The sequence below is a fragment of the Heloderma suspectum genome, chromosome 5 (assembly GCF_057233095.1).
Source record: "Heloderma suspectum isolate Gila_16-S chromosome 5, 16-S_ref, whole genome shotgun sequence".
NCBI lineage: Eukaryota > Metazoa > Chordata > Lepidosauria > Squamata > Helodermatidae > Heloderma > Heloderma suspectum.
This window is the reverse complement of record NC_139462.1, coordinates 85,019,428-85,596,143: the sequence shown is the minus strand read 5'-3', so window position 1 is coordinate 85,596,143 and position 576,716 is coordinate 85,019,428. Positions and strand designations below refer to the sequence as shown.

Genomic DNA, 576,716 nt, shown 5'->3' with positions numbered 1-576,716 from the left:
CACTGAGTTTGGAATTAGTATGAATATGCCCTCCAGCTGTATTGAAAATCCCAGAACAGTATCAAATTCCAGATATGTCCCGAATTGTGTAAAGCTCCCATCTGTGACAGTTATTTGCCCAAAAATTAGGTGAAGGGAAAACTTAGTACAAAGAGTAAGTACTTCTCCCCACCTTCCAGCATCCTGGCTCACCATGACAGCAACATGGGTAAAAGTTAGCGGTTGCCACTACTGGTAACAATGCAGAAAAAGGGGGGAGGATGCTATGTCCCTGTGGAAACAGATATGCAGAGGCTGTGGTGCAGTTCACACGATCATGGAGGGGAAATAAGCCATGGTGGCTCCCCCCCCCATGTGTGTTGGGGGGATTTGCATAATTACCCCCTGCAGTGCAGTTTGTTGTACTGTGCAAACCTAGCCAGGGTGGCTTGTTGCTCTGGGTAACAAATCACCCATAACCCTACAACAACTCATGGGTAATTATGCAAATCCTCCTGCACATAACCAGCACGCATGCAGGGCAGAGAGAGGAAGGGTAAGCTTATGTCCCCCTCTGTGATCATGTGAACCTGGTCACAAAAGGCTGAGTGGAAGTGGTCAGGAAAGACAGGAAGGGCAAGGGATACCTATTAATTCAATGAATTAATATAAATGAATTAAGCTCTTTAGCTTAGAAAAATGGTGACTAAGGTGGGGTGTGGGGGACATGCTAGAGTTGTATAACGTTATCCAGGGTGTGGAGAAAGTGGATAGGGAGACGTTTTTCTCCCTCCCTCGTAATGCTAGAACCCATGGTCCTGAAGCTGCTCAGGCTTCCCTGCAGCTGTTATTTACATAATGAAAACATGCAAATTAAATGCATCCGCCCAATTGATTACATATTTAGTTTGGCCCTTAGTAATATATACTCACACAGAGCACCATCTGCCTAGAACAGCCTTCCCCAACCCAGTGCTCTCCACATGTGTCGAACTACAATTCCCTTCATCCACAGCCACCATGGCCAGCACATTTGGAGGGCACCAGGTGAGGGAAGGCTGGCCTAGAGCAAAGGTTGAGCCTGCCTAAAGTGTAGTGGCTCTGTTTTCTTGATGTATATACCTCAATGGACCAAATGGGCAATTGATGCTTAATATGTATGATGAAAATTGTAGTTCATTAGAGCACACATAGAGTCTTTCTACCCAAGGCATTTATTGTACGCTCATGATTCCTCACATACAGTAATTTGCAGGTCCTTTACATGACGACATCCTCCTCCAGGGCCTCTCCTGTGCTTTGTAACCATTGTAGCAGCGTTTTTTTCCTAATGAGGAAAATCTGGTATTATTTGTGAAAGGCAAGATAAAGCCTAGTCTCTAATTGTGCAATTCTGCTATACCACAGCACCACGTAGTGCTTATGTAATGGAACATAAGGAAAGGAAGGGAAAGAAAAACCCCTGGGGAAAAAACACGAATAAAGGAGCTGATCTTAATCCTGCAAAGAATCTGGAAACAGAAGCTTCAGTAAATTAACGTGTTAAAAGCCTCATGTAAAAAAGCCAGTAGTGGAGGTATGCCTGCTAACTAACACTACTCTCTTGTAAGCACACATGGCAAAATTCCACCCACCCTACAGAGGGTTTACAAAAAGGAAAATGGTGTCAATTGAGGCTTTCTCCCTTTTTTAAAATACCCCACAAGGTGATGGTGGAATTTTGTGAAAAAAATGGGTAGAGGAGGGGGAATTTTAAATCTTCCTCTCCCAGAGCACCATGGTCCCTATCTGAATCGGGGCTGCATGTGCTTACAGGAGAGTAGGCTAATGAATGTTTAATTTGGCCCTATGGTGTCCAAGTATAGGCAAATGGAACAGATTGCCTGGAGAGGTGGTGGATTCTCCTTTGCTGGAAGTATTTAAGCGCAGGCTGGTTGGGGATTTGTCAGGGATGCTGTAGCTGCATCCTGTACTGAGTAGAGGCTTGGACTAATAGACCTCCAAGGTCCCTTCCAACCACTGGAGGCTGGTGGGTCTGATGTCAGTGGAGCAGTAAATCTGCTCCTGGTTTCAGTCAGAAACCTCAGAACTCTAAAGGAGCTATCCAAGGTGTGGAAGCACCTTGGATAGCAACTTTAGAGTTCTTAGTGGTTCTGACTGAAACCCGGAGTAGATGCACCACCCCACTGACATCAGAAGCACCAGCCTCCACCGATTTTAACTGTCTGGAAACCTGACATGCCAGCTTTCTATGGGCAGTCAGTTTGATGACAGGAGACATGGAAGTATACAATCTCCCCTTAGCAGTCTGAAGTGGAAAGGCTGTGCTACATGGAAGAGCCAAACTACAGATTCAGAATTAAATTTCACTACAATTGCAAAATTTATGAATACATGTTGGTTGGTTGGTTGGTTGGTTGGTTGGTTAAGTCATGCATTCTCTTGAAATCCTATTTCTGTTCTAGGTTTTCAGTTTCCTTACGCTTTTTCCATCCTGACCAGATGTTTTCGCTTTATAATAAGTTTTTCTCCCTCTCTCATAACACTAGAACCCACGGCCCTGAGGCTGCTCAGGCTTCCCTGCAGCTGCTATTTACATAATTAAAACATGCAAATTAAATGCATCCACCCAATTGATGACATGTTTAGTTTGGCCGTTAGTAATATGCACTTACACAGAGCCCCATCTGCCTAAAACAGCTTTCCCCAACCTAGTGCTTTCCATATGTGTTGACCTAGAATTCCCATCATCCCCAGCCACCATGGCCAGCACATCTGGAGGGCACCAGGTGAGGCAAGGCTGACCTAGAGCAAAGGTTGAGCCTGCCTAAAGTGCAGTGGCTCTGTTTTCTTGATGTATGTACCTCAATGGACCAAATGGGCAATTGATGCTTTATATGTGTGTTGGAAATTGTATTCAAAGGCCAAATCAACTTGCCAAGTGTGATTCTTTGCTTGCTGATTTCCTCCCATCCAGCAGTGATGAGCTGGTTAGGCTTTGTTGACTGAGGAACTTCCCTTTCCATAGAAGGGACCAATAGGAAGCAGTCTATGGAATACACTGCTTGTCCACCAGTGCAAGGACAACATTGAAAACTGGTTAAGTATATACATCATTTGAGAGTTAGAACCATCAGCCACTGTCTCAAAGTTTGATGTAACAGGAACAGCAGGAGGATGAGACATGCTAAACATTTTCACTCTAGCACCACAATAGTACAATTTGATTTGCAATTTTGCCCTAGGTCTCTACAATGGATGCCTAAGGCGGCTACATAGATTCTGATCTTTCTTATTACAATGTACCATTATAGCCAACTGAAACAGCATGTTTCTCCACACACAATTTGTTTTTTAATGGTTGATTGCCTCTCAGGATTATTGATTTTTCCCCATACAGAAAAAATAAAAATATTGTCAGATGTTATTTCAAATCACATTCATTTTTATTACAGACATCACAGCCGAAACTTTTTTTTTATTTTTACAATTACGGTTTCAGGGCATGAAGCAGACTATTTGTAAAACTAGCAAATATACAAAACTATTCTCAGATCTTGGCAAATGCCAGCTTCCAACTTTAACAGCAGACAAATAGATATGTATGATCTACTGATATTCTAAGTGGCCATTTCTAGTAGGGGGCCTTACCCATTTTTATCCACATAGATTAGAATGTGATTTAATCGTTAGATCATTGCCTGGGAATTTCCATGATTCTGGCTTCCATGATTCTGGCATCAACATTAGAATACATGCTAATGCAGTCACATAACTATATAGCCTATGGGCTGAAGTAAAGTACATTAAGGGTGCAATCCTATGCATGTTTAAATGGAGAGAAGGCCTACAACTCCCAACATGCCCCAGCCAGCATGGCTGGCTGGGGCATGTTGGGAGTTGTAGGCCTTTTCTCCATTTAAACATGCATAGGATTGCGCCCTAAAACACAAATACAGCCTTTCTACACAAGGCATTTATTGTGCGCTCATGATTCCTCACTTACGGTAGTTTGCAGGTCATTTACATCATGTCATCCTCCTCCAGAGCCTCTCCTGTGCTTTGTAACCATTTTGGCAGGGTTTTTTTTTTTCTATTGAGGAAAGTCTGGTATTATTTGTGAATGGCAGAATAAAGCCTAGTGTAATTGTGCAATTCCTCTATACCACAGCACCACCTAGTGCTTATGTAATGGAAAATAAGGAAAGGAAAAGAAAGAAAAGCCGGGCGGCAGGGGGGAAACTCACGTATAAAGGAGCCAAACTTACTCCTAATTTAAGCTCTCCCCCTTTCCCCTTTTTTTGCAGAATTCCACCCACCCTCAAGGGGGATTACAAAAAAAGAAAAATGGTGCCAATGGAGGCTCCCCCCCTTTTAAACACCCCCCACAGGGTGATGGTGGAATTTCGTGAAAAAATGGGTGGAGGAAGGGGGATTCTAAATCTTGCTCTCCCAGAGCACCATGGTCCCAGTCTGAATCAGGGCTGCATGGGCTTCCAGAAGAGTAAGGGCCTTGAAGGAACATTTAGTTTGGCCCTTTTTTTTTCCAAGTATAGGCAAGCGGGACAGACTGCCTGGGGAGGTGGTGGGTTCTTCTTTGCTGCAAGTCTTTAAGCAGAGGCTGGTCAGGGATTTGTCAGGGATGCTATAGCTGCATCCTGCATTGAGTAGAGGGTTGGACTAATGGACCCCCAAGGTCCCTTCCAACTCTTCGATTCTATGATTCTACGTGAGCTCCTTTTGGCATTGCAGTTTGATCTTCTTAGACATGGGACCACTGGGTTTAAATCCAAGTGGAGCCCTGTTCCCACATGGTGACCTTGGGCAAGTCATCCAACCAAGTTGTTGGTTATAGGCTGGATGCCACTGTAGTTATAAATGATTTTATATATGAAATAATTTATTATGTCACTTATGGGCGGCAATGGTGTAGGGCTTTTTTTCTGTCCAAATATTCATAGGATTGTGTTCTTAGGCTCTAACCAACAATCTGATTAGGTAACTTGTTCCACATCATGCTGCAAATGCAGAGCTAAGTTTGGGTGTGACTCCACTTTCCCAGGGTCAAGCAGACCAACCTGCATTATCAGAAGTACCTCACCTATACTGCATACAGTCTTTATAATAATGCAGGTTTCTTTTAGGATGTTTGTGATATTTTACTTTTAAAATCATCATTTTAGTCAGTGGCGTCTGGTGGCTCTGATGTCAATTAGGCAGTGAATCCGCTCCAGGTTTCAATCAGAACCACTTAGAACTCTAAAGGAGCTATCCAAAGTTAGAGGTTTGAGTGGTTCTGACTAAAACCTGGAGTGGATCAGCCTCCACTGATTTTAACTGGCTGGAACCCTGACATGCCAGCTTACTATGGGCAGTCAGTTTGATAACGGGAGACACCAAAGTATGCAGCCTCCCCTCAGCAGTCTGAAGTGGAAAGGCAGTGCTACTCAGAATAGCTCAACTACAGATTCAGAATCTCTCACTACGATTGAAAAATTTACAAATACTTTGTTTTGGTTGGTTGGTTGGTTGGTTGGTTGAAGTTATGCATTCTCCTGAAATCCTATTTCTGTTCCAGATCCCAGGTTTTCAGTTTCCCTAAACTTTTTCCATGATGGCCAGATGTTTTTGCTTCTGTTTTCAATGAAAATGTATTACATGGTTTTATAGAACCCTAATCTCAGTCATTCATGTAGATCAGCCTTCTCCAACCTGGTGCCCTCCAGACGTTTTGGATGACAATGTTCAGTATTCCTGACCTTTGGGCGTACTGGTTGGGGCTCATGGGAGTCCAGCCCAAAACATCTGGAGGCAACAAGCTGGGGGAGGTTGATGTCTAGCTGAATGCATGTTAGAACTCCATGATATTTTGCTGCATCTGTCCATTTCTTTCCACTTTCACTATGGATCATAGACAATAATAGCAGCTCTTGACAGCATTGCCTTTGTCAATGCATACCAACCATTTACCATTCCTCCTTGGCCTCCATGATCAAGATATTTTTGTTGAAGAGAATGGTTAAATGTTTTAGTTTCAGTATCTTAATTAAAAAGCTAATCCTGACGTTAACAACTAGCTCTAGTACTTTATACCTCTGTTAGAAGACAAAAGTTGCCTACGCTGCAAATATATAGAAAACGGCAGAAGTGCTTGTTATTTCACATCGTCATTAGACAGATTTGCTGCCTTAAAGCTGTAGGCTGCTTTTTCATATCTCAAATTTTGTAAGTCTTTATATTAATATATAGTACATTGTATTTTATTTTTCATATGCTGCAATTTCTTTTACTTTATAAGGCTTTTAAAGAATTGTGATGTGAAAAACTCATTTTGGAAAAACACAAGCCTCTCATCAAATACTTTCTTCTTCTCCCATTCATTTCAGTTTGTAGCACCACATCCATCTTCTTTCTTTTTGTAGATCATTATTGCTGAGGAATTTTCAAAAGAAAGGAGGAAGAAAATATTTTTAAAGGATTACGGTTGGTGCCAGCTGGCAATAGAACACGACATCCATCAAAAATGGTCTTACATTAGCAGATCTTTTTTATTGGACAATTAGCAAAAAGACATATGGCTTTATTAATATTCTTTTCAGCTTCAGGCTTCAAGACTAAAAGCATGAGCTCACATAGGCCATAGTTGTTCTCATATAATCTGTATCTCATTTCCAGATATATAATCTTTCATCGTCAGGTCAGAAACTGACAAGCTGCAAAAGCTGATACTTTCTTGGTAAATTGCCTCAGCCAATATCACAGGTTGAAATTTAAATGTGAGTTTCAAATTCTTTTGAAGCTGTATTTGGGATGGGGGAGGCGAAGACTGCCATACCAGAGGACTATAACAATTTGTGGCATTTTATCAGTGTAACAAGCCAATATGGAGTATTGTGCCATGTAGCAGTATAGGGTGGAATGTGGAGCCCTGTTGCTTAATCATGTCAGAGTTGTGACATAACATATACACCTGGCTATGGTCTTTGGGGTCTGTTTGGGCTTGCACAGGTACTCCGGGAGTCCCCTATCCCATTGACAAGAGAGAGAATTGCAACTTGTGAAGTCATTAGCATCACAAATGTAATTATGTTTTATGGATTCCCTCCACTCCCCCTCCCACATTTTTCCAACATTTAATTTGTCACTTCTGCCTTTCAGTGGAATCTTTTTTTTTAAAGCTATCTATCATCTATCTATCTATCTATCTATCTATCTATCTATCTACTATACAAAATAATATTAATTACAAAAGGACATAGTACATCAATGTAATTAGATAGTCCAAGCTTATAAAGAGCTTGCCCAAAAGCTTCTTGCCCTTTAATACTAAAATCATGTTTATTAACCTAGAATACTTTTCCACAGTAGTCCCTGAGTGGTTGGTGGCCTCAAACAAGTTCTATTTTTGTTAGCAAATGAAATAAAACAACACCATGTTGCATGCCTCTGCTTTTCCTATAGACAGGTAAATATGCTGTGTCAGTTTCTCTGAAAGTGCAATATTCCAAAGTTGCTGATACCAGAAATCCAAAATAAGTTCAGTAGCATCTTTCCACTTTCTAGCTATCTCTAGCCTAGCTGCAACAAGCATAAACGCAATCAGTTCTTTAGGAAGTAAATTCTTATTAGAGTCGTAAAAGACAGAATGTAGAGCTAGCTTGGGAGTTATATCTGGCTGATTATTTTTAATGGTGCTCGACACCCACCGCTGTTTTATGGGACTGCCTATCCCTCTCATTTTAAGGGCACAATCCTATACATGTTTAGACAGAGAAAAGTCCTACACCTCCCTGCATTCCCCAGACAGCCGTGCTGGCTGGGGATTGCTGGGAGTTGTAGGACTTTTTTTTCTGTCAAGACACATTGGATTGCACTCCTAGTGAATATACTGTTATGTCTTCCATCTGCTGACATACACAATGTGTAGAAAGCTATTTGGCTAAAATCCTCTAGGTTTATCTAAGAAGGTATCTAATATACCAATAAATGAATATATATTTATAAAAATGTATTTATTCATTACATTTCTATACTGCCCAATAGCTGAAGCTCTCTGGGTGGTTCACAACAATTAAAACCCTAAAATACAGCATGCTAAAACATACTATAAATGTTTTAAAAGTTTTAAACAACAGTATAAAACCAAAGTAAAAACCAACAGCAGTGTGAGGATTTAAAAATACAATAAGAGAATGAAAAACAACAGAAAGAGTAAAGTGTCCGGGAAAATAAAGTCTTCTCCTGGGGCTGAAAAGACCATAATGTACGCAAATAAATAAATAACCAGCCCTTTCTTGCCTCCTGATATATATTCTCCTGATTTCTTTAAATACAAACCATAATCAAACAATACAGAACAGACAACATAAAAGCATCCAACTGGTAGAAATACCCATCAGTGAGTACTCTAAGCCCCGGCTTGTTCAGTGTCACTCAAGCCCAAATTGCCCCCTTCATAGCTGCTTCATCTTAATTTGCATACAAAGCAAATTGAACAGCATACAACAGTTATTCAAAAGTAAACAGTGAATAAGTAAAAGAATGAAAACAATGACAAGAAATATGCACTAGGTAATTTTACACATTTCCCACAGCCAGATCCCCTAATTCTTTTGATGCTACAAGTTACTGAAGTGGGTGGGCCCCAATAGGGATACTTTTTCCAGAATCATGGTTTCTTTTTTATATTCCTGGCTATCAAGGTTTCCCTTATGATCTGGACGTCCTGAGCAACTCCTTAAGGATCTCTTGCCTCCGTAAGAGTCCCATCTTCTTTCCTTTAAACTTCCCCTTTCCAGTAAATGGGGTTTAGGCTGTAGACATAGGGGAGACACAAGGCTTAACCACAACTGTTTACTAGTAGATTTAAAGCTAGCAAATGACAACTAAAGGTATTTACACAATAGAGCTGAGTGATACAAAAGGCATTAAAAAATAATAAACGTTGCAAAATGCAAGTTCCTTTACCCTACCTATCCTTAGACTTTTCTAGGCTGCTTCTTCCTGCTCACTCTTCAGACCCTGCTTCAGGCTCTGTCTGTCTCTGCTCTTCCTGGCTCTCTCACTCTCTTTATATACCCTCCTCCCTCAAAACCGAAAGTACTGCTTCAAACCTGAAGAAATGAAACATAAATGGAGAAATGAAACTACTCCTCTCAGGGTTATCCCTTCCCAACAGAAAACTGGCCTCTAAGCCTGACCTTTCCCCCCTTTGTCTCTGTAGGCCTCCAATCTTCACACTGGAGCCCATCTACACCTGGCTTTTACTTCGGGGCAGGTGCGAGTTGATGTCCCTTGTGACAGATGATGCAGTCACAACTTTGCAGCCATCCGTGGTTTTCGCTCAGAAAAAGCGGAGTTCCAAAGAGTCATTTTACTGTGATTTGGGGGGGGGGGGTTCTGCAGGTTCTCCTGCTGTTGCAGGCCATCTGTTCCTTCCCCAAACTGACTTTGCATCTTACAGTGGGTGTGTTGTAGGCATGCGTAGTGCCTGTGTCACTCTGTGACGCCCCTTTGCTCCCCCTCGCAGCTGTGCAGTTACAGAGGCACAGAGGGGCGTTTTCATTTATTTAATCACACTTTCGCACATTTTTGCAGCTTCGTATCTTCGCAATGGTTGCTTTTGGACTCAATACCCAAGGGCTGGGGGGGGGGTGTCCTTGAGGGAGGAACCACATCACTCCGGCCACCATTTTGGAGTGATGGCTAGGCATGTAGTGCGCATTCTTGTAAGTGTGAACCATCGCAAGAGTCTCAGGCTGGGCAACTGATAAACTGATGGTGCGGAAATGAAGGAGCACAAAACACCCACTTTTTACCTAAAAAGGGACGGAAAGACACAGCAGAGCCCCTCAACTACAAAACAGGCACTGAAGTGTCACACCCCCACACCCACGGGACTGCACAGCTGCACATTTCAGTATAATGGCCAAAAAAAAAAGGGCACAGTGCATCTGTTAGGGAAGCGTGCAGTACATCGCGAGTGTATCACAGGGCATGCTGATTTGAAGCTGCATTACTGCGCAGTTGCAATGGGGTGGGGTTCAAACTGGTGCCATATAGATGGGGCCTGGCTCACTCAAATAACCTGTTGAACTGGTTGTGTTCCTATTTCCCTCATCCTCCACCTCAGAGCCTTCTTTCGCTATGGGTTCCAGCTCTGTTTAGGCAGCAGTCCTATCAAGGAGTAAGTACCATAGAACTTATTTCTGAGTAGACATGTATAGGATTACATGGCATGGTATGCAACCTTCTAGCTTTTCAGTGAGTAGTGACTGAGTAGTGATGGAGTGTGTCCTACCATCCTGTGATACTACTGGTAGCTTAAATGAGAAACCCTACTGATAACTAACTCTTGCCTCATCGAGATTCTCTGTGTAGGGGCTCAAGTCCTGAAAAATCAAGAGCCATTCTCCCTTATATTCAAGAGACTCCAGTGCATGTAATTCACGCAAAATGTTTTCTAGGACTGGGAGCATGCAAATCCTATTGCCATGTCCCAAGACCTGAGAAGTGTCTGGTTGCCTTAGTGTCAGGTGTCAGTGCCATTCAAAATCATATGTGAAATTTAAATCAGGTACGACATTGGAAAACCATCCTGCTAAAAAGCCCCTCCACCAACTCTGGAATACTATGGCTACAGAGGTTCAGCCATTGGTTGCAGTTCTCCAAATAATCTTGCCATTGTTTTAAATCTAGCCTGCTTTTATATAACACTTGAATGTTCTTCTGGTGCTTAAGGCTGAGGTACATTGTTTCATTCACTGTTCCCCAGTGGAGGCTGGTGGCTCCAAAGTAAGTGGGGCTGTGAATCCGTTCTGGGTCAAAACGAGTCAGAACTCTAAAGAAGCTATCCAAGGTGCTGAAACTATTGTGGGCATTGGGTTGGATAGCTCCTTTAAAATGCCAACTGAAACCCAGAGCGGATTTACAGCTCCACTGACATCGGTGCCACCAGCCTCCACTGCTGTTCCCACTATGTCTGTTAGTTGAGTGGATATTTTTAATGCTCTAGTGGTTTAATAGCAGAGGCTCATTCTGTAGCAAGGTGATGCCTAAGTTGTTTCTTTTTATTAGCTCTTTCAGCCATGGGCTACCAGCTTTCACCCACCTTCTCCTTTGAAGGTCTAGCAGCTCCGTGTCCCATGTGGGGCTGTTGTCTTCCCTATGAGGGGCTACACTTGGTGTTGAGTTTCAGGTTCCATTCATTCTCATGATGGGACCACTCACAGAATCATAGAATCATAGAATAGTAGGGTTGGAAGGGGCCTGCAAGACCATCGAGTCCAACCCCCTGCTCAGTGCAGGAATCCAGGTCAGAGCATCCCTGACAGATGGCTGTCCAGCCTTGTCTTGAATGCCTCCAGTGTGGGAGAGCCCACTACCTCCCTAGGTAATTGGTTACATTGTTGTATTGCTCTAACAGTCAGGAAGTTTTGACTTGCTGCATGATCTGTCTTAAACATGCATTTCTGCTGTTTTATCTATTTTTTTTATTCAGCGTGAAGGGGCACTCGCAGTCTAGTCCACCATCTTCTATCAGTGATGTTACCACCACAGTGGAATCTCTTATTTAAAAACACATCTCCCTACTTAGCCTTGTATTCCATTTATTATTTCATCGTTTCAACACCAACTAAAACGGAATTCCATAAGTATTCCTGATAAAGTGGACTGATGTAGATCAAATCGTAAAGTAAAGGTGTTACTGTGTCTAGGAATGATTTAAATGTTGCAGGTGCTCTGCCCCCAAACCTAGTTTGGCATTTCAGTCTTAGGATTCTTCTGCTTGCATATCCTGTTTCTGTGCTAGTTTTATGTATCACTGTCCACTAGAGAGCAGGCTGAGATCAGCAATTCTACATCCAAACCATGTTTGAACCCAGGTGCCTCTAAAAGTGGCTACTACATTAAAGCAACTCACTCTCCAGCTCCCATTGTTAGCTTATACATTGCTATCAAAGTTGATGGATATAGCTTGTGAAGCTTAATGACCTAAGGTGGTGATAATAAAGTATTCTGGAACCTAGATAACATTTTACTCTGTCACTATGGGTTTCTTGCTCTAGTGACATCAACTAATTTGTACTGTTTTACAGGGAATTTCTATATCCAGCTCTTTAGCTAGGGTCTCAGTTCCCTTACATTGCTCTTACTCCTTTCTGTCAGACTACATTTCTTTCAAAGAGAAATACTGCTTGATATTGATTCCAGTGCACTAGATAATTTCAGGCTCTCGTACTGTTGTTCAGCTAAAACAACATTTAAAACTGTGAAGATGCCTTCTACAGGCTCTGAGTTTTAGTCCTGAAAGACAAGTACTTAAAACCCATTGAAAAGGCTCTTAAAATCCAGCTCAAATCCTTCCTACCAAAGAATAATCTCTTGTTATGCCCATTGTGCCTTCTTTCGGGGAGCTATAGCAGCTAATCCAGTACATTTTCAAAGAAGCTTTAATCTCTTGGACAGTGTTATGGAGGGCACTGTTAATTATTTTTTTAAATTAAAATATGGGTCAAGGATATATAAGGCAACTGATCCCACATAAGGATTAGAATTGGCCTTGGAAAGGATATTCTAAAACTCTTATTAAACACAGATTGAAAAGGAAATTATTTAAAAATAATGTATGTGCTATCTGATTCCCTATAAGCTATAGAAGATTTATAAAAACTCAAATAGTGTGAGGTGGGGATGTGATGCAATAAAGGATAACTTTTTCCATATACTTTAGTTAAGCCCTGTTATTAGGGCTTTCCTGTTGGGAAATGAATCTGGAAAAGAAAAAAGATCTATCTGGGTATGACATTCTTTCCAAATTCTGTTATTTGGAAATTTGAATTGCATAATCGATCAGTCAAATTTGGAATTTATTCTCTAGGTACTGACATTAAAAAATCAGAATCGCATACTTTTGGGCAGACCCACCAAGAGTGGTGTACACATGGTACTGGCATAGCAGGCTGAGAGAGCTGCAAGGCCTGGGTATGGCATAATCAGCTGTGAGTGGGGAGAGAAGCCCTCCCTGTTGTGGAGTGAAGAGTCAGCACATGAGATGCTGGCCAGAAAATGTAGGTAGGAATGAGGTTGTTTAAACCATAGGTTGTCATTATGTGTGGACCAGGTCACCGTCTACGTTAGGAGGGAGAGACAGCCAGCTGAGCCAGGCCAGCAGTGTGGTGTCTGGCCATATGAACCTCCTCCTCCTCCCTTTTCATTGGTCCTGGCCAGTGTCCATGAGCTTGCTCCCATCTCATCCCCAGCCTGGAAAGCATAAACCATTTGCTGGCTGTCGCAGTATGTGATCCTTCTGGGAAGTGGGGTGGGGCAATGCTAAAGCTGAGGAGGTCACTGTGCCTAGTTAGGCTAGGGCAGGCAAAAGCTGCAGTTTCTGCATACTCCTCTGCAAGAGGAAATTTGATATGGTTAGGTCATTTCAGAGGCCTGCCCTTGAGAGATTTTTCTACAGATATGGGAGTGTGGATGGAGCTGCTGGGCTGAGAAAAGTGCTTCTGAAAATTGGGGAGGTAATGAAAGGGGAGTTATGCCTACAATATGAATTATTTATTTATTTATTTATTTATTTATTCATTTCATTTCATTTCATTTCTATACCTTCCAATAGCCGAAGCTCTCTGCTGATTAGCCATCAGCCATCATTAGCCATCTCTTCTGATTAGCCATCAGAAGTTAATGCATCAGACAACTGTGTGTGACTGAAGGAAGTGGAGCGGCAGAGCAATTCTAGATCTATTCAGAAGTAAGTCCTGCTGGGTTCAATGGGACTTACTCTCGAATAAGTCTTCATTGGGTAGACTGGTAGATTGGGGCAATGAGAGTTCTTTTAAGCCTTGGGGAAGGGGGTGCCATTTGGGTAGCAAAAAGCCTGGGGCCAGCACTGCCAGCCAGAATTTCATTCTGGCGGCCAGTTGCCAGAGCAGAAGGGTGTAAAGCTCATGGGGAAAAGTTTGTGCACTTTTGCTATTTACTTTGTAAAGGTTAGTTCTCTTCAGGGCTGGGTGGGAGTACTTTGTCCATGCTCAACAGGACTTGTTCTCCTTCACTCTTTAAGGCTGCTTCCTGTCAGAAGGTTAAAGCACAGACTATTACATAATTGGGTCTTTGTATGCATGCATGTGTTTTTATTCTGCTCAGAGAAAAAGCAATTTACACATGCTCAGAGAGACAGTGCCTGAGGTACCCTACCAGAACAAAAAGTGGCCAATCTGTTTTTTCAATTCCAGCATATGGAAGGATTGCTCCCCCTGCCTACCCATCTTGGCTACCCATCTTGTCGCTCCTGCACATAAGGAGGGAGAAATAGTGCCAGGAGGCAGCTTAATGCTACAGAAGCCTATATGAAATTAAAAACGGCTCAGAGCTCTGTGGCATCTTAAAGACTAACATGGATTGTTGCATAATCTTTCTTGCTTCATTAGATGCATCAACTGCACAAGTATGTGATATTATATTATATATTCATGGGTGTCCATAATGTAACACACGCAATAACTTACTGAGCATTTATATAGCACATTTCAGGTGTTCAGAGTGCTTCATGTACAGTATTTCAGTAAGCATTACAAAGCCCTGCTAGGTAGGCCAGTATTATTATCTCTATATGCAGATGGGGCTGAAGGCCCAATTCATATACACTTTACTGAGCCCAGAGAACCCTCTTGAATACCCCTTGGTATTGGGACTGGGGGATCTAGAGCCCAATCTATTTCAGTTGTAGTCTAGGATGTTGCCTTTAAGTCTAAAGTGTCAAATTATGTTAAACTTAGAAAATAAAGAGAAAAAGGTGACAGATGTGTTGAAAATGTAGTCTTTACTTTTTTGGTTTGGGGAATGAACAATGCAATGGTAACATCAATCCATATGTTCTTTGTTCTCACTATAATAAGAAATGAAGTGCATGTCATATGACTTCTGTTATTTCTTTTGCTCTGCTGTGATGTAAGAACTGCATTTTTAATCTTTGCTATAAAAGGATAATAAATAAATAAATAAATAAATAAATAAATATTATAGCTCAGGAAAAACAACCCTTTAAAGCTTTGATGCATTCTGGCCTTTTTTTTTTTTTTTACTGTGCATGTACAAAATATTTAGCTTCGGTAGAGAAAAATGTGCTCCTTCGGAGACAGATGCTTCTCAAGTACATTCAGCAGGCGGACAGCACAGTTTTTACTATTGTGGCAATAGGGAACATTCTGGTTAGACTCCCAGTAAATAAGTAATGTAACACTTCAGCTGGTCTCTGTTTCATCTTTTTAAAAAAGTTAATATTTTATATTGCTGCTCTGATTGCTTTGTTTTCTCATCTAGTTGAAATAATCTTCAGAAACAAGGGTAATGTCTGGTGATACTCAGGAATTGTACAGATTATTGCTTTTGCTCATTTCTGGTATTCTGAAAGATAAGAAACAAGCATGTTCAGATCATAGCTCCTACATCTATTTCCACAACTCTATAGATTAAACTACTTGCTTCATGGACTCAGATAACCTGTTTGATGTAGTAATTGGGTGAAGCTACCACTGAGCTAGATTTTGTAAGAGGATGGCTTCTTTAAATGCCACCCTAATTTGCCTTCCTGGTACTATTTCTGTACTTTGGACTCACACATTTTGAAGCAAGGACATAGAGAGAGGCCATACTCTCTCCATAATTTGTATAAAATCAACACCCCCTTCTCCCTGGGTAGTTCTCTCCTGCAACACTTATTCATGTCCCTGCCCTTGATGAACTAAAGAATTCATGCCCTGCTAGTAAATTAAAGAGAAATTATTTCTGAAAATGGTGTATTACAGAATGGGCAGTTCTTAATATGAGAGTATTAAATGGGAGTATTTTTCTGAAAAAAGAACGGCATTTGTCACAGTACTGCTGGTTAATTCTTTGGCTTTATTTTTGGACAACTAGGGGTCATTCAACAAAGACAAAGCTGTGGCTCTTCATGTATTTTGTCCTCTGGTTGCAGCAGTAACTCAGCATCTAAACCCCTGTGATGTATGCTATCTTCCTTTCTCTGTGGTGCTAAGAGATGTTATTGATTGATTGATTATGTTTGTATAGCTCTCCCTGTAAAGACTTTACTGTAGCACACTTTGGCTGTCCCTTTTTATCTTCTCACATCTGAAATAGATAGTGATTTGCCCAAGGACACCCAATGAGCTTCCTAGCTGAATGGGGATGTGTAACCAAGTCACCAAACTGGTTTGGAAGAACAACTCTGTCCTCTAGAAGTGGGAAGAATCAGACTATCATAACTGAAAGTTTTTGTCCATGAGGCATGTATTGTGCACTGGTGATTCCTTGCTCACAGTTGTTTACAAGTTCTTTAGATGATGTTGTGATGCTCAGTTTCACTTCTGTTTTTTTTAAGAGGTCTTTTCCAGGTATTTTTAGAGCAAGAAAAATGGGGTGTTATTTTTGATGGCAAGAGAAAAGGTATTTAATTACATGTAAATTTGTGCTATTCTGCTAAACCACAGTGCCACCTAGAGGTTATGTAGTGGAAAAGCAGAAAAGGAAAAGTTCTTTGTATAAAGCTTGGATCTCAATTCTGCGACGAAACTGAAAGTAGATACAGCACTTAATAGCCTTGTGTAGAAAAGCTCCAAGAGGAGAAGAAGGAAGACTACCCAGCTTTTGGCTTAGGGGAACAATTCAGCCAAGAATAGGCACATTAAGTTAAATTCTTCATTTTCATCCTGATAGTTGACGATCCCTTTATTAAGATGGACAAAGGAAATATGCTGCTGGATAGCATATGATCTGCTGGTACCTAAACTAGAGATTTGATTATGAGATTGCCTGAGTTCTTCAGGTTTTCTGATTGCCTTTCCTGCTTGCCTTTCCTGCTTGCTCCTACAGTTACTAATGAAACTACAACGCTATACAAAGATGAGATATTAAAAAAGGAAATTCTCAAGGCACAATTACAAACAATTCCAACAAGAAGAAAAGGGGGAAGACAACCAATGTGGCTTCACAGAAAGCTAAGAGATTACCTGAAAACAAAAAACTACACATAAAGGAAGTGCAAAGAAAGCCAAGCAACAAAGGAAGAGTACAGGCAGGTAGCACAGAATTGCAGGGATGGCATCAGGAAGGCTAAAGCTGAGAACAAGCTGAGGTTAGCGAGGTATGCTAAAAGCAACAAAAAAGCTTTCTTCAGCTACTTGCAAAGTAAAAGACAGAGGAAAGAAATGGTGGTTCAGCTATTAAATAAGGATGGCAAAATGATAACAGATGACAAAGAAAAGGCTGAAGTGCTCAATTCCTACTTTGGCTCAGTCTTCTCCCAAAAAGGGTCTATGACTCCCTGGCAAAGGTGAAGAACAGGATGAAGGGGCAGGATTGCAGCTTGAGACTGATAGGCATATGGTCAGGGAACACCTAATTACTTTCAATGAATTCAAATCTCCAGGGCCAGATGAACTGCACCCTGGAGTAATAAAGGAATTGGCAGAAGAACTCTCAGAACCACTGTCTATTATCTTTGAGCAATCATGGAGGACGGATGAAGTGCCAGATGACTGGAGGAGGGCTAATGTTGTTCCTATCTTCAAAAAGGGTAAAAAGGAGGAACCTGGGAACTACAGACTAGTCAGTCTGACATCAATCCCTGGGATTGATGGATCTGGAGCATCATCTGGAGCAGATGATAAAGCAATCCATCTGTAAGCACCTTGAAAACAATGTCGTCATTACTTGAAGCCAACATGGTTTGTCAAGAATAAATCCTGCCAGACGAATCTGATCTTATTTTTTGATCAGGTAACCTCCCTTGTAGACTGTGGGAATGCTGTGGACATCATATACCTCAACTTCAGCAAAGCTTTCGACAAAGTGCCCCATGATATCCGGATGAGCAAACTAGTTCAAAGTGGGCTAGATGAAACAATGATCCTGTGGATCCACAGTTGGCTACAGAATCGGACTCAAAGAGTGCTTATCAATGGGACCTTCTCAAACTGGGGAGAGGTAACGAGTGGGCTCAGTCCTGGGCTCAGTGCTCTTCAACATTTTTATTAATGACTTGGACAAGGAGGTGCAGGGAATGCTGATCAAATTTGCACATGACACAAAATTGGGTGGGATAGCTAATACTTTGGAAGACAGAAACAAAATTCAAAGTGATCTGGATAGACTGGAGCACTGGGCAGAAAATAACAGAATGACATTTAATAGGGATAAATGCCAAGTTCTGCACCTAGGAAAAAGAAACCAAATGCACAGTTACAAGATGGGGGATATGTGGCTCAACAACACTACAAGCGAGAAGGATCTTGGAATTGTTGTTGACAAGCTGAATATGAGCCAACAATGTGATGTGGCTGCAAAAAAAGCAAATGCTCTTTTGGGCTGCATTAACAGAAGCATAGCTTCCAAATCCCAGGAAGTACTAGTTCTTCTCTACTCAGCACTGGTTAGGCCTCATCTGGAGTACTGTGTCCAGTTCTGGGCACCACACTTTAAGAAGGATACAGACAAGCTGGAGAGGGTTCAGAGGAGGGCAATGAAGATGATCAGGGGACTGGAAACAAAGCCCTATGAAGAGGGACTGAAAGAACTGGGCATGCTTAGCCTTGAGAAGAGAAGACTGAGGGGAGATATGATAGCGCTCTTCAAGTACTTGAAAGGTTGTCTCAGAGAGGAAGGCCAGGATCTCTTCTCGATCATCCCAGAATGCAGGACACAGAATAATGGGCTCAAGTGACAGGAAGCCAGATTCCGGCTGAACATCCGGAAAACCTTCCTGACTGTTAGAGCAATACGACAATGGAACTAATTACCTAGGGAGGTAGTGGGCTCTCCCACACTGGAGGCATTCAAGATGAGGCTGGACAGCCATCTGTCAGGGATGCTCTGTCTTGGATTCCTGCACTGAGCAGGGAGTTGGACTCAGTGGTCTTGTAGGCCCCTTCCAAACCTACTATTCTATTATTCTATTATATAAACATCAATATGATGAAGTAGACAGAGAGTTGGACTTAGACTGAGGGGAACTGGGATCAAATACCCTCTCAGCTATAATCTTGGGCTAGTCTCAGCCCAACAGGAATGTTGTGAGGATAAAAATGGACAAACTCCCACTCTGAGCTCTTCAGAGAAAGTATGGGTTATATATAGTCAGGGCCAGAAATATCGGAACAAGGATAACTGTTTTGGCAGTTGGCCTCTGTACACCACCACATTGAAGTTGAAAGGAAACACACCCAGATGGGAGCGAAGTCAGGACTTGCAGCTGTAATTCAAGGGATTTGACAAAAGTGGGGCACTAACCATTAAGGAAGGACAGCCAGTGGCATACACACACACCCATCGTTGGTGGCTCATAAGTAATGGAACAAACCAACATCATTTCAAACTTAAGGGTCACCTTTAATTGTTGTTGTTCAGTTGTTAAGTCGTGGCTGACTCTTCGTGACCCCATGGACCATAACATGCCAGGTCTTCCTGTCCTCAGCTCTCTCCTGGAGTGTGCTCAAGTTCATATTCATTGCATCGGTGATGCTATCTAGCCATCTCATCCTCTGCTGTCCCCTTCTCCTTTTGCCTTCAATCTTTCCCAGCATCAGGGTCTTTTCCAGGGAGTTTTCTCTTCGCATTAGATGGCCAAAATATTTGAGCTTCAGCTTCAGTATCTGTCCTTCCAATGAGCAGTCAGGGTTGATTTCTTTAGGATTGACTGATTTGACCTCCTTGCAGTCCAGGGGACTCGTAAGAGTCTTCTCCAGCACCACAGTTCGAAAGCATCCATTCTTTGGCGCTCAGCCTTCCTTATAGTCCAGGTCTCACAGCCATACGTTACTACTGGGAAAACCATAGCTTTGATTATACAAACCTTTGTCGGCAAGGTGATGTCTCTGCTTCTTACTATGTTGTCTAGGTTGGCCATAGCTTTCCTCCCAAGGAGCAAGCGTCTTTTAATTTCATTAGCCTTTAATACCTGGATGAAAATCCTTTGCAGTCAATGACTGCCTGAAGTCTGGAACCCATGGACATGACCAAATGCTGAGTTTCCTCCCTCGAGATGCTTTGCCAGGCCTTTACTGCACCTGCCTTCAGCTGCTGCTTGTTTGTGGGTCTTTCTGCCTTCAATCTTGTCTTCAAGAAGTGCAAAGCATGCACTATTGAGTGGAGATCAGGTGGCCATTGAAGAACATCCCACTTCTTTGCCTTCAGAAACTCTTGGGTAGCTTTTGCTGTATGTTTTGTGTCATTATCCATCTGTGATATGAGGCAGCGTCCTATCAGTTTGGCAGCATTTGGCTGAATCTGAGCAGAAAGTATAGCCCTAGACACTTCAGAATTCATCCTGCTGCTTTTATCAGCAGTCAGGTCATCAATAAACACCAGTGACCCGGTTCCATTGGCAGCCATACATGCCCATGCCATAACACTGCCTCCACCATGTTTGACAGATGATGTGGTATGCTTTGGACCATGAGCTGTTCCTTTCCTTCTCCATACTTTTCTCTTTCCATCATTCTGGTACAAGTTAATCTTGGTTTCCTCAGTCCAAAGAATCTTATTCCAGAACTGGGCAGGCTTTTTTAGGTGTTTGCTGGCAAAGGCTAATCTGGCCTGTCTGTTCTTGAGCGTTACCAGTGGTTTGCATCTTGTTGTGAGGCCTCTCTATTTACATTCATAAAACTGTCTCTTGACTGTAGATGTTGACAATGACATGCCTATCTCCGCAAGAGAGTTCTTGACCTGGCTAGATGTTGTGAACGGATTCCTCTTCACCCTGAGCAGCATTCTGCGGTCATCCACTTTAGTTGTCTTCCGTGGTCTTCCAGGCCTTTTGCTGTTGCTGAGCTTGCCAGTTGATTCCTTCTTTTTCAGGATGTTCCAAACTGTTGTGTTGGCCACTCCCACTGTTTTTGCGATCTCTCTGATGGGTTTATTTTGTTTCCTCAGCCTAATGATGGCCTCCTTCACTCGCATGGACACCTCTTTGGACCTCATGTTGGGAGTTCCACTGAACAGCTCCCACATGCAAATGTAACACTCGGAACCACCTCCAGGCCTTTTATCTGCTTGATTGGTCATGGGGTACCCAGGAAACAGCCACACCTGGCTGTGCAGCTGCTTGTCAGCCATTCGTTCCATTACTTATGAGCCACCAACGATGAGTGTGTGTGTATGCCACTGGCTGTTCTTCCTGAATGGTTAGTGCCCCACTTTTGTCAAACCCCTTGAATTACAGCTGAAAGTCCTGACTTCACTCCCATCTGGGTGTGTTTCCTTTCAACTTCAATGTGGTGGTGTACAGAGACCAACTGCCAAAACAGTTATCCTTGTTCCGATATTTCTGGCCCCTGACTGTATGTGACAGATAAATGAAAGCTATGGGGCATTAGGTGAACAGACCTAATTTTACTGAGTTTTTTTGCTGAGGGTAAAACATTCAGTCAGGAGTAAGCACATGAAATTACATTCTTTACTACATTGCTATGAGGGATTTCTCTTCTCTTCCCACAGAGATTGTGCCCTACAATGAAAGACAAGAAAAGAGATGGTTGTTCTTCAGTCGTTAGGTCGTGTCTGACTCTTCGTGACCCCATGGACCATAGCATGCCAGGCCTTCCTGTCCTCTGCTCTTTCCCAGAGTGTGCTCAAGTTCATCGGTGCATCGGTGATGCTATCTAGCCATCTCATCCTCTGCCATCCCCTTCTCCTTTTGCCTTCAATCTTTCATGAAAAGAGATACATCTTACAAAAACTGGGATGTATTCAGACTAAGATCCTCAGGGCCTGGAACCAGGCAGTATTGACCTGTGCCATACAAGGAATGACCCCTGCAGTCTCTCCACCAGTACCTTTTAATATTCATTGCGCTTTCTTCCAATTGTGTATCTACCTTACAATAATTATTTCTAGATCACATTAATTAAGCTTTCCTTAGAAGTCCTCATGTGAAACTAGACCAAAAGTAAAACTATAACATTCCATTGTATTTCCCTTGCTTATTAAACAGTTACTTTATCAAAGGAAGCTAAGTTATTTCAGCATGCTTTCTTCTTAATAAATACATGCCAGCCATTAGTCATTCTGACACACAGGCTTCCCTGCCTCTCCCATTCCTTGTTCCTGTCAATATTGCCAGTTGTCATATCATGGTTTATTTGTGTAAAAAGCAAGGTTTGCATGCATTCATCAGTTTGGCCTTGTTTGCATCGTGTGGTAGTATATTTTCTTCTCTGTTCAGCAGCAGACTCACCCAGTATATACCATGCACAGCTAATAAGAACATTATTCCATTATAATCTGATGTATAAGTTACATGGAATGTGATATCTTGGTTTTAAAGTTAATTATTAGATGATATAGAACAAATTTATCTCCCCTTTCTAAGAATAATAATTATAAATGAACCTATACTAGCACTTAATTAATATCCTCGGAGGCTCACCCAGTTTGGCCAGTAAAAAAAGGTAAAGGTGTCCCCAACCAGTCGTGTCCGACTCTAGGGTATGGTGCTTATCTCCATTTCTAAGCCGAAGAGCCAGTGCTGTCCGAAGACGCTTCCGTGGTCATGTGGCCGGCATGACTGAACCCCGAGGTGCACGGAACGCTGTTACCTTTCCCGCCGAAGCGGTACCTATTTATCTACTTGCAATTTCTTGCTTTCGAACTGCTAGGTTGGCAGAAGCTGGGACTGAAGACGGGAGCTCACTCCGTCATGTGGCACTCGGATCTCGAACTGCTGCCTTGCCAACCTTCCAGTCTGCAGTTCAGCATCTTAACCACCAATAATTTCCAGAGGAGAAGCAAGTAAATTGTAAGGTGCTATAATTCTGGCATTATTACTGGTGTGTTGTTATATCTGAGTGCCATTTTTTGGTAGAAAGGCAGGGTACAAATAAAATAAATTAAAATGAAATTTAAAAATATTTTTATTTATGATTGCAAGCTACCTTGAAAGCCCTGTGTAAGGCTGAAAGGGGCGGTACCAGTACTTTTATAAATAAAATAAGGGTTCTTACTCTCTTGTCCATGTGCCATATATGTTACATGAAGGTACAGAATTTTGGTTCAACTATTGCTTGCAAGTTAGTTGCTGTATTAGCAGTAGTAATAAAGTTGGCAGATGTCCTGTCCTGACCATAAATAGGAGCCCACAGGGTACAACAGATGCCTGAGTACAAGGGTGGGAATGTGTGGCTTTCTATATATTGTTGGACTTCAACTTCCGTCTTCCCTCACCATTGGCTTTGCTGACTAGGGCTGATGGGAATTGCAATCCAACAACATCTGGAGAGGCATACCCTTCCTCTAGGAGCTCCACTGTCATCTTGGGCCAAATTGCCCCTCCCAGGCTCTGTAGGTTGGACAGTCTTAAAGGGGTAGTCCCCTGGCCTAAAGCCTAACACTCCATCACCTGCCAGTTAACTCCCACCTTGTGCGTTGCCTGAACTGGTGAGCAGGCACTGAGAAAAAGGGATGGATAAATCTGCTCAATTTCAGTTGGGTTCTTTTTTTTATTTTACGTTTGTTCCTTCTAATTTCTGCATCAGTTTTTTAAATAATCTGCATGAAAAATTTGTACAGATTTTTGTGCACCTAAAAAAGCATGCTTTTTTATACACATAAAAATGTATGCATTTTTGTGCCCACTTTTACAACTATATCCATTTTTAAAAGCAAGGAATAAAGCAATTTGTGTGTATTTTTTGAAATATATGCATTTTTATGCACTCCCCCCCCCCCCACCACCACCATACTGCACCACAAACTTTGGGAAAGTATGGATTTCAATGGTAAACTATGTTCCAGTTTATGTTTAGGTTCAGGAAGTGTGAATTTGGTAAGTTTGCATTAAAATGTGAATCCAACGAATTTCTTGCCCATCCTTACTTGGACATGCAAGACCTCGGGTATAAAGGGGGCCCTTTTCTCAGGAGAATCTGGCTCAGGGGATGTTGTTTCTGGGGATCCAACTTCAAGTGGCTCTGAGTCAAGGGGCTAGTGGCTGACAGGTTCCACCTCAAACTTGGTGTTGGGACCAGGGTCTGGGCCCAGCACCTCTGTGCCTTGCACTGCTGGTGTTCCTGACCCAGCTGGCTCACATTCCTCTGTGGCACAGTCTTGGCTGCTTCTCAGAGTTGGGGTCATGACACCAGCTAAATTAGTCCATTCAAAAGCAAACTGGGAAATAAAAATAATATTAATTACAATAATATATTGCATTGATTCAGATGTCTAGAGTGTTCAAAATGCCTCACACATATTGGGTTGGATCCAGACCTAGACATAGTTAGAGTAGACCCATTGAAAACTATGGGACTTACATTAGTCATAACTAATGTAAGTCCCACTGATTCTTTAAGTATGGCTAAATCTTCATCCAGCCCATCATCTTGTAATCCTGTAAGGTATTGTCCCCATGTTGTAGAAAATATTGGCTTGTATCCAATGGTTGTGCAAGTCGAGGGCTCCCTGCTCAACTGATCTTCCCCTCCCCTCCCGCTCTCCCCCAAAGCTTCTCTGAAGGATCTGGAGCACTTCTGAACAGTGCCGGTTGTGTCATGGGGTGTTCCAATGGGAGGGGGAAATCATTCAGAATCAGAGCTGTTTGCACACAGTTTCTCTGCCTGAGCCGCCCTGCTTCTCCTCCATCCAATAGTTCCAAGCAGCTAAAACAGCTAGAAATTTATAATGAAGCAACTATCAATCAAACTAATAAATCGATGCAAAAGAGGAGAAAGCAGAATAATCAATATAATAATAACAGTAGCAGAAAGGTCTTACACAGTCATCAAATTCCCGCCAGTGGCCTCTAGAAAGGGCAACATTTTAAACAGCCAGTGGAATGTATACAATCATTGGCCTCCACTACATAGGCAGGATACCAGACTCACCCCTGGTGGGTGGCAAGCTCTTTAATTCTGTGGTCTCCCACACTCTCTGGTTACATGACAAGCCTAGTTGTCCTGGATGCATGTTGGTTCTCATTCCTTCTCTGAAATCGCTTTGAGCCACTGAACGCCCGGATTCTGCCACATAGCCTTGCTACCCATTGTCCCAGACCACCCGGTTGTGTCCACCTAGGTTGCAACTTTATCTGAAGTGGTGATGTGCCTGCAGTATTGCGCAAGGCTTTCCTTTGCAGGGATCTCAGGAGCTTCCCCACACCACAGCGCTTTCTTCAAGAAGGATCTAACGGGATTCCAGGAAAGCTGTCTTTAAGCTCTGCTCTATTTTCTGGAGATCATTTCCCTACAAATCATAGCCCGTAACCCACTTTTCTATTGTGTGTTCATGTGAGCGTATGTAGACATTCAGTTTGTCTTTTCAACCACTGTTTGGTTGGAAGCCTGGCCACTTTAGTGCAGCTTTGCCCTGGTCATCCAGTGGAAGGATCGTGTCCAGGCCTCCTCCTTCCCTCTCCCCACGCTTCTCTGCACTCCCTCTTTATGCCTCTTGTGGCCAGCCAATTCTTCTGGAAAAGTTGGATCACACACAAGTGGTCAGTGCCTTTGTCAGAGCTCTAAGTCCAGGTCCCGCTTCTATGAAAGGAAGCTGGAGGAGGCATGTTACACACAAGGTGCTGGAAATTGGTATGAATTTGTTTAGTGTAGACACCAAATATGTCTTGCACACCCCTCTTGCTATGCACAAGGATTAACCTTGGTGTACCACCCATGGTCAGAGACAAACCTTTGTGAAGTCTTTACCCCTCCCTAATCTTGCAAGCCCTTCTTCTCAGACTTCTTTCTTCTTTTTCTCTCCTAGTTAGATTTAGGGGCCCAATTTGCTTAGTCCTGACTCTTGCAACTTTCTCAGAACCACAGCCCAACCCATTCAAACTTGGACTCACCACACATGTCTATAGCCTAGTTTTCAATGCTCAGCAGCCTCTGGTTCAGGCACCAAGTGGAGTTTTTGGAGCTATTTTCTTGAAATTTCAAATCCTGTGCATGGACAGATATTTAATTCATTTTGCTCTTTACTTTACTTTACTTGTTTAATTTGCCTAGGGCTGTTAATCCTGAATGAACTGATTGAGGCTATATTAGAATTCATAGAAATGCCTTACCATGATTATTGCATCAGTCTAATTACAGTCTGATTCCTGTTTAATAAAACCAACATTCCTGTTTTGGAATAGAGCTGTGTTGTGTTCACTGAGATAAATTTGCCTAAAACATGGCACAACTAACATCAAAAGGTCCCTTAGGGGTCCTGGCTTACGTGGGAAGATACTTGTTAACAATTTAGCTGATACAATATTGTTTTTGGAAATAACAGTAGGTAAGAGAGGAGTCAGGTAGATAAAATACTTTTTTTAAAAAATTAGCCATTTCAGAATTAGTTGGCTTTTTATACATGTGACCTAATGATAAGCATGCTTACTCCAGTAGCCCTAGTGAGTTCAGTGGAGCTTTCTCCTAAGAAAGTGTGCATATGGTTGCAACCTTAGGCTACAATCCTGTGCTCACTTACCTAAGAATAAACTACAGTGGAATCTACTTTTGAGTAAACATGCATATGATTGCTCTGAGTCACCCTGATTCAACAAGATCAATCTGTGCACAAAATCAGGTTGACTAATTTGCATGGGTGAATAAATGTTCACACGAAACCTATGTAAAACTGCCTATCTTATTCTAGTTAGATACTTTTGTCGTATCTGTGTTTTGGGCATTTACAGCTGCAACTCTCACTTTCAAAATCTTAGCAGCCCCTTTAATTTTCTACTTCATATAAAACATTTTTCCTGAAATATGTCATTCTTTCTCAGTTACCCTATATTTTTCTAGAAGAAAGGAGAAATCAAATGATGAAAGAGCAGAGGAAAGAAAAGGGCAAAGAATTTACAAAGAAGTTATTTTGTCTTAACCTGTTCTTCAGAGCTCATACCTACTTTCAAGGTGGCTTTAAAGAGCCACATTCAAGTGACATTGTCACATTGCAAATAAGAAATGAACACTCTCCTTTTCTCACTCACCCCCCAAAAGGCTAAGGGCAAACTTCTCCTTCTGCAGAGGGTGAACTGTGCTTAATGGAAGAGAGCAAGTGTACAGTTAATGGTACCTAGAGATTATCTGCCCTTTTAAAATACCATCAAAGGAGTTGAGAAGATGCCAGCATTAGGAAATGGGATTTGCTATTCTTCTGCAATAGGCAGAGCCACTGTTTCCTTCAGTTTATTAGACAGATGGCAATAAATGAACTTTAGGTGCAACATCTGCAGTTCCTCCTTCTGTGTTCTACTCTTCCAGAGACAAGGACACAAGACATCTTGGTTTCAGTCTACCAAAACCCCTCCCTCCTTGGTGTCAGGTGTCCTAAGTTTCTCCTTGGAGTGCCCTTCTTGGCATACCCAATTACAGAACTCATAATTTATCTTTAAGATAAATCATATAAATATGATGTTCATACCATTACAAAAACAGTTAAAATACTGCTAAAGGTCTTCTAATTTTGGTTCCATTAAAAATATTTTAGCTATCAAACACTTGAAAAAGCTATGAATACAAAATTAATGTCCCTTAATAGCTCCTCTCACAATTTTGTATTATGTAAGTGGGAAACATAACTGTAGTGTGTTGTTATCTACAAGTCAATGCAGATTTCAGCCTAAGGGCACAATTCTATGGGTTGTGCCCTTGATGATAGTAAACCCCCAAACTCAGATGCTTCTGATCATCCAGTGCAGCATGAGAAGAGCAGTGGAGGCAATCTTTGCCTCCCCATCCGCCCTCCCTACATTTTTCACTAGATGGGCAGAAAAGCTTTTTTGCCCCATCTAGCTGGGGTGTTTTGGAGGGGGAGGGAAGGAGGCTGAAGAGGCCTCAGGATAACTCGTATCCTGGCCTCTCCAGTCTCTTCCCCTCCCTGCCCACCGAAACACCCCCTTCTCCACTTCTCCAAGGTTGAGTTTTTGACCTCAGAGAGCAGCCAGCACGGTTCTTTCCATGTTACCTGTGAGGGGGTGAGGGGGCAGAGCTCCGATTCCCCCCTCCAAGGTTGGAGCACTGTCTGACTTTGGATCAGGGAATCTGAAATATCCTATGGCCCCTCAGACTTTGTCTAGGCGTCATAGGATTGCTCACTTAGGGAGCAATCCAAACTCGGAGATGACCACCCATCCAATGCAGGGCAGGAGATGCACGGGGGGAATCGTTCCCTCCGTGCTTCTCCTACCCTACATTTTTGGTTGTGGTAGGGCAGAGCAGAGGAGGAGGCTGCTGTACGACACATTGGATGTGTCGTACAGGCATTTCTGTCCTCCCTGCCCTGGAATGCCCTCTGGGAACGCCCCATTTTTGGCCGCTCCGCACTCCTCTTGTGAGTGTGGAGCACAGGGCTGTTCCATGCTGCCTCCAAAGCAGTGCAGAAATGGGGGGAGGTCGGTTATCCAGGAATCAACCTTGGAGTGTGGGCTCTGAGGTTGGTTCCTGGAAAACCAGATATCCTATGGCCATCTAGCCGCTGACTAGAGGCCATAGGATTGCTCCCTCTGTCTCTATTATAGGGTTGCAAACTCCTGAAAGACAAATTTCTCATGCCTGAGTGGTTGGAGGGGGAAAAGCCTGTCTGTAAAGGCGGCAGAGCACACACACATGGTTCTTCAAAGGTGTACAGCTATTGCATCTGCTTACAAGTCCCTGCCACCAAGCAATACATGTATATTTGATATCAGACCAATACAGTTCATCCTAACATAAGATAATCCAGGCTCCAACTGTGTTACAAGCACAAACCAAGAAACAGAAATGCATAACAAGAAGCTAAGTTTAGATACAGACTATGCTGTTAAAATTGGATTATGTATGGATATTACATTCAAAACTTCGTATCAATGCATTAATTCCATGCCATCATAAAGCAATGTAGGAACTCAGATTCAGTGAGATGGGAAAAGACTGTAAGTCATTTTCAAGTAATTTTCAATCAAAATAATTAAGGAGCAATCCTATGGCCGCTAGTCAGGGGCTAGATGGCCATAGGATATGTTGGTTTCCGGGAACCAAACTTCCCCCCCTCCCGCACTGCCTCGCAGGCATCTTGGAATGGCCTTGAGCTCTGCACTCAGAAGAGGAGTGCGGAGTGGCGAAAACGGGGTGTTCCTTGGGTTGTTCCAGGGCCGGGAAGGTGGAAATGCCAGTACGACGCATCCTATGTATTGTCTGGCAGCTGCTTCTCCCGCTCCGCCTTCCCGTGGCTAGACAGCTGAAATTGGCTGTCTAGCTGCAAAAGCAAGGTGGCTGAAGTGTGGAAGGGACAATCCCCTCCGCACTTCTCCTGCCCTGCATTGGATAGGTGGTCGCCTCCGAGTTTGGAGGTGGCCACCTATCCTGATAGGATTGCACCCTAAATGTTGTTTACTGTTCCTAAAAGCTTCTAAATGTATTTATATATGTTTTAGGGCACAATCCTATTGAGATAGTTGGCAGCTTCCAAAGTCAGAGGCTGCTGAGTATCCAATGCAGAGTGGCTGTAACACAGAGGCAATCCTCGCCTCTGTGCTCCGGCTGCCCTGCATTTTTGGCTAAATGGCTGATTTTGGCTGTGTAGCTGTGGCTTCAAGGAGGGAAGGAGGCTGCGCGGCACATAGGAAGCTGTGTGGTGTGACTTCCGCGGTCTCCTCCTCACCCCAGGACCACCCCCTTTCCCCAGTCTCTATGCTCCATTTCCGAGGGCGGAGACTTGTCGGCAAAGAGAAAACTGCACCAGCTAAGGGGGAAGCATGGTTTCTGGGAACTGCATTTGGAGCCCTGGCTCCACCCTCAGTTCCCAGAAACCAAAAAATCCTGTGGCTCTCTAGGCAGTGTCTAGTGGCCATAGGATTGCTTTCTTCAACATTTTGGCATGTGATACAAAAACTGGAAATAACACCTACCCCTCTGCCACTTTCAAATCAAATCAAATCAAATCAAATCATGTAAGGGCTGCAGAAGGAAGACAAAGCCCCGGTTTCCATGATCGTTTTGGTTTATACAAGCCACACTGATTGTGTGAACTGGGCCAATGGATTAGTACATATGTTGTGTACTGCCTCATAAAAAGGCAAGCCCAGAAGGCTTCAGTGCTAGCAGGCCATGTGAGTGTAATAGAAGGGAATGCTTCCACTTTTGGGCAGAGGTCACTAAGAGCAGTTGGGCCTGCATAATCTCCTGAAAGGCCAGGACGGTCCTGGCCCTATATGACCGTACCAGTTACCCAGGACAATTCTTCAGTTAAGTTATTTATGCTGCTCCTATGCTGCTACAAGTTGAAGAAGGTTCCTCTGTTTTTCTGTAAACTATACTAAAAAGTTGCTGAGTTTGGACATCTGGTGTCATTGTTTCCCATATACAAAAACATATATCTAGCAAACTCTCTGGAAAAGACCCTGATGCTGGGAAAGACTGAAGGCAAAAGGAGAAGGGGACGGCAGAGGATGAGATGGCTAGATAGCATCACCGATGCAATGAATATGAACTTGAGCACGCTCCGGGAGAGAGCGCAGGACAGGAAGGCCTGGCGTGCTATGGTCCATGGGGTCACGAAGAGTCGGACACGACTGAACGACTGAACAACAACAAGCAAAGATACCACTACCTTCTACAAAGTCTATTTGAATATTTTATAGCAAGGGCTGCTAAGATAAAGGAAGTGTCATACTACTGCATGCTACAGCACCACTTTATCTGTACACTTGCTATTTCTTTTCATATGTTGCATTACTTGTTGTGTTATGCAGAAATGCTCTGAAATAAGAAAATGCTTTATGTAGACGAGTGTGATTCTCCCTTCAAACAAGAAAATCCAGCATTTGCTGAATAGCACAGTGTGAAGACCACTGAATGAGATCTGGGTACCTGGGAATACTGCTTTCACTGACTAGATTCGATATAATTAAATTGAAGTTGTAGTCGCCCTCTGCTCCCCTTGCGAACTACAGCTCCCAGCATGCCTAGACGCCTATGTCTTGCAGGCGCCGCAAAGCAATGCATCCTGGGAAATGCAGTCCAAGAGGCGGCATAACGTTCGGCGGCGTTTTGGTTCTGCTCAGCCGGTCTTTGGGTTGTAGTCCACGCGCCATGGAGAAAATCTGAGGAGAGTTTGAGCGAACTAGGAAGTTGCGAATACCAGCGGCTTTCCGGTTAGGTCGCACGGACTCCGCCTTTCTCCCCGCCTCCTGGCTGCAGCTTTGGCGCCAAATTGCAAAGTGGGCCTTCCAGTCGGCGAGCGGGCGCTGGAAAGGACCGCGGCGTTGTCCTCGCCTCGGACTGCGGCGAGATGAGTGGCGGCGGCGGCCGCTCGGAGGCCGACTGCCTCAGTGGGTACGGGCGTGAGTTGCCGATGGGTCGGGCCCCCACATATCATTTCCCCGCTCACTTCCAAGTCTGCCTAGGAAGGGCTGCTCAGGGAAGTTCCCTTACCGCAGGTCCCCCGCGCCCCTCGCTGGGACCACTGAACCGGGGCACTCCGGCTTCAACCCCCCCCCGCCTCATTAAGCCCCTTCCGCAGAATTTCAAATGCCGTTTGCATTCCCCTTCTCTCCCTCCCCCCGCAGAAAGGTTTGGCGTGAATTCTTTTTTTTAATGAGTTGGACGTTGTTTCTGAGTCTCCACATTTTTTCAGCGGGCAATACCTACTGTCTTAGCCGAACAAAATGCCTAAATAAGGGGGCGGGGGCGGGGGGGCTGCATTTAAAAGTTTTTTTTTTTTAAATTGAAACTTTTTTCTTTTAACTAAAGTGCATATGTTTTTGAAGACAAGTGTAGCTTCCTCCCTTGTCAGACTGCTTCATACATATTAGTAACCTTTTAACGATGCAATCCTATGCATGTTTACTTGGGAAGTAAGTCTCACTGTGCTGAGCGGAGCTTACTCCCTGGTAAGTGTGCATAGGATTTCAGAATAAGTAAACCCATTTGTACTTGCAGTTAGAGCAGATAAGCAATAAAAGGGTGGAATTTTTCCAAACTTTTAATTTGAGGATGGCTGCTTCTAGTCAGGGTGCAATCTTATGCATGTTTAGACAGAAAAAGTCATACAACTCCCAGCATTCCCCAGCTAGCACAGGAGAATAAGCGCACGTCATCATCATTATTTATTACATTTCTATACCACCCCATTTATATATCGCCTGGACTGAAAAGGCGTGTAATTGGTACTGGTTTGGAAATTCTGTACCTGTTCTTTTTTGCCCTTTCAGAAGAGGTAGATATCTTGTGCTGTGCTTCTATTTAATATAGTCTGATGTACAATCAGTTTTGTGAGTGAGCCCTTAGTAGATTGTAGGATACATTGACTGGGTTCACACAAGTCAGCAACCTACACTCAAGGTTGAGTGTGGGTTGTTGAGCTGTGGAACCCAGGTGCGCCAACAAACCAAGGTGGTTTGTTAACCACGAACAGTTCACAACCTGAAAACAAACCATGGGTTCTGTCAACAACAAGCCACACTCAACCCATACTCAGCCTTGACTGTGGGTTACCATGTTGTATGAACCCAGCCATAGAGTCTAACTCAATTTCCATGGAGGGGGTGGTGGGGAAAAAAGACGGCTCCCATTCTTCTCAGAGTCAACGGATATAAAGAAGACAAAGAAACAAGAGAAGCAACAAAGGAATATAATGGCAGACTCAGTAAGGTGTGCGCCACTTGGCTCTGGCTGGCAGTACAAGGAACAGTAGGAGTAAGAAGGGCTCTGCTTGTGGTGAGGCATAATGATAAGTGGGAGGTAGAGAAGCCATGCATGTGTGCAAGCGTATGCACCTACACAGCAGTATTTTGTGATCATCCTCTATTTCTTCCCTTTATTAGTGATTTTCCAGCATACATTTCAGTCCTTGTGCAGCCAAATCGGCACTGCCCATAGATGAGAACTAGGTATTAGCAAGCTTTGGGGAAGCCAAGGTTTGCAGAAGTACAAAAAATATTTAAGCCCCCCCCTCCCCCCCCCCGTGACAAAAAAAACATAGCCCAATGAAGTCTGAGCTTGCTGTTGGGAGGGAAAATGAAATGGGATACTCTAGGGCATAGCTGGCTGGAATTTTGAGCAGGAGTGCTCTGTGTTGCAGTGTTTTGTTGCAGGCCACACTTGTCATGTTCTGATGCGCATACGTTTTAAAAGTGCTGAAGGATACCTTTGACATTCACTTGTGGAGTAACATAGTCACCAGTAAAGTTCTAGGTAAACTAACTAGTGTTGTGTCTATGGGGTTGGTGGGGTGTGCTCTTGGGGGAAAGGGAAGAAAGAGTGTGTGCCTATAGCTGACAACTGAATGATGGGAGCACCATGGATGACTAGCATGTGGGTTAGAATTCTGGGTATTTCACCCTTCCCCCTACTCCAGCAAAGATAGCTTCAGATGAGAGTAACTGTAGTTCCTCTCATTTTGACGGTTGGTGTTTTTTCTTCCAATAATGAGCTGATACAATAGAACAAGCCTCAAAAATAGTTCTTGTTCAACTCATGGGCATTCATTATTAGAACACATGGTAGAAACTTTGAACCACTCCAAGGTGGCAGCAGAGAGAGGACCCTTAGATTAGGAGAGTGACTCCTAAGAGTTTTAGTACTTGCAGATCTGGAAAAAATATTAAAAAATGCAATTCCACAGCTTCCCCCAAATTTAACCAATGTAGCATGCAACCATCTCTTGCCAAGGAAAGTGCTTCCTTGACCAGAGATGCTCTGCAGCAAGCAAAGTGAGACAGGTGTTCAAATGTTGCTCAGGAAGTTACTGCCTGATGGAGTGAAGCAAATACCATGGTTTGGAAGCATCAAGGAGGTTACAAAGATAAAGATTGGGAATAATAGTGTACAGAACGGGGGGGGGGGGAACTTGTGGTTCTCCAGGTGTTTTGGCTTACAAATGTAGCCATTCCCCACCATTGGCAAATCTGGCTAGGAAGTTGCTGTCCAACAATATGTGGAGGGCCACAAGTTGCCCATCCATAATAAAGAAGATCTGTAACAGAGCCCACTTTGTTGTTGTTGTTCAGTCGTTCAACAGAGCCCACTGCCCATTTGATTATGTGTGATCGATGAAGGCAACAAACAGTAAAAATACCTTCTTGACTACCTGCTTGGGAGCATGGTGTGGGATCATAATCTTCAACTGTATTATCCCAGACCATGCTCCCAAGTTATCCTTCATCTCAAGAAAGGAGGATGTATAACTTACAGAAGGGATGTCTGGTCCAGGGAGGAGTAGTGGAGATCTGGTTATCTTACTGGCTTCTCTACAGCTCTTCGTTGACGTCTTGAAAAGTAGGAGTTTGGTGTCAAATGGAGTACTGGGTTACAAGAAAGCCAACAAGTAGTCCTGGTGGTAGTGTTCTGCAAAGCATTAATTTTTATTCATGGTGACAAATACTGCTCCAGGATACATGCCTGAATTCTGTGTGACATTAGTACAGGTGTATAAAATAGGACTATAGGGAATCTTTATAAAACTGGAGGATCTGTACTTCACAGTGAAGCTGCAAAATTCAGTGGCTGCTAATATAGAAATTGTTTCAAAATACATCATTTAGCTATTCCCCCAAATTGTTTTTTATGCTAGTTTTGCTATGTTGTTCTCCCAAACAGAGACACAGGCATAATGAAAAATACAAAAATAATTAAATGCAGAGAACAGTGTTATGAATGCAACTCTCTTTGTGCATTACAGGAAAAAATTACACATTGATGGTATTCAGGAGCAGCTGATTATTGCCAAAGCCTGGAAATCCATAAAACTAAACAATATTATTTTCTATAAAGGTTTTGATTACAGCCAATATTCTGAGCAGGGGGTAGTGTGAAATTTTAAAGAACACAATTATTTAGATAAAACCTTTCTATGCAGGCATTTCTTCTTGATTGTGAAGCAAAAAAGGGAGACAAATCTAAAGTAAAGGAAGCAGCTGATGCCCTTGGATAGTCAGGGAGGAAGGTTAATGTCTAAAGAAATTTAGCCAAGGTGATGAATGTGGTCTTTTGTAGGTGGAGTATTGCCAAAGCCTTAATATATCTCAATCCTGGAGCTGAATAATATGATAAAATACTATTGAGAGACATTTATTAATATTTAGCCTGTTTATGAGTGTAAAATAACTAAATTTAAGCACAGTTTGTAACACATTCTGTATAGGTACAGAATGAGATACAGAATACATAGAAGTTTTATGAACAAGGAAGCTTTCATATGGAGCAGCCTCATTCTGAGTAAAACCAGTCTTTTATTCAGTCTGCTTTTGTCAAACCTAAAGAACAGCGGTTCTTCACAGTTTTGGGGGAGAGGCTTTTCTTTGGCAAGGATGAGTTGCTAAGGATTAGTCATGGGATTGGATATAGGTTTTTTTGTTTGTGAACCGCCCAGAGGACTTTGTTGATGGGCAGACCAGTATAAAGTGTCATAAATAGATCAGAAGCATTTTTCTACCACTGAATTATGTAGTGCTTTTCCCAATAAAGTGTTACAAAGCTGCTCTTATCCAGGATAACCTACCATGCTGCCTGCTCTACTCAACTACATTTAAATTGGCTGCAAAGAACCAGAATAGTGAAGAATGCAGTTCAGGTTGTTTGTTGATAAGCTTTGATGTCTCAGACTGTCCAGGACTCCCACTAATTCAAAGCCTTTAAACAAAAAATTAGAGTTTATTTCCTTCTATGGAAGCATTTTACTGATAGTATGATGTATCCATTCTTGCGCCCTGGGAATTCTTAAATATCATGCAGAGACTGGTACAAAAGAAAGGTAAAATCGCCATCTATTGTTCTTCGTAAATTCAGGAATTTGTTTTGCAATAGATTGGGAAGCTCCCTTATCCTGTCCTTTAATCCAGTATTCACTGGTTTGGAGGGCCTATCCCGTAGGACTCGGTAGAACTAATGTTTGGTCTACAATACATGAATATATCATATTAAAATTAAAACTAGATATATCAAGATTTTTTCCCCTTTATCTTCAATTACATGGTCCCAAGTAGTGAGGTGGGGCAGAAAATTTTCCAGTGCTTTATTTTTCCTCAATGTCCAGATGTTGACATATAGAGTTGTACTTTGTTGGAACCAATTAAGGCCTGGTATGAAAGGCTTGCTTAACCATAAAACTGCTGCTTAAGCTAAATTACACAGGCTTACTGCCAGCATCCAAGACCTCTGTGAAGTCCACTTTCTTGCACACTAACCAGCTCAATACACTTATTTTTATTTCCTTTCAGGAATAATCTTGGCTACCTCCTCTTGCATTGCTGCAAGATTAGTCATTTGTTTCTGTCAACACATTCATACCCTGCCCTTCAAATTAAAAAAAAGATCAGTTCAGTTTACACAATATTCAGTTTAGGAAGGATTACTAGGAAATCTGATTTGGTGACCTTGGAGCTGATTGCAGATTGGGCTTGGTCCTATGAAGAAGTCCTGTGAAGGTACTAGTACTTGACAACTGTTAAAAGTCATGTTTTGTTGGGGAAAGAAGTCATCTGAATCCATCCATTATATCTTAGTTCCTTGTAAGAGTGCTGTCTTTTCTACTGAAGCCTGGTGGAGCTGAAGTTATTTAATTTCAAGTGTAGGCTCATCTGATCCTTTAAACTGACCCTCTGTCATGATGTAATGAACAAATTGCCTTGTCTTGACAGGTGTCTTAGCTAAATCCAATTTATACACCGTACACCTCTTACATCTTAGTTTAGGCTAAAGTAATGATTGTCCTTCAGGTGGGTTCCCCTATGAGTAAAAAAGTTGGAAAAGAGCTTGTTCTTCACAAGTTGTCTGGTATGTGTTCTTTTGAAGTCTCCATAGACATCAGTGAGGAAGTGACGTCATGAGGAAGGGTGTTAGTTGTGTAGTACCAGAAAAAGGGAGTTGTGGATGTATTACATACATAATTTTAGCTGTAAGCCCACCATGGACTCACTGCTTTTTGACATTAATACTGTCTTCTCCTTCGGATCAAGATCAGGGGATGTAATTTCTGGGGTTTTCAGAAGAAGCTGGATTTGCACAGTGCTAATTGGTTGCCCATTGTGTCAGTCATGAAGCCATGTCCCTCACAATTCTCAAAGTAGTGTTTCAAGAGTAAAAAACAATGTATGTGTGGGGTTTAAAAATGTTGTAAAAATGCTAAATGTTAAGTGTCCAACGTGCTTGAGAAAAAAAAAATAAAACAAACAGCAAACAGACTGCCCGAAGGGGAAGCAAAAAGGAAATTAGAATTCAATTCAGAGGCTGTTCATGTTTGAGGACCAAAGGCAAGGGGAGAATAGAGCTCACTGTGCAGTAGAAAACCCGCAGCTGCATCTTTATATACCCTTTAAGCCAATTATAGATATTTTTGCCTACTTGCAGGAGACTCAAATACGCAGCAGCTTATGGGAGCAAAAATCTTTTACTCCAGTATATTGTAATCCCAGAATTGATGCGAACTATTAGTGGTTCTCTGATCTAGGTTCTGCAGTTAAAATACAACTACAAAACTGGAAGATTTAAACCTTAGTGTAGTCTTAAAGCATGCAGAAAAATGCTTCAAGGTTTGTTTTTGTTTTGTACACTAGAAGATATAAAAAAGGGGGGGGGAATATAAGTCCACTGCTTTCTGTGATCCTTGCAGGTCACTTGTAAAGGAGTTATTTCAAAGCAATCATTTTCTGTTGTCTAAAATGCAGGATATGGGTGATTGCCTTCCAAAGAGAAGTAAATGAGATGTGTATTAGGAAATGCCGACATGAGAGAAGTCTCTTGGTGTACGTAAACCTACAAATTGGATTTTAGATTCTATGGTTGAGTGCCAACAGATGAGGCTAGAAGTTGGATGATGTTTTTTCAGATATCTAAAACTAGGTAGAAAGAAAGATGGCTGCTCATGGTGTGTACTAGAAGCAAAATTGGGATGAGTGTAAACAGATTTTTTAGGGGGTTTTATATTGTTTCAAAAATTTGTTTGACCAGGAACAACAGTTGAATAAAATAACGTATGTATGTCATGAGGAGCAAAAACCTACTTTGAACTCTTGTAGAAAGTATTGTCTCTTCTACTTAACCATCTAAAGAATTAGACCATAGTCACTATAGTATAGTGCATATAGGCTGTTTGAGAAAGGAATTTATTTGAAATGCTGCTATTTTGGTTCATTGTTCTACCTGCCTATTCATGTTTGCTGAAGTGCAAAGTAAAAAAGAGAAGTGCCATTCCTTACAAAGAGATTCAAAGATGGAGCATCTGACTTCTGACATTAGACTGGATGTTAGCAACACTGCTTATGAGAGATGTAATGAAAACCATTTTTAGCAGACAGTGGGCCAGTTCTCACAATCAAGCAGGCTTATTTTAATCCCTGGCATGTGCCAGGCACCATTTCCCTAATTATTCACTTGTGTCATCTGAACCCTGGTGGCATCACTTGTTTGAGGGAGAAACCATCCTCAAATAACCGTATAACAAGCCATGCCACCCAGGTTCAAATGGCACAGCAAGCTGCACCCGGGCAGGTAGTTAGGGAAATGATGCCTGGCACGTGCCGGGAATTAAAACAAGCTTGTTTGATCATGTGAACCAGGCCTGTGGCTGAACAAAAAATGTTCAGCAAAGGATGTTTCCTGTTCTGTTTCTTTTTTAACTATAACGAATGAAATTGCACTAGATGCTTGCTATTAATAAGAATAGGTATCTGTTGTTGTTCAGTCGTTCAGTCGTGTCCGATGCTTCGTGACCCCATGGACCATAGCACGCCAGGCCTTCCTGTCCTCCGCTCTCTCCCGGAGCGTGCTCAAATCCATATTCATTGCATCAGTGATGCTATCTAGCCTCTGCCGTCCCCTTCTCCTTTTGCCTTCAGTCTTTCCCAGCATCAGGGTCTTTTCCAGAGAGTTTTCTCTTCGCATTAGGTGGCCAAAATATTTGAGCTTCAGCTTCAGTATCTGTCCTTCCAATGAGCAGTCAGGGTTGATTTCCTTTAGGATGGACTGATTTGACCTCCTTGCAGTCCAGGGGACTCATAAGAGTCTTCTCCAGCACCACAGTTCAAAAGCATCAATTTTTTGGCGCTCAGCCTTCCTTATAGTCCAGCTCTCACAGCCATACATTACTACTGGGAAAACCATAGCTTTGATTAGAGGGACCTTTGTCGGCAAGGTGATGTCTCTGCTTCTTACTATGCTGTCTAAGTTTGCCATAGCTTTCCTCCCAAGGAGCAAGTGTCTTTTAATTTCATGGCTACAGTCACCGTCTTGGAGCCCAAGAAAATAAAATCTGTCACTGCTTCCATTTCTTCCCCTTCTATATGCCAGGAAGTGATGGGGCCAGATGCCATGATCTTCGTTTTTTTAATGTTGAGTTTCAAACCAGCTTTTGCACTCTCCTCTTTCACCCTCAACAAGAGGCTCTTTAGATCCTCTTTGCCTTCTGCCATTAGGGTGGTATCATCTGTGTATCTGAGGTTGTTGATAATTCTCCCGGCAATCTTAATTCCAGCCTGTGATTCATCCAACCCGGCATTTCTCATGATGTACTCTGCATATAAGTTAAATAAGCAGGGCGACAATATGCATCCTTGTCATACTCCTTTCCCAGTTTTGAACCAATCGGTTGTTCCATGTCTGGTTCTGCAATTTAAGGTGCGATCCTATGCATGTTTAGACAGAAAAAAGTCCTAAAACTCCCAGTATCCCTCCAGCCAGCCATGCTGGCTGGGGCATGCTGGGAATTGTAGGACTTTCTTCTGTCTAAACCTGCAGAGGACTACACTCTTAATGTTGGTAATGCTGGACCACGGAATGTAACCTTTCCATATTTCTCTGGAGAAGGTAATATTGAGGGATAGATAATAGCTAGCATTGCACTGCTTAAAGACTGCAAATGCAGCTTTAAATGAGATAATTCAGTCTCCTTTTGGCCTTTTTGGTTTGAAAAGTAGTGTTGCTCATAAGGCACTGGGCAGATATGAACACTGATATTCACCATTAAATTCTTGATTTGAATCTATAACCTTCAGGGTCAGATGCTGCTCTGTTAGTTGTACTAATTAAACTCTGGTGCCACTCTGGAATTTTACATCATGGTAATTGACTTATTTCCAAAGATTCAAACACTGGGGTCAAGGTACACCTAATAGAGTATTTTTTAAAAAATAAAACAGTTCATGCAAGTCACAACAATTACTGTCATTTTATTTGATTTCTGTAGGTACGGTTGTGAAATGACCTGTAAAAAACGTGATGACTATTTAGAATGGCCTGAATATTTCATGGCTGTAGCTTTCCTGTCAGCTCAAAGAAGTAAGGATCCAAATTCTCAGGTAAGAATATGACCTACAGGCAGGCTTTGCTGAAATGTCTGTTGCAAAATCATATGGCAGCAAGTCCTTGGCCATTCTAAGCAACCTAATTATTAGGGTATCCCAAGTTACAGCAAATGAGACTTTGCTTTTGTTCTTTTAGGATTTTATTGGTGAAGTGGTAAGTCAAGCTACTCTTTCCTTGGGAAGCTTGTTCTTATTTAGCACTAGACAAGGGAAGTGTTCTCCACAAATTAATTCTATGTTTATAGATAATACTGATGAAGGGGATAACGGCAGAAGGAGCTGGGGTATTTGAGAATAGAGTTCGATCTAGCCATATAATTTAGCATGTCTTCACAAAAATTCGAACTAATTCTTGCATATATTAGTGCATGTCAAGAAGTAGGGACAAACCAAGTTAGCCCACAAAGTGCAATTATACTAAGCAAGTATAGGGTTAATTTGGGACTTCTGTACAGGCTGTTTTTTGTACTGGATAGTTACATTGGAAATGTCTGCCCTCTTCAGAATAGTGCAATTTGAATGAGACAAGAACAATCTCCAGTGGTGCCTACATTTTCAGTGTAGATGTGGCAGGTCAGCCCAGCCCAAGATGGTTTAGGGTTTGGTTTATTGTTCACATGCAGCAAACTGGTAGTGTAGACAAGATGTTTCTCAGTTGCTTCAAGGCTTTAAAGTGAAGACCAATACAGACATTTTAATCTTCCTGCGTGCTTGTTTTTGAACTCTTTTTAAAAAAATGCTGAATGAAAGCTCACTATTTAATTGAGCTTACATTGTTTTTTTATGACAGAACTAGAATATTGCATCGTTTGTTTATTTATTAATATTCATTTTGGAATGTCCAGGATGGTTTACAATAATCAATAAAACAGTTGACAACAGTAAAGCATAGTGCTAAAAGCAATCACAGCAGAAATAAAAATACATTGGAGATTAAAAGCTGGGGAAACAAAACCATCTGTGCTTGGTGCCTACAAGAGTTTGAAGTATGCATGAGGCTAGCCTTTCTGGAAGGAAAATTCCACAAGTGGAGCACCAAAGCTGGAAAGGATCTCTCTCTGGTTGGTGGCACCCCAGGGAGGACCTTCTCATAAGATCTTGGTGTATGGGCAAGCTAATGTGGAATAATATGTTTTCCAGATCCCAAGCTTAGGCTTTAAAGCTAAGCATCAGACTTTGAATTGTTCTCAGAAGTAAAGCTTTTTAAGTACTGGAGAAATGTGTGTCTAACATTCAGTATCAGGTAGTAGCTTGGTGGCTGGCAGTGTTTTGAACTAACTGCAATTTCTGGGCATACTTCAAAGGCAGTCCCATGTACAACATGTTGCAGTAGTCTAACATGGAGATTACCAGGGCATGGATGGCCATAGCCAGACTACCTCTATCCAGGAAGGGTTGCCACTGGAGTAGTAGGTTTAGCTGATGAAAGGCACTCTGTGCCACTGAGACCACTTGGGCCTCTAATGACAAGCTGGAGCAATGAATAACCCCAGATTACTAACCTCATCCTACAGGGGGAATGCAGCTTCATCTACAACAGACAAATTTAGGGGAATACTAAGTCACAAAATAAGCTAACTTATAGTATTAAACGAAGTGTTTGTACTGTTTTAGGTTGGTGCGTGCATTGTGAATTCAGAAAACAAGATTGTTGGGATTGGATACAACGGCATGCCTAATGGATGCAGCGATGACTTGCTACCTTGGACAAGAACAGCAGTTAGCAAACTTGACACAAAATATCCCTATGGTAAAGAATATTATCTCTAAATTAGATCACTTGTTTATTTTGGTTTTTTAAATAAAATAAAAAATATCCCTGTTTCATCAGTAAATATTTTTTTCTCTGTCATATTATTTACAATTTCTGGCTTCTAGATTGTAGGACGAACATTAAACAAAATTATACGCTGTCTTCCTCCAGAGAGAATGACCTTCCCCTTCATGCTTCACATACCATTCTACCCACCTAACCAGAATCTGTTTAGACTTTCTGCTGCATTTACTAAGCTGCCAACTATTTATCTCTTTCATCGTTCTCAGTCAGGGCAGATTGTTTAGCTGGATGGTTTCTTGAATGCACCTTTTGATATTAAGATTGGCTATTGAGTGTACTTAGTGTATTCAGTAGTACAGTGGCTCAGCTAGATCGTTGATAGGATGTCTTGAAATCCACAAATACATTTTTTTTGCAATGTCAATGTGGCTGTCTTTGCTGGGATCTTAAAAATCTTTGCTGTTACTTAAAACTAGATATACAGGCTTCTAGTTCTCACTGGTCTTGTGAAAATCTTTATAAATCTGAAATATAGGCCAGGATCCAGAGAACTGAAATACAGCTAGTTCTGTGCATCCAAGGGCAGCAGACTTCCAGAAGCAGGTTACAGTATGGCAACGGAATTTGCTGTTCAAAGAAAAAAGTAAACTAAAAAAAAATCCCAGTTGGCATACTCCATACATGGAGTTTGCCTGCCTTCAGATCTTGGCCAGAGACTGGAACATGCAATCTGTTTCCAACCGGAATGTGATTCTCAAAAATTAGGTAAACGAGTGCTAATTTATTTAATATACGTACTTCAAAAAGAGTTTTTTCTCCCTTCATATTAAGTTACTGTTCTTTCTCAAGCTCCTAGTACGGTGCTTATTGGGACTTATAAATAAATCTTGGGATTGTTCCAAGTTGACCTTGTAGCTATCAAATGAGTGTTCTATTAGGCACTTCAAAAGACTCCCTTAGTAGGTGCAAGTGATAATGGTAACAGCGCAAAATGATGCCTAAACTGTATTCATAGTGCTAGTCACTTTTTCTTAAGCTCAGTTGCCAGTTCTCTTACCTGGAGGCAAGAACTGCTTATTTATACTTCATAACTCCCTCTCCTCTTAAGAACACAAAGTGCACTTCCATAATCAAAAGAACATTCCTATCCATGCATGTAAACACATAAATGAGCTCCTTTATATTGGCAATTAGATGCTCTCTGGGAGCACTGGTGCTGTGAGATATTGCCACACTTAGGGTGGCTGAAACTACTTGGCCTTCAGCCTATGGCTTTGTTTTGTCCTGTAGGTGCTCATGAATGGGCATGTTAATGTGCTTAATGAGTTCATTACTCACTGCAAGCCTGGCCAGACTGCTTGACCTTCATTGATCTTCCGTATTTCTGGATTGTTTCCCCTCCCTTTCTCCTCTCTAAATTTCTCTCTTGTGTGACAAATTGTGCTGGCTGTTTGCCTCTGGAAGGACGCAGGCATTTGTAGCTTAACACTTTGTTAAGTTTCAGATTGATGACTCACTTTAATGAACACACATATGAATATTTGTCGGGCTCTTTTTATCTTTAATCAGTGTGTCACGCTGAACTGAATGCCATAATGAACAAGAACTCTGCAGATGTGAAAGGCTGCAGCATGTATGTTGCCTTGTTTCCGTGTAATGAATGTGCAAAGCTCATCATCCAGGCAGGTAAGGAAAGGTGCCAGCTTGATCTGTCAGTATTGCTGTGCTGCCTGTTTGTCAGTGCCTTATCACCATGTGTTTGGTTTTCAAATTGTGGCTGTTTAGATCTGAATTAATTGCACTATCAACCTTTAAGGCACTCCTTGTGCTTTCTATACTTGAGTGGTGCCAGGTTTTCCAGTACTAATTGCATCTTCTGTGATTCTTAGCTTGTTTTTAATTTAAGTTTGCAACTTCCTAGACCAAGAGCTGCCAAGGAACTGTGGAGGCATTGCATATAATTACTGTCAATTTACAGTGGTCTGACACATTGTGAACAGAATATGGGGGGTGGGGAGGGAAGAATAAACTTTGTGTGACACAAGATCTCATGGGAGTATATATGCAACATTTTAATTTGAACATCAAACATGGTAGGCACTTGAAGATTTTATCTCTTTGGTCATAAATGTCATAAGACTTCTAGGATCTCTCTTATAATTATGTCTTTCATTACAATAGTTATAAATCTTTGCACTGCAGCAGGTGTGCTGATCTGATGGGCTTTTCTTCACATTATTAGATACTAGTAAAATGCCTGTCATTATGACAAGGTTCAGAGGGAAGGCTTGTATATTTCATAGACCCTTGAGGTACATCTCTGCCTGTCGGTGAGAGTTAGGCCACCCTCTCTTAGTGGTATACTGTTGCTGCACCATTGTCCCCATGCGTAGCTCTTTACTTTGGCGAAGGTTCATAGCTCAGTGGTAGAGCGCACATTTTGCGTAGAAAAGGTCTCTGGTTCAACCTCTGCCATATCCCGTTAGGGCTGAATATTGTGGTGGCCTATTGCTCCAAGCATAAAGTTGACCTGAACATGGCTCCCCAGGTAGGGCTGGAGAAGTCAGTCTCTCTCTGGAATCCTGAAGTGCCACTGCCAGGCAATATCCTGGGCTTGATGGATCAACAGTCTGACTCCTTGCATGTTTCCCCTGCACAAGTGAAGGGTAACCCTTCACTTGGAGAGAAAAAAGGGACGTACCATTGGGATGGGGTCTAAACCTTCTATCTGCATAGCCCCATTCTGGGTTTTGTTTCTTGGTCATACTTAACTTTGATAAGATATTGGGAGAGCGAAACCAAATTTTGAGAATTGGCTTGTCATTGCAGTTGTCTTGAGCTCCATATTGTCCTTTGCCACAAATAGAATAACTTTATATAGGTAATAAGTAGGGCTGTTTTGATACAAATTTAACATTCACCAACTGTATTGGCTGGTCAAAATCTTAGTAAATAGAGGTGGAGACTTCTGCAATTATTCACTTGTAGGCTTTTTAAAGTTTATCACGATTGAAATACAAGAAGAGGGGAAAGGATACACTTAACATATAGTACATAAAAGAGCACGTTATACCTATCAATGGCATCAAAATAGGTTCTTTAGCTTACGGCTATGACAGAATTACTTAACACATGGTAAAGGGCAATTATAAAATAAAAGTGCCAAAATATACTATAAATGTAAAATAAGAATCTGTAAAATAAAATGTGTAAGTTACATAAATAAGTAGTATCTAATTATAATTGCCCTTTTAGTAATAAAGTCTACTCAAGGTTAATTTTGTAGCATATATACATTGTACAAGTAATAAAGCCTTTGAAGTCCCTAAGAGCAGTGTAGCTCTTCCTTAATTTTTGAGGCAAATAGCACTCTTAAGTAATAATTGGTCAAGATTTCCAAAATGCGCCAAATCAATTATGCATAATAAGTACATTTATCATTGTGTGTATTTGTTTTATAAACAGTAGGGCAATAGTTAAATCAATCACCAATTAAACAGTCTCCTTGACAAATATTGTACAGGCCTATTGTCAGTTATTACGCTTGGATTTTTCTCTGTCACCATTCTTCATATGTTCACGATGTGATCTTAACACAACATGTTGATAGATTGGGATATGAGTAGGATTGGGTTTGGCACACTTACAGCTAATGCTTGTAGTAAATGGAGTGGAGGAGTAGTGGAGACAAAAGTAAAAATCGCAAGAGATATGAATGCTTTGAAATTGCCCAGAATCTGCTTTAAGTAATTACATGGGGCTACCCTACTGCGTTTTTAAGGATGTATTCACAATACATACAAGGTCCTCAGAGAAGAGGTGTCTCCTGTCTTTCACTATAAAAGCATTGTGCACACTGATGGACAGTAATAGCTTCACATTCTGCAAACAGAAATGCTAGCAAAGTAGAAGGTAGTTGGATAGCAACAATTTCACAGTTGCAGTTCATTGTTGATTTGTAGAGTTCCACATATAGCTTTCTTTATATATCCACAATATACTGAACAGCCTAGAAAAAATAACAATTTTTTGTATTTCACCCTATAATATGGTTTGGACCTGAGAATCCTGAAGCTACATTCCCCCCCCCTTTTTTTTTTTAAAGCCCTATGACTGATACAGTTTTTGGCCTAATTACCAGTCCTATCCCTTTCCAAATTAAGTTAGTTTGTCATATAGCAACAGCTGTTTGGAAGCATACCTACACTGGATCTGTCATGCTGGTTTTAGCTCTTGTGATGTTGGATGAGCTACTTTAGCTTGTTTGTAACCTGTAGTTTAGGCATGTCATAACTCTTTAACTGGTGATGGAAGTTGTTTTGTTTAACTAATACAAGGTAGGTTATGTAGAGAGCACATTGATTAGGACACAAATGAGTTGGGTCCAAACTTAGTCATTCCTAGAGTTAGACCCATTGAAATCATTGGGGCTTAGGCTAGTCTGGATCCAACCTGATGTTTTTAAGGCTGGGGAAAATTCCCCTTGCTTACAGCCTTAGACTGAACAATTTAATATGTACACATAACTACTTTTATATAAATACTTCAATCCATTTTTCTAAAAGTTGCAATGTCTTTTATGTAGTAAAAGATGTTGCAATTTTACACCAAAGGCAATTGATGGGTTTGGAAAAGGAAAGGTTCCTCCTGTGCAAGCACCAAGTCATTGCTGACTCCTAGAGGGACGCCGCTTGCGCTGGCGTTTTCATGGCAGACCATAGCAGGGTGGTTTGTCATTGCCTTCCCCAGTCGTGACTACCTTTCCCCCAGCAAGCTGGGTACTCATTTTACCAACCTCGGAAGAATAGAAGGCTGAGTCGACCTGAGCTGGCTACCTGGGACCCAGCTTCCGCTGGGATCAAACACAGGTTGTGGGGAGAGTTTCGGTTGCAATACTGCCACCTACCACTCTGCGCCACACGAGGCTCTGATGGGTTTGACCCTATAGTTAAAATTCAGTGTCCATGACCAACAGAACTCTTGTTGCTGCCTACAGCAGATAGAACTCTGTGCAAGAGGCAGTCTTTTCCCTTTCTGTAGCCAGTAGTGGAGAAACGTGGTGAGCATAAGGGACTACTTTATTGGGAGCACAGCCAGTTTGGTAACTGGAAGATTCCCGCACATGTCTTTGTCAAAGACATCTTTAAATAAATGGTCCTTTTGGGGTGTATAAATCTAAATCATTCTTTCCTTGAATATACCAAAACATCTCTTTTAATTCTGGTATCTGCTCACTATTTTAGGTATAAAGGAAGTTATTTTTATGTCTGACAAATACCATGATACTCCAGAGATGACAGCTGCACGGCGCTTGTTTGATTTAGCAGGAATTATATACAGGTGAGACAATATGCAGGACATGTATCTCTTGTCCCTCCCATCCTCCTTTCATATGCCTCTGTGATCTTGTTGTGCTGTTCTGGACTACCATGTCCATTAAGGGAATTCTTACCCCTGTTCACAGTTGGTCTCAGCCCTTTTGTATGTATGCACCATGATGTAAGTAGAAAAAATGATATTAAATGTTCAAAGGGGGTAGGGCCAAATACAGGAAAGTGGTTGCCTGTTGCGAACTTTTTCTGTCGTCAATTTTGCATTGTTTGTATCCATGATAACATGATGTATGCAAAAGGGATGGAGGTGAACTGTTTTTCATGAGCTGCTTTTCTCTGTAGGTGGAATGCTAGACATGTCCGCCATGATTTTCAAGGAATCCCAACATATTTGGTGGCAGCATGCATAAAGGGTTGTCACCAAATATTTTGGGATTCCTTGCAAATTATGGCAGTCAAGTCTGCTAACCCAGGGGTGGGCAAAAGGTAGATCAATGCAGTAGATTGACAAAGATTTTTGACCCACTTGTTTAGCAGCAGCAACAAAATAACCCTCCACCACCACTCTAAATTATGTGGCTGAAATAAAGAAAACTCAGGGTTACCAGGGTAGATTTTTTGTGTCAGAGGACTGTGAGTTTCATTCTGTTCTGGTACTCAAAACAAATTCCTGGGCTCAAAATTCTGTAATTCTAGTGTATGTCTTTTGCACCAGGCTCTGCTTGGTGGATCTCAGATGTCTAGTAACAAACCAAGTAGATCCTGTGAACTTGAAGTCTGCCCACCTCTGTGCTAACCCACCCACAGAGGAAAGCAGCTCATTATCGCCATAGCTCATAAAGCTAAATGCTACAGAATTTCTATGGGGAAAGATAACCTTTATGCAAAATCTTTTACCCCATCTTCCTACATTGCATAGTATTTCTCTAATATGGCTAGCATGATTAGGCATCCTAGTTATTCACAAACAGTATTATTTATGTTTTATTTTCTGCAAAAAGGTTAAGAATTTATTGCTCCCTGAAAATAATTCCGTGTTGGTTATGTGGCTGAAACATAGTTTAAAGAATATGGCCATAGAGATGTGACATAGAATCATAGAACTGAAGGAGATGTTGGAAGCAGGGGGTGGTGGTAAATCTTGGAGTGCAAGTGATCTTCATGACAGTCCCCATAATCATGCCCCCAAGGAGAGTCCAAAACGTCAGATAGTTGTATTGATCCTTATCAACATACCTAGTGAATTTTCATCTGCACTAGGAGCGGGTCTTTTGCAAAGCTAATGGATCTTAATTGCCCATTCAAGACCATGCCACTGCAAAATACTTTGCATTACAATAGGAAACAATATATTGTTGAGAAAATTAATTTCCCCCCAGCTACTATGAGAATTGCAGCTAAGCTCAGAGGGAACAAGGAATTCTAAGGGGGGGTGGAAGATGGCATCAGCATCCCTGCTAATAAGAAAGTGTCACCCCTGCATCCCTGTGAGCCCTGGTTCCACTACATTACTGCTTAGAGGTCGTCTAGTTCAACCCCCTGCTCAATCAAGGATGTGTAGTGCAGGATGCAACCAGCGTCAACACAAGATGTCCTGCCACCTGAGGCAGGAAGATGTGTGCTGCCGCCACTGCTGCCTCCAGCACCTTCTCCTCCCCCCACCCAGAGGAGAGAGTGGGTGAGCAGTCTCTCTGCAAAGGTGCCCAGGCCTGAATGCTGTGCTTTGAGGGATCCTTCTTCAAAGCATGGCATTATGAGGTGGCCTGGAGACTTTCTGTATGGGCAACTGGTGGCCCAGTCTCCAGGGCCACCTCACAGTGCTGTGCTTTGAGGAAGGACCCCCTCAAAGTGCAGCAGTTGCGCCTGGGCATGTCTCTGGAGAGGCTACCCATCCAATCTGTTGTCCAAGGGACTCTTGTCCAGAGCGAAGGATCAGGCGGGCAGCCTCTCCGGAGAGGCCGCCTGCCTGCCCGATACCTTGTTCTGGGAGAGTTCCCCCAAACAAGAGATCAGACGAAGGATCAGGCGGGGTGGCTCTCCAGGGAGGTCGCCCGCCTGCCCGATCTCTCGTTTGGGGGACACTCCCAGAATGAGAGATCAGGTGGGTGGGCAGGCAGTCTCTCCAGAAAGTCCACCCACCCAATCTCTTCCTTTGAGCCCTCTCTGGAGAACCTGCCTGCCTGATCTTGCTTTGTGAGAGGGCCCTGTTCTGCTGTGGCACCCCGGCTGTGGAATGAACTCCCTAGAGAGGTTTGCCTCTCACCTACGTCGTACTCCTCCCGGGGCCAGGTGCAGACCTTTTTATTCTCCCAGTATTTTAGCATTTTAGCCTCCTAGTCTTTTAGCTTTGGTGTTGTAAATCTGTATTTTAAACCTCTGCATTGCTGCTAGGTTTTATTCTGGTTGTACTGTTACATTGTGGGTTTAAGTTTACATATTTTATATTGTTTTATGCTGTGCTTTGTGGTTTTAATTTTTGTGAACCGCCCAGAGAGCTTCAGCTATTGGGTAGTATAGAAATGAAATCAATCAATCAGAGATGCAGGGGTGAAGATGGCGGTTCCTCCAAGGAGGCCTGCTTGCTGCTCTCCTGCTGTGGCATTTGCCACAGCAGGTGAACAGGGCCAGTGCAGTGGCAGTACCCATAGGGGCCCTTCCAGGGGCTGAACCTCCTGATCTGCTGCCTGAGCAGGGGATACACTCTGCCTCATGGGAGGGCTGGCCCTGGATGCAACTATAGTATCCCTGACAGAGGACCATCCAGCCTCTGCTGAAATACCTCCAGTGAAGGAGACCCACTACCTCCTGAGGCATACTGTTCTACTGTTGAACAGCTCTTAGTCATAGTTTTTAGCTGAAATCTGCTCCTCTGCAATTTCCGCCCTTGGTTCTAGTCCTGCCCTCTGGAGCAACAAATAGCAAGTCTAGAGGCAGACTGCCCTTGTCTCCTGGTAGGATAGTTTCCCTGCCTAAGCACAATGCTATGCATCCTTAGTCAGAAGTAAGTCCCATGGAGTTCAGTGGGGTTTACTTCCATGTAAGAGTATATAAGATTAGAGCCTTAGGCTGCACTTCTGCCCCAACTTATCTGAGAGTAATTCCCGTTGAATTCAGTGGGTCTATGTCTCTGAGCAGACATGCATAGGACTGCACTGTTTATCTCTAGACATGCCTTAGAGGTCAGTTTTAAATCTGTATGTAGGCTCACCTGTTGTATTGTGAGCACATGCTTCCAAACCAAATATTCAAAACATGTTTTCCCCAAAGAGATATATTTTAGTTAAAAAAGAAAACAAATGAAAGACATACAATTCTACATTGAAAGTGTTCTTGTCTGTAGGGGTGAAATAGTCCTTTACCTGTCCCTGAGGCCACTTCAGGCAAGTTCTCTCATGGAATCTATGGCCCAAGGAAACAAGGGTAGATTTTAAAAGAGACTCAGGGAGATAAATGTGATCAGCAACTAATGTGATATGTTTATGTGCTGTAGTAAGAGGCTAATTCTGTCTTCAAAAATTGATAATGTTTTATACTATTAATTTAGAAACTTCTTAAATTTTTCATGTATAACATTTCTGACAGTGAAAATTTAAGGCAGACTGCTAGCTTCAGGGCAAAGTAAAAATCATGAACCAGTGCAGCAGCATTTGAAATTCTGCTCTAAAATTCTTCAGTGTATTATATGTCTACCACAGGCACTAGGTGAAGAAGAGGTGTATCTCATGCTGTTACAAGTGAAATCTTCCCAGAATTTGTCCATTGTTATACCGCCTTCAGCATTTTCAGCTGATAGGCTGGATAAAGTTTGTATGCAAACATCCTCCCAAACTTGTCCTTCATTGTGTTAACTATTTTTGCTTTGAGTATTGATTTGTGAGGATATGGCTGTGTTTAATGAATCTCTAGAACTGAATTGTCAAGCTTAATGAGACACTAAATCCACACTATTTGCATAATCCCCTGTTTACTGGTAGATTGTAAAATATATACACAGTCCCCAAATACCTTTCTTGCTAATTGCTGCAGCAGATGCTCTAATGATGTAAAAGGATGAGCTTTGTTGGGGATATTAATTTCACAATTCTAAAGTTGTAACTTTAAAATTATTCTGGTTTCACTAGTTTATATTTTTTCTCGCTTGCATAATGCAGTGTATTTTCCCCTTTGCTCTAAGATTACTGAAGCAAACTTTGGAAGTTTTCTGTGAAAAATTGGCAGGGAAAAAAGATATCAAATGTTACAGAAAAACTGGTTACATGATGCCACCTCCTGCAGCTAAGTTGTTAGAAATCCTTTGACTCCTGGCTAATTTATGAACTCCACTAGCTGAAGAACATACAGACTAAGCAACCCCATGTGTCTTTTTGTCTTAGTCTTTCTTGTCCGGGTTTCTCTCAGTATGGTGCACTATAATTGGCTCCTATAGAGATAAAACACAGAGTGAAACCAAGGGTATTTTTTTCCTTCTTAAAATTTAGTTTGGAGCCAAGGCAAACAAAATGTTTAACTACTTCACTAGCTAACACCCATTTCTCTCTCTCTCTCTTTCTCTCTTCATTATTTTTAGGAAATTCAAACCAAAGTGCAGTAAGATAGTCATTGATTTTGATTCAGTTAACAGCAGACCAAGTCAAAAGTCTCTGTGAGTTACATCTAATTAAATCTCTAGAAGATTGTGATTATCCTTCTCTTAGAAGCTGCTAATGCCTTTCATCTTGAAGTTAGGCATAACTTTTTAATAGCCACTACAGTTTAAGAAGACATCTAAAGAATGTGTTGGGCCTAGATAATTTTTGTCTTCACTGCCATACTTTTAGGCTTTGACTTCCTATACTTTGCCAAACCTTCTCTAACTGGAATTTGTAGGTGAGACCTGGATTTGTGTGTGAACAATAAAAAAGCTGTTTAGTTTTTTGTGTTGACTATCCAACGCCTGATCTGACTGAAGGGAACCAAAATCTCAACTAATAACCTATGAATATTGACTCAGTCAGGACAACTGATAGACAACTTCATTGACATAACTGCAAGGAACATGTCTAGACATGGCTAGAAAGTTGATATATAGAGTACAAATTATTGAAAATCTTGTTTTTCAAGCAATATAACTCCATATACAACAGCCAAAACATTGTGTTGTGTGAAATCCATACTGGTGTATTATAACTTCATAATTTACCAGATGTTTATCTCTTTAATTGGTTCTTCTGTTGCAGTGTAGTATTTGAGCATATGTTCAAAAATATTTGAAAAATGTTTTGTATTGGGTGTAGTTTTAGATAGCTTTAATTCCTTTTCCCCAAGACACCTTCTATTTGGTAGAGGATAAGTGAATAAATCATTAGACTTTCACCTATGGGACCCTGTTTGGAACTGATTTTAATGTCTAAAAGGAAACTCGTTTATTGGTCTAAATCTCTGATAGACAATCCTGCACATTACAATTCAGGAACCAGCCTTCGAGGTAACTTAATCACTACTTTTCCTCTAAGGGAAATGAGGAGATTCAGTCCGTGCTGAGGTTGTACATGCCAAGTGTCATAATTATAGTTTTAGCTTGCTTTTAGTTGTTAAAAACTGGCTGTGTGCCATACGTTTCAGGAACATTGGCTAAAGCTATCAAAAGCTTTCAATATCTCCCCTTCAATTTGATTTTGAAAAAAATTAAATGTGCCTAATTGTCTTTGTGTAGAAAATGGTTCTGATCCCAAAGGTATTTGTGTGCTTTTAAAAAAAAAAAAATTGTGTTGTGGGCTCTTATTTTCTATGTTGAAATCATTCTGTATATGAAGATATTATGTAATTTGGCTTGCTACCAGTATTATGAAAGTCTTATTAAAATCCTACTTTGTTGAAGTAGACTCATTATTATTATATTACACTGTGTGCTTGGCTCTAGAGGGCTGCAGTTTCAGTAATCATATGCAAAGTGTATTTTGTATATTTGTGATATAATTACATAAAGTGTAATGATCAAAAATTACTTTTCTGCTAAAGGAATGTCATGCTATGGTGGCGATTACATGTAAACTTTTAAAGATATTTTCTAATATGTAGCCATTTGATACTTCCCTTCAGCTTCCCCTATCTTCCATCTGAAATTTGGCTTAATTATTTTTGGAAGGCTTTTCTTAATTTGTGGGTCAGCCTAGCTACATATCTTCTATATTTATGGGAAAAGTATTCAGTTTTATTAAATGTATTTCTTTTTGGTTGTGTCTTTCTATATTTTGAGTGGAGCAAACCTTAAGAAACACAACAACCTCACTGGGTTGCAAACTCCAACTGATTCTGCCTGAGAGGGAGTACTTACACAAGAAGAAAAAATGTAGGGTAGCACCAATTAAGAGTAGTGAGAATTGACGACCTAAGTAGGTAATAGGAAACAGCTTATTGTGAAGAAATGCCAGAGCTCAATGCAAGATAATGTTAGTTATGCTTTCTTATCTAGTTTGGATTAGTCTAGGAGTTTTCCCCCAATAAACTCAATGGGACTTCTGAGTAAATGTGATTAGGATAGGCTGTTAAGGAATTGAATTGCACCAGACGAAGATATTGTTAGACTACAACTTCCATCATCCCTGACAATTGACTGGTGCTGAAGGGAATTGAAGTCCAACAATATATGGAGGGCCATAGGTTCCCTACCCCTGGCATAGTACCTTCATATCTGGTACAAATCCACATTTCAAACACAGCCTCACTTTAAAAATTCTGCTAATAAGTATGAAGTTTTAGAAGGGTGATAGTAGATTATCTCCTATCTGCTCAGCAATTGTAACTACTTTATTAAGTACTGGTAGAAACTTTAATTAAGTAAATGGTTAATCAAACACGTAGACGTTAAAAGTCTGATTTGCAATGGCTCTGTTCTTAATATTGCAGATCTTGAGGATGAATGGAATTGTGTTGTCCAGATACTTTGCCTTTTTCTGTTTCTGCTTTAAGCTTGTTGCCTGTAGAGGGAAATATTCCAGATAGAGTCATACTATAAGGCATTACATGATAATTGCGTCATAATGGCACTAAATCTGAAGGGAGTGTTGCTGGCTGTCACGACCAATAAGTAACATGAAGGGTCCAAACTGCTCAACAGAATTGTTGCACTCGAAAGAGAGACATACAGGGAGATAAGAGTCTGAACTGAACACTGGCTACCATGTCACTGCTGGTTGATCTTCAAGAACGTAAAAGTATATGGTTGGCCTATAAACTTAGAAAGGAAAAAGAAAAGAAAACAATTGTGAAAATAAGTGAAAGCGGATTAGAATTAACTGATAATGTGGCAATTCAGAAAGCCTTTTATCAATATTATTCAAATGTGTATAAAGGACAGGATATCTACCCAGAATTAATGGATAAACATATTCATAAACAAAATTTACCAAAAATTACTAAGGAACAAAAACAAATGATGAATGGCCCAATAACAGTAAATGAAATGGTGAAAGCAATAAAAAAAATTAAATTGGGAAAAACTCCGGGACCAGATGGAATATCAGGATTATATTATAAGAAGTGTGAAGAAGAAATCTTACAACTGTTGAAAAATATGATGAACAGTATTTTAGAAAAGGAGATACCGGAAACAAGGAAAACAGCATATATAACATTAATATCTAAAGAAGGACAGGATTTAACCTCAACAAAAAACTACAGACCAATCTCATTATTAAACAATGACTATAAGATATTTGCAACAATTTTGGCAGAAAGGCTCAAGAAAATGTTGCAAGAGTTTGTATATGAGGACCAAAGTGGTTTCTTACCAAGGAGACAGATGAGAGATAATGTAAGAATGATCTTGAATGTGGTGGAATGTTTGGAAAAACACCCAGAAAAACAAGCAGCTCTGATCTTTTTAGATGCAGAGAAAGCATTTGATAATCTCAACTGGAAATTTTTAATTAAAACTTTAGAAGAACTGGACTTGGAGAAAACTTTATAAAATCGGTGAAATCGGTATATACCGATCAAAAGGCTCAAATAATTATAAATGGGGATTTGACTAAACCTTGTGAGATACAAAGAGGAACAAGACAAGGTTGCCCATTGTCACCGCTACTGTTTATATTGGTTTTAGAATTATTGAACAGAGATATAAAACAAGATGATCAAATTACAGGAATTAAGATTAAAAAGAAATATAAGGTGAGGGCTTCTGCAGATGACTTGGTGTTTATGTTGGAAGAACCTTTAAAGGGAATTGAAATTTTAATGAAAAAATTAAAAGAATTTGGAGCAGTGGCAGGGTTCAAAGTTAATAAACAGAAAACAATTTTTTTTAACAAAGAATATGAATGTTCAAGAAAAAAAAGTTGATGGATAAGATTGGCTTCCAAATTAAAAAGAAAGTAAAATGTTTGGGAGTCCTTTTGACAAATATGAATTGTATGCTTTTTCAAAATAACTATGTTAAAGTGTGGAATGAAATTAAACCTATTAAAATGGGAAAAATTACAATTATCACTTTTGGGAAGAATTGCAATGATCAAAATGAATGTATTACCTAGAAGGTTATTTTTTTTTCAAATGACACCCATTATTACATCAGATTTACCTTTTAAGCAGTGGCAGAGAGATATAATGAAGTTTATATGGAAGCAAAAAAACCAAGAGTTAAAATAAAAATTTTACAAGATGCAAAGGAAAGAGGTGGTTTGGGATTACCAGATTTTAAAAGCTGTTTTTCTGCCTGCTGCTTGATGTGGATGAAGGAATGGGTGAGGCTGAAAAATAGAAGACTTTTAGAACTAGAAGAACATGAATTGAGATATGGGTGGCATGGTTATTTGTGGTATGATAAAACAAAAGTGAATGTAGATTTTAATAATTACTATATAAGATGGCTGTGTTAAGAATTTGGAATAAATATAAATTAAGGTTCTATCAAAGAATACCACTTTGGATATCTTTACAAGAAGTAATGCATAGAAGAGAATTTGATAGCACGCATAAATGGATAAGATATAATTTACTGGAACTGTCACAAGGGGAATATAAGTTAAAATCAAGGGAAAGCTTATTGGAAGAAGGTCATTTATGTCAGTGGTTTTCATATTTGCAAATTAAAGAAAGATTTAAAATAAATGAAAAAAATGGTGGATTTGAACAAACAGAATCTGAGTTTGAAACAGCACTGTGTACAAATGATGAACATGTTATTGCTAAACTATAAATTACTGTTAAGGTATGAGACAGAGGATGAACAAATAAAAGATTTTATGATAAAATGGGCACAAAATGTTGGTCATAATATATCAATGGAAGAGTGGGAAAGTATGTGGGGAAAAGATTTAAGATTTACTTTATGTACAAGTCTTAAAGAGAATTTTTATAAGATGATGTGTAGATGGTGTATGTCACCGTTTAAATTGTCTAAAATGTATAAAGATGTTTCTGGAAAATGTTGGAAATGTGAAGATCAAGAGTGAACATTTTACCGTTTATAGTGGACTTGTAAAAAAGCTAAAACATTTTGGAAACGAATACAGTCTTTAGCTCAAATAATATTAAAAACTACTATAGAATTAAAGCCAGAAACTTTTTTATTGGGGCTAATAGATAAACACGTAAAAGAGAAGGGGGGAACCTTCTTTCTCTACATGACAATGGCTGCAAGGTTATTGTATGCACAAAAGTGGAAGAATGAAACAATACCAACTGTGAGTGAGTGGATCATGAAAATGATGGAGCTGGCAGAGATGGCAAAACTTACTATTATAATTAAAGAAGGATCAACAACTACATTTATGTTAGATTGGAAACCTTTTATAGAATTTGTACAAGAAATAGAGAAAAATGATATCTATGTATGTGGATTTTGAACTTTGAGATGGTTCTCTTTTTTTGTTGATAAAATTAGGAGAGAAATGAGATAATGTCTGTGAACTCAATGTATGATATACAGTCAGGGCCAGAAATATTGGAACAAGGATAACTGTTTTGGCAGTTGGCCTCTGTACACCACCACATTGAAGTTGAAAGGAAACACACCCAGACGGGAGCCAAGTCAGGACTTGCAGCTGTAATTCAAGGGGTTGGACAAAAGTGGGGCACTAACCATTCAGGAAGGACAGCCAGTGGCATACCCCCCCCATCGTTGGTGGCTCATAAGTAATGGAACGAATGGCTGAGAAGGAGCTGCATGGCCAGGTGTGGCCTGTTTCCTGGGTACCCCATGACCAATCAAGCAGATAAAAGGCCTGGAGGTGGTTCTGAGTGTTACATTTGCATTTGGTAGCTGTTCACTGGAACTCCCAAAATGAGGTCCAAAGTGGTGTCCATGCAAGTGAAGGAGGCCATCATTAGGCTGAGGAAACAAAATAAACCCATCGTAGAGATAGCAAAAACATTGGGAGTGGGAGTGGCCCATTGGGAGTGGCCAATACAGCAGTTTGGAACATCCTGAAAAAGAAAGAATTAATGGCAAGTTCAGTAAGCAGCAAAAGGCCTGGCAGACCTCGGAAGACAACTAAAGTGGATGACCACAGAATTCTGCTCATGGTGAAGAGAAACCCTTTACAATATCTAGCCAGGTCAAGAACGCTGTTGCGGAGGTAGGCATGTCATTGTCAACATCTACAGTCAAGAGATGGCTTTATGAATGTAAATACAGAGGCTTCACAACAAGGTGCAAACCACTGGTAACGCTCAAGAACAGAAAGGCCAGATTAGCCTTGGCCAGCAAACACCTTAAAAACTGGCCAGTTCTGGAATAAGATTCTTTGGACTGAGGAAACCAAGATTAACTTGTACCAAACTGATGGGAAGAGAACAGTATGGAGATGGAAAGGAACAGCTCATGATCCAACGCATACCACATCATGTGTCAAACATGGTGGAGGCAGTGTTATGGCACGGGCATGTATGGCTGCCAATGGAACTGGGTCACTGGTGTTCATTGATGACCTGACTGCCGAATGCTGCCAAACTGATAGGATGCCACTTCATATTGCAGATGGATCATGACCCAAAACATACAGCAAAAGCTACCCAAGAGTTTCTCCAGGCGAAGAAGTGGGATGTTCTTCAATGGCCAAATCAGTCACCTGATCTCCACCCAGTAGAGCATGCTTTTCACTTCCTGAAGACAAGACTGAAGGCAGAAAGACCCACAAACAAGCAGCAGCTGAAGGCAGCTGCAGTAAAGGCCTGGCAAAGCATCTCGAGGGAGGAAACTCAGCATTTGGTCATATCCATGGGTTCCAGACTTCAGGCAGTCATTGACTGCAAAGGATTTTCATCCAGGTATTAAAGGCGATCCTTAAGTTTGAAATGATGTTGGTTTGTTCCATTACTTATGAGCCACCAACGATGGGTGTGTGTGTATGCCACTAGCTGTCCTTCCTGAATGATTAGTGCCCCACTTTTGTCAAACCTCTTGAATTACAGCTGAAAGTCCTGCCTTTGCTCCCATCTGGGTGTGTTGCCTTTCAACTTCAATGTGGGGGTGTACAGAAGCCAACTGCCAAAACAGTTACATTTGTTCCAATATTTCTGGCCCTGACTGTACAACTAATATAAGAACTAGATAATAATAATAAGCATTTGTTGTGTAAGGGGAGCCAGAGCTAGATATCTTACAATCTTAAGAGATATTTTAGTGTATGTGTATTGTGTGTTTATGTTGTTGTTTTTTGTTTTGTTTAAAAATAAATATAAAAAAAAGAATGTAAAAGTGTAAAATGGGGAGACAGAAAAACAACTCTTACAGGCCATTCTCAGTCAACAGATAACAGAGCTGATTCGGTTGAATATTAGCACAATGTTTCCATTGTTCTTCTCTTGCTAGTGACCTGGTTCACAGATAACGCTAACCCTAATCCATGGTTTATTTAATCCATGGATTGTTGCCCTACCCAAGGTTTGCCTGGCAGATGATCAAACAAACCATGGTTTGTTTTCCCCAACATGGATTGTTTGTTTCCCTTCTCCTTCATCCACTTCCTCCCCATATCCTAACTGTCTTTGTGATGCTGTAGTACTGGCATGTAGAGCAACTGGTGTGTGTTTTTACCACTCTTGCCTGCTCCCTCTGTAGCCTGACCAAACAACCCATGAGTTCTCTGTCTGGGTTGTTCATGGATAACAAACCATAGTTTGTTTGTGTGTGTGCTCCACATCATGACTACCCAGAATTCAATAACCCATGGGTTAACTAAGCCATCGGTTACAGTTATGTGTGAATCAGGTCAGTGTCTGGTTTTTTTTTTAATTAATGTGTATTCCATTTTTTCTTGGAAGGTTTCAAAAAGTCCCCATGAACCCAAAGAAACATGGTATGCTCAAACTGTCAAGTAAGGCCCTGGAATGTTATTTTACAACACATTTTAGTTACATAGTTTAAGAAGCTTCTCTGTGGCTCAGGCTGGCTTTTACCTTTCTTGTATTATGTAGTTCTGCTTGGAATATTGTTGGATTAAAAAGTACTTATTAAAATTAAGTTTTGTAGTTTATAATAAGCACTCTTAATATTTATGATGATGATGATTTATTGCATTTCTATACTGCCACATAGATGAAGCTATCTGGATGGTTTACAAAGGTTAAAAACATTAAAAATACAATATGGAAAATTTAGAAACACACAGACAGTATACACAGAAACAAAATATATCTAAATATACGTGCATGTAATAATGTACACACACTAAAGAACCTAATAATCCTTGAAGGCAGTGTTGCTATTGCCTCTATTAAATGAGTTGTATGAATACCTCCCTCCCACTCATGTGGTGTTACTGGTGGCACTTCCATCCAGGGATCTCTTGGGCAATGTGATGGCTGTTGCCTAGACCAGTGGTTCTTAAAATTTCTACCTGTGGGGAGCACTTTTCACATGGTGGTGGAACTCCTGAGCTTCTACCATGGATCTCTGTACATCTAGGATGTTCTAGGGCAGGGGTAGGCAACTTGTAGGCCAAACATCTAGAGGGCCACAACTCCCATCCTTCCTCACCATTGGCTAGAGCTGATGGGAGTTGTAGACCAAAACATTTGGTGGGCCATAAGTTGCCCACCCCTGTTCTTTGGTGTTTGCGCATACCAGTTGAGCATACCAATGTGGAGCTGCAGGGTGCAGCAGCAAATCAGTAGTGATGGGCAGAAGTTTTTTTTGCCATTGCTGATCTCTCCATTCAGTTCCTGATAAGCTTGACTGCAACCTGAGAATATAGTTTGAAAACTCCAGAGCTAGAATGTTCCTGATGCAACAAGCTATATGCTGTGTCACTCATATTGCATTAGTCAAGCATCCCCAGGGGAATAAAAGAAAACTAATAATAAAATGTTCACCTCTGTGTAATGTTTTGAGATGGGTTCCATGGTAGAGCTATCAAATGTCCACAGAGAGCTCCACAGGAACAGTTCAGGCTTAACCAAAGCATATTCCTTTTAAAGTTAAGAACAAAGTAGCTGTATTTAAGCCATCCCATTCTGAGATTATTGAATTTATACTGCTTTTACTGCATTGGCCGTTTTCCAATGCCAGAATGCAAGTACAGCAATGATAGAGAGTTTTCTATTATAAATCCAATAACAGTTTACGGCTTTGTTCTTCTGGGGTCCTAAATCACATCTGGCTGATAACCTGGTTTGATTCTTTTAGTTTTCGATAGGTTACAGAAATATGTCTTCAATAAAGGAGCATTTGTATGTGCTGAGTTTTGCTGTGTACTCAAGGAGCTCAGACCAGTCTCGTCCCATCCCACCATAAAGTGGGCTCCTTCTCCTTGTGGGATATCCACTTTGTTATCAACAGAGTTTGATAAAGTGGGATATCCACTTCGTTAGCAACAGAGTTGATCAACAGAGCATGTGCACAAGTTTGGCTTCAGTTGCAAAAGTGGTTTCAGGTATGCATCCCCATTTCACATGTAGACCTTATACTTGTATGTCTGAAACCCACCAACCCCCTCAAAAAGCTGGTTTGAAACTCAACATTAAAACTAAGATCATGGCATCTGGCCCCATCACTTTCTGGCATATAGAAGGGGAAGAAATGGAAGCAGTGACAGATTTTATTTTCTTGGGCTCCAAGATCACCACAGACGGTGACTGTAGCCATGAAATTAAAAGACACTTGCTCCTTGGGGGGAAAGCTATGGCAAACCTAGAGAGCATAGTAAGAAGCAGAGACATCACCTTGCCGACAAAGGTCCGTCTAATCAAAGCTGTGGTTTTCCCAGTAGTAATGTATGGCTGTGAGAGCTGGACTATAAGGAAGTCTGAGCGCCGAAGAATTGATGCTTTCGAACTGTGGTGCTGGAGAAGACTCTTACGAGTCCCCTGGACTGCAAGGAGGTCAAATCAGTCCATCCTAAAGGAAATCAACCCTGAGTGCTCATTGGAAGGACAGATACTGAAGCTGACGCTCAAATATTTTGGCCACCTAATGCGAAGAGAAAACTCTCTGGAAAAGACCCTGATGCTGGGAAAGACTGAAGGCAAAAGGAGAAGGGGACGGCAGAGGATGAGATGGCTAGATAGCATCACCGATGCAATGAATATGAACTTGAGCACACTCTGGGAGAGAGCGCAGGACAGGAAGGCCTGGCGTGCTATGGTCCATGGGGTCACGAAGAGTCGGACACGACTGAACAACAACAACAACTTATTTGGCCTGTTTTCTATGTTTCGTAGCATGCAAATAATGAATAAGGCATGGGAAGCACCTGTGTATCATTCTCAAATATATTTTTGTTTAGGATCTATCTTGTCTTTGAACCAAGCCATAGAACTTACTCCTGAATACCTACTATCTGCGGGTCAAGAAGTGGATAAAAATAAAACCAGTTGATATTATAGAATAAGTACAAGATGGTGTATTTGGCATTTTGCTACTGTAGATTGAAGTAACCCTTTTACTTATACTTTCATTTCGTCATACATAAACAAGTAGCACTCTTGATCTTTTGGGGTGGTATCATCTCTTACCCTGACAGATAATAGACATAAATAGTAACACACAGCTACTCTTTTCCTTTAGGGGAGAGCATCCACACCCTGACAAGCAATTCTACCATAGGTAGAACCCAACAGGGTGCTTATGCCCTGCCGATTCTCTTACACCTTGCCATTTCTATTGCGCAAGAGGCCCCCACTACTTGCACACTGGCAATTTAGTGCTTCCGGGGCAGCCCGAAATGAGCAGAAACACTAGTTTCTGGAAGGAGGCAAGTCGGCCAAAGCTAACATAAGAGAACTCTGCCGACCTGCCTCCTTCCAGAAACTACCATTTCCGCTCATTTCAGGGCTTCTGCTAGGAAAGCACTAAAACTCTCTTACATAAGCAGTGGATCCTGCTTGCACAACAGAATTGGTGGGATCCACTCCTTGCAAAAGAGAATTGGCAGGGCGTAAAGGAATATGGGGGCATAAGCACCCTGTTGGATTCTGTCCCATGTCTCCAGCTTTAGGGTGACTCACAATGTGCATCTTGTGTAGATTAAATTTCAATATATCTGCCCTCATTCAGCCTATTACTGACATCAGGCAGTCATTTAAGGACAACATTGCCATGTTTGGTTCAGACAGAAAGAAGCTATAAGGCTGGGTATCATCAGCATACTTAATGACAATCCAGTCATCTTGATTATCATTTCCAACTGTTTTTGTGTACATGTTAAAAAGAGGGGAGATAGAACATTGTGTAGACGAGAACTCAAATAGAGAAAACGAATCACCTCCCAGCATACCTTGTAGAATATTTTGGTGAGGTAGGAGCAGAACCAGTGGAGAGGAGTACTGCTATTCCCAGCCCAGACAGTTAATCCAGAAGGGTGTTGAGAGCCATCAAGGAGAATCAATAAGGTTATGTTCTTTTCTACAAACATCAACCAGGTGACCAAGGCAGTCTTAGCCCTAAACTCTGACTGGAAGCCATATTGAAATGGGTCCAGATAATCTGACTAATCAAGAAGTACCTGGAGCTGCTTAGCCACAGTCCATTTGACCATCTTGACCAGAAAAACCCAGAGAGGCTCGTCTAGCGCCTACATTGTTGTCTTTTTGGCCCCAGGTGAGGACCTGATTTTCCCAGGCATTTCAGTCTTTCAGTTTCTGTTTTAAATCTGTTACTGTATTTTAAATTGCTGCACTGCTGCTAGGTTTTATTTGGGTATTAATTTTATGCTATAGTTTAAACTTTTATATAATTTTATTCTGTTGTATTTTATAGTTCTAATTGTTGTGAACCTCCCAGAGAGTGCTAGCTATTGGGCAGTATAAAAATGTAATAAATAAATAGATGGGAAATTAGAAAAAAGCCTGTAGTTTCCCCGTTAGTTGGGATCAGCTAATGGCTTTTTACGCAGTTGTCTCACTTCTATCCTTTTCTGAGTAGCTGGATCAGCACCCTTTTTCAGCCAAGGAAACAAACATGCCAGCAATCTTTCATCTGTTCAAGATGGAGATAAATCAAGCAGACATGGGCATACAGAACCAAGTTGCAAGCAATGTTATCCACAACATTTTTGCAAGATTCCAGATTACAAAAGCCTTTTAAGATACACAGTAGACTTCAGAAATCGTGCAGATGTGATGGTGGCAACATAGTAAGATTTGTTTGCTACTATCATTGCCATAGAACAGCTTCAAATGAGTTCTAGGGCATATTCAGTTGGATTCAGCACAAGTTTTTGTTCACCTTCACTGAAATAATTTCCCCTGCTGCCTTATTGCCCTCAGCCCCTTATTAAAACATGGGGAGGACTAAATTCTGGAAGTCAGGAGATGATACCTAGGATATATTGTGTCAACCACCCAAGATAACTCCCAATTCCAGGAGTTAGCTAGAGTTTTGACAGGGCAGCTGGTCAGATTAGTAAAGAATTTCCCAGAATATCTAGAAACCATTATGATCCATAAACCTTCAGGGTCAGACCATTTTAATTGATATGCCACCAAAATCCATAATCATTGTAAGCTCAGATGTCAGATCTTTGAAGTGTGCAGAACCCACATTGAGAAAAAACCATGAGGGGCCAAAAGTATAAAAAAAAAACCCAACTAAAATATATATGTTAAAATCCTGGTTATGTTAAAAGCACTACTGAGAACTGTCATCTTCCTTCTCTTACAAGGAAGGGAACTGAGCTCCACCATCCACTTTCATGAGGTTGAGCCCAGCTAAATTTTCAGGCTATATATAGTTCTTTATATCAAGGTCCAGAGTTTTATATTCCTTGCAGTTATGTTTGATAGCTGTAAGAATGTAATGCAATGTTATTTTCTGTTTAAATAAAGCAATATTTCAAGCCATCAGTCTTTGAAAGAGCTTGCGTGGTTATTCAGATGGCTTATTAATTGCAAGTGGAGTTTCAGCTGATGTGTTACAAGGCTTGCCTGTACTAGAACAAATGGTATACTTCTCTGTATTTTGTAAAAGAAATTGAAACTCTGAGTTATATCAAATATTCCTCCTTTAAACCCGTATTTTATTAAACATATTTTCATATTAGGTTTTATAGCTGAGGAAGACCAAAAGAGAAAAGTTGCATAGCAGTATTTTAGCATGATATGTTCAGTATGCAGAATATTCAGCAAGAAAGTCAACTTGCAAACAACTGCAAAATGGAATTAACAAAAACAAGCCAAAAATATAAATAAACTCATAACCCCTGGTACTGCAAAGCTTTGTCTCTTGTTAGGTCTAATTGCTTATATAATAAACAGGGAGGGAGGAACAGAAGAAATGAAGGGGGGAAACACTTTGAGTAGCAAAACTACAGCAAATCTCATGCATGTAACAAAACTGGGTTTCAGTGCTGGCCCAACCAAGGTCCTTGACCTTGACACACGCTCCTTTTTTTGCACTGGGACATATGCTCAGGCCCATTGGTAAGACATATATTTCTGACTTCTATTATTCAAGGCCAGATCATTTTGGAAATGTTTTCCCTTCTGACTTTAAAAAGAATGGCAGCAATATTATGCAACCCGTTTTGAGTTGTTATTACTGTCTCCAGAGAAATGGGCTTTGTCTAAGATGTATTCTTGTACACATGTCAGGCTGACACCTTTTTCTTCATTCACTGGCTGTACCATCTCGGACTACAGGCATCTCGGCTGGGCATGTTGAGATGTGAGTAGTAAGCATTGCAAAAGCATGTCTACTGGTATGGGTTGTCTGTTTTGATTTGGGAAAAAATCTCTTGATAGCTGTGCTATAGGAGATAGACAGGCTGTGAAGGGGGAGTTTGGATGCCTTTATCTGAAAAGGAGCCAGGAGCTGTGTTCAGTAAAGCAGGACTGATCTTTGTAGTGTCTGGAAAGGAGGCTTGACTAGAAGGTGCACAGTTAACATGAGGAATTAAGTTTACATCTACTTCAAATATAACAATAGGGAACTGAAAAAAGAATACTGATGAGAACTGCATGTGTGTGCACAATCTTAGTTTATAAAAAATAATACATGAAGAAACTGGACAATAAATTACATTACAGCCCCACTGACTAATTACTAAACCTGTAGATTTGGTTACTCCTTTGACCCAAAGGCAAATGGCATAGAAAAGAGTATATAAATTCACAGAAATTCTGGATTTTAGGGCAAATTGATATGTGTAGTTATGTCTGCAGCCATGGTTTTCTCTCTTAGAGTTGCCAGCTTCTTAACTCACCCCTATTGCAGCTTGATCTGCATCCTGTGATTTCTTTAGATCAAGCAGCTATTAAGCATAAGCATCTCTGACCAGCTTTTTCCTGGTCAGCTGCCCAGCCTTATTTTATATACATCTTTTGGTCCTGTTACCCATTGATGTACAGGGCTTATTGTGTCCATCCATAGCAATTTCACTCCACCTATTTGCACATCACCTAAAAGCACAGTTTTAGCCACAAATTATTCTGGACACAATTAAACATGCACACCAATGTAGGTAGGACCAGATGACAGTTTCATATGTAGAGAAAATCATAAGTTAGGTTTGTTAATTGCACATCACAATCCAAACCAGTTCTCAGAAGTAGGAAATGCTTTTAATCCTTTTTTCTAACCTATGTGCTGCATATCACCAAAGAATGTGTGTTTTCCCCTTGTAAAAAACACTTAATCTCTACCCCCACCCCATCCCGTCTCCCAAGACAGCACTTGGCAAAGGCTACAATCCAGCACAGAGATAGGTATGCTTAAACCCATTGAGTACAATTAACTCTTCGATTGTGGCCATAATAGCTGCACTCCTATTGATTTCAGTGGGATTAAGTCAGGAGAAGCAGATTTAGGATTGCAGCCAAGGTAGAATATTTTTAAATAAGTTAAACAGCTGTTTAAGTTCTTAAATTAAGACTAATGGGCTAGCCTTAAAAAGCATCTGTGTAATTGTTGTGAAGTAGCCTTTCTGTAAAAAAGAAGAAGAACAAAGAATATCTATTTATGCTTGATAAATGAATGTACCTGGGGACAAAAAAAGAAATTTTCATGAGAAATGTGTGCCAAGCAGTTAGAGACAGTTTAAAAATAAGACTATTAAAGAAAAATAGTTTGAATGTAATGCAAAATATGTGTAACGGTCAAGAAGTAATTATTTAAAATTGCATTTTGGACTTTAAAAGTACTAAAACCAATAGCCTCTTTTGGAAACTATTCAAAGGTTCACACACACACACACACACACACACACACACGGAAGGACAGAAAGCATAATATTTGAGGTATTATTAATATGACATAGTTGCGACAAGCAGCTCCGCTGAAAAAGCAAAGTAGATCTGGCTCTATAAGCTGCCTGACAGCTTCATGCAACCTGCTTTGAACTCGTCTGAAGAAAGGAATAAGTGTGGTTAATGTATGTACTCTATTAGGCCTTTGGATTGTATGGGTTACCACAGGGCCTATGGTATGGATTCATAGATGGTGTCAACATGAGGGGTTCAGTTTCTGGGACCAGGGTCTAAGAGCTTTCTTCATGAAGGACTCCTGGCAGAAGACAGCCTGCACTTCACGAGGGCTGCAGGAAATGTGTTTGGCAGAAGCATGGTGAACCTGAATAAGAGGGCTTCAATTTAAAGCTTGGGGAATGGAAACAAAAACCTGAGGTAAATACAAGGGTAAGCATGGGGATATGATAGGAATTTGGGGGAACTAGAGGAGTTGTATAGAATAGCAGGAGAGACACTGGAGCAGCAGAATAGCCTAAGCTTTTGATGTCCATACACTAATGCATAGAGTGTGGCTAATAAACAAGATGAGCTTGAACTCCAAATACAGGAAGGTACTTGCAGCAATAGATATAACAGATTTGGTGAGAAGCTTTCATGGCTACAATGCAGCAATTGAAGGATATAATGTTAAAGTGAATAGATATAAAGGAAAGGGAGGGAGAGTAGCATTATATGTCCAAACTGTGTATCCCTGGACATAATTTCTTGAACTGAACACAATAGGTCTGCGGAGAGCATCTGGGTGAAAATAAATGGCAACAGAAATAAAAGCAACATTATGGTCAGAGACTGCTACTGATCACTATACCAAGGAGAGGATGTGGATGATGCTTTCCCGAAACAAATTGCAGATGTTTCAGGGAAACAAGAATTAGTAGTAATGGGGGATTTCAACTACCCTAGTATCTGCTTGGAGACAAACATGGCTAAGCATGGACTCTCTAGCAAATTCCTGTCATGCCTTCCTGACAATTTCCTCTTTCAGAAGTTGGGAGGGGAAATGGAAAGGTATATTGTGGAGAAGGGCTTTCCTGACTGGCTGACTGGACACCCCACACTGCAACATTTTGTTGCAGGTCCTACTTGTTGCAACCTAAAGTCTTCCAGTCTTTAGGCCATAGTCTCCAGTCATAGTCTCCACATGTGCTAAGCTTAGATATGTACTCTGATTAATTTTGCTTGTGTAAATCATTGGGTTATAGTCATGCTTAAAAAATAAGCCAGTAGCCGTTTGAATAAGACCAAAGCCTTCTAGATCAGATGAAAGACCCAATGCCAGCAGATATGATGCATGTGAACTCATTACCTACCAGCAAGAGGGAAGAAAACCAGCTGCTAGCTCAGCAAAATATTTTAATGGACTAAAAGAATTAGTCCTCTGAGCTGAGGCTACAGCAAGTGAAGCCACTGCCCATGTGAGGTGTTTGCTTCTTAGGCACTGAATTGCTATGGGCAGCCACAGCACTTTCTGACCTTCTGCCAGCACATTTTATTGTTTAAAGCATCACTTCCTCCTGAACAATATTTCAGCTTATATCTGCTCAGACAAGAGTTGGAAGATTTGTTTTCCCAGATGTGCTCCCTGTCCAGCTTTCCTCTCTCCTGCCCCTCCTTTCTCTGTTGATTTGTAACAATGTAGAGCACAACAAAGCATTCATTGTTACAGCTTTTGTTTCCAGATGACAAATTCTTACTCTGTTGCTGCAAGAGCAAAACTCTTGCTATCTAAATGTCCATTGGGGGATAAGTATGGTGCAGATAGTTTCAGCATTGAGGCCTAGAACCACTGATACAACTTAGTATTCATTTGCTACCATATGAAGTAGTGTTTGGGGAACATGAGCAGAGTTCTGCTGGCATTCTGATACTTTTTGAAAATGCTAAACCTACCAGTGCAAGATAGTTGTTAGGAGCATGGGACAAATTAATATTAGCCATTGTTGAAAGTTTACTAAGGGTGAAATCCTATGGGTTGCACCCTCATGAGATGGAAGCTTCTGAATTCAGGGGATTTTGTGAATCCATTGCCCTGCCAGGCTGTTGCCAATGGCAGGAGAAACGACGGAGGTGATTTTCACCTCTCCATACTCCTTTTGTGTCATTTGTCCTCTAGACGGGCCTCTGAGCCCATCTAAAGGAGGCGCACTGGTGGAGACAGGGCTGGAGAGACTATAGGATTCTTTGGAATCTCACCTCTCTTCTCTCCTTCCCTCCCCTCCCCACATACTGGAACACCCCCTTACATAACTCCCCAAGGTTCCGGAAAACTTGGGAAAGCAGCTGGCATGGTTCTTTCTGTGGCAGCTGTGAGGGGGTGGGGGCAGGGATCAGATATTGGAGTTTCCCTTCTGAGGTCGTAGCAGTGTCTACGGCTTTGGAGAGGGAAATCCTGTGGACCCTGGGACGCTCTCCAAGGACCATAGGATTGCTGTTCCAAGTATTTTTATTATTTTAAATATTTCTAGACCTCTTTTGAGGGTACGAGCCCTCCCAAGACAGCTTACAACAATAAAATCCCATATAGTAAAATAGATTTTATTAAATATATAACCCACCTTTCCACCACAAATGATGCTCAAGGCATTATCGTGGGTTATGCATAGATTTAAAATCACTCCAAGAAACTTTTGATTTATTCTATTCTTTTTTCCTTTTTTAAAAGTAATATTGCATACTCTTTGATATTTGACACTTGTTTTATGTTTAAAGTAAGAAAGGGTTCTTGGTGGACCAAGTCATTTCTATGGAATTTGATGGCTTGTCCTTACAAACACCATTTGTCAGTATCTGCCTTAACATGTCTGTCTCCCCCAACCCCCATCATGAGATCACTACAGATCAGAAACCATTGTTATTTTCTCCACCTAGGTTTATAAATTAATATATTTTGTTGTCTCACAATATCTCATTCCCAAAATTTCATAATGTCAACATTCTGTTGTTGCTAGCAATGTTGTTAACCCTAATTCACAATTAAGGCAGAAATACTGTGTCCCCCCCCAAAAAAAAAAATCAGTAGAAAGGGTAGATGTGCCACAACCCCCACTCACCCTTTTCTATTTGAGGGATGTACCTTAAAGGCACACTTTCTTCTCACATCTGCTTCTGCAGTATTCTACTTCCAGGCCAACAAAATATTGTGACACCAGTCAGGACTCATGATATTGAAGAGATGCGTATGGACTGATGGCCCTCAGCCAATTGTCTTTGCTCTTCTTCCTTGACCTTGAAGATAGAGGTGGCATTTCATCACATACCAGCAACCTATACACATAAAATCATATGTCATTTGCAAGAAGATAGTGTGGATCATAAATACATTTCTTGTGTACCCTTCAATGGAAAACAAGGTATGGGAGCAATCTCTCACGCTTGCAAAGTACATGTCATTTATCTCCTCAATTGCTCATTCACTCTGCATGCTTACGTAATGCAAAGCTGCACCTGCAGTCTGGAATGGTACCTTTCAGGAAAACCTTTATGCTAGGTATGAGCAAATTTCATTCTTGTCTGCTTTTTTCTTTTTAGTGGAATCTATTCCCTGTGGTCCACCACTGTATTGTTGTTGTTGTTCAGTGGTTAAGTCGTGTCAGACTCTTCGTGACCCCATGGACCATAGCATGCCAGGCCTTCCTGTCCTGCGCTCTCTCCCGGAGTGTGCTCAAGTTCATATTCATTGCATCGGTGATACTATCTAGCCATCTCATCCTCTGCCGTCCCCTTCTCCTTTTGCCTTCAATCTTTCCCAGCATCAGGGTCTTTTCCAGTGACTTTTCTCTTCGCATTAGGTGGCCAAAATATTTGAGCTTCAGCTTCAGTATCTGTCCTTCCAATGAGCACTCAGGGTTGATTTCCTTTAGGATTGACTGATTTGACCTCTTTGCAGTCCAAGGGACTCGTAAGAGTCTTCTCCAGCTCCACAGTTCGAAAGCATCAATTCTTCGGCGCTCAGCCTTCCTTATAGTCCAGCTCTCACAGCCATACGTTACTACTGGGAAAACCATAGCTTTGATTATGTGGACCTTTGTCAGCAAGGTGATGTCTCTGCTTCTCACTATGCTGTCTAGGTTTGCCATAGCTTTCCTCCCAAAGAGCAAGCGTCTTTTAATTTCATGGCTACAGTCACCGTCTGCAGTGATCTTGGAGCCCAAGAAAATAAAATCTGTCACTGCTTCCATTTCTTCCCTTTCTATATGCCAGGAAGTGATGGGGCCAGATGCCATGATCTTAGTTTTTTTTAATGTTGAGTTTCAAACCAGCTTTTGCACTCTCCACTTTCACCCTCAACAAGAGGCTCTTTAGATCCTCTTTGCTTTCTGCCATTAGGGTGGTATCATCTGCATATCTGAGGTTGTTGATAATTCTCCCAGCAATCTTAATTCCGACCTGTGATTCATCCAACCCGGCATTTCTCATGATGTATTCTGCATATAAGTTAAATAAGCAGGGTGACAATATGCAGCCTTGTCGTACTCCTTTCCCAATTTTGAACCAATCGGTTGTTCCTTGTCCGGTTCTTACTGTTGCTTCTTGACCCTCGTACAGGTTTCTCAGGAGACAGGTAAGGTGGTCTGGTACTCCCATCTCTTTCAGAATTTGCCACAGTTTGTTGTGATCCACACAATCAAAGACTTCAGCGTAGTCAATGAAGCAGAAATAGACGTTTTTCTGGAATTCTCTTGCTTTCTCCATGATCTAGCGAATGTTGGCGATTTCATCTCTAGTTCCTCTGCCTCTTCGAAACCTCGCTTGTACTTCCGGTAGTTCTCGGTTCACATACTGCTGAAGCCTAGCTTGTAGGATTTTGAGCATAACTTTGCTGGCATGTGAAATGAGCGCAGTTGTACGGTAGTTTGAGCACTCTTTGGCATTGCTCTTCTTTGGAATTGGAATGTAAACTGATCTTTTCCAGTCTTGTGGCCACTGTTGAGTGTTCCAAATTAGTTGGCATATTGAGTGCAGCACTTTAATAGCATCATCCTTTAGGATTTTAAATAGCTCAGCTGGAATACTGTCATCTCCGCTAGCTTTGTTGTTACTAATGCTTCCTAAGGCCCACTTGACTTCACTCTTTAGGATATCCGGCTCAAGTTCAGTGACTGCACTATCATGGCTATCAGGGACATTAAGACCTTTCCTGTATAGCTCTTCTGTGTATTCTTTCCACCTCTTCTTAATCTCATCTGCTTCTGTTAGGTCCCTGCCTTCTTTGTCCTTTTTCATGCCCGTCTTTGCACAAAACATTCCCTTGATATCTCCAATTTTCTTGAAAAGATCTCTAGTCTTTCCCATTCTATTTTTTTCCTCGATTTCTTTGCATTGTTCATTTAAGAAGGCCTTCTTGTCTCTCCTTGCTATTCTCTGGAACTCTGCATTCAGTTGGATATGTCTTCCCCTTTCTCCTTTGCTTTTCGCTTCCCTTCTTTCCTCAGCTACTTGTAAAGCCTCATCAGACAGCCACTTTGCTTTCTTGCATTTCTTTTTCTTTGGGATGGATTTAGTTGCTTTTCACTTCCCTTCTTTCCTCAGCTACTTGTAAAGCCTCATCAGACAGCCACTTTGCTTTCTTGCATTTCTTTTTCTTAGGATGGATTTAGTTGCTGACTCCTGTCCTGAACAGTGTTATGGACCTCTGTCCATAGTTCCTCAGGCACTCTGTCTATCAGGTCTAATCCCTTAAATCTATTCCTCGCCTCCACTGTATATTCATAAGGGATATGATTTAGGTCATACCTGAATGATTTAGTGGTTTTCCCTACGTTCTCAATTTAAGCCAAAATTTTGCAATAAGAATCTCATGATCTGAGCCACAGTCAGCTCCAGGTCTTGTTTTTACTGACTGTATAGAGCTTCTCCATCTTTGGCTGCAAAGTACATAATCAATCTGATTTCGATATTGACCATCTGATGATGTCCATATGTAGAGTCGCCTCTTGTGCTGTTGGACCACCAGTGTATTAGTTGTGCATAAACTGGCCCCACATTTAGGTCTGAATAATGAGAAGCTTCCGAAGAACCGGAGAGATTTTAATAGCAATTAATATTTGTGATGGTGAATGGTGCAGCATTATCCTGTTCCGGGCAGAGTCCATGGGCAGAACCAGAAGAGCAGAGCAAAAGTTCTCAGAACCACAGAGACCTCCGATGAGAGCTCGGAAAAGGGCAGGCTGAATATATAGACACAGAAATAACATGCCTTTAGGTTTGGTGCATCTGGCTCCACTCCTGACTGTGCTGTTACTTAAAGGGGCTGCACCCTAGTGCTGTTTCCAGCAGGACTGGGGAGCCTTTGACTCTGCTCTGGGTTTAGAAGTGAGGTCTGAAGAGAAAGGCAAAGTGTGGAGGAAGTCATGATTTGTTCTATTTTGGCCTGACTGTAATCCTGCCTAAACATCCAGCCAATAATAGAAGCCAGTATTTTGTAGATTTGAATCAAATTCTCTCATTGTACTATTGGAACTAATGGGAAAATAAGATAGAATGAGAGGATTTTGCAGTGCAGTCCTGTCTACTCAAAAGTAAATCCCACAGAGCTAAGTAGGATTTTCTGCTAGGTAACTCCTGTGTAGCGTTGCAGCCTTAGAAACCTGGTGCAGAACTTTAAAATTCAGCAGTGTATCTGCTGAATATTTCAAGTTCTTCCTGAGCAATGCATGAACTATAAGACATGAAAAAGTAATGTAGTCAGTACTGCATTATATAGGTGTTTATTTCTAAAGTGTGATATGCCTACTTAATGTGCAATCAAACACGATTTTTACGGCCTGTATCCCATGTTATGATTTCCCGATACAGAAGTATTTGTACAGGTTTCTTGCTCTTGTGCCTAAAAAGGCTGACATAGTAATGCTGATTTCATATAATGAGCTGAGAAATAGATGGATAGTCATACAACACCTGTGACTTTTCTTTCACTCTCATATATTTTCAGACATGGGAATTGATTGCAGAAGACATAAATGTGTGAGTTCATGCTAATTCTCAGCTTTTAGGCATATTCCCTAACTACTTGATGCTGTGCTAGATGTATTGCAAGTATGATACTATTTACTTTTTAATTTCTAATATTTAATATCCTGCTGACTAGTCCAGAAGGTTGTTGCAGTAGCTTACAAATGGAATAACATAAAAAATACAAACAAATTAAAATAGCAGTCATGAAACACTAAAGAAATCTAAATACCAATCAACCAGAAGTCAATAAAACCTGACTCAAACTCAGCAGCCAAAAAGCCTTCCTGAATAAAATAGATTCCCCCCTCCCCTCCAATCATGATTATTTGATGCTCAAGCTCTGGATTCATGATGATCTGCTTTTAAAAACACAGGCTCTGTTCAAACTGTTAAATATTGTACTGGGAATAATGCTAGTGTTTGCAATAAAATAAATAAATTGTATTGTAATTACTTTCGTGACATGGCGCTGCAGAGTCATGGTGGGAAAATGCCGCATCATGATGTGCAGCTGCAAAGCATCACAGTTGGGGTGAATCTTATTGGAGCTTGTTAGTGTTCTGTAAGCAATTAAAATAACAATGAACAGTCTAAATAAATTGGTTATCTCCAATGTACTGTTCACATCATTTTAGAGGATTCTGCCATTCATATTTGGCAATAGCCTTGGCATTACAGTTCACAGCACACCACTGCTGTAAACCATTGTTTCTGGGAGATGGAGGGTATTAATTGGGGATCAGCAGAGCCATTAATACATCACCATCATCATCACCACGATACTTAGTGTTTATATATAGTTTTAGCATGTTCAAGCCTTGTCAGAGTGCATCACATATCTTGCCATGGGAGTTTAAAATAATGTTTATATCTTTAGGAGGAAGAAATAATTCTACATACAAAATCTGCAGCTCTAAAAGTGGCCCAAAATCAATACTGCACAACAACAGACTGCAAGTGGAATTACAGTTTACAGCATTCCTTCATAGATTAGTACCGGTCTGTAGTATTTCACAGTGCACAATAGATGGTGGACTCTTATCAAATAGTAGTTTTGCTGCAGATTTTTTGAGCAGGATTCATGGACTCTTAACAATTGCATAACACAAAGAAATAAAAAGTTGCAGTGCACCCTCACCCCCTAATGGAAGTGCTCCTGTTCAAGGTTTGTTACAAACGGTCGACCAACCAGACACATCCTCCTCCAGGACACTATAAGCAGTAAAAGGTTCAAAGAGGCCAATTCAGCCGCCCCCCAGTTTTCGTTTTCCAGCTGACATCCAACTTTCCATGGCTCCTGGAGGATACTGAGTATATTCAGTCCTCGTTGGGCTGTTTTGAGTTTGGCTTTTTTTGCCCCCATTTGGGTTTATTTTTTCAATGTTTTGTACTTCTGCTTCTGTACTTCTGCTTCAGCTGGGCATGCTGATACCTCCCTCCTGGCTCTTAGTGACCCTGTTTTGGCTCTAATCCTCTTGGCATTCAACCACCTAAATTCACCATTAGAAAGAATAATAATAATAATTCCACTGGTTTTTTTCAGCACGGCATTCCCAGGATTTAATTGGGCATTGCTTGACCCTGTACCCCTCTACATGCATTATTTGCCAGGGGGCGCTGTGGTTAACAGTACACTTACCAGAGTGCTTTTGGGCCCTCCTGTGCAGCAGGGATTGAAGTAGATGTTGCTCCTGTAGTTTGCACGTATTGCAATAGTGGAGGAATGTATTTCCAGACACGATGTGTAGCAATAAAGGGCAGTTGTGCTTGATCCTTATGTGTTTTCCTGCTATCCCAACACAAGCATAGTCAGGTGTAGAACGTGGAGTGGGGCCAGTGCCTTGCTCCTTGTTCTATGTGAAGAACGTGTGCAGCAGACTATTATCATGCATCTGTTAAAGGTACTGAAGCCCCATTGGGGAAACGGTGGCAACATTTGTCTTAATAAGAATGTTGGAGTTAGTCACCAGAGTATTTTTACCTTTCACAAAATATTATGGATACGCAGTGCTAATCTCCAGGTTTTCCTGTTAACCAAGGGCAGTTTGCGGAACTCTGGTGGTCAGCAAGTTCCATTCCAGTGGTCCATGGAAAGGTGGAACAATTGCGAATATCTGTACTTGGCTCTGCACTTAGTTTATTTTTTGTGCTCATGGCAGTCTCCTTGATTTGAAGATATATGTTCTTCCCAAAGCTTAAGAGATCATTGATGGCTTGTAGTCTATCTTTGTGGGGGATATTGGTGTAGAGGGCCTTAACATCCACGGTAGCTAGGATGGTATTTTCTGGGAGACTGTCAGTGGATTGTAGTTTCCTCAGAAAGTCAGTGTTATCCCACATGTAACTTGAAGTATTGGTGACATAAGGTCTGAGAATGGAGTCCATATAACCAGGCAGCCCAAATGTGATACTACCAATGCCCAAAACAATGGGGTATTCAATGGGGTTGCTTAGTTTCTGTATGTTGGGTAGTGGATAGAAGATGCCTGCTCAAGGCCCCTGAGGTGTATCCGTGTAGATTTGGTTCAGCACATCTGTGGGAAATTCCTTTATCAGGTTGCATTGTTCCTTCCAGTATTCTTCTGTGTGATCTAAGAATAGGGGCCTGTAAAATGTGGTGTTGGAGAGTTGCCTCTCAGCCTCCTGTAAGTAATCCAACTTGTTTATAATGACAACAGTATCTCCTTTATCAGCCTCTTTAATATCAATGTTGACATTAAATACTGATGTCAATACTGATGTTGCCACTATTGTATTTGGCTGAGATTATACAGTAAACAATGGTTTTTCCTGATTACCCCAGCTTGGGCACCATGTTGGAAGCACTCTATGTAAAAATCCAATCCAAGGTTTTGACCATCTGGAGGGGGGTCATGCAGAATTCTTCTTTCTGGAGCATTGAGAGGAATCTTGTGTTCTGGGAACTATAATGAAACAAAGAAAGAAAGGCAAATCTTTGAAAGAACATTGGAAAAATGAAACTAGCCACTTCGTGTGAGAACTCTATTGCAAGGTCAAACAAAACCAACCTGCACAAATGGTGGAAGGGACCTCATTAACTCATTTGTCTCAGGCCTCTTAAACACGCACACACACACCCTCTGAAGACAGCCCTGGAACTGCTGTTCATTCTCAGATAGTCACTTATGTAACAAAAGCAAGCAGGCATACACTTCATTATCTTCTTACTGATTTGGATCAGCAGGTGGCTTAGGCTCGCTGTGGAGTAGCAATTTTTATATTGCTCCTCAGCAAATAACTTGGCATTAAGAGTTTTATGCTGCACCGAGAAGTAACATTAGCATTAGCATTAATGAATGCTAATAGAGCACTTTGCCCTGAGAAAACTGCCTATTTGCATTCATGTAGCCAAGTACAAGGTCAATGCACATAACATCCAGGATTGTGACAGAAACTAGTAAATTAAAAACTGAACCAGAAACAGTTCTACACTTGCCTTTAAGTGCACCGCAGTGGTGCAAAGTCAGAGAGACAGAAGCAGCCAGCACTACTTGAGGACACAATATAGATGTGAACTTTACCTTCTCGTCCTTTTAGGTCACAGTCCTAGCATATTGTAACATTTTGAGGTGGATTTCCAAGCTCTCCAGATGGAATTGAAATATTAGCTACCCACATTTACAAAAGTGTGTGAGATACCAGATCATATGCCCAGATCATTCAATTTCTCTTGAGGCAGGAAATACAGCCCTCTCTGCAATATCCATTGGGTATATGCACTCACCTGTGATTAACCTTACTTGGCCATTAAATGTCACAATTCCTGAGTACACATGAAGCCGAAAGAATATACATTTGTCAGTAAAAAGGTGACTGAATGAAAGACACGAAATGACATTTTTCATGGGGGTGGGAGTTGTCGTATCTTGACTGCGAAGGAAAATTGCTTTTTCTGTAAATCTTGGGCCTAACAGAATAAAACACACATTTCTTTCCAGTTGGGAAGCCATTCTCATCGACATAATGAAGGCATTGTAAGCTGTGACTTTTTGCAAACTCTGAGAGAAAACCAATCTGCAATCTTGACAGATATGATCTTTTCCAGGATGCGCTATTCATTTACAGCAGCAGGAGACCTCAATTAATTTATGAGAGGGACAGCAGACAGTGAACTCTGCAGCTCAGCCTAGGTGGCGATGTCCCTGTCTGAATTTATGTTCTGGTTATTTAAAGAAAGATTTATATTAAGCTTTTCTTTCATTCCAAGAGTACATTAAAATTCTAATGGAAGCCATCTGTATGCATTTGTTGGATCGAGTGCTATTTATTGCCCAGCAAAGAAAGAAAAGGAAAAAAGTGTGTGTGTGTGTGTGTGTGGTGGGGAGAAATGCTCCAAAACATTGAAAATAGCAAAGTTTTTAGGATGGGAACAAGTGCACAAGATGCAAAGGTAAAGAAGTGAGAATATAGATGAAAAATATCAGCTATGACCTGCTGAAATTGTCATCATGCTGTGAGTAATTGGATGGAAGTGCTGATGCTCAATAGCCAATGTCAGTTTAGGCAGCTACTTTCAGAGTGACCTCCATTTTACCGTCAAGTGGACAAAAATGGCTAAGCAGCCTTCCCCAACATGGCACCCCCCTCCCGATGTGTTAGCCTACAGCTCCCATAATTTTCAGCCATCATCGTACCATATTAATACCACATATTTATATCCTGTATTCCATCCATCTTGGAAATTCAGGAAGCATATAGAGTTCCTAGGTAGTCTCCCATGTGGGCACTGCACTAACTGGACCAAGATCTGGTTGCTGCATCATGTGTCATAGCTTCAGACCATGCCCTGAACAGCACCACACATAGTACTTTCATATCACTGATGTCACCTCAAATATAACACTTTCCAGTGGTGAGTAATAAAATGATGAGAAATGATGTACACTTGAACCAGCCATAAGTGCTGTGTACCAATATGGCCAAAAGACACAAGTTCTACACCAGGGTTCCCCAATGCTTTGGGGTTGGTGGACAGATTTTGAATTTAATAAAGTGTCATGGGTGCTCTCACAAAATGGCTGCCATGGTAATATGGCTGATTACAAAACACTCATTTCCAAGAAGGTAAAATGGTGTGTCTAAAAAATAAGTGACTTACCCAAGATCCTAAGTACAAGCAGAGGTGGGGTCTAAGCTCCAAAACACAAAGCAACTCTTTTGAACCCAAATAAAGATGGCACTGGAGGGCAGCACTTTGCTTTGCAGCATGCCAGTGTCCCAGTTTCAAAAAGAGTTAAAACATCTTAATAAAATAAAAATGAGGAAGGGCAGGGAGCCCAGTGGGAAGTAAGAGTAGTGTCCATGGGCACATGTTGGAGACCCAGCTCTACATCACCCCAAGCATGCTCTCAAACAAGCACTGGGCTGATTCACATGATTGCAGTGAGGGAAACAAGTCACCATGGCTTATTTTCCCTGCTGCATGTGCTGCTCAAATTCTCTACCCTGTCTAGCACAGTTTCCAAAACTGGACAGCATGGTTTGTTGGGGGGGGGAGCAACCCTCAAATAACCCAAGGACAACCTATGGGTTATTTGATGGTTGCTGCCCCCTCAAACAAGCCATGCCACCTGGGTTCGGATGACATGGCAAGCCATGCCAGCGAGGGTAATTAGGTAAATCCGTCCGGCCCACAACCGGCACATGTGGCGGGGTTAGCAAGCCACTGTGACTTGTTAACCATGCTGCAATCATGCATACCACATCATTGTTTTCCCTCTGCAGTGGCCACACTAGACGAACTGCCACTTCATTTACTGTCCTTCCTTTACCATTATCATTTCGATAGCAACGTTGGTTTGCAAAACTTAGGGTATGATCCAGCCAACCCTGGGTACTTCAGTCCCACTTAATTTAATTTGAGGGATTTATATTACAATCCTATATACCAGGGGTGGGAAACTGTTCTTGTCCTGGGGGCCAGATCTGGTTCCTGGTCACCCCTGGGGGCCAGATGATGTCAGGCGGTGGGCCCCTCCTTCCCGAAGCTCTTCCCCCAAAGCCCCCCAAAGCCCCAGAACATCCCAGGTTCAATTCCTGGCATCTGGGTCATAGAGGTCCCTTTCTCCATGCAGAAAGAGTGAACCGAGGGAATAAGTGACCTCAGTAGAACTTAACTTCTTAGTAGACATGCGTAGGACTGCGCTGTTAAGCACACCCTTCTCTTCTCCAGTGGGACTCAAACATGTCTGGATGGTGCCCTTTTATATTATACATCCTCCTAGTGACTCTGTGAAGTTGATCATTCATATATTCCCATTTGGCAGGCAGACAACTGAAGGCCATGCCACATCTTACAGTTTAAAGGAGTATATACATTTCAGGTCCGCATTATGGAACTGCTGTCTAAACCTATCACAGTCAAAGCTCAGATATGCATTCCCCTGCCTCTGCCCCCCATTCGTATGTACATCATGGTTTCCAGTGCAGGAAACTGAGACTGGCATCAGACGTTTTCCTCAGTGCGTTTCAATGCCACGCACAAGGTTAAAGAAAAAGACGCACAAATCTGCTTCATACATTGCATTGTTAGGAGGTGGTTCTCTAAAGTTTTAAAAAGGACAGTGTGCGCAATACTAGTAGAGATGGCTTTAAAAGGGGGTGTGTGAGACACATTTATAAGATTAGGTCTGCCAACATATATCAGCCATGACGGCTCACTGGAACCTCCATATACGGAGACAGCATATCTCCGAATATTAGATGTTGGGGACCAACAAGGAAACCATCCCTTGTGAGCACTGGGTGCTGTTGCTTACTGTTGGTTGTCTGTGTGTGAGACTCGTTGTGCGGTTTTTGAAACTTCTGTCTGGCAGTGCACTATCCGGGCTCCTGCTTGATTTTATTGCAAGTGGTGGGATTCTAGCTTCTGAGCCCGTGGGAACTGTTTCTGACCCTAATTTCCCATGTGACAATTCGTTCGTGATTGGCTCGCTCAGCATCTCTGGCCCAGAAGGGATTTGGCCAAGCTTGAACTGTAGACATTAGTGTAATGATATACTCGTAGTGCACTGGGTGAATAACTTGACCTAAGCTGTAGCTGTTTCAGGGAAGGCACGCCTGAGCATCCTGAGCCATTTGCTTGCTTTCCAGCTTTACCAACACCCAAAAACGCTGGGACAAAAATATCAAATGTGCAGTTGACAATGGCCGCAGTGCAGAAGAACTGTAATCCCTCTCTGCCCCCATCCCCAGTGTGTTTCTGTTTAGGCATTGTTAATTTAGGCATTGTGGGGAGCACAGGTGTCCCTTTCCTTGTTGTCAGAAGTACAGGCTACGTAAGATAATCACGAGGATACATGCATACATTTTCATTATGTGGTGTGTCTTTTATGCATACAGACATGGGCCAAGACATTTTGGAACTCGGGGCATAACGTCTAAATGGTGTCAGCTCTGATAGTAAAAATAATTACAATAAACTGAATAATTGACTATTTCCTATATGCATCACCTTCTCGTTGGCCAGTTCGTTCCCTTCCCTTGCCTCCTCCACCATCTCCTAGCTTTCCCATGGTGCTGCAAAATCAGCTGTCTGGTGCAGGGTGCTTTACTCTATTTAATGGGGGAGGGGGAGCCCATGATGCCTTGTAGGTTTTCAGTTCATGGACAGGAACCCTTTTTGGCTTAAAACCCTTGACAAGCCCTGCTCTGGGGTGAAAGGCTGGTTGCCCTAGACTCAGTGCTGGGGCACCTGCTTGGCATGCAGAACATCCCAGGTCCAATCCCTGGCATCTCCAAGTAGGACTGAGATAAAGGCCCCTGTCTGAAACCCCGAAGAGCTACTGCTAGTCATTGTATGCCAGCCTTCCACAACCTCCTGGCTGGGGGTGATGGAGGACATCAGGTTGGGGAAGGCTGGCATCGACAATACTGAGCTAGATGAACCAATGTGTGACTCAGTATGAGGCAGCTTCCTATGTTGCTGTGAATCACAAGGAAAAAGTTACCAAGCACCTCTGAGCTTTCTCTCACATGTAACCAATGTGAGTAACAGCAACAGAATAAGGGCACTGACATATTGCCAGCCAAAATCCTTAGGTGGGTAGGTGGGTTGTATTCAGAATTATGCTGCATGAGGAACTTGCATGCTCCGTTAGTGATCCTTCAGGCATACATTTTCTTACTCTAGCCACCTATGCCTGAATTTTACACACACGTGGGCACACGCGCGCGCACACACATGTTCAAATGTCCTTTTGTTTCAACACAGTGCACTCTTTCCCCTGTTCTGCTTGTCCTTTAGGAAAGGCAATTCCTCAGTTACTATTCCTCAGTAATAGGAACAATAATGTTGTGCTTGTATTCTGAATACTTACAGACAATTGAAGTCAGAAAACATATATCGGAAGGAGGAGGTGGCGGCAAAAACTGTGTGTATCTGTGTGTTCAATCAGACATATATTTGCTAGCAACATGGATAAGAATCTCTTAGTAACTCCAGGGAACTGGAGATAGGAACTGGTTTATTCAGTGTTGAGACAGTTATAAAATGTTTGATTTAAAGTCTTACTAATTGTTATAGCTCTGCTATCCAACCATTTCCTTGTCAGTAATTTCGTTACTCTTTAATAGCCAGTCAATGGCTCTTTTCATTTGCTCATGAGGCATTAGTGAGTCTGGCTCTGATAATGCGCTACCTAATCTTATCTATCTAGGATTTTTATGAAACCTGCACATAAAACCATGGAAAGTGCTTAACTGTGTAGCTTCGAAGATTAAAGCGATGTCCTTTGTCTTTCCTGTACCAATTTAAGTCAAGTGAATGGTCTTGCTGCAATTTGGAATAGACTTGTGTGAAGTCCAGAAGTAATACCCATGTAGGGTGTGCAAAATTGGACTTTTTGTACTTAGAAAGACATATGAGGAAAGTCTTTGAGTTTAGGTTTTTTAAAACATCTATAAGAAATGTAAATATCTATAAGAAATATTTGGTGTGTGTACCAAGAATAAATAGTGTGGAGAGAGATTGTTGTTGTTGTTCAGTCGTTCAGTCGTGTCCGACTCTTTGTGACCCCCAGGACAGTATTATGGATACAATGTGAACAGCACTTATTTAGTCAGAGACTTAGGGCGCAATCCTATGAAGTTGGTCGGCAGCCTCCAAACTTGGAGGCTGCCAAGTATCCATGGCAGGGCAGCTGGAACACAGAGGCGATCTCTGGCTCTGCTCTCCAGCCGTCCTGCATTCCTGCAGGGGGAAGGAAGGAGGCTGGGGCAGCCATCGAAAAGTCACATGGCTACCACTCCAGTCTCCTCTCCTCCCCTGGGAGCGCCCCCTTTTCCCATCTCCATGCTGCATTTCTGAGCACAGAGACATAGCCAGAACTGTGCTGGCTATGAGGGGGCGGGGGCGGGGGCGGGGAGTGTTGTTTCTGGGCTCCAAGGTCAGAGCCCTGTTTCTGACTTCAGAGCCCAGAAACCGAACAATCCTATGTCCTCCCAGACACTGTCTGGGGAATGTAGGATTGTTCCCTTTGGGTGCAATCCTATGTGTGTTTACACAGAAAAAAGTCCTACAACTCCCAGCATGCCCCAGCCAGCCTTAGTGGCTCATGTTAAAGAGTGTATTCTTTTATCTTTTACAAATGCTGTTACCTGCCTGGACAGTTAAGCTGTAAATCTAAGGCTGAAATCATATGTGCATTTTCAAGTTCATTAATAATACTCCACCACTTCAGATCATGCTCTTTGCCACCATTCACAAGTTATGCTTCTCCCTCTTTAAATGTTACCACAACCCCTTCAGCTACTGTAGGAAAAGACACTCCCCTTCAACCTGTCTTCTCCAGATGCCCACCCAACCTGCTCTGTAACTAGATTTGGGTGCAATTCCATCATGATCTGGTTAGTGACAGTCTGAGAATGAGTACCCCTCTACTTCTGAATTGCTTGTCCACTGGCGTTACTGCATCATCATCTCCCCTTCCCCCTATCTGACGAAACTGACAAAGCCAAGGGAAAGGTTTGTCAATTTCACCTAAGACAATTTCCTTTACCTCATTCCCCTCCCCTTAATTTGGTGAAACTAACAAAACTAGGGGAAAGCCTTGCAATTTTCACCAATGCCTTCTGCTTTAGCAATATTAAAGTAGCATTATGTGTCCTGGTGTGGAAGAACATACATGCCTTTATGAAGAAAACAAGACATGCTGAAGAAACAGATCTTGTCTGTTTCACCAGAGAGGAAAGAAAAGGAAGGAATTTTTGAAATGTAACCCCCTTGTTGTTGTTCAGTCGTTCAGTCGTGTCCGACTCTTCGTGACCCCATGGACCATAGCACGCCAGGCCTTCCTATCCTGCGCTCTCTCCCGGAGCATGCTCAAGTCCATATTCATTGCATCAGTGATGCTATCTAGCCATCTCATCCTCTGCCGTCCCCTTCTCCTTTTGCCTTCAGTCTTTCCCAGCATTAGGGTCTTTTCCAGAAAGTTTTCTCTTCGCATTAGGTGGCCAAAATATTTGAGCGTCAGCTTCAGTATCTGTCCTTCCAATGAGCACTCAGGGTTGATTTCCTTTAGGATTGACTGATTTGACCTCCTTGCAGTCCAGGGGACTCGTAAGAGTCTTCTCCAGCACCACAGTTCGAAAGCATCAATTCTTCGGTGCTCAGCCTTCCTTATAGTCCAGCTCTCACAGCCATACGTTACTACTGGGAAAACCATAGCTTTGATTAGACAGACCTTTGTCGGCAAGGTGATGTCTCTGCTTCTTACTATGCTGTCTAGGTTTGCCATAGCTTTCCTCCCAAAGAGCAAGCGTCTTTTAATTTCATGGCTACAGTCACCGTCTGCGGTGATCTTGGAGCCCAAGAAAATAAAATCTGTCACTGCTTCCATTTCTTCCCCTTCCATATGCCAGGAAGTGATGGGGCCAGATGCCATGATCTTGGTTTTTTTAATGTTGAGTTTCAAACCAGCTTTTGCACTCTCCTCTTTCACCCTCAACAAGAGGCTCTTTAGATCCTCTTTGCTTTCTGCCATTAGGGTGGTATCATCTGCATATCTGAGGTTGTTGATAATTCTCCCAGCAATCTTAATTCTGACCTGTGATTCATCCAACCCGGCGTTTCTCATGATGTACTCTGCATATAAGTTAAATAAGCAGGGCAACAATATGCAGCCTTGTCGTACTGCTTTCCCAATTTTGAACCAATCGGTTGTTCCATGTCCGGTTCTTACTGTTGCTTCTTGACCCTCGTACAGGTTTCTCAGGAGACAGGTAAGGTGGTCTGGTACCCCCATCTCTTTCAGAATTTGCCACAGTTTGTTGTGATCCACACAATCAAAGGCTTTAGCGTAGTCAATGAAGCAGAAATAGATGTTTTTCTGGAATTCTCTTGCTTTCTCCATGATTCAGCGAATGTTGGCGATTTGATATCTAGTTCCTCTGCCTCTTCGAAACCCCGCTTGTACTTCCGCTAGTTCTCGGTTCACATACTGCTGAAGCCTAGCTTGTAGGATTTTGAGCATAACCTTGCTGGCATGTGAAACGAGCACAATTGTACGGTAGTTTGAACACTCTTTGGCATTGCCCTTCTTTGGAATTGGAATGTAAACTGACCTTTTCCAGTCTTGTAGCTGTTGGAAAAGAGTGTTTGCTATGATCAGCGTGTTCTCTTGGCAAAACTCTATTAGCTTTTGTCCTGCTTCATTTTGTACACCAAGGCCATGCTTGCCTGTTATCCCAGTGATTTCTTGACTTCCTACTTTAGCATTCCAATCCCCTATGATGAAGAGGACATCTTTTTTTGGTGTTAGTTCTAGAAGGTGTTGTAGGTCTTCATAGAACCGATCAACCTCAGCTTCTTCGGCATCAGTGGTTGGGGCATAGACTTGAATTACTGTGATGTTGAATGGTTTGCCTTGGATTCGTACTGAGATCATTCTATCATTTTTAAGATTGTTCCCCAGTACTGCTTTTCCCACCCTTTTGTTGACTATGAGTGCTACTCCATTTCTTCTAAGGAATTCTTGCCCACTGTAATAGATATGATGGTCACCTGAATTAAATTTGCCCATGCTTGTCCATTTTAGTTCTCTGATTCCCAAGATGTCGATGTTCAATCTTGCCATCTCATGTTTGACCACCTCCAGCTTACCTTGAGTCATTGATCTGACATTCCAGGTTCCTAAACAATATTGTTCTTTACAGCATCGGATTTTCTTTTCACCACCAGACACATCCACAGCTGAGTGTCCTTTCGGCTTTGGCCCAGCCGCTTCACTCTTTCTGGCGCTCCTTGGAAATACCCTCTGCTCTTCCCCAGTAGTATATTGGACACCTTCCGACCTGAGGGGTTCATCTTCCAGTGTCATCCCTTTTAGCCTTGTGATACGTTCCATGGGGTTTTCTTGGCAAGAATACTGGAGTGGGTTGCCAATTCCTTCTCCAGTGGACCACATTTTGTCAGAACTCTCTGCCATGACCTGTCCATCTTGGGTGGCCCTTCACGGCATAGCTTATGGCTTCACTGAGTTACGCAAGCCCCTTCGCCACAACAAGGCAGTGATCCATGAAGGGGTGTAACCCCCTACCCACCCATAAATAATATCCTGCCCTTCGTCCATCATGGACAGTGGTCCACAAATGTTAATTTGGCTTACTAGCCAGCCATTATTTGTGGTCAGCACCATTGTCCCATGTTCTCTAGCATGGATTTGGTGGAGAAGCAAGGTCTTCTCTCATTTTTGTGGGTCATGAGAAGGTAAGAAACAACAGGAGCATCTCCTGCTGCTTGGAATTGACACCTGCTGTTTCTTACCTTCTAAAAAAATTGGGTGTAAATCAGACCTCAAAGATAGGGATCTGTATGGAGCTAGATGTCCTGCTTGCCAGAAGGCTGGGGGCAATTGCTTTAGGTGAGTGCCTGATCATGGAAGTCAAGGTGTCTGAGGGTTCCATCCATGCAGTGACCAGGCCCAGACTGTTTAGTTTCAGAAAGGTTGCTGCGACATGAGCCCTCAGAATGTGCCCTGGTGCTCATGGTCACAGAAAAAAAGGTGTTTCAGATTAAGGAGCTGCACCTGTTAATAGTGACTAGTAGGGATGTACATCAGATTCGGACAAAGTCTGAAGCCCAAGCAGAAGTGGGACCTTTTGGCCTCATTCTGTTGGCTCCCAAGGTGAAGCAAGCTTCCTTCCAAAGCCAGCAGAACTGAAGCTGCCCCACAATGGCACTTCGTCAGTGCCTTGTATTTTGGAGATACATCAGACTTTATGTCTTCAAATAATGTCTTTTGCTTTTGTGTGTCTCAGTGCTGCAGGGGGGAGGGGGGGTGACTGAAAGTCCACCTTCTAATTCTAGGACCCATTTAACCGGGGACTCTGAAATCACTGTGCTTTGGGATGAAGGAAGGATGGGACCATGAGATGGCCATTCTTCCAATGCCACCAGCCTTCACTATGAAAAAAGTTTTAAACAGTATATTTTATTTCTAGTGTTACACACCCTAAGGCCACATTATTGCAAGTAGTAAATGAAATTAAATCAGAGTCTTACATTGGCTCTAGTTTTTGCTCAGTGAAAATTTACCACACATTTTCCTTTTTGTGTGTGATTGTGTTTAATTCTCCCCTTTTACCCCCTCCCTTGCTTTATGCAAGCAGTTTCCTTCCTAAGTGTGTAATGCTGGTGAGCCTAGGATCTTCTTTCTCTGACAGGAAGAACTGTGGAATAGCAGTAATTCTGTGAAGTGAAAAACATATTTTTAAAAGCTTGATTGTAGATTCTGCTTTAGAAATAGGGTGAATGAGTCAGGGTCACCTTTATATTTTCACCCTGGGCTTTTACTCTGTGGAGGCATCTCTCTGCTAATGTGAATTATGCTTTCTGAGGGCCCTGGTTACTGGGAAGTATTTCCCACAGAGTAGTGAGCATAATGCTCAGTGCTTTATTTTAATTATTAAAATGCAATACTGCAAAATAATCATTACTGTATTGCTACAGAAACACTTACCAAAGATGTGGTCCTGGCAAAGTAAGTACCATTCATTTGCTTTAATGGATGATTGCTGAAATGGGGGCTCAGAGGAAGGCTACAGTTCAGGCCAAGCTGAGCTTTTGGAGGGAGGGCACACTATTGATTTGGCTATTGATCCTGCACAGAACATTTTTGCTTTTTATTTTTAAAAACAAAATTCCTACCTTCTTCTTGACAGATCAGATGTCACTTTATTTCCCTTTACTTGAAATAATACTGAATGCAGGTTGTTGACAGCTTTAAGCTTTTGCACAGTCAGCATTACAAGGAAGAATGGCATAGACATGAGCAAAAGTCAAATGGTCTCCCAGGAGCTCCAACCCATTAAAGCAATTGCTGGGAGAGAAAATGAATGCAAGAAACATCTGCAGCTTCAGTTTAGAGTGTAGTCGAAAAAGTTTTGAACCCCTAAGCTGCATTAAGTGTTCGTAACCAGGCTGGGGACTAGGTTTGGGGGCAGGGCTGAGTGTGTGAAGAAAATGCCTTCTTACACACCACGGTAACCTACATTCTGCGCTCAAAATGATATATATGCATTCACCATATTATATCTGGCCTGCACAACATATGTCCCATCAAGCCTTGTACGGCAGTCTAGCAGGGGCTCAGAAAATCACCTGGTTTTGCCGCCTGCCTGGGACTTCCAAAATAGTGAGGTTGTCATGATCGCAGCAGTTCACAAGGCTGCATAGGTTATATGGGTCTGATGTCTACACTAATTTGCATAATGATGAATTATCTAATAGTAACATCTTATTAGTTTTTTCACCCAGAATATGGAATATCTGGGGACAAAACAGAGCATGAGAACGGTGATAGGATGGAGGGCGTGAGAACTACAGGAAAATGGTGGGAAGGGAATATTCACTGCCAGCGTAGGGGTAAAGCGACATGCACAGGGTGAGGCTTAGAAGACTAGTGCCCCAAAATGGGCTGGTTTGCATGTCATGACAAGTCACCGTGGGTTAATTTCCCTGCAGGACTTGTTACACACCGGCCAACATTTTAAAATGCAAGTAGGCGCGCGCCACACCTTGTCGTGTTGTGTAAACCCGGCCAGGGTGGGGTGTTGGCATGGTTAACAAACCACCCACCACCCCAGAAAAGGCCATAGGACCCTGGCCAGGTTCACATGACATGAGAAGCCACAGCAACCCCCCACACCCTTTTAAAAATGTCGGCCAGTGCACAATTTTATTTATTTATTGCATTTATATCCCACCATTTTTCCTCCTTAAGGAAACCAGGGCAGCATACATTATCCTCCTCCTCTCCATTTTCTCCTCACAACAACAACCCTGTGAGGTAGGCTGGGCTGAGAGTCTGTGACTGGACCAAAGTCACCCAATGAGCTTCCCTGGCTGAGTGGGGACTAGAACCTCTCCCGGCTCCCAGTCCAACACTCTCGCCACTACACCACACTGGCTCGGTGGGGAAATTAACCCATGATGGCTTGTCGTGACATGCAAACCAGGTCAGTGTTGCTGTGATACAGAAATTCCTGTAGATGTGGGGATTAGCAGAATTACCAGAAACAATTAACTGACAGAAGAAATGCTACATCAATTCTAAATAAAATAGTAAATAATAAATGCAACTTTCAGGGCCCATTTTTATGCAAGCAGAAAATCAAAATAAACATTGTTATGTAAAGTGTGCAGACCAGAGTCTGTTGTCCAATAATGTATATGTAAGCTTCTATTTATAACCTTGGCATCAATTGTGACTAACCAGTTTAAGAGATTTAGGTGGGTCTCCACATGATCTCATACCCCTTTCTACAGTTTATTTTCCAGATGGCTCCATTTGTCCTTATTTCTGTTGATAATTTCTCAAACCCTTCAGATAAATATTTGAGAGTTTCTATTCTGTATTGACTGTATTTTCTGGTACCCTGGTTTGGAGGATTCCAGGGGAAAGTCTTTGAACAGCTCTGAGGGCCAACAGAAAATGCGAGGGGCAGGGGAGAGAGATGGAAATATGGATAGGGTATTCTGAAGAGGAATACCGAATGGCAAGCTTAGGAAACTGCATGAAATATTGCACTCAGTTATAATAATAGGATACAATGCAAGTGGTTCGTGTAAAGTCTATCGCTGTTTGGGAACATTTTGATTGAATAACCATCTTAGAAAGCAGATGGTGAAGGCTTAAACCATTTTTATTACTAACCAATTTCCTTTCTGGATGTTTGTTCCATCAGGGTATGGGCTTGCAGAAGATAAGCAAGTTTGAGTGTGGTCAGTGCCTAGATAGGAACCTCTGGGAACCTCATATACACTGCCTTGAGTTCCACGATAGAAGAAAAATGGAACATAAATGGACTAAATTTAAAAAGATATATATAACACTAAACTGATTATTACCAATCTTCAAATGGTGAAATGAGTGTGCACCTTCCCTTTTATAGAAGTGAATTGTGCTGTCTGCCAGCTTGTCAACATAGTGAACAGATAAGAAACCTGTTTGTGTTATATATTTAGAATACTGTCTTTGTTAGCAGTCATCACTGGTGAATAATTAATCCCCCAAATTTTGGAAGGTATTTCCCAGCAGCTCCTTGTTAACTTAAAAAATAACTAAAGCTATTCTATGGGCCTTTATCCTAGGATGCCAGTTTTTTTTAAAGTAGGCAGAGAACTCATCTCTTTCAACATAATAATAGGTAGAAATCAACGTAGGACATTCCCCAAGCATGGAAATACAGTGATGGGAAGAGGTTTACCTGTTGAGTTCTGGGTTCTATCTTTTAAAAAGAAAATGTGCCAGTTGTTTTCTATTTCATTAGACAAGACGCACTCTTCCCACCTTCCCTCCAGGTTGTGAGAGATGCACGTTCTGTGTGCATCAAAGCTCAGTACCTTCTATCTTGTCAAATGCAGCCCTTCTTCTGCATACTTTGTTGCTGTTGTGATATCTGTATGGGTAATAGCTGTGATGTAATCAAAGACGGGGTAAAACCGCTTACTCCCCATAAGTTTCCACCATTTCATGAATATTAAAAATATTTATTTGGAGGGTGTATAACTCTTGTGGGGGGGACTTCATGTAGCAAAAATGTGGAAAAGAGCAGCATAGTTTATTGTCACAGCAGTGTCTAATAACTTTGTGAGCCTGTAGTTTTATTATTATTGATTTTTTCAATTGGGGATGAATATTTCCCCCTCTCCTGAGCAGGAAGGAGTACACATTTAGCCAAATTTTAAACAAACAAATAAAGGTGAACAGGAAAATAATGATCTACTTTGTAGATCTAACATATGGATCTCATACTTTTGGCCTCAAAAAGGGACTTGGAAAAAAGTCCTACAACTCCCAGCATTTCCCAGCCAGCAGAGCTGGCTGGGAATTGTAGGACTTTTTTCTGTCTGAACATGCATAGGATTGCTTCCTGGAGGGAGCAATCCTACCGGGATAGGCGGCTGCCTCTGAACTCGGAGGTGACCCCCTATTCAGTGCAGGGCAGGAGAAGTGTGGAGGGGATCATCCCCTCCGTGCTTCAGCCGCCCTGCATTTGTGGCTAGACAGCCGATTTCGGCTGCCTAGCCACAGGAAGTAAGAGCAGGGGAAGTGGAGCCGGACGACACGTTGGATGTGTCATACCAGATTTCTGACTTCCCTGCCCCCAGGTTTTCACTGCTCCGCACTTCTCTTCCAAGCGCGGAACGCAGGGCTGTTCCACGCTGCCTATGAGGCAGCGCAGGAGGGGGTGAAGGTTGGTTCTCAGGGAACTGACCTATCCTAGGGCCATCTAGCTGCTAACGGCCATAGGATTGCACCCTAAGGGAGTACCACTCAGAGGCTAAAATGAAGCTGTTCTTTATATGGACTGATCTACCAGCTGTGTCATAAGTGCCTATATTTCAGGTCTGTTTGATTTCTGCACTTCAGAAGAGCAAATAACAAAACAAATAACTGAAATTAATACTTAAGCACTTAGAGAAAAATGAAGGGAAGCAAGGGATTGAAGTTATTTTATAAAGTGCTTCAAGATCATCAAACTCCCCCTTTTTTCTAATGTCAGTAGTTTAGCAGGATCTTGAACTTATCATACCACTGTATGAGCCTAAAGTGCTATTAGGTGTTCACAACGGCTGATTTTTATTTGGTGTAGAGTGATATATATGAATGCTTAAAATGCTTTCAATAGAAACCATACATGGGCAGACCATCCAAGCGTGGGTCAGATGGGAAAAGGTGATGGGAAACCAACTGGATGTCCTGTTCCAGCAATAATATTTGCTCCTTCTCCAGTGTGAACCCTCCCCTGGTGCTTTGAATTACATAACTTTGCAGTGCAATGCTATGCCTGTTTATTCAGAAGTAAGCCCTGCTGTATTCAATGGAGCATAGTATGCACAGGGTTACAGCCTTATGGCAGTATCCTAAACTGGTGCTGTGCTCCTGCTGATTGCGTTGCACCAGCAAGAGTCACCATTAGTGCAACAGGAAGCCAGTGCATCTTCAAGCAAGCCTGGAAACGAGTGGAAATGCTTGTTTCCAGATTGGGACAGGTCAGCAAAGCTCCCTGCTGTGAGCTCTGCTGCTTCCCCTGTTCTGGAAATGAGCCTTTCTGCTCATTTGCTTTTGCTGAAGGATACGCTAGCTTCCCATTCCACTAACACTGACTCCTGTTAGTGCATGGGCAACATAGGCTGCTGCCTGTAGCTTATTATAAAGTTCTACAGTTGTATGTGTATGAAAAACATACCCTCGGAAGTTGTAACAGATGACGACTGACCTTAGTGCAGAACACAGACAAATCAAATGCCACAACTCGACTTGTAAATAATGAATTCTTATTCCCTATGAAGGCGGTATTACTTTTGCCTACCCCAATGGGTCTTAATGGGAAAGGATTAAGGGAAAAGAAGATCAGTCTTTGTTGTGAGTTTCAGCAGTTTTGTCTTCTTGTACAGTTCCCCTATTCTGAGTCTGCTTGATGTGGAATTTGAATAATGAAATGTAATTAAGCTAATCCACGTAACAGAGCTGGGTCCCCTTGGGTTTGAGTAAATAGGTTGTTAAAAGGCAGCTTTAGCCTCAAGTGTTCCTACTTTTGCCTGTAGACCAAAAGACATTTTTCAGGCATGCGCTGGCATTCGTATTGGATAGAAGAGCAGCTATTTCAGAATAGATGAGATGATCCTGCATTCATTACTGCAGAAGAATGTGAGAGTTGATTTGTACACACTGCAGTCATGAAAAAGTAGCACAACAACCTTTCCTTGGGGTGTAAAAAGAAGCACATTGCTAAAAAGAGACCTGAAATCATGTTTAGATGTGTGCCCCCTCATGGGATATAAAGCACCAGGCAGAAAGAAAATACGTCCAAAAGAGCATGTAAGAAGCCACCCCAGAGAGCGGGGAGCAGGGAAGAGAAGAGGAGAAAGCATATACCCTTTTTTTCTGGGAAAGCAAAGCACAGCATAGAACCTTCAAGGACTATTTGTGTTAAACTGTATTGATTGCTTTGTGAATAAAAATGCAGTTGATGCCAGCATTCTCCCTTCCTTTCCTCAGCCACACTGGATCACTCCTCCTTGGAGTGTTCCCATGACAGTCATGGTTTGTGTTTTTATTAGTTCGATTTACTGAATAAATAAATGGAAAAAATAAAACAACATGATTATCTGGAAGTGAATAGCTGCAACACTTGCGGACATCGGCAATAAGCAACCTTTAGCTTAAGTGACCACTTAAATGTAACACTGATGATATTTCCAGGACAATTCTGCTTGACCTTTGCTTAGACCCTTCTCTGCTGTAAACACTGGGCCGTGAACGATTGTACATGTCGTGCTGTATATAAGGTGCCCCGATATACTGTCCTCCTTACAGTGTATATACTTAGTAATCTTTTCTTTATGTGTGTTGTATGTGTAGAGCCATAGCGTGAGCTACTGATCTCTCACATTTGGGCAATTCAAAAACCTAGTTTGTAATTTCCCACTAAATTTTAGTTTTGAAATGTGATAAATAACTCAGCTCTCTGGGAGGCCCTGCAAAACCCATGCTTGGGATCAAACTGTTAGCTATAAAGAAGAAACCTGGGATTGGAGTTGGAATCTATTTGTCTTGTCTTCTCGCAAACAGGCAAGGTGGTATGATTGCTTCTTATTCTGTCTAGGGGGCAGAGATCTATCGCATGCATGAGTAAAGGTCAGGGAACATAGTCTAAAAGCAAACCTGTTGTGACATCCCCAGTATAAAACCCACAAATGGCAGCACCTGTGAGAATGGCTTCTCCATGACCCCCATTCACATCTTTGGAACATGTCAGGCTCTAAGGCAGGAATGGGGAATGGGTGGCCCTCCAGATGGTGTTGGACTGCAACTCCCATTGTACCTCATCCATTCTAGCTTCCCCCCACTAACTTGCAACCCACTGCTCCCTTTTTGCCAGATAGTACTAGAAAGAAGACCATCTATTGAATCTTTCTAATACTGGTGTCTCCTGCTTGTCTCACATCCAGTTGTAATATAGTTGGTCTGCCCTCCTGAGAAGAAGGAACCAAAAAAATCCCCATTCTGGACCGTAACTGGTTGCACATCTGGGACCAGTTAATGAAACTGCCTGGCATGATGAAAGAATGGAAAGAAGTGCTGGCCAGGTTGCTCCTGGCACTGGTCTCTGCCACCAGCACCCATGTCCAGCTGCAACTTGGCTGGTGTGCCTTTCTGGGAAGGAGGAATAAAATTCCACTGTTGTCACCATCAGTTGAATGGACAGGGAATTAGCATGAGCAGAAGTCCTTGGGATTTGTGGGCTGCCTAAGTGCATCAGATCGCTGAAATAAGTGTGTGCCCCAAGACGCTGCTTATGCACTCCCATGCTTCTGTTTTACATTTCTGTCATTGGCCGGAGGAGAGAGCATTTGCCGTGAGAATACGTTCAGTGCCTGTTCTGTCCGTTTCAGGGCAGCAGAGCAGTGGACGGTAGAGCAGTGTCTGTTCCTCCATCTCTGTTTTGACTGAGTACTGTTTGGTGTAGATCTCCATCAGGGCACAGCCCTCTTGCCTCTGTTCTAGACAGGGCCAAAGAGCTATTAAAACTCAATAAAATAGTAAAGGGATAGAGCCAGGGTAACTAATTGGATTTATTGCACTTATTTCAATTGCATTTTGTATTTTAAATCATCTGCTATTAAAAAAAATACCTTGAACTTGCATCATTCTGCCTGTCAACTTGCTGGGGGGGAAAATCCTTCCTTTGAGTTTTCGGCATGCTTCTAATCAGATGTACCACGTGAGATGCACCCAGTTGTGTTTAAGCAGCACGCTAAAGCTGCACTTTAATCAGTGGCTGATGCTGCTGTTTCCCCTTTGAAGATCAGCTTTTTCTCCCACTCTAGGGGAACTCAACACAAATCAGAAACTTCACACACAATTTCACTGAATAGCAAGAAGTCAGACAATGACAGCTTGGAAATGGAGAGTGAAGGCACAGGCCTTCATCTGAATGCCATTAGTCAAAAGTAAAAATAAAATAAAATAATTTTGTTTTGATGCTCTTGGTTCTGGCTGCAAGGCTGCAGAGCTGTGAAAATAGTTGCAGAATACCTTCTGGGCACTTATAGTTCGATTCAAGCAAGCCACTGGCCCAGGTTTCTGTATTTTAAGGACATCCAAGATGGTGGTGACACTATCCAAGTTTGTATTTCATGCTTTGTGGCTGCCTTTGCCTGATCACTTGCCTTTTTGCTAGGTATCTGATGCTGCGTGGAATCAGCCTTGAAGAGTAGATGTCAGAGAAAAGGAAAGATGGGAGGGAGGTAAAATGGCCATTTTGATCAAGACATCCTAAATCAGAGAAGAGTTAATATGACTGGTTCCTCCCTGCACTTGAATGTTCAGATGTAGGAACCGGGGGCTTTTTGATTTGTGGTAACCCTAGGACTTGTAAGTTTCCTGTTGATTTTGCAGTTTAGCCCATAGCTGGATGTCCAATAAGCATTTCTAGAAAAGAAGGTAAATCCCTCATGCTGACAATGCAAAACCATCCCTACATAGTGCAAAGGTTGTGTGATTGACCCAGCGCAAACCATGTGGTAGGATAAATGTAGGCTACATGTGCTGAAGAAATAAATGGGAGGTCCATTATCAGTACTGTGAAAGGCATCCTGGATGTAGAGTTGTACAGTTATTTTCTCTGCATTTGTCCCTCAGGGACAGAGTTCTACTGATGAACTGGATTCTGGGCTTGCTCTTTTCTCCAGAATGTGCCCTGGAAACAGCAGGAACCATGTACACCACATCTCTGCTGGAATAACTGTCTAGGGCCCCATTCCAGCTTTGTAACCTGGAAGAGTCTCATTAAAGAGATAAACAGCGTGCAATGTACAACACTACTGCACAAGCATTGCAAGGAACACTACCCCTAATAAGGGCTTTTACTCATGAGTAGACCAGCAGTTTCAAGTGGCAAATTGACTGAGGCTCACCCTTCCAGTGATTCTGGGCTGTGGCCTTGTCTTCCTCGGATCTAGCCCATTTCACCGCTAATGAGGGGATGATCAAGTTTGACTCAATAGGCTGGGGAGTATGGATTCCTGAGTGCCAGTGGTTCTACTTGTGACTAAGCCCCTAGCCTGCACGAGACTGGTGAGATAACAAGCAATTCTTCTTTACGTGTGTGGTGGACTCCACATGTGCAAACAAAAAGCTTACAGGGATTTGCTGGGGAAAGAATGAACAAAGTGGAATTCATTCCAGGCTGGGGATGTTTTTTTCAGCCACTCCACCTCCACAGTCTGAATGAGAATCAAACTGGATGTGATGCGGGAGATCTGTATTTAGTCTCTCTGGTGGTTTTTAAAGTTAGAAGCAATAGCAATAGGGTGGGGGAAATAGCTCGGGGGTGAGGGTTAGAGTACCTCTATGCTCCCCCCACCATATAGCAGCTGTATCCAGCTTGATTCAGCTCAGGAAGTCAGCATGTGGGAAAGGGCTACGCTTGTTCCCCGCCGCCTTTAACATTAAACCGAGTACAGCCACACAGGACAGGCTCCCGCACCCTGCCCCGTTGCAAGTGGTGAGGCTTCTCCTCCAAGGCGGGAGCTCCCCACTCGCAGGAGGGCATCTTCTCTCCACTGCTCTTTTTCGCTTTTGTAGACACAAAACAAAAGAGCAGGCACAGAAAAGAGAGAGAAAGTATTTTGCGAGGGCAGTTTAGGCTCTAGCTGTTGCTAATTCCTGGAAGCATTTCTGAAGAAAGGCTGCCACTCTCTTGCTTCCTTGCGGCCCGATGGCTGCACAGTATGATTGTGTGCAATGTCTGGGCTGTGTATTTCAGGCTTGCTAGTGTGTCTTAACTGCAGGCTGTCAGCAAGGAATTCTGTCACCACCTGCGTCTTTACTTTTAACCTGTTTTGCTTGGTTTCGATTGAGAAAGGGCACTGGCTCCCCGCAAAACAGTTTGAGCTGCTTCCCTGCGGAAGCTAATTTAGACAGCATGACTGGTATCACACGCAGCCCCTGTGGTCTTTTTCCTCTCCTGGTTTGCTGCACATTTTTCTTTATCCTCTTGAGTGTCTTTAACTCTCATTGATATTTGTGCAACTTGGGTGAACATGGGAGTGGTTAAAAGCCGTTTCCTACTATTTTAACCAGTTTTCACACCTCCGCTGGAAAACATAAGTCTGTGTTGGCAAAATGTTATGAAGCTCCAATGCAAGAGAGGAACAGGTAGGTACAAGTAGCCGGCACTTCAATCTGCATCATCTACACCTGGCCTGACAGGTCTCTCTCTTACCCACTGCTTTCTCTTTCATGATCTGACCATACTCTGGTTTCTCTTCAGATCATATGAATCTTTTGCCTTTTCATGATCTGACCAGTACAGGTGAGCCCAGATACAGAGGCTTTTATATGAACAAGATGGTCTCTGATACAGCTGAACTCCTGCTGAAAAGAAAAGACTTTTGTTTTAGTCCAATAATCATTAGGACTTTAGGTCTCTTTGCCCCAAGTGTGACTAGAAATTTGTGCCTCTTTTGTCTCCTTTCAAAAGCAGGGGCGTGTTTTTTATTCAGATAAATTTCTGAGCTGTCTGGATGAAACCAGGGCAGTCGGCTCTAGTACTGCATGCTTCCCACTTTCTGAGCAGCGAGAGGTTCCAGAGAGGCAGCACTACCTGGGTTATGTTTCCTTTGGAAGAGAGAGCACTGGAGACATACAGCATTTTTGTAATATTTACTTTATTTACAAATATACATATAGACATGTATGGGAGGCGGTAGGCTCTCCCATGCTGGAGGTATTCAAGACAAGGCTAGGCAGCCATCTGTCAGGGATGCTCTGACTTGGATTCCTGCACTGAGCAGGGGGTTGGACTTGATGGCCTTGTAGGCCCCTTCCAACCCTACTATTCTATGATTCTAGAAATTAAAGTGAAAGCAAGCAGCATGTACACTCATATTAAGTAACCAATACCTACCCCACACCTGATCCCTTGAGATCCTATGGGCTAGAAAGTGCCTTGAATCAATCCCATCTCTTTCTCCCTCCCCCCCCCCCGTTTATGTCTTCACAGACATGTGCTGCTTTCCTCAGCTGGGGGAGCGGGGAGTCATCTTCCCCAAGCTCTGGTGTTTTCTTTAAAACACTCAGGAGTCATCACTAGGCTATTGGAGGACCTCTCCTCACTCAGTGATGAGCCAGCAGTTAATAATCTGCCTAAGAAAGGAAGGTCAGGTGGTTATAACAAAACATTCAGCTTTTCTGCAGGAGGCTGTTCTTTGCTGTATCTACTTTCGGTTTTGTTGCGGAATGATCTATGCTCTACACAAAGAGCTTTTCCTTTCCCACATTTCTGCTACATAACATCTAGGTGGCACTATGCTATAATGGAATAGCACAAACACATAAGTAGTTCTTTCATTTTCAGAAATAATACCCCATTTTCCCCACTCTAAAAAACTCGAGGAAAGTACTCTTAAAAAACAGAAGCGAAACTGGGGGATCATGTTGTCGTCTAAAGAACCTATAATTAACTGTGAGAACTCATGAGTGCACAATAAATGCCTCATGTACAAAAGCTCGTTAGTAGACAATCTACTAATCCTCTCTAGGTTGCACCTGTTTGCCTATACTTTAGAATAGATGAACTCCAATGTTGGCAAAATAGTATAAACCCAGATCTGTCCACCTTGGTGAGTAGACTCTCGTTTTTGTTTTGCACCAAGTTGCTTTTTTTTGCACCCCCTCTTAATGGGAGGGGACTATGTGTTACCTAGTTCAGGTGTTGCCTAAGTAAATGTTACTTGGTGAAAGTGGACTAGAATGGCCCTGTGAATCCAAATGTATTCCCATTGAACAAGTAATTATCCAGAGAGGCAGAGGAAAGTCAAGTGGGATGACTTGAATTTAATTGTGTGGCACCAAGCAGGTTTCCTTAAATGAGCAGTGTGCAGTAGCGTGGGAGTCTTTTGAATGTTTAATAAAACAAATTAAGAAACCTCAGCAACAGCTTATTCTTTGTATTGTTGGTTGTTTTGATTTGTCTAGCTGGGAGGTCAGGGGCGTGTGTGCACCGTTCTGCTTTTATATCAAGTAGCAGGTATTTTAACTCTGTCCCTGTTGCTAATTATTGCTTCAGTAAACAACAGCTGTTCAGATGCAGCTCAGCGTCTTTTCCACTTCTGAAAAGATTTGACAGTACTCAAACTATAGTGGGTATTGCTGAAAGGGGAAATTTTTTATAATCATTTCGCTCCCCTACTGCTAGCATTTTTTTGTGGACCTTGTTATGGTGAGCATATTAATTTGCTGTTAAGCAAATTAAACAGCTTCAGCACAGTGTGTGTATGTGGACACTTGGCTGGAGCCAGTATAGCAGCCACCTTCCAGAGGGGTATGTATGTATGTATGTATGTATTCATTCATTCATTCATTCATTCAATTTCTTAATCGCCCATCTGGCCGGTCACCCGGCCACGCTGGGTGATGTACTATATACATCAATGCAAACAGTTTTAAAACAATAAAATTTTACATTAAAACATATTTCTAAAAATACCCTAACCCACCCCAAATGCCTGCCTGGACAACCACATTTTTAATGTGTGGCGGAAGCTCATTAAAGACTTGTTTAGACTTTAAATTGTTTTCCACGTTAAAATGTGAGATGCTATAGAAAGACATAATAGCTACTATACAGTAGTGATAATATGCTGTTAGCAATATGTCAAGACACCAAAAATCAAAGGGAAAACCTTTCTCCAGCCTTGGGCACTCACGTGGTAGTGTTTAATTAGTGCCACACCTTCTACGCTGTTGCTATTGTGACAACGGATGGAAGGTTATTGCTCACAGCCTTCTGCTGAGTCTGTTCCATTAGGAAACAGCCACGTGGCTGTAGTTTAGGGGGCCGGACAATTAGCAGGCCCTGCAGTAATGTCCATGTTACGACACACAGCAGGCAGGGTCCTTGTAGGACTACAGCCAGCTATATAGTTGGCAGGGCTACATTTCCTCTTTAAGCGAAGTTGTAAACTGTACTGATTTATTTTGTTTATTTATATACAGCCCTTCACCCAAATCAGCTTTTAGGGCAGTGTTACAACGAAACAGTAATAAATCAGCAATTAAACTTTAAGGGCGCAATCCTATGCATGTTTAGAGAGAGAAAAGTCCTACCACTCCCAGCATGCTGGCTGGGGAATGCTGGGAGCCGTAGGACTTCTTTCTGTCTAAACATGCATAGGATTGTGCCCTAAAACATGTAAAGCTAAAAGCAACCCTAGATTAAGATGCCTGGGAAAATACAAATGTTTTCACTTGGCACTAAAAAGATTGTAATGTAGGCACCAGGCGGGCCGTTTCAGGGAGGGCATCCCATCTTTGGGATGCTGCAGCTGAGAAATCCCTCCCCTTTGTAATTGGATCACCAACCTCTAATATCAGGCCTCAGAAGCAGATGTTAAAGTTACCTATTTCGCCCAGGGTCAGGAAAGCTGCCATGGGGAGATAACTCTTAGGCCTGTTTCAAGCACTTGGGAGCACACCATGGCTGTGGTTCCTGTCCAGGGGGGCTTCACGTCAGAGCTGTCCTGTCTGTAATTGACTTCCTGTGTGGCTTGGCAGGATCACACGCTGAGTATAAGCAGAAACGCTATGGGCACGTCTCATCTCTTGCCAGCCCACTTTGGAAACTAGTCTTGCACATTACAGCTATGGTGCAGAACAGGGATGGGCAGGAGCTAGAGCTCTTGATGCCTTGGACTTCAACTCCCAGAAGCCCCTGCTAGCATGGCCAATGGCCAGGAATGCTGGGAGTTGGAGTTCAGAAAATCTGGAGAGCTACTTTCTTCCCACTTCCACAACCTGGTGCCCTCCAGGTGTGTTGGACTACAATGCCCATTATCCCTCACCAGCATGAGCACCAGGTTGGGAAAGCACGGTGTAGCATCCCTACTACATGAACATTTTTTGTTGTGGGGAAGGGGGCATTCACCACCCTGCACCCTCAGAGTTTGGGTGGGCAGAGGGGGCACCTTATGCCTGACAGCCCAGGCCTAAATGTCGCATGACTGTTGCCTGGCTGCAGTCCAGGTCAGGGCCTCAGCCGGATTTTTGCAGGTTATAAAATAAAGGAAACAAATACTTCAGTACAAGTGCTAGTCTGTTTGTCTTCGCTTCTGAATGAAATTGAAACAGTGCCAACCAGCACTACTCCTGGTTTCTGGAGTAATGTTGTAGTCTCAGGAAGCTGAAGGCTCCATAGCTGGGAGCTGAGTGACTACATCTGTTCAGTGTTCAGTTTCCAGGGGACATCCAAATAGGGATGGCTATCGGATCATCTTTAAGCTACCTGTGGGCATGTGTGGATGTGTGAGGGGGAGCTCTGTTTGCTCAGAATCTGACAGGCAAAGCACACATTAAAGATGCAGCAAGCAGATTTTTTTTTCTGTTTTTCTCCAGAATCTGGATCAGGACCCAAGCATTGGCTGTGTGTGTGGGGGGGGGCATTAACCCTTTCTTGCTTGCTGAAATCCTAATCCAGATTGGATGCCCTGTGGCTACAATATATATAGCCAGATAAATCACTATTTGGCAATATATATTGCAGGTATGGCAGGGGTGGGGTGGGCGGCTGATCTGGATTGGGACCACAGAGGGGAAGGGTGAAAGGCTCCCCCCCCCCCCCGGTCCCAGTCTAGATCAGGGCCTCTGCACTTATGCTAGACTAAACAAGAAAGAAAGATGCTGTTGTGAGCTCCATCACTGGGGCTTCGGGTCTGGGTTTTGAAAGAGCCCGAGCTGGCCTCCTGCTTGCCTCTTACCAGGGTGAGCCTGGCAGTCTGGCCTGGCAGCTCCTTCCCTGCTTCCCACTTGTCATGTTAACACTTGAGCTATGTTGCATCACCCCCCTTTTTAGCTTCCTCTGTCTGCTTTGCGGCCTGGTGGGCTGAGCTTCTGAACCGCTAAATAGACACCATGGCGCAGTTCACAAAGTGCTGAGAGGTGTTGGTGCCGAGGCTGGCCACACTCAGCTGACCAGAAAACAATTCTTGGCAGCCAGCTCCATTTTGATCTGCCAGGCGAGAGGAACGTTGTTTGACGAAGTTTCTGCCTGAGGTGAAAAGAAATCTCGAGGGAGTGATTTTTATTTTTATTTTTGCAAGGCCCAGGCATCAGTGAGCTGAAGCATGAAGCAGCAGTAATAGCCTTTATTTGTGAAACTCTGTGGGCAGTGTTAAGCTGTTAAAATGCAGGATAATTAGAATTCTTCAAACGATAGCAAAAGAACCGCAGCCTCTGCTCCAATGGCACCAGGCCCCACTTTCCCCAGCCACTTTTGGTGTCTCTGCAGAACGCTTCTCCACTAGGGGTTGCTGGTGTCACATTTGTGGCGGAGCCGGTGGCGTGATGGCTGATGAGCTGTAAGGCTCTTGTGGGGGCAAAGGACTGTTTATGATTTGAGCAGGCATCATATGAATAGTGTAGCAATTTGCATAACCTGCAGGGGACACATGCAATTTAACTGTCATTAAAAACACACAGGCTCCTTTCAAGACCTACCTAACCCTCTCTCTCTACTCAGGTTGTTGGTGTCAGGAAAGATGGTTCAGGCTGGAAGTCCTACTCCTGTTTTCAGTGGTCCCCCCGGGTGTTTAATGTCTTTTGATGGGAACAAGGTGGACTGGTTGCTCTAGTTGAGAGGCTGGCTGCAGGCTGCTCCCCAGCCGGTGTGAGGCTTTTCCCTTTCAAGCTCACTGTCTACAATGGAGAGCAAAGGGGGCAAAGTCAGAAAGAATTTGCATGTTCAGGAAGCATTTTAAAGCTGCTGCTCCTGCAGGAGTTCTTCATTGGAGCTGGAATTTTGGCTTTCAAGGGCCTTGGTTGGTATTTGGGTGGGAGACCACCTGGGAATCAGGCTTCCTGCACTGAGCAGGGGGTTGGACTCAATGGTCTTGTAGGCCCCTTCCAACCCTATGATTCTATTCTATGAAGTCCCAAAATCCAGAGGAAATTGCTTATATATACACTTTTAAAGTGCATTTGTAATGGACTTGCACATCCTTATGTTACTCTGGGGCCTATAAACTGTGCTTAAATGGAGAATGAGTGGCCTTGGCTGAAGTGGGAGTGGCAGAGCTCTTTTGGATTGAATGCCGGTTGACTGGCAATTTTAAGTTCCAGAACAAGTGCAAGAGGTGCAGAAAGTTGCTTTTGAGGCCTCTAAAAATGGAGGCTGACTGGCAGCCTAATCACTGATTAGGAATCAAGTTGATTCACAAAGATAGTTACTTCCAGTTAGGGGTGCATAGGATCGCAGCCTAGGAGTTCTTGAAACCACTTTTGCCAGAGGTGAGCCTGGGATTGCCATAGAGACCCACCACTCTTGGCACTCCTCAGGGAGGACTGGTTCCACTGCAGTCTTTTTTGAATCTGGACCAAGCTAGATGTGATGGTGGCAGGCCTGTGTGCAGAATCAGGTTTAAGTGTGAGTTAGCTGACGGGCATGTCAAGAGCTTGTGCAGGATTTCTCGGTGACAGAAACAGCAGGCCATGTGTGTGATGGAGTTTCATTTAGACCTTAGAGCCAATGCACAATAAGTACCCCCAACTTAGAGACCACTTCAAATTGTTCCTCGTGGTGGCTGTTTCTCTATTTATATGGATGGCTTTGTCATGTGGATCTCCAGTCTATACCATCACAGATTTTATGGAGAACTGGCATGGAGAACATAGTGATGATGCTCATGGCAAGAGCTGCACGTGAATCACCACAACTAGTCACTTCATTGCCTCCACATATCAGTTACTTCATGTGCACAACATGAATTCATACATTCTTTGAACCATCATGCAGAATGCAATTGAAAATCATCTTTTGTCTATAGAATGTAACAGAAATTCTGTCTCTGCTGTACAGTTTTCTTCAATGGCTTTAAAGCAAGCAACCCTGGGGAAGGCTTCCATTATCTATTAAACCTGATAGGTTAAAGAGTAATTCCAGTGGAAAACCTATTGCTTTCATTGCCTACCAAATTGTATGGGGACAGTTTCAATGAGGAATGGAAACAACACATTCCCAGGGGGTCAAGTGTGAGTTTTCTGTTTCTAAGTGTCTTGGATTAATTAGATCCTGTAATTTCACCTCTTGGAACATTCTGCAAGTGCTAGAAACAGGAATTATTCAGTAATGGTGTTAAGGTAAAGGGTCCCAGTATTCAACTGTGCTTTGTTTCCTCTAAATTTTCAGTATGTGAAGTTCCAAGGGAGCAACATATTTACCTGCAATTAAGAGGCTGATGAGGCAATCAAACCATCTTCTCCCTCTGTGGTAGCCCCAATCATGGCTTCAGAATATTTCCCTCATCTGGGTCCCAAAGGGATTGATTGTTTTTGCTTTGAGAACCAATTAACTCTAAACTTTACAATTATGGTATTGGCAGTTTCAAATCCATTTTTTCCCCTGCACAGGACTCCAGGAATTCATGTTCCTCAATGACATAATTATTAGTCAAGTCACTACATGCAAAGATGTACTCAATTTACCTAAAAGATATTGGTAATTAACATCAAGGGAACTCCACTTACAGAAACACTGAATGGGGTGGGGTGGGTGGGAGGAAGAGATGAAAAGTGATACCAAAAACCTACAATAACATTAAGGAGCAGAGAAAAGCCATCAACTTAATTTAGACATTGGCTTAATTTAGAAGTAAACCATTGCACTAAAAATCCAGGGCTAAATGTCTGGAGATTCTCTTTATACTGTAATATTGTACATACAGTCCAATCCATTGATCCTTTGCAGGTGTGAGGATGTCAGTGCATGCACGGTATGTCGTTCCCCCACCCCCCACCCTCGATATGCCTGTGCTTTCACAGGAGAGTCCTGAGAACATCTGGATGGGGGATGCATGCCTGTTGCTATATGTGGCTACGTTCAGGTTTAAAATTACTGTATGTATTGCGTTTTTATATAGCACAAGTGCACGCATACCTTCACATGTCACTTTAAACATGCACATCAAGTCCTTCCCTTGAACCATACAGCGGAGGCTGCACATAGGCTAGCCAGAGCAATGGAGACTTTCTCTGCCCAGGAACACCTGCCTTACAGGTCTCCAACCTTTGTGATCCCAGGGGCACATGTGGCATTTTGAAAAAGTGCCCTAGGTGCCACCACAAATTGATTGCTGTAGGATGGTGGGGGCCAATCAAAAGAATGTTAGGAGTACCCCTTTTCTGTCTCTGTGAGTGTGCGCGTGCATGTGTGTGCACGCATGAATGTCCACCCTGTATGTTTGTGACCCACTCTGGCTTCTCCCTCTCTCCCCCTCCCTCTCTCTGACTTCTCTTATACCTCTCTCTGGCTCCTCCCTCCCTTCCTTTCTTTTTCTTTCTCCTCTTCTCTCTCTCTCTCTCTCTCTCTCTCTCCTTTCTTTCCTTCTATCTCCCTCCCTCCCTCCCTCCCTCCCTCCCTCCCTCCCTCCCTTTCTCTTGCTGTCTGGCTCAATTCTCCATCTCTGTCTGCTTCTTTCATTATTTCTTTCTCCCCCCTTCCTTTGTTCTTTGGCTCCTGCTCTCTCTCTCTCTGGTTCCCCTTTTCTTCCCCCTTTCTCTCGCTCTTTCTTTCCTTCTTCCCTCCCCCTCTTCTGTCTCCCAGGCTGACCTTCCTTCCTTCCTTCCTTCCTTCCTTCCTTCCTTCCTTCCTTCCTTCCTTCCTTCCTTCTTTCCTTCCTCTCTTTGCTCTTGGCTCATTCTCTCTCTCTCTCTCTCTCTCTCTCTGGTTCCCCTTTCTCCCTCCCCCTTCCTTTTTCTCTGGTCTTCCTTCCTTCCTTCCTTCCTTCCTTCCTTCCTTCCTTCCTTTCTTTCTCCCCGCCACCCCCATCTGTCTCTTCGGCACATCAGACTTTGAAGCTTTGTGAAGGAAACTCAAGAACGTTGGGGCCCAGATAGTTTTCTCATCCATCCTTCCAGTAGTTAGAAGAGGGATAGAAAGGGAACGAAAAATACTCCGGGTGAATGACTGGCTACGAAGGTGGTGCCGACGAGAGAGATTTGGATTCTGGGACCACGGGCTATACTTCCTGGAAGATGGGCTGTTGGCTAGGGACGGGTTGCACCTCACAAAGGATGGGAAGAATGTGTTTGGCCACAGCATGAAGAACTTCATCAGAAGGGCTTTAAACTGAATCCTACGGGGAAGGGAGATGTAATGTTGGGGGTAACAATGGACGTAGGTGCATGCACTGCAACGGAGAGAACAACTCTGATAGCGCCCAATAATAGTCTTCAGACACATGTAGGAAGAAAGCCAGACTATGAAGCACATGGTCTTCGATGTCTATATACTAATGCCCAGAGTATGGGAAACAAACAGAACGAACTTGAACTCTTAATACAAGAGGGAAATTATGACCTGATAGGTATAACTGAGACTTGGTGGGATGACTCTCATGACTGGAATACAGCAATTGAAGGATATAACTTGTTCAAAAAGAACAGGAGGAACAGAAAGGGAGGTGGGGTTGCACTGTATGTGAAAAATACATATCTCTGCACAGAAATACAGGAGGAGGAGCTTGGTAGCCCCATCGAGAGCATCTGGGTTGAAATAAATGGAACAAAGAATAAAAGGAACCTGGTGGTCGGAGTCTACTACCAGCCACCCAATCAAGGAGAAGACAAGGATGAAACTTTTGAAAAGCAAATAGCCAGTGTTTTAAGGAAGCATGATGTAGTAGTAATGGGGGACTTCAATTTCCCCGATATTTGTTGAGAGACAAATTCTGCAAAACATGGCCCCTCCAGGAAATTCCTGACTTGTGTGGCGGATAACTTCCTCCTACAGAAAGTAGAGGAAGGAACTAGAGGATCGGCTATCCTTGACTTGATCCTAACCAACAGAGATGACTTGGTGGATAAAGTAGCAGTTACAGGAACTCTGGGGGAAAGCGACCATGTTGTACTTGAGTTCTTGGTTCTAAGGGAAGCAAAAGCTGAGTGTAGTCAAACGCGTACCCTGGATTTTAGGAAAGCTGATTTTAATAAACTCAGAACAATGATCAGTAAGGTCCCATGGCAAGCAATGCTAACGAGAAAAGCAGTCCAAGATGGGTGGGAGCTTTTAAAAAAGGAAATTCTCAAGGCACAATCACAAACAATTCCAACAAGAAGAAAAGGTGGAAGACAACAGAAGAAGCCAATGTGGCTTCACAAAAAGCTTAGGGATGACCTGAAAACAAAAAAGGACACATATAGGAAGTGGAAAGAAGGCCAAGTAACAAAGGAAGAGTACAGGCAGATAGCACAGAATTGCAGGGATGGCGTCAGGAAGGCTAAAGCTGAGAATGAGCTGAGGTTGGCAAGGAATGCTAAAAACAACAAAAAGGCTTTCTTCAGCTACGTGCATAGTAAAAGGCAGAGGAAAGAAATGGTGGTTCAGCTATTAAATAAGGATGGCAAAACGATAACAGATGACAAAGAAAAGGCAGAGGTACTCAATTCCTACTTTGGCTCAGTCTTCTCCCAAAAGAGGGTCTATGACCCCCCTGGCAAAGGCGAAGTACAGGCTGAAGGGGCAGGATTGCAGCTTGAGATCGATAGGCATATGGTCAAGGAACACCTAATTACTTTGGATGAGTTCAAATCTCCAGGGCCAGATGAACTGCATCCTAGAGTAATAAAGGAACTGGCAGAAGAACTCTCAGAACCGCTGTCTATTCTCTTTGAGAAATCATGGAGGACTGGAGAAGTGCCAGATGACTGGAGGAGGGCTAACGTTGTCCCTATCTTCAAAAAGGGTAAAAAGGAGGAACCTGGGAACTACAGACCAGTCAGTCGGACATCAATCCCTGGGGAAATTCTGGAGCAGATGATAAAGGAATCCATCTGGAAGCACCTTGACAACAATGCCGTGATTACTCGAAGCCAACATGGATTTGTCAAAAACAAGTCCTGCCAGACAAATCTGATCTCATTTTTTGATCGAGTAACCTCCCTTGTAGACTGTGGGAATGCTGTAGACATCATATACCTCGACTTCAGCAAAGCTTTCGACAAAGTGCCCCATGATATCCTGATGAGCAAACTAGCTCAAAGTGGGCTAGATGAAACAACGATCCGGTGGATCCACAGTTGGCTGCAGAATCGGACTCAAAGAGTGCTTATCAATGGGACCTTCTCAAGCTGGGGAGAGGTAACGAGTGGGGTACCGCAGGGCTCAGTCCTGGGCCCAGTGCTCTTCAACATTCTTATTAATGACTTGGACAAGGAGGTGGAGGGAATGCTGATCAAATTTGCAGATGACACAAAATTGGGCGGGATAGCTAATACTTTGGAAGACAGAAACAAAATTCAGAGTGATCTGGATAGACTGGAGCGCTGGGCAGAAAACAACAGAATTACATTTAATAGGGATAAATGCCAAGTTCTGCACCTAGGAAAAAGAAACCAAATGCACAGTTACAAGATGGGGCATACGTGGCTCAACAACACTACAAGCGAGAAGGATCTTGGAATTGTTGTCGATCACAAGCTGAATATGAGCCAACAATGTGATGTGGCTGCAAAAAAGGCAAATGCTATTTTGGGCTGCATTAATAGAAGCATAGCTTCCAAATCCTGGAAAGCACTAGTTCCTCTCTACTCAGCACTGGTTAGGCCTCATCTGGAGTACTGTGTCCAGTTCTGGGAACCACACTTGAAGAAGGATGCAGACAAACTGGAGAGGGTTCAGAGGAGGGCAACAAAGTAGATCAGGGGACTGGAAAGAAAGCCCTGTGAAGAGAGACTGAAAGAACTGGGCATGTTTAGCCTTGAGAAGAGAAGACTGAGGGGAGATATGATAGCACTCTTCAAGTACTTGAAAAGTTGTCACAGAGAAGAAGGCCAGGATCTCTTCTTGATCATCCCAGAGTGCAGGACACGGAATAATGGGCTCAAGTGACAGAAAGCCAGATTCCGGCTGAACATCAGGAAAAACGTCCTGACTGTAAGAGCAACACGACAATGGAACCAATTACCTGGGGAGGTGGTGGGCTCTCCCACACCGGAGGCCTTCAAGACGAGGCTGGACAGCCATTTGTCAGGGATGCTCTGACTCGGATTCCTGCATTGAGCAGGGGGTTGGACTCGATGGCCTTGTAGGCCCCTTCCAACCCTACTATTCTATGATTCTATGATTCCTCTTCTCTCTCCCCATCCCCATGTAAGTGAGTGGAATGATTTCTGCATTTTTTTTGCATGTGGTGAGAAAAAGCCCCCCTGCCAAAAATTGTCTGGAGGGGGCAAGGTCCACCACCCACCAAGGATCCTGTTGTCCTAAGGGTCCTTGGGGAAGGGGCGAGTGGACTTCTCTCTCACCCTCCAGCCAATTTTTGGCAAGGAGAACTTTTTCCCTCTGTACAAGTGAATGGAAGAATCACTCCATTCACTTGCAGAGCTAAAAATAGCGTGGTGGGCACCACAGCCTGGCCTTATGGGCACCGTGGGCACTAGTTTGGAGACCCCTGTCCTACCTACCTACCTTTTTCCTTTTTAAAAAATGCCCCTTTAAGGCTGTGTAACAAGCAGACAGTCATTTTTTCAGAATCTCTAAGGCAGTATTGTAGAGGTGCCGTTGCCCCAAATGCACACATCCATGTTTGTGTGTGTCTTGCCGTGATTTTTGTCCAAACAGCTCCTGCAGCTTTTGTATCTGGGAAATAAGCAGCAATAGCAGCTCAAGAAATGTCTATACAGCTGCTGCACACACCTGTTGGATAGTCACAATGACGTCACTGGTAGCAGGGTATCTCCCCTTCCCCAGGCTGAGAGCAGTTTTCATTTTTGGTCTTTTTAAAGTATGGAAAAGGATGTGTACAGACGCACTATGAACAGACACATCCTTTACAAATTAAAAAGGGAACTGCACTAGGTTTCCTGATGGTACTGCTGATGAAGAGCCAGACATAGGCATGTATCACTTGGACATGTGCACACTGTTTAGCAGATCGCCTGTTTGAAAAGGGGCCAGCTGCCTTCTCCTGTGTTCTAGTGTGCTGCCACTTCAAGAACGTGTTCTGAGCCTTATTTTTGGTTGTTAAAAATCCATTCTCCTTCAAGTGGCGTATTGCTGCTTTCCTCCAAGACCTTTCTTTATACAGGTTTCCCATAGTGGTGAAATTGGCTAGACAAGAAGCTGCTCTTCATCTGGTCGAATCCATTTCCTCATTCCACTGATTTGTGTGGGACTAGAAAAGCAGCTGGAATTCAGGTAAAAGGACTTTCCCCTGCAGCTACTTCTGTTATTTGTTTTGGTTTTCGTGTTGCCATTGTTGGATTGGGGTGGTGTCACAGTGGCAGGAAGGTGGGGGAAGAGAAAAAAGCCAGTGCTGTTACTTTATAGAAGTTATTGCCTATGCACAGCCTAAGATTCTAGTCCCTAAGATACTAGTCCCTGGTATCCCTGGCCCAGTTGTTACAGAGAGAACGGGACATTGCCTTTAATGTTATGATGCTCTGTGGGATTGTGCAGCTGCTGCACCTTCTACCCATTCCTGCCTCTCCCCCCATCACAGCATAAACTAGAAACCTGAAGGAGGAATGAGCAGCAAGCAAAGCAGCGGCCCGCTCTACTGTTGCATCCCTTAACATTCAAGGCACAGTCTAGTTCTTCAGGTTACCTCTCGGTGCTGGATACAGTTGGGTGTTTTCTGACTGATGTGGTGGAAAAACAACATTTTGTATGAAAGTGATATTGAAATACTGTGCGATGAAAAATGTAATTTGTCCTTTTGCTGGCAACATTAACCACTGTATGTCGTTTCTGGCAGATTTATATATGCAGTCTACATGTTGTAAGCTAACAATAATATTGTGCTCTATAAAATGTATTCACATACCTTCATAAATGCAAACACTACTGCATGTACAGTTATGCAAATCTTCTCGTTAGTTTTTTGCCTCCTGAACAGTTTAAAGTGCAAGTATTTAAAAGACAGAAGACTTTGAACAATAAGAACCACCGTAACAATTATAGGCTCCCCCCCTCCCCCACTGCTAAGATCTAACTGGCCTCCCATTTTGAGCCCTATAGATTACACAAGAGGCACATTTTTAAGTTTCCTTCTGTTGGCTAGACATTTACATTTAAAAGCAATGCTTATTTGTCAGGGTGCCAGCACACTGAACCATAAGACAGAAAAGAGAGTCTTGAGTGTTGTGATCAAACAGCAAGAACTTGCAATGCCAAAATAATTTTTAACACAGTTTAAGGATTGTTAGAACATGGGTGGTCTAATGCAGCTTGTTGAGGTATATTAAGCTGAGCCCATGCCATTGCTTCAGAGGCAAAATATAGCTAATAGCGCTGATTATTGTTCCTAACTCAGAGCAAAGGTGGGGTGTCACAGTCTCAATTCCCTAGCTGGAATAATTTGTCAGATGAAAGAACCTGTACACCAGGCTGCTTTGAGCCCATTCTGCAGCTTAGCAGAGTCAATCTAACAGTAGTTTTAGAGCCAAACTACATGTTCTATTAACCATGCGCTTTTAAAAGCTTGTTTACAACTCTTTTCTTCTTAGCAAAAGCAGCTGCAGTGGTCCCAATCTAGATCAGGACCACAGCATGCTTAAAAAGAAAACACAAAAAACTTGTCCTCTGTACCATTTTCCTGCTTTGGGGGTGATTCCTGTTTCTGCCCTTTGGGCGTGAGTGTGTGTGTGTGTGTGTGCGCGCAGGGATGCGTGGAAGGGTTAACCCCCTTCCTCATCTGGGTTGGCCCCTGTGCAGCTGCTTTTGCTTTTTATAGTTACAAGCATGGTTTTAAAGTTCCTTAAAAGAAGAAGAGAAAATTGGTGGCTTCTGTCTTCTTCAGTATCTAATGAGACCTTGACAAGGGCTGTAGGCAGTTTGACAGGTGATGAACTAATCAGTGTGGCTGCATCACTGTAGGCTCCCAACTCAACCTACCTCTAAGGCACAGCTCTTCAGTATGTACGTTGAATTATAAGCTGGATTTTTGGTGCTGCATTCATAACACTTCACCGTGTGTTAAATTCATCTGGCTCTGGCTCCACTGCGATCTTGTCAAATGAAATGATCCAACAGCCTAAAAATGATCCATTGCATAACTTGTTTTGGTTTTGATAGTCACCCCAAACTGTTTAGTATTTTCTTCAGAGAAATCCGTGTAATACATTGTCAGATATTCCTCTGTATTTCGAGCCCCAAATGCTGCTGCTATCCTGAAGCTGGAACTGGGTTCAAGCACAAGCTTGTATTGTGTTCTTATATCAGTGTCAAGAACATTATGACTTAGCCTATAGCACTATCCTAGCCCAATGGCTCGTGGCGAAGGGGCTTGCGTAACTCAGTGAAGCCATAAGCTATGCCGTGCAGGGCCACCCAAGACGGACAGGTCATGGCAGAGAGTTCTGACAAAATGTGGTCCACTGGAGAAGGAAATGGCAACCCACTCCAGTATTCTTGCCAAGAAAACCCCATGGAACGTATCACAAGGCTAAAAGAGATGACGCCGGAAGATGAGCCCCTCAGGTCGGAAGGTGTCCAATATACTACTGGGGAAGAGCAGAGGGTATTTCCAAGTAGTGCCAGAAAGAGTGAAGCGGCTGGGCCAAAGCCGAAAGGACGCTCAGCTGTGGATGTGTCTGGTGGTGAAAAGAAAATCCGATGCTGTAAAGAACAATATTGTTTAGCAACCTGGAATGCCAGATCAATGAATCAAGGTAAGCTGGAGGTGGTCAAACATGAGATGGCAAGATTGAACATCGACATCTTGGGAACCAGCGAACTAAAACAGACAAGCATGGGCAAATTTAATTCAGGTGACCATTATATGTACTACTGTGGGCAAGAATCCCTTAGAAGAAATGGAGTAGCACTCATAGTCAACAAAAGGGTGGAAAAAGCAGTACTGGGGTACAATCTCAAAAACGATACAATGATCTCAGTACGAATCCAAGGCAAGCCATTCAACATCACAGTAATTCAAGTCTATGCCCCAACCACTGATGCCGAAGAAGCTGAGGTTGATCGGTTCTGTGAAGACCTACAACACCTTCTAGAACTAACACCAAAAAAAGATGTCCTTTTCATCATAGGGGATTGGAATGCTAAAGTAGGAAGTCAAGAAATCACCAGGATAACAGGCAAGCATAGCCTTGGTGTACAAAATGAAGCAGGACAAAGGCTAATAGAGTTTTGCCAAGAGAACACGCTAATTGTAGGAAACACGCTTTTCCAACAGCATAAGAGGCAACTCTACACATGGACATCACCAGATGGTCAATATCGAATTCAGATTGATTATGTACTTCGTAGCCAAAGATGGAGAAGCTCTATACAGTCAGTAAAAACAAGACCTGGAGCTGACTGTGGCTCAGATCATGAGCTGCTTCTTGCAAAATTTCGGCTTAAAGTGAAGAATGTAGGGAAAACCACTAAACCATTCAGGTATGACCTAAATCATATCCCTGATGAATATACAGTGGAGGTGAGGAATAGATTTAAGGGATTAGACCTGATAGACAGAGTGCCTGAGGAACTATGGACAGAGGTCCGTAACATCGTTCAGGAGGCAGCAACTCAATCCATCCCAAAGAAAAAGAAATGCAAGAAAGCCAAGTGGCTGTCTGATGAGGCTTGACAAGTAGCTGAGAAAAGAAGGGAAGCGAAAAGCAAGGGAGAAAGGGGAAGATATATCCAACTGAATGCAGAGTTCCAGAGAATAGCAAGGAGAGACAAGAAGGCCTTCTTAAATGAACAATGCAAAGAAATCGAGGAAAACAATAGAATGGGAAAGACTAGAGATCTTTTCAAGAAAATTGGAGATATCAAGGGAATGTTTTGTGCAAAGACGGGCATGAAAAAGGACAAAGAAGGCAGGGAACTAACAGAAGCAAATAAGATTAAGAAGAGGTGGAAAGAATACACAGAAGAACTGTACAGGAAAGATCTGAATGTCCCTGATAGCTATGATAGTGCGGTCACTGAACTTGAGCCGGACATCCTAGAGAGTGAAATCAAGTGGGCCTTAGGAAGCATTAGTAACAACAAAGCTGGCGGAGATGACAGTATTCCAGCTGAGCTATTTAAAATCCTAAAAGATGATGCTGTTAAAGTGCTGCACTCAATATGCCAACTAATTTGGAACACTCAGCATTGGCCACAAGACTGGAATAGGCCAGTTTACATTCCAATTCCAAAGAAGGGAAATGCCAAAGAGTGCTCAAACTACCGTACAATTGCGCTCATTTCACATGCCAGCAAGGTTATGCTCAAAATCCTACAAGCTAGGCTTCAGCAGTATGTGAACCGAGAACTACTGGAAGTACAAGCTGGGTTTCAAAGAGGCAGAGGAACTAGAGATGAAATTGCCAACCTTCGCTGGATCATGGAGAAAGCAAGAGAATTCCAGAAAACTGTCTATTTCTGCTTAATTGACTACGCTAAAGCCTTTGATTGTGTGGATCACAACAAACTGTGGCAAATTCTGAAAGAGATGGGGGTACCAGACCACCTTACCTGTCTCCTGAGAAAACTGTACGAGGATCAAGAAGCAATAGTAAGAAGCGGACATGGAACAACTGATTGGTTCCAAATTGGGAAAGGAGTATGACAAGGCTGTATACTGTTGCCCTGCTTATTTAACTTATATGCAGAGTACATCATGAGAAACGCCGGGTTGGATGAATCACAGGTCAGAATTAAGATTGCCGGGAGAATTATCAATGACCTCAGATACGCAGATGATACCACCCTAATGGCAGAAAGCGAAGAGGATCTCAAGAGCCTCTTGTTGAGGGTGAAAGTGGAGAGTGCAAAAGCTGGTCTGAAACTCAACATGAAGAAAACTAAGATCATGGCATCTGGCCCGATCACTTCCTGGCATATAGAAGGGGAAGAAATGGAAGCAATGACAGATTTTATTTTCTTGGGCTCCAAGATCACCGCAGACGGTGACTGTAGCCATGAAATTAAAAGATGCTTGCTCCTTGGGAGGAAAGCTATGGCAAACCTAGACAGCATAGTAAGAAGCAGCGACATCACCTTGCCGACAGAGTTCTGTCTAATCAAAGCTACGGTTTTCCCAGTAGTAATGTATGGCTGTGAGAGCTGGACTATAAGGAAGGCTGAGCGCTGAAGAATCGATTCTTTCGAACTGTGGTGCTGGAGAAGACTCTTACAAGTCCCCTGGCAAAGAGGTCAAATCAGTCCATCCTAAAGGAAATCAACCCTGAGTGCTCATTGGAAGGACAGATACTGAAGCTGACGCTCAAATATTTTGGCCACCTAATGCGAAGAGAAAACTCTCTGGAAAAGACCCTGATGCTGGGAAAGACTGAAGGCGAAAGGAGAAGGGGACGGCAGAGGATGAGATGGCTGGACAGCATCACCGATGCAATGAATATGAGCTTGAGCACACTCTGGGAGAGAGTGGAGGACAGGAAGGCCTGGCGTGCTATGGCCCATGGGGTCACGAAGAGTCGGACACGACTTAACTACTGAACAACAAGAATTAATTGGGGAGGGAAGGAGTAGCACAAGCGTGTTAAGATCAGGAAGATTGCCTTGCTGATGAAAATAATTACTGATCTGCATTCTTTGCTATCCTCATGCCAAAATACAGATTTTGTGATCCACAGGTACCTAAGTAAGGTTCATGAATGTTTCATACATGATGCTTTAATGGGTGGGTTTGGGGGGAAGGGAACTTTGCTATTAACTGCATTTGTGATCATCTTTTAGTTCTCAAAAACATAATTTCGAAAACAAATGTTAGAAATACACTGCTATTTTGATTTGTGAATTTGCTGTGATCTGGTGTAGCATTATAGCGGATTGTGCTACAAATCAGGAAGTTCCTGGATCCAGTCTGGTCTCTGCCATGAACTCACTTGGTGACCTTACGCATTTCTCTCAGTGTTCCCCTTTCCCCTATCTGCAATGTGAGATAATAATAGAGACCTACCTTGCTAGTTTGTTACAAGAATTACAAGATAATGTACGCGAAGTGCGTTGAACACTCTGGAGCACTATGTAAGTGTGAAGTATTATTAAAGCATTCATTCATTACTCTATAAAAACCTATGAATAATTACAGGAGCAGTAGTCTTTTCTTTGTAAAATGGAAAATCTCACTGTAAAAATACCAAGCCCTGTAACCAGCGATTTTTTAAAAAATAGGTCACACTTAGCTACATAGTGACCTGATTTGTGCTGTATGTTATCAAGTTGCAGTTGTCACTATAAAGCAAGTGTGATGAAGTCTGCCTGTTCTAACTAACATCAAAACATGCTGTTGTCATACACACACACACACAAACACAGTGTTTTGAAGGCTGCATTTTTCAGTGAGATGGTATAAATGTGGATTGAAAGCTTTCCAGGATGTGAATAACTATCAGTGCCAAACTGGTTACCGCTAATCGGCTGCTTTAATTAAGTCCTGTTATTTTTAACATGAGAGGGAACAGGTCTGCATGTTCTTCTTGTCTTAACTTTGTGATGCTTAACTATGTGAGGTGTAGTTAATGTTTCTGGAAAGTAGGCCACTGGAGATCCCGTGGAGTAATTTGCCTTGCTGAGCTAGCAGTCTGAGCCACTGGGCAGAGGGGGCGGGAAACAACTCCCAATTGTGTAGAAAATGAATCAATACTAGTACAACCAGATCACTTTGCATCTACAGTAGAAACAGAAAAGCAATAACACAGTTATAATGTCTGACACACATAGTTAAGAAAACAAATCTAAACACAGACACATTGGCTTGGCTTTTATTGGAAAGCCTAGATGCAATCTATAGTCATCAAGTTGTGGAAAAATTCAGGACACATATAAAGTTAGGAAGGCAAATTAAAAGAACAATACAAATCAGACAAAATTTACATTTCAAAATAGCATGAAAGCATTTTGACTGGCTTTGCCTAAAATACTCAATCTCCTTTTTTGTGTAGGCTAATTATTTTAATACAATTTTTCATGTTTTGTTTATAAAAAGATATTTTGTTTACATATTCCCCATAGTCACCGCCTCAAGTAAGAGCATGTCCATATCAGAAGGTGGCAGGGGGAGGGGTTAGTATGAAAAGGGCTTATTATGTATCTACTAACAAGGCTGCCAAATTTAACTTGAGCATCATTTAACTTGAGCATCAAGGGATACTTTAGTTTGGGGATTACCGGTGCCAAAATCTTGGAGAATAAGCAAGGACACATCCAGTAGAAGCTTTTTAGTTCCATTCTGACATGTTATACATAGGACATTTTTGTACGATTTCAACAGAATAACATTCCACTACATTTTCGAGTATGAGCCTAATTCCACAAATAGCATTTGCAGCGCTCTGATACAGTGCTGTTGAAACCCTGTCTAATAGAACTGTAAACTCCTTTTGTATTTCCCATATTTAAGATAAGATGGAAAACAATGGCACTCATCAGTGGTTTTCGTGAGTCCTAGTTTCTAAATTTGGCCTGCTTGATGGTTGAAAAATAAAAACAACCTAACCATTTATTTGCACTTCTAAATGTAATAAAATAACAGCTCTTGTTATAACTGTTAGCAGTTCCATAGGTTCTACCCAAGGGGGACACTGATAGCAATAGCACTGATAATGTGGCTTCAGTAACTTGCTTGACCTACTCACAGCCTGTTTGACAAGACTCCCACTGTGCAGTTGAGAACACCTATAATACTATAGAATCTCAGTGCAGAAAGCAGTTAGAAAACTATTTTTATTCTATCCACATTGCTCCCTGTTTAAGACACATTCACCTGCCATTTATTACCATTCTGAGGATTGAGTACAGCACAACGAAAAGTACCCATATTTTCCAACATAATCAATATTTTAAAACGTTTTGCTGCTGAAAACGGCACATAGGTGCAAGGGCTTTCACTCAAAAATACTGAGGGATGTGGGAAGGAACATCCCTAAATTAATGCTGTACCCTTTTGTCTTTTCCCTCCCCACTTACAAATGATGCAAAAAAAAAAAAAAGAATGCATTTTTAATCATGCATGGCATGATCCATTCCAATTGCAAGTAGTGAGCTCTTTAGAACTAGTATATTTATAAAAAATGATGAGAGGAATCAAGAAATGCTTTAGTGTGGATTTCCTGGCACATGAAGCCTGAGCATGCATTGCACATGTGGGTGCTATTTTTTTTTTTTATGTTATCGTCGTATGTCTGAGGGGTAGATTTTTGAAAAAACAGGAAGCTGAGAATCTCAGAATGTTGGAAGAGTGAGTGCATTCTGTAGTACTGAAATGGAATGAATGTTGAGAGATTGCAGGCATGGTATGCTGTAGATCCCTCTGAAAACAGTTATCAGACATGAGACACAGTTGCCTCTCAGTGGTTGATTTGTTAAAAAAATGAGGTGTGTGTGGGGGGGTGTCAAGCCTGCTAGAAAAGTCCTACCCTTTGGCATGGAAACTTCTGTCATCCCCCCCTCCCCCATGTGGGACAGCAGAAGGTGGTTATTCAGCAGTGAAAGAGATGCACTTGGAACACGTTCAGAAGCATCTCCTTTTATTGTCACTTCAGATGTTTCATAGCAGAGACCCAGTACAGAAACCTGATTTGAAAGGGCTACGCTATGACCCGAGTTAAGCTCTGTTGTCTGCACATCTCAACTCCTAACACATTTGATTGGACTGGTCTTAGGGGCAAGTCTTACCAAACTGTATGGCAGCCTTCTGATGTGGATTAGGTACTAAGCAGAAACTCTCAATTTCCCCTTTCCAAGTTCCAAGTAGTGGCTCTTTTTGGTGGATAAGAGGCTTAAAGGCTAGGGTATTTGTTTAATCATTCATCTGTCTACCCATGTTACAAGCTGCTAGGTTTCTGCTTTCTTCCAGTGAAACACTGACAACATCTCTTTCACAGAGAAGACAAAGGCAGAAGCCCTGCTCCTAAGATGATGTAACTATGGGGGCGAGAGCTCCACTGTCTTGTCCTTTATGCACATTTGCTGAGCACCTGAGGCTGCAATTCTAAACTCACGCACTAGAGAGTAAGCCCAGTAGAACACAATGGGATTCACTTCTGAATAAATATGTATAGGATTATTCCTTTCATCACATAACACAGCTTCACATCCCACATTCAAAAAATGCATTATAGAGCTGCAAAATGAATAAATACACCTTTAGGGCTGGGAGAGGACAATGCAAGCCTGGCCTACAAAAGACTTCTGTCATAATAAGTGACTCTCCCTCCTAGCAGTGACCAGTGATGAAACCATTTCTGGCTGAAGGGCCAAGCAAAGGCAGAGAAAGGGACAGGAGCTGCAGCCTGATTACCTACGAATTTAGGGCCGCTCCGTCCTTTCACAGGAGTGATCAAAAGAGAAAAATGCGCCATTTTTTAAAGCTAATACAAAAATATTAACACTTTTGTCCATTAGTTATACACTGTTATATCTCTACAATATAACTCTTTATACTGTACAGCTACAACATAACAAAAGGTGCAATTCCTTTAAAAAAATTCACACACTGCACATTTTTATCATTTTATTTTAAGTATAAACCTTTTTTAAACACTTTACATAAATTAACTCCTCTGAGACTAATATTTGATGTACAGTAAATTGTAATTCATATAAAAATCCATAAACAACTTGTCTCACATAATTTACAAAAAAAATCAAGGTTTCCTTTGCTTCTCTGTGACAAGGATTCCACTTGCCATTTTCCCCCAAGGCAAACCCCGTTATCATTGTAAAATCCATTATTAAATTCCCATTGTAGCATAAATTGCTTGTGCCAATGTCCTTTTAGAAAGCAGCACAGTTTAAAGCCACTGGGGTGTCCATAAACAAGAATTTTTGCCCCACATTTTAAAATGAACAGAGATATATATCACATCCTATGCAGAGAGAGGAAGAGAGCAAGAGAGAGGAGGAGGAGGAGGAGGAGAAGAAAGAGACTATTTCTTGTAAGCAAAGGTCAACAATTTAGTAATATTTGGAAACACTGTACGGATCTGTTTCTTAGTTAAAGACAGTGCCTCAAAGGAATAGGCAGCCTGTTGCAAACCCTTCAGGTCTTTCTTTTAATACTTTCAGTCCAACTTGAGTGCAGCGATATGCATATGTAAACATATTCTTTAAAGCAGATCACCTTTAAGGTCATTCAGGAAAAAAAACCAGTTTTTCTTTTTAGCAATATCATTCTTCTGGAAGGCTCTCTTCTTGCTGTAGAGTCTATTCGGATTGTGCTACAGAAAAATCTGAGCAAAGGTGTACATTTAGGCTCAAGTAGTAATGCAGCAAAACAATTTGGTCTCCTTCTTAGAAGACACTGGCACAGAGTCAGTCTCTTTGGCAGCCCAGGCTCCACCAGGGTGTTACCTCTTTCCAATCTCACTTTGCCTCAGGAACTGTATATTGTTAGCGCTGTCTGCTAATTCGGGGTATTGCTCCACGGAGAGTACATAGTACCCATCATATCCTTGGACTTTGCCAGCACTAAGTAGTTGCCTCTTTTCCCCTTCTGTCCACAACCTCGCACCTTCCTCTCCATCTCTCACTCTTTGTTGTTCTCTGGCCCAGGCATTGGAAAGGGCCCTTTGCCTCGCCTGCTCTAATATCCGTGCCTTCTCCTCATCGAGAGTCATGCCGTAGCGGACATGAAGAGCCAGCGCCCCATACTGCATGTCAACATCAGCAAACCTACGAGTCCTGCCATTCACTACAGTGGTGGATTGGGAAACAGTAACATTGATGCCGTTTTCCAGGGCCTTCCGGCCACTTGTCAGTCTCAGTGTGCCCAGGTCACTCTCTGGTGAGGTGGTCTTGATGAAATAGTGTGTGTCCTTCCCTTCGACAGTGAAATGTAAGTTTTCCAGGTAGTATGCGTTGTTCAGAACAGCTGCCACTTTGATACAATCCTCATTTGCAATGTTGAGCACATTAGTCTGCACTTTGCCTTGATTGACAGCCAGCATAACCCCTTTTCCAATCAGAGACTTCACAGTTGCAAACCACAACCATGATTTCTCGCCGCCAGGTCTGCGCTTGCTGATCTGGACTTCTGCCATCTTTCCTAGGGACAGGAAAGCCTTTGCTTGCCTTGCCACTTGTTGTTGCACTCCAGAAATTGGCTGAAAACAAGAACAGACAGAAGTTTTACAAACCATCTGTAGTCCTTAGATTCCAACAGTCATGCGTTTATTGGCGTGGTGCCTGGAGCTGACAATAGGATATGCCACAACTGACACTGCCAAAGAGTTAATTGAATCCACATACTGGATTCCACTGTTACAACTGCTATTTTGTTTGATAACGTTCCAATGTTTTTCTCATTTTTGTCTCTTTGAGAATACAAGAAAAATTATGATGATGATTAATAATAAACCCTTGCACTAAATCGCTCCAAAGAAAATGTGAGAGGTTGTACATGGAGGATCATTATGTTTAATTAGTATTTACACAGGTATTTCATATGTTAATGAATACATCATAAAAACAGTTGTGCAAAGCAGAATCATAAACATTTTCCCGATGATGCAATGGAGGCAGTAAGTTGACTGGCTCGCTAAAGACTACAGAGGTAGACAAGAAGCTAAAATGAGGACATCCTATTTAGACCTACTATGCTTGTACAGTTCAAATCTTTCCTAGAGACATTAAAAAAATTGTCTGAGAGGTCATGTAATAACTGCACTGGAACTGTTATTAGGGATCAGCTATCAGGGATTATTTTCTCCTATAATCTAATATTATCCAGTCATGGAATACAAGATGGAAGGTGATAATCTTATTATAGGCTTGTTGTCATTTAACCTGAACATTTAACCTAAGTATAATGCTTCCTTTCCAGGGGCCAGGATATATACATGAGCAGCTATTAAATAATGAGCTGATCACTTGATAAAACACCTCCATTGACCCCCAGTCACTAAACTCTATCCCTAACAGCTAAGTTACGACAGATATTTCATACAACCAAGCTTTCACTGGGTAGCTGGCAATCATAATTATGTGGATGGCCTCTGAAAAGGTTCTTAGTTGCTGTCCAAGGGGGCAGCAACTATATATTAGTTTTGTTCTAAAAACAGTTCCTGTCACTTCATCTCCCACTGAAATAGGCATTCAAGCAAGATGAAAGGACGCTGGAGATCACAGGTTCAATCCCCAGCATGTCCAGACAGGGCTGGAAAAACCCCGGCCGGAAACCCTGGAGAGCCGCCGCTGCCAGCCAGTGTCAACAATGCTGGGCTCGATGGTCTGATGGTCTGACTCAGTACGAGGCAGCTTCCGGTGTCCCTGTGAGCCTCCCCAGGAGCCCTCTGGCTGAGTGATACAACTCAGTGGCGAGGGAAGCTTCCTCGAGCTCACTGCAGCTCTTTGGAGGGCTCATCAGCAGCCTGCACAAAATTGCAGGACTAACAGGATAGGAAGAAAGGCCCAAACTACATGTAATGGCAGCAGACATATACATAATGTATGCCGGTAGGCAGGCAGTTTCTGCATTAAATCTTATTCTGTTTTAAAATAAAGTTAAAAAATAAAGGCAACAAATGGATTTCGGCCTAGTTTGGAGGGATGGACTAAAAGAGTAAGAGCGATCAGGAGAAAGGGAGGGAGAATCCAGCAATCCCCATGCCTGCATGGCTCTTTCAATTGCCCCTTTCCACTTTACAGTTGAATGGGGCAGACCCACATTTAAAAACTTAGATTTGCTGCAGTCACATGAAGTCTAGACCTGCGAAGTCAAGTACATTTCCCATATGACATTTTTCTTATATGAAAATTATCTCTATACTGGAAAAAGCAGCCCACCTGTCATACCACAGGGAAATATTTTTCTCTGAATATACATCTTCTGAAGCCATAGACAGCTCACTTCTGCTGTCTTTGTTTATGCTTTCTTCATACAGGGTGTGCTGCCCATGTCCCCCTGCAATCTTCTTTGAACTTCACTGGCCTGGCAGGAGGGGACCCATTATGGCACAAGGGCCTGTGATGAATTTTGCTATGGGAGAACAAGGTTTGCATTTTTGTGCAGCTATGAAATTTACTAGTGGTGTTGGGCAAGTCAGTATCTCTCAGCCTAACCTACTCCAGTGGATAAAACAGTAATCTCCCTATATTAGCCTCCATGCCAGGCTTCTTCTACGGAAGTGAGAACTGTGGCTTTTACAGTGGTTGTCCCAAGGCTATGGAACAGTCTTCCTCGCCACAGTGTTGAGTTCTACATCTTTAGTTGTTTTTATAGAAGAGGCTGCAAGACACAGCACTTTTTGTTGGCTTTCGGACTGGCAGGCATAAGCTGCAATCCTATACCCACTTACTTGGGAGTAACTCAATGGGACTTGCGGCGTCTGAATATAATTTAGTGCAGGGGTGGGAAAAAGGTAGCTCTCCAGATGTTTTGGCCTCCAACTCCCAGCATTCTTGACCATTGGCCATGCTGGCAGGCACTTCTGGGAGTTGAAGCCCAAAACATCTGGTAGTCTATTTTCTGACCACCCCTGATTTAGTGGAAATTTAGGAAAGTGGCACAAACATATTTTAGCCAATAAATAAAGCTAAAGATTGCAACTTGTTTGTAAAATGAAAGGTATTTTCTTCAATGCACCTTGGGGACCAGCACTTTATGCAGTAACACTATGAAGTACATCCTGATAACAAGAAGTGCATCACTTAGGAGAGCTTTTCACATTACTGCATTAATATCCATTTTGGGGAGTGGGGAGGAAGCAGCATGATCCTTCCCCTCCAATACGTATACAGCCTATGCAACGAAATGTATGCAGAGGAGGGGAAAGTTCACACTGATGTATTTTTTAAGTCAGGGGGTGAATATGGTTTCTGCTATTGGAATACAGCTTGGGAAACTGGCATATGCAGTGGCTTCTTGACCTGTGTAACATGTGAAAACATCCTGACTCTTTCTTTTAACAGCTAGATAGGTTACAGAGATCCTTTGGAATAATCATTATGGGCTAACAACTGTTTAGAGTTTCTCAGTCCTTGCCAGTATCTGAAAACTTGATGGCACATGGCCTTTTGATCTCTGAAGAGTTAAGATTTATAATCACTACTTTCCTAAATAGCAGATATGACTTTTCTATTTTACATTCCATTCATTTTTGTCTGTCATTTAAACCCGCTACATATTTCTAGTCTGCAGTAATTTTTTTTACCAAGTAATTTCATAAGCACCTAAGAGTTTTGGCTCTGTGTAATGTAATGGGTTTTACCTGAGGTAATTTCACATTCAATATTTTATCTTCACATATAAAACATGGTTAATATTAAAGAGAAGTAAAATTGTACTGGTGCTTGGCATGCATAATTTATATCACCTGTTCTTCTGTTTATTTCACAGTCTATTTTTTATTACAGTGTTCACTTTCTGCCTTGAGGCAGGGTGCTGCTATAAATCCAGTCTCCATAGTTTCCATGGGGAAAGTTGCAATTCTAAAAAAGGGTTTCAAAGTACTATTATTTATTGATTAGTTCTCTCCCCACTCCCATTTTTAGCCTGCATTAGGGAAAGCAAACCAAGATAGATTAAAATTCAGATCTAAGCTTTTGTAAATGCACTAAAAAAAGAGCAAAATTAGCATCTAGTCTATGAATATCGTTTGGAGAAAAAAAATACCAAGACACATCTTTACAATGTACATTCTAGGTTTTTTTTTTATGCCATGCACGTCACTGAGGATTATGGTGCTAGAACAGAAAGGTGTTCTTTATTTAGTTCTGTTATAGTTTCATTATAATTTTCCCTTTTCCTTACCGGTACATCATCCCACTGCTGACTCTTCACAAGCTCATAGGAAGGCTCTGTTAAATCGAATTTTGGCACAGGGAATCCTGGGATGGCATTGTGCAGGTGGAAACCAAATGTCACCAGCCAGCTGTTAACATCTACAAAGCAATCATAAAAAGAGAAAGTGAAAAATATTCAATTTCCCTCCCTGTTTATTGAATGTAATGCTGCACACGTTTTATTAATATTTTATATATTAATATTTTATATATTATAATATTTTATTATCAATGGGACTGGATAGTCCGTTCAGCCATAATTGAATATACTTGATGATGAAAAAACATGGTATGGTATGGTATGGTTGTAGTTTATGCTCTAAGTATTCTTATTTTTACAGAATGGCAACAGGAATGAGAGTCCGTTATCATCCTGAGCTAGTGAGGGTGATCTGCACCTTCCTTTCTGAGTTGGAAGCTGCATGTTTGTCTCCTGCTGCAAGATCTCTGAACACTTGGATTTGTGTTCTTGGCCTGGGACTGAGTGTGCAGAGCTAAATCAAAGAGCAGCACTGTCAGTTTTGACACCTCAGGTGGTAATGGGCAAAATCCCAGCCTTCTTCCTTGCTCCTTCCTCCAACATGTGACTGCATTGACAAAGCTGACAGCCTCAAATATGGTGGCTGGGCCTAGCCCAGCAATACATGCAGCCCCCTGCTGTGCATGAGAACCTGTGGATCTGGGCCTTTGTCTTTAAACTTCGCTGATTTTTACAGCATCTGCAGGTGTTATTCTTAGATGATATGATCATTAAAGTGAACTTCTGGCTCTAGATATGTCTTCCTCTTAACTGATCATCTATTTCTCTATGCACAGTCACCCCTTCCAGAAAACGAAGTATGGCAAGGATGGTTCTTCAATGCATATCTAACAATCCAGAATAATCTAATGCCATTTTTCTCAGTCACTTCTCTATGATGAGATGAGGTCAATAACTTTGAAAATGTACAAGAGGGACCAAAATCTCACACTTCATAATCACATAAGCCTAGTACATTGCTCTGGACTGGTGCAAGATGGAAAAGATACTATTCCATCTCCCTGCTCCTCAGCTAAGAAAGCATAAAGGATTCTGTCTTGCAAACACTGTTTTGCTTCAGAACTACATAGTCTTATACACATGCAAGCAACACAAGACAGCGAGGAAAGACATGAAGACATTCCAATACTGTCCTGCAAGATGCTACCAGGAACATGATTTGATGACGATTTTGATTACTGGGGAGAAAACACCAACAACATTGTTTAAGGCAAGGAGTTCCCTGTGATTCAACATAGTCTGATAGATATCTTCTAAGAGCCCGATCTGGAATCACTTTGGCCCTCTGTTGTAGAGCACAAAATTAAGAATGGTTCTGAATACAAGGGTAAAGACCCAACTAGTTCTCGAGGTATAACAAGACCTGTCCCTACTATTTCTGAAAAGCATACAGTAATGGGGAGGGGGCACAGCTCCCTCCATTCCCCTTATGCAGCACCCTATAGGGTCACATAGGTGCATAACAACTAGGAAGAGAAATTATGCAAAGAATAGCCAAAGTAGGTTCCCTAATGTAAAAGCGAGGCACTGTTCTTAGATACAGAGAGCAAGTGTCACTAATGTTTCAGCTCAATTATCAATGGGCCTGAGTCCTGTCCTGTGGGAGTGGGAGCCACCATGAGAATAAAATGGTGTCCACAAACACTTTTATCAACCAACAGATATTGGGCACAGAAAGCAGATAAATTTTTTCACATGAAAAGTAAAAGGCAGCTTAAGCATTAAAATGCACTGTGGCCAAAAAACAAAGGAAGCAGGTTTAAGTTCTATATTAATTCACTAGTCTGAGGACCCTCCATTAAGGTACCAGAAAATACGGCGGAGCTGGGAGAGTTAAGGAACACCATTTTCTATTTAATATACAAATGAACACACAATCATAAACAGCAAGTGGGAGTGATAGCACATTATTTTTCATACTAGTAGACGAAGGCTTGGAAAGCTTCCCTTTTCAAAGATAATCATCTGAGGTGTAATCACGCAAGTAACAAACCCTACCAAACTGTTGAGATAAAGTTGCCATCTGGCATAATACCACCCATAATATTCAATATATTTACAGGTTTATAAACTGTTGCCATGGTAACTGTCTAGTCAGACAAAGAAACATCAAAATTGCATATTTCTTTCTGTAATTCTTTTTTTCTGAATCCCATAAGAGAGTTGTAAGATTTTCTGGAGACAAAGTACAGGGCCTACCATGAGGATTTTTGACCATTCCTAGCCTAATGCCTATTAATGTACACTTGCCACCCTGACACCATTGATTGGAAAATGGAGCAGACCTGTTCACTTTGTCCATCATTATTACTGAAGCAATGTCCCAGACAGCCTTCATTAACAGCTCTCTATATACATATTTGGGAATATATTTTGCTGCTTGTTTTTGTCCTCACTTAGGTAGAACAAACTAGAATATGCATGACAAACTTTAATTTGCCTTACTATCATATATCCCTCACATATTCAGCACACTGCTCTCCATTAGATACTCTCTGTTAGATCCAAGCTGATCTGTACAATGCAGTTTGCTAAACAGACAGATTGTGATCAAATGGAAATGCCTGTTAAGTGTACATCATTAATACATGTTTATTTACCTGTGATATAATCTTTTACATCATGGATTCTGCTGGCTGGATTGTTATTTCTAAACATGTATAAATTAAAAGGAGCTGGATCCTTCCCTATTTTTTTCCAGATTTCAATGTCAGGTGTAGTCCAACGGCCTGCTAATATGTCATAATCTCTTTGGCCAAAATGAATTAGTTTGGTCAGAGGGTCATAAAGGCCTCCATGGAATCCTATCACCAACTGGAAATCAAGGTTGGAGTCAAAATAGATTTCACCATATGCTGTGTACTGAATTTGCTTAAGCATAAGACCATTGCTGCTAAAAACAGCTAGCGGTGTGCCAGTGTTGTCTGAGGCGATGTAGAACTCATCTCCACTGCTGATCTCCATGGCAAATAGGTGTCCTTGCAAGTCATAGTAGAGAGAGGTGATCTCAGAACTTGAATGGTTGTATACATGAGTTATCCTTGTTGGATATGTGAGGTCTGCATAAAAGAACTGGAGGTGCTGTCCCAGGCTGGTTTTACTGGATACTCGTCTTCCAAGTCCATCGTAACGGTATATCACTGTCCACCCACTGCCTTTGCTATAAACTCTGGTGAGGAGGCCCTTTGAGCTGTATTCAAAGATCTCTGTGCCTCTCTGCCGCAAGAATCCATCTTCATCTAACCGGTACTGAACATCACCTAGTCGAGTGATCCTGTCTCTCAGATCATACCGAAGTGGTGTTAAACGGGCACTATTACTTGGATTGAGCAAGTGAAGATTGCCATTCAAGTCATAGTTGTATCGCCACATTATTTTCTCATTCAGGTATACTGTTTGTAGCTGGCCATCAACATCATATTCATAAGCATACTTGGTTGTGTTAGCAAATGGCCCTATTTTAATTTCTCTTTTAGTTACTCTTCCCATGTTATCATACTGAATCGTAATCCAATACATAAGTGATCTGAATATTTCATACTGAATTTCCTTTATGCGGCCATGGGCATCGAAGTGTTTTGTGTAAGTCATTACGGCTGTTGAAATTATCTGGTTAATATCATAATATATAACTCCAAATTTTCCAAACTGTTCCACTTTTCCAGAGATGTCATCAAACTGGTAAAGATCAATAGGCAATGGAGTTTCATTGATAACACCTTGCATGCTAGTCACTCTGAAGCTATTGTCATAGCTATAGTCAAATCGGGCATTTACCATTCCATCCTCACTAAAGCGGAAAATCTGCCTGTCAATCAATGGGCCAATTTGCCTGTATCTAATGGTGCAGATAAAACCATCACTCTGGAGGTTTACTGTTTTCAGAACTCCTGCTGTCTCATCATAAGTAAAACTGACTCTTGTACTATCATACAGAATTTCGGAGAGCCTGGTCTGCCTTCTGTATTTGAATAGGACTCTTCGACTTGTACCCAAGAAAGCAGTCTGTAGCAGCTGCCCTTCCTCATTGTAGTCCATGATGACAGAGGCGTTGCTTTCGGGGGGGTTGTAGATGTTCCGATAATAGCCAATGGAACGGATAGTCTGCATAGTATGGCGAGCAACACTGGGCATGGTTATTGCAGAAAGTCGATCCAGTAAGTCATATTCAAAGATATACTGCCGTTGGCTATGTAGTAAGAGGACCATAGACTGAAAGAAGAAAATAGAGTTTAAACAAGTGCCAAAACCACTGTATGATAACAGCATTCTGTTTGGGTAAATCATCATCATTTTAATTGAGTTATCCTTGACCTTACATATTGGTAATTATTCTCTGCCTAATTCATTTGGATACTTAATTGTAAGAGGTTCTGTAATTAGTAGCTCCAGATTTCTAATGTGCTACTTGTTGTGACTGAGTCATTCTTTTCTCAAGCACTCACAGCCAAACAGCAGATTGTCAATGGATTTGGATAAGTCATGTTTAATACTGGCAAAAGTGAAGCTGTCTTAAAGCCAATAACTCAAGAAGGGAACAACATATGGAAGAGACAATTTTACTCCTGTAATTAGAGATAATTTAGCGAGAAGTTTACTAGCCTGAAGATCCCTGAACCTCCTCTTCTACATCTATTTGTCAGATGGGCAAAGCAATAGGTTCGTTATTTACATAAAACCTCGCAGAGTTAATCAGCTACCAAAGCTTCAGTATCGTGCATCAGTGGCATTGTTAGTTTACATTATTCATGTGAAGATGTATGAAACTGTCAGTATCAGTCATCACGGGTCACTAGCTGTTCTTACCCAAGGCAAATCCTACTCCTACCCCATGAAAGGATGTCAAGCTAAAAGATGATAAAAGGCAACTAAATGTGATGTTTTATTACCTGACAACTGATGCTATAAAACTGAACATATGAAGTTCTCCTCTTTTAAGATTTACAGGACATTTATAATACCATCTAATGTTCTTCTCAATGCTGTGCTATGCTTGGAAGTATGGGATTGAGTTCCCAGGGCTACTATAAAGGGACCTCATCCCCTTCTTTTTTGGAACAGGAAATGATCCTGTACCAGGAAGCAAACATTACTGGCACTTCTACGCAAATGCTGAGGAAAAGCTGCTACACAGCACGCACAATCATAGTGTTGTGTGGGAGGGACAGTGAGGATTTATAGCAAGTCTGGCACAGCTTATCTTGTCACATTTGGAAAGCACTGTGGAATCAGGCTGCCAGAGACTTTTTAAGGAGGCTATTCAGGTTGTGACTGGAGACAGAGCCTTTCCTGTAATAGTGGCCTGGCTTTGGAACTCTTTTGCCTCTTGGTACCAAGTCCGCTGTCCTTGGTGCCAGGTAAAAAATCTTTTAATTCTCTAGGTCTTTTAGATTTCCTTTCATAATTCAGACTTCATCTGGAGAGGCTGCTGTTGTGTCTTTTTTTTTTTAATTTGATGTGATTTTTGAGTTGTAGTGTTCAGAACCTAAGAAGGTCCATGCTGGATCAGACCAAAGGTCCATCTCGTCCAGCACTGTGTTCACACATTGGCCAACCAGCTGCCTGTGGGAAACCCACAAGCAGGATATGAGTGCAACAGCACCCTCCCGCCCATAGGAGGGTGGTGTTCCCCAGCAACTGGTGTACATAGGCATAAGGCCTCTGACACTGGAAGAAGCATATAGCCACCAGGACTAGTAGCTACTGATAGCCTTCTCCTCCATGAATTTGTCTAATCCTCTTTTAAAGCCATCCAAATTTGTGGCCACAACTACATCTTGTGGAAGTGAATTCTATAATTTAACTATGTGCTGTGTGAAGAAGTACTTCCTTCAGCCTCAATTTACAAACATCATGCACCAATGCATGGTTTTTGTCCATTTAATGCAGCAACCAATTTAACTGCTATATGGACACACCCATTCCCAATGTAGTACTTTACCTTTTCAAGGTATGTGTAACTCCATGTTTTGCCATCTGCAAATACTCTAGATACAATCCTTCCCTGTCCATCATAATCTACTTTTTCACTAGTGGTTCCTCGCTGGATACTGCCAATTTGACCTGTAGATGAATAGGTAACATTGACAGCCATAAGCTTGCTGCTTGGGAACCAGAGAGTTGGATGTCCTGATGTGTCGTAGGCAATCCTCAACAGAAATTTACGGTGGTCATCATAGATCTTCTCTGTCTTTGTGGTCCGATCAAAGTCAACTGAAAGGAGGTTCCTACTATTAACCTTTTATGAAACAAACAAGATGACAAAATAAATCATGTTGTGTGACCATGAGCTGCTTATTACTTTCTCATACTATCAACTATTGTTTGAACAGCATTACTTAAATACCATTTACAATGATTGATTTCCTTTGTCAGTAAATTAATTTAGCAACTTCTTGGTATAAGTGCCAGGCATTAGATTAATTGTCATTCTAAAAGGTTTCATTAAATAAAGATGTCTTGGCATTTATTCAAAATCTTTTCAATTAATTCTCCTGGAATTTAGTTAAATGTTAATAAAATACAACAACATATACATTGATAACTTGTATAATAATAAGTATGATTTATGGAGGTTATTAGGACAATATAGAAGAATTATCAGTTAGGGTCAATACTGAAAAACAAAAGAAAAGGCCAGCAAATATAATGATGGAACATAACAAATGACATTTTCAGATTAATCATTAGGACTATATAATATCATTTACATAGTACAAGTAGCTTTTTTAGTGTTAACAATGACTATTTTATAAAATGATTATTTTATAAGGTATATAGTACATTATACAGCATTGTACATATTACATGACATATGAAATGTCTGATGGAATTATTTCTGGTGCTTTATTGCTTGCTGCTAGAAATACTTAAATACAGTATACTTTTGAATATCAGTTGCTAGAAATAACAGGGGAAGAGACTATTGCTTTGTGTCCTGTTTATGGGCTTCGCATGGGCACCTGTTAGCCACTTTGAGTAACAGGATGCTGGACTAAACAAACCTTTGGTATGATCCAGTAAGGCTTTTATATTCTTATGATCTCATGAAGATCAGCTGGGCACAATGGAGAGAATAGGCATTCATATAATGTTCTTATAAGATCGATCTTTCACAAGATCAATATTTTTGGTTTACCTTCTTCTATAACTTTTATTTTATTACATTTGCTTAGCTTAGCTATTCACCTTGTGTTTGATCTTTGATTTGGTCTCAGTGTCTCCCTCCTCCAAATCCTGCTAAAATAAGGCAACTTTTGGAGCATTCAGAAAACAGGAACGCATTCCTCTTTTGAGAAATAGATGATTAGTCCTGTTTCTGAAAAAGGGCCTGCTATTAGCCCTGTTTTGAATGCCCCCCTCCCTAAGAAAGGGTTTTCCAAACTTGCAGAGCACTTGTGCGACCTAGAAATCTGTTTCTGTGGACAGTATGAACACATTATGTCTATACTTGCTGAATTTCTACAGACTTATTCTGCCTACACCCACGCTGCCCCAGTATGTTTTACAAGGATGGTAAAAACATGTGCTAACAAGCGCATTTGATAAAGAAACAATCATGTGCTTTCCAGCCTTTTCTTCCAAAAATAGGCATTATAATTCTCTATTTTTTTTAAAAGAAAGAACGTCTTAGATTTGATTTCTATGGCAAAAATGATTAATGAGTCAAGTGTAAATACAACACTGCAACAGTGAAAGAGAGAGAAGTGCATCAGAGGTACGTTCCTGTTTACTGTGTAATATTAATTAATAGCCAACAAAGCTAATTGAGGAGGACTATAAGTCTCACAAACAAGATTTGGAAATACATAGATGAACATGCAAATTTCAACCTCTGAATGAGGATTCCCACCCCCACCCCCTCCAGTCAACTCACTTCTAAAATCTAATTATAACCACCAGGGGCCATTCCACTTTCCTTTCATCTGAATTGTTCTCAGTAAATCACCCAAAGGAAAAGATGCACATTTCAAGCACTGCAAGCTTATGACATATCCACCATAGTACCCATCTTAAATTAAAAATGCATTAGAGGTATTACTCACTCTGAGTTTTCGGCCAAATACATTGACTTTGCCTTGGGCTTGTTCTTTTCGGAACCTCCACTCTACTAGATTCTGTCCATTTTCTCCAGGAAGAGTCATATTTCTTTTTGCTACAGTTGGATTGGCAGTGCCAGCTAAAACATGTGGTTCTGTCTGATAGTGTGTGTCTAGGCCACTGGCATAGATAATTCTGAGAGACCCATCATATCCGATCTGGTAGCTATTTCTTAACTGATCTGAAATGGGGGGAAAAGAAAAGAAAGCATTCTAGGCTATGACTTTTCATAGAGAAGGAATCAAAATGGAAATCAAGCCAATGCTCTGTTGATTTTTACCCCTTTAAATACTCTAATTCTTCAGTTTATATATGGCCTCTGTTTAATGGATGTATTTGCTTGATCCACATTTCCATGTATACTGCAATAAGCGTGGTTATCTCCCACCTCTGTACATGTTTGAACATTCACTTCAGTAGAAGGAATTCTTGGATGCATAGGAACTTCATATTAAGGTTTTACGTAAAGGTGACTGAATACTTTTTATGCTTCCTTTGAAGTTGGCTTCAGATACCAATAAAATATTTGTGCTAGTTACTTAACTAAGGCGAATTACATAACCTAAATATAGATAACCTATCTTTCAAATTATGTTTAATAATGAGCTGTAATATTTTCCCCATGCTGATCTTCCATTCTAATCAAGAGGATGGTTAACAATCATATACTTAATATAACTGGCTTTGATCCATTTACTCTATTTTAGAAAGAGTGTTTTTGTTAAATTCTCTTACTATACCTTGGACCATTGTATAGAAAGAATCAATTGATGATAGATTTGAAGTGATGCTGACATCTTCCTCTCTGCTAGATGATTCAATATCGACTGTAATGGCTCTTTCCATCTCCCCATGCAGGTTGGTGACCACTCCAGTTGGAAATGTAACATTGGTTAGTCGCCCCTCACTGTCATAGCTAAAGCAGAAAAGAAGCAAATAAAATGATAAGAAACAACAACAAACTGTTTTTCTTCACAGATTAAAATAAACAGAAAATATCAGATGGTAATATTGTTAAGAAATCCTTGTTTTTTGTGCCTGAGTTATGCACAATGAAGACTTCAAACAAGCTTTGAAGTTATCGAAAGCCTGTTTAACATACAGGAGCCTCAGTGGAAGAGAAAACAGATGGATCTCCAGTTCTGCATATTATTCTTTGAAGTGTGACCAAATCCTGCTGCACATCTAATTTGCTGTTTCAAAGGGAACATGTTGGTGGGGATAAATTGCTTCACATTCTGAACCCGCTTCCCATAATCAGGCTAGATTTAGTTCACTCTTATCCGAATGTTATCTCAGGGGCTCTTGAGATTTTTTAGTATGGGCATTATCTTCTTGGGAAGAGAGCAGACCTCCTCCACTTATGTTCCTGACTGCATCACATTCTCTGTATTACAAGAATAAGCTGTACTGGGAAGCACTGATTCTCTCTCAGCTCTACCTTGACGCATACACTGGGAACAGATCAAATGGAGCAAGGTAACACTTTTAATATAAAAGTAACAAGCAAGACCTGCTACAAAATACTGCAATGTGGAGCGCTCCTGTTCACCATTCCAGTCAGTCAATCATGCCCTTCACCATGGTACTCCATTCCTTCTCCCCCCGCCCCATATCTAGTTATGCATAATAATTAGGGATGTGCCTTGGATTTGGCTGAGGCCAAAACCGAATTGGGCCCCTTTGGACTATTTCTGGTGCTTCTCATGGTGAAGCAGGCTGACCAGAACCAAAGCTGGAACCTGGACAAGGCTTTGTTTTCAATTCAGCTTTGGGAAGGCAGACAGCATGTCTCCAAAATAATATCTTTTGCTTTTGTTTCTCTAAACGCTGGTGGGGAAAAGGGGGGAGGGAATGAATGGGGTTGAATGATTGACAGTTCCACCTTCTAATAATAGGGCACATTTTATCATGGGCTCTCCAATCACTGTGCTTTGAGGGAGGGCAAGAATTGGACTGTGAGATGGCCATTCTTCCAATACTATCAGAAAAAAGCCTTAAACTGGTTTTCAACCATCATAACTCTCTAGCCCCTTCTGAAACTTTGCAGGTTTGTGTGCCATTTTCATAAAAAAAACTACTCCAAAAACATGGGGGAGGAAAGGGGAAGCAAATCATTCACCCCCTCAAATCTGAGGACTCCCCTTCCACATAAACTGCTACACCCATCCTTCTGAAACATTGCAGTTTTCTTACTTAAGCCAGCTCTATGCTGTCTGTCATTTTCACAGGAAACACAGGGAGAGAAGCATGGGCATTACAAGTATTTAAAAGATTCAGAGCCCAGGCCCATCAGACACAAATCTGCATAAAATCTGCATATGTTGACTTATATCTATATATGCAAATGTAGAAATAATGATTAGAATTTATTTAAAATTCACAGGAGGCAAAGCCAGCCAATTAATGTCTCATCCAAATCATGTCAAATAAAATAAATTCTTCAATTAATTTGCACCAAACCAAGGGAAAAAGTCCCCCCCCCCCCAGTGTTATTGCCATGTAGGGAGATATTGGAGGGTGGGAGTTGCAGCATGTGGGGAGGGGAGACTTCACCTTCCCTCTCCAGCTGCAATCCTTGAAAACTACCCCCTGAATGGCAACTAAGATGAGAAAAAACCCTTCCATTGGCACCAATGGAAACTCAAGGCCCTTTGGAATAGATCCAGGGTCCAGGCTTAGCAATGCCCTATGCATGTTCTTTTTTTGGATACTCTCAAAATGTAAAGGCTGCTTTTGCACAAAATTTCTTGCATCTATTCATCTGAAACTTGGCAAGTCTGATACACTCAGAACAGCAAACTCCTGCACATTTCATCCAAGTCTAACAAGAAATAAAACAGTTATCAGCAGTTCCCTTAAAAAAAAATCAAAACATAAAGCCGAGTGGCACAAAAAACCACAGCACCTATTTTTCTGAAATTTGGTAGGCATAATCCCCTTCTAAGGAGCTGGTACACCTCCAAATTTCATCCACTTTTGTTACAGTCTCCCATGATAGTCAATGGGAGACACAAAACTTCATATTCCAAATCTTGACTCGGGCTAGGTCAAGATTTGGAATATGAAGTCAAAGTCAAAGCAGGCAACCTCCAAATCCACCTGAGCCAAATGAGGCTGTTTTCTAAAGCACCGAATCAGAGTTCAAGTCTCATCTCGTGGTTGCTGCACACCTCTAACTGCTGCTGCTGCTGCTAGTGCTACTACCACCAATACATCTTAAAAGCCTTGGCTAAGGTGAGGGTGACCATATCCAGTTCAGGATATTCTCTCCCTTTAAGAGCTCTTAAGCAAGGCAATTTTCAGCAGTTGTAGGGTTCAAGTCAAATTGCACTTGTGTAACTTTTTTTTGCAGAGCTCCTCAAGTAATGAAGCCCTTGTCCTCAGTGAAGTATTGGCAATAAAGAGATAGATAGACAGACAGACAGACAGTTTTTAAAAGGTGGGCAGACTGAAAACTAGTTGTATTCTCCCGCTCAAGGTCTGTGATGCCAGCACCATATTTCCTTACTGTCACCTCCTTCTTCCCTGCATTTTCAAGTGGTTTCAGGAATCCTTGCCTTAACATGTGGTCAGAAGCAGAGCCTCTCTATCTGGTTACCTTTAAAGCAGCTATTGCATAATTAGTGGTCATCATTTTTCCTCTGAGCATTGTTCATTGTACTTATCCAATGCATCATTTTTGCAAACAGTACATCTAAGGCTGATAGAAACACTTTACGTAGCACTTAATCACATATTTTATTTCATAACAGAATTTTAATTCCTATTTTTTATTTTGTGTCAAGATTTAGAATCCTGGTGCACCTAATGAAACCTGTATTAGCTCTAATTTTTCTAAGACTTTTGAACGAGGGCAAACTCTCATTATCACTGTTTTGGACATTTGACCTTCTACTCCCTAAACTGCTGGAATCCTCTCTTCTGATGCCCATCCTTTTTACTTTTAATTATATTATCAACCAGCTTATTATTTATCCTAGCCTGTACCCCTGAAAGCACAGGAAAAATATGTTTCAAACTACATTTGACAACTGTGAAATATATGTCTTATTTTATTTCAAATATTTTACTCCACGGCCTTCTTTAGGTAGTTACTCCAGAATATACCAGGAACTTTTGTTCTGTAAGTCTTTTGGATGTGGCCAGCAAATTATATGTGAGGCTTCTGGATAAGTTACAAAGCTGGGTGGGCTTAGAAATCTTTTGTCAGAGGAGCACGCACGTTTCCTCCATGGCAGATCAACAGTTGACCATTGCTTCCTCCTGAATCATCTGGTAAGGAAATATATGGGCCAATCTACATTGCACCCGCCATCGCAATTAATTTGGTGTCCTGCTCTCGCATTAAAATGTGATTATCTACACTCACCCATTTTCCCCGTTGCACTGCTTCAACGAACGTGCAAGCTCAGTTCACACTTGAGCGCTGTGCTGTTTTCCTGCTCTTAAAGACGGAGGCTCTCATTGGAGGATCAGAAGCTCTTCCTGTTTCTGCTGATTCCATGTCCAGCACGCTCACAGCTCTCGGTGACCCCATGTCGTCTTCCAGTTACTGATCGCATAGCTTCCTCAGCACTCAATGTTTCCTCAGCAACAAGCAAAGGGCTGGATGTGTGTGCGCTTGTCTGATCTCGGAAGCTAAGCAGGGTCAGCCCTGGTCAGTAGTTGGATGGGCGACTGCCTGGGAATCAGGCTTCCTGCATCGAGCAGGGGGTTGTTCTATCCCTTCAAATGAGACTAAGTTTTACCTTCTCCTATCCCTGGCTTTGGATTTTTTTTTTTAATTAAGGAGTTATCTTCTTAGAATCGTGGCTTCTCTTCAATTTTTTTTTCCTAATTCAGGCACGATCTTCAAAGATTCGAAAATTTGAAGATTTGAAGCTTCAAATGGGGCCGACTCTGCTTAGCTTCCGAGATCAGACAAGCGCACGCACATCCAGCCCTTTGCTTGTTGCTGAGGAAACACTGAGTGCTGAGGAAGATATGCAATCAGTAGCCAGAAGACAACATGGGGCTGTTGAGAGCTGTGATTGGACAGGAGGGAAATACAAACACCGCCGTATATGGACAGGCAGGGGAGGGGACTACGACCAGATATGGTAGCAAAGGCGGAAAATCAGAGCACATTAAGGGGAAATACGGGGATACCAGGGTATTGAAAGTGGGAGCACGGAAGCAGGAAATTCTGGTTCCAATACGAGGCGGGTACTGCATAGTGTGAAAGATGGGTGGTGAAACCTCATTGGAAGCAAACCCCCCCCGTAAGTGTAGATTGGCCCTATGTCACCGTCATATTACTCTCTTTATGCTGCTTTTGAAGATTTTTGGGCTGTTTTTGATTCCATTTCTTGGCCTTCTTTTTGGCACAAACTGGTTCTTTTGAATATGGATTGTAGGTTGCTAAGGAGAATTTGGGGTTCTATGATAATTCTAGAATATATGTCAGAGTTACTACAGGAGGCAGTTTATCAGAAGCCTTTACTGTGAATACTGTGAATTTTAGGGGTGCCTAAAATTATTTAATTTGTATCTTTATTATATAGTTTCTGCTCATTCTGATATATAGATTTTTTCCTCTCCAATTAAGAGAGGAAGAGAGGGTATTTCTATTATATTATATGTTGATGATGCTGTTCTTCTGTTGTGTACCCAGTTGGGGATGCATAGACTTTTCAGAGCCTTAAGTTCATATTGCACTAGGGAACTTTACAAGTTAACTATTCCAAAACTAAAATTCTTGTGTTCATTGAAGACATGGGGGCAGAATTGTGGGCCACCAAAATGCATGAAATCATGTCTAAACTGTGTTTTTCACTGGGCTATTTGATTGCAAGGGGCTATGACTGTGCCTGTCTGGAAGTCTCTAGACATCTGATTGATGCCGACTTCCAGGCTACTGCTGTACTAGTGGCCAAATGTTGTTCTAACATGCTATATAAAGTTCCTACAGCCCTTCCTGGGAAATAGCCCAATATCTGTCTTCTATCTGCTCAGATGGTTTCAGATGGCTCTTATTTAAAGCAGATTAAACACCGTGCAGTTAATGAAGGTTAAGGCAAGTTTAGGGTGAATAGACCCTAAGAGGGTGTGGTTCTCTTTTTTCTGGAATGCCCATTGTATCTAGATGTGAAAACTCAATACTGCTGGCATTAGAGATCACTCCTATTTAAACAAATTATTTTTTATTGGCTGGGACAGACTGTTTTGTGACATACCACACTGCTAAATGTGTTAAGTTGTCTGTAGGGAAGAGGACTTTTTTTCTCTCAGCAGAGGACAATATAAGTTATTGCATGTTCCACTGTAAATTACAAAGGGAATTGCAACTGACCATTCACACTGAAGGGGCTTATCCGATGTGTGTGTGTGTGTGTGTGTGTGTGTATGTGTGTGTGTGGACATCCCACTATGTTCCAGCCACACAGGGATCGTGCCATTGACTGGGTTTGGACAACATACTAACCCATGATGGTTTATTTTCCCAAGGAACCCATGGTGGGTTAGCATGTCATCTGTGCACTGTTCTTGCCACTAATGGTGGCTTATTTACCCTAAATAAGCCACCTTGGGAACCCACAGTCTACAGTAAGGGTTATTTTACCCATGTCGTCTGTCAGTCCATCATGGGTAAAGGGGATCAGCCAGTGAGCTGCTTGGCAAGAGCGGCAGAAACCCATGCCACTCTTGCCCGGCAGGGCCATGATTGCACCCAAGCCCCTGCCGATGTCCCCCTTCCCAGCTCCAATTGCAACTGGGGTTGGACTTAAAAAAAATCCCACAGGCCCCTTTTGTACAAAAGAGGGCTGCAGAAGTTTTTTAACAGCTGAAAATCAGGGGTGGGGGGCCAAACCCAACTCCTCCCAAGGACCGTGTTGCCCCAACAGGCTTGCTCCCCCCGTATTTGCCCTCCCCACTCCCAATTTTCAAGAGGGGTCTTCTGAAAATCTAAATCTAACATCTTTGGGCAAGAGCTCCATAGACTTCCATTAGATTTTGAATGGGTCATGTTACCCCAAGAACTCATGGTGGTGGGGTCCCCCCCACATTTTCATGAGGAGCCCTTTCAAAATCTAATGGAAGTCTATGGAGCTCGTTGCCCATAGACATCCATCACAATTAGAGCTGGGAAGGGGGACTTGATAGCAGACAAGACGGATCTGCTGCCAGGTCCCCTGGGATGTGGGCTGCAGGACTGAGGGGGAGGGAGGGGCATGGGAGGAAAAATTAGCTACGCGCAGCAGCTTATTTGTCTAATCATCTGTCAGAGCACAGTAGGCTATCCAAAACATAAGACATTGTGCATAGCTTATAAGTCACCACACTTAAAGTGATGTGCAAACCTGACCATAGTTTGGGCAGTGCTGTGCCCTCTCCTTGACCTTACCCTCATTGGCTGCCACACACACAGCCTTCTCCTGACATTCTGAAGCAGGTGCTTCTCAGCACCATTTTAGCACCCTGCTGTGTGAGCATGCATTTTTATTGTTTAAGAGGGGCAACATTGCAGGTTTTTTTTTTAAGTGATGTTTTAAAAAAATAACATGTGCAACACAGGGCAAGAGGACTGAAGCTAAGCTTATTTCCAAGTAAACATGGTTATGGATCAGACTGAAAGTCTGCCCCATCAATTTCACCTGAGAATTGTCCAATTTCTCGCCAATGTCACAACCAGATCTAGTCAAAGAACCCAATACAGACACCATCACAACCCAGCTAAAAAAACTTGCCCACTTGATTTCCCCTGCTTGTTCATTGCACTATTCTGCCATAGCAAACTGCGACATTTTAATTTTTTTTTAAAAGCGCATGCAGCGCAGGTCTAGAGGATTGCAGCCTTACAGGATTACAGCTGGAATCTACACAAGTTTACTCAGAAGTATTCAGCACAGCACTTAGAGGATTGCAACTTTACAGGATATAGCCAGAACCTAACACGCATGCATAAATAAGTGCTGATGTTTTCAATGCAATCTACTAATTAAATAGCTAATTGAAGTATGTGGGTTGAGGAAATTAAGACTGAGAGCTGTTAGATCAGAGGAAAAAACTGGTCCAGGATATGAAATGGCCTTGAAATTGGAAATGCATGTCAAACAACAGAAGAAGGAGGGGCATCCACAACATATAATCTCCCTTCCCACAGACAACTCCCACTGTGTCTCAATCACACGTTTTCTAGTCAAACATGCAAAGTGTTTGTTTGCTCTTTCCCTTCTTAATGGATTTGCTGCGGTAAGAAAAAAGACAGAAGCAGTGGTGGAAAACACAGGAGGATTACAATTAGCTTATGACCTCATCTGAACACCCTATAAAATAGTGTGAAGAAGACATGGAGAATGCACATTAAAAGCCGTGCCTGGAAGCATCCCCTGTTGCCTCTTGAAATTCTTTTCTATCCTAAGCCACCTAAGCCATGTCTGTCTTCATACCATGTCTGTAATAGGGATTGTGGCCTCTGACACTTCTTAAATCCGTATCTGCCTGTTCCTGATACTGCCAGTTTCCTACTTCTATGACTTTCGTGCCTTTCTGGCTGGGGGCCCTATTCAGGCTGAAATCCTGTTCCAATCTTGTTTTTTGTTCACTTGGATCCTGATCCCAGGAATAACATTTTGAATTAACTGGCAGGTTTTATAGGCACTAAATTTTACCCAAGGTCAGGCCTGTCCTACAGCTCCAGAGCTAGAGTCTTTCAAAGATGTTCTGAACTGGACTGGCTGCAGCTAGAAAGCCGTGTATCTTTGTGTACCACATGCTCAGAGAATTCTTCTTTTTGCAAAATAAATGTTAAGCTCCAGGCTCGTCCACCATCACTGAAGAAAGCATGTCAATTACAAAGGGAAGATAACGCTAAGTAGGAAGTTAGATAATGAGGTGTGGTTCAAATACATTTGATACATTGGTTGTGAATTGTAACAGTGTTTGAAATAGCAGATCTGATAAACGAGGCATAGATGTTTTCATATAGTAACAGCATATAAATTTGACAGCAGGATGAACAATGCTATTAATATAGTCAATGAACATATTGTTGAAGAATCTTCAGTGCATCCTTCTGGTTGCATGGCTAGATAAAATATCAAACCTTTCTAAGCTAGTTCTGTGTTGCATAGAAAAGAATTGTATAGATATTTTGCACATATAGACACTTCCATATTTAGGAGGATAAAGAAGAAACAAAAGGGAGAAATTACAGTTCACCTTTGTATAGCACTGTTTGTGCTCCAAGTACACATATATTGAAAATCTATCATTACGTGGCAATTAAAGTATTTCATCACGCTTGTTAGAGCCATTAAATAGAAATGATCAATTAACATGTTTAATGGGGAAAAAGAAAATACTGGTAAAATATTTCCCTAGAGTTAGTAAGCCTACACATATGTTGTTTTAATTATTGTTGACTTAAAAGAAAACTGAATTTGAGCTCCCAAACCCTGAACTATGCGAGTTACCTATTTATTTTCTATATGTATGGGCTGCCCTATAACAATGTTCTCAGGGCTGATTATAATGAAGACAATTTCTGTTTAGTATCCTAAACAGGTATGTTTCAAAGTCACCATGATTAATCAATCAGATGGGCTCATTTACATTAACCTTTCACCTCACATGTATCTCATTGTTACGTTCCTGATCTGTGTTGGCGTGACAGGAAAGCAAGCCTTATCCTCAGCAAAATGGTCTTTCATTTCACTTCATTTTTTACTTATAAAATCTCCCATCCCATCATTTCCTCTCACACGGGATTACATTATTTTATTCGATATAGGTCAGGCACAATAAACTTCCTTGAATATTTCAATCAATAGTTTTTAAAGGCCCTGTTTGAGGCTCACCTCATTTTGTTGGTTTTGGAAATAGATGATGCCTCCTTCTTTCCCGCCCAGATAATATTACAGGGCTGCTGTAAGAGTTCCTGCTACAATGTATGTGAATAACAGTGAACAGTTGAAATGCTCTAAATTTGTGCTAAGTGTTCGTATTAAACATACAAAAGTGTTTATTTTGCTGCAATATCATGCACTGGGTAGCTCAAATGAGATGAGACTTTGTGGTTCATTTGTTTTTCTTTTTTAGTATAGTTGTGAGCAAAATGGTAGGTAAGAAATATCACATTTTAATTAGAGAGACTGTGGGATTGGCAGCACAGATGGGAGGGCAATGGCAGGAATCTGAAGAAGCTAAGCTGCTACACTACAGCAGCTCTTATTGTGAAAGAGGCAAGTCATTGTGTCAAAAAGCAGATTGGATGGCAGAGGATGAGATGGCTAGATAGCATCACCGATGCAATGAATATGAACTTGAGCACACTCCGGGAGAGAGCGCAGGACAGGAAGGCCTGGCGTGCTATGGTCCATGGGGTCACGAAGAGTCGGACACGACTGAACAACAAATTTTTTGTTTTGCTTTTGGAATTCCTGCAACAAACGTGTCAAAGAAAACTCAGAACATGTATGCAATATTGCTTGCTGCATCAATACATCTTTTTTGTTTCTAGCGACCAATGTTAGTATACGCATAATTGTGCCAGGTGTATGGAAAGTGGTTAAAAGAATGCCATTCAAGGGGAGATAGAAATTCACACACTCTTAATAAACGTTCTCCCTTATCGCAAACTCGTTTGTCTCCTGGGTGCTTTACTAAATTCTGCACATACCATCACTGATATTTCGACTGAAACTCATTATCCCTCATTTTCCCAAGGTACTTCTATATTTGTTTATTTTGATGCTACCTATGTCCTGGTCATGTCTTCCTTATTTTGGTGTTTTAGTTAATCGTTTAAGATATATTATACAGAATATAGGAGTCTTGAAAAATTGACAAAAAGGCAAAATATATCAAATAAAGATCTATACCAGTAGTGTGATAATAGCTACCAAGATTAAAATGATTTATAAGTACCCAGGGAGAAATAGAAGATTTTCTCTTCAAAGTTTTCACATTGATGCCTACAGCAGTTTTAATGTGTTTCTTTACTTTTTTTACTTTTGTACTCTAAGTTGGCATAATCTCAAACACTATAAACATGATTGCATTCATTATGAAAATAACTTTACTTGCACTATAATTGTTAATATTCTGTTTTATCAGAATCATGATTCTAACTGTAATGTCATGGTATTTTGAGTTTATCAGATAGTTACATTTTTATTTTATTTATTCATGTGCCCAGTGTAAAGAATTATTTCTCTGGAGCTATGTAACGGATTCAACATTACTTACTCAGCACAACTGTGTATTTCACTTCTTCCCTAAAGCTGAGGATAAGACTGCTGCAGTAAAGGAAGCTATAAAGGAGAAGAAATAGCAGCACAACAGGCAGCAAGACCAAAACATCGCTTCACTGTGGGATGTTCAAGTTAGCTTTTACGAATACAGCTGCTAAAACACAATTAAAAGTGGCCAAATCTTTCTTGAAAATTACATGTAAGCCATACCAAAGTCTTCAGTGAGATTACTTTTGTGAATAACGTGAGGAAGATGTAGGCCAAAAATAGGAAAAAAAGTATTGGGTTATGCTCGTGAGTTCATTTTGCCATCAGAGACATGTGAGGTTATTTAGCACAAGAGAGGGCAGTGTCTCCCTTTGAATCTCCTAGGGGTGGGGAAAGCACCGGAATTCTGGAAATAACTTAGAATAAGAATGACAGCACAACATGTCAACTGTCTGACCTGCCAGCGAAGCAGTTAAATAGATTGTTTTTACTTTGCATGTAGATTTTTCTTTACAAGATTTAACCTTTGCAACATGATAAAGTATTTGCAAATGAAATCGAAAGAATGTTAATCTGCCAGGGTAAAGTGATAGCACTTCAAACATAATTTGCAAATCCATTTAATGTCTGTCACGGCCTTGTTGACCAGAGATTACCATAAAGAAAGACAGAAAATACAAATATAATACATGAACAGAAACACTGAGGAAGAACAGAAATAAAAGTTTGGGGAAGACCTGGGGAGGGAGGGGAGCATAACAAGAACATGGTGAGTCTCAGCAACTGGATATTTGCTTCTTGAGTGTGCAGGCCACAGAACCCATCTGAAGTCATTCCAAAAGGTGAATGCTAAAATGAATGTAATGGAAGGAAGAGACCACGAGAAACAAACCCTCTCCTAAACCATCAGAGGGAAGGATACTGTGTTGCCCCTAACTCTTAGGCCTGCACCACACTTACATCCATTAACAATATTAAACAAACATTTTAGACTCTGGAACTTGAAAGTTTCCAAATGTCTCAGTTATACATACAGCAGAACAAGGTGGTAACACGTTACTCTGGACTGTAACCACTGCAAGTAGGAACTTGTTTGTTTCAGTGCTGGTCTATTAAAAAAATCTCCTTACAGAGAAAAAATAGCATTCCAGGGGAGAGCTTTAGGCCGAAGCCCTTTCAGTGACATGAAAGGGATTGCTTTCTATATGCAAGAAGTGTTTTTTGGATGGAGGAGCATTCAAAGATATCTGAACATCCAAGGAAAAGCTTTATAACTAGATTCTGCTGCTTGTATAAACTGAGCCATAGTCTCTGATGTTGATTAGTCAAAGCTAATTCTGTGTCAAAAAATGGTGTTTGCCCATTTCTCTCCCCTGCCCCCTGCAAGTCATTATGATCTTATGTAGTCTCAAAGAATACAACCAAATGAACTTGTGTGATCATATAGGACATAAAATAAATTGGAAATAAAAAGCCTATATGAAAGTATATCTGAACAATTACTTATCCAAAGACAACCTCTTCCTTCCCTTCAGCTTTGGATTTGTTTATGTGGTCAGTGCATGTCCCTCTCCTTTAAGAGAGAAAAGACAGGATGAATTAGACATGTAAAGAGGTAACTGACATTTAGCTTTCCAGACTTGCATGCTTAAGATATACATTTGCCATCATGCAGAGGGTAAAAAATTATTTGTTATTAAATACATTATCCTATAATGACTATCTAACTGGCAAATATTCTAATAAGAAGGTACTGGGGTTGCTTCCTCTAACAGGAAATACTTCCTGGGGAGACGGTATCTGGATAGTGAGTTGCCTCTGCTGTAGCAGTAATTTAACTTGCCCTCTTACTCCTTTCCCTGCTGTAACAAGCTGGGACAATTTGGCCCCACAGCAGGTGTGAGAAGCAGACAGATGAGATGGCTGCTGCCTCAGAGCATCAAGCAATGCTCTTCCTCATTCTTTGCCCTGGAGCTGTGAAAGCAAAACTGTTTTCTTCACATCAGGTGCTGGCAATTGTACTTGGTGTCAATCTATTGAAGATTACTAATCAAATGCAAATCTTTCATAGTCTACTCCTATGACTAATCAAGCATGTGAAGTACAAATACTGTCACACAAGGGGTCCTACTGCGTGTTCTCCAACACTCCTGAACTGTGGGGTTCAAACAAAATGTTCAAAATCTGCCCTGAATAGAAAGAAAATCCACAATACTTCAGACTGGAGGCAAAAGTGTATTTCAAAGCCCTGAGGCCTTTCAGTTGAATTCCCTCTGGCGCATTTCTCTGATATATTGAAAGGGACGATTCTGTTGATCATACCCTTGGCAGTGTTGCTACTCTGGCATTATGACACCCTGGAGATTTCTGCATGCCAGAAAAATACCCGACCCCTCTGCATTTATAACTGAGGCTTTATAATTGTGCTTGGATCCTTTCAAGAGGAGCCAAGTGCTAAAAGTTTGTGGATGGAAGTTACAGAGATTTTTTAAAAAGCAACTATTAAAGTTTCAAGATGCTCTACTGTTCAAGAGCGTGTATTGTATTTCAGAGCACTACTTTACAGTAGAACTCCAGGAGCAGTTACAATAGTGTTAGTGTCTCATTTTTGAAACTTTTATCTGGAAATTTAACTTAATTTAACAAAATTATAACATGATTTTATGTTATAACTCGTGGACGTCAAGAACTCTTTGGTTCCAACTTACAGTCAAATAGGGAGTCTTTTGGGAGCTCTCAATTGTCTCCGAGGAAATTCCTTATTTGAGAGCTACAAATCCACATGCACTACAGCAGGGGTTGGGAACCTGTGGCCCTCCAAATGTTGTTGTAATATAACTCCCATCATCCCTGACCACTGGCCATGCTGGATGGGTTTTATGGGAACTGGAGTCCAACAACATCTGGCGGGTCACAGGTTCCCCTCTCCTGAATTAAAGGAAACACTGTTGTTTATTTTTGCACCTTAGTTAATACCAAGGCCTGTTCAGATATTACTTATGGGACTGGGGGGGGGGAGAGAAAATATTCAATCTGGTAAGAGTCTGAGTCACATATAGTCCCTCCCCCACTCATTCACTGTGGGGAGAAAGTAACTTAGTTGTAGCGTATTTCTTATGGCACCTCCACAATTCTGTAATGGAAAACCATCATTTTATTTAAGGGCAAATCAAGAAGGTTCAGTATAATACCATGTTGAAATAAAGGTGCTCAGCGTTTCTGGACATGGGTCAGTATGTGCAAGATTCCAAAGGTGCACTGAGATTCTTCCCTGGTAAATAAAGTATGAAGGGGCGCATAGTAGCAAGTGGCATTTATGTTTAGAAAGATGTTCAGGGTGACTGATGCATATTTACTTGGAAGTAAGTCCCTCTGAGTTCAATGGGACTTCCTCCCAAATAAGCGTGTATAGGATTGTGCTATATAGCTAATTTGTTGCAACCATATATTTTATTTTTTAAAGCTTTTAGACTGCTTTATCTTCAACAAACATTAAAGTGGCTAACAACCAACAAAATACTACAGCAGCAGAAAAAGACAGCAAAGACATTATCAAAGAGGCAAATTGTTTTACAAAACAGCAAAAAGAGCAACAAAAGAGTCGGTCATGAGCGAAATACAGTCCCATCAACTGAAGTAGCAGACCAACTCCTCAGCACTGAACTACCCCGAAGGTCTCCTGAAAGAACCAGGCATTCTCCAAGCCTCAGAGCACACACATCAAAGAGGCCAGGCAGGTCTTCATTTGCGGGGGTGGAGGGTGGCTTTCCATAGAGTTGGCACCACAACTGAAGAGGCCCTGCTTCTTATAGCCACCTGGTGCATTTCAGTTGGGAGGGAGATATGGAGAAGACTTTAGATACTGACTGGATGTGTTTGCTCTTTGGGAGAGATGTAGTTTTCAGATTAGTTTAAGCGTATTTTATGGCAGAGCTAGGCAACCTGGTGCCCTCCAGATATTTTGGACTAGAAGTCCAAAATATCAGCCCAGCCAGCATGACGAATGGCCAGGAATTCTGGTAGCTGTAGTCCAAAACATCAGGTTGTCTATCCCTGCTAAATGTTTGAGGGTACTTTGTAAAAGCAGGAGGAAAAATGCAATTCCAAAAATCATGTCTCTGCACTTAGGGTGGTCTTCCTTAGCTAATAAGGAGTTACATCCTGTAACTGAATGCTGGAGTGCTCTGTGCAGCTTATTCCTATGTAGTACGGTGTCCAAACTACTGCAGATTTGATGCCATCAGCTCTTCCGAATAGAAGACTTTTGACATGACATTTTGTCCTTATGCAAAGTTCATCTTTCTCTTGCGGGGGAGGGGGAGGGGGAGGCGTTGCACAGGTTGGGTGCAATGCAAAGGCCTAGTTTGCTGTAAGTCAGAAGCAGCACCTTCTGTGACATGGCAGTAAACAAAGCTGAGCTGGGCGGCTTCTGCGGCAAAATGAGCATCATTTCCTGGGTTCCCCTTTCTCCTGCTCTTTCCAAGTTTTCAGTGTGCAATGCCGCAGAACAGAGCTGATGGATCTAAACTGATTTATGTCCTTTGTTCAAGCCTAACTAGCCACCCAGCTAGGTGGACTGAAGGGAAACTGTCTGTGGTGAGCCAGAGCTGGAAGAATGCGCCTGATCACAGTCAGAGATAAAAAGCCTAGAGAATGTTTGGGGTAGGGGGTGAGGTACAGCACACAGAGAGAACAAAAGGCTAAGTAGGGAAAGAGTAAAACGTACTGGTGAAAACCCCATTTCGGACTATATTTTGGGAGACAAGCCAAGTTCTCACCTAGCAGGAATCACAAAAAGACAGGAAGCCTATTCCAAACCTGTTTCTATTTAAGTTCAGTGTCCAGCTACAGGAAGAGCAACCCCGGTATAATTAAGTATACATTGTTGTTGTTCAGTCGTTAAGTCGTGTCCGACTCTTCATGACCCCATGGACAGGGCTTCCTGTCCTCTGCTCTCTCCCTAAGTATATATATGACTTAGGAAACTACAAGTCCAATTATATTTAAGGTCTGCTTCTTAAAATACATCTTGGATTTGGATACAACTACAAAATCCACACTGCTTGTAATTTTAAATGGCACATATGCAAAATCTACCATTTTCTCTCTCTTGATGCAACTAAAACCCTTAGTTCACTCTGTCACAGTTTCTGAATTTATTGAAACACTTTGTCTTCATGATTCAAATTTCTTTCCTCTGTCTTAAATTCTTCAGTTTGTCTAATCTATTCTACTTGTCATTATGATCATATTACTTCCCTTTTCTGCCCCCTAAATGGGCTCCCCTTTTCTTCTTGTATTCTTTTAAAGCTTCTTCTATTGAATTTCAAATGTCTTTATTCTGTGGTATCCCCCACTGACAGTCCTCTGTAAACCTGGAATACATCTTCCATCTCCTTTCTTCTTTGCAGCTCCCTAACACTGGAACACTTAAATCGATCTGGCTCCTTCTATTGATGTATTTAAACACTTGATAAAAAATTAGCCTCTACTTCACTCTATTTTTCCTTAACTTATGTTGCACCTTCACCATTTCCCTTCCCTCACATGTAATGGCTTTTCACAGATTGTAAATCTGAGGACAGACCTTGTGTCTTTGACTTTGCTTCATGTACAGTGCCTAGTTTATATAGGTACCCTAGAAATAAGAATATAATCATCATTATAGATTGATCTTTTGACAGCTACTAAAGAGGATAGCTGTAAGCCTCTGAACACCAGTTGTGAAGCACACAGCAGGAGATGGCAGTTGCTCTCATGCCCTGATTGTGGGCTTCTTAGGAGGAATCTGGCTGGCCACTGTTGGGAACAGGATACTGGACTAGATGGTCTTATCCAACAAGGTTCCTCTGATGCTCTTAATAATTCAAATTGCTTTGCTCAGCAAACTATGTGGACAGGCCAAGCAGAAAAGGAGCAGACCCTATTCTCTGTATGTTGCTGAGAAAAGCAGGATTAAATACACACCATTCTCAGCCAGCAGACCAGAATGCAAACAGTATCATAAGAAACCGCCCTGAGATTATGGACATTTCCTTAACAGAATGAAGGACAACAAAGGCTTGTCTTCATGCCATCTGCCCCAGCATAGCCTACTGTAGCAATTGCCAGACATGAGCAAGGACTGGCTACCTAGCTGCTCTTTCATATCAGCCCAATGAGCTGGGATGGACCAGCTTGGCTATGAATCTAGTCTAGGACACCACACTGGGTCTCTCATTAGGCAGCTTGACATCCCCCTGACACAGACCACAGATTCTATTTTTAACAAGGCTGAACATCTGAAATGGCTCTTCAACCAGAAAGTAATTATTCAATTCATGAAGCATACCACTGCAAATCCTCCCTAAGATGCAAAAAAGAAAAGAAAAGAAAAAAGAAGGCAGATATATAAACCACTTGATACCAAATAAAACCATTTTTAAGGCCACACAGAAGCCATTAATGTACATTCAGAAGTCCACAGCCATTTTCCTAATGGGATTACAACAGCCATACTGTAAACACAAGAAACATGGGGAGAAATTACTGTTAGAAATAAAACACTGGGGTCTCTACCATCCAACAGATATGCCAGTGTGCTAAAGATGCCAACTGTCCTCAGCAGACACATTCATTCTGGAAGTGTATTTCCCATCTCTTTCATCCCCCACCTGCTTCAGTTCATAAGCTGGAAATACACTTAAACCTTATTTATTGAGAGATAGTAAAGAAAGCACACCAGATTTAAATAATTTAAACAGACAAAACTCAAGCTAAGGAAAAAATACCTTAGTTTTCAAACATTAACATTATTGGTCATTCTAATGATTCCATAACACTTATACAGCCCAAACGGTATGTTGCTGCAAATTGGCCACATTTTATTACTTTGTCAACATCTGTCTTGGCATTGTTAAGATCAATGAACATTTTGCAGGAAAGTCAGATTTGGTGGACTTCAAATCCCACATTCATTCTTATGGCTATGGTTTGTTGTTTTCCTAAAAACACAGTTAAACTATAACGTCTCCTCCTGTAAAACTGATAAAATCTTTTATAACCTTAATTCATGTCCAGCAGCTACATATTTATCCCCATTGGAGAAAGAATCCCACTTGCTATTAAGTTGGGATTTTACTATTCTAGGAATAGAAAGGCCATTTACAACTCATGAAGAATAAGAAGTGCATTCACTGCCCCTGGCTGAATAATCTCTCATCATTATGCATCTTTGTGCTTTTGGCAGGGCCTAAAAAAAAGAGATGCAATGATGTACAGTGTTCAGTGGAATATATCAGTTGTGCACGAATGCACTGGAACTATGCCTACCACCAAAATTGTCATACTTGTAAATCATTATAAAAATACCTTTTATATGCCAGTTTGTGCAGCATGGTGCTGCCTTTGTTTGGGTTCAGTATTTTTAGTTCATCTTCACTCCAGGGTATAATATCCGGTAAAGCAGCTTCTGCTGCTCTGCTCTTGTGCCTTTGATGGGCATATGTAAAATTATGGGAGTGGGGAGAACTGGTCAAAATGACTACTACTAAATTGTAGTGTTGGCAAGATGGTAAGCACTGTAAACAAACAGAAATGAGCAAATCTTTGAGGCTATCCTAGGCATAGGGAAAGGCAACACAGAAGGTACAAAAATTAGACCCAGTGTAATGGCTAGTCTCCCCTTTATGACACCGGAAGATGAGCCCCTCAGGTCGGAAAGTGTCCAATATACTACTGGGGAAGAGCAGAGGGTATTCCCAAGTAGCTCCAGAAAGAGTGAAGCGGCTGGGCCAAAGCCGAAAGGACACTCAGCTGTGGATGTGTCTGGTGGTGAAAAGAAAATCCGATGCTGTAAAGAACAATATTGTTTAGGAACCTGGAATGTCAGATCAATGACTCAAGGTAAGCTGGAGGTGGTCAAACATGAGATGGCAAGACTGAACATCAACATCTTGGGAATCAGCGAACTAAAATGGACAAGCATGGGCGAATTTAAGTCAGGTGACCATTATATGTACTACTGTGGGCAAGAATCCCTTAGAAGAAATGGAGTAGCACTCATAGTCAATAAAAGGGTGGAAAAAGCAGTACTGGGAAACAATCTCAAAAATGATACAATGATCTCAGTACGACTCCAAGGCAAACCATTCAACATCACAGTAATTCAAGTCTATGCCCCAACCACTGAGGTCGAACCACAAGACTGGGAAAGGTCAGTTTACATTCCAAGTCCAAAGAAGGGCAATGCCAAAGAGTGTTCAAACTACCATACAATTGTGCTCATTTCACATGCCAGCAAGGTTATGCTCAAAATCCTACAAGCTAGGCTTCAGCAGTATGTGAACCAAGAACTAGCGGAAGTACAAGCGGGGTTTCGAAGAGGCAGAGGAACTAGAGATCAAATCGCCAACATTCGCTGCATCATGGAGAAAGCAAGAGAATTCCAGAAAAACGTCTATTTCTGCTTCACTGACTACGCTAAAGCCCTTGATTGTGTGGATCACAACAAACTGTGGCAAATTCTGAAAGAGATGGGAGTACCAGACCACCTTACCTGTCTCCTGAGAAACCTGTACGAGGGCCAAGAAGCAACAGTAAGAACCAGACATGGAACAACCGATTGGTTCAAAATTGGGAAAGGAGTATGACAAGGCTGTATATTGTCGCCCTGCTTATTTAACTTATATGCAGAGTACATCATGAGAAACGCCGGGCTGGATGAATCACAGGTTGGAATTAAGATTGCCAGGAGAATTATCAACAACCTCAGATACGCAGATGATACCACCCTATTGGCAGAAAGCAAAGAGGATCTAAAGAGCCTCTTGTTGAGGGTGAAAGTGGAGAGTGCAAAAGCTGGTCTGAAACTCAACATGAAGAAAACTAAGATCATGGCATCTGGCCCCATCACTTCCTGGCATATAGAAGGGGAAGAAATGGAAGCAGTGACAGATTTTATTTTCTTGGGCTCCAAGATCACCGCAGATGGTGACTGTAGCCATGAAATTAAAAGACGCTTGCTCTTTGGGAGGAAAGCTATGGCAAACCTAGACAGCATAGTAAGAAGCAGAGACATCACCTTGCTGACAAAGGTCTGTCTAATCAAAGCTATGGTTTTCCCAGTAGTAACGTATGGCTGTGAGAGCTGGACTATAAGGAAGGCTGAGCGCCGAAGAATTGATGCTTTCGAACTGTGTTGCTGGAGAAGACTCTTACGAGTCCCCTGGACTGCAAGGAGGTCAAATCAGTCCATCCTAAAGGAAATCAACCCTGACTGCTCATTGGAAGGACAGATACTGAAGCTGAAGCTCCAATATTTTGGCCACCTAATGCGAAGAGAAAACTCCCTGGAAAAGACCCTGATGCTGGGAAAGATTGAAGGCAAAAGGAGAAGGGGACGGCAGAGGATGAGATGGCTAGATAGCATCACCGATGCGATGAATATGAACTTGAGCACACTCCGGGAGAGAGTGGAGGACAGGAAGGCCTGGCGTGCTATGGTCCATGGGGTCATGAAGAGTCGGACACGACTTAACGACTGAACAACAACAATGGCTAGTCTAGAGTCTTGGGCTTGGACATAGGGATCTCAAGGTAAAATCCAGTTTAACACTGAAAAGAGGTAGGTTGAACCAGTCCTTATCAGCCTGGCCATCTGCACAGATGTTGCCATAAGAATCACAAAATGCCAAGAAACCATATAAAATCTGTGTCTATCTTTTTTGTACTAAAGATGTGATTTGCAAACTGCCATCTAATAATTATGCTGTAAAGTGAACCAATTTAAATTTGTGTAAAATAATCCATTAAATATAATTCAGATCAAAGTTTTGAGACAGTGCTACAGAAACTACTTCATATTCTGTTTTGTGCAAATATGTCCTGTCCTAATAATTATTTAACCAGATCCTTTAACATATTTTAAATCACAATGATAGTATCAAGCTGTGCAAACCCAGAAAACAGCACATTTTTGCCTGTTACTTACTCAAAAAAAGTTGTCCATCCAGTCTCATCACTTTTGGTTGCCAGGAGTCCACTGTTGCCATGATACGTAAATAAGACTAGCTCCTGTCCTTGGGCTGTCATACTTTTCAAACATCCATTGGTTCCTATAGTTAACCAGATGACTTGGTTGTCAGGAGATACAACCCTTACGGGCATTCGGTTGGGGTCCCGTCTAATACGAAGTGTATTTCCATTGCTGTCAGTTACTGCAGTAATATCGTTGTCATTACTGTAGCTAAAATTGTACAAATAGTCTCCTGTGACTAAACTCATAGTGTACTGATGAGTGCCATTGACATCAAAGATATAGAGTTCCTGATCAGTTGGAGAGGCAACTTCATAAAAATTCATTGAATTCAGCAATGGTTTGTTCTTTGACACCGCTCGTATCCGAATATTTCCAAGATCCGCAATGTACAATGTTCCATCAGGCGATACAGCTAATGAAGACGGGGCATTAAGTTTGGCATCTTTAGCATAACCATCACCATTTTGGTAGCAGTCACAGTTAGCATCGTTTTTGCAATCACACTCGGAAGGTATTCCAGCAACTAATGAGATCTCTCCATCAGTTGTGACTTGCCTTATTCTGTTAATCTTTTTTTCATCCGTCTCTGTAATGTAAAGTACTCCATTATAAGATACAGCAATAGCTGTGGCTGATTCTAAAGTGGTCTGTACTGCATGTTTCCCTACTGTGTATTCCACTCCAGGAACTTGGCAATGCATTGGCCTCCCAGCAGCAATACGGACTTGCCGATTTTCAGTAATCTGAAGAACTACATTGTTATCCAACACATATATGGAATTATCCATTGGGTTGATAGCCAAATCTGTCGGCCACTCCAGACGCACCTTAACAAAAGAAAGTTGTAGATATTGACAGTTCTCAACTTTTTGAAGTTACACAGAATGGCATATATAAAAGTGAATGCAGCAATTTAAATTATTAAAGCTAAGGTGAAGACAACTAGGTTTATTATAGGAAAATTAAAAGGTTTGGAAACACTAATAACTTGATCCTAAAAACATTATTTGGATTTACATTCCACTGAGTCAAGTGGGACATAGCAGGATATAAAGAGCATTCCTAGCCCCTTGGAAAAAACCTAACACATTTTTACAAGTAATGGTCCTGATCCGATTAACATTAGAGCAATGTTAAGTGGGCCTGGGAGAGAAATGAAGCGGTGTATTGCTCTGCCTCTTCCAAGGCCCTGCTTGCGCCCACTGGCCAGGTAACATGTTAGGTCTGGGTGCACTCACCTCCCACCCCCACCCCATCACTGGTGGCTTATTTCATTTCCCTTGCTTTTCTTTCCAATGACAAGGAAAATGCCTATGCCAACCCAAGGCTGGTGTAGGCACAGGGCCCAATCCTGGGGCTTTACAAGAGAAAGGAGGGGTCTTGAATTAAACAGATCCAAGGCTGCTTCCACCCTGTCCCTGCATGTACCATTTTGGGGAGTACTGCTGTCTACTACCAGTGAGAACACTACCGGAAGTAGCTTTGTGCCCACAGACCTTTACATGGGCATAAATGGGGCATCAACAGTTAATGTCTCACTCAGCAGCAGAACTTGCCTCTGCCAGCAGTGGGGAACCTCCATCCCATCCTAACCTCTATCAGACAGCCATCTGAAGGGTTAGGATTACTCTCTACATCCCACTGAAAGCAATGGCAATTAAGTTAATTGAGTTAAGTTGTTCCATTATTTTTAATGGGACTTAATCATGACTAATTTTATCTCAGGGTGACACTTGTCATTTAGAAATTACTGAACTGGATATAAACTGTGATAGTTTCAAATAAAGGTAGGATCTTATTCCAAGATGGCACAGCAATTTCTCAAATTACTATATACTTCTTCTGCTAAAACAATAGCTATTCTCATTAATGCTAAGAGAAAAGCCCAAGAAATCAACAGAAAAAGGTTCTCTGGTGTTTATAAAAAATAAACATCATGGCATTCAAAATAGCAGGCTAGAAACATGAGTAAAAATCCATATTAAAAATATTAGAATACCAATACTTTTCTAATATATTTTCTGCTCCAGTTATATTTAGTTATTATACCTCTTCTTTTATTCTTATACTATAATAATGTTGTTTTTAACTGTCCATAAAATGTAGTGTACGAGTAGACATAAAAGTACATTTATAGGTGTATAATATTGATTCTTAAGTTCTTGGCATAAGGTTATCATAAGGATGTATTGTAAATTTATTCAATTCACTAACTGCTCAATGTTTACTCAGAAGTAAGAACCACTAATTTCAACACAATGTACTCAATGTAAGTATGCTTAACTCCTCATCCAATCAGGTGGGGTTACAAAGTAACTCCAAATGCAATTTACATTGCAGAATTTAAACAGAAGTAGATCTACCAATATAGCCTTCTCACAACATTGTTGTGTACGGTCACCTGCACAGTGTTCCCAAATTTCAGCCTTATACCACTTACCATTTTCTTTCTGGAAACAAAAACTCACCTAGGGCATAAAATATCCCCAGAATCTATTGATTTTGCCATTGGGGTGTCTTTATGTCCCAAATACAAATATACTGGGGTGTAAATATGTCCCCAGGCTTTTTCCAAAGAAAACTGGTCTAGGGAAGCAGGCATCCTGGGTGCCAGTAGGTTGGCACAAACCAGGGGATTTCATAGTTTACATTTACCTCACTACAGATTTCTTATGGGGTTAGAAAAATGCCCTACATGATTTTTTTTTGTTTTAGTAATCATGAAATTTTGCCTAAAGTTTTACTTTGACAGTTTATGATATTTCTCTAATATTTCGAGTTTAAAACACACTTCTTCTGACACCACAAACACATTTCAGGTTGTGGGACATTCTGCCACCCTAGGAAACATTGGAAAATAGTTTGGGTTAGTAAAATGACCCCAAAACACATCTGTGTATATTTTTTAGCCGTGTTGGATTATTGCAAGACAAGAGTTTCTATTTTAGTGAGTGATGAAGTTTGCAGGAACATCTATCAATTTCTTACCAGAAAGATTCCTGTGCTTCTTTTTGCACATGTAGCATTCATACACCCAAGGAGGAACGTAACTCTAACCCTTTTCTGCAAGTGGATTCACAGTGGGTGGGTGGGAAGCAGGGGAATCTTCAGCCTAAGAAGGGCTAAAAGACTCTTCCCTACCACCTGTCACCCATCAGCAGCTCCGTTTTTTGGAAAGAATTACAGCTGGTTATCTGAAGGATGGGTTCATAGCTGTTTTTTCACCAGTGGATTGTCTGACAAGGAGGGCTGTTTTGGTATATGCTAAAAACCACACAGGTTGTTCTAAGAGAAAAGAGTTAGTCCTAAAACAAACAATAGATATGCTTTAAAAATACCTGGCTGATATGCATGCTGGTGTCACAAGTTAGCGGTCGTGCTGAAGTCAGATCATTTGAGCCAAGTAATGTTGATATTATTCCATTCTGGTCCACTTTCCTGATCATGGTTCCATCAACAAAGTAGATTAAACCATTCTTATCTATTGCCACTCCTTCCATAAAAAAACAAAACAAAGACAAGAGTTGTTCTTTATTTGTCTTCATAATAATTACTTTGTTTTCCTGCTCTGTTTGCTCCTTACCTTTTTCTGACTTTCTGTAAAAATTCATAGAATGAGTCCGGGGATTTTAAAAGAAAATACATGTTTTAAAGATTACACGCAACCTTGCTAAAATTTATGGTACAAATTTATGGTACTTTACCAGATGTAGCTAGTGCATTGGAACAGCATGTATAAAGGAAAACATTGTGCTTGTTTGTACAATTTGCCAAGCACCATGCTTAAGCAATTCATTCCAGTGGGTGCTTGTGGACTGGACCCTTTGTAATTTGCTCACTATAAAGTCTTTAAGGCATGTGAAAAATATTTGCATTGCATGATAATGAATGGTGAATGCTCAGTGAAAAACTATTGACTTTACGTTTTTGCAATTTTATTTTTGGATGGCTTTACCATTCACAAACTGAAAATTAGCTGTCGGAAATATAGGATTGAAATGGCCAGCGTTAAATGCCATTGTGTATGCTGACTGAACTGTGCTTTTCTCTCTATAAATTGACAGTTTCCTTCACCTTTGGGACTCATGAGAGTTGCTTCTACAGCTTTGCCACCATCGCCACATCTTGCTTCATCAAATGGAAGGCACTGCTCTCCAGTCCCTGCTACCACATCGGCATTTTTCGTCAGGTCCTTTGCCCCAGTGAGTGACTTCGGACGGTAAATCCTTCGAGTGTTCGTGTCAGAAACATACAAGTCTCCTGTGACTGGGTCAGTTGCAAGGTAGTATCTATGAGCTGGGTTACTGCTACAAAGAGGGAAACAATATGTTTCAGTATAATGAGCAATATCCAACATACATAAAGCCTTTTTTTTTTTTTACATTTTAAAGGATGAATTATAAATTGGAGGATAAGAAAATAGTAAAAGCAAACACCCACTCACCCCTCATCTGTTTTAAAATTATGGTGGAGACTGGCAAACATTCTCAACTGTGGTGAAAATGATTTGACTACACATTCTTAGTCATGAAAACAAATGGCACAGAATGTATCAAATGTGTGTTCAAATCACTTCTGCTACATTGTGGTATATCCATCTGATTTCACCCTTAGTTGTAAGGGTTTCAAAAGATCCAGAAGAAAACATGGCATGCTTGCTCTTTGCATGCTGCAAGCTGTTGTCTGGGGTAGAGTGAGGACACAGAAGGAACTTATGTGTGGATTTTCCCTCCTCTTGCAGTGCAATGTGATTAATGTTTGATTCTGTCCAGTTCTATAATTCTATGACCATTCTGAGGTATTTTGGGTGTTGGCTCCAATCAGCAGATTCCATTTTTCAAATCATTCCTATGTCAGTATCTCTTTATTACAAGTAATCTAAGTACACGTAAACCTCAGTACATGATTCATAATTTTCATAAATAGATGTCAGATTGTTCATACTACTGATAAGGCATTCTTCATATTACTGGACATGATTTGACACATCAGAGTATGCCCTCTGTTTTTTAAGTGAATTTAGTTTTTTTCTCAAATGATCACAAACTTTCACATAAAATCTCTGAATAAGCTGACACTTGCTCTAGGAAATAAAACCATTTTTTCAAATATACTGCACATAGCTCCATAAGCCTTGCACAATTAAAGCATTTCCTATGAAACAAGTAGCTCCAGAGAATATATTTGTTGCTCAGATATATGATCCAGAAGCATAACTAGCTGCATCTATGACAGTATATCTGAGTTATCAGGTTAAGAACTAAAATAAATATATAGCTGACCATGTTAGATGCTACTAATGCACACAGCCCAAATGCCAGGACAGACAGTTCCATTTCTAATGTGTTTCCAGATGCATTATAGAATGTATCTACCATTCTTGGTGATATCTGAGCATTTGTTCACAAAATGTAATGCCTCATATTTCATCAACGTAACACAGTGCTAATGTAACACATTTCATGTAGTTCTTGTTAAAGGCAACAAGGATAACATAAACAAGTTCTGAACAAATTACATCTTGAAGCAGGGACAGTTTTTAAGCACTGTCTGAGTTGTACCCAATGGTGTCACTCCGGTAGTGCAAAGATTGTACCACTTGCGGAAACCCATCTTCATCCTTCTGCAACTGCCAAATCCAGTACTTTGATTCCACTGCACAGGCTGTTTCATGAGGTGTTCCACAAGTTGCTCAGCTAGTTGCTCTTGCACAACTACAGTGGTTGTACAATTACTACAGTGTACAGTGGTTGTACAATGACTAGCAGAAAAATGGCAACTCTTTTCCCCACTTTTTTCCCACTAATATAACCTTGAATATAACCCTCTGTCTTACAAATATGCAAACTGTATCGATTAGTTTGCTTCTGGATTAACAGGTGGTTTACAGTTTATTGGGCACAGGCGATACATACCCTGTTTGGGGTTCCCCACTTAGCCCCAGCATATTCTGCAATTCCAAAGACAACCAAACCATAGTATGAATATTAGCTGCTTTCTCCCAAGCAAGCTGACACACCAGCAAAGATCTCTTAAACTCTTCCTCCCAGTGTGAACAACACGGCTTTAGCAGAGTTTTTGTTTATGACACTCATCTGCTGACTCTGAGCCAAGACAAGGCAAATGGGAGCTATGAAGTGAATTAGGGAGTAACTCTGCCAAAGCCACTGTTGTTATTCATATTGTGGGGAACAGAACAATTGTCTGTGTGTCAGCTTGCACAGGAATGAACCAGTATATGCACCAGTCATTGCTGGTTAACTTTCAGCCCATGCTCAGTCCAAAAATGGTCTCTGTTAAAAATGAGGTCCCAGTCAGGGCAGTAGAGAAATATTAATCATTTATGTAATATTGCCACAATCCAGTGCAAGCACATGGAGCTTCATCACGCCAAGGTTGCTCCATTCATTTCAATGGCAGGGGCAGATTTGAGCATGCATATCGCCACATCAGAGTACAAACAAATCTGTACCATGTTGCTAATTATGTAACCCTTATTCCTGCATAGCTTTCGTTGACTTCAATGTGCTTGCAGAAAAGCAAGCATCTTTTGGAAAAATAATCAGATTATTCTGTATCTTCCTGACTGAAAGTAATACAGATATGTACATTTATACTGGCACAGCCAATATACTGGTCTGATTATTTTTTGCTTCATTTGGCTAGCCTGGTCACCCATGAGGTTGTGCTGAAGAAGTACTTGAACAATCAAATCTTTGGGCATTAAGCAGAACTTTATTATTACAGTGAGTTCACAATAACATGTAATCAATCAGTGCTGTCAAACTAAGCATTTAAAAATGGCAAGCCAGAATTGCAAACATAAGAATGGCTTAAATAATATGATAGTTTATTTTCATGTCCCTTTTACTTTTGCGTATACAGTATTAATTGCAAGCAGATTTTCTCTATATCTGACAACTAGTTACTTGACTAAAAAGAAGTTTTCTTCCAATCCTGAAACTATAAGAGGGATGGTAGTAATAAATTATATATATATATATATATATATATATATATATATATATGCCTTTTTGAATATGTGCTTTTAATCTCTTTGTTCATTAATGTGCTTATCCTTTGCAGACTGTTCGTATTCCTTTGTCTGAACAGTGCCAGGTGCATGGATAGTGCTTTAATCACCATCATTTAAAAAATCCAGCATTAGATCATCTTTAGCGCACTTAGCTTGGTTGTAGAACCATGAATGAGGCATTAAATTAAATCACAGAAAACGTCATTTGAAGAAAATACCAGTTTTGACTAATTTCCTCTCCTGTATCAGATAAACTTGAACAAAGAAAAAGTGAACTCATCAAAATCCAAAAGAAGACAGCCCAAAGAATTGCATATATTATATAGAAAGTTATTTATTTAGTTTATTAAATTTATTAATCGCCCATCTGGCTGGTTACCCACCCACTCTGGGCAATGCACAACAATAAAACAGTTCAAAACAATAATATTCCACATTAAAAACATAATATTTCTAAAAATACCCTAACCCACCCCAAATGCCTGCCTGAACAACCATGTTTTTAATGCATGGCAGAAACTCATTAAAGAGGGGGCATGGGGGAGTTCCCTAGGGAGGGAGTTCCACAGAGTGGGGCCCACCACAGAGAAGGCCCTCTCCCTCATCCTCACCAGTCAAGCTGTCCCGGCTGATGGGACAGAGAGAAGGCCATCCAAGACTGATCTTGTTAAGCGGCCTGTCGGGTGTTTCTGGAGGTGCTCCTTAAGATAGGCTGGGCTGGAACCATATAGGGTTTTAAAGGTCAAAACCAACACCTTGAATTTGGCCCGGAAACAACTGGTAACCACTGCAACTCCTTCAGCACTGGAGTGATGTGATCTCGCCGGCGGCTGCCTTTAATCAGGTAAGCCACCGTGTTCTGTACCAGCTGCAGCTTCTGAACTGTCTTCAAGGGTAACCCCACATAAAGTGCATTACAGTAGTCTAAACGAGAAGAGACCAGGGCATGTACCACCGATGGGAGCAGATGGTCGGGAAGGTAGGGGTGCAGCCGCCGTATCAGATGGAGTTGATACAGCGCTGTCCAGCTCACAGCTGACACCTGAGCCTCCATGGACAGCTGGGAGTCTAAAATGACCCCCAGGCTGCGGACCTGGTCTTTCAAGGGTAGCCATACCCTATTCAACACCAGGTCATCATCCCCCAACCTCCTCTTGTCTCCCACCAAAAGTACCTCAGTCTTGTCAGGGTTCAGCTTCAGCTTATTCCTTCCCATCCAGCCACTCACCGTCTCCAGACATTTGGACAGGGATTCTACGGCCAACCTTGGTGAAGATTTGAACGAGAGGTAGAGCTGCGTGTCATCCGCATATTGATGACACCGCACCCCAAACCTCCTGATGATAGCCCCCAGCGGCTTCACATATGTAGATGTTAAATAGCATTGGGGAGAGGATGGAACCCTGTGGCACCCCACAAGTGAGTGGCCACGGGTCCGAAACCTCCTCTCCCAGTGCTACCCTCTGGTACCTGCTGGAGAGGAAGGACCGGAACCACTGCAATATGGTGTCTCCAATGCCCAACCCCTCCAGGCAGTCCAGGAAGATACTGTGGTCAACGGTATCAAAAGCTGCTGAGAAGTTGAGGAGAACAAGGAAGGATCATTTGCCCCTATCCAGAGCCAAGTTACATTAGAGCTTGTTGGGTTTTATGGATTGATAAATTAGGCCTGGCTCTCACTTAGATGGCAAAAGCAGATTCTCAGCTATATCCAGATTACAGGTCGGAACCACATAATAGATTGCTCTGTGCCATTAAAAAAAATCCCTCCGTACAGAAAACTATATGTCAGGGTTAGACGAGAACACTTCTGCCTAACATGCTCTTTTTCTGTGCGGAAGGATTTTTTGTTTGGCAGAGCATCCTATTATGTAGTGCCCCACCTGCATTCTGAAGTGATACATCTCAGACACAGGTTTACCACCCCAGTGGGAACCAGGCATCAGTTGGGGAAAGACATCAGCATAGATGAGCATACACACGCCTGGACACCACAGCCACCTGAGCTTCCCCAGTTAGCACAGAGCCCAGGGGGACTCCCAGACTACACATTATATGACAATATGAAATGTACTATGATATGCAGATTATTATTACTTAACATTTGTCTCAAGTTAAAATAATTTGTAATAAAGTGTTTGTTCTGTGTATATCATTTTCTAACGCTTACGGAGTACTTTTTGTTGACAGATCTTTATAAAGCCTTCAAATGGATCTGAAAGTTTCAGTTATAATAAGCAATGGTTCTATAGTTTAATTTATCCTTCATCATTAGCATTACTGAAAGTGTGTGTGTAATTCTGCTGGAGGCTTTCTGACAAGTGCAACATTTCTGACATGAGTTCAGAGAAACCTTTATAGTAGTAAGTCAGTTTTGAAAATGAGACTAGCTGTGCTATTGCCTGCCCCATGCAAGACAGATGAATCTCTGAACGATAATCATTAGCATGATCCATGAGATCCCACATCACTGAAAATAACCTCCATTCATGAAGACTTCAAAGGCTTGACACCATCTCTGGGCTCTGGAGATCGACAATAATAATTCTGGCTGGCTGTAAAAAGGCTGTTTTTGACTAATGTGAGACATTCCCTATTTTCTACTCAAATAAAATCTTTACTATAATGTAGGCATTACAAGGTATACTTGGTGTAGTGAAAATCCTTCATAGTCAGAAAAATATCCCATCTCTGCCACTGCAGTTGCCTCTGCACCTCTTTCCACTCCTCTGGGGCATCTCTGGAGTACACATACTCTCAAAGAAGTTGAGCCCAAAATAAATACGCTTTTGCCTCACTGGTCTATCCAGGAATTGCACCTCATACAACGCTGAACACATGACTATCTTTGGCTTTCCAAAGGCAAAAGGGTTGTCCCACTAAAGACAACTGGAGCCATCCAGAAGGGTGAGTCAATGCACATCGCCTTTTACTATTCAAATCATAAATGAAAGGTCATATATCTGAGACTACAACAGTGTGCAATGAAGTACTATTAAAGCACAGAAAATGTGTCTTACTTGACAGAATGCTACTATATATTTAGCAATATATAAATAACAGCATTTGCAGAGGCATAGTAAATTTTGCATTTTGTATAATATTTTTGAAATTGTGATTAAAAAAAATGTTCTAAAGACTGTTAAAGCATCACAATGTTTTAATGGGTAGAGATCAGTGATTAAAAAAAAAGCAGAACAACAAACCATCAGGCGCATGTTATATGAGAACAACTGACTGCCCTGATTATAATTCAAAATAAGTGTGAATATTATATTTAGTCAGGGGGAAAATGTTACTTGCTGACACTACACAAAACAACATATGTGAAACATTAATTCTTAAACATAAAAAACCCTTTCACAATTAAGGGAGAAAACACACATGAAACAGTATAACCAGAAGCAGAATAGTTTTCAACAGAAACCAGGCATAAGGGAAAAAAATTAAATGTAGGTCTCTAGGGATTTGTGTATAATGAAAACCAGGGGTATGTGTGTGTGTGGTGGGTAGTTGAGAAGACCGACAATAAAAATGAAGTGAGCATACGTGTGAACAGGTAGGGCTTTTGAATGTCACCCCCCCTTTTGCATGACACATTTGGCAGCTGTGCCACACAGAAATGGTGAAATGCTTGTGCCTTGCAAGAAATTCCATACCGTGGGGATTTCCGCCCTTTCCACTTTGGTCACAGAATATCACGTAAAGTGCTGAGCACTCTGCTTTCTCTTCTCTTGATGGATGTGCCTGGCCAGAATTCAGCAAGAAGCACCTACAGTTTGCTTTTTAGGAACATAGGAAGCTGCCTTATACTGAATCAGAACTTTAGTCCATCTAGCTCAGTACTGTCTTCACTGACCGGCAGCCTCTCTCCAGGGTTTCAGACAGAAGTCTTTCCCAGATACACTTGAAGATGCCAGCATTTGAACCTGAGGCATGTGCTCTACCACTGAGCTACAACCATTCCCTTGTTCTATTTAGCTATCAGAGATAGGCATGTTTCACACAGGCATATACATTACTTGATACGGTATCCCTGATTAAATACACCTTATGAATGTGTGAATGACTTCACACTGCAAACATTTCAGGTGATATGAGTCAATATGAAAGTTCTGTCTGTGGTATTCAAGACACTGAAAAGGGAATGAGGAAGGCACATATGGGTGGCAGGGATTAGAGCAGGCATTTTTGAAAGGAGAATAAGGGCAATGAAACAAACCGTGAAGAGGAAATAAATGAAGGAAAACAAGCAACACTTTATTTATTCATCTTAGACATTTCTACCTTATTGTTTCCTAGAGCAGCTTAAGATAAAATATAACCATTTTAGCTAGGACAAGGAGGAATCTGGCTTATATCGAACAGCAATTTTGCTACTATTCAATATACACCTGCTAGGATTTATGTGAAAAATAGTTGTTATTTTTAAAGATGATTCAGTCCTTACGAATCTAACAGTTTTTACAGTACTTCAATCCATTGGATGTTTCATTCTTTTTAAAGGAAAGAACGCTTTGAACAAGTATGAACATGGGTAAAATGCTTACCTATGTCTAAAATCTTTATTTCTTGATGGGAAAGCAGTAAAGGAAGAGTAAAAAGAACAGTATTAGAAGAAAAAAGTTGGAGGAATTGTTAAAAGATGAGCTCTAAATAGGTAATGATGCAGGTAAGGCTGCTGATTATAATTCTGTTCAATCAGTTCGATCATCTGAATGGCTGAGACGCTTTGACAGCTATCTGCATGAGCAAATGCTTGAGAAAATGTCCCATTTGTCTTGAACTTCATTTCAAAATATGATGTTTAAATCATTTACAATTTTATTACACTGTTCAAATGTATGAGGAGACATAAGCTCTTTCTGGACATTATTTCACCAGCTTACCTCCACGAGTGAGTAGGGAAGGGGCAGTACCACATTGCCCTGTCCACACCCTCGCCTCTGGGCATTTGCACATAAAGCGTGAAAATCTGGACGGGGGACACTGCAGGCATGGCATCAGGGTCAAGGCTACGTTGTGTGGCTCTGCTCCCTGCTCGTGTGTGGGGGTACGTTGGTTAAATAATGCCTAAACAGGGCTATAGCATGATAAAACTATTGATTTATCACAACATTATCCTGAAACCAAGCATTTAAGACTAGAAAAATATATACCTTAGCTCAAGAACACTTGTTACATTTCCAGATGGGAATATCCGTCGAACATAGTTGAAATCCCCTACATACAGGCTTCCATCAATACCGCAAGCTAAAGCCACTGGGGCCAAAAGCTTATTGCCATCTGCTTGACCATTACAACTTGGGCAAGAAATGCTACGTCGCCGACCATTGCCCATTATACTACTGACAACTGGTGGCTGCTGAGAGATGAACTGATTTTCCCCATTGCCTTTGTAGAGGATACCTGAAGAAAACACAAACATGATTTCCCACATCAATGGACTGTTTATACAATGACAAGTTTTGAATTTATTTACCTTCTAGGTAAATTTACCATTCCACAATGTGGTTATATTTCACAAATCCACAGGGTACACAGAGATGACCATTCTTGTTCCTCCCCTAATATTCAGGAGCAGCTTGCCCCGGGAGTAGGCTATCAAAGACCACTGCACATGCGGCAGTCCCATGTATGGCCCTTTTAATTCCAGTCCATGAGAGTGACTTCGTGAAAATGTATCAAAAAATTACTTGCCCTTAACCATTCACATTTACAAGCAATTCAGTAAATAATCAGAGCAATCATAAGTAGACAAAACATTCTGAATACATTCATATAAAGAAAAAAGGCAAACAAAAGTATTTTACATTTGGATTTATTGCTCAATCCTATTGATGTCTACTGACTTCAGTAGAAGCTACTCCCAGGAAAGAGTGTACAGAATTGTACCCTTAACGCCAGATACAAGGGCCCAATCCAACAGGGGACAATGCGTGTGCATACAGGTGCCTTGCTTGTGTTTCTCAGGACTGAAAGGTCCTCTCCAAGAACCAAAGCTGTGCATGTGCAATCCCCAATGAATGCCTTCAGAAGCATCAGTGTCTTTCTGGTAACTGAAATCAACTGTATGCTACTCATCCTTCTGCACAGATAACTGGTACTATGCAAGGCTACTCGAGTGTGGCTGTGCACATGCAGCCTTGACCCCTGGTCTGACTGCATCTAAAAAAAGATATTGTAGAGCTGGAAAAAGTGCAGAGAAGGGCAATTAAAACAATCAAGGGGCTAGAGCAACTCCCGTATGAGGATAGGTTACAACCGCTTGGGGAAAAAGGCGAGTAAGGGGAGACATGATAGAGGTGTACAAAATTATGCATGGTGTGGAGAATGTGGAGAGGGAGACATTTTTCTCCCTCTCTCACAATACTAGAACCCGGGGTCATCCCATGAAGCCGATTAGTGGGCGATTCAGGACAGATAAAAGGAATTACTTCTTCACATAACATATAGTTAAACTATGGAATTCACTACCGCAAGATGTAGTGATGGCCACCAAGCTGGATGGCTTTAAAAGGGGGTTAGGCAAATTCCTGGAAAAGATTATCAGTGGCTACTTGTTGTCCCGATGGCTATATGCTACCTCCAGTATCAGAGGCAGTACACCAGTTGCTGGGGAATATGGGCAGGAGGGTGCTGTTGCACTCACGTCCTGCTTCTGGGTCTCCCATTAACAGGTGGTTGGCCACTGTGTGAATAGAATGCTGGACTAGATGGACCCTTGGTGTGATCCAGTATGACCCTACTTATGTTCTTATGGACTGAAAAGCAAATGCATAGCAGTTATTTGCATGCACATTTCCCCCTGTTAGACTGGGGTGAATGTGGGATTGGAGTGATGTATTCATGTTATTTCTTCTGTTAGAATAAACTGCAAACATACTTGCTGTTAAGTATCACAGACCCACAACCTTATACCAGTAAACTATTATTGTAAAGAAGTTTTCTGACAGCCTCAATATCACATTGCAAAACGGTCTAATAGAATGTACAATAATAATTTACTTTTGGTCACACAGCCTGGCTCTATAATGTATCTGCAGTTCTGTACTCATATGTCAAATACAACAAAAATATTTTGGCAGGCCACCTGCCCTTTAAACCGAGTTCTGCTTTAAGGCATCAACGATCACTGGGAAAAGACAAAGTACTTTGCAAGCATCATTTTTTATGGCCTTCACAGGAAATATGGGGAAACAATATATGCGCCAAATGTTAGGCTTTCACAGCTAGAACTATATTCTGTAAGACATGACCACTATCCTCATTATTATCCAGATCAATGACTCAATCAAGGTCTGCTGCAAGAACTGTCAGCTATTATTGTTCCACTCCTTCTACAGTAAATCTCAATGTGATATAATCCATGCAAACCACATGTCACTTTGTACTGAATAGCAATACTTGTTTTATTGACCAAGTGTGCAACATTTCAAAGACAATACTGGTGCTAATGATTATGCTTTCCTCCCACAATGACGTTTAAAATACATTTAGGGCGTTTTAAGACCACTTCTCTACCCCAAGGCTACTTTTAAGTTGAATTTCAGTGGGTGACTATTTCCCATAAGGATACTATGTTTTTAGGGCTCTAACCATTACTTTTCTAATGCCATGCAATCTCAGGGAGGTAACTGCCAGAGAAAATCTACATTATAAAATATGGGAAAATGAAAATGGCTTATGAAAACGGAAAAGGAAAGCCACGTAAACAAGGCTGCATCATAACAGCGCATGGAATACATTTTCCCATGAACAGTTAGAATGAGAATGAACTAATGGAAGCTGAAATCCCCCTCCTATGATTACATCATTTATGACAATCAGGAAACCATAATTTTGCTGAAATAGCTGAGTTCTATAATTTTCATCAGAGGTATCATACAAGTCAGCACTCAGCACTGTGGCATCTGATTTATTCTGTCATTACTTTGAAAAATTGCCCCTTCACATCTCTCTTCTATTACTAGAGAGAGGAAAGATGAACATTAGAATATTTATTGCAGTGATTCAGGGTGTCCGTATAAACACCTGTCATTGTCTTTGCTCCCTTGTGAATAAATTTCCCAAGCTCATCTACTCTGACATTACAACTAGCCACTTCATTTATTCAATTAGACAGGCATCACTTTGAAAAGTCATTACTTGTCAAACTGTCTCCTGAGCATAAATTTAAGCACATAGTTGACTCACCGTATGAACAGAAACTACCCAACAAGAAAAAGAAGGGATGAACAAACACATAAATACCACAAAGCTTTATTCTTACTTGTTTGGTTCCAGTTCCCAGGACAACCTGAAATGGTAGCTATCAATGGTACACTTCTCACTTGTTAACCCTTGCCTCTCATTGACATGTGTTGTATTCACATGATAAAATCTCTCTGTATGGTAACTATTCCCTTAATAGCTAAAATCAAGAAATGTTATTGCATGAATCAGCCCTTAGTCCGTTTTAGTTGTCCTTTGGCTTCCTCGTGTTTCTGCATCAATTAGCCATCTTTCTTTTCTATAATGGGTTTTGCCCAAAACTATCTGAGAGTAGTAGGATGACACCTCTTAAGAAAGGCACAATACTTTAAACACAGGCCTTTGCCAACCTAAAATCTTACATAACCTCTTTCAAGCTACCCTAACTTCCATAACATACTATCCAGTCAGCACAAGTGTCATTCATTCTCTTGAGATTGCAAAGCTATGTACACTTACCTGGAAGCAATGGGACTTATTCTGAGTAGATACATATAGGATTGCACTGTTACCAAACTCTTATTTATTTCAAATATTTTTCCTATGTGTCATTGCTGCCTGTAGTTAAATAGCAGCCACATTTCTTTCTAAAACTGGCAGTATTCCAGTGGTACGAGAATTATTACCTCCATGTAGCTTGCAATGTATTTTTGAAGATGGAAGAAAATATAAATATTATCTTTATTACATTACCATTGTGGCTGGAGCCATACTACTGTGCAAAGTCCCAATATATTTTAACGACTTCCAACTGTTTGAATTAAGAAGCTCCCTGAGGCTTCAACCAAACCACTTATTCATTTACAAATGACACCTGGAAGCTGGTCCCACAGATTTCAAAGTATACTTAGGATCTCAGTTTAGCAACAACAGTCACTGGGCACTTTTGCACAGTGTCTCTCCAGGATAACTGGAGTCTGATTTGTTTTTGCTGCCGCCTGCTGCATTATACTGAGATGCAAGGCTGCTTCTTTCAGTGGAAGCCACATGTCTCCCATAATGCCAAGCTCCAAGCTCAGTGGGTATGGACCACCCAGAGAGTTTCGGCTATCAGGTAGTATAGAACTGAAATAAATAAAATAATAAAATTGAAAAGTTCAGTCTCACCCATAGGCCTGGTGTAAGAAGAGGGATCAGGGAGAAATTGTGAAGGGCACCATTACCTCCCTGTTGAGCAACAAGAGACTAAGCACACCTGCTGATGCACTGGGGCTGATCTTAGCCTTTTGCTGCCTGGAGGTAAGGCCATAATAATTTTTCTCCTAACAGCACTTAAGGATGAGTACAGACGAATTGGGGCTCAATCTGAAGACGCCAAAAAAGTGGAAGGTGGTGGAGAAAGATGGTTGGAGAACACTGGCCAAGCAGAGAACACCAGGGAGAGTGGGAAAGGCTTTATTCGAGTTTTAAAGGAAACAACTGCAGTGAGATGCTACAAAGGAGAACAATCCATTGATGAGCAACACTGAAGTAAAATCCACCCAGATAGAAGCTAGAAGTAGAAATCCTGGAATTGGAAAGATGAAACGAAGGGAGCAAGGAGGTAAATAAGGGGGGGGGGAAGAAGGCTGATGCAGCGGAGCAAGAGAATGAAGATACAGAAAGAGAGCAAAGGGCAGTATCCAATGGTGTCTCTGTTGCCTAAGTGGCACCCATCTCTAGTGCAATAGTGATTCAGCGCTTCTGGGGGCAACCTGAAACAAGTGGAACCCCTAATTTCTGGATGGGACAGGTTGGCAGAGCTCATATAAGGGAGAAAAATGGCAGTGGGACCTGCACATGGAAGGGCAGGATTGGATACTGCCCAAAGGAAGCTTAACCAAGGAAGAACCAATACAAGGACTGAAAAAGAGGATGAAAATAGATGAACTGTTTGGCAGACAGAATCAGGTGAGTGGCAGCATTCAAAACAGACGGGATCAACTTACTGGTAGTACTACTGCCATTCTCTCAGATTCTTTCTAGCTGCGAATAGAACTGGTGTTGGGGGACAAGCATGGTTGATACATGTTTCCTGAATACAAATTCAGTATAAGCAACTGTGGCATTTCTCTTGTAAGCTAAAAACCTTTTTTACAAGAACATATTTGTACAAAATATCTGCTGCCAGCAAATATTTGAATGGACAATTAACTTTTTTTTGGGAAACACCCATTTGTTTGCAGGGGGTGCAGCTAATGAGAATATACAGTATGGAGAGAGTCCTACCGAATACAATGGGACTTACCTCTGAGGAGAACATACATAGTATTGCACTGTAAGACACATAGAACTTACCATTCTGAACATCCAGTACATGATGCTTATCCAGTGTCCAGCCACCCATGTTGGATGCATCCAATTCATAGCCTTGCAAAATGGCTGTCCGTTTTTCCCACAGTGTTAGATCCAAACAGGATTCATATTCATAACCTACAGATACTATAAACAGAGGTAAAATAATGACTTTCCCAGTTTCAAATTGATTTAATTTTGGATATTCAGAATTAATTTGTTTTAATTTCTGATCTTATTAATATAGGACATATAGTCCCCCAAATCCTTTATAGTTAACATGTTTTCAAAAATTAAAAAACACCTTAAAGAGTGACAAATTTACTATGGCATAAGCTATTACAGATATCAGATGCATGAAGTGTTATCCTAGGTTTCCTCTCCATGCATCTGATGAAGTGGACTCTAGTCCACAATAGTTATACCATAATAAATTTGTTAGTTGGTAATATGCCACAAGACTCTAACACAGCTACCGTTGTAGAAATTGTTTTAAAAATAAACAAGTTCAAGATTCATCAGTATAGTTGAAGGTGCAGATTTTGAAAGATGTGTGTTGTATCCAGTGTTATGGTTGCATAAACAGAAAGAGCTCCCATACATAGAAAGAGAGATGTGCACATAGAAGGACCCGCTTTGTGAGCACAACTCTACTTCTGTTTATGAAATGAAAACGTTGGGTGCAACTGCAACCCATACTGACACAGATTTCAGCTGACCACTGTCTGCTGAAACTGCCTGTGTTTCTTGCTGTTAGAAAGATATTAAAGCCATTTTACCCTATGTTCGGTTTAGATACGAACTAGAAAGAAAACATATCTTTAAGCGTCATTTTATTTTATTTTTTTATTTATTATTAAATTTATTAATCGCCCATCTGGCTGGTCACCCAGCCAGTCATCGAATCCTATGTGGAGCTGGTCCACTTCTGTGGCCTGCATGGTGACATATATTTCAAGACACACAAGTCCCAGGCTTTGCTCTGCCAATTAGAGAGCAAATGTTAATCTTTGACTGAAGGTTCAGTCAATTAATTGAGCCTCTTGTTGAGGGTGAAAGAGGAGAGTGCAAAAGCTGGTTTGAAACTCAAAAAAACTAAGATCATGGCATCTGGCCCTATCACTTCCTGGCATATAGAAGGGGAAGAAATGGAAGCAGTGACAGATTTTACTTTCTTGGGCTCCAAGATCACTGCAGACGGTGACTGTAGCCATGAAATTAAAAGACGCTTGCTCCTTGGGAGGAAAGCTATGGCAAACCTAGACAGCATAGTAAGAAGCAGAGACATCACCTTGCCGACAAAGGTCCGTCTAATCAAAGCTATGGTTTTCCCAGTAGTAATGTATGGATGTGAGAGCTGGACTATAAGGAAGGCTGAGCGCCGAAGAATTGATGCTTTCGAACTGTGGTGCTGGAGAAGACTTTTACAAGTCCCCTGGACTGCAAGGAGGTCAAATCAGTCCATCCTAAAGGAAATCAACCCTGAGTGCTCCTTGGAAGGACCAATACTGAAGCTGAAGCTGAAATATTTTGGCCACCTAATGCGAAGAGAAAACTCTCTGGAAAAGACCCTGATGCTGGGAAAGACTGAAGGCAAAAGGAGAAGGGGACGGCAGAGGATGAGATGGCTAGATAGCATCACCGCTGCAATGAATATGAACTTGAGCACGCTCTGGGAGAGAGCGCAGGACAGGAAGGCCTGGCGTGCTATGGTCCATGGGGTCACGAAGAGTCGGACACGACTGAACGACTGAGCAACAACAACAACATCATTTTGTTTTTTGAAAGCACCACAGACAGTTTAAAACTCTTCCTGTAAGTAGGGTTTTTTTCATGTTATTCTCTTTCAGACCTGATCTACACAATCCTTCAAACTCTGTTACTTCCAGATATTAGTTTGGTCAGATGTGACAATTACAAATGCAACAGAATTCCTTTGTGATCTTTTATGTTCCAAAAGTTATTGTTTCTAACAAAAAGTTTACATCCATTCTATCAAACACACTACAATACATCACCATAAATATTGTTACACATCATTATTACTTTTCCACAAAATTTACTGACATTGATAGTGCCACTATATTTCCTACACAAACAAACGAAATCCAAACAAAAAAATAAAACCTACCAACAGCTTCAGATAAACCATAAACCTTTTGATTATATGCATCAGTTTTGTCCCATATGAATGTGTAAGCCAAGTTTGGGGATGCAGGGAACCATTTTTGGAAAAGTCTTCCCACCACTGCCACCATGAGATGAACTTTCATTAAGTTAAATGGTATCACTGACTGCGTCATGGTGATCTTAAGAACAGATTTGTATCCTGCAGCTCTGGAGCTTAAATATGACAATTTCAAATCTGTTCCTGGGATTGTTGTTTCCTCGTGTAGTACCTAAAATACAGAACAAAAATAGATGAATTAACCTGAGCTTGCAACTACTTTCTGCATGTAATTGATCTGAAACTCTATCAGAGCTACATTTTCTATAGGAAGTTGCCTTCGTTTAAGGAATACTTGGGCTCATTATCTAAACTTTTGAAGCATGATTTAGTAATTTTGTTAGGGTGAATACATGGAAATGTTCTTAAATATATATTGCCTACAGCAGCCTTTTCACCAACCCCTGACCATGCTAACTGAAGATGATGGGAGTTGTAGTCCAATACATCTGGAGGGCACCAGGCTGGGGAAGGGTGCCCCACAGTATCTGCAATAGTAATGACTACACTATATAAGAAATAACTGCCCTCTCCCTGTACAAAATATTATGGATCTGAGTTCTTCAAGACAATGGGCTGGTTCCCAACTTCTTAAACTATGGTTTAAGAAGCCAGGAATAAGCAATGGGCCTGCATGTTCCCCATTCACTTTTGCCCTGTGATCCTGGCCTGTTTAAAACAGAGTTTTGGGCCATTGTTTCATTCTGATTTGAGATTATGGTTAGTAAATCAAGCAAAATTGAAATGCTGAAGCCATCACATGATAGGAGGGAAGGGGCAAGGGAGGAGCATGAGGGCCCATTGTTCCCTCCTGGTTTCCTAAAAGATGGTTTACGAAGCCAGGATCGTTACATCTGAAAGGGTCCAACGTATCTGAAACAAAAGCACAATCTTAAGGAATCTTGGGTAAAGATGTCTATGCTGCTCACAACAAAAGAAGACCTAAGCATTGATGAATTTATTACAGTTAACACTGAGTATTTAGCCTTACATAAATACAGTTTGGTTTAGAATTCAATGGAGAAGCAAAAATGGCGGTAAATACTTCGTAATCTACATTTAGCAGTGGAATGTCACAGCATGAACCAGTTTTGCAAAGTGTTAGAAGACTGGTGCATAGCCATAACCACCCCAGAATATAAGGACACCCATGACTGGACAGAAACCACATTGACAGTCAGAAGCCTGAAACCCCGCACCCCACCCTCAGGAGACAGAAAGCCAGTCTAGCTCCTCCAACATGACTGGAAAAAGTAAAGTAGCAAAATGCGGCTCACTCTCTCCTCTTTCATTTCTCTCCTCTGTTTTTTAATTTAATTTCATTTATTACATTTCTACCTGCCCAATAGCCGAAGCGATTTCCTCTTCTCTTTTTTAACATTTGGTTTTTGTTTTTATTTAAAACACCCCCCCCCCCACACACACACACACAAAGCATGGTTTCTAATTCAAAATTGAGAGGGGAAAAGGCTTTAAACTAACATCACAGGGCATAAAAGAACTGAAAAACAATTCTGAACATTTCTATCTAAGCGATATATTTTTTCCAGAAATCAATCAGAGGGTGTCACATGTTGATAATATCTTCATCTATTGTCTCACATTTTTCCCTCTCACTAATACAGTAACGGTTAACTTTTGTGCTATGTGCCAAATCTTAGTGATCCTTAGTTTCAGAGTTGCTGTTTTTATCGTGTGCCAATTCTTTGCCATTACAATTGTAGCAGCAGCCAATGTGTCACAGATGAAAGAATGATGTATTTTAGAACAATCTTATCTAATAATCCTAATGAGTTGTGCAGATCAGAACTCCGTCAATTGGATGGCTCCAGGGGTGGAGAGGGGATTTCAGAGACTTGCCCCCCCCCCCTGCAGCCTCTATGCCCCCCCCCAATTCTGCTCCAGAGAGTTGGGGAATCTTTCAGAAAAGTGTGCAAGGTGGTGCTGGGGGCTACAGGGGAAGGGAAAATAATCACCTTCCTCTTCCTACCATGGGAACATCAATCTAGCCAAATTAAAACCACTCTAATATTTAACGACGTGCAAGTTCCTAAAGTAGTAGTCATAGTCAATTTTATTGTAATGTAACAGTCAGCCATTATACACCAAACATTAATACTAACAGAGAAGATACAGTAGCACTTCAGGGAGAAGGTTCCTAAAATAGGCAAGTAACTGAAATTTGTTTTCATAAAAATGCCTAAGAAACAAGGTAAGCAAGCTGCGCACACACAAATAAAAAGGTCCAAAAAAGTGATGTTCCAGAGTCTATGCTTTATTAGGGTTACCCTATTTTAAAAAAGGAAAGGGTGACATCTTAATACAGGAAGGTTTGGGGGCAATAGACTTCATCCAAGCACTATTATCGCTATCATCAGGAAGATGCAATAGCAACCCCACAGCCATCTTAGGGCGCAATCCTAAGTAGATAGGCAGCCCCCTCCAACCTCAGAGGTGACCACCTATCCAAAGCAAGGCAGGAGAGGCATGGGGGGATTGTTCCCTCTGCGCCTCTCCTGCCTTGCTCTTTTTCGCTAGACAGCTGACCGGAAGAGGAAGCTGCTGTACGACACATAGGAAGTGTCGTATGTGCAGCTCCACAATCCCTGCCCCGGAACGCCCCCCAGACCTTCCCCTTTTCAGTCGTTCTGTGCTCGTCTTCCGAGCGTGGAGGACGGGGCTTCTCCGTGCAACCACAGAGGCAGCACAGACGAAGGGGGAGGTCAGATTTCCAGGAACCGACCTTGGAGCCCGTGCTCCGAGGTTGGTTACCGGAATAGAGCATAGCCTATGGCCCTCTACACAGTGTCTAGTGGCCATAGGATTGCTCCCTTAAAGTTGGAAATCTTAAGCCAAAACTTTATGGTGCCATCCAGGGTCTCACCTCAAAGGGGCTGACCTGTTTCTAATAGTATGGCTGTGTTAGGAATACTTGCGGGTGAAAGGAGGGAGGGGGGAATAAAGAGACAAGGCACAAGTAGTTGGTATAAAACTTGGACCGCATTTATTGAAATTAATCAGATCTTCAAAGGGAAATCTAAGTGGGCAACTTCTCTAAGCTGGACTAGCCTGGCATTGTATCGGGCAAGACATTCTATGCCTGGAGAATGGAGTCTTTGATTGCCACCCCTCAGGACTGCTCAATTTTGGGACGGGAGGCCTTCCCCTGTCTCCCCCTCCTCGGGCCACAAAACTTTGAGTGGGTGAGGAGAGTTGGCCTCAAAGGTAATCCTTATCTTCCAACAGGGGCCACAAAACCCTGAGCTGGAAGCCTCAGGCATTACCAGTCATCAGAAACAGTGCCTCTGAATGCTTACCAACCCTGCACTCCACCAAAGGTGCCTGCAGATAACTGCCTATTTAGAAAATGTGACTGAATCAACCTAAGTGATTAAATAAGACCAAAACAACCTGAATTAACTCCCAACCCTACTTACAGTGTAAAGTAGGCAAAAAGACACATAGCCAAAGCCAAACTGACTACGAGCCAAAAATTCCTACTTGGCCCCCAAAAGGACAACAAGCATAACCCACACTGCATACAGGGTGGGAGGGAGCTGCACTTCTAAGAGGATGGAGGGAGGGGCCCCACAATCTAAAATGGCTGGTAAGACCCTCCCCTCCACAGTGGTGCCACTCAGGAATGCCAATGGCATTCCCCTCGTCTCTGCCTCCCCCTGCACCCGCAAAATCCTTCCCGCAGACAGGCAAGCCGGACATGGGGAGAAGGTACATCTTGGAATGTGCAAAAGGATTTGTCAAAAGCTAACTTGAACACCATCCAAAGACACTCCGTTAATCCAAACAGTGGCTCCGTAAAGGAGGTGAGGAGTTATCCTGGCATTAAAGATTTTGATAGCTGCAGAAATATACTGACTCCTTTTGGTATAGAAAAAAAAAGTGATATAGTAGATTGACTAACTGAGGTTTTCTGGGATACATAGAGTCTATGGAGATGGAACAGTGGAACACAACCCTCAAATACTGAGAACTTTTAACCTGTTCCATAATTTGCTGATCCAGAATTCACCTATGTTGAACAAACTTCTTCTTGTATACTAGAATTGTTGCTTTCCCATAACTGAACTTTTGGCAGTTATGTTTACAATAAGAAGAGAACTTGATTAACTAATGTCTAAGTTCAGGTCTATAGCATGAAAGAATGACTTCATCATCAGCAGTTCTATAGCCTCCCCATATCAAGTGGAAGCTCACTTGTATTGATATGGGGAACAGTGGGAATGATGTGAATTCCGAGTTTCAAAGAGTAGTATGATACTAACTCTCTTCCTAATAAATTCATTGACTATCAAGGCAGAGTGGTTTACAACTGGTTTATTGCTGTTTTAATTAGATATCTGGTTCCTACTAGTTCTAATGCAGCTGTACATTTTATCTGTTATTTTTAGTGTGTTTTTGTTTGCATATTTTAATCTTTTTTGTAAGCTGCTTTGAACATTTTTTTTGAAAGCGAGATACAAATAACTAAAAATCATTCCCTTTGTTTCTGATATTCAGGCTGTGAGTGCTATTGCTTATGTAGCCCAACCCATCCACAAGCAAGAGACAGAGAGAGATGTCAGGAAACTTGGGGAAAACCCAAAGTTTGCAGAAGAACAATCTTTGGGGGTGGGGGGAACTAAGTGGGAACTAACCAAACCCAGCCCAATGAGGACAGAGCATTCTCAATAGCAATGAAATGCTGACTCACTGTTGGGGGCAGGAGAGGAAAAAAGAGAGGAAAGGAGGTTCACAAGACTTGGAGGGAGAAAGGAAAACTTTGCACTTTCTAAAAGGTTGTATGTTTGTCTTAAAAGAACACAGAAGGAACACCACATCAGGAGTGGGCAACTTCGGGCAGTCTGGAAGTCAATTCTCCCCCCGTCCCCGACCTGCACTTCCCCTGCCTGCCCACCAAAAAAAGGGGGGGTGTTTTAAAAGGCTTATAATGGACAAATTTAATTATTAGCGGCAAAGAGAGTATACATGGAAAAGCACAGCTGGAAAAGTGGAATGCCACATCACTTGTTTCTATAGATAAGCTGCTTTTCTTTAGAATTTAAATTTCAAACATAAGCATGTTTGATTCTGTTGCTTCTAATTACTGTATTTTGGAATTTGGTTCTAATTACTAAAATGATATTGTTTTGTGTGGCATTTCATAATATTGCTTTCAGAAATGAGAGTATTTACATTAGCAGTTTGGTGGCTTTATGAAGATGTTCAAAATAGGAATATTTTCCCTTTCTTTCTCTAGCTAGATCACTGCCTTAGGGAAAGCTTCTTCATGCATTCTGATCAATATTCACCCCTTTCTCATATCAGAAAAGTGCAATGATTCAATCTTCTTTTTAGAGCCTTTCTTCCCTGAGAAGAGTGTGTGGGTGATAGCACGACAAGATGGGTTTCTACCTTCCATGGATTAAGATAGTCAATCATCTTTATTTCATTCAGGACTTCCAACTGGATTAAAAAATCACACCACTAAAGACTGGAAGCTAACGCTTTAGCTGTAAAGCCACCAAGCACCCCCATTAAGATGAAAAGATTTCTAAGAGGACAGCTATAAATCTCATCCCTGGGCTCTATGGAATCTCTGAAACATAAAAAGCACAATTCCCAAAGGTGTCAGAACATTCTTTAGAACAGCCTTCCCAATCTGTTGCCACCTTGATGTGTTTTATTATAACTTACCACCCCATGCTGACTGGGGATGATGGGAGCTGCAGTCCAACATGTCTGGATGGCAATAAGTTGGGGAAGGCTGCCTTAGAATAGCTGAAAGATAAACCTATGCTGGGTTAACCCCACATATTGGCCATCAACTCAAAAACCTGAGCAGATGGGTAGGACTCATCATTTTGGTTTAGAGATGTTCTGGACTTATTTGTGAGATCTATAAATAGTTGTGTTGCTATGATCAGGAAACAATGTAAACCATTCTCCAAGATCATATGTTTCTTGTCCCCTTTGATAGAACAAAGACATCTCTCCCTCTCCTTATTCCGTCAAGCTAACCTCCTCACCTATTTGAACCCAACAACTTCAAGTTGCTGGAGTGAGGACAAATGAGATAAATTTGTCTCAGATTCTGGGTTGGGTCCTAAGAACCACAGATTGAATTAAGTCCATACTGCAGCTCACCAAAAAGCCCCCCTGAAGGGTCAGGAGAACTCCTGAACAGCCTAGGATGGGATGTGGGTGCAAAGATTTGGGGGCGATTCTCCCTTGCCACTACAATCCTCCAAGCTCCATCCCAAACTGTTCAAGAGAATCCCCTGACTCTCTGGAGAGGCTTTTGGGGCCATGCAATGGAGGAGGAAGGAACAGGACATTCCCCTTCTGTAAGCTTCCTTCTCTTTGGGGTTTTCAGGATCCAATTTAAGGTAACTATAACTCAATAGTGGAGTGATGATCTCTGTTCTTCTGAACTATTATAGATCCACTGCAAGAAAAATGTGCCTCTTTATAACAGTGTTATGCTGTTTCTGACTGAAAGGACTTTTACCTTTTACCTGTGCCCTTGGATGGGAGTTCCTTTAAAAACTGGAGGCAAAAGTTCTACAGGACTGAGCAATATAGCCCATCATTTCAGAGCTATTGTTGCCATTAGCACCAGGCATGGGCTACGGCTGCTGAAGAAAAGGGTCCTGGATCATGTATGCAACAAACATGAAGGTAATGTAGTAAATGATACCATGAATGCTGGAAGCAATAAAGCAGGCAGTTTCAACTAATATTGGCTTTCACTCCACACTTAAGGTGCTTTGTGAGCACTTTGGCGCTTTACACGTGAAGAAAGCAAATGTATTCCAGCTCTCCTGCTGAATCATCAATGATATATTTAATTTCATTGTAAAAAGATAAAAGCAAGCAGACATGTTGGCACAGACTATCTCACTAAATCCTGGTGGTAAATTAATTCACTGAAAGACTAATTGTGAGGAAGTCTACTTTTAGAATATATAGTAATCAGACTCAGCCGAGACAGTCATCTCATAACGGCGCAATCCCACTGAGATAGATGGTCGCCTCTGACTTCCTCTGAAGTCAGAGGTGACCGCCTATCCAAAGCAGAGAGGCTGAAGCATGGAGGAGCGGATTCCTTCCATGCTCTGGCTGCCCTGCAGTTTTCCTTAATCACCTGATTTCAGGCGTCTAAGCGCAGCTTCAGGGAGGGGGCAGGAATGGGGCTGAGGACTGCATAGGAAGCTGTCTAAAACAGCTTCTGCAGTCACCTCCCTTCCCCACCCCCGGGAATGCCCCCTTTTCCCCCTGCCCATGCTCCGTGTTACAAGCACGAACAGGCACAGAGGAGCAGCCGCTGTAGTTCTCTCCACCCTGGCTATGAGGGGCAGGGGAGAGGAGCCCAGTTTCCTGGCTATGAGCTCAGAGCTGGGAAACTGAAAACTCCTATCTCCCCCAGGCGCTGTCTAGGGGACATAGGATTGCTCTCTAAGTTTTCTTAACATAACACTGGGCCCTCTGAAAGTTGCACTCTTTAGGATTCACATTCCAACTACTATACTACCCAGTGTTTATGTATTTTTTAATGGCCAAACTGCAGAAGGACAACAAAGGGGCATTAATGTGCTCTATAGTATAGGCCAAATCAATTTTCAAAGAAACCCAGCTTGTTTTCAAATCATGCAGAACGCTGCTAACTCATGTTAATGGAATTACTGATTTTAGCAGATCAAAACCAAAAGGAAATAAAGGTTTAAAAAGACCTCACATTCCCCTACTCTTTATCTATGTCCTGCTTGATCATTTCTTCGCAAATTTACACTGTTCACTCCCAAGAAATTTAATGTATTTTTTAGGGGGGGGGGAGTCTGAAATTATATTGATTTATCAAGATTACTGAGAGCTTGGAAGATTTAAAATTATCTATTGTGCAGTATACCCACAACAAGAGTTGTGGGTATGCTAGGAGCAAGGGGAAAACACTCCTATACTTAATGGTTTTCTGCAAAAGACTTATCAGATATGTTTATCGATAGCACCAGTGTACCAACATGTCATCAAAACCTGCTCATATTAGTACAGTTTAAATAGAATCAAGGTGTAAAAGTTAACTTTTTTTCTAAAACAATTCTTCCTTTCAAAGCACTTTACTGCGAGTGTTGTAAATTATAAATTTTAAAAGTTTATAGAAATGAAGTTGAGAACTTCATCAGCTATTGCCAAAAATCAAAGCTATCTTGCCATGGGTAGTATTTTGAAACGAACTTTTGATCTCATCTGCAGTAACCAAAGGCAGAGGCATAATGGTGACAGATAGAACTAGCTCCTGATTAATTATTCTGTGCCTTTCTTTAGGTTTTTAGTCTGCATCAATGACTGATTATGTTTTAATCAGTCCCCCTTCCACCGCACCATGTTAATAGAGTGAGGGCATTTTTAGTCTAAAATACAAGTTTCATAGAATAGTATTTTGAGTCCCTGAAATAAGATTACATAAGAGTCCTTACGTTCACACTGATAATTCATTCTTGTTTTTGCAATATGCTATAGGACAAATATTTCAATATGCTAACAAGTGCCTTACATTCCCAGATTCTTATTATCACTAATTTCAAATTACTCCTATATTATTACAGATATATTTTAAGCAGTAACGCATTTTCTTAAACATGCTTTCAGGTGCCACATTTAGCCTCCACAGCAAGTACTATGGAAGTAACCATGGAAGGACCCTCACGGCGAGGGACAGAATAACTATTACAATGTGTGTGCGTGTGTGCGCGCGTGCACTAGAGACACATAGAGTGCAGGCATGAGAGGATGTCTGTATGTCTCTGTTCACTTGTCTGTCAAGTTCATGTGTATATATGGAATGGTGTGAGAGCGTGTATGTGTGTTTGAAATACGCAACTAAAAAAGGAGTAAATGTTTCTTACTTGCCTAATTCTGATCATAGAATGCATTTGTGTGACAATCTTTAGTCTCTGATTTGGCTCATCTTCTTGAGCAATCTGCTCTGAATGTGATTTAAGTTCTCTGTCAAAGATTTATTGCTTGCCCTTGGGACCAGTAGCCTCAGCGTTCCCCATTTGTGAAATGGATAGATGTTTTCTACGACATTCTGCACATAATGTGTATATGCTTTGACCTGTAATATGTGACTCGGCTCTTTCTTGACTGATCTGATCTGTATGTGATTTGAGTTCTCTGGTATAGGCCCCTTGTCTCGTATGGGAGATTTGAATCCCCTTGCCAGCAGGCCAGGAGTGAGAGCTTTTCTTTTCCTGGCAAGCTCCCCCCTGCTCACTGGAGTTATTCATGAATTTCAAAGAATGATGGGGAGGTACTTGTCTCCCTTCATGCACAATGCTTGCTCAGAAGGACTTTCTCAGCATTTATAGGTAAATAAGCCAGGAATAGCAAGGTCAGTGTAGAAAGAGCAAGGCAGCCAGGGGAGAACAGGCACATTTGCATGGTAATTCACTCCTCTCCTGAGGGCTTTTTTGAGGCTTGCCTGATAAGAGGAGCACAAGAGGATTCTTCTCAAGCACATTAACTATTAGGTATCATTTAATTGTTTACATGGAGAACAGCTCAGAAGGTGGAAGGAGAGAGAAAAAAGTGTCAGGCACAATTCTCCCCTACCACCTTTTTGTAGTTTGGTATTAAGGCAGAGGGAAAAGGCAACCTGTGCAAAACTCCTAAGAGGTGAGAAGAGCTACACACACACACACACACACAGCTTTTAAAACTTATTTCTTTTAAAAGCTTCACATGACAAAAGCATGGAGAAGATGGGAAGAGGTGCAGAAACTGGTAATTAATCACAGCTATGATCCTAGTAAGGATCCAACTGAAATTGTGATAGGATTGGTATTTGCATAATAAGTTCAGCCACGATTTGTAGATCCATATAACATAGCAATACCTAAACAATAAAATACTTCAGTAAACTTAGTGGGAAAGTCCTAAATGTGAACTGGAGATTTTAGGGAGAGGAAAAGGAAGATTCCTCCTGTGCAAGCACCGGGTCATTGCTGACCCCTAGAGGGACGCCGCTTGCGCTGGCGTTTTCATGGCAGACTATAGCGGGGTGGTTTGCCATTGCCTTCCCCAGTCGTGACTACCTTTCCCCCAGCAAGCTGGGTACTCATTTTACTTACCTCGGAAGGATGGAAGGCTGAGTCGACCGGAGCCGGCTACCCGAGACCCGGCTTCCGCTGGGATCGAACTCAGGTCGTGGGGAGAGTTTCGGTTGCAATACTGCCGCCTACTAGAGACACCTCAATAAAATATTTTGTGCCCTCCTTTTCTTTTATATAATTTCTTCAGATTTTCCCCAAATCAGAAAATGTTACAGTGATATCTACTCTTTTAAAGAATTCAGAGGTATGCTGTGTTTAATTGTAGATAAGTCAAATATTTCTCAGCACCCCCCACCCCCCTGGCTGGTTTAAATATAGGTCTAGCCTCTACTCTTAGTAAAGTTAACAACAAAATTAAAATATGGTGATCTAGTTTGGATGACATAACAGCCCACCGTGGGCTAATTAACCCTTGAGGTGCCCTAGTGCATGCCATCCACTATTGTGACTATGCAAGCCACAGTCTGTTTTAGGGTTACGCAATAATTGTTTAACCATCATATAACCTCTGCCAGCCCGGTTCACACAACACAAGCCATGGCAACCCTCAGCTGGGGCTTGCTTATTCATAATAGTGGCCAGCACATGCCACAGCTCCTTGTGTCATGCGAACTAGCCCATTTCGTTTAAACCAGAGACCTTTCCTCAGTTTGTGTGCCAGGTTTATCTATACATTCTTTGAAAGCATTTCATCCCTAGAATCTTAGCCCTGATCTGCACATGCAATAGAGCAAAGTAGTGGAATTTGAGGTGGTAAGTAGATTATACCACTTCAGACTGCAGGTGGGAAATGCCATTTGTGAATGCTCCCTTCCATTAAAACCTTCCTCACAAGTAAAACAAATCCCTGCACATCGAGGAAATGTGCCAGCTCCCTATTATCACATTTTTCCTCTTGCAGTGTTTTTCCTATGTACGGCATGGGTGGGGAACCTCCAGCCCATGGGCTTCATTGAGTCTGCAGAGGTTGCCCATTCGGCCTCTGAAGCCTTGGGCTCCCTCTGTGCACCCTGCCCAACCCACTCCCCAAGCCCCGATCACAGATGGGAGATACAAGGGGGATGCCCCCAGGGGAGCGGTTGCTATGCACTCTTCCTGCACTTGCAAGCTTCAGAGGAGTACGCCTCACTCCTACTTCTCATTCCTCATGTGGGGAACGGATAGCAGTCGCAAAGCCACTTGTCCTTAACCTTCCTTGAATGGCCAGCTCAGCTTTCCCTGCCCTTCATCCTCTCCCCAACAGGAGAAGACGCAGGGCAGGAGAAGCCCCCTGGCTGATGGATGATCCACCTGGTGCATCAGCTGGGGACCAAAGTCAGGGAGGGGGAGTGCCCCTGACACTATCTGGCCAATGGAGAGCTGGCTGGGGGTCATCTGTCATTTTGTTGCCCACCCAATATAGGGGATTCCACACTTTTCATGTGAAGTGTATGTCCATTCTATTAACTCAAGATATTCTGCTGCATGTATAGACTAGGCCTTACCTGACTCTATTTCAGTGGGGAATTATAATGACCGAATCAGGCTGTCACTTGCCTAGCAATGAGCAGTATGACACTGCTCTTTATACCATGACAGGTGTAAAATTGTTAGGATACTGGAAAAGTGCCTGCTTCCTTTTGTATCTAAGGGCACAATCTTATGCAGATAGGCAACAGCCCCTGAACTTGGAGGCAACCGCCTATCCAATGCAGAGCAGGAGAAGCACGGAGGTGTTCGTTCCCTCCATGCTTCTCCTGCCCTGCATTTTTGGCCAGACAGCTGATTACAGCTGTCTAGCTGTGAGGGGGCAGAGCGGGGGAGGAAGCTGCCGTACGACACATTGGATGTGTTGTAGAGACATTTCCGCCCTCCCCACCCTGGACCGCCCTCTGGGAACGCCCCCTTTTGGCCACTCTGCGCTCCTCTTGCAAGTGCGGAGGACGGGTCTGTTCCATGCTGCCTCCGAGGCAGTGCAGAAGTGAGGGGAGGTCAGTTCTCAGAAAACCAGATATCCTATGGCTGTCTAGCCGCTGTCTAGCGGCTATAGGACTGCTCCCTAAATTACTTCCTATGTGAAACTGAAAGTGGGACAGGCTCCATGTATACAAGCCAGAGAGATGCCACTTTTCAGAAGCACACCCATATTTATGGAACTACCTCCCCTGAGAGGTATGTTTAGCTCCCTCCCTACTTTCTTCCTAGGTGGGTCCTGAAAGCCATTTAATTTCAGTCTATTTTTACTTAGACAGTAAACCTTTACTTAAGGTTTCTGTTGCTGTTTGATCCTTTTACACTGTTGCGAGTAATAGTTTTAGAATTTATGATGGGATAGCTGGCCTGAAATGGTATATAATGATGTATCATGTTATTAATTTAAATGTTGATATTGACATAATTCTTCAGAAGATTTCATGGTATCTGTATGCCTTGGAAAAAAAATTATTTTGAACAGTGGCCTTTGAAATAAATAAATAAAATGCAGGGCCCCTGAATATGGCCAGCTTAACATTTACAGTCAGGGCCAGAAATATTGGAACAAGGATAACTGTTTTGGCACCACCGCCACATCGAAGTTGAAAGGAAACACACCCAGATGGGAGTGAAGTCAGGACTTTCAGCTGTAATTCAAGGGGTTTGACAAAAGTGGGGCACTAACCATTCAGGAAGTACAGCCAGTGGCATACACACACACCCGTCATTGGTGGCTCATAAGTAATGGAACAAACCAACATCATTTTAAACTTAAGGATCGCCTTTAATACCTGGATGAAAATCCTTTGCAGTCAATGACTGCCTGAAGTCTGGAACCCATGGACATGACCAAATGCTGAGTTCCCTCCCTTGAGATGCTTTGCCAGGCCTTTACTGCAGCTGCCTTCAGCTGCTGCTTGTTTATGGGTCTTTCTGCCTTCAGTCTTGTCTTCAGTAAATGAAAAGATGCTCTATTGGGTGGAGATCAGGTGACTGACTTAGCCACTGAAGACTTGGCCATCCTACTTCTTTGCCTTCAGAAACTCTTGGGTAGCTTTTGCTGTATGTTTTGGATTATTATCCATCTGCAATTTGAAGCACTGTCCCATCAGTTTGGCAGCATTCGGCTGAATCTGAGTAGAAAGTATAGGCCTGTACACTTCAGAATTCATCCTGCTGCTTTTATCCGCAGTCAAGTCATCAGTAAACACCAGTGACCCGGTTCCATTGGCAGCCATACATGTCCATGCCATAACACTGCCTCCACCATGTTTGACAGATGATGTGGTATGCTTTGGATCATGAGCTGTTGCTTTCCTTCTCCATACTTTTCTCTTCCCATCATTCTGGTACAAGTAAATCTTGGTTTTATCAGTCCAAAGAATCTTATTCTAGAACTGGGCAGGCTTTTTTAGGTGTTTGCTGGCCAAGGCTAATCTGGCCTTTTGGTTCTTGAGCATTACCAGTGGTTTGCACCTTGTTGTGAAGCCTCTGTATTTACATTCATAAAGCCGTCTCTTGACTGTAGATGTTGACAATGACATGCAAGAGCGTTCTTGACCTGGCTAGATGTTGTGAAAGGGTTCCTTTTCACCATGAACAGAATTTTGCGGTCATCCACTTGAGTTGTCTTCCGTGGTCTGCCAGGCCTTTTGCTGTTGCTGAGCTTGCCAGTTAAGTCCTTCTTTTTCAGGATGTTCCAAACTGTTGTGTTGGCCACTCCCACTGTTTTTGCTATCTCTCTGATGGGTTTATTTTGTTTCCTCAGCCTAATGATGTCCTCCTTCACTGGCATGGACACCTCTTTGGACCTCATGTTGGGAGATCCACTGAACAGCTACCACATGCAAATGTAACACTCAGAACCACCTCCAGGCCTTTTCTCTGCCTGATTGGTCATGGGGTGCCCAGGAAACAGGCCACACCTGGCCATGCAGGTGCTTGTCAGCCATTCATTCCATTACTTATGAGCCACCAACGATGGGTGTGTGTGCATGCCACTGGCTGTCCTTCCTGAATGGTTAGTGCCCCACTTTTGTCCAACCCCTTGAATTACAGCTGAAAGGCCTGACTTCGCTCCCATCTGGGTATGTTTCCTTTCAACTTCAATGTGGTGGTGTACAGAGGCCAACTGCCAAAACAGTTATCCTTGTTCCAGTATTTCTGGCCCTGACTGTAAATGCCCTTTAATCCAATATTGTTCTCCATTTTGCTTCCATGGACAGTATTTGCAGTTTTCAGGAGCCACTTCGATCTTACAAGATTTTACCAGATTTATAACATACTTCCCAATTCCATTCCTCCAGATATTCAGAGAAATAAACAGTTCTGTAAAAAGGGCAACCATGTCTAAGAATTTGTCTGAAGTTCTGGGATATTGTTCATTTGTATATGCAATGTTCTTTTTGGTAAACCATAATCACATTGGCATAATTGGCATCATATGTAATAAAAAGAATATAGGAGCAACCAGCACAAACAGGCATGCCATGGTGTAATATATCTTTGACATTGCAATGAGGTTTCAAGTAGTCAGAATAAAGCCTAGGAAGATTAAGATGTGCTAAGGCAATGTGAGCTTACCTCACAACTGAAAATACCAAGCACTGTTAAGGTCAAGCCTAAATAACCAACATGCTTACAAGAAAGCTATACAAATTACACGCCTTTTTCTGTTATTAACCATATTTGCCTCTTTTCCTTTAAATATATATATTATAATTATTTCAGAAGAGGTATTTTGACCTAAGTAGTATTGTACCTGTGTCTCAGGAATAATAGGACTGTCCTCAGGAGAAATTCTGAACAAGGTAGATAAAGGTGATGATACAATGACAGGATTTGGTCTCACAAATCCACTCAGATCACAGCTGGGAATGTCATTCTCCTCCTTCTTCATGACAAGAGTGTCCATGACATAGAAGACATTCCATGGAATCCAGACGGTGTGGTATTGAGTAAGGAATGGTGATCGCTCAAACACCAGTGTTAAAGATGCACCACCATTTGCCACCAAGTCAAACCTAATGTAAACCAGATACTTATTAAGATACCTTAAATTTACATCCTGCCCACAGACATATACAATTTAGATTTAATGATTCTGATTTCTATAAGATTCTATTTAGTGAAATTAAAATGAAATTGAACTAATCACAATGCCTGAAATCATGAGGAAAAACTAGCCTCTTTCCTTACACACATATTTTCTGACAAATGTAAGAAGTATTTAAAGGGTGTTCATACAAACAAAAAATATGCTAAATATTTAGCAAGGTTTAGTTTGAAGCAGTGGCCCTTACATTTACTTCCCATGTATAGGTGAATAATTCACCAAAACAACTTTTGTCGTGATCGACACATTACATTCTCAGTACTCCAGTCTAAAGTGCATGCCAGGAAACTTACATTCCATCTTGACGAGTGATTGTGTACCCATAGTCTGGATAATGTAAAAAGGAGACATTAACTCCAATTAGTGGTGTTCCATCTGCTGTTAATACTTGGCCCCTTATGACAGATGCAAGACTGTAGGGAAACATACAAAATTAGAGCATTTGATATTTTCTCAAATTAGCACTTGCACATCAGTAGAAAGAGGCACACTCCTCCTGTTAGTTTACATAATCTTAAACCACTGTCCCTTTTCAAGCTCTTACTCATTTACAGTCTCTGTGCCTGAGACGTTTTAAGTGTACACCTAAATATGCAAATTCTGAACATGGCAAACATTTGTATTGTACTAAGAAGTCTATTTACTATCCACAGTTTGTTGAAGCATATTCAGTGGAAAATCTGGGTTTGCCACTGGGTGATGTGTGACATTGTTTTCTGCCTATACAGTGACTTACAGTGCAATCCTAGGTATGTCTATTCAGAAGTAACTCCCACTGAATCCAATGGGGCATACCCCCTAGTGAGTGTATTTGCTATTGCAGTCCTAGTGTTCTGAATTGTTGCATCTTTCTTGCTAATGCTACAAACTTAGCACACTCACATAGATGTAGGTTTCACTGGGACCAAAATAAGTTACTTCTAAACCAATGGCTGAAATCTGAGAAATGTAAGGAATGACTCTAATATCTGGAAGGATTTTTATTTTCGTTTTCCAAACAACAGCACTGTATGAATCTTCTTAAATTCCATGAATTTTAAGAGCCACTTATGATATGCCAAAGAGGAGAGGGCTGCTCTTTGGATGCACCCCACTATCATGCACAATCCCTTGATTGCAAATAAAGGGGCTTTCTGAATCACAACCAAAACATTTTGGATCAGTGTGCAAAATTAATAAATTAGCAATTATGTTTTACAATTATAAACTCAAGGCTTTCCTTCTAAAGCTCCCATCCTTTGCACTTCCCTAAAGAAAATTGTTTTGCCAATTAATTTTAGGCAATCTGTAAACCTGCAGGGGCTGCAAAGCACAGAGTTTAAAGGAGTAATAAGGAACATTTGTGTAACAACTTTTAATCAACTGCTGTGCCCAACTACATTAATGCAGCTAAATTACTGCAGACGCAGGAGTTCCAGCGTAAATCATCTACTTTCACTCAGTAAGGCACAGGACACCTGCTTTCAGTTACTAGCTTATTTTCAGGTATATAACTGCTCTGCAAAGCACCAAGCAAACAGCTTATACAATCATACTGTCATGCAGGTAACAGTTCTATTACATTAATTCATAATTTATATTATTTACTGAGCTCAGCTTTAAAAGTGCATCACTGCCTTCCCTTCTGAGGCATTTTCGTCATTTTGATACACGTCCAACTGTGCTAACCCAAATCAGCTGGGTCAGTGAAGATGTATATAATCCTTGACAGAATGCCCTGTTGGAACCTAGACATCGCAGCACAATAAAAGCTATGTAATGCAATACAATACCATTGTCTCAAGTTTTGTATGAAGCAGTCATACAATCATTAAATTAAACAATGCCTCAGACTTTGCAATTTTCCACCACCTCTGAAATAGAATCTAGCAGTCAGAATAACAAAAAAGGCCCTTAACATATTACTTTAGACTTCATACAGCAATGATGCGGTCACCTTTTATTGAAAGGACTTTCCCCAGGAATGACATGGGTGCTGTCTGGTCCTATAAGAAAACTGATCCGATCATAAAAGGATTTAGCAGCTTGCTGAGATGGTGATTGTTGGCTCTGGCTAATGATATCTTGTGGGTCAGGCAGTCCACGGCAGTAGGGCTGGTTTTGGCAGGAACTCTGCAAACAGCAGTCAGGATCCATGCAGTCAATTAATCCATCTACAGACAAAAAGCCAGAAGAAAAGGAACAATACTTCTTCCTATTCTTTCCTCCCTATAGGAGCAATTAAAGCCGATTGTCATGCTCAGCAGTTTTTGCAGAGTAAGTAATAAGAAATAATATTACTGGTTGAGACTTTTAAACATGCTTTTGTTTCAGGACCTTCCCAAAGAATCTTGTATTAAGCAACATTTGAAAGCAGCATGGAACTGGGTCCATGTTGCAAAAGAAACTTTTGCCTATTAAACTAACAAAAGCTCTAAACAAAATAAATAACAGAATAGCAGATGCAATAGAAATGGCTAAACACATAAAAACAAACATGTATACAAAATACAAAAAAATTAAATGAAGACACACAAAAGAAATCCCTAATTGTAGAAATACAGCCAGCAGTTGGTGAAATTCAAGTTCTATACCTCAAAGCCTCCATTTTGCAGCAAAAAGCTAACCTTCATGCTATGGAAAGTGGAAACAACTTTTAAAAAACCACAATAAACTTCAGATTTCTTGCAGATGTGGACATACCAACAAAGTACCCACAAATGTTGTGAATTGATGAATACTTTTTCAATTTGAGGTCTTCAAAATGTGCCTGATTTCAAATCACTGCAAAATTTCATTTCAGTGCCAGCACAGATATAGCTAACGCACATAATTCTGATTTATAAATATTTAAAAATTTCCAGTGGGGTTTTAAAATAATTTTTATGTGAAGTTATTTGGTTTTCTAGAAACAGAATCAGGTAGCTCCAGTTTGGCTGCTTCTTGGAGCCTATTGAAAGCACCTGAGCTGCAAGTAACCTTTAAATATTTAAGAACATTCATGAAGATGGATTCTTTTTACTTTACTAGAAAGACTACATTGCAACAAGCACAGATAAGTTCGCCTGTTCTTTCACATGACAAGAAATATATGGGAACACAACCTCTATCGAGCAAATTATATCTTAATGCAAATCAGTTAATGATGAATACCAGCTAATATAAACACATTATGTACACACCTGGGTATTTTATACATTTGTGCAGCATATGATATGGATTAAAATCCATCAACTCTGGAATGTATAATTTGGTGAGTAATTAATCCTAAACTTTAAAAGATATGTAGCAATTACCTGAAAGGTTAATAAAATTGAAATTTCAGCTACATGTTTTCTAAGGTAAAATATTACTTGATCTTCATTCTTTTCCTCACCCCTTTATCCCAGCCAAAAACAAAATCCTGTCAATCTTACAAGTTTAAAACGTTGGTACATAATAAGTTTGACTCATTTCTTTCATTTTCTAGTTTTTGTTCTTCATATTATGACCTCTGATTGTACATGATAAACTGCAATTTATATGCGAGTATTTCTTTCAGTGTTTTATTAAAAATATATTGAAACAACATCTGAAGAAGCCATTTCTATTCAGTAATACCATTTATACATCACCATGATAAATATTTCAGACTAGAACTCCTGACCAGCTGTAGAGCGCTGAAAGAAATGTTAACTACTGTCTGTACCAAAGCCTAAAGCTCTACCTGATGTCATGCCTTCGGCAACCCTCCTCAGTTCCCTCCATTTTTTCCTACCTGTCTACTTTACTTCTCATCCTCCATTTATGTTGTTTTTTTGTTCTACATTTCCCCATTTAACATCCCCTTAACAATAAAATGAAGCTTCCTTCTCACTGCACTAGAAAAGCAAAACAAAAACAAACAAATGTAGAATTGAGCTGATATCTGAAAGACATAATCCACTTTATTCTGCTTGTGTGTTTATTCTGCTTGCTTCTCACATTATTTATGTTAATCATTTTCTCTAGGTAGCAGGTCCTTTGGGGCAACTCCTATTTATCACTTAGGGAGCAATCCTACTGCGTTGACAGTAATCAACTGAACCCTGAGGCTTACAGACATCCTATGCAGGGCAGGAGGAACGGTGGAGGCGATCTTTGCCTCTTGATCCTCCCGCCCTGCATTTTCACTAGACGGCACATTTTTGCCAGTCTAGTGATGGCATTTCAGAGGGGGGAGGAAAGGAGGCTGGAGACGCCTTAGGTTAGCGTGTATCCTGGTCTCTCCTGTCTCTTCCCCTTCCCGCCCACTTTCCCAACCTTGGAGAGCAGCCAACAGGTTTCTTTCAGCACTGGCTGTGACGAGGAGGGGCTTGGAGCTCCGATTCCCCCCTCTGAGGTCAGAGCACTCCGAGGTCAGAGCACTGGGAATCCAAGGTACCCTATGACTGTCAGATGCTGTCTCGGGGCCACTGGATTGCTCCCTCCAGGTCTATGCATCACTTAATACTACAACCTCACTACTTTTTTGGTTCTTAGCCACCACTAAATTAAATGCCATGGTTTATTAACTTGCTCTTAGAATAAACTTTACACTGTGGCCTCAATCTAAATAGATAATAGGTGCGTAAAAACAACCCACACCCACCTAGTTTTCCCCTTTCATTTCCTTTTTACCAACTCCTTAAGCCTACCCCCCAAATTACTTTGCGGCTACAAGCCTATAACCATGTACTCAGGAGTAACCTCCATTGAACTTAATGGGACTTACTTATGAGTAGGTATGTATAGGATTGCACTGTTAATCTCCAATAATAAAAAAGTAGTTTGGGTAACTAATTATGGTAGTGAGAGATGCATTGAAATTCAGGGAAAAACCGCAAGGTCCATCTAGATTTGAAACACAATGCCTCTGAAATTTATTTATTTATTTATTCCATTTATTCCATTTCTATACCGCCCAATAGCCGAAGCTCTCTGGGCAGTTCACAAAAATTAAAACCAAACAACACACAATAAAACAATTTAAAATATATAGAACATTAAAACCACAATATAACAATACAACCACAATAAAACCTAGCAGCAGTGCAGGAGTTTAAAATACAAATTTTTAAAACAGCAAAGCTAAAAGTTTAGAAAGCTAAAATGCTAAAATGCCTGGGAAAATAAAAAGGTCTTCACCTGGCACCCAAAGGAATACAATGTAGGTGCCAGGCGAACCTCACTAGGGAGCTCATTCCAGACCTGGGGTGCCACAGCAGAAAAAGCCCTCCTCCTAGTAGCCACCCGCCTCACTTCCTTTGGCAGGGGCTCACAGAGAAGGGCTTTTTTATAACTCTGTGAGGATTGAGAGCAAGAAGTTCTTACCTATCTTTAAAAATATGTTTGTATATGAGAGAGAGCTACCCAGCCCTACATGATTTAACCACAGACCCAGAAAGCAAACTAATTCAGCATCTACAAGTTATTGTTCATTATGTGGTTATTCAAACACATCAGAATGTGTGCTCTGGCTCAGTAGTCAAAACATGATTCCCTTTCTTTTGAGCCTACTTCAGAAACAACATTCAAAAGATGTGGGAATAGACATGTTCATTTAAAAAGGATACATGAACATGTTATATCAGAAGGGTAACACACTGGTAACATGCATGTAGTCTGCTAAGAAAAGTTCATTAATTTTTTCGCTACATGTATACACTTACATACATCTTAAGATACAGGTGTAATCACTACTTATGTCTCTTAAAATGCACAGGTGATGAGAAATGATGGTTGCGCACACAACCTATTCACCTATTTTGTTTTGCCTGTTACTAATTCAATTAAAATACATATTTGTGTATGATTTTTTAAAAACCATTTTCATGTCTACTCAGAAGCAAGTCCAATTGTGTTCAATGGGACTTTCTCCCAGATAAGTGTACATAGGCTGCAGCCTTCAAAGGTCTAATAATAGAGACATGCCTCGCCAATCTGGTTTCAACCACTCTAAGTTAGTCTCAAAATCTGGTGTCTAATATTTCCTATCTAGATTGTTAAAAGCTGTAATAGGCTTCTTTGTGGGCTTTGCTTTGTTTGTTTTTACACCTCTGTGTCGTCCTGAAGGCAATATTTAGCACAGTTGCCAAAGAGGAATGCGCAAATTTAGTCATTCATCTTTGTTACATTATAAAAAGCAAATGTACATCTGGCATGTAGACTGCAGGTCATAAAACTGTGTGAGATTGACATCTTCTGAACTAATCAGCTGGAAATGCATTTTTACAAGCCTCTCCACTCACATCAATCAGGGAAAGAATCTCATTTTCACCAGTCAAGATACAGGGGCACACTGTTTGTTATTTTTCTATGAAGTTTATCAGCTACTTGCCCAAGCAAGTGACGGATGGTTATGAATCTGGCTCCCTCTAACTTACGAAAACATTTTTCATCCTCTCTCTGTATTTATGCAGCTAATGCTTTCTACAAAGTAGTCTATTGCCCTATGTGTAAAATAACAAAGGTGAAATGCCTCCACAAAATCATTGGTCTATTGTAACTGGGATGAAAAATTGCACCCGTCTATGATGGTTTAAAAACTATTTATTATTAAATTAAGAAAAACATTCAAAGAAAATCTACTAAATTATCATTATCAGTACTATATGATAGTCTTGTATTTAGAATAGCTTAATCCACAATCCAAGGTTTAACAACCTGTCAACAAAAATCTATGAGCTTTTATAAGTATTGTCATTATACCAGATTGTCCCTATATAAAAATACATGGTTCATTCCCCCTTGAATACCATGTGCACTTCTGATCTTCACATTTCAAACAGCATACTAGACACTGTTCAGATAAAATGTACAAAATAATCAGGTGCTACAGAAAACCTTTCAAGTAGAAAATGATAAAAAGATTAAGCCTCTTCAGCTAAGGAAGGCAGTAACTAAGGATGAACAACTGAAGCATATATCAAATCTTGAGGGCGTTGAAAAAAAAATACACAAAATTTGTTTTTACATATTGTACAGCAAGCAATGAAATCAAAAGGAAACATTTTAAAGTAAAGAAATGTAATTTTCAATATGGCATAGAGATTCCCTGCAATAATATTTATAAATTTGGACAATGGAGCAGAGGTACGCATGAGCCTTGTGCCTGCACTTCATTCCTCCCTTCATGTGCGTTGTGATTAATCCATAGTTAATTGCAATTACCTGTAGTTTTCCCTTTTGGGCTGAACTGGTAAACTATGGTTACCAGCTTTGGAACAAAGATAATAAACCATCTTCAAACCACAGTTTAATATTCTGGCTTGTTCTGAAGCTGATAACTACGGTTTCCCAGTTTGGATGAAATGGGAAACTAAGGTTAAATTAAACAATTTGTAGTTTGATTATTCATGTAGCGAAGGGAGGAGGGAAAGGGTTGAACATGCGGATAAAGGGCTTATGCATATCTCATCTTAATAAACCAAGGTAGAACTGTTTGGGTGTGGCCAATCTCATGATGGATTGGGATACTAACAGCTATTAGATTGGATGCTTCAAGGCGAAGTCCTTAATGAACTGTCAGCAGTTTGGAGTGGTGGTTGTGGTATCTGTTCTTGGAGAGGACACCAATCTGTATTTGGTCACTATCAAATATTGATACTGAACTAGGAGGACCCAGTCAGAAATGCAGTAAATCTGTCCAACATCTTGTGATGGCACGAACAAAGGGCCACTAAACTAGGAAATGAATTTATCACTGACTCTACATAAAAAGAACAGCACAGACATGATTTATTTTAGCAAGTCCTGAATAATGAATTCTATTCATAAAGGAGAAACAGCCTTTAACTGGACTTTGCCTTTTGCAGAAGTCGTGGCTTGTTTGGTCAGGGCCTCGTAACGTATTCCATTCTAAGACTGCTATCAGAGTCAAACTAGACATGATGCAGGACATCTGTGATCAGTATCTCCTGAAATATTTGATAAATATATGATAAAAGCAGCTGTAGGACCCCCAAACTGAATCAAGACCACAATGCTGGGGGAGTGGGGGTTTAACTCTCTTACTGCATCATTTTCCTGATTTAAATTCTCTACCTCCTCAAACCTGCTATTTGCCCCATGGGGAAAAAACCTCCAGTTCCTATGGATTTATTTTTAAAAGGAAAAAGAAATGTGTTCTTGGCACTTGTTATCTGGCATTGTTGGCTGCGAGTTGTTATTATGTGGTCACGTTTACTGCCTCAGTTGGCTTGGAGGGATGGTCTTGATCCTCGGGCCCTTCACAGGGCCTGTAAGAAGGTGAATAGAAAAATAGGCAATTCCTTAGCTAAACAGGGTGATGGGATTATAGGGCATCCCAAGATTCCTCATGTGCGGAGGTAGCTCTATAGGCAGGACAGGGTCCATTTGTCTGACTTGGGCAACGATTTGTTTTTGTCTGATCTGAGAAGGGGTCTGCTGGAAGTAATCCTGTGCAGGTGTGTGTGTGTGGGAATGACTGAGCAGAAACTTGTCGTCCTCTCATGGCAGGCATGTGCAGGCACCTTGGGTGGGGAATAGGGATGGTGAGCATTCAGAGGCACCGTTTCTGCTGACTGGTAATGCCTGAGGCTTCCAGCTCAGGGCTTTGTGGCCCCTGAAGATAAGGATTACCTTTGAGGCCAACTCTCCTCACCCACTCAGAGTTTTGTGGCTTGAGGGGGGTTGACAGGGAAAGGCCTCCTGTCCCAAGAATTGGGCAGTCCTTTAGGCTGGCAATCAAGGATGCCACACTACAGTTATCGAATGTCTCACCGATATAATGACAAGTAGTCACTGGCTTTGAGGTGTTGCCTGCTTAGGTTTCCCTTTGCAGATCTGATCAATTTTAATAAATGTGGCCCAGGTTTTATACCAACTACTTGTGTCTTGTCTCTTTATTTCCACCCTCCTTTAACCCACAATATGCACCATTTTATTAGAGTTGCTACATTTAGTCAATACATTTTGTATTGATTAAATGCATTTTGTATTGATCAAGTACAAAAATATTTTGATCAACAACAACATGATTAATAGTGGCCATGTGTTCTATTTTACAGAGGACAGTATTCTATTTGAAGGTGTCCCCTCTTTAAAGAGCTTTCATGTCGAAGTCCAGTTTAAAAATAAAGAAGCATAAGAAGGGAGGTCAGGAGCCCATCAGCACCCCGAGAGAAGACTGATCAAACACACAGGTCACCTGACCACAATTTTCCCCACTGTGGTGAGATGGATTGTATTTCTTACTTAAATGATAGTAATGATTTCTAAATTTGCATATATACATATAAATTAGCACGTGCAAAATTTATGTGCATCTGTGTTCTCTTTGTCTTCTTTTATGACAATACATTTCCTCTTTTTTGGTTATATAGAAGTGGTGACCTTCTGATTAATAGGACACACAAATATATATAACTTTCAAAAACTGGAGTGTCAATGTTAGCTTAGGAGAGGCATTCTCCCTTCTCTCACACACAGGAAAAAAAAACTTCTTAGAAACAGAATTCATAGTAGGATCAACCAGCATCCTCAGTGTCATATATACAGGCCTCTATCCCATGGGATCTGTCCTACAGAATTGCATCCTCAATGTCATGTATTCAGTCCCCCGTCATATGGGCATTTATCCTATAGGACTCTGTCGTCAATGTCATATATACAGCCCTCGTCCTATGGGCATCTTTCCTATAGGACTGCATCCTCAGTATCATATATACAGTCATATTTACAATCACTTTGTCTCTACATTCATATGTTATAAAATAATAAAAATCAGGAAAGAAATCTGTATAACCTATACTTCTGTACAGTTCATTGTAACTTGAACAAGACCTGAACATTCAGAATTTCTTTGGTATAGCCTTCCTTTCTTTCCACTGCTGTGCCTAGCATCTATCTTACTTTTACATTCAGGGAGACTACTAACATTCATCTTTTCTGCCATTAGATACTTCTGGCTCTTATTGAGGGTTCATTTGTTTTATGTTTCCACTTGTATTTAAATTGTGACTGGAGCACAGGAGAATCTAGTAACATTTCACGTTTCATAGTTTTCTATCTGCTTGCTGCTGAATGTGTGGCTATCCCAGAGCTTAAATAATTCACAAAATATGCATAAAATATTCAAAAATTCCCCACAAAATCCCCCAAATTTAAGGATATTTGTTTATTATTTTTTATGTATTTATTCAATTTCTAACCTGCCTAGATATGAATACTCTAGGCAGTGTTCGAAGTTAAAAACAATTTAACAAAAAAATCCAACAATAAAAACAACACAGCTTAAAAATAGTATACAAGTTACAAAGGAACAAGAGTACTAAAGGAACAAGAGTACTAAAAAGGGAAGGCCTGCCAGAATAATAGAGTCTTTAATTCCTGCTTTAAAACCTTCAAAGAGGTCAGCAGGTGCATTTCAACCGGCAGGTCATTTCACAACTGAGGGGAGGCAAAGGAAAAGGTCCTCTTGCATGTGGCTGCCAATCTCACATTAGGCAGCCACAGCAGATAGCCTTCAGAGGACCTTAGGTGGCAGACTGGGACGTATGGGAGAAGGCATTCCCTAAGATACCATGTAAGGCCTTAAAGGTAAGAACCAGCACTTTATATTTTGCTCGGAAACAAATTGGCAGGCAGTGTAAAGATTTTAAAACCAGTGTTTAAGCGCTATTATAGATCTGAGCAGAGCCACCCTTGTATTCCTGAATCTTAAGCAACAGATCTAATGAATCACTGTTAACTGGAAATGTACCTCAGCAACATGTTGAACCCCATTACATGGTAGTGTAATGATTTAAGAAGGAGGCAGGATGTTTAAATAAAAGCCTCGCCGGGAAGCACCTGAAATCCGAGTTTATTTATTTACCATATTTGTACCCAGCTCTTCCTCCGAAGTGTTCAGAGTTTTTCCTTCATGTTATACATACAGTAACTCTGAGAAACAGGTTAGGCTGAGAGATAAGTGCTATTCAGGCATGAGCCTGCTTGCATGTAGGGCTAAACTGGGTAGGGGAATGTGGGTGCGCACATAAATCCCACCCCCAACTTCCCTGTATGTCCAGCTTCCATGTAGACCTTCAAGTACTTACAACCCTGACTACACAATCGTATTGGAAACAAAAAGGGGGAACTAAAGTGCCTAATCCAAGCAAGAGAATCTTGCTGTAGACTACAGATGACATGTTGTCACGTGTATGCAGCATATTATTACCGAATTTTGGGATATATTCTAGAAAGCATTTGTAAATTTTATAGATCAGAAACACTGAGGGGTACAGGAAAATCAGCGAGACCATAGCAGAGAACTCAAAATCATGCAAAGGAGATTACTCAATTAAATTAGCCATAAGCAACAAAATTCAAGCGCATCTATAGCACATGAGAAATACTGCCTGTTTTTTGAGTTATGAAAGACAATGTCAGCTACATACTATGTCAAGTCACAATATGCAGAACATTGTGATTTGAACTAAGCACCTAGAAAGCATTTTCCCACTGTGTATCCCCCTCCAAACACACACGCCTGACCACACACAGAGAAAAGAAACACACAGAGGCAATTCGCTTTCCCTTTCTCCCTCTCTTTTATACAAGTCTCCAGGCACCTCATCTGGCAGCTGCCTGCTGTTCCAATCAACCAGATTCCTCCTCATGGCTGCTCATAATAGGAAATCTCAGGCCTGGAGACAAAGGGTGGGTATGGCAGCACAATTTGAACTTTTTCCATGTTGACTGAATGTAGTTGCATGCACAGCTTCCTTCCTGGTCTCTTTTGCTCCTGTATACATGCATGGGTAATGAGAATGCATGCATGCACAAACATAGAAAAATACATTTTCCAAAATGGGGAGTAGATGCCTGCAAACTGGCTGGGCCAGTACTTTTCCAGCTTGTTGGCAATCCTAGGTATGGTAACCCAACCAAGCCTCCCCAAGAAGCTCAATAAATGTCTTCTTTTGTTTTATGTCTGGGACTGCAGACATAGTGGGGTTTCTAAGCATCTGGTACAGTAGGTCATAATACACTGTATTATTGTAAATCACCCCGAGGGCCTTTGCCAGTTGGGCAGCATACAACTCAATCAATCAATCCATGATTGTGGGCTGCATTCTGCATGGTGGATCCCAATTTGTGCAAGCCTGGGATACAGAATTATTCAGATAAGAGAGGGAAAGAAAAACAGGGCAAAAATCATGAGGTGATGGAGTTGCAGAACTGGAGGCACAGACAATATAATTTAGAATTGGAATTAGGGCTGGGAGAAAAGAAAGATAAAGAAGAACATTGTGATGGAAGGCAGGGAAGACTATAGTAATGCTAGTGCAGCTGCAAAAAAATCTTGATCTTCAGCAGTGAGAACTGTCAGGAGAAGAACTCAGGAATGAGTCAAAGATGGAGTCACATAAGGAAATTTTGTTGTGGTAGCAGTACACTTAGTAGGATGAGATTGTTGCTGAATAGATCTGTAGGAAATGTGAAGTTTTTACTAAATTGTTTCTCAACATGTACATCTTGAAAACTTTGCCTGAATGTGGATTTTACAAACTATTCTTTGTTGTTACACAGCATTATTACAAAGCTCACTGAATTACAATATTATGTTTGCCCTTAGATAAAATACTACCACTTGGAACCTAATGCTCACTAATGGATTTCGATGTACATATTTTGCCTGCTGTAACCATCTCTTAAGAATTTGATAGCATACTAAATGAAGGCAATAAATATTGTAGCACATTCCTGAATGTATTTCATCACAGGTAGTAAAAGCTCAGTATCATTCTCACAGCAGTATTTTTTTACCTGATTGGGAAGCCGATAAATTTACAATGTTTTTTGCAGTGCAGGAATTTCACTCTCCTACCTCCTTCATTGTCCTTGCTATCAGTACATAAAGTTTCCATGGCGACATCACATCCTGCTCCCCTCCATCCTGGCTGACAAACACAATGCCAGCCATTTTGGTCCAGAGTACATCTTCCATTGCTATTACACAGGCCAGGGCAACCCTCTGTCAAAACAGACAAGAAAGGACACTGCATGTAATTTGAATATTACATTAATTCTAAATCTAATCAAAATACAAACAGGGGACACTTACTGGGAACAGGCCTTCAGAACAGCACAAATACTGTAATTGCACATGGAGAGTAACAGCAACATTACCTGGCATTCTAATTCTTAACTAAGTGGCATCTTTGATTGGTCTGACACTTGAGACACCACTTACCTGTGCAGGCAGGAAATATATCCAAGAAACCACTAAATACCTGCAGGCCAGACAAAATTATGTTTACATCTTCTTTAACAGAGCAGCAGGCAATGTGATCATAGCACACCACACAGATTCTAAGTAAAACAATAGGGCTTCTGCACGTACAGAACAGATAATATTTTGTGTATATGCATTGTTGGTTACTTGACATTATAGATTTTGTTTAAATCCTTGTTGTTTTAAATAAATCCCTTGAAACTACAAAGTAGGTGCGCTCCTCTGCACTCAATAAAAGTTAACATTAATTTTATCTGGCCTCAGAGTTGCCATATATTCATGTGAAATTACAGTGCATTAAATAATTGCACAAAGTATAGGTCAGTTTCAATGACTATACTTTATGCCAAAAGTACATTCCTTTTCACAGAATAAGCAAAGCCCAGGAAATAGTGAAGCAGCTTAGCGTCTATTCTAACAAACATTAGGATTCAGGCTGCATACGGATGGGACAGGACCAACAGGATTTCCAACTAAATGTAATAGCTGTGCAGATTTGATTACTTAGGACGGACAAAATGAAATACCATAAGGACCACAATAAAACATTGATAGACTGAACAAAAACACGGTAGTGACGTGCTTCAAGACAGATAGTGGAGAGTGATTTTTGTGTGACAATCTCCCTAAGGCTTTTGTGCTGTTACCTTTATATCCTATCTTGTCTGCTTTTATGGCCAAGGAGGGAAAATTTGGGAAACAATTAAAATTATTTAATATATCCAAGCTCTATTTTTTCCATCTAACAGTACATCAAAAACAGTATCTGTCACTTCCTACTGATGAAAACCTGGCATGCAGCCAACATGACCTGTATGAGGATGATGACAGTTTATAGATATATATAGATATATATATGTAGAATTCTGGTATTCCTTATCTATGACTGTGGGTAAGACATTCACATAAGCACGTACAGAAGTAGAATTATAATCAGTGGCTACAAATCAGATATTTTAGGACAAAGCAGTTATTTGTAACTTTACACAGCATGAAATATAAATTGTGCCACCAGCTTTTGAAGTTTTATCTGTATACTGTCTCTGGGAATTAGAATAGTGTCCTATTCCTGTTGGTTTGCAAATGTGGTTGGAAGAATCTCTTCCTGTGGCTACTAATTAAAGCTTAAATAATTATTAATGTACTCCTTTCTCCACCTATGCAGCACAAATTAAACAATAATTCTATGGGCATCATTGCCTCTAGTAAAATTAGTACTTACAGATGGAAGGGAATCATAGCAGCGTCTCATGACAAGGTATGATGAAGTTATAGTTATGGATATCATGTCATCATGCCAGGCTGAGATTCGATTTGGCTGCCTGTTTTTCTTTTGGCACTGTTTGCCATTTGCACATTTTAAGGTACATTTTACTTCTGAAATACGTTTCCTCCACTTCGTTACATAGGACACACAGCTTTATCTGTCCTATTGGAACAGCACTGTGGACAATCTAATGTGATCAAGAGTGATTATACGAAAGCCTGGATATTGCCATGAATATTGCCATACTCTAATGAAAAAGCACAAATAAGGAATAGAAGAAAGGCAATCTGGAAAATGGGGAGTATTGGTGATAATTTTTTTAAACATTTTTTTTTTGCCAAACTTCTACCATAACTGAAGATATGATAATGTTTGCTGTTCAGTGGTTTGTTTTATTATTCAAGAAGTAGTTACTTGCATTAACCTTTCCATCCCAATACTTATTTCCCCTACAAAGTATAATTATTTCATTGCACACAGCTTTCTTTAAAAATGGAGATTAAAACTTTGAATAAAAGCACACTGAAGCCATTCAATATTTTTCACACATTTAGTGAGCTTCCATAAATTTAAAGACCTTGTTGTCAAGTTCAATTGCCAGGACTCAAAGCACCATACACAGTATAATGCTTGAGCGTGTGAACTTTTCAGCTTCTCCCTCCAGTGGCAACCCCCTCGAACTGCCATAAAGCCCCCAAAGTCAGGTATGAGAGGCTACTGCTGGAAGGAAACACCGAGACCCCTGTATGTGTGTGCATAGCAGTGCTTTCTGCCCATGCATGGCGGGGTGTGGTTGGATCCTGGCTAATTGTTTCATTCATATAAATGTATTCTTGAGGCTATGAGATTTTATTACCCTGTGACAAATATTTCATTTTTATTATCTTTTTACATTTACTAGGACATTCCTTCCAGCAACAAAAGCTAGAAGGCTTAAAAACCACAAACAGCAAATGCATGGCTATCTTCAGTTTTTTCATACTATCAAAGCTAATTCACTTACACAAAATATAGTGAAACTTGCAAATTGCTTAGTAAAATGTTAACAGGCAACAAAAACATTAAAAGTCTTCATCTCTTATATCCAAGGCATATGGAAAGTAACGTGAATGAAATTTATAACTCATGAAGTACATATAAGAATATGCTGCAATTGCCATGTCTAGTGGAATGATTACTATAACATAAACAGAGATACATGGAAGTATGTCAAGGAAGAGCAAGTATACAGTACCTTTAACTATCTTATCCAAATAGTGAGCTTGAGAATTGAAAAGAAAAAGAGAACAGACAGACATTTCAGAAGAGTCATGTAGGGCAGGAATTGTTCAGAATTCACACACAGAAAGAGCAGTGATTTGCTGAAAAGAGAGGTCTTACATTGCAGGGAAGAAGTACATTTTCCACTGCTTTAAATGTACATGATTTTTTTCTATAGCAAATATACAGTCATAGCGTGATTAAATAGTCGTCATTTAAAAATGCATCTTCAGATCCAAAAAGCACCCCATTTCGAAGTCTACTGTTTCCTCGGTTCCTTCCTTATAGCTGTTTTTGTTGTGCCTTGTTTTTTATGTAGAGCAAACCTAATCAGAGTCATAAAGAATTCTGGTTTTCAATTCATTTAGTGCAGCTATGTAGTGTATGAACGTTACAACTCAGGCCAAACTGGAAAACAATATATTTGGTTTCATTGGGCAGCTTCCAATAGGACGCTTACAGTCCCCCGCTGTTGTGCTGATTTAACACTTTCAGGGCAACCCAAAACACGTGGAAACACTTGTTTCCGAAAGGAGGCAGGTTGGCAGAGCTCACATAAGAGAACTCTGCTGACCTGCCTCCTTCCAGAAACAAGCATTTTTGCTCATTTGGGGGCTTCCCCTAGGAAGTGCTAAATCTCCCCTGCATAAGTGGTGGGTTCTGCTTGTGCAACAGAATTGGCAGGACCCGCTGCTTGCAAGAGGGGATCAGCAGGGCGGAAATGAATCAGTGGAGGCGTAAGCACCCCGTTGGATTCTGCCCCCGGTCATGTACACTTCCGTACATAAGACAGAGGCCAACTGGATTAGACCAAAGACCTGTCTAGTCTAGCATCCTCCCACAGTGGCCAACCAGATGCCTTTGGGAAGCCCACAAACAGGGCAATAACGCGCTACTGCTGTTGTTCCCCAGCAACTGTTATTCAGAGACATGGTGCTCCTGATCCATGAGGCAGTACATAGCCAGCCATATCCTTCATCTGTCTAATCTCCTCTTAAGTGTCTCCGTTGGTGGCCATCACCACATCTTGTAGAAGGGAATTCCATACATTAACTATGCATTGCATAAAGAAGTATTTCGGGGGGGGGGGGTCTGCCCTGAATCTTCATTGGATGACCCTATGTTCTAGCATCTCTCCATCCATCTTCTCCACACCATGCATAATTTACATACTTCTACCATGTTCCCCCTTACTCATATTTTCTTATAAAGAGCCCATAAACTTCCCTTATAGGAGAGCTGCTCCAGGCCAGCACAAATCATTTTGATTGGCCTTTTCTGCACCTTTTCCATCTCTGCAATATCCTTTTTGATGTGTGGTGACCAGAAGTGTACACAGTTTTGTATTCCAGGATTGTATTCCGAGTATGGACGCACCATTGAGTCGTATAAAGGCACTGAGGTATTGTAATTTTCCCTAATACAGATTTCGTAGGGATGTATGAAAGTCACTTACCTTTCCATGGATTATGTTTATGGTGGGGGGAGAGGCATTCCGTCCCTCCCCCCGGAATCCTCGACGGGGGGGAGGCAATCCGTTCCTCCCCCCCGGAATCCTCGAACGGCTGGCTGTGCTCCGTGGCGGCTCCGCGGAGCAGCTGGCCAGGCCCAGGCCAGAGCCGTCCGCAGCCGGATTTCCGGCCGTGTAGGGCTCTGAGTAAAAAAAACCACCAAAAAACCCCCGCGTACGCAAAACCCGCTACGCTATTTGCGTTCCCCTTTATTTTTGCCGTAATAGACTACGTAAATATTTACTTAGACTAAGACGGCCAAAAATAAGGAACGCAAATAGCGGCGGCCATAGCCGCCATTTGCATACGCGTTGGTTTTTTTTAACCCAGCCGTGATAGGCTACGTAAATCTTTACGTAGCCTATCACGTCTCTGTAAAAAAAACCCCGACAAGACTGCAAATGGCAGTGAGAGCTGGTCAGAAGACCAACCGCCGCCGGAGCTGCCACCGCCCGGAACATCCGCCCCAGGTAAGTCTCATCCCGGGGGGATCCGCGGGGGGTGGGGCGGGGGGTGGCAGGCTGTTCCGCCAAAGATTTCGGAACTGGCATTCGGCCTCACCGAGATCCATGGCGGAATTCTCTGACATCCCTAAGATTTCGTCCTTTCCACAGCTGCTACAGTCTGGCTTGACATTTTCATTGAGCTATCCCCCATGACCCAAAGATCCCTTGCCAATTCAGACCTCATCAACGTATGTGGTTAGGATTTTTGCCCCAATGTGCATCACTTTTCACTTACTTACATTGAACGGCATCTGTCATTTTAATGCTCGTTCACCTAATTTGGAAAGATCCTTTTGGGGCTCTTTCCAATCCCTTCTTCTTTTTACTACCCTGAATACTTTGGTGTCATCTACAAACCTGGCCACTTCACTGCTCACCCCTAACTCCAGATCATTTATGAATAAGATAAAAAACACAGATTCTTGGGAGACCCCACTTCTTACCTCCTTCGACTGTGAGAAGTGCTACGCAATACTCCTCCTGTTACGCAATATACTTATCCTATGCAATAGACTAATCCAGTTATGCAAAACACTGAATGGTATTATTCTTATTGAGAGCAGCAGTACATCAGCAATGCAAAAGAAACAAATAGATAGCTTTAAATCTTAAAGTCAACCAAGGTTACCAATGTATACAACATCACATTTAGGATATAACATAACATAAAATAAATTTAATATGTTTTTACCATGGCCAATTGCCATTTCAAGATCAATTTTTTAAAGGCAGGGTAATGGCAAAGTAACAAATGCATAATGTATATCATTGCTACTTATTTTAAATGTAGTATACACCATATGCCTTATTTTCCAATCACTTACTGTGGGTAAAGCTCACATGTTCAATTTACGTGTCATTGTACGATTGTATTTTTATTGTTTTGATATGTTGCAAACCAGCATGTAAATCATGGATGGAAGAAGTATAAATTTTCATAAATAAATAAATGTGACAAGCTTATCAACTCCTGACATGCCTAGGCAGCTGTCTAGCATGCTGCAATAGGTTAATGGATCCACAGTGGCAGTTTCACACTTTTATGTTATCAAGATGTAGCTTTGATCACTACACGTGAATTCACTGTCTGATAATATCAGTAGAGTTGAATGTGCTTATTATGTAAGAACAATGCTACACAAAATGCAGAATGTGGTAGGCTGAGGTGGTGGAATTCTGGGATGTAGCCCTTCAGACTGCAGGTGAGGAGTGTATTTTTCAATACTCCCCCACATAAAAAGCTCCCTTCATATAGTAAATAAGAATATCAGGGAGAAGGCTACCTTTGTATGCATCCCTGCAGTCCTAACTTGGTGAACAGCTGGTAAACGTAAGAGAAATTATAATGAAATATAGGAATGTAGTTGTCTTTTCAGGATGCTATAGGCAAAAGGACAGATATCACAGCACTAGTGAAATGTGTTTGCTTTGGTGACTCAGCCCTTTCAGAAAGGCTGCATCACTCTGCACCAGCTAAAGCTGTTGAACTGCATTAAGGTCAGTCCCACATAGAGGGTATTATTACATAATCTAATCTTTGGTTGCAAAACAACGCCAACTAAGTGTGAATCTGAGATAAAAGGATGCAGCCTACCAGACAAGGCTGGTAGGAAGCACACCTGGTCTTTCCTTCAAATAGGTACCCAGCAATAAAACCAGGAACATCCTGGAGGCACAAGCCTGAGAACCTAGAGGGAGATGAACCCCATCAACGATAGGACTCCCAATTCCCCATCACTTCCTCAGATTGTGATTCTGTTTAATTCTTTGGGCAAAGCCAACTTCAGCAGATTATTTTTGCATCTGACTTTGGTCCATGAAAGCTTATGTAACAATAAATCAATACGTTTTTAAGGTGCTACAAGACACCAATGTTTTTGCTGCAACAAATACACATGGCTACGCCCCCATAATTTACAATAGCTGCATGCAGAGGGTGGAAGGTAGGGTGTGTGACTAAATTATGAAACCAATCATCAGGTGAAGGGGGAAATGTAAAAGGATGGGCGTTTGAAGACAGCGAAGAGCCTTGTGTGGCACAGAGTGGTAGGCGGCAGTATTGCAACCGAAACTCTCCCCACGACCTGAGTTCGATCCCAGAGGAAGCTGGGTCCCAGGTAACTGGCTCAGGTCGACTCAGCCTTCCATCCTTCCGAGGTCGGTAAAATGAGTACCCAGCTTGCTGGGGGAAAGGTAGTCACGACTGGGGAAGGCAACGGCAAACCACCCCGCTACAGTCTGCCATGAAAACGCCAGCGCAAGCGGCGTCCCTCTAGGGGTCAGCAATGACTCGGTGCTTGCACAGGAGGAACCTTTCCTTTCCTTGAAGACAGTGGTTAAGATGAGATGGGACCAAGCTGGAAGAGTAAGTAAGGATGGGAGTTAGGATGGGACAGGAAGATGGTTTGATGTTAGAAGGGTGTTAATCTGGCTTCTCTTTTGTCACCTCTAGGGACAGTAAAAAGCTCATGGTAATAATTAACAAAAAGATGAAAGGGGAAAAAAGAGAAAGAAAATTACAGTGGCCAAAGGCAATACAAACAACATTCCAAAAGTAGCAATCATTATTATGGTTCCATATCAAAACAATAAATACACAGCCATGCTGCACACAAAAGGTCAAAGAATACATTGCATATAAATGTGTATAACAAACCTGATGGCCCTTTACTTCTCCAGAAAAGGAGCTTTGGAAAGGAGTGTTGCAAAATAGGCAAGTGGCAGGGAGAGGGGCACTTATCTCTTTTTTGATAAACCCATCTGGAAAAGCAGCTTAGGGAGAGAATGTTATGAAGCAGAGAAACAGCAGGCAGAGAAAGGATTAAGTATCATCCATCACTTCTCTACTTCATATCTCTCCCTCCTGAACAAAATCAAATTTTACAATCAAAATTCAGGCTCCTTTGTTAGTTTTGCTTTGTTAGTTAGCTTTCAAGAAATACAAGCATTTGTATTTTTGAATTTGCTTATGTTCACTTGGCTATGAATGTTGAAAACAAGTCCAAATTTGAATCCTGTGTTTGCTTAGTACTAGTAAGAACTTCAGCAAGAATACTGGTAGAGCACGGTGGGAATTAATAGGGTACATCGAATATTACATAAAAGTTTTCCAATAACTTATGTAATCAAGCAATGTAAGAAACACCGAGTAATTGAGGAATGGAAACAAATATAGCAACAAAAAACAAAAAAAAAGTATCTTCCTTGTAATTTCTCAAGCAATAAATTGTTAAAGCTAGCAGGAAAATTCTCATTTAGTAGTATGTTTTTAACAACAGGTCTCTTTAGGCTTTCTAAAATTTAATGCTTTTCATTAGTCTTCCATGAGAAATGTAAGTAGGTATCCTCCTTAGATTATTCATATGCTAGCTCCTGTGGATATGACAGAATAGCTACAGTAGGCAAAGAAGTATATATTAAATCCATTTATTCCAATCATCTCCTGTTTAAATCAGCATGAACAGCATGCCCAGCGATTTGATGTTCCTTAATTGGTACTCACTGCACTGTTTTATTACTGATTACCCTGTCATAAAGGATTATAGCAGTGACATAATTTTCAATGCAGTATAACAAATTCATATTCATTTTAGTTTATTCATACCCTTTATGAGATATTTTTACTTATTATGATCTTTCTTGTCTACGGCTAGAATAAAAAAGAACAATACTAACTATCTTGCTTTCTGTATAGTTTTTTGAGATGAGTGTCAGGTAAGATGTCATGTCAGGGCTACAATAATTGACCCAGTATTCAGAACTCCATTTAAAATGAATATAAATACAAATTCCAGGCAAACCTGTAATACAAAAACCTAATGGATAATTCCATAAAATGCAAATCTGGTGAATAAGCATTAAGGATTGGGCACAATGCCTGATGCACTGAGAGAATATCAGAATTTGTGTCACTAAAAAGTAGGGATGGAGGATAAGTTTGTTTGGTTCACATTTTAACGTGAACTCACCTAATTCATACTTCCTCAACTAATGCAAACTGAAACATGGTTATACTTAGGTACTTATACTTCTCTGAATTTTGCGATGCACTTCTCCTATTAAAGAATGTGTACAAAAATGACTATATTAGGGGGGAAAGTGCATACAAAAATGTGCATATTAATGAAATAATGTACAAAAATAGGGAAAACTGCTTGCAAAAAAATGTGTGTTGTTGTTCAGTTATTAAGTCGTGTCCGACTCTTCGTGACCCCATGGACCATAGCACACCAGGCCTTCCTGCCCTGCGCTCTCTCCCAGAGTGTGCTCAAGTCCATATTCATTGCATCGGTGATGCTATCTAGCCATCTCATCCTCTGTCATCCCCTTCTCCTTTTGCCTTCAGTCTTTCCCAGCATCAGGGAAAATTGTGTACAAAAATGCATATATTAGGAGCACATGAAATATGCTATGTTTATGCAGACTTTAAAAAACATCACAGATGTTAAAATGGAATAAAATGAATGTAAGTTTGAAAAAAAAGGGAAACTGAGCAAAACCGACATTTACAGATTCGTCCAGTCCTACTGAAAACCAGCACAGGGCGCACTCTGGTAATACTGCTGTGTGAGTTGTTGGTGCTGTTTGGGCAGCAGTCATAATCAACAGATGTAACTTACTAATTTACTGCAAACCTAACATATGACACAGAATTAGATGGACAGGAAGAAAAGAATCAGGAGAATTGCCAGGGCATTTTAGCCACCCCATAGTCACTTAAACGGGTCCAATCCAACATGCCTAATACTGCATAGCAACCGGTTCTAAGTAGATACAATGGAGTGATATATGATATATACCCTGGGAGCATGCATTTCCTCCATTTGCAAAGCACAATGATGCTGCTAAACCTTGCCAGCACAGGCTACTCTGCATAGAGTTTCTGTGTGCGTATCTTACACACTGGAGCACATAGAAGCGGCACAGAGGAACAATAGGCAGAAAGGGGCTGACTGGGCCACAAGAAACACCCAGCCCTCTCCCTCATCTGCTATTGCCTTCTAGCAGGAGTGCCTTCTTGCTTTTTCTTGCCAAGATCTGCTTGCTTGCCTGCCTGCTTTGCTGGACCGTTTTACTTTTCAGCCTGCTAGTAAGTGTTTGCAGCTGGGGACTGTCTTGTGGCTGGAGTGGCCCAGAGCTTCATCTGTGATTGGACCAGCTCTGGGAAGTGGCTCATAAAGAACCAGCCCTGCTGTTGTTTGCGGGGCTGACCCCAAAGGGTGATGCCAAAGGGGGTTGCTCCTTGGGGGAGCCATGTAGGTTTGGGTGTCCCCCCTCTTCGTTTGGAAGTAGGAATATTTCCAGGATCTTGTGTGGGAGATAGGTCTGTGACCGTAACCTAGGGTAAGAGCCTGGGTGGAGGAAGTTGTGGTATGTGTCCCCCCCCCCCGAATGAGGGTCAGAGTAGGAATACAGATCAAAAGTTCCATCCAACTGGGGGTGGGATGTAACCATTCATTTGGTCTTACTTACCTGCCCTAACTCATCATCATTGCTCCTTAAACATTTCTTTCTTTCTCCATTTTTTCCTCCTCCTCTCTCTTCTTAATTTCTGGGGATAGGAGTGGCTACAGGCCAGGATGTGCCAGGGTGGAAGGGAGGGTGGCACGGAGGAAGAGGGTGCCCTCATGACAGCTGTTGTGGGTAAGGGAAGGTATAGTATGATGGGGGAGGAAATGTAATTGGAGTTGTGAGGGACACAGATGGCTACAAGCCATTTCCCTGTCTGATCACCTCCCCACCTCACAGGTTTCTGGTGGACTACCTATTGTACCCTCTGGCCTGGTTGCAGTGTTGGTGAATGCCAGGTCAGCTCGCAACAAGACCTCTCTCATACATGATATGATCGTGGATGAGGGAGCTGACCTGGTGTGCATCATGGAGACTTGGGTGGTTGAGCTGGGCAGCGTAGACATGACCCAGCTCTGTCCACTTGGTTACTCAATGCAGTACAAACCCTGCAGGCTGGAGGGCAGGGCTGGGGGCGGGAGTCACTGTGATTCCTAACAGCTCAGTCTTACTCACCAGGAAACCCCTCTGCCCTGGGATAGGCTTTGAGGGCCTGTACCTTATGTTGGGCCAAACAGACAGATAGGGGACACTATTGGTGTACCTGCTACCCAATGGATTCCCTGACCTAGCTGGCTGAGGCAGTCGCAGATGTGGTGTTGGAAAACCCTAGGACTCTGGTCCTGGGAGATTTCAACATCCATGCTGAGGCTGCCTTAACAGGATCAGCTCGGAACTCCACGTCCTCCATGACAACCATAAGGCTGTGTCAGTTTGACACTGGCACAATGCATAGGGCAGGGCATACCCTTGACTTGGTCTTTGCCTCTGGATGTGAGGGGGGTGGTCTGGATATTGGGGATGGTGATGGAAATTATCCCATTGTCATGGTCAGACCACTTCCTGGTGAAATTTGCTCTCACAATGACAGTCCTTCCCTGCAGAGGTGGGGGGGGGGGTCATTAAGATGGTCCACCCACAGAGACTTATGGAATCTGAGCGATTCTTGAATGCCCTGGAGGATTTTTTTAGTAGCCAGAGCTGGTGATTCTGATGAGGCCCTTGTTGCACTATGGAATGGCAAGCTGTGAAGGGCCATTGACACAATCGCTCCTGAATACCCTTTTCAACACTGTGGAGCTTGGATTACTAGGGAGCTCCGGACAATGAAACAGGTCAGAAGATGGCTGGAGCATGGTGTAAGACTTGTCATGAAGGTGATCGAATATGCATAAGGGCATATAATCGTGCCTACTGTGTGTTGATCAAGGCAGCAAAGAAGGCTTATTTTGCCACCTCCATTGCATTCTAAAGTAGCTGTCCAGCTGAGCATTTATTTATTTATTTATTGCATTTATATCCCACCTTTTTTCCTCTTGCAAGGAACCCAAGGCGGCTTACATGATCCTCCTCCTCTCCCTTTTATCCTCACAACAACAACCCTGTGAGGTAGGTTGGGCTGAGAGTCTGTGACTGGCCCAAAGTCACCCAGTGAGCTTCCATGGCTTTTCTGAGTAGTTTGGGGTTACTTACATCAAACCCAGTGAATCCAATACTGGAACCCTTGAAGGCTTGCTGTGATAAGTTTGCAAGACACTTCAAGGACAGAATCACTTACCTTCATGCTGACTTGAATACTGCTACTGATGCAGTGCCTTTTGCAGTGTCCAGTGCATCGTCTTATCATGTTTTGTGGGATCAATTTCAGTTTTTGAAGCCTGAGGATGTGGACAAGATGCTTGCATCTGTTCAACCCACCACATGCTCTCTCGACTCTTGCCCATGATGACTTACTCGAGCTAACCACGGGGGGCTGACCGGATGGATCAGGCGAGTGGTGAATGCATCATTGCATGATGGGATGGTCCCTACTATCTTGAAAGAGGCAGTGGTGCAACCACTCCTGAAAAAACCCTCCCTCGATCCAGAGATCTATGCTAACTATCATTCCCAAACACCCCATTCTTGAGTAAGGTGCTCAAGAGGGTTGTGGCATCTCAATTGCAGGTGCTCTTGGATGAAATTGATTATTTGGATCCATTCCAGTCTGGATTCAAGCCCGGTTTTGGCACTGATGGATGACCTTCTTTGGGGGAGAGACGGGGGAGTGCAACCCTGTTATTTCTTCTTGATCGCTCAACGGCTTTTGATATTGTTGAACACGGAAACCTCCTGGGCCACCTCTGTGCGTTGGGAGTTGGAGGCACTGTTCTATAGTGGGTCGAACTGTACTTCTGGGGTTGGTTCCAGAGAATAGCATTGGGTGACTGCACCACAGGCCCATGGCAGCTGAACTGTAGGGTACCACAGGGCATCATCCTGTCCCCAGTTGTATTTAATACCTATATGAAGCTGTTGGGAGTGGTCATCAGGAGATTTGGAGCAAAGTGTCACCAGTATGCTGACAACACCCAGCTCTATTTCTTTGTGACATCTGAATCGGGAGAGGCTGTACACATTCTGAACTGGTGCCTGCATGCAGTTATGGCTTGGATGAGGGCCAATAAACTGAGACTGAACCCGATAGGACTCCTGAAGGAGCAGATCCATAGTTTGGGAGTGCTCCTGGACCCATCTTTGTCACTGGAGGCTCAGGTGGCCTCGATGGCCTGGAGGGCTCATTACCAACTTCAGCTGGTATGCCTACTATGCACATTCCATGCACTGGTAACCTCACAATTAGACTACTGCTCTATGTGGGGCTACCTTTGAGCGTGGTTCAGAAGCTGCAGCTTGTGCAGAATGCTGCAGCTAGGTGCTCACTGGGACACCCAGCTATGCTCACATAACACCTGTGCTAAAAGAACTACAGTGGCTGCCACATACAAGGTTATGTTATTGGCATATAGAGCCCTAAACAGCCTGGGACCAGGATACCCAGCAGACTGCCTTCCCTTACATATACCAGATGACGTTTAAGATCTTCAGAGGAGGTCTTGCTGGTCATTCCAAAACGAATGGAATGTTGCCATGAAGACCCTCGACAGTGGGCCATTTCTGTAGTAGCACCCACCCTCTGGAAAACCCTCCCTCATGCAGTTTGGGAGGCAGAAAAGTAACATCTTTTAAACACTGCCTGAAAACACACCTTTTCACACAAGCTTTCCCTGGGCTGTTACTGCTGCTGGTATTATGCTGGTAACATAAAACTTTGGTTTTATGTGGTACTTTTAAACTTTTAAAAGTGTTATATTATGACTTGTTAAATTGTATTTTATGGTTTTGGTTGTTAACCGCCTAGAGAGCCTCAGCTATTGAGCAGTATAAAAATGTAATAAATAAAATAAAAATAATTAAAATAAATATCTGTGGAACTGAAATGCCCATGTCTGGCTGACATGCATTTAGTGTTTGGTTTGTGATCAAGCATTTAATAAACCATTATGCCAACTTTCCCAACCTGGTGCCTTTCAGATGTTTTGGACTACAATTCCCAGCATTCCTGACTATTCACCATGCTGGCTGGGGCTAATGGGAGTTGAAGTCCCAAACAACTGGAAGGCACTGGGTTGGGGTTGGCTGCATTCTGCAAAACTAATGACTATCTTTCCTTTCCCCTTGTATTATCCTTACAATAAGTGCACTACCTTGCAGGATGGATGAACAATGCAAGAGTTGCTCAGACATCCTCCTTATGACAATTCTGCTTAATGACCAAAGCCAACTATAGTCTAGAATCATAGCAATTGTAGCTATGAGTCATGAAACCAACTACCATGGAGGAAAGAGAAGAAACAAAACAAGAAAAGAATCTTCCAAAGAACCAACAGAGTATGGGTACAAAAGAATTGCCTGCTTCAGTTAGAATGGACACCCATGAATATGTTTTTCCAGTGAAAACTGAGAAAGTGTTAATTCACAGGACCAGGAAGCCAATGGCTGCATTCCATAACGTGACTACAGTGTCACTTTGGAGTATAAAACGTGTGCATCTGTAGCAGCACTTGGGTTTAGTTATGTTATCTCTCATAGCCTCTACATAGGCTTTAATGGAAACAATGAGTCTCCATTAATATTAATTGCTAAAAATTTATCCATGTAATATCTTTCCTTTCTCATGCAATGCCTAATATTTTCAGATTTGACAGATGGTGTTTCTGTTTTCCCCAGTCTTCTCTTTTATTATCAAAATACTGTCATTTTCTAAACTGTTCAAAGTTCTGTGCTGACAGAGCCCTTTATTTTTCCTACAGAGAATGCTTACTCCTCACTTTGTAATTCTGCAGCAGTAAGAATAATTCTGAATTTGAACCTACAATTGTAATAGATTGCACTTTTTCTTGCATAGTTTGTAGAGTGCCAGACCAGCTGTATTCGTTGAACATTCTGTCCTCTCATATATCTATCAATCTCCTGTGCAACAGCCTCTGCTAACTTCAATGAGTTCACAGCACGTCTATAAGGTTAAACCTTATGGACTTTTTTTTTATTACTTGTGTAAAGTTCTGTGTTCCCAATTTGTATCTGGTAAAGGCATTTCCATTATTGTTGTATATTTCAAGTGAGATTAGAGAGCGTTAATGAACTATCAACAGAAATGGGTTGATGTCTGGAATTCTCAATTATTAGTATAAAGGAGGCAGCTAAGTAGTACTTGTGTGCCTTGTTAAAATCACGTATGTACATGATTTCATGACACAGAACACCTGTCTTATTTGTTGTGTATGCATCCATTTAAAAGAAACTCTTTAAAACTGTTTGTCACTCAGGCACATGTCACATGTTCTCTTTTTATATGAACATGTGGGATGAGATGATTCTTTAAAGAACAAGTGCTCCAAAATCTCTGGCATTTCATCTTGCAAAATAGAGCTACTATCAGACAAGAATAGGCGGCTTTAGGAAGATGTCCCAAGTTCACTTGCTCCTGAGGGAGTAGTTCCTCATAACCTTAAATTCTGTTTATAGCTTTCCGTATCATACACTCTTGCTGAGTACGTTACTTCAAGTAGTCCTGCCTGCAGCCATATCCTTCAAGAACCCTTCTAGCCATGCTGTCTTGTCTAATAGCTTGACAGGTGCAGCTTTTGTGTATTCCTAATAGCCCACCTGACTTTGCTTCCCAGCTGACAGATGCACTAGCAACAGGCTTCTGGAAACCCAGATTACTCTTCTACTAGAAGTCTCCAATCACTTTGCACCCAGCCCCACAAATCTTAAGGTCAATTCATTCTACCATTTTAACTCTCTTGTAGGAACCATCAAACTCAGGCAACTGAAGCTGTTCCATGTCTCCTTAAGGAAGCCTTCTCATACATTGAGAAGCATGGGCTAATAATAAATATGCTTATTATTTCTGTTTGATCTCACTTCTGTTTGAGATTAGATTAAAATATATATGCTTTCCAGCCAGGTAAAAACAGCACAAATGCCTATCTCTTATCTGAATGCTTAATGGCACTGATTCACATTCATGCCACTAACATTTAGCCACATGCATATGTATATAAATATTAATTTTAGACAGAACAATAATTGTTTCCACACCATAACAATTAAACAGCTGTAATGCCCCTCATAAGTTAAGCGATCAAGCTGCAGGCAAGTTCTAAAAACAGATGGTCTTACCCACCCATACTTAATGTTACAGATTTCCTTTAAAGGGGTGTTGACAAATCAGAATGCAGCAGAATTGTAATGCAAGTTTTGTAATCTGCGATGTAAATTACTCCAACAATAATCTGGTATATAGAAAGAAAAATTATGAAGCTTTTAAAATGGAGACACTAATACAACACTTGGATATAATAGATTCCCATCAACATAATTATTTGCTAATTCCATTCAGCTAAAAGCATTTAATGGGAAAGCAGCTGGTGAAGCATTCACTTTTATAGGGTCCTATCACTGTTATTTAATTTACCCACAATATGTGTCAGTTAAATTGCTAAAACAATAGCTCGTCACAAACAATCTCCCAACTGCCCATAGTTGCACAGTTGGTATAAGTCAGTGAAAGTTACACACACCTATGCTTAAGCATATAATTCTGTATTTAGTTGTACTGATTTCAATGAGAGTTCAGCACACCTCTGATTGCATACTATAATTATGTTAAAGCAAGCATTTAATTTAGGTTCTTCTAAAATATACAGATGGAGATTTGTATTCTATGTATGCAAATGTCTCTGCATTCACTTCAATGGAGAAAATCAATCTACATGCACTCAATGGAAAAAAAAACGCCACAGACTGTGTCCCTTTGCTGAAATGAATGGGGATACCCCACACATTACAGCACACTTGGAATTCTACATGTAGCATCTATCAGAAAGTTTTGTTAAGCCAGTTTTAGTGCTTGACCCTAGTTCTACCTGGACAAGCAAGTTGTGGTTTTGAACCAAACTTATACCGAAGTATCTCTCTTTCATTGGACCCAGATATACGTAGGTGTGTGCAACTGGGCTGGTGGAAGCAGATATCCCCAGTCCCCTCTCTGTGGCAGTCCTCTGAAAAACCTACTCAGAGGGTCTGGGGACTCTGTTGAATAGCATATTCTACAGTGTGGGGAAAAAGGGGGCTTCCCCCCAGTTGGGCAAAGGTACTTTCTGTGAGCAGACTTCCACCCATGGATCCCTCCCTCCTCCCCACACTAGAGTATTAGATTTAGATTGCCAGAGCATTTGTTTTTCTTTCAAGCAGAATAATTTCTCTAGCTTTGTTTTAACCCTTTAAATGGAAATAGTTATTGACTGAAGACACATATTAAAAGATAAGGCCCTGGTCTTCCCACTCTCTACTTTTCCCTCCTTAATTTGACTTTTCTTGTTTGTTTAAAGAAAACTGTAGCAAGATTGATCAAATTTTATTCCTGCTATATTTCCAATGTACAAAAGTATGCCTCATGAACACTCCTATGGTTTCATATGTGGACTTGTGGTTTCATGACACTGTCTAGAGGGCCATAGGATATGCTGTTTTCCAGGAACTCCCTCCACTTCCGCGCTGCCTTGGAGGAAGCGCAGAACAGCCCTGTCCTCCGTGCTTGCAAGAGGAGAGCAGAGCGGCCGGAAAGGGGCATGGCTGGGGGCGTTCTGGGGCGGGGAGAGCATAGCTGCCTGTATGATGCATCCTATGTATTGTACAGCAGCCTCCCTCCCTGCTCCATGCTCCTGTGGCTAGACAGCCGCAGTCAGCTGTCTAGCCAAAAAAGCAGAGCAGGAGAGGCACGGAGGGAACGATCCCCTCTGTGCTTCTCCTGCCCTGCTTTGGATAGGTGGTTGCCTCCAAGTTTGGGGGCAGCCACTTATCTCGATAGGATTGCACCCTTATTTAATTTAAATGTGTCCATGTGGTTGAAGCCTGCAGTAACACCTTCAGCCAGTAGGGGTAGGCCACTCTAACAAGCACATATGTTTGCACTCCATATACATTTGAAGCCATAATTAATTAGTAGGCTGGCCAACTGCTGTGGGGCAGCCCCCCCCAGGGGAATGGAGTAGACAGAGTTCTCTCTTGGGAGGTTATAGGTGTGATGCACTTATAAGCTATATGAGTTGGACACATTGTGCACATTCATTCAGATGGGGCAGGCACAATGTGTCCAACTCATATAGCTTATAAGTTTGCTTGAAAGCTCCACTGTATCAAACTAAAGGGTATTCCAAGCTGAGTCCTCTCACTTGTAAATAAATAAAATGATGGTAGAGTCCAGATGCAATAGCAGTAAGGGTCTTGATCTGTCACTTCCACCATCACCCTACTCCCCAGTGCCTTTGAAATGATGTATACAGCTAAGCTTTGGACCTGAGAACATTAATGTGTTCTGCTCCCCTTTTCTAGGATCAATCCCCTGTGCACACAGCTATCCACATGGAAAAATGTGAAAAGCTTGCAATGCTCTTGGGATGTGTGACCCTGAACAATGGGCAAGCTTTCTCTCAATGTTGGCAAGGAAGCAGGTCTAATGCAGGGAGTGTATGAGGATTGTATTAATTAGCAACAAAGCTCTAACAATGTGCAAGCCACATTGGGTATAGCCCAATGCTCTAACAATGCCCAAGCTACATTGCACAGCAAAGCATCTGATGGAACTGGACTGTGAACTGCTGCTCTAAGTTTCCACAGAGAACTTCTATTAGTTTTTTAATGTTTAATTTCTTTCCTTCTCATTTTCAATTAGCCTCTCCATTTGTATTCAGGATAGCACATATTAAGAAGCCCCCCAAAATCCCATCTCTCCAATTTAAGGAAAGGTAGTTCTCTGAGGTGTTCTCTCCTAATAGTGCTTTAAACACCAAGTTGTTTATTGAGCTACATTGATTTTCATGTGTATGCAGGCAATTCAAATGGAAATCTGGCCTAGGGGAAATCCTAATTCCTTTAAACTACAAAAGACCAGCTATTTGTTTTTATTCCAGTTCTTTACTACATTGGAAAGCAATATCATTAATGATAACACATACGTCATTCAAAAAAAATGTAGGCATGCTGATCAGCGCACCTCTATTAAACACTAACGTTGCTGTGGGGTTAGGAAGCCAGTCAGTGAAAAATTGAAAATGAAACACTAACAGCTGGGTAATTCACTGTTAAACACTATGGAAAAGACAAAAACATCTAGGAGTCTGGACAGAATTTCAGTCTGGCACTTTTTATATAGTTTTGTTAGAAAGCACGATTGTACAGCTACTGTTTGTGCTCAAACTCTATTGATGCATGTATTTTGCCATTGTTTTATTTCATTGATAGAGTGTCACTAATTGTACACTGTAAAATATGAGTCTCAGCTCTGTTCGTTTTCTTTTGTCCTATGTAACATACCCACAGACGCTCTTATAAATGTAGGTAACACAGTGTATGCCTCTGGACAATTGTTGCAGATGCCTCCATATTTCTAGTGGACAGTTTATTGCAGTCTTACTTGGAATGCCATAAGGGCCAGATGCAAATAACCTTTTGTCTTGTTGTCTCTCTTAAGACAGAAAGTTATTCTCTGCTCCATTCATCTTTTTCTGACATTATTCTATCTGTACTGACATAAGGTTCCATCCAAAAGACTGCACCCAAACACTGTGATGTTTAAAACTTTGCAAAAAAATAATCAATCCAAACCACAAATATATTTTTTGCAAAAGCAGCAATGCAATACATACATGGGAAATACATGGGTTTGAAATACGAACAGGTGAAAAGCCATACACCTGTCTTCCCAATGGTGAAGGAAAAACATGTTTGTGCCTAACAAACACACTGGAAAAATTGTGCGAGAATAGTTCATCCATATAGAACTATAATCTCTGCTGTACTATTGCCAAGGTCACTGACGTCCTCAGGAGTGATCTTCTGACTAATTACAAACTGGCAAGCTAAAGCTTACTATGAGTAGGCTTGTCTTCCACATCCATTTCACTACAGGCACTTTTTTAAGAGACAAGGGCATATGGAGACAAAAGTGAAGAATTACGGTGACAATGCTTCCTTAATTTCTGCTCTTTGTGATACTTAATGACTATTCATAGATTCAACTTAATCTGAGATCAACATTTATTAGGTCATAGATCAACTTCTGGAAAGAAACATTAACACAATTCTAGGAAAGACAATTACCTTTTATATCATTTGACTAAACAAAGGCATCTTTCTTTTATATCCATATGATATTCAGAATGTAAAGAAAAAAGGAGCCATGCACTATAAAAATACAAATAAATATACAAAATCTCTGCTCTTGCTTGTAAAGCACACAGCTATGAATGGAATTGCTGAAAGTCAGCAAATTCCTCAATTTATCAATACTGAAATAGAAGCTTTGTGAAAATCTTAAATAATTCATAGCATCTGCTAACAAAACACAACAAAAATAATTTCAGGGTGCTAGATTACCTGGCAACCAACCATCAGCTTTCATGTTTATGTACAATGTTTCTATAGTTTTCTTTTTTGTTAATAAAGTTAAAATAAGACATACTATTACCAGCTAAAAATAGAAAAGACTGGAGCAATGAACTGATTTATCTATAGATTATGAAGAGTACAAAAATAGTATTCTCTTCTATTGGAATCAGGAAAGATATGTACAGAGAAAACTGAGGAAAATGTACAGGGAAATACTTGCCCCTCTATCTGGGGCAAGCTATTCGTAAAGGATTGATGACCAATTATATAATCATTTCCTTTTAAAAAATATCAGTTCCTTTACACAGACTGACAAGTGGAAATATTCTGTTTGAAGAAACAAGCTTCAAAGTGCTAAATTTCTAATTCAGATAAGGGGACTAGCTCTAGGTTTTTACGTTCAATATTGAAGTAAGATATTAAAGCACAGTTAGCTTACCAATCGTGCAGTGCTCGCCATTCCAGCCTTGGCTGCATTCACATTTCCCATCTTTACACGTCCCATGTTCAGCACACCGAGGGTGGCATGCTCTTTGATTGCAGGATGGGCCAGTCCAGCCTTCTTCACAACGGCAGGTTCCACCCATGCAGACACCATGTGTGCCACAATCAACAGAACAGATTTCTGTATTCGAAATAAACAGCAGGTGGAAGGTGAATGGGATGGGGGTGGGAGGAGAAAAAACACAATAATTAGTCAAGTTCCAAATGCAAGCAGTATGGGGAGAAAACCAAACTCTTTGAACATTAAATCAAATAATTTATTTTAGGGAAGATCTCAAGAGGAGAGGGAATCTACATCTTTGGCAATGCTTGATTAGTTGTCCAGCTGACCTAGTGACATCTAACAGTCTACAGCTTTTCTTCAGTTACCTCTGAGTAATTTCAAGTAACATTTTTCTTAACAGTGGCCTGTTCTTATGCATAGTTATAAACTTATGAGGATTTATAGAATATTCTTAGTGAACAGTGTAATCATGTACTCTGGAAGGAAGTATAGCAGAAATACAAACTGTTCCAAACTCTAGAAAAATAAAGACACTACAATGTCACTTTAATATTGTATTTCCCCCAGTATAAAATCTGAAGCCTTCCATCAGAGGAGTCAGATCAGATATCTCTTTTGTCTATTTCAGTTCTATGATATGTATGATACTTTTGTTATTGAAAGTATCATTGTCAATGATACATTTTATGAAGCCACTTCTATTGAGATGAAGTCTTTCCAACTTTGGCACCCTCATGTTTATTGAAAGAAAAGGTAGTTACATGAAGTTCTTGAATAGTTGGAAGCTCTTTCCGACTCTGGTTGTCCTCTTATGGCAGGGCTGGGCAACATGTGGCCCTCCAGATGTTGGACTGCAATTCCCATCATCCCTCATCATTGGCTATGCTGGCTAGGGCTGATGGGAGTTGCAGTCCAACAACATATGTCTCATGTCAACTTAATGTACCCACACCTGTCTTATGGCAACTTAATACATCTACAGTCCCAAGACCACAAGTAAGTAGACTTCATACAGTCACCTCTGGGAAGGGAAATGTCTGTGCTCAGAAAGAACTCAAGTCTTCCCCTTTCAGTGGAAGGCTATACGAAATCCATTGGCTTTCTGTCCTTAGGATCATGTAAAGGAATGCCAATGTTTTCACCTAGACCACTTCCTATGAGACACTTTCTACTTAGGTAGAGATACCAGAGCATTAGTGTATTGCAACAGCTACAGAATGTGCATGCACGTACAAATCGTGGCTTTTCTCTTCAAAATAGTCACATTGCGGCTTTTCTGAACACTCTTTGTATTCTGAAGGAAAATTTGTGATTTATACATGCCTGTGACCTTTAGACTGAGCATGATAAGACTGTATTTGTACTTGAGCACAAAATATCTTGTACCCTGAGTGGTCAGGTCAGAAGGCTGTGCACTGGATGATGAGCTCCAGCTTTTCAGTGCACCAGGGGCTCAAACACAACCCAATGGAAGAAGAGATTTCAGTATAGTTGATTCCCAGACTACTTACAAGCAGGGCAATTCAGTCCACTTGGTCCCTGCCAGCTCACACAACAGCAAGGGTTAATGTGGGACTAGCGCAAGCTGTATCAGAGTTGGGCAGGGCAGGGGCGGCAGGCGTCTTTTCACACTTTCTGCAATTTTGTAGCACTGATAATAATGACCCACAGCCCTCACTTCCTATTCCCGTTTGAAAACTGTCATTTGGCAGCAGACAAATTATGCTAATAGAGGGATTCACTCTATCTCTATATGAATATGGGACAATGCCCTATTTGCCTGACATTGATCAATGTGTTCAACAGCAAAAGCTGATCAAACTGCCTTTGGATTGTACCTTCTTAAGTTGTATGTTCTGCACAGCAGGCTTTCTGTTTTAAAAATGGGAGAATTCGGGTTGTGTGTCTGTGTGTGTTCAGATGACATTTTTATCATGAACTGCCTAGCCTGATTCATAGAATTTTACGGGGGGGGGGGGTCCATTTCCACTTGTAGCCCTCCCCTATTTTACACCACTTCTTAATCATTTAAGAATCAGTTAAAGAGGAAATGATAGCTGCACAATGTCTTTTGACTGGAAGCACCCATAGAAAATTGAATCTGGCTTTTTCAGGGACAGCTCTGCTACTCCTGGTTGACTGTTACAATGGTCAAAAAACAACTGTGGGAAGCTGACACATGGATGTGTCTTGTCTCCCCTGCATCTGAGAGGGGAGTGGACAGGACTTGTACTACACTCTGTTTAGCGTATATTGCATCTGACCACTTTATCTCCGCTCCTCCATCTGTGGAAGTTTCTGTATAGTGAGATAACAAAAACTGCTGCATATAAATAATACGAAAATGACACTGATTCTAGATAACGACATTACATTAATACCATCTCTACCAACACTAGAATTCTTGATCTTGTAGCACTCAAATTCTACATAACAGTGCACTGTTGATATACTGATGGGTTGTTAAATATAAGGGATGGTTCTTTCTCCTCTTTCTACAAGTTTATAACACTGACAGCAACAAGTATTCTGGTTTACATTGCAAAAAAATATATTAATAAACCAATTATCATCTACAGCAGGGGTTCTCAAACTTTCTACCTTGGGGGCCCTCTTGAGAGGGCTGAAAATGACTGAGCCCTGCCAGTCACAAAATGGTGGCAGACAGAGGTGAATTTTGACATTATCAGCTGGCAATTACAAATATAATTTTATATTGATATCTAACCCCTCTTTGAAAATTACTACATGTTTTGTTATGGTGTTTTCCTTGTAGCACGGAGCTCCTTAATTTAGCCTTCCTCAGGTTAAGTACAGACTGTGACCAGATTCAATCGTGGGGCAAAAGAACCCATCATGGGCTCTTCCTCTGCCCCCGTGCGTGCCACCCCTGAAGCTGCGATTTGCATAATTACTTCTTACCCATGCCACAATCCATGACTTGCAGTAGGGGTTGTGGGGTGGGTGAAAAGCCACCTCTGCTGCACTGCATGTTCAGAGGACACGGCAACCCACGCTGCATCACCGGTAATTATGCAAATTGCAGTCACGTGCGCAGCACGCATGGGGGCGGGGGAAGAACGCATGATGGGTTCTTTTGCCCCCACGATCATCTGAACACAGCCATTGACTCTGGAGATATCATGACTCAGCCTCCCCACTTCTCAGGGGCCCTATCTAAGTGGAGGAGTTTTTATTTTATACTGTTTTCCTCCACCCCCCTCATGCTTCTCAACATAGTCTTACACATCTCCTGACATTTCTTCTCCCCATCGCTTTTCACTCTCAACTTGTACCCGATCTTCAATTGCCAGTTTTTTTCCTCCCTCCTTCCCGCTGCTTTTACATTCCCTCCTATAATAGTTTTCCTCTCTTATCCCCTTCCTCATTATTCCCAATTTTAAAAAAAATATTATTAAAAATATTACCCTTCCTTTCTAAGCAACTCCCACTGCCACATCTGCCTGTGGAGCGTACATGCTGTGACCATGGCCCAGGTTGGTCAAGCAAACGGGCACTGGGCAGTCTGAAGCATGGAGACGCACATGAAAGTGGCTTGAGACCCACTAGTGGGTCCCAGCTCACAGTTTGAGAAACAGTGATCTACAGTATTCAATTTCTTGTTTGGGTTCCTATGAAAATTAAGGGCAATTGATACACTTTGTTCTTAAAAGTAATACAAGGAGTGAAATAACATCCCAGTCTATCTGCATTCATCTTTCCTTCTTTTTTCTTTCTTCCTTTTCCTTCTTCGTTTTTTAAGAGAATATAGTTTTCTGTGAAGGTAATATCAGGAGGAAAACACAATGTAACATAGCCTAAGGGATATAGCTTAAGTCTCTTAGGACAAAGCTAGCATAGCCATATGCCGGTCCATACGCCTATTATACAACACCAGTTTCCTTATAAAAGAACAGCAATCCTGAAAACAAAGACCAGAAATTATTTGTGATGGATATTGAAAAGCAAGTACAAATAAAAAGGGCTAAAAAGAATCCTTTCCCCATGACTACTTTGCTCTATTTCAAAGCGATGTACAGCGTTAAGCATAGAACCAAGTATTGTGACACTTTTTATGTGCCGGAATGTGCACTAGCCAAGAAAACTTTTCTCATATAATGCTTTCTATTGTGAATTAGGTTTTTTTTTTAGAATAATGAAATCTTTATAAGATTGATTAACTTCAGAATTTAAAAACATCAACCCCTGCTCTGGAGAAAGGGGTGTATTTCAGAGACCTCACCTTTTCTCTTCAATCTAATCAATTTTTCATTAAAGTGAAAGTGTTTATCAGCTTTTAGCACACTTGCTTTAAGCAAGGTATGTGAGTCTTTGTAATGAACTTATTAATTAGAGTTAATTTAACTGAAGTGGAATTGGCGGGCTAATTAATGGACAAACTGCTGATGAAGATAGAGTTGATTTTAAACCCATAAACCCTTTGATGGAACAAAACAGCTTATTCTTTCCCCTATTAGGTTCTTAACTTTTTAAAAAATTAGGAACATTTCGATATTAATTATTTGTAGGATATCTGAAACATGACATTCTATGTTTATCTGGTAGGTTATGAACATTTTGGAGAATGACTAGAGAACTAATTTAGCATAGTTAGCAAAAAAACCCACCCTCTTTAGTAAAGAATGTGACAACATATAATGCATATTATATGCATGTGGGTGGCATCAGAAACTGTAGAATCTATGTTTTCACTGAAACTGATAGAATGAGACTTTACATACTGTCATTTATGTTCATATATTAACTGGACCTGGCAAATTTTCTACATAATGCAAGCGTGTTTGCTTTTGTTAGCAGTATTAACAAATTAAGTCAGGAATCTTTCCATGGATGTAGAGCTAAACAGCTTAAGGGGGCATTCCTATAGGGATAGTCGGCCACCTCCAAACTCGGAGGCAACCAGCTATCCAGTGCAGGGCAGGAGGAGCAAGGAGGGGATCTTCTACTCTGTGCTCCAACTGCTTTGCATTTGTAGCTAGATGGCTGATTTCGGCTGCCTAGCCAGGACGCCTTGGATTGGGGGGGGGGGCAGCGGACGGCATACAGGAAGCATCCTAACAGCGCTTCTGCCATCCCCTCCCCCAGGATTGCCCCCTTTTCGGCTGCTCCGTACTGGTCTTATGAGTGTGGAGCTAGAGACGAACCGCACCACCTATAAGGCAGCAGGGGAGGGGGCGGGGAGTCGGTTTTCTGGGAACCAACCTTGGAGCACTGGCTCTGAGCTCGGTTCCCAGAAAATGGAAAATCCTAGGGCTGTCTAGATGCCGTCTAGCGGCCATAGGATTGCACCCTAAAATGTTTTTAGTTGCTTCAACTATAGCTCTGCCAGCTTATCCACCAAGTAAGCTAAAGTACTTTGATTGGAAGAGATTTTTAGTGTTATTCAGATAACCAATGTTGGTTTCAGTCTTATTTATTTATTTATTTATTTATTACATTTATATCCCGCCTTTTTTCCTCCAAGGAACTCAAGGCGGCGTACATAATCCTCCTCATCCTCCTCATCCATTTTATCCTCACAACAACAACCCTGTGAGGTGGGTTGGGCTGAGAGTCTGTGACTGGCCCAAAGTCACCCAGTGAGCTTCCATGGCCGAGTGGGGACTAGAACCCGGATCTCCCGACTCTCAGTCCAATGCTCTCACCACTACACCACACTGGCTCTTGGTAACTTCAACAGTCATGATATTATTTATTTATTTATTTAATTTCATTTCTATACCGCCCAATAGCTGAAGCTCTCTGGGTGGTTCACAAAAATTAAAACCAAACAACACACAATAAAACAATTTAAAATATATAGAACATTAAAACCACAATATAACAATACAACCACAATAAAACCTAGCAGCAGTACAGGAGTTTAAAATACAGATTTAAAACAGCAAAGATAAAAATTTAGAAAGCTAAAATGCTAAAATGCCTGGGAAAATAAAAAGGTCTTCACCTGGCGCCGAAAGGAGTACAATGTAGGCGCCAGGCGAACCTCACTAGGGAGCTCATTCCAGAGCCGTGGTGCCACAACAGAAAAAGCCCTCCTCCTAGTAGCCACCCTCCTCACTTCCTTTGGCAGGGGTTCACGGAGAAGGGCCGCTGATGATGATCTTAAGGTCCGGGCAGGCACATATGGGAGGAGGCAATCCTTCAGGTAACCTGGCCCCAAGCCGTTAAGGGCTTTGAATGTTAACACCAGCACTTTGAATCGGGCCCGGAAATGGACTGGCAGCCAGTGCAGCTGGAAAAGTACTGGCGTAATATGAGCTCACAGTCCAGTCCCTGTTAACAATCTTGCTGCCCTATTTTGGACCAGCTGAAGTTTCCGGACCGTTTTCAAAGGCAGCCCCATGTATAACGCATTGCAGTAATCCCGACGAGAAGTTATCAGAGCATGGATAACTGTAGCTAGGCTATCTCTGTCCAGATAAGGGCGTAGTTGGTATACCAGCCTAAGCTGATAAAAAGTGCTCCGTGCCACTGAGTTCACCTGTGCCTCAAGTGACAGTTCTGGATCCAAGAGCACCCCCAAACTACAAACCTGATCCTTTAGGGGGAGTGCAACCCCCTCCAGAACAGGTTGAATATCACCTAGCCGGGCAGACGAACCACCCACTAACAGTACCTCCGTCTTGTCTGGATTGAGTTTCAGTTTATTAGCCCTCATCCAGTCCATTACCATGCCCAGGCACTGGTTCAGAACAGCCACTGCCTCACCTGGTTTTGATGAGAAAGAGAGGTAGAGCTGGGTGTCATCTGCATATTGATGGCACCTCAGCCCACACCTCCGGATAACCTCCCCCAGTGGTTTCATGTAGATGTTAAACAGCATGGGGGATATAATAGAGCCCTGTGGAACCCCATGGCACAATTGCCATGGCACAGAGCAATAATCCCCCAGCACCACCTTTTGGAATCGGCCATCCAAGTAGGAGCGGAACCACTGAAGTGCAGTGCCTCCAACTCCTAACCCAGACAACCTATCCAGAAGGATACCATGGTCGATGGTATCGAAAGCTGCTGAGAGGTCCAGGAGAATCAACAGGGTTGCACTCCCCCTGTCCCTCTCCCGGCAGAGGTCATCCCACAGGGCGACCAAGGCAGCTTCCGTTCCAAAACCAGGCCTGAAGCCCGATTGAAATGGATCTAGATAATCTGTTTCATTCAAGAGTGCCTGGAGCTGTCCTACAACCACCTGCTCAAGCACCTTGCCCAGGAAGGGGATGTTGGATGTTGGCCACTGGCCTATAATTGTTAACATCCTCTGGGTCCAGGTTAGGCTTTTTCGGGAGTGGTCTAATTACCGCCTCTTTTAAAGCGGCAGGCACCACTCCCTCTCTCAAGGAGGAATTTACAACCTCCTGGACCCAGCCGGACAACCCCTCCTTGTTTGATTTAATAAGCCATGAAGGGCAAGGGTCAAGCACACAAGATATGGTAGGATTCTATGGAACTAGGTAATATGAAGTGCTCTAAGTGTGATGTCCAACCCATCAATAATACGAATGGGCAACTTGCATACTAGCTGAAACAGAATATAAGAGCTAAGCATCTTAAGGCAGCACAACTGTCTCATTGGCCATGTTTGCAAGTGCATGAGCAGGAATCAGCTGCAGTGAGCCTTTGGCGTGTGTGCTGCTCCATCCCCTCTCTTTATTCTGCATGGCCTAGAGGAGGAGTTTGGAAGCTTTTGCTTCTGTTTCAGTTAAATACAGCTTCCTGCATTGTCCAAATCAGCAACTATGGTTAACATTAACTAGAGTTACTTTAAGCATGTCAGCTTTAGAAACCATGGTTTGAAGTAGGCTAATTTTTAATTAACTATAGTTAACATTAACCAGTTTGTGGCTGCAGATGACATGACAAACTGCAGTGAAGGGATAGTGGGGGAAAAGCTTCTGACTTCCTTCTCCTGGCTGCATGAGAGAAGGAAAGGAGAGGGGGAGAGTGCACAATGCTTGCTATGGCTTGTTCCTGTTTGTGCATGTCACACTAAACCATGGATTAGTGTGAGATGCGAACATAGCCACTGTGGTATCACAAGCTATGACGTGAACGTTATTACATTGTTTCAGGTTGATACCTCAGCACAAATGGATTGCAGCACAGCCTGGCTTGTATTGTGAATGTACAATATTTGAATGATTTTGCAGAGGTCTGTTTAATTGAAGACTGGTAAGTCTATGAAGTAGATGACAAACTTTTGGACATATGGTACGTAGTCAAACATGTAAGGTGTCAACTGGACTCTCTCCCTCATTCAACTACATACTGGCAGCACCCTGCAATCTTTGGCAACCCTCCCACCCCCATCCACACACAACCCATACTTGATTGTACTACCGTCGCAATTAAGAATTTCTGTAATTTCTGTTTGCATTAGTTGTAGACTTTGGCTATAGATTGGGTTGTAGACTACTGCACTAAATGCAATATCATCACAGAATATTTTTAAATTGCTCAGTGTTGGCAGTTAAAGCAAAAAAGAGTTTTTAAAACCCCTTACCATTGGAGCAGTCAGGACCAGTCCAATTAGGGTCACAAGTGCAAGTGCCACTTTCCTGAAGATACGTGCCATGGCCAGAGCACTGGTCTGGGCACATAGTCTTCAGTATTTCACAGTTGCTACCACCCCATCCTGGATTACAATGGCACTCTCCATGGATACACATACCGTGACTTGAACAGGCTGGATCTAAACAGTCAGCTGAAACAAAAAGACAGTATGGCATCTATGAGTTCCATCATCACTTCCCATTAATTAAGCTGTACTCTATTCATGTTACCAATGAGCAAAGCAGCATATAGATTCAACAATCTGCATAATTCTCTTATTAAGCCCTGGAAAATGAGTGAGCGTACAAAACAGAAACTTTCAATCCCAGCTACAGAGCTTTTTAACAACAGGTTAAGAGAACACACAGCAACAAATATCAATATAGGAATAACATAAGGTACATATTCTAATTACTAAGTGGTCTAGAAAAAGACCTACGTAGCTGTAACTGTGCCATAAAATACGATTTACTAACACTGTATAATGATTGTTTTAACTTTCCTTGAAAAAAAGCATAAGGCTGGGTAAAAGCAAACAAGCAAACAAACAAAAACACCCCAGAACGCAATAAGAGACGTTCTGGTAATGGCTTAGAAACCAGAAGCCTAGTCTGAAATTGATCTCTCCAATTCCTTTTCATGTCCCAATATAATGTGTTTTGCACACTTTCCAATATCTGCAAATTCCATGCATAACTATCATCAGTCCCTCTGACATCCCCAAGTAAAAAACATTTGGAGAAATTCTACAACTTCTCCTGCTCTCCTTGCCACAAATCTTGAAACCTAAACCATGGGTGTCCACAGGGATTTTTCCATGGGAAGGGGGAGGGCAAAGCTACACAGTGGTGTGTTATTTTAATTTGCACACATAGCACATGGTCCTACAACACAGCTGTGCATTTTCTTGTGTGCCTACACATGCTTTGTTGCTTACAGTCATATTCCATTACATTTTGAAGCCTACCCAAGGTGGCAGAAAATTCTGAGAATTTGACAGCACTAATGCAGAAGAGCATTCTCGTCAAGCTTCACACAACAGGCATCATAAACTTTATTTGGAGTGAGGGATATAAAAAAAAACTAAGATCAAGAGGAGAAAAACAGATGCACAGAGAACAACAGTCTTAAGAAAGTCATATTCAATATTTCATGGCATCACTGTCTTTAACCTAACATTGACGGTTTCACCTGAGAGTTCCTTCTTTTCTTGTTATTGCTAAACACTTGGTTGTCAGAAATCTTTGCTGATCTACTCCAAATTGCCCAAAGAAGCAAGAGCTGAGATAAAAAACTGAAATGAATGCCTATGTTTGACTGGTAGGCAACTTCATTTTTGTGAGACTGTAAGTTTAAGTCTAGCATGTTTATGGTAAGATTTAATTGTAGCTGTGTTATGTTTTAAGTAAGACAGAAATATTTAAATTTTTAAAAAATCTGATTAAGGGAGCAATCCTATGTCCTCCCAGACAACGTCGGGGGGGGGGGGGCAGAGGATTCTTTGGTTCCCGGGGTCCAAAGCAGGAAACAGGGCTCCAACCTCGGAGTACAGAAACCATGCACCCCTCCCCCTCCCAGCCAGTGCAATTCTGGCTACGTCTCCCTGCTCAGAAATGGAGTGCAGAGATGGGGAAATGGGGTGTTCCTGGGGGCGGGGTAGGGAGGACATTGGGGCATCAGCCATACGTTTCCTATGGCTGCTCCAGCCTCCTTCCCTCCTGCTTCAAAGTGCACCTGCTAGACAGGAGAAATTGCGTGTCTAGCATAAATGCTGGGCGGCTGGCGATCACCTCTGCGTTCCAGCAGCCCTGCCCTAGATACTCAGCAGCCTCCGAGTTTGTAGGCTGCTGACTATCTTCATAGGATTGCTCCCTTAAATAAAAAATTGATTTTTAAATTTTGTTTAAAAACATTGTTTTTTATCCACCCTGGTCAATATCTGGGGGCGGAGTGCGTGTGTGTGTGTGACCTGCTCAGCTTAGAGTCCTCTCCTAGGCTCTACTCTGTGGGCAACATATAATAGATTCAAGTACCTTCAAAACACTCTTCTTTATTACTACAATAAATGAGAAAGCAGTAAGAGTGGAGCTGCATGGTTGGAGCTGTCTCTGTTCCAACAAGGCCTGCACTAAAAGAGAAAGGGAGAGGCCCCACCCAGGCGTCCGGCACATGCTCCCTTAAAGCTATATGCACACATTTATACATCCCAACAACCCCCTCTGGACCTTAATAAATTGCACTGGTGCTACACAGCCTCCTCCCCTCTCCATGTCCCTAAAACAAAGAAACTCCTTGTTGAAGCAAGGAATTTAAGAAAGTATTATAATTCAAGTTTTAGTACTTTGGTTAAGGCTTTAAGAGCTAGCTAAGGCCCTAATACTACAGATTTGATGCTGAAGAGGCAGTTTGCAAAAGGGGGGTCGAGGGCAAAATTTTGTAAGAGTAGGAAAAGTTGTCAAGCACAGGAATAGAAAGAGGAAGTACAAAGTGTGGTTAGCTGCTGGGTGGTAACAAAATTTGGAAAAGAACTGTCTGGTGCTGATAAGCATGTTTTCATTTTGTGATTGGGACCTCTCACCTTCTTCCATATTTTGTGGATGCTTCTGCTCTTATGTTAATCAGTATACTAGCTTGTAAGAATATATAATGGACTGTTTTGTGATGAAGGGGCATAGCCTTGTACTGCAGTAGATACCCTCTGTATTGTATAGGTTCTCCTCAGCAGCTGTTTGGGCTTTGATTTTGGCCAAATAAAGTATCTGAAGGAATTGTACTCCAAAACAGAATTGTGGTGAATTTCTGCAACGCAACCAACACACCAGTAGACTGGAGAACTACACTGGACTACATTGCAGAGTTGTCATACACTACTCTAATTGCCCCACTGCCCCAGTAAAATGGGAATGAAGGGCATAGCAGCACTGGACTACTTTGCAGGGCTGGCATAACCCACACTCTCTCAGCCATAGCCCTGACTCCTGCAATGTAGAGGCAATAATGATGAACTTTATTCACAAAGATTGTCAGAGTAATTTTTTTTAATGTTTACAAACTTAGAAAAATATTTAAAAGACCTGTATTAGAAAGATCATAAACTCCTGTCTTCACTCTTACCTTTTCTTTTTGCATAGACAAACTACTGTTTAATCTGAGTTAGATTAAAATTCTGGATTTCTGAATTGATTTTTTGAGGCAGCACTCACTTCCCATCAGGGAAGCCCCCCCGACCCCCTGGCTTTAAAAGAGAGCTTTGGCTATTGGTGCGGTATAGAACTGTAATAAATAAATAAAATGAACCAGGATGTTTGACACATCCCTGACAGTGGATGTGTCAAACATTGCTATGATTTCACTCACTGGACAAAAGCCCTGAAAGGTGGGAGCAGGCTATATTTGCTTACAAAACAAATGGACATAGTAGCAACTGTGCATTTTGCCTCCTATCTCAGGGTCTACAAGAGTTAGAGACGTGCTTTTTTAAAAACAAAACCTGGGAATCTGGGGATTATGGCTCATCCAGGGGGTGCAACTGCCCCCCTTGCCCCTTCCTGCTGATAAGGTAAAGGTGTCCCCAACCAGTCGTGTCCGACTCTAGGGTGCGGTGCTCATCCCCGTTTCTAGGCCGAAGAGCCAGCGCCGTCCGAAGACGCTTCCGTGGTCATGTGGCTGGCATGACTGAACACCGAGGTGCACGGAACGCTGTTACCTTTTCCGCCGAGGCGGTACCTATTTATCTACTTGCAATTTCTTGCTTTCGAACTGCTAGGTTGGCAGGAGCTGGGACTGAAGACAGGAGCTCACTCCGTCACGCAGCACTCGGGTCTCGAACTGCTGCCCTGCCAACCTTCCAGTCTGCAGTTCAGCGTCTTAACCACTAAGCCACCGCAGCCCTGCTGATACCCATGACCTAAACAGATTTTGCAAATTAAGTTATGTTGAGCAGTGGACAGTAGTATTAGTTCTTTTGACAAAGTCCCTCACCAAAGACTCCTGAGAAAACTTAGCAGTCATGGAATAAGAGGAGAGGCCCTCTTATGGATCAGTCACTGGTTAAAGAACAGAAAGCAGAGAGTAGGAATAAATGGTAAATTCTTCCAATGAAGGGAAATAAATAGTGGGGGTCCCACAGGGATCTGTATTAGGACTAATGCTTTTCAACCAGTTCATAAATGATCTCGAATTAGGAGTGAGCAGTGGAGTGGCCAAGTTTGCAGATGACACCAAATTATTTAGTGTGGTTAAAACAAAAAGGGGTTGTGAAGAGTTCCAAAAGGATCTCTCCAAACTGGGAGAATGGGCATCAAAATGGCAAATGTGGTTCAAGGTAAGCAAGTGTAAAGTGATGCATGTTGGGGCAAAAAATCCCAACTTCAAGTATAGGTATCTGAGCTGCCGTGACTGACCAGGAAAGTGATCTTGGGGTTGTGGTGGGCAGCTCAATGAAGATGTCAACCCAGTGTGTGGCCACTGTAAAAAGGGCAAACTCCATGTTAGGCATAATTAGAAAAGGAATTGAGAATAAAGCTGCCAATATCATACTGCCCCTATACAAATCTATGGTGCAACCACACTGGGAATACTGTGACCAGTTCTGGTCACCACACCTCAAAAAAGATATTGTAGAGGTGTAAAAAGGGCAAAAAAAGGGCAACTAAAATGATCAAGGGGCTGGAGCATCTCCCCTATGAGAGAAGGTTACAACAGCTGGGCTTGTTTAGCTTGGAAAAAAGGAGGGAAAGGGGAGACGTGACAGAGGTCTACAAAATTATGCATGGTGTGGAGAATGTGGATAGAGAGACATTTTTCTCCCTTTCTCAAAATACTAGAACCCGGGGTCATCTTATGAAGCTGATTGGTGGGAGATTCAGGACAGATAAAAGGAAGTACTTTCATGCAGCACATAATTAAACTATGGAATTTGCTACACAGGATGTAGTGATGGCCACCAATTTGGATGGCTTTAAAAGGGGGGTTGGACAAATTCCTGGAGGAAAAGGCTATCAGTGGCTACTAGTCTTGGTGGCTATGTGCTACCTCCAGCACCAGAGGCAATGAGTCTATCTACACCAGTTGCTGGGGAACATGGGAGGGAGAGTGCTGTTGTGTTCATGCCCTGCTTGTGGGTTCCTGGTCAACAGCTGGTTGGCACTGTGTGAACAGAATGCTGGACTAGATGGACCCTTGGTCTGATCCAGCAGGGGTCTTCTTATGTTCTTATGTACTAGTGTACAATGCCCTAAACAACTTGGGACCAAGATACCTGAGAGAGCACTTTCTCCTTTACCAACCTGCCTGGTCATTGAGGTCATTGGAGGGCTTGCTCCTGGTGGTTCCATATGGGCCTATGACCCAACTGGAATCCACCAGCAGAAGAGCCTTCAGCATGGCGGCCCCCTTTCTTTGGAATTCCCTGCCCCTGGAGGTCAGGAAGGCATCAACACTGTGTTGTTTCCAGTGCCTCCTGAAAACAGCACTGTTCCAGGAGGCATTCCGTAATTGAGCAGTTATGGTTTTTAGTGGCACTGTGTTTTTTTTAAACAAGTATAATTTTAATGTGGTGTTTTAATCTTTTTATTGTTTTATTTCTTGTGTTCACTGCTCCGAAATCTGTGCTAGGTTTGGAGCGGTATATAAATATTGTAAGCAAACAAACAAACAAACAAATAAAATCAATGTATATGTATATCCCATCCTACCCCAACAGCGCTTATGCACCACAGAGATTTTATACAGAGCTGAAGGGTCTATGTCCCTTAAGTTTCGCAGTCAAAGTAAAATTTGAGCATTGTTGAATGTTATGAATGTAATTTTGTTAGTAGGGTGTTAGATAAGCAAAAATAATATTTTAAAACCTGTGCTTTTTAAGTCAGTTTCATTTAGGCTGCAATCCTAAACACACTTACTAGGGAGAAAGCTCAACTGAACACAATGGGAATTTCTTTTAAGTAAACATGCAAAGGTGTGCTGTTATTATTTAACCAAATATAATAACATCATAAAATATCAAACAGAGTTAAATAAAGGTCAAATTCAAATGTGATTAGAATCAACATCTTGAGTATCAAGACATTTTGGTTCATTTTCTGAGTGGCCACAGCAAATTCTGCCACTTTTTCTGTGACAAATTTGATAAAAGAAAAACATCAAAATCTACAAAAACATCAAAATTAACTTGACTCTACAAGCAAGGTATTTATGTATTCTTCCAAAAGTTCAGTATAAATAGCACAATGATGTATTCAACAGTTTCCATTTCTTTGGCTCCAAAAATACTATTGGAGGCACACTTGTGCCTCCAACAGATAAGGCGATCAGTCAAAAAAGGATTTCGCCATGTTAAATGAAAATCAGGGAGGTAGGTTATTCTAACCTTAATAAAATTGAAAGGGTTTCACCAACCTTCCTGAAAACTGCATGTGCCAGACAGAAATGTCTATTTTATATAAACTGAAAATTTCAGGAAGATTGATTAAAGATTGAAGGAGAAAGGGAAGTCAACAAAAAAATAAAATAAATACTCAGTCATGCAGTTTTGGCACTGAAAACATGTGTTGGCAACCATTTGTGTCCATCATTTGCCAAAAAGCTGGAAGCTATATAAGAAAACCATGTATGTTTTCCTATTCCCATTCTAGGGAAAGGGTGGAATAGAATTTCTTGTAGTTGGTGGAATGGAATTTCTTGTTTTAAATTATTTACTTATTTTTAAAATAATTTTTATTGGTATAATGAACCCTTATGAGATCTCATAAGCCGGCACTCAGAATGTTGAGCAGTGGGAGGGGAGTAATTGCTGTGTAGAGAAAAAGTAGCAGCAGCTAATTGAGTTTCTGGGTCCTCTGTGTATGTGTACACACACAAGCAATCACCTCAGCATGACCAGACCCCACTACTTCTGTTTACTGGTCTGCACTCCCAGCTATTTCCCTTCTTCCTCTGCTTCCCCCCTTTCCCCTTAATCGTGTGTATTACCAAGGTCCCTTTCTGGATTCAAGTGCTGGGAACAGAGGGCTTAGAAGGAAGCTATGTCATGCCATGAATGGGAGTGAAACTTTGCTCCATAAGCAGGCCTGTCTTTCCTTGAGGGCAGAAAGTTTTGCTGCCTGGAGTTTGAGAAGGAGGCAAGCAGCTAACAAAGCTGTGGTCAAGCCATGGAATTATGGAGCAGTATGAGAAAAGGTTACATTTTTTACTCCCTGCAGCTAGCAGCTCCACAAATCCAGAGTGTTCCCATGTACCCTGATAAGGCCTAGAGTAACATCAGCTGCCTAAAACAATGACAAACTGTTCATTTGTCATTGTTTCTGCAGGTTTCTGCCCCCTCCCCATGTCATTCAGAACCAAATTTTCCAGTTAGCAACTACAGAAAAGAGCCAAACAAAAAGCAAAAAATTGAGGGCTGTCAAGGGATTAAAGAAAGCAACAGCACGCTGTGAAAAAGATAAGAACCACCTTTGTTCCAGCCTGACTTGCTTGATTTTTACCTTTTGCTTAATTCTGAACTGTATTAGCAGATTTTGATTTGTTTTGAGGTTTTTTTTTGTTTTTTGCCACCCTTTTGGGAGAAGAAAAGTCCTCTTTTCTCTTATTGAACATGTTTTCTCTTGGCTTTGAGACTATTTGGGGCATCTTTCCCCAAGCCAGTTTCTCTGAGCCAGGCACCTGGCACCTGAGCAGCTTGGTGTAGTTTTTGCCTGCTATCTTATTTCGCTCACTGGTGAAGGATGGGCTTCACAACATTTTTCAGTTTAAAATATTGTCTCCACTCTGCCTGTATTAATTTTACCTACCTGGACTTTGCTGAGTTCTACACTATGGATTCTAGGAGATGTCTCTTTCAACCTTCCTCTGGGTCCATGAAAGCCTGGTCTTCAGATCTCTGCTTAGGATCTGCAGAGGTAGCTATACACTCCTTTTAATCTCCCCCTCCCCCTCACTCTCTCCCTTTTCTCTAAAGGTTTAGACCATACTGCTATACAGCTGAAAGCTTCAAACACTGCATTTAACTAGTTTGGATTGGTGGAAGTTTAAGTACAGCTATGTACAACTGAAACGGCTACTGGGCCTACTTGGGCCTACTAACATTGCTGTGGGCCTACTAACATTGGGCCTGCTGGGCCTACTAACATTGCTATTTTTAATAGGCTTTTGCAAGAGTTAAACTGTAGTGTCTTTTTGCATAGTATTTGTACATGTATTTTCTTTGTAATTATTGTATGTTTCACATTTTACTTCTGTATGTTCTTCTGCATTTCATTTTCTTTATAAACCATTCATATCTTAAGACTTCTCATGTGGCATGATTTCATTTGTTTAACAACTTAAAAGAGTATTCACTATTTTCCTGCTTAAGTTTTAAAATATATTTTTTGAAACATATTGAACTTTTAGACAGCTTTTTAGATAGCAGGGATCTGTATTGGGACCAATGCTTTTCAACTTGTTCATACAGTGTGGTATAGTGGTTACAGTGTTGGACTGGAACCTGGGAGATCTGGGTTCTAGTCCCCACTCGGCCCTGGAAGCTTACTGGGTGGCTTTGGGCCACTCGCTGACTCTGAGCCTAACCTACCTGACACAGTTGTTGTGAGGATGAAATGAAGGAGGAGGATGTCCATGGAAGCTGCCTTGGGTTACTTGAAAGAGGAAGAAGGGCAGGATATAAATGTAATAATAACAAATGTAGTAGAAGTTGTAGTAATAGTAATAATAATAAATGATCTGGAGCTAGGACTAAGCAGCAAGGTGGCCAAGTTTGCTGATTACACCGAATTATTTAGGGAAGAAGAGGGATTGCGAAGAGCTCCAAAAGGATTGCTCCATAGTTGGAAAAATGGACATCAAAATGGCAAATGCAGTTCTGTATAAGCAAGTGTAAAGGGATGCACGATTGGGGGCGGGGGGAATCCCAACTTTACTTGTAAACTTGTGACTGATCAAGACAGAGATCTTGGGCTTATGGTTGACAGCTTTATGACAATGTCAACCCAGTGTGCAGCTGCTATGAAAAAAGGCACATTCCATGTATCCCAAGGCATAATTAGGAAAGGAAATGACTTGGCTGAGGGGATGGTAAAATGCTGCAAGGCACTGATGTTTCAACACACTTGTAACGCCCCCCCCCCCCCAATCCATGACTTTCTGGTTCAAGTCAGGCAAATACTGTATGAGTGTTATAGAAATTTCAGCTTTAATATGTCTAGCTTAGCTTAAGCTGTTCCATGTAGCTAGATTTTTGTGTGTGTTCTACTTCTGTATAAAACTGTTATGCTAGCAAAGATATAGTGCCTTATCAGGGACTCAGGAATGTCAAGAACATAGTATACAAGAGTACATGACTATCTCTCTGCTACCTCTCTCTGCGCATGCCTGAGTATGTGAAAGGCATTTCCCGTTTCCTGTTTCCTTCTCAGCTAGACAAAGAGATTGATAGAGCGCAAGCGTAAGACAGCCCCCAAAGACTTTGTGTATATAAGATTCTGGATCACACTACTTGATTGCCGTCTTTGTTGGTGCACAAGCCCCAAAGATTGCCTTATTCTGCAGAATAAAATCGTGTTGGACCAGATCTCTGCCTCCTCTCGTTCTTGGTAAACAAATTGGATGAGTCTACCAGGGATAGAGCACAATTTTTGTAACATGAGGACAGTAATTTCACATCTTCTCAGGGCAATTTCTGCGGATTCAAACAAAAAGAAAAGTGCAAACTTCCCAGTTACGCAGGATTCTTTGTAAAATAGAATCAGAAGTATGCTGTATCATGCACTCAGAAACTTTCATTAATTTTTATCACAGAAGCTTCCACACTGCCAGTCACTTTTTCAAAACCACTTTTGAGTGAGAGATATAGATTGAAATTGTATGCAAACCTATTTATGTACTGCATTTTATTCTGCCTTTTAGCTCAAAAGTCTCCCAAGGTGACTTACAAAGATAGGAAATAAGACAGCCCCTGTCCACAGACATAACACAAAAGGAAAGGGGATTAGGAGGGAGGAGGAAACACAGAGCCAAGATGGGAAGCCATGTGGCGTAGCTGTTTCTCATTACACATTGCATGGTGCATTGCATGGTGCAATGTGAATACACATTGCAAGAACACAATGAAAAAGGAGGATCATCAAATCAAACATGCTATAAAGGCTTTGGATAAGTCAAGTTTACAACCCAACAAACCACATGCCCATTGAACTAAAATAAACAGTACGTGAAGACAATTCCTGACTGCAGGCTTACACTCTAAAAAGACATGACACACAAGGAAAAAAGAAAAGGGAGGGGTGGGGGGGGAAGGATGCAATCCTAGGCACATTTAGGGAGAAATAAGTTCTACAACTCCCAGCATTCCCCAGCCAGCCTATCAGTAGGAATGGTGCTGCTTCTCACTCTCATCTCCCTCAGCACAGCCTGCTGGAATGTAATTTTTAGGCCGCCTTTAAGGGTAGAACTTAGAGGATAAAAATTCAAATGGAATTTTTTTTTTAAAAAAAATAAGCATTTTATTTTTGAAACAGATTATGTTTTTCTACAAGAAAACAGTGCTGATTCTGAAGTAAATGTGTTCAGCATCAGGATAGCAGAAGCAAGCTCCATTTTATTTCAGCAGTCATAATTGTGATATAATTTAAGTGAGTTTAAAGAATAAAACTACACATGCTCAGAATACTATTATTTTTTAATCAGGGTTGGCGAACAATTGTACACCATGGATTGGTGAGGCAGGGGTGTGAACGTTCCTGTATTCCAAAGGCTGCTTTTCTGTGTGATTCTGAGAATATCATGTGTTATTTTAATTATGATCATTATCATCGATGTTACGGTTTGGGGTGTTTTTGTGTATGTGTGAAGGGGGGGCGGTTGCAAAGGGTTCCTGCTGGCTTCCAAGGGAGATGATTATCAATATCATCATTACATACAAAGGGATGCCTATACTTTCCCCTGAGCAACCCAATCCTTACTTCCTACAAGTAAGATCTGCGTAATCTGGAGAGCTTCGGCTATTGTGCGGTACAGAAATAAATAAATCTGTACTGTGCTGCTTCTGAGTAGGCCTGCTCTGGTGGATAATTTGTGATGGATTTTAGGGTGCTTTCAGAACAAAAGCATGGATGTTGGGAGGCTTTCAGAACTTGTTCATATGTTCCAAAGGCTGATTTTCTATGTGGCTCTGAGATTATCACATCTTATTTTAATTATTATCATTGTTATGGCCATGTGGACTCTCTGCTCCCATTCGTTATCTTAAAGTCACCTGACTCTCTGTGAAATGGAAGCTACTGCTAGAACAGGTGGATACAAAGGAGTACTTTTGTGTGGTTATGTGATCCCCACCCCCTTTTGCATGTTTTGCGCCTCAGTTTTCTCCTTCTGTGGTATGGGTTGGGGATTCAAAGACTGCTCCTAATCCACTGATCCCCCTTGGCTCTGCCTCTCATGATCCCTTGGCTATGCCTCTGCTGACTTGCCCTCCGTCCCACCATTCAGACTGGCGACTGGCATCCACTGTATGATAGTGGGGTTTAAAATTATGCACGGTTAGAGCAAGTGGATAGGGAGACATTTTTCTCCCTTTCTCAGAATACTAGAACCCAGGGTCATCCCATGAAACTGATTGGTGGGAGATTCAGGACAGGTAAAAGAAAGCCAGCGCGTAGTTAAACTATGGAATTTGCTGCCATAAGATGTAGTGATGGCCACTAATTTGGATGGCTTTAAAGGGGCACTGGACAAATTCATGGAGGATAAGGGTATCAAGGGCCACTAGTCATGATGGCTATAGCAATCTCCACTAGCAGAGTCAGTATGCCTATTTACACCAGTTGCTGGGAAACATGGGTAGGAGGGTGCTGTTGTACTCAAGTCCTGCTTGTGAGTTCCTCATGGGCAGCTGCTTGGCCACCGTGTGAACAGAATGCTAGACCCTTGGTCTTATCCAGCACGGCTCTTCTTATACTCATATTAGAGATAGGACCTCAGTGTTCAGAAGCACTGTACCTCTGATTGCAAAGACACACAGTTGTCCTGGTCCTGTATTGCCTCATGAAGCATCTGAGCCTTACTGTATTGCTAGAGGAATCCTACTGTGAGGTGATTCACACCTTTATTTTGTGAGTCGACCAATGTCTTTACTGGGTGAGTTTATAGTGAGAGATGGGTGTCTCCTTTAATGTAGCTGGACTGAGAGCAGTACTACTGCTAATAATGGTGTGTGGTACATGTTGCTGTATTTCCTAGCAACAGTATGACTGATGATGTTGCCAGTAATGGTGAGAAATGTCAAAGCAGGTTAGGGTGGGGGTGGGGAAAATCGTTTCAAAGATTATTAGGAGGTGCCAAGTAAAAGTGGAACGTGGTGGTGTGGGGGTGGGGAACATAATGATTTTGAGCAGAAATCAGTTGCTACATGTATTAAACTGAAGTATGTTTGTAGAGCAGTGCCTTCTCCCTCCTAAAAGGTATTCACAGAGACTTACATAGAATATGAAGTTAGACAATTGAACTCACAAACCTGACCCCATACATCTTTTCTGGGGTGAAGTGATATTGGGAAGATGCTGTCTAAAACAAATAAATAGTGTGCTGGAAGAGGGTGTTTAAGCCTTCCACTAATCGCTTGTTTTAATCTACAACACCATAACATCACCTTGTTTTATCTTCACCAAGCATCTTAAGATCCAAAACAACCATGGATAGCGTCCTGCAGTATGTGTGCTAGTGGAAATCTCAATATGGGAGAGAATGAATATTTTCCTTTCAGACTCCAAACCTATTCTGTCACAACCAAAGGTCTCGTATTAGAAAGCAACCCCAGTAATCTTGCAGCATCCCTGCTGCTGGAAATCTCGGTGTGGTGTTGAATGATTTTTTTGTCTCATTCCTGTTGGTGCAATAGAAAAACCAGAATAAAAAGCTTGAATTACAATGTAATACAGGCTCACCTTGTAGTGACACACAAAAATAATATAAGGATGGTGAGGGGTGCAAGAAGAGGGCTTCCTCTCACTGTTCAACCCATCCTGCAAGCTACTGTTTAAGCAACAAACATGCATAGGTCACCTCACCATAGGATTCCTCTACAGTAAGGCTCAGATACTTCATAAGGCAATACAGGACCAGGACAACGTGGAGCATCCTTGCTGGTCCCAGGCCATCCTCCCAATCTGAATTTGGGACTGAAAGACCCAGGAAAACTGTGGGTGCAGAGAGGGTAAGTTGTAAGCAAGCACGATTTGTGACATTGCACAACATCATGACTGATCACAGGGCACGTCAGATAAGGCATCAGCCTTAGCTTCCCATTTCCTGGCTTTGTGGAGTTTGGGCCAACGTGAGATAGCCTTATCATCTGGTCTTTTAAACTGGAAGGCTTTTTGATGACTGAATACAGACATTGTTCAGCTGGAATTTTCTGACGCTAGCCCCCTCAAGAGCTAATGGAAGTGTTTGAAGCCTTAAGACACACAAAAATTTACATTAGGGAAAGGATGATAGGTTACAAACAAACTTTCAAAAGCATGGCTAATGTCTGTCAGAGGGAGAAGATAAAGATATATGTATGTGAAAACATTGAGGTTGGAAGTGACTCCATGATCAAAATGGAAAAGTCATCTCTATATATTTCTCAACAAAAGGTTTGATTAATCTGGTATGTATGTATGTGTGTCATCTACCTATGGTGGCTTCCAAAACACCTTGGCTTTGGTTTCACTCTGATTAATATATAACTGCTCTCTCTGACAGATGCCTGAACATTTCTCAAAAGCCACTTCCATTCCTATCTGAGTCAAGGATAGCAGCACTATGTCATCAACAGTAGCAGTGCATTGGATGTGCAGTCCAATGTGGACCTCAGCTCACACATACGCTAAAATCCCATATTGTTCAATGAGATTTGCTTCTAGGAAAGTGTGTGTAGGATTGCAAGATTTAGTTTACTTTATAGGACAGTATGGACACAGGAAAAACATATGTTATGCAGTTCCAAATAATTAAAATACAAATTGAATAAAAATGAGCTAAGAGACAAAACTTGCTTCATCCTTCTTGTGATGGGAATTATCCCAGAGAGATGAATCATAGTTCCTTCTCTAATAGTAGTGTAGGTATAAAGCTTCTTGATCAGGATAAACAGACATCTTTCAATACTGATATGCCATAATGTTAAATACAGTTTGCACCCACTGAATCTGTTAAAAGCAGGAATCAAATCAACACAGGCGGCATATCACCATTTCTTTGAGCCTTAAATATATTTTAATCAGTTTAATAAGGAGAAAGCAATGATCATTGGTACTCTTACCTTTTCTAAATCCAACCTGCTCATCAATAAAGATGTTTGTTTGACAGAACAATCCTAATCCATCTTGCCAGGGGCTCTGCCACTACAAAGACCCCCATTATGCCTACAGAGAGCTCTGCAAGTTAAGCTGTACTGCCAATAGTGTTCCTGTGAGCAGTAGTTGATAGAAGGCTCTGAAATTCCAGGTGCAGGACAGGGCCATTCTTGGATCCACTAGATCCAAAGCCCCTACATTCCCCCAAGGAGGCCCTCACCTATGCTTATGCCATTTTACACAGGGTTCTTTGATTAATCTCATTACTCCAGAAAAATGTTACAGTGGGCCATGGATCAGTCTTGGAGAGTTCTAGGAATGTAATTTAGAAAAGTAAATCAGCTATTTAGTCTCTTCCATAGTTGGGAGCTTGTTGAAAATAAACTTCCCCCTGTTCTGACATGGGGGGCGGAGGTTGTTATAAAAACAGGGCAATGACCTACAAATTCATGAAACTGAGGATTTTATAAGCTAACCTTCTGAGTTATACTAAGGCAAAGTTCAGATATTCATAACAAAAGGCACAGCTTTGAAACTGTATGAAGCTAGCCTAGCTAAAACAAATGGAAGCTGGAAAAGATCTGTTGCCCAAAGACCATTCATCTAAGTGAGACCCTCTTGGGAGAAGTTCCTGGTGGACCGTTCTACTAATCTGTGGCTCCTGTGTTCTGACAGCTGTGTAGTATGCTTAGCCTCTTTAGGAAATAAATGAGTTGCACGGTCCCTATCTTTCTTAATTCACTTTAATGTGCTTTAGATGACGAGATTTAATTTAGCAATTTGACTCAATAAAACATTACACTTGTAGGGTCAATGGTCTGAAAATTTAATTCCAGAGACTTAATTGTATTACTTTGTACGTGCAGATCAATAAAATCAGTTTGATTGAGAATGGAATGGGGGGGGATCGTCCTTAAAAAAATCCAACAAAAATTACCACACTTTTCAGCACAGAGGAATGGCTATCATAAACATGTACAACATTACAACACAAAAATGATGCACCATTTTTTACTGTGATATACTTGAATCAGCATTTTCAGAAATGAAGTTTATGGAGAAGATTGCTAACAAATGCAGTACTGTAATAATTTCTTCTATCATATTAAAAATACTGAATGCTTCATTTAATATCTATCTTTTCTACCTTTTAACTTCACCCAGCTCAATGATGCAACAAAGATCATGCTCAGAAGCCAAGAGATTAAAATGTATTTACACATTCAGTAGTTAATGCAACTAAAGTCTACAGTTCTAGAAATATTTTCTAAATCCTATGTTTAATATGCTTGAAAGAATCAGAATTCAAATTATATGCATATAAAAGACATGTTTCTATGAAACAGAAAATGTGCTAGAATCAGAATTTATATGGTCTTATATTTAGGGCCTAGAATATAATGGTGTAGCAAAGCACTTTTGAAGAATTACAGTCAAATCCTAAGTAAATGTTTACATATTTACCTTCCTCACAGTTTTCTCCTTTGTATCCAGAGTTGCAAGCACAAGAGCCCATGATGCAAATCCCACGACCCCCACACTGAGGGTCAATGCACTGGGTGGTAGGCACATCACACTCTGTACCTTTCCAGCCACTGTAGCACAGACAGCGTCCTTTGGAGTACTGCCCGTTGCCACTGCACAATACCGGGCAGGCTGCTGTGAAATAAAACATGACAGAAGACTTAACACAATTCTTTTCAATCAAGCTTTAGAAGTAGAGGAACATCTAGACAAGTTGTACTTCAGTTTCTTTTTCTTGCTGCTCTATTAACTACATGTGATTCTGCTCCCTATTTGTATTGACTTAAGAAAGAATTCATTTTATATACCTCTTGAACAATCAGGGCCCAGAAATCCAGCAAAACAATGACATGATCCTGATACACACTCGCCGTTTCCATGGCAATTGCGGGGGCATTCCACCACAGACTCTGAAAGAAACCATAAGAAGAGGAATTCTAACACGCTGCAATCACAGCACTTAACAGAAACAGCAGAGACCTTTCATTTAAATTACTTGTAAATGGCAACAAATTGGGATACTTTTAGAACTGCGTATGCCTAGTTCACTTACCGCCTTTGAGAAAGTAAATAGTGCTCAATTTATTTTAATTACTGGTTTTAGAATGTTACTAAACTACTAGAAAACAAAGGCTACAGATATTAATAGAATTATTACAAGTTTTTTACTTTCATAACAGACCTCAGCAGTATGTCACAAGCATCTTTTTAGTACACATTCAGGTAAGTAATCTTTTGATACAACTCTGCACAATTAAAATAGTTTTTCTGTAAAATACTCGGAATATCCAAAGTAGGAGAAAAACCTTTTATTACAGAAAAAAATCTGATTACAGCATTTGTTACTGAGCATTGTGAATACTGTGCTTACCTATGACAATAGTATTAAAAGAAATTTGTTCTGCATTTTTCCCATCATTGTAAAAAGCCAAGTGCCAGATCCCAGCATCCAAATACTGAATGAATCCTGCTTCATGAAGACTGACAGACCTTGCCTGTCTACCTGCTCTCTCTGTCTCAAGAAGGTTACGCTGTTCCCTTGCAATCAACCGGCTCCCGTCCAAAAGTTCCACAAAGTCATACTGCAAGGGAAAATTGCATAGAACGTACATATTATTCACTTATGTAGTGCTGCATTTATTTTCAAAATCATTTTTATACCATTATTGGCATAGTATGAAATTTGGCATTTAAAAGTTTCTCAAATGAAAGCATAATTGCCTGAAGTACTTTTCACAGTTAATCTTTGAAGGAGTCCTCTATCAGTTTCTACAATATCCTGTCTGCATGCTAACATCCTGAACAATACTATACTAGGAGTACATTTTCATAGCTATATTTATCACAGAGACTGTGATTTTATATACTTTGCTAAAGTAAAACCAGGAACATTAACTTTTGGACGCAAGTAGCGGTGTAAAAATAAATCAAATTTTAAAAATAGCCACCTACATGTACCTGAATTATCACACATAGATGATGCCAATTAATGACAGTAGAAACAATCCCCCTACAACAATTCAGTTACTCATTGTTATTATTATACTTTTTTCTTCTTAAGAGAGAACATAACTAAAAAGCTACAAATAGGGAAGCTGATAACGGAAAGCACAATATCAGCTTAAGATATAACAAAGCTGTCAGAAGCACTATGTTTTATCAATAACAACAAATAGGTTACAGGTGCTTAGACAGTTAAGTGCCAAATATGCCAACTTTATTAGAGACAAATGTATTTTTAAAATCTTTAATTGCTTTACACATTACTATTCTATGTCCCAAATTAGGAAAAACTAGGTCACATGCTGGTGATTTGTAAAGGCTAAGAGTGTGAAGTGGGAAATTTCTCCTTAGCTATAAGCTCACTAATAAAGGCAAAGATATGCTGCCAAGACAGGTCACTGAAGTTTGTTTGTTTGTTTGTTTGTAGGAAGGGTGGATTTAGCATAGAAATCAAACATGGTATCAAATTCCTCCATTACTACCAACCCCCCTGCCAAACACACATCTGCAGTCTTCCCTCACACTTTAGATATCAAACAAGTGAAATTTCAACCAAGTTCTATTTACGTCAGTGTATGAAACCACTGATACATCCAAGCCAGTTATAAAATCAGTTAAGTTATTTGGATTGAAGTGGTTTGTATCGACTCACTCCTGATCTTCAGAAGGAGCCCTTGAATAGAATTAAATATAAAATCCTCTCTCTCTTTAAAGAACAGAATGACTTTCTTTACACAGAAAAACAGATTCAGTATTTCTAGAATGTTGTTTTAAAATATATCTGTTTAATCATCACAGAATATTTAAATGAAGGCCATAGTACATATTCCTTCAGAAGCACTTGCTTCATATTACTTTTCAGCTACTCCTCAGCACCTATGTAACAGAAGCCACTATTTCAAGATGGTCACATAGAATACGCATTTAATACAGTCTGAACAATGATGCAGCTCTTTCATGTATCCACTGCTTGCCTAAAATTACCCAGCATTCTCACTTGTCACAATTACATTTTAAATGTATGACAAAGTACATACTGCTTCTTTTCTTCTATACTGAAGATGTTTTTATTCACCCAGACTTTTTAAGTAACTTAGGTATTTTAGTCTTGGCCTCTCACTTTTAACTGTATTTTAGTTGTAACAGTTTTTATTGTTTTATGCTGCATTTTAATATTGTATTTGTTGTGAGCCAACTTCTGTTATAGGACAGCTATATAAAGTCAGTAGTGTGTGTGTTGTGTCTGTGTATCTCCACACCCAAGAATGAATTTTCATGTTGCTGTAATTCTAAAATCATAAATTGTATACAACCTGCTTATTAATACAACAGCATATGAAATCCCCTTTCGTCCCACTGCATATCAGATTTCCATTTCCATGGGGTGGGATCTGCATGGAACTGTCTAAAGGAGATCTGAGCATGATAAGACCACTGTCATCATGCTTTCAAATAGCTTTAAAAGTATGTTTGCATATAGCATCTCTGCATCAGACTTATAACAAGACAGACCTCTTTAGCCAAGCTTTTGCATGTGGAGGTCACTGAGTGATGGAAAAGAAACTAACTCTAGAGCTGGTGTGTCAGCTGCTGCAGATGTTTTAAAAAATTTCTGTGCACTAATATACATGATTTTCCCATCCATGGATAAGTCCTTTATATTTATTGGATATACATATGTTGCTGGCTCACACTTTGTTCATTTTTGCTTTAAGCTACCAAAGTTATTTGTTATTTTGTCTCTTTAAATAAATATATTGATTGGCTAGTTGCAATGAAACTGACATTTTAAGAAAGTGTCACAAAGGCTTGCAGACTACCACTGACTGATTTTGAATGGGCAGCCACTATCAATTACTTCTAGTTGATTTATTTGCGATACCTGAGCAAAAAGAGAGCTGTGCAACTCAGACTGTTCTGACACAGGCAGAGAGTACAATAGGAAGTCATTCTACCACATCTAGGAGTAAAGTTACAAAACAGGAAAAACACTGCAAAATATAATTTCTGATGGTATTATACGCCAAAGTGCAGAAACAGCCATGTAAAGCTGCTTAAAATACCAACAAACAAATAACTGTGATTTTATTTTTTTAAAGTAGATTCAGTAGGAAAAAATTGTAAGGCTTAAGGTATGTTAAATATGGTAATAGTGGCAAGACGTTGTGCTAGCTCCCCACTGGAAATGTCTCAAAGGCATTTCTAACTCTGATTTTTCTCTTCACATGTCGGATTTTCACAGCTGACCACCTATGTGTTTTGGTAAAAATAACAAAGATGCACCTAAAACTTCCCAGCTGGAACATCCTTACCACAAAAAGCCTTGCTTCTTATCTCAGATTCCTTACGACTTACAGAGAAATAACTGACTCTCCCTTGTTTCTAAAACAGCTTTTTAAAACGACAACAGCTATATATAATGTAATTAGATACAAGAGCTTTAATACGTAAATATATAAACATTTATTGAACTAATGATCTCATATGAAAGTACGGCTTGTGCTCTGCATATTCCAGAAGAGCTCTTCTGTGATATTTTTACTTTATGATACTGCAAAATGTATGGCCCAAGGCCTGGTGTGTTGACTTTTATCAGAGGATTTGAAGAAAAGGCCCTGTCACTTCTGTAGACCACCCAGAGTGCTTCGGCTATGGGGCAGTATAGAAATGTTGTTAATAATAATAATAATAATAATAATAATAATAAGCCTGGAGGAGCAACTGTATTCAACAGTGGTGGATGGGGCCTAGTACAGTTCCCATTTCCCATCAGAAAAGAAACAGATCTTGCCAATGCAGCAGGTTTAAAAAAAAAGGAGAAAGAACTATTGACCCATAGACTGTCTTAATTTAATTTGATTTGATTTGACATTTGATCCCAGAATACGATGAACACTCCTTATGATTTTTGGAGACCTTAAAGTAGGCTGTACTGAGTCTGTGAGAATGATACAATTTGGGTCCTCGCCCATGCCAGCTGGCTGAAATTATGCCCAAGTGGACTGGATAAGGGCAGGGGTGGAAAAATGGAGGCATGTAACCAGCAGGAGGGGCAGCTTCAGCTTTATATGTGTAAAGAAAGCTGAGAAGGGGCGAGAGAAAGAGCAGAACTTACAAGACAGAAACAGATTGCAATGGAGATGTAGCACTAAAAGCACCAGAGAAGAAGACAGATTCTTAGAATGGTTAGTTGGTTTGTAGGAGGGAGGGATAAACAATCCTCAACCATCCTGTAGGAGCTCCTAGGTCCAAGAAAAGAAACCTTTAATGGTTCCAAGCACTGTCCTCTGACTTAAGAGGAGGCTGAAAATGTTCTGAGGGATTGGATCTTATGGAGATAAGAAACTTATCAGATATGATCAAGAGCATAGTTCTCACTGAAGTACTAACCATGTGTCTGGATTGTACAGCTGCAGGCTGCAGGTGGAGTCTCACATGACTGAATGCACCTTAAATAAAGATGAATGCATATAGAAAACCAGGGCTGCTTCCAGACAAGGCTTTTATCATGCATTCATAGAATAGTAGGGTTAGAAGGGGCCTACAAGGCCATCGAGTCCAACCCCATTCACTCTGTTTCATTTCACAGATTTTTTTTTACAGGGGGTCTAGATTCACTTGTAATCTTTCCATGTTTTCCCACTGCGTTTTCCATCTTTTTTCTTTCCACAAATAATCATTTAAGGAAGAAAGGTGGAATAGCTGCACAATCTATTTGATTGAAAGTACTAGGAGCTGTCTGTGGTTTTGAAATAGCTAATTAATAGGGAAAAAATACCAACTAAAAGAGGAGTAAGCCACCAAAGCTTAATACCCTTCCTGTTCAATGTGAATAATATAATGGAAGGCCAAATTCCCAGCAACTATCCAAAAAACCCCAAGCTTTGGTATACACAGATGATATATACTTTGATATATGCTTCAGATTCTGTAATAACGTAGGCCTTAGAAGGCTACTCAGAGTTTTGGAGCATACTGTAAGGAAAAACAGATGGTGATTAAGTTAAGTTAAGTTACAACAAAACCAAAACTGTAGTATTTGGGAAGTGTCATAGAGTTCACAAAAGGTCGACAGATGGTTATATCAAACAAGAGGAAAACTTTAAATACCTAGAGCAGAAGTGGGCAACTTGTGGCTGTTCAGATGTTCTGGTGTATAACTTCCATAACCCCTCATCACTGGCTATACTGGCTAGGGCTGATGGGAGTTGTGGGCCAAAACATCTAAAGAGCCACAAGTTGCCCACCCCTGATCTAGATTAACAGTTTAACAAAAGAGATTCCTAGAAAGGACACTTAAAACTAGTGAATTAAAACAGTGCAGGCAATTCTGAACTGCATGTGAGGAAGGGAAGCCAATCTAGTAATCCTTACTCTATACATCTTTATAGGGAAAGTTGCTGGACAAATTCTTTATGGGACTGAAGTATGGGGCTTTACTTGTCTGAAAACACAAGAGGCAATTCCAAACCAAATTTTCTAATATTATTTTGTTACCATGTATTACCTTAGCAATGCTGAGGGCAGAGGTAAGAGTCTCTTCAAGGTGTTCTAATAGTATTAATTGGTCATAGCAGCCTTCTCCAACCTGGTGTCCTCCAGATGTGTTGGACAATAACTGCCAGAATCCCCCACCCAACTATGATGCTGGGGGATTCTAGGAGTAGTAGAACACATCTGGTGGGCACCATGTTGGAGACGGATGGCTTATAGGATCAAGTGGCAACAGATGGGGCTAACAAGGAAATCTTATCTGGAACAAGGGGGTCAATACAAAAGGCAAAAAAAGAAAGCATGAAAGCATTATGGTGCTGAGACTTTTACCCACTGACTCAGTCAATTGTCAAAAGAAAAACATTATAGGCAGTGATAAGCTGTCAGATATGGAGTACATTCTCTCATATGGATCTGGAGTTCTCTTAATGGTATCAATACTTGAGGGGATTGTATTCAGGATCCTTGCATGTACACTTTGGTATATATTTCCTTGAAAAAGGCCTTCACTGACTTCTGCTCCCGAATATATGCCCTTAGCATACATATCTAAGGGCAATATCTTGAGGGAAGATGTTTAAAAGTTCCTGGCAGAAAAACATGTGTTCATCTGGCCAAAAAGCTATTGAAGATATGATAGTGCAAAGCCTCAAAATGGGAGGGTGAGTGTGTGTGTGTGTGTGTTGAACACTAGATTTCATTGATCTGCCCGCCTGGGTCCACTTTGGATTCGGCACAGAACCTTCCTAACCTGAGGTAAATATGAAATGGATCCATTTTGCCCTCGTCCCCTTCTCAAGCTTACCAAAAGCAAGGTGTAGTGAGCTCCATAGGTAGTAGGGCCTCTGTTAGGCCTTATATACTGCTGTGACCATATAAAGCAGGAGTCATGGGACACAGTCCACTTAGTCCCTTTGCTGTAATGGTGCTACATTTCCCATGTTCCACAATATTTTTGGACATTGTTTTGAAAGCTCACAGCAGCATTCAAAGATCCTGGAAACCATGGGAACTAACATAGACCCTACCTTCTTTCCTCAAGAAAAAGCCTACAAGATAGGAAGGGAATGAAGCTGGGAAACCCTCCAGAGTATATTTTTGGGTGGCACAGAGGGCTGTACTGCGGAGGAGAGAGGGAGAATGTCCCACCATGCTAGTAAACCTCTGGTAGTGTGATGTTGGATTTAACCCTAGGTTACCTGTATTTTGCTCCTTCCTTGAACCCTGACACTTCAGGTAACTTATCAGTTATTCTACCCCACCTATCAGCTGAAAAAATGGGTTCTATCACCTAATTAGCCAGGATGAGGTCCAGAAGTATTGGATGCCCACATTCCTTTGGTGTTCCTGCTCTTTACCCTGTATGCTAACATTTTTTTCTTCATGTCTTATACCTCTCTCAAATTGGCTTTCACCATATACACTTCAGGTTTTCCCTCTCCCTTGTGTTCTTGATTTGCCTTTTATAGCCATCTCACTCCAACCCAGATATATGGTTCTGTCATGGAACCTATCACATTTAGGTCAAATCAACTGATAGGAACCTTGCTTCAGCAATTCAATTGTGAATTAATTAGCAGGAATACAAAGGTACAATTTTTCCCACATGCAGCGTCAGCTAAAACGAATCAAAATGTTCCCCCAAAGAGATAGAAAAACTAAGCATTTGTCTACATTTCTCTTTACTGTACTTGTGATTACCAATCAAAATGATCAGAAAATACTTTCTATATACCATAGAGATAAAATTGTCATGAATGAATCTGAGCGTGTGGAGATAGTTAGCAGCTCAGATTCAGAATGGGAACAGCCAGAACAGGGGGAGACTCCCTCCCTAGTGAGTTCAGATATGGCAAGGCCTTCTTCTCAAGACCTTGGCACACAGATGGCTCAGCCTGGAGGCCCCCCCTTTCCTCCTCCATGAGAACCCAGGTCTCGGGGGGAGGAGGAGAGTGAGGGGCATGACTTGAGGGATGCTAGGGTCCGTCGCAGAGCAAAGCGGGAAAAGTTAGAGGCGGAGCTCAGATGCTCATCCAGGTTGGCTATGCATGATAGCCTATGTAGGAGGGAGAAACTGTAAGGGAGGAGCGTCCCCCCCTAAGCTAGTATGGATGGGAAGATCTTGTTCAAACTGCCAGCAACTTCTCTAACTTCCACTTGGGCTCCTGTGTTGGTATTCGTAATTGTGTAGAGTAGCTGTTTTCTTTGTAGCATGAGAGTTTCCTAGAATTTGCATCTGTAAAGAATCTGGTCGTTAACTAATAAAGTAGCGAGCCTGAAGCCTGGTATCTCGGAGTGTGATGATTGAGAAGAGAGAGGACGAAGGAAAATGACAAAAATGCCCCAAATTACATTTTTAAAAGGGTGCTTATATAACAATGATGTCTGTCATTATCAGCTTGACACAATACATAAAATAGGTACTGAAAATTAGTCAAAAAGGAATGGTTGAAATCCAGAGCAATAACATATTTCAAAGATGCAAAATGGTTCTTTTCAAATACTGAAAACTGCTTTCAGTAAAAACAGGTCTTACTTGAGTATGCGAAGGTGGCAAGCCTTTTCGGCCATACACTCCAATCAATGCATCTTTCTGAAGGGAGATATTGAATTTTAGAAACTGTGGCTGATCGATGAAGACTTGTGACCTCCAGAAGATCCCAGGAGGAACCTCTTGTGTTGCTCTTCGGCCTATATCAAGTTCTCCAGAATCTATAGTATTGTTTTCTTGTGCAAATCCTCCTAATTTTCCTGAGAGATTAAAAAAAAATTAAGATATAAAGTGTTTGCTTTTAGTTATCCTTTAAATAAGCTGTCAAATATTTAGACTAGTTTCAACTGCAATATTACTTCAGAATCATTCAGAGAATGTTAACGATCCCAGGGAATTCACTGAAGAAGAGCTAACAACAAGGACAGCTTACTTTAATACCTTCAAAGTGAAAATCCCATGAGTTCCCCAAAGTATATTGTTGAGGCAAGTGTTGTAGGACATACTCTCATTGTGATCACTCTTAACCTAATTATTTTACAAATATGTATTTTGTTAAGTAGGATTAAGTCTGTTGTTTATAATTCTGTTTAAACACCCACTATTCTTAAAATTGAAAGTAAGATGAAATGGAGTATATATAGCTTTGCAGAGAAATTCTTATGTAAACAGGTAGCAAAACAATCAGTGGGACCGCTAAGTCCAGTTTTACACTACATTAGATAGTACAGCATTCACTTACATAGTAGAAATGCTCTGTGAAGTCCTTTTCAAAATGTATTCATTTGTGCAAAAAAGAATTCAAACCCTACCTATGTAAATTAGTCACATACAGTGCAGGCTGGTACACACAGACACACACCAGAATTCAGAAAAACAGTTTGCCCCATTTTAAATTTATTTCAGCCTGTGTTTTGAAACATTGTACTGTGGGTGTATTAAAATACAATTGATATTATGCCTCTGTTCTAACAGGACATTACAATCTATAACCTGCTCAGGTGAAGTAACATTCTTAATTGCTTTATATATAACGCTGTCTAGATACTGCATATTCGGTAAGGACATTTCATAAATACAGTTTCCATACAGAAAGATATAGCCTCCCATCTTTAAAATCTCTCTTTAAACCTTGCTGCCATGCTACATATGCCAAGCTTTCCCCAGACTCCATAGATGCACCTGTTGGGTCCTTCTGCTATTAGTATAATACCTCTACTCCCCGTCCCTTATTTAATTTGCTTAGCACAGTGCAAAGTGTTACAGGGAGCTTTCACAAATGTAGGTAAAACCAGTTTTTAATTCCCTGCATCTCTAATTTGGATGCTACATCGTAAAGAACATATATTTGATTTTCAAATGCTTATCTTCTGCTATTTGTAGTGCTTTAATAATATCTACAAGTGGTGACTTGAAAGTGTGCTTAGCATCACCTGTGAAAACTCTAGTATAACATACGTTTGTCAGAGGTAATGAAAATATTTTTTCTAAATGTTGTCAAACGGGGACAATGTCTTATATCATGACATTAGAACACAGAAAAATAGAACAAAAGCAGAACAGACTAAGGTCTGTTAACTGCTGCTCTTAGTGGGAAGGGCCATAACTCAGTGGCAGAGTACATGCTTTGTGTGCAGAAGGTCCCAGGTTCAATCCCAGCATCTCTAGGTAGAGCTAGGAATGAATCCTGACTGAAACCCTGGACAGCCACTGCTGCCAGTCAGCATTGACAATACTGGGCAAGATGGACCAATGATCTGACTCAGTATAAGGCAGCTTCCTTTGCTCCTAGGCACAAATCTCTAACACAGTTAGACTTAAAAGTTACTGAGATAAAAACGTCCTTAGGAAAAAAGAGGGTCTTAAAGCCGGAAACATATATGAAATGTCTTGCATGGTCCAAATAATTGACCAATTGAATCTGTCATATATGTGCTGCTGAGAAAAAACCCAAATTGCAAATATCCACTTGATCATCAATGTAAAATTGAGTCTTTTAAGCTTTTGTATGGTATTTTATTATGGTTTTATTATATATTGTTATACATTGCTCAGAATATTTTAATATAATATCATAAATTTGTTATATAAAAATAAAATATGTGTTGCAGGACAGCTGGTGGGTGAAATAGAATGCCTCTAATAAAGTTATAGTCAGAATGGTGTGAAGAAAAAATACTGCATCACTGAAATTCCAGACAGCAAGAATCCAGATCCAGCTGAAGTGGTAGAATGGTGACTCTGAAGCCAGGAAAAGCAACAGGACACAGAATTCTTCTTAGAAATCTGCATATGGAAGGGATAGAATTTATTTGATTTGATACGGGACAAAAAAATCATTTTTGTACTTTGACTGGGAACTGCTTTGAGAGGGACTTTGCTAAGTGAAACAGATGGAAGGGACCTGAAGATCAAGTAGTCCAAGTTGCTGTTCTAAAGAATACCCCTCCATGAATTAATTGAAATCTAGACTGCACAATAACATAGGTTACAATCCAGATGATGGAATCCTATAAAAAAATCAAGAACAAAGAAAATACTTTCAATTGTTTTCATCCTTTACCTTCACAAAGATATATCAGTATAATATATCTGTACTGATATATTTATTAAGATGAAGAACAATCCATCACACCATCATATTATCTTCAAAGGGATTCAGTTTAGTGCTTTGTATGGTGTTACTGTCCCCGTCCAAACCATTATTTTTGCCCAGACATTCTGGAATCGGGACACACACGGGTAGTTCATTGACAAGTATAAAGTATAAGCTAATTTATTCAGGGAGTCATTCCAAATGGTTCCCTTTACAGCATAGTGTAAGATCCACATGTAGGTTGTCAAATCTTAAACTAGAAGCTATTTCTTCAGGAATCACAGTGATCAGAAGCACATAAAAATATAATCACTGGTAGCCTTACTGATTACCAATACCGCTTGGATTCTTTTGATGGAGTCAGTGGCCAAGGATGCAAGAGGGAGACTTACACAACAGAGAAATCAGTTGTGTTGTGTGGGATTTTTTTTCGCTTCATGGGTTTCTCATGCATGTCTCTCTTTGTAGATTTGTGAGATCCTGTTGAAGCTTGTCAGTGTAGGGATGTCAGAGAATTCCGCCACGGATCTCGGTGAGGCCGAATGCCAGTGCATTCGGCTCCCTGAAATCTGTGGCGGAACAGCCTGCCGCCCCCCAGCGGATCCCCCCCCCCGGGACGAGACTTACCTGGGGCAGATCTAACAGGCGGCAGCAGCTCCGGCGGTGGCTTCGGTGGGGGGTCTTCTGACCGGCTGCCACCGCCGCCATTTCCAGGCTTGTGGGGGGGGGAAAAAAAAAAGACGTGATAGGCTACGTCAAGATTTACGTAGCCTATCATGGTTGGGGGTGGGTTTAAAAAAAAAAAAAGCATACACAAGTGGTGGTGGCTACGGCCGCCGCCATTTGCGTTCCTTCTTTTTCCCATCTTAATCTACATAAATATTTACATAGATTATGACGGCGAAAATCAAGGGGAACGCAAATAGCGTAGCGGGCGCTATTTGCATCCCCTTTTGATTTGCCGTTTTAGCCTACGTAAAGATTTACGTAGATTAAGATTTACGTAGGCTAAAACGTAAAGATTTATGTAGGCTAAAACAGTGAATGAAAAAGGGACGCAAATAGCGCCCGCTACGCTATTTGCATTCCCCTTGATTTTTGCTGTCATAGTCTACGTAAATATTTACGTAGATTAAGACGGCCAAAAAGAAGGAACGCAAATGGCGGCGGCCGTAGCCGCTGCCATTTGCGTATGCGGTTGTTGTTTTTTCGTTTGTTTGTTTTGCCCAGAGCCCTCCACAGCTGGAAATCCGGCTGCGGAAGGCTCTGGCCTGGCAGGGCGGGGCCTGGCCGGCTGCTCCGCGGAGCTGCTGCAGAGCACAGCCGGCCGTTTGAGGATTCCGGGGGGAGGAACGGAGCGCCTCCCCCCCCCCATCAACATAATCTGCGAAAGGTAAGTCACTTTCGTACATCCCTATGTCAGTTTCTGGCTCCCACTAATCCAAAGTGTGCCTCTAGTCCTTCATTGTTGTAAGTGTAAAGTAATACACACTGAGAAAACTATTATATGCACATATGGGTCTTTTGTTGACATCAGTTTAATGCAGCAATGGAAAAGATTGTTAAGGATTATACAGGAAGAGTCTGAGGACTGATTCTGCTACAGAAAAGAGTTACTAAAGTACTGGAGAGGATGGATAATGTTCTTAATGAAAAAGGCTTAAACCAGTTGTAGCTTTCTTTATGGTTTAGGAAGAAAAGACAAGAGATGGAAAAGATTATAAAGATTTTCTTTAAAAAACATGAACATTGTCAGGAAAATGAATAGTGGGGACATTATTCACATCCTCACAAAGTATGAAAACCTAGGTTCTTCCTCTGAAATTGACAGACTGCAGCTTTACTACAGACAGAAAACTCTTTTTCATATCATTTCCTCCCAATATTCGTTTTCTGAGGATGATGTGATGGCTATAAGTATAAGTGGCATTTCAGAAGGATTAAATGAAAATCAGGAGAATGTGTGCATACTGCCTACACTTGCTAGCTACACTAAATAAAAGCACAGCAAATAGATGCTCGCGGCTAAATTCACGTGGTCTCATGTGATGACTATGGTAATCCTGTGAAAGCCAGTTTCAGATTAGCCCAAGTTTTGGGTTAACATTGCCAAACCAGGGTAAATGAAGGATGAGAATGGGGGTGGGATTGTGAACAAGGTGATATGGCTGTTAACACTACCTAGTGGCTTCGTTTTCAGGTACAGGAGACCTAAAATAACTTGATGGGTGCTTAAAGTGGATTGCCATCAGATACAAAGCAAAACACTGATGTTGATTCTCCTGATCTGCAAATCTTTGTCCCCTGACCCACGTCAAAGATATAGCCTGTAAAATTATTTCAAATCTCTGGATTAACTACCTTTTTAAAAGTTTGTTATTCATATGGCTAAATTTTCCATTCTTCCTCAGACGAAATCCCTATCTTTGACAATCTCAGGGCTTTATATTAAGATACATGCATACTATAGACACACATACTAAAGCGGCATTTACATATTTACGGAACAAGATGTATTACTTTTTCTTATAGTTGTACAAATCCAAAATGAAACTGGCAATGTTTACCAAGTTGTTAGGCTAAAGGGTAAACTAATCAATAAAAGTAATCATTAAAATGTAATCTAATAATGAATGAATTTGGTATGATTTACCAAGGTATTAAAAGATTAACAATGCCTGCTGCAGGGCACAGTTTGATATAATTTCAAGCTTTTAGTGATCATGGACAGCTTTAAAGAGAGTATCAAGATTAGATTTATAGACAATCAATAGCACACCATCCAATTGCATTGCATAACCTTGGATTCATAGCACCCACTTTGACATGACATTGATATCTGACATGACATTATATATCCTTTAAAAACAAGACAACTAATACTATTTCCTAACACTACTGGTCAGTCACTGCAATTCAAGAAAAATCTAAAAAACATTCCTTTCACAAGTCCTAATACAAGATCAATAAAGCATTGAATTAAGAGACTATTTCATTAGAAGGAAGCATTTCAGACAATATTAAAAATGATGCAGCATGACATTTAGCGTAATCTTCTGCTATTTTTCAAGTTCTAATGTTCTAATGGATAAGACTTATGAAATGAACCTTGATCATGTCACATTAAAAAAGATGAGAGAAATAAGTAATTATGGAGGAATGTTCAGCATTCTATTTTTTATGCAGAAGAACAATAGCATTATCTCGAATACTAGTTTGGTTATTCTCATGGTGTTTTTAATTGTATTTAGGCAATATTTTAAATTGACACACTATGTTTACTTTTATGTGGAACTGTAAACATATTTTCCTTCATTCTCTTTTGATATGCTCTTTGGACTAATTCAATAAATTCTGTTCTAAATTAACCCACTGAATTTTACAGTGATATCTGTTTGTGAATCTAAATTACTTTGCAAACATTTCTTGAAATTTCTCAAATGCCCATGTAAAGCAGAGACAGGAAATATAACGTCAGCTAGTAGAGCTTAATCTATTCGAGAGACAGAGATAGAGAGAGAGGGTGCTCAATTACACTAAATGTTGTTAAGTGAGTGTAATTACTCACATAAGGAAAGGTACAAAACAATTAGGAAGTAACATTCAGACAATGTATACTTCTTTTACATGTAAGAATTTTTGACATGCGGCACTTATTAAGAATTACTACATGAATCTTTATTTGGTGGGAATTTGAAAGTCTGTACATATGGTATAAGTTGCTCATTTACTATATTTTACTCTACTGATTGGTGGGGAAAGCTCTACAGAGTGAACTGAGCCAGGACAGGACCAAATCAGAATGTAAATGTTTGACCTAAACCACTCACTTAAACCATCAGGAAAAGACTTTTCCCTGAAGCACACTGTATATGCAGTATTCAGAGGTAAATATTTGAGATAAGCACAAATCCTACTATTGTTCATTTCTTAATTGCAGATGATGGCCATTTTTAATATAATCTACTAGTCTCTGATGCCTGTTCCAGTCTCTCAACATTGTTGCACTCAGTTCAATTATCATTTCATTTCAAATGGAGGGAGGATAGTTTTCCTGCCACCTAATGCGAAGAGAAAACTCACTGGAAAGGACCCCGATGCTGGGAAAGATTGAAGGCAAAAGGAGAAGGGGACGGCAGAGGATGAGATGGCTAGATCGCATCACCAATGCAATGAATATGGACTTGAGCACGCTGCGGAAGAGAGCGTAGGACAGGAAGGCCTGGCGTGCTATGGTCCATGGGGTCACGAAGAGTCGGACACGACTTAATGACTGAACAACAACAACATGTAACTACAAGATACAAAGAACACATGATTCATGCTGAAAACAGCATCCCTATTTTTGTTCATTTTTTTACTTTAAATAATTTGTAACCTGCTCTTCATCCTAGGATATCAGGGTAGTATACAAGAGGTATAAAAACAAAATATGCCATAATATAATACAATAAGATCATAAAACATAACAAAACAAGTTAAAAGCATAAAAAGAGAACAAACTAAACAAGCCAGCTCAACACTTTAAAATGCCTGGGCAAGTAAGTTTTAATCTGGCACTGAAATGAAAGCAGCATCAGTGCCAGTCAAGGATCAATGCGGATGGCAATGTAAAGGAGCCACCACAAAGAAGATCCTTTCCTAGTTCCTATGCAAATAAGCTTCCACAGTCAAAGGAACCCAGAGAGGATCCTCCTCTGAAGGTCTTAAGATATGGGCTGCTTGGTGTATGGAGAGACGGTCTTTGTTATTTGGGTCCCAAGTAATTTAGGGCTTTAAAGCTAAGCTCCATCACCATGAACTAGGCTCAGAAGCAAATAGGTTGCCAATGTAACACTTTAAGAATTAGTGTAATATGCAATATGATCCCATCTGGCTGAATCAGTTAAAATTTTGACAACCATATTCTGCACTATTCCAAACCTTCCCATTCATCTTCAGGGCAGCCCCATGTACAATGTATTACATTAATCCAATTGGAAGTTATCAGAGATTGGAATTGGAAGATCACCATAGCCAGACTATCCCTTCTCAGGAACAGTTGTAACTGGTGAACCAGGTAAAGCTGGTTAAAGACACTCTGTGCCACTAAGGCCACCTGACTCTCAAATGATAGTGCTGAATCCAGGAGTCCCCACCCCTACCCCAAGCTACATACCTGCTCTTTCAGGGGGAGTGCAACCCCAACTAGGATATACCTCTAACTCCCAGATATGAGAATCTACCCACAATACCTCCATCTTGTAAGCATTCAGCTTATGTTTATGAGCCCTCTTTCAGCTCATTACCAATTCCAGGCACCCATCCAGCAGTTGCATAGCCTCACCTGACTCAGATGACATAGAGAGATAGAGCTGAATGTCACTGGCATCCTGATGACACTTCACTCTTAACACCTCTATTTATCCCATGTCCTGATGTATTTCCCTACCCTTGCCAGCCAATCTTGTAGCAACAAGATTGGCTACAATCTTGTAGCAAGATTGGCCATGTAGCAAGGCTGCAAAAATGCATACTGCAATAGCATCAGAATATGAGGTAAATTGAACGAAGCATTTCAAAAGATGAGCTGAACACAGGGCTTGTCCTTTTTTGCAGAAGTCCTGTGTTTTGTTCTACCCCCCAACAAAAAATCCCAACAACACTTATGACAGAAATCAACCATTGTGCCGAAGTTATTATATAATACAGGCCAAGCACCAGTGGTCAGCATGTTTAGGCACCAACAGGGGCTCATGTGTAATTAGAGATACTAAGTTCCACCACTGCTATGGCCACCATAGCAATGCATACCCAGCCAGCAGTCAAGCACCCAGCATCTTCCTACTCACCAGTGATATGCAGCCTTCCCCTCATAGGTGTGGCAGAGGAGAAAGTAGAAGCATGTGAGCACAGTCTGTCTCATGCCTTCCTTAGCAAGCACACACATTAGCCACGGTGGTGGTGGTGATGATTTGTGTGGTTCCTCCACCAAGAGTGTGGGATGGCCACATCTGGCAGGCTCCCAGTGCTACCCCCTCAGCCCTCCCCATCTGTTCCTTCACACTCAGTAACTTGGCTGTCTTTTACTGTATGAGACACACAGTGGACTATTCATGGTGCTAAAACAGTAGCACAGTGAGAGCAGAATATGAGGAGGCAGCAGTGACTTTGAAGCTTTTAGATTTTATGGGGGTTTTAATATATTGTTTTTCCTCTGCTGTTTGTTTTTTGTATTGCATTTCATTCTTTCACATTTATGTAATGTGCCCAGAAGACTCTTGTTATTGGGCGGAATAAAAATGGAATAGAATAAAATCCACCCTGGCTGAGATTAATGCTGTCATTGATGTTGGGTGGCTATATGGCTACATAAAGCTGGGAGTACTGAGCATCCTGGTGGCAATATGGACTTCATGCCAACCTTGCTGTTAGCCTTGCTGCAGCACAGTGAGGCAATCAAACCACCAATCAGTCATTGTGCCAGAATGATCCTGGGGGCAGGGGAGTAAGCATCTAGGAGGGGAGAGAAAGAGGGATCATGGCATAAGCCTCCTCTTGCCATCTAAGAGGAGTCCGAGGACTGGGAAGAGAAGAAAGCCCACTAATTCGCTGTTGCCCAAGGCCCCACAGAGTTGGCCCTGGATAAGGTCTACATTGTAAGAATCCTAAAATGTAAAATAATTGCACATTATTGTCCATTTTTTTTAGATAACTTTTGGCGCAGTCTCCTAATATTGGATGTCATGAAATGTTAACTATATATTATCAGAATCTAGTGGTTTGAATGGAATGTACTAGAAATAATAAACAATAATGATCTAACTCTACATCCTTCAATACAAATACATTAGCAATTTTAAGAATGTGCTCTCTCTCTCTCTTTCTCTGTTACATACACACTGAATATGTCAATAATGACAGTGGAAATGAAATTTTATATAAAAGTCTGCACTGGTTAGTCACTCAAGAATGTGGCAGCCACAGCTGCTAGTACAGTATATCTATATTCATTAAATGCACAATAGATTTCCCCCCTGTTCTTTTCTATAAGTAGGAAGCCGCCCACATAAGGATAGAGATAATGGATACTAAAGTACAAGGCACAGATTTGAAGCAAAAAGAAATAAGGTGGGGGAGGGAGAAGGAGCATTCTCTTGGACAAAATTTCTAAAAAATGGTAGAGATGGGAAATTGAGTCATATGATTTCTATAATTTGGAAGTGTGATGGACAGAAAAGTGAACAGAAAAGGCTTCTATCTTCCTCTGCAATGACACAGAGGTCAGCTGTACATTGTGAATGGGAAAAACGGATTTAAAGAAAATAGTGCAGCAAATACAGTATTCATCAACCATTTAAATCAGGTTTTCCATTTAAAAATTATTGATCTGTCCACCAAAAGTGCATGGGCTCTTTAAGATTTAGAGAAACTTAAAGGGCAACATCAGAAAAAGTCAATAAAATATAAGCCCTTATGTGGTTTGAGTTTTAAAAGCTCCTACAACAAAATTAATAAAGCATTTGACTTTTATATATTGCCTGGAAGAGGCAATCTTAGTATAATATCCTAAGACAACTTTTAAGAAAGATAAACACAGTGTACATGATAGGCGGGAAACATGCAACTTCAGTATAACACAAGGAAACCCTTAAGCACTTTCACAGAAAGACAAACAGGCTATGAGAAGCACACACATCAGTTTGTCCATTCTAGTTGCTTTATCTACTACATAATAATTTCCAGACAGCATATGCTCAAGAGCAACCTGCCCAACCTGGCGTCCTTCTGATATATTATACTACAACTCCCACCATCCACAGCTACACTGCCACTGCTAGCTGGGGATAATGGGAGCTTTAGTCCAACACATCTGCAAGGCGCCAGATTGGGAAGGCTGCTTAAGAGCTTCCATGAGAGACTGGGTTTAGTCCCAACAGAACAAATAAGTGTTTTACTCTGACAACATGCTGCAGTAATCCAAACTAAAGCTATTGTAAATGCTGTGGCCCCTTTATGCACAATCTTTCTGTTATTGCCTTTAAAGCAATAAGGTTTATATTGTGGCCCTGTTGCTCCAAACACTTCATCAGCTGTAAATTACCACTAAGAATACAGACTGGGATGAAAATCAGAATCAAAATAATTTACTCTTAATCCTACTAAATTACTCCTAGCGCACTCTATGTTGTGCCCAACACAACCCACATGATGAATCGAATCTAATTCAGTGATTATATCTGTCCTAAATCCTTTCTGAGATTGCCTTCTTTTCCATTCTCCAAAGGAAAATGGGAAAACGGGAAAACAGTATTGGAACCTCAGTGCTTTCTCTTTCCCACATTTCAAGGGACAGGCTCTAAGGCAATAATAGAAAACCAAATAAATTTGTGGGCCAAAGTTACTGCCCAGCAGATTGCTATGTGGTTGCACCCATCATTTTCCACTGTACGTTCTCATTCTGCCTCAACAGATTATCAAATCTCAAAATTCCATAGTTTCTTCTTGGGTTACAGCTCTGGATTGTCCCTCCCCCAACAACCCACCATTCCAAGTCTGGATGTCACACAAAACAATCAGCTCAGTGGGAGTAGCCAGTCCCCAGCATGCTTGCTCCCCCTTGTTCATGACTACCCATGGTTAAACAACCCATGGGCGGTCATGACGTGTGAACCGTGTCATAGAATTCAGCAATTCTATCTCTTCTTTTTAAAATGTCCTACTGTAATTTCAATAGATGTAAAAAAATATAGTACCAATCCTTAGCTGATGAGAACTTTAAGAACCTTGATATATCAAAAAAAGAAGCTAAATAAAAGTTAGATGCTCTCTTACCATTTTCACCAGAAGGTAATGATACAGTGTGTGTTGGCACAGTATCAGAATTCACTTTTCCATTTTCAAATGTGTCATTTTCAGTCTGTTGTAACTGCCAGTTGAGGCCAAATAGATGCATTGCTGATGGTAAAGAAAAAAATACCATTTAACAATTCATGCTCCTGTTTGGGAGAGAAAACATTTACTGTGAATTGTTAATGAAGTTTGCATTTTACAGAGGAAATCTGAGTTTTATATTTTAAAATATATTTTAAATTCCTATTTTACGAATAGGAATAAATGTTTTCCTAAGCTTTTAATGGTTTTATTTAATTTCTGATTTAAAGAAACCATCGCTACTGAATGCATTTTCAAGGTACAAAGAAAGAGGAATAAGCAGAAATGGTTTTAGCCACAAAACAGTGATACAGGTAATCTCTGTGACACAGCTCTAATGCCTGGTCACTCCTTACTACTGCACAATTCCCACATCAATACCAAAACAAAACAAAAACAAAAAACAAAACCCAGAGAAAACCCGCTCTCTGTAGTACTTCCCTTATTCCTTCCTAGATTAACTGCCTTCGTCTTAAAACAAAAGGCTTTCCTGAAGAAAATTCTTAAAACATATAATGATTCAGTGAAGTGTTACAATAGATATAACAGTCAAGTGGATGAAACAAAGATGGCAAAGAGCATATCTTAGCTACTTCAATGTTCCTCCTCGAGTATTCAAGGAGAATTGAATCTGATTAAACCCTGGTTTAGCTGACACTATTCTATGGATTTCAGTGATGACATTCAAGTCAATGATTAGGAAGGCTAGGGATTTTGGAAGAAAACTATTTCTCAAGAGGTTCAATGCCTGGATTGTGCTTTATTTCCAGAGATCTACCATACCATCAGTAACTGTCAGCACTCAACACCATCCTTTTTAGATCATAGAAAATAGACTTTGATCTTTACTTTGCTGTGAATACCACAGCAGACTGCCATTAAAATTAATGCTACAAACACGTTCAGGGTGACAAAGGAGTTGAGGAACTGTAACATCCGTTGAAAACCCGCAAAACATATTTTGGAGGGCGGCTGGCTCACTTGGGGAGGGAAGAAAAAAAAATAACCCAACTGCCCAGATTACCTGGCCAAAGCTCCCTGTGTTGCCACACTGTGCTGAATCCACTGCAGTACAGTGAGTCCAGCAACGTCAGCCTCTGTCAGGGACAGCCAGGGTTAGAACGGAGGATCTCTCCTCTGGGCTGAAAGCCTATAATGGCTTCCAGGCCAGGTATAGATTTTCCATGGGCAACAAGCGTTTCTACTGTTTTCAGCTCCTGGTTCATGATTCCTGGCTTCTGCCTCTTGGTGGCGGTTTCACTGTGTCAATAATAATGGTACACAGTATGCTTTGGAATGCTGCAGCTATTAATACAAAGATCTTTTCACAGCCTCTCATTTTATTGTTGCTGTCACAACCATAGAGTTGAAAATTTCCCTCTGAGGTACATAGAAAAGTATTTGCTTCAGATCTTTGATTCCAAGATCTATTTCCTTTTGCACATCTTAACATTAATTCTTCTTTATTCCCAACACCATTCTCCTGTCTAAACATCATCATCATTTCTGGAACACTGCCAGAATTATCCCATATTTTGAATGTACTTCACATGAAATTCCTTTTCATGACTTGCCTACTGCTCATGTTTTATTGTTGCCTTAGTTTACTATGGGTATGCAAAATCCCTGAGGCCAAATCTACTGTCAGTTACACTGTCTCAGTATAATGGCTTCAATGCAACAAAGCAAAGATTGATTCCCACTTGAGGGCTTCTAAATATTCATTAGTAAAAATGTTTCAACTAGTCTGCTTTACTACTTAGGAGGACTGTGGTGTCTTCATTATTGTGAATTTCAGAAACTGGAAATTGTCGATACAGTTATCATTCTTCCAGTAAATGTTGAGAGCCATGAGTAAATATTAATAATCACCATTGTAGAATTATCAGTATTTGCTGATGAAGGCTGACCATCATCAGTGTCTGATATTCACAGTAACATCTCCATTCTCTCTTATACTCACAAGATCCCAGCTATTTTTTAAGGGGGTTATTGCTTTAATTTTCAGTAAAATTTAATTAAAATGCCCTAAGTTTCTTTGTAAAGCAGGAAAACAAAAATGAAACAGCAGTTTTCGGACTACCCTCTACTGTGCTGTAATGACTGTGTATATAGAGCTCCCACATTCCTAGTCCACTTCATTCATTTTATGCCTCTTCCCTATGAAAGCTCATGCCATAATAAACCAGTTAGCCTTTATGGTATCACAGCTTAATATGATCACCCTGTGTTCAATTAAAAGGAAAATAAAAGGGCTGCAGAAGCTGAGATGTTTGTTAGCTATAACTAATTAAATGTGTTTTACTTCAAATCTGTCTTTTTGCAAACAGAAATCTACAAATCAAATATAGACTGAATGCAGTTCATGCTCCCATGAAAACTCTCCTAACCTTTCTAATACTGCACCCATATCTCTTGTTATTTTGCGGCTGAAAACAAAATAAATACTTTTGAGTGGATTAGATCAATCCATTAATTTGGAGTTTTATCAGTCAAACATCCAATCTTGATTGTATAGTTCCCATTTCTGTAGAAACTGTTTCATAATATAATCTATAAAGAACACATCACAAAGGAAATTGCTTAGTGAGAATGTTGTAACAAGATATGTCAAGAAGATCTTACGGATGAATCTTCTACATTTTGCTATCTACCCAGAGAAGTCTACAGATCATCTTAACACATACTCTACATTGTTCATGTCACAAACATTCAGAAACTGTTAACAACAGTTTTTATGCTTGCTTTTAGACCACCAAAGGGGTATACATAGCATTTATTTCTCTAAATGTGTTAAATTAATTTGGATTTATTTGGATAAGCATTTATCAGCACCTTTACTTATAAACCATTCCAGCTGAATTCAGTCTGGATTGTAGCAGACTTAGCAGAGTTTATTGTGGAACGGCACCTTTTCAACACTTTCTATGCACAATTCTATAGTTAGAACAGTCTTTCCCTAGTGTTTCCTTTCAGTATTTCCACTCTTCCATTTTCACCTATGTAAAATACCAGTACAAACAACATTAGCCTTAATATTATGACAATTAAGGAAATTTAGACCACCTGTTCTGAAAATTCCATTTGTGACTGATTTGTATGGAAAGCCCAAAAGATCCTTAATCATTGTACTATGAAGGCTAATGTTTGTCCTGCCCTGGTAACACTGATACAACATCTTGTTTAGTCTTGGTTGTATGATAAATTCTGGATGTGGGAATGTCCAGTTTGTGTTGAAGGTAAGGGGCAGTTCACAATTAAGGGTGTTGACTATAAAACTGAGTGCTTAGAATGTAACTCCTTTACACTGGTGAAAATGGAAGACCTCTCCTGAAAAGATGTAAGGAGCACCTGGCTGATATTCAAGATAATGAAACACATGCTTGACCATGGCCTATTCATGAGAGGGAGAAACATGCTGGTAAGCCAGCATCAATTAAGATCTCTTTACTGGCAATTGAACGGACCCTCCAAAGGAGAAAGATTTAAGGAACAAATATTTGTTGATCAACTGAAATCTGATATCAGTGTGAAGGCTGAAATGAAACAAGCCATGATGTTTATTAATACAGCTTGATGGATTGTTTAACACAGGTGCTGATGATTAATTAGTCCCCTCTGAGGCTTGTTTCTAGTCTATTCCTGATTGGTTTTGGCTCAGTTTATAAGTGGTACTATAGCATACTCTCATTTGTGACTGAAGCTGGTGTTTTATGCCAAAACATTTCATATTTTAAAAACTGTTTGTTTATAAAAATGTTGTTTTAAAATTTATAAACTGGATGTGAGATTGCTGGTCATTTACTGCTTCATACGCATCACATCACCTATGTATTGGTTTATTTAATGATTTTTTAAAAAGCCAAACAAACTTCTAATACATTTTTATTATTATAGTAATAATACTTGTATATGCATTAATATAATAAATCTCTAAGGGGTTAATACAATATAATAAATTAATATCTTAATATAATACAATCTCTAATATGTGTGCCAAGCTGGAAGGATAATTAGGAAATGGTCAGGCATATTTGAAGTTTTATATGATAAATAAAATCTTTGCATGTCCCAAAATTTTCTGGAATACTTTACATCTTTGCAGACAGGCCCTTGGGGCAACCTTCCCTTATGCATGGCATGCCCTTCCAAATGACCATAAGAATACGTTGAACTAATAACGTTGAATTAATACTATTACTGAAGCTTCTAGGTTGAGGAAGGCTGGATGACTAGCAAACAAGCTGAACTGAGAAACCTGGAAAAAAAAAAAAAGCTATAGGAAAAAGAAAGGGAAATTGTTTTATTGATTGTAATTTTTTTCTTGGATGCATCATAGTTGTTTATTATTGTTTTAAGAGGTAGAAAGAGACAAGTACTAAGGAATTCCTCTTCCAAGTGCTTTTGGAAGCTGTCACCTAATGAAATTTGTGTCCTGTGAAGCTATGTATGGACTTCAGTGCTGTTTAAATAACTTCAATCCCCTCCTTCTCTCTCTCTCTCTCTCTCACACACACACACACAGTGTCATCAAATCGACATTCTCATTGAGTGTCGTACTGTGTATGATTAGAAGTGTTTTATGTTCCCTTTACCCATAGGATCTATAAATAAGAAAAAAAGCCTTCATATTTTTAAATTCAGAATTGTTTACATTGAAAATTGAATGATGTATGAAAATCATGACAGTGTTCATTTTAAATAAGCAGTCAAAGGTGAAATTCAAGAAAGCTGTGCAATCCACAATACCTGACTTACATAATAACTGGAGTGGTTGGATTAAATGGTGTGTGAAGCTGCCCATCAAACTCTCACCCCCATCTAGTCTACTACCTAGTCTATCTAGCTCAGTACCCCCTCTGACAGGCAGCAATTTCCCCAGACCTCCGTAAAAAGTCTTTGCCAGTCCTGATACCCAAAATTTTTATTTACTAGAGATGCTTGGGTCTGAACATTGGACTTTCTGCATACGAGGCATATACTCTACTATTTAGCTATGGCCCCCTACCTTAAGAAACCTTGGGCCAATCTACACTTACATTTTTTTCCGCTTCCGATAAGGTTTCACAGTTCATCTTTCACACTACGCAGGACCTGCCTCGAATTGGGAGTGGAATTTCCCAATTCTGTTCTCCGGCTTTCAATACCCTGACATCCTGGTAATTCCCATTGATGTGCTCTGCTCTTCCGTGTTCATTACCTTATAAGGTCGTAGACCCCTCCCACGCCTGTCCATATACGGCAGTGTTTGTATTTCCCTCCTGTCCAATCACAGTTCTAGATGCCCCCACCTGGTCTTCTGGCCACTGATAGCATAGGTTCCTTAGCACTGGAAGTTTTATCACCAACCAGCAGAGGACTAGAGGTGCCAGCTCTTGTCTGATCTGCGAAGCTCAGCCAGGTCGGTCGTGGTCAGAATTTTGGATGGGCAACCGCCAGGGCATCAGGCTTCAGCGGGTTGTTTTCTCCCTTCAAAGGACACTAACTTTTACCTCCTTCTATCCCCTGCTTTGGCTTTTTAAAAAAAAAAATTAAGGATCACAACTGAGTGCCTTTACACATGCTGCCTTCCCCTCCTCCCCCCCATTCTAGCTTAACTGGTGCTGTAATGTTTTCTTGTGGCCCCAATCCTGGGCACTCACTTATTCAGGAGTAAGCCACATTGAACTCAGTGGAACTTACTACTGAGTAGACATAAGATCACCCTGTAAGTCTGCAAGCCTCAAGTAAGCCCCATTGAGCCCCATAGGGTGCTCTGGAACAAAACAACAATCTGCAGACCTACCCATTTGCACAAAAGCTCACTGATCTTGCTCTCATATACTACTCATCATGTGGAGTTGTTAAAGCTGGTTCCTAGTTTTCAGTGTATGTCACTATTTCATAGCATTTAAGCAAAATAATTACTTGCTTGACTGGTTTTAATATTGGGGGTGGGAAAAACACTTAGGGTTAGTTTCAGAGACAAATGAGCAGAACTCCATTCACACAACTGGGCTTTCCTGGCTCCTTCCCCCACTACAAAAATCACTCCTGAGGGTCAAGTGACCCTCTGGAATGGCATGTGATGGGGCACATCACATGTAGTGTGTGTGCAGCACTACAGGGGAATATAGAGAATTTGGTAGGGTGTGTATGGCTATTTTGGATTCAAGCCATCATATCTGAAATTCAAGCACTGAAAATGCAAGTGATCATGTAAGCTGTGCCATCATAATATGCTTCATCCTACCATCATATAAATTGACAATAGCTACAAATACCCGTGTCTTTTAATTATATATTTCTAGTATATATAATTTACTAGAAATCTTTTCAAAATGGAATACGTGAAAGTGTGCAACTAACTTGTCAAAGCAACATGTGTAGCAATCATATGGTGAATTGACTTGCTCTGAGCTGTTCTGCAAAGCATATAAAGGGAAAACTCTTACAGCTTATGAATTATTGCCAAAAAGGAAGACAGCTTCAGGCTTTGTAATCTAGAAATCTTTGATCTGATTTTCATGATTACAGCCTGGCATTTGGAATTAATACATACTACACTCACTTGTTTAAGATTAGTCCTAAAACCCATTTTTAATTAACTTGCTAGATTCATGTAATGGGCATACCACCATTATAATTTTTGAGTGTGGAAAATTAGCTTCAGAGTTTCCATCTCTCTCTCTCCCCCTCTCCATACACACACACACTCCTCAACTGCGCATATCTACCATTGGGCAGGATTGTGCCAGATGGTATTGCACAAATACTGTGTTATGGGTTTTTGTGACTTTTGCACCAAGTCAGTTGCGGGCAAAGAGATGGTACAATAGGGACACAGTCTATGAAATGGTGACACTAAGCACAATCATATCAACATTGACAGGACCAAAGATAACTCCTATATTTTTAATGGGGCAATGCTGCAGCCACAAAATATGAATATTAATCTGAAAACAAAGGTGCCAAGTGCCCATTATTTAAATAATCAATTACCACGGAGCACATTGTCTTATGTATTGGAAATGGTGTGCCGCCCATCAACCATGCAACTCACTCCGGTGACATACACACTTTGAGAGATCACAAAGGGAAGGTGATTAAAAAGGGCAATGAATGGGAAGCACACAGAAAAATAAGATCCAAATATCAAATGCCATAATTGTCCACAAGTTACCAACTAGGAATAGGATTTTCACAAGTGTCCATCAGTGCAGTTCCTGGTGCAGCAATTGCTCTCAACTATCGCCCATAGAATCAAGCTGACAGTCATATCTTTAACTTCAGTTCATCCTGAGAATGTTTAAAAGCTGCAGAAAATACATTTTTACTTATTACTTAAGTATAATCACTCCCTTAATAGTGTGCTCAGGTGGTAAGTGCAACAGAATCATAGTCAAAGCAGGGTCACAAGAAGAAGGATATCCACAGGCTTGGGGGAAGCCCAAGCATTGCAGATGTTCACAAAATCATTAGGAAAAACAACCTAAGGGGGCAATCTCCCCCCCAAAACAAACTAATGAGGACTGAACATGCTCAGTGGGGCCAGAGTGTCTGTTGGGGGAAAAAAACAGAAAATGGGGGATTGGAATGGAGTGGAAGAGAGCATGGCTGGCTAGCAGGTGGCCTGAACAGGTGCACTCCACACTGCAACGTTTTGCTGCAGATCTTATAGTTTTTTTCTAAATCTAATTGTATCGTTCATACATTAACAGACATACCAATACCATATCCTCCTTTATTTATGACGGCATCCAAAACAATGAGAAAATGCATACGAACCCTCAAAATATACAGCATTTCATGGGCAACACAAAGAAAAAGTATTTAGTTTCGATAATGAGTTTTCTGGATACCTTACTTATTTATTGTATTTATACCCTGCCTTTTTGTCCAAGGAGCCCACAGCAACATACATGATCCCCTTTCTCTCCATTTTATCCTCACAACAACCCTGTGAGCTAGGTTAAGCTGAGAGTCAGAGGCTGGTCTGAAGCCACCCAGTGAGCTTTGTGGCTGAGTGGGGGACTTGAACACGGGTCTCCCCAGGCCCAGTCCAGTACGCTTACTACTACACCACGCTGGCTCTCTCAATAGCTGGGACAACTGCAGTATTATTGTATATTAATCCATGCAACTTGAAGTCTAATCTAAGAAAAAAGTAGATGCCTAGACTTCACATCTGTAGCTAAGTCACAAACTAACTGGGAAGAAGAAGAAAAGGTGCCCAAATTGAAAAGCACAGAAAGTCAAAAGAGATGATGTAACAAAAAAGTACTGAGGTGCCAACATGACGAAATCTGAAATGAATGGATCATGTTCTACAGACTCTGTACTGATCTTCTGTAGCTCTCTACAGTAATTTTCCTGTTAGGTGATGTATCTAGCTAACAATTCATTGTTCCTCTAGATGGTCAGGCATAGAAGATAGGATTCCCATCACTTTGGGGAGTGGGGAAGGCTACTGATATATACAAGATCTGTCAATATTTTGTGGTGGATTGCTTAAACTGTAATTTGGTTGTGAGGCCCCATGACTCTACTGCAGGGTGGGGAATGTGTGGCTATCCAAATGTTGGTGGACTGCAACTCCCATCAGCCCTAGCCAACATTGTCACTTGTGAGGGATGATGGGTGAGGCTGTCCAATGACATCTAGAGAGCCACACATCTGTGCTCTATTGTGTTATTAAGAAGAATGTTACAATTTGCTGCACTGCACAAACGCAGAAAAAATGCAGCAGTGTGATTTACAAACAACAGTGTGATAATTTGAAAATGAGCCTCATTCAAGGTGAAGTGGGTAATGCTCATTGGATAATTGTACTTTTTAAATCTCTTGATATCTTGTCATGTTGCTTTTAACCTTCTGACTGCCACTTGTCTTTATCTTTTTGAGTACGGGCTGTTCTCCCCATTGAACATTTTCTTTTCAGCGTCACTGACAATAAGAGCATGTGACACTTGCCACACCAATCAAATATTAATAGTGTGCAGTGCTGAAATGGTAAATATTGTATTATGTTTTGCACTTTGTCTGAAGTATACTCAGACAATCTTTCCGCAATAACCAACATCTCAAAATATTGCTGATGGCAATTACCTATGACAGCAGAAAACCTATCTGGGATCATATCTCACATAGATACAACAAACCCATGCATATTGCACTTAAAAAATATTACATTCAGAATCCTTATTAAGCCGTTTCTTTTAAATTATAGGTAGTTAAGGCTGCCTGCTTATTTAAAAGGCTCCAGAGAAGAATAACAGAACATGTACAAATATAAGGATGCAGAGCTTCTACCATAAAGTTTCATTTCTATAAGGGAAGCGCTAGATAATTTCACAAATAGCTAAAGTAAAAGCGTTTTAGGGCACAATCCTATGGCCACTAGTCAGCGGCTAGATGGCCATAAGATAGGTCAGTTCCCAGGAACCGAGCTTGGAGCCCGCGCTCTGAGGTCAGTTCCCTGAGAACTAGCCCCCACCCCCTTTCGCGCTGCCTCGTAGGCAGCACAGATCAGCCCTCTACTCAGCGCTCATAAGAGGAGCGCAGAGTGGTGAAAACTGGGTGTTCCTGGGGGTGGGCCAGGGCAGCGGAAATGCCACTCCAATACTTCCTATGTGTCGTCCAGTGTCTGCCCCCCCCCGCTCCGACTTCCTGCAGCTAGATAGCTGAGATTGGCTGTCTAGCTGCGAATGCAGGGCGGCTGAAGTGCAGAGGGGACAATCCCCTCTGTGTTGCTCCTGCCCTGCATTGGATAGGCAGTTGCCTCCAAGTTCAGAGGCAGCCAACTATCCCGATAAGATTGGACCCTTAGATACTCTAGGAGAATTTAAGTGAAGCTTTCAATGCCTCACAATAGTTTGTAAGCTACTGCCAAAATGTTTTTGTCCACGATGAAAATCTGCCATATCTAGGTGACAATATGAGGTGCTATGAGAGATGATGTGGTGCAGCATAATGTCTAAGATTATGAGCTGTGAACTGAGCTGGAGGCCTGATTCAGATGATTGTTCGAGGCTTCATAAAAAGTACTCGGGTGCTTCTCCTTCACCTGTTCCCTCCTCCCTTTACATGCCAGCTTCCATGTGAAGATCTTGGTTTTAATTAAGCCAGAGTTCCCTGTAATTGACAAGTTTCAGCTATTGGGTGGTATAGAAATAAATAAATAAATAAATAACATTAAGGGTGTTGACTATAAAACTGAGTGCTTAGAATGTAACTCCTTTACATTGGTGAAAATGGAAGACCTCTCCTGAAAAGATGTAAGGAGGTTCAGATGTAGCAGGGTACTCTGTCTTAATACAAGCCAGAAGAGTGGTGAGGAAAAAAGTGCTTGGCCCCAACACTCATTCACATGGTTTATTACGCCTCAAATAATTATCTGAACCAGGCCAGACAGTCCCTTGTTTAAATCTTAGCTCAGCCACCAACTCACCAGGATTACAATCCTATGCACATATACCTGGAAGTGAGTCTCACTGACCAAAATGGGGCTTACTTCTGCTTACCCAGTAGATGGCTTAGGCAAGGTACATCTCTTAGTGTCAGCCCCTACTTGCAATGTGGGAATAATACTGACATTCCTTACAGAGTGGTTGTAAGGGTTACTGTTATATTCAAAGCATTTGCACATTCAGAAAGCAGTATATAAATGCAAACTATTATTAGCATTACATTTCTATGCCACTCTGTATTACCACACAAGCAAGTGAATGTGGTGATGTGGTGAAACCTAGGATCAACAACGGATCTTAGTACAATTATATAACTTATTTAAACAGGCACTTTTAAAGAATAATAAAAGCTGTGTCACATCACATTGTAATTTGGGGGGATTTTTTTTTTTTAAACGGGCTTTCCTCTGTTTTGTTTTTTGAAATTCCAGACCTACCATACGTCTGCTCAATGCATTTCCAGTTCATGTCAATAAAGAACTCTGGCAAGTATAGAAGTTAGATTATACAAAGAAGCCAACAGTGGCAGGAGAAGAGCTATACAGCAGATAAATGAAAAGGATACAGTGACATGCAGATGTTATTATGGTTCTGCATGAAAACACTTTTTGTAAAAAGAAAGAAAAAAAGTACCACTAATTTCTACCAAGCTTATCCATAATTGCTAGAGAATTATGTTAAGAAGAAATTTGGGGGTAATTTTTTCATAAAGAATTCTTTTTAAGCTTTAAGTCAAATAGTTGAAAAGAACATAGCATAATAAGATTTGCCAATAGTCATCATCACAATTATATTTCTCATTTGCATGCGGTCTGCAGTTGAGGTCCCTGTGATTGTTGTGTCATAGTAAAACATTTTCTGAATAGATATTTAAATGTCACTATATTTTACTACAATGCAAATTATGATTTCACTATGACATGTTTCGATTGTGTCACTCTTCAGATCAGCTCAAGATGGACGGATTTACTCAAAAGATCACGGAAACAGTAGTAAAACGTGGTCTCATGCATCAATGAGTTGCTTAATCTAATCAAGCAGGATTTATGATATGGAGATATTTAAAAATATAAATGACAACATGCATTTTATGTTGCTATTGATATTTAAATATTTGTTTTACTACAGGTGAAGGCTGGTTGGCATAAATTTTTCATTTGACCCTTGTTCACAGATTTACAACTGATTCAGTAATAAATTTTAAGGTAAGATTTTAATAAAATGGAAGTACACCTAGAAATATGTCAGACAACTTCTAATAAGTCAGAACTGCAGAGAAGTTATTTTATATTTCTTGGGGCCAGTTCAATACACAATACTTTTTCTGTTGACCCAGGCAGTCTGAAATGTCCCCAAGTTTCCCCCTGTCATTAAGAAGTGCTTAACACAGAAACAGTCTACAACAATTATCATGATGGCATCAGCTGGAAAAAATGCTATTGCCATCATAGGCCTCACGGTGGATCTGCAACCATGATTACCTGGTTCAAACATGCCATTTTCCCATGTTACTGGTCACCTGGCCACATTTTAAAACTGGTGTTGAAGCCTATTATTGTTATTGTTATTATTTCCATTTATGAGTCACCCTATAGCCAAAGAACTCAGGATGACAAACATAATAAAAACCATCACAATAAAACCAATGATAACACATGCTAACAGAGCAATCCTATGGCTCCTCATACATTGGTGAAGATTCCCAAGCCACAGGCTGCAACCTCAGGGGCAGGAATCCAAGTGCGGATTCTTTTGCCCTCCACCCCACCCCTCACAGCTGCTTTGGAAAGAACTGCAGCAGCTTCTCTTCTGAGGATGGAGCAGTGTCCGTGGAAGAGATTGGAAGGGAAGAAAAGGCAGCAGAACATTGTTGTATTGTTGGGTATGTTGTGTTTTATTTTAATATAAGCTGCTTAGAAATTTTAATCTATTAAGTGGCATAAAAGTCTTATTAATAAAAAAATACACAAGTCCGCTCATTCCAAGACACTTTCCTTTCCTGGCCCCACCCTCTGGCAGGTAAGTCGCCTAGATGCGCTAAGAGGCCCGTCTAGCTGAAAATGGTTAAAATGGAGGACAGAGAGGCTGTAAAAGCTTCCATCCTCCTCCCGCCCTGTCTGGCTCTTGCTGGCAGGCTTTGGATAGATAGACAGCTCCAAGATTGGAACCTTCTGTCTAACAAGCATCTGTCTATCCAACTTTATATCTGATGGTCACAAAACTGTCCATTTATACTCTTGTGACCATCAGATATAAAGACTGCTATCAGGAAGAAAGGGCCAGAGAAGAGGTAGATTTTGAGAAGTTTCTTAAAAGAGGAGAGTGCAGTAGCATGACATAAGTGAGAAAATAATGAAGGAAGCAAGAGAGAAAGGACATAAACAGCAAATGTAGTATATGTGGCTTAAGAAGCATCAGAAAAACCTGGGAGAACAAGATAAAGGATAATGAAGGAGTGGGCAAGAAAGGTAGAGGGGAGTGAGAGCGTTAATAGTTTAAGGTAAGAGGAAACAACTTATATTGAATGTGAGGTGAGGCATGCAGCCAATGCAGAGAACATTGTAAGACAGAAAGATGCTGATAACAAGAAGCATAAAGAAAGAAATTGCAAGAACTAATCTAAGCAAGAAACCATAACGATGAACAGAAAACAACACCAGGACTATGCACAGAAGAGAAGGGAACTTTTTTTTTTTTTTTTTACTATTGAGGATCTAAACGAGGATCAAGAACCAAACTCAGAGAAACAAGAAGACTGGAAAGGATGAAGAAAGAGAGCTATAAGCAGAAACATGAAAGAAACTACTGAGATAAGAACAAATAAAAAACCCAACCAAAACCACACTTAGAATTGTTTGCAGTGGCAATGTTGAACTGCAGTTTATGCCCACAAAAAAGACACTTAATCACATTGCAATACATACAACAGAGATCCAGGATTTAAAATAAGTAGCCAGCTATGTGCCCAAGGGTTGCATGAACTGGCCCTTATTCTGCACTAAATGTGTTTATGATCACTATTTAATATGATACCATGTAAATGCAGCACTGAATCTGGATAATTGTCAACACTTTTGTCAACACTGAATAGCTTAAATATTCTCAGCTGACTCTAGAAGATATATACTCACATCTTGACAAGCTTCTAAACATAGTATGGTAAAGGAAAGACTCTTACGCTGCAGTCCTACACGCTTACCTGAAAGTAAGTCTCATTGAATTCAATGGAGCTTACTTCTGAGTAGACATGTATAGCTTTGCACTGTCAATGACGTTTTTTCGAATATTCTTTTATTAGTGTAGTAGCGTTTATAATTTTTTTGCCTGTTGAGGAAGGGGACAACACACTGGGTATTTGCCTACAAAAGTGCAAACAGTGTACGGATGCTATATATTGATAAAAGAAAAGAGAAAAAACTTTAGATTTCCTTTTTTGCCAGTCCCCATAATTTAGAAAAAAAATGTACTTTAAGTCTTAGTTATTACCTTTACTGAAAAATTGAGTAATTCTGCTAACATGGATTCTATAACTCCATAACTAAGGTCTCAAAACTGGACACCTACTATAACCTGGAGTGATAAAATGAGTAAGTCCAAATGTTCCTGGATGAGGCTGTGAGTCTGCTGGTTGTGAATGAAATATTTCTTCTTTCTCATTCCATACACTTTAATCAGTCTCTTATGGAAAAGCTTGCATTGCCAAAGAATTTTGACTGTAACTAAGAACATGATAATTCTATAATAATGAGGTAAAAGTTTGCCATGAATCAAAAAGTGAAATATCCAGAGCCTCAAAAGCCAGAATGGTCACAACCTCCATGATTAAATTAAAGTAGGTATATTATTCAACTTATGCAGACATTATTTAATAATAATAATGATTATTTTATTATTATACTTATTAATCATTCATTCTCTTCCCCCAGCTTGTTGAGTGCAAATCCCCACAACATTATGCCACTAGCCTTAATCAGGTTAAGGGTTTTGTTGGTACGCTGTTAATCATGGTTCACACTTAACTAAGATTCCATCTTAACTAGGATTTGCATCATATCTTAGGGAGCAATCTTATGGCTGCTAGACAGTGGCTAAACAGCCATAGGATTGTTCGGTAGGATCATTAAGCAGGGGGAAGCAGTTACCTGAGATAGCAGATTTTGGCCAAATGTGAAAAGGCGGCAAAATGTTGCTTTAGGGCGCAATCCTATGGCTGCTAGACAACATCTAGACCATCATAGGATTGGTTGGTTCCCGGAGAACCGCCTCCCCGCCCATGATGCCTCGTAGGTGGCATGGATTGTCCCTGGGCTCCGGGCTCATAAGAGCAGTGTGGAGTGGGGCAAAAGGGGGGTTCCTGGGGGTGGGGAGTGCAGGAGTGCCGGTACGACATCTGGCCTCCCCACCCCGTGCTCCGATGTCCCGAAGCTAGATAGCCAAAATCAGCTGTCTAGCTATGAATGCAGGGCGGTGGAATGCAGAGGAGAAGATACTCTCTGTGCTCCAACTGCCCTGCATTGGATAGACAGTCACCTTTGAGTATGGAGGCGGCCACCTATCCCAATAGGATTGCTCCCTTAATCAAGAGTGGCTTGAGAAAGCAGAGAACAGAAACAATAATGATCTTCCCAAACCCAGCTATGGATCTTGGGCCTGCCTCCCACTGTGATATTCACTCAATTGTAACACACAGCAGGACTGAAAGGAAAATAATTAAAATTCACATCTTGTGCTCCAGATAAAAGGATGCACTCACTCTCATTTCTCATTCACCATTCCTGCAACTAACACACAGTTGTTTGCTGCTACACAGTACAGTTCATATGTAACACTAAGCCATGGTTTAGCCCTACATGCATGAGCAGAAAGGAGCCTACCCTCTACTTTTTCCATATAGAGGAATAAGGAACAAACCAGGATTATTTCATTTTGCCTGATACCTGGCTTGTGAACCAGAAACGGTGGCTTAAAATAAACTCTAATCAGTTGCTAAACAAGCCAACAACAAACCCAGTTTTTTTAGGTGATGTTTAAAAACTAGGGTTTATTTTAAATTAACAATTCTTGCTTTACATACAGTCAGGGCCAGAAATATTGGAACAAGGATAACTGTTTTGGCAGCTGGCCTCTGCACACCACCACATCGAAGTTGAAAGGAAACACACCCAGATGGGAGCGAAGGCAGGACTTTCAGCTGTAATTCAAGGGGCTTGACAAAAGTGGGGCACTAACCATTCAGGAAGGTCAGCCAGTGGCATACACACACACCCATCGTTGGTGGCTCATAAGTAACGGAACAAACCAACATCATTTCAAACTTAAGGATCGCCTTTAATACCTGGATGAAAATCCTTTGCAGTCAATGACTGCCTGAACCCATGGACATGACCAAATGCTGAGTTCCCTTCCTCGAGATGCTTTGCCTTTACTGCAGCTGCCTTCAGCTGCTGCTTGTTTGTGGGTCTTTCTGACCTTCAGTCTTGTCTTCAGTAGGTGAAAAGCATGCTCTGTTGGGTTGAGATCAGGTGACTGACTTGGCCATTGAAGACTTGGCCATCCCACTTCTTTGCCTGGAGAAACTCTTGGGTAGCTTTTGCTGTATGTTTTGGGTCATTATCCACCTGCAGTATGAAGCAGTGTCCTATCATTATGAAGCAGTGTCCTACCTAGCAGTAGGTCCTATCAGTGTCCTAGCATTTGGCTGAATCTGAGCAGAAAGTATAGCCCTATACACTTCATAATTCATCCTGCTGCTTTTATCAGCAGTCAGGTCATCAATAAACACCAGTGACCCAGTTGCATTGGCAGCCATACATGTCCATGCCATAACACTGCCTCCACCATGTTTGACAGAGGACAGGAAGGCCTGGCGTGCTATGGTCCATGGGGTCACGAAGAGTTGGACACAACTTAACGACTGAACAACAACAACGTGGTATGCTTTGGATCATGAGCTGTTCCTTTCCTTCTCCATACTTTTCTCTTCCCATCATTCTGGTACATGTTAATCTTGGTTTCATCAGTCCAAAGAATCTTATTCCAGAACCGGGCAGGCTTTTTTAGGTGTTTGCTGGCGAAGGCTAATCTGGCCTGTCTGTTCTTGAGCATTACCAGTGGTTTGTACCTTGTTGTGAAGCCTCTTTATTTACATTCATAAAGCCGTCTCTTGACTGTAGATGTTGACAATGACATGCCTACCTCCTCAAGAGCGTTCTTGACCTGGCTAGATGTTGTGAAAGGGTTCCTCTTCACCATGAGCAGAATTCTGTGGTCATCCACTTTAGTTGTCTTCCGTGGTCTTCCAGGCTTTTTGCTGTTGCTGAGCTTGCCAGTTGATTCCTTCTTTTTCAGGATATTCCAAACTGTTGTAGTGGCCATTCCCACTGTTTTTGCTATGTCTCTGATGGGTTTGTTTCCTCAGCCTAATGATGGCCTCCTTCACTCTCATGGACACCTCTTTGGACCTCATGTTGGGAGTTCCAGTGAACAGCTACCAAATGCAAATGTAACACTCAGAACCACCTCCAGGCCTTTCATCTGCTTGATTGGTCATGGGGTACCCAGGAAACAGGCCACGCCTGACCATGCAGATGCTTGTCAGCCATTCCTTCCATTACTTATGAGCCACCAATGATGGGTGTGTGTGTATGCCACTGGCTGTCCTTCCTGAATGGTTAGTGCTCCACTTTTGTCAAACCCCTTGAATTACAGCTGAAAGTCCTGACTTCACTCCCATCTGGGTGTGTTTCCTTTCAATTTCAGTGTGGCGGTGTACAGAGGCCAACTGCCAAAACAGTTATCCTTGTTCCAATATTTCTGGCCCTGACTGTATAATGACAAGCCAGGAGTGAAATGGAATCCTGGTTTATTTCTGTTCCTAGTTGCACGGGAGAAGGTGAGAGGTGAGCACTTGAGCTTGGCACTTTGTATGGACTCCTTTCTGCTCAGACATATGGTACTAAGCTATTGTTTAGAGTTACATGCGAATGCAGTCAGTCTTCCATCTGACCTGGTCTAGTACAGTTAAGTAGTATGATCAACAATACCTAAGGGCTGAACTGTCAAGGTCCTCATAATGTTTCTGGGGGAAGCTGGGGAGAACAGCTTGAGAGTAAATTGTTCAGAGGAAAAATGCCCAGTGGGGAATGGGTTAAGCATGCCCATCCTCAGCTGAACTTCCACTCTCAACAGGAATCTCCAGTGTCTACTTTTTATTTAAAAGGTCAGGGAAAAGTAACACAGAACTCTGTGTAACGTGTAGTTTGGTCCTGAACTTGCTTTTGGAAGTGCATTCTTCTTTTAAACATTACTAGTCACTATTTGTGGGCATTGAGTTTTACATTCTTTCTCAAAAGCCTGGAATTAACTCTCGTCAGCAAGAAAGGTGATAAGCATTTCATGAAGTATCTTAGTTTGAGATCACAAGATTATACATATGCAACAACAATAAACTAAGAGTAGGCCATAAGAAAGAGAATGAGAGAGGTGTTCCCTTTCAATTAAGGATAACAACATTTCACATCACCATTACTGGCATTTTTACTTGAAAATGAGTAGGGATCTTACAGCTTTTCATATTACATAGCCATATCTTTGATGAGCTTCTGCCAGGCTTAAAAACCTGGCTGTTCAGGTGGGCATTTGGGATGGGTTAGGATTTTTTAGAGCAGTGTTTTTTTTGTTTTGTTAACTTGATTATGTAAATTTGTTATTAGTACTGTACACTGCCTAGAGTGGCTGGGTAGCCAGCCAGATGGGTGGCTAATGATCAATCAATCAATCAATCAATCAATCAATCAATACAAAACTACCCAGCCCAACAATTTTGCTTCCAGTTCAATACAATATCAATCCCTTGCCATGGGCTTTAGCACATGAGGCTGTTAATATACTTTATCTACTTTCAGTTTTGTTGCCAAATTGATATCTACAGCACTACATGAGGAGCGTTTCCTTTCCTGCTTTTCATTTTTTCGAGGTTGCACTGTACAATAGCACAAATATGTAAGTGGAAATAGCATTTCCTTTCGCTTTCAGAAACAATGACCCATTTTCTTTGCTCTAAAAAAAAAAACAACTCATGGAAAGTGCCGTTTACAAACAGAAGTGAAACTGGAGGGTCACAGCATTGTCTAAAGAATCCATAAGCAACTGTGAGTAGGAAATGATGAGCACACAATATATGCCTCGTGTAGAAAAGTAAAAGTGGGGGATGTCAAGGGGTGGTGGAAAAATGGGACTGTCCTTCACTTAAACCCTAGGGCATGTGCAATAGGGTTGTTTAAGATTCAGAGCTTCTTTTTTAAAGGCTAGTTTGCTGAAAATTAGTATTCAGTAATATTTAAGCATGCTTTAATTATAATTAAATTATAATTGCTTTTCTTTAATTGCCTCCTCCTTCCCTTTTAAATAAAAATGTAGAAGTATGTTCAACGTCGTAAGGAGAGTATGTTTATGCCTTCTTGTCTACGTAGCTAATTTACATGCTTCTGATAATAGTTTAAACAACTTTTCCCCAAAAAAATCATTTTCTGCTTCTTTCCATGTTCTGGGGATTAGGTTTTTGGCTTCACTCAAGCTACTTCTTGGTTTCAAATTCACTTTCCGATGTCTTCTTTTTCTTCTCTCTTTGTTCTCTTTTCTCCTTGTTGTGACCTCCTGGCTTTTTCTCTTTCTCATGTTTGCTCCCTTTGTTTCCTTGCTTCCCTTCTCTGAATCATTGCACTACCAAAGGCGTTGTTGTCATGGTGTTAGAAGAAGGACAAGATGACAAGACAAACCAGTCTCTCACTGCATTTTCCCCTGCCAGCTGTGCAGTGGAGACGTTGCAGAGATGAGACTCCACTTTAGCAAACAATGTTTTCTGTCACACTGCTCTAGTACAGAGAAAGTAGTATTTTTTAACACATTTCCTTCACTTGAACATTTAAATAAAGTAAAGAGGCTTGGTATGTTCATCTGTCTTCATGTCCTTGTAGAAAACTGGCTAAATCTATGCTACAAGGGATGACTGTATCAACTCTGCTAAAGTGCCCATTTGTTATTTATCTGGGGAAAGTGCTTTGTGAGTCTCAACAGGAATTTGCCCCATTTATTACATCATAATATACAATTCTAATGAATCTTCCAACCTTCCCTTATCAATATACACTGGCACATTATTCAGTACAACTTGCAACATAACTCTGTTCTGGTAATGTTGCTGAGCAACACTGGAAGCAGCCACAAATGGGTCTTCAAAGGTGACTTGTCACCTAAGCTGTTCCAGCCAATGTTTCTATCTGTAATTTCTCATCTCACTGCTTTGTTTAAAGCCTGCTGTTATGAAACAGCTAAATAAAATGGAAGACCATTCCAATTTCGTATTAAGTAACCCACACTGAATTATACTTGGATGGCCTATTAAATTAGAATTTTGATATTACATCTGAAGAGATGGGAAAACCACACATATATGAGTGAATTTAATCCATTAACTGCTTTATGGACCCCCAAATCTTCAAAGTGTGTCCCTGAGTGCCAGATTTTACATTTACGTTGCTGAGTTGGCTGAAATATCAGTAATATCACCAGTACATTAAGAGCTCTCTCTTGAATACTTAGAGAAGGCAACTCCTGTGTATTGTTTATTTCAGCAGGTATATGAACTAGTTATTTGTGATGCAATGCAGCATAACTATACCTGTTCTGGACAAAATCAAATTGTAGTAAATGCAGGTCTGGCCCAAGGCAATTTGCTGCCTGAGGTTAAAAAGAAAAGATAGGTGACCTCTCACATCTACAGAAGCTGACCAGATTGGCAGTTGAATCATACCTCAACACTGGTGACAGGACCGTGTTTTCTACCACATTTGAGGGCAGCAGGCTGTTTTAGGGGGAGCAGGGCAGGCCACGTAGCACACACATCTCTGTCCTTGCCACTGCTTCCTATCCCCCAGCAACTGCTGCTTGAGGCAGTTGCCTCTCTTCCTAATGGTAAGACCAGACTTGATTAAATGGAGGAAGTCTCCCAGTTCATAGAAATTTTTCAAAATATTTTCAAAATATATTTTCAGACTTTCCGACATATACCTCTTTCAACACAAAAATATTCCAGATAACTTTCACTCTGCCTGGAAGTGCTGGAACGCATTGAACACTATACTTGTCTTGTTTTCTGCTCAGGATTTTATTTCCTGATACAAGTCCTCTTTCTTCATCAGCTCTGTCTCACTGGACAACATCCATATTCAAAGGGTGGCTTTACACGAGTATTTTCAGATTACTTTTTTTCAGCATCTTATGGAAAGGTACTTTTTTGGTAGCACATTTCTGTGTACCACACTATTTAATTGGTTTAAAAGTGCAGTTGCTTTTTACTGGCTATTTAACTAAAAACATGTTATTAGAAATATATACCGGAATGTCCACATGTGTGTCCACCATTTTGTGTAATAAAAAACACCACAGAGAGTAAATACAGCTAAAGCAGACTATATTTTAAGTTTGTCACTTCAGTTAAGAGGTGCTATATCATTAAGCAGGAGGAAGCAGTTCCTGAGATAGCAGATTTTGGCCAAATATGAAAAGCCAGCAAAATGTTGCTTTAGGGTACAATCCTATGGCCGCTAGACAGAATCTAGATGGCCATAGGATTGGTCGGTTCCTGGAGAACCGCCTCCTTGCCCCCTCCCCTGCTGCCTTGTAGGTGGCACGGATCGTCCCAAGGCTCCCAGCTCAAAAGAGCAGCATGAAGCGGGGCAAAAGGGGATGTTCCTGGGGTGGGGAGTGCAAAAGTGCTGGTATGACGCTTCCTATGTGTCGTCCAGCCTCCCCACCCCATGCTCCAATGTCCCACAGCTGTTCAGCAAAAATTGGCCATCTGACTGTGAATGTAGGATGGCTGGAACACGGAGGAGGGGATCCCCTCCAAGCTCCCCCCACTGTGCATTGGATAGGCAGTTGCCTCCAAGTTCGGAGGTGGTCACCTATCCTGATAGGATTGCTCCCTCCATATATTATATGGTTAAGCAAGTCTTAAAAAGTGCCTATTGTAGCATGGGCAAGGGAGGAATAGTGCCATCTTTTTACATAAGTCCTAGAATGATCACTCCAGAACAGTGTACTTTGGATGCACCACCACTCCACTGTCAGCAATATTTAATGATTTAATGCATGTAGTCTTAAATTTGGCACCAAAAAGTTGCTTGTAGCAGTAGTGACAATGCTAACAAGGCTGCTAATGGCACATGTAGTGTCATCCTAGGAAGGCTCCTTTAGGATGCATGTGACACATCCAAAATAGTACTACCCCTCTTTGAACACTGCCAGGAAAAGCTAGAATGTCATGTAAATGCAGGGAAAGGGCCATGAAAGGGCTGCCTTCCCATCAGGGGTCAGCACTGTCTATCTTAGAACTCAGGCAGTGGAAAAATAAGGCCAATTCTGCAGCAACATTTATTATCTGAACAATAACTGGCAACCTTTAAAACCTTCAAGGCTGAAGAAAAACATTCAGTTAACATATTATCTCAAAGCCTCACTAATTATAAAAATTCATTAATGTGATTTAAGACACTTTTAAGTAAACATACTTTATTGTGTAAGAATACATAGGGGGTTTAAATTGTATATTTATAATTCCATATACATAATATTTTGGGTCACAATCCAACCTACACCTGATTAAAATTACTATGTACTTGAAACCAACGATACTAGAATGTGCATAACTATAGTTTGAAATGCAACCTCGCTTGTTTTATACATTTAGTTTCTTTGCCCTAAAACTTGGCAGTGTCAAGGGAAGGGGATTAGACTGGCCTATATAAAACACAACCTGATTATGGTAACGACACTACTGCTTATAGACTGTGTATGGACTGTGACTGAGGACTTTGGACATTACAATGGTTTTCACTCTGATAAGCTCCGCACAAGCATATATTTATTGTATCGAATCACAACGCATACACCAGACGGGACAAAGCAAATCCAGCAAGGACTCAAATGGTCATACATAACAGAAACTATGGACATAATTCCCATAAAAATTATTTGGTTCTCCTGGGCAACCAGGAGGCTAACAATCTTGTCAAGGGAGCCATATTCCACCAGCAGGGAAGGGGAATTTCTTCTATTACTCGGGAGTCTTTTTTTTGCATTATCTGAAGGCTTCATTGTCAACAAGGAACCATTTAAAAAGTTTTCTTCAATATAATGTTGTGGCTTGAGCTAAAATTTAATCAACATATTTCAGCACAGGCTACCAACATTTCACGATTATAAAGGTTTTGGATTTTGAATTAACTTTTAAATCTAAGTATAATTTTTCATTAGGATATGAAACATTTTGGTATGGTCACTGAAATTTGACTTTTCACTTATGAACCTACAGATATGTAATAATGGTGGTCTACAGTTATAATATACTCAATGGATCATGGCATTTTGGAATTAAATAGTTCCACAGAAGCTTTAGAATACATGCAGTCATGTGTTTATTCTGCATTAAAATGATAGCACTGTTCAGAGCTTGGAAATAAAATCCAAAATTCTACAGTAATATTATAATTAAATAATTATCTGCTGCTCATTATTTATGCATAAATAGCACTTTTAAAATGTGAAAAACTGAGGGCTTTTTCTAAGAAACAAACAGAAATTCTTTTGTATGACTTTTCCCACTTCTTTTTGTATGTACTATACTTTTTAATGTAGGCATGATGGCTGAAGTATGGCTTTATCCTTCCTAAAAAAGAAAGGCAGCGCATTTCTAAATTATAGTTCAATTTTTTAAAATGGCATTTCACTTGCCATTTTGCAGGAAAATGCTTACAAAATACAGATATTTTCTATTCCATCTGAAGAACTTTTAATTAAATTGCTCTCATGGCCTTTATTGTTTCCAGCACTTGCTGATAAAACGACAGCTGTATATTATGCAGTTTGGCACTGTCCATATATAACCAGCAAAACAGACATATAGATTTATGATTACAATAATCATAAAAATACAAGCTTACCTATAAAATAAGATAGTAGTATTGCAAGTAGCACAGAGACCCCTACAGCACAGAGTGCTGTACATTTCCAGCTACAGTACTTTGAAGACTTCTTAAATTTAAAAGCACTTCTTGATAAGGTGTTCCTAGGTAGTGGCCGTGTAGGAGGGGAATAAACAGAGCCGGATGCCATTGTGTAACCCGGTGTCGCAGTACTGAACAATGGTGTTGTCCCTGTTCCTGTTTTGAATAGGAAATGCCTGCAGAAAACAAAAAGATACATTAAAAATAATCACAAATTAGTGTGGAGAATAGTTAATGACACTTTTATCTTATTGTGCAATTGTTCATATTCTTCGATGTAGCTTCTTAAAATGTATTCAGATATGAGAATTTAAAACATGATGTTCCTGATGCAGAGATTATTGCAGATGTCAGGTATTGGATGGAGAAGAGCGACATGGAATCAGTCCCCATTAGGTGTTTGGTGCTGTCAATGCTGCCAGCATGACCATCTGATTTATGGTGCAAGCCTCTTTTTCAAAGCCGAGGAAAATATAAATAACGTATTTCAGCTGGCAACCAGTACTTTATTAAACCATATAAACTGTGCATTGTTAGGTTTTATTAAACAAAACACAGTATATATGGTTGCATAAAGCTTTATTTATTTATAAGACAAATCCTACCTGAAGTTTATACTAAAGCACAGGATACAAAGACTCCATTGAGCTTTTTCCATATAACGTCTGTGCAATACTGGAGCTGTCCCTGATCCTCAAGCCCTGCCTCTTATTCCACTATCTGCTACCTGACTCATGGCTTGCCGAGTAAAAATGTCACAAAGACCATTCAATGGGTTCTTATGATAACAGCATTGCTGCTTTCCCGGCAAAGTAACTGCACACACATTGCCGTGGGTAAGAATTGCTGTTTCACAGCAATTACAGTAACCAGTCTGAGTGTCGGGAAACAGTGATCTATGAAGACCAGGTCTGCTTGCAGGTTTGCTTGCTGGGGTGATGCATAAAGTCTACACGCACAGGAGGAGGTAGCGTCTGGAAAAACTCTTACTCACCTTGTGATTCTTAGCTTATTCTTACAAATTTCTTGGGAAACAAGCAAAATAATTTCTTTGCTTTTATTAGAGAGATTCCAAATTATTCAATCTTACCTCACTTTGACAATGTAATTATTATTGGAGTATAGGGAGAAGAGAAAGATTTATGTTGAACTTTCTTAGGCAATGTAGTTCTAACTTTAATGGACCTTCAGCACCATATAAAATAACAGAACTTGGCAGAAACGTGCTCTCCTATTGTAAGTATTCTTTACAGAAATGAGTTTTATACCAGCTCCTACATACAATATCATATATTTTTTAAGGTTTTTTGCATATTTTTTTTAAAGCAAGCCTTTATAGAATTAAATCTACAGAATGAAAAACGTCTTCATAATTGTGGCAGTGGTTGAGTGTTTTTCTCAAGTATCAAGTGAATAACAGACAATGTTAGGAACATTTTACATGTTACAAAGGCATATCTGTGTATGAGCTTGCAGGACATCTATATCTAGCTTACAATGGCACATATATGGTTTTTGTGTGCACATCTGGTGGACATGATGGACAGGGGTGTCAAACCATAGCTTTCCAGCACATGTACAATCAGCAAAAACCTTACATTATCAAACATAATGAGACATGCATCTATTTTCTGAAAATTCCTACACAGACATGCTGCCATGTACAGTAGGTATGTTAAAATATGTTCAACAACCTAACCTTAGCAATATCTCAGACAGCATATTATATGGTACAGAGTTTTACTTTTAAGTTTGTCTCATCCTTCTGCTAAAAATAGAAATGCTTTTACAGAGCAACCATTTACAGATCAGCTTGAAAATCTCAGGAGAGGGAAGAAAGTACCAGGGAAGAGACAGAAACCTCCTTAACAGAAATGTGTGATTCAACATGTGTTAAACAATCCCTATTTGGCCTTAATTTTTAATGAGAGATATTGCCACAAATATTCATTGCTCATAGCTCATAAGGCAGGGATGTGCAACTAAGTTGGGGAGGGGACTGACCCCTTCCCCATGGGCCGAATTACTTCAAGGGTGGGGGCACGCCCCTGACATCATTTGGTTCCTAGGCAACATGCTGTGTGGCCTGTGCATCACCCAGGATCCTTAAATCAAGAGACAGAGCATCTTACAAAAAACTGGCAGTGTTCAGTGCATTCCTATTCATATCTACTCATAAAGAAGCCCCACTGAGTGCAGTAAGACTACTCCCTGGTATGTATAGAAGCTAATTTCCAAAGACCAAGGTCCCAGGCCATAAATAATACTTGTGTTTTTATATATAATTACAATTATATTTTTATTATATTTGTTAAGATCTTATGTTCTATTTATGTACATTGCACTTTGCGCCTTAATCCTTGCTGTAATTGTAGGTTATTGGAGCTCTTAAAGAAACAGATATAGAAATGCAAATAAATAAATAAATGGGGAGATCTTTAGCTCCTGGAAGAAAGGCAGAATATAAATATATTTTTTTTAAAACTTTAAAAATAGTTATATTTTTTAGAAAAGAAAAACTATTTATGTGCACAAAATACACTATATGAAATATCCTCTGTGCTACCTTTGAAACTCCTGAGTTCCAGGAGCAGCTTGTGACGTGGCACTGAGGGAAGACACTGACAGGGCATGAGGTAATGGCAGTTTCCAGCCGCACAGGACGGGACAGGAGACCAGTAAATTAAACATGGGAGTGGGGGGTTGTTTCCAGCACTTGCTGATAAAACAACAGCTGTATATTATGCAGTTTGGCACTGTCCATATATAACGGATAGTGCCATATAAACTGTATGATGCTCTATAGTTTAACTGGCACCGCAAGAAAGCAGCCTCGTAAGCAAAGAGGCAATAGCAGGCAGCAGCACAACCAGGGTCCTCCACCCTGAAGTTGCTCCATTCTGACAGTGGCAACAGTGCTGAGTTGACATTACTTTAAAGTGAACCAATCAGTTGTTTTACAGCCCACAAGTGAAGTGAGATGAGAACACAGGAACATCACCCACGCCCACCACTTTCTGCTGCTTCCCTGATCCTAGGTTTGCTTCCTTGCCTGTCCCTCCCTTACTTTGTCTGGTTAACCTCATTGGGCAAGTGAAGCAAGGCTCGTCTACAGAGGCAGGAACTTGTTCTTCTTATGTGTGCTGCCCCTCTACCCCTGGGTTGTATATATATGGGATTTTGTAGTGGTCCAATGCTGAACATCACTAATCTGTTTCTATATGGTACAGTTTGTGTGGCTGCTCGGGGTGAGTTTTGGAGGGCAGGCTCACATACTCAGCCCAACCCAAAGAATGTCTACTTAGAAGTAAATCCTACTGCACTCAGTGGAGCTTTCTCCTAAGTAAGCTGTAATAACGATCTTCTAGTCCAATTCTAAGAATATGTTCACTCAAAGTTATTTCCATTGAATTCAGAAGGGCTTACTTTTACTCCTAAGGAAGCGTGCACCAGACTGCAGCCTTTTAAGTTTTCATGGGGCTGGTATGATGGGGATGGGTTTTAAATGTGAATATTGAGGTTCCAAAATGCATTTACATGAATGTGTGCATTTTTTTGCCTCATAACATTTTTTAATACACATTTAGTCCCAAATAGTTGTGCATATGATTGCTGCCTTAAGCTGGATCCTTTGCATGTTTGCTCAAAAGGAATTTTTTGGGACTTCCAAGTGTGAGATTCCATCACAAGGGAAGATGCACTCCTTATGTACACTGCTTTTGTGGCTTAACACTCCCCACCCCCAAACATACATATGATTGGGTTCTTAATGTTGTTACTTGAAAGCACCTTAAAGCCCTATAATTTCACCCACAAAGGCTGGGAAAGTGCTGGAAGAGAATATAAGGGAACATAAGGGAAAGGGAGAAATGGCAAACTGTCACATTATGAGGATAGCCATTCCAAACTTCATCCATGTTCATGGGCATTTGCAGGAAAAGGCAAAGAGGGATAATTCACTCCCTGTGGATGAGCCCTAATTTCCAGATTCATAGCTTGCATTAAAAAGAAGAAAAGATAGCAAATCCTTAGCCGTTGCAAAACCTGACATATGAGGCAAAATGTGCAGCCGCTATTTTGTCTATTCATTTTGTGAGAAACTAGTTGGCTCCTACCTTTTAGTGTTTTTAACCAATGAATATAATTACAGCAATGATTAACACCCCCAAATGGGTGTGTTAACCCTTTTTGGGATCTTCCTTGTTATGAACTAATTGCACCCGGTTAGGAAGTAATTGCAAAAAACAATTTAGAAATCCAGGACTTTTGTGTAGCTGGGTTTGTGCAGCAGTGTGTCTACCAAAAAACAAAAGGTAGCAGCAAAGACAGGAGTTCATGATCTAACTCAGGTCTTGCTAATAATTTCTTCTGAGTTTATAAACATTAAAAAATTAACTAGACAAGGTCTGCAGATAAAGTTCACCATTATTATATGCATACTGCAGGACTATGGTTGAAGAAGTGTGCGTTACACAAGTTCTGCAAAGTAGCCCAGTGTTGCTATTCCCGTTTTGCAAAGGGGTGTGTGTTCGAGTAGCATATGACAACTCTGCAGCGTAGTCCAGCGTTGCTAGTGTTTTCGGGAAATGCAGATACAGTCAGGGCCAGAAATATTGGAACAAGGGTAACTGTTTTGGCAGTTATAACTGTACTTCCCGAATGGTTAGTGCCCCACTTTTGTCAAACCCCTTGAATTACAGCTGAAAGTCCTGACTTCGCTCCCATCTGGGTGTGTTTCCTTTCAACTTTGATGTGGTGGTGTAAGGAGGAGGAAAGGAAAAGTTCCTCCTGTGCAAGCACCGGGTCATTACTGACCCCTAGAGGGACGCCTGCTTACGCTGGCATTTTCATGGCAGACTACAGCGGGGTGGTTTGCCATTGCCTTCCCCAGTCCTGACTACCTTTCCCTCAGCAATCTGGGTACTCATTTTACCGACCTCGGAAGGATGGAAGGCTGAGTCGACCTGAGCCAGCTACCTGGGACCCAGCTTCCGCTGGGATCGAACTCAGGTCGTGGGGAGAGTTTCAGTTGCAATACTGCTGCCTACCACTCTGCGAGGCCAACTACCAAAACAGTTATCCTTGTTCCAATATTTCTGGCCCTGACTGTAGGTATGACGCTAAGCAAAAAAGGGCACATGCAAGGAAAGTGCACAGGTGTTGCAGTGCTGTGCACTATGGATGTTAATTACAACCACAAACTGCTGTGCAGCTTTGCCCTCCCCTCCTGGAAAAATTTCTGTGGATGCCAATGTGAGAGGACAGAAGATTGCAGTGCCAAAGAAGAGGAAAAGCCTTTACTGCTCATGCAGATTTGGCATACAAATTTCTCTGGCAGCACTTGACTTCATGTTGGTGTAAACACTAATCATCTAAAAATTGCAGCAGAAGATTTAGACTTCTAATAATTGCATATCATCATTTCAAAACTGATTATTTTACAGGTATTTATTTGATTTGATCACAAAGTGGCATATTTAATGTTTTGCAAAGGTTTGTAGAAGCAAAATCCCACTGAAAAGTGCCAGACAGTTCAGTAAATAGTATTATAGAAGATGAATAATTTATTCAAAAACAAAAATTTCTTTGTTTTATGATTTCTGAATAGATGCTTAAGTAAAACCCTATATTTTACTTCTTGAGTAGAATCATGTTTGTATTAAGGAAAGATAAATAAATAATACCTATGCAGTATTTTGAAGAGCTTTTCTGTTTACCGCTAGCAGCATTAGCAAGAAAACAGAGCTATGAATCAAAAGTTGGTAATTACTTTATAAGTGTAAATATTCAATTACCTTTAAAAAAAGATCTTATCCAGAGACACAAAACATGCTCGATAAAACATAACGGAATGTAAGGACGTATTTAGGGGGAAATACCCATACAATTGCATGGCACCTTAAATACTGACAATGTTATCATGGTGTAACTTCTCAATATTAACAATAATAAAGTGTGAAAACTTTACTGCTGAAGTGTTAGGAACATGAGAAGCTGCTTTATACTGAGTCAGACCACTGGTTCATCTATCTCAGTGTTGTCAACACTGACTGGCAGTGGCTCTCCAACGTTTTTGGTAGATGTCTTTTCCAGCAGGCAGAAGCCTACCTGTAGATGTCTGAGTGTTTGAGATTTCAGGACTTTGCTGCAACAGACTAATATAGCTATGTCTCTGAAATGACATATTTAGATTTCACACAAATAGGATTCTGGAGTCTACCCTTGCTGTTATCCTGTTACATGTTTTTAAAGAACGCTGAAGTATAATTACAAGCAAGATATTACGTTTTGTCTCTCTCTGTTTGGAAACACAAAATTGAGGGAATCCACTACCAGCTCTTTAGTAAAGAACCAGGATAGAAAACAAGTTAAAAAACACATACGAATGTACAAGATGAGAAAACACAGAAGTAGGGTAGTAAAATCAAATTAACTGGAAACAACGTCTTCTAAAGAACTAGGAACAGCTTGTAAATCCAGCCAAAGGCAGTATAGCGCAGATCACCAACTGGAAACCTTACAAAATAAATATCACCCACATTAAAGAGAGCCACTTATCCATCAGTGCGAGGATAAGTCAGAAACAGTTTCTTATATGATAGGGATGAGTTAAAAGTAGTCAATAAGAGTATTTTATGTATTGTGAAAAAGCCACTGAAATCCCTACCCAGAAAATTAATTAAAAGTAAGAGTGATATCATAACACTATCTGATGTCTACCCTAAACATCAGTGTGTAATAATGGATAGTTTTCCCCTACAACTTCATAGAGTTTTGTGGACAAAGATAGTTGGAAATATTTTTTAAAAACCATTTACTTCTGTTAAAATGTGAGAAACCCAACTCTTAACAATAAGATTGATGGTTTTAGCTTAGAGAAGAGATAACCATCTGCTGGTTCATGGACAGAAGCCAGGCAGTCAGCTAGGTTCATCGAGTCTGCAATCCCCAGGCACTACTAAGAGGAATGGTGGATCACAACCTGCTTTTTATTTGGGCAGCACCATCCCCAAGCAACTTGCTCAGGAGGTCATATGAGAATTGCACTCCATTCCAAGTTAGCACTGTCCCTTACAGCCTAGAATTTAAAGATGTTCCACTGGCTTCTGCAATGATGGAAGGCTTTTTTTTTTACTTCAGTGGGGGCTTGCTAAGGCAGCTGTGGAGCCTCATATGCTGACTTCTGCCTATGCAGCACAGTTTTCTAAATGAATTATTTGGCTGGTCATGCTGCTCAAGACCAAAAGCAGTACATAGGGCACTGCTTCTGCCAAAGAGGCATCTTCCCATACCCAATGTGAAAGGAGAGGTGCTATAGGTGCTATAGATCCCTATAGCAGCTTTCCCCAACCAGGTTCCCTCCAGATGTTGAACTACAAATCCCATCAGCCCATGCTGGCTGGAAGTGATCAGAGCTGCAATCCAGAACACCTGGAGAGCACCAGGTTGGGAAAGGCTGCCCTTAGAGGCCTCTCCCACTGAGGCAACCACTATTTCACTCTGGGAGAAGAGCCTGCCAACCTTGTTCCTAGATGGCAGGATACTTTTCTGGCTAAGCTGCTGTTGGGAATGATAATGCCATCAACAAGAGAGTCTACATAAATGTAATTAATATAATCCCACAGAGTTTCATATAATCGCAAATGCCTACATTTGTTGGGCCAAAGCAGTTGGATCATCATGGAACAAAATACAGAACAAACTGGGACTGTAGAAGAAGAGAGAAGTAGTGCCTTCTCAGAAGTCACCCTGAGGCTCTAGAATGCGCTACCAGAGGAGGTATGCATTAGAAGTATGCCTTGCATTGTTCTTAGAAAGAAATGCCTTGCAATGCTTCCTGAGCATTAGCATAAGATAATGCTAATGTTACAAAAGTACTGCAAGGCATACCTTTTCAGGCAAGGTTTTGGAATTTCAGCTGTGTTATTAAATTATCTATATCTGCTGCTGTAGATTGGAGTTGTTCCTGGTTTTTGTGTTGACTGTAAATTTCTTGGATTTTTAAATTAAAGTATTAATGTATGTTTTTAAGCTGCTTCAAATGATGGAAGATCAGCAGTAGATTTTTTTAAACAATAATTGAATAAGTAATTACGTGTTCTAGACTCTAGCACAAATGTCTGGAGCCCTCAGTGAGGCATTGCTACCCGTACAGGTAAGCACGATATACCAAGAACACAAAGGCAGGCATGTTTGAAAGGGCTCAGGGTGCAATATATGTTTTATTTCACAGAAGAATATGTACTGCATGCATATACGTTCTGAGAAATATGGAGAAACGGCACGACCAGACACATCCTCCCAGTCAGGGCTTGGCAACACTTTGACTGGGGCCTCATGCTGGTGGTGAGCAGAACCAAAGCCAATGATGGGCATAGGCAGAGCCAACAGTGGGTGGGTCACCCCTTTTCTCTTTCGGCCACTCCCTTTTCTCTCTCTTTCTGCCACTCCCTTTTTTTGTCTCTCGCTCTTCCTTCCTGTGTAGTGGGCTGCCAGGGAAGGGAAAGATGACCTTTGCCAGAGGGCTGAACTGATTGCATGCAGCAGGCTTTTGAAATTAGGCCGCAGGCCACATGGAACCCTAGGGCCACAGGTTGCCCACCCTCACCTTAAGTTAAGAGGTCCCCCACTCCCTCTTGTTGAAAAACCTTTTGACAACAGTGAACATGCAAGAAAAAAATAGTTACATCCGCGAATAAAATGCACACCGAGAACCAATCCCTAGAGGAAATTTGCAACAGAAAAATATTTCAGCAGTTTGATCATATTTTTGAAAGAAGAAAATAATTGTTGATTGAATAGTTCTGATTATAATGAAGAATGAAGAGGCAACACCGTTGGCTCATTTTGCACTGACACGTCAAATACTGCCTTTTGCAGTGGTCTAACCATTGCAATGTCCAGGTCATTGAACAGACAAAGAATTATATATATATATATATATATATATATTTCAGATTACCTCAAACTAACCTATGAAAATGAATGTAATGCACAAAATCCCATTGTCGCTGCATGTCACAAAGCACCAATAAGTGATCAAAGGCTCAATAGCAGGGCATATTTAAGGCTGTTGTGTCACAGTGCCGAGATCCCTAATGAATCTTTAAATTCCCAGATAGAGCAGGTGAGACCGGTGCCTCAGTCCCACTGTCTATCCTGCTTACTGTGTGGCACTTCTAGAATCCTGCTTGTTACAGCAGTCGTGGGAGGAAACCATATAAACAGTTTGGAAGAGGAACAGGTAGGATAAGCCATGGCTTCCTTCTCTCCCATTGCATAAGAGACAAAGATATAGGTGGGTTTTAAGCATACAATTTGGCAACCCCAGAAATTGTATTGACAGCAATGAATGCAAGGCTTTGTCAGGGACAGGGATTGTTCTGGATATTGTTATTTCACAAATATGGTAGATCTGAGCATTACTGTCCTCTGGATTTTATTTAGCAGGGGGGCTGACTAGAAGTGAGTTCCATGTGTTAAGAATATGTAGATTACATTTTATTATATACAGTATATTCAAGCACAAGAGATTATCTCCTTTGCTATACCTGCAAGCAAATATAACTACCTAGTTCGCTATAAATCCAAGAATAAAAGATTTATTTATTTATTTTTATTTCATTTCTATACCGCCCAATAGCCGAAGCTCTCTGGGCGGTTCACAAAAATTAAATTATTCACTTCCCAAGATTAACTAAGGTAAAGCAAAGTCAAAGAACATATATGATGGTTGGATCATTTAAAAATAAATAAATAGAGGAATATACTTGTTATAGGAGAAAAGTAGTGATTTAGCCATATCCTTCTATTCCCATTAACAGAGGTGGCTGCTATCACCTGACGAATGTGATTCTAATGGCTGCTCCAGAAATCCAAAGACAACGGGGTGAATAGCTTACCTGGCCTTTCTGACACCTGTAACTATACCTAACTTTCAGAAAATAGAAGCCATGATTGTTTCAAGCTACTTGCCTCTTCTCTGTAGCTAATAACACAACAATAACGAATAACCTTGTCATATATACAATATTGCCATCTAATAAAACTGTGAAGAGAGCCCAAGTTAGGTTAAAAACAGGACAGGCATGAGAAGTAGTACATTGATTCTATAATAACATATAAATAGCCCTGAAGCAGCAGGCAAGACAGCTGGAACATTCTGTTGAGCAGGTGAGTTGTATCTTACCATCTGGGTCCCTGCTCTGCAAACAGCCTGCTGCTGTTTGGCTGCTGCTGCTGCTGTGGGGGATGCTGACATCGCCAGCAATAGCTGAGAGCCTCCCACAGGCTGACTGATAACTCGAGCCAGCTGTGCTTTATCCCTGGAGAAGGCCTTTATCTGCTGGGCCTGACATTGGGCTCTGGAGCTCCCAGAAGCAGTACACAAGCACCACTTCTTTGACATCTGGCTAACTGGTTTTTGGAGTCTTCCTCCTGACCCAGCTGCTGATGGGCAGCCAAACTGGCGGAATGCCTCCCACCTGCTCTCAGGTAGTGAGGGAGAGGATATGGGGCAAAATGGGGAATCAGGCCACTGGATGGGGGGTAATAAACTGAAAACTCAATCCAGACAAGACCAACATGCTGTTAATGGGTGGTTCTTCTGACCAGGTGAATGGTGTTCAGCTGTCCAGATGGGGTTGCAATCCTGAAGGAACAAGTTCGTAGCTTGAGCTCCAGTGGCCTCAGTGGCACGGAATGCATTTTACCAGCTATGGCTGGTGGCCCAGCTATTCCCCTATCTGGATAACCTGGTTCTAGTTATTACTATGCTCTGGTAGATTAACCCAGGTTAGATAACTGCAGTGTGCTCTATGTGGGGCTGCCTTTGGAAATGGTTCAGAAACTGCAACTGGTGCAAACTTCAGCAGCTAGATGGATAATGGGGACCAGAAGGTCTGCACACATATATCACCAATTCTGGTCCACTTGCACTGACTGCCTATACGTTTCTAAGCCCAATTCAAGGTACTGGTTTTAACCTATAAAGGCTTACATGGTGCAGGATGGCAATACCTGACACCATTTTTGAAATCAAAATTCTACGAAATCAAATAATAATAAAATAGATAACATTAACATGAACTGTATTGATCAGTAAGGTACACACTGATATTTTCATTCATTTTATAATACACAAGTACTGTGCCAACTGCCTTAGCCTGAGAACAACCGCAACTTTCACAAAAGAATTGCTTTTGCTTTTATGATCATTATTTAACATTAATTACACTGTTACCTATTTTTAGAGAGGGGAGAAAGCATATGAACTAGACTGCAAGTTCTTTAAAATGTAAGCAATATAAATGCATATGAAAACAAAAGAACAAAAACATAATGATTCTAGCTGTGATGGTGTGTATTAGTGGGACTGATAAACTACATCTTCAAGCTGATAGTATGTTGCATTCTAAAATTCTATTATGTTTTTGAAATGATGGGCTATTATCTTTGGACAACTTTCACACCAGGAGGTGTTCCTGCTAGCATAATTTCAAAAACAAAAAGATTATAAATCAGATAAATTTCACAGTTCTGTTACCTATATTAGTACCAGCTAACAGTAATTTCACATAATGTACTTCATCTGCCAGGTACTTGCATTTCCCATAATAAATATATATAAAACAAATGTGTATATTTCTATTAAGTAGCAATTATCAAGGTGAATCAGTATTGTGGGATAACTGATCTAGAGGGAACAACATGATACATTAATCTGGGTGACAGGAAGGCCTGGCGTGCTATGGTCCATGGGGTCACGAAGAGTCGGACACGACTGAACGACTGAACAACAACAACAACAACAACAAAATCTACTTATGTGCAAGACATTTTAATACTGACAGCACAATCCGCTACATGTCTACTCAAAAGGAAGTCCCACTGAGTTCAGTGCAGTTTATTCCGAGAAAACTGGGTACTGCAGCCTGAATATCTCAGGGTTTCCGGTTAATTTTTAATGTCTCTTCAGACTTATTAAAATAATGTTTCTGTATATTTTATATACAAAATACTTCTGTATTTTTACTTTTAAGTGGATACTAGAACAAGATAAATAGCAGGATTTATTTCTAAATGGCTAATTAGCTATTAGGAGGGCAATACCTTTTTTTACAGGAAAAACATTATGATAGGCAGCGTGTTGGGAGGCACTTTTTTCTGAGCCTAGTGCTACATAACCTTAAGCAAATGTTTCTGAACCTAGATCAAACTGTTTGTGTTTTAACCTCATCATTAACCGAAAGGGATGGTGATGAATGTTCAGCTACAGTGAACTCCCCTTTATATACTATATACTGAAAACAGAAGTAAATCATGACTAGTAGTAACTCAGTTTGGTCAAGTTCCTGAAAAATGAATGGAAAAATAGAGCATATGAAATGATCATGCATGTGACAGATCTGGGCTCTTTCTTTTTCAATGAAACACATCAAACTATCTGCTATTAAATGTGTATATACCCTTCTCCTTCCATTATATTGTGCTCCTGCGGAGCTTCAGCCTTCAGGTAAATGGATTCAATGCCTCCTATAAAAGATTAATATCTGTTTTCACAGAGGCTTAATCAATATTAAAGGCAGGCGCTCCATTGGAAATCACACCAATAAAAGCACATAATTGTCTACTAGCACAAATGCTTTATCAAGCTTGAACGACTCCTAAACCTTCACACCCCTTGGTCTGCTTTACTGTTGACTTAGGAAAGTGTACATAATAGGCAAACGTTTTGATCAAGTTTCACCTTCTTAACTGTTAGTATGTTAATTAAATGATTCAATGTGCTGAAATATTGGCCTATCATTAATTTTTTCAATACTTTCCTCTCAGGGTAATAAAATTAACAGATAATTAAATACAATGCCATGTTTCTAACTAATTACAGCAGAATCCTGAGAAAAGAAATAATGCAACATTAGCAATTATTTTGAATACTGTCTCCCCGCACCTCTCATAGTGTTACTGAGCACTACCATAAATTGCCTAACACACTAACTACAATCTCACCAGTTCACAGGACCGACTAAGTGGCTCACATAATTAATTAACTTAATCAAAGATAAAGATATTTCTCTTAAAATGGACTTAGAGAATACTAGGTGTAATACCAGATTGTATCAAATGTTAGCCCTGGCTAATGTACTCTGATATCACACAGGATCAGTGTTATTCTTGTAAGGAAGGACCAGATGCCTGGTTCTGTGTTGGCATTTCCTTCTAAATCACCTAATGTGGGACCTAATATTACCTAACCTAAAATCCCTATGCCTTTCATTCACTTTTTCTGATGACTGAGTTTGAAGTGCCCTCATAGAGGGTCTTACAAGCCTTGGGAAATATGCAGCTGGTTAAGGTTGATGGGAAAACCTCTGATTGTTAGTTCTGAGTATCATGGTCAATGTCATGTAATGTCCATGAGGTGATTACCTTCAAACACCACAAACACTGCTTTCATATCAGCTGACATAATTTCAACCACAACACTTTTCAATAGAGTTCATACATTAACCTGATTTACATGATCGCAGGATGTTAATAAGCCACAGCGGCTTGAAAACCACGATGTGTGTGCCAGTTGGATTTGCATAATTACCCTTTGCCAGTGTGGCTTGTTGTGTTGTGACATCCGAACCCGGCAGGAGTGGTTGGTTGGGGTGGTTTAGGGTAACAGCCCATGGCCAGTGTTAGGGTTGCTGGGTGCTTTGTTAACCAACCCAAGCAACCACCCTTGGCAGGTGCGGACATCACAACAAGCCACGCTGATGAGGGGTAATTACACAAATCTGACTGACAAGCAAGTGGCATGTGCTGGGTGGTTAATAAGCCATGGTGGCTTATTAATCCCTTGCAACTGTGTGAACTGTCTCACTCTGCCTGGTTCACATGACTGCAAGGATGGTTAATAAGGATGGTCACTAGTGGCACCCGGGGTTTGGAATTTGCCCAGGGAAACATACCTGGCCCCCTCCCTGCATATTTTTAGGGACCAGATCAAGAAGCTCGTGTTTAATAAAAAATTTAACTTCAAAAATAGCCAGCCTCTGGTGGTTTTGTTTTTCTGCTACCAATGTTCTGTCTTATGCTGATACACTGATAGTGTGTTTAATTGTACTTTATATATTGTGTGCTGCCATGAGTATCCCCTATCAACAGAAAGGTGGGATAGACATGTTTTAAATAAATACATACATAAATTATCTAAACATAGATTTACGACATTATCATATTTAAATGAAACATGTATTAATAGCAGTAATTAAATGTGAAATTTCAAATGTAAATACGCATTTATTCAGCTACAATGTAAAAGCCATAGAAACATTAACAAATAAAGTATCAGTGCTTCAGAAAGAACTCTTCATAGGGCAGGTTCTTAATATATCTTTAATCAAGAGACTACAAATGAGCTACTCTGTTAACATCCATCAGGTAACTATAAAAGCACTTAGGACGCAATCCTATATGTTTAGCATGGCTGGCTGGGGAGTGCTGAAAGCTGTAGGACTTTTTCCTGTCTACACATGCATAGGGTGGTACCCTTAAGCTCATATATAAGCAGCAAGGTACAGCTGCTTATCAGAATGGCATGTGTATGCCAGAACATCCCAGCAAGGGATCAAAAGGACTGAAGTGACTAGAATTTCACTGAGGCAGGTCATCAACCAGTGACTGGGCTGCAGTCACTGAGCTTCAGATTGCAGACAGGGGTGGCTTATATGACTGAATGCTCCTTGAGCCATGAATGAAGGAATGAATGCATCCAATAAAAAACTAGATGTCAGGGAGAAGGTTCTGCAGACATCATTCCCTCACATCAGATGATGATCTGGAGCCTTCTTGAGCCAGATGTCCCCAAGGAACAAGACACTGCCCAAACTGTGACAATGACAGCAAACCAGATGTAAAATGAAAGTAAAATGGTGCCTTCGGAAAAAACATGCCCAGCCATAGCTAATAAGGTGGGCATGGAAAAAAAAATCCTTCCTGACCCCCCTGAAGAGCAATCAGCTCACTTGGGACATCCATATATAAATAGGATGAGTAGGACACTTTGCATGCTTAGCCCACATTAACTGCAAAGGAACCAGGTTTATATAGTTCTGCCTCCGGCTTCTTGGACTAACCCAAGGATATTGCAATGCTTACTTGTAGCCAAACTATGTAGCAATCCATTGGGGTAGATAGGCACCTGTCTTTTCTCACCACCCTTATCTACCCCTATCCCACAACCTATGTCACAGAGGTGAGGGGCTGTTCTGCTAAAATTTTGTTTCTATGTGCAGGAAATTTTTGTAAGCATTCAGTCAAGCGATCCTTCCCCCACAATCTGAAGAGATACAGCCCGAATGTCTTCCACTTCAGTTACAACTAGGCCTATGATGATATCTCTGGCAGGTCTGCAGCTCCAGCTGCTGATCTTACCTAAGGAGAGTGGAAATGTTTATCTGGAGGAGGGGTTTGTGGTTGCTGCAGGGTATTCAAGAGGTTGAAAAAGGAGGCAGGAGAGGTATGATGACACTAAAGACAATGATGATGAAAAAGAGGGAAAAATCCTTATCACTGCTTTTCACTGCCATTTAAAAGGAGCACAAGGACCACTTCATTTTGGGAAAGTGACAGTTTCATTTCCCTCCTGAATTTCAGGAAAGAAGGGCAGTTATTTAGTAAGGTTAAGAATCCCTTCTGGGTGATATTGACCTGTCCCTTTACAGTCTGTTCTTTTAATCAGTAACAGCATAGCTTTATATTATCATCACATTGACAAACCCTAGCTACAACAAGAAAACAGAATACTGACAATATAGAAAGTGTGAAATAACTTTATAAAAATCCCTCTAGAAAGACACTTCCAAAATAAACATGATACCTGATGCAGAAAGGCCTCTGCTATTATAGACACATACATAACTTTAATATATCTTTCAACACAAGAAGACCCGCAGGCTTAAGCAAAGTGAGGGAGGCTTACTGGGTCTTAGGGGAAAAAGGGTCCTTCCAATTTTCCCACCCAGTCTTGGCAATGACATTAACTGCTATCATTTTCAGGCACCACCTGTTACAGGTTGCATAAGGAAGGAGGTAGCTGTCTCTCATCTTCAGACATATGTAAGGGAAGATGGGAAAGCATCCACTTCTATTCCATCCTGTCCATTTTGCAATGCTGAATTAGTTACCTGCAACCAAGCACAGGTGAATAGGCAGTCCCAAGCAAGCTCTTATTTCCTGGTGCTTGGAGATCATACAGGCCAGACTTTACACAATCAAAGCTTAGGGTTATGTAAACACCCTCAACAGCGGTTACAACACAGATGGCATTCCACTAACATTATAATTGCTGTTCATCTATATGAGCTAAAAGACAGCCCTCACACTCCAGACCTGTTAATGTGGTAATAATCAGTCTGTGCATAAATACACAGAGACATTTGTAACTTTAACTGGCAGTTATGGAAGAATGAAAGGTCACATAAGTACAGGGGACATCTAGATACAAAGCAACGGCTAAGCTGAAATAATAACTATATACGAAATAGTAAAGTTGAGAAGCAGTTAACGTCTAAGTTGCTAAAAAGGTATATAAGCTTCTCTGGTAGCACTGTGTTCATGCTCCTTAACTCATATCTGTCTGCCAAGGACGAGAAATTCTTCATGATAAGTAATATAGCAACACTAATCATGTAGCATTAAGGAGAAACTGCTTGCCTCTAGATAATGACATCTCTGAATTACAGTAATCATGAATTTATACATGTACTACAAGGAAAGAGTCTAAGGGAAAAATTAAGTTACAGTGTGAGGTTTGGGTACTTTGCGGCAGTACCAATATTGGCTACACTGAATTAAACTTCCACAGTTTGAACTCTTACTAACAGAATAAGGGGAAGGAAATTTCAGGCTTCTTATATATTCTGAGCATAACTGTAGTCTTACAAGGTCCTAAAGGATTACCTGCTTTCCAGTGGCACATTACTGCCAAGGACCCAGCTGTCCTGCAGCTGGACCGACTCGGGTGTGGTTTGCAGCTCGGCGGGCAAAGCAGCCGGCGGGGCCGGACTCTGGTTCCTCCTATTTGTCAGTGAGTTTCTGTTAAGGGAGGTGATAGATGGGTGATGCTGTGCTGAATGCTGCTTGTGAGAAGGTGGCAAAGGTTGCAGGGTCGACTGGCCTTGGTTATTTGGAGGTTGCTCTGAGAAGAAAGAAAATTAAAGTTTGTTATACATCATCTTCACCTTAGCTAGAGCTAAAGAAGAAACCAAAATGAAAGCCCATTGTCCAAAATATTTGCATATTATTCTATTAGTTAGCTTTGATGACATTCTTTAAGAATGAGTTTACACTTGATAGGCAAAGATCTAATTAATATACAACAGATGGTACAACTGCTTTTGGTTTTAATATGTTTCAGTTTTTAAAAGACCTGGTTTTATTAACACCTACAGAAAGTAGCATCTAACATGCCTTTAGAACTGTTTTTAACAAACCAACCCTGAAATTAAATGGGTAATTTCAGTAGAATATAAAGGTTTTTGAAATGCATATAATCCCTATAATTATTTAATGGAGTTTTTTTAAGCTTTATTTAACTGCAATAAATTATTACACGCTAGTTGCGAAACAGCAGTAGACTACTCTAGTTTAGTGCATTTCAAATAAGGCAGATCTGCACTATGATCTGCTAATAGATGCTAAGTATTCTTTAGCAGAAGGTCACTCTGCGAAGCAGATGTTGCTTCATGGATATTTAACAGACTGAATCACATCTGATTACAACGTCAGAAGACTCATATACTTAATGACCGTTACATCCATTAGAACACACTCAGAACAGATTTTCCAATTTCACACTATGTGGTATAACTAAACTTAAAGCAAGTCACAGGTAATCAGAGAATCTTGCCACCATGACAATAGTATAAATAAGTCATAGTTCCCAACAAAGAGTGTACTTATTACTTTAAAGCAACAGTAAGCAATATTGGTTTTCACACCATAACTTCTGTAGTTAATAAGGGGTGTTTCCCACCTTGTGTGCATTACAGAAACAAATCATAGACATCATAGGCCTGGCTCCTCAGCGCATGTTTCTGCTGTGTACACAAGATACGTACATGAGTTTAACTGAATTTCTTCCTGTTGATTTCAGTGGTAGCAACTTGGCTTGCATCCAATTGCTTCAGCTTAACAAAATTGTGAATTGGGCTGACAAGAGGTTCACAGTTTAGGCACTAGAACAATCCACAAAGTTTTTTTCAGACTGTGGCACAGAAGAAGCTCAACAAAATTATATGATGAAAAGTGTTATTATTCAGGTAGCATACAGTTAATCAGCTTTGTCTTTACCAATACCAGTGGGTGTCAGTGCATATGATTAGAATTGCTATAGAAAGCTTTAAGGCACATTCACAGCTAGCTACAAGATAATTTAACAGGCTAAAGCCCACAAAGGCTTTTTTCAAGTCTGCTTAAAATTTTATCTGATTTATATTAGAAGTTAATTATCAGCTGGTAGAGAATTAACTTTCATCATTATGTTAAATACATATAAAAATGATTACTTACACAACAGGAAACCCTATCTTAAGACCCTTTCTTTAAACAGGATACTAAATTTGTCTCCTGTCTGTAGAAGAGACTCGTTTTTCTCCACGCACTTTTCTTTTAATACCTAACATGTTTAACAGAAGCTCCCTTGCTCGGTACACGCTGTCTTTAGTGCAAGGGTCTTATTTGTACATCAACTGAAACATCAGTTCTACCTCTCATTTACGTACAATCTACAACTTTCTGGCATATGTTTAGGACCAGCTAGGTCCATATTATTATTTGTAGAATAAAGGGCCCAAGTCAGACAAAGAGAGGAAGGGGAACCCTGTTATCCGTGGCTCCTGAGACACAGAAGCTTATTACACAAATGAAACTTAAGCCATAGAGGTAATTTTCTATTTTATTTCAAATGAATGTAAACTTCATCTACTGCAACTACCAATTCCCAGAGAGGAAATCTAACAGTGAAATCCTATACCTGTCTTCTTAGAAATAAGTGCAACTGAGTTCAGTGGGGCTTACTATACCCACTTATTTGGAACTAAGTCCCACTGAACTTAATGGAACTTATGTGTAGAACTGACTGCACTGTAAATGTATATATGCTGGAACTAGGATAATTACGTTTTCACTCTCAGTCAATGCTTATACCTTTAATTTACTGATGAACAAAATGGCAGTCACTTTATCTCCTACCTAGTTTCTTCACTGGTGCCACCCAACTCATGTTTTCTGGCAAATACATACACTGGGGATAAAATTACAGTCCTGTTGAAAATTACACATGGTAAAGGAGCGCAGGTGAGAGTACCAGTAGAAAAAAAAGAGTGAAATGTGCCTTTATGCATTCAGTGCATAGGCACTCTGGGCAAAGATCTGTCAACTCTAGCTAGAACAGAATGACCGGACAACCTCCTTTGAGGTTCTGTGCCTTTAATAGCTGCATGATGGACTGAAGAAATGCAGGTTTTTCTATTGCTGGACCTCCATGACAGAAAAAGTTACATGTAGTTAGCATCTAGTTTTGCCAGAAGGCCATTTTCAAGATCGGCTCGGTTGGAGCTCAGATAATAAGAACTGCCTTGCTGGATAAGACCAAGATCTAAGCTGGAGTCTCCTTGGATAATTAAAAGAATTTGGCCTTACTAAGTTTAACAGTAGAACAGGAAGGAAGGGAAGGGGAACATGGTTGTTTAAGAGGATAGTCCTGGTAAGTTTCCAGAGACTATTACAAATAAAGTCTTTGTTCCAGAATCTTGAGACATTTCTCTTCCATTTGTGGGTCTATGTTGGATACTCTCTCGCTTTTGCTCCTTTTGTCATTTCCATAATGACAAACTATGCTTTACTGTACCTTCCCCAACCTGGTGTCCTCTAGATGTGGTTCACAACTCCCATCATCCCCACCCAGCCTGGCACAGGATTGGAGAAGACTGGTTTGGCATTATTTCCAAGCCAGGGTAGTAGGCTGTAAATTAGATAACGAGATTATATTGACAAAGTCTTTAATGGCAGAAGCTAGTCTGCTCAATTACCATTCAGTTTCAGGTCTCTCAACTGATTTTTTTTGTCCAATTGTTGGGGGTTAAAGATCATTTTGGTTTGGTATTATACTAGAATCCTCAGCCTTCAAATGTCTCTCTTAATTTTAGAGTACTTATCCAGGAGGGTTGCTATTATTTCCTTAGAGAACAGGGCTAGTAACAGTGGCAACTTTAAAGTAAGCAATTTTATGACTGAGTGTAAGGTGGCCAATTACTGTGCTTTCCATAACAGTGTGGCCGATGAATGTTCAGGAGATGCAGTTTCTCCTGTCACACTGCTGCAATGATGGGAGAAGCTACACCTGTCAAGCTTATTCATTCCATGCAACTATTAAAGGCATGGGAACACCTTTCAAAGCCAGGTGTTGGCAATCCTAATTGATACATGTGGAGGAGGATTCTTTTCAGTCTTACTGAAATGTCAGTCAGCTGATGAGTAATTCTGATGGGGCTGCAGCCAAATGCATCCTAGCTCTCTGGCTGACAACTCCATTTTGATGGTAAGTCAGAGAGAAAAGAAAGAAGACATCCAGCCTCAAGGATATAAAGAGCTGCAATAAATGTTTTGGAAGAATGCATAGATTCAAGGAATACAGAGGCATGCAACTACATTAATTTATTTAAGATAGCGAAGGAGAGATTATTTATGCAGTAAAATGATAAAGAATGGCACACTGTTTGTTACATATTGCTCAACTACTCCTGATCTGTCTCAATACACTGCAGCTGAGGTATAAGCAAGAGAAAGATGTGTGCTCCACTGTGTAAATTCTCTTCATTAGGTAAGCATACACATGAGTGCTATGAAAACTGATGAGATGATAAGAATTAGGAATGTCTCAATATATTTTGAAGAATTTTCAGTACCCACTGAAATAGTTGTTTAGCTAAGATTGGAGGAGAAAGTACAGCGCTTAGTTCTTCTTTAGCTTTTGAAAAACATTTTATAGGAAGCTAATTGACATGTAGTTAGTTTTATAATTTAATTGTTACAAAATTTAAACAGGAGACAATACAAAACAAAACCATGTATTGTAAGTGAAAAGGCAAGCAACAGGTAGACTGAAAGATTTAAATGGTTCTATATATAGCACCAATAATAACTAAACATTTTGCAGTTTGTCATCTTAATTCATAAAGAATGAAAAATGTAGACCAATTGTCAATGAAAAGTAATTTGTCATATACCTTATATTGTATCTTTCCATAGCAGCTACATCACTGGGACCCATCGGCCAACCCCTCACATAAGAATTTTTTTTTTCATTTGATAAAGGATAGCATATTGGGGGCAGAATTTAATTAATATGAATGAAAACATAGCTACCTTAACAAACAAGACACAAACATGTATTTTGTATGTGAAATATTCAGGGAAATGTTAAATTAAAATGTTTAGGATTTTCCTATAATTAAGTATGCATAGTAATGACAAAATGAGCAATGTTTTATATATACGTGTGTGCGTGTATACACAATATTATATATATATATGCGCGCGCATGTGCTGAATTTGTATCCTACCTTAACCTGGAGGGTCAAGGTGACTGCAAACTATCTAAACCCAGCTACAACGTATTCTGAGCTTCAAGACAGAGGGAGCATTCCTATGGCCACTAGACAGGGGCTAGACGGCCATAGGGTATTTGGTTTTCTGGGAACTAACCTCCCCCGACTTCCGCACTGCCTCGGAGGCAGCATGGAACAGCCCTGTCCTCCACACTCGCAAAAGGAGCGCGGAGTGGCCAAAAAGGGGTGTTCCCAGAGGGCGTTCTGGGGCGGAAATGCCTGTACAACACATCCAATGTGTCGTACAGCAGCCTCCTCCCCCACTCTGCCCTCCTGCGGTTAGACAGCCACAATCGGCTGTCTAGTCGAAAATGCAGGACAGGAGAAGCGCGGAGTGAACGATCCCCTCCGTGTTTCTCCTGCTCTGCATTGGATAGGCGGTTGCTTCCAAGTTCGGAGGCGGCTGCCTATCTGAATAGGATTGCACCCTTAATTGGTGCTTAGTTGTAGCAAACTGTAAGGTGACATGAAGTCCAGAAGGGTAGTCATGTTAATCTGTACCAACTAAGCCACTCTTTGGGCTGGTTTGTACGTAACAAGAAGCCACTGTGGGTGAACTTCACTGTGGGGTTTCTCACTGCGGTGCCAGCCGCCATTTCGAAATTTCAAGCAGCTTGTCATTATGGGCAAACCTGGCAAGGGTGGGTTGTTGGGGTGGTTATTTTATTTATTTATTTCTATACCACCCAATAGCCGAAGCTGTCTGGGTGGTTCACAAAAATTAAAACCAAATGGCACACAATAAAACAATATAAAATATATAGAACATTAAAACTACAATGTAACAATACAACCACAATAAAACGTAGCAGCAGTGCAGAAATTTAAAATACAGATTTAAAACAGCAAAACTAAAAGTCTAGAAAGATAAAATTCTAAAACGCCTAGGAAAATAAAAAGGTCTTCACCTGGCGCCGAAAGGAATACAATGTAGGTGCCAGGCGAACCTCACTAGGGAGCTCATTCCACAGGCGGGGTGCCACAGCAGAAAAGGCCCTGCTCCTAGTAGCCACCCACCTCACTTCCTTTGGCAGGGGCTCACGGAGAAGGGCCTCTGAGGATGATCTTAAGGTCCGGGCAGGCATATATGGGAGGAGGCAATCCTTCAGATAACCTGGCCCCAAGCCGTTAAGGGCTTTGAATGTAAATACCAGCGCTTTGAATCGGGCCCGGAAATGGACTGGCAGCTAGTACAGCTGAAAAAGTACTGGCGTAATATGAGCTCGCTGGCCAGTCCCTGTTAACAATCTTGCTGCCCTATTTTGGACCAGCTGAAGTTTCCGGACCATTTTCAAAGGCAGCCCCACGTATAACATATTGCAGTAATCCCGACGAGAAGTTATCAGAGCATGGATAACTGTAGCTAGGCTATCTCTGTCTAGATATGGGCGTAGTTGGTATACCAGCCTAAGCTGATAAAAAGTGCTCTGTGCCACTGAGTTCATCTGTGACTCAAGTGACAGTTCTGGATCCAAGAGCACCCCCAAACTACAAACATGATCCTTTAAGGGGAGTGCAGCCCCCTCCAGAACAGGATGAATATCACCTAGCCGGGCAGACGAACCACCCACTAACAGTACCTCCGTCTTGCAGTTTATTGGCCCTCATCCAGGCCATTACCGTGCCCAGGCACTGATTCAGAACAGCCACTGCCTCACCTGGTTTTGATGAGAAAGAGAGGTAGAGCTGGGTGACATCCGCATATTGATGGCACCTCAGCCCACACCTCCAGAAAACCTCCCCCAGCGGTTTCATGTAGATGTTAAACAGCATGGAGGATAAAACAGAGCCCTGTGGAACCCCATGGCACAATTGCCATGGCACAGAGCAATAATCCCCCAGCACCACCTTCTGGAATCGGCCATCCAAGTAGGAGCGGAACCACTGAAGTGCAGTGCCTCCAACTCCCAACCCAGACAACCTATCCAGAAGGATACCATGGTCGATGGTATCAAAAGCTGCTGAGAGGTCCAGGAGAATCAACAGGGTCGCACTCCCCCTGTCCCTCTCTCAGCAGACATCATCCCACAGGGCGACCAAGGCAGTTTCTGTTCCAAAACCAGGTCTGAAGCCCGACTGAAATGGATCTAGATAATCCATTTCATTCAAGAGTGCCTGGAGCTGTCCTGCAACCATCCGCTCAAGCACCTTGCCCAGGAAGGGGATGTTGGCCACTGGCCTATAATGGTTAACATCTTCCGGTTCCATATTAGGCTTTTTCAGGAGTGGTCTAATTACTGCCTCTTTAAAAGCGGCCAGCACCACTCCTTCTCTCAAGGAAGAATTTACAACCTCCTGGACCAGCTGGACATCTCCTCCTTGTTTGATTTAATAAGCCAGGAAGGGCAAGGGCCAAGCACACAAGTGGTCGATTGGACTTGGCCAAGCACCTTGTCCGCATCCTCAGGCCTCAATAACTGGACCAGACGGTGCTCTGAACGCCTCTACCAATGGAACTGCATTAATGGTGGTGTCCAATTCATGACGAATCTGAGTGACTTTATCTTCAAAGTGCCTTGCAAACTCATCACAGCGTGCCACCAAGGGTTCCACCATCTCTCTCCCTGGCCCAGAATGTAACAGGCCACGAACCACTTGGAAAATCTCCACTGGACAACACTGAGAAGATGCAATGCTGGTGGAAAAGAACTGTCTCTTTGCCACCCTCACCGCCACAGAGTAGGCTTGATAGTGAGCTCTTACCTGTGTTCGGTCAGTCTTAGCTTGAGTTTTCCTCCACCTGCGTTCTAGCCGTCTCCCCTCTTGCTTCATTGCCCTCAGCTCAGGTGTATACCAAGGAGCTGGCCGGGCTCTGCTCAGAGGGAGAGGGTGCTTGGGTGCGATCGTGTCAACCGCCCGAGTCATTTCTCCATTCCACAGAGCGACCTGGGCTTCGACAGGAGCACCAGCCATACCAGCAGGAAAATCCCCCAGAGCCCTCTGGAATCCATCGGAATCCAATAGCCTCCAGGGCATGGACCATTTTAACATGTCCCCCACCCTTCCAGAGGGGGAAGGCTGCCAGGAGTCTAAACCTCAACAGGAAGTGATATGACCATGACAAAGGGACAGATGTTAATTCCTCCACTTTCAGATCACCATCCTCCTGCCCAGTCGAGAAAAACAGATCAAACGTGTGTCCTTTTATATGCATTGGGCCGATAACATGTTGAGACAGCTCCATGGTTGTCTTGGCAGCCATGAAGTCCTGAGCCACCCTGGATACAACGGCCTCAGCATGGAAATTGAGATCCCCCAGGACCATCATCCTGGGGGTCCTCAACACCGAGACCACCTCTGTCAGCTTAGGCAGGGAGTCTGATGAGCAGTGGGGTGGGCGGTACACCAACAGAATCCCTAATCCCTAAAGCTGGTTAACAAATGATTCACAATCCTAAGACAGACCATAGGTTGCTGGGTTTGCACATAACAGTGAGAAGCAACGTGCCCCCGCCATGACTTGAATTTTTAAAATGCAAAACGGCAAGTCCCACAACAAAATTCACCCATGAAGCCTTGCCATTACATGCAAACCAGGTCATTATCCTTCAAGACTATTGTTTTTTTCATACATTGTCCTGCTCAGTTCAGACATAATGCTAAATCATAATTTGTGTCTTCTATACAAAGCCTTTCTAGCTAGAAAAATGGCACTCAAGGCAGCCCACACAGGCAGTAATTTTAAGTGAACTAAATGAATACATTTGAATGCAGCTCACTGACTGCCACAATCAGTCTGCCCAGCTAAGCTTTGCCAAGTCCCATAACACATCTACAGGTATGCAGATACAACCTACTGCTAGAGAAAATGACAGAAACACACAGAAGAAATATTCATCTGCAGCTGAATGAACAAACTTTGCAATTGTGGGATTACACAAACATGGAGCACCCAAGAGCCCTGTGACTATGTCCACTCAATAAGCTCCTACTGATCAAGAAATTTCCATTCAACTCACTTCTAGAAGATCAAGATTTGAAGCTCAAATGCATGCAGGACCTTCCAACTCTTCTGTACCCTCCAGCATCTGATACAGGAAAATAGGTACATTGAAGCTGTGTAATTCTGTAGCACATTTCAAAGCTCAACAGTTCAGTATGCAACAGAGATGCTGCCAAAATATGGGATTCCCCAGATGGGATTCCCCATCCCTGATCATTTCTAGACTAAAACTGGGTTCAGAGTCTATTAGGGGACTAAAGTAGATCCAGGTTGAGCCTGAGTCCATGACTTCACTGAATTCATTGGTATGTACTTTTAAGCAAGCTGTAGAAGTGGGATAAGAACCACCTTACCATTCTCCATACAGCCATCCAAGAGAGCAGAGCAGTATGAATGGCCCACTCGCCATCACTGTATACAGTCAGGGCCAGAAATATTGGAACAAGGATAACTGTTTTGGCAGCTGGCCTCTGCACACCACCACATCGAAGTTGAAAAGAAACACACCCAGATGGGAGCGAAGTCAGGACTTTAAGCTGTAATTCAAGGGGTTGGACAAAAGTGGGGCACTAACCATTCACGAAGGACAGCCAGTGGCATACACACACACCCGTCGTTGGTGGCTCATAAGTAATGGAACAAACCAACATCATTTCAAACTTCAGGATCACCTTTAATACCTGGATGAAAATCCTTTGCAATCAATGATTGCATGAAGTCTGGAACCCATGGACATGACCAAATGCTAAGTTTCCTCCCTCGAGATGCTTTGCCAGGCCTTTACTGCAGCTGCCTTCAGCTGTTGCTTGTTTGTGGGTTTTTCTGCCTTCAGTCTTGTCTTCAGTAAGTGAAAAGCATGCTCTATTGGGTGGAGATCAGGTGACTGACTTGGCCATTGAAGACTTGGCCATCCCACTTCTTTGCCTGACGAAACTCTTGGGTAGCTTTTGTTGTATGTTCTGGGTCATTATCTATCTGCAGTATGAAGCGGTGTCCTATCAGTTTGGCAGCATTCATCTGAATCTGGGCAGAAAGTATAGCCCTATACACTTCAGAATTCATCCTGCTGCTTTTATCAGCAGTCAGGTCATCAAAGAACACCAGTGACCCGGTTGCACTGGCAGCCATACATGCCCATGCCATAACACTGCCTCCACCATGTTTGACAGATGATGTGGTATGCACTGGATCATCAGCTGTTCCTTTCCTTCTCCATACTTTCCCCATCATTCTGGTACAAGTTAATCTTGGGTTCATCAGTCCAAAGAATCTTATTCCAGAACTTGGCAGGCTTTTTTAGGTGTTTGCTGGTGAACGCTAATCTGGCCTGTCTGTTCTTGAACGTTACCAGTAGGGATGTATGAAAGGTACTTACCTTTCGGGGATTATGCTGATGGTGCGGGGGTAGGCGTTCCATCCCTCCCCCTGGAATCCTGGCCGGCCGGCTGTGCTCCGCAGCAATTCTGAGGAGCCGCCAGCAGGCTCCACCAGCAGCCGGACATCCGGCCGCTGGCTAGCAGGGACGCAAATGGCGGCGGTAAATGGTAAGTCCTGTCCTGGGGGGTGGCGGGCCGTTCCGCCACTGATTTCGGGGGGCCGAATGCGCTGGCGTTCGGCCTCCCCGAGATCCGTGGCGGAACTTTCGTACATCCCTAGTTACCAGTGGTTTGCACCTTGTTGTGAAGCCTCTGTATTTACATTCATAAAGCCGTCTCTTGACTGTAGATGTTGACAATGACATGCCTACCTCCGCAAGAGCATTCTTGAGGTGGCTAGATGTTGTGAAAGGGTTTCTCTTCACCATGAGCAGAATTCTGCGGTCATCCACTTTAGTTGTCTTTTGTGGTCTGCCAGGCCTTTCACTGTTTCTGAGCTTGCCAGTTAATTCCTTCTTTTTCAGGATGTTCCAAACTGTTGTGTTGGCCACTCCCACGGTTTTTGCTATCTCTCTGATGGGTTTATTTTGTTTCCTTAGCCTAATGATGGCCTCCTTCACTTGCATGGACACCTCTTTGGACCTCATGTTGGGGGTTCCAGTGAACAGCTACCAAATGCAAATGTAACACTCAGAACCACCTCCAGGCCTTTCATCTGCTTGATTGGTCATGGGGTACCCAGGAAACAGGCCACGCCTGACCATGCAGATGCTTGTCAGCCATTCCTTCCATTACTTATGAGCCACCAATGATGGGTGTGTGTGTATGCCACTGGCTGTCCTTCCTGAATGGTTAGTGCCCCACTTTTGTCCAACCCCTTGAATTACAGCTGAAAGTCCTGACTTCACTCCCATCTGGGTGTGTTTCCTTTCAACTTCAATGTGGTGGTGTACAGAGGCCAACTGCGAAAACAGTTGTCCTTGTTCCAATATTTCTGGCCCTGACTGTATTTCCTGGTATATGGAATAAACTAGGGAGCTACTGCCAATCAAAGTAACTGATACAGGACTAAATTGACCAATAGGAAGTCATTCTATTTCTGACTCTTTAAATAACATGTTTTCTTTGCATGGCAGAAATAGCAGAAATAGGTTTTATTTTGTTTTTATTTTGCAGTGTGCATATTTAATTTGTGAATTCAATGAGGAAACTTTCTAATAATTTTTAAATATAATGTAGAAAAAGTAAGAACTTTCACTAAAAAAACCCAATTTTTATGTGCAATGGTATGCAATCTTTTGAATACATGGGACTCTTCACTGGAAACTGACTGCTATCATTCAGACTTCTGTGTAACTCAGATTTCTGAGCAATCCTGTGTGGATCGACGGTTGCCTCTGAACCTGGGCAACCGCCTATCCACTGCAGGGCGGGAGGAGTGCATCTTCTCTGCACTCCTGCCGCCCTGCTTTCGCGGCTAGACAGCTGGTTTTGGCTGTCTAGCTGCGGGACCTTGGAGTGCGGGGTGGGGAGGCCAGGCGACACATAGGAAGTGTCGCACCAGCACTTCTGACCTCCCCGCCCTGTCCCCAGGAACACCCCATTTCTCATGCGCCACGCTGCTCTTCCAAGCGCAGAGCACAGAGTTGATCTGTGCTGCCTACGAGGCGGCATGGGAGGGGGTGCAGGTCAGTTCTCTAAGAACTATCCTTGGAATGCGGACTTCGAGGTCAGTTCCCGGGAAGCGACCAATCCTATGGCCATTTAGCTGCTGACTAGTGGCCATAGGATTGCGCCCTCAAATACTTGTATTTGTGCACTGTAAAACAACTGTGCATTTCTGTAGGGTCCACAGCAAAATAATTGTGGGAAAATAATGAGCATTACAAACTTTGCAATTACATTTTTTTCTTCTCCCCAGAACTATCCTAAAAGATTGAGATCTGTTACTATCTAGAAAATGTGTCACTTAAATTTGTATCTTTGATTACTATTATTTTTATAACTAATGTGGGTCGGGTGGGGATGTGATATTCATCAGGACCTTGATATGTAGAGAAGGGGATTAACCCTTTCATTTTCCACTATAGTCCCGATGAAAATTCCCCTTCCCCAGTGTCTGCAGTTAGCTCTAGGGGTTCAGCTTTTACTGGGCTTCCCTCCTAGGTCTGTGCATCTCTCTGTGTAATTGCTTGTTTTTTGGTCAGGATCAAGGTGGGGGAAGAAAGGGTAAAACCTACCCTCCCTATCATGGTCCCAACAAAATTTCCCCACACAGCATGACATCTATTTACCATTTACTGAAGAGACAACTTCAAGTGATATATTTGGTGCAGAATGCAATAGGGTGCTTCAGCCCCCACCAATTCTTTTCCACCCCACTGATTCCTTTCTGGAAGTGGTGGGTCCTGTTGATTTCATTAAGCAAGCAGAACCCAATGCTTGCCCAAGGGAGATTTAGCGCTTCCGAGGGGAAGTTCCAAAATGAGCGGAAACACTCGTTTCTGGAAGGAGGCACGTCGTTGGAGCTCACATATGTGATCTCTACCAACCTGCCTCTTTCAGAAATTAGTGTTTCCGCTTGCTTCGGGTTGCCCCGGAAGCTCTAAATCGCTGTTGCACAAGTGGTAGGGGCCACTTGTGCAACACAAACAGCAGGACAGAAGAGAATTGGCAGGGGCATAAGCACCTCACTGGATTCTGCCCTGAGTGTTACATCTACTTTGGCCCTCAATATCATCTAATGTAGAGTACTTAACCCTTAACACTCTGTAGACATCCAGCCAATTTTCTGTCAAAGTAGTAAAATGGCAAACTTTCCCACTATATATACACAGTTGAAATAGGCATTCTAATGTTTGCAAGTGGCTAGAAGTGTAGAATGCTGGACATTAGTATCTCTGAATTAGCATTTTGTACAAATCGTAAACCACCTTAGGAGGTTTAACTATCCTGACAGGTTGTTTAAAAGTCAAATGATAATGATGTTGTTATTGTTGATAATAATGGTAATAATGCTCATCATCATCAAATTATAATCCGGAGAATTGGGTTAGACTCTCTTGCTTTATACATATGTATTCATTCTCTCTCTCTCTCTCTCTCTGACACATACAAATAGATTTGCCTTTCTTTTCCCCCCTTCCCAACTTCCATTGTGGGTCATGATGTGCAGAGCTAATCTAATAGTTCAGTGTTGCTTCCGATGCTCCTATCTGTATCCAAGAAAAAATGCCCTAATTTAATTTTGTTAGCACAGTTTATGTTTGAAGTGTAAAAATATCTCTTGGAGGCTTTCATCCAGGAAAAAATGCATGAAGCCTGAGATCCCAGATCCACCCTCCCCACAATAGTTAGAAGTGAGATAATAAGGTTTTGCATGGTGTTCAAACAATGACAGGATATTTGATGCTTGTCCTTCTGTAAACTTTAAACTGTCTCTGCAGTAATTAAGCTTGACATCATATGACAGCTAGTTGAAAGTTTTAAAGTGAGGATATTTAACAGTAAATCATGGTATGTTATGCATTTATTGCCACTTCAGATTGTGGTACATTGGTAAATTCTATTTCTATACTCAGCTATATGTAATGGTCTGGGGAGAGGGCTAGGGTACTACAAGCAATAATCCTGGTGTGAAAATAAAGATGCACAAGAATCTCGCTATTTTCCTTATGCACCTTTTGTGGAACCCCATCATTTCAAACTAACGTAGATTCTCAGGGGGGTTGCTAGGTGAGACCGCCATTTGTTTAGGATGCACTTGCCCCTTTCTGCCCCAGGACAGAGACATTACTCCTCCTTAACTGCTTCTTACTCTTTCCCATTTACAGCCAGGCAAATAAATCACACGTTTCCTGGTATGTCCTAAACAACAGATTGGGATTTTCTGGAAGCAGCTAGCTTCACATTCTCTTTTTTTATCTTGCTTGAATTCCCAAGGCCGGAGTGAGAGACAAGTCTTAGCAGGCAGCTTTGTATTTTGGTATTACTATGAGGGAAGCCTGCTTTGTATGTGGATCTCAACACTGTAAAGAACAAGCAAGCAAACATGCAAACAAAAATAACAAAAGCAGATGGGTGAAATCTGCTCAATAATAAAACTCAGGCACGCACTCATAGCAAGCTGTTACAGGACTGTTTCCATAGCAGCAAAACTGTGGCTACTACTTCTCACTTGGCAAAAATGATAACCAAGTATTAACACGGTGTGTACAGGATAAAAAGAACGTATTTATCAATTGTTCATGTGTCAATGGATAGTCAGAACTTTTCAAGTACCACAAAAATACATCTGAGTGAAGCAATATAGCCCACACTGTGTAAGGAGAGAGGGCAAATCTTCTTACTGAGTGTGTTGAAGGGAAAGGAGGAGGATTTATTGGTTTAGGAATTGTTTTCTCTTCTCCTAACAGCTCTCCTGTAGGAGTTGCACATACTCACTTTAAAAACATTTTCCCATTAGTTGGAATGGATTCCTGTGGCACATGACAGCACTTCCATGTCCACTCATGCAACAGGCCCTTCAACCTTTTGAATACAGACAGTTTGTACTGTTGGACCAGTCAACTAAATGTAACAGAGCTATTTAAATTAAGGTCTTTATACTTGGCCATACTTTACTTTCCCCTTCCAAATAGGGAGTCACTCAAAGTGGCTTGTTAAATACAAAAAGCATAAAAACAAGAAACAATAATAAAATTGAAAGCGCAGAACTGTTTTCTAGACTCCGAACACTGATTCAGAACCTCTAAGGCTTCCCCATAACATCATAGAAAGGAAATATAGAGCTGAGTATCATCAGCATACTGATGAAAAACCCCTCTGCATCCCCAGACGATCTCTCCCAGTAGTTTCATGTAGATGTTGAAAAGCATAGGGGAGAAAATAGAAATTTGGTTTGCATTTTGATGCAGATTTATCTAATTCACAGTTCCTAAATCAACATGCAAATCTAAACACAAGTATACTTCAATATTTACACTTTTCTAATTTTGCATTGCAGTTCTCCAATCAAAAATTGTGTACAAAAATGTGTACATTTGTGAAAATGACATACAGAAATGCATTACCTTAGAGGAAACCGTTTGCAAAAAATGCATACAATAGGAAAAGTGCACACAAAAATGTGTGTATTTGGAGAAATGCGCACAAAAATGCTTATGAATTTTTCTATGGAATTTTAAAAGGAAGTGGAAGTGGGATGAAATTTATATAAGGTTGGGAAAATAATAAAAAAGAAAAAAAAGTATATTTTTTGCTTGCCTACTTTTCAGTTTGTCCTGCCCAGCTTTGCCTTATCCAACTTCTCCCTCTTACCAAATAAACTGCTACCTTGATTCTTGGACTCATTGTTTGCCCAAAGGACATTACAGTGGCCTGTTCCTTCTGCCACTGCTACTACCTAAAGCCCTTTACTGCTACTGTAACCTGAATCTACAAATGCTTAAGACACAAAAAGACCGACGCCAACTAGCAGTGTACGCATTTGTTGCATCCCTGTTAGTCCACAGCTATTTTATGCAATTAGGTATGCCAATTGTGTTGGGCAGCAAAAGAAAAGGAAAGAGCACTGTTAGACACCACACAATAGACTAAGTAATTCCCCAGGGAATTGCTTCAACAACAATCCCCCAAGAACATAGGAAGATGCACCATTCTGCTGATGGAAGATTCACAGAGCACAAGCATGAGTAAGGGGGGAATATGGAGTGTAAACACAGTATATATATGAGTGAATTGGGTTTATGCAATTTCAAACTCACTCAGATGCAGGGATTCATGTTCTGTTGATTAGAAGCTGTGAGAAAGAAGTAGACACAGGGGATAAAAGAAGGCCCATTAAAAAAAAATATGAAGAGCTGCTGGAGTGTGGTGGAAGCATACTGGAACAACATGACATTAAACAGAATGGGAACATTCAAGTTTGTTTACATGCTCCACAGTGAAACAAAAGTTCCCAACTATTTTCAGTCACAATACTCTAAAACGTTTTCCATCCTTCCCCTCCTGGTGTTGTTCCCCAACCACCGGTGTCTACTTAGATTGTAAGCAGGGATGCTGCACACCAATCCTCCCCCTGCCCCACACACTCCAAATTAGGGTTTTTGAGTATCCAACATGTTCACTCAAAACACCTCAAGGCTCATTAGGAACACTCAAAAATCCTAGTCTAGCTCCTGTTCAGCCTTTCCTGCTACCTCCTCCTCCAGCTAAAAAGGTTTACTTTGGGGATGGGATCATAGGTAGAAGATTCCCATCAACAAAGAAGAGGGCCATTAAGTACAGAACATCTTTTGTCTTTTCTCCAATGTAAGGAAAGGTGGGGGGACAGGCAGGGAGCACCAGAGATGGGGTGCAGACCCCCATTTAAGTCAGGCCTTGCTTGATGTGAGGCTGTGCCCAAATTGGGGCAGTTTTATTCAAGCAGGGGTACACTGACATTTTGAACTCCTCCTTTTCAAGTACTCGTCCCACTAAAATGTAAACTCCTCAGGGCAGGAACTTGCATGTTCCTGCCCTGGAACTTATCTTGCGTGGATAATGGCAATTTTGGGACCCCTAGATATCAGTGAAGAGTTAGGCTGGACTTTTATTTAAAGCACTAGCCTTATAGCCATAGGTAACCTGGAACTCAATGCAGGTGAGCAAGTGGCTGGTAGCAGTCGCACAGGGATGGAGTGCTGCTCTGTTCCTCCTTTGCGTCCAGCATAGAAACCAAGGACTGCTAGACAAGGGACGCCTCTATGCTTAGCATAGAAATAAAGCTCTCTGTTCTTCCTCTGCAGACCCCATCAGGCTAATAAACTGTTAGGGAAAGTGGCAGGCAAAAAGAAGAAGGGCTGACCAAGGGCAAGATAGATGGATGATATTCTGGAGGTGACGGACTTGACTTTGGGGGAGTTGGGGGTGGCGATGGCTGACAGGAAGCTCTGGCGTGGGCTGGTCCATGAAGTCATGAAGAGTCGGAAGCAACTGACTGAATAAACAACAACAAACTTCTGGAGACTTACTTACAAGGCTGACTGAGTTAGGCATATGCTCAGATTTCTCCCATTGAAATCACTATGATTTAAAAATGTGTGTGTGTATGTATACAGAGAGAGTCTGGAAAACGCCCTAAATCTGCATTCCCCAGTGTGGTACCCTCAAGATGTTTTGAACTACAACTCCTAACAGCCACAATCAGCTTGGCCAATGGTTAGGGATGATGCAAATTGTAGTCCAAAAATCTGGAGGGTGCCAAGTTGGGGGAGGTTGCCCTAAGTCAATACATAAATACTGCCAAAACCATCAGGGGCATATTTTGGTGCAGATATGCTTCTGAAATGAAAATGAAACATTATATAAGCAAAGTTATTAAATAATACTTTTAGCTATAGTACAGTAGTTTTAAATGTCTTCCTGAAAATGATAGACATTCTGAAAAAGAAAGAGTAAATGAGAGTAGAAACAAACTAGAAATGAAAGACTCCAAAACAGCTCTTAAGGTGCGTTCAGTAGTCTCCTTCTTTAATGACTTTAATTAAGCTCCAGAAACATACAGGTGAATCCAGACTTTTTTTTTAATGTTGGAACAAAGCAATCCTGGTTACAGACACAACTTTTTTTATGCCATTCCTCATCATATCTGTTTAGATATCAATCCCAGAAACAGTCCTTCTTCTTTCACAAAGATGTTCTGTGCTTCGGATTAATGCACCTTCCAGTTTAACAGCATGATGCATTCAGTAATTTTCAAGTCAGACTAAACTTCAAAATGGTAAGGTAATTAAAACAAATTCTACCTTCCAGATTGAATCTATTTCAATTCAAGTAACTGAGCCCATTTTAAACAATGAAATGGCCATCACCTCCCTATGTAATTGCAATGTCTATTATCTCGGGACCATGAAAGAAAATTAAAGTAGAGGTTTGTGTATTTGCATACTCCATTTTAACTTACAAGAAGAGACAAAGGCCAATAGGCAAAGAAATCTCTCAAAATGGTTCTGAGAGAGAAAAATCTTACTCATTCTTTGAAAAGTTTGAGAACATAAAACAAATATATAGCCCTGTTTTAAAAATGTTTATATATCTGATTGAAATGAAGAAGTTACTGTTTCTTAAAGACAGAGAAGAAATAGGGATAGGGTTACTTATGGCCATCACTATGTATACTGTCATTAGTCAAAATGACACTGTAATGGAGAGCTACCTTCAGATGGTCTCTCTCCAGTAGGTGCATTTTAAGGTCAGTTTGAAGCGAAGTATGAACACGTGAGGCCCAGCCATGCAATATTAAACTTTTCTTTTTGTTGTGACACTTTAGTCCTAGGGCAGAGACTGCCAGAAAAGATAAAAGATAGAAAGATCACAACTCATGACTGGAGTCAAAGTCACGATTTAAGCATCAAACTGGAAGAGACATGAGCAAAAAAATTAAATGTATGCAAGCTAGGATGAGTGTAAAATAGAGTGTACAATTGTTACATTGTACACTATGAAGAGAATAAGCTTCATTCATATTGTCATTAGAATTAACAGGTACTGCAGTCTAAATCCCATGAAGTTTCCTCCTTCCAATTACATTGCCATAAAAAGTTTTGCATATTTCATGAAAGGAAGATAAATTAATAAATTCGCTTTCCTCCCCTCTCCATGCAACTTCAGTACAAAATGGAAGATTTTCAGATTATGTTTTAAAGAATAGTGTCCTTATAGTATCTGCATATTTTACAATAGAGTTTTCATTTTTCATTTATTTTAAGCTCTACAAACTTGAGAAGCCTTTAAATGCCTCTCATCCATTCAACTGGTAAAATGAAGGCAATGGTTTTATAGGTGAGGGAAGATGGAGAAATTGCATACTAGATGTCCCTACATATTTATAAAATGGCAGTACTTATACCATTGAGAAAAGGCTACCAAAAATAAAAAATAAAGAGAAAAAATTGCAGAAGTAATACATACTCCCATCTAATCCTAGCCCAATGATTCTCAGATAAATACCCCAAACATATTTGCCCTTCACCTGACACTACTTAAGCAGTAGTATCTCCACCCAAAAGCAAAAGGTAGCAGCAAAGACAGGAATTAATGCTCTAATTTGATTTAAAAAATGTGATTTTTTTTCTGGGTTAGTAAACATTGGAAAAAATTACTTAACCAATGCACATGCAAATAAAATCCATTGTTACAGCATGTTGTGTGTGTGTGTGGTCTGTGACTGAGAGAGCCCAGCAAATAGTCCAGTGTTATTATACATATGTTGCTGGGGGGCCTGGGGGTGCAGAGAGAGAGTAGTATATGGCAACCTGCTCTGCATTCCAGTCCAGTGTTGTTCTCTAGTTCCCTGGGTGTTTTTTTAAAAAGGGAAATGCAGTCAAGGGGTGGGGCTGTGAAACTGACTGTAGCAGCACCTCTGGGTGCTGCAAGGGGGTGACTAATTGCTTTCCCAACTATGGGGAAAAATAGGGGGACTCTTGTGGGTGAGTGGGGATTTTGATAACAAAAACAGCCTGAAGGGAATGTGCTAATCATTGCTTCCCCAGTGCCACTGCTGCAATCAATTCTGTAGCACCCCAACCTTCATCTGCTTCTTCTTCTTTTTTAAACCCCGAAACAGCCATGAGTACTTTGAGCCTCAGGACTGTTAACCAGTGCTTTTAAATGCTGCAGGACAAGTTACTACCACCACTCCATCTGGTCACTTTCTGTCAATGGCTGATTCAGATTTCCAGCCAAAAATACCTCTCCCCAGAACAAACACACACTAATCACACAGGTCACGGTAAAGGTTAATTCCCCCCCCCTTTCAGTCTCTCTCCCAGCTTAAAGCAGTGCTCAGCGACATGAAGAAGTTCCATGCTCCATTGACCTGCACATACACACTACACTTTTCCCCCAGTAAAGCATCATATGACTATAGCAAGTCAATCCTTATTTACTGAAAACATTTATACCCGCCTTTACTCCGTGGGGAGTAAACACGTGGCCAACAACAACAATAAAATAATCAAAATGTTAAGGATTAAAAATATCCTTTCAATAAACAAAACATCAAAATACGAAAACAGAAGCATAAAATAGCACAACAACAATCAAAATATTTAAAATGTTTAAGGGAGCAATCCTATGTTCCCTAGACAGCATCTGGGGGACATAGGATTTTTTGGTTTCCTGGCTCTGAGCTCATAGATAGGGCTCTGAGCTCCAAGCCAGGAAACCGCACTCCCCACTCCCTTCCCCTTGTAGCCGGTGTGGACAGAATCGCACTGGCTGCTTTGCTGTGCTCATAAAACAGAGCACAGAGATAGGGAGAAAGGGGCATTCCTGGGGGGGGGGGGAGAAAACTGGGGCGGCATTCCTATTATTTTTCCTATGGCTGCCTGAGCCTCCTTCCATCCCCCTCCCTGAAGCTTCCAAGAGACGGGTCCACTAAAACGCAGAGAGGCAGGCATGAGGCGCCTCCCTCTGCATCAGATACTCGTAAGCCTCAGAGTTCGGGGACTTACGAATACCCAAGGCACAACCCATAGGACTGCACCCTAAGCAGCAGAGACAGATTAAAAACAGTTAGTTCAAATCACACACGAATTTCCTTCCTAAAAAGGAAGGTCTGTACCAATTTCTGGTACATCTCTGGGGTTTTGGGGACATACAAAAGACCTTCCAAAGATTACCTCAATAGGCAGCAGATTGGCTTGTATGGGAGAGGACAGTCCTTCAGATAACCTGGTTTAGATCTTTAAAGATCATCACCAGCACTTTGAATTGTACCTGGAAACAAATAGGAAGTCAGTGCAGCCATTTCAACAAGGGAGTCACATACTCCTTGTTAACAATTGGGCTGCTGCATTCTGGATCTTTGTAGTTTCCAAATACTCTTCAAATGTAGCCCAATGTAGAGCACATTGCAATAAACCAGTGATGTAACTAAGGCATGTGGCACTCTGGTCAGAACTGCATTTTCCAGGAATAAGCATAGTTGGTGTACTATCCTCAGCTGGGCAAAGGCACTCTTGGCCAAAATCAAGACTGGGCATCCAAAAGGACACCCCAAACTACAAGCCAGCTTTTTTTAGTGGAGTGCTACCCCATCCAACAAAGGTTAAACCTGAATCCCTGGATCAGCTCTACTGACCAAGAGCACTTCTGTCTTGTCTGAATTCAGTATTAATTTGTTAACCCACATCTGGTCCATTTCTTTCTCCAGTCAGTGGCTTAATAGCCTCCCTGGAATAAGATAGAAAGGAGAACCCCGCACATTTTCCCCCTCCCTCCTCCTAACCCCAAATTTCATTCCACCCTCCCCATGCTCTTAATCCCCAGCCCCACTCTTTCTCCGTCCCTCCTAATCTCAGATTTCATTCCTCTCCATTATCTCCTAACCACTAAGTGTAAACTATGGTGTACAAGGAAGAATACTAGTTTATATTCTAAAAGAGGATAGTTTGCATAAACCTTACTAACTGAGGCTGCAATCCTATCTGGCAATAAGCCCCATTGAACTGAATGGGAACTATTTCCATGTAGACATGTATGGGATTGTACTGTTAATTATATTTTTACAGTGGTATCAGAGTCAGAAATAAAAATGTCTTTAAAGGTGCTAAGACTGACCAAGAAAAGAAAAGAAAGCACCTATGCAGAATAAAAGGAAGGGCAGGTTATGAAGGATGCTGCAGCCTATGCAAGTGGCTTCAGGGTTACTTTATTAGACTAAAAACACAATCCTATGCATGTTTGTGTTAAATAGGGCTCATTCCCAAGGAAGTGTGCATAGGACTGTAGCCTTAGCCTTTTTATAGTATGTAATTCTCTTAATTTTTATTTAGCCTTTGCGGTATCAGAAAAGTCCAACAATCTGTTTCTTACCTATAAAGTAACTTTGAAAATGGTAATATGGAGTGGGAAAGCAATGTGAGAGGCTTGCTTAACTCTTTCCCAAGCCACCACATTAACTGCATAAAGAGTAAACAATTTGCATAGGCTGCCCAGTTTTGGGGAAATGAAATATGGCAACCCTAACTGGGAAGCATTTTTGTGTTGTGAATTTGCAAATTATTTATTTATTAACAATATTTGTATACCGGTCCATACCTAAAACAGATTTCGGAGTGGTGAACATAAAAGATAAAATAGTAAAAGAATAAAAATATTAAAACGCCATATTAAAATTATGCTTTTAAAAAACAGAATGCCAATAAAACCGTGGCTGATCAGTTACGGAATGCCTCCTGGAACAGTGCTACACCTACCCCCAAAATAACTTCACATTTAGAAAGAACTGCACAGGAAATACATTTTTGGTCCTCTGGCCTGAATCGTATACTTCCCACTATAGGTAGAACATAATTATTCAGGGCCCAATAAAAGAAGCTATTTTATTTTGTTATTATTTTTAGTACTTATTGGGGAAAGCAATCCTATGGCTGCTAGACAGTGTTTAGATGGCCATAGGATTTTTCAGTTTCTGGGAACCAAGCTCAGAGCCAAGGCTTTGAGCTTGGTTCCTAGAAACCGTGATCCCCACCCCCTGCCTCACAGGTGGCACAGTTCTTCCCCGTCTCTATGCTTGTAACCACAGTGCGGACTGGGAGAAAAGGGGGCGTTTTTACCGTGGGGGCGGGGAGGGGAGGAGACTGTAGAAGTGTCATTACAATGCTTCCTATGCGGAATCCCGCCTTCCCCACTCCTGCTCCGATGTCCCCAGCTAGACAGTCAAAATTGGTTGTCTAGCCACAAATGCAAGGCGGCTGGAGCACGGAGGAGAGGATGTCGTCTGTGCTCCACCCGCCCTGCATTGGATAGTCAGCTGCCTGAGTTCAGAGGCGGCCAACTATCCTGATTGGATTGCGCCCTAAAGAGCTTATTGGTATTCCATCTTGAACTCAAAAGCAGTATTATAATATTCAGGGAAAGAAGCCTTTAAAAATCTGCTCAATATTGGTTCACAAGTTATACTTTCTAGGCATGGAAACACCAATATGTCACTTCTATGAAGAAAAAAACACCACCCTGCCCTGAGCAACAATTAGTTCTGATTTTGTGCTCCTTTCAGTAAAGGTTTTATAAAGGACAAGCTTCCATTTACAGAAGGAGAGATCTGCTCATGAAAGATACTAGCTAGGAATGTTTTGTAATGCGATCGATGGCTTCTATGAAGCCAGAGAAATAAAGGCTTCAATCATCAAAAAGACAACAGACATAAAAGGCAGTGACAGTGAGAAGGCACTCTGTTCACTTGAACCAGCCATATATGGCCAGTGCCACAGCCCTACTGCTCAAGTTGGCTGACTCTGCCCTGCCCTGTCCAATTCTCTGACCACTGGCAATAACCAAGCTAGCCCCAGAAACCACCACCAAACTGGATCTCAATAGAGCAGTACAGACGGCAGGTCCCAAGCCATTTCTATGTATGTGTGTGTGAAACAGAAATTCCTGTCTGCATGAAAGGTATGTATGAAATGGGTAAATCTTTCCTCGATGCCTCAGGAGAAACATGTGATGATATGTCTGCAAAGTAAGCTGTAAAGACAATGTGCAATGTAATGCATATAGCATTAAAAGAAAACCTAAAATAATAATACAGTTTATGGGTACACTTTGGTATAAAATAATGATGCCACTGGTCCCAAAGAGTGAAACTATTTTACAAGTATGGCTACAAAAGGGTGCAAGTCAAGCCTGCTGAGCATGAATACATTAGGAAGCTGTACCAGGGGTAAATGTAGGCTTCTCTGTAGTAGGTGAAACTACCTAGAAACAACAAAAAGGAGCTGCAGTGCATTTCCATCTTGTTCTGAATTCCTGTGGGATTCCCACGCATACTCAATATCAATGCTTCTACATTTATGCAGGTCTCTTGTTGAGACTGTGGTGGTGTGAATTTAATCTCAAACTGCAAAGCCTAAGAGGGAGTAAAAAATCATGTAGTATGTTTCCCAAGGCCAAAGATCACTATTAAATGGATTTCCCAATGGAAAATAAATAAACAAAAGAAAATATAGTAGATTTAGAAAAATCAGTGTTTTCTCAGATAGGGCATACATTAAAAAACAATTCAGTAGCAGCAAATAAATGCAAGTAGGATGATATACAAAGATTTCATAGTATGTTAGATGTAAGAAAACAAGAATCAGTTCTAATGGAAACTATAGGGCTTGGAAATTGGCAGCATTTGAAAATTGCTTATTTTTAAAAAGCTTGCATTAAACATGCTGAAAATAATAAGTTGTTTAAGGTGTACAGAGTACCAATAAAGTATGTGAAACCTAAGCTCGGTGCAGACTGAATAATTTCCCTCTTGACCTGTACGATATATTTATTTTTAATTATTTTGCAGCAGCAGTTGTCATAGAATAATCAAAGAGGTGGTGGAGAAATAAATGGAATAGGCTCCATTTGTGTGTCACCATTTAATAGGGGGGAAATCAGGTTGTTCCTAAGATCTTTGGTTCATAAAACTGTTCTAAGAGCTTCGAAGGGTACAGATATGAGATCCTAGAACACTATGACTAGTTTCATTTATTTATTTTGAATGAAGGGCTGGATGTGCCCTATCTTCTCTGATCTCGGAAGCTAAGCAGGGTCAGCCCTGGTTAGTACTTGGATGGGAAACCGCCTGGGAACCAGGCTTCCTGCATGAGCAGCGGGTTGGACTCGATGGTCTTGTAGGCCCCCTCCAACCCTATGATTCTATATACTACACAGTTATTGTAATGGCTAGCAAAATTGGGGTCTTGCGATAATTAGACTCTCTCAGTGAGTCTACCTTCTCACCGCCATTGTTACCAGCTCCTTTTATTCCTCATCCTCTTCCTCATAATTGCTATGAATTGCTTATTGCAGAGGCAGAGAGCAAAGAGCATGTAGGCACCTACTGCTTCTCCTTCTCACTATCACGAAGTCTGAGCCAAGCAAGAGGCAGGTGTACAAACAGGTTGCAGTGATGTAGAGGGTGAGTATGGGGAAACCCACAAGCAGGAAATGAGTGCAATAGCACCCTGCCGCTCATATTCCCCAGCAACTGGTGTACGTAGGCATACTGCCTCTGATACTGGAAGTACCATATAGCCATCGGGACTAGTAGCCATTGATAGCCTTTTCCTCCAGGAATTTGTTTCCTTGAAGTGGTGCTTATTCATCATAACCTAGCAGGGCTGTTTAAAACCTTGGTCCATCCAGAAGTAGTAATACTGCTGAAGTTGCAGAATGGGGGAATAAGTGTTTATGTATTTAAAATATTTTTAATTCACCCTTCAATAAAACTTCAGGGGCAGGAATAAAAAAAGGTAAGAATAATAAAGAACAATCCAATAGTTAAAACAGCCCAAAGCAGCAAATAAAAATAGCTCAGCAGAAAAAACAGCAAAATTCAGCAGAATGTATCAAACCTGCAGTCAGCTTCTGCTAAGTATTAAAAGATATTTGTATTTATTTATTCATTTATTTATTTGCAATATTTGTATACCGCTCCATATCTAAAACAGATTTTGGAGCAGTGAGCACAAAAGATAAAACAGTAAAAGAATAAAAAGATTAAAACACCATATTAAAATTATGCCTTTTAAAAAACAAAACGTTGATAGAAACTGTGACTGGTCAATTAAGGAATGCCTCCTGGAACAGTGCTGTTTTCAGGAGGCACTGGAAACAACACAGTGTTGGTGCCTGCCTGACCTCCAGAGGCACGGAGTTCCAAAGAAAGGGGGTTGCCACACTGAAGGCTCTTCTCCTGGTGGACTCCAATCTGGCTATAGGGCCATATGGAACCACCACGAGCAAGCCCTCTAATGACCTTAGTGACTGGGCAGGTTGGTAAGGGAGTAGGCACTGTCTCAGGTATCCTGGTCTCAAGTTGTTTAGGGCTTGTATTTAGCAGTCACTGAAATGATATCAGAATTGGTGGCTGGTAAGCCTGTCTAGGAATGGCATTCCACAAGATAGGGCACCACAACTGAAAAGACCCTCTCTCCAGTCACCACCCACCTATGTTCAGATAGCAGGGGGACGTAGAGAAGGGCCTTGGAAGATACCCGCAGGGTTTGGGAAAGCTCATATGGTAGAAGGTAGAAGTCAATAATGGCGACCTCTCACAAGAAAAGCCCAGCTAGCAATCTAGCAAAGCCAGCTAGCAACTCTAGCAACGTTTGACCCTGTCTTCTAATAAGCTCGCTGAAGTACAGCCCTCCCAGTTCAATAAAGCAGGCAGGAAGGAGTAGGAAACTACAACTTGCAAGTGTTCTAGTGTCAGTGGATACTCTTGATCATGCTCAATAATGTCCAGACCTTAAGGACACCAGCCAACCTGAACCTTCCACATGGGTAAGTTTGTTTGGGAAAAGTAAGACCAACAGAAATGGCTGGTGGGGAGCTGTCCCAAATGTGCCCACATTCTGAGCTTTTGCTGAGAAATCTGGGTAAAAAGAAAAGTGTGTGGGGGACTTTCTGGGATTTCCCCAAGAAAGCCTGGAAGAACAGTGAGCTCACCCATCCATTCATAAAAGAAACTCCATCATTTCAGAGAGGACCATTTCAACCCATAGGAGCTTTGGTTTTCAATCAGTCAGTGATGATTTCCACCCATGATGGGCTAAGGTCAGTCATATGATTGCTGCTCGCTTCCCATACATTGAGCTGAGCCCAAAGGGTCTTTTGGAACTGTCTCACACAAGTGCTTAAAAAAGCTGTGGTAGCAAATGAATGTCAAAAGGTAGTCTGAGCTCAACTCAGTGCATTAGAGGCTCAAGTCAAGAGAAGAATATAATCTTCTGGGTAGGAATTGAGAACTGAAAGTTCTGCATCAGGATTCTGGAGGACTGCAGCCTGTTTTAGAGAGCTAAAGTCACTATGGTGGTTTCTTTATTTACACAGAAATATGATTTTTTTTCATTTCTTTTACATAGGGACACTTAAGAAAGTGAATACGTTTGCTTATTTAAATTATGCTACAACACAATTGCTATTCATAATGCAGAGTTTTTGTAAGGATGTGGTATGAGATGGAAAGCTGATTTTCCCCTCAATTAAGTAGTTGTCCTAAGGCAGGCATATTTTGAGAAAATCACCTATTTATGAAAGGTTTGTATTCTGGGAAGAGCTTTAACAAATAGAATTGAGATGAAAGATACACAAAACATCAACAGGGGAAAAAAAATTCTATCAGAAAAAGTGGAAAAGAGAAAACAATAAATCAGAGGGTTGTACCAATTTTTTCTGTACCTATGGGGAAAAAGCTGTTGTTGTTTTTAGGAAGTAATATAAGATAAAGGAACAAAAATAGATGACAATGAGGAGCAACAGAAGAGAGAAGGAAAATATATAATACACCATTTCTTTTAGTAAACTCTCTATTTGTATGATACAAATTATATGTGTGTGTGGTACATTTGCAATGCATTGATTTATGAAAAGAAGCCACTGGCCAGAACATTCTTACAGGGCAATCCTATACATGTTTACCCAGAAGTAAGTCCCATTCTGCTCAGTGGGACTTACTTCCCCGTATATGTACATATGATTGCACCTGTAACCACATATTTTGTTCATTTCACCTTCTTTTGCTCTTTGGTTCCTGTTTCTTGGTAATAATGAGACAAGACGAGGAAGGCAGAATGTATACCTTGTTACCTATGACCATTAAGAAATGGAAGCCGTCATAATAGGAACTATAGAGAGAATCCTTGTGATTTGCCTGTGGTCGAGCTAGAAACAGGACTTGCGTTTCTGGAGGGGATGCACATGAGACTTGAGATTAGACAACACTGAGAAGACAACCAGGTATAGACCTGCATCAGAGGCACAATCCACCAAGCACTGCTACTGTACAACCTCAATTTCAATGACATTAAGAACATAAGAACCTAAGAAGAGCCATGCTGGATCAGACCAAGGGTCCATCCAGTCTAGCATTCTGTTCACACAGTGGCCAATTAGCTGTCAACCGGGAACCCACAAGAAGGACACGAGTGCAACAGCACCCTCCAGCCCATGTTCCCCAGCAACTGGTGTACGTAGGCATACTGCCTCTGATACTGGAGGTAGCACATAGCCATCAGGACTAGTAGCCATCGATAGCTTTCTCCTCCAGGAATTTGTCTAACCCCTTTTTAATGCTGTCCAAATTGGTGGCCATCAGTGAATTCCATAGCATAATGATGAGCTGTGTGAAGAAGTACTCTCTTTTATTTGTCCTGAATCTCCCATCAATCAGCTGCAGGGGATGACCCCAGGGTTTTAGTATTATGACAAAGGGAGAAAAATGTTTCCCTATCCACATTTCCACACCATGCATAATTTTGTACACCTCTATTCATTTTATTATTTATTTAAAATATTTCTTGGCCATCTTTCAGGACAGAAGCCCTCCCAAGGCGGCTTACAGCAATAAAATACATAAAAACAGTTAAAATACTAAAAGTGATAAAAACATAAAAGCAACTATAAAAGCCAACAATAAAGCCAGCAACAATGTTAAAAGCAGTACCAAGAGCAATAACAGTCATATCATGAGAAGGCCAAGGTAAAATAATATGTTTTCAAAGCCTTCTTAAAAGTCTGCAATGACGGAGCATGGAGGACCTCCAATAGCAGCTTGTTCTAAAGGTGTGGGGCCACTGCAGAGAAGACCCTCTCATGTGTGATCTCCCACCTGATACTCTAATAGGTGGGCAAATGAGAAGGGCCTCCCTTTCTGATCTTAAAGTGCAGGCAGGCTGATATGGGTGAAGGCGGTCCTTCAAATAACTTGGTCCCAAACTGTTTAAGGCTTTAAAGGTCAAAACCAGCACTTTGAATTGGGCTTGGGAATGCACCGGTAACCAGTCCAGCTGCTGCAGTATAGGAGTTATATGATCGTATTGGCTCGCCCCAACCAATACTTGGGCGGCCGCATACTGCACAAGCTGGATTTTCTGAACCATCTTCAAAGGCAGCCGCACATATAGCACATTACAGTAGTCCAGCCTGGACATGACTAGGCGTGGATGACTGAGGCAAGATCCGTCCTCTCCAGATAGGGCCACAGTTGGCGTACCAAAAAAAAGCACGCCTGGACACTGCAGCCGCCTGGGATTCCCCAGTTAGCTCAGAGTGCAGGAGGACTCCCAAACGGCGCACTTCGTCTTTAAGAGGGAGTGCAACCCCATCTAAGACCAGTTGTAAACCTCCATCTGAAGTAGCTGGTTTCCCAACCCACAGTACCTCCGTCTTGTCTGGATTGGGTTTCAGCTTGTTCACCCTCATCCATCCCAAAACAGCCTCCATACACTGGTTCAAGAGTTCCACAGCCTCCTTGATGTGCAGATGGAAAAGAGTTAGAGCTGAGTATCATCCGCATACTGATGACATTTCAGCCCAAATCTCCTGATGACTCCCCCCAGTGGTTTCATGTAGATGTTAAAAAGCATGGGAGACACAAGATAGAACCTTGCGGCACCCCACAGGCTAATGGCTGTGGGGTAGAACTGAAGTCCCCCAGCACCACCTTCTGAGACTATTCCTCTAGAAAGGACCAGAACCACTTTAAAACTGTGCCTCCCAAGCCCAATCCAGATCCAGAAGGATACCATGGTCGATGGTATTGAAAGCCGCTGAGAGGTCCAGAAGAATCAACAGGATTGCACTCCCCCCATCCATTCTTGGGCGTAAGTCATCAATCAGGGCAACCAAGGCTGTTTCTGTCCCATAACCAGGACTGAAACCTGATTAGAATGGATCTAAATAATCAGTTTCATCCAGAATGGCTTGGAGTTGTGAGGCCACCACATGCTCCAGCACCATGCCCAAGAACGGCAAATTTGACACAGGGCGGTAATTATATGGAACCATGGGATCTAAGTTTGGTTTCTTCAGCAAGGGCTTCACCACAGCTTCTTTCAAAGCTGTGGGGACCTCACTGTCCCTCAAGGAGGCATTTACCACCTCAGAGGTCCAGATATCCAGCCCAGCTCTGGCAGATTTCACAAGCCAGGATGGGCAAGGATCTAAAGGGCAAGTAGTAGGCCTCAGTCCTCCAAGCAGTTTGTTCACATCTTCAGGTTGCACAAGCCGAAAGGTATCCATAACATGACTAGATGGTGCACCTGCCCTGTCCATATCAGACTCTATCAAAACAATGGCATCCAATCAGCACAAATATAAGCGATTTTATCTGCAAAGTGTCTGGCAAATTGTTCATAGCAGACCTTTGAGGGTTCAAATTCTTGTGTTCTAAGGTCTACGCCCAAGAGGCTTTTAACCATTTTAGCTGCCCCTTTCTGTGCTTTTTCCAGCTCTACAATATATTTTTTTTTAGGTGTGGTGACCAGAACTGTACACAGTATTCTAAGTGTGGCTGCACCATAGATTTGTATAAAAGCAGTATGATATTCGCAGTTTTATTCTCAATTCCTTTTCTAATTATGCCTATCATGGAGTTTGTCTTTTTTTTTTTACAGGGGCCACATATTGGGTTGACATTTTCATTGAGCTGTCCACCACAACCCTGAGATCTCTTTCTTGGTCAGTCACTGCTGGCTCAGATCCCATCACGTTAAAGTTGGGATATTTTGCCCCAGTGTGCATCACTTTACACTTCCTTGGGAACTCTGTACAACAGGGGTCTTTTTGGACCTGTAAGCACATTTCGGAATTTGAGGAACTGCTGTGGCCACCACCATGTGATTCCCACAGAGGATGTGGCTAGTTACATAATGGCTGGTGTAGGGACATGGTCAAAAGACAAGTATGCATCCAAGAAACTGAGTATAAGCAGAGGAAGGGTCTGAATTCCAAAGCCAATCCACATATTTGACTCCACAGAAATGTAAATATTTATTTTATTTATTTAAATATAAGTGCTGTAAATAAATAACAAAATACCAATTTAAGGTTATAATCCTATTCATGCTTATATGGAATTCAATGGGAATTACTTCTAAGTAAGCCTAAACAGAATTTTTCTGCTCATCCTATCCACACACACACACTTTTTCCCGACCTTAACCCTGGTGCAGCCATTCCATTCCCTACCTGGTGCTCCTACCTCCTCTGCCATCAGAATCTCCACCTGGGAGGGTCCCACCCCCCTCTGTGTGTGTGTGTGTATGTGTGTGCGTGTGTGTGTAGAAGAGAAGGGGCTGGGAAGGGAAAGAAAAAGAGCAAGGGGAAGAGGCTAGGAGCAGGGATGTATGGATTCCCCATTGTCTGTTCCTGTGGGGAATCTGCCCGGGGGTAGCGGCAATCCATTCCTCCCCCGCCCCAGAATCCTCCGGAGCGGCTCACTCCACAAGGATTCTGCGGAGCCGCCCAGCTTGAGGGCCGCTTACCTGGACCTGTTTGCCTCTACGACGATCGCCATGTTTAAAAAAATGGCGATCGGCAGGATGTGCCCACAGACCTATATGCAAAATAAAGCCGTGAATCTTGTGTATAAGTCTATGGATACAAAAAAAAAAAAAAACGGCGATTGGTGCGGAGGGGAATGGGTCCGGTTAAGCAAGCAGCTGCGAGCCGTTCCGTGCGGAATCCTCATGGAGCAGAGGTAAGTGGGGCTGTTCCGCCACGGATTCCGGAGGCCGGATTCTTTGGAAACTCACTTGAATCTGCGGTGGATTTCTCTAACATCCCTAGCTAGGAGGGAGGAGAAACAGAGAGGTAAAAAGGTGGGGCAGGGAAATAACAAGGCTAGAGGCTGGGAGGGAGGGAGAAATAGCAAGGCAAAGGGAGAGAAAAAGTGGGGAACGAGTTTGGAAAGAGTGAGGCTAGTGATTAGTAATGGAGAGAGCGCAAAGAGGAAAGGTCTGTGAGGGTAGAAGATTGGGTGGGGCCAGGAAGCAACTCTTTCCTTCTCTTCCTTCCTGCTGAACATCTGATCAGTGACAGGTTGAGAAACATGAAAAAGAACCTCGGACCCCAAATATTTTTCAAGATCTTTAATTAAAAACAAATAGAGCTTAATGGGTGTCTCTGGAGGTTCCCACGGGCACCCGGGCACCCACTGGCACCACGTTGAGGATCCTGCTGTACAAGCACTGCTGAAATTAATGCAAACTGTATTACAGTAGCATTTAACTGACAGCTGTTTATTTGAAAGCAATAGATTTGTGTTTTAATGGAGACTTATAATCAGGGTTCTAGAAATTGTGGCTAGACTTTTCAGCCAAGCTTTATTGCCCTGTAGCCAGCTGCAAAGTCCAATCTATTATAGTTTCAGTAGGCCTTACTTCTAAGCAAGGATGCTTAGGATTACACCTTAAATGGATTTCTAGTCCTATTTAGGTGCTTAATAAATAAATATTACTTCTTCAAAAGATTTACAGTGCAATATTATACACATTTACTCAAAGATAAGTTGCACTTTCAATGGGCCTTACTCCAATAAGTATGCATAGTACTGCTGCCTAACAGTCTAGCATAACAGCCATGGTTAACAACTAACTTCTGCACTGCTTCCCACTTTCTTTAAGCTTCTGACCTGAGCAGCTTTTAAAAGAAAATAAGTTTCAATTAGGGATGTATAAGAACTTTGTTTTAGTTTGTCTTTGACAAGAATTTATCCAGTTAGCACTTTCTGGAACTAAATGCAGACCCAAACACAATCCGCAGCTGATGTCTGTACATTTCCAATTTCGCTGTATGATTTGCGGAACAACAACAACAACAACAAATCTGCAAAAAATGCGTACGTTTGAAAAATGCACATTAAAAATACTTTCTTTTAAAAAATGTGCACAGACACACTTTAATCAATGGGTGAAAAATGCTTACATTTAAAAAATGCATACAACTGATGTGTACGTTGGGGAAATATGCATGAAAATATGCACAAACCTTTGTGCAAAAATAAAAAAAGCAAAGCTTGAAATCTGATATGGAAATGAGCTGGAACAAGCTTTGAGACGGGATTGAGAACCTGGCTGAGCTCGTGTTTTGCTGATTTGCATATCCATACTCTAAATAGCTGAGGGTGGGAGTGGAGCTGCTCTCAGGATTTTTGCACAAATTGCCTCTTCTTTCAGCTTTAACACCAAACTCCAAGAAGGGAGAATTGAGTCTGACACATTTTCTCTCTCTCCTTCTACCTTCTAAGGTAATCCTGTGTACAAACAATTAAGCAATGGTTAAGAGTGCCTGAAAGGAATCCTCTTGTTGTGCTGGTCTTACGGGCAAGTCTCAAAGAAGCCCTAAAGGGAGGAATGAATTACCTTGCAAACGTCCCTATTCTCCTCTGGTTCTATTTGGACCTTGTTGTTCCTGCATATTTGTCTAAAAAATGGAACGTGTTTCTGAGCAGGCACACATTGTGGAGGGAGAGAATTACCTTCCCTCTCTCGTATTCTTTGAGATTTATTAAGAACTCAGGTGGAAGAGAGAGCTTGCCAGAGAGGGGAACAATGTTATCCAGAGCCAGGGAACACAGACTTCCTTTTCCCAAAATGTCACACCAGGTTATTCAAGCAGGCAAATTTGCCTGCTGCAATGCAACCTCCCTTGGGACACCAGCCATTCTTACTAACCAAGATCAGAGACTTTCTTGCTCCTGGGTTATTGGGTTTGTCAGAGGCTGCTTATAACGTATCCTGTCTCCTATGATAAACTGCACATAGCACAACGAAGCACATATCACAGAGTTGGCAACTGACAGCTAACAGGTTCAGTCCACGCACCTCCCCAGCTGCCAACCTCCTCTATTCGTCCCCTCTCTCCTTTGGAAAGAAGGAGACATGAGCACACAAGCACCTCACCCTTGTTGCTTGCAGGAAGCTGTGGTCACTGTCTCCTCTTTTAATTCCAATCATCCCTGAAAGGAAGGCTAGACAGAAAGGAGACACTGATGTGTGAGAATAAAAGGAATCTTCCTCTCATTGGGGTGTTCCCAGGCTTAATCTGCTTTTCTTGCTCATGTTTTCTTAGGAGGACATAAAGCAGACAAGACTGAACTGTGCCAGAAAAAGGAAGGTGAGAGGGGAAATGCATTTACATTTATACTACAAGAGAATTATGATATTTTGTGTTTGAATCAATCTAACTAGCTAGCTATAGACAATTCCCGGAATACTGTCACACTCTTTTCACACCAAGAAATGGAACTGATGGAAAGACATGGTTTTGAAGGAGTGGAGCTATGCAGATAAGGGCTAGCTCAGTTTTCAGTGGCTCCCATTAAGCTCTATGGAAGAAAGTAAATAGTCTACCTGGGACATAGAGAAAAGGAAGCAAAACCTGACCCTCCTTCTAGATTTCATGGGCTCACCACACTGGTATCCACAAGTGCTCTCCTTTATTTTTCCTCTATAAAGTACAAATACAATCTTTGAAACCCTTGTTTTCTTCTGATCTGAGCCTCAAATACAAAGTAATTGCCCTTTCAACCACGCACCATTATGTACAAGACCATTAGTAACTATTTTACCAGAAAAAGAAATGCTGGAAGAACTGTGGAATAATATTTGCACTTTGCTCATCTATTGTCCTTATCTATGAATAATTAATTGATCCCAGGTGGGTCCTTTATCTCATCTGCCCATGTATCAGGCTCTGAATTGTCCAAAACTCACAGGATTAATCATTTCCCCCCAATACGCATACTACCTGGTATCATTAGAAGAGATAGAGCACTCATTCCAAATCTCAACAGAACCTACTTGAGGGCAGTTAGGGCCAAGTTTGGTTGTAAAGCAAGCTGAAGCAGTTGCTTTGAGCAGCACATTCCAGAGTCCTAACTCCACCCTCCATCTCTGCATTTCAAAAAATAATGGAGGGTGTAATGTTGGTTTCTGTGTAACTTGAGGTGAAGGTGCCTATTGGCCTTGAGGCTATTTCCTGTTCCTGATTTTTTGTATACCTTCTGAATAGTTGGATTGTATGCCTTCTAAATGCTATGTGGGCTGGAATCATTCATGCTTGGACTAAGCAAAATGGAGACTACTTGCTTAACCCAAAGACTGACACACCAACACAATGGGACTGCACACTGACTAGTGGCAGCGGTAATATTTGGTAAAATTAGCTATCAGCACACTGTCATGTAATGTTAAGATACTGCTAAAGCCAGCTCTGCACAAGACAAAAGGCAGAGTCAGCTATGCGGGGTGGGGGTGCGGACAGAACTAGTTACTCCATGAGGCATTATTCTGTGAATTGTATGTTGAGAGTGACCACCATGCAAACATAACTAATTGGCTCCCCCTGCAAAATTGCAGTATTGGAGAGCAAGTGGAGTAACAATGATCCATATGTGGCAATACAGCAAAGAGATTTTGAAGCTAACATAATTTGTGTACATTTCTACTCCACCCTATTTCATAGGCTCAGGGCAGGTTACAATATTATTGTAATACTACTGAAATGCATACTAGGAATGGCATTTCATTTTAAGGAATTAAAACTGAAATATTATTCCTGGATTATGATTATTCTGCAATAATAAAGTTATAAACTTCTGAGCGGACTCATCAAAGTCAGTAACAAAGTATTACCTTTTTCCTTTTTTTTTTCCACAGAAACCACATTTCACAAAGGACTATAAATGATTTACAGAGAGGTAGTTCCATTGAGAACATCATCACTCTGGTGCATATAGTTTAGGGACTGCAGCTAATGCTACAGGACTTGGAACATTACATAGTTATCAATAGAGTTTTCTACTTGAAGGATACATAGCAGCTTTAAGAAACACCTTTTGCATTTGTCGTTTTTATCACTTCCATCTAGAGTGCCTGCTGACAGATCAACAGTGTGTCAGAAATGGGGGAAGAACATGAAGATATATAAGTGTGAATTTCATGAAGTCTGTTGCTCCTACTATGCCATATATTTTTGGCCAGTAAGACAATGTAAGTACTTGGTTTCAACACCCCATGTTGTGCATCTCATCCCAATAGCAATTACAGCAAGAGTCCAGCTGTAAAAACCTGATGGAGATGCTGTGCAGATTCAAAGAATCAAAAGCACAATTCATTAGAAGTGCTTCACTTGGTTTCTGAAGCGTTTTCGCTACAGGCACACACTGGCAAAGGGGTTCAAGGTCATTCTTATTCTTGCCTTTTTCCTACACAGCAGAGGGCAAGCTACTGGAAAGCAACCCAGAAATGTAAGATTACCTCGGATACCATTTAAAATTGTTCCTGAAAAACTGTGTGTGGGAGGGAGGGAGATGGATAAAACATAACACAAAAGTAAAAATAGACCTTGAATTCACTTCTGAATGAATACAAAACAAAAATCCATCAACTTAATACCATTTATAGGAAACCATACCGACAGCTATCTGAAGCAACTAAAAGATTCAAACACTGCAGCCACACTTTTGTTCAATAATAATCAAATTATGCTACATTATATTCAGACAGCATAACAATAACCCTTTATAGCACAGAAATCAAATGTGTCAATTGAACTTATATTTAAGGATTCAAAAAGCACATACACAAAATGAAATTTAAAGGACTATTTCACTATAGTATTGCAATTTGTGTCTATAGAACAAGGTTACTGTTAACAATTAGCAGTATTCTAGATATTTTTCATCATGGTAAAGCTGATTTTTTTAGTAAGATTTTTTTCTTTTTGGATGCAGTCAAGTTCCATTTAGGCTTCTTTCACACCATTTTATATAGATATATCCCTTTGTCCCTTTAAAACATTGGTTTTCAATTTATGGGGCATGACTCACAATTGGGTCATGACTTGACAACTGGGTCATGTTGCACCAGCAGCAACATACCTCTCTTTGGAAGGAGGGAGGAGAAGAGGAGGAGGAGGAGGAGAGGAAGAAAGGTCAGATTTGAATATAATGAAGAAACAAAAGAATATACAGTATAAACATTAAAATTTGGCTCCAGGTTGGAGTTAAAGCAACTTGTTTAAAATACATCGAAGCTGCAGCCAGGATTGGTTAGGCCCTTGTTTCTACTATTTTAAACGGATACGCAGCAAATAAAATTCACATGTGCTCATTAAAACTAAACAGTTGTGTACCAAAGTACAAAACATTGAATGACAAGCCACTCTTCATCTTGTATGTATAACTACTTCTCCATTTGTAATGTTAAGACTTGTTAAACTGGGAGGTTTCATCTGCTGCATAAAATGTCTTATTTATATGTACCACCAGTTGCTTAAAACCTTGATTTCAAACTGGAACTTTGGTGAATGTGAGCTCATAGTTAACAGCACTATCTATAATTAAAGGCGGAAGGAAGAATTCATACTCACAAGGTGAGGAATTGCAGTAGAGAATACACAAAGGTGGGAGAGAGATGTGTATAACACCATCGAGTGCCAAATTTTGCAAAATCTGGGCATGATCTGGCCATTGTCAAGCATTTAGTCCTACTGATTGCAGTAGGAGACTTAGTACATTCACTATCTTTTTCTTTTTTAAAAAAATCAACAGGTCTTGGATTGTCCCCTTTGTTTTTAAGAACTGCTATTCTACTTTATACTACTGCAGGTTCTTTTTTGCAACTCAAAAGAAAAAAAAACACGGCTTAAGTGCTTTCACAAGCAGGGTACCACTCAGTTCACTATAATAAATTATCACATCTTCCCTTTTCTTCTGGCATGGAAAAGCTATCTCATACCTATGAATTCCAATGATCAAAATAATTCTGCCAATTACGGTGTTTCATTCTGCTATGCATAGTCAACTATGTAATGCAATAAACCATGCCTGAATGGTCTGTTTACCCCACAGCAAGTTACAAGGAAAACTCTTTCCCCTTAAAGAACTTGTCTCTTTGAAATGCAGAAACTGGCAAGAAGCCAAGGGAAGCTGGTGCTTAAGAAACCAAGACTGAGCAGTGCCTGTGTGCATTTCAATCTCAGCCAACCGCAGTAAATGTTATTGGAGTTTTTGTGCTGTAAAATTGCTGCTTTCATGCCCACTGCATCTGACAATAGGAATCCTTGATCTAGCATGAGGGAAGAAGGTTGATGTGCCTTCTAGTCAAAACTCTGCATTCCTTAAAAATCAGGGATACTACTTCAGTGTGCTCTTAATGGGTTAGTGACAGCAAGATTCATGTCAATGGTGCATCCGGACAGAGAAAGATACTAAATGGAGAAGCTTCTGTTACAGTTGAGGAAGAGCAGAAAATTTATTATTTCAAAGCTATCCTGAAGCTTTTATAGCAGAAGGAAATATATACAAAGAGAAAGGTTACTGAATTAATAGCTTAAATCTTTTTCTGTAACTTTAAAGTTTCCACTACAATTTGAGAACATTCTTGCTGGTTAAAGCAACTTCAGAACAAACCTTTGATTGTCTTTCATTTCTTAATTTAAATATCCCATAGGTTTGACTCTAAAATAACTTTAATATTGATACAGAACTTTAGTAACACTTCATGTAAAAATCATAGGGCAAAATTTACAAATTATGAGGCTTAAAACTAGTTTAATTTTGCTCTCTCTGTCTTTAGTCATATTTCAACATTGTCAACGCATTCAACAGTAATTTAACATATTCTTCAGCTAGGGGAGTTATAGGAAAGCTAAATCATCTTGAAGATTCAGAATAATCTGAAATATAGCAAGTCTGCTAGAGTGGGTCAAATATGCACTCCCATGTAATATGGCCGAATTTTCTATAATAACAATCCTAGATAGAAAAAAGATTCATTTCTAAGATTTATGAGTCAGCCCAAACAGGATCCCTAAGGCAGCTTACAATTAAAATTTAACAATGGAGGGAATAATCCTATGGCCACTAGTCGGCAGCTAGATAGCCATAGGATATGTATTTTTCCAGGAACTGACTCTGGAGCCTGCGCTCCGAGGTGAGTTCCTGGAGAACTGACCTTTCCCCCCTTCCGTGCTGCCTCGCAGGGAGCGGAACAGCCCCACACTCAGCGCTCCGAAGAGGAGGGTGGAGCAGCCAAAACAGGGTGTTCTGGGGGGCATTCCAGGGCGGGGAAGGTGGAAATGTCGGTATGACACACCCTATCTGTCATCCGGCAGCTTCCTCGCCCGCTCTACCTTCCTGTGGCTAGACAGCTGAAATCAGCTGTCTAGCCGCAATGCAGGGCAGGAGAAGCACGGAGGGAACAATCCCCTCCGTACTTCTCCTGCCTTCATTGGATAGGTGGTCGCCTCCGAGTTCAGAAGTGGACGTCTATCCCCATAGGATTGAGCCCTAAAACACAATTTAAAAACTTTAGTACATCACCACCACCAGAATTAAGGGCATGCGAGAATCTTAAAAACAGACAGCAGAGCTAATACATTTATGGCACAATCCTATACATATCTACTCAGAAGTATGTCCCACTGAATTCAATGGCGCTCACTCCCACGTAAGTAGGTACAGGACTGCAGCCTCAAAATACTAAAAAGTCATGCAGAAAAAAAAAGTTTTAGCAGACTGCCTAAAATGGAACAAATAAGGGGCCAGCCTAACAGGAGAGAGTTCCACAGCTGGGGCACTGCCACATAGAAGGCCCTATCCCATGTTCCCACCAACCTAACCTCTACTGGTGGTGAGACACGCACAAAAGCATCCAAATAAGTTCTTAGACTATGGCAGGTTCATATAGGTGGACGCGTTCTTTCAGATATCCTGGCCCCACGCCATTTAGGGCCCTATAAGTAAGCACCAACACCTTGAATTGTGCCTGGAAACAGACTGGCAGCCAGTGCAGTTGATACTAGATCAGTGTAACATGGTCAACAAAGCACACATTAGAAAGCAATTTGGCCACTGCATTTTGCACTAGCTGCAGTTTTGGAATAATGTTCAAAGGCAGTCCCACGTAGAGCTCATTGCAATAATATAAACAGGAGGTGATTAAGCTATGGATCACTGTGGCCAGATTTGCCTTCTCCAGGAATGCGTGCAACTGGCACATAAGAACTTCTCTCCACACAAGTATTAATCCAGTTTTTTTCTGTGAGTTGATATAGGCATGAGGAGGAGCTGCAAAGCTTTTCCTACATGGTCTGATGCTTCTTGAAAGACCTCAGTTGCACAGGAAGATGTGGCATTGTGTTTTGCTGCCTCTCATGTGACAGGGAGGGAATTAAAATGAAAAATCTTATTAGGACAGTGTGTGTTTATGAATTTTTCTTTGTTCTTGAAGACAGTCGTGAGGTTGGCTGGGGCTCTTTAGGCATAAGGAGGCGTAAGTGAAGGTTTTACAGAGTGGATTTGGCCTGCAGTCTTCCGGTTGCTTGCCACAGGCAACACAGCTCTCTCTTTCTCTCCTTCCTAAACATCTCAGGAACATTCTTTTGGACCTTACTCAGGCTAATATTTGCCATATTCTTTTTATAAACCTTTATTATCCAAACATCACTTTTAACTGGTAGGTTTTTCTTATACTTATTATTGCAAAAGATGGGATATCACTATATCAGTTTCCAGGGTGTTATGCACTTGCTACTATAGAAATGACAATTTGTCATACTAAATCTTTTTGATTTGTCAACAGGCTGGTAACCCTTCTTGGAATGATATTAATGATATAGATACTGTGGTGTGAGCCACAATCAGTAAAAAAAATAATTGGTTTTGGCTTCACTCTCAAATAACAAAGATTGATTTTTTTAAAGGAAGCAAATATGAACTACAGCATTCATATTATAATTGCCCACCACATTGTATAATTTTATTTTGGTGGGGTAGAGTTGAGAAGAGGGGGGGACTTTAATTTGCTCTTGGCAGAAGGACTGAATGCGTAATTAAACCAAACAACTGTACATTTTCTTTTACATTAGAAGAGCTATGCTGACAGGTTTTTGGCAGAATGATCAAAAGAAAAAGAATATATAATAAATGTATCAAATTAAAGATCATAAAGAGATCAAAAATAACCGGGCTAATACTCAAGACTGTCACCTTTTAAAAGCCACTCCATTTCCCTCAAGCATGTTGAACAAATAAATTATTTGAACTATACCTAAAGATATTGACCTTCTTTGTCTGCTTTTGTATATAGGACATTAAGGGGCCAATCCTATTCAGATAGGTGGCCACCTCTGAACTTGGAGGCGACCACCTATCCAATGCAGGGCAGGAGAAGCACAGGGGATTGTTCCCTCCATGCTTCTCCTGCCCTGTATTTTTGGCTAGAGAGCCGATTGCGGCTGTTTAGCCACGGGAGGGCTGAGCGAGGGAGGAGGCTGTTGTATGACACACTGGATGTGTCATACAGGCATTTCCGCCCTCCCTGCCCCAGAACGCCCCCCAGAATGCCCCTTTTTGGCTGCTCTGCACTCCTGTTGTGAGTGTAGAGCATGGAGCTGTTCCATGCTGCCTCCAAGGCAGTGCGGAAGTGGGGGAAGGTTGGTTCAAGGAAAACCAGATATCCTATGGCCATCTAGCCACTGTCTAGGGGCCATAGGATTGTTCCCTCCATGCCTGTATGCTTCAGGCATTCCAGTGCTACTGCTGTGGTGAATTGTAACAAACCAGTGAACTGAGATGAATTCAGCAACCATTTTTCAAAAGGTATGTGAATGAGCTTGTTTCGTATTTACTAAGGCTTTTTTTCATATTGTACTATTTGAATAAATATCTTTACTATGTATAAACAGTTTTTCCAAGATGCCTGTTACCTTGGCAGATTTACTTGAAAGTTCCATTTAAAACAGGACTCTCTTTACAGAAACTGTGCTTAGGACTACCATTTAAGTATTGTTTACACTAAGGGATAGGTGGCCTTATGTTATGATGAGGCAGCTAAGAGGGAGAAACTGATGGAGAAGGGCTCGTAATTGAAATAATGTAAAGATGTGAAGAGAATGCTGGAATTATGGAATAAATCAGAGACTTCAGTAAATTTAACTCACAAAGCAGGTGACCTCTGTACCATCAAAATTTCCATGGTATATTAGATTTTGACCTAGATAAAGATAAATTTATATTAGGTTGAAACTATATTAAAGTCTGTGCTTGCTCATGATTCTAATGAATTCATTGAAGAACCAACAAAATAAGTCCTCTCATTTAAGCAGACTTAAGAAACAGTGCAATCCTATACATTTCTACTCAGGGGAGAACTATGTGTTTCACTGAATACAAAGCATGTAGCTACAGCCTTTATTTTTTATTTAATTAGCAGCACTGGGTTGGGGATGCAGAGAATTTTTTCTAGAAATACAGCATGCAGGGTGGGGAGACTTATTTCTTCTCTTCCCAGCTGCATTCAGAATGAAAATTCCACCCCTACCCGTGGTGCCAGGAGGCTGATCACAGTTGGGAAAAGACGTAAGAATCCCTACAATCATGCTAGCAGTTAACTGCTAGAAAAAAACTAAAACGTAGTTATGCATTCAGAGAGACATGCAGTTTGGCCCTCAGAAGAAATCTGGGAAGGTTGCCCAGATTACCAATTAGAATCATAGAATAGTAGGGTTGGAAGAGGCCTATAAGAGCATCGAGTCCAACCCCCTGCTCAATGCAGGAATCCAAGTCAGAGCATCCCTGACAGCTGTCCAGCCTCATCTTGAATGCCTCCAGAGCCAACCACCTCCCAAGGTAATTGGTTCCATTGTCGTATTCCTCTAACAGTCAGGAAGTTTCTCCTGATGTTCAGCCGGAATCCGGCTTCCTGTAACTTGAACCCATTATTCCGTGTCCTGCATTCTGGGATGATTGAGAAGAGATCCTGGCCTTCCTCTCTGTGACAACCCTTCAAGTACTTGAAGAGCGCTATCATATCTCCCCTCGGTCTTCTCTTCTCAAGACTAAACATGCCCAGTTCTTTTCATCTCTCTTCACAGGGCTTTGTTTCTAATCCCCTGATCATCTTTGTTGCCCTCCTCTGAACCCTCTCCAGCTTGTCTGCATCCTTCTTAAAGTGTGGTGCCCAGAACTGGACACAGTACTCCACATGAGGCCTAACCAGTGCTGAGTAGAGGGGAACTAGTACTTCCCGGGATTTGGAAGCTATGCTTCTATTAATGCAGCCCAAAAGAGCATTTGCCTTTTTTGCAGCCACATCACATTATTGGCTCATATTCAGCTTGTGATCTACAGTTCCAAGATCCTTCTCGCTTGTAGTGTTGTTGAGCCACATATCCCCCATCTTGTAACTGTGCATTTGGTTTCTTTTTCCTAGGTGCAGAACTTGGCATTTATCCCTATTACATTTCATTCTGTTGTTTTCAGCCCAGTGCTCCAGTCTATCAAGATCACTTTGAATTTTGTTTCTGTCTTCCAGGGTAGTAGTTATCCCGCCCAATTTTGTGTCATCTGCAAATTTGATCAGCATTCCCTGCACCTCCTCCTCCAAGTTAGTAATAAAAATGTTGAAGAGCACTGGGCCTAGGACTGAGCCCTGCAGTACCCTACTCGTTACCTCTCCCCAGTTTGAGAAGATCCCATTGATGAGCACTCTCTGAGTCCGATTCTGTAGCCAACTGTGGATCCACCGGATCGTTGTTTCATCTAGCCCACTTTGAGCTAGGTTGCTCGTCAGGATATCATGGGGCACTTTGTCAAAAGCTTTGCTGAAGTCAAGGTATATTATGTCCACAGCATTCCCACACTCCACAAGGGAGGTTACTTGTTCAAAAAATGAGATCAGATTCGCCTGGCAGGATTTGTTCTTGACAAATCCATGTTGGCTTCGAGTCATCACTGCATTGTTTTTGAGATGCTTACAGACTGATTGCTTTATAATCTGCTCCAGAATTTTCCCAGAGATTGATATCAGACTGACTGTTCTGTAGTTCCTCCTTTTTACCCTTTTTGAAGATAGGGACAACATTAGCCCTCCTCCAGTCATCTGGCACTTCACCCATCCTCCATGATTTCTCAAAGATAATAGACAGTGGCTCTGAGAGTTCTTCTGCCAGTTCCTTTATTACTCTAGGGTACAATTCATATGGGCCAGTTTCACATGGCACAGCCATCTCATCATGGGTTATTTAACCCATTATGAGCTGTGAAGCATGCCAGGCATGTGCAGCTGCCATTTTGAATATGCAACCACTGATTGGGGCAATTGAAGGTCGTGCTGTGTCATGCGAACCTGGTCATCGTGGGTTATTCATAAGGTTATGTGAGGACTGTTTGACCCTCAAATAACCCCTGATGGCTAGGTTTGCCCATGGTGCAATCCCCAATCACGGGTTGCTTATGCACTGCAGCTCATTGTGGGCTAAATAACCCACAATGAGCCAGCCATGTCACGTGAACCAGGGCTAGATCTGCACTATTGCTTTATGGCAGTATTGCAGTGCACTGATTATTGTTGGGGCACAATATACATTCTATATGCTGCTATCGTAGTGTTATTTTCCTGATTTTTATTCCACATTATCCAAAACACTGCAACAAATGTCATTGTGTGTCCTACAAGGTATAAATACCCAAGAGGTATATCATGATTTTTATTAATTATTATTAAATTTATTAATTGCCCATCTGGCTGGTCACCCAGCCACTCTGGGCGATGTACAGCGTATAATAAAACAGTTTAAAACAATAAAATTTCTAAAATACCCTAACCCACCCCAAATGCCTGCCTGAACAACCATGTTTTTAATGCACGACGGAAGCTCATTAAAGAGGGGGCATGGCGGAATTCCCTAGGGAGGGAGTTCCGCAGAGTGGGGGCCACCACAGAAAAGGCCCTCTCCCTCGTGCCCACCAGTCTAGCTGTCCTGGCTAATGGGACAGAAAGAAGGCCATCCGAGGCTGATCTTGTTAAGCGGCCTGTCTGGTGTTGCTGGAGGCGCTCCTTAAGATAGGCTGGGCCGGAACCATATAGGGTTTTAAAGGTCAAAACCAACACCTTGAATTTGGCCCGGAAAACAACTGGTAACCAGTGCAACTCCTTCAGCACTGGAGTGATGTGATCTCGCTGGCAGCTGCCTTTAATCAGGTGAGCCGCCGCGTTCTGTACCAGCTGCAGCTTCCGAACCGTCTTCAAGGGTAACTCCACGTAGAGCACATTACAGTAGTCTAAACGAGAGGAGACCAGGGCATGTACTACTGATGGAAGCAGATGGTCAGGAAGGAAGGGGCGCAGCCGCCGTATCAGATGGAGTTGATACAGCACTGTCCGGCTCACAGCTGACACCTGAGCCTCCATGGACAGCTGGGAGTCCAAAATGACCCCCAGGCTGCGGACCTGGTCTTTCAAGGGTAGCCGTACCCCATTCAACACCAGGTCAACATCCCCCAGCCTCCTCTTGTCTCCCACCAAAAGTACCTCGGTCTTGTCAGGGTTCAGCTTCAGCTTATTCCTCCCCATCCAGCCACTCACCGTCTCCAGACATTTGGACAGGGATTCTACGGCCAACCTTGGTGAAGATTTGAACGAGAGGTAGAGCTGCGTGTCATCCGCATACTGATGACACCGCACCCCAAACCTCCTGATGATAGCCCCCATGCGGCTTCACATAGATGTTAAATAGCATCGGGGAGAGGATGGAACCCTGTGGCACCCCACAAGTGAGTGGCTTGATAGGATCGTAATGGTATGATACAAGGTGTAGATCTGGCCCAGGTCAGTGTGTGATGATTGGGCTGCTTATGCTGAGTGTCACTAGCTTTTGATATCCTTAGAATGTAACTCAAGTAAAATCTTGCTACATTGCCACTCCATTTCCCCCTCACCCTAGTCACTTAAATACAGATTTCTAAGCTGGAATCTGATACCTGCTTACCTTGAAGTAAGGACCACTAAACTCAGTGGGACTGATTTTTGAGTATACATTTATAGGACTGTGCTGTTACTCTTTTCTCAGAGATCGAAGGTATCTGAAACCAAAAACTGAGGAGGCATGTGTTGCTCTAAACTTTTTCCGTCTTCATGAGGGTGGGGGAAGAGATTTTGTGGAGGGGTCTGTGCTATACATTAAGCAGCACGTTGCCTCGATTGTGAAACCCAAGAGGAACAAGACACGTGATTATGTGTTATGGTGGTCTTCAATATGAGAGGGGAGGAAAGAGTAATTAAACTATTAATAAACTGTCACTGTAGAGGAGGAAAAAGTGATTAAAGGATGTTCCATTGCCTTTTGTTCTTTTGAATGGTCTCTCTCTCTCTCTCTCACTCAACCAGCTGTTCTGGGCATTTTGGCCAGCAGGAGCATAAAGGAATGTGGCTGCTGTAATTCAGTTGTTCCCCTGGTGGTGGATTTGGCTGGAAATGTTATTTAGCAGATGTTTCTCTGTCCTCTGTTCTCTAGGGAACGTTGGAGGGCCTTGTTTGGGAAGGACAGAAAACTCTCTATCTGTTGAGCCTCAGTGTCTGGTAGACACTGTTTACTTGCACTTTCAAAGGGTTTTCGACCAAGTTCCTTATCGAAGACTCCTGAGGGTTAAGAACCTAGCAGGGTTAAGAAGAGAGGACCTCTTATGGATTGGTAATTGGTTAAGGAACAGAAAGCAAGATAGATGGTGAATTTTCACAGTGGAAGGATGTAAACAGTGGGTTCTCACAAGGATCTTTACTAGGACTGGTACTTTTTAACTTGTTTATAAATGATCTGCAATTAGTAGTGAGCAGGGAGGTGGCTATGTTTGCTGATGACACTGAATTATTTAAGGTGATTAAAACAAAAAGGGATTGGGAAGAGCTCCAAAAGAATCTCTCCAAACTTGGGGGTGGGGAATAGGCATTAAGGTGGAAATGCATTTCAATGTAAACAAGTGTAACGTGATGCATTTGGGGGCAAAAAATCCCAACTCACATATACGCTGATGGGATCCAAACTGGCAGTGACTAACCAAGAAAGAGTTCTTGGGATCATGGTGGATAGCTCGATTAAAATGTCGACCAATGTCTGGTTGCTGTGAAAAAGGCAAATTCTATGTTGGGCATAATTAGAAAAGGAACTGAAAATAAAATTGTCAATATCATACTGTCTTATACAAATCTATGAGGTAACCACACTTGAATAGTATGTATAGTTCTGGTCACCGTGCTTCAAAGTGAAGTGGGAGCCTCTACCAGCTGCCATCTTAATTTCCCATGACTGCCTTTGAGTAGGTTATGTGTCCTTTGTGAATATCCATGCCCACCTATGGCAGCCATTTTATGGTTGTGCCCAGCACAGTTTCTCAAATTTCAAAATGTGTCTATGGGGCCAAAAGGTTACCTACTACTGACCTAAATCTAACTGGTTTATTGTGAAATGGTCAGCCTACTTCCAGTATATATCAACTCATGCATATCCCCTCTTCCATCCACTCACACATCCTATGAAGTAGGTTGTTCCCTGCAAAATGTTAGTAAACTAGTTACTTAGAACTCAAAGTCTTAATCTTGCTGCTTCTACAATATACAACAATATTTAACCGCGAACCTGAGGTAGAACTGTGTGCATTTTATTCAGGTACAGTACCTACCATATTTTGTGTTTCTATAAATAAAAACAATATGATGATGGTGTACATCAAACTGTATAAACCAATCATATATATATTGCCCAGATTAGGTGCAGTGGTTATTGACTATTCTTTAACTGTATCTGTTTAATAAGTATGCCCACAATTTCTCATTATGACTACATAATGAATACGTATTGCTAAATGTGTACTTGTGTACTTAGTGGTATTTGTCTACCAAACATACTTATTTGCCTAGAACAACACTCTGGGTTGGATCCAGATTTACATTGGATCAAGTGCACTGGCAGAGGTGGACTTCCTTGCTTCATCTAATATCCTCCCCATGACAGGTCCTCAAGCCCCCTGAAAATCCTACATAGATAGTCAGGAGAAGCTGCTGAATGGGGTGAGCTGTGGTATGTGTAGGAAGGGGAGAATCATCAAAAATCAGGCAGAGTGACCTCCTGTGAGCAGAGCCCTTTCTCTCACAGAAGATAGATCCTGGATCCAACATCTGTCTTTTGGGCAACTAGCTTACACAACTTTGCTGGTGTGTACCAAGTTTTGGAATTCAAAAACATTGTTTGGTGTGGAACATATAGTGACAATAAAAATGCGTTAACAACTAAATATGATTCCAAGATGGTATGGAAAGTACAAGTGTGAAAGTAAATGTTTTGAGAGAACTTTGACAGATAATGACAGAACACTACACAGAAATAGCTCACTACCATATTATTACCCTGATTGTTCACTTAAACTACATATACCTATTTACTTTTGTCAAATAATATTGCTAAAATAAAACGTAGATGCTCCTATGGTACATATTCATGGGATGTAAAGGATCTAGTAGGGTATCCATCTTTTGAAGCTATGAAGGCATATTCTCTAATCTGTAATTTCTTTTTTCCTTCTAGTTTTAAGAATGTGGGAAGTGGCAACATTTCCTTCTTTTCCTTTGGAAGACTATTACACTTTCCAAAAGAATCCACTGGCAGGAAAGTTTTCTAACTATTCCACCTACATTTTCTCTTCCTAGGTTTTATTGCTCACAAATATATCCTTGTACATTGAATATGATTTTCTTCCATCCTTGAAAATATTTTTCCTTATCCATTTTTAGCCAAGATACACAATATATATCCAGCTTCTCAAATCTTTCCTCATGTATCAGTACCTTCACCTTCATGATTGGTGAATTGAATTATGTGTTATTGAGTGCTTTTAAATTGAAAATATTTTCCATTCCAAGTGATTCAAATTCTGGATTTAGTCATATAAATAATACAAAGAAAATTGCTCTTTTCTATAACATGACTTCAATTTTTAACTAACACTGTAGTAGCCTATTTGAAAATTATGCTGAAACTATTCCAAAATTCATGTAGTGTGTCACATCTGATTTTTACAGCCACTTTTTTTTTTACAGCTACATTATTAATTATGTTTTTCCAAAGATGTCCTGTTGTTTGCATACTGAGACCTGGGGTTAATTTTCTCATGACATATTAGGGTATCTAGGAGACACTTACAAGTAGCCTTTAAAATTTTATCCAATGCCATGTATAACAGTGTGTGGTAAGGCAGATGCCCATAGGCTCTGACAATGACTGGGTTCGGATGATTGCGGGGGTAAAAGAAACCATCGTGCCTTATCCCCCTGCCTCTGCACATGCCAGTCATGCGACTGCCATTTGCATAATTACCCGCGATGTAGCGGGATTTGCTGTGTCATCTGAACCCAACGCATGGCGCAGCAGGGGTGACATAATACCCACCCTACAACCCATGATGTGTGGTAGGAGTTGTGGGGTGGGTAAGAAGCCACTCCCGCTATGCCGTACACCGAGTTTGGACAACACGGCAACCCCTCCTGTATCACGGGTACTTATGCAAATGGTGGTCACACGGCTGGCACGCGTGGGGGTAGGAGAAGCCAAGATGGCTTCTTTTACACCTGCGATCGTCTGAACCCTGCCAGTATGTTTAAGCTTACCACCTCTGCATGCAGCTATGGTGTGGTGACAGTAGACTCAATCACATGATCAGAGGCTACAGACAAACATCTCCCCACACAGTTGCAGGTGTAACTGAATGAGCTTTCAAGTGTTTCTCAAGACCAAACTGCATGTGACAATAAATGCATTTAATGAATATGATTTTTTTCCTCTAAATAGCAACTACCTTGCCCTTCCTGCTGAAAGGATTAGGACTGTGGCATGTGGGAAGAAGGGTTAGTCCATGTGCTGTGGTATCCCAAAACACTAACCCACCCCCACAAAGCAATTAGCACTACCTATGCAGAGTTCCATACCAGGGTAATAACAGCTTTGGGGCAGGGGGATTCAATATGGAATTGAGTGCTTTTTATTCTTTGATTAACATAAAACTCTGCCACTCAGCAAATGATAAACAAGACATAGTCCCCACACTATTATTTATTTTGTCTCTTTCACGACATAACATTGCAACTGTTTTCTGAATTTTCTACCTTTTCGGTCAGAATTAAAATTATCCTCTTTGAACATAAAAGCCCAATCTGTATTTCCCATAGATCTGGAACAATTTCTTATTTTCACTTTGCTGAGCGGCAGTCATTTTTTAAAGACTGAAAATCATTCAATACTGTATTACAACTTTTTCTAACAGATGAGTCATCACATACATTACTCTTCATGACTATTTCAGAATTCAAATATACCATATGGAGATTAGTTGAAAGATGTTATAAATAACTTCATTGCATTTATATTTTATAAATCTATCACAAGAGGGCTTACTTTGGGATATATGTAGATTTCCACCAAAAGTGAACTCAGAACTATTTTTTTTTTTTGTATCTCTATCACAAATAAAATAGAAAAGCCACACTAAATTGTCAATGTAGCACAAGGTGAAGAGGAAACACTGTGGTTAAATGCCATGCACTCTTTTAATACTAATAATATTACATTCTGGTAGCTTTTTCCTTGGACATGACTGTAGAATATTTAAGATATGTTTCACAGTCAAAAAGGAAAAAAAATTAACTGAATCAAGAGAAATGGGAAGAATAATAATTTCAAATCACATGTGTGTTTATCATGTCATCAGGGTAATCAGAATCTCTCTGTATGATGTAATATCAGTTGCCTCAGATTAGTGAAATGTCTTGGTCCTTATTTTTGTTTTGCATCATATATCAGAAAATGATAGATTACACATACATTGCCATTTTAAAATAACTTCAGTTCTGCCAAGCAGGTTTAACAAGGGCAAGTTACAAATCCCAGCAAACCAATTTCTGACAAAGGGTGCAAATCTTTTTTTCTAAGTTCTGTTCTTAAAAATCTTAATATCTGCTTTCTTTAAAACACACACACACACACACACACACACACACACACTCTATTCCATGCTCAGGAGTCTCTTAAATACTTGAGCACGGTCTCCTGAAAATGGAAAACCCACAAATATGGGATCTCTCTGGTACATTTCTTACCTTCTACCTGCAGTAAAGGAAGTGGTGAGGGTGGTTAAGCGAACCAGAAGCTTGCTCCCAATATCACCCTGGGTAGAATTGTGGATGTGAAATACTACCGAAATAGGCCCCCAGTTTCCTTGGTTAAATTTAAATTTGAGGTCATGGAGATTCTTCCAAGAACCTTCCATAGGGCACAAGAACAAGATAATTTCTGTAGCTTGCCAAAAGAATTTGCCTTCCAAACTCCATAGAGAACTGATGTCTTCTGAAATCTGGGGCTGATCTCTTAAATGGTGTAATATATGTGCGAATTATTGCCAGATAAATTGGTAGATTTTATCAAACTGACCACTAGCTATAATAAAGCAGGAATGTGTGGGGATCCCAGAGGTGGGGATGAAGATTTTGACAACAGTGGGCCATCTGGAAACATAATATTGGGGCTGGTGGTACAGGAATATGGAAACTAGTCCACTGAGTTTCCTCTATCCTGTCTGAGAGCAAATATAGCTGCTAACCTCTGCTTGTCCTACAACAATATAAAAAGAAAAAATGTAGTTGTATTGAATTCAAATTGAATTATCCTTTAGTTATTTCAGTTATACCTCATTTGCCTGGTTGTTAGCATCTGCTCTGAATAACGGCAAAGTACAGTAGGAAGAAATAAAAAGAACTTGGTGAAAGGGTTAAGCCCAGTGGAGGCTGGTGGCTCTGATGTCAGTGGAGCAGTAAATCCGCTCTGGATTGCAGTGAGAACAAGTCAGAACTCTAAAGGAGCTATCCAAAGTGCTGAACCCTACCACCTAGCATCTTTAGAGTTCAGACTTATTCTGATTGAAACCCAGAGCAGATTCACCACCCAACTGCCATCAGAGCCCTCAGCCTCCACTGGACAAGGATGTGAGGGTTACATCTGTCGCCCCATTGATAGCCAGGGTTGATTTGGCTGATCTGGCTACGTCCTCTAATAGGGCAACAGCTCAGAGTTACAGCATTACTTTTTTATAATTGCTCATTGACAAAAGAAGACTAAAACGTGGATCCATAAAGATTCCTTCAACATTGGATTTTCAGGGATGGCTATCTTTCCCAAAACAACAAACAGTCTTTTGGCATCTTAAGGACCAACACATTTATTTATTCTGGCACAAGCTTTTGTGGACACTATCCACTTCATCAGATGCATCCTAAAAGTCAGATTGCCTCTTCAACTACCTGATCAATTCAGGCAATACACTGCAAGCATTAGATGTAGAAATCCTTACAAAACACTCTACAACCTCTGGAAACTCCCTCGCACAAAAGACAATTCACTGTTTCCTTTGTTGCAGCATTATCAGTATTTGTGCAAAGACCTGAAACTCCCTAAATTATCAGTGAGTCACTCACTACCTAGCAACAATTAAAATACAATGGGCATGAGGTTGAAAACATACTTAATCATACTTAGAGTAGACCTATTGAAATCACTGGCACCTAAATTAATCATGACTAAGTCCCATTGATTTCAATGTATCTACTCTAAGTATGACCAAATCTGGATCCAACCCATCACCAAGATCTGTTGACAAGCAAATAAATGCATAACGCACACTGGCAAAATTTGTGACCAACATGCTCCTAGGTGGGCTACGTAAAGAATTTATTTGCACAATACTGGATATAAGTGAAAAAAATACCCTTGGGGTCACGAAGAATTGGACATGACTTAACGACTGAACAACAACAACAACAACTTGTTTATTACCCATAAACTTACAAACCTTGAAACTTACCATATCAGTTTGGACAGAGAAGGCTAACATATATTTTTATAACAAAATTGAGCGAAATGGTGTAACCACTGTAAATGAAACATTAACTAAAGCTGCAATTCTATACCCACTTAAAAAGAAGTATGCCCCATTGAATTCAGTGGAGTTTACTTCTCAGTAGATATGTATAGGATTGCACTGTAAGTTCGGCAGATGTTAAGTTCAAGTTATAATATTCTATAAAGTAAGAATCGGAGCTTCCTATATAAGTAGAAGCCTACTATATTTAGATTAAATTAGAAGGACGTTTGCATTAGTAACACAATTAATTAATTAATTAATTAATGTGTCTCTGTATTTTTACTTTTGCTTGGCTTCAACAAACAACATAAATCTACTTATGCTTTCACAAACATTCTCAAGTATAAACAAACAGTTTGGTTAATATTTCATCAGACTCTTTTCTTATAGGATGAAAAATAAAAAGTGTACTTAAACTATGGACAAGATGTCCTGTTCTTACCATGACCTGAGGCAAAAACTGAAACAGGACCCGTCTGTACTAGATAAGAGCTGGCAGTATAGTCCTCATCAGTGTCAGAGTCCTGAACTGGCTGGATAGCACTAGTACTTAGCAACCATCTCTGGTTGTCATGGAGATTAGGTGATGGAGGAGGGGAATGTAAATGTTCAATAACGGATTGACTAGATGAAGAGGATGGCATGGGAGGACCTAAGGAAAAACATAAAAAAATATATATATATTTAATTTTGTTTGTTTGTTAGGATAACATGAGTGACAGATCAGTTGCTGCATACGTCCTTCTAATTATGGCTACTTATAAAATACTTTAAGAAATCATGGCCAAACAAAATGATGATAGTACATGATGGAAATTCTAGTCATTTGAAATTCATGTTTCAAGTGAGTACTTTTGCTGTTGATTTTCTATATATGATGCTGATTTTTCTGAATAACTCAATGTAGAGAAGCTATTGCTATTGTATGTAATAGCAGAACCGGTTGATTTTAATTATGTTTCACATTATTTTAATATTCACTTAACAGTGAATATTAATTAATATAAATTCCATGTCTATAAACTTAAGACTCCATGGTTCTATTCCAGCTTCAGTGGCTATAGATTTACATAACCCAGATGCCTTAATGCATTCCTTCATTGACCCAGTTCACATGTAACAAGAAGCCACTGTGGGTGAATTTCCCCATGGGGCTTCTCATTGCGGTGGCTGCCATTTTGAATATTTGAGCTGTGGGCAGGGGCACACTGTAGCTTGTCATTACATGTGAACCTGGTGAGGGTGGGTTGTTGGGCTGGTTGAGAAGCCACCCAGAACCCATGGGCTGTTTTAGGGATGTGCGGGGCTTAACAATCCACCCTTGCTGGGTTCACACTTCACACACAATGAGAAACTACAGTGTGCCCCAGCCATGCCCGAAATATTAAAAATGGTGGTGGCTACCACAATGACAAACCCCACAGGGAAATTCACCCACGGCGGCTTATCATTATGTGCAAACTGGGCAATTGTGTGTGTCTGCAGAATAGACTAGAGCACTGAGGAAACAGTAATCACGTACAAGATTAGATGGACTAGACATCAATAAGTTTTAATACTTCACTCAGATTACAAGAAAGACCCGAGAAATGGCAGAAAGTGTATATGGACCTCATACTAGTCACGGAATACTGTTTCTTTCAAAAAAAGTATTTTTAAACTGGCAGACAACAATTGTGCACTCATCTTGAGCCCTGCATGCAGTCTGCTGCAGCTACAATGGTCTTATGCACACAGGGTTCTTAAGTGTGCTGGTTGCTCCAACTTGAGGCACACATGGATCTACTTAGTCTACTGAAATTAATAGGAAAGATGGTCCAGATAGATGAACCATCATACATATGATATGCATATTGGACCTCCCACACCTAAAACAGATATTTATTTATTTATTTATTTATTTATTTATTGTATATCCCACCTTTTTTCCACCTTAAGGAACCCAAGGTGGTGTACATAATCCTCCTCCTCCTCTCCATTTTATCCTCACAACAACAACCCTGTGAGGTAGGTTGGCATCCAGATATCTGGATGCCTCAATAAGAGCCCAGATTAATATACCTGTCTAGTGTATTAGTGATTACATTTGTTTTTAAATCCCCTTTAATCACGTATTATAACATGGTAACATAGAATTAAAATAAAGGGAACACTGAAGACCATTCATGAACCAGCAGCAGGCTACTTGGCAAACCATGTGGTTATAGTCTTCATATGGAGTGATTTAGGACAGCTTTCTCATGGTGGCTGTAAAGCGTATTCCAGTCTTTAGCAATTTGCTCATGTGAGTTAAACAAAGAGAAGTAACTACAACCTGCTGTACAACTTTCAAAATTCGGACTTGGGAGAACAAGGTCCAAATCCCACCTAATTCGTAAGACTTATTAGTTGGTTTTGGATGTGGCATTCACAACTTATGTTTTCCATCTGTAAAATGGAAATAATGGTGACCTTCTTTACATGGTTATTAATCCAAGAAAAATAAAGCAAGGGGAAGTTGTGCCCTATGCCTTAGGGGCAGATTGGAGTATATATATAAAAACCATAAGCTTGTACTTCAAAAGATTCACAAAACATTTCCTATTATAACTATATTACATGCAGCTAAGCGAAAAGAAGATGCATAGGTAGTATATTACACCACGAAATCGCCTGATTTCAAGCATTCTCCTCCCTTCATATAACACAATAACTTGGTAATAAGTGACTTTTAATTATAAATCCATTTTATATTATAGACCCCCTGTATGCTATCCAACCTGTATAACTTGGCACTGGCATTTATCTCTCTGCTGGATACTAGAGCCTTCTGCAGTCAACCTGTGGTGACAGTTATCTCTTAATTAAAACTCTACATGCAAATAGCATTACTGAAAAGTGTTGTGGCAGAGCGCACACAAAGCACAATTATTTGTAACTGCACAGGCCTTGTTATCTACTGTTTTAATACTGGGCAACCATTGTACTTAGTGTGATGCTCTCCCTCTGGGAAATATGCTTAACAAATCCTTATTACTTAAGTTAAGATAGTCATAGATCTTTCCATAGCCATCGTACAGTAATAAAAATGATGTGTTACAATGGGGACTTCTTTAGATTATACAATATCTAAGAAGCCTACTTTTTTAATATAATGCATGATGATGACCCATTTAACCTTGTGTCAGGAAGTGTGCATTTCAAGTTTCAGCTACCTCTGAATTATAATGAACTGTCAACTATATCTTAGATACAAATCTGAAAGAAAAACGACATCTTCTTTTAACTGGTTTGTATGCAAAGCTATCATTTATAAACAAAAGGGGTAATTAGGCATGCAATTGAACTCACAATGATATATTTGTTCCTACAGAGCAGCAGAAATTCTTAAATCTATGGCCAAGACAGCCTGAGGATTTATCACTGCTGCTACTGCAACTTCTTGGCCTTTCTAAACTCTCCCAACCAAGCCATGCCTGTTGAGTTTCTTAATCCTCTATGCTCTAGTACCAACCCCCACCATTCCCGCTCAAAGCCTCCGCTTCTCCTTCATCACAAGCTTGTTAGCCAGTTCACTTACTTTTTCTCTTCCTTTCTAGGCCCAGACTACCATTCCCACAACCCCCCTGCCCACACACACCTTGATTCACATCCATTTTGGGGGCTTATGCCTCCTCCTTCCACGCTTCCTTGACTCTACTATATGGTTGGAAGAGGGGCTGAGAAAATAACTATTGTTCCTACAGTGTACCTGCATACCATGCACCCTCTGTGAACTGCTCAGGATGTGAACCTGAACTGCCTGGTACTTACATGCAGCCTGCAGAAAAGGGTGGAAATTATTATTACATATTGTTAGAGATTATTTAAACAGAATAGCCAATCAGAATTCCAGAAGATTAGTAAAACAATGTTCTTTTGTTTAGAGTGTAGTAAAGGCTGCAGTCTTCAAATCATTTACCCAGAGTAGCCCATTTAAGTTAGTAGAGAAACTCTGTGCTCAGTGGCTTGGAATAAATATCTAAATATATATTTTTTTAAAATTAAACTCTTCAATGTAAGATGCTCACACTTGTGAACGTTAAAAAGTCTTTGTATCTACCGTAAAGAAACTGAGAATTCTTGTTAAAAATATGTTGTCGTTTTGGACATTATGGCAAACATTAAAATGGCACCAGCTGCTACATAACTAGTATGTCAGTTGCTAAAGGAGGTCAAGTTATGCAATTCCCAATCAAGCATGGCTTTCCTCCATCTCCAACAAGCAATTTTGTGTGTGTGAAGAGACTGCCGGATCTGAGATCTAACTAAAGTACATTCAGTTAGACTAATCTGACATACCATTCTCAATCGGTACTTTTTGAAAAGCTAGTAAGCGTAACACATTGCTCTGTGCCAAAGCCAAAGTCTGCACAGCTAGAGAGAACTCAGCATGAATCCCAAGCTAAACATAAGGGAATGTTTCAGGGTTTTCAGATTTATAAAATATTGTTTTCTTGGTGCGCAGGCCAGCAAAATCCACAGTCGTAGTTCTTTTGTGGAGCTAAACTGCCTTTAAGCAATGAAGCGGTATAAAGGAGACAGCTCTTGCATCTTTAGAAAAGCTCCCAGTCCTGGAATCTAGGCAGGGACCCCCTGACTGCTTCCATTCTGAAAGGAGCCAATTTCTTCTAAAGCTTCTATGTCTAATTATGCACAGCTGCTCCTGATTAAAGCCAAAGCAGGTAGACTGCGTTTTTGGAGAAGTTCTCTTAAGGGAAGATCAGCCCTGTCCTTTCAAGCCTCCCTCTCTCAAATATGATAATCTGATCTACTGTGATTTCATGCCTTCCTCCTCCAAAGGTCTCTCTGGTTTATACAGACATTCCCTTTCGGAAAAGTGTAGCTAAGGTGACCTGTGTCTACACAGAGGCTACAGTCCAGTGCACAGTTATGCGTAGTTAAGCCCTGCTGAAATGAGTCTGTGTTAGATTGTGGTCATGACTTTCAAGGATGATGATGAACCAACTTTTTCCGTTCTGAATATATTCTGGCAATGCAAGTATTCTCAATAAAGTTTCCAGATCATAACCAACAGTAGTAGGGTTGCTAAAACTCATGCCCTATCATTATTTAGCCTTTTGGTAGGTGCTTTCTGTTGCTTAAAACTAGGCCTAATTCATAAGATTAGTCTTGTTTACTTCAGCCTAAGAATTCCAAAGACAGAGCCTCCATTTTGGTACCTTTTGGCATTAGATGAAGTGCTGTCCGCATTATTTGTGAGGAGAATCTGTGATTATCAACTTTTCAGTATTACAGAGGTTGGTGATCCAAGATAAGTGCAAGTAAATACGGTGTAAAAAGCAGGTGTGCCTTAGGGTGCAATCCTATGGCTGCTAGACAGTGGCTAGATGGCCATAGGATTGGTTGGTTTCTGGGAACCAACTTCAGAGTCCATGCTCCAAGGTTGGTTCCCAGAGAACCGCCTCCCCACCCCCTCCCCCACTGCCTCTTAGGTGGCACGGATCGTCTCTGCACTCCACGCTCGTAAGCAGCACGGAGCAGGGCAAAAGGGGGCATTCCCGGGGGTGGGGCATGCGGAAATGCTGGTACAACATTTCCTATGTGTCGTCTGGCCTCCCCACCCCATGCTCCGATGTCCTGCAGCTAGATGGCCAAAATCGGCCATCTAGCCATGAATGCAGGGCGGCTGGAGCATGGAGGAGATGATTCACTCTGTGCTCCTCCCGCCGTGCATTGGATAGGCAGTTGACTCTGAGTTTGGAGGCGGATGCCTATCCCATAGGATTGCTCCCTCCATAGTTCAGGACTTCCTTAGGTATTGAGTTTCATGCAGAATTACATTAATCTAGAATACATAGTTTGGGGGGAATGTATTACTAATATTTATTTATTAAAGTATTTATGAGTCACCTTTTGGCCCCCAAACGGGCCCCAAGACAATTTACAATTTAAAAATTTTAACTTAAAAATGTTAAAACAATGTAATAACAAACTGATTAAGAACAAGACAAAAAATATTCCAAAACCAGGGAGAGGAATGAATTACATTAAAATAATCCAAAAGCCATGGAGAACAAAAAAGTGTTAACAAACTTCCTAAAACTAAACAAATATGAACCTAATCAGACTTCCTTATATAAGGAGTGCCATAGTCAAGCTACCACCACAGAAAATGCTCTGTCCTGTTTTCCCACCAACCAAGACTCTCATGGTGATGAGACATACAGCAGGCCCTCTGACATAGATCTTAAACTAGGAGCAGGTTTTTATGGGAGGTTGTGCGCTTTCAGATATCCTGGATCCAAACCATTTTGGGTTTTATAGGTAAGCAGTACCTTTAATTGTACCTGGAGACAAACTGGAAGCCAGTGCAGTTGGCGCAAGATCAGTGTAATATGATCAATTCAGTGCATGACATAAAGCAATCCGGCTACCACATTTTGCACTAGCTGCAGTTTCCAAATGCTCTTCAGGGGAAGCCCCACATATAACACTGTTGTGATATTCTAAACAGGAAGTGATTAAGGCATGGATCGCTGTGGCCAGATCAATTTTCCCCAGGAAGGGGAGCAACTGGCACACCAGCCAAAGCTGGACAAAGGTGCTCCTGACCACAGCAGTCACCTGACATTCCAGAAGTAATGCTTGGTTCAGATGTACCTCCAAGCTCAAAGTCTGATCCTTCAGAGGAAGTGCAAACCCATCCAGAGCAAGCTGTATCCTCAATCCCAGATTAGCCTGTCTATTGAGCAACAGTATCTCTGTCTTGTCTGGACAGACAAGACCTCAGTTTGCTAGCCCACATCCAATCCATCACTGCATCCAGACAGGTAGCACATATCAAAATTCTATGAACTGTAATTTGCAACAAGTTTATGGAAATATTCATCCACTCATATGAAGCAGGAGACAGAAGAAGCACAAACCCAGACAATAAACAACAGATTCCTACATGTTAGACCCTTAAAAAGGAGAAAAGATTACAGTCCTGCTGTATTAAAACAATGGATTTTGTCACTGGTATCACTCAGAGGCATGTTATATCCAAAGATGATCTAGGAAAGCTGACCTTTTCTGTGAAAATTCAGTAAGCAAAATTAAAGTCTTCAAGAGCATTAAAAGGTTTACTTTTTAAACAATTTGTGAAGATAATACTTGTACGTCTACAAAAAATTAATTAAATCTTTTAAAAGTGATTAAAATGTATCTACATATAACTCAGGATAAAATTTCCTAAATGCAATAACCATGCTGTGACAAATGGTTCTACAGCACATCTCTCATCAAAAAGATATGCTCAGACATGGCAAGCATCTGTAGGCACCAAGATGTGCATTACTACACATCCAAGGTTTGACTTCTCGTCTCTCCCCATGAGTCATCCTATTACAAGGTACATACAGGAATAAACTGGATTATGCGTGATCAGGTTTCTTCAGGCTGTTGATCGGCCAATTTTAATTTCCAACCCCTCTTTGGGAGTTTCCCACTCCCAACAGAAATACATTTGATTATGGAATCGTGCTTTGTCTTTATACTACTGGCAAAGAATCAAGATTAGACTCTCCCACACTGTGTAGTACTAGGTGGGCCCCTCCTGGAAATTGCTTTGGTGAGTTATTCTTAGGATTTGGATTGCCGATGAGCTGTAATTAATTAAGTCTATGTTTCATTTTCTCTTAAAAAGCAACTGATTATTTTTGGATCTTCTTCTACTTGGTTCTTAAATATAATTAATTGGAAACTGGAGTTGATTAATTTCATTTGCACAACCAATGTGCTGAGACCACTTGGCACATTCCACCATGGTTTCACGTAAATTGAAGGAAGCTCTGTAGAAGGGACCTGTCCTCTTCCATAAGTATAAACCATAAGCCTAGGTTGTCCACATGTCCAGGCTAAGAGTTATTAATTAAGTGGATGGTGCTAGCGAATGCCCCTAAATAGGCAACAGAGGGAGCACTGCAGCCTTATGGATCTCATAGGGTGGCTGTTTGTGTAAACCCTGTTGTCACATATACTATTCCAGAAACTGTATCTGGCAGGCTTTATATGAACTGATATATAAATCTAGAGCACTGTCCACATAGTAGCACAATTAAAAGGAAATTGTGCACATTCTCCTTCTTCGCTGGGCATATTGCCTGGACAGGTGGGCATATTTATTTATTTATTAATTAAATTAATTAATCGCCCATCTGGCTGGTCACCCAGCCACTCTGGGCGATGTACAGAGTATATAATAGAACAGTTTTAAACAATAAAATTCTACAGTAAAAACATCATATTTCTAAAAATACCCTAACCCACCCCAAATATTGCATTGCACAGAATTTCCTGGTTATGCTGTCACTGTATTGTTATTCTACAATAAACAAAATTCTGCACTGGATGTTCATTCTTGACTCTTGCAGACTGCACACTGACTAGGCAATGTACCCAATTTTGTCATTGTACGCACATTCTCTGAATTATATCCACAACTGAGTTTATATGCACATCACAAGAATATGTGATGCTACTATGTGTACATGTGCATGTTGGCCACTCGCATCTCTAGTAGCTATAGATTTTAGTAATTTTATTTATTAAGAAACACAATCATCTGTTTGATTATAAACACTGGTGGCTGTTACGTTTGTTAGGAAATAACTCTGCTGACTGATCTTATGAAGTTCATCATCAGGAAAATACCCATGCCTGCAGTCTTATACACACCTGGGCTCAGTGGGATTCAGTTCTGAGTAGACATGTATAGAATTGCAGTGTAAGTGATGTAATTATTTCAACAAGCACACTTAAATTGGCTGAAGCAAACGGTTAATAACTTTTGGCACAATCAGATTAGCAGAATGCCTAGCATTCTATGGGCATTCTCAACGTTATCCTCCAATATAAATGTATTTATATTGACCATGATTGATGAGAACTTCCTGTACAGTTTAAAATTTGGAATATACTCTGGGAATGGGAGTAAAACGACATTTAGTAGACATTGATGGTCTCATTATAGTGGGTCTGTAATTTATTTCTCTGCTGGAACAGAATTTATCAGCTTTGCCCATGTGGAGAAAATGTTCCTACCCAAGGAACAAATGGAATGCCACAGGCAAGAAGCTGGAAAGCTTAAATAAAAAAGCCCCTAATATGAACACCAGAGATGGGACACCACTGACTCAGCTAAGACAACATAGCAGTGTAAAACTGGACTGGAGGCTTTGGGGTCAGCAGATAACAGATAACAGCTCAATTCAAGTACCATTAAGGAAATTGGCATTAAATAGCAGATGCTGAACATTCTTCTACTTGCAAGTATGGATACTTGTTTCCCCTGCGAATATATAATATACATCACATTTTCTATTGTTAGAAGAATCCTATTACATACCTTACATAACTGGCACAACTTTAAAAGGTGTTGATTTGCTAAACACGACATCTTACTTTTTAATAATCTCTTTAACCTCCCCCCCCCCCCCGCCTGCAACTTGGACTGAATTCATGAAATTGTGAAATTAGCTGGATTATACAGTCCACTTCAAAGGGAAGAGAAAAGAAATGTACTACCAATAGATGGATAAACAGACTACTTCATGCTTGTGGAACAGGCTAAGCAGGATGTCACAAAACCATTTTGGCCTTAGATAAAGCTTGGAAAGAATCTGACCAATTTTGTTATTTGAAAAAGTTATGTTATGAAAATTGGGGCTGTAATGAAAATTCCTTGGAACTTGTATTACAGAAAATCAGGAAATTTAAAATGCAGCCTTTTTTGCCAAATTGACCAATAAAAACGAACGACATCAGTTATGCTTTATCGGTCTGATCTAAATGAAAATGGAAAACACAGATGAATGTGTATACCATAACCAGTTTTAGCCAACAAAAGAAAAAAAATCCCAGGACAGAGGAAATTATTGTTTACACACCCCTAAATCCAACGCTTTCACAAAACAGCTTCCAAATACTTTAGAGTATGTTCAGGGATGAAAGAAATGCCAACTAGGCCATCCAAATCTATCAACAGATAGAGGTTATCCATCTGTCTGAAGAAGCATGAAAGCACAATCCCATCTGAATGCTCTGCAAATTCAGCAGCAACTCTCTTTTAATCTAAATAGTTGAAGTAGGCAATGGAAACCATTTCAGTTTGCAGAATTCCAGTAAAAAAATAGTTGAAATGTTGTAACTTCAGATGCAGTGCATAGGAGGTTACAGTGAGTAAGGAGGTGGAGGGAGCATAAAACAACTGGACATACAATGCAGCTAAACCACATCGAGTTTTGAAAACAAGCTGTTGTTGATCAATAATTTATCGTTTTAAAAAGCAGAGGGATAGAGACCTCACCTCTTGATCATCACTATGATACACCAACTGCTCTCCAGCAGTTACTCTTGCCCTTATACCTACATTAGTTCCATTTCATAATCTTTATACATACAGTTATGGGTTTGTTTATTTGTTTGTTTACGATTGTGTGTGTAACTGGAAGACCAGCAGGCACTCAGGGTGATGGGTATTACTATGTAGACAATTACCTTTAAAGTCAAGTGGACATTGCACATATACACAAATGTAGATGGCTACAGACTCAGAAAACAATTGTCCTGTGTTTTGTTTTCTGCTGTACTGCTCAGGACAATGGAAATGGCTGACAGGAGTATTTACAGGATTCCTGGGATATCTGAACATGTTACCTAGGCTATACTAGTCAACAAGAGAAGATACATAAGAATGCAGGCAGCTGGCATGATTATAGCAAAGAGGTCAAGGAGATCATCAGGGCTTGCCATTTAAGAACTTTCAGGACTGCTATTTCTGATAGTACTTAAATTGCAGTTCCCTATTGGAGTTCATATTTAAACGCAGGCCAGAATTACATAGTATTTATATTGCATGACATTAGTACTGCTGCATATTCAGGTACAAACCATCCAACACTGTTCCCACTCAAGTTTCTATCCATTTCAAAAGGGTTTTTCCTGTGGCTACTAGTTCCATCAAATAATAGCAAATTCAGTTATCTGAGTATCTGTCTTTATGTCACCAAAATGGCACCATCCAATTAGCAGGCTCAGGGCATCTCCAAGGTTTGGAAAAGTTCAAAGAATCTTTAGGTAAAAACTACTAAGGGGAGTGTGTACCCAAAAGAGTCCAATGAAGACTGAGAATGCTCACCGGGTATGGAATACTGACTGACTATGTTGTGCATGCATGTGTAGGAGACAGAAAACCAGGAGAAAGGGGGAAGGGAATGGCGTATCCTGAACAGTAGCCACACTCTACACGGCCATATGTTATTGCAAGACCCACTGGATCCATCTAATACAGATGTCTTTGGGTCTTCTCATCCACTACCATGGCACTTCCCTGCCAGAAAGAACACCTATAAGGACTTTGAAAATAAGAACTGGTGCCGGAGTTTTTATTTTTTCATCCTCCCCCCAATCCGTTTTCCTTTCGTGTCATGTCTTTTAGAATGTAAGCCTAAGGGCAGTGGCTGTCTCATAATTAATCTTTGTAAGCCACACTGTGTGAACCTTTTTTTGGCTGAATAAATCATATTCCCCAACTGACAACTCCCAACTGTCAGTGAGGCTGTGCTCAGTCCCCCTCCCCTACCTCATTCTATCTCAGAGGAGGGGCCTCTCTCCTGACAGGCAGCTCCTCAGGCCCAGCTGCCAAACCAGCCATATCACTTTGTTACAGGGTTATTTTAAACTTGTGGCCCACTTTAAGGACTAAGACAGCAGCTCCAACTTCAGGGCAACATAGACTTGGTCAGGAACTGTAGCAAGCAGGCTTCCTCTTATATTTAATGACAAGTGAGACAAGTTCTCTAGATGTACCACACTGCTTCACATACGATGGTGCTATAGCTGTTCCAGCACTTGACTCTGCCAGCATATTGTAGCTACAGCAGAGAATAGGATAGAGTGCAAAGTACACTTATTTGAAAATTCCACTAAAATAATTTGATGGCTGCTAAGTAAATGTGTTTCAAAATGGGGCAGGCGAGAATCAGATTTCCATGTTCTTACAGAGAAGGAACAAGCCAACAGATGATAAATAACGTTTAGTTGCTACATATCTGAACTGTAGTTTAGCCAAGAATCAACAGGTGAAAAGGGCTCTCTGCATTCCACTGTATTCCAATCTGGTTTGTCTTCTTAGTGAACCTTCTTTGTTACAATGGAACAGTATATTTCCTTGGTTAGTGCCACTTACTAGCTTCAATTATCTATGATAACACAGGTCATTCAGCTATTTCAATTAATTTAATAATTTCAGTATACAAATCAGTTGTTAACTGTTTCTTAAATGATTTCTTTTTTTTCCTGTTATTACGCTTAGTTTGATTTCCTTGTACGTTGATGGAAACAGCCTTGGAACGGAAACAGCCTTGGTCGCCCTGGTTGATGACTTACACCGGGGAATGGACAAGGGGAGTGCAACACTGTTGGTTCTTCTGAACCTCTCAGCGGCTTTCAATACCATCAATCATGGTATCCTTCTGGATCGTTTATCTGGATTAGGCTTGGGAGGCACAGATTTAAAGTGGTTCCGGTCCTTTCTGGAGGAGTGGTCTCAGAAGGTGGTGCTGGGGGACTTCGGTTCTACCCCATGGCCATTAGCCTGTGGGGTGCTGCAAGGTTCTATCTTGTGTCCCCCATGCTTTTTAACATCTATATGAAACCACAGGGGAAGTCATCAGGAGGTTTGGGCTGAAATGTCAATGGTATGTGGATGATACTCAGCTCTCCCTGTTGTTTCCATCTGCACATCCCAGGGAGGCTATGGAACTCTTGAACCGGTGTCTGGAGGCTGTTTTGGAATGGATGAAGGTGAACAAGCTGAACCTTAATCCAGACAAGATGGAGGTACTGTGGGTTGGGAAACCAACTACTTTGGATGGAAGTTTACAACCCTGGGGTTGAACTCCCCCTGAAAGACCAAGTGTGCAGTTTCGGAGTCTTCCTGGACTCTGAGCTAACTGGGGAAGCCTAGGTGCCTGCAGTGTCCAGGAGTGCTTTTTACCAGCTTAGCCTGGTACACCAACTGCGGCCCTATCTGGAGAGCATGGACCTTGCCTCAGTTCTCCACACACTAGTCATATCCAGGCTGGACTACTGTAATATGTTATATGTGATTCTGCCTTTGAAGACGGTTCAAAAACTTCAGCTTGTGCAGAATGCAGCCGCCAAAGTATTGGTGAGGGCAAGCCGATTCGATCACATAACGCCTATGCTGTGTCAGCTGCACTGGTTACCGGTGTGTTTCCAAGCCTAATTCAAAGTGCTGGTTTTGACCTTTAAAGCCTTAAACGGTTTGGGACCAAGTTGTTTGAAGGACCGTCTTCACCCATATCAGCCTGCCTGCACTTTAAGATCAGAAAGAGAGGCTCTTCTCACTTGCCCACCTGTGAGAGCAGTCAGGTGGGTGAACACACGTGAGAGAGTTCTCTGCAATGGTCCCACACCTTGCCATAGGAGGTCTGCCATGCTCCGTCATTGCAGACTTTTAAGAAGGCCTTGGAAACACATTATTTTACCTTGGCCTTCTCATAATATGACTGCTATTGTTGCTGGTACTGCTGTTAACATTGTTGCTGGTTTTATTGTTGGGTTTTATTGTTTTTATCACTTTTAGTATTTTAACTGTTTTTATATATTTTATTGCTGTAAGCAGCCTTGGGAAGGCTTCTGCCCTGAAAGGCAGCCAAGAAATATTTTAAATAAATAAATAAAAATTCTAATTTCTTCTTGTTTCTGTGTTTAGTTTGATGTATATCCAAAAGCCTGGTTGACTACTGAGCAATAAACTGAACTGACTGCCTCATATATATCTCTGCTAGAATGCTGTGAAGCGGATCAGACTTACTAATTTAGTCAGTGATATAATACTGCAGCCTGCTCTTTTCCCATTTAGGTGGCATAATGTTAAACTTCTGATATTAGAGAACTTAATGCTTTATTTTGTAACTGAATGAACTGCGTATATAGTTTTCTTATATAGCTTAATCCTTACATTATTGTACAAGTCATATCATCTATATCATATGCTTCATTTTACTGCCATGTCATTTATTAAAACCGAAGATGACCCCCTACAAATGTCCCTTAAATTTTACAATTAATAGAAACACATACACAAATTACAATAATTTACAACTAGAATCAGGAAGGTATGATTATTCAAGATAGGCTAAATATATAAAATAACTTGAGCACACTCCGGGAGAGAGCGGAGGACAAGAAGGCCTGGCGTGCTATGGTCCATGGGGTCACGAAGAGTCAGACACGACTGAACGACTGAACAACAACAAATATATAAAATGGCTAAATTGTTAGGATACTGCATTTTAAGTGTTAACCTGCATTGTTTGATAATGGTTTGGCGTTCATTCTGCATAATAAAATTCTAGTCAGTTATGTACAGTAGGAAATTCCTTTGCAGTGCATGCTTTGTAATTTGTCCCACATATAGCTGGTTGTTGTTTTCAAGTGAGAGTCATAAAGGACACTCAGCAGGAGGTGTCCTTGAGAAAAAAAAGCTTCAACAGTGGAATGTTGTGATTTTAATGAAGCTAGAATAGAGACAACACAAATAAATAGCAGGTGATAGCTATGTGGAACATGACTATTTGTATTGCAGAAATCCATCAAACATGAATTCTAAGTGGAACCTTTTCTCTATTTTCTCCAATAAAGTACAGAATTGCTACAAGTACAACCATAGCAAAATGTGTCACCACTAAATTAGAACAGATATACAAAAATGTCTTTATACTGCCTATGTGAATTAATTTTTATCTGCCCATGAATAAAATAACTTATTTTTGGCAAAAATTTTCAGGAAGTTCATATACATGCATAAAGGAGGAGGAAGCTGAACAGAAAACCCTACATCAAAGAAAGCACAAACCCTCTCAACAGATTACTCTCCTTCAAATAGGCAGGACTAATTCATTACATTTATGGTAACTCCTGTCAAGCTGTGGTGCTGTGGCAGTGGCAGTAATATTAAACTACTTACAGCAGTTGGCAGGACAGCACTAAACTAAGAACATTGTGACTTGCCCCTTAAAAAGGGCCTGACATGCACAGATTAAAACTTTAATTTCATCATGCCGTTAGAAAATGCTGAATAAATGAACTTTTAGAAAAGGCCATTATAACTGGGTTACTCATTACAGATCTCATTACAAGCTATCTTTATAATGTACACCTGACAATATCATGTAAATGCTGAGCTTTAAAGGTCAACTTAACTAACAGAACTATTCTACTATTTATAGCAAAGGGTGAACTTTTCTTATTTAGATGCTTAAGCAGCTAACCCTTGAGTTTAATGTAATTAGGGAAGGGATATTCAATTTACAGTATCCACATGTAATGATAATTACATTGGTCCCAAAAAGCTGTGGGTAAGCATAAGAAACCTTTGTAATTACATCCTGTTTTCAAAATGACTTTAGTGCTGTGAACTTGAAGCATTTCAGCAAATGAAGGCCAATGCACATAAAATGAAAACTACAGAGGGCTCAAGAGCTATACTGTTTAACATAATGAGCAGTACTACCAGGGGGAGATCACAAAATGCATTCTATAACTCACCCGGACAGCCCATGCCATCTCCTTTTCTCTTACAAACATCCATTGAAAACACAAAGGACAGATTCTACCTCTTTTCCCCTCAAATTCCTCATGAATACGTTTCAGATTTTTTTCTCAAGAACAACGGTCAGAAGAGTCAGCCCCCAAAAATTCTGTGTGGATTACATGAGTTGTTCCAAGCACTGACTTCTTATTTTGTTTGGTTCAAAAGAATGCCAGACAGCTATGAATATGAAACCATTCTCCCCTATCTGCACGGTAAATTAGCTATGTCAGCATTCCAGTAGGAACAAGGTGAAAAATAAACAAATATCCAAGCTCACAGCAGCTGCAATGATCACTCTCTGGAAAATTATTCAAGCATCATGAGAGAGACGCTATTAAATGCTGCCACTTGCAGCTTTACAGCTTTCTGAATATTCACATCAGAATGAGGAACATCTTCCATTAAGTTTTTGTCTTAAAAGGGGATAGCTGGAACCTCTTTGCCTTGATAGGCAAAAGCCTTGTCATAATTCATTAATAACATGGCTTTGCCCAGGTTTCCTTCAGTGAATCAGTCAAGTGGTCTGTGGGAAAAACGCTGAGTGCAGAATGGCTTCTCCAGAGGCTCTACAATAAACTTGCTACTATTTGGCATCATTTGACATGTAAGACTCAGATGGATAAGTATGTATTGCAAGGTCTGTCAGAGACCCTCTGGTATCCCGGTAAAAATACCACAAAAACGGGTAGCTTATCTTCAGCTGGATATAACCCCCTGTTTGATAGTTAAACTGAATATTCTGGAAGTGGAATGTAATATACTAGTCTGTTTATTAAGCCTGCTGGGCTAAGTTAAAATTTATCTTGATCAATCCTTTATTTTGAGGAGAGGACATGTGGGATGGGAAGAGCAGGGAACAACCATCTAAAATTTTATTTTAGAATTTTAATGCCTTTTTTAGTTTATCGTAAACAGAATTCAGAGGTTTATATTTATAATTAATTTAATTTAAATTAATGAAATAATTTATTTGATAAGAATACATATAATTCAGGCAAATTTTGATTAGCAGAGCTTAATCAGATGCATATACAATGTATTTTGTTGCCTATAAAACCTTCTATATAAACTTTCTACATTAGTTTTATTTTAATCTCTCCTGTTTGTCATAATTTACTCTTACCTTTACCTTGATCCCAGATAGCATGAATTGACACCTCCCTCCCTCTTTAACAAGTACCTCAAGCCTATTAAAAGATCAGTAGTGCTAAGGGACTTATTAATCAGGGAGGGAGCTATCAAATCTTGCTTAAATCATTTACAGTTCAACATTCCTTAGTAACTCAAAACCATCACTGCTAATTAAAAGGTTTATTTTGCATCTGATGAAGTAATATGAATATTGTTTAATGTCAAGGAATGGGTTCACAACACTATACTAATTCTTAAGGTTTCTACAGATTAACTCATTCTGGCAAAACAATAATTATATCTGATGATGTTATGTGTTACACAAAAATAAACTACTCTTACACTGTAATGGATTAATGCTATTTATCAGCGACACCACATTGACTTGTGCTGACACAGACCTACTCTGAATCATATCACCTTTCATATAAATGCCTTAGAACCTTATCACAGGGAAACTGTATTTTAAGGTTATTTCAAATGTCATTTTTGAAAGGATTTTTACAATCCTGTTTCACAAACCAAAATGCACGCTCTGAATTGTTACAACTAGCTTTTATCATTGCCACATACACTAAATCACTCTCTGAATGTTTTCTACCAAAAGGAAATCCTAATGATGTAGGGTTGTGGAAGGATAACACTTTTCTTTGCCCATAACTTAGCTGTTTATTGTAGCTGAACAACAATTAAAATACCCCCAAATTCCAAACTAGTCATGGATATTATTGAATCCTTGACTGACTGTAATAGCCCGGTAATACCAAGCAGAGTCATCAAGGTGGTTTATAGTAGGAAAAATGTTAGATCTCACACTAACAAATATGGCAAATAAAAGAAATTAAAAACAAATAAAAACAAGCAAACATGCTAAAACAGGCTAAGGCTGTACTCTTATACACACTTACCTAGAAGTATGTCCTACTGAACACAGTTGGACTTAATTCTGAATTACTATACTTAGGGTTGTGCTGTAAGGCTGTAATCCTTAACACACTTACTGGGGAGTAAGACTGATTAAACACAATGGAGTTTACACAATGGAAAACATGCATAGGATTACACAATACAAAAATACACTAAAGCAGCAGCAGCAGCTGCAATCTCTTTTTATCTATCTATCTATCTATCTATCTACCTACCTACCTATTTATCTATCTCTCCATCCATCCATCCATCCTATCGTAAGTATGGTACAAGAGCACAATGGCTGGTAAAAGAGGGGGATTAAGAAAGCTTTGTACAATCACTAGCGCACCATAATGTACCATAACTTAAATTGAATCTTTCTGCCTCACTAAGTATAGTGTTAGTCCTGAAGAGTACAGGTTTTTTTTCAATTGTCTACAATGGGTCATGTTTTTATTCCAGAAGAGAAATATGTTATTAATATATTCCTCTAGAAAACTGCTTGAAAGTATAAACTATCACATGCTGTCATTCTTACTCATAATGCATTATACTAAATATGTCAAATCCTGTTATAGCATCTCCTTATGATTGTTTATGGCACAAAGGATCAGTGTTAGGAAACAAATATTTCAAACAGTACCTAGTACATACTGGGATATAAAACTGAACTGTATTTAATAAGACAGGAAAATCTTAGTAGAAAAAAATTACACCCACTTCTTTCCTAAAATTCATGTTCTATATTGGTTTCAATCAAGAGTAATTTTACAGTCAATAATGTAACGGTGATTCTGCTTTCGAGAGGACTAGAATTCTCATCAATAGGTTAAAAAAATTGCAGAGATGGAGCAAGGCAGCCAAGGTAAATGTTTTTTTATGGCTTGAGCATTACTATAACCATTCCAAATGAAATTACAATTTCTATAGCAGATGTAGCATCAAAACAGGCCTTGATTGTCATGTTTTTGGTTTGTGTGTTTGTTTTTAGCAAGCCAGAAATCATACATTATTGTCTTCCACTTAATAATTAAAAATGCCACCACATTATGTCTTATTATAGTGATCATAGGGACAACTCAGAAAGTGCCTCTGTTCTAGCGTCATTTCCTTCTGTTGCATCAGAGACAGTTCCTGAAGTCCTCCTGAAAGCAGCAGCCATATGTCCAGTGCGTGTGCATGTGTCCGTGTGTGTTGTATATCTGTGGCATACGTGTGCCTTTCACAAATGAAAGCTCGGACCCTTCTGATCATAAAGCTTTCCATAACGAAGAACAAGCACCGGGATCTCCTGGAGCGGTTAGCTGGCCCAAACTCTTCAGACAAACAAATCACAGTGTAGTGTGAAATCCATAAAATGAAGCTATTGATCTATGAACCATCCCCATCACAGGTAACAACAGGTAACATGTAACAACATTCAAACTAATAATAAAATACAATTTACAAAAGATACAAAGAACTGCTGTTTAAAGAAGTCCACCATTCATAGCTGGCTACTAAATGCCTGCCTAAACAGAAAGCACTTTTGGGAATTCTGGAAGATACTCATACTTGGGATTTGTTGGAACAAGTACATCTTGGACAACAGGAATACAGAACTGAAATATATAAGAAAGAATACCAGGGCAATGTGATGCTTGATCATTTATTCAGATATTTACTATTATTTACCATTATATTCCCTTTCTTGTTATTACAGGTAATCAAGTGCTCTAATTCAGAGGTGATCCTTGTGGAAACAGAATTCATAATTCATTGGATTAGATCCAGAGAAAAATGTGCATAATGGAGCTGATGGAAGCTGATTTCCATTTCTCCTCTGCCTCCTGGCAGCCCCCACCCCCAAACAGGCTTCCTGAGGGTCAGAAACTTGATGAATGGGATGGGCTATGATGCTGGAATTCCCAAAAATCAAGTGGAGGCAACTTCTACGAGTGGGAAAGTCAGCTTCTGCCGGCCCGTTACACAGGCATTTCTTTGGATCCAACCAATTGGGTGGATTGCTTTCTAGGCTTGCATCCTCTGCCTATACACATTCACTACATAAGGGTAACCTCTGGCCTCCAACATCTGGAATTACACTAGGAGAATCCTAGCACACAGCAGCATGCACTAGACTATTCTAGTCTATGATCAGAGTCTAGTGTTAATTAAATTTCAGCATTTGCTACTTTCAACATTTGCTACCATACATGATCTCAGATATGACATTAAAATGTTTTAGCTATGATACAAATTATATTCACTGAGAGATTGAATATGTAGACCTATGCAATTACACCTGTATATTTCTCTATCCCTTTCTTTCCTATGATTTGTTCTTTTTTTAATGTTGTGGTTTATAGACTGTAGTTAACGGTTTCTTCTGTGTTTTTAATCTATTTTGTTTCATTGTTATTGTGTAAGATTTTTTTTTTAATTCACCCATTTTTAGGGCCAAAAGGCAGGGTAAAATGTTTTATCAAAATAAATAAATAAATGCTAGATAAACAAAGATAACATTTAACTTGCACACAAATGGTTGGCTGCCAGCTTGATTTTCTTTGAAGTCATGTCTGACTGGATGGCTTTGGCTTAGTCTGCATCCCTCAGCACAGTTTTCTTAATGACAGAAAATATCTAGCCTTTTAAATTATGTAGCTGTTTTAATGTTCTGATTTTTATTGTTTTAAAGTTTCTGTGTTTTAAATTGCTGTATACTGCCGTGTTAGCTTTATAGCAAATAAGGTGGTATATAAATGTTTAATAACAACAACAACAACAACCCGCCTCACAGGATTGTTGTGAAGATGAATGAAATTAGACTTATGTAAAGCACATTCTGTGTTAATAGATGCTGTGGTGATACATCAGCTCTCAGGATCAGACTTAAGGGACTCTCGGCTAACCCTTCAGCAGCCATAATACAGGTATTGCTGCACTGATAATAGTCCTCTTGATGCCAGCGGGGATTGCAAGTGCTCTGTGAAAGTGCTTGCACAGAACCAGGAGATGTAGATGTAACACAGCAAATGTTCCCTTACCACAGTGCTTTGAGATAGACCATTCATTGAGCTGTGATGTTGATACCACTGTGTATCTTTATTTTATTTTGTCAGTAAGGATTCCTACAGGGTTTTGAAATGAGAAGTGAGCATGATGGCTCTGCCCCACTCGCTAAACAATAGATGCTTTTTAAATTTCTCAGTAGCAATGGGACTCGTGAGCATACGCTCTTTCAATGTCAATTAATGCAATATCACTATCTGACTGCCCCCATGCCAGTTTCTTTAAATTCCAAATTGCCATGAGCCCTGCTGAATAAAGCAGCAGATTCTGCTTCTTAGTCTCCCAAGACCATCAGTTTGCGTTAGAATTTATGCATTTGATGCACTGCCTAGGTTTATGTCACAATATATGTGTTAGGCACCACAAGACTCTTATGGGGTTCTTGGAAAGTAAAATTCAGGAACTTGTTATTACTCATTTGAAACACATGTGAACAATTTCCTGAATTAATCATGCTTGATGTAATTTAACGCCATATATATTGTGAATGACTTTTGGGGTTTGCACAATAGTGTTGTTGGTAAAGAAATGTGGGCTTGTTTTTGCAAATCAAGTAGCAGGCCTTGTGGAGTGTTTCTCTAATTGCTGTCTTGAGAGAGAGAGGGAAATATGGGCCATGGCTGGACATCACAGTAAGCCATCAATCCTGGATTAATCACATGCAGCGTCTTTGCAGCCACTTCAGTCCTCCTTGTACATGAGCGAGCAAATAAGTCATGAAGTCAGCCTTACTCTGTTTCCTATTACATCCAAATCTGGAATGAATTATGATTAAAGGCTTCTAAACAAGCCAGGATTTATGAGCCTACTTTAAACCATGGTTTAAAGCTAACTTCCAATCCTGGCTTGTTTGGGAGCCCCTAATCATAGTTTTTTTCAGTTTGGAAGTAAAAAGAAGTTATTATTAAGTCTTGCTTCCTGGCTTGTTTTGCTACTTGTGGAAAGGAAGGAATGAAATGGCTCTGAAGGGGCTGTGTGTAAGTGTTCCTACATATCCTGGTTTAATAAGTCAAAACTCAATCATGTAAACGTGGTCATGGTGTTATGAAGGAGACACAATTAGAGGAAAGTGGAATAACAAACAATGTGAATTAAGTATTCTTGTCAAGATCCTCTTGTCAGATGCTTGGGGACTTGAAGAAAAAAAGGGAGATATAAAGGTAATAAAGAAGTAATACTCAATTCAGTCAAAGATGGATATGAAAATCTCATTGATTTCAGTGTAGAAGGTTAAGCAAATACTTAATTCTCCCACAGAAATAGATGAGAATGAAAAATACTTAATTTTTTATATATGTCATCCTTTGAAGCATCGAGTTAAACTGAAGCTAGGCAAGAGAGGAGTCCTGTAAAAGATTTTTGTTCGGTTGATTTTGTTTATATGTAAGGTTGGCCTTTCCTTGGATATAAAGATACTCTGAAGGCCAATCTCACAGCATGCAAGAGAGATATGAATAATACCTGAGAGCCTGCTGCATTAGACAGACTCAGATTATAAGGTCTAGGTCACAAGGAGTGATATGTGTGATCTATGCAGAAGAGATCACATGATAAGACCAGGAGGACTAATGCCATTCCTTGCATTAATACACAGGTTTAGTAGCCCTGCTACAGGTAGATTATCTTTGCCTTTATCTTGATGTTTGACCCCGTTAATGCTCTTAGACCACTCAGCAGCTTTTGACACAAATGTTCTAGGCTATTTTGAGGGGCTGAAGGTAGGAGGCCCTGGGCGGGTTTATAAGCCACAGTGGCTTATTTTCCCTCTCTGCGTGTGCTGGTTGCGAGCCTCCCCGTTACCATAATTACACTCACTGGTTCACACATAGTGATAAGCTACCCTGCAAATAAGCTGTGGTGGGTTGGTTGTTTACTCGCTAACCCATGTTACTCCCAACAGATGGCAAGCTCTGCAGCTTGCCATCGCCCGTAGTCCTTCCACCCATTCCTGGCATGTATCCCGTGGGCCTTTGCAGCACAACCTCAGCCGCCTACTGTGCAAATGCGCAATAATATATATGTTTTAACTTTCAGGGGGATGTCAAAACACACCACTCTGAAACAAATAAGGCTGACAATCCACCATGGGTTGTCGTGTTGTGTGACTTAGGTCAGTGGCTCCATTCCTAGACCAGTAGCAGACAGTAGTATTAGTTTACTGCTGTTCTGTCCTATGGGATTTTTCTGCAGAACAGATTTTCCTGCTATTTGATGATATTCCTAGAACATTATATGCTGTATTTTAAGCTGTGTTCTTGTTTGATCTGATGGGCTTTCTTTTCTTTTTTAACAAGACAGTACTTTGCCTTGAGTATTATATGGTTGGAAAGGTTCCTAGGAAGCCTGAAATAAATAAACAAACAAATAAATAAATAAATACTTGAATTAAGCTGCAATCCTATACCTATTTGCCTGGGTATACATCTCAATGGGGCTTATGTCTGAGTTGAGATCTATAGGATTGCACTCGTAATTAAAAGAAGAGAGTTTAAAAGCTTGGATCTTTATCTCCAATGGCACCAGAACTTTCTAGGTATCAGTTTAATACATGTCAAACACTTCTTCTGTGGTGAGGAAGAATGCTTGCTTTTACTTTTTAAACTAAATTAAAATAGCCCATTAAAGTAAACATTCTATACTATTAATTGGCTGGAATGCTCAGGTGATTATACAAATGGAATACTCAGGCATTTATAAGCAACATTTAATTATCTCTATCCTACCCTTTAGTGGGCAAGTGAATATATGCTAAAGTGATCTGACAAGACAGTTACTACTAAAGATAATTTGACAATGTAATCATTATTAAAGATAACATTGAATGAATAGCCATTTTGTTCCTTTTTATAATCATGCAGATGCTACTCATATATACACCAAAAGGTAAATATTTGCCATGTGTTCCAATTATCTTAAAAATATTGCTCAGTTCCTTTGTGACACCAAAACAAAAAACAGATGCAGAATAAAAATGAATCTAAAATTATCATTTTAGATCTAAATAGATCTACCTAAAAATGATCTATGAAACTATACCTTTCCTTTCCTTTTTGTGGTTATTCTTTATATTCACTCTTATTTTAAATGTTTGTAACAGAATCACTTTCTACAATAAAACTTTAACAATTCAGAAATTACCCTGTTAAATATGCAGGCATGTCTAACCTTACAAGTAACTAGGAAAACCTACTGCTTTCCAGATACCAAATGAAAACTAAGTCTCCCCAAGTCAAGAAATAAAATGTTTGAGCTCCCTGAACATGACTAATACCAACAAAGTAGTTATTACTTTGAGAGCCAGTGTGGTGTAGAGTGTTGGACTGGGACTCAGGAGATCTGTGTTCTAGTCGCCACTTTCCCATGAGACTCACTGAGTGACTTTGGGCCAGCCTAATCTACTTTACTAGGTTTCTGTGAGGATAAAATGGAAAGGAGGAAGACCACATGAGTTGCCTTGGGTTCCTTGCAAGAGGAAAAAAAGCAGGATATAAATTTAATAAATGATAAAGTAATGGGCAGCTTGAACCTATGTATATTTACTTGGAAGTAAAACCCACAATGCAGTGGTAAAGGTGCATAGGATCGAGGCCATTCTAATTTTCATAAAGAGGCTTACCCTATGCTTTAAGAACTCCACTGAGAATCTCATTCTCTAGAATTCTTTAGTATACCTTATCTTCCATATTGTCTGAGGTGTCCACAGAACTATAATTTTTAAAACAGGCCAATGTATGATAATCTCTGTATGTGGATCAGGACAGACTGAAGATATTGTGCACTATATTGAGTATTGTCCTATATATACTTACCAACGGATAGTTTTCTTTCCCCCCCCAGAATTTTTTAGAAGGTCAATCAGATATTTTGATTATATTGTTGGTATTGTTTATTTCATTTATGATTTCACAATTTTAAGGTTTGGTGATTTGTATTTCTGAAAATGTACATGTTAACTTTGTTCTGAATAGTGTCTTGTTTACATATATTTTGTTTCGTGGTTGATACTGTCAGAGACAATGTCAGTAAAACAGTAACATTTGATATCCTCTGAGATTGCCCTGTACAGCTTCTTTGGTACCATTTGCACCCAACTTTTTTCTGTGAGTGTGAACTATTCAATTTTCTCTTTTTTCTTTTTCTTGGTAACTCTTATTGATATTTCTGTGCAATTCATTATTTATTTTTTCTATTGCCACTTCACATTTAAAAAATAGAGATTTTTATTTATTGTTTCCTTCAGCCTCTTCTTGTTTCTTCATGAAATAAAGCCAACTTTTATTTGTACAAAAGGCCAACACTGATTCTCAGTCAAATTTTATCTTGCATTCTAGGAGTAATTTAGGGGATTACACAAACATACATTCTTTTAAAGCTTTTGATATAAGAGTATCAGTAAACGTCATCATAATGTAAAAAATTCAGGCAGCATACAATACAAAATAAAATACTGAGCACTCATAGTTAACAGAAAATGCCTTGCCATTTCTTAACTACAATGTAGAGCGCCAGAACTTTGCATCATTTTATATGTCAACATTTTCAATATTCGATAGTAATTTCAGAAACAATGCTTTTCATAAAGCAATTCTGTCCCTGAGCTAGTTTATCACATCAATTATTTTGTGTCCTCTTGTGGCTCAGGTGCAAGGCAGTTCACGCTGATGCATCTACAAAGAAAATACTCCTTCAAGCCATAACAATCAAATGGCCCACAGTAATGCTATAACTCTGTCAGACAATGCCTGCGTTAGATAAAGCAAATTAGTGGTCCTGCATTATCTGGAGATCATAACAGACTTTGACGGACTCTGCTAAAAGCTTGAATATAAAATTGTAGCAATGCATTCTTCTCAGAAAGAAAACAACAAGATTTCAAGCAGAAATAAACCTTTCCAAATAGCTCAAAGAAAACTCTCCTTACTGAACTGTATTTGGATGGTGGCTTCAACACTTGCCCACTGATAGCAGGAGGGAAAATGTTATGAAGGTTAGGTTGTAAAGTGTGACCATTTATAGCTCTCATAACTATCAAATATGTAATATGTGCTGTCCAAAACTTCAGCAAATCAATTTTGTCTTGGACCTTAAAAATCAAGTTTAGCATGTTTTCTTTTATGCACACAGTTATAGATTGCAATGTAAACACTTTAAGGGACAAGCACATAAAACAGATCAAATTCCACTTCAGAATCTACTACTGGTTTCTAGGAGAAACAGAAACAAATGCATACTTCTCAGATAATGCAAGCTTATAAAAGATGTCACAATATCAAGAACAAGGCAATACTCTTTTTTTTTTTTTTACTCTTGGAGTTAAATAAGATGAAATATGATGTAAAAAAGAATATGCTATATTATAAGTACCAAGCTAGTTTTCACTTTATGTCTTCTGTATATTCATGCTCCTTTACATTAAAGAAATATTTAACAGGATTGGGCCAGGCATCATATAAAATATAGGTGACATAAACACACTGATTTTGACATAAACTTTAGCAAATAAGGGGGCAATCCCATGGCCACTAGACACCAGCTAGAGGGCCATAGGATATGCTCTTTTCTGGGAACCGACCTCACAGCCTGCGCTCCGAGGTTGGTTCCCAGAAATCCGACCTCCCCCATCATCCATGCTGCCTCGGAGGCAACGTGGAGAAGCCTCGTCCTTCGCTGGAAGATGAGCACAGAGTGACTGAAAAGGGGAGGAGCTGGGGGACGTTCCAGGGCAGCAAGAGCGGAGCTGCGCGTACCACACATCCCATGTGTCATACGGCAGCTTCCTCTCCTGGTCCCCCCCCCGCCACTAGACAGCCCAAAACGGCTGCCTAGCGAAAAAGAGCAAGGAAAGAGAAGTGCAGAGGGAACGATCCCCCCATGCCTCTCCTGCCTTGCTCTGGATAGGCGGTCTCCTCCAAGGTCGGAGGCAGCCACCTATCTAGTTAGGATTGTGCCCTAAATCCATTGTTATATATAACACTACAATTCTGCACCAGAGGACATCAGATGTATTTATTCTGAATTTTTAGTAACACCTAGAAAATTGTGGCTCTGTAAACAAACAGGCATTTTTGAACCTCTAATCTCTCTAACCATAAGACATTCAAAGTCTTGTATTTATCTATAACAGTAAGAGAGGATGTCTGTCTGTCTGTCCATCCATCAGTGCCATAGTATCAAGATTGTGAAACCTGAATACCTGAAACTTGGCATGTGTACTAAGGGGGATCATGGGGTGTGCATCTCAGGGTTGTTTTGCTTTTGAAAATACAAAAATACATTAATTTATTTTAATTAATTTTAATGTATCCATGTGGTTGAAGCCTGCAGTAACATCTTAGCTACTAGGAGCAGTCTTCTTTAATCAGTACATAGCTTTTCAGTCCATACAGTTTGAAGTCAGGAGAGATTAGAAAGCTGAGGCGGAGAGTTATACACCTGTCCCCTGCTGTGGGTAATCCACCCTTCAGGAAATGGAATGGACAGACCCCTCTCGCGGGGGCTATAGGGGTGCACCATGGCAGAGGCCGTGCCTAGGGGATGGCTTCACTGAGACAGGGTGGGCACAACATGTCCAACTCTGACAGCTCTGTAGGTTTGCTTGAAGGCTTTGCTGCATCAAACTAAAGGCTATTCCAACCTGTGTGAAGCTGGGTTTGTTTGCTAGTATGCTATAAAAACATACATCGTTGTCTTAATCTTCACAGTATTAAATCTTCTATAGTTTATGGCTAGAAAGAACTGTATTAACAACAGTTTCTGACTAGCTTTCTAGTATTTGCTAACTTTATTATTCCACAAAGGTTGATATTATTCAAGTTTGGGAAGTTCTCAATTTAGTTTTAGAAAAAATAGGTATCCTACCAATTTTCTGAGAGTAGATGCCCATTACTCAATCAACCCAGCTGCTGAAATTTCCTCTACATGTGTCTGCTGATGTGAAAATGTGGTATCACATGTCTCAAATTACAATTAATGGATCTTCAAGTGCACCAATGAAGTTTTCTAAGGCTGCAATCCTTTGCATACTCACACAGGAGTAAGTCACACTGAATCCACGGTAATTTACTTCTGAATTAACATGTATTGGGCTGCAAAACTAACTTGTGAAGAAGCCATGTTGTAGGAAATAGTAGCAGATTATATACCAAAGAACTATTGGAGAAATAATTGTCTCTACATTACTTGAATTTACGGTGAAAACAAGCATTTCCTCCTTTTAGAATTCTATCTTGCGCGGTTGTATAGCAATTTATTATCATGTTTGTACATGAATTTTCATATTCTGCTATGGTTTATATTAAGTAGTTTAGATGTATAGAGTACATCAAATATTACAATGGTTCAGTTCAGACCATGTTTGACATTACCTGAATGAGCCTTAAGTTAATGTGCTTTCTCCTTCTCCTCCTCTTCTTCCTCCCTCACTTCTGTTTTTACTGCAAACCATAGTTTGCTATTACATAGTTTGCTACTGCTATTACAGTCAAACTGAGCAAATGATGATTTGCACAAATGATGGGTTAAATTCAACATTACATGACTGGATTTCTGCTTGAGAAATGGGAGCTTCCCTTCCCTTCCCATTCCTATCCCCCTGCACACACACACCTAAATCTGGTCTGGAGGTTGCAGGGCAGGGGAAAGCAGAATGTCATCTGCCATCAGATACAACTGCACCGCTGCCTGAAAATCAGAATTGAAAATCATGGCAAAACATTGGTTTAATAAAATAATTGTTTACCTGGTTCAGATATAATGGCAAATTGTGGATTACTGCTTGGGAGGAAGTACAGGAGGGAATCAGAACACTTGAGGGGAAGGAAGCATGTGAGCCCAGGGCTCATTCATGTTTTGTCAAATCACAGTTTAGTATTATGCCTGGATATATCTAATGTGTTTATTATGGACTGTATGTATATATCATGAAAATATAGCTGTCATGATGGCTATAGGGAACCCCAAGCTTCAGAGGAGGCAAGTCTCTGAATACCAGTAGCTGGGGGTGGGGCAACCCAGTGATGGCTATTAGCTGTATGCCGTGCTAGTGGGCTTTCCACAGGCAATTTGTAAGAAGGTCTGGTCTTCTAACTTTTTAATGTACCATTTAATATCAATGACAAAAGTAGCTTCTCCCAGACAAAATGATTTTTTTGCCTGTGCATCTGACATACAAGCGCATAGAATTTTATAGAGGGTGCTATTTCAAATTCTGTTTTACATTAACATTCAATGTTATTTATTAATTTAAACATATTAAAACAATAGAGCACTTTCTCAAACACTAAATGGAAATAGGCTCTGAAGACTGCACCAGACATTATTTTACATCATATTATCAAGCTTATTCCTATAACCATGAAAGTAATCAATGTCAAACTTTTCAGAATTCTAATCAAAGTTCATTGTCAGCATGTTACACCCTCAGAATCTCACAAGCTACATTCTGGAAGATATGTCCAATCGCATTCCAATCTGCAAATAAACTTTAATACAAGTGTTACTGCGGTGGGAGCAGGGTAGCCAAAGAAAAATGCTGAGCTGTGGTCGAGCTCCAGCGTTTTGGCAACCATGGACATTCAGATAATGTGGGATTTCCCTATTAAACAAAGGGCAGTAATGTGGCATGATGAGAATGTGGGAAAGACAAAGGACCCGGTGCCACACCTTTTTAGATTATACGCCTTTTATGCTGATTGATTGTAAACTGCTTTGGGTGCCTTTTTTGGCTGAGGAACAGGATAACAATACTTTAAATAAATAGATGTGATCCAAGCTTCCATGTTATTGAGATGATATGGAACCAAATCATGAGAGCCTTTATTTTTTATGGCCTCTACTTCTCCATGGTAACGTATGAACTGGCCCTTAATAGTTTTCCCATGACAAGCCATATGTAACACAGGTGTTAAATCTCAACAATAAAATATAAGCCAACAATTTCTCACCTACTAAGCCGAAATGTGAATGGTATTGTAGAATGGTATTGTAGAATGAAAACTTATCCCTATAGCTATCAAAAAAAAGATGAAAGAGATTATAAACATGAACTATATATTGAATATATTGAACTATATACTGATTTCCTTCGACAAGAGAAAACAGCATACGTTTTTACTGCTCCCTATGCCGTCAATGAATAAGGAGGTTCATTTTAAAATTTCAGAGAAATGTTTACTCTATTTAGAACCAAAATATAACACTACAATGTTAATTTAGTTAAATTACACAAATACTACAGTAGCAAAATGATATGAATTAGTCTGTTATGGAAGAATTAAGCACAACTTCACCTGGAAAAATGAGAAACTAAAAAAAAGAAAGAAAGAAAGAAAGAAAGAAAGAAAGAAAGAAAGAAAGAGTGTCTAAAATGAATTTAGCCTAATCATTGCAAAATGTATGAAAATTTGAAAATGCTGTTTTGGGGGGAAACAAAAGAAAAGAAAACCGTCATCACATATGTAGTGCATAGATGAGGTAACATTGGTAGCCAGGTAAATAATAAGGTTGACTTCAGACAGTATTCTTTATTAGCACAGGAATTTTCTGCTTGAGCTTCAATATCAGAAATTGTAACTCAGAATACTTCTACAGTAAGTGCAGGGTAATTTTTCCAGTAATTGCCTGTAAATACAATATCTGGGATTTGAGTATCAGGTGTAATAATGCTTTTATGGATGAGAATAATCAAACCATAAATCTAACATATTGTTAAAAAAAAAAATCCCACAACGTGTCTGAGCTGTAAAATAGCAGAGGCTAGGGAAATTTGACAAAACAATCCCACTAATATCTAATTTCACAAAAACATACATTTAGAAGATGAAAAAAGGGCAAAGAGAAGCATATCCAAACAGGAAAAACAATAGTAATTTCAAATATTCTACGAGGCCAATCTGGATTGTGGTTTTTAAAAAATCTTTTTATATAGTTTCAAGTCAGACCATTGATCTGTCAAGCTCAACACTGTCAACACTAGCCTTCCCCAACCCGGTGCTCTCCAGATGCATTGGACTACAACTCCCATCAACCCCAGCCACTGCTGGCTCAGGATAAGGCTGGTCTACACTGGCTGGCAGTGGTTCGCAGAGGTTCCAAACAGGAATGTTTCCCAGCTTTCCCTAGAGATGGTAAGGATTGAATTTGGGACCTGTTACAGTTGAAGCACGGGCTCTTCCTTCCGAAACCAGCTGTATACCTTTCAATACATTTACAACTTTTTCACTATCACCTTTTCTTAACACTTAAGCAGGATCCAAATTATGAGTCGGAGCTCTGGAATACTGCACTGTTATGGTAATTAACAATGCCTGCAGCTATCTACAACTTTACAGACCACATTTTCATGCATATATATCTTCTAAATTTCTCCTCAGCAGTAGAGTGGTGTGAAAGTGGAGAAATTACTAAGGTTTTAGCATTTTATTATGCAACACTGAACGGAGTGAAACTGGGGCTCCCTCAGAGAACCTGGAAAGAAATAATAGCAAGAACAGGACTATATACAAAACTAATGCACCATATTATCTCACCTAACACTATACTTTTAATGGAGGGAGTGTGTATGTCCAATAGTGCCAAGGGAACTACACAGATGATCCATCATCCCAATCCAGCCAGACATGCTAAATAACTGGGGCAGAATGTGATTTGGGATATGAATCCTATTGAAACAGCTGCAGTGAAAATAGACAGTATCTGCATACAGATGCTCAAGCTCATCTGCATCTGTCTTCTGCGGCCACATTCATAACTAGAACCAGATCACAGTGAAAGTCTCCCAGCAAAGTGTACCAACACAGAGCATGTCAACCTGGTTTCATGGACACAATGAGGCCAGTTCATTTTGTCACATAGTCAATCTACAAGTGGCTACATCATGCATTGTACCTCAGCACTATGTGAGCCCTGATTAGCTGGGATTATGCAGTGAAGAAGGCTTTTAAAAACAAATGTACTAAAACAGCAACAGATCAGAGAAAGAATGGCTCCAATCAGGTGAAAAAAAACTGTGTGAGTCAAGGTACTTTTGCGGGGGGTGGGGTGGGGGCTTTTTGTGTACCTCTACTTCCCAAAACAGCAACTTTTCCAACAAAAATCAATTCTTATAAAAAGTTAGTGTAGTTCTTTTGATTCACATGTTCAGTTGTGAATCATAAGTGTTGTATTTATGAACTGATGCAGGATTGAGTGGTTTAGGGTGCAATCCTATGCATGTTTAGACAGAAAAAAAGTCCTACAACTCCCAGCATTCCCTAGCCAGCCATGCAGCTTGGGGAATGCTGGGAATTGTAGGACTCTTTTCTGTCTAAACATGCATAGGATTGTGCTCTTATTCTATTTACTTAGACATTTGTACTCTGTGTTTCTGCACCTCAATAACCAACTATGGCAAAGCATAAATAAAATTAAACCACAAATTAAATATAGTGAATGTCACATTCTGAAACTGCAAGAAGCTAGCAGTTAGATGATAAAGATAAAGAGCATAAAAACTTCAGTACCCTGTAATGAACAAGCATCCTTGAAGATTTGATGTGGTAGACAAGGCAAAAGGGTGGGGTGGAAGGGTGTTGAATTTCCCTCCATTTCACACATACCAAAAACTCCTATCCCCTGCTATTCCTCCAACCTCTAGCCATTTACACAGACAGATATCCTGGTTGATGAAGTTTATCCATGCATGTAGCACCCTGTGTTCTGGATTTGTTTCTTTATTGAAAAAAACTTCAGTATTATTTTGACCTGTTCTTGGCCCCCTGTTCAAAAGAACCTTGGATGATAGAAAGACATTGACATTAGTAGAACATTCCTGCACTTTGAGTACTGGAGTACTAACCATCAACTGTATATAAATATTGTATACATATTCAAAGTCGCTATTACATTAAGATTAAACATTTTATTAGCCAACAACAATATGCTAGTAGCTAATGGGGAGGTCTGGCCATATGTTGAACAGGGCCTATTGCCTTAATTGATCTAGGCTAAAGATATTTACAGTAAAAAAGGTAAAGGTAAAGGTGTCCCCAACCAGTCGTGTCCGACTCTAGGGTGCGGTGCTCATCCCCGTTTCTAAGCCGAAGAGCCAGCGCTGTCCGAAGATGCTTCCGTGGTCATGTGGCCGGCATGACTGAACACCGAGGTGCACGGAACGCTGTTACCTTTCCCGCTGAGGCGGTACCTATTTATCTACTTGCAATTTCTTGCTTTCGAACTGCTAGGTTGGCAGGAGCTGGGACTGAAGACGGGAGCTCACTCCGTCACGCGGCACTCGGGTCTTGAACTGCTGACCTGCCGACCTTCCAGTGCAATCTTATAAATATCTATTCAGAAGTAAGCCCTAATAAGTTCAATGAGACTTACTCCTGGATATGTGAGTATAAGACTGCAGCCTTAGCTTCATAACATGAATTGCATTCTAGAACTTTTATCATCGTAGTACAGGGATCAAATCCAGGCCCTTGAATCCCTCCAACTGCTAAACCAGAAGAGTGGTAGAGTCAGTAACATGACCGAACGGCAGGCCACTTTGGAGGGATGGGAGTTGTGCCCACATGTTCAACTGGTTTGTCAGAAAAACTAGTTGTTCACCAGGGTTCTACCAGTCCTCCCCCAATTGTTTTTGCATATGTCAACATTGTTCTTGAATTGCACTTTCCACAACTCAACTCAGTACTCCAAAGGTCTGAACAGTCATGAATGGAGCAGTACCCATGGTTTCTAGAGTCAACTGTATGATATTTGAGTTCATACAAACTAGAACAGCATTCGCCTTTTCAGCCAAAGATCATACTGCTGACTCCTATTCAATTTAATAGCCACCATCACCTCCAACACTTTCTGGTCCTTCCTGCAGCCAGTCCTGTGTCTTCAATCTTAGACTTGTGGGTTTTCTTATTTTCCTATGTGGCCCCTTTACATATTTCCTTGTTGAATGCCATTACTCTGTCAGCACAGTTCATTAATATTATTTTGCATGTGTGGTATCTCTCTTGAAGTGCTTGCAATCATTCGACTTCTGTGTAATCTGCAATATTATCCTGGCACTAAGTACAAGTATTGATATTTTGTAAATATGGATAATACATAAGAAATCCACCAAATGTGGGCTGATCAGGCATAATGTCAAATCATTGTTCAGCATTACGACAACAAATTCTGAAGAGCTCATCTGCCCTTCACGTGCAATGATTAGTAACTTCCGAACCTTGTTTGCAGAAAACCATAGTTTCTTGTTTTGTCTAAAAGGCCAAACTCACTCCTTTTCAACCAGTGGTATATCACATATGTCAGGTGATTTGGGTACTACTGACTGAAAAGCACTTATCAAACATTGACCTGGTTCGCACGATAATCACAGCTTAAACAAGCCACAGTGTCTTGTTTAAGCTGGGGCCTGTGCCGGACTCCATCCATCTCCATTATCTGCCTGGGTGCAATTTGTTGTGTCGTCTGAACCCAGTTAGCATGGCTTGTTGGAGGGGGAAACAACTCCTAAATAACCCAACAATAGGCCATGGGTTACTTGAGGGTTGTTTCCCCCTGCAACAAGCCATGCTGCCTGGGTTTGGATGACAAGCTGCGCCTGGACGGGTTATCAGGCAAATAGTGCCCATCATGCACCGAATCAAAGAGGAAGGTTCAAATCACAGGACAATATCCAATGCAACACTACCACTAACATAAATTACACTGTGCTAGCATAAGTGACCTTCAGCACAATGCCAATAGTGTTTGCTGGCATCATAGTTTTTCTGTATTGGATATTGTACATAACATATGTCTCTCTTAATAGAAATGGATGTCTCCATTCTTATGTATACATGTATGTATCATATACCATGTTCATAGTTTTCTACAAAAACAACATGTTTTTATATTGATGGCTGTAAGAATGGGAACATTATTACTATCAGGGAAATAAATAAATGTGATATATTCCTAGCAGTTGCATAAAGGAGGTTAAGAATAATCCAAAGTATAATTTTTAAACATGAACAAAAGGCTTTTATTTCTTCAGCCAGATAAATTCATTGTCTGGGTTTGCAAACCCAGACAAACACAAAAAACTCCAAGTTTTACATTTTCACTTTGCTAGTTGGATGCCAGTTCTTTTATAGAGAGTCTTATGGGATATGTTCAGCCCTAAAAGTATTTCATTGTGCAGTGACCCAAATTCTTTAAGGTCTTGCTGAAGTGAAAGCATACACTGTCGAGATAATCATCTGGGACACAGTTCCAATGAACATCATGAATATGGACAATACTGGAAACTTAAAAGTATCATTTATCTAAAAAAGTAACAAGCCAGCTATGTCAGTTTCAAATAACTTGAAGTTACCTAGTCAGAAACTCATAAAGTGAAAAGTATATTTTAATATTAACAATCAAGCGATAGTGAAAAAAAAATCAAAAGGCTAGAAAACATTTTGCATCATACCAGAAAGACTGCATTTACTTAAAGAAAATCTAAAGTAAACATAAGTGCCAGAATACAAAATGTGAATGATATGAATCTTACTGACTGTGCCTGCAGTGTGGAACACTGCTTACGAAGTATCATTGTTCAAGCATATCTCCTAAAATACTCACAGAGAGCTGTGACAGCAGCAAACACACTATATTAGTAAATTGGTAATGCGATATTTGGAATTTATACAGCACAGCTGTAGGGACAAGTACCAGGATATGTAAGAGGATGTAAGCTACTATAAGCTTGAAAGCCAAACTTCCCCAATTCCACCAATATTTATTTTAAATTATGTCTAGGCCGCCTTCAAGAGTGGAAACTGATCAAAGTGACATACAAGATAAAAACCATACAGAAACATTCTATAAAAACTGCAGTTCCATATAAAAAAGTTCCATAAAAACATTACTAGTAAAATAAACAAGTAAATAAAAACAGATATTACCAACAAGAACTAGCAGCTCAAGACACCACGGACGGCCAACAAAAATGGGTGTATCTTCGGAGCTTTCCTGAAGACCTGCAAAGAAGGGGTTCAGCAATCCACCAATGGAAGCTGATTCCAGAGGTGCAGGGTCACTACTAAGAAGGCCCTCTCTCTTGTACTCACTTAGCCTAGCCAAGGTAGAAGGGCCTCTGTTGACGACCTCAAAGTATGGGAAGGTTAATATGGGACAAGGTAGCCCTTCAAGTAACTTGGTCCCAATGCTTTAAGGCTTTAAAACAGCACTGTTAATTGAGTTTGGAAATACACTGGCAGCCAGTGTAGCTGGTGCAGTATAAGTGTCACATGAGGTGATCTTCCAGCCCCCACCAATATTCAGGCAGTCACATTCTGCACCAGTTGAAACTTCCAGACAGTCTTCAAAGGCTATTCCACATATAGCACATTACAGTAGTCCAGCCTGGATGACACCAGAACATGAATAACGAAGGCACATAGGCCAGACAGGGTCACACAACTGGTGTTAACAGCCTAAGCTGACAAAAAGTGCTCCTGGCCACTGCTGCCACTTGAGCTTCCCCAGTTAGTGCTAATAATATTCTATTTCAAGTGGCATAAGAAGCAATTCTATACCTATTACTTTTGAAAGAGAGAAAATGAGTTTGGATTTGAGCTCCACATTATATAGACTAATAACAGCTGCAGTGTCAAAGAGGATGAAGTCTACTTGCTTTGCAACAAGTCACCAAAGAGTAAATATCATGCATGAAATTTTGGGGGAAAAATAATTCTGAGTTCTGTGCAATGTCAAAAGAGCAGATGTCCACTGGCACAATGGGACTTCCCCGTCCTCTTTAGCCCTGTGCAGCCCCCAGTGCCCGAATATGCTCCGGAGGGCCGCCCAATCATCTGGAGCAGATTTGGGGGGGCACAGGGGGCTGCAGGGGAGAGGGGAAATTCACTCCGCTGGCGGTTTGTATTCCGCTAGCTGATGACCAGCATTAGATCGAACTCTCTGTGTTCTATTATCACAAATGCAGAATGAACTAAAAAGGAAACAATTTAAAGGTGAAACTTGATTACCCCAATGGAAAGATTTGTGAATAGTTACACTTTAGCTTTCACATATACAATATAAACTTCAATAAACATAGGAATATTTTGGAAATGTACAGTAATAACAAAGTATGCCTAGAGGAGACAAAGAAAGTCTAAAGGATGTATAAAGTTCAGAACCAGTGAAAGAACAGTTTTGCTTCTTTGTGTAAATAGAAATGTGTCTTTTTACTCATGAGCCTACAGAGCCAGAGTCAGGATTTCCAATTACAGGCTATTAAAATGAGAGGAAGGAAACAATCCATAACGTAAACATTCCATTTACATTAGTACATAGACCATATATTCAAACATGCATACATATGGCACTATCCAGTGCAACACTACCACTAACATAAATTACACTGAAGTAGTGTAAGCGACCTCTAGCGCAATGACAATAGCATTTGCTGGTGCAATGGGTTTCCCCAGAAAACCTGTTGCACCAGCAAATGGTATTTGCGTTGTGCGAGAGGTCACTTACACAAGTGCAATGTAATTTATGTTAGTGGTGGCGTCACATTGGATACTGCCCTTATATGGACTTTAGAGCGTGCATATGGCAATTTTTTCTACTCATCTTTCAGTTCACTTAGGGCCAAACTAAATGTCCCTTAAACCATGCAAAGTGGGGTTCTGCGTGCTAGCTTTCTCTACTCTCCTGTAACCACATGTGGCCCTGATTCAGATCAGGACTGTAGTGCTCCAGAAGAGAAGGATTCCCCATGGGGGGGGGGGAGGGTGTTAAAAGAAAATTAAAAAGTGTCCAGTAATTTAGTTTGGCCCTGAGGTCGTAGTAGTAAAGGAGCACATATTAAAACAGACAGTCTATAGGTACTATGGTTAACTGGGCAGAGGGGAGGGGATGGATCTCTGATGCTGAGACTAAATTTGAGGTTAATTTGGAGACCCTCCTCAAAACTGTCCTTAGGAAATTCAAAGCAAGTAACAGGAATGCCACTAAGACTAATGCATTTTCTCATAATTGTGTGTTTGCTCATGTACTTGTCACTGAATTTTGCCCAAACTAAAATGGAAGGGTAATTTTGAGGGTCTTGTCAAGGTAAAACAAATTGGCACAAGAAGATATGTCTTCTTGTACTGACACTGGGATCCTGATGCTTGCACCTAGGAGATGAAATTAAACTACAGCTGCTCACAGGATCAGGTAATAAGCAAGGTTAAATATACACTTCCTTGCAAAAATGGCATGAAAAAAATCATGGGTGGAAGATGAGAATCACAGTTCGAGGTAAAAAGGAAGATGATTAAAATGTTTATTTACCTTTGCTTGTTTTCACTATTAAAAATAGCATTATGAATTTTTGAATATTTAAGATTACCAGTTTTCCTTAAATTATTCTCAAATGATAATTTATCATAATCCCAGCTAAACATTATGAGAATTCCACCCTTTGTTTTGTCTTAATATTTTCAGTACTCAAGACACTTAATCATACTGACATTCTTTAATCAATAAATTCACCTTTTATCACAAGATATTGTCTCTTATTTGTCTAGGCTAATTCTGCAGTTGCCAAGAAACCAATCTTAGGATGCAGTCCTATGCCCACTTACCTGGGAGTAAGCACCATTGAACCCAATGGAACTTACTTCTGAGTAGACATGTATACAATCGTGCTGTAAAATTGAAAAACACAAAATTATCAAAATACCCACAAAGTAAATATGCTTCGTGCAGGCACAGGTTCCTATCTTTCTTTATAAAAAATGAAAGCACTCCAAAAATAAAGTTTCACATGCAAGTGAGAACCATTAGCTCACTTTACAAAAGCTATGCCTCTGTCAATGCTTTCTAAAATGTTCAAATCCCAGCTTAATAAAAACAAATGGCATTCTTCATTTCTTCAACATTGCACAGTTGATATACAAAGGTGGTGGTGGTTGTTTTAGCAAGACCCAAATACTTTGAAATCCTGTAATTATATATTCATATACTAAGACATTATTTCCAGTGGTGCATGTGAATGTGATAAATGTATTTATAACTCTGAAATTTAATAATTTGAGGCCCCTATATTGTAGAAATTTAACAGGTGTGGGCTCCATATTGTGAAATATGGGGACCCAGAATGACAAATATTAAGTGTGGTTTGAAATTCAAAGTTCTACACTTTATTGATTTGACCTAGAGATCTGTTTGTGCTTTGATGTACGCATGGTTCTCTTACAGAGCAATCTTATGTATGTCTACTCAGAAGTAAGCTACTTTGAATTCAATGGTGCTTCCTCTCCAGAAAGTGGGTATATGGTTGCAGCCTTAAGGCACCCAATTTATTTCAGTGGCTGGAACTGACCCCATGCACAATGACACAGTGGGTATCTGCACAGATTTGCTTTTTCTATGAAAATGAATAAGCAAGGTTAAAGGTTCTATGATGAAGCCCATGTCGTCAGAGGAATTCCAATGTTTGTAATAAATTGCTTCCCTTAGAAGGAAGTATCCAGTGCCCTGCCAGGCTGTTGCCAACAGGTTGGGAGGAGTGATGGAGGCGATTTTTGCCTCTCTGCTCTCCTTTTGCCACATTTTCTAGACGGGCCTTTGAGCCCTTCTAGAGAAGGTGCAGTGCCGGAGGCTGGGCAGGGGGTGGAGAGGCCATAGGATTTCTTGTATCCTGGCCTCTCCCCTCCCCATGTCCTTTTTTCCCTCCCTCCAAGGCCGCATTTGTAACCTTGGGAAGCAGCCAGCATGATTCTTTCCATGGCAAATATGAGGGGGCAGAGAAGGGGGATCGGAACTCAGAGTACTGCTTCCAAGGTCATAGCAGTGTCTACGTCTTCGGGAGGGGGACTCCTATGTTCCCTGGGGCACTCTACCAGAATCATAGGATTGCTCCGGTTTGGATGCCTGGCTAAACCTTATTTTCTCAATGAGTACACTCTATAAGCTAGATCAGTCTCTTCCTGATTAATAGTATGATTGTAATCATCACTGCTACCATGTATGTACAATGCAACACTATCTGCACTTGAAAAACAACAAACAGGAAGTGAGGATAAATAATGCGGTGTCTTTGCATTGCTCCACTACATGCAACCTATGTGACACAAACATACAAATAACGGGCTGGATCCAGAATTTGCCTCCCACAGATGGAAGGACTCTATCCATTCATTCCACCAGTGCAACAGTGGAGGAGGCAATTTTCATGAATTCTCTCCTCCCACTGCAACTCCCTATGCCCTCCAAATCTGCTCTGAGGGGTTGAGGGACGCTCTGGAACAGCATGGGAGATGGCACTGGGTGCTTCAGAGGGGAGGGAGGAATCATCAAAATTGCCTCCTTCCCTTCCCACCAGCCAGTACAATGCTTAGGGAGTACTCCCACTGGAAAGAACAAAAACAGGATCCAACCACTGAATTCTGACAACTTCAGAAATCACAGCACCTAGATATGTTGCAGGCGAGGAGCACAAAACCCACACACTGACGGATGCACAACCCCACACACACTCAGAACAGAAAACCCCCACACATGTGGATGCATTGTGACATAACCAGAACCTCTAAATTAATTGAAACATGGGAATAACTTATTTCAACAGTGGTTATGCCTTACACTGCCTTCAGCCTTAACCACAATTAACACTGCTCAAGGTTTTCCACTAACCAGGATTTGAAACCAAGGTTTGAAGCTGGTTTCGAAATCCTAGTTTGGTAACCATGGTTAGGGCTAGTGTGAGAAGGGAAGGGGAGTTTTTTGTCAGAGAGGGATGGGGATGCTAAGAGGGGACGTGCAATCTCAAAGCCTGTCTCTGATCCCTTAATTATGGTTAAAGGCTGTGTCACAACATGTCTCTACTGGTCTTGTCAGGCATGTGACGGGGGTACAAGAGGGATACTTGGCTAGTGAACCCTCTTAGAACAGGTACATACCAGAAAGATTAACTCATAGACCTATTACACAGACCTTTCAAGAAATTAGTGCCTTTAATCTTTACTTAGTGTGTATGCATTTTTCTGTGCAGGATAGTCTTTCCCACACCCGCTCATCCCAGAATAAAACCTTTAGCTGGAAAAAATCATGTTAAGTTTGACATTTTATGGGAATTATGAATAAATTCAATTAGTGGGCAGATTCTCAGTAGGCTTATTTCATGTCAGAACATTTCAAACATTTATTTCCTGTAAAAATTTATAATGTGCATCCAATTCAACCAGTTGTAATATTTGTTCAGATTAGAGTCAAGTAATTTCACAATACATAACAAGTGAAGATGTTCAGCCCCAAATAAATCTTATACATGTCACTTGCCAAATTCATATGCTACTCTGAATTTTTTATTAGCTCTGTATCTAGTAAACTTTGGAACAGGAAGGTAGCTATAAATGGACTAAAGAACATAAAATGCCTTAATTAACAATAAAGCCAATTCACATACTATACCAATAAGTCTACCAAACCCACACAAATCTCGAAGGATACAGATGCTATTGATTGCAGAAACAGTAGCATTTGCCCTCCCCCCCAAGTAAGGGCAGCATCTGTATTGCAAGATCATTCATTATTTAGGAATATATATGTAACCACAATTCTATCACCATGTTTTTGAAAATTAAGACTAGAAAGGCAACTTGAGAAAACTGCTTGAGAGTTTGTTTTTTTCAATCCTAAGAAATCCTGATCGAAAAATTTTATTTATTTATATATATATATATATATATATATATAAATGAATGAATAGATAGGTAGTTTTACCCATCCTTATCTACTGATTCCTTAACCAGCATTTAATCCTCAGGAGGCTGGTTTCCTTCTGGAAGGTGTGGCTAAGTGTGCTACTGCTCTAGCTATGCACCTGGCACCTATGCGCTGCCTTGCTATTAGTACGCCATTAGCTGTTTCATGTAAAAGATATACAGAGAAAAGGGCTGGGAACATCATCTGCATAGTTGCCTCTTAGGCCCAAGAAGTGTTAGTCAACCTAATCAGCTTTTTATTATCCTTCATGTCTTGTAAAGCAGAATAGGAAATCTCAGTCCTGGAAGATATCAGCATAAAATCTACACTGTGGGTTGCAAGTGTACACTGAAGCACACCTGAGTTTCTTGGGCCATGCAGACGATCTGAATTGTGCTTTTTGTTATTCAGAATATGACACACTCTTCTGAAAGAGTCTCTGATAAACTACTGAAAAGTCTCAGAAAAGTGAAACAAAAACGTTGAGGTATTTTTCTGAGAGAGAAAAATAATGTAAGAAATTTGATAATTTTATTTCTAAAGTAATGATCTTTTTGTGATAAAATTAATCAGAAAATATGCTGAAAATACTCATACCGCCATATTTCACATATTAATAACATGTGCCCATAACAGTTATAGTAACAGATGTGTAAGAACATACAAATATGTTGTACAATTCATTATCAAATCGAACCATTTTTTCCCTACAGCTGGAACACACACAGCCACACAGTAATTAAAATCATCCACAGTAAATCAAGAAGAAAAAAGAGAGACAGATTTTACATGTACTCATTTCTGATATGCGACTTAGAGTGCCTGTCATGTTTGACAGGCCCAGTATATGATCCGTCTTCTCCCATCTACCTTCACATATTTAGAATGACATTTTTTATTTTATGTCTCTTTCCTTGACAAGGGAAGAAAGGGAATTGTATCCCTCCCCTTTCAATATACTGGAGCTGTTAAAATCTTAAACTCCCATCTGCTTAGGGTGCAATAAATAAATAAATTACAGCCACAAATATTAACATATGATAGAGAAAACTATGAAGATGAAAACTCGCTCCTTACTGCTTGCCAAAATAAACAAAATGGAGATGTAGACTTGTCAATTTTATTATTCTCTGAAGAGTCAGGAATAGGATTCTGTCAGAGGAAGATAGTGAGGATATTTAGGACAAATTAACGGTGCACTCCTATTGGTTGTGCCCTCATTAGATGTAAGCCTCTGAACTTGGAAGCTTTTGGGTATCCAGTGCCCTGCCAGGCTGCTGCCAGCAGGGCAGGAGGAGCGATAGAGGCGATTTTTGCCTCTCCATGCGCCTGCTATTCCAGTTTTGCTCTAGAAGCACGCTGGTGTGTGGGGGGGGGGGACTGGAGAGGCCATAGAAAACATTGTATCCTGGCTTCTCCTCTTCCTACTCACTGGAGTGTGCTCTTACAGACTTCTTCAAGGTCCTCTGAGGCCGCATTTGCAACTTTGGAAAGCACCCGGCCTGGTTCTTCTGCAGTGGCTGCAAGGGGATGAGACCAGAAGCGGGATCAGATTTCAGAGTCCCTCTTCCAAGGTCATAGCAATGACTACAGCCTCTGAATGGGGACTCTGAAAACCCTGTGGTCGCTCTCCCAGGAACATAGCTCTGCTGTCTAAATTACCTAAATTTATAATATCAACAGTTCAGTGCTCAAGTTTTAGTATGTTATCCAATTTTGCTTATAAGATTTTCATAGCAGTTGCTAACCTTCATTTAATGAAATAAAACTATGTAAGAGATGCCTGTAAACTGAAGAATATCATCAGAAGCATAGGCAAGGAATTTTGTTCTCACGTTCAGCCTTTTCAAAGCCAGCCAACTAATGGCAATAACATGGACGTGAATTTATTGGAAACACTTCATTATGACAGTATTTTTTGCCGTCTACAATGGACAGATCAAAATGGCCTTATGAACACAAAACCAACTTCTTGCAACATCTGAAGAATTAACCATAAATTCAGTATGGTTGCTCCCTTTACTCCACAAAGATGTCAAGAAATAACTACTGTCTGACATTCTGGCACTGTTACGTGCAGCACAGAGACAGAACATGCATGAAGTTACACAGACACACGCACTCCCCTCTGTGAGAACCTTGGTTAATCTTGCTATATCAGCTAGAAGAGCTATTTTTACTATAACAGGTAGCCTATTAGGCACTGCTGGGACACTGCCCATAAGCAGCTGATGGAGAAGTATTTTTTAAAATACAATTTTTACAAAGCATTGAGCTGCAGGGGTTTAGGAGGTTGAAAACTCTGAAGTACTGATTGCACAGCAGTGTTATCCTTCAGGCAGGGCTGTGCTAATATGCCACGGCTGCAATGGCATCAAGCCACAGAGTAAGACACACAGACAAGTGAGCTCCTTCCTATTTTCAGAGATACTCGATTTAAAAGGCTACTGTGATTTTTGTTGCTGTTCAGAGTGGTTGTGTTTACTGAACACTTATGTGCAAAGAAACAATGGATTTGATTCAGCATTAGCGCTATACTAGAAATTCAGAAGTAGACAGGGTTGGATCCAAAGAACTGTGAATGGAAAGCAAATAGTGGTGTTCTACAAATATTTGCACAAGTGCTAGCAAAAATGTCCGCACAAGTGCTAGCAAAAATGTCCACACAGTGCTACAATCGGTAGAGTCTATAGCGGCGACCTTCACTATTTTTCATGCAGGAGCCACATTGGTTCCAGGCACTACCACTGAGGCCACGTGGGGGGCCTTTCCCAGGCTGCGATGCCCTCTCCTCTGCCCTGCTCATCAAGCTGCAACAGTGTGCGCAGGACTTGCCTGGAAGCCTTTTCAGTTTTCTCCTCAGCATCCCCTCCACGTCATCCAAGGACAGGCTCATCAGTCACCAAGTCACCAGGCAGGCAAATTCTGACAGGCTTTCCTAGTCCTTGAATTGGGATGGATCTTTTTCTCATCAGTGAGAGAGTGTTCTACCCAGTGCTGCAAAATCTCCCAACACAGGTCCACATTGCTCTCTCGCTCTCTCACCTGTACATTCAATTTTTTATCCTCCTGCAGCATCTGCACACTGCAGTAGCCTATCATGTTGCTCTTTGCCTCTTGGGTTCCTCCCGTAGCAGAGCAAATTGGCTGATAACTCCTGCATTCCCCACCCCCCACGCAGAGCCAGAGCGGCTGTCTCTTGACTCCCCTGTCCCAGATCACAGCAACTGGCCCACTGCTAAAGCAAACAAGGCAAAGTTACAAAACATCTACTGAGATTAAGCAGCACGCACACACACGCGCGTGCACACACTTGAGGTAACTGGATCCATCAGTGGCCCTTGGGCCTTGCAGTGAAGAACACTGATAGCAATTCCCATGCTTCTTTCATGCAATGAACGCGCAAAAAATCTTAGGTCTTAAGTTTCACTTTTCTGTTAAAACACTTGTGTTTGAGGCATAAAACAAAGCTTCCATGAGTGGAACACACCTTCTGCATCCAGGTAGAGTCAAACTGTTCCTTCAACAGAAGTCCCTGATCTGTACAAGTCTGCCTGGTGTGTTACAGGAAGAGAACAAACTGAGCTGCCTGAGAAATGGAGTAGACGCTGGCTTCATTTGGAAGATTCTTTGTGACCTAGGTTGGATCCAATGTTAGTCTAACTTAAGTCCTATTCATTTCAATGGGTTTACTCTAAGTAGGAGTAAACCCTCAGTCTGGGTGAGGTTGCCTCTCTCATTTACTTTTTCTGTCTCGATCAAAGCCAAGCTAGTCTTCCTTGCAGGAATTGAAGGGGGGGATTTGAAAAGGAGTTGTACAGCTCAAAACACATTGGGCCATCTTGAAACAGAACTGGTTGCCTATAGCACCTTATATTTTCCTCTTGTTTCTACTGCAGATAGTGTAATAAACTGCTCAGACCCTGACCCAGAGGCCAAAATCTTCCCCAACGGAAAGAGGAAGAAATCTCAAAATCCAGTGATCAATGATTCTGCTGCTGCTTGCCACCAAGGTTTGCAACTTGTCACAACTCCACTGGTTTAACTCAAAAGCCAGATGGTTCAAGGCAGACTGATATTTCCTAAACCTCCTAAACTGCAGTTTCCCTTGAGCAGTATCAACAATGGGTCTGAGCTGAAGCTCAGTACATGAGAATGAACAGTCACTTGGCCATTCAAGCCTTAGCCTTTGAAGAGACCAGCAGAACCGTATGCTATGGTTAGCTTAACTTATAAAAGAACTATATGTTAATGAGGTGGACCAGAATATAGAAGTCAAGTTTGATCAGGTCCTGAAGTCACTCTGGCAAGCGAGCAGGGCTCTCATATATCACTGCTCCAGCCCTTATGTACTGTCTAGCAGCTATGTAGTCATTGATAAATAAATCCTTCTGTAACTGCTCTAGAGTACTCTTCCACCGTGCTGCTCCTCAGTATCTTGTACCCTGCTTTGTTCCTGCATGCACTCTGGCCACAAAAGCCCCTGGAGGTTCATTGCTTTCTTAGGGTATGGCTGCCTTGTTCCTGAATGGACTGTACCGCCCCAATCCTGAACAAACCCACCACTGTTATTTCCACTTTGGCAGTTCTTGGGAGGGATTGCCAACCTATTGCCTGGATGGGCAATTATGTTGGATACTGGAAAGTGCTCAAACATTAAAAAGTTTTAGAGTGAATGGAAGGCCAGCTGTTACATCCGGTTTCTTCACAAAACTTTCTCATGTAATTTCTATATGCAAATGAAAGGAATGTTTCATTTTATTTCAGGATTATTTGGCACTCCTGCTTAAATATTGAAGTATAAAAGGCTAATTACAGTAAGATAACTATACACCTGTGACATTGCAAGTACTGCTACTCAGACATGCACCAGTAAGCTATGATTATCTTTTGATGACTACATTTCATATGCTTTTTCATATCTGTTCTACAGATATCGATTTTGCAGAGGAAGCAGCTTCATTATTAGAGCATGGCAGAGTCATGCTGATTATGATGCTAATAAGTGGTTCTCATAATTAACCACAAACCACATGGAATCTCTTTAAAGATGTTCACAGGTAATATGAAAGCATTTTCAAGTGGAAAAATATTATTAATTGGAAAAATTAATAGATTGTTGCTTTCATTTAAGAAAAGCAAACTTAATTTTACAACAAGTTATTTAACATTTTAGAGTACGTTATTTAATCATTTTCTAGTTGAAAAAAAAAATCACCCACTTTACTTGCCTGAAAGCAACGTCAAGAATAGGAGCTTAGATTTCATTTCGCAGGACAGCAGATACGTTTCTTGGAAGTCTTTATTTAAACCATGCTGCAATGTTTCGTTATATGGCCAAGGTGCCTAAAGTAAGGTTTATTGAGTGAGGTTACAAAACAGCAAGGAGAAGAAAAAGAAAAGAGCAGAGCAGAGCAGAATAGAAAGGATATGATTTATCACAAGCCTCAGCGAAAACTTAGTGCACTTTAGATGAAAATGTTACTAGCTCATTTAAATTATTGTGTCTTGCTCCTTCTTCACCCAAACTATTCTGTAATTCAATCAAGTTCAATCAAGGAAAAAATACCGCACTTCAATCATGGAAAAAATACAGCACTTAATTCAACCATTTTATCACCAACTAGAAAATAGGAATGTGTTGATGGTGATGGAATCAGAACCCAGCAAACATGGTGACAAGGTGTGGCAATCAAAGGAGAAGAAGCAAGAAGCATGTTTTACTATGTTTTGATCTGACTATGTTTTGAACTTTTTGTAAACTGATTCAGTTGGTCTTTGAAAGGTGGTTTAGAAATACAGTAAATAATAAATAAACAGAAATAATAAGTAGAACAGATGTTTTCCATGTTTAAGGTCCCAGGTTCATTGACTTTTATTTTAGGTGCATTGCTAGGGAGGACATTCGACTAATAATGTTGGAGAATTGCTGCTGCGTGGGGCACAGAGCACTGTGCTAGAGGGACCAATTGTCTAGCTCACTTTAAGGGCAGTATCCTGTTAGAAAATTCCAAGATTTCCAGTGGGTTTTTCAAATAAAACAAGAATAAAAAGGGGATCGCATGCCAAGAAAAAGCTCTATAATAAAAATAAGCAAGACCACATGCTTTGCTTAGTTTCTTTTTTAATCATGAGACTCTTGACATGTTCACTCTATTCTAGGTGGAAGGGGGAAAATGGAGGAACGAAAGTTTTATCCATTGATATTCCCTATAGCTGAGTACTGAGTATATGAGAAAACACTGCATAGGTGGGCTGGAGGACTTCTGCTACACCTAAGACCACTGATTTATGGGGTACCACAGGGTTCCATCCTGGCCTCTGTGCTTTTCAGTATCTACATGACACCACTGGGGGAAGTCATTCAGAGGTTTGGGCTGAAGTGCCATCAGCTCTCATTTCCTCCTAATGATCTTGGCTGTTGAATGCCTGATGTCTGGAGGTAGTTTTGCAATGGATACGGGCAAACAAGCTGAGACTTAATCCAGACAAGTCTCAGCAAACAAGATGAAAATAATCTAGTACTCCCCTACCCAATTACTGAGGGTAGGGAAACAGACCAGTCTAGTCTTAGATGGCATTGCACTTCCCCTGAAGGACCAAGTGCGCAGTCTGGGTGTGCTCCTGGATTCAGCGCTAACTGGGGAAGCTCAGGTGGCGGTGTGGCCAGGAGTACTTTTTACCAGTTTAGGATGGTAAGCCAAGTACAACCCCTATCTGGAGAGGGAGGATCTTGCCTTTGCCATTCATGCTGTGGTGACATCTAGGCTTGACTACTGTAAAGTCCTCTATATGGGGCTGCCTTTGAAGTTGGTTCAGAAACTTCAGTTGGTGTAGAATTCCGCCCCCATGATACTGGTGGGAGCAGGGCAGTTTGTTCACATGGCAAGGTACTACACCAGCTGCATTGATTGCCAGTGCATTTCCAAGCCCAATATAAAGCACTGGTTTTAACATTTAATCCTCTAAATGGTTTGGGCCCAAGTTGCTTGAAAGACTCCCTTCGCCTGTACCACCTTGCCCACACTTTGAGTTCATCAACAGAGGCCTTTCTCACTTGTCTACCACTAAGGAGGGTTAGGCTGATGAGTACAAAGGAGAGAGCCTTTTCAGTAGTAGCTCCACACCTCTGGAATCAGCTTCCATCAGCGGTTTGTTGGGCCCCTTCTTTGCAGGTCTTCAGGAAGGGTCTGAAAACCTACCTGTTTTCACTGGCCTTCCCATAATCTATGGGCTGCAAGTTTTACTGGTGTAATTCGTTTTTATACTTTTTATAGTATTTTATAGTATTTTATTTCCTATTTGTATATTTTTGTACGGTTTTTATTCTGTATGCCGCCTTGAGAGAGTTTTACCCTTAAAGGCGGCCTAAAATAATTATAAATAATAAAATAAAACAAATAAAATTCTGAGCTGTTTTTGAAGGACCACAACCACCCATTTGTTTATCTCTACATAAATATATTTAGGTAAATGTCAAGATGTAAGGAACAAATCACTTAAACATGACTGCAGCATGTGACATAAGGGATCACTCTGAAATAGCAGAGCTCTCATTCACGCCTATTTGCTGGGACAACAGACCATGACTCACTTTGTGCATAGTCTCATCTAGTTCCAGCCTTGCCAAAAGCTTCTAATCAAACACTGAAATCCCTCCATGTGTCGGAATGGAAGAAAAAGAAATTTCCCTCAGCTGCAGTTCTTCAAGTAGTGCACTGTTCTTCAACTCATGAGAGTCAGCATTTCGCAGTGCTCATTAGTAAAGGGGAGACTCCAGTTCAAATCCTCACTCAGCCATGAAGCTCGGATGGATCATTTTTGGCCAGTTTCTTGCTTTCTCCCTCTCCCTCTCTGCATTGCTATGAGGAAAAAATAGGGAGATGGAAGAACTAAGTATTTAAGTTCTTTGGAGGAAGATGGGAAATAATGTGAGATCTGGGTTATATACAGTGACACTGTGCTAAGTTGGTCACATGCACAAGAGGGCAGGCTCCTGCACTTTTAATAGTTGTGAAGAAGAGGACATTTCAGTAGGTGCAGTTTGCATGATGCTCATGCATCTGCCTACCTTACATTGCACTGAGCCCAATCCCTCAAGCTGAGCCATAAAGCCTCAGCAGACATCAAAATTAATGGACATTAATTTAATGGACATTAATTAACAGAGATGACTTAGTGGCTAAAGTAGCAGTTACAGGAACTCTGGGGGAAAGCGACCATGTTGTACTTCAGTTCTTGGTTCTAAAGGAAGCAAAAGCCAAGTGTAGTCAAACACATACCCTGGATTTTAGGAAACCTGATTTTAATAAACTCAGAACAATGATCAGTAAGGTCCCATGGCAAGCGACGCTAACAAGAAAAGGAGTCCAAGATAGGTGGGAGCTTTAAAAAAAGGAAATTCTCAAGGCACAATTACAAACAATTCCGACAAGAAGAAAAGGGGGAAGACAACAGAAGAAGCCAACGTGGCTTCAAAAAAAGCTTAGAGAAGACCTGAAAACAAAAAAGGACACATACAGGAAATGGAAAGAAGGCCAAGCAACAAAGGAAGAGTACAGGCAGGTAGCACAGAATTGCAGGGATGGCGTCAGGAAGGCTGAAGCTGAGAACGAGCTGAGGTTAGTGAGGGATGCTAAAAACAACAAAAAGGCTTTCTTCAGCTACGTGCATAGTAAAAGGCAGAGGAAAGAAATGGTGGTTCAGCTATTAAGTAAGGATAGCAAAACGATAACAGATGACAAAGAAAAGGCAGAAAGTGCTCAATTCCTGCTTTGGCTCAGTCTTCTCCCAAAAGAGGGTCTGTGACCCCCCTGGCAAAGGCGAAATACAGGCTGAAGGGGCAGGATTGCAGCTTGAGATCGATAGGCATGTGTTCAAGGAACACCTAATTACTTTGAATGAATTCAAATCTCCAGGGCCAGATGAACTGCATCCTAGAGTAATAAAGGAACTGGTAGAAGAACTCTCAGAACCACTGTCTATTCTCTTTGAGAAATCATGGAGGATGGGTGAAGTGCCTGATGACCGGAGGAGGGCTAATGTGGTCCCGATCTTCAAAAAGGGTAAAAAGGAGGAACCTGGAAACTACAGACCAGTCAGTCTGACATCAATCCCTGGGAAAATTCTGGAGCAGATCATAAAGGAATCCATCTGTAAGCACCTTGAAAACAATGCAGTGATGACTCGAAGCCAACATGGATTTGTCAAGAACAAGTACCGCCAGATGAATCTGATCTCATTTTTTGATCAAATCACCTCCCTCGTGGACCGTGGGAATGCTGTAGACATCATATACCTCGTCTTCAGCAAATGATACCATGATACCCTGATGAACAAACTAGCTCATAGTGGGCTAGATGAAACAATGATCCGGTGGATCCACAGTTGGCTATAGAATCGGACTCAAAGAGTGCTTATTAATGGGACCTTCTCAAACTGGGGAGAGGTAACGAGTGGGGAACCGCAGGGCTCAGTCCTGGGCCCAGTGCTCTTCAACATTTTTATTAATGACTTGGAGGAGGAGGTGCAGGGAATGCTGATCAAATTCGCAGATGACACAAAATTGGGCAGGATGGCTAATACTTTGGAAGACAGAAACAAAATTCAAAGTGATCTTGATAGACTGGAGCGCTGGGCAGAAAACAACAGAATTACATTTAATAGGGATAAATGCCAAGTTCTGCACCTAGGAAAAAGAAACCAAACGCACAGTTACAAGATGGGGGATATGTGGCTCAACAACACTACAAGCGAGAAGGATCTTGGAATTGCTGTCGATCACAAGCTGAATATGAGCCAACAATGTGATGTGGCTGCAAAAAAGGCAAATGCTCTTTTGGGCTGCATTAATAGAAGCATAGCTTCCAAATCCCGGGAAGTACTAGTTCCCCTCTACTCAGCACTGGTTAGGCCTCATCTTGAGTACTGTGTCCAGTTCTGGTCACCACACTTTAAGAAGGATGCAGAAAAACTGGAGAGGGTTCAGAGGAGGGCAACGAAGATGATCAGGGGACTGGAAACAAAGTCCTATGAAGAGAGACTGAAAGCACTGGGCATGTTTAGCCTTGAGAAGAGAAGACTGAGGGGAGATATGATAGCGCTCTTCAAGTACTTGAAGGGTTGTCACAGAGAGGAAGGCCAGGATCTCTTCTCGATCATCCCAGAATGCAGGACACGGAATAATGGGCTCAAGTTACAGGAAGCCAGATTCCGGCTGAACATCAGGAAAAACCTCCTGAGTGTTAGAGCGATATGACAATGGAACCAATTACCTAGGGAGGTAGTGGGCTCTCCCACACTGGAGGTGTTCAAGATGAGGCTGGACAGCCATCTGTCAGGGATGCTCTGACTTGGATTCCTGCATTGAGCAGGAGGTTGGACTCGATGGCCTTGTAGGCCCCTTCTAACCCTACTATTCTATGATTCTGTGACATCAACAGGATATGTGAAATACTGGTTTTAATAACCCCTAAAGGCAATAATGTGGGACAAAATTCTTTTCCAAGTAATGCTGGCACATCTAAGTTGTTTATTTTACTTTGACCAAGGAAAGAAAGCAAAAGTGTTATATTAGACTAAAGAACACCTTGGTGTTGCTATTCAAAAAATATAAAAACAACTTTTCAGAGTATGTCCCTGCAAACAAGCAAACTAGGATGAGTAATTTATTTATTTTATTTATGTATTTAAACTGATTTTCTTAGGGTAGAACCATAAAAGAATATTGATTTCCTAAAGCTTATATTTTAATGATATGTATTCAAATACATTGTTGCTTGAATGTGTAGCTCCATTTTAATGGGGGAAACTGCAGCTATTTTAGTTGGGGAGCTTGTACAGATGGCATTATTGTACCAAAATAATGAATATGCATAACATTCAAAGGCTAAAATGTAAACTAGATGGATTGGAAAGACTTTCATTTCAGAAAACACTGCTGTTTTTTCTTGCTCAAAGAAGTTCTGTCTGAAACTGGTCTGTTAAATCTAATGATATGGTTTGTCATAGTTAAAGCTGCAAACCACTGGGTGATACAGACTTATGCAGACAGGTAACTTCTGAAATCTGTGAAACCCAGCTCACTCGTACGAACAGAACAGAGGGCGCTGCCTTATACTGAGTCAGACCATTGGTCCATCCAGCCCAGTATTATCTTCGCCTGGCACCTACGTTGTATTCCTTCTGGCACCAGGTGCCAACCTGTTTATTCTCCCAGGCTTTTTAGCTTCATAGTCTTTTAGCTTTTGTGTTTTTAAAGCTGTATTTTAAATCTCTGCATTGCTGCTAGGTTTTATTCTGGTTGTACTGTGGTTTTAATGCTTTTATATTTTATATTGTTTTATCCTGTGCTTTTTGGTTTTAATTTTTGTGAACCATCCAGCGAGGTTTGGCTATTGGGTGGTATAGAAATGGAATGAATGAATGAATGAACGAACAAATGAATAAATAATCTACACTGACTGGCAGCGGCTCTCTGGGGTTTCAGGCAGGATTCTTTTTCAGACCTGCCTGAAGATGCCAGGGATTGAACCTGGGACCTTCTGCATACAAAGCAGGTGCTCTACCACTGAGGTACAGCCCTCTCCTTAAGAACCATTACTTTCTGAAGACCTACTTCACGGGGTTGGGGGGAGCACGGACTGGTTCCTGAACATTCCTAACTTCATCTCACTTGCTCTTCCATTGACATTTCTCTTGTCCTCCCATTCCCCCTTAATCCCCGGCTCATCATCCATCTCAGACACATCCATGAAGTTCACTAGGCACCTGATAAACTTCATGGATGTACATATGTATCAGCGTTGCTCACAGATATCTCTTGCTGAATTTGGATGATGATTTGCAGCTTCAAACACATTTTTTAAATTAAAATTTGCAGAAGAATAAGAACCAGGTTATAACTGCTGTGTGACATGAGGTATATCTATACATGTTAAGACTGATGTGTATTTTAAGGGATCGTATTACTTACAGTTCTATTAGACAACAGCAAGTGTTATTTTAACTAGTTGCTATAACATATTTCTATTTATTATTTGTTATAATAGGACAAAGATTACTGCTCCTCTGTAGAATAAATGTCTATGCTTTCCCCTATGTTAAAAACGTTCTTGTACATCATGGGTGGGCAACTTGTAGTCCCTCCAGATGGTTTGGCCTACAACCTCCATCAGCTCTAGCCAGCATAGCCAGTGATGAAGGATGATGGATGTTGTAAGACAGAACATCTGGAAGGCCACAAGTTTCCCACCCTTGTTGTAGATTTACAGAGCAATCCTAAGTGGGGTGCGGTATGGGGCAGATGATCCACTACTTCCAAAGCCCCATCAGCTCCCTGTGGCCACGGCAGGAAGGGGATTCTTTTGTTTCCCAGGCAGCTTGTCTTTTAAAAAATGTTTCCCTCCCACTGAAGCCAATGGGAAGGAACATACCTGATCTAGGGGCATGGCAGAGTAGTGAGAGGGCTTTGGATATGGTGGACCCATGGCCACCCCTGCTCTGGCCTGTTTCAGGAAAGAGTGCTATGGGTGTACTGAGGACCTCCAGGACAGAAGCTCCACCCCACTGACAGAGATCCACTTCCACCCCAGCCTAATACCACTCAGCTGGCCTCCGATGGGGTTTAAGATAGCCCTGTCAGTAAACTTTTGACAATCAACGGATTAGTATGATGAAACATTATAAAATAACCTTCTAAGTAACCTGATAAAAAGCTTAAAATAGTCTTCTCATCTAATTTTCTAACAAATTACTTCCAAAAGTCTTGTGCTAAAGGAATAGTACTTGACTGAAAAGTGAATAAATGCTAGCAATAATTTTCAAAAGTATAGGATTAGACACTTTTTTCACATATGCTTTTTTCATTTCTAAAAGTTTTGATAGAATAGGTAGGATGAGTGCTCTTTAAAAAGTCACCACAATAATTGTTATAAATAATTAATTTACTACCATAGGCTTCTAAAAAATTTTCAATACTTTTTAAGAATAATAGAATTCGAAAGGAATGAATACTTACAATGCATTAAGTAAACATTATATAGCTACAGTGATTCTGAAGCTATATTTATTTAATATTTATTTACTTATATAATGCAGCCCCATCTCAGTAGTCCAGGAGATAGCAAATAAGTTTGTATCAGCCACTGATAAATGTTTCAGAACACCACTGTAATGACTGGTAGAGTTAAAGACTGTTCATTTTAGATGCGGCACTGCTTTAAAAAGAAATTGCTGCCATAGATGTGAAAGTTCTTGCTCCTACAACAGACTAGACTTATAGCACAGAATTTATCTATAAAAGCAAGTCTGCATTTCATGGCCATATTATCTTTTGGTAGCAAGAAAAGGTAAATGAGCTCAATCTTTGATTTTATTGCATTTTAAATATTGTTGTTCCAGCAGGTCTGACAGGGCTATGGTGGAGCTGTCATTTCCATTATAAATTGTGTTTTTCAAACACTCTTATTTTAGCAGTTAATACATATTGGGTGGAAACTCAGTAAACTACCGTCAGCTTTAATTCAGATATTGCTCCAAAAGGTTTTAAAAGTACAGGCCTTTCTTCCACAGGCTGGAGTGCTTCTCACATTAAGATGTTACAGTACCATGTATTGAAACTTTGGATTTTCTCCCTCAGCAACCCAGAGTTCCAGCACTGGATGTCATGGAGAATAACTCAGGAATGCCCTTTATTTAGCAAAGCGGAAGTGGGTGGGAGCCAGCACACTCACTTGCTCCTGCCCGTTCCCAAACAACCCATGGTTAACAAACACGGGTATTTATGTGAACAAGCCTCAGGCTTATGTGGTCCCCCCACCTCCCGCTCTCGTATGGCCAAAGGTTTCATAAGCCAAATTTGACGTTGGCTTGTTTCAATAAACCATGGCTAAGGCTAACCAGAGTTTGTTTGAGTTTGGACATAAGACTAAAACTGTGGTTAGTTAAAAACAGAAGTGAAACCTTTCAATCTTTTCTTGGCAGCTGCACCATTGCAGAGGAGATACTAGGCCACTGAGTGTTTTGTTATCATGACTGGTCAATGGAGTAGGAGTAAAACACCTTAAAATCCTAATTAATGATGATCTCACTAACTTTTGACAGATTATCTTCCACTGCTTTATTTAGTGGCGAGAATGTTGGACTGGGAGTCAGGAGATCCGGGTTCTAGTCCCCACTTAGCCATGGAAGCTTACTGGGTGACTTTGGGCCAGTCACAGACTCTCAGCCCAACCTATCTCACAGGGTTGTTATTGTGAGGCTAAAATGGAGAGGAGGATTATGTACGCCACCTTGGTTTCCTTAAAGAGGAAAAAAGGTGGGATATAAATGTAATAAATACATAAATTTATTTGTACGTCTTTCATAACGCCTAATTCCATATATATAAAAAAGCAAATCCTATGTCTGTTTACTCAGAACTGTGTTCAGTGGGGATTACTCACTAGCAAGTGTGTTTAGAATTATAGTCTGAAGCTGACAATGTTAGAAAAGGTTATTAAATGATCTGATTTCACCCACTGCCTTTAATACATTTCTAAGATTCCCAACATTAAAGCACCAATACAATAACTTCTGTTATCTCAAATATATATGTGGCATTTTCAACTTATAGGACCTGTGGAAAAAGTGTCCTTTACATATATTTAAATACACAGCAAGGAAGATAATGGTTCTTGTCTTATAAGATCTTAGTCATTCTAGACAGGGTGGAAAAAGGAAAAGTAGTACTTACCAACTCAACACTATTATTGCAATATCATATTCTCACACAAGGGGTGGAGGGAAGAAAGGAAATAGCACGGTGTGAGGAGAATCACTCCATCACTGGTGTGGGTTTGCTTTTGTTTAAACATTGGAAGTTTGCATTCCAACAATGGTAATGAGAAGTAAGACGTTTAGAATGAATTTTTCTTTTTAAAGGAATAAAAAAGAATAAAAACCATGACTGGAATTACGGGTCATGAAATGACACGCGGTGCTCCAATTGCAAGCGGAGGTAGTAGGAAGCTTTGCTGGCATTTGACAGGTTTTCCCCCCTCTGCCTCTGAAAGTGACAAAATCCTGAAAAATAAAATAACCATTTAAAAAGTTTAAATAAATGGTACAGGAAATGGGGGGAGTGAGGGGGGAAGTGTCACTCACAAATGTCCATGACAAATTCATACAAGCACATTCCACATAGTCCTTGAATATGTAATACATGTACACGCACTAGGTGGAAAAATGTATGATTAGTGTGTAACATGGAGAAGATGCAATTTTCCCGCTGTTCATGGCAAACGTTTGGCTCCCTCAAAATAACTACCAGTGACAAATTTATCTTGCAATATAATAGTCATCAATAATCCCCCAGATTTCAATTACTTTCTTTGGCTCAAAAATAGTGGGGGGAAAAGAAGGACACAGGTCATAAATGTTGCTTTTGTTTCTCCCACAAAATGGCTCAACCCCTTGTTTGCGGGGGGATGGAACGCAGCTGCATTCTATACTCCCTTCATGTTCTGGGGATTCTACTTGCCACAAACAGCAAAGGCAGAGTGTGGGAAAATACACACATTTTAGGGGAAGAGCTGGACCACATTCTTTTAGGCAATCATTTTCTGCATGAAAAAGGGGGCTTTCAGGAGCCTGCAAAGTTCACTGAACATCCACCCCTCATACAAATGTATCTTTACCGCATCTCTTTGTTGCCCCTCCTGACAGCTGCATCAGTGTCATTCTTTCATTTTCTTTTCTTTTTTAAAACAATGTTCTTCTTCCTGCTGGCTACCTCATGTTAGCCAATCAAGAGGTTTTCAAGAACAAATCAGGAAACATGGGTTAAATTGGTTGCACATCTGGATATACATATGAGGGCATCCCACTAACAGGGATGCATTTTGCTAATCTGGATGCTCTTTATGAGGAACAATGTCTGGATGTGCATCCCGCTGAAAATGATGTGGTATGGACAGTATTTGCACGCAGATGAACATTCTGGTGCACGGTTCATGATCCAGTAAATTATGCATGCATGGTAGCCTGTTTCTGCACTTTGATCTTGCACTTGTAAGATCTGCACTTGTATTGCACTAAGATCTGCACTTGTAACACACACTTCCATGCATGTGGGGCTCTGTTGTTAACCTCCAGTGAATAAAGGACAAAGCACAGGCTATCCCAGTACAATCAGAAAGCTAGAGACATAAAGTGAATAGAGACAATGGAAAGAAAAGACTCTCCAGTGGTGGTGACCTGCAAGGTGTGTGCAGTGTTTGTTTTCTTGCCTGAGATCAACATGGTCTACATGTGCAACAAGTGCCAGTTGATCATGCTGCTGGAAGAAAAAGTAAGACGACTGGAGCGGCAAGTGTCAACCCTCCAGGGAATAAGAGAAAACTAAGAATTCTTGGACAGAACAGTGGAACTACAGCACCAAAGCGAAGGACAGAAGCCAGAAGAGCAACAGCAAACTGAGGCAGAAGAGGAAAATGCTGAGGTGAGGAAAAATGAAGATATGGATACTCCTTGGAAAAGGGTAGCAGTTAGGAGCAGAAGAAGCCACTCTGCACCAGCGGAAGCAGTGGAACTATGGAACTGTTTCCAGCTACTTGAGGATAAGACCGGAGGACAGCCTGCAGAGGAAGTACAGGGGACCTTGCATGAGACCAAGCAAAAGGCTGAAGGTCAGTCAAGCAGAGGAGTAGTAGTAGTGGGAGACACCTTGCTGCATGGGATTGAAACCCAAGTACATCGCGAAGACCCATGGACTCGCCAGGTATGCTGTCTCACAGATTAGAGATGTGACTGAAGGGTTGTCTACACTCATAAAGCCCACTGACAGGTATCCCTTTCTTCTCATCCATATGGGAACAAATGATACCGCCAAGTGGAGCTACGAAGAAATCACTCAAAGTCAAAAAGACTTTGAAGCTTTAGGAAAGAAACTCAAGAACTTCAGGGCCCAGATAGTTTTCTCATCCATCCTTCCAGTAGTTAGAAGAGGGATAGAAAGGGAAAGGAAAATACTCCAGGTGAATGACTGGCTATGAAGATGGTGCTGATGAGAGAGATTTGGATTCTGGGACCAAGGGCTATACTCCTGGAAGATGGACTGTTGGCAAGGCATGGGTTGCACCCCACAAGGGCTGGGAAGAGTGTGTTTGGCCATAGCATGAGGAACTTCATCAGGAGGGCTTTAAACTGAATCCTACGGGGGAGGGAGATGTAAAGTTGGGGGTAACAGTGGACGAAGGCTTATGCACCACAGCGGAGAGAACAGCTCTAATAGCACCCAATAATAGTCTTCAAAAAATGTAGGAAGGCTAGACTATAAAGCACATGGTCTTCGATGTCTATACACTAATGCCCAAAGTATGGGAAACAAACAGAACAGACTTGAATTCTTAATACGGGAGGGAAATTATTACTTGATAGGTGTAACTGGAACTTGGTGGGATGACTTCTATGACTGGAATACAGCAAGTGAAGGATATAACTTGTTCAAAAAGCACAGAAGGAACAGAAAGGGAGGTGGGGTTGCACTATATGTTAAAATACATATCTCTGCACAGAAATACAGGAGGATGAGCTTGGCAGCCCCTTCAAGAGCATCTGGGTTAAAATAAATGGAGCAAAGAATAAAAGGAACATGGTGGTCAGAGTCTACTACCAGCCACCCAATCAAGGAGAAGTTGAGGATCAAACTTTTGAAAAGCAAATTGCCAGTGTTTCAAGGAAGCATGATATAGTAGCAATGGGGGACTTCAATTTCCCCAATATTCGTTGGGAGACAAATTCTGCAAAACATGGCCCCTTCAAGAAACTCCTGACTTGTATTGCTGATAACTTGCTCCTACAGAAAGTGGAGGAAGGAACTAGAGGATTGGCTATCCTTGACTTGATCCTAACCAAAAGAGATGACTTAGTGGATAAGGTAGCAGTTACAGGAACTCTGGGGGAAAATGACCATGCTATACTTGATTTCTTGGTTCTAAAGGAAGCAAAAGCCAAGAATAGCCAAACGTGTACCCTGGATTTTAGGAAAGCCAATTTCAATAAACTCAGAACAATGATCAGTAAGGTCCCATGGCAAGTGACTCTAATGAGAAAAGGAGCCCAAGATGGGCTGGAGTTGTTTAAAAAAAGAGAGGAAATTCTCAAGGCACAATTACAAACAATTCCAACAAGAAGAAAAGGGGGAAGACAACAGAAGAAGCCAATGTGGCTTCACAAAAATCTTAGAGGTGACCTGAAAACAAAAAAGGACACATATAGGACATGGAAGGAAGGCCAAGCTACAAAAGAAGAGTACAGGCAGGTAGCACAGAATTGCAGGGATGGCATCAGGAAGGCTAAAGCTGAGAACAAGCTGAGGTTAGCAAGGGATGCTAAAAGCAACAAAAAAGCTTTCTTCAGATATGTGCACAGCAAAAGACAGAGGAAAGAAATGGTAGTTCAACTATTAAATAAAGATGGCAAAATGATAACAGATCACAAAGAAAAGGCAGAAAGTGCTCAATTCCTACTTTGGGTCAGTCTTCTCTCAAAAGAGGGTCTATACCCCCTGACAAAGGCGAAGTACAGGCTGAAGGGGCAGGATTGCAGCTTGAGATCGATAGGCATATGGTCAAGGAATACCTAATTACTTTGGATGAGTTCAAATCTCCAGGGCCAGATGAACTGCATCCTAGAGTAATAAAGGAACTGGTAGAAGAACTCTCGGAACCACTGTCTATGATCTTTGAGCAATCATGGAGGATGGGTAAAGTGCCAGATGACTGGAGGAGGGCTAATGTGGTCCCTATCTTCAAAGAGGGTAAAAAGAAGGAACCTGGGAACTACAAACGAGTCAGTCTGGCATCAATCCCTGGGAAAATTCTGGAGCAGATTATAAAGCAATCAGTCTGTAAGCATCTCAAAAACAATGCAGTGATTACTCAAAGCCAACATGGATTTGTCAAGAACAAATCTTGCCAGACAAATCTGATCTCATTTTTTGATCAGGTAACCTCCCTTGTGGAGTGTGGGAATGCTGTGGACATAATATACCTCAACTTCAGCAAAGCGTTCGACAAAGTGCCCCATGATATCCTGATGAGCAAACTAGCTCAAAGTGGGATAGATGAAACAACTATCTGGTGGAACCACAGTTGGCTACAGAATCGGACTCAAAGAGTGCTTATCAATGGGATCTTCTCAAACTGGGAAGAGGTAACGAGCGGGGTACCACAGGGCTCAGTCCTGGGCCCAGTGCTCTTCAACATTTTTATTAATGACTTGAATGAGGAGGTGCAGGGAATGCTTACCAAATTTGCAGATGACACAAAATTGGGTGGGATAGCTAATACCCTGGAAGACAGAAACAAAATTCAAAGTGATCTTGAGAGGCTGGAGCGCTGGGCTGAAAACAACAGAATGAAATTTAACAGGGATAAATGCCAAGTTCTGCACCTAGGAAAAAGAAACCAAATGCACAGTTACAAGATGGGGGATACTTGGTTCAACAATACTACAAGTGAGAAGGATCTTGGAATTGTTGTAGATTGCAAGCTGAATATGAGTCAACAATGTGACGTGGCAGCAAAAAAAGGGAAATGCTATTTTGGGCTGCATTAATATAAGTATAGCTTCCAAATCACACGAAGCACTAGTTTCCCTCTCCTCAACACTGGTTAGGCCTCATCTTGAGTACTGTGTCCAGTTCTGGTCACCACACTTTAAGAAGGATGCAGACAAACTGGAGAGGGTTCAGAGGAGGGCAACAAAGATGATCAGGGGACTGTAAACAAAGTCCTATGAGGAGAGGCTGAAAGAACTGGGCATGTTTAGCCTTGAGAAGAGAAGACTGAGGGGAGATATGATAGCCCTCTTCAAGTACTTGAAAGGTTGTCACAGAGAGGAAGACCAGGATCTCTTCTCAATCACCCTAGAGTGCAGGACACGGAATAATGGGCTCATGTTACAGGAAGCCAGATTCCAGCTAAACATCAGGAAAAACTTCCTGACTGTTATAGCAATACGACAATGGAACCAATTACCTAGGGAGGTGGGGTGTCTCCCACACTGGAGGCATTCAAGACGAGGCTGGGCGGCCATCTATCAGGGATGCTTTGACTTGTATTCCTGCACTGAGCAGGGGGTTGGACTCGATGGTCTTGTAGGCTCCTTCCAACCCTACTATTCTATGATTCTATGATCTCCATAGCTGGATAGCGGCACCTGACTTACCATGCTATTCTGCCATTTCATTGCCTACCAGTGCACTGTGGCGTTGGCTATGGGCCAATATGTTCCCTGTTCCCCCACTGAAGGGTAGGAAGGACATAACACTTAGCTCCTCCATTTCAGCTCAGTTCTAGAAAGTACCCTATTCCAGGTATCTCCCCACCACTGCTATAGCAGCTGCTCTGCTTACTAAAGTCAGTTGGAAGTGGGAAGGAGAAGAGGAAAGCATTAAATCCTAAATTCTGATTCTTAGGATTCATTAGATGCTTGCAGTTCCTATCCTGCACTACAGAGCAAATGGTAAAATCTGCCTAAGGATAACATTTTGATTGAAAATAAAACAATTTCAAAAGTTAATACAAAATATACTACTAGCTAGACAGAAAGAAAAATGTATAAAGCATGACTTACGGAGTATCTTTAATCCAATTATTATTGCCTAGAAATATTGCTGGTGGATTGTGCCCACTGCTTTTAAAGCAATTGGTTTAAGTAAATATTGACTAAAGCAATATAATATGATCCATTATTTGTATACTTGATTCATGTTAAGGGTGAGTACAACAGTAACAACAACTATAATTTAAAAAACACTATTATATTAAATTACTGAATTTAAAAAAATTATAACCCCCCTAACTTTCGCATAAGGAACTATAGTCACACCACAAACTAGCTGGCATACGCGCAAAAGGGCACTTATAAGAAACCTTCAAGTTGTTAATATTCTGTAATTCTACAAAATGAAGATCTTCCAGACTCCATTTCCTTTATCTCCTTTAAGCTCTGGGATGTGGTTTCCTCAAAAGCAAAATACTCATTAGGTTACTTGTCTGACACAAGCAGATCTTGAACCAATTTAGCAAGCATGAGTTATAATTGACTTGGAAGGAATTATTTGCGTTTATGAGCCTCCTCAGATGTATAGCCAAAGAGACCATTTACAATTTTTTCAGCCAAGTTAGATATACAAATGCAATATGTAGCATTCAGGGAAATTATAGCACGTGGATTCATGTCACACCCCCACCCCCGTGACTCTGTTTCCACAAATTAATGAAATAAAAATCCAGAAACACACACCAGATGAAATATTGACATTATTCCTCCTTTCAATGTCTAATAATAATAATTTTGATTCAATAACTCTGTTTCAGTATGCCACACAGAACATGCAAGGATAATTTATATAAAATTGGTCCAACACAGCATAGTGGGCTTTAGTTCCATTATTCATGATTTGGAAACATGAACCAACAGAATTACTCAAAATGTATGCCTTCCAATTCAGTCCTTAACACATTACTTGTACTGACTTCAATGGAATTCCTCTTAAATAAATTTGAGCAGGACAGTCCAACCAGTATAGCCTAATTCTTTACAGGTTTAAGCAAAAGACCCAGTAAATTTAATGTGACTTACAATACCCCAAACTACAATCCTAGACACACTTGGTAGGAATTAAGCTCTATTGAACATAGTGGTGCTTACTACTAAGTAAACACGCATAGGATTGCCCTGCATGGCATTCATCAGTATAACAACCCAAGGTTCAACAACAACCCAGATTCAACCACTGAGTGTGGGTTAGCATGTTGTACGAACCCAATCACTGCCTGGCCACAGCTTATCGTGTTGTCCAAACCTGGGTGGCATGGCTTGCTGGAGGGTTAAATAATCCTCAAATAGCCCTAGAACAGCCCATGAGTTATTTGAGAGTTGTTTAACCCTCTGACAAGCCATGCCTCCCAGGTTCAGATGACACAATAAAATGAAGCCACGCAGTGATTATGCACATTGCCCCTGGCATGCATTGTGGCTCACAACAAGCCATTTTGGCTTGTTTTGATTGTGCAAACCGGGTCAATGTAAGTTTAATACATGAATTTGCCCGAGCTGCATCTGAGAAGCATCAATTGCTTATTCAGGCCAGATACCACTTTTAAGCTCTCTGAAAGGGCAAAGTTAACAAACTCCATAGTAGTTCAACATATACCTGATCAGTTTTTTTCAACATATGGCTGATTGATTTTTTATTTCTGGTGTGCACTAGACACTAGGATCAATTCTGCCATTACTCAGTGAACTTAAGTCCCACTTAACTTCAATATTACTTAAGTGGGGAGGACTCCAGCCAAGTTAAACCTGCAGATACCAAAAGGACAACTCTGTACACAACCACAGAATGCAAAAATAAAAATAAAAACATGAACAAATCATTCCTGATCCCTGACAAATGCATGATGCAGTACAGTTTTCAATGCCTTGGGAAATAAGTGTTCCATCTCCTTTGTGAGACCCACTTATTGTGTAGTGATGACATTTTTAAAACACTGGGTTTTTTTTCTCCAGTTTGTTATACTATTGCAAGTTTTATCACTGAAGGTGATAAAAGTCCAGATCCCTTAAATCAAGTTAGGGATGTATCTTTTCTTTTTTTATATATTTATTTGAATTTTTTTAATAAACAATGAATAAACAGGTAAATACACCCCAATGTATTTAACAAATTTAATTCTATTATAGGTCCTGCACTGAATGATCCAACAGGGGGAAACATGTTGTCCAGCTCATGTTGTGTACCACATTCCAAGATATTTCAACTAAAAGGTCTGTCCAAGTTCACCATGGAAAGCTGACTGGTGTAGGGAAGCTGTATTCATATTTGCTGATTCAATAAACGGCTGCTAAGTCTCATAAAAATTCTCTGAAGTTTCACCACTTTGCAACCTAAGTTGTTCAGTGAATTTTTTTCCATAAGCGCAAGCTCCCAAAACTTTTGCTTCCATCTATAATAGTTGGTTCTATATTGGACCTCCACTTTGCTACTATTTTTAGCTGGGCCACAGTCCAAATAAAGGCTAACAGTTCTTTATAATTTAATTTTGCATTCGTCCCAAGGCATAATGATATTAGCCCAGTAGTTGCAGGGAACTCTATGCTTTGCTGAGTCACATCGCTAGCATCGTTGAATATTTTCCCCCAAAACTTCTGAATGGGAGCGGCAATCCCACCACATGTGTTTATAACCCCTTCCCTTCATCACACCACCAACAATGAGGGCTCAAGGCATGGTTGATATAGCTTAATTTCAGTAGTGTGACATATCATCTATGTCTCACTGTTTTAATTTTTGCTTAATATATTTGATAGCTGGCCTGTAATTTAATTTTATCAATTTGGACATATCTGTAGGGATGGTAACTCCCAATATTATAGCTCTGGAAAACCAGTAGGAATTCCTACTTTCCTCCAGGGCTGAGTGTTGGGCAATATCCATATTCAGTCATTGACTAGTTGACTTCTTATAACTGATCTGCAGCCCTGCTGCTCTTCCTTCAACAACGGAATTGCTTTTTCTAAACTGCCACTGGATTACCCAACGTCAAAACTGTATCATTGGGGAACATATTAATTTTGTTTATTTGTGAACTAAGCTTAATAGAGATGTATCTTTTCATAACATGAAACTGCTGCCCAACTCAGCTTTTTAAAATATTTTCTAAAAAATTATTTATCTCCATCATCTACTTTATTTTAGCTTCTTTCTGAAGCTTTTCCTCACATTGACCTCGAGCCTTTGCAGACAAGTTATACAAACGCTGAATACAATCCACTGTGCTAGGGTCATGGACAACTCACCAACTATCATACATTCCTTCCCTACTTATTTGCAGCATCTGAACTCTCACCCATTTCATTTGTTTCGTTGGTGGACTGTGCATCTTCCCCCTCTTTTAAGCATTGGAGTTCATACTTCCACAATATAAAGAAGAAAAAGAAGGAAGAGGAGAAACTGGCTCTTCCCAGGCAACAAAGCTTTTTTGGGTATGGGGCATATAGAGTTACTAACTCTGGGAATAGTCAGGACAAAAGGTGACAAGGGGTGGAGGATATACAATAATGAATTCTTTATATCCTACCATTCATTGACAACTCTTAATATAATTTGATGTTTTTACTAAGGCTTGTTAACCAGCTTGGGTGGGGAGGGCTTTTTTAAAAGACAGAAAGGTAGCAACCTTGCTGAAGCTAAGCAGTTCTAAGTCTAGTCAATACTTGGATAGGAGCACATCTGAGAACTCTAAAGCACTTCTTGCTATGACAATATTTTAATCAATATGGTAAGGGAAGCTACATAGTTTCTGATCTCATTTTGAAATTGACAAACAAGCTGTTTATTTTAGTACACAAAATAAGCTCTATAGTTATTAGCACTCAAATGATGAAAGCAAGGAATCACAAATGGCTATACTAAAGCCATGATGGCTCATAATCTGTACAAAGTCTTTGGAAGACCAGAGTTCTCTTTGTCTTACAGAGGACTTCTCTAACAGAGAATTGTATAGCTAGAATTAAGGTTTTGTAATATTCAGTCTGATAAATTAATAATGGAGAACAATGATAAGGTGAGGTCGCCTAGGTTCACTGTTCACTTGTTACTTTATGGGAAGAAATGTCAACCCTTTATGAGTCTCTGGAGCATGCAAGACCCTTCATTACTGGGAGAAAGTTATAGGTATATGGGACAGCATGGCATTTATTTGAGCTTGATATATGTCCAATGGCCCAATAAAAGAAACCCATTCTTTACAAGGACAAAGTGGTGGTGAGGGAGATGATGCATTCAAATAAATGCGGTATAGCCCATTCATTCCTTACTTTCTCCCAGTGGTGAATGGAGCACAAGGTTCATACTAAGTAATGAGTGAGTAGGCCCCCACACTTGGTTGCAGCCATAAAGACTCCAAATCTGAGGCGCTCTGTTCACACTATATGTAATTCACACTATAGCGTGAATGTAATATAATCTATAATATGTGTGCGTGAAATTCCTGCAAGGAGTTATATTCATTGTTGTTACTCACAAAACAAAATCTCAACAAACATGAAGTTACATCCCTATAAAGATGGCCTTTCCAAAGTTTTCCATTAAATGTGCACCCAAAGATTGAATTATCCACAAACACATTGCAGAAAAAAAATGAGAAGAGGATCTCCATGTTCGGCTTAAGAGACCAATCCCACTCCCTCCAATTCTTTTCTGCCCCACCAATGGTGTTGGGGAAGCGGTGGGCCCTGCCATTGTGTTGCACAAGTAGGACCCACTGCTCACACAAGGGAGATTTGGGGCTTCCTAGGAGGGAAAACCCCAAAATGAGCAAGAAAAATGCTCATTTCTGGATCGAGGCAGGTTGGTGGAGCTACCTTATGTGAGCGCCGCCGATTTGCCTCCTTCGAGAAACAAGTATTTCAGCTTGTTTCGGGTTGCCTCAGAAGCGCTAAATCACCATTGCACAAGCAGTGGGGGCCACCTGAGCAACATAATCAACAGGGCAGAAGAGAACCGGCAGGGTCAGAAGCACCCCATTGGATTCTGCCTTCTGAGCCAAACTAGACATGACACTTAATGATGTGAATGAAGTTAGGGTGCACAGTTTTTGTTATGTAAATAGTAGCCATGGAGAAGCCTGAGCCGCCTTAGGTTTATGGGGTGTTGGAAAGTTTAATGTCTTCTTCTGCCATGGCTCCTACAAAGCTTGTAAACCACCTGTTTCCTCCCCTATGAGGAAAGGTTACAACACTTGGGGCAATTTAGCTCAGAAAAAAGGCAAGTAATGGAGGACATGACAGAAATGTGTAAAATTATACATAACACTTGAACCCAGGGTCATCTCATGAAACTGATTGCTGGGAGATTCAGGAGAGACAAAAGGAAGGGCTGTGTCACACAGCGCATTGTTAAACTATGATATTTGCTACCACAAGATGTAGTGATGGCCATCAACATGGATGCCTTTAAAAGTGGGCAAATTCATGGAGGATATGGCTATCAATTTTATTTTCTTGGGCTCCAAGATCACCGCAGACGGTGACTGTAGCCATGGAATTAAAAGACACTTGCTCCTTGGGAGGAAAGCTATGGCAAACCTAGACAGCACAGTAAGAACCAGAGACATCACCTTGTCGACAAAGGTCCGTCTAATCAAAGCTATGGTTTTCCCAGTAGCAACGTATGGCTGTGAGAGCTGGACTATAAGGAAGGCTGAGTGCTGAAGAATTGATGGTTTCGAACTGTGGTGCTGGAGAAGACTCTTACGAGTCCCCTGGACTGCAAGGAGGTCAAATCAGTCAATCCTAAAGGAAATCAACCCTGACTGCTCATTGGAAGGACAGATACTGAAGCTGAAGCTCAAATATTTTGGCCACCAAATGAGAAAAGTCACTGGAAAAGACCCTGATGCTGGGAAAGATTGAAGGCAAAAGGAGAAGGGGAAGGCAGAGGATGAGATGGCTCGATAGCATCACCGCTGCAATGAATATGAACTTGAGCACAGTCCAGGAGAGAGCGGAGGACAGGAAGGCCTGGTGTGCTATGGTCCATGGGGTCATGAAGAATCGGACACAACTTAACGACTGACCAACAACAACAACAACATGGCTATCAATGGCTAATTGTCATGAAGGTTATATATCACCCTCAGTATCAGAAGCAATATGCCTCTGTATAACAGTTTGTCCGAACATGAGTGGGAGGGTGCTATGCCTTCATGTCCTGGTTGTGGAATTCCCAGAGGCAAATAGTTGTCCACTGTGGCAAAAGAATGCTAGACTAAATATGTTTTTGGGCTGATCTAGCATGGCTCTTCTTATGTTCCTATATTCTGAATATGAAAGACACAGGAATATAACTTCCATTAGCAGTCAAATGATTGATCAATTATTGTTAAATACCGAGTATGTTTTCAAGTTTCACCTCAAAAAAGTTTCAAAAACATTATATCACATAGCAAAGAGGGGCTGCGAAAGGCTCAACACCCAACAGGTTCATGCAGCTACTTCCACAGTCATTCTTGTCATATTTTCCTTTGATGTCAAAGACTCATAATGGCAATACTAAGACAGAAAGATGAGATGAGAAAATATATGGCTTGTGTGCTTTTGTCTACATTACACAGAATGAAAACTAAAGATATGTAAGAGTATATTTTCCTAATTAATCACTGAGTAAAGATTTAATGATCTGTTGCTAAAAGTTGTGAATTTTTATAATATAAATAGCTAATATACTACAGGCTGGCAAAAACACATTTTGCTTAATTATAATCAAATCGCAGGAATAAAATACTGTCATCATATGGTAAGAAGGCTTCAAATTACCCTTCTGTGATTACCCATAATTGTTTTAATTTTTCAAAAAAACTAAAGTAACTACAGATAAACCATTATCTTTAACTATTTTGGATATATTTAAGTAAAATGTTTGGCTGTGACTTATATAAACAATAATGAAAACATAAAGACATTAACTTAAAACTAAGATGCATTGATTTAAATCATTAATTTCAATGGAAGAGAATTAAACAAGTGCTTAACGTGGCAATTAATTGGAACTCAGAAGTTCTTAACTTGACTGGATCATACGCAATTTAAGTTATTTCTCAGTTAGTGTGCTTGGGGTGGCAACCATAACCTTCAAACGACTTTTCAAATATCTAAAGTTTGAGTTCAGCAAGTTGACCTTCTAGTGGGAATTCATTCAATCACTCAGCAGTGTTCTGAATGCATTTACTGAGGTGACCTAAACTGCATAAAACCACTATAACTACTTGTGAATTTTAGAAGCAATCAAGTTAAGTATTACTAACTTTCATTCAGATCAACAGAACTAAAATGTACATAACTAGAAACATGACTACAACTTTTATTTTGATCTAATATTTGCTTTTAAGAATAATTATACATCTAGAACAGCTGCAGTTCTGTATTAACTTGAACAACCTTCAAGTAAGCACAGTTATATAGCTGTAAATGCAAACATTACATCACCAGCTCAAATTGAAGTTGGCAACTCTCCCTTCATAGTAGCTTTAAAGCAATTTCCAAAGAAGTAGAATAACAGCGGGTCCCTTGCATAGAAAATAACCATTATCTTTAAAAGATGCCTAAGAGCAGATAAAGGCTGGTGAACTAATCCGGTCACTTTAATATTTAATGAAAGAGTATTTCCATATCTGACAGCTAAACCCTAAGTAAATCTTACTAAATCTACAATAATCAGAAAAAATGTCTATTTCAATTTTCACTCATTCACTGATGGGTCATCAGAACAAAATAGGGAAGATGATGATGAAGCTGCATGATGAATTCTGTAGCAGTGATCATGCAGGCAGAGTGGTGGCTGTCATAAAAGGGCCAAATGGCATTTTCCACCTCCATCAAGGTCACTTTACTGATGATGTGCTCAGTAATATGATAATGGATTTAACCACTTTCCTTGCATCTGACTTCGACCTTATCTCAAATCCAAATGGCCTTGTTTAACTACCCTGGCCTTTCAACATTTCCTTGAACAAAGATAATTAAGGAGATGTACTGCCCCCTACTATCACAGGAATTGAAAGACAAACAAACTTTTAAGAGCGCAGTCAGGTGTCTTTTGCAGTAATGTACAACATTTAAGCAGGGGGGAACATTAATGACATAATGGTTAAATAATTATAAAAGGTTAACTATGTTAACTCTGTCACATAAGGCAATTTTGTTTTAGTTAAAAAGAAAGAGCATTAAAGGTGTTCCAGACTATGTTTTACAGCTCCCCAGGCAAAATTTCCCAAACTAAAAAAACAGTTTATGACTGAAAGAAAAAGTGTTCTTCTGAAATTAACATAAGCAACTCTGGTACTGATTTCTATAGATTTTGATGTGGTTACTTTCAATAAACAGTTCATTTTAAACCCATGAAACATTTGTAGGATAGCTACATCAACATAGAAAATTGACCTATTTGCAAAGTCTACCTTCCCCCTTTATTTGAAAATTCCAAACTAGTCAATAGTAAATTATTAGTCTTGATTTTTGCACTAGTTATAAAAGGGAAGTCAAACCTACCATATTATTTCTACCTACAGCAAGTTCAGCCCTTAGTATAGTTTACCTAAGTCTTTTATCCATCATGATGGTTTCTTAAAAGTTCACATCTTATCACCAAACTAACAACACAGCCATAAAACATACTTAGCTAACAGATGGGATGTACACTTATTTTTCTATTACCAAGTATCCTCCCTTTACGTATTATTTTTACATTTCCAGTCTGCCTTTTGACTTAAATGAGGCCCCCAAGGCAGCATAAAATATATAGAAACTGGACTATGTTAAACAAGCTATCTATCTATCTATCTATCTATCTATCCTGCCTCGACTGTATTTACCAAAGTCTGTCAGTCAGGGCTTTAGAAATTATGGCCACAAACCAGACAGCTGCATAACTAACTTCACACACCCAGCAGGAGTTGTGACTTAATAATTTTCAACCAATTTTTCTTTACAGTTTTAACCAAATTGTTATAGAAAGAGTACTAACGAAGTTGGAAAGAAAAAGAACACATGAAATATTCAATATAATTAAAAAGCATACATTGAATTAAAAACAAAACAATATTAAAATTATATAAAAACCAGAAACACAATAAAAATCACTGTACAATTATCAGTAAAACCCTTTTTGCACTTTTCTCTTTTTTTGCATCAACATCGCAAAAATTGATCACTGAATTAGCATTACATTTAATTTGTACACAGACATGTGGGTTTCTGGATATTTAACCAAACTCTTCTTTTCACAAATAGTAACTTCCTACCCCATAGAAAATTATTTTTGAAGCTCAGGGAAAGTTTCAAAAGCAGTGTGCACTGTGGCATGGGGCTTGGTGCTCAAAGAAACAAAAGAGTATGAAAAAGTATAGTGGGTTTGAAAAACCTTCTGGACTGTGGTCTGTGCCTATAAGCGTTTATACTTATACTCATTTCTCAGTTAGGAATCGAGGGAGTTGAAAATGGTTTATACAAGTTCTGTTATTACCTCGCAGATATGTTCAATTAAAAATACTTTAAAATTGGGAGAAAGGCATGCTATTTGCAGTAACAGAAGTTTAGAAAGCTGGTGAACATACACAAATATTGTTCCATCTCCACAGTAAAATGTCCTAAAACAAGCCTATTATTGACTCTTCCACCAATGTTGTCCCAATGAAATGAATGACATGAATCAGCTACTAATATATTTTACTTGGAACTAAACACCATTAAAATCAGTGGGATTTCATTCATATAAATTTGTTTAGGATGTGCAAAAAACAGTTTGACTTCTATTTAAAACTCCCAATAATTGAGTTGTACCTAAATACTTATCTAGCTACGAGGGGGGAAAACTGTGGAATTTGGATTCAAAACTGAAGCTCCACCCACTTCACATGGCTCTGCCAAGATATTCTACATCTTTCTTCTCCACCTAGTTGTTTTGGGACATTCGTGAGGGCAGTTATTGGCATGACGACGCTAGTGAATATAAATTGTAAAACAGATATGGCAATATCCTTTATCGGATACACTTGTGTTGGTGAAGACATATGCAAGATTTCAGGTTACATAGTTCAGAATGTAGAGCAGCTCCTGCAAATCCCTTAAGAGGAACACAGGAGTTCATACTGCTTACTGGGAATATATATGCCTATTCTGCAGTATTGTAATTATAATTCTGAACAGAATGCATTAGCAAAAGGGGTTGAGGATAGACTTCTTTCCAATCATGTACAGCTATCTTTGCAACCTATTAAACCTCTGGACATTTTAATGCATGGGCCTATCCCCAAAGGAGAAAAGATTTACTGTTCCTTCATGTACTTATATGTTAATAACTAATGAATATTTAAAAGGTTAATTAATTTTGCTTTGAATACTGTAAATATTTATTATCCAAGAATTGAATTAGTTCAAGTCGATTTCCCATTTAAAAAAGCACGCGGGGGGGGGGGGCTTTTAGGATGCAGGTCTAAAAAGGTTTAGGAAGCAAATGTATTGAGAAAGATAATCAACATTTCACAATAAACCTTTAAATGACAGCTGTAGTTGAAGCATATAACCTTTAGACTTGGTACATATTTCTCTGTATATAAATATTTATTGGAATAGGGTACGCAGTTCATTATAAAAGTATAATAAGCTTGTAGGCTGCAGGAAAGACACAGATCCCTCAACCCCTATAGGTCCTGCTTTCCCTGCTGCTGCTGCTGCTCTTATGTTTCTCCCATTCATTTCAACGGGGCTTAAGCAGGTCACAGAGGAACTTTACAGTGGATTGTACTCATTCATATTAAAACCATTCTGCAGTGCTGAGAGAAAACAAAGTTCCCAAGTTCCCATTCAGAACAAATGAGTGCAGGCTATCGTGTTCTGTATTTACTGCACCAGCATTCTTTTCTAGAAAGGTTGGCTAAATTTGTTAGTCACCATTGTTTAGTTCAAAGAATGAACTGAAAAGGACAAAAATGTAGTAGTTATAAACAAAACGTGAAGTTCTGAATTCTGATCCCTTAATTGCTGATCATAACTGAAAGGGATCAGTTTTCTACTAATTGTCCTGTTAAATCTTTTGAAATGCTCTTCAACAAATGCAAAAATATAGCTTTGAATAGGTTCTTTAATTTGGGTCATTCTACCTTACTTGCAGTACTGATGGGTGCTTAGCAACCCTTCTCTCATGAATCTTCTAAAGAACTGAATACCTAGAGTAAAGCATCTAATCTGTCATACAGGATTAATTATCGAGATCACTGTATGTAGACAAGTTATTACCCCGCTTCATAAGAGAAATTTATTCTACATTATACTGAAATTATTTTAAGCCCGTGTGTCCAAAATTTTACAAGAGAAAAATGAAAACAAAGCCTTGTAAAATTATTAATCATAAGCACTAAATAAGCTAAATGTTTACACAAACTTTCCCCCCCTGAGGAATACTTATAGAGTGTAAATTATTAGTTTTACCGGAAGTATTTGAAAAAGAAAACTGCTATGCAACAATTAGCCCTATCATCATCCTGAAACAGGGAAAATATATAAAAATAAAGGTATAATAATAATAATAATAATAACAACTTGAGATTTTCATAAATGTCAAAACTGTGGAAAGAAAATCTTCAGAGTTTTTCGTATATTTTTATTATGTAAATTTGTAATAGTTTTGAGGAATGATTTCAAAAATTGAACAGGCCACCCAATGGTTTTTAGAAGTAATTACATTAGCATTAGGAGTGATACGCAAATTTACTGATTCACCTTAATGGTACTCTGTAAAAAGATCAAGAGGTAATAACACTGACTCATTCCATCAGTCAGTCAGTACAATGCTTACACTATGTATATTCTGCAATGCACAGACTCAGTGTGGGATCTTCCAATCCTTGGCAACTTTTCCCACGTAATTTTAGCCCATTTCTTTCGCTGCTTAAAAGGCCTACAATAGCAAGGCAGTCCCACTCTTTAACTCCATTGTTCTCCAACTTCCAAATTCCTAAACAGGTCAGTTGCAGATCAGTCTTTGCCTGAAGGTCCACAAAGTATATCCCCTACCCAGCTATTCCTGAACTGACTTAAAACATTCTTGAAAGGATCCCTCCCCCCTTTATGATGATGCCCAGAAAACAGAAACAAAGTTAAGTAAGAGCAGCTGTCCAGGTTTGTTTGGTGAGACAGACCAGTCCCATCAAAGTTTTACAACAGCCCCCCCCCCCGCCGCCCCCATTCTGAAATCAGCTTGCAGTACCAAATGTATTAGGGAGAGGTTGAGGACATGTATTAACAACCACTACTTTGAACTTACATACAAACACAATGTTATTTATTGTAAAAGACAGAATTTGTAAAAACACAATTCTGTATTTGGATAGGATTATCATATACTGAGGCAAACACAATGACTGTCCAAAGTAAGATGAATTCTCATATACCTTTTCTTTCAAGTATTTCTAACAGGTCTTAAAGATTACATTAAACAATAAGCAAATGGTGGTCTCTGGATGCTTAATTCAAACATTTAAAGCTGGAGAACAAAAGGTTTATTTTTGAAAATGAAAACCTTGGCTTGTACAACTCCAGACATGAATCTGCTTTCAATTACTGAAAGTATTTCCACTTCAGTGGAAGGGGATCAAATCTTCAACTACACCATCTTTAGGCAATGAATTTGATTATATTAAGCTTTAAGAACACAGAATGACTTTATGACACAGTCATCTATTCTGTGTATATCATGTATTGGGCATACCAGAGAAAAGGAGCTAGAATTATAAATAAAAAGCACTGGAATTTGCAACTGTTTACAGGAACTTTGATATGCTTTATTTTTTTCCAGATACCTTAATAAATGTCAAAGAGTAATCCTGAGTTTACAGGCAACATTTAACAATTATTTCTAAATCAATCCAGTCTGCTTTCTTACTGTTTTAACCCGCACTACATTTGCAGTTATAAAGTTAACTCTGCCTTTATGGACTTTTTTTTTTTAGAAAAACAGTCTGCTAACCAATGCCATACATCAAGTCTGTTATTCCCGCAAGTGGGTGATTCCATAATTAGAAATATTTTATACTCTGTCCTTTAAGAACGCCACGGTAGATTTGCACTAATCAACTCCAAAAGCATGGAGAAACACTGTGTAAAATCTCAGCTACATCAAAAAGAAATGATGGCAAATGGTGGAACTCCTAAGGCTTGAAAAGAAATACAGTGAATTCCAATTACAAAATCTAAAATCACAATCACATCCTCGCGGAGGAAGACATTGGATTTTAAAGTGTTATGGGGACAATAGCCCCGCTAGTAACCGACCAGCTACTTATAACAGCATCTGGCATGTCGAGTGATCCGCAAAGTTAAGCTGCGCCTTTGGAAGGTCTCCATTCAGCCCTTCAGGGGTTAAAAAGCCACCTCATTTCAAACGCTAATATTGTCTCTGCACCGATTCAAAGAGAAGAGCGCCTCCTCCCATTCCAACACCGCGCCGGAGCAAGCATACAGAAAAGGAGAAGAAAAAAAAAGGGGGGGGGGGCGCTACATTTACCTATAGCAGCGCCAGCGGTTCTGCTTGAAATGTTTTAAGTGGCTCCACTCGAGGTGAGAAATCGCACTTTATCCCGGCTCCGCTGTAAGGTCAAAACGGGTCGCTTCGCAGTCGCCCACCTTTCCGTGGCGATGCCGCTGTCTGGATGTGACGAGCCGAGCGCAGCGCTTCCAAGTTGCATCAGTCTATACTGTATCATGTTACGGAGCCTGGCTTTCTCTTCAGGCGCAGCGCAGCAATCAGACATGATAGGCTGAGGCTCCTCTGTTTACACCCAGGCAAGGGAGGGGGCCGGGCCAGCCATCGCCATCGCCATCGCTTAACTCTTGCCAGACCACGGCACGCCAGACCCTCGCCGCTCCTCGGGCGAGTCTTCCGTCCGCCGAGTTCTGCTCGTGGCCGCCAAGGGCTTGCGCTCTGTCGCCGCTCCCCGCACGTCCCTCGCTCGGCAGGGCGCCGTGTAACCCACAGGCGCGCGCACACACGCACGCACGCACACACACACACACACACGTGTGTGCGCGCTTTGACACACGGTGCAGCGCACCCCAACACAGGCTGTGACGCTGACAGGCTGCATCAAAACAGCAGCTTTTCCAAAAGCACCGTCGACACCAAAAGCCTTACAGATTTTGAAGGGGCAGAGAGTGATGTATTTCTTATTTATGGCAGTGAAAAATAGAACGAAAAATAAAAAAGTACACAGCACATAAAACCTGTCTGGTAATGATGCGTGAGGGGGGGTATTTTTTGACCCCCGAGTTTGCCTTATGCATCTAGATGGAAAGATTTACTCAGAGGCACTTCATTCCTCAACTGTCAGGAAAGAATCTTTCTCCTGCCAGACTGAAATCGTAGAAGCCGGTTCTTCTCTCCACATTGCGTGCCTTCTAGAACTCCCTTAAATAGGGGCTACGGAACATGTCACGCAAATTTCATTTCTTAAAAAGGTGCCTCTTGTGTGCAGCTTTCTAGCAGAGATGGAGACAGCCTTAACGAGATGTGATTAACAAAAACAAACAAGTTGAGACAATCTGATCTTGCAGCATTTTTTTTTTTACAGGTCCAGCTGCTATGAAGTACTCCTAAGTTTGGCATAGGAAAGGAATGGAGAAAGGAAGGGATCCATTTGCCTTTTTGACATCTATACTTAATTCTCATTAGCATTAATGGCCTCAGTCTATCCATGTGAAAAAGACAGACCGTTTGGGCTAGAATGCAAAAGTTAAATACAGAGGCTATGATCCAGAGACAATAGGTTGTAGCCCAGGTTAGTCCTACTTAGAGTAGACCTATCGAAATGAATGACTTAAGGTAGACTAACACTGGATGCATGCAGATCAGCGGTTTTTCTTATACAAGTACCATGCACAAGACTGAGGAAATTCAAGCTTCTTCTACAAAATTTGTTCTGCACAAACGGGGTCTGTTTCATACACCTCATTGTGCATAAACTCAAATTGTTCAAGGATTACTGCATTCACATATGGAACTGCACTTCTGTCCCCTTCCATCTCTTATTTCTAAAATGTGTACCCTGCACCATAAATGCCAATAGGCATTGCTTACAAACAAAATAAAAGCACAATATTACAAAAACCCACAAGCAGTAACAATAACAACAGTGTATCAGCTGAAACCTTCTGTAAAAACATGAACTTAGGGCACCTTAAGGGCCTGGAACATTTCCAAAAACTTGCACCCCTCCCTCTTACAGCCATAGAATACACAATTACACAAATGCACTATTCCCAGATGCATTTATTTATTTTTTTAAAAAATCTCTACAGATTTTTAAAAAATGATATATCAAATGTACTGCACTGTTTGGATGAATGTTCCCTGGACCATTTGGATGAAGCCTAGCTTTATGAAAATCAATTCAAGTTTTGCCATTGACTGTGGTATGAATCTCACCCTGCATGTGGGCAGAGTGCTCAACCTTTCCTGATTTTCCACCAGTCCAATCAGCAGACAGTGGTCTTAGTGAAGCCTGGGTAGCTTGTGTGGCTGACTTGCTGCTTGGAGCACAGGAGCAACCAGGGACTTGCCTTTTCCCAGGCCATCTCCTCCACCAAGGCTGCAGACAGCTGCCATCTGGACATACCCTCATAACTGGATTAAAGGATTGCAACACTCAGACAATTATAATGTTATAATCTTTATCCTCTCTTTCCTCTTCTCCATGCAACAATAATCTCATCTCAACTGCTACAACCTTTTCTGCCTATTGGCCTCGCCTTGTGGCAAATTCAGAATCTTTTTTTCACCAGTTGCTGTGATCAGGGCACTACATCATTTTCAAGGTCCACTTTTATTCATCTATGGTTCAACACTATTCTGCCCCAAAAGCATATCTACTCTCCTTTGAAGAGCTGTCTTTTCCTTTTGTAGTTTTTCATTCTATTTTATACATGATGTTAAGCCCACAGGGCAAGTTGTGTTTTAGTTCTTTATTCTGAGAAGTACAGACATGAAAAAGTTAAACAATAGCACAATAATTCTCAAATATTTCAAAATATTTCAAAATATTCTTGCTGGTGGCTTCCCATTCATGGAATAATCTCCCTGACGAGGCCTGCCTGGCACCAACATTGTCATCTTTTCATCACCAGGTTAAAACTTCCCTCTTCTCTCAGGCACGTGGCAGCATATAATGAGTCTCTTGATTCTCTCTGGCTGATTGTTTTAAATTGTTTTAGATATATGTTATTGTTGTGTGTGTTATTTGTTCTATGTCATTATGTGAATGGTTTTATATTTTTTATAATGTATTTTAATGGTTTTTAATTTTTGTGAACTGCACAGAGAACTTCGGCTATGGGGCGGTATAGAAATATAATAAATTAATAGATGAATGAATGAAAATACCATTAACTAATTAGTCCAGGGTTGTAGTCTAAAACATCTGGAGGGCACCAAGTTGAGGAAGGATGACCTAACTTAACATTTCTGATTTCACTAACTCCTCTCCATGTCTTCTAAGCCACTAACCCGGTCAGCTCCCACTTCTAACTCAACTAACTCTCTGTCTCTCTCTTCAAATTAAACTAACTTATATCCAACTGTGGCCCCTAATTCCTCTCTCTAACTCTCTCCATTCTAATTCAACTGACTCTCTCTGACCTGTCACCAACTGTCTCTGACCCTACTTCCCAACTTACTTTCCCAACTGACACTATCTCCACCTGTCATTCCATTCTGGTCCATGCTGTTGATCATGCCTTCACTCATTCTTCCATTACACTCCACTTTAAAGAGAGAATTTCTATTGTTAAATTAATTATTTTATTAAATTTAAAAATAAATTGTATGTCACCTATCTTTTCACTTATAAAAGGCTGATAATGTTCTGTGTGTCAAAATATCCAGATATGTTGATTTTAATCTAAAGCAGGGGGTAACCTTTGCGGGGAGGGGTTGCCACCTACAGGGGCCACAACCCTCCCCCATCGTCATCAGACGTTCCTGCTGCTGAAATCCCAGCAATTCTGCTGGGAAACAAGGTGCGTGGGAAGTTCACACCTTATTTCCCAGCAGAATTGGGTTTCCAACAACACACTTAATTTTTATTTAGTGGGCTGTTGGGAGACCCATTCTTCAGAGAGACAGGGCACGCAAGGGAAGCCATCCTTGTGTGCCCTATTTCTCTGCAGGATCTGTAGCTCAGCTAGGAAACAAGGCAGGTGAGGAGCACTTACCCTGTTTCCAAGCAGAATCGCATTTTCAACAGCCTGCCAAACAGTTGTTTACCAGCAGAATCACTGGGATTTTGGTAGTAGGAGTGGTGGCGGCAGCAGCAAAGACCAAGGAGGCTGCACAAACAGCTATGGTGGGCTTCATAGAACCCCTGATTTAAAAACTAATCTAAAAAAGTCATCAAGACTACAGTGTAATAATCACTATACTTATTATTGTTTGAAATAATACAGGAGTGTTAACAAAATGTAGTAGTCAATCATGGCTATAAAATATGCATAGGCAAAAATAAAATGACCCAATTACTCTAAACTGGCTTTCAAACACAAGGAAACATAACTTTTTCTCAAGGAAAGCATGAAATTTTAATTACAAATAATGAGAATCATGTGAATCATTATGTATGAGCCTTTGAATGCCTTGAATCATACACATATTACTATTGTTGTTGTTGTTGTTATTATTATTATTTTATTATTTCACAATTGTTCTCATTATTTATCTGGAATGTACATAGAATTCTTGAATGTAAATATATATATATATATATATATATATATATATATATATTCATTCTAAGACTACATCATTATTTTGATGAATGAACTCCATTTTGTGTCAACACACTGCAGTGGGCAATTCTTGTCCATCTCCTGTAACACCTGTCATGCAACCCAACCTTTCCCAGTCTGATGCACTCCAGATATTTTGGACTTCAATTCCTATCAGTCCCAGCCAACATACCCAACAGTCAGGAATGCTGGGAGTTGTAGTCCAAATATCTGAAGAGCAACAGGATGGGGAAGGCTGTTGTTAATGACGCATCAAGGGCTTTTGCGTCAGAGCGAGTGATAAAGCCTCTGGCAACGATTGGCTGAGCTGCTCCAATGTCACAGAGAGACAGGCAGAAGACTATAGAGTATATGCCACTGGCCAAACTATTCTGATCCTAGACAGAAGGAGGCCAGGCAGAAAGACCTAGAAAGGTGGAGTAGAAGAAGCAGAGCCCTCTGAAAGGAATCTGAGAAGGCAGAAGACTAAAGGAAGCAGGGAGCTATGACAGTAGCATAGCAGGGAGCTACGGTAGTGGAAGAAAGAGTGGCACAGTAAAATGAAGAAAAAAGAAGAGCAAAGGGAGAATTTTTAGAAAGGAAAGACAGCTGGGAGAAGGAACAGGCAGAGAGGAGAAGTTCACATGGTCCAGAACTGCAGAGATATTGATTTTAAATAACCAGTCATATTTTAGCTGCATATTAGTTTACATTTTATGATGAATTCAAGAACCACCCTGGAAAAGCTGCAAATGCAATCACAGAGGAATTCCACTGTTGAGGAATGCAGGATAGTAACAACTGGATAAATAGATTTGTGAATATTGCCTGCTAAACATACAGAATCAACAAACAATGTGACTAAATATGAATGATACAAACTTTTATGATCTTTTTACATTTACAGTGGATTGGCTGTTTACTGAGGCACAAATGTTGTCACAGATCTATCTCTTCTTCAGAAAGCCATTGCTATACAGCACTTGTTGACAAAAGGGCTGCTCAGGGTTCTCTTTTGGTATTATAACAGACTTCTGAGGGGCATGACAGCTAGAACAACCACTTCCACCTTTCTTTGTAGTATAACATGTCAGAGTCTCTGAATACAGTCAACTAGGTAAAAAGCTTGACCTCAAGCAGGCCAACAAGATACATTTTTCATCACAGATGCCAATCCCTATTGCCTTCTTAGGAATTTTATACACACACACACACACAGGCGTGTGTGTGTGTGTTTCAAGAAGTCACTGTCAAGTTCCTCTATCCTCTCTCTCTTTGCAGTCAACACACTCCAAGATACCAGGCTTCAGGCTCACTACTTTATTAGTTAAGGACCAGGTTCTTTACAGATGCAAATTCTAGGAAACTCTCAGGCTACGAAGGAAACAGCTACTCCACACAATTATGAATACCAACAGAGGAGCCGCGAAGTGGGAGTTAGAGAAGTTGCTGGCAGTTTGAACAAGAACTTCCCATCCAGACTAGCTTAGGGGGGACGCCGTTCCCTTACAGTTGCTCCCTCCTACGTAGGCTATCACGCATAGCCAACCTAGAAGAGCGTCTGAGTTCCGCCTCTAACTTTCCCCCCTTTGCTCTGTGACGGACCCTAGCATCCCTCAAGTCACGTCCCCCATTCTCCTCCTCCCCCGAGACCTGGGTTCTCATAGAGGAGGAAAGGGTGGCCCCTTCATGTTGAGCCAACTGTGTGCCAAGGTCTTGAGAAGAATGCCTTGCCATATCTGAGCTCACTAGGGAGAGAGCCTCCCCCGGTTCTGGCTGTTCCCATTCTGAGTCTGAGCTGCTAACTATCTCCACATGCTCAGATTCACTCCTGACAGTCACATGGGCAGAGGTCCACAAACTTTGGTTTGGCGTACTAGTCAAGCCATAAATAGTGGTCACCACTGACTCCTTGTCTTCTCCATATCCCCTGTGCATGGCAGAGAACTTGGGAGAGAGAAGGGAGGGTCTTATATAGCACTGGCTTTGGAATAGGCAGAGGCAGTGAGTTTCTTACACTGCTTCTGTCTGCTCCAAAGCTCAGCAGTATAACATCAGACATGCATCCTCTGCAAAATAGGCATGGTGAGGTAGAATTTATCATAGTGAGCTAGACTCTAGAGGTGGCAGAAGCACTTCTACTCACTCCAGAGCTCAGCAGCACAATAGAAAACACTCATTCCGTCTCCTGATAAGGGAGAGGGGAGGAAGACGCTCTTATGGCACTGAGCCAGGGCCCTCCTTTCTAGAGACCAGAACAGTTGAGACTTCTACAAGGGACATTCCTAATTCAGAAATACTTAGGGTGGTTTCTAGTTTGTAGTCCCAGGGTAAGCGAAGCAAAGTTGCAGGGGTTGAAGGGGATTCCAGCTGCAGCTTGGATCCACCAGTGAAAATGACATACACACTTTCTCATCAGTATCAGAGAGCCATATCAGGATTGCACCAATATAATCTGGTTCATTTATTTACTTACATTTCTGATTTGGGGTAGATAAGTCAAAAGTAGTAGCTTAAAGTAAAATCCTACCTCTATACTGGCTTAGCCCAGTAAACAAGTCAGCCCCAATAAAAATAGTCACACCATCTTCACAAGATATTCACACTTATGCTTTAGTGACTCTCCAGGGCAAGGGGATGCTAAAATTGTGACAAGCTCAAAATGGTATTCCTGGTTTATAAGCTGGTGGAGAGGTACTGAATGTCATCCATTTCCAGATCCTGAAAAGTCTGTGTAGCCAAGATCTATGTAATAGCATCGGGCCATTGATACTACTAAAAAAGCAGCTTGTTACCCATTTGTGTAGGAACTAGACAAAGACAAGGACTGGAATCATGACTAATCATCAACCCAGTAGCAAAATGTGGGTAGAAGACCTTGCATTAGCCACAATATAAGTATTTCAAGATAAGGCAATTGTGAAAGCGGACAGCTATTGTTGAAGAGCACCATTTGAAATGCGCAAATGTGCCTGCATGCCTGCACTACATCAGCATTTCCTCCAAACAAAACAACCATATATGCACCACCTATGGACTCAGCAAAAACACTTATTCACTGCTCTAAGTTGTGCCCTTCCAGTCCTGTAAAACAAAACAAAGCACCAGAATCTCTGCCTCTGCTGTTACTATTCAGACCATCCCTCTTTCGCTACACTACTAATTGCTCCAAAAAAAATCAACAGTTTGCAATTCAGGATTATTGTGCTTGGATGAAGAGGAATAACCCATAACTATTCTACTCAAACCTGCCTCGGTCTATGTGCAGGTGGCAGAAGATGCTTTGAGGTGGTGGTGGCTAGAAGTGGGAGTATAACTTTTGTACTTGATTAATAAGTGGACTGAGAATCTCTACACCAGTGCCACACGTTCAGCCCTGAGACAGACTTAGTAGGGGATATATTTAAGACCCATATCTGGTTTATCACCAACAGTGAATTGCCTATCATGTGAACACAGTTATCTGGCTCTTCCTTAATTAGCAGGACATGACCATAATTTAGTATTTGGAGGCATCCAGAAAGATTGTGGGGCAATTTTGCCATGCTGCATTGTTTGACATTTTGGGCTTCTCCGCATGGAGGTTTTATCCTGCTACTGAAATTGGTTACTTATGGACGTTTGCAGGTCCTTTAGATGACATCATCAACCTCTAGAGTGTCTCCCACACTAAATTCCCTTTATTCCATTTTTTAAAAGATAGGAGATAATGAGCTATCGAATTACAATGCTCCAGTTCTGCTTGAATTCCCTCATGAAAAGAGGAAAACCTGCAATAAGGAGCTAGACCACAGTGCCATCTAGTGGCTGTATAGTGAAACATATCCAAGACACAGATAAGGGGGGAAAGGAGCGGGGGAAAGGGGAGAGGAGAGGAAGCACGTATAAAGGAGCTCGTCATGATCCTGCATTTAAAACAGAAGCAGAAAGCCGCGTTTTAAATGCTGGATTTTAGGATACTGAAGGGATGCTCTTTGTCTGGAAAGAGATGCAAGTGTATTAAGTAGTGGTATTATTTTCCTATTGCTACTGGAATTGTCATGTCTAACACATTGAAGAACTGTATTTGTTGTTTCTTTGCAATGGCATAACATTAGTGGCTTATCTTGTTATTAACCAAGACCCTAGGTCTCTACTTCTCCTGTAGCTTCCAGTTTCCAGTTCCCAGCAGATAACAAAAATGCTCATTATTAGCTCCCAAGGGCCTCCAAAGACTTTGTTTTAATATTCTTCTAATTCATACTATTAAATCTCATTTCATTTCTATTACTTTAGCCCATAAGACTATCCAGTTTATCCCACAAACCTTTCCAATTATTATCTGTATTAATGTTTTCACCCCAAATGGGTAATCGCCCTCCCAACCAGCTACTTTAATGAGCATGCTCCTATTTCTATTTTTAATGCTAAGCTAACAAAAATATAAACAGTGCTAGTGGTGGATAATTTTGGGAACACTAAGTTCTCCCATTTGGGATAATTTTTGTACTTCACTGTGAAATGGTGCAAAAGCTTTTGCAAGGGCATTGGTTTCAAAATGAAGACAAAACAAATCCCTGTTGCCCAGTCTGTCAGAACAACTCTCTTACCCTGAACTATATCTGTGCAGTTGACTGGTCACAACAGAATGTGAATGGTGATGTGCATTTGGATGTACAACCCATTGAATGTATTAGGAATACAGGAAGCTGACGTAAACTGAGTCCAACCATTGTTCTCTCTGGCATCAGCTTTCTTGGGTTTCAAATAGGAATCTTTCCCAGTTCTGCCTAGAGATTCTAGGGACCAACGCTAGAACTTTTTGCCCATAAAGCATGTTCTGTACCACAGAGATATGGTTTCTCCCCCAAAACTGAATTCCAGCACTTGCTGAGCACAATGGACATATGAACCTGCCTTATATTGAGGCAGACCACTGGTTCATCCAGCCCAATATTGCCTTCTCTGACTAGTAACATCTCTCCAGGATTTCTGACAATGGTCTTCCCCATCATTTACTACCTGATCCTTTTAAGCTGGAGATGCCAAGGACTGAACCTGGGAGCTTTTGCATGCAAAGCATGTACTCTGCCACTGAGCCATTGTGGTGCAGGTGGATGATGTCCCCATCTACATGTGCACTCAGAGAAAGATACCGTTAATCTACACTGCATTATTTTCAGTGGAATGAGCATTTGGATTCATGTCCAAATAAATATGTCCACCCAATGTGATTAGAGGCAATGGCAGGCAATGAAACTGCTGGCAGAATATAGCAAGATTGAGAGTAGCAGTACAGTTGCCTCAGCAGTGAGAATGTATTTTCTCTTCCCACTTTAAAACTGAGGGCAATGAGAGGGCCTCATTAGCCCTCAGTGATATTGCATATTGTCTTATCTGACTGGCTATGTGTCCTTGTGACATCACAATGTCCACTATAAGATCTCTAATTGTCTGGGATAATGTAGTGAGCAATAAAGAAACCCTACATTGCCAAAGCAATGTATCAAGATTGAGAACAAGCATAAAAAAAATTAAAGACCTTTAATGTAAGGTATGTTTTCCTAAGGGCTTCTTTGCACTGTACAAAGCCCATTTCTTGCTTCAAAAATGTTCAAGTGTGTTCAAGAAGTTTGTCACAGCATTAAATATAATAATATGATGGATAGATCCTTTAGAATTGTTTTTATCTTGCAGGAACGTTGGTTATTACATTCCTTTCTATTCTTTTCCTTATACTGTATTTTACCCAGTTTACAATATTTATGTTATTAATAATTTCCAGTGTAAGTAGTAACTTACATTTTTGTACTGTTCAAATGCTGTAGTGACAGATCCATATATCCCTTTTCCATCCCTAGCCCTTTGCAAGGAGTTTCTACTTCTCTCCCACGCCCCCTTTCCCCTGGGCTTTGTCACTTCTCTGACTCTCCCATTCCTATTTCCATCAGGCAGACTCCTTCTTTTATCTTTGCCTTTGGCACCTGCTCCTCTGTTCCCTTACCTTCAGGCACCCTCTCGTTTGGGCTCCCTATTCCTTAGCTTTTCTACATCTGAGGCCTTGTTCCAGATGGCTTTCCTCATACAGCCTCCCAGTTAAAGGCAAGTTAAATCCATAAATTACATTCACACAGTGGTGATCTTGTCCTTGGCCATGATCCAGCGAGCTCCATTAGGTGCAGCTACAAGGCAGGCAACAGAGCTGTTGTCTTATTTCCCCCCAAAAGCAGCCTACTTCCCCACGGAAGCTTGAAAATTTCAAATGCAGTTTACGATATGGAGATCTGAGAGCAGAGAAGAAATCCCTATGGAATGATCCACCAATTATCCATAGTCTCCCAAGAGAAAAGCAAGTGTAGGAAACACTTCCTTGCTGAAGTGACAACTGCACACGTGCAGCCTCGCCTGGTAAGCTGGAGTAAACTGAGGGAAATAGTTAGTAGATGATTTTTCAGCTTAGCTTGTTATTGAACAGCTCAGCTTCGCCCTTTACCATTCCCAAAGGGAAAGAACAGATATCTCAAACCCAGTGCCCCCTGGCTTCTGACTAGTCTTTCATCTCTCTGGGCTGAAGATTACTAAACTCTTTTCTTGGCGATACTTATTTGAAAGTTTGCCTGGCTTTTTAGTGTGAATTTTCTTCGCGGACATCTCTGATACATAATAGTCAAGATATAGTTCAGCAGTGTCAAAGCTGTACCAAGGGTCAGTTCTAAACAGGGATTCCCACATTTATAGATTTGGAAGTGACCAGTCTACTGACAGTAAATTTCCTGGTGCCTTCTATCCGATTATGAATTAGGCCAGCCAGGGCTGGCCTTAGGGGTGGGTGAGGTGGGCGGTTGCACAGTGTGCCAAACTGAGTGGGGCATCAAGCTGAGCTCAGTGGCTGTGTTTTTTTTAATGTACTGTCTTCAGTGAGCTACGGTGGCAAAAATCAAGTGTCTCTAACCTTTATTTCAAGGTTCTACAAGTTGCTTGGGTACCAACTACAAAAATGATATTCCTTCAATTAGCTTTAAAGTATGTTTCTTTTTCAATTTCCACTTTAATGACATTTGCGCCACGTAAAAATCAGTGGAACACAGCTTTACTTTGAGGCAATGTTACCGAGCGCTTAGCATTTCAAATACTGTAAACACTGTAAGCACTATATAAATAATAATAATAAAATAAAGTCATAAGCTGTACAAGATCGGCTGGATGCCTTTTTTATTTATAACTTCCCTTTATTTTAAAAAATAAAAATAATGGATATTCTAAAATAAAGAATGCTTATCAAAAGATGGGAACTGCTATAAAACAAAACAAATACTAAAAGTAAAACCCGTGATAGTCCTGCTGTGTTGCATAGCGCACTGCCACTGCTCAGAATGTGGCTTTTAGAGATTTGGCTTGTGCAAAATAGCACAGTAGCTTCGAGATCAAGGTTTTGAGCAATGCTGTTCTCAATGGATAGGATAGCATGTCTTCCAACCAGAAGGCCTGTGAGACTGAGCCCCAGGAAGCAGAAAGAAGCTGTGCCAGAAGGGATTTGGAATTCGGAGGAGGCAGTCAGGAGAAACACAACCTGATCCCTATTACCTTATCCCCATGAAAGAAAAAATAAAGCACATCTATCATTCTACTTGATCCCAGAGCAAGGAGGAGCTGCTGGCAAAAATTCTCAGATGTAGTCCATGCATGCAATAATTCTCGTGTGTGGCCCCCAGCTTTGTACACATTTGCATGGGTCCTTGTAGGGGACAGCAGCAGGGACCCCAACTTCACATCTGCACCAAGCCCCATAATCCTCTGGGTAGCCCTGCAAAGCTGACCATGTGAGGGGAGGGCACCAAAGGCACTCCTTGCCCAGGGTGCTATTTTTCCTAGGGCCGGCCTTAAGGCCAGCATTTCTTGAAAGAATTACTCAGAATACTCCATGCTTAATAAGTTATTATTTAAAGTTTTAAAAGGTTCTGATAGTGCACTGGCTTGTGTTAGACTGAGCCTCTTCCCAAGACTTTATACAAATTATCATTAACTATGGAAGCAGAGGCTTACGGAGCAATCCTATCTGGATTGACGGTCACCTTTGAGCTTGGGGGCGACCGCCTATCCAGTGCAGGGCAGGAGGAGTGGTTAGGAGCAGATGTCCTCCACATTCCCGCCACCCTGCTTTCACAGCTAGACAGCCGATTTCGGCTGTCTAGCCATGGGACCTCAGAGTGCAGGAAGGGGCAGCTGGACGACACATAGGATGTGTCATACCGGCACTTCCAACCTCCCTGTCCCACCCCCGGGAACGCCCCATTTATCCCACTCCACGCTGCTCTTATGAGCACAGAGCCAATCCGCGCTGCCTACGAGGCGGCACAGGAGGGGTGTGTGGGTGGGTTCCTGAGAACCGACCTATCCTTTGGCCGTCTAGCCACTGAGGCCCTTACTGCCTCTTGACTTCAAGGTAGCCAGGAGATGGGCTGGCTACACTTTTGATCATCTCCAGTCTCTCTACTAGAGAATTCAATAAACTGTGCTCTTACCCTGAGGAGAAGCTTGTTTCTCAAACTATGATCCAAATGCTTTGGAAAATTCAAATGCATAAAGATAACCTATCTCATAGCCCTAAAAACTCTCTCTCTCTGAGACAAGTTCTGAAGATTTAGCAGCTGAGGACTTACTATCTACAGAACACCCTCACTGCTCTATCTATGGTATGCTTGCTAATTCTAAAGAAGAGTAAACTCAATACTTAGATCAAGAAACACAAGAGCAATACTATCATCACCTCCTTCAGATGTTTTCAGGCCTCATATCACCAAAGATGGTGCCAGTTTTAACAACCTTTTCAGGGTCTTTAGCCCACAAAGCCCCCAAGGATAATCAACTTGAGTTTTTTGTCTACAAATCCTGACAAGGAAGGGCAAAGAAACCAACAGAAAAACATGAAGAAAAAGTGTACCCTTCCAAAGAAGAACATGGCTGTGTGATCCACTTGGGCAATTTGCCTGATTCAGAATATTTGGATAATGTTAAGAAACTAGCTCAGTAACTTTGGCAAAGTAAAGTACTACACAGTGATGAAAGAGATTTTACAGAAATGGAGACCAGAGACGATGCTGTATGAATGGTGAAGCAATGTTCCACTGACACTCTAATATTCCAAGGGCAGCATGTAAAAGTGTTATCTGAAAAATATAGCCAATTGTTATTAAATAATCTCCAAGAAAGCAAGTTGCTGGAAAGAAACAAATGTTCAAAAAGAAAGCTTTCAGATAGCAGAAACTCTGCAAGATGGAGGAGGATGCAGAAGTGGAAAGCATAAAAATTGAAGATGAAGAGATATAATAAAAAGCAATGATAAGCAAGTGGAATTAATTGTATTCAGTTCTCAAGCTGAGCTCCTTCAGCAACAGGAGGAAGTAGCTGCTCTGTTGCAAATGAGATTCAAGATACAGATGGATTTTGAGGAAGCAGGGAATGTGTCACCGTGAAAGATGGTGATGAGCAACACAGAACTGGACAATATCAGACAAATTTACGTGTTGTGAAAAGTGTGTAGGCACAGCTGAAAAAGACTGAGAAGCATCTATCTGAGCCTGAGAAGTAGATTAAAAATCTGGAGGGGTAGGAGGTCAATAGCTTTATGGTATTTAACTTGATCTTTTACATTTTTGAAAGAACAGGAATATTAATACAAAATCAAAAGTTTTAATTTATTTTTTGTTACCTGTGAGAGTCAACAAATGTTTGTGTCTTAAACTTAAAACATTATTTTAACTCTTAATAAACTTTAATTCTTTTTTTTAAGTAAGAAAGGCAAGTGGCACATTCCCAAGAGAAAAGTGGCACCCTTTGTAGTTCAGGTAGCTCCTTAGGATTGCCATAGGGCTAGTGGCTATTATATCCAATTCTCAGACACAACCCTGCTACGCACATCCATCAGGATATCCAGATGCAAAGGACGACATGTTTACAGTATCTTTAATATTTGTGAATCTCAGTAGGTGCTGCTTTTTTTAAAAAAAACCCAACAATGACAACGTTTGCCTCTGTCAAAATGCCTTCTTCTACACAACTATTAAAGATGCAGGAGTCCTGCTCTCATTTGTCTCTGCTCATTGTAATATTCATAGACATATGACCACTCCCACTTAATTTTGTGACACATATAACACTGAAATGATAAGGTGATTAGTATTGTTCCAGATTTTTATTGGCATTATTCAGAACTGATGCCTTAACATGCAAAAGCAAGGGGGAATTTCCCACACAATATACGATACAAGGAAACTTACTCAGTTCAGATCCCAACTTTAATTTTTTTTCAAGGCAAACCTGAACAGTCATGGTTTTCATGGTCAGAAAACAGTTTTAATTAGTTAATCACCTCTAGGCTTGGAGCACAAGTGAGATGTCATCAGTTAATCAGTAGGCTTCAGAGGAAAAAGGGCATACGGGCATCAGATGTTTAATACAACAGACAGTGCTTGTACAAATGAAGCACACATACTTTTGTTATCATATTTGAACATGAAACAGTACTGCTGGTTAAGTGCTTAAGAACAAAGTCTGTACACTAGGCTCTTAGATCAACAAACACTTTTGACTAGAAAGATTCAAACTGTATGATGTTCCCTTGCTTTTAAAATTAGGGCTGCAAATGTGAAACATCAAGAGAGAAATGTGATTCCTTAATGTTTCAAGATTAACACAGTTCTTTGCAATCTAATACATTTATTTCAACCAAAAAAATTATGATAGATTAAAATATGTTTGTTTCTTTTAACAAACACACACCCAAGTAATATTACCTTGGACATAAAGAGCCATTTTAAATCCTTCCCAGAAGAAAAAGCCGAGCAGCTTTTCCAAACACATAATTCTAGATCTTTCCTTTTCAGGAAGAGGCAACAACAGCTGCAGTCTCAGTTCTGAAGAAATCTCATGGACTAGTGCTGAGCTACTTCAAAGTAAGTTGGTTTCAGAATCTGCAGTCCAAACATATTCTCCAACAACATACAGAGGAAAACTTTCTAAAATGTTGCTGTTTATTGAGTTTCATCCATCCACTTGCTTTGTCTTTCATAAACCTGTCTTTTTCTCACATTCCTTTCTGCTGGCAGCTGCTACAATCATGTTGGCTTTTATCTGGCAGGGGACCAGTTGCCTACATAACTACAGCCAGCACAGCTTCTATGCAGGAGACTGGCTGTCTAATCTCCATAATACAACTGCCTCCAACTGACCAGGAGGCTTGGAGTTAGGATTTTGGCTGTTGCATCTATTGTGACTGCTCCTTCTGCTTAAGAAACACATTCTTTAATTAGAAATTAATACTTAATGTAGCAATGAGGGGTTTATTTGAAAAATGGAAAATAAAGAAAAGTAGAGAAAGAAGAGGCAACATAATGTGTCTGCACAAAAGAAGAAATCACACCCACAGCAAGGTATTTGCAGACATCCTGAAGTAATGTATGGTTAGTATAGTGGTCTGGCACATGGAATTAGCTTTTCTGAAGAAACAACATTATAGTGTAACCAACAAGAATTGGTAAAGACCACCAACAGAACAGCCCTATCAGTAAAAGTGTACAAGTTCTCAGGGAAGACAAAGACACACCCTGTTCTCTGTAATGATGAAATGGGTATCTCAGGCATCTCCTACCATTAGAAATACTGGGACAGAATTCAGATGGTAGAATGTTTTTCAGCTGGCAAAACACTTACGAGAGTGTTTTGCAGATAGAGGAAAGCACAAATTTGTTTCCTTATGATTCCCATGTAAAATCCTTGTCATTTTTCTCTATAAAAGTGTTCTTTCCACTGAACACTACAGAAACTGTGTTCTGGATCTATGAGTTTAGCTGCTGCTGTCCTTCAAACTTATCTTTTGTCAGATTGTACAGTGATGATGACTGAAAGGTCATTAAATCATTTTGGTCACCAGTTTTCAATTCTTTAAACTGTGAACATCTACCCTCTGCTTCATCTCTTTATAGGTTTAGTATCACTTCAATAACTCATCAACTTGAGTTTTGCTACAGTATCTTTTAGGCTAGTGCTTCTCTTAGGAAGCCTGCCACCATTTTGACAAAAGCACTGTCCTAGATTCCATATTTCATACCATTCTGAAACACTTTTGACTCTTCTGCCCATTGTCATGTAACACTTCACTGTCTCACCATCTCTCTCAAATCTATTCATTTCCCCCCAATTTCATGCACTTCCTATCGACTTTTCTAAAACCTTGATCATTCATGGACATCTCCTGATTTTCACCACCCCTCCCTCTGTCTTAATTATGAACCACATTTCCTTCCTGGTACTCCTCAAGCCATAACCCTCGGTGCCTGTACCCTTAGAAACTCTTGGTTTGTTGCTTTGCATTTGCAGAGGCCCTAAAATTATTTGGAAACTTGCTTATATGATGTTACATAGCATCCACTTCTTAAAATCCAAGAATATTTGATGACCTAACATTCTCAGCTATCAATCCAGTTGCCATAGTTTACTTACCTATTTTTCCTCCTCTCTCATAACAGAAAGTTCATGTCCTCCTTACTCATGGAAATTACTATTTTAATGTAGTAAAGAAAAAGAAACAAGTTTACTGTCAGGGATGAGTCTAAGCACCTTGAGAAGTCTGACAGCTCTGATTCTGAATCAGAGTTGGAGCAGGAGCTAGATCAGAGGCCAGGGGAGGGACCCTCCCTAGTGAGCCAAAATGCTGGAATAGAGTCCTCCCAAGACCTTGACCAATAGATAGCCCAGACTGAGTCCCTGCCCCTTCCCTCCACCGTCAGAACGCACGTTTTGGAGGAGGAGGAGGAGGAAGAGGGGCATGACTTGAGAGATGCCAGAGCACAATGTAAGGCAAAGTGGGAAAAGTTAGGGGCAGGGCTCAGATGCTCTGTCAGGACAGCCACTCTTGGAAGCCAACATAGGAGGGAGCCACCCTAAGGGAGAAGCATCACTGCAAAGCTAGCTTGGCAGGGAGGTTCATACCCCAAATTGCCAGCATCTTTCTTTCCCTCTGGTTCATCTCCTGGGGGCAGCCTGAGAGTTTTCCTTCAATCTGCATTTGTAGAGAGACTTGTTGTTGTTCAGTCGTTCAGTCGTGTCCGACTCTTCGTGACCCCATGGACCATAGCACGCCAGGCCTTCCTGTCCTGCGCTCTCTCCCGGAGCGTGCTCAAGTCCATATTCATTGCATCAGTGATGTTATCTAGCCATCTCATCCTCTGCCGTCCCCTTCTCCTTTTGCCTTCAGTCTTTCCCAGCATCAGGGTCTTTTCCAGAGAGTTTTCTCTTGGCATTAGGTGGCCAAAATATTTGAGCTTCAGCTTCAGTATCTGTCCTTCCAATGAGCAGTCAGGGTTGATTTCCTTTAGGATGGACTGATTTGACCTCCTTGCAGTCCAGGGCACTTGTAAGAGTCTTCTCCAGCACCACAGTTCGAAATCATCGATTCTTCGGCGCTCAGCCTTCCTATAGTCCAGCTCTCACAGCCATACATTACTACTGGGAAAACCATAGCTTTAATTATACGGACCTTTGTCGGCAAGGTGTTGTCTCTGCTTCTTACTATGCTGTCTAGGTTTGCCATAGCTTTCCTCCCAAGGAGCAAGCATCTTTTAATTTCATGGCTACAGTCACCGTCTGCGGTGATCTTGGAGCCCAAGAAAATAAAATCTGTCACTGCTTCCATTTCTTCCCCTTCCATATGCCAGGAAGTGATGGGGCCAGATGCCATGATCTTAGTTTTTTTAATGTTGAGTTTCAAACCAGCTTTTGCACTCTCCACTTTCACCCTCAACAAGAGGCTCTTTAGATCCTCTTCACTTTCTGCCATTAGGGTGGTATCATCTGCGTATCTGAGGTTGTTGATAATTCTCCTGGCAATCTTAATTCTGACCTGTGATTCATCCAACCCGGCGTTTCGCATGATGTACTCTGCATATAAGTTAAATAAGCAGGGTGACAATATGAAGCCTTGTCGTACTCCTTCCCCAATTTTGAACCAATCGGTTGTTCCATGTCTGGTTCTTACTGTTGCTTCTTGACCCTCGTACAGGTTTCTCAGGAGACAGGTAAGGTGGTCTGGTACCCCCATCTCTTTAAGAATTTGCCACAGTTTGTTGTGATCCACACAATCAAAGGCTTTAGCGTAGTCAATGAAGCAGAAATAGACGTTTTTCTGGAATTCTCTTGCTTTCTCCATGATCCAGCGAAAGTTGGCGATTTGATCTCTAGTTCCTCTGCCTCTTCGAAACCCAGCTTGTACTTCCGGTAGTTCTCGGTTCACATACTGCTGAAGCTTAGCTTGTAGGATTTTGAGCATAACCTTGCTGGCATGTGAAATGAGTGCAATTGTACGGGAGTTTGAACACTCTTTGGCGTTGCCCTTCTTTGGAATTGGAATGTAAACTGACCTTTTCCAGTCTTGTGGCCACTGTTGAGTGTTCCAAATTTGTTGGCATATTGAGTGCAGCACTTTAACAGCATCATCTTTTAGGATTTTAAATAGCTCAGCTGGAATATTGTCATCTCTGCTAGCTCTGTTGTTAGTAATGCTTCCTAAGGCTCACTTGACTTCACTCTCTAGGATGTCCGGCTCAAGTTCAGTGACCGCACTATCATGGCTCTCAGGGAAATTAAGATCTTTCCTGTATAGTTCTTCTGTGTATTCTTTCCATCTCTTCTTAATCTCATCTGCTTCTGTTAGGTCCCTGCCTTCTTTGTCCTTGATCATGCCCGTCTTTGCACAAAATGTTCCCTTGATATCTCCGATGTTCTTGAAGAGATCTCTAGTCTTTCCCATTCTGTTGTTTTCCTCGATTTCTTTGCATTGTTCATTTAAGAAGGCCTTCTTGTCTCTCCTTGCTATTCTCTGGAACTCTGCATTCAGTTGGATATATCTTCCCCTTTCTCCCTTGCTTTTTGCTTCCCTTCTTTCCTCAGCTACTTGTAAAGCCTCATCAGACAGCCACTTTGCTTTCTTGCATTTCTTTTTCTTTGGGATGGATTTAGCTGCTGCCTCCTGAACAATGTTACGGACCTCCATCCATAGTTCCTCAGGCACTCTGTCTATCAGGTCTAATCCCTTAAATCTATTCCTCACCTCCACTGTATATTCATAAGGGATATGATTTAGGTCATACCTGAATGGTTTAGTGGTTTTCCCTACATTCTTCAATTTAAGCTGAAATTTTGCAACAAGAAGCTCATGATCTGAGCCACAGTCAGCTCCAGGTCTTGTTTTTACTGACTGTATAGAGCTTCTCCATCTTTGGCTGCAAAGGACATAATCAATCTGATTTCGATATTGACCATCTGGTGATGTCCATGTGTAGAGTCGCCTCTTGTGCTGTTGGAAAGAGTGTTTGCTATGATCAGCGTGTTCTCTTGGCAAAACTCTATTAGCCTTTGTCCTGCTTCATTTTGTACACCAAGGCCATGCTTGCCTGTTATCCTGGTGATTTCTTGACTTCCTACTTTAGCATTCCAATCCCCTATGATGAAGAGGACATCTTTTTTTGGTGTTAGTTCTAGAAGGTGTTGTAGGTCTTCATAGAACCGATCAACCTCAGCTTCTTCGGCATCAGTGGTTGGGGCATAGACTTGAATTACTGTGATGTTGAATGGTTTGCCTTGGATTCGTACTGAGATTATTCTATCGTTTTTAAGATTGTACCCCAGTACTGCTTTTCCCACCCTTTTGTTGACTATGAGTGCTACTCCATTTCTTCTAAGGGTTTCTTGCCCGCAGTAGTAGATATGATGGTCACCTGAATTAAATTCGCCCATGCTTGTCCATTTTAGTTCGCTGATTCCCAAGATGTCGATGTTCAGTCTTGCCATCTCATGTTTGACCACCTCCAGCTTACCTTGATTCATTGATCTTACATTCCAGGTTCCTAAACAATATTGTTCTTTACAGCATCGGATTTTCTTTTCACCACCAGACACATCCACAGCTGAGTGTCCTTTCGGCTTTGGCCCAGCCACTTCACTCTTTCTGGCGCTACTTGGAAATACCCTCTGCTCTTCCCCAGTAGTATATTGGACACCTTCCGACCTGACGGGCTCATCTTCTGGCGTCATCTCTTTTAGCCTTGTGATACGTTCCATGGGGTTTTCTTGGCAAGAATACTGGAGTGGGTTGCCATTTCCTTCTTCAGTGGACCACATTTTGTCAGAACTCTCTGCCATGACCTGTCCATCTCGGGTGGCCCTGCTATTAGCCTGTAGTTTTGTCTATTGTTGTGCTGATTGAGAAGGGGAAGGACGATCCAGTTCTGACACTTACCTAAAATAAATACTCCTGGTTCATATTTATAAAGAAAAAGAGAAATGTAACATGAATTGCTGTGAAATGTGTAATTCAGTTCTACTTCTAGGGAAAAGAATTTTGTAACTCAAAGAAATGTATTCCATATTTCACAGCAACTACTTCTTACACAACCAGAATGATCTACATTAAACTAACATTCAACTGATATGTTTTCAGCCTACTGATAAATGTGTTTTTAGGCAAGCTGTTAGACACAAGCCTGAGTGCTGTAATGCACCTACCAAAGCATTTACAACATTCCTTGAAGTGTTTTATTGCATGTTAATGCACATAGAGACCTGCTTCTTCAGACTAGCTTTATGTTGTAACTTCTAGTAGGAGACTTTACTCACTGGCACTAGCAGCCAAAGCCAACAGCAGAAAGCAATGTCACAGAGAAATCAAGGGAATGGAGGTGCCTTGGTTGCCTAGTACAGACAGCTGGCCAAACTGGAATTACTTCTATTAATTGCTCACTCTACGTGTGCCTTCAGAAGGTATAGCATGATAAATACATGACTTTAAAAAGAAGTTGGGAGGATTCAGCTGCTGATATGATACCCTGACAAAATAATTCCGGGTGTATGTGTGCGCGCGGCGTGCACGCTCCTCTGAATTGTATTGTACATGTCCTTACTGTGTGGGTATTGCCATGATTAACAGCTCACATTGAGATCATATTGCATGTGCTACTATGGATTACTTCAGGAATATAAGCAAAGCACATATTTCTTGAATTATCCTGGCTAGAAGTAGTCTGATCACACTGAAGGAGGAAAGGCGGAGACACACAACTCAAAAGACTTGCATCTCTAGATCTCACTAACAGAATACCTAAATGCAATATAATGTAATGTAGTATTGTTGTTTTTATTGCTATGTATCTTTCTCAATGTTTAGAACCCGAAATTTGAACATGGCACTTTTAGCAAATGAATGAATCCTTCTTACACTACGTTCCCAGGCATGTCTTCTCAGAAGCACGTCCCACTGAATTCAGTGAGACTGACTCCCAGATTAGTGTGTATAGGATTGCAGGCTTATCCTTCTTATGTAGCATGCATACAACATACTCCTTTTCACACTAGTATATAGATCATACATTAAGATAAAGTGGAATTGTGGTGACTGAAGTCCTTTGCATAATAGACTCTGATGCCACTGTGGTTGCATCAAGCAAGATTTGTAAAACCTATTGAAATTGTGAAGTCTGTTCTGCATTTGAATCCTTTTAGACAATCAGGTTCCAAACGAACCCCAGCACAGTGATGGAAAAAGTCACCATGCAGTGGGGAAAAACTAGTTTTCAGATCCATCTTATTAAAATGGGACAGGATGGAGTGGAATTTCTTTTTAAAATGCTCTGCATCTGCTAAAAGATAATCTATGGCACCCATGATGTTTTGAAAACCTTTCAGTCTCAGATACATTTAGCGATGAATGTATAACTCCCTCTAATGGAGGACTATTTTAATCTATCTTTAAAAAAACTTTCAATATTCAAAGCTATACTAGAGCCATCTCACGTTCCTTTCATTTTTAGCTGAAGATAAACCTTCTATTAAATTCTCCCAAATCATATCTAGCATCTCTTCACACACATACACACACACACCCCATGGGGATGGGAGGTGGGGAGGAAAAGAACCACACTCTTCATTTCCTTGCTGGTTTTTGTACATTAACAGTGGAATCCTATGCCTGACTTATACAAATTGAATTTGGAAAGGTTACCAACAACAGAGGACAAAAGGCAGTATATAAAATGTATTTAATAAGTATTTTTTAAACCCTTGCACTGGCATTACCCAAAGATATGTCAGCATTCATGGTGTATGCTGATACAGCATCATAGTATTCTGCCAGCACAACTATGATAGCAGCATCTATACGGCGTAAGAGCAAAAAGAAAATAAAAGAAAAGAAGAAAAGAAAAGAAAAGGTGGTAGCAGGACTGGGAATAGTTAGAATCTTATGGTCATTCTCAGATCAGCCCCACCCCCGGTGATGGCATGATGTTACACCAGCAAAAAAAAAAAAGGTATAAGTTAAAACACTGCCATTAAAGTGAACAGACTGCTCTCCACAACCTGGGGTGCAAAATGCCCCCCCAGGCCTTTCTGGCAACCCCCCAACTTCTGCTACCACCAAAAAAGCCTGTGGTGGCACTGCCCTCCATGAAAAGGAAAAAAAAAACACCTTGGCTCTTCCTTCTGGAGAGACTAGCAGGAATCATAAGAGCCTTCAGATATCATCCCTCAAAGCCACTGGGAGAGCTCATCCAGAGTTTTGAGGTTGAGTTTCATCACTATGCAGAACTAGTGTCTGGGTGCAGTGTGGGATTCCATATGTGAAGCTCAGTCCAGACAAGATGGAGGTCATGTTGGTCAGTAGGCAGGTCAAACTTGGATTGGGAGTACAATGTTTTCTGGATGGGGTACCACTCACTCTGAAGGATCAGGTGTGCAGCTTGAGAGTGCTCTTGGATCCAGCACTGCTTGTGGATGGTCAGGTGGTAGTTACTTAAGATGGGGTCTTCTGCATAGCAGCACCCCAGCTGTAGAATCTCCTCCCTGCAGATTTTATTTATTTATTTATAATGATTTATAGTCTGCCTTTAAGGGTAAAACCCTTAAAGGTTTTTAAACAATGGCTAGCAGTCCCTTTATTGTCCTTTAGATGCCTGGTGAAAATTTTTTTATTCTGTTGAGATTTTAATAGTTAATGCTGCTCTCTAATTTTGCTATGAAATCCTGGTTTTACTGAACTTTTTTATATGGCTTTTTGTAGTTACTGTTGTTTTTATTTGTACATTACCTCAAGCACTCATTGAGCAGAGGGGTGATCCAAAAATATTATAAATAAATAAATAAATAAATAAAAATAATAAATATATTGTAAACTCTTGTCTTTTCGGGACCCTTACAGGTAATGTACCTGAGGACCCAACTGGAACTCAGCGTCACTGCTACAACTGGAGATGTCAGGACAAAACACAGAAGTAAGCAAGGAAGGAGGAATCCATGCTTCCAGGAATGTTTGCACATGCCTTCCATATTCTCCCTAATAATGGATAAACAATCTTCCCCCTAAACATATAGTAGCAGTATCTCCCATATAGGGGACACTATGCAGGAAGGAGGGCCTTGCTGACCACAAACCTCCAAATGCAGGTAAGTTCCCATCATGTACGGGTGATGGCACTGTGGACACAACCACCTTTGTTTGTTATAAGCTTGCATGTTTGCCTGTCAAAAGAGTAGTTGTCTGAAGGTGTTTGTGCTACCAGGGGATTCAAACCCCCATCTGCAGGGATTCCTGGAGTTATGTCAATTGCTGGGCTTCTGTTGTCTGTGCCACAGTGGTGTGCACTGGAAAGGACACTATAACGACTTTATGGCTGCTATGTGTCAGGGTGGACACTGAGCCCATAGAATCCCAGAGTAGTTCTGATTCTGAGGAAGAGCAGTCGCTCCTGGGAGAGGAGCGCTCTCCTCTTTCCCAGGGCCAACAGCTGACGGAGATTCCTCCCCCCAGCATTCCTAGCTTAGATAGCAGTCCAGGGAGTGACAGAGCGCAGGAAGCAGACTTGATGGATGTGCGATGCCGACGAAGAGAGCGGCGCCAAATGGAGGGCGCAGAAAGGAGGCGTAGTGCCCGGTTGGCACACAAACAATGGCTGCGCCCAGAGGATCCAAGGGAAAAGGGGAGGGACTCTCCCTAGTCCTTATGTTCAGGGGTCTGCCAGTAATTCCCTTTCAAACGGGGACCAACTGTTCCAACTTAGGGCATAGGTACTCTGCAGCTCATAACTAGCTGCTAACGGTAGAGTTGTTAAGTTGTAAAAGAGGAATAAAGCTTTGAAAAGAATCCATTTGTCTGTGTCTGGACTTGGCTACTGGATTAGACTGAGAGAGGCCTCCAAGGAGCCCTTGACACTATGTTGTGTTTTGCACATCTCCTAGGTAGGGTAAATGTTATGGGCCCACTGTTGTCATTGTGCATAGATTGGGGTTTATGTGCATGATTAAAGGGATCACTGCCTTGTTGAGAGAGAAAACTCCCTGGAAAAGACCCTGATGCTGGGAAAGATCGAAGGCAAAAGGAGAAGGGGATGGCAGAGGATGAGATGGCTAGATAGCATCACCGATGCAATGAATATGAATTTGAGCACACTCTGGGAGAGAGCGGAGGACAGGAAGGCCTGGCGTGCTATGGTCCATGGGGTCACGAAGAGTCGAACACGACTTAACAACTGAAGAACAACAAATTGCTGGTACACAACACCATGACAGATAAATGGTGGTGGTGGTGCCATAGGTGCTGTGTATCGCTACATTAACTCATACTTAATGTGTTAGGGATGTCGGAGAATTTCTCCACGAATCTCTGGGAGGCCGAATGCCAACGCATTTGGCCCCCTGAAATTGGTGGAGAAACGGTCCGCCCCCCCCCCCCCCCCGGGATGGGACTTACCTTGCGCGAATGTCCCTGGCGGCGGCGGCTCCCAGCGGCTCCCGGTGGCAGTGGCGGCCGGTCTTCCGACTGGCTGCCGCCGCCATTTTCAAGTAAAAAAAAACAACAACAACAAACGTGATAGGCTACGTAAAGATTTACGTAGCCTATCAGGGCTAGATTTTCAAAAAACACCGTGATAGGCTACGTAAATGTTTACGTAGCCTATCACGGCTGACTTTGGGGAAAAAAAAAACGCATACGCAAATGGCGGTGCCCATGGGCGCCGCCATTTGCGCTCCTTATTTGGGCACGTTAGTCTACGTAAACATTTACGTAGACTATGGTGAAAATAAGGGCAACGCTATTTGCGTTGCCCCTATTTTCGCCGTAGTCTACGTAAATGTCTACGTAGACTACACGTGCCCAAATAAGGAACGCAAATGGCGGCGCCCATGGGCACCGCCATTTGCGTACGCGCTTTTTTTTTCCCCCCAAAGAAAACATTTACGTAGCCTATCACGGATGACTGCAGGGACGCAAACGGCGGTGGCTATGGCCGCCGCCCTTTGCGTCCCAGCAGGAGAAGAGGTTTGGCGGCCGGAGGGACGGGGCGCCTCCCCCCTGGCCAGAATTTCGGGGGGAGGGATGGAGCGCCTCCCCCCCACCGTGAAGCAAGCTGCGGGACCAGGTAAGGGACTTTCGTCCATCCCTATATTTTTGGTTGTTTCCTTTGTTTCTGGGTGTACATAGGATCCAGACTTCATTATGCCAATGCTGCAGCAGCTGACAGCAAGATGGGACAATAGGACCACATTGCCAATGAAACATTCAATGCACGCATTTAAACACTGAATATTTAAGAATAATTCTACAACATCAGTTCCTTAACACTATTTTTTCCTAAACAGTCCACTTACATTTTTTTACATGGGCTTTGTGCACATTACTTTTGAGGCTTTAAAAAGGTCAAGGAATTGGCATAAAAATGGCAGTGCTGTACTTTATTGGATTTGGTAGGTGGGATAAAGAATGGCTTCTCATACACACAGCTGCTTGTAATGAATGCAATATGTTTAAGGACTATTCTTGGATGTTTCCCATTGCTTTTAGACTCAAATTTCCCTGCCAAACAGGTCTTCAGTATATCTGTTCCATTTATTTTAGCCAAACTATTCCAGTATGGAAATTCAGCAGTGTGGTATGAAAATCATTTTACAAACATGGCAAATGTGAAAATCAATGGGATTATAACTCACTATAATTTACAAATACAAATGATGCCTAGAAGTGATTTAATAATGGTTGGAAACACTACTAACATGGGAGAAATACAGGCTATATCAAACTAATAGAATGATAAACAATAGTTCTGTACAGCATCATTTGACCCAATGTTAGCTAATAAGATAAATTAATTTTCTTAGCTAAGAGGCCTGGCAGATTCTGTTGTTCTACAACTTGTTAAAATTAAAAATGGTTCCCATTGTAAGGCATCTCAGAAAGTATCGCCCTTCTCCCATGCCTGTAATTATTTGAGGAAAAACAAGATACATAGCTTCATGCCAAGTATTAAGCAAGTGTCTTGTTTAGCCCTAAATCCCAAAGAAACCAAGGGAACCTTATGTTATCTAAGCATTTCAGGTTGGCAGCCAAATTACACAATCAGTGATAAATACTTTTGGTTTGGTTTTCCCACTGAACTGTGAAGTTTGACACGCCCAGTTCACCTGTATAGTACATGAGAAAATATTAAATGAAATTAACAACAATACTGTTATCTGCCTTGATCCTTTAGGATCCTTTATCCTGTAGGCTGGGCTGGGACAGGTAAAATAGCCAAGTATAGATAAACTGCAAATTAAAATGTAGATCCAGTATAGGAAATGCTAGGAAAAATGTGGGAGAGCATTCATTTTTAAAAAAGTTGTTCTATGAGTCATTCATATGTTGCTAAACATGTTTACAGTTCTTTATAAACTTGATTATTCTGACAGTCCTAAACACATGGAGGGAACAATCCTATTGCTGCTAGTCAGCGGCTAGATGGCCATAGGATATGTGGGTTTCTGGGAACCGACCTCGGAGCTCCGAGGTCGGTTCCTGGAGAATTGTCCTTCTCCCCTTTCCTCACTGCCTCACAGGCAGTGTGGAAAGGCTTCGCACTCTGCGCTCGGAAGAAGAATGCGGAGCAGCCCAAACAGGTATTCCGGGTGGCATTCCGGGGCGGGGAAGGCGGAAATGCCGGTATGACACATCCTATGTGTCATCTGGCAGCCTCCTCCCCCACTCCTCCTTCTCGCAGCTAGACAGACAAAATCGGCTGTTTAGCTGCAAATGCAAGGCAGGAGAAGTGCGGAGGGAACGATCCCCTCTGTGCTTCTCCTGCCCTGCATTGGATAGGCGATCGCCTCCCATAGGATTGCGCCTTTATTTATTTAGAGTATTTCCCTCCTGCTGCTCAGACAAAAGGCTCCTGGAGTAAAAGAAGACAGTCCCTGCCTACAATCTAAAAAAAATGACACACAAGAAAAGGGAACGGGGAGGGAAGAGGAATGTTCCTGTTGGAATGGACCTACTTCCGCCTCTCATCTCCCTCAGCACAGCCTCCCGGAATGGTGACAGTTGAGGGAGGAGGAACGTTCATGAGGGAGGCCTTCAGCAGGGCTGGTGGAACAGCCCCGCCTCCCCCATGTACGAAGAAGTAGGTTCCACCGAAACACATGTACTAAGAATGAGCTCTTTATGAGTAAACATATTCAGGACCGGGCTGCATGTCAGAGTTAGGCTGTTATTTAGAACACAAAATTAAAAATTCCAGGTGAGAGAGGGAAGCAGGCAGGCAAAGACCACCTCAGGCTCCTGCATTCACTGGAGTGTCCTTCCCTTCCCACACAGGGCCTCCTACCACCAGCTGCCCTTGGAAAAGATGAGTTATGAATTCTAAAAAATGTTTATAGTGATTTTAGTAATGTAACTTTATTTTAATTGTAAGCCATGTTGGAAGGATTCCTATCCTGAAAGGCAGGATAGAAATAATTGTAATAAATAAATAATAAATTAATGATGCAACAAAATGATTTTTGTGTATTCATATGGAAATTCATTTTTAAGTGAAAAATCCGGAATTATTTTGATGTGTGACCACTCTGAAAATTACAGAGGCTATCACACCCCTGCCTACCCAGTGATCACTTTGGAGGACAAGAGGTTGAGAGCTTATCCTCCCTTGACTTCTGAAGCAGTTATGGGGGTAAGGGATTTGGGATCAGAGAACATGCTAAAGGCTGTGCTGCCTCCAGTCCAAGCATATTCCCCATGTTTTCTGCAATTGCTGGAGAGGGGATGGGAGAGCTCAACCTTCCTTCAGATTCAAAACACCTGTTGAAGGAGGAATGTATGTTCCAAAACAACATACCAAAGCACACACTGTTTCAGAGTGCAAATTTCCCTTCCACCAGTCATCTCAGGGTGAAGAGAGGTATCTATCATGTTCCCCCTGTCCCTCAAATGAACCCTGGGAATGTGACTAGGTTCTTCAAAGACAAAGCAATGCATGCTGACCATTGACCAAATACTACAGTGTGCTGAAGCCTGATTTCTCAGGGTGCTTCCAGACAGAGGGTGATTAGTGTAAACAATTAGAAAGCATTGTGCAGCTATTCTGCCTTTTTGCCCTTAAAATATTTTCCATGATAAGAAAAAGACGGAAGAAGCTATGGGAAAATACGGGAGGGTTACAAGTGGAAGACCCATCGTCTGGACTCCCCATAACATTCTGTGAATCAGGCAGGGTGATGGTGTGACAAAAGCCTCATCTGGAAGCACTTTCACTCCCCCTGTGGTTGCTTCACAATGGTGAAAGAGGGCTTGACCTCCCTTTGCCCCTGAGGCAACTGCACAGGGTAGAATCTGAGGCCCAGAAAGTGTGTACCAAAGAAAGTGTCTGAGTCCTGGTCAGAGCTACTGATGACACAATGCTAGGGATATTCTTCGGTGGCAGAGGCAAGTATGCATGCATCATCCCTTGCTTGAAACTTTTGAGGTTTGAAGAGTAGGAATGGGTATCCTGTGTTCTACAAGGGTCCAGGCTCCCCCTGAGACTCACTCTGGCTTTCCCATTCTTACCACTTGGGTGCCCAGCAAATCTACATGCAAGAGACCCACTTCATTATTAGGAGGGCCGATACTAATCACTCTTCACTTCTGCTATTTTAAAACAATTACCTTCATATCTGTGTTTCATCAGCACATGAAAAAAATTCACAGCAGGGCATACTATTATGAAACTAACACAAAAAATGCCAACCAGCTCCAAACTCCTTAAATGGAGTGCTTTAACTGAGATTTTTCTACATGTTCGAAAGCAAGTAAATTACATTAATACAGGAGATCTTCTGAAGATCTGGGATCCTTACAGAAGGTTAATATGAGTAAGAGGATATCAGATTTGAGGATATATAGGTAATATAAATGCCAGTCATTGACTTAAGATGATAGTTTATTGTATTCTTGAATTGATTTATGGTAACTACAGCTGGAACTATAGTTCAGATTCAACATGCAGCTTTAGAACTTAGAATTGGAGCTCTAGAACATTTTCTAGAAAATAGCTGATTAGATAAATACATCATAACAATTCAAGACAAGCTGGTAGAAAAACAGATCCAAGTAAGTAGAAAATGTGCATAGTCACTGACAAGCTTTCCACCTCCAGGCAAAGTGTGAAGTATCAAGTATGTATAACTTTAAATTAACACTGCCTGAAACCCTTTGAGCATACAAATATCTCATTTTTTCTTGCTGCAATCTCACAATTTTGGGTGAGCATGGGTCGGGGTAACTATATATAGATTATTGGCAACAGGGGCCTTTTGCATGTGGAAAGCTCTCGCTGCACAGATTCACATTGTATAGAAAAACTTCTTCAGTCCCCCAGAGATGTTGTTGCATGCTGACAACCAACCCACCTACTTTAATTGGGCTACAGCTTCAATAGACTGTCAATGTGCTCCATTCAATAGGCCCCTGACACCACATCCATTGCCAATTATCTCTTGGTACAGACATGAATGCATGTTTCACCTGCAATACCTTGTTGTGTATATGCATCTATGGATCAGTTTAACTAGTGGTAGCTAGTTAGAGGTAACTAGTGTAAGCACAGCTTTCAGCACCCTAACTGCAAAATCCTTTTATGTCTGAAGGAGGGCAGAGGCAAATATTTGTTCGCTGAGTGTTTGGAAGGAAAGGAAATCGTGGCCATTTGTCTACAATGCTACCAATCATTTTTTATTTACTTGGATTGCCTTCTTTTCTATTTATTCTGCAAATCACCTTCAGGAGGATCAGATTTAAGTTCATCTCTATTATTCTAGCTAAATGTCTATATTCCTAAATTTAGGCTTGGATTAGTAAAAACAAATTTGTGGTAAAAAGCAAATACATTTATTTCTCAGCTCAGTCAGTATTCATGCTACCCCACTGACAGGCATATATTACTGGCTGTATAAGCAGTCCATTCACATGAGCAACACAATATTTGAGGCCATATAATATTGGAGGAGGGAATTTATGCTGTGTTCTAGTTCTATTAACAAGAAAATCTCAAATTCGGTTTTTCTGACCACAAAGGAAGAGCCATGATATTGTGCAAGTCCCTCCTCTATGTTATATGACCCTTGGAAATAAAGCACTTGTGCAAGCAGTTACCCAACCACATCAGGAAGAAGAAGTAAAGTTTGAATTGTCTAAGTTGTAAACCACTGTAGTTAATTAATAACCATGGTAAGGTTACCCTCACACAGCCCTTCTGTCATCTTCCATACACAGAAGGTAATGGCTGCATTTGGATGTCACAATAAAATATGGTAATGAGCCACAGCACGCTCACATGCTTCCCTTCTTCTCTCCTCTGGAATGGTGGTGAGGAAGAGTTCAGAAGTATTTGCTTCCATTTTTTAATTAACAGCATCTTGTTGTTTCATCTGCATCTGACAAACTGTTAATCCTAACCATGGTTTCTTTGAAACAAACCAACTTCAAACCATGCATTATAAATCTGGCTTGTTTCAACAAACCATCATTAAGATTAACCACAGTTTAAGATTCAGATGTAATGAAATAGAAATGAAAACATCCAGTCTTCTTGTGGCCACACCAGAGGAATGGGAGTGAAGAACGTGTGAGCCCAAGGCTCGCTGTGGGTTTTTCTTTCTTTTCCCAATAAATCACAGTTTATCATGATGTCCAAACACACCCAATGTGTGATGCAGGGGTTTTGCATTACAAATATACATATGTAGGATGACTAGCTGATTTTCCTACCCCTTTTTTGTAGGGGGAAGAATTGTAGACTTATGCAAACATGTCTTTATGTATACTTGCATCACATGAGGCCTTTGTGCATGGTGGAATATTACATGCTCGCCTTTGATTTAAATCTGATAATAAAACATAGTACCGAAATAATTTCAATATGATGTATGAGTGTATTGTTTTATGGCTATTTTCATGGATGCTTTCATCTCACCACAAGCAGGGATGGATTTCATAGCACTATTATGTTCAAGGTGCTTTTCCATTTCTTATTCAGGTTTTCAAACTTTTTTTGTTTAAAATTTAGTCATCTATTGTTTTTCAATCAAATACAGCACAAGAAAACATCTATACAACCACATGAAGCATACTGGAATTAATATTCTTAGCTTGTTTACCTATATGTGTTTTTTCATTCCCATATGGTTTCTTTTAGTGTTCACATGCTTTTATAAATGGAAACAATTTTTAAACATATTTGTGGTTCACTGATAATCCTACTGTATTCTTTTTTAGGGTCATAAAATACAGCAAGATAAAGTAACTTGTAGAACTAAAATTTGCTATTTAATGTATTCCAGTCCAATAAAATCCTGGACAAAGACATTTTGTTGTCAGCACAATAGTTGCTGAATTAAAGGAAGTGTTCAAATAAATCTATAATTTCTTCTTTATTCCTGTTAAACTTCTACTAGATAAAATGCATTCACAGTCTGGAATTAAATAAAAGACTGTAATGTTGATCTCTCTAAATAATGGATAGTTATATCAAATGCACAAGAGTAAAGTGACCATCAGAATCTGAAAAGCATTTTTAAAAAATTCTGCCTGATAAGCATCCAGCCATAAGTTAAAATTTGACAACTGTTTTGCCAAATTAGAGAAAAATAAAAACAAAGGCCATTTCTGATATATTTGGTGCTTAGAGCATCACTTTTTGACGTGATCCCGTGAGTACATTCACATGGAAATGTTACACTGAAATTGATTATCTAAGAACCTTTTATGTTTTGGAATGTGCAGGACTTGGAAAAATGTAAGACAGTTTTCACTGCTTTGTCTCCCATTAAAATGATGTCATACCATCTAAAATTTCAGAGATGAAAATAGGGACAAGCTTGTAACACTCCTATTCTCATATCAAGGATATCACTGTGTGACCCACACACACCACCACCATTTATTACTACATCTTGGTGAAAACTCTTCACCACCACCTTTTGTATGTATTTATTTACTTTGCTATATTTTGACCTGCACTAGTTTAGAAGCAAAAAGCAGGATTTGATTGATAAAATATGCTAGAAAAAGCATTATTACCCTACACATTATTTATCAACCAATCAAAATAAACCTCAGCAGCTGCTCTTTGTGAAATGGCAGGCTGTACATTACGTGGTATCTTAGCATTCACCACATACATTTACATGCATTTGCAGTACAGTCAAGATACATCCACCATTCACTCTTGAGACTTGGGGGACGGAGCTGAACCCTGAGGAATGAGCCATTTTGCAACTTGCAGTTATGACATTTCAACAAAGCATCGCAAAAGGCAAAAACAGGGACAGCAACTTACTAGGGACAGATGCCAGAAAATCAAGAATGTCCCTGGTAAAAAAAGACAATTGGAGAGCATGTGATGGGTGAGGATAACCAATTACAAGGCAGTGTGAATAGATTACTTATAAAAACAAAACAAAAACCCAAGCAATCTGATTGCCAACCAATATGTGAAGAGACATCTTGGTTATATTAAGAACAACTTTTCTCTTTTTTTGGTATAAAGGTATGGTTCCTATACACTCGTCTAGAAAAGAGCTAGATTATATTAGGAGATGCTTCACAATTTCTGTTAGAAGATGGGTAACTGAATGGATAAGTAGGTGCTATAAATGCAATCTTGCAGCCTGATCCTACAGTACTCTTTTTAATGCAAACAAAATAGTGGTTTAAATAGAAACCATGACCTGATGCTGAGAGAGGCCACCTCTAAAGCAGTTATTTAGAGATGAATTTTGCAGTTAACAGTGATTGAACAGTGGAGTTGCATATGCCTTTTACTGATAATTTAGATCTAGCTTTAGTTTTGTCCTTTCTATTTTTCCTCCTAAATCAATGTCACTCTGGTACTTAGGAAACCTTAAAGTGGGTAATGTCCTACTCCCTTTGCTCTGTCTGCAAAGTTGGTTTTCAGTGGCTTGGTTTAATATTGGCTACAAGCTGATGTGCAACCAACCTACACAATCCATATGGCTCAGTTGCACTTAGCGGCTGCATGCTGATGCACAACTGATCCATATAATCCCCACTAAGGACTTGTGTGATTGGCCTTGATACTGCCCAGATCTTAAACACCAATGTCAGTACAAGATTGCACCATGTCACAGCATGCCTGGTTTTTGAGCAACCAAATATACTGTAACCCCTCCTTTCAATTCCTGCTGTTTTACAGTTTTGGCCCTATAACGAGTTGGCAAAGGCTTAGGACATTTTCACATAGAAAGCTCAACATTTTGTTTGGTTTGGTTATTGTTTATATTGATTTGTAATGCGGATGTCATATTTGCATCACAAATGACAAAACTCTTTTGCTTTCTATTCCATATTAATAACAATCACATTTCAATATAGGTAGCACAAGATCTTTACGCTTCACACATGAAAGCATGAAGCTGCATTGCTTTTGTATTCAACACTTGTCTAATTTTGGAATCACTTTGCATGAAGAACCTTATTTTTCCAAATTGCAGTTATTTGGGCTTCAAATCCACTAGAACTTCTAGCACGGTATCAAGACAGACTATTTTGAAATTCACAATAAATCCAGAGGGGATTTTTAAATTAGTTTCCTGGGACATGAACTCACTGATGCCCTAATTAGTCGCAGTCTTGATCAGTGTGAATAAGGGGGAAATCTTATGATAATTAATTTTACTGGCAGTGGTGGTGACTTAGTAATAAGGCAAAAGGAATTTCAACAACAAAGACAGAAATGTGAATGTGACCTTTAGTCCATGTTATGTAGTTGTAGTTATATATTGTCATTAACAGCATTAAATAGTACTAGGAGCATAGAGATGTGGGCTGTATAGATAGGCAGATAGTATGGCAGATGAGTCTGTCATGGTAGACAGCAGCACCGATAACATTGGCATATATACTCATGAGGTTGTGCGAGCCAGATTTACATTGTTAGTTATGAAGTTGAAGCTGAGAACCTGCAAAGTAGCATTTTCAGAAATTCTACCTGTCTCATGTGCAAGGCCAGCTAAACAGGCAGACCTTCAGTCTCAATGCAATTTGTTGGGCACAGGTGAACTTTTGGGGAGAAGCTAAGCCTGTACAAAATAGATGAATTAGGCAACATGAACCAAAATGGAACCAGAATGCAAGTGCTTCTAAAATGACTTGTGGGGAAAGCTGAAAAAACTGAGAAGCATCTAATTCTGAATACTCAATGCCCTCAAAATGATGACAGATGATAATGAAAAGCTAATGTCATACTGGAGAGCCAATCAAAAACTCTAAGTTACCAGAGGAAAAATCCCATGTAAAAGAGGCACAGGAAGGACAAAATATATAGCTGTTTGGACGCTCATTCTGGAAGCCTCAAAGCCAAAATGGATGAGTTAGAGTGTCTGATTTAAAGGATAACATAGATATAGCAACTATATTAGACACTTCATGGACAAATGAACATCAATGGGATACTGTTATCTGGGATATCAAACTACAGAAATGACAAAATAGGCTACATTGGCAGAAGTGTTCCTCTATATGTCATACTGTACATTAAGTTAATACTTTTTTCATACTTTCAGTAAGCAGCTTTTAACAGTGGCTACCTTGTTATTTCTCCATTTGCTGTCTATTAATATTTTGTCTGCCCTAAATAAATGCCAAGCTAACTCCTGGTGTTGAGCATTGTTTGACCATTGTGATAAAACTGGTCCTTTAGTAAAGCTAAATTTACCATTTTTGTTGCAATATCTTATTTTCATTAATTTCCCCCCCAGGAATTCATACATTTGCTTCCCTTTAAATAATCTATAGTCAGTAATGCATTATATATTCTAGATAACAATCATTTTTATTAGACTCCTTCACAATTAATTCCTCATAACAACTTAAAGTTTTTCTCAGAAGTCCTTGATGCTGTTTTCTTTTTATGTAACTACAGAGTTGCAAATATTGAAACCCGTGTATTGATTTTATATGCTCCTTAGCCAGCAAATCTGCTGTCACATTCTGGACCAACTGAAGGTTCTGAATAACGTTGAAGAGCAGTTGCACATACAGCACATTACAGTATTTTAGCTGGGAGATCACTAGGGAATGCACAGTAGTGGAGAAGTGTCTCTTCTTCAAAGAGGGTTGTAGTTGGTATATCAGCAAAAACTAATAAAAAGAACCCCAGTTTCTACCCAGGGCTGACCCAAGACATTTTGCTGCTTGAGATGAAGGACAGGATGGTGCTTCCCCCTACCCCTCAAATTCCAATTACAGAATCTGTCTGGACTTGCAGCTGAACCTTACTTCAACACTGGTGATATGACAGCACCTCACCTGAAGGCAGCAGACTAGCTTAGGGGCATAGGGCAGGCCACGTGAAACACACAGCTCTGTCCTCCAACAGAGGTGAATGGTGAGGGGGAAGGCCACTGGTGCTTTCTCCATTCCACCCATTATCAGCCATCAGGGCAACTGCTTCATTGTACCTAATGGGTGGGCCGGCCCTGTCTCTACATGAGGTATCCAAGAGGAGGCCTGGATCCAGGAGAGGACCCAAGCTGTGCATCTGCTCTTTTACATACAGTGTAACCCCATTCAAAACAGGCAATTCTACCTCTTCTCCTAAGGCCATAAGTAAGCTTCACTTTATTTACTGTCATCCTGCCTATTACTGGATCCAGGCTGTCATTCATGAATGATACTGCCACACGTGGTTTGGATGGAAAGGAGAAAGGATGGAAAGGATGTGAGTGTCATCAGCATATTTATGAAAATACACTCCGAAACCTGACTGCGTTTCCCAACAGTTTCATGTAGATATTAAAAACACACGTTTTGATCCCACACGATAGCACGTACAGGGAATAACGACAGCCTTCCAGCACCGCTTGCTGGCATGTCCCAGTGAAGTAGGTGTGGAACCTCTGCAAAGTAGTGTCCATTTTCCCCAACCCAGAAGAATATAATGACCAATGCTAATGAAAGAAGCAATGGTCCAGGAGAATCAACAGAGTTACTTTTCCCTTGTATTTTTCTTGTTGACTGTCAAGGGGGACCAAGGCAGTCTCATTCCAGAACCCTAGTCAGAAATCAGACTGAAATGGGTGTAAATAAACTGAAAATGCCCACTCAAGTACTTTGGCTAGAAAAGGGAGATTACACATTGGCCTGTAATATCCCAGTTTATGAGACTCAAGGGAGAGGTGTTACATTGTCTTCAGACCACTTTCTCCATAACTTTCAGAGAAGGGGGATTGTTCAAATGTAAGATAACGCACGGGCTTGATAAGAATTTAAGTCAATTTGAACCCCTTTATACTTTTATTAACCATCACATAGTTCGAGCTTTGAGGTGGCCAAAATGGATCTTTTACACTAGGTCTCAAGATGGACAAGCCTGGTAATGATTTACAAGGAAACAGAGAAGGACAAATGGCTTCCTTTTGTTGTTTCACTATTTCAGGTTTGTGAGGATGTTGCTCCTATTAACTTTCTCATTTTCCTTTATTTGTGCACAAAACATGAATACTAATTACAGACCACAAGGACCTAGGCAGGAAATGAATATTAAAAATTTTATTATATGCTCTTTCCAGTCTCTTTTTATTCCATCAGCCAATAATTCCTAGTACAAAAGATGAATATCTGGGGCATGATCCATCCATTCTGCGTAAACCCCAGAGACTGGGATGAAGATTTATCTGCACAGCAAGTCACTAGTTGCTTCGTTAGGGGTCCATAATATGGAACTGTCTGGCAAACTAGCAAGACGTGAATTATCTAGTGAGACCTTACATGCATGGGCTGGTGATGAAAATGTTATCACATGGTTGATTACAAGCTTTTAACATCAGTCCACACAGGCAGGGTCTTAATGTCCTTTGCAAAATACACATATGTTGATGTATTGTGGCAAGCTTTCCTTTCCTTTCCTTTCTTTTAAACTTTATTTTTTAACAATAATTATTATTTTCTCTCAGTTCTTCAACATAAAATCTAACAATTAAAATGTTATTGGTACACAGGCTAAATTATAACAAACAGTCCCCCAATATTCATGTGTTTTTAAAACACTATTTTATTTTCACAGCTTTCTTCCAACATTAAGGTTCTTTAAAATTCCCTAATGTTGAATGAAAACATGAAACAATTGCCCCCCAAATGGATGTGAAACTCACATTGTATTGTAAAACCACATTTGGATATCTGTATCAAACCAAACTATAGGAATGTTCAATTCAAACCATATGCATTGTTCTTCAGACCCTAATATACTGTATATGGCCTCCTTTTTTCATCAAGGAAGTCAGAAAACAGGATAATTATCTTCTAACTGAAGAAAGGCTTTTCCTATCAAATAAACTTGAAGAAACCTAGTTTCACCAAGCTACTTTATATTACTTAAAGGGAGAGAGGATAAGGAATGGTTTTGGACAATTTTTATCAGAAGTATTCAAACATACTATGACCTTATACATGACTTCTAATGTTGTTCCATTAATTTACTCAAACTATAATAGGTTTATAGTCATTTAAATCACATTTTATTAAACATTGCTTTTCTCTGGATTTAAAGTCCATAAATACAGTCACAAATAATCTACTGAATTAAAGAAACCTTACCTTGAACCTTTAAAAACCCTTAAACAGATGAATCATGAAGAATTGCTCAAGATAACATTAGAGTTCTATAATAGGTTTATAGGCATTTAAAAGCACGAAAAGAAAAAAGACTGATACAGTAACAGGTTTTTCTTTTCTTTTATTCTTTTCATTTTTCCTCTATGAGGTTACAATTTTTGCAGCTGGTCAAAAATATCATGTTCCCTACCGTCTCAAAAGGCTTTACATGACTAATCTTAACTATGCTTTAAACTGAACATATAAACAGCTGTTGAAAATAAAGCAGGCATTATGGAAAAGTTTACCAATGTACCAACAAGAATAAAGCACCTTCTTATACAATGCCTACTAAAATATATTTGAAACTGCAATCTTGAACACTGCAGACATTTATGTAGAGTATTTATGTTCTATTGTTTGACACTAGCTGTAATTTTGTATTAGGCCTATCTGATGGACAAACCAATTACTGGTTTGAAGGATAACCATTCTACAGAACATTTAATATGCCTAAATTACATTTAACTTATGGAAACATCTATTGAGTCAGACTCAAATTAATTAGGTTAAAACTAGACTTTTTACAGGACATCCACAAATGGTAGATGAGCTTTCTGTAATATTTGTTGGTAAAATAATGTATTCTTAAATAATAATAGATTATTTATATTCACAATTATGTGTCAACAAGTATTCATTTTTATACCTATTTTCACATTATCATGCATTTATCCCAATTAGTTACAGCACAATATAGAATTAGCTACAGCACAATATTTCTAATCCCTTGCAATGTTCCATCTTACCTCTACAAGTAACCTCCTTTTGATATACACAACTGAATCCTGTGCCACCTTTAAGCGTGAACATGAGCAACTGCTAGTCAGAGTAGGAAGCACGGTGCTAGATGAACCATGGATTGTATAAATCTATGCACTTGCAGGTACTCTGCTTTTTACTGAACACTGGATTGCAGCTACTAATCTCAATCCACTGATCCTCTCCAAGCACAGGTACTCTGTGTGCCATTTTTCATGGTAGGAAGGCAGGATATAAATCAAGTCAATTAAATAAATATGTAATGAAGCCCCCTCCTTCCAAGGCCTTGCCTTCAGTGGATGAAATAGGTGCATATATACACACAGGTACATTTGCTACTGAAGTGAATGGGGAGGTCTACTCATACAGAAGCTCTGGGTAGTACAGGACACAGCAGTCTCTGGAATGGAATGCATACTTTTAAACCAAACAAAATATAAGAAGCTGCTAGGAATGACTGGATGAGGATATTTCAAAATATTTTAGATGTTTGAAATCCTATTTTCCTTACTGACTTCAAAGTCAACAGTGCCAAAGTGATGACACAACCCAGCAATCAAGTGTGCCATCAAGTTTGAAAAGCTTTGTGGTCAGCATGCATTGTTGGGTCATGAGAAGTGGCTGGCCCATCCTTTTACTTCTGAATTAAAAAGAATTGAAATTCATAAATTAAAACAGAGTTGAAGTCCATTACTTCATAGAAGTAAATAGATTTGATGACCATTTGAATATTTTGGGATATCATGCTGACATACAGCATGTCACCAATTAGTGTTGAAAGGCACTGAATGCAACTCAAATGTAGACAATGACAAAGAGTTATAATCAGAATGGCCATAAATGAAATAGCATAGAAGATTGCAAAGATTTTTCAACATGATTTCTATTATACATGGATTTCAAAGGATGGTTTGTACTTGTAATTTCCTTAAAACTAAAACTAAACATACAGTATGACTTTGGGAGAGAATTAAAAAGGTAGTCAGGATCCTATGCTCACTGAGATGATCCTGCTGCAACAATGGGGTAATATTACATCTGCAAAGGAGATGGAATAAGTTTAAACACTCTAGAGGAGTAACAGGGGAGCCCAAGATGACGGTCCCATCACTACCTCCTCCATCCACAGCCACAGTGGAAGAGAATATTCTGACTAACTCTGTGGCCCATCATGGCCCAGCACCAGGTGAATACAAGCCCAACAAGAGAGCACAGCTTACAGATAAAGTCACATGACATAGGGCTATATCACTCGGTTTCATGTCTAAAGAACTATGGGCACACTTCTGGTGACCTTGATGACATGGAATTTATACAAACAACAACCAGCCAAGACTAACAACAAACTGGGAAGAGTCATTGAAGAGCAAAAATATTGGCTTATATGGCTAGGATGCCTGGGTGTCATGGACTGGCCTAGGGGAACATGTCATGGCCCTGAGAAACTACAAAGGCTCCATTATTAAAACTCCCTTCTGTCTGATCATGTGGCTATGTGGCTGCCTTTGGTACTGGAAGGCCTGGATTTTAATACTGCTGCCTCTCCCTTTTTTTTTTGTCTTGCCAGCAGATTTTGTGGGGGGCATATCCAGAAGCCACCCCCCCCAGTTCCCACTGCAGTGTTATTTCGCACCAGGTTATCAGCTAGATGATAGTATCGCTCACTATTTCAATATACATTCTTCTTTATCAATCTATTCCTTATCCTTCTTCCTGACAAAAGTGTGTTGTTAAATATGTGAACTGAGGTTCATATCCAAATCTGAATAAAAATTCAACACACTTGTTGATGGATTTGGGATTTTTTCCTATTGAATAGTACTAGTATTTGGATTATGGGTGTGTGCTGGCTGTTATGAATGGAATAGCACCATTTCCTTTTTCAAGCCCTGGCAATTTCTTTGTCAATAGGGCTGGTTTTAGTAGGCTGACCCTGGTTGTGTTTGTGCTGCAAGGAGTTCAAATCTCAGCCTGTGGCCTCAGCTGCCATCCTAATTACTAGGAAACATGTTGATTGGTGCCATCTGCATGGGTATGGGGTCTTGTCAGTACACAATGCCAGTCGTATTGCCTTGAATACTGTAGAAGTGCTTCATTTTTCTATGTTATATCTTGTTCGTACTTCTAATCTTTTGCTTTTGACTTTGCTGCTAGGATTGTACAGATTGTGACTACACTATGTCAACATAATATAACCACAAGATTGTCCTCTAATGTTGTTTATTGCATCACAGTAAAAATGTCTGATAGGAGACAGCCACACTCTCAAGAGAAGAGTCACGTCCTATCATACTGCCAATGATTATGCAGACTATATACATACAACATCCTTTTTATTGGTGTCTGTGTGAGAACAGCATTGTATTACTAATATATTGCTAACAAAGTGTGCTGTTAAATATGTGAATTGAGCATTGTATCTACATTTGAGTAAAACATTTGATAAACTTGTTGATAGATTTGGTCTTTGTTTCTATTTCGATAGGTGACAAAGATATTAAATGAGAGAAAAGTAGCTAACTGGAAATTTCTGTTATATTCTGACATCTATAATAATAAAAGAGGATGTGTGTTGGCCTGTCAGTGCCATAGTACCAAGACCATGAAATGTAGACACCTGAAGGATGCATACTAAGGAGACCCTAGGGCTGTGCACCTCAGGGCATTGGGTTATTATGCAATAATTAATTTTAATTAATGTTAATGTGTCTCTGTGTTTGAAGTATACAGTACCACCCTCAGTCAATAGGTAGCAGACTTCCCTAACCGGTGCATAGCTTTGCAGTCAAGAATGTTTGAAGAGGGATTGGGGGAGGGGTAGTCTGAGGCACAGAATTATATGGCTGCCCCTCCTATGCCATGCCTAGACGTTTCAGCAGGGTGTGGCTTCACTCAGAAAGGGGCAGGCACAATATGTCTGATAGCTGTTTAACTTTGCTTGAAGCTTTCACTGTACCAAACTAAGGGCTATTCCAGCCCATGCAAAGTTGGGACTATTTGCCAGTATGAAATGCAACACACAACGTGATCAGATTTGTTTTGCTGAATAAATCTATACTACTCATGCACAGGTGTGGAAATAGTGCAGAAATTGTTCCATGTAAAAGCTGGTCTTCCTGAGCACCTCTACTGTTATATAAATGCATATTTAAACTTCTGTCAAAAACCCAGATCTTTCAACGAGCAATGCCTAGGAAGCATGGAAGTAAGGATACTGGCGTGTTCAGGCTACTTCTAGTTTTCTCTGTTCTTTTCAATGTTCTGCTGATAATTAGAATCAGATCTCAAAAGTAGCACTCATTGTGATGGACTGTTTTCATCTTTCCAAGCCTGCAATATTTCTCCTATTGGCTTTTCAAAGTCCTGCCTTATCATACCTGTCAAGCCCCTTAATCTCTCAACACTTGAAGAGCAAACTGGACAGGAATGCATTCATACAAAATACACTTCATAATGAAAGACAATTTTAAAATGATGCAATTCTCAGAGAGCAAAAAGGAAGAAGAAATGTAAATGGATGAGAGCTCACTCAGAAGTCATCTATTTTCAGCTAAGCAACCTTATGTTCTAAGTATCATTGTATAGTTATACCAACAGGTGAAGCAAAAACAGTACCTGATGTGAAAAGATGGTTGAGGTTACAAGAGCACTCTGCCCAACTGTGTATTGTTTTTGGCAATAAGGCCTAGGCGTAGTGATTCATGAAGGTAAGTGATGAGGCAGCTGTTTACAGCTGCTCTGGAGTCTCATCAAGGTATTGTAAGCATGGTTCACACACATAAAAATGCTGGTGAACAGATAAAAGTAATACATGTTACTGGATCAACTCTAACTGCTCAAAAGTGTGTTAGTTCTTGTAAAGAAGCTTCATGAGACAAATGTATCTAAAATAAAAACAAAAAAATGAAACTGAAAGGAATTTGTTGCTTGTTCAGGCAAAAAATTAGCTGGTGACTAATCACCTTGGTGTTCTGTTCTCAGAACAAAGGAGAAGTCTAGGCAATCTAATCAAAGTTGGTTTGGGCTTGTCCAGAGAGATGGCTTGTGGAACAACAAAGAAAAGGAAGTATAATCAATGCTGAGTTAGCTGTTAATCCTTTTTTGAATCCCACTCAGATTTTAGAGAATCCTTGTATGGTAATCCAGAATACTTAAGGCAAAAAACCCTGATGTATTAACCTGCAGAATTTACTATGGCTACAATTCCCAGTCTTACAGCGGAGTGGCTGTAATGAAGTCTGTAGGAATACTGTGTTGTCCTAGTTTCATTATAAGAAACAAACCAGATTAATGGCAAAGAGGATCAGGAGAGAAGGGAAGGTAATCAGAAGCACCAGTGAATCACTTTTTCTTCTTTTCCATTCTTCCCTAGCCCCCTTTATTTTTCAATGCTATTTATGCCAATATCAAACCTATCTCTCTTATCAATTATTGCTCCTTTAGCCTTTAAATGATAGATTGAAAAAATGAACACTGAACTGTAGTGGTCATAGCTGGTTATACAAGAACCTTAATGGGAAATTTTAGAAAGGTTTTTTTTATAGCAATGCTGAGACTGTCCAAAAAATGATGGTCTCAGACACAAAGAAAAAAAAAATCCAATAATTGGTCATCTTTGACAGAAACTGGTTAACAGATCAAGCCTATACTTACTTGCCTGTAAGCCTAACTGAAGTCTTGCTTTTTTCTTGGGCTTGCTTTTGAGTAGAAATGTATAGGAGTATGTAGCAAGGCTGCAATCCTACACCCACTTACCTGGGCATGAGCCCCATTGAATTCAGTGGGATTTACTCCTGTGTAAACATGTATGAGGTTGCCCTGTTAATCTCTTATTTCAAGCTGCTGGAAATGTTTTCAGATATGTGTTTGTGTATAGCAGATTACAGAAGATAAAATGATAATGTTCTTTCATTCTGTGAAATTTAGTAATTCTAAATCTGCCTTGCAAATATGTCCGCAAAACCTACTAGTCCACACCAAGTTTTATTAGTCTACCTAGCCACATATATCTATGTTAGTCATTTGTGACCCAGATGTAAAAGAGAACAGACTTTTGTACACCTTTGCTGCCTCTCCACCTGTTATGTTTCATATTCTTTATGGATAACTTGGCCCATAGATGTCTGTAATCCTACTCTAGACATATTTTGTCCACACCAAGTTTTACTAGTCTACCTAGTCACATGTATCTATGTTAGTCATTTGTGACGCAGATGTAAAAGAGAACAGACTTTTGTATACCTTTGCTGCCTCTCCACCTGATATGTTTCATATTCTTTATGGGTAACCTGGCACATAGATGTCTATAATCCTGCTCTATACATATTTTGGGTATCTGACATGAAGTTCATATGACAACATCTGAAAAGAAAAAAATAATTCCTATGCATGTATTGTAGAAATCCTGATTATATGGAAACATACATACAGACAGAACAAATATTACCAAGCAAAGCTAGCTTTTATATCGAATTATGGTATTTCAACTATTTTTACAAGTATTTTAATGATACTAATATAGCAGTGTCTTAAGCTGCAGTCATATGCACACTTTCCTGAGAATAAGTCCTTTTGAACACAGTGGGACTTACTTCTAAGTAAGCAAGTATATGACTGCCTTATTCTATTATCCTCTTGGTTTGCATGAATGCAAGAACCTACTTCTTCCTTGTCTTGCATTTTCTGTAGTTGCTTACCTGTTCAAAATTCAGGTATGATTAACAAGTGTAGTGGAGATTGGTATCACATCCATTGGTTGTTTTACCTGCCTCCATGCACTGACAGAATGTTGCCTACAGAGATTATGTGTAATCCAGGGTCCTCTATTTTCCTGGGTCCCAGACTACATGAACACTACTAGACTGCAAGGTTAATGACGCTGCATCACCTCCTCCTTGGGCTGATGGTACTTACATTTAGAATGTCTGCAATTTAAAGCTCTATTCAGGTTTTTGATTGTGAACAGAATCAACACAAGAGGGGGGGAGGAAAGATAAGCCTGCTAGCTCCCCCAACTCCATCACTGACCTTGTTGCCTTCCAAAAACTGGAGGGAAAACTTCTGCAGCAGGGTGCCTTTTCTACTTGAATAGGAACCTGCATAATTTAGAACCCTAGAAAATATCTCCATTTTTCAATTAACATGTTAATTCTACTCAGATGTAGAACACTTGAATAGGGCTATACTTTACTTTAAATACTATACTTTAAATGCCATGCCACATATTTATTACAGTACTTTACCATTATTTTCTTTTGTGCAAAGATGGGCATGATAAAGGACAAAGAAGGCAGGGACCTAATAGAAGCAGATGAGATTAAGAAGAGGTGGAAAGAATACACAGAAGAACTATACAGGAAAGATCTGAATGTCCATGATAGTGTGGTCACTGAACTTGAGCCGGACATCCTAGAGAGTGGAGTCAAGTGGGACTTAGGAAGCATTAGTAACAACAAAGCTAGCAGAGATGACAGTATTCCAGCTGAGCTGTTTAAAATCCTAGAAGATGATACTGTTAAAGTGCTGCACTCAATATGCCAACAAATTTGGAACACACAACAGTGGCCACAAGACTGGAAAAGGTCAGTTTACATTCCAATTCCAAAGAAGGGCAATGCCAAAGAGTGTTCAAACTACCGTACAATTGCGCTCATTTTACATGCCAGCAAGGTGATGCTCAAAATCCTACAAGCTAGGCTTCAGCAGTATGTGAACCGAGAACTACCGGAATTACAAGCTGGGTTTCGAAGAGGCAGAGGAACTAGAGATCAAATCGCCAACATTTGCTGCATCGTGGAGAAAACAGGAGAATTCCAGAAAAACATCTATTTCTGCTTCATTGACTACGCTAAAGCCTTTGATTGTGTGGATCACAACAAACTGTGGCAAATTCTTAAAGAGATGGGAGTACCAGACCACCTTACCTGTCTCCTGAGAAACCTGTACGAGGGACAAGAAGCAACAGTAAGAACTGGACATGGAACAACCGATTGGTTCCAAATTGGGAAAGGAGTATGACAAGGCTGTATATTGTTGCCCTGCTTATTTAATTTATATGCAGAGTACATCATGAGAAATGCCGGGTTGGATGAATCACAGGTCGGAATTAAGACTGCCAGGAGAATTACCAACAACCTCAGATACACAGATGATACCACCCTAATGGCAGAAAGTGAAGAGGATCTAAAGAGCCTCTTGTTGAGGGTGAAAGTGGAGAGTGCAAAAGCTGGTTTGAAACGCAACATTAAAAAAACGAAGATCATGACATCTGGCCCCATCACTTCCTGGCATATAGAAGGGGAAGAAATGGAAGCAGTGACAGATTTAATTTTCTTGGGCTCCAAGATCGACTGTAGCCATGAAATTAAAAGATGCTTGCTCCTTGGGAGGAAAGCTATGGCAAACCTAGACAGCATAGTAAGAAGCAGAGACATCACCTTGCCGACAAAGGTTCGTATAATCAAAGCTATGGTTTTCCCAGTAGCAACATATGGCTGTGAGAGCTGGACTATAAGGAAAGCTGAGCGCCGAAGAATCGATGCTTTCGAACTGTGGTGCTGGAGAAGACTCTTACGAGTCCCCTGGACTGCAAGGAGGTCAAATCAGTCCATCCTAAAGAAAATCAACCCTGAGTGCTCATTGGAAGGACAGATACTGAAACTGAAGCTCAAATATTTTGGCCACCTAACGCGAAGAGAAAAGTCACTGGAAAAGACCCTGATGCTGGGAAAGATTGAAGGCAAAAGGAGAAGGGGACGGCAGAGGATGAGATGGCTAGATAGCATCACTGATGCAATGAATATGGACTTGAGCCCACTCTGGGAGAAAGCGCAGGACAGGAAGGCCTGGCGTGCTATGGTCCATGGGGTCACAAAGAGTCGGACATGACTGAATGACTGAACAACAAATAGCATAGTGGCCAAGAGTGTGAAATGGGAAGCTTCCAAGTTGAACTCTGTCCCCAGTCATGAACTCACTAGGTTGAGCTAGGGCTGCTGAGAGTTTCAGCCCACCAACTTTTAGAGGGACACACATTCCCCACCTCTGCACCAGGTGATCTTAGGCAAGCTATCATCTCTCAGTCTTTGTCCCCACCTTCAATATGGGAGGTAATAATATTCAGTGGTTGAATTACTGTAAAAATTACTGAAGTGTTCTGGACACTCTAAGGCACAAATATAAATGTAAGGTTTTTATTTAAAATGTGTAGTTACTGTAGTGCTAAAAATAACTGTTATGTATAAACATGTACTGTTTGTAGTCCTAGACCATGACATATTGAGAGCTTTGGAACTGCTATTCTTTTGTTCAGGTACAACTTTCATCTAACTGTTTTCATCTATATTTGATGGGAAGAACACTTTGAAAAGCAAGCACAGAGAGTTTTTTTCAACAACTATAGAAGATAATGTGGGGATTCATCTCCTCAGGGGGTGGGACTTTGGGAGGGGCAGGGGGCACTGCCCACGGAGGGTGTTCAACTCTCTGCGGGCCAGATTAGACCTGTGAGCCAGAGGTTGCCCTCCCCTGCTATAAATGCTTCCGTTCTGCAAGCCAAGAAAGAGATCAACAGGGAGGTATTTCCCCACCCCCAATACAAGTATCTTTTTTCTAAACTACTATTTTAGTATTTGAGACCTTTGATGAAAAACAAAGTAAAATACACATATACAATAATAATTCTCCAGTCAACATTCACTCTCCTCCCCAAGCAATCTACACAAGACAAAATACCCGGAAAGTTACAGAAAAAACAGAAATACAGAACTATTATAGTACGATTAAATCATGAGGTTCACTCAAATTTGAAAGATTAGGCATAAAATTTTAAACAAATACTTAAATACATAATACATAATAAATCAGAACATACATATTCAGAACATAATATATCATACCGGGGAGCAATGAACTTTAGAAAAGGTATCCACTTAACAAAAAGTTTGCTGGGCTAGCCTGACTTCTACCTAGCCTCAACTGATTAGTTATGTTTTTCCCATTTCTATAATATTCCATATTTTATCCATTTTTCTAGATGAAAAAAACAACTAAACAGTGAGTTGGAATCAGTAAATCTTGCCCTGTGCTTAGAAGATAATAGACTTTTAACTGAAAATGAGCAATGCAGCTATTTTCCATCTGTGTACAGTATTTGTTCTGTGGCTCTCTAATATTACTAATCTCACAATATAGCTGAGCATTATGTAAACATTGGTATCTGCTGCTAAATTGACTGGGATGAATAACTTGCTTCCTATAAATAACTACTTACATGTATACATCCACCAGGTAGTAACCTAGTACAGCACTACCTATGTGCTCCGAAACAAACTAATCTAGAGTGAAAAATCCAGATTGTTTTATGTGCACTACTGTTTTCCCCATATTCTGTGGCTGCTCTCCTTTTATGCAGACTCTGGGGAAACAAGCTGAAAAGCACAACATTCATTTTTTAATTAAAAAATCAATGCCCACCACTAAGAGGGAAGAATAATTGATACATGATTGTTAAATAGCACTCCCACTTGCGCTACAACAATTGGCTCAAGGAAGTAGGACTGGAATTTGAGGAAGCTATTGTTGTAGGAATAAATTCTGAGGTCTTAATGCCTTGTAATGGATTAGTTATCAAACTGGTCATGATTTACAACACCTACACTATTAAGGAAATAAGTTTATCCAACTTATGTTTTTTAGACGTTAGTAGCTCCCCCCACCCTTCTTTCAGCACGTATCAGCAGCAGATTTCAGTCAAGGCATACAAACCTGCAGCTATGGCCACTACTGATCATGTGCAGACTGAAGCACTGACTGAAATTTACCTAGATCAACTTTTGACAAGCCAGTTTCCTTTTTCAGAAGCTTATAGAGGTGAACTTCACCATTTACCATCAAGCTTGGGGCAGTAAAATCAGATGCTGTGTGAAATACCAGTATTTCACATGAAGATCTTTCTTCCCTTCCTTCTCCCTCTTCAAAATTTCATTGCAAGCAAGCTCCCAACAGTGGGCATGTAAGAGCAGAAAAGCAGGGGGACAGAGGTTTTTTTGAACCTAAAAAAACCCCTACACCAGAGATTAGGGATAGTGACCTCCTAATGGTCACCTTAAACACTTTCTGATTAGGATCTCTAATCCCGTGTGGCTTGACAGTTTTTACTTTTTCTTTTAGTCTTTGAGAAAAGGAAAATTTACCCATGGATAGCAAAAAAGCTAGAAAATTGGCAGGTTCAGTCAGCTCCATAGAGGCTGCCAAGTCCCCAAATTCTATGAATTTATGTGGAATCACAAAAAAATTATAGCTCTTTACTTTGACAGATTTTCTTGAGAAAAGCAAATTTTACCTGTGGCTAGCACAAAAGCCACTGGACCCATCTGAACTTTGGCAGGCTCAGTCATCTCCATGGGGGATGCCAGGTCCCCAAATTCCATGCACTTATATGGAAGCACAAAAAAAATTATAACAGTTAGCACCATGGGGGCTACCAGGTCTCCAAATTACAAACTAAAGAAGTCATGACTGTTTCTGTTTTCCAGTGCAAGCCAATGGGAAAATATATATATATTAAAAAAAGGCGATTAGGACAGCTCAAAAGATCAGTTCCCATGCCCAAGTAGGCCTACATATAATGACGCCCCTGTGGCTGGCACTGAATCTTATAACACAAGGCAACCCTATTATATCTTTTTAATACAAGTTCCTGACAAGAGGAATGCATGAAATATGTCATCATTGTAAAAACAATATTTAATGGTATGTTTGTGTCCAGAAATCCATTTTTTGCCATAAAGACCATTTGAGTTTACCAAATTGTGGTAAACCTGTGAAGCAGCATTTTACTGTTATTTATTTGTATTTATTATATAATTATCTTTACTCTTATTTACTTGTATTTTGGTGGCATTCAGTATCTCCAATCAGGATCAGATCCTCATCATGATATGCAGCATTCCAACATAGGGTGGGCTGAGCAGTAGTGCCTGTTGAGAAAACCATAACATCAAAGTTGCATTTAGAGGGACTGAACCTTCTTGGAAACTGAAGGCATTTTAAAAATGGCAAAGGGTACCTACCACCTCATGGCATCCTGGCAAAAAAAATCAATTCGTAGCCATAATCCCCCATATCTTATTTATTACATGATATTTACACAGAGACACACACATAGACACCAAGAGTTGCAAAATATAGGCCAACATGTTAGATTTTCGTTCAAACAGGATAAAAAAGCAATATGCTATTGTGCTTGATACACAGCATATTGTTTGTGCCCTTAGTATTAACAAATAAAAAGTGATTTGCTACAATGCAATATGCCTGAGGCGAACTATAAGTTACAGCAGTAAGAGATATTCTAAAACAGATGCACAATATTTTATTCATTGCAAATCTACTGCTATGTTCCCATACCCTTTATGCAAGGAAGACCATAACTATATTCAGAAAGGATTCATGATTTTATAATCTCTTAGAATAAGTCCTTGCCTATTCTTAAACGTACTAGTAAAATTCTGTTCAGTTGATTAAAACCTGTTCAGTATCTAAATGAAAGCAGCAGGAAAACATAGTCTTGTTATAAATAATGCAGGACTGGTAAAAAAAGAAAGAAAAGAAAGTAGAGTGCATATTAATAAGGAGGAGTGAATTGGCACAGCACGTCCCATTCAGTAGGCTGCTGCTACATTTGCTAGAGCATATAGCAGTCCTCCTAGTTTGGTGGGCTTCCATAAGAATCCATAAAGCTACCTGGCAAATATTGGTCCATTTCCATGCTCCTCTTAAACATCTATCAAAGCATGGTCAGAGTCCAGGCAACAGAAGGTGGATAGTGACTCCTGATGTTCAGCTGATGCATAGGACACATTGTCTTTCTAAGGTGATAGGAACTAGTTCCCTTCATCTTCATGATTCTCATCTCCAGCCAGTTCAGCATTCCCCACATACTGGGTTCCTTGAGAACCTGCCTTTGCCCAGTTCTTGCTTTTATAATCACCCAAGCTGGATTTCTTGATATCTGATAAAAGAGTCCCACTAGCCTTGAAGGTCTTCCCCAAAAGTTCTCACAGGCTTTTCTGGTCATTGGATCCTAGCTAGGAACTGGCACTCTTTGGTCAGCACTGTAAGTTATTCCCAACTCCTCATGTTGGAATGTTCCAAGTGGCTTCAAAGATCATGCTCAGGGGTAACACAGACATTACTTTAAAACTGTAACTAGTAACTATGCCTCCGCACCCCTCATTTTTACTTTACAGTAGGTGCAATAGCCTTAATCCAGATCAGAATCCTAGCAAAGGGGACTTTTAAAATCCGGATCAGGGGCCCTGCACCTATTCTAGAGCAAAAATGACCAAAACATGTAGTTGCTAGATAAAGATTTAAAGTAATCTCTGTTTTGGCCCTTAGAATACACATGACCATTTCAATAAATTGAAGCTGGAGCTGCTGCAGATGCTTGCTGTTAAAGAGAAAATGCCTTCCGTGAACTGTGGGGTCAGGTTTTAACCTTTTCTCTTCAGCACACTTACATAGCGTACAGTTGATTCTAAGTACAAGTGAGCTTAAACTAACTTAATTTTGTAGCCTTCTTGGCAGGCTGCAAAGTTGCACTCCAACTTTAGTAAATGCTTCAGAGGGGGCATGAGAGTCACCCATTGTACAAAGGGGGGGCATGACATTCACTCTCTGTTTCAGCAATGGAAGACAGGAAAGTGTCTCTACATTGCTCAGGCAACTTGACAACTGTTCTGATTAACCAGCAAAATGGTAGTGATCATTGTGGTTGCACAGAGCCGTTTGCGGAGGAGGGGGGGCAGGGGATGTGAAGGCAAAGTGAGTAATTTCCCCTACAAAGACCCAATTTCATCCCCAAATTGTCTACTGGCTGATACTGTGGCCCAGTCCTTCTTTTAAGATCTTAAGAGAGCAATCCTATCTAGATAGGTGGCCGCCTCCGAACTTGGAGGTGACCGCCTATCCAAAGCAGGGCAGGGGAAGCACGGAGGGGATTGTTCCCTCCATGCTTCTCCTGCCCTGCTTTTTTGGCTAGACAGCCGATTGCAGCTCATAGGATGTGTCGTACAGGCAGTTACGCTCCCCCTGCCCCAGAACGCCCCCAGCCACACCCCTTTCTGGCCACTCCGCGCTCGTCTTGGGAGTGCGGAGAATGGGGTTGTTCCGCGCTGCCTCCGAGGCAGCGCAGAAGTGAGCAGAGGTCAGTTCTCCAGGAAAGAACATATCTTATGGCCGTCTAGCCACTAACGGCCATAGGATTGCTCCTTCTGGAAATTTGTCTGACCTGGGAACTTCCCTAGCTTCACATCTACCCACAAACTAGTAAGTTCATAAATAAGATCTAGAAATTAACAATTTTTGTTGTAATTCACCCAAAGAGTTTATCAGTCAAGTGAGTATCTCTGTGGATAAGACCCAGTGGCACCTCTACAAGACCATGAAGTTTAGAGACATGGTCAGCGTTAAGAATCATCAGAGCACTTCCAGATTTGAACTAGCAGAAATCAGCAAAGGGACCACAAACGTCTCCAGATATCTCTAGAGTAGTGGATTAGAGCTGTGCATAAATAGCCTCTCAAAACTCTCCACCTTACCTGTGAGCAGAGAAATTTGGGAGACAATTTCAATGAATTTCTCCTAGGGGAGGAGAACGTCTCTAACAGTTTCTCACAGATAGGGCTCGCTATTGGCGGGGGTTGTAGCACAGGTTCTTTCTTTTTTCCTGAGGGTTTTTGGTTCATTGCACTGCTCCTGAAAGTGGCAACAGCATCAACTATGTTGAGGCTTCCACTTTTCTGAGGCAGAATTTTGAATTTCTTCTCGTTTTTGAGCTTACCTAATCACTACGAGGTGGCCAAGGGTGCGGTGTGGTTTTCTCTCTACATCACACATCTTTCCATTGCTCTGAAGCCTCCCAGGCCACCTGCACTTCCTGAACTGAAAAATCCCCATGGGAGGAATTACCTCATGATGTCTTCCTCATGATAGCTTTAATTGAAATGTGGAATGTTGAGGAGGCTACAGGCTGCCACAGAGATTATTAAGAACATAAGAGCCATGCTGGATCAGACCAAGGGTCCTTCTAGTCCAGCATTCCGTTCATACTGTGGCCAACCAGCTGTCAACCAGGAATCCATAAGCAGGGCATGAGAGCAAGAGCACCCTCCCATCCATGTTCCCCAGCAACTGGTGTACAGAGGCTCACTGGCTCTGGTACTGGAGATAGCACATAGCCATCAAGACCAGTAGTCATTGATAGCCTTCTCCTCCATGAATTTGTCCAACCCCCTTTAAAGCTTTCCAAATTGGTGGCCATCACTACATCCTGTGGTAGCGAATTCCATAGTTTAACTATCTGCTGTGTGAAGAAGTACTTCCTTTTATCTGTCCTGAATCTCCCACCAATCAGCTTCATAGGATGATCCTGGGTTCTATTTTGAAAGAGGGAGAAAAATGTCTCCCTATCCACATTCTCCACACCATGCATAATTTTGTAGACCTCTGTCATGTCTCCCCTTACCCTCCTTTTATCCAAGCTAAACAATTCCAGCTGTTGTAACTTTTTCTCATAGGGGAGATGCTCCGGCCCCTTGATCATTTTAATTGCCCTTTTCCACACTTTTTCCAGTTCTACAATATCTTTTTTAAGGTGTGGTGACCAGAACTGGACACAGTATTCCAAGTGTGGCTGCACCACAGATTTGTATAGGGGCAGTATGATATTGGCAGGTTTATTCTCAGTTCCTTTTCTAATTATGCCTAACATGGAGTTTGCCTTTTTTACAGTGGCTGCACACTGGGTTGACATCTTCATTGAGCTGTCCATCACAAACCCAAGATCTCTTTCCTGGTCGGTCAGTGCTAGCTCAGATCCCATCAGGCTATACCTGAAGTTGGGATTTTTCTGCCCCAACATACATCACTTTACACTTGCTTACGTTGAACTGCATTTGCCATTTAGATGACCATTCTCCCAGTTTGGAGAGATCCTTTTGGAGCTCTTCACAATCCCTTTTTGTTTTAACCACCCTAAATACTCTGGTGTCATCTACAAACTTGGCCACTCCACTGCTCACTCCTAATTCCAGATCATTTATGAACAGGCTGAAAAGCATTGGTCCTAATACAGATCCCTGTGGGACCCCACGATTTACTTCCCTCCATTGGGAGAATTTACCATTTATAGGACCCCAAACCCAGCTCATGAGAATTTCTCTGAAATTTCTTCTCCTTTCAATTTCTTTTTGAAAGCAATTTCTTTCTTTTTTTTCAAATTGAATGACAATAGTAAAAAGAAATTGTGGGTGAAATTTTCAGCACAGCACTATCCTGGATCATCGATTCAGCATGCCCAACACTCACAAATACTTCATAGAATCATAGAACCACAGAGTAGTAGGGTTGGAAGGGGCCTACAAGACCATCGAGTCCAACCCCCTGCACAATGCTGGAATCCAAGTCAGAGCATCCCTGACAGATGGCTGTCCAGCCTCATCTTGAATGCCTCTAGTGTGGCAGAGCCCACTACTTCTCTAGGTAATTTGTTCCATTGTCATATTCCCCTAACAGTCAGGAAGTTTCTTCCGATGTTCAGCCGGAATCTGGCTTCCTGTAACTTGAGCCCATTATTCCGTGTCCTGCATTCTGGGATGATCGAGAAGAGATCCTGGCCTTCCTCTCTGTGATAACCTTTCAAGTACTTGAAGAGCGCTATCATATCTCCCCTCGGTCTTCTCTTCTCAAGGCTAAATGTGCCCAGATATTTCAGTCTCTCCTCATAGGGCTTTGTTTCCAGTCCTCTGATCATCTTTGCTGCCCTCCTCTGAACCCTCTCCAGTTTGTCTGCATCCTCCTTAAAGTGCAGTGCCCAGAACTGGACACAGTACTCCAGATGAGGCCTAACCAGTGCTGAGTAGAGGGGAACTAGTACTTCCCGGGATTTGGAAGCTATGCTTCTATTAATGCAGCCCAAAAGAGCATTTGCCTTTTTTGCAGCCACATCACATTGTTGGCTCATATTCAGCTTGTGATTGACAATTCCAAGATCCTTCTCACATGCAGTGTTGTTGAGCCACATATCCCCCATCTTGTAACTGTGCATTTGGTTTCTTTTTCCTAGGTGCAGAACTTGGCATTTGTCCCTATTAAATGCCATTCTGTTGTTTTCTGCCCAGCGCACCAGTCTATCAAGATCACTTTGAATTTTGTTTCTGTCTTCCAAAGTATTAGCTATCCCGCCCAATTCTGTGTCATCTGCAAATCTGATCAGCATTTCCTGCACCTCCTCCTCCAAGTTATTAATAAAAATGCTGAAGAGCACTGGGCCCAGGACTGAGCCCTGTGGTACCCTGCTTGTTACCTCTTCCCAGTTTGAGAAGATTCCATTGATAAGCACTCTTTGAGTCCGATTCTGTAAGTGCCTTCTGAATTAATATTTTTCCTCAATGCACTAAACTCCTTGTCTCATCATCAGTGATTTGCTAACTGGGGAATTGAATAACCAAAACAGTGGCTGATGTTAGTGCGTGTGTCATTCATATGGGATACCATTTAGAGTTCAATAGTAAGAAAACACATGAGAAAGAGATGGAGCATAATTTTTATGATATAAACAGTAGGAAACACAACCAAAGATATGCTGCAAGAGCCAGATTAGAGGAAAAGTATATTACTAAAACCAAAAGTCACAATTAATCTCTAGCCTACAAACATTTGTAGTGAGGAAAGTAGCTTTAAGCCAGAGTCGTACATCTGGCAAATGTCACCAATGAAGCAAGGCAGAGGTTAAGTATAGATCTCTTAGTTCATGACATCAATATGACTCTAAGAGTGCCTAAATTGATGGTGTGATTAAATTGCTACAATAGAAATAACTGATCTAACATAGACAACGCCTTACCAAAAAATGTTCAGTTGATCCAAAACCTGGTTTCCCTTAGGTTTTTCTCTCTCTCCAGATGTTCATATTTAGTTTTTAGCTTTTGGTAGTCATGCATTATTTTTACAGCTGTATGATCATATTTTGATATTATTCCTAGTACTCCCTTTTCTTGAACTATATTTTATATATTTCTTTTCAGTGCAATCTGGAGGAATCATCTTCTCAACTAAGGATGTGCATGGTCATAGAATCATAGAATAGTAGGGTTGGAAGGGGCCTACAAGGCCATCGAGTCCAACCCCCTGCTCAATGCAGTAATCCAAGTTAGAGCATCCCTGATAGATGGCTGTCCAGCCTCATCTTGAATGCCTCCAGTGTGGCAGAGCCCACTACTTTTATTCCACGCTTTTATTCCACAATATTATGCTGGCAGCTTCAATGTATTGCTATTATTACACATAGAAAGTTTGAAGCACAATCCTATGCATGTTTATATAGAAAAAAGTCCGACAGCAACCAGCATTTCCAAGCCAGCCATGTTGGCTGGGGAATGCTGGGAGTTGTAGGACTTGTTTCTGTCTAAACATGCATAGGATTGCACCCTTACTGACCTAGCTTAAATCCCATTGTCTTAAAGTTTTGGGCACTTTAAGCTGCATCTACTTGGGTTAAGGAAGGAAGGCTACAAGCCTTTACTGTTTCAAGCCTCATACTGTTTCAAGTACTGTGTACAAATTCATACCAAAATGGTTTTAATACAAGGAAGATTCAGCATGAAGCTTTGCAGAGAACCCGATCAAAAATGAGCAAAGGCTACATGGGGAGGGGAGAAAGAATTATATGGTTTTCTAATGAGTATAGATCTAAGGTTTTGTTTTATGATATCAGACATAACCTGATTTATCAGTCAGAAAAAGGGGTTGTAGGTGGTTTAGTTCTTTTGGCAGAGTTTCATTTAATTAGGTCATATAGTTTTGCCTCATTGTATTAGAATATGATAATTTACCATGATATCATCCATGCTTGGATATATTGTATATTAGGGATTTGCCCAGTTGTTGATTTAATAAAGCTGCAGGGACTGCTCAACCAAATCAAATCTGAGTTAAAACTTTACATACTGACCTCATAGTGACAAAGTACACTCCTCGGCACTAGATAGATTAGATAAACCCAGATAGGAAGCAAGTTCATGAGGAAAAAATTAAGAATCTCCAACACAATACTTTATTTAGTTAACTACTTGCTTATTTTTTCACTAAGGGACCTCTTGTTCCATTAAAAACCTTGTTGTTGTTGTTGTTCAGTCGTTCAGTCGTGTCCGACTCTTCGTGACCCCATGGACCATAGCACGCCAGGCCTTCCTGTCCTGCGCTCTCTCCCGGAGCGTGCTCAAGTTCATATTCATTGCATCCGTGATGCTATCTAGCCATCTCATCCTCTGCCGTCCACCACAGTAAAACACAGACTTCTCTGATGATGAATAGTCTAGTATCATTCATCATTTAATTACACTGAAAAGCCAAACTAAACCATTTGAAGGATAACCATAATCAGGGTTGATAAAAATGATTTTTTAAAAATAAAAAAATGGATTTTTAAAATTTAGATTGGATTAAAAACATTTAAATCAGATTTTGATTTTTTCTTAAAAGAATTAGTAAAAAAGAGCCTATGTCAAAGATATCATCATGAATACTAATTATACAACTTGTACTTATATTCTATGAATATGTTAACAGTAGTATATGGAGATGGGAGATAACCTGATCATTTCTATTCTGCACTGCAGGTGGTGTACAGAAGTGCACGCTCTCTCTCTCTCTCTCGCTTTCTCAAGGCCTTGCTTCTTTCTAATTGCAAAGATAGAGAAAGTCGATAAAAGAGAATTTGGGGAGATGGAGCAAGGAGCTCCTCCCTGAACAAGGAGGAGAACTCTGGATGAAAGGGATGGGGAGGGGAATAGAAAGTGAAACCAAAAGTGAACAGAACATATTCATGCAGTCCAGACTCCTAAGGAAACTTCTGCTGCATGTATCCTCCACTGTGTACCTACCTTCTAATGAAACCTACATCTCTGAATATGTATTAAGGTTATATTAAACAATAATGTACTTTTACTAAAAATGGTAATTAAATAGAATTTTCCTCACTAGTGATTTAAACTGTGATTTAAATCATTAAAACGGAGTCCTTCAGAGAAGTGATTTAAATCAAATCAATCTTGCCCATAATGATCGATACTTACAGGTATTCCCCATCTTTCACCCCTCTGTCCCCCCTTTCCCGTATTCTTACAAATAGTACTGAATGCTGGAACAGTTAGGGGTAATGGGCAAACCTGTCTTGAAACTGGAGAGTGTTATCTGTCTCTGCATCTATTTCACTTGGAGTGACACAGGCTCCATCTCCATGGAAACAGAATGAGAGGCACTTTCTGGTTATATCTGGATTTTCATGAAATAGCTTTGGTCCATCAGGGACACATGAAGCAAGAAAAGCGCAATATACACTACCTAAAAACCCACTTTCACAGGTCACACAGCACTTGAAACCCCCATATTTCGGGGTTGGGTGGGTGAAGTGGAACTGAATGTCATCAACCCCATAGGTGCTGCTCAGAGAATGAGAGAGGCTTGTTCCCCACCCCTGTCCACGCTCCCCTGCTCAGGGAAGTTTACTGGAAGTGCTGAATTAAGCCCCTGTAGTTTACCCCACACCTCTCCCCTCTCATCCACCGTTGGATATTGTGAAAGATTAAAAGATACTGCACTGTTGTGAATAGGAAAAATAGGCTACATAATCTGAATGGGTGAAGCAGCTACTGCACTACTGTGAATACCTGAAACAGCGCTACTGCACTCTTTTGAATGGGAAAAACAGGCTACAAACTGTGAATGGCTAAAGCAGCAACTCCGCTATTGTGAATACTTGAAACAGTGCTACTGCACACTTACGAAGGGGAAAAAACAGGCTATGTACGATGAATGGGAAAAGAAGCTACTGTGCTATTATGAATGCTTGAAACAATACTGTTTCAATACTTCGATACTGTGAATGGAAAAAGAGGCTAGATGAAGTGAATGGGAAAGCAGCCCTACTGCGAATGGGGGAAAAAAGGGGGGTGGCCTGACTCCCTGACCAGGTCACTGCCAGATCACAGAAATAGGCACGCCCAGGATTTAATGCAGGGGGATGGGGCACACTGCAGCAGAACCGTGTGGGAGCTGCATTTAAGGAAAAAAGATGCACTAAAAGGACTTTCTGAAAATGCACCTTTTCCATAGATCGGTGACAGTGTCATCTGTTGTGAACAATCTTGATGTGCTGTGGCTCTGTACTAAATCAGCTGGGTCACAGATGAAGAGACACTCAGACTTTCACTCAAACAGAAAGAAACCCTGATCGGTAATTTTGCTGTTGCATGCAGACTATGAAGTAAGGAAAAACTGTACCCACTCACTGTACTTTATTATTGTTGGCCCCTACTATTCCATTTCTGTTATACTAGGAGCACATTATGGGTATTTATACAGAGGGCTTTAGATTTCCGAATTTTACCTGTGCTGTTAAATTCCACATAAACAATGCAAGTGTCAGCCTTATAACAGACAGATCTTTGAACTAAAAATATATGAAAAAGTTTTTCATTGTATACTTAGTTGGTTGTCCAGATATCATATGCATAGCAATCCTGAATTTCTTTTAGTGTATGCTGTCTAGGCCAGTGAAAATGCTTCAAACGCATTCACAAGACCAAATGCCCCATAAATCTTCCTACTTGCAGTGGAAAATGCAGCCATATGAATCTTCTATCCTTCTGCAATTTTCTGTCCTTCTGCAATCACATGTTCCATTTACTGTCTTCAATTTCAGAAAATTTAAGACATGTAGAATATTAAAATCAGTGTTGTTTCAAGGTAGGATTTAAAACGTTTCCAGAGAATACGAAAGTCTTCATTAGCAAAAAGAAATTTCACCATTTACAAATTGTCTTTCCATTCATAAAAGGTAGGATCTCAAAGGAGCCCTGGAATAATTGTGCATATAAGTTTATCTGTAATCCACCAGGAGCAAAACAATTCCAAGATGATAGAGTAAAGAGATAATCTATTGTAAATCCAGTGGAGCAGAAGCCAGAATACTCTAGCTGTGATATTTTCCTCCATCACAACAGCAAGCTGCCCATCATGGGTGACATACATTACATATCAATGGGTGTTGCTTGGAATTTCTATTTATCGCAAGTCAAATCTCAGAATTCAGTATTTGTTTTTCAGCACCAATGAAACACTTTGCAACAGACACCAACATAGCACACAAATTATGCATAGAAGAAAACTCCATATGAACCTTTCAAAAATAATTCTAGCTAAGAGAGCCTGATTTTGTGAAGTGTTGAACATTTCTATGTACTACAGAAAGCTTAGAAAAATGTAGCCTACTCACCAATCTGCAAGAGAATACAAAATCTGACAAAATTAATCCCAAGTGACAACAGTGAACTATATAAATATTCTGAGCTAGAAGAAAAATAGCATGTATTGCAAAAGGAAAAAAGAATGATCAAACCTATCTCAATTAAGCAATTGATTTATTAATATTTTACTAGCAGCTACTGAATAGTAAGGACCAGACAGAATGAAATTCATTTCTGAAAATTCCATGTACTTACTGAACAATTTTTTAGGTCAACCTTTAACCTTAATAGGTAATTGCAAAAAGCCAGTGGTTCAGCTAGGAAATTTTACAGCCAGGGCTTAATGGTTTAATTGCCGGGGGGAGGGGAGCACTTTAGATGGCGTTGTGGCAGCATCCCACAGAACTAACATTTCTCTTTCCCCCATCCAACCACCATTCCATGCTTTACACCTGCTTCTGCATTCCTTATATGTCAGAATGTTTGCCAAATCTGCTTTAAAAATACTTCAAGCAGGGGCAAGTATTGCATTTTAAGCTCACTTAAATCATAATATCATCATGAATACAGAAATAAATGGAGTTTGCTTCTGCTAGCCTGACGCCCACATCACTTGCTTCTCTCTGGGGTGGGGGGGGGGGCTGGGCTGTGGAGCCCTGGACTTTGGCCCCAAGGACCAGCCCTAGCTGCACCACTGCACCATGGTGCTGCTAGATCTCAAGGGGTGCTGGGCAAAGTGCTCTCCACCTTCCCAGTCATGCACTACCCTGTCCCCTCCAGGACTGCTGCTCCCGCTTTTCCAGGCAGTTTGCACCTGCCCCACCCAACTTTCTCCCCCTCCCTCACCTCTCTTACCAGGCAATGTTGGGAAGGGGATTCCTTTGTCTTCTTTTTTTCTTTTAAAAAATCAATTGCGTGGCAGTAGTCATACACGCTGCTCAGCAAAGCAAGGGGCAGACATGGCTCATGCAACTGTCTGAGCAGGTGCTTCACTGAGCGGCATGCCTGCCGCTCTGTAGCTATGTTTGAAAAAGAAGAAGAAAAGAATCCCCTTCTGGACACTGCTTGGGAGGACAAGGACAAGTACAAGGGATGCCCTGCTCACACTCTTCTCTGTCCCCACCCTGCCCCAGGTTTACCAGGCAATGTTGGGAATGGAAGAGGTTCCTTTTTCTACTTTATGAAAAACAATTGTGCAATGATAAATGTTCTGTTCAGTCGAGCGCTGGAGCACGTTCAGTCGGTGCTTGGCTAAACAGCCCATCTATAGCCACATGGCTTTCTTTTTAAAGAAGAAAAAGCAGCCCCTTTCTGTCCCAATGCCACCTGGTAAGGGGGGAGGGGAAATAAACTGTGGGGTAAATGCCAGGGCCACCCTGGTCATTCTGTTCTTCTCTAGCCCCAGTTAACAATATCTGGAGTGGAAAAGGATTCCTTTTTTTCTTCTTCCATTAAAAAAGAACAACAGTTCAGGAGGGACAGGGACTCCGTTCAGCAAAGCACCTTCCAGCTGGATGCAGCTACAGGTGCCCTCCATTGCCTTTTGTTCCCTGAGTGCCTCTCTGGCTCAGACGCACTTTGGGGAATTAATGTGGTAGCAGGCATGGCTACAGTTGGCTCATCAGGCTGAGCAGCGTGCTTGCTGCCCCTGAACTATTGTGTGTGGGGTCTTCCCCAAGGGGGATGCTGCCACCTGTCCCTGGGTGTTGGGGGGGGGGGTCTAGGCTGCGGGGCTCCAGATGTCTACCTGGTGGTCTGGGGCTAACAGCACCAATGGTTGTCACTAAATCTAAGACTCAACGATTAGCAGAAATGTCTGAAAATGTACCATTACTACTACTAGAGGTAGTAAATTACGTAGTGCTTTCTATATACATTATCTTGTAATTCTTATAACAATCCTACAAATTAGGTCAAATGTTACTAAGACTTCCTGATTTGCTGCTCAACCTCCTAGCCACTGTGCTGCACTATATGAGCAGTCATTATACCAGTCATGTGGTCAACTAGCTAACCAGTCAGCATTCAAGAAATGACATTCAACTCTTCATAGAGATCAGTTCCCCAGCACATGTCAGCCAGAATATGTTGGACTGTGGGAGTTCCATTCCTCTTTCATACACTTCTATCAGCCTTGCACTGGGAGATAGGGGATTTTGATCAAGAATGAGGGATGTATAACTAACTACTCTTACAGAATGCAAGCTGTATTTGTGTGTGTGTGAGTGTGCGTGTGTGTCCTGTTTATAACAGAAAATTGTGGGCTGGGGGAAAGAAATAAATTATTCTGGTTACAGCTGCATATGTGATCTGCCTTCTACAAAATAGATGGCCAACTATGCTTTCATTAAATTAAGACAAGATGACAAATATAAAAGCTGCTAACATGCACACCAGACAAGTATTAAACATTACAGAAGGTTTCTACTGCACAAAAATGGATTTGAGCACTAGGGAAGAAAATACATTGAAAGCACTTTCTAATGGGTTTCATTCATTCCACCCTCCCACACAGTGAGACTTATAATGGCAGTACAACTGACATCCGATTGTGAAACTAGGGAAGCACACACTTCACAGATGTAAGAAAGAATCAGTGAAAAGCAGACAAAGAACCAAGGCTGATGGCGCTTTAAGTTTGAACTGCAATGGTAGCTAGCAAAATGAGTGACCAATGACACAGCTCAATGACTGTTTAATGTACTGCATTAAAACACACATGTGCGCGCGCACACACACACACACAAACGCACACCCCTAAACCATATATGGTCCCTGCTGAATCCAAACAGAATATTACAGAAATCAATCTGTATGTCAAAGGAAGCTTGTAATAGTTAATGGAAAAACCTGATGACAGCCATCCAGGACAAAGGTAAAGCTAAATATAATAATGACTACTCTACTAAAAATGGACAACATCCCCAACAATATCTAAGAAACAAAAAACTGAAGGACCCTCTAGAAGGACATTAATTAGCTAGGTAAATGAGACTATAGTTAACCAAATTATTATTGCCAGATTATTACTGCTTACTAACAGAGATATGTGGGGAAACTGAAGCATTATTCCACTGACTCTAAGTCAAGAAATGTTTTCTGCAATCAAAGTAGTCATCTGTAACAGCCTCTGTTGTACAGGAAACCAAACTGGGTAATAAAACTATCATATTATTCAATCAGATGAAGCTAGGAACTAGATAGTCCCATTATTATAAGCATTATAAAAAATTAAACCACAATACAACTTACTTAATATAGATAAATTTCTGCTAGATAAAACTACATCAAGGGTTTGAGCAGCAGGAACAACTCAGGTCAATCTATAGAGCAACTATTGGAACATGGCTGTCCAGATGTCTTTTTCGCAGTCTCTGCGTGGAACAACTCTGTGAAATTTATCCAGAATTGTGAAACATTCCTCACAGGCCTCTCAAATTGATTAATTTTTGATGGTGCATTTCAGAACAGGCTCCACTCACAATCCCATTTCTAAAAAGCTTGGTGCATCCATTCATTTTAGAAGTGTCAAATCAGGGATAAATCAATGTGTTAAGAATTGCCTGGTAATATTGTTGGGGGATTAATCTTACAGAATAGATCATCAGCACGATTACCTTTGGCATTCTATGTGCACAGAGTTCCAGTTTAAGCATGAAAAGCCTTCTAATGCCAACATAGGAGAACTATATATTGAATGATCTGCCACCATTCAATATTTAATCCTGCAATTGAAGCCACTAAAGGGATACAACAAAGTAACAAGATGAATGGTGACCTCCAACTTGCAAAATGACATCCTGAACAATTTATCTTTTGGGCATGTAGTGTGTCCCATGGCTAATATTTCTATTGCTTCTCCTGAGTTTGGGATTTGTAGATTTGATCAATGCTACATTAGCAAAGTACCTGAGGTGACAGACAGGGAATCCATTACTTATGCTTGAACAATATGCTAGGTCAATTTGGCATATCTGGAGTCTAAAACAAAGGCCTATTAATAAAAAATCAATTTATTTCAACAACTGCATCACTAAGCAAGTCATGCATGGTGACTAGAAATTAAGTGTTGTGAATTTGTGAAAAACAGTAAGTATAATGTATTGCATACAAGGGCTTAAACTAGGGTGTTATTTTAAGTTTACCAAGTATTATGCCTTTAATGTTCTGTTAAATGCCTTGGACAGTCAGTATGCACTTGGCAGCCTATATTTATTATACCCATGCTAAGACTGTAATAAATCCCAAAGACTGAAAATTCTTATTTTCAAGGGATTGGAGAGAAGAATATGATGGAAGCTAACAGCAGTGATGGAGAAAATGGAAAGAGAATGCTAGATGCAAAATGATATATTGGCTTAGAAATTCGCATCTTAGTTAAATTTCAAGTAAGAATCATAGAATCATAGACTAGTAGGGTTGGAAGGGGCCTACAAGGCCATCGAGTCCAACCCCCAAGAAATGAACACCTGTGGACTTGTGACAGTTCCACACACTGCCCTCTGCATTGCTTTATCCCATCTGGCAAATTATTGTGATTCTCCTGGTTCCCTTTCACCTGCCAGAATGGGGCAGTTTGCAATTGGCCACTTACACAGTTCCAAGCACATTGTTGTCTTAGGGTAAAATCCTATGCATGTTTAGACAGAAAAAAAGTCCTGCAACTCCCAGCATTCTCCAGCCAGCACTGCTAAACATGCATAGGATTGTGCCTTTCATGGATTAAACCATCTGGAACAGATCCAAATAAATACATGACGACTGAGCCTCTGATCCCTTGAATTTGACTCTGTGATAAAGCAAGCATTGTCCAATGCACAGAAGTGTATTGTTTTCCTGATCACTGGACCCATAGCGGGAAAAAAACAAAAATGAAACACTTGCACAGTTCTCCATAAAGATGATTTCCATACAAGAAAACAACATATTAAGGCATTATTTTGGTCAGTACTTACTACTTTTTGTATCCAGCTGGAGATATTTGATTACACATGTCTCACCTGTTTTGTTGCACTCTCCCTCCTTTTTTACCTATTTGAATACAAGCCGAGCAGAACTGAGGATGATGGTTTTCTCCTAGCCAAGTCAAACACCAATCATGGCCACCTGAGATAGGGTCCTGTCTTATAGGCAAGGGAGAGGCTAACTCTCCTATGAGGTTTTAAGCCGCTGTAGGCAAAATATTCATAAATGTGACTACGAAGAGAACATGAGGAAAAACAAGTTATGTAACAGTTCCTCCACATTGTATTAGAGAAAATCCCATAACTAAATGCAGTTCTAAACAAGTCAAATACAGTATCTGTATTGTACTGATTTTGTGGTGGTGAAGCCTCATAGCAAACAGTACAAGTGTTTCAGAGAAAGGGGGAAAAGCAAGTTAGTTGGGAGAGCTCTAGTCCTTTGATTTGTTAGCCATGCAAGAATTGGGGAGTGAGGCGGGGTAGGGGGATAGGGAGAAATAAATATGCATGCAGTAGCATTTTTAAATGTCCCTGTCTTATCAGAGCTTTTTATGTGCCTAGCTCATTTATTTATTTATACATTTATATTTTACTTTTCCTCTCAGATAAAGCATGGTCATCAGTGGCCTCTGTCCCTTTACTTAGGGAAAACAGAAGAGCCAACAAAACTTTGTACCATGCTAGTCTGCCCATCCTCAGAAGTCTATACCCTTAATTTGGGAAGAATGCAATAGCTGCTGCTAGAAAGAAGAGCAGTGATGAGAAAACTGGAGCGGCCTTTTTGTGTGGAGAAAAAGGAGGGGCTACGGCTCTCTGTATCCATCCATCAGCCCTGGCATTGAAAACTGATTATGGGGCTGAGCTGAGCACCGGCATAAACAGGAGCTACTAACATGGGGACAGGAGGAAAATCAGAAGATTTTTGTGTGGGGTCCCCAAAATACCTGTTTTCAGTTTGGTGCTCTTTAAGTTGTTTATTATCTGGAGTTAGGGATGAGCTGTGAGATCGCAAAGTTTCTGTATGACACCAAATGATTCAGGGTGGTAAAGACAAAAAGAGATTGTGAGGAAACCCAAACTGGGTAAATGGCCATTAAAATGGCAAATGTGGTTCAATATAAGCAAGTGTAAAGTGATGCGTATTGAGGCAAAAATTCCTAATGTTGACCTAGTGTGCGGCAGCTGTGAAAAATGCAAATTCTATGTTGGCGATAATTAGGAAAGGGATCAAAAATAAAACTGCTAATATTGTAATATCTTTATGCAAATCTATGGTAGAATCACACTTGGAATACTATGTATACTTCTGGTTGCTGAATCTCAAAAAGGATATTCCTTTTAGTACCCAATGGTGGGAGAGGGCTATTGCCCTCATATCTTGCTTCTATGCTTCCCAAAAGTATTTGGTTGGCTGCTGAGGAAAACAGGATGCTGGACTTGATAGGCCTTTGGTCTGGTCTGATCCAGTATGGCTCTTTTATGTTCTTTTGAGGGGAAGGACCATGTTCTTGGGAGTGCCTGTTTTATCTGCATGTTATACTTGCAAAGGACTATGGTGCAGTGCATAGTTTCTAGAAAGGGAGGAGCTAAGTCTCAATATTATGTGAAAGTCATGCCATATGGCTTGCATGTCTGTCTGGATCCTTAACATTCTCTGTCTATATAGAGCAACCTGGTTGGAGTATGCTGATAGATATAGAGGGATAGATGGAGATAGGACAAAATGTATTCTACACATGCTCAGAAACAATTTTATTTACCCCACAACTCAGATTTGGTATTGAAATCAGATTTGAGGATCAAACATGCCTGTATACTATGCTCAACATCTAAGGTCCTCCTCCGGGTGCCTACTCTAAGGGAGGCTCAGAAGACAGCGACAAGGGAGAGGGCCTTCTCAGTGGTGGTCTCCTAATTATGGAATGATCTCCCTGATGAGGCCCACCTGGTGGCAACATTGTTATCCTTTCGGCGTCAGGTCAAGACTTTTCTCTTTTCCCAGGCATTTGGTAGCATGTGATGTGTTTTAATTGATCCTGGATTTGTTTTATGATTTGGCTGACTTGATCAAAGTTGTTTTAGATATGTGTTGTCGCTGTGTATACTGTCTATTTGTGTGTGTTTTACGTTTTTAAATTTTGCGTATTTTTAAATGTTTTTAACCTTTGTAACCCACTCAGGGAGCTTTGAATATGGGGCAGTATAGAAATGTAAATCATCATCGTCATCATCGTCATCATCTTAGAGAGCTGTGGCCCAAATGATGTCCAGGACAGGATGTGAATTTCTCTATTAGTTTGGCCTTAGTTTCTTTTTGTTTGGTTTTTATACAGTGCATATCTATGTACATGTGAATCCCTTGCTTCCTCAGAAGCATGTGAATTGAAAGACAGAGAGACATAGGCAAATAAGTTGATGGCTGGTGAAAAAGAGGTCTGAGGGAAATCACAGAAAGAGTAAAAAGAGTATCGGCATCAACGGGTTGAAGTAGATGTGCAAGGGACATTTTGGAAGTGGTGGGCAAAGAGTTTCAGCTATAGGGTGACTCATAAATTGAATTAATTAATTAATTAAGAAAGAAGTGGACAGAAATCTGGGAGAGCTGAAATATATTGACTGGAACTTCTCCACCCAACATCTAGCTACAGAACTAGAGGACTTATCTTACAGTAGGGTGGTTAATGTTCACATGTTGATGTTAAGAACATAATAAGAGCCTTGCTGGATCAGACAAAGATCCATCTTGTTCAGCGTTCTGTTCACACAGTAGCCAACCAGCTGCCCATGTGAAAGGCAGCTGCCCTCCATTTTAGGACTTTTTTCCCTCCCTGCAAAAAAGGCATTGTTTTTTATGTCTCTTTCACAGGGAGAGGGAGAATTCCGAAGAATTTTCTCCTTGTGGAGGGGGACAGGGTTTCTACATACCTTTTTTTAGTTTGGGAGGTGGCTGAAGTATCTTCTTTCTATTTTTTTATTTTACTTGAAAAATACCCCCCAGCATAAGACTCTTTACAGAGAGGCTTCTCCAGACTGTCAACACTTCTTGAACTCCCATGACATGATGTGAACTTTCCCTCTCCTACAGGCATTCAGGAAGAACTCATGGACTGTAGAAGCTCAGCAAAGAGTCCCAGGTTGTTGCAAAGAACAAAGGGGACTTTGGGAGCTTTAGAAAAAACTCTTTATCTTGCTTTCTCTATGTTGCTGCAAGGAAGAAGATAATTTTTTTAAAGCTTCAAAAGTCCTGACTGTTCTTGCTTTGCAGAGCTTCTCCATCTCCAGAACACTTCCTGAATGCCTACAGGAGAGGGTGAGGTCATGTGGTCTCCTGGGAGTTCAGAAGGAGCTGCTGGGCTGGAGAAGCTTTTCTCTAAAGGGTCCCGGGCAGCTGTAAGTGCGTGTGTGTATGTGTGTTAAAATACTCCTCAGCCACCACCTACACTTAAAAAGGTAAACAGAAATCCTGTCCTCTCCAAGGAGAAAGTTACTCAAAATTCTCACCTCCCCAGCCTCTGTTGCCAGAGTTTTCATTTTGCCACCCACCTCACAAAATGCCGAAAATAGAAGAGTCAAAATTTTCGGCACAGCACCAGTGAAAACCACAAGCAGGACATGAATGCAACAGCACCTCCACCCACTCATGTTCCCCAGCAACTGGTGTAGATAGGCGTACTGCCTCTGATACCGGAGGTAGCATATAGCCATCAGGACTAGTACCAGTTGATAGCATTATCAATTCTAAAAAAAGGTGACCAGATACCAAGATGACAAGGTCCCTATTCCTCTAAAAGTTGTACAAGAGAAGAAATGTTGGTAAGTACAGGTTTTCGTATCCCTGCAAAAGCTGTACTTATCAAAATTTCCTCTTCTACACAACAAGTAAGAGGTACAGAACCTGCCCTTCTTTGCATCTGATCAGTTTAGTCCTAAATCCAATATTATACATCATATATATTTTTAACTGTAGGCAAATTTATTTCCTTCATATAATTTGACTAAATATTTATTACGCCAGTTTCTGATTGGTCCATCTTTATACAAGTTCCTCATGAGAGTATCACAACTTTTGTACTTCATAAAGATCTAAATGCCCAACAGGAAGAAATAAATGAAAAGGTCTTAATTCAGCTCCTCTAGGTTACATCTATAAATAACAATTACTGGAGTTTAAAAATATACAATGTTACTATCACACACAATAACAGAATATGCTGTGAACTGAAACACACAAATATTCACTGAAGGAAACTCAGAATATATAAATGACAAAATACAAAGACTATATCCATGCATAACATAGCTAACATTCCTATTCTATTTTTAATCTGAGAAAAAACCCCTCAAGATCTATTTCACAAATGTAATGTGTTAGTCTTCAGAAGAGCTTTTGGAACAGAGAGGAAAATAAAGCAGAAAGATATGTCTGTATGATACATGTTTTAATCCCAAAACTAATGAAGTCAAAATGCGTTGCAATATATCCAATTCAGGTGTTCCCTTACCCAGGTAGATCAAATATGTGAGGAGGGAGGACACTCCAGCTTCTACTCCTCTACTCATGGAGGGCGATGTCTGAAGAGGAGAGCCTTCTGCATCTGTGAAGGCTCTTCACTGATCTTCCAGTGTTCTGGCTCGCATGGGGAACCTTCATGGATACAGGAGGCTCTCCTCTTCAGACCTCATCCTGCCACGAATAGATGGAGGTGATGAAGAAGAGGAGTGCGGTTGGAGTGCTTTCACTCTTCATGTGTTTGATCTACCCAGGTAAGAGAGCACCTGAATAGATTTGAATGAAAACTCCAAGGGTAGAAATTAGAAACCACCTTCTGCACCCATTTGCCATCTTCCCCACACACTTAGAGCAGTGGACATTCCTGACTTCTGACCAAGGGCTAAAGGAGGCTGTTGAAGAATTCAGCCTCCTCATGAGTCACAGCCATGTCAGCACTTGCAAGCTCTGCCCTCACACCACAGTGTGTATGCGCTACTGAACTCTTGCATGTTTAAAAGACATTTCCCTTCTTCCTTCAAAACCACTATTTTCTGGCAAAATTACATGTAGCACATTTTCCTTTGACAACCCCCTCCAAACCATCTGTCTAAGACAGACGTAAGTATCTCAATATCACTACTGCAAGGGACCCTGAACTCAATATTAGATAGATAGATTTTCTTCTGTTATTGTGACTGATTGACAGGCTATCATCTCAGAGATCGTTCTAAAAATAAGTACTGCAATTCCAGTTCTTGGGATCTGCCGCTTCTAGTGCCTTGAGGATCAAGACCTGGTTTCAAAGTCAGCAAGCTTTCCATTCTCTAAGAGATACAGTGTTTTAAGTTCAATTACATACTGTTTAGTATATCAGTACAACAAACACCAGTAACAATCACATTTAGCTAGCAACCCTTCTGTTGTTTCAGAAGTCCAGGAATTAATCATGGGAGATTTGTCTAGGCAGTTAATACCTCCAACTGAAGTTCACATAATACTTATACATAAAACTATAAATGGATTTACATGCCAGCTAATAGGTTAAGAGAGAGAGAGCAAGAGAGAGAGAGCGCGCTCAGCATGTGAGCCACTTCTGCATGGCTGAATCTCATATTGTTCTACTAGCATCTATAAAGAGGAACCAATACAAGTCTGGCAAATTACGAAGTTTATTCCGTACACCAATATTGCTCCTGTCTGTGCACCGGCATGGGAAGGAATACATCATTAACCTAATCCAGGTAGTTCCTCTTTGCAGATGTTACAGGATGCTGTGGGATACAACTACACAACAGCAAGCTCCCATGCTGGATAACATATGAGCTGAGCCTTTAAAATGCCTATTTTATGGCAAATGTATCATATTTATTTATTATTTTAATTTATATATGAACCACTCTTCAGCCAAAACTCTCAGTGTGGTGTACAAGTTAAAAATGAGGCTTTACAATAAAATAATATGCCAAACAAAACACAGCAGAGCAAAATACAAATACAAAGCAAGACACATACAGACTAATAGACATGCAATGCAATCCTAAGCATGTTTTTCCAGAAGTCATAGTGAGCTCAATGGGGGTTACTCCCTAGTAAGTGTGCTTAACCCTAAAAGCTTTTCACCTTGCACTGAAGAAAAAACAAGGGCATCATCAGGCAAACCTCCCTGAGAAGGGCATTCCAGAGCTGAGGTGCCACAACTGAAAAGGTCCTCTCTCTGGTCACCAGCTGCAGTACTTGAGAAGGTGCAGAGGATGAGGATCAGGTCTTCAGAGGCTGATCTCAATATGGATTTAGAAGGGAGAAGGTGGTCCTTCAGGTTGTTGTTCAGTCGTTCAGTCGTGTTCGACTCTTCGTGACCCCATGGACCATAGCACGCCAGGCCTTCCTGTCCTGCGCTCTCTCCCGGAGTGTGCTCAAGTTCATATTCACTGCATTGGTGATGCTGTCTAGCCATCTCATCCTCTGCCGTCTCCTTTTGCCTTCAATCTTTCCCAGCATCAGGGTCTTTTCCAGGGAGTTTTCTCTTCGCATTAGGTGGCCAAAATATTGGAGCTTCAGGGTTGATTTCCTTTAGGATTGACTGATTTGACCTCCTTGCAGTCCAGGGGACTCGTAAGAGTCTTCTCCAGCACCACAGTTCAAAAGCATCAATTCTTCGGCGCTCAGCCTTCCTTATAGTCCAGCTCTCACAGCTCTCATATACGTTGCTACTGGGAAAACCATAGCTTTGATTATACGAATCTTTGTCGGCAAGGTGATATCTCCGCTTCTTACTATACTGTCTAGGTTTGCCATAGCTTTCCTCCCAAGGAGGAAGCGTCTTTTATTTTCATGGCTACAGTAACCATCTGCAGTGATCTTGGAGCCCAAGAAAATAAAATCTGTCACTGCTTCCATTTCTTCCCCTTCTATATGCCAGGAAGTGATGAGGCCAGATGTCATGATCTTCGTTTTTTTAATGTTGAGTTTCAAACCAGCTTTTGCACTCTCCACTTTCACCCTCAACAAGAGGCTCTTTAGATCTTTAGATCTTTAGATGAGGCCACTTTTCAATACAACCTCAACCAATAGGATTCATATTGAGTTTCTGTGCATGATTCCCTGAGTAAGTAAAGTGGCTGTTGGTTTGCGAAGATATGTAGAGAAAATGAGTAGGAAGATAGGTCAAGAGTGGGTTTCCAGATAGGGTGGTAAGCTTGTAGATATGTAGCAAAACCTTGTTGTTGTTGTTGTTGTTGGAAGCGAAGACCCACATCTCTCTAAACCATGGAAAGCATCAGGCACTGCATGCACACCCTGAAGATTCTAATGAGGAGGAGGAGGACTCAAAAGTAGTGCATAGGAGTAAGATGAAGGACTAGAGAGATGCAAAATTGTCCCAGGCTGACCCTACTATTAGGTAGAATGAAGTGACCTCCTCTGGCAGCTGATAAAAGTTGGGCTGTCATGGAAGGGAAGCAAATTGATAATTATTTAATTTATTTATAGTGTATTTTTTACTGCCAACGACTTGGGGGAATGTTGGCCCAGAAGCCAAAATAATTTGATCACCCTTTGTTCCTCTGCACTTTAACTTTAGTTCTGAGTGGACGTGTATAGTATTGCACTGAATACTTTCCTAAAAGTTTATGAATGATCTATTAACTTTAATGGATTGGTTCCAACGGTGTCCCTCCACGGGCGTCCCAGGCCTGCTGGCAGTGGTGTGTGGGCAGCTCACCCCACTGGCAGCGGCATGCACGCTGCCCCTACCACTGATGTCTGTGATGTAGCACTTCTGTGAGCAAGTGCCAAGATGAGCGGAAGCATTCATTTCTGGAAGAGGCGCAACCTGCCCCTTCCAGAAACGAGCATTTCCGCTCATCTCGATGCATGCCCCCAGAAGTGCTACATTGCAGCTGCCAGTGGTAGGGGCTGCACGTGCACCGCTGGATGCAACCCTCTGTGTTTACAATGATCAGTACTGACGACCATCACGCAAAGAACAAGACCATCTTGTTTACAGCGTTTAATGCTAATACACACAATGGCGATGAAAAGCAAAGAATGTGACAAACACCCATAGAGGTTTGTCTAGAATGTGAGCAATATAGTTGTATCTTGTGGGTCTGCAAAAATCTATTAATTTTAATCTGCAAAAATCTATTAATTGAGATATGTGACTGGTTTGTAATATAGCATGTGATTAAATGAAATCTGCTTTAGCAAATTCCCTGGTAAATGTTTAGATTTCAGATTTCAAGGCTGAAGCAACTGCCATCCACCATACAAAACTAATTTTAAAGTTATTACAGTTGGCACTCATATAGTAGGAATCACAAGTTTGAAAATCACTGTGTTTTCTTTTGAAATCAAATTTCCACTGGCTGGAAGCAGCTCCCTAATCCTCTTTGTCTCACACGTTAAAAATTTGAAACTGGCTCATTCTACTAAGCTCTTGCCAAAAAGGGTCTGAGTTTCATAAGTGCTCTTTAAAACACATTTTTGGGAACTCTTTATTCACAGGGCAGGTGGAAAGGGCAACGGGCTGAATGGATCATTGTGGAAACACAAAAACAGTACTTTCATCTGCCTTCTTCTCTTCAAAGCTGTCCTGTACCTCAATGGATCTATTTTTAGCATTGACAATTAACATTAATTCTGTAACCTAGATGAGCATAATATATTGTAAATAAAAGGTTTCAGAGCTTATATTCATGAATGTGCACATGTCTTCATCGTGTTCAACTTGAAATGAAAATGGAGAACCTCTACTTATCAATAGAGTGATAACGATCTACTTATCGTTGACTACTATGATAGGCAGTAGCCCTCCAAAGTCCAGACAGGTTGCCTGTTATCCATTTAACCAGATATGTTGGGGATTAAGCCTGGAATGTTCTACATGTGAAGTATATCCTCTGAGCTACACCCCCTCTTACTTTTTCACTGGATTTTTGAGAGTGAGTGACTTTTTGCATGTTAAATACCCAATGAAAACACATAATTCATCTGAGCCAAGTTCTGTTTGACTTCATTTCAAACCATTTCTGGGCCATGTCAACAAAGGCATGTATGATTAAAATAATTAAAATACCATGGAGTAGAGCCACACATTTTTAAATGTAATCATTCTTGGTGGGAGTGGGAGGATTTGCACCATTTGATGACATTTATGTGGCAATATTGAATAACTGCTGACAATTAGCTGGAAGATAGAGCAGAGGTCTTGTAAGAAAATTATTCCCTTGTGACAAAAGATTGAAAATTCAATTATATTCTGTTTATTACATGCCTACTTCAGTAACCATATTCATAAACAGGTCCTTGATAATATACAAATTAATGGGAGCACAGGGGAATGCCTTAGTAACATTTCCTCCTGATAGTCTTCTCCAATATTAAATTTTTAAAGATGTCCTTAGCTTTGTCTAAACTGTTCCGCATTATATTCTCAGCAGAAATTGCCTTTAAATACCAAGCATAGTAACAAACACTAACCTTTAAAAATCTACTAATGTAATGAAATTAAAGTTCAGCAGCTTCTTTTTAAATGTAACTTTTTTGTTTGTTTCATAGGAGAGGCTTATGATTTTTTTTAAAAAGAGGACCTAGTGATGCCAGCCAAATGGATTAAAACAGTTTTAAGAATGAAACTGTAAATTCCATAATTATATTTAATTACCTTACCATAGTAGAAAATTTTTGCTAAACTACTCCAAACAAAGGAAGCGGGGAGAAGAAACAGACTTAGGGCGCAATTGTATGGCCGCTAGTCAGCAGCTAGACAGCCATAGGATACGTCGGTTTCCAGGAACTGACCTCCCCCCCACATAGGCAGCTCAGAAGAGCCCTGCTCTCCACTCTCGGAAGAGGATCACGGAGTGGCCAAAATGGGGCATTCCTGGGGGGCATTCTGAATCGGGGAAGGCAGAAATGCCAGCATGACACATCCAACGTGTTGTCCGGCAGCCCCTTCCCCCGCTCCGCCTTCTCACAGCTAGACAGTGAAATCAGCTGTCTAGCCACAAATGCAGGGTGGCTGAAGCGCGAACGGGACAATCCCCTCCGTGCTTCTCCTGCCCTGCATTAGATAGGCGGTTGCCTCCGAGTTCAGAGGTGGCCGCCTATCCTGGTATGATTGCTCCCTCCAAGAGAATCTTCCCCACAAAATCCAAAGCTCTGTTCTGCATTGCTTGATTTTAATAAATAAAAATAAAGTCAAGGGTGGAGTTACACACCACAGGAGACAGGAAGAGCAACAGCATCCCTGATCTGTAAAACAACCTACCAGAAAGTGAGAAAACAGCTTTGTTCTCTTTCAGTACTCTACCTGCCCTGGCCCTCTATAACCCTTGCTCCCTTCTCCCTCTGAAAAAAGCACGTCTGATATTGGGCAGATCAAAAGTGAAAAAAATAAAAAAATAAAAGCATGACTCTACTTTTTGGATCCTGTTATCTTCTCCCAACACTGGGCTCTGTGTCTGGGAGCATAGCATATGGGTCTCTTGAACAAGGAGGTACTAGGGGTCCAGAGCAGTTCAGAAGCATGAATATATGGAAGTGTTTTTGGTAGGTAAACAGCTGGGATTTTTAAAAATCTGGGCATATACTCATTCCATCATGCATTCATGGAACAAATGGGCAGAGAATGGAACTGAAGTACTACTCTAGGCATTTGGGTTTTTTTTTCCTATGCCACATCACAAACTGGAAAGTATCCACAATGCCCTCTACCGGGAACGTATTTTTATTCCCCATCTTTCCCCCTCTTTTTGTTTAACATCAAGTCTGAGAAAGAATTCTGGGACACTTGTGTCCCAGATCTTAATAAAGATATTGTGCTACAATACGTTTTATCTGCCCCATTCATGGATCACCATAACAAAAGGGGGAAGCCGTGTGACCGTAATTGTACAATTGCTTCCCCAACTTCAAGGGTGTGCGCGCGCTTTATGATGGAAACTTTAAATGCTAAAGTTGTTACTGTTACACTAAGATCTGGAACATACATTTGCCATGTGATTATCTATGCTGGGCTTGTCTTTTTGTTTTTGTTTGTAAAGAAATAGCTGTGTGTGTGTGTGTGTCAATCTGGGCCTGGGCCAGGGCCACAGTGTGCACTAAGGGGCAAGGGGTCTGGCTCTTCCCCCATGCCACTGTCCTGCTAAAAACACCTCCCGAGCTGCAATTTGCCCCTGATGGTGCCATTGCAGCAAACAGCACCTTCAGGAGAAATTGCAAATGGAATAATGACGTGGGAGTAAGGAATCAAACATGGGATAGGCAGTTACATGGCAAACATATGATCTATTCTGGGTCTAAAACTTCTACCAGATATACAAGTTATAAATTAGCTTCATAGTCATTACTAAGTTGTTTAAGCCCTTTTGTTTTTAGGTGTTTGTGTTCCCACTCTTTATTTTCACCTATAAAATTGTTAAAGTGCATATTCTGTCAGGTACTTTCTGGAACAAGAAGAGCAACAACCACTGAGAGCTGTGGTTTTTCATTTATTAGGACGGATTTCTGTTTTATTTTAGAAGATTAAGTGGAATAAGAAGAAACATTCCAACATATATGCACATATAAGTTTAAAAAGTGTCATCAATTACATGTCTAGATTGAACATAATCTTTTTAGGCAATAAAATTTTTCTGGTACAGCATGTTAGTGTGACAGTCAGTGCTCCTGTGGCAGCTACATCCAATCTCACTGCAGGACATTTAACATATAATATGGATATATGAAGTTGCCTTAGACCAAGTCAGGCCATTATTCCATCTAGGTCAGTATACCGGCAGCAGCTCTTCAGTGTCTTAGGGTCAAACTAGAGATAATGGCAGTAGTCATGTTTGTTTACTTATACCTGCATATAAAACAAGGCTGTGGGTCCAGTTTGAACATCAGAGGGGAGATGCCAGTAAGCAGAGCTGACCTTCCCTCACCTTACTTCAACATGCTCCATCACTCCAGATACTTTTCGCCTACTTTGACTTACTTCCTGTGCTGGAACCAGCTTGAGGAAAAAGCCCCTGGCACAAGTGGACATAAGGCAGAGTAGGGGACTGTGTGTGTGTGTGTGTGTGTGTGTGCGTGTGTGTGTATACACACACACACACACACACACATATATATATATATATATATATATATGATTGTGACATGGAACTGCTCTTTAGTGTGTCACTCTGATCCATCACTTGGTCATTCTGTCACTCTAGGCACCTGTCCTTTGCCCATCAAAAGATGCTGTGCATGTGGCAACTCTCCAGGTGATCCCTGCATTGTTAGTAAGCTTTTAATTGCATTTGCAAGTAGCCACTCTGCTTTCCTCTTTTGTCTTTTATTATATTCCTTTAATAAATATCTTATTTCAGTTTGGACCTGAGGTTTTAACATGAATTCCTGAAGATTCTGAGAGAGGCTTCTCTCCTCACCTGCCTAGCTACTTGGTTCATCTATCTGTGCTTATTTATTTATGCCCACACAGTAGGAAGGGGAAGGCAAGCTGCCTGCCCATGAAGACAAGGCCTCTGCTGGTTGCTATGTTCTCTCAGGCAGATAACAAGTTCATAGCTCTGAGGTCCCCTTACCTTACCTAGTTAAAGGGAGAAAGGGGTGGTGGCAGCTTCTTACAAATTGGACTGTCACATGCACAACTGGCCCCACCTCACAAAGCAGTTATGGCATGGTAAATAATTACAGGGACAGACAGTTGCATGAACAATGTGGCTACTGCCATCCCACTCAGTCTGATCCTGATGTCTAACTGGCTTATCTTTCTCAGCTGCCTGATTTACTTTTAGCTGGAGCTACTAGGGACTAAACCTAGGATCTTCTGTATGCAAAGCACATTCTCTGCTCCTATCCCATCCCCAATCTTTTGTGAAATGTCTACAGACTTCAGTCAAGTACAAAAATGTTATTTAAGCCCCATTTAGGGACACAGTGATCTTCATCTAGGGAGCTGAGTGTGCAACTAGAAGTAGTATGCTCAGTGCTGTTTTCCCCTACCCTGCCTGATCCATGCTGTTATGTGATCAGTACAGGCTATACAGCAGCCTTTCCAACCTGGTGCCCTCCAGATGATCTGGCCTTCGATTCCCATCAGCACCAGATAGCATAGCCAATGGTCAGGAATGCTGGGAGCTGTAGTCCAAAACATCTGGAGGGCACCAGATTGGGGAAGGCTGCCATGTAGGATGGTGCATGCAAAGTGCAGGAATCGTACTCACAACTCCTCCCTCCTGCTGCTAGATGCAGGGTTCTGCTCCCCTTCAGCATACTTCTACACTGGCAGCAAGGAGACCTGAGAGTAGAATTGAGCTGAATGGAGTACAATACAATGGCTAAAGAAAATACTATGGGCAGTACCCAACAGTGTTATTCTGCAAATTTAAATCTATTTGAATTTGAATTCAAATTCAATGCTAGCGGAGCTCCACTGAATCTTTAAGTTGCGCAACCAGTTGCCAATTACACCTGCACAACTGGTTGTGTAAGCAGTTGTGCAACTGGTTGTACAATGGATGACACAAGCGGATTGTGCAACTGGTTGCACAATGGGCTGCACAAAAGTTATACGTACGTGGTTGAGCTTAATGCTTCTGCAACTGCACTTGTGCAAACATAACTTTAGTTGGATTCTCCTCTAATGTGCACTTGCAAAAATGCACTAATGCGAATTAGTGCAACTTCTCTTAAAAAGTGAAAAACCAGTCTGCAAGTCCACGGAATCTGCATGACTCAGAAAAAGCTGATCTGCTGCAGAATGTGCAGGTCAGATTTATAGAAATCTGAACTTATCTGAATCCACTGCAGAATTCTCTGACAGCCCTACTGTGAAGTGATAGATTAAATTTTAGAAAGCATTGTTTATACACAGTGTCCTAAATGGGGTCAGTCCCGGCTACACTTAAACCTGCTCCAAGAACTTCATATTTATAATTATAAGTGGTGAGATACCAAACGCAAATGAACCAATGCTGCAGTGAGATTTTCAGTGCGAAGTTTAATCCAGATCTCCATTTCTGTTCCGATGTCCACAACTTTAAAAAGCTTCTGGACTTTTAGTATCCCTTGTTAGTGTTCTTTGTGCCCTTCCAGATAAGCCAACTATTTCAAACTCTTAACCACTATCCCGGAGTCACAACTAATAGCACACTATTTTGTCTCCATGCACTGTACTGTAAGGAGGGATGTGGGTGGAGAGAGAACAGTAGCCTTTCTGTAAGTAGGGTAGCCATCCTGGAGTGTCTATTTGCCACATTTTTGAGATGTAGAACTGGAAAAAGAGCATACCCCCCCCATGTCTAGAATTAAAGAAAAATATTTTTAAAAGTGTTCCAGGGATGAAGGAATTTCAGGAGGGTGGTAATGAGATTTAGCCTTGCTACTGGCACTCACGAGTTGTGGTTTTTAAAAAGCTAAATGAATACTCTCCTGAAGGGGCATGGCGAGGGTGCTCAGTCCCTAAAAATCAGAGAGGAATTTTTTTAAAAAGCCTTTAAAAATCTAAGTGAAAGCACGTGAATGTATGAAAAATATATAGGGCAGTATTCAATGGTTTCATTCTGTAAACTCAAAGAACGCTAGCACAGCTCTACTGAATCTTTCAGTTGTGCAAGTGGTTGCCCATTACACTTGCACAACTGGTTGTGCAAGCAGTCGCACACCAGGTTGCACAATCATAATGCACAACCACAACCACTTGTGCAACTGTGTTTGTACAAACATAACTTTAGTTGGAGTCTCCTCTTTCACATAGTTCGGAACCTAGTTTCCACTAGTGCAACGTTATTTGTGTTAGCGGAGTGAAACAGTTGGATACTGCCCATAGTGATGACAATAGGTACCTGAATACCAATAGGTCCATGAATACCGATAGCAAAAGGCAAGGAATTTCTCCAAGGGGAAAAATGTTGCTATTTGAATGCTGAGAAACGCTGCAGTAACTACATACTTGGATAAAAATAAATAGTTATCTTGGAGGGCCTTTAATGTATTCTTTCCATTCTCCTGGTTTACCTTCTAAAAATAGCTTTTTATATTAGTGTTATGGTGATATTATAGCTGAAATTTCATACAAACCACCCTGAGTGACATTAGGTTATTGTGTGCTATGTAAATCTAAATCTATTATTAGTATTCAATACACACATAATACACATATAATTTAAAATGCAGAATTCATTAGACAACAGTCAGCAGCAGGTCACCCAATAATTAAAATAATTTAGGGTGCCATCCTATGCATGTTTAAACAGAAAAAAGTCCTACAACTTCCAGCATGCCCCAGCCAGGGATGGTGTCTGGGGCATGCTGGGAGTTGTAGTACTTCTTTTCTGTCTCAACATGCATAGGATTGCACCATTAAACTGTGAACTCAAAAAAATAGCAGGCTGATAAGAAATATGTATTAATTATGGCTCCATAGAGCCACTTTTCTCAAAGTTAGATATAATGGCTTTTCAAAAAGAAGTAAAAGCAGTTGTTGAAGAAGTGTGAATGTATCACTCATGCCTCCAGTTTGTATTTCTATATGCTTATTGGTTTATCTAGAAAACCCACTCCCTCAATCAGTACATTGTGGATATTTATTTGTAGTATCTGCTGAGAGTATAAGAAGTCAAAAGTTTAAAGGCTTTCCTTGGTGGACGTTCACTATGGTTCTTTCCTAGAAACATGAGGCATTAGCCAGTTTTTTTTAACCTTTCTTCATCTTTTGCCCTTTAATTTCTGTACATATAAGGGCCAAACTATAGGTGACATTAATTGCTGGAATGCAAATAATTTTGTTTTCTTTTTTGTTATGTAAGCAGCAACCACAGAGGACCATGCGCAGCCTCAGGACTGTGGGAGAAAGGGAATTTTTTCTCTCTCTCTCTCTTAGGGATGGATGAAAGTCCCTTACCTTATCCCGCAGCTTGCTTCGCGGTGGGGGGGAGGCGCTATGTCCCTCCCCCCGAAATTCTGGGTGGGGTGGGAGGCACCCCATCCCTCCCCGCCGAAATTCTGGCCGGGGGGGGAGGTGCCCCGTCCCTCTGGCCGCGAATCTCATCTCCTGCCGGGACGCAAATGGCGGCGGCCATAGCCGCTGCCGTTTGCGTCCCTGCAGTAAGCCGTGATAGGCTACGTAAATCCTTACGTAGCCTATCACGGCTGACTTTGGGGGGAAAAAAGCATGTATGCAAAAGGCGGCGGCCATGGGCGCCGCCATTTGCGTTCCTTATTTGGGCACGTGTAGTCTACGTAAACATTTACGTAGACTACGGTGAAAATAAGGGCAACGCTATTTGCGTTGCCCTTATTTTCGCCATACTCTAGGTAAATGTTTACATAGGCTACACGTGCCCAAATAAGGAACACAAATGGCGGCGGCCATGAGCGCCACCATTTGCGTACGCGCTTTTTTTTTCCCCCCAAAGTCAGCCGTGATAGGTTACGTAAGGATTTACGTAGCCTATCACGGTGTTTTTTGAAAATCTAGCCATGATAGGCAACGTAAATCTTTACGTAGCCTATCACGTTTGTTGTTGTTGTTTTTTTACTGGGAAATGGCGGCGGTAGCAGCTGGTCGGAAGACTGGCTGCCGCCGCCGAACCGCCGCTGGGAGCCGCGAGCGCCAGGTACATTCACGCAAGGTAAGTCCCATCCCGGGGGGGTGTGGTGGACCGTTTCTCCACCAATTTCAGGGGGCCAAATGCGTTGGCATTTGGCCTCCCGGAGATTCGTGGAGAAATTCTCCGACATCCCTACTCTCTCTCTCCTGCCACATCTGGACTAAATCACCTCTCTAAAGCTGCTACTTGCATTTCAAGGGAAGCTTCCATTAGTGACAATTAGAGCTTTTCTTTGAAATGCAGATACTGGATTTAGAGATACCTGATGCCCTAAAGGCTCCCCCTGTTCTGACTTCCCTCTACAAGCTACTATAGTGCTATATTTCTCATGATTTCTGACAGTCCTGGATGCTGTAACACACGGTCCCAGCAGTTTCTAGGCCTAAGAGGGGCTCTGCCATCATCCTTCCTCCTGTTATTGCCAGGAAAGGGAAGTTAGAACGCAGCAGCAGGGAGGCCTTAGGATGGGATGAGCCTATTACAAACTGAGCCTGACTCTCAAGGGGTGCTGGCCCAATTTGTAATGTATTTGAAAGGAGCAATCCCCAGAGTTCCTCATTCTAACCATCCACCCAGTTCTGAGTTGCAGTGCCACAACTCCCCAAGTACATTTTACAATGGGAAGACTTATAACCCAGCAAACACTGTACCATACAAACCCAACATGGCTACAAGACCCATAACTTTAAGACAAAGACTCATTATCTTGACCTTTCACCTACTAAATAATGTGATGAAATTTTACTACCTCACGTAATTAATTTCTAACTAATGTACTGTTTATTCTATTCATTTTTTCTTTCGTGGTATGGTGTCTGTACCACACACCAAATTTGCTGTGTTAACCCAAAGAAGAAGTAATGAATTATTGTTGTTTACTGTCTTACTTAAGCATCCCTAAATTATGTTTAGTTGAATTTCTGAGAGACAGAAATAAAAGTGTCTATATTTTATCTATACTCATTCATTTCCATTTCATTCATTTTGTGATAAATAATGAATGAAATGAATGGGATTGAAAAACCTCTTTGAGACACCATTTGCCTTTCTACAATATGCCTGAGATAACACATTTTAAAACATGGATAGGGCGACCAGATAAAGCTGCTCCAGCCTGTCAGCTGAAAGTTGGCCATCCCCAGTATACTGTATTGATGCTTCTACAATCAAGTTGTGGTAGATTTCCCTTACCTTGATTTTTGCCTAAACCACTTAAGCTCTAAAAAGTTGTGTTCATGCTCACAGTTTTTCATGTGAACTCACTACAATAATTTGCTTTGTGCTGTATTGTTGCCTTGTTTCAATTATCCCCATGCTTCCAGACTTCCTTTTGTCATTTGTAGCCCTTATTTAAACAGGTACAAAGGGTAACAGAGTACAAGCTTACCCACATAGTAGATGCCTTACTGAAAGTCAAACAGAAATCTAGTCTCTGTAAGAACACATTCCAGTAACATTTCTAAAATGAAAGAATGATCAGGGCTTCTTTTGAATGTACTTTGTTATTACGTTCAGATATCTCCCACAAGGGGATGAAACAATTCAATTGTAAAAAGTTAATCACAGGAAAAAGCCACTCTGCGCAAAGGAAAGCCTATTAGCTATTTCATAAAATCAATACATCTAATACAGTAAAGAACAAAGAACTCTGAAAATAACAAATGAGACAATGAAATTTATTGAGCACTAGAAGTTAAAAACAACTGGACTTTAAAGACATACATGTGTTTGTTGTCATGTTTTCTATATATCAACAAGTAGCTAAATGTGTTTCCATAAAGAACACTTACAGATATTATTCTGACAATGGAGAACAATGAGGCAGGAGTTGTCCTTCCACCTACCCAACTCTCTTCTCCCCACTCAATAAAATATGATTAAAAATTGCCTAAGTGGAACAACTTGGGGCTCTTAACCTTTTAATGGAGCACTACTCTACACTATTGGGGGAAAGCTTTGATATATGGATTACTTCAACCAAATACATCATTCAAGAGATCTAGTCTTCAGTGAGGTGTTGCCTTCTTTCAGAAATGCAAACCCCTTCCTGTTATTCCTTCATTTTATTTTTATTTATTAAATTTATTAATCGCCCATCTGGCTGGTCACCCAGCCACTCTGGGCGATATACAGCATATAATAAAACAGTTTAAAACAATACAATACAACAATAAAAACATTTTCTAAAATACCCTAACCCACCCCAAATGCCTGCCTGAACAACCACGTTTTTAATGCACGGTGGAAGCTCATTGAAGAGGGGGCATGGCAGAGTTCCCTAGGGAGGGAGTTCCACAGAGTGGGGGCCACTACAGAAAAGGCCCTCTCCCTCGTCCCCACCAGTCTAGCTGTCCTGGCTGATGGGACAGAGAGAAGGCCATCTGAGGCTGATCTTGTTAAGCGGCCTGTCTGGTGTTGCTGGAGGCGCTCCTTAAGATAGGCTGGGCTAGAACTGTATAGGGTTTTAAAGGTCAAAACCAACACCTTGAATTTGGCCCGGAAAACAACTGGTAACCAGTGCAACTCCTTCAGCACTGGAGTGATGTGATCTCGCCAGTGGCTGCCTTTAATCAGGCGAGCCGCCGCGTTCTGTACCAGCTGCAGCTTCCGAACCGTCTTCAGGGGTAACCCCACGTAGAGCGCATTACAGTACTCTAGATGAGAGAAGACCAGGGCATGTACTACCGATGGGAGCAGATGGTCGGGAAGGAAGGGGCGCAGCCGCCGTATCAGATGGAGTTGATACAGGGCTGTCCGGCTCACAGCTGACACCTGAGCCTCCATGGACAGCTGGGAGTCCAAAATGACCCCCAGGCTGCAGACCTGGTCTTTCAAGGGTAGCTGTACCCCATTCAACACCAGGTCAACATCCCTCAGACTCCTCTTGTCTCCCACCAAAAGTACCTCGGTCTTGTCAGGGTTCAGCTTCAGTTTATTCCTCCCCATCCAGCCACTCACCGTCTTCAGACATTTGGACAGGGATTCTACGGCCAACCTTGGTGAAGATTTGAACGAGCTGTGTGTCATCTGCATATTGATGACACCGCACCCCAAACCTCCTGATGATAGCCCCCAGCGGCTTCACATAGATGTTAAATAGCATCGGGGAGAGGATGAAACCCTGTGGCATCCCACAAGTGAGTGGCCACGGGTCCGAAACCTCCTCTCCCAGTGCTACCCGCTGGTACCTGCCAGAGAGGAAGGACTGGAACCACCGCAATACGGTGTCTCCAATGCCCAACCCCTCCAGGCGGTCCAGGAGGATACCGTGGTCAATGGTATCAAAAGCCGCTGAGAGGTCAAGGAGAGCAAGGAAGGAGCATTCACCCCTATCCAGAGCCCTCCTCATATCATCCACCAAGGCGACCAAGGCCGTTTCTGTCCCATGCCCAAGCCTGAAGCCTGAAGCCTGACTGAAATGGGTCTAGATAATCAGTTTCTTCCAAGTGTGCCTTCAACTGCATCGCCACCACCCGCTCAATCACATTGCCCCAAAAGGGCAGATTTGAGACTGGGCAAAAGTTGTTCAGAACTTGGGGATCCAAGGAGGGCTTCTTTAAGAGCAGTCTTATCACTGCCTCCTTGAGGGCTGATGGCATCACTCCCTCCTCAAGGGAGGCGTTCACCACCGCCCCGATCCCCTTACCCAGTCTCTCTCTGCAGCCCATAATGAGCCAAGACGGACAAGGATCAAGTAAGCAGGTGGTCGGCCTTACAGATGAAAGCACCTTGTCCACTTCATCAGAAGGAAGAAGCGGGAACCGATCCCACAAAACCGGTTTGCCACAGGCTGCCTCTTGCTCACTAACTGTATCCACAGCGTGCGGAGTAACACTCCTAATCTGATCAATTTTATCTGCAAAGTGACTTGCCAAGGCCTCACAGGAGGCCTTAGAATGCTCCAGTGGTTTCGGAGCCACAGGACCGACCAGGCTCCAGACGACTTGGAACAGCCTCCTGGGACAGCACTCTGTAGGCGCGATAGAGGCAGCATAATATTCCTTTTTTGCTGCCTTCACCGCCACATGATAGGCTGAAGATACAGCTCTAGCCTGTGTCTGATCGTCTTTGGAGCGAGACTTCCACCACCGGCGTTCTAGCTGTCTCACCTCCTGTTTCAGAGCTCGTAACTGCGGACTGAACCATGGTGCAGTCCGAGCCCTGTTCAGGGGGCGAGGGCGTTTCAGAGCCACCCGATCTAATGCCCCAGTGATTGCGGCATTCCAGCCACCCACCAGGGTCTCGATCGAGTGGCCGTTGGCGTGCCCCAGAGAATCCCCAAGCGCATTCAGGAATCCATTCGGATCCATAAGACGCCTGGGGCGGACCATTTTAATGGGTCCTCCACCCCTGCGGAGGGGTTGTGGAACCGAGAAGTCTAACGTCACCAGATAGTGATCTGACCATGACAAGGGGGTGGTGGATATACCCCCGACTTCCAGATCACTCCCCGCTTCTCCAGAAAAAACACAAGGTCTAGTGCATGACCGGCTACGTGGGTGGGCCCAGTTAGAATATGGTGCAGCTCCCAGGAAGTCATGGTCTCCATGAAGTCCCAAGGTGCTCCTGTGAGGATGGCCTCTGAATGTACACTGAAGTCCCCCAACACCAATAAGTTGGGGGACTGTACACACACATCAGAGACCACCTCAAGCACCTCAGCCAGGGAGTCAGTCATGCAGTGGAGTGGACGGTACACGAGCAGAATCCCCAGACTGCCCTTTGGGCCCAACTTCCAGTACATGCACTCAGCAACCTTGGTCTCCCAGAGAGGGGGTCTGGTGAAGACCAAGGACTCTCGGTAGATAACAGCCACTCCCCCTCCCCGATCCCCTGCCCTCAGCTGCTGTGCATATGAAAATCCAGCTGGACACATGGCTGCAAGGGTTGGAGCAGCAGCCTCGGCCAGCCAGGTGTCCGTAATACATGCCAGGTCTGCACCCTCATCCAGGATCATGTCATGGATGAGGGAGGTTTTCTGGGTAACAGACCTGGCATTGCAGAGCAGCAACTGAAGGCCAGAAGATGGAGTCATGCCTCCCACAGCCATCCTTTGGCTCTGGACAGGCCCGGAGCAGGGGACAGATACTACACATCTCTCCCTTGTTCCCTTTACCTGACATGGCCTGCCCCTAGCGCTCCGCCAGCTTTATGGTCACTTCTATAGCCCTCAACTCCAAAAAAGTTGACACTTCTTCGGCTCTCTGTCCATCATAAGTTTCTTTTCACTGTGAGATTCTTGAAGAGTCTGCCTACCACCAGATTTTCAGTTTGAAGTAATATGTCTAAGGCATGACAAAATCTGACCCAAGGAACCATATTTAAGCATGACAGTGTCACACCTTAGTTTCTAGGATCATCACAAACAAAAGGGGATATGATCTGATGGGTGATTTAAATGGCGCCACTGTTATCCATTGAGGTAACAACCAAGACTGAGTCCAAGCCTGACATTTATTCCATAAGATCATATGTAGATTAGGTTAGACTTTAATTTATATGACACTGTTCCACAAAAGAAATTGTGCTCAAGGCAGCTCACAAGTAAAAAGATTATCCACATGCATTGCCAAATTGATTTATGGAAAGGCACACTACTCAGGAACTGCTAATTTCCAAATCCATCACACAGGTGTTAGAAAATGGATTCTAGATGAGGAAAAGTGGCAATACCCTGGCCTACAGCAGGGAAGGATAGAGCAACTAGCAGATGATGTTGGGCTGGTGGTGGTAGGGTGTTCCAAGGGGTTATTGGTGTAAGCATTGGATCCAAAGGATCGGAAGCTCACTCATTCTCCTGACACAGCCTTGATGAGGGATACAAACTATGTCAATTGCAGGGGGGACGACAAACCAGGGAGGAAGGGGAACCCATACCTTCTGTCCTGGCCAGTCAAGACAGCAGGACTTAGAAAGTTTAGGGAGGGGGTCATACCTCAGTGGTAGAGCACATGCTTTGCATGGAGAAGGTCCCAGGTTCAATCTCTGGCATCTCCAGGTAGGAAAAATTCCTGCCTGAAACCCTGGAGACCCCCTGCCAGTGTCAATGATATTGGGCTAGATAAAGCAATGCCCTGGCTCAGTATAAGGCAGGTTTCTATGTTCCTAAAGTTTCTTCCTGTGGTTTTGAATAAATCCTTAATGGCCTATAATGGAAGAATAAGCTGGTTTTTCATCTGATACTTGCCTGGTGTGGTTCAGTCCCACTGCTTGTGGCTCTGGATTTGTTTCATCTCTCTGTGTGTATGTTGGTGTATGTAGACATTTGCATAAGCTACTTTGCTATCAGAAGATTGTGCTTCCATGTGCTTTTCTTAATAAAAAGAAAGCTGTTTATCATCCTATCTGTGTCTGCTGACATGGAAGCAGAAGGTATTGAGGCATGGAAGCCTAACTACAGGAAAATGGGAAATATTATACTGCAGCCCCCACAGGATTGCTCTGTTCTGTAATAATTTTTCATGTGCTGGGAATAATATCTATTAACTTCAAGGAATCATGCGGCAATATTTGATTATATTCAAATACCATCTCTACTCCTAGTGAGAAAAGATGGAACTAGAATCTCTGTGAGAGGATTTTCTCATGTAGGGTAAATCTAGATCTAACACTTCTCAGAGAAACTGCTATATCCATATTCCTGGCAATTACTTCAGTGTCCCAGATTGGGCAGGGCAACTAATGTTTTTGAACAGTATCACAAAACTAAACAGACATTTTCTTCCGTGTGTATTTTAATAGGATACAAGTATTTTGTTGTTCAGCAACTTTTATTATAATTGTAACTATATTTTTCATTTTCATTTATGATTTATTAGTGCTTTGAAAACTTGTCCTGAAGATTAATACAACAACAAATAATAATAATAATGATGATGATGATGATGATGATAATTCTCCTACCCATCATTCCCACTAAGTATTGTTTGATACAGTAAGGTAAGAGTGTCCTGACATTTTTATTTTTTTTTTGTTTAAGCAGGTATTAGTGTTAAGAGACAAGAAGATTGTACAGGCAAAGACAGGAGAGTACAGAAAGAAGAGGAAGTCACTCCTCAAAAAATAAGAAGTTTCAGTCCATACATAGGAGAGATCTATTCCTTTGCAGTTAGCTATTTTATCTCCGATTGAATAATTTTTTTTTTTATTCTTTATCAAATGGACACTAAGAAGCTCTAAATGGCTTGGGGCCAGGTTAGCTGAAGAATCATCTCCTCCCATATGTACCTGCCCAGACCTTAAGATCATCTTCAGCGGTCCTTTTCCAGGAGCCCCTGCCAAAGGAAGTGAGGCAAGTGCCTACCAAGAAGAGGGCCTTTTCCACTGCGGAACACTGGTTGTGGAGTGCCCTTCCCAGAGAGGCTCACCTGGTGCCTACATTGTGCTCTTTCCAGTGCCAGGTGAAAACCTTTTTATCTTCCCAGGCAGTTTAGTCTTTAAGCTCTGTTGTTTTAAATCTGTTATTATATTTTAAATCTCTGCATTGCTGCTAGGTTTTATTGTGATTTGTACTCTTACACTGCAGTTTTAAGCTTTTACAATTTATATTGTATTTTATGATGCATTTTGTGGTTTTAATTGTTGTGAACCGCCCAGAGAGCTTCGGCTATTACGTGGTGCAAAAATGTAATACATAAAAAAATAAAATAAAGAAAAGCAGAAAGAAGTTTTGCCCTTAAAGGCAGTGTAAAAATAAATAAATAAATAAATAATGGTGGAAGATGCAATATAAACAGGACAAAATGATCCAATCCTTTCTACAGTTGCTTCTGGCATATGAAGGATCACAATTTAACAATACTTCTAGAGAAACACTGCAGTGTTACAGTGCTACATGGTTTAAAGTGATCCAGTCAAATCCCCAGCAATGACAAAGGCAAACAGCCGAATCTTAGGTATGTTTACTCAGTAGCAATTTCCACTAACTTCAGTTGAACTTATTCCCTAATGTGCATGTAGGTTGTATCCCCATGAATATTTACTTGGAGTTACAGTGCAATGAACAAAGTTAACTTATTTCCAAGAAAACATGGGCAGGATTGGGTTTTTAGACTTCCCTCTCGGCAATAAAGATTTTCCATTCAAATAAATACAGGATCTTCGTAGCTGACTCAGTCTTTCTCCCAAAGCAGGGCAAGGCTGGGAGAGGAGGCCAGGTCCTTATATCTATATTTATAATTTAGCACTATGGAGTGCTAAAAGCAACATATTTTTTTTATAAAAAGGGGGGCTGATGGGGCAGTGGGGGCCATATGTGGCCCATAGGTTGTGTGTTGCCCACCACTGCTCTAATTATTAATTAGGCATCAAAGCTGATCACCTGTTCTTACAAACAATATTTTACATGTGTTGCAAAGACGTGTAAAATATTGTTTTACACGTCTACTCAGTATGCTCATTTATGTCTGCAGTGTTACTCAACGAATAATGATCAATGCTACACTCTTCAAATGACTTAATACAGCATTATGCAATTTGAATAAAAAAGGGCCAATTCATAATAAATGACAGATGATATACTCACACATGATCACATGACAGATGTTTTACTTGTAAAACAGAAAGCAAAAATGAGATTTACTTTCCATCATTATACTGTAGCTGTATATGAAAAAATATTATGGTAAACAGGTCTAATATAATTTTGTTAACAAATAAAAAAATAGAAAACATGAAATACAACCTAGGTACGTAACTATTTCTCAGATGACAACAAACCAAAGTTTAGCACTCCTGCCAGATTTTGCTTCCTTTCTGTGCCAGTGATAATTACTTCGATAAGCCTGAGTCAGCAGATTTGTTGCTCTCTGATTCATTAATTAAAGCAATTTTACTGCTACCACTATGATTTTTCAAGGACATCAAAAACACATTCACAATCAAAACAGCACACATCATCAGTTCTGATATGTACACAGCATGGCTTGCTTTTATTGCAATCCAAAAAATTAGAAGAATATTTATAATTTAGAAAGGAATAAGATATTGTGTTAAGATTTCTTTGTTGGAGTACGGACACAAAATACGTTTTAGCTAGTGAAACTGGGTAACAATATATTTGTAGCATACTAAAAAAAGGCAAAATCGGCAAAAAGTCCTCTGGAAGCATTTTATGATTGCTTTAGAATGAATCTAAATCTAAATGCTCATATTAAAGTAACTTTCAAGGCAATAGTCCCATAGCTTCTATTTTCCTCAATGTATAACATGCAATACTTTTTTCCAGTTAAAGCATTTTTAAGAATTCTCCATAAGCATCATCTTGCATAAAATGTGTTATACATATATTTCAATCTCAAATGATTTTTGCTGTAAAATAGTGTTTATAAGCAATTCAATTAGTGTCTTTGCTATTTTCTGCAAGGCAGCAGTTTGATTTTGAATCAGTAAATGCCAGAAGATTACCTTTGGCATTTTGTCATCTCGCAGCACATTGTACAAAACCTAAATATAAAATAGCATCCACACATATGCATTCCAGAAATAACACTGACATTACAAAAGGCTCATAAATAATAGATTCAACTCAAAGCTAGTTTGGTTGTTACACAGAGAATCTTATTTGAATTAATGTACAAAAACTGCATCAGAAGTAAGTAGTTTTGGTACACAGATGACATAGTTGATTCAGCTCTCCAAAACAACCAAGAAATGAAAAGACACCATGAAATCCCTTTGCACACACCCTTTAACTAATCTGCCATCACCTACAGGCCAGTTCAGACACTTACTCAGGCAGCAATAGTCTTTGCACGGTGGATGAACAGATGCTCACCCTTTTCTTCTATCATTTACATCACATTACTTAGGCCATGGGCACTGCACATGGACATGCAGCTGCCAAATTCATATTGTTCTTGCCAGATCTCTGTGTGTAAGCTGGAGATTGAAGGAATCAGGGTTTTATGCTTCTGTGTGGATTGTCCACATCACACATTATATTATGGATGTGATGGAGAGAGGGCCATATGCCTATTTCTCTATATTTATATGCAGACCATTACTGCCCAGATAAGTACTGGAACCAGGCCTAAGACATTCATGCACATCTGGTTCATGCCACTGAATTGTTTCATGATTCTGTCAAGAATTGTAAAAATGTATCGCTACCAATAAATGGCTGGCTACTCCATACAACAAGTTTCCTTTTCTCTTCCATTTTTCTCTACCCTCCTCCCGAACTTCTCTTGTCCTTCCTCCACTCTACATGCTGCTCAAATGTTCTATCCCAGATCTGTTCCAAATATCCAGCATACACTCTCAAGGCTCTCTTATTCTTTCCAGGATCACATAGTTGACTAAACATTATCACTTCTTGGCAGTCCTTTCTTAGCTCCCATATGCTTTTTAAAGAGCCTGGCGATACCACCAGCATAATTCCAACATAATTCATGCAGCAAAACAAAGCTTTCCATGTGATATTCTCTAACTGTAGGTTTCAAGAAAGGAATAGCACAACACATACAGTTATCAATGATATTTCAAGCAGCTCTTTATTTTTTGGCAAGCAGCTAACCTTCAGGCTTATGTCAATTTAGAATATTTATTCTAAAGATTAGAACCAATCTAGGATAACACACATTTACAAATTACTCACAGAACTATAATAAAAATCCGGCTTTTTAAAGAAAAATAACCTACCTTTCTAAGGCAATATTGATTCACCAATAACCTGAGACAGTGAAGCTAACTGCTTAGCAAAGCACTTAAAACATTTACAATGAAAGTGTTGTTGAGCATAAGGTATGCTAACTGTAGATGTAAAAGTCCACCACTTCAGTACCATTGCTTTGTGAATAAAGCCTTAAATTCTTCCAATATTATGCAATAATTATTTTGGCATTAGTGAGGTCTTAGGAAAAGGTACATTGCTAAGACCCTAATAGGTAAAAAGAATGTCTTCAAAGAATTTCTTGTTCTGTTGTATAAGTTGCTCTGCAATGTTTACATTATGTCCTAATGGGATGGGTATTTGAGTAATATAACACCATCTTTGATAAGCTGCTGTTTGGTATTATTGTTAGCTAGAAGCTGCAAAAAACACACCAAAGGAAGGACAAATGGAGCCAAATTAATAACAAATGCACAATGCTGTATATGCAAGTAAAATTTCTGAATTTAAAATGCAGTAAAAGCAAACATTAGTTGCAAGTGATCCTCACTCAGGGTGAGTTTTCCTTCTTTCATAAAAGGGAGATATCCAAGCTTTCACAGCGTTGCATCTACAATGGAACACTCAACCCTGTGTTTGCACTTGCCATCAAGTGCAAACAGCAAGATGGGCACTACAAAATTATGATACAAATATTCTCCATGCCAAACAATATCCATAGTTTACAGTTTTCATACTTATCAAGCTGATTTGATGTTACAGAGACTACATTTCAATGTATTTGAAGTTGACTGTAGGCATTAACTCAAAGTATGCGTTAACCTGAATTAATACAGGTATTAAGTCAAAGAGGTAAATGAGCATGCGAGGGGAGCTGGGGCCGCACTGAGTAGCCCCATCCCTGACATCACATAGCTCCACCCTTAGATATCCACATGTACAGCATGGAGGTCTGCAGGGACATGCTTTCATGCATATAGCTGTACACACAGAGGCTTGTATGCAATTCAGAACCCTGATAGCACAGGGTTCCAAAATGTGTGGAAGCCTCTCTGTGTACAGCTGTCCAGACACCTGTGAGCGGACATACATGACATCAAGGGTGGGGCTACTTGGCATGGCCCAGGCCCCACTCATGTGTTGTGAATACTACTTTTAGTTAATATCTCAATAAGGGCGTCCTTAAGATCTTTCACCAGGGAGGTACCCAGGCATACTAATCGTTGTGCAACCCACCTTAAGTGCTGGACAATAGCACAGATAAGCAGGGAATTATAGCTAGCATCAAAGATCTACATGGCTGATATCCTTTTGGTAGTTAACCTGGAGGAGGATATTGACTACAATAGGAGGTTGACTGGGGGAGAATGCTATTAATAGGAAGCATTTTTCTATGTCACCAAGTGGAATAATAGGTCAGTATTCTAGATTAATAGGATAAGATGAAAAGAGCACTGCAGACAGCAGCTGTTCATGGGTGCCTAAGAGGGATATTTGTAGTAGTGTTACCTTATTCAAACTGGTGCCCCATATATAAGGGAGGCTCATGCCTTGACTTAAAGACATTGGAATCAATGAAACCAAGAGCTTACCACTTCCCTCATGCTCTAAAGAATTAAAAGAGGTTGTGGATTTCTTTGTATCTGAAGGAGGGTTCTTCTTGTAAACATATGAAAACCCTATAGGGAAGTTCCAATGAAAACTGCATGGAGTCCGTCCTTCAGCAAGTTTCTGGGCAATATACAACGCTGCTCAAGGGCCAGCAGGACCTACACTTGTGCAACAGGGATTTAGCATTTGAATAGGACCTGGAAATAAGCAGAAAGGCTTGTTTCTAGAATGAGGCATTATGTGAATGAGCTCACATAATGGAGCTACGCTGACCTGTCCCAATATGGAAACAAGTGTTTCTGCTAGTTTTGGAGCTCATTGTATGAAGTGCTAAATCCCTGCTGTGCAGTCTGGTGTAGTGGCTAGAGAGTTGGACTGGGAGTTGGGAGATCCAGGTTCTAGTCCCCACTCAGCCATGGAAGCTCACTGGGTGACTTTGTGGCCAGTCACAGACTCTCAGCCCAGCCTACCTCACAGGGTTGTTGTTGAGAGGCTAAAATGGAGAGGAGGAGGAGGAGATTATGTACACTGCCTTGGGTTCCTCAAGGAGGAAAAAAGTCGGGATATAAATGAAATAAAGAAATAAATAGCGGTGGGTCTTGCTTGCACAACAGAATTGGCAGGAGCATGGCAGCCTTGAGTGTCCAGTACAACAAGTATGTCAGACTGCTGTGGCCTTCAAACACAGGGATAAGAATAAGATTCTCAATGAAGGAAGTTTTCAGAACAAGATCTATCCATATGAGACTGATGACTATGGATGTACAGAAGTTTAAAAATCCATTCTGTCAGCGTTTTACAGATTGTCAGGCGTCTTTCGTTCCATCATCCACTCATTGATGGAATCAGACTTTTTTTAGTGATGTGTGATACTTGTATTCCTGTTTGCAAATGTGCATTTGTGTAAATCCCCCAAACTTAAAACAAACAAACAAACAAACAAAAAACAGCCTGCAAGTCTATGGAATCCACACTATTCAGAAAAAGCTGGTCTCCTGCAGAATCCTCAAATCAGATTCATAGAAATACAAACTTATTTGAATCCACTGCAGATTTCTCTGACATCCCTCCTGATGACTAAAACAGAAGGAATGGTCTTGTGGGTCTATGGCTATGAGTAGAAACAGAAGATAAGAACTTTTAGATAGGACTATATCTCTCAGGATGTTTACAGAAATCCTGACAACTGTGGAATTTGTCTCCTGTAAACAGAAGGGCTTCTTCCCTCTGCGGAAGGCTTCTGATCCAGTAGATGAATCCCACTGAAGGTGATTTCTTGATTCTTCCTCTCCCTGCAGCTCCCTATACTCCCTGTAAATGTACTCCAGTAGGTTGTGGGACCCTCCACCAGGGTGGAAAGTGGAACTAGGGGCTGTGAAGGGAGGGGAAATCTCTTCCCTTCCCTCTCAACCAGCAGGAGTATTCTGAGTGGAACTCCACGCAAGGGATGTTACTGCCGCCCGAAGCAAAGTGCGGATCTAACCCTGGGAGTTTTATAAGGAAAATGCTTAGAAACAAAGTTATTTTACAAGATGACTGTGAAGCATTTTAATGCATGTGCAACATACTTTAAGCACTGGAAACTAATGGAACCTGCATAAGAACCATATCTTTTGTAAGTGATGTAACTACCTTTTGCATATAGATGCAAATATAGATATGAAGTGTATCATGAGGGGCAGTCTTTCATAATTTTGAAATTGATCCTTTATCATATCAGCCCTAGAGCACCAAACTAGACATGGCATTAATTGTGTGGATGCAAATGGTATTTCTCCCTCCCCCACCACCATGGTCCCACCAAAAATTACCTTCCCCCGCCATAAAAAGCTTCATTGGTTCCAGTGGAATCCCACCCACATTCCAAATGGCAGCTTGGGAGGTGGTGATTTCATTGGGATCATTGTGGAGAAGGAAAGGATTACATTCTCTTACTCCACCCCCTGTGGCCCCAATGGTGCTGAGACTGCTTCCTGACTACTGCAGTTCGAGAGGCAGAAAATGTAACATCTTTTAAATGCCTCTTGAAAACACAGCTTTTCACACAGGCTTTCCCTGGGCTGTAACTGCTGCTATGTTGTACTTTGGTTTTATGTGGTACTTTTAACCTTTTAACAGTTTTATATTATGTCTTGTGAAGTTGCATTTTATGGTTTTAATTGTGAACTGCCCAGACAGCCTTGGCTATTGGGCAGTATAAAAATGTAATTAATAAATAAATACATACATATATACATACATACATACTATTTATGTAATAAAAATGAGTACATCAATTGCATTTGCACAAGTAATGCCATGTCTGTTTTGGCTCAAAGTTCCAACATGAAGAATACAACTATTCTGTCTGGGACATCATTCATATCTATTCATAGATATGAATAGTTCATGCTTATATCTTCCTTCTCAACTTTTATAACAATAAAGTATAAGAAAAATCTTTCTTAGCTTTACTTCAAATAGTCATGTTCACCAAGGCTTTTCAGATGACAAGAAAACAAACATAATTTTTAATGCTAAACAAGTGCTTCCCTTTATCCAGCAATCATGCAATATCATGTTTCAAGGATGGGAAAGAGCCACCTTAATATGGACATGGGGGAGGGGGAGGTGTACTGCTGGGAAGGGGAGATAAGAACAGTGCTTGTGGCTCATAAATTAGAGCAGGGTGTGTGTGTGTGGTGGTGGGGAGTCAGGTTGTTGCATATGTCATATAGTCACATCTCTATACCTTCCAAGCCAGAAAAGATGCTAGATTGGGGCAGAGGGGCTGATATTTAAATTTTCTCCATGACAAATCTTTCTGTTTGAATACTGCAATAAAACCATATTTCCCTGTCTCAGGAGTTAACTTGGGGAAAGACAGAGCCTGGGTTCAAATTCCCACTTCGCCATGAAGCTCACTGGGTGCTGTTCAGTCATTAAGTCGTGTCCGACACTTCGTGACCCCATGACCATAGCGGCCAATCCCTGACTCTCAGCCTAGCCTACTTCACAGAGTTTTAGTGATGATAAAATGGAGAGGAGGAGGATCATGTATGCTACCTTGGGCTTCTTGGAAGAAAGGCAGCATATACATGTAACAAATAAACAAATAAAATTTAAAAATAAAATTAGAAAAATGTAAATTCTCTGAAACAAGTAAGTAGCAACTGTGCATTTGTTGTGCAATAGGACTATCATCTGGAAAGACCCTAGATCCATGATCCCCATAATGAACTGAAATAACTGAAAAGACAAATTACAGGGACCTCAAACTTAAATTGATTTATTTTGGAGAAAGTCTTATCTATATCAGTACGAGTTATTTCTAACTAATTTATTTATGAGTTAATTGCCACTGTGAATAAAAGCAAATATCTTTTTTTTTAAATGTATCTTTCCATATAATGGGCTGCTTTCCTGGATATTTCAAAAGACTCCAAGATGCACAAAATCAGTGTAAATTCACACATTTGCTTTTGATGTGGCACATGTTGACTTTACCAATTCACAACATGTAGAAATTCAAAAGTGACTATCTCCTGGAAAACATTTTCAAGTTACTTTTTTGTCTATCGTGTAAGAACTGAATTACATAAATGTTTCTTTGCATGAACATTTGTTGCTAAAGTCACTTCACGAAGACTTATACATCTTCCAAAACATGTATTAAGATATAAGAAACAAGCCAGAGTTCCCGGTTTGGATGTCATGCTAACCAAGCCAGGGACAGAGAGACTCTGGATTCTTTAACTGCTCCTGCTGGGAGTGACTGAGCTGCATGTACTAGCATGCTGGTTAGCTCACAGCAATCCAGAATTGAACAAAACTCTGGGTTGCTGTGACATGCAAACCAAGCCATACGGTTAGGTTCTTTTGACTTGCTTGCTTGCTCCTGAGCCTAATTTCATAGACAGTGGGACAAAGAGTTGTATTCAGAACTGCCAGAACCAGAAAAAAGAACTCTTCATTCCTTTGCCCTACTATTGGTAGCTGTCTCCAGTCCATGTGCTATATCTGCTAAATCAGAAGCAGCCATACATTGGTTTGCCTCTCCCATTCTTGTTTTTCACATAATACCATAGTATTTATGAAGTAAAATCTTCTACTTGTGTCAGAACAATTACATTCTGGGATATGATCAGGCTGCAAATATATTTTGAATTGTCTATGTTCTCTCTCTCTCTCCCCCCCCCCCCCAAAACGTATCTCAGCCTCTTGCAGTGGTTACATTTCTGGACGCTGATATTCTTAGCCCTACTGAATTATTTGGTTTGGGATAAGAATTTCCCAGCTTTGTTATTGGTGCTGCTCCTTTGTCTTTAAGAAACAGCCTGATAAGAGAAATATAGCAGACTAAGTTTTTCCCTTCACTTTATTTCCATGCTAGGAAAATCTGTACCTGCTTCATTTCTGCTGCTGTTAAAAACAGAGGAGCATGTCTAATTTAAAAGTTGGCAAACCTAACTTATTCTATCAGGAATGGGCAAGCTTTTACTGATAGTATGAGTTTCTGTTAGTGGTTGTTTTGAACAGAAATCTAAAACAGAACTCGCTTTCTTATGATAAAGACATGTACATTTAAGCTTGTTTTTTTTCCAGGAACAAAAGTCTGAAAGCTATATAATGAGTATTTAGTTCATCTTGAAAATTCTGTGGCGCAAGCTGTATTAATGTATGGAACTAATGAAGCTGCCTTAGGTTGTCATATATAACTAGTTCACCTAGCCCACTAATTGTCTACATGGGGCCTTCTCCATGCAAAGCATGAGCTCTACCACTAAACTCTCAATGAAAACAAATTATGAACAATACCTAGGGGGCTGCATGCAGCCCGTGAGCAGTATGTTACCTGATTCAGAACCAACCTGTTTCCTTAACAATTAACTGTAGAAAAATTCATACAAGAAGACTGTTTCCAAATTAATAAAAGAGTTTTGTTTATATGTTTGCGGTGTTTAACTGCATAATAATCTCGTCTCCAGGGCCCAAAGGGCACTTTCCCCATCTACTACATTTCAAATGCTCTCATCAAATAGCAAGCTTAAAGCATGATCAAATGTGTTTTTCAGTCAGCTAAGCCTTCTTTATAAAATATTCTGTGAACTCACACATCTGTTCTCAAATTCAAAAATTTATTTTAAATGTTTTAAAGGAAAGTACAAAGAATACAAGTTAGCCTTTGGAATAAACTTCAGCGCTTTCTTTCTTGCTCTTCTATGAAGGATAACAGATGACATGGACCAAATAAGTCATATGTAGCTAACTTTTCTCCTATGCATTTTTGTAAAATGGCTGATCAAATGTTGTATAGATTGCTTGTGTAACTTATGTAGCTTGGTTGTGCAATCCTATACCTACTTATCTGGGAGTAGGCTGCACTGAACTCAGTGGGATGTACTTCTGACTAGACATGTATAGGACTGCAGTGTTAAGTGATCAATACTAGATGTTGACTTTTCCTGGAAAAGTGGCATTAATTGAACTTGTTCAGAAAGTATTGTCATATTTAAAAAATAAGAGTTGCATAAATATAAAGTTGAAAGAGATGTTGTTTTTCATTTCATACATACGGAAAGACTTACCATTCTCACTGTCGGACTTGTTTTCATGCTCGGTATCAGTTAAAGTGAGGGCTGAGTTGGAACGGCTTGAGAGACAGGAACTGCGGCCTGATTTGACCCCCCTGCCCCAAAGTCTCATGGCATGCTCTGGAGACATCACTCCTTCATTTTCAGTATCAGCATCTGACCCTGCACTGATAGAGTAACCTCTGTGTGGGAGCCCCATTTCAGCACAAAATGCCAGTCCTCTTCGAGTTGCTGGTTCACAAACTCCTAACTGCCTTAGGGTAAAATTCTGTCCTGATTAGGGAAGAAAAAGATAACAAAAGATGAGAAACAATTTTGGGGTTTTTTTGTTAGAAAACAGAATCCTTAAAATAAACACACATTAGCTATACAAGTTTTTCCAGGTTTATCACATAGTCTTTTGTTAAGCTCCACACCAGCTATGGTCAAGTATATCCTTTTTATCTCTGCAGTGACCCCTTTCATTCTCTCCATCTTAGCCATTCTTTATCAACTACTTAAGCACATCAGGAGTTCTCTAAGGTAGAAAAGAAATATAGAAAGACCTGTAAACGAAAAAGAGCTAGTTCAGCATATAGGATTAACCTTATGAAATTGTGAAAGTAATAACAAGTATGTATCAGGATTATCTGTCTCTGTCCTGGCTAAAGTACTAAACAGGATATTTTCTCATCCAGATGCCACATGCCATAAGAAAATTTTGCTTCCCTAAAGAATAAAAAAATCATTAGATTAGAATAAGGGCTCAGTTTATCTTTATTAAATCTTCCTGCTTTAGCTGAATGCCTAAAAGCAAATAAGTACATTATTTTTCCTGAAAAAGAACATGCAAGACTCTAGCAACTGATGATTGCTATTCCTAGACTTTCAATTTTTGGTTTGATAGCTTAGTCGAGTCAAATGCAAATCAGATATATATTTTTAAAAATTTTAAGTTTGATGTTTTCCAGAGAGAGAGGGGGTCAGGTGTGTCTTGTTTTTGAGGAACATAATTTATTTTATTGTTTATTTATTTATTATTTACTATATCTGTATGCTGCCTTTAAGGAAAACCCTCTCAAAACAGCTTCCAAAATGTGATATAAACACAGTAATAAAAACCAGCTAAAACTAAATATACTGGCCAGTAAAATACACAACTCCAATAAACAGATGAGACACACAACTGAATGTTAAATGGTTAAATAAATCAGGTGTAATACATTTTATTTATTTATTTTATTTATTTCATTTCTATACCGCCCAATAGCCGAAGCTCTCTGGGCGGTTCACAAAAATTAAAACCAAACAACACACAATAAAACAATTTAAAATATATAGAACATTAAAACCACAATATAACAATACAACCACAATAAAACCTAGCAGCAGTACAGGAGTTTAAAATACAGATTTAAAACAGCAAAGATAAAAATTTCGAAAGCTAAAATGCCTGGGAAAATAAATACATTTGAGACATCTAAGGGCAGAATCCTATGGCTGCTAGTGAGCAGCTCAACAGCCATAGGATAGGCCAGTTTCCGGGAACCGACCTCAGAACCCATGCTTCGAGGTCAGTTCCCTGAGAACTGAGCTTTACCCCTCCCGCCGCCTCGTAGGCAGAGCGGCAAAAACAGGGCGTTCCAGGGCGGGGAAGTTGGAAATGCCGGTACGACACATCCTATGTGTCATCCAGCTGCCGCTTCCCACGCTCTGAGGTCCCACAACTAGACAGCTGAAATCAGCTGTCTAGTCGTGAAAGCTGGGCGGGGGGAGCAAGGAGGAGATCTGCTCCTCACCACTCCTCCCGCCCTGCACTGGATAGGTGGTCGCCCCTGGGTTTGGAGGTGACCCAGATAGGATTGCTCCCTAAGAGTATTTAAATTACAGTATTTAAAAAACATTGCTTTAGTAAATACTGTATTTTCATCTTGCTTTTATGTCTTCAAATCCTCAGGCATACGGTGTGATATATACATCACTGGCATGCTCATTCCAGCTCTTTCAGTGCTAGTCTGCACCAGCCTTCCCCAACTTGGTGCCCTCCAGATGTTTTGGACCAACTCCCAACAGTCCCAGCCAGCATGGCCAATGGTGGGAGAATGCAGGGAGCTGGGAGATCAAAACATCTGGAGGGCACCAGGCTGAGGAAGGCTGATCTATGCTATGAAGCTTAGGAGCAACAGCATCATATTGCTAGAACCGTCACGTCAGCTGTGCTCTTGGTGCTGCTCCTATGTGAGATCAAACAAGTGGGAATGTGAGACAGGGTCTTTTGAGTGGTGGTACTAAGATTGAGGGATACCCTCTCCTTAGAAATCTGTCAAGCCCCTTTTTGTTTTAGTCTGCCGAAGATGTTTTCATTTTAACATCCTTTTAATGTTTGAATTTAGTTTGTCCATTTGCTGCCTTGTGCTTTTAATCTGGTCTACTTTTATTGTTGCTTTATACTTCTTCTTATTTACTTATTTAATTTTTTGTAAGTTGTTTTGTGTGTTTTTAATAGAAAATGGGGTATACATTAATAACTTTTTCAAAAGCCATTTTCTAGCAAGAATTCTAGTGATCTTACTAGATATGTTGTGTATAAATGTATGTAAATACATACACACAAGCACAATGCAAAAGAATGACAGGAGTCTGAAGAGCTAGATGCATAGAAGAATAAATGGTTCATGAAATGCAAAAGGAGTTAATGCCCCAGACCTTGACAGCTTTCAAGTGTGCCAGTTAATTACTTTATTGCTGTGGTCATATCAGTTGTTGCAATCAGTTTTATCCCAGTCAGAATTGTAAATGGATTCTGACTACGACACTCATAAATAATGAAAAACAGTTGCTGCAATTAACTACAAATCAAATAGTACTTATCATTGAGTTGTGAATAAATAACAGAACAAAAATGCATGGAGGGAGAAAAGGCAACTGTCACAGCAGTAAATAGCCATACTGGTGAGTAAATTGTGTGAAGGCTATTAGAGAAGATGAATCAGTAAACAATCAACTGTTTAAATAAGAACCATGCTATGTAGCTTATCAAAGTTTGTGCAAATGCTGAAATGTACGATTCTCTTCACATTTATTAAACACTTACATGTCTTTAGTACAATTTAGCCACTGTGCAATATTCCTAAGTTTAGAACTGCTAAGAACTATAGTAGTGTTTGGTTGTAGTAGCAAGAATAGGAAAATGTTTCCAGACATGCATAGCCTCAATTCTGCATGGCTATTTAAATTCATAATAGAGAAATTATTATTTCTCTAGACAGTAAGCTACACAGTCTGAACAGTTAGTTATCATTATATTATATTTTATTTCTTTTTATTTGATTTTATTGGCTTAAAATTATTTTTAGGCCACATTTAAGGGTAAGATTTGAACTCACAGCGTTACTTCCATCTTGCAGGGGTGGGGGACCCATTCAGACTGTCTGCCCCAGGAAACTGATGGAATCCAATGGATTTCTAAATGCTCTTGGGTATTTCTAAATGCTCACCAGCTCTCTCCAGTGGAGAGAGCTGGTGAGCCAGCCAAGGCCCTAGTCTCACTGTGGAACAGTGAGATACAGAGGGCCATCGACTTGATTGCACCCGAGTGCCCTCTCCAGCACTGTAGAGCCTGCTCCGCTCCTTAGTATACTGGGGAGCTGTGATCAGTGAAAAAGGCTGGATGTCGGCTAGAGCGCAAATGGCATAAAACTGGAAGCAAAGATGACCGATCACACTCTATAGCACATAATCATGCCTATTGTGTGGCGGTGCAGGCAGCAAAGAAGGCCTATTTTGCTGCATCCATTGCGTCCGCAAGTAGCCATCCAGCAGCGCTCTTCTTGGGACTGGGATACCTGAGAGAGCGCCTTCTCCCTTACAAGCCTGTCTGGTCACTGCGGTCATCAGAGAGCATGCTCCTGGTGGTTCCAAATGGACCTATGGCCGGTTGGAGTCCACCTGGAAAGGAACCTTCAGTGTGACGGCCCCCTTTCTTTGGAACTCCCTGGCCCCGGAGGTCAGGCAGGCACCAACATTATGATGCTTCCGGCACCTCCTGAAAACAGTTCTGTTCCAGGAATAATTCTTTAAATGACCAGCCATGTTTTTATTGGCATTTTGTTTTTTAAAAAATTAATATGGTGTTTTAATCTTTTATCTTTTTTACTATTGTACTTCTTGTGTTCACCACTCAGGAATCTGTTTGGATGGGGAGCGGTATACAAATGTTTTAAATAAATTAAATAAATAAAAAAAACCCTCTCAGGGTGGCATACAATAAAAAAAAAACTATACAAAACAGATACAACAAAATTCAATATCTACATATTCATAAAAAGGTCAATAAAAGCAAAGTTTACTGATTAGAAAATTAATAAAAACAGAACAGAATGCTATTGTAGGTATACCACGGTGGCCTACATTCCTTGAAACATGCAGGGGAGAATTTACTTCAAAAATATTTCTTGGTTGCCTTTCTGGGCAGGAGCCCTTCCAAGGTGGTGTACAACAGTAACATTCACAGAAAACACCAGCATAAGACAAAACCTACAACACACAATTGCAGCTGGAACCCTATCTGATAAAACATAATCAGGCGAAGGCCAAAGAAAACAAGTAAGTTTTCAGGGCCTTCCTAAAAGCCTGCAATAATGGGGCCTGGCGGACTCCCAATGGCAACTCATTCCAGAGGTGTGGGGTCAATGCAGAAAAGGCCCTCTCTTGTGTACTCGTCCACCTAACTGCCCTCAAAGGTGGGCAAGTGAGAAGGCTGAAGGCCTTCAAGAAATTTCGCCCCAAACTGACTTTGAAGTCAAAACCAGCACTTTAAATTGGGCTCAGAAACACACTGGTAACCAGTGCAGCTGGTGCAGTATCTGTTGCATCAGGCAAGTGTATCATTAGCTTTACTGTATCTTTACTGAAAGCAGTAAAGGATCACCTAAAATCTACCATAGGGCAAGAAAGACTTTACCATACTGTTATATTCTCAGAAGAAAGCAAGCTGGCTAGGCAAATCTCTTTTGACAATTCAGTTGAAAAATGTGCAAAAATGAAAGCAAGTATTATATGAGTCGTTAATTATATTAATATTTTTGTTTGAATTATGGAAATATTTGGTAATTTCTGCTCTTAATATTAATAATCGTGATTATATTCCATTTGTATTACTTTGAAGTAGATTAAATAAGGTAGATAAATTTGTTAAAAAACATGAAAACCTTTTGCTAGATAGGCAAACTATTTGCCTGCCTAATTAATTGGCATTCAAGTTACTAATGAATTTATTTATTTATTTATTTATTTCTATACCGCCCAATAGCCGAAGCTCTCTTGAATTCATGAATTCAATCATAATTAAATACTAGATATTAAACTATAGAATATATTGTTTATGTCGATATTCCATGTAGTTAAATATGCTATGTTATCTATCAACAACATTTGCAGGGAAGTACAGAAGGAGGGATGGAAGGCTATGTTTTATGCCTGGGTTCTGGGTTACATCACTGTGGCCCAGGGGGCATATAGGTGACAAGGAATGGTTTGTTCAAAATATCTGATGCTCAGACTGCAGCAGTTCTTTCAGAGAAAACTGAATAAGGGCGGGGGGGGGGGGAGCTGTAGAAAAGGCTAGTAGAAAAGAAAAAGGCCACTAGGTAAGATGACTGGTTGCTCACTCATCCCAAATTCCTAGAGAATAGCCTAGGAACATTCATATGGCCAAAGTGTGATCCAAGGAGGACATGAACAAATGTCACACTGAATGCATGTTACATCCTCAACAGCAACAGCTAGTTTATTGTTTTGTCACTTTTCCAGATCACTATTCAGTGCTTGAAGAGAATGGGTGCTGATCAGGGATTTGGGTGAGTGACAAGGGGCTCAACCAGTTCACCAGGCACCTAGCTGTAATAATTTCTATATTTTTATAATTTTAATTTTGTTTTGTATTTGATTCTGTGCAAATCTTAGAGAATGTTTTTAATAAAACAACATAAAAGGAAACAAATAAAACATGTTCACTTCCCCCACAGTATATTGTCCATTGCATTTTGAATTAGAAAGAGCAAAAAGGGAAAATGTACTGTCATGAAGTGTAAGATGAATAGATGGATGAGATTAAACTTAAATCTTGTAGATTATGACTTGTCCTTCAGGCTCAAAGTTCCAGCAAGGCAAGGGAAAGCACATTTATCAAAGAAAAGAGAAAACAATAGACAAGACACAAGGCTATTATATTATGCAACTTTGGAATAATGTTTGCGAGGCATCTCTTTTACTTGCAGGATGAGCTAAACCACATCAAATGTGCATGCATATGATCATCACAGCACTTGCTCTAATCCTTAAAGTAGATCTCCTATAGAATCCTGTATTATTCGGCCTTGCATTATATACACCCCCGTTATCAGAGTTAACATCTTTTTGTAACTTCTTTTCCTCGTGCATTTTTTCCACTCCTGTTCATAAAACCCTTTTCAGACTTCAGCCATACCCTTTTACTCCTGTTTGTAATAATATACTACAGGAATGAAAAATGGAAAGGATGGACTGAAAAATGAAAAGTGATACCCGCCGGACAACCAGACGGGTATCGCACGCGTGTAGTTCCTCCTGGCGCGAGGTGGGTGGCTTTGCGCTGCTACTGGGCCTATAGGCCCAAGGTTTGTTGGGTGAGCCACTAGGACCTCCCCCGCCTTTTCCATATCAGTGGTGATTGATGAGGTATTTGTTTGGAGGGAGGGAGCTGGGCGGCTTTGCCCCCCCTTTGTGTGTGTGTTAGGCTGTGGCTGCTAGGACCCAGCGGGGCTATTGTTGGTAATTTTTCTGGGTCTGTAAGTCCGAGGTTTGCCAGGTGTGCCTATTCAGGCCCACTCATACAACAGCTGAAGCGAGGGGGGGGGGGCTATTGGTGGCAATCCCTGGGCTGCCTTTTTACACCCCCCCCTTCCCTATAGTACTTGCCTGTGTTTAGCCCTGCCAGGATGCCACCTAAGAAGGGAATTGGGGGGGGGAGGCCCCTTGCCTCCCCCAAACGACATTTTCACAGGGCTGATTCATCCTCCTCTGAGGATGGTAGCCCTATGGTGGCCATGCTTCTCTCCAGGTTTGAGGCAGCAGAAAGGGGGATTTCTGCTCCACTTACTCTTCTTCAGCAGAGCATTAGGAGTACGGGGTCGAGGTTGACTAAGAAGCAGACTCAGAGGAATCTTCTGCTTTCAATTTCAGGAAGGTTGGATGCTCTGGAGGCATCTCCTAGCTCCATTCCAGTGCAGGTTGCTGAGCTGTCGGACGTTTCTTTGGCCTGTGACCAAGTGCAAGAGCTGGCATTAGTTTCTGTTCCAGTTCCGGTTTCCAGGGAGTCTGCCTCCACGTCAGTAGGCACAGCAGCACGTAGCCTGAGCCAGGTCCCAGATTCTCCTGCGATAACACCTCTGGGTCAAGGTGAGGGGGTAATGCCTGGGTCTCCTGCCCCTCAGCAGGGGTCTGGCCCATTTATGCCTTGGATGTCTGCAATGGATTGTTCCTTTCCTCACAGAGGAGATGTTCCCACTGCTCAGGTCTTTTGGCCTATGCTACTGCCTACTAGGGGTTTGTCCAGTGTTTCCGGCACAGCTGTTCCCATGGTGACATTGGTCGGGGCCTCCTCTGGTGTCACTTTGCATTCCGGGTGTGCCCTAATGGGCATTAACCCCCCTTCCTCTCCTGTGTCTGGTGAGTCAGGAGCTGCAGTGGGGAGCGGTTCTGTTCCGCTTCTGCCACTTTCAACAGTTACTGCCTCTATGGGGAACCATTCCTGAGCCCGCTTCTCAGCAGTTATCCTCTGCTGCTGCACTTGCACAGCAGTGTAGCATGGCCGTATGGCCAGTGACCCTGTGGCTTCTGTGGTGGCCCCCGTTGCTGGCAACAATCCTTATGCCAAGGTTAGTGATGAGGAAATCCTGACAGGCAGTACTGTTGCTCCCCTCAGGTATCATCTCTTGCTCCCTTCAATATCTAGGGAGAAGATACTGAAGGGTGAGTTTGCAGATGTATTCTTCTTGTTATTCCAGGCATCGGAATCAAAAGACAAGAAGTCCAGCGAGAAAGAACAGGAGCAGTTAGGCACAAGAAGATTTCTTGTACCTGGGCAAATTGGTTGCCTGGTTTCCTCATCTACATGGGTATTATACAGCAGAAATAACCAGAGCGGGGTTGGGTCCTGACCAAATATTTGGATATTATTTATAGGGCCTATACGGAATATGAGGGCGGGGCATGGCTGGCATATGATGAATCATTTCGTATGCGGGACGCCCTTGACCCCACCCTGCGTTGGGATGCGAAGGGCCATGACCTGTGGCCCCAGTTCATGACCCCAGTGAGGCCAGGCTTTGGGGACAGGTCGGACAGTGGCCACTTATTATCCAAACAGCAGCCCACTTCAGCCTTTAAGGCCGGCGCGGGGCAGGTGGTTCAACACCGCTTGATCTGTTGGAAGTTTAGTGCCTGCGGCGGCTGCTCTCAAACCTCTTGCATATTCCAGCATGAGTGCTCTATGTGTGGGGGACAACATGGTTGTCTTAATTGCCCCAGGGCCAGCGGATGGTGGGGAGCAGGCCGGGACAGGCAGGCCAATAGGATACAAGGTGGGGGGGACCCCTCCAAAAGGGTCCCAGCCTGGTTAAATTGCAGTCTATTTCATGCCTCCTGAGGCAGTACCCACTGTGGGAAGATGCTGTTTATTTAGAGAAAGGGTTTGCAGAAGGATTCCGGATTCCTTTTCAGGGCCAGCGTCGTGCTCAGTTTTCATGGAACCAGAAATCCATTGCGTGTTTTGAACATCTGATCAGGGGAAAAAATCCAGAAAGAGGTGGCCGCTGGCAGGGTCACTGGCCCATTCACTACACCTACTATTCCCAACTTGACAGTGTCTCCCCTGGGTATTGTACCTAAAAAGGCCCCTGGGGAATACAGGCTGATCCATAACCTGTCTTTTCCTAAAGGTGGATCTGTGAATGATGCTATTCCAGAGCACCTTTGTTCCATACACTATGCATCCTTCGATTCTGCAATTTCTATGGTAAGGGCCTGTGGTCGTGGGGCCCTCATGGGCAAATGCAATATTAAATTCTCATTTTGTTTTTTCCCTATCTGCCCTGATGATTTTGATCTTTTAGGGTTCTGTTTTCAAGGCCAATTTTATGTTGATAGAGCTCTCCCTATGGGGTGCTCTATTTCCTGTGCTATGTTTGAGAAAATCAGTTCATTTTTGGAGTGGGCCCTTAGAGATAAGACAGGATTGCAGAATACGGTACATTACTAGGATGACTTTTTATTTGCTGGTCCCTGGGATTCTAACCAGTGCCAAGGCAGAGTTTTCTGCCTTGGCAGAGGAACTGGGTGTTCCTTTGGCCCCAGAGAAAACTGAGGGCCCCTTATCTGTCATGTTTCTTGGGATTGAGTTAGATTCTGTAGCTCAATCTTGTAGGCTCCCCAATGATAAACTCTCGGCCTTGCGAGAAAGGATCTCTGCGGTGTTGAAAGCTAAGAAGGTGACACTTCATACCTTACAGGAAGTTGTTGGACATCTTAATTTCTCTTGCTGGGTGGTAGCAACTGTTAGGGCATTCCTGTGGCGCCTGTGTAGTGCTATGCAAGGTCTACGGTTCCCTCACCACCATGTCAGAGTAACTGCTGCTATGAAGGCAGACATGCAGGTATGGCTGCGCTTCCTGGACCAATTTAACGGTATTTCTTTCTGGAGGCGGGAACTATTATTGGAAGCTGAACTTCAGATACAGTCTGATGCGTCAGGTGCCTTTGGTTTCGGAGTCATTTTCTGGGATCGATGGTGTGCCAGGCCATGGCCGGTGGACTGGTTAGCTGCTGGTGTAGGTAGAGATCTTACCTTTTTAGAATTCTTTCCCATTTACATGGCTGCACACTTGTGGGCAGAGCAACTGTCCAACTCTTCAGTGCACTTTTGGTGTGACAACCAGGCCACAGTTCAGGCGATTAATCCCCTGTCATCCTGTAATCCTAGAGTAATGGTTTTGGTTAGGGCATTTACTTTGCAATGTCTCCAGTTTAATATCTTGTTCCGGGCCTGACATATCCCTGGCTTGGATGACGCTATTGCTGATGCTTGTTGCGTAACCCGGTACAGAGGTTTTGGGACCTTGCTGCCTGGGCGCAGGAACTGCCAGAGACCATGCCAGTCGAGCTTTGGGAGATTGGCGGGATGAGGCCGAGCAGGCCATGCTGCAGTCTGTAGCACCTAGCACGAGGGCTCCTTACTTCAAGGCAGGTAGGGAGTTCTTTGTTTTCAGGGATTCCTTGCAGCTGCTGCAGGTTTGGCTCATTCTGGTAGCACAACTGTTGCAGTTCTGAGTTCATGCCTTTCGGCTCGGACCATTGGCAGAAAACTTTCAGCTCTTGCCTTTTGGTCCAAGCTGAAGGGGGTGCCCGATAACACTGTTGACTTCAGGGTGAGGCTAGCTCTTCAGGGCTGGGCACGGACATCTCCTGCAATACCTGATACTCGGCTTCCTTTGGCGCCGGATATATTGCTGGCACTGAAGGGACAGTGGACATCTTTACGTCACTCTCCATATGAGGCTACCCTTTTCCATGCCACAGCTTTGACGGCATTTTTCGGAACATTTCAAAATTGGTTGTGGCCGCCAAGGGTGATCTGTCCGGGCGAGCGTTGTAATTTAAGGATATTCAGTTTACATGATCAGTTGTGCACATCCATTTGCGGAGGTCTAAGACCGATCAGTCTGGGAGAGGAGTGCAGTTAGGGGTGCACGAAAGCCACTTACCTGGTCTCGCAGCTTGCTTCGCGGCGGGGGGGAGGTGCTTCGCTGCTCCCCCCGAAATTCAGGCCGGGGAGGAGGCGCCTCGCCTTGCCCGGCCGCAAAATAAAAAGTAAAAAAAAAACGCCCCCGTGATAGGCTACGTGACGATTAACGTAGCCTATCACGGCTAGATCTGCAAAGTCAGCCGTGATAGGCTATGTTAATCGTCACATAGCCTATCACGGGTGACTTAAAAAAAAAAAAAAGCGTGTACGCAAATGGCAGCCCCCATAGGGAGCCGCCATTCGCGTTCCTTATTTGGTCGCTGTAGTCTACGTAAATCTTTACGTAGACTACGGCGAAAATAAGGGCAACGCAAATAGCGTTGCCCTTATTTTCGCCGTAGTCTACGTAATCTTTACGTAGACTACAGCGACCAAATAAGGAATGCAAATGGCGGCTCCCTATGGGGGCCGCCTTTAGCCGTACGCTTTTTTTTTTTCAAGTCACCCGTGATAGGCTACGTGACGATTTACGTAGCCTATCACGGCTGACTTTGCAAATCTAGCTGTGATAGGCTAAGTTAATCGTCACGTAGCCTATCATGGGGGCGTTTTTGTTTTTTTTTACTTTTATTGGAATGGCGGCGGCGGCAGCCGGTCGAAAGACCGGCTGCCGCCTCTGCCCCTGTCGAAGACCTGACGAACCGCCGCCAGGACCCGCCGCCAGGAGGGACATTCAGGAAAGGTAAGTCCCATCCCGGGGGGGGGGGTGCGGGGTGCGGGGAGAATTTCTCCCCGAAACTACTTCGGGGGGCCGAACACGTTGGCACTCGGCCCCCTGAAGTTTCGGGGAGAAATTCTCCCCCATCCCTAAGTGCAGTTGTCTCTTTTCCCTGCCACTCGGAAAGGGTTATGCTTGGTGGAGGCTCTAGGGGCATTCCTCAATGTTTGATAGGGACGTCAGAGAAATCCGCTGCGGATTCAAATGAGGCCAGATTCTTTGGAATCCGGCCTCAGGAATCCGCAGCGGATCGGGACCACTTACCTCCACTCCAGGAGGAGTGGAGGCGGAACGGCACTCAGCTTCTTGCCAGCCAGAGCCGTTTGCCTCCTCCCTGTCCCTGCCAATTGCCATGTCTTTTCTTATATGGATACATAGACTTAGATGCAAGATTCATGACTCTATTTGCGTCTACGTCTATGGGCACATCCTGCCGATTGCCTTTTTTTTTTTTTTAACACATGGCAATCGGCAGGGACAGGGAGCAGGTGAATGGCTCTGGCTGGCAGGAGGGAAGGTAAGTGACCCCCAAGCCAGTCCCCCCCCCTCAGAATCCTCACGGAGTGGAGCCGCTCTGGAGGATTCCGCGGGGGGAGGAATGGATCGCCTCCCCCCCCCATGGATTCCCCACTGGAACAGACGGTGGGGAATCCATACACCCCTAATGTTTGAGGGGACTGGCGCAGCCCCATTTTCTGTCATAGCTACTCTGCCCCCCTGACCAAATACCATTTCTGGACTGTCATGAAGCTGGCCTTGAAGGGTCTTGGTTTAAGTGCATTCCGTTTTTGTTCGCATTCTTTCCGTATTGGGGCTGCTTCAACTGCCGCAGCTATTGGCTTCACAACAGACAAGGTGCAGTCGGTGGGTAGGTGGCGCTCCAAGGCCTATAGAGCCTATGTGAGGCTGCTACCTGGGCCTTAGTTCTTATGTTGTTGTTCTCACATGTTCACTTTTGTTTCCTAGATTGCTGGAATGCTCAGGGGCCAGTGCGTGTGCTTATCTGTGGGCACAGCATAGTCTTCTGGGCCGGACGGAAGGCCTCCTGGTCAAGCTGTGGATTCCAGCTCAGACTCAGCCAGTATGCCAACATTCAGTGGTTGGGCATGCATTGGGAGTGCCTCCTGCCTCCATTATTCCAGCACGGTCTGGTTTGTGTTCCCCCACAGGTTGTGCTGTTATACTTCGGGGGGAATGATTTGGGCTTGCTGAAGGGCAAGGCCCTCATTTTGCAGGCTTTGACCAACTTTCAAGTTATCTGGCATTACTGGCCAGGAGTTTCCATTCTGTGGTCGTGTTTATTGCTCAGACTGGTATGGCATGACGGTTTGGATCCTCAGGTCCTGGATAAGGCCCACAGGAAGGTGAATAGAGAGATAGGTAATGCCTTATTCAGTCAAGGGGATGGGATGTTAGGCATCCTGATATTTCTTACATGCAGAGGGAGCTATATAGGCAAGATGGGGTCCACTTATCTGACAAGGGCCATGATTTGTTTTTGGCCGATCTGCGAAGTGGTTTGCTTGAATGGTTTCAGTGCAGCTGGGGAGAGAACGGCTAAGTAGAGGCTTACCGCCCTCCTGTGGCGGGTATGTGCGGGCACCTTGATGGGTTTTAGGGTTGGTGAGCACTCGGAGGCACCATTTCAGGTGACTGGTAAGGCCGGAGGCTTTCAGCTAAGGATTTTGTGGCCCCAGTTGGGAGACAGGGATTACCTTTGAGGCCAACTCCTCTCATCCACTATGAGTTTTGTGCCACGAGGGGAGGTGACAGGGGAAGGCCTCCCGACCCAAAATTGGGGGTGAATGTTTCACCCAAGCCTACGCCAGGCTACGCTGGCTTTGAGAAGGTGCCCCCTTCACAGATCAAAGAATTTCAATAAATGTGGCCCAGATTTTATTCCAATTACTTGTGTCCCGTCTCTTTATTTCCCCCTCCTTACACCCGCAATAGGTTCATGGTAAGTCTGATTTTCTTTAAGCAGGTGGGAAGGACAACTCACTTCGGAATGTCTAGGAACTATTACATAATTCCAGATGGGAGACTTAGAGCTAAACTGCATGTTACCTTAATACATAGCTTCATAGCTTTAATACAAATCTTCTTTTTCCTTACTCAAAAGTAGGGGGGTCTATAACCTTCTCCCTGCCATGGGGTGGGGGCTGCAATTTGCAGAAGAAAAAAGGCCTCCATTGAAGCAAATGGAGACTTTTCCTATGTAAATTGCAGCCATGCCTCCACCCGCCCCACCACACAACACTAGGATCCCGGTCTGGACTAGGTGTCCTGCACTTACTTTTGAGTAAGAAAGAACAGATATATTGATCCAGAATAGTCTGCAGCACCAACTAATTACCAAGTGATGGATTTGCAAAATGTACTGATAGTGGCATGTCCTGAAAGGCCACCAAGTTTGCTGTTTCCATAATGGAGTGTGCTATAATCCTCTGTGAGATTGCATATACCTTTCCAATACAGTCCCTTATCCACTTTGTTAAAGTGGATTTAGACATAATATTCTCTAGGAAAGACTCTTTAAAGGAAACAAAAAGGTCCTTTTATCTTTCTGATGTGGACCAGATTGTGGGAACTACTGCTACTGTTGGAAGGGTTTGGGGTCTTGAAATGGTGCTTGTGGAGCTTTCATTTGCCACATTTTCCTCCTTCCCTTTCTCACCTTTGCTAAACATTCTGCTCTATTGCATATTGGCTCTCTAAGTATGAAACACTGAGCATGAGAATCTGAGTTGGCATTTTCAGCATGCTTCATCTTGTCCTTCAGTGACTCTGTGGTGTAAAAGGGGTCTCCCAGACGTAGCGTGAGGCCATGTGTGGGAGAGAAGTTGCAGGCACAGGGATGTGCTTTTCCCACTCCACTTTTCCTGAGGAAGTTCCCTTCACAGAACTAGTGGCAGGGAGTGGTCATTCACTGTACCCTTATTTTCCAATAATTTCCCCCTGTTAATTAGGTAGAGGAAGAGATGGAAAAAGATTATTTGCAGGGACTGGAGCCCCTCAAAAGCTGTGCTGTCTGCCACAGCAGGAACTATTTAGAAAAAAAATGCTCCTCCACATCGTGTTATTGTCTGGAAGGGAAAATGCTCTATCTACAGCAGTACGAAGAGCTTTATACATAAGTAAAATGCTCTCCCACCCCACCCACCCACAAACGGAGAATGTTCTGTCCTTGAGATGTCTGCATGTAAGTATGAAGTCACCTAGTTTTCTCATATACATCCTAAACAAAATAATTTCTCTGTGGGGAAAATGCATGAAATTCTGTCTTTAGTTTCCGATACTACCTCACTTTCTAAAAAGAAAACAACTAACGAAGATGGAACACAACAGCATGAAAATAATGAAATATACAACATTTCCAAATATAGAATATATTGGCAAAAAAGACATTAAAATGGGAAAGATTAAGCAAAGACCTTTAATGCCAGTCCACTATCACCATCTCATGTAATCATGTTGATAATAATGCTTAGCACTTATATAGGTAACACCATCAACACAATAAGCTTAGAACCCTTTACAAACATTAGCTGATTAAGACGCTCGGGTATCATCATATCACAGGGAAAGCTCCAATTTTAGAAATAAAGAAAATGAGTTAGGGAAGTCTGCCAATTGCCTAGCAGGGTATCAGTTGAAAAACCACAACTAACATTTTGTCTTATGCTTAAGTCTTGAAAATGCTGTGTCCTCAGCTCTTTAAAAAAAAACACAACCCCCCCCCAATGAAAGTGAAGATCCCCACCTCCGTTCACTATCAAATTTATTTATCCTGCCTTTCTACCTAGAAAATGGCACTCAAGGTGGCTTACAATCACAGATAAATAAAAACTCAATTAAAATAATAAAACAAATACATTAAAAGAACAATTATAACACAACAATAACAGAATAAAAACATGCACCCATCAGACCTGCTTACATGCCAAAGACCTGTTTGAATAAAAATGTCTTTGCCTGCTGTTGGAATGACAACAGAGAGGGAGCCAACCTAGCCTCCCTCAGCAGGGAGTTCTACAGCCTAGAGCAGTCACTGGGAAGGCCCTCTCTCATGTCAACACCAAACATGTCTCTGAAGGTGGCGGTACTGAAAAAAGGACTTCTCCCAAAGATCTTAAAACCTGGGCAAGTTTATACGGGAGAAGGCAGTCTTTCAAGCACTCTAGTCCTAAGAAAGGCTACGTGAAAGGTATAGGTCATAACCAGCTCATTGAACTGTGCCCAGAAACAGATTGGTAGCCAGTAAAGTTGTTGTCCCCTTCATGGATCACTGCCTTGTTGTGGCGAAGGGGCTTGCGTAACTCAGTGAAGCCATAAGCTATGCCGTGCAGGGCCACCCAAGACGGACAGGTCATGGCAGAGGGTTCTGACAAAATGTGGTCCACTGGAGAAGGAAATGGCAACCCACTCCAGTATTCTTGCCAAGAAAACCCCATGGAACGTATCACAAGGCTAAAAGATATGACGCCGGAAGATGAGCCCCTCAGGTCGGAAGGTGTCCAATATGCTACTGGGGAAGAGCAGAGGGTATTTCCAAGTAGCGCCAGAAAGAGTGAAGCGGCTGGGCCAAACCCGAAAGGACACTCAGCTGTGGATGTGTCTGGCGGTGAAAAGAAAATCCGATGCTGTAAAGAACAATATTGTTTAGGAACCTGGAATGTCAGATCAATGAATCAAGGTAAGCTGGAGGTGGTCAAACATGAGATGGCAAGATTGAACATCGACATCTTGGGAATCAGTGAACTAAAATGGACAGGCATGGGCGAATTTAATTCAGGTGACCATCATATCTACTATTGTGGGCAAGAATCCCTTAGAAGAAATGGAGTAGCACTCATAGTCAACAAAAGGGTGGGAAAAGCAGTACTGGGGTACAATCTTAAAAATGATAGAATGATCTCAGTACGAATCCAAGGCAAACCATTCAACATCACAGTAATTCAAGTCTATGCCCCAACCACTGAGGCCGAAGAAGCTGAGGTTGATCGGTTCTATGAAGACTTACAACACCTTCTAGAACTAACACCAAAAAAAGATGTCCTCTTCATCATAGGGGATTGGAATGCTAAAGTAGGAAGTCAAGAAATCACCGGGATAACAGGCAGGCATGCCCTTGGTGTACAAAATGAAGCAGGACAAAAGCTAATAGAGTTTTGCCAAGAGAACATGCTGATCATAGCAAACACTCTTTTCCAACAGCACAAGAGGCGACTCTACACATGGACGTCACCAGATGGTCAATATCGAAATCAGATTGATTATGTCCTTTGCAGCCAAAGATGGAGAAGCTCCATACAGTCAGTAAAAACAAGACCTGGAGCTGACTGTGGCTCAGATCATGAGCTGCTTCTTGCAAAATTTCGTCTTAAATTGAAGAACGTCGGGAAAACCACTAAACCGTTCAGGTATGACCTCAGTCATATCCCTTCTGAATATACAGTGGAGGTGAGGAATAGATTTCAGGGATTAGACCTGATAGACAGAGTGCCTGAGGAACTATGGACGGAGGTCCGTAACATTGTTCAGGAGGCAGCAACGAAATCCGTCCCAAAGAAAAAGAAATGCAAGAAAGCAAAGTGGCTGTCTGATGAGGCTTTACAAGTAGCTCACGAAAGAAGGGAAGCGAAAAGCAAGGGAGAAAGGGATATACCCAACTGAATGCAGAGTTCCAGAGAATAGCAAGGAGAGACAAGAAGGCCTTCTTAAGTGAACAATGCAAAGAAATCGAGGAAAACAACAGAATGGGAAAGACTAGAGATCTCTTCAAGAAAATTGGAGAGCTCAAGGGAACGTTTTGTGCAAAGACGGGCATGATAAAGGACAAAGAAGGCAGGGACCTAACAGAAGCAGATGAGATTAAGAAGAGGTGGCAAGAATACACAGAAGAACTATACAGGAAAGATCTGAATGTCCCTGATAGCCATGATAGTGCGGTCACTGAACTTGAGCCGGACATCCTCGAGAGTGAAGTCAAGTGGGCCTTAGGAAGCATTAGTAACAACAAAGCTAGCGGAGATGACAGTATTCCAGCCGAGCTAATTAAAATCCTAAAAGATGATGCTGTTAAAGTGCTGCATTCAATATGCCAACAAATCTGGAACACTCAACAGTGGCCGCAAGACTGGAAAAGGTCAGTTTACATTCCAATTCCAAAGAAGGGCAACACCAAAGAGTGTTCAAACTACCGCACAATTGCGCTCATTTCACATGCCAGCAAGGTGATGCTCAAAATCCTACAAGCTAGGCTTCAGCAGTATGCAAACCGAGAACTACCGGAAGTACAAGCTGGGTTTAGAAGAGGCAGAGGAACTAGAGATCAAATCGCCAACATTCGCTGCATCATGGAGAAAGCAAGAGAATTCCAGAAAAACGTCTATTTCTGCTTCATTGACTACGCTAAAGCCTTTGATTGTGTGGATCACAGCAAACTGTGGCAAATTCTGAAAGTGATGGGAGTACCAGACCACCTTACCCGTCTCCTGAGAAACCTGTACGAGGGTCAAGAAGCAACAGTAAGAACCAGACATGGAACAACCGATTGGTTCAAAAGTGGGAAAGGAGTACGACAAGGCTGCATATTGTCACCCTGCTTATTTAACTTATATGCAGAGTACATCATGAGAAATGCCGGGTTGGATGAATCACAGGTCGGAATTAAGATTGCCGGGAGAATTATCAACAACCTCCGATATGCAGACGATACCACCCTAATGGCAGAAAGCGAAGAGGATCTCAAGAGCCTCTTGTTGAGGGTGAAAGAGGAGAGTGCAAAAGCTGGTTTGAAACTCAACATTAAAAAAACTAAGATCATGTCATCTGGCCCTATCACTTCCTGGCATATAGAAGGGGAAGAAATGGAAGCAGTGACAGATTTTACTTTCTTGGGCTCCAAGATCACTGCAGATGGTGACTGTAGCCATGAAATTAAAAGACGCTTGCTCCTTGGGAGGAAAGCTATGGCAAACCTAGACAGCATAGTAAGAAGCAGAGACATCACCTTGCCGACAAAGGTCCGTCTAATCAAAGCTATGGTTTTCCCAGTAGTAATGTATGGCTGTGAGAGCTGGACTATAAGGAAGGCTGAGCGCCGAAGAATTGATGCTTTCGAACTGTGGTGCTGGAGAAGACTCTTACGAGTCCCCTGGACTGCAAGGAGGTCAAATCAGTCCATCCTAAAGGAAATCAACCCTGAGTGCTCATTGGAAGGACAGATAATGAAGCTGAAGCTCCAATATTTTGGCCACCTAATGCGAAGAGAAAACTCCCTGGAAAAGACCCTGATGCTGGGAAAGACTGAAGGCAAAAGGAGAAGGGGACGGCAGAGGATGAGATGGCTAGATAGCATCACGGATGCAATGAATATGAACTTGAGCACGCTCCGGGAGAGAGCGCAGGACAGGAAGGCCTGGCGTGCTATGGTCCATGGGGTCACGAAGAGTCGGACACGACTGAACGACTGAACAACAACAACAACAACAACAACAAAGTTGTTGTAACAAGGGAGTCACATGCTCTCTATAATCAGCCACAGTCAACAGTCTGGCCACAGCATTCTAGACCAGCTGACGTTTATGAACCATTTTCAAAGGCAGCCCCCTGTAGAGCACATTATAGTAGTCCGAAAAGGATATAACTAAGGCATGTGTGACTGTGGCCAGATCAGACTCTCTAGGAATTGGAGCAGTTGGAGCACTAGCCTCAGCTGTGCAAAGGTACTCCTGTCCACTGCTGAAACCTGGGTATCCAAGTTCAGGGCTGAGTCCAGGAGTACACCCAAACTATGAGCCTGAGTCTTCAAGGAGCTGTAACCCGATCCAGCACAGGCTTAGTCCCTATTTCCTGATCTGCCTTTCACCTAATCAGGAGAACCTCTGACTTACCTAGATTAAGCTTCAATTTGTTTGTCCTCATCCAATCCATTACTGACACAAACTGATTTAGAACTAGAAATATTCCCTGGATTTAGATGGAAAGGAAAGACAGAGTTGGGTGTCATCATCATACTGGATGTATCACCAAACCCCAGACTTTGGACAATCTCTCCCAGTGGTTTCCTGTCTGTGTTAAATAGCATGGGAGATAAGATGGAACTTTGAGGGACACCACAAGCCATGGCTTCAAACAGGAATCCCCCAGCAGTACCTTCTGAAATTGCCCCTCCAAGAAAGGCTGGAGCCACTGTATAGCAGTACCTCCCAGTCCCATCTCAGACAGACACCTCTGAAGGATACCATGGTCGATGCTATTAAAAGCCACCAAGTGGTCCATCAGAACCAACAGGGACTCACTGCCCCTGTCTAGTTCCTGGGATAGATCATTCACCAAGGCAATCAAAGCAGTCTCTGTCCTATAACCAGGCCTGAAGCCAGACTGAAATGGATCTAGAAATCTCTGGAGCTGAGAAGCCAAGAATGGAATATTGGAGACTGGCCAGAAATTATCCAATACAGTAAGGTTCAGAGAGGGTTGTGTTGTTGTTTTTTTAAACAAAGGTCTTACCACTGCCTACTTTAGGCAAGATGGAATCACACCTTGCCATAAAGTGGCATTCACCACTACCCTTACCCTCTCAGACCTCACTCTCAACTGCTGTTATAAGCCAGGATGGACAAAGGTCCAGCACACAAGTGATAGGCTTCACCTCTCCAGGGATCCTGTTCACATCCTCTGGCTATACAAATTGAGAAGTATTATCCATTGTAACTGGACAAGCAAGAGTCAAAGTTACATCCGCTGAACCTCTATCAGCTATGGCATCCAAGCCAGCAAGGATATGATCGATTGTATCTGCAAAGTCTCATGCAAATTAGCTACAACAGGCTAGCAAGTGGTCCACCTCTTCTTCTTGTGGGCCAGAGCATAGTAGGCTTTTGACCACCTGAAAAAGCTCCATTGGGAGACTCTGTGCAGACACAATGGTGGAAGAGAAATACAATTTCTTGGCTGCTCTCATTACCACAGAGTAGGCTTTCAAATGAGTTCTAACCTGTATTCGATTAGATTTGTTCTGAGTTTTCTGCTAATGTTGCTCTAACTGATATACCACTTCTTTAAATGCCTGCAGTTCTCTTGTAGGTTTAGCAACATAAGCCTTCTGTAAATTTTCTCTCAAAAATAAAACCCAAAATATTACTACTTTTAATAATATTTTTGCCTACCTCATATGGATGTACTTAGGATTATTTAGGTTTTTTGAAGATGATAAGCAGTCAAGCACTAAATAATTTTAGCATATTTTCTTCCATTTTGGAAACCCTTTTAAACAGTTCTGCACTCTCTTCCAAGCAAAAATAGAAGTGCCAAATGGCATTCACACCTCAGAGTATCTTCTGACCCTATTACAACCATTAACATTCAACAAGACCGCTCTCTTTAAAATATCATCAACAGATAGAAATTATTGGTGACTGCCCCACAACTATGGAACTTGCTCAGAAGACATGCTCGTCAGTACATCTGAGTATCTTCACAAATTAAGGCCCGTCTGTTTTTTCTGGCATTTTGTGGCTGTGAATTAAACCAGAAAGGGACTGTTTTATTTTCCAACTTTGTATTTATTTTTGCTATTTATTGCCAACTCTCCAGACTTAAAAGTAAAAAAATAAATAAATCTGCAAACATAAATGCTTTTATGTGGAAGTCAGTTTTCTTGAAATCAACAAGTTTTACTTTCAAGTAAAGTGGTTAAGATCAGGCTGTAAATCATTAGTCAGGCAATTTAAAAGGTGGGGGCAGAGCAAGATTTTGTATGCAAGAAACGATAAGACAGATTTGTTTAACTGGTGTGTTTAAATACAGGCATTTAAAGTTTAAAAGAAAGAAAACCATGACCATTTAAATCTTTTCATGTTGCAGCTGACATTTATAGCAGCTGAATAAGATTAATCATTTTGTTCTCTGAATGAATCATATTGCATAGCTAATATTTAAAAAGTAATAAACTTTGGATCACATTAATTAAACACTGAAGTCCTGATTAATGTTTTAGGTTTCTGCAGTCCTGAAAAGTGAGAGTCTTGCAGTCCAGTATTTTTTTTTTTAAGTTTCCCTTTTTTGTAGCAGGATATGTTGAATGCGGCAATGACAGTAGATGATGAAGGGTTTGTTTTCACATAAATCAGCTGACACTACATTTGCCATCAGCCACCCTGGGCTTACTGTAACCTTAGTGTAACATCTATGGAAATCCAAATATTGGTATCAGAATTTATATGCAAAATAAATCTGCATAAATGCAAGTTGCTTTGCAGAATTTATCCTTGATATCAAAGTCATTGTAGTCACATGCTTTACTAGTAGAACATAACTGCATTTCCTTTGCATGAACACTATCAAATGCTTGTTCTGTAATACTTTTTAAACAATAGTACACGCTACAAAATTATAAGATCTTGAACCAACAAAATTTCAGGAAATGATTTCATAGTGCCAAATCTCGATCCACAATCAGACCTTTAAGGGAGATTCTAAATGACAATAGTTAATCAGAGTTGCTTGTTCCATCTCTTATTTTATCTGGACACAAAGTGCTATAGCACCCTGGATACTAACTTGTTTTCTAATTTATATCACATTATGTCGAATTTGATTTATAGGTTTTATATTAATGTAACAATTAACTACTAAATTTACTCCTTAAACTTTCAGCATACTATATTTGCTTTTTACAATATACCAAATGCATTTTTTCTGAATAAGTTAATATGGTTTATACTTTTATTTTCATTCAAATGTGTGCCATGACCTTGGGCAAAATAAATACCAGACAATATGAAGCAAACTCTCTTGAATTCACAATGAGTCATTATCCAAGAATGCATAATAAGCCAAGGGTAATCTGAACTTTATCAAACCTGTAGGTAGTAATCACAGCTGCTAAAACAGCAAGCATCAGAAGAAGCCAATAGGCCATACCAAACACTTTTAAAAGACCAACCAGCAAACCAGATAGCCCGATATGTCAATACAGAAAACATCCCAGGAACTGGCATTTCAGTCCTTCAGCTGCCAAAATCCCATGTATACTGGCTGCCTAATAGCTAAAGGAATACTGCACTTTTGTGAAGAGCACAATGAAATTAAAACCAAATAGTACATTCTACCATACTGCACCAATAACCCCATTAGGTATTTTTAGTACAAATGATTAAATACATTTCAGTAGTCCAATGCGCCAAATCTGATTAAGAAAAATGCCAGAGCAAAATCTATAGTTGCAGCAGAGCTATTGTTAACTTTTTCCAAACAGCACTCTACACTATATAGAAAGTTTCCTTTGATTCAGATTTTGAATCAGTGTTTGAGATCAGTAACGGACTGGATGGGGCCAATACATTGACACTCTGTCAAAATAAGACAAAGGTATAGTTGGTACATAAGGGGCTGCGGTGGCTTAGTGGTTAAGACGCTGAACTGCAGACCGGAAGGTTGGCAGGACCTGAGTGCCGCGTGACGGAGTGAGCTCCCGTTTTCAGTCCCAGCTCCTGCCAACCTAGCAGTTCGAAAGCAAGAAATTGCAAGTAGATAAATAGGTACCGCCTCGGCGGGAAAGGTAACAGCGTTCCGTGCACCTTGGTGTTCAGTCATGCCGGCCACATGACCACGGAAGCGTCTTCGGACAGCGCTGGCTCTTTGGCTTAGAAACGGGGATGAGCACTGCACCCTAGAGTCGGACACGACTGGTTGGGGACACCTTTACCTTTACCTTTTTATAGTTGGTACATGGTTCAGCTGAACAGAGAAGTGGTGTTCAGCCAGTTCAAGATGGGTTGCACTCCCCTGCAAAGATCAAGTTCACAGTCTAGGGATATTGACAGATCCAGTGTTGTCACTGAGGCCCAAGCAGCATCCACAGCGTGCAGCATGGTGTGCCAGATGAAACCTCTCCTGAACAGAGGTTGACCCTGTTTGCACGTAGTGGTGGCAAATCATGAATTAATTAATTCTGATTTGAATGTGCAACCTCCAATCAGCCCAATTGTAAGTTGCTTCATGACATGCGAACCTGGACACTATGGGTTATTCATGGGTTAAACAACTAAAAGTTAACCTAAGAACTAATCATAGGTTAATTAACTCACAGTTTTCATCCATTATGTGCAAACCTGGTCATAGTTTGGGTGCAGTTATCCATACCCTGTTATTATCTAGCCTAGACTACTGTAATGCATTGTATATGGCACCGCCTTTGAAGAGTTCTCAGTACAAAAAGCAGCTGCTGGGTTATTGTGCCCAGATATAGATGTCATCTCTTCACCAGCTCTTAAAGAACTATGCTGCTTTCCAGTCTGTTTCCAGGCACAATTCAAAGTACAGTACAGGTCATTAGTCTTAAATGGCTTGGGGCCTAGCTATATATTCTGGCTGATAGTTCAGGAAGACCAGTGCTTTCAGCCAGAACACCCGGAAGGCTGAGAAAGAGGATTTAACACCATTGCCACTCCACAGCATTTTCCCTTTGATGCTACAAGTGCCTCCTTGTAGGAGAGATGAGGGAGCCAGCTGTGAATCATCTAGCCTAAGAAAAAGACCTTGCATCAAAGATTCCAAATTTATTTAAACTTAGCTGCTATGGCCCCTTCAAGTGCAGCTAAAATAGCAGCAAGGATTGGGTTAGCTGTTTTTTACTGTCATTTTTATTTTCGTTTTATATTTGATATGTATTAAGGATGATTGTATTATTTCCTTGTAATATATAATTACCACTATGAAATGTTTACTGCATTGTCATCATTGGCTGTTTGAATTTGATATGTTTTGTAATGAATTGCTATTAAAATACAATTCTGTATTTTGGTGTTTAATATTTACTGCCATTGTGCAATGGTATATAAATAAAATTAACTATATGAAGAACCCCCTTTACCTCATGAGTCTGAACTTTACATCCTTCATTGGAATCCCTCTGAATCCCTTAACAATCTGGGGTTGGCAGATGGTGCCTGGAGAAAGGGCATTCACAGCTATGGTGACTCTAATTTGGAATACCCTCCTCAGTGGAGCTTACCTGGCACCCATTCTGAAGACTTTATGATGCCAGCAAATTCATTTAAAAAAATTGCCCAGGCATTCCAGCATATTGAATATTTGCTTTTGACTGTTGTTTTATTGTTTGGCTGGTGTATTGAACAGTGACAATGCTATTTCTGTATTTTATATTGTTGTATTATTTTAGCCGTATGCCACTGTGAGACTTTATATTGAGGGGCAGCTCATACATTCTCTAAATAAATATATATATTAACCATTTTAGAGTAAAATTAATGAACCAATAATGATTCAAGTCAATTACATCTAATATTTATTTTATTTTGAATAGGAGAACTGGACTATACAATCCCAATTCTCTTACGCTTCTTATAATAAAGTATTGGTTGCAACTCCTTTCTCATTTCTGACATTCTGCTCTGTTCTGAACAAATTGCCTATGGCTGACCAGCAAATAATCTGGAATAGCTGGAGACAATCCAGGGGAACGGTGGTAATTTACTGGGACTTGCCATGCTTATATGCTTTCTCAACTGAACAGCACAGTATTAGAGATAGATCCAAGTCACAATGGATGAATCTGAATGTACCCTGAGGTAATGTCATATCAATCCTAATTAGAGCCTTAAATCTTTTATTTAAAGGACAGGGATATTCTGAAGAATGGCAATTTCAAGTCTTACGTAATTTCCCTCTCAAGCTAATGCCCTGTGCCTTTCAATAGTCTAGGCAGGCATTGCTTTATAGGTGCAATACCACTCACTATTTCAACCATATGTCAACAAATTAGTGTCTAGATGAAAATCCTGAAAGAGGGAGAATATGCTTCCAAGTCACTGCAATCCCGCACCGTCAGTTGTTACTAAGGTTGCTTTGGTATGCGTGGTCAGTGACATAATGCCATTTATGTCCGCAGGACTTGTTCACAAAGAACCATATAGAAAATTGCAGTATGAGACTGCATACCATGCTGGTCACCCACCTCTTTTTTTCTCTACTGAAAGCAACTGTGACTTTCAAACCAGCATGGACCATGCACTCTGCATGGCAGTCCTAAGCCAAGCTGTGGGTGGGGGGCGAGAGAACCAATATTTTTTCAGAGAACACACACTTGATCCTACTTTTCACACTCCTAGTTTAGTACATAGGCATTGAAATAAGAGTATAGAAAGTTTTTTTTAGTTCTTTTTCACTAGCTAAAAAGCCCTTTCAACTGCTCCTGACTGGATAAGTTTTCCATGGTAGGAACTATAATACAGTCCTTTTTGTGTGTGAGGCACCACTGTGCTGGTATTTGTTCAAAAGGCAATTGCTGCTCTGGGGTCACATATTAATGAATACGGTACAGTATCCACTGGGTTTATAACATGGCTGAGTGCAACACACAAATGCATAGTGCTGTAATTGTGGGAGAAGTAGGCGGAGTTTGAAAAGTCATGTGTATTTTATCGTTTGTGTTTACAGCACACACAAATGGCAGAAGTCTCAGCATAGTGCTGCAACTGCAGGAAAATTGGGAGGGGATGCTACTATTTCAGTTTGCACTTTTTGAGTCTACTAACTGCATGCGCATCTTCGATGCTGCATAGGAATGGAGGTTTAAAAATAAATAGCATGGTTATTACAGCTGCACAGCTCCATAGGTGCACCATCAAAAATAGACACAACAAAAATCACAGAGCAAGAAAAAGATGGGGAGGGGAGAGAATGTGGGCAGGTCATGGTACAGGTTTTGGTGGTGGTGAGGTTTCCTGCCTGCTAACCACAAAAAAATTAGTAAGATGAAAGAGCAGGGAACAAAATATGGAGGAGAAAGCTATGGGAGGATAAAAGAATGTGCGGGAAAATGTTACAAAATGGGTTCTACAGCTTTAAAGCCTTTACTACCATTAACAATTATAATACTGCTAGATTGGAACACACGCTTTTGAAGCACACAGGAACCACAAGCACCAGAAAAGTTGTCATAAAAGTATTTTGGGAAACATCAGAATATTGAGGGCCAAATAGTGTCAGCACAACAGGTTAGGGTGTGCGTTGTTTGTCCCATGCATGAGCCAGATGTTAGAGTATTGGAATGAAATGCTCATGCAGATTGGCTCCATATCAGTCAAAGGACATACAAATAAGGGTACTTCCAGAAGAAGCTTGTATCCTGTAATCACCCTGCCACAAACACATTTTTTTTAAATAGGAGGTCATCTTCCATTTGTAACCCTCCTGTGGTTTCCCAGGCTTCTTCCATGTTTCTTCTTTCCACAAAAAATCCATTAAGAGGAAGAGATAGAATAGGTGTACAATGCCTACTGATTTGTAGCACTAGGTGTCCTTTGTCTGGAGGCACTGTAAAGGCTCAATCCTATGCATGTTTAGACAGAGAAAAGTCCTACAACTCCCAGCATTTCTGGCTGGGGCATGCTGGGAGTTGTAGGATTTTTTCTCTCTCCTAAACATGCATAGGATTGCACACTAAGGGCGCAATCCTATCGAGATAGGCGGCAGCCTCCGAACTGGGAGGCGACCGCCTATCCTAAGCAGGGCAGGAGAAGCACGGAGGGGATCGTGCCCTCTGAGCTTCCCCTGCCCTGCTTTTTTAGCTAGACAGCTGATTGCGGCTGTCTAGCCGCAGGAGCATGGAGTGGGGAAGGAGGCTGCTGTACGATACATTGGATGTGTCATATATGCCTCTACGCTCTACCCACCCCGGAACGCCCCCAGCCATGCCCCTTTTCGGCTCCTCCGTGCTCCTCTTGAGAGCATGGAAGACGGGGCTGTTCCGCACTGTCTCCAAGGCAGCGTGGAATTGCGGGAAGGTTGGTTTTCCAGGAACTGACCTCAGAGAGCGGGAAACGGCATATCGTATGGCCGTCTAGCCACTGTTAGTGGCCATAGCATTGTTCCCTCAGTCTCTCTTAGCAGATCCTGAGCTCAGTTGAACTGATCTTTGAGAGGGCAGCCAGTTCGTTACTGACACTGACCAGAATATCATGGCTTCTTGGGGCTACTCAGAACCAAGCTAACAAGTAGCAAAAAGAATTTTGGAAAATTATGTTTGTGGCCCTACCCAGCCAAAACACCATGTCAGGTAGTGAAAAAAAGCTTCTTAAAGAAAGCTTTTATATTTCTAGCTTTTGTGTGTGTGTGTTTTTGCCAATGTTATTATTTATTTATTTAAACATTTATATGCTGCTTTTGGCGATAAAAGGGGCCCTCCAAGCAGCTCACAACAGAATAATTAAAATAGAGTAAAATCGAGTAATTTTTTTCAATTTCTTCTTCATACTTTGATGTAAATTCTAATTTCCTTTATAATAAACACATATTTACTATTTAACTGTATACTGTTGTCTTGACGATGTTCAAACCTACCCATCTTACTTCTGGGTCCATGAGGTTTTGTTTCATAAACAGAAACTCTCTAGAGGCCTGATGGGCAGTCTACCAGTGGTTTTTATAAGTTCTGGTCCAGGGGTGGGGGCTGTCAGATAGGAAGGTAGGAACTTAGAAAAATAAGTATGTGTGATCCAATCCATCACATAGGAATAGTATTTTTATGCTTTATAATGACAAAGCACTATAAAGTGGTCACAAATGAACCATATAGCCATGCCTGTGGTTATACAATAAAATAAATCATATCAAGTAGACTTAGAACAAGCAGTCACACAGGTAAAGGGAAGTCCGTTAAGGCAGCTTTTCCAATGTGTTCATAACTGACTGGCCCATTAAAAGATTTACTAGCCAGCCTGTCCATAGATACCAATGTAAGTAACTTCTAAGCCATTGGTCTCCTGAAGGAAAAGAACTACCCACTGTTTTCCAGCCTATTGATTTGTTTTTACTTCAGAATGCATCCTACCCCTCCCACATCTTAAGATACTTCCAAAAGCTTACAAAAAAAGCTTCCCTGCTTGGTTGTGTGAATTTATTCTTACTCCTTACTAGAGTGGCCAGATGGAAAAGAGGACAGGTCTCCTGCACTTTTAATAGTTGTGTAGAAGAAGGAATTTTGTTCACTTGTCAGGCAAGCCAAACCTGCTGGTATTGCCTCTTTTACGTAACTGTTAAAGGGGCAGGAGTTAAAAGGGGCAGGAGAGGAAAAAGAGAAGCGCTATCCTCTTTTGCATCTGCCCACCCTACTTCTTACAGTTGAGTGGCTTTTTACGAGCCTGAGGCAAGTACAGTGCGATTACAATACATTTGTTTAGCCATTTTGATTTATGGCAGGCCCTGAACCAAAGACTTCAATGTTTAAGTGTTGGCAAGTCTCCTGGGGAAAGACACTCCATAGTAGAGAAGCAGTCATGTAGAGTTTGTCTGTACAGCCTGTCGACGTTTCTGTAAGGGCACTGCAGCTCACAATGGAAGTGGCAAAAATGCCCTGGGAAGTACAGTAATGTTGTTTCTTTGCAACAACTCCACAACAATATGGGAAGCCAAAATAGTTCCGCAGTTGTCTTACCAGCTGTGTCAGCTGGCAAAGGATCAGGGTTGAAGCCCCTGTTATATGTGGCTTTCAGGGACTGGATGCATTGCATTTCTGGGGTATATCTGACCCCAGAAATAAGCATTGTGGAAATGTTCCCAAAAGTGCCACTTGAAATGCCTTTGTATTGACTTGGCACATGAATAGGAAAGAGGACATTCTCAGCAAATCTTAGAGATTGTATCAGGTTATTTTTTAAACCAGGAATGACCATGTTTAGAGACCTCTCCCACTTTTAAAGTGTGAAACCACTATGGTAGTAGTATGATAGAAATTTCAACCATTCCTGAATCATTTATAAGAATGACATGAAGGCATTGATCTCCCAAAGTACTGTATATTTGTAAAAAATACTTATACTATTTGTATTAGAACATTATGCTTACCTTGTCTGCTATACTCATCTGATTCTCTGTGGACCAAATCTTTTACCCGGTTTCCATACAGTAATCTGGAGGAATCATGATCAAAAGCTTTCAAGGTTTCACTTGAGCTGTAGGACTTCTGTGTAGGCACTCTGCATTCCTCATTTTCTGCTGAAGAATTTGTGTAACGCCGTTCCTTGTCTCTTCTGCTCTTTGTCAGGGAGCAATACGGTCTACGTTCTTTCACATCCATGCTTCATTCCTTCTGTATGCGCATCAGACCAGATCACTTGAAATTCTGCTCTACATTCAATTTTTCACCTGTAAGAGAATTAAATAGATTATATATAATTTATGTACATATTTATATAATACCATATATGCATTGGCAGTTACGTAATTACTAAGGGTAAAAGCCCTAGTCAAACAACATAAAGCTTACTTTCAACTACAATTGGACTGTATTTGAAAGAGACCAAAATAGGGTAATTATTTGGCAGTATGACTGGTAGATTAGATGAGAAATCTCTGCCAAGGAAGAGAAGTAAAATATTTACCACTAAGGATGCAATCTACCATAAATTGGTGGTATGCTCTATTCATTTCACCAGGGAGTCAAACCATTAAATCTTTGAGTACAGTTCCAGTTCAGATTCATCTGTAACTGAAGTTATACTGGTTTGGTTCTGGATCAGGCCAATAAAAGAAGGGTAACTGGTTCAGCACACGTAATCAACCAGTTCAGTTCTGATTTACAGGAGAAAGTTTTATTTCCTGTTTTCCTGCCCGAACTTTGGATTCACAGATCCCTATTCAAAACATATTTCTACTTTATTTTACATTTACATATATGTTCACATTGTACTGTTTGATAGATGCTTGCTCTTTTCTGGTTCAGTTTCAACAAAGACTTTCAGATAATAGTTCAGGTTCGGTTCCAGTTCAGGAAAAAACAGAGGTTCACTCTAGATTTTGGTTCAGATTCAATTTGACTCCCTGGCATCAACAATCACATATATGAGGAGAAATTGCACAAGATCAGTTGTTGGTGTACTTCATGTTCAGTGAATAAAAATGTCACTAAGGAGTCTTGCTCAAAAACCAAGCAAATGCATTTCCAGAGAAGGAAACAGCTGACATGCTGTTCTTTTCCCACCCAAAAGAACTGCACTAGCTGCCAGTAAGCTACCAGGCCAAGTTTAAGGAGTTGTTAACATATAAACCCCTAAATACCTTGGGACCAGGTTATCTTAGAAAACGCCTCACCCCTTACAGCTCTGCCCGATATCTGTGATCATCAGAGGGAGCATTTCTGAGGGTGCCAGAAGTTCCTCAGGTTTGCCTCAGGAGCACTTGCAGTAGACCATTCAGTGTTGTAGCACCCACCCTCTGGAACGCTTTACTAATTGGCATTAGACAGGACCACACAATTCTGATGTTTAAAGGTCTTCTTAAAACGCATCACATATGCTTTCCCTGGAGTGTTACCAGTTATGGTTTGTAGGACACAGTAGAGTGTGAGGTTTTACTCCTAATTTTTTATTGTGTTGTGTTCATTGTTATATTTATTGTTGTTTTGATGCCGTTGTATTTTATGTTCACTGCTGTGATGCCTCTGTGGAAAGCAGTATATAATAGGGATGTATGGACTGTGTAAAATCCGCTCTATCTGTGTTTCAGATTGTCAGGCGCCTTTTGTTCCATCATCCGCTCACAGACAGATGCATTTTTTTCGTAATGCGGAAAAATATGCAAATAATTATGTAAGAGGTTTCATAACAATTTACATAATTTACTTTAGTATGTAACATTTAGCGTAGTGTCCCCTATTCCATTCAACTTTTCCTCAGCAGAGACATGTGTATTTTCCTATGAATAAATATGCGTAAATGTCCAGAAAGTAAAAAAACAACCCAAAAGTCCACGGAGTCCACCTGTTAGAAAAAATTCTTGCTTCTGGTCAAATGAGAGGCCAGGCAGGCGACAGTGGAGCCAACAAAGTTTTATTGATCGTTTTGCAAAACGGGTGCAGAGCAGTCTGGACCCAGAACATGGCGCGCCTAATCTTTTTATACCCACCCCTAACAGCTCAATACTTCTGCATCAGTTCTTGTCTCTGCGCATGCTCTCAGTATAAACTGACCCATTGTTCTTTGTTTCTTTGCCTGCTCTCAGTATAAACTGACCTATTGTTCTTTGTTTCTTCGCCTGCTCTGTTTAAGCTGACTCATCTGTCACGTGTCATGCCTACGTGACCAGGTCACTAGCTACGCTAGCTACTTATGACCTCCCCTTTTTATCTAACACACCTGAGGGGGTCGCGCCACAGCAGATGCGACAGGCTGGATTCTTAGAAATCTGAGCTCATTTTAGTCGGTCTGGAATTTCTCTAGCATCCCTAGTATATAAATTTGATAAGAAATAATAAATAAAATAAACACTGAACAGATTTTATATCAGTTGAACAATTGGTCAGGTTGATCCTATGTGTTAAGTGAGCACTTCAAAATTGGGAAAAGCTTATTGTGTGTAACAGCACTGATACAGTACACAAGTGCCCTGCCATTAAACAGAACAGAATGCCCTGCTGCACAAAACTCCAGATGAGCATCACAACCTTCTTACGCTTTTGTGCCTAAGTAAAAATGTTTGGATTGGGGTTTTAGGAAAATCAAAAATATGAATTGTATGGATAGAGGGAATTTCCCACCCACTCTCAGAATACTAGAATTCAGTAAGTTCAGGACTAACAGTAAGTTTTTCTCACAATTTATTTATTTATTTAAAATATTTATTGGCTGCCTTTCAGGGTAGGAGCCTTCCCAAGGCAGAGTACAACAACAAAACACATAATAAAAACAGATACAGTAGTAAAAACACAGTAAAAAATGGAAATGGCAGCAAACAATAAAAAAAGCAATTGTTGTTATTGTTCAGTCGTTCAGTCATGTCCGACTCTTCGTGACCCCATGGACCATAGCACTCCAGGCCTTCCTGTCCTGCGCTCTCTCCCAGAGCGTGCTCAAGTCCATATTCATTGCATCCGTGATGCTATCTAGCCATCTCATCCTCTACCGTCCCCTTCTCCTTTTGCCTTCAGTCTTTCCCAGCATCAGGGTCTTTTCCAGGGAGTTTTCTCTTCGCGTTAGGTGGCCAAAATATTGGAGCTTCAGCTTCATTATCTGTCCTTCCAATGAGCACTCAGGGTTGATTTCCTTTAGGATGGACTGATTTGACCTCCTTGCAGTCCAGGGGACTCGTAAGAGTCTTCTCCAGCACCACAGTTCGAAAGCATCAATTCTTCGGCGCTCAGCCTTCCTTATAGTCCAGCTCTCACAGCCATACATTACTACTGGGAAAACCATAGCTTTGATTAGACGGACCTTTGTCGGCAAGGTGATGTCTCTGCTTCTTACTATGCTGTCTAGGTTGGCCATAGCTTTCCTCCCAAGGAGCAAGCGTCTTTTAATTTCATGGCTACAGTCACCGTCTGCGGTGATCTTGGAGCTCAAGAAAGTAAAATCTGTCACTGCTTCCATTTCTTCCCCTTCTATATGCCAGGAAGTGATGGGGCCAGATGCCATGATCTTCGTTTTTTTAATGTTGAGTTTCAAACCAGCTTTTGCACTCTCCTCTTTCACCCTCAACAAGAGGCTCTTTACATCCTCTTCGCTTTCTGCCATTAGGGTGGTATCGTCTGCATATCGGAGGTTGCTGATAATTCTCCCAGCAATCTTAATTCCGACCTCTGATTCATCCAACCCGGCATTTCTCATGATGTACTCTGCATATAAGTTAAATAAGCAGGGTGACAATATGCAGCCTTGTCGTACTCCTTTCCCAATTTTGAACCAATCGGTTGTTCCATGTCTGGTTCTTACTGTTGCTTCTTGACCCTCATACAGGTTTCTCAGGAGACAGGTAAGGTGGTCTGGTACTCCCATCACTTTAAGAATTTGCCACAGTTTGTTGTGATCCACACAATCAAAGGCTTTAGCGTAGTCAATGAAGCAGAAATAGACGTTTTTCTGGAATTCTCTTGCTTTCTCCATGATGCAGCGAATGTTGGCAATTTGATCTCTAGTTCCTCTGCCTCTTCGAAACCCAGCTTGTACTTCCGGTAGTTCTCGGTTCGCATACTGCTGAAGCCTAGCTTGTAGGATTTTGAGCATCACCTTGCTGGCATGTGAAATGAGCGCAATTGTACGGTAGTTTGAACACTCTTTGGCGTTGCCCTTCTTTGGAATTGGAATGTAAACTGACCTTTTCCAGTCTTGTGGCCACTGTTGAGTGTTCCAGATTTGTTGGCATATTGAATGCAGCACTTTAACAGCATCATCTTTTAGGATTTTAAATAGCTCGGCTGGAATACTGTCATCTCCGCTAGCTTTGTTGTTACTAATGCTTCCTAAGGCCCACTTGACTTCACTCTCTAGGATGTCCGGCTCAAGTTCAGTGACCACACTATCATGGCTATCAGGGACATTCAGATCTTTCCTGTATAGTTCTTCTGTGTATTCTTGCCACCTCTTCTTAATCTCATCTGCTTCTGTTAGGTCCCTGCCTTCTTTGTCCTTTGTCATGCCCGTCTTTGCACAAAACGTTCCCTTGAGCTCTCCAATTTTCTTGAAGAGATCTCTAGTCTTTCCCATTCTGTTGTTTTCCTCGATTTCTTTGCATTGTTCATTTAAGAAGGCCTTCTTGTCTCTCCTTGCTATTCTCTGGAACTCTGCATTCAGTTGGGTATATCTTCCCCTTTCTCCCTTGCTTTTCGCTTCCCTTCTTTCGTGAGCTACTTGTAAAGCCTCATCAGACAGCCACTTTGCTTTCTTGCATTTCTTTTTCTTTGGGATGGATTTCGTTGCTGCCTCCTGAACAATGTTATGGACCTCCGTCCATAGTTCCTCAGGCACTCTGTCTATCAGGTCTAATCCCTGAAATCTATTCCTCACCTCCACTGTATATTCATCAGGGATATGATTTAGGTCATACCTGAACGGTTTAGTGGTTTTCCCGACGTTCTTCAATTTAAGCCGAAATTTTGCAAGAAAAAAAAAAAAGAAGCAAACACCAGCATAAAATAAACCTTACAACAGACAACTAGAGCTACAACCCAGTCTGATAAAATATAATCAGAGGAAGGCCAGAGTAAAACAGTAAGTTTTCAGGGCCTTCTTAAAAGCCAACAATGATGGGGCCTGGTGGACCCCCCCCCCGCATGCAACTTATTCCAGAGGTGTGGGGCCATTGCAGAAAAGGCCCTCCCTCTCTCTCATTTAGTCACCCACCTAACTACCCTCACAGGTGGGCAAATGATAAGGGCCTCTCTTGCTGATCTTAAAGTGCAGGCAGGCTGATATGGGTGAAGGTAGTCCTTCAAGTAATTTGGTCTCAACCCATTTAAGGCTTTCAAGGTCAAAACCGGCATTTTAAATTAGGCTTGGAAACAAACTGGTAACCAGTTAGGCTTTATATGATCTAATCGCCTCATCTCCTCCAACACTCAGATGGCTGCATTCTTCACCACTTGAAGTTTCTGGACTATTTTCAAAGGCAGCCCCACATACAGTGCATTACAGCAGACCAGCCTGGACGTCACTACTGCATGGATAACTGAGGCAAGGTCTGTCATCTCCAGATAGGCTGGTAAGCCAGCTGCAGCCCTAAACTGGTAAACACACTTCTGGGCACCGCAGTGACCTGGGCTTCCCCAATTAGCACAGAGTCCAGGTGGCCTCCCAGACTACGATGTACTTGGTATTTTAGGGGGAGTGCAACCCCACTTAACACCAGTTGTAACCCTCCATCCAGAGTAGCTGGTCTCACAAACCCACAGTACCTCCATCTTGTCTGGATTAAGTTTCAGCTGGTTTAGCCTCATCTACCCCAAAACAGCCTCCAGACACTGGTTCATGAGTTCAACAGCCTTCCTGGGATGTGTAGATGGAAATGAGAAGTACAGTGGAGTATCATCCACATACTGATGACATGTCACCCCAAACCTCCTGATGACTTCCCCTAGCAGTTTGATGTAGATGTTAAAAAACATGGGGGGGACGGGACAGGATGGAACCTTGCAGCACCCCACAGGCCATGGGATGAAACAAAGTTCCCCAGCATGACCTTCCAAGACTGCTCCGCCTGGAAGGACCAGACCTATTTAAAAACAGTGTGTAACTAATTAACTTACAGTATTCTCTGCTATAAGATATGGTGATGGCCACTAGCTTAGATAGCTTTAAAAAACAGAATAACACAAACAAGTCAGACCTGCCACAATATGTTGCACTGTGAAGTCCCCCCTGTGTATTCCAGCCATTGCACTCCATTCCATTGCCTCCCTCCGCCTTTTCCATCTCATACTTAGACCTCATTGGGCTGGGATTGGGGTCTGGGTGCTTTTTCATCTGTCTGTCTGTCGATCTTAGTGCTGTGCCGAAAATTCCTCCCACATTTTTTTCGACCATTCGCATTCAATTTGACAGAAGAGAAATTGCTTTTGAAAATAAATTAAATGGTGAAGAAATTTCGGAGAAATTCTCAAGGGTTGGGTTGGGTTTCTTGGGCTTATCTTACTTCGGAGGTGACCGAGGAGTGAGCACAAGTGTCCTGTTTTTCATTGTGCAATCATTTCTATGGCTGCCTTTAGCCTCTTCAGCTTCCTACACTTCAATTAAAGCCCAGTTTAAAGCACCATAAGTTAATTCCTGCTATAGGGCTTTTTCAGATCAGGATGTGCCGATAGCCTGGGAGGTTAGATGTGATTAAATAGGCTCAAAAACACATATAAAACATCCTGAATAAGACAGAACAATGGAAGCCTCGTTCACGAGGGAAAAAATTGGAGGGCAGGAAATTGGAGGACAGATTTTGGCAGAGTACTAACTCCACCTCATCCCTGGAGCTGGACACACACACACTCTAACGTCAGAGTTACCCTCAATCTGCTGATACCACCCTCTTGTGTGTGTAGAGCGGTTTTGGCTACAGAAGAACCAGCACTCAAAGAATTGTTATTAGTATATATGACAATTTATGGAGGATATATCTATCAATGGCTATTAATTATGATAGCTAATTAAACAGGCCACCTATGCTCAGAGATAATATGCTGCCAATTACTAGATACTGGGGTGGGTGGGGAGGCTGGATCTATTACTTTCATGCCCTACTTCTGAGCACCCAGGCCAGAAGCATCTGGTTGATCATTGTTCAAAACAGAATGCTAGGTTGATCTTAAAGCCAAACTAATTATTTTAAAATGTAGCACACAACTACATCTATTCTCTTTCCTTACACAAAAGCAAGCATGGGGGACTTAATTCAGATTGGGACCCTAGTATGGGGACAGAGAACCAAATTTTAAGCCTTTGTCTTCACTGTGATCCCCCCAAACCTGCACTTTCTATTGCCAATAAAAGATCCATTTGGATCAGGTCCCAAGTGCTTACTTTTGAGTAAGGAAAAGGAACAACATAGCTTCATGCTATGTATTAAAAGTAACGTTTAGTTTGATCCTTAGTTTGATCAGCAGGGTTCAAATGAAACCTCATGATGTTTTATAATATACTTATAGTTAAGAATTTAAAGGTAAACATTTTTATTGCAAATAAGGATCAGGAATACTTAACTGGATGATACAATTATGGACGATAGTACTCATGGAAAAGCTCAGCAGACAAACCAGAGTACAAAAAATTCACAATGAGATAATTTCTATGATACCTAGTGTCCTTATGTGGAATACATGAGTGGAAATACAGAAGACAAAGGACCTCCAAAGGTCCTAATAAGGAAAGACTTATTAGGACAAACAAGCCTTTCGGACAAACAAGCCTTTCCTACTTCTTCCTCCTACTCCTAAGGTCATATCTGTCATATGATTCCATGTTTATGTATGCCTATATCCACAATCTCTTGATTCCTCTCTAGGTCTTTACTCAGTACCTACCACCTTATCTATGGAAGAACACTGTACCAAACTATTTTTGCGTATGTTTATTGTTCTGTTTTAGTACAACTGAAACTGAAAAATAAAATGTAAAGAAGAAGAATCAGAAATAATTTTCTAGCCTCTTATCAACTGTATACTAAAGAAGAACTATAAAGTTCTTCCTGATCAAACCCTATATGCAGTCCACTAAAAATGGACCACTTTCAGGATGCTTAAGCTGTAACTAAATTTTCAACAGTATTTCTAAAGCAACTTATTACCAACTTTTTGAATTTTATCACAGCCCTGTGATTTGTTAGCACTTTACATTAAAAAGTCAGAGCTGCCCTGACTGTACAACCAATCAACATTCATGAATATTTATAGATATAGATACACACATGTATGCATACATGAATAGAACAGAGAAAGTAATTAGTAGGAACATTTTCTCTTAATGGGTAGAAAGCAATTTTTAATGACACAAAGAATTACTGTATATTTTAAATTTATTAAATCAGTTCAGTGTAAGAGGCTTTGCCATAATTTTGTCTTGATGCATAAACAAACTCCAAGATCTGAGGACTTAAATGCTTGATAGTGGCTCATTAACAGAAGTGCTATTTCGTGTACTAACATGTCATGATTTTTTTCTTTTGTCTTCAGGAGGGAGAGCATAATGACATCTTTCTCCTCAGTGCTCCTTTCAATACGAGATATTTGAAATATGCCACTTAATTAACATACAAAGCTTAAGCAATGGAAACTATCAGTTTCTTTGAGAAAGATTATTACAATTAAGTACAGAATTCATCACTATGCAGTATCAAGCTGATCTTCTTTCCTGTCCAACAAAAGTTAACCACAAATCTATTAGATCTGTTCACCTATTGCCTTTTTAAAATGCACTTGGTTTCAAACAAATTAATCAATCATCGCCCTTAAACTGAGATGCAGTGTGTATTTAATTTACAATCATATTGTAATTTAGAATACTAAAGGGGGCAGATTTTTAATCATCATGCCTTATCTGAAATATTCTAGAGGGCCAAGGTACTTCTTTTCCTATATAATCTCCAGTTTCTACTTATACGTATATGGAATGCATAAGCTGAGTACCGAAGTCATCTCTTTAAGACATTTTTATTTTCACACAAAAGGCAATTTCAAACCTACTAGGGAGAAATACTTTCTCGGAGGGACCAATCCTACCAGAATCAGCGGCCTCCTCTGAACTCGGAGGTGACTGCCTATCCAATGCAGAGCAGGAGAAGTGCAGAGGGGCTAGTTCCCTCCGCGCTTCAGCTGCCCTGCATGTGCGGCTAGACAGCCGATTTTGACTGTCTAGCCAAAGGAAGGCGGAGCGGGGGAAGCGGCTGCTGGATGACATGTTGGATGTGTCATACTGGCATTTCCGCATTTCCTGCCTCAGCCCGCTCAAGGAATGCCCCGTTGTCGCCACTTCACGCTCCTCTTCCGAGCGCGGAGTGTGGGGCTGTTCCTGTGAGGCAGCACGGGGGGTGGCGGGGAGGTCAGTTCTCAGGGAACCAACCTCAGAGTGTGGCCTCTGAGATCGGTTCCCAGAAACCAACATATCCTATGGCCGTCTAGCCACTGACTAGCGGCCATAGGATTGCGCCCTTAATGTCAGAAGATATACAGCACTTGCTCAAATATCAGTTCATAGGTACTGGTACAAAAGCATTTCTCATGCAAACTATTAGGGCATATACTCCTCTAGTACCTTTATATAACTTGCTATTGTGTCTTATGATACAAAATCTGCAAAAAATCTGTTGATATCTTTCTGTTTGGCACATAGTTGTTCCTACATATGATTTTGATTTTTTAATATGCCTTTTGCCACCAGTAATCAGCTATATTACGCATTTCTACAGTTCTACATAAAAGCATATGAGTCTTCTACAGTTATTTGAAGACTGCAATTAAAAAGCCTACTTGTAACATATATAACATTCTTAAAACCTACTGTTTACTTAGCAACTATAACAAAATGTAATATGAATCAACAAGGTACAGATTATCTTCAAGATTGTCCACCCTTTTTTCTTTTCTCTTTTTTGCAAACAGCCCTTTGTACTATTTTTCTGTGTAAATTTTATTTTACTATCCACAGTTGAAAGTCCTCCGTGATTTTATCTATGCTCTGGTGTTAGCAAGTACCGATCTCCTTCTCACAGAAGTCAGGGAATTCAATATACTTCAAAAGACAGTTTTCTAGGTTATCTGTTACCTCTCCAGACTAAGAATGAGAAGGATAGAAATTTCAAGCTATTTAACAGCATTGTGTTATTGGAATTCTCTATTATCATTGTAATCATAAACAATAGAGATGCAATAGATACTATGCTCACTTTTTGCACAACATATGTGGGAGAATGCTAATTTCCTGAAAAGCTGGATCGAGATTAAGCACTTTATAGGACATATTAATTTACAGAATTACAACCTTACGAATTTCACCTGTAATGTTTGTGCTGTAGAATAAATGAACTTTGCTTCTCTCTGCACTCTGCTTATGCTGTACATCAGGTATGAAGAACCTCAAACTCAATTATTCTTGGTTCCCATTTCTATCTTTCCTATCAACCAAGAGACATTGAAAGGTCTTGGATAAAAGGGATTTACTTTACACGCAAGGAAACCCAGAAGATGGCAGCAAGCTCTGGAGCAGCTGAGTTAGCTCTGTTGCCATGGCAAAGACCACTTTACAAAGACCACTTCATGAATGCTTCCTCAGGCAACTCATTGTTGTTCAGTCGTTCAGTCGTGTCCGACTCTTCGTGACCCCATGGACCATAGTACGCCAGGCCTTCCTTTCCTGCGCTCTCTCCCGGAGCGTGCTCAAGTTCATATTCATTGCATCGGTGATGCTATCTAGCCATCTCATCCTCTGCCGTCCCCTTCTCCTTTTGCCTTCAGTCTTTCCCAGCATCAGGGTCTTTTCCAGGGAGTTTTCTCTTCGCATTAGGTGGCCAAAATATTGGAGCTTCAGCTTCATTATCTGTCCTTCCAATGAGCACTCAGGGTTGATTTCCTTTAGGATGGACTGATTTGACCTCCTTGCAGTCCAGGGGACTCGTAAGAGTCTTCTCCAGCACCACAGTTCGAAAGCATCAATTCTTTGGCGCTCAGCCTTCCTTATAGTCCGGCTCTCACAGCCATACATTACTACTGGGAAAACCATAGCTTTGATTAGACGGACCTTTGTCGGCAAGGTGATGTCTCTGCTTCTTACTATGCTGTCTAGGTTGGCCATAGCTTTCCTCCCAAGGAGCAAGCGTCTTTTAATTTCATGGCTACAGTCACCGTCTGCGGTGATCTTGGAGCCCAAGAAAGTAAAATCTGTCACTGCTTCCATTTCTTCCCCTTCTATATGCCAGGAAGTGATGGGGCCAGATGCCATGATCTTCGTTTTTTTAATGTTGAGTTTCAAACCAGCTTTTGCACTCTCCTCTTTCACCCTCAACAAGAG

At 41.0% G+C, this 576,716-nt stretch overlaps 2 protein-coding genes and 1 pseudogene across 7 annotated transcripts; 2 read left to right on the top strand and 1 right to left on the bottom strand.

Moving 5' to 3' along the window:
* Positions 1–30,956: 30,956 nt before the first annotated feature.
* DCTD (dCMP deaminase) lies at positions 30,957–61,646 on the top strand. 5 transcript variants are annotated; one of them, XM_084856502.1, is made up of 7 exons: positions 30,957–31,270; positions 40,120–40,231; positions 41,852–41,987; positions 43,584–43,700; positions 47,258–47,354; positions 51,915–51,989; positions 61,540–61,646. In XM_084856502.1, the coding sequence occupies exons 2-7, from the start codon at positions 40,133–40,135 to the stop codon at positions 61,553–61,555; spliced, it is 540 nt and encodes a 179-aa protein (XP_084712628.1). In that variant the 5' UTR covers positions 30,957–31,270; positions 40,120–40,132; the 3' UTR covers positions 61,556–61,646. The 5 variants fall into 5 exon arrangements, with proteins under 5 accessions (XP_084712628.1, XP_084712626.1, XP_084712630.1 ...); XM_084856500.1 differs by having other exon boundaries at positions 30,957–31,274; XM_084856504.1 differs by lacking the exon at positions 43,584–43,700 and having other exon boundaries at positions 30,957–31,274.
* Positions 61,647–119,944: 58,298 nt separating this feature from the next.
* Positions 119,945–565,540, bottom strand: TENM3 (teneurin transmembrane protein 3). Of its 2 annotated transcripts, XM_084856497.1 has the most exons (32): positions 565,309–565,540; positions 535,889–536,167; positions 486,114–486,206; positions 361,119–361,328; positions 308,093–308,330; positions 291,077–291,315; positions 267,529–267,651; positions 256,164–256,378; positions 248,502–248,712; positions 247,939–248,040; positions 247,571–247,765; positions 231,724–231,924; positions 223,134–223,319; positions 205,307–205,333; positions 203,453–203,473; positions 202,398–202,544; positions 191,520–191,736; positions 189,877–189,996; positions 189,230–189,491; positions 174,308–174,575; positions 172,180–172,323; positions 166,809–167,058; positions 166,200–166,220; positions 158,688–158,920; positions 157,952–158,106; positions 154,566–155,440; positions 134,111–134,286; positions 133,316–133,551; positions 131,212–131,508; positions 127,871–129,482; positions 125,199–125,329; positions 119,945–121,551 (listed from the first exon to the last, which is right to left on the bottom strand). In XM_084856497.1, the coding sequence occupies exons 1-32, from the start codon at positions 565,538–565,540 to the stop codon at positions 120,796–120,798; spliced, it is 8,472 nt and encodes a 2,823-aa protein (XP_084712623.1). In that variant the 3' UTR covers positions 119,945–120,795. The 2 variants fall into 2 exon arrangements, with proteins under 2 accessions (XP_084712623.1, XP_084712625.1); XM_084856499.1 differs by lacking the exon at positions 203,453–203,473.
* On the top strand, positions 542,950–548,992 carry LOC146344068 (uncharacterized; annotated as a pseudogene).
* Positions 565,541–576,716: the final 11,176 nt, after the last annotated feature.

What these genes read in the sequence shown, in the direction of transcription:
- TENM3 (XM_084856497.1), bottom strand. Translation starts at nt 565,540, where the DNA reads ATGGATGTGAAAGAACGTAGACCGTATTGCTCCCTGACAAAGAGCAGA. An exon ending in AATGTGCCACTGGAAAGCAG is followed by an intron (nt 291,316 to 308,092) that starts GTAATCCTTTAG and finishes TGTTTTCTGCAG; the next exon opens with GCATTTCCTATTCAAAACAG. An exon ending in TGTAAAAGATTATATCACAG is followed by an intron (nt 125,330 to 127,870) that starts GTAAATAAACAT and finishes ATTGCTTTGTAG; the next exon opens with ATGTTAACAGCTGGCTGGTG.
- DCTD (XM_084856500.1), top strand. Translation starts at nt 31,231, where the DNA reads ATGAGTGGCGGCGGCGGCCGCTCGGAGGCCGACTGCCTCAGTGG. An exon ending in GTAAGGATCCAAATTCTCAG is followed by an intron (nt 40,232 to 41,851) that starts GTAAGAATATGA and finishes GTACTGTTTTAG; the next exon opens with GTTGGTGCGTGCATTGTGAA. An exon ending in TTAGCAGGAATTATATACAG is followed by an intron (nt 47,355 to 51,914) that starts GTGAGACAATAT and finishes CATTATTTTTAG; the next exon opens with GAAATTCAAACCAAAGTGCA.